Genomic DNA, 576,716 nt, shown 5'->3' on the forward strand with positions numbered 1-576,716 from the left:
CAGGTAACCTCAGTGATACACTGCAGGAGCCATTGTCTCCTGTCAGTGTGTCACTGAGGGTCCTATAGAGCAGTGACATCACCCGATGTCACTGTTCTATAGGGGAGATCGTCATGGTACACTCGTTATTAATTGGACTACGGTGGACAGGTAGTATATGGTTTATTATTTTATGCTTTCTGCAGGCGCTGAAGTATGGTAAGTATAGTTAAAAGAAGAATATTAAAATACTTTTTTCCTAATGTGTGTGTGTTTTATTAACCCTTTATTACTATTGGATTAATAACGGATAGGCGTCTTATTGACGCCTCTCCGTTATTAACCTAGCTTAATGTCACCTTACAATAGCAAGGTGACATTAACCCCTTATTACCCCATATCCCACCGCTACATGGGAGTGGGAAGAGAGGGGCTAAGTGCCGGAATTCGCGCATCTTACAGATGTGCCATTTCCGGGGCGGCTGTGGACTGGTATTTGTAGCTGGGGGGCCAATATCCATGGCCCCTCTCTAGGCTATGCATATTAGCCCGCAGCTGTCTGTGTAGCCTTTCTGGCTATAAAATATAGGGGGACCCCACTTCATTTTTTTTTGGGGTCCCCCTACTTTAATAGCCAGTAAAGGCTACGCAGACAGCTGCGGGCTGATATTCATAGCAGGCTACAAATATTGGCCCCCGGCCGTCAGCTTTCCCCCTCTGGCACAGAAAATTGTGCGGGAGCCCAAGCCGGTTTTTTTTTCGTCTTTTTTTCCGTTTAAAAAAAAAAATTAAACGCTCATTAAGGCCTCTTTCACCCTTGTGTCAGTACGGGTCCGTTGCTATGCGTCGGGCCGACGTACCGACGCACGTTGTGAAATTTGTGCCCGTCGTCGATGCGTTGAAACACTGCAACCGCTGCCCATTCTGTTCTGAAGTCCGGGGAGGATGGGGCAGAGTTTCGGCCGCGCATGCACGGTAGAAAATGGCAGACGCGATGGACAAAAAAACGTTCACTTGAAAGTTTTTCCGTGCCAACGGTCCGACAAAACACGACGGATGCAACGTGTGGCCATCCGTCGCGATCCGTCGCTAATACAAGTCTATGGGTAAAAAACGCATCCTGCGAGCACATTTGCAGGATCCATATTTTCCGCCGGATCCTTTTTTTACTGCCAGATCTGTTTTTTTTCCGCCAGATCTGTTTTTTTACCGCCGGATCCGTTTTTTCTTGTTGAATTAGTGCCGATTGTGCCTGATGGCCACACGTTTCAGTTTTTGCAGGATCCGTCAAAAAAGCTGTTTCTGCCTGACGGATAACACATACAGAGGAACGTATTTTCTGTCCGGCGAAAACACGCACAGCGACGGATCCGGTATCCGGCGACGGATGGTGCTGTTTTTGATGCAGTTTTTGTTGCAGGTTTTTGACGCGTTTTTTGATGCTGTTTATGATGCTGTTTTTGATGCTGTTTTTGATGCTGTTTTTGATGCAGTTTTTGGTGCGGTTTTTGATGCTGTTTTTGATGCAGTTATTGGTGCTTTTTTGATGCAGGTTTTTGGTGCGGTTTTTGATGCGGTTTTTGGTACCGTTTTGATGCAGTTTTTGAAGCAGGTTTTGATGCGGTTTTTGGAAATAAATAAATAAATAAATGGAAAATGTGCATGATTTGAATGGAAACATGCATGAAAAAATGGATGCGGAGGCCGGATTCATCATGTCACATCTCAGTTTCATGTCTTTTTTGCCGGATCCGTCACTGTGCGTTATTTCGTCGGACAGAAAAAAACGTTCCTCTGTATGTGTTTTCCGTCCGGCAGAAACAGCTTTTTTGACAGATCCGGCAAAAAACGGATGAAATGTGTGGCCATCAGGTGCAATCCGGCGCTAATACAACTCTATGAGAAAAAACGGATCTGGTGGAAAAAAATGGATTCGGCGGAAAAAAACGGATCCAGCGGAAAAAAACGGATATGGCGGAATAAAAAAAGGGTCCAGCAAAAAAAAACGGATCCGGCGGAAAAAAATGGATCTTGCAAATGTGCTCGCAGGATGCGTTTTTTAACCATAGACTTGTATTGGAGACGGATCGCAATGGATGGCCACACGTCGCGTCCGTCGTGCAACAGATCCGTCATGTATTGTCAGACCGTCGGCACGGAAAAACGTTCAAGTGAACTTTTTTTGTCCATCACGTCTGCCATTTTCTACCACGCATGCGCGGCCGAAACTCTGCCCCATCCTCCCCGGACTTCAGAATGGGCAGCGGATGCATTGAAACACTGCATCCGCTGCCCACGACGTGCAAATTTCACAACGTGCGTCGGTACGTTGGCCTGACGCATAGCGATGGACCTGTACCGACACAAGGGTGAAAAAGGCCTTAATGAGCATTTAATTTTAAAAAAAAACTAAAAAAAAACGGCGTGGGCTCCCGCGCAATTTTCTGTGCCAGAGGGGGAAAGCTGATGGCCGGGGGCCAATATTTGTAGCCTGCTATGAATATCACTCCGCAGCTGTCTGCGTAGCCTTTACTGCCTATTAAATAGGGGGGCCCCCCAAAAAAATGATGTGGGGTCCCCCTATATTTTACAGCCAGAAAGGCTACACAGACAGCTGCGGGCTGATATTCATAGCCTAGAGAGAGGCCATGGATATTGGCCCCCCCGGCTACAAATACCAGTCTGCAGCTGCTCCGGAAATGGCGCATCTGGAAGATGCGCCTATTCTGGCACTTGGCCACTCTCTTCCCACTCCCTGTAGCGGTGGGATAGGGGGTAATAAGGGGTTAATGTCACCTTGCTATTGTAAGGTGACATTAAGCCGGTTTAATAACAGAGTGGCGTCAATAAGACGCCTATCCATTATTAATCCAATAGTAATAAAGGGTTAATAAAACCCACACACATTAGGAAAAAACAATTTAAATATTCTTCATTTAACCATACTTACCATACTTCAGCGCCTGCAAAAAACGTAAAATAATAAACCGTATACTACCTGTCTGCCGTAGTCCAATTAATAATGAGTGTCCCACGATGATTTCCCCTGTAGAACAGTGACATCGGGTGATGTCACTGCTCTATAGGACCCTCAGTGACACACTGACAGGAGACAATGGCTCCTTCAGTGTATCACTGAGGTTACCTGAGTTCAAAGTCCTACTTTATGGCAATTGCTGCGTGGGAAAATTTCTCACACAGCAATGGCATAAAGTGAGACTAGGGACTTTTTTTTACAGCGGCTGAGGAATACAGTGCTGAAGGATACCTTCCTCCCATCATTGTGTTCCTGGAGCCCCTGGAGAGCAGTCGCACCAGCTGATGCTGCCGTTCTCCACGAGAGATCATCGTGGGACACTAGTGGAGTTCTGCGGACAGGGAGTATATTGGTTGTTTGTTATTTTAATCTTTTTTACAGATGACACTGGCTTCAGGGAACAAAGTGACAAGTAATGGTGAGTATGTAATCTATGTTTAATGTACTGTATGTCTATATGTATGTATTGTATGTAATGTATGAATGTATTGCATATAGTATGTATGTAGTATGTATGTATGTAATGTATGTAGTATGTATGTAACATGCATTTAGTTTGTAGTATGTATGTAGTATGTATGTTGTATGTAGTATGTATGTATGTAATGTATGTAGTATGTATGTAGCATGTATGTAGCATGTATGTAGTATGTATGTAGTATGTATGTAGCATGTATGTAGCATGTAGTATGTATGTAGTATGTATGTAGTATATATATAGCATGTAGTATGTATGTAGCATACATGTAGTATGTATGTAGCATGTATGTAGCATATAGTATGTATGTAGTATGTATGTAGCATGTATGTAGCATGCATGTAGCATGAATGTAGCATGTAGTATGTATGTAGCATGCATGTAGTTTGTATGTAGTATGTTGTATGTAGCATGTATGTAGCATGTTTGTAGCATGTATGTAGTATGTTGTATGTAGCATGTATGTAGCATGTATGTAGCATGTATGTAGTTGGTTTTTTTTACATTCAACACATTAGCCAGATGATGGGACTACTACTGTCCCATCATTGGCTAATGTGTCAATCACTGTCACTGTAGCAGGCATCGTCCAATGGGACTTGTAGTCCCATCGGACGATGCCTGCACACTGCACAGAGCCCCGGCAGCCCATACAGAGCCCCAGGAGGCCCGCACAGACCACTGACAGCTCATACAGAGCCCCGGGAGGCCCGCACAGACCACCGGCAGCCCATACAGAGCCCCGGGAGGCCCGCACAGACCACCAGCAGCACATACAGAGCCCCGGGAGGCCCGCACAGACCACTGGCAGCCCATACAGAGCCCCGGGAGGCCCGCACAGACTTGCGGGCCTCCCGGGGCTCTGTATGGGCTGCCGGTGGTCTGTGCGGGCCTCCCAGGGCTCTGTATGTGCTGCTGGTGGTCTGTGGTCGGTGGTCTGGCAGCCCATACAGAGCCCTGGGAGGCCCACACAGACCACCGGCAGCACATACAGAGCCCCTGGAGGCCAGCACAGACCACCGGCAGCACATACCGAGCCCCGGGAGGCCCGCACAGACTACCGGCAGCACATACAGAGCCCGGGAGGCCCGCACAGACCCTGCCCGCACACTCAGACACGCACAGTGACTGCCCACGCACTGCCAACACTCTTCCCCCCTCCGGAACAGGATGTAGAAGCACAGAAAGGGCTTATTTACATTCCGATATTTGTGTCCCATTGACTTGCAGTGGTATTGGGTATCGGTATCGGCGATATCCGATATTTTTTTGGATATCGGCCGATCCAATCCGATACCGATATTTTTGGATATCGGAAGGTATTGCTCAACACTAGTCTTAAGGCAGTGTCAGTGACACCAGCGCTGATTGGACACAGGGCTCACGTGTCATAGCAACTGCATGTGAGCCCCGAGAATGCGACAGCCAGCAAAGCTAAAACGGCCACCTACACAGGAGGTTAGTATAGGCATTTTTATTTTATCAGGGCCAAACATGGAGAGTGAGAAGGGGTTGTCCTAGTACTAGTAGTGGACAACCACTTCAATACACTGACACTACATTACATGCATGTACAAACATTTAATATTAAAAAAATAGATGGGAGTGCTTCTTTAACCCCTTTACTCCCAAGGGTGGTTTGCACGTTAATGACCGGGCCAATTTTTACAATTCTGACCACTGTCCCTTTATGAGGTTATAACTCTGGAATGCTTCAACGGATCCTGGTGATTCTGACAGTTTTCTCGTGACATATTGGGCTTCATGATAGTGGTAAAATTTCTTTGATATTACCTGCATTTATTTGTGAAACAAATGGAAATTTGGCAAAAGTTTTGAAAATTTCACAATTAATTTTTATGCTCTTAAATCACAGAGATATGTCACACAAAATACTTAATAATTAACATTTCCCACATGTCTACTTCACATCAGTACAATTTTGGAACCAAATTTTTTTGTTAGGGAGTTAAAAGGGTTAAAAGTTGACCAGCAATTTCTCATTTTTACAACACCATTTTTTTTTAGGGACCACATCACATTTGAAGTCATTTTGAGGGGTCTATATGATAAAAAATAAACAAGTGTGACACCATTCTAAAAACTGAACCCCTCAAGGTGCTCAAAATCACATTCAAGAAATTTAATAACCGTTCAGGTGTTTCACAGCAATTTTTGGAATTTATTGAAAAAATTAACATTTAACTTTTTTTCACAAAAAATGTATTTCAGCTCCAATTTGTTTTATTTTACCAAGGGTAACAGGAGAAAATGGACCCTAAAAGTTGTTGTACAATTTGTCCTGAGTATGCTGATACCCTATATGTGGGGATAAACCACTGTTTGGGCGCATGACAGAGCTCGAAAGGAAAGGAGCGCCATTTGACTTTTCAATGCAAAATTGACTGGAATTGAGATGGGACACCATGTTGCGTTTGGAGAGCCACTGATGTGCCTAAACATTGAAACCCCCCACAAGTGACACCATTTTGGAAAGTAGACCCCCTAAGGAACGTATCTAGATGTGTGGTGAGCACTTTGACCAACCAAGTGCTTCACAGAAGTTTATAATGCAGAGCCGTAAAAATAAAAAATCCTTTTTTTTTCACAAAAATGATCATTTTGCCCCCAATTTTTTATTTTCCAAAGGGTAAGAGAAGAAATTGGACCTCAAATGTTGTTGTACAATTTATCCTGAGTACGCTGATACCCCATATGAGGGGGTAAACCACTGTTTGGGTGCAAGGGAGAGCTCGGAAGTGAATGAGCGCCGTTTGACTTTTCAATGCAAAATTGGCAGGAATTGAGATGGGACGCCATGTAGCATTTGGAGAGCCACTGATGTGCCTAAACATTGAAACCCCCCACAAGTGACACCATTTTGGGAAGTAGACCCCCTAAGGAACTTATCTAGATGTGTGGTGAGCACTTTGACCCATTAAGTGATTCACAGAAGTTTATAGTGCAGAGCCGTAAAAATAAAAAATCATATTTTTTCAGAAAAATGATCTTTTCGCCTCCAATTTTTTATTTTCCTAAGGGTAAGAGAAAAAATTGGACCCCAAAAGTTGTACAATTTGGCCTGAGTACGCTGATACCCCATATGTGGGGGGAACCACTGTTTGGGTGCATGGGAGAGCTTGGAAGGGAAGGAGCGCCATTTGGAATGCAGACTTAGATGGAATGGTCTGCAGGCATCACATTGCGTTTGCATAGCCCCTAATGTACCTAAACAGTAGAAACCCCCCACAAGTGACCTCATATTGGAAACTAGACCCCAGAAGGAACTTATCTAGATGTGTTGTGAGAACTCTGAACCCCCAAGTGTTTCACTACAGTTTATAACGCATAGCCGTGAAAATAAAAAAAAAATTTTTTCCACAAAAATTATTTTTTAGCCCCCAATTTTGTATTTTTCCAAGGGTAACAGTTGAAATTGAACCCCAAAAGTTGTTACACAATTTGTCCTGAGTACGCTGATACCCATAATGTGGCGGGAAACCACCGTTTGGGCGCCTGGCAGAGCTCGGAAGGGAAGGAGCGCCATTTGGAATGCAGACTTAGATGGATTGGTCTGCAGGCGTCACATTGCATTTGCAGAGCCCCTGATGTAACTAAACAGTAGAAACCCCCCACAAGTGACCCCATATTGGAAACTAGACCCCCCAAGGAACTTATCTAGATGTGTTGTGAGAACTTTGAACCCCCAAGAGTTTCACTACAGTTTATAACGCAGAGCCGTGAAAATAAAGAATCTTTTTTTTCCACAAAAATTATTTTCTATCCCCCAGTTTTGTATTTTTCCAAGCGTAACAGTTGAAATTGAACCCCAAAAGTTGTTGTCCAATTTGTCCTGAGTACGCTGATACCCAATATGTGGGGGGGCCACTGTTTTGGCGCATGGCAGAGCTCGGAAGGGAAGGAGCGCCACTTGGAATGCAGACTTAGATGGATTGGTCTGCAGGCGTCACGTTGCATTTGCAGATCCCCTGATGTAAATAAACAGTAGAAACCCCCCACAAGTGACCCCATATTGGAAACTAGACCCCCCAAGGAAATTATCTAGATGTGTTGTGAGAATTTTGAACCCCCAGATGTTTCACTACAGTTTATAACGCAGAGCCGTGAAAATAAAAAAAAAACATTTTTCCACAAAAATTATATTTTAGCCCCAAGTTTTGTATTTTCCCAAGGGTAACAGAAGAAATTGGACCCCAAAAGTTGTTGTCCAATGTGTTCTGAGTACGCTGATACCCCATATGTTGGGGAAAACCCCTGTTTGGGCACACGGAAGAGCTCGGAAGGGAAGGAGCACTGTTTTACTTTTTCAACGCAGAATTGGCTGGAATTGAGATCGGACGCCATGTCGCGTTTGAAGAGCCCCTGATGTGCCTAAACAATGGAAACCCCCCAATTATAACTGAAACCCTAATCCAAACACACCCCTAACCCTAATCTCAATGGTAACCCTAACCACACCCCTAACCCTGACACACACCTAACCCTAATCCCAACCCTATTCCCAACCGTAAATGTAATCCAAACCCTAACCCTAACTTTAGCCCCAACCCTAACTTTAGCCCAACCCTAACTTTAGCCCCAACCCTAACCCTAACCCCAACCCTAACCCTAACCCTAGCCCTAAAACTAACCCTAGCCCTAACCCTAACCCTAGCCCTAACCCTAATAAGAAAATGGAAATAAATACTTTTTTTAATGTTTTAATTTTTCCCTAACTAAGGGGGTGATGAAGGGGGGTTTGATTTACTTTTATAGCAGGTTTTTTAGTGGATTTTTATGATTGGCCGCCGTCACACACTAAAAGACGCTTTTTTTTGCAAAAAATATTTTTTGCATTACCAAATTTTAAGAGCTATAATTTTTCCATATTTTGGTTTACAGAGTCATGTAAGGTCTTGTTTTCTGCGGGACGAGTTGTCGTTTTTATTGGCAACATTTTCAGGCATGTAACTTTTTTGATCGCTTTTTATTCCGTTTTTTGTGAGGCAGAATGACCAAAAACCAGCTATTTTTGAATTTCTTTGGGGTGGGGGGGCGATTATACAGTTCCGCGTTTGGTAAAATGGATATAGCAGTTTTATTCTTTGGGTCAGTACGATTACAGCGATACCTCGTTTATATTATTTTTTTATGTTTTGGCGCTTTTATACGATAAAAACTATTTTATAGAAAAAATAATTATTTTTGCATCGCTTTATTCTGAGGGCTATAACGTTTTTATTTTTTTGCTGATGATGCTGTATGGCAGCTCGTTTTTGTGGGACAAGATGATGTTTTCAGCGTTACCATGGTTATTTATATCCGTCTTTTTGATCGCGTGTTATTCCACTTTTTGTTTGGCAGTATGATAATAAAGCGTTGTTTTTTGCCTTGGTTTTTTTTTTTACGGTGTTCACTGAAGGGGTTAACTAGTGGGACAGTTTTATAAGTCGAGTCGTTACGGACGCGGCGATACTAAATATGTGGACGTTTATTGGTTTTTTTTATTATTTAGATAAAGGAATGTATTTATTGGAACAATAGTTTTTTTTTATTATTTATTTAGGAATTTATTTTTATTTTTTTCACACATGTAATTTTTTTTTTTTTTTACTTTTTTACTTTGCCCCAGGACTTTACACTTTGCTGTGCACTGTGTCAGATCAGCGATCTGACATGCACAGCAGGGAGGCTTCCCGGCACCTGCTCTGAGCAGGCGCTGTGAAGCCACCTCCCTGCAGGACCCGGATGCAGCCCCGCGGCCATTTTGGATCCGGAGCCTGCAGGGAGGAGACGCTCGGTACAAGGTGAGCACATCGCCTTGTACCGATCGTCTGAGGGAAGCACGCAGGGAGACCCCTCCCTGCTCGATGCTTCCCTATACTGCCGGAACACTGCGATCATGTTTGATCGCAGTGTGCCGGGGGTTAATGTGCCGGGGGCGGTCCGTGACCACTCCTGGCACATAGTGCCGGATGTCAGCTGTGATAGTCAGCTGACACCCGGCCGCGATCGGCCGCGCTCCCCCTGTGAACGCGGTCGATCGCTCTGGACGTACTATTCCGTCCTTGGGAAGTAAGGCCCACCCCACATGGATGGAATAGTACGTCCAATGGCAGAAAGGGGTTAATAATGAACCCCATGTTGTGCAACCTTTTAGTAATGACCTCCCAATGTGCCCCATTTTAGTCATCACTCTCTTTGTGTCTCCTATTAATAATTAGAGATGAGGGAACGTGTTCGGAAAACATTTGCCAATCTCAAATTTGGCACAAGCGTAGCACATTCGGATTCATGTTCGGTATCTCAGGCATTTTTACTCAAAGTCGGTAAAATTCGGTCACAGTTTGGTAAATCATCGCGTTTCCACTAATGCTTTTGTTATTACTTTTGCTAGGATAGTGGTGCTATATGATGAGCAGGGGGATATGTTTGATGAGGGGAGGGGATAGGAGCAGCAGGCTCTTTTTTTCTCCCCTTAAGTTTATGTGTATTGATTCCAATAGTCAATCAGGCTGCAGAAACCATTCACATCATCATGACACAAGGTCTTCTGTGATTGGCTGATGATATCACATGTCCCTGGCCATATAAAAAGCTGACATCTTGTTTTGCTGGCACCATTTTCTCAGTGTCACAGTGCAGAGTAGCGCTCCTGATAGTCCTCCAAGTGAACTTGTCAATTAGCTTGATAGGATCCTGTCCTGTGTGAAATCGATCTTCCAGTATTGAACTAAATTGTAAAAACTGTGTGACAGCTTCCAGAGGTCCCATTTGTTACTCCAAATCGTTTGTGATAAAACTGTGTTTTGGTGACAAATCAGAAGGCCAGATTTCCACTTAAAAATCGTTAGGCCTAATATTGGGGTGTAGCGAGGAGGCCCAGTTACGCAAATCCAAATTGTTTCTGATAAAGCTATGTTTCAGAGACAAATCAGAAGGCCAGATTTCCAGTTAAAAATTGTTAGGTCTAATATTGGGGTGCAGTGAGGTGGCCCGAATAGCTACCGTATATACTCGAGTATAAGCCGAGATTTTCAGCCCAAATTTTTGGGGTGAAAGTGCCCCCTCGGCTTATACTCGAGTCACGGTCGGTGGTGGGGTCGGCGGGTGAGGGGGAGAGGGCTCCGAGGCATACTTACCTAGTCCCGGCGATCCTGACGCTCCTCCTGCACGTCCCACGGTCTCCGGGTGCAGCAGCCTCTTCCCCTGTTCAGCGGTCACGTGGGACCGCTCATTAGAGAAATGAATAGGCTGCTCCACCCCCCATAGGGGCGGAGCCGCATAATTCATTTCTCTAATCAGCGGTGCCGGTGACTGCTGATAGAGGAAGAGGCTGCGGCACCCGGAGACCAGCTGTCCGGGGGAAGGAGCGGGACGCCGGGAGCAGGTAAGTATCGCATATTCACCTGTCCTCGTTCCACACGCCGGGCGCTGTCTCCATCTTCCCGGCGTCTCTCTCTCTCCACACTGACTGTTCAGGTCAGAGGGCGCGATGATGCATATAGCGTGCGCGGCGCCCTCTGCCTGATCAGTCAGTGCAGGGAGACGCCGGGAAGATGGCGCCGAGGAGCTGCAAGAGAGGTGAGTATGTGTTTTATTATTTTTATTGCAGCAGCAGCAGCACAGCTATGGGGCAATAATGGTGCAGAGCACTGTATGGCACAGCTATGGGGCAATAATGGTGCAGAGCACTGTATGGCACAGCTATGGGGCAATAATGGACGGTGCAGAGCACTATATGGCACAGCTATGGGGCAATAATGGTGCAGAGCACTATATGGCACAGCTATGGGGCAATAATGGTGCAGAGCACTATATGGCACAGCTATGGGGCAATAATGGACAGTGCAGAGCACTATATGGCACAGCTATGGGGCAATAATGGACGGTGCAGAGCACTATATGGCACAGCTATGGGGCAATAATGGACGGTGCAGAGCACTGTATGGCACAGCTATGGGGCAATAATGATGCAGAGCACTATATGGCACAGCTATGGGGCAATAATGGTGCAGAGCACTGTATGGCACAGCTATGGGGCAATAATGGTGCAGAGCACTGTATGGCACAGCTATGGGGCAATAATGGTGCAGAGCACTGTATGGCACAGCTATGGGGCAATAATGGTGCAGAGAACTATATGGCACAGCTATGGGGCAATAATGGTGCAGAGCACTATATGGCACAGCTATGGGGCAATAATGGTGCAGAGCACTATATGGCACAGCTATGGGGCAATAATGGTGCAGAGCACTGTATGGCACAGCTATGGGGCAATAATGGACAGTGCAGAGCACTATATGGCACAGCTATGGGGCAATAATGGTGCAGAGCACTATATGGCACAGCTATGGGGCAATAATGGTGCAGAGCACTGTATGGCACAGCTATGGGGCAATAATGGACAGTGCAGAGCACTATATGGCACAGCTATGGGGCAATAATGGTGCAGAGCACTGTATGGCACAGCTATGGGGCAATAATGGTGCAGAGCACTATATGGCACAGCTATGGGGCAATTATGAATGGTGCAGAGCACTATATGGCACAGCTATGGGGCAATAATGGTGCAGAGCACTATATGGCACAGCTATGGGACAATAATGGTGCAGAGCACTATATGGCACAGCTATGGGGCAATTATGAATGGTGCAGAGCACTATATGGCACAGCTATGGGGCAATAATGGTGCAGAGCACTATATGGCACAGCTATGGGGCAATAATGGACAGTGCAGAGCACTATATGGCACAGCTATGGGGCAATAATGGACGGTGCAGAGCACTATATGGCACAGCTATGGGGCAATAATGGACGGTGCAGAGCACTGTATGGCACAGCTATGGGGCAATAATGATGCAGAGCACTATATGGCACAGCTATGGGGCAATAATGGTGCAGAGCACTGTATGGCACAGCTATGGGGCAATAATGGTGCAGAGCACTGTATGGCACAGCTATGGGGCAATAATGGTGCAGAGCACTGTATGGCACAGCTATGGGGCAATAATGGTGCAGAGAACTATATGGCACAGCTATGGGGCAATAATGGTGCAGAGCACTATATGGCACAGCTATGGGGCAATAATGGTGCAGAGCACTATATGGCACAGCTATGGGGCAATAATGGTGCAGAGCACTGTATGGCACAGCTATGGGGCAATAATGGACAGTGCAGAGCACTATATGGCACAGCTATGGGGCAATAATGGTGCAGAGCACTATATGGCACAGCTATGGGGCAATAATGGTGCAGAGCACTGTATGGCACAGCTATGGGGCAATAATGGACAGTGCAGAGCACTATATGGCACAGCTATGGGGCAATAATGGTGCAGAGCACTGTATGGCACAGCTATGGGGCAATAATGGTGCAGAGCACTATATGGCACAGCTATGGGGCAATTATGAATGGTGCAGAGCACTATATGGCACAGCTATGGGGCAATAATGGTGCAGAGCACTATATGGCACAGCTATGGGACAATAATGGTGCAGAGCACTATATGGCACAGCTATGGGGCAATTATGAATGGTGCAGAGCACTATATGGCACAGCTATGGGACAATAATGGTGCAGAGCACTATATGGCACAGCTATGGGGCAATTATGAACGGTGCAGAGCACTATATGGCACAGCTATGGGGCCATAATGAACGGTATGGAGCATCTATTTTTATTTTTGAAATTCACCGGTAGCTGCTGCATTTTCCACCCTAGGCTTATACTCGAGTCAATAAGTTTTCCCAGTTTTTTGTGGCAAAATTAGGGGGGTCGGCTTATACTCGGGTCGGCTTATACTCGAGTATATACAGTAATCCAAATCATTTGTGATGAAACTGTGTTTCACAGACAAATCAGAAGGCCAGATTTCCAGTTAAAAATCATAAGGCCTAATTGGGGTGCAGCGATGAGGCCCAATTAGTTAATTCAAATCGTTTGTGATAAAACTGTGTTTCAGTAAGCAATCGAATCAGAAGGCCAGATTTCCACTTAAAAATCGTTAGGTAAAATAGTGTTGTTCAGGCACACGGTCTAAGAAAATAAATAGTGATTGTTCATTTATGGTCAGGTGAATGACAGCTGTGGGCCTACAGTTGTGAAACAACAGTTTACAAAAGGGGGAGGCTACATATAACATGAGTGGGAAAAAGAGAAGGTATGGTGGAAGGGTGAATAGGCTTGGTGTTTGACGTGTACTTGGGTTAGGTAATAATGTTAATGAAGGCTCAACTGAACAAACACCATTTTGTCCTATCCAAAGATCACTCACAACATTTGTTACTGGACGGGCTACCCCACTCCCTTTCTTTGGCAGCCACACAGTTGTGCATCTTGTAGATATGGGTCAGAAAGAGCATGTGCTCCAGTGAATGACAAGAGCTACATCAAGTGTCCTTTCTTCCTTTTCCTCATCCTTTTTTTTCATAACTGTAATTTTTATTACATTTTATAAAATTGTACAATCAGAAATAAGACAAAACAATCACAATTTGGCTTATAAATTAGAGGATCAGAAAGGAGTACAATTAGAATGAATTTTTGGAAGAAGTTTCCCCCTAGTGGCATCAAATCATATTGTGCAATAGAACAGAAAAAGACAGAAAGTCCAACAGTAGTCCTAAATGATGCCAAGTTACAATGACCCCGTCCCCATACTCATATTACAATTCTTATAAAACCACAATAATAAATAAGATGAGACATACACATAGGGAAGGGAAGGGAAGAAGAAATCTGTTGAAAAACCAACATGTTCCTAACTGTTGTTTTGGGCCCTAAAATAGTCCCAGGGTGCCCAAACGGTCTCAAATCTGTCCAAACTAGCGTTCAATAAGGCTGTCATGTGCTCCATCAAGCGGATATCAGCTATTCTATCGAAAACCTTCTGATAAAAGGGGGGAGTAATCTGTCTTCATTGAAGGGTATTCAAACATCAAGCTGCCGTCAACAAATGTAACAGCAGTTTGGCTGAAATCCTCCCCATCCCTCTAGGGGAAACATTTGGAGGGTAGATAGCATGGTCCAGCTCAACCTTCACATATAGAACCTTTTGTATTAAGGTTTTCACCTTTTTGCAAAATCGAGCCAGCTCTGGGCAAGACCAGAAAATGTGGAACTGAGAACTCGGTGCTGAGCAACAATGTCAGCAAATATTTGGGAGCTGGTGGATCAGTCATGAAGGAACTCCAAAGTGTGATACCAAAACATCAAAATGTTATATTGGTTTTCCTTACAAATGGTGCAGATAGAGGATCTTTTCCCATATATTCTGCCAGCATTGGGGAGACAGCGTCCTTCCCAGGAGAGTCTCCCATCTAACCATATATGGATGTTTCAGGGGGGGTCAGTCAGAGGAGAATCTAAGATCCTGTAAATATCTGATATTAACCCTTTAGTTAACGTGCCTTTCTTACAAAGCCTCTCAAATTTCGTTGGTTGAGAAACCTTCAATGAGTCATATAGTGAAGTGTTATGATCCGGTGACCTTGGAGCCGCATAAGAGACTTTCTCAGAAGTAGGTGGTACCTGTACTGACCGCAAACCCTAAACTAACACAGCAACTAGAAGTAGCCGTGGTATGTACCTAACACGTCCTAGACACCTCGACACAGCCGGAGGACTAAATACCCCTATAGATGGAAATGGGAATTCTATCTTGCCTCAGAGCAGAACCCCAAAGGATAGGCAGCCCCCCACAAATATTGACTGTGAGTATAAGAGGAAAAACACACGCAGGCAGAAAAACAGGATTTAGCAAAAGAGGCACTTCTAGCTAAACAGAAAAGGATAGGACAGAATTCTAAGCGGTCAGTATTAAAATCCTAAAAATATCCACAGCAGATAATACAAATATACTACATCTAACTAAAGACATAGAAAGTATATCTACATCTCCTGAGAATCCAGCATGACTGAAAAATCCAAACAAAGTCTAAGCTGGACAAAATCACAATGAATAGCACTGAATTGCAAAGCACACTGCATGTGTGCACAGAGACAAAAAAACAGACACTTATCTTAGTTGAATTGGCAGCAGGGCATGAGGAGCCAGAGAGAGATGCAATCCCTCCAAGTACAATGGACAACTGGTATTGACTCATGGATCCTGCACACCTAAATACCTAATAGAGCTGCAATCAGCAGAAACACCTGCCCTGGATTACAACCCCAAGACAACTGCACTACCATCAACAACCACCGGAGGGAGCCCAAGAGCAGAATTCACAACAGTGAAGACTAGTGATGAGGGAATTTATTCAGAAAATGATTGCCAAACATAAATTCGGCACAAATAAGGCACATTCAGATTTGTGATCGGAAACACGAGCAAAATTTTATACAATCTGAAAAAATTGGTAACATTTGTTAAAAAGTGCAGGAAAATATTTGCGTTACCACAAATGTATTTTCAGCACTTTGGCAACGATAATGGTAATGTATCATGAGCGTTTGGCACGTGTTTGATGAGGGGAGGGGGTTTGCAGACCTCCTAGGTGCTGCGTTCTTGTAAGCAGTAATTTTTTTCCCTAACTTTATGTGTGCACATTGCAGCTAGCCAATCAGGGCAAGAAAACACCAACAATGTCCTGACACAATGGCTTTTGTCACTGGCTGCTAAAATCCCATGTCCATCTGCATATAAATAGCGGACATCTTGTTTTAGCATAATTTTGACACTGTAACAATGCAGAGAGGCTGCTCCGGACACTGGCACTGTTAGCAGCAAGATTATAGCCAGTTAGCTAGGCGGTTGTATATCAGTCAGATAGTGTAGCTAGCAAGTGTCCAGTGTTGCTGTTAAATTTACCTTCCAGCATTTTTTGTTCATTACTGAGGTCCACAGACAAAGCCAGCAGGGCACATGTCCTACAAGTGTGTTGTGCAATGCTTCGATTGTGCTCCTTGCACGAGTATAGCATTCTAAATCTTATTTTTTTACTAGCTAAATGTGAAACAGCCTGCTGTATCCCATCTCATCATTTAGTGCTGTGGTGATATGAAACTGTCTGCAGACCTAAGGCACATTAAAAAAAATTATAATTTTTTCTGTTGCTGAATATGATACAGCCCGCCGTATCACATGTTGTCATTTTGTGGCAGTGATATGAACCTGTCTGCACACCTAACATGCATTCAAAAAATATGATTTTTTTTTCTGTTGCTAAATGTGAAACAGCCTGCTGTATCCCATGTTGTCATTATGTGGCGGTGATATGAATCTGTCTGCAGACCAAATGCGAATTTTAAAAAAATTATAATTTTTTTCTGTTGCTGAATGTGATACAGCCCGCCATATCCCACGTTGTAATTTTGTGACAGTGATATGAACCTGTCTGCAGACCTAATGTACATTAAAAAAAAATTATAATTTTTTCTGTTGCTGAATGTGATATAGCCCACCGTATCACACATTGTAATTTTATGGTGGTGATATGAAGTTTTCTGCAGACCTCAAGCACATTAAAATATTTATTTTTTTCTGTTGATAAATGTGGTACAGCCCGCTATATCCAACCTTTTCATTTAGTGGCGTTTAAATTGTTCTGTGTGCAGAGCTGTGCCACATTAAAATTAAATTATTTTTTTTACAAATGTGATACAGCAGCCGAGATCTGAGTTTGAAATTGTTTTGAGCCTATCTTCTAGATTATGTGCATCTTTGGCTTCCAATTTCTCATGGACATCTTTTACGCCTAGCTTGAGACGTGCATCTGTTACACCTATCTGCTGACAAGCATCAAACGCTCTCTGGTAATTGGTGTTGGGCAAATCAGTAATTGTTGTAGACTGGATTCTGGATCTCGTACCTCCCATAGCCACCCTGTAATTGATCCTATTATCCGATCCCATTCCCGCCATTGTCATGGCCCTATTGCCTGATCAATACATGTAGCAAAACGACGGCCATATTTCTGCGGCAAACCTGCACCTTACCAGCAGCAAATGTAGGAAAGAGGGTGTTCTAATGCCCCGGACAATCTTCTAGATTATACAGGTGTCATCCACACTAAAAATATATTTTTTATGTTAATAACATGATACAGAAGGGGAGATCTCAGTTTGAAATTGTTTTGAGCCCATCTTCTAGATTATGTGCATCTTTGGAATCCAATTTCTGACGGCCACCTTTTATGCCTAACTTGAGACACGTAGGAAAGAGGGCGTTCCAATGCCACAGACAATCTTCTAGAATATACAGGTTTCATCCACACTAAATATATATTTTTTTACATTACTAAAGTGATTCAGTAGGGGACATCTCACTTTGAAATTTTTTGGAGCAGATACAGGCCTCATTCACACTGAAACAATTATTTCTTTTGTGAGTAACGTGATTCATCATGCCATGTTTCACCTTCTAATTTTGAATTGAAGAAGGGACATAAAATAACTTTTTGATTATATTCTAATTTTGTGAGATGCACATGTATGCATCAAAGAATGAAATCCAATGAAGGAATGAAATTTTGGAGCTCAATGTTAAAGATTCCGAATATAATACTCTTCCTAGATGATTAATAGTCTGTTATATGAAGAGCTTCTGTGAAATCTGTCAAAGCAAATCTATCTCCAATGCTTACAGATAAAAAGAGTTTATTACACGATGAGGGAATGATATAATAATTGTAATAATGTATATCGCAAACATATCGGAACTCGGTATCAGAATTCCGATACCAGATTCAGAAGATCGCCGACCTCATGGCCGACCCCACACAGGGGTCGGGTTTCATGAAACCCGACTTTGCCAAAAGTCGGCGACTTCTGAAAATGGCCGACCCGTTTCGCTCAACCCTAATAATGACAACCCAAAACATCCAAATGACCCTGATCAAAAGTTCACATACCCTATTTGTTAATACCATGTATTGCCCCCTCTAACATCAATGACAGCATTAAGTCTTTTGTGGTAGTTGTGGATGAGATTCTTTATTTTCTCAAATGGTAAACCTGCCTACTCTTCTTGGCAAAAAGCTTGCAGTTCCTGTAAATTCCTGGTCTGTCTACCATGAACTGCGCTCTTAAGATCTCACCAGAGTGGCTAAATGATATTGAGGTCATAAGACTGAGATGGCCACTCCAGAACCTTTACTTTGTTTTGCTGTAGCCAATGACAGGTCAACTTGGCCTTATGTTTTGGATCATTATCATGTTGGAATGTCCAAGTACATCCAAGTACATCCCATGCGCAGCTTCTGGGCTGAAGATTTGCCTCCAGCATTTGCTGATAAAGTGCTGCATTCATCTTTCCTTCAACTTCGTCCAAGTTTCCTGTGCCTTTGTAGCTCACACATCCCCAAAACATCAGCAACCCAACTCCATGCTTTACAGTAGGAATGGTGTTAGGGCTAGCGGAACGCACTAAATAATATAGAGGAAGATATAAGGTGCGTTCGCAGCCCGGGGTCCACCGTGCAGAGATATTACCTGCTGCTCAGTAATGGCGGACTGTATATGGTGGTATAATAGAAACACACGCGAGCAGGGCCAGCATTATGGGCATGCAGACCATGCAGCTGCCTGGGGCCCCCAGGCACAGAAGGGGCCCCCTGCTGGTTCCACAATTGAGCGCACAAATAGCACAAGGCAGTGATTCCCTTTGCTGAAGAGACATATGTAAGTGCATCTTATCCTGCAATGCGAGCCTTTCCCCGGCGCTGCACTGCCTTGTGCTATTTATGGTAATGTCTTCGGTGATCCAGAGTCAGAAGCAGTCAGGCGTGTTATACTGACCTGACATCTGCATTTTATCCTGTTCTTCTGCTATGGCCATCCATCCTCACTCCTACAGCCAGCTTCTGTATTATCATTTATACTGTGTCCTGGGCTGGCAGCTGCTGTTCAGCAGCAGGACCTTCCTATTTGACACCTGACCGCGGACGTTGTCCTCACGTTGCACAAGATCTGTTGAAGCGTTCCAGAGTTATTACCTCATAAATGGACAGTGGTCAGAATTGTAAAAATGTGCCCATCATTAACGTGCAAACCACCCTCGGGGGTAAAGGGGTTAATATTCCCTGCATGCCTTCTGTCTCTTTTAACTATGACCTTTGGAATTCTCGCTCAGTGTTTAATAAACTCTCCTTCATCCATGACTTCCTTCCTTTCTGATTCTCTTAATCTTCTGGCTCATACTGAAACCTGGATTCAACAGTCAGACATGACCGCTGCTGATGCTCTCTCATATGGTGGCCTACATTTCTCTCATACCTCAAGATTGGACAACAGATCAGGAGGAGGCATTGGTCTGCTCCTATCACCCAAATGTACTTTTCAGGTTATCCCCCAAGTACCCTCACTTATCTTCCCTTCTTTTGAGGTACACGCTGTCAGACTCCACATCTCCATGCGAGTGGCAGTTGTGTATTGTTCTCTGGGTCCCTGCCGCCTTTTCCTGGATCACTTTGGAAACTGGCTTCCATATTTTCTCTCCTCTGACATCCCCACCCTCATCATGGGAGACTTAAACATCTCCAATGGTTTTCCCCTCTCCCCATCTGCCACTAACCTTTTATCTCTGCCCTCCTCCTTCGGCCTTTCACAGCTTACTAACTCTCCTACGCATGAAGGCGGAAATTCCATGCACCTGGTCTTCTCCCAGCTTTGCTCAGTGTATATTTTTACCAACTCCTCTCTCCCGCTCCCTTCTTTCATTTTCTGTCAAGAACTGCCATCCCGCTCAGGACACCCCCACTTTCCACACTTATAGAAATATATGTGCCATTAACAACCAGAAACGTACAGTATGAAGAATTTGCAGTCATCATTGGCCCCCGATCTACTCTGTTAGGGCTGACGTAACGCACCAAGTATATTTAGATATTACTATTGGTGCGTTCGCAGTCCGGGGTCCACCGTGCAGGAGACCAACCTGTTGCTAGCAAATGGTGGCACAATATGGCGGTGGAAGCGAACTCTGTAACTTCACAGAGTCGAACAGAAGGAAAAACGCTATGCCCTGTTGGCATCACAGGGGAACACAGCTGCCTAACAGAGCAAAAGCAACCAGTGGTCAGGGAGTAGCAAGCACACAAACACCTCCTCTCCGGTGGAGCTGGAATTCTAATGACTTTACGCCAGCCCTAAATTCACCATACAAACTCCTCACCAGAGGTGCCTGCATTCTAGTGGCTTATTTCAGCCGGACCCTGACCACAAGCAGACAAGACCACTGAGTAGCTAAAGCTCATAACATAAGCTGATACTAGCGCATGGCCGTGCGGCCATGCAAACCTTTTATAGCTGCAGCAACTTCAGGATCTTCCTAGAGGACCAATGGGAGCTGCTACAGTACCTGAGCATGTGACCCCCGACCTCCAATGAGAGGTCTTACCCCCGGGCATGCTCAGAAGGGGAAAAGCAGGACTTAGTCCTAGAGACGTCTGCTCGCCGCTGACCAGTACTGGCTACAATGGCTGAGCTTGGAAAGGCAGCAGTAACCATCCGCACAGTTTCAGGCTGAGCCAGACGCTGGGACCGACATCTCCGCTGAGCAGGCTCCACTGCGGCTGGAGAAGAATGGGAGACCGCAGCAGAGATGGTTCAAGATTCCCCCTGTGCAGAGGCAGGAACTCGACCCCTAACATCCTCCTCCCTCTTATGTACTGACTCTGCACTGAAACATTATAATCAAACACTATAAAGTGCCCGGATGAAACTGCACCTCCTATACATAGAACAACTCGGCAAAGATGGCAACAACCATGGCACATGCTGCAAACACGTTTCCTACAGCAGTGATCCAGGTGTGCTGAACTTCTGTGGAGAAAATCCAATCTGCCCAAAGATTTCATCCATTACAAATTTATGCTTAAAACATACAACTCTGCCCTTCACCTCTCCAAACAAAAGTATTCCAACACCCTCATCACCTCACTATCCAATAATCATAAACATTTCTCACCAATCATTACACCAATGCCTCTACCTTGTGTAATCATTGCACTGGTTACCACCTCCACTCCAGAGTTCAATATAAACTTATCACTCTCACCCACAAAGCACTCCATGGTTCACCACCACCCTACATCTCCTCCCTCATCTCAGTCTACCTCCCTACCCATGTCCTCCATTCTGCTAATAACCTAAGGTTAACATCCTCAATAATCAAAGCCTCCCACGCCCGTCTCCAAGACTTCTCGCTGCACCAATTCTTTGAAATGCACTACCCAGGACAATTCGATTAATTCTCAATATCCACAGTTTTAAACGTGCTCTAAAAATGCATTTCTTCAGACTGGTCTACTGCCTCAACACATTTACCTAACTATCCCTGTGTTTCCCATTCAATATTTCTTCAGAACCAGGATGCTCTTATCATGTTCTCACACATATCTAATAGCCCTCTGTGTCTGTAATTTTACACATTCTGGTTGTTAACCAGTTCATGCAGCATTACATGAACACCTGATTTATTACATTATTTCTAGTGTGAGGCAGTGACCCCTGTTACAGCTAGGGGGTGCTGTTTGTTCTCCCCAGGATGCACACAGAGGCGTAGTGAGGCCATGAGGGGGTGTTGTAGTCGCAGGTGTAGCTGTGATTACAATTGTTAAAAGCCCGGTAGTATAGAGTTGAGTCTGAGGAGTCTCAGGTGTGTCAGGGCCAGAGTGAGGCCTGGCAACCCACAACATACACAGTGGTGCTGCTATCCACGATGACTGGTCATGGATGTGGACGGGTCTTGTGCTCAGAGGTGAACTGGATGTAGACTGTCCTGTGCCCGAAAGAAGGACCAACGTGTGCCACAGCAGCAGACAGGAGGATGTCAAGGACTGTGTACAGATGTGAGCAGAGACTGTGATACAGCGGTGCAGGACACCCACGAAACTAGTCAGAGGAGGACTAGCATGTGTAGGGACTGCAATCTAAAGGATGCTGTTATGAACTGGTGTGAATTGGCCACTGAAGTTATATGCATTCGTGTGGATTGGAACCTTTTCTGTGTGAAGATAACACATTAAAAATACTTTTATGTTTGAACTTTGTGGGTCACTGCCTCATCACTGGCTACCGGTGCACTAAACTAGTCACACCACTGATTGTCAGCTTTCAGTGTATTCTGTGCATAGGCACAAAGATGCCAATCAGTGGTGTGGACAAGCTTATATGAGCTTATAGATATGTAGGACTACATGGCAGCAGGTTTACTAGTGATAATTCCTGCTGATAAAACAATTATTTTATCAAAACTACAGCAAGCAACCAAGAAAGTGACACATCACTGGAATCAGGGTCTTTGTCTCTACATCATGCTAATCTCAGATTAAGTGGCAAAACTTGGTGCCTGATTTTTTTTAGAATGCATGTAGCTTTAAAATATGAATTCAGCTTTCCAAGTGTGTGTTTTTTTACTACAACTCATGCACAACATACAAATTTACTGTAATCTATAGGTAATGAGAAGTTTAGAACTTGATAAGTATTGCCTTAAAAGTTATCAATATTTATGGGAATTTCTAACAGTTTTTACATTTAATTAATACTTCTGTTGCTATTTAACCATTGCTATTTATTCAACTAATGATAATGAGAAAACGTTTTTCAGCAGAATGTTTTTTTACCTAACTAATTCACATTGAGTCTGGAGACAATCTAAAAATGCATAATGACTAGCAAATGAAAGCAAAAATTGCAGTCATGTTGGCTTAACAATGAAAGCAGGATATGCTTCCAATATGGAGACGAAAGAGCTAGAAAGTGAAGAAAAAAAAATATCACACATTTACGTAACATTATTCTCCAACAGAACATTACTTGGTCCTTAAGCTTCTGGTTTCAACAAAAACCAACTCATTTACTTACAATTTGTTTACCGGCATAGTGCTAGTGAACCATGCCTGACTTCTCTCACAGTGACACACCTGCCATTTACATTGTGTGAGCATCCATTTCCATTTCCTTACTCTACTAAAACGTGTATTCTGCTATTTATCCTAACATGCTCAATAGCTCCAAAGGGCTTTACTGATGTCAATTACTTTACTAAATTTAGCAATGTTAGCTTTGAGGGACAACACTTAACCCCTTTCTGACATTAGACGTACTATCCCGTCGAGGTAGGGTGAGCCCGTATGCCCACCGACGGGATAGTATGTCATAGCGTTCAGCCGCACTCACAGGGGCAGCGCGGCCGATCGTGGCCGGTTGTCAGCTGACAATCGCAGCTGACATCCGGCACTATGTGCCAGGAGCGGTCACGGACCGCCCCCGGCACTTTAACCCCCGGCACACTGCGATCATGATCGCAGTGTTCCGGTGGTGTAGGGAAGTATCGCGCAGGGAGGGGGCTCCCTGCGTGCTTCCCTGAGACCCTTGGAGCAACGAGATGTGATCGTGTTGCTCCAAGGGTCTCCTACCTCCTCCTTCCTGCAGGCCCCAGATCCAAAATGGCCGCGGGGCTGCATCCAGGTCCTGCAGGGAGGTGGCTTACCAGCCCCTGCTCAGAGCAAGCGCTGATAAGCCTGTAGGTGTGCACGTTAGATCGCCGATCTGACACAGTGCACAGCAAAGTGTCAGATCAGCGATCTTACACTACAACATGATGCCCCCCCCCCCCCCCCCGGGGCAATGTTATAGTGTAAAAAAAAAATATTCACATGTGTAAAAAAAAATGTAAAAAAATTCCTAAACATATATATATATAAATATAAATATATATATATATATATATAGTTCCCATAAATACATTTCTTTATCTAAAAAAAAAAAACAATAAAAGTACACATATTTAGTATCGCCGCGTCCGTAACGACCCAACCTAAAAAACTGTCCCACTAGTTAACCCCTTCAGTGAACAACGTAAAAAAAAAAACGAGGCAAAAAACAACGCTTTATTATCATACCGCCAAACAAAAAGTGGAATAACACGCGATCAAAAAGACGGATATAAATAACCATGGTACCGCTGAAAACATCATCTTGTCCCGCAAAAAACGAGCCACGATACAGCATCATCAGCAAAAAAATAAAAAAAAGTTACAGTCCTCAGAATAAAGCGATGCAAAAATAATTACTTTTTCTATAAAATAGTTTTTATCGTACAAAAGCTCCAAAACATAAAAAAATGATATAAATAAGGTATCGCTGTAATCGTACTGACCCGAAGAATAAAACTGCTTTATCCATACGCGGAATGGTATAAATGCCCCCCCAAAAAAGAGATTCATGAATAGCTGGTTTTTGGTAATTCTGCCTCACAAAAATCGGAATAAAAAGCGATCAAAAAATGTCACATGCCCGAAAATTTTACCAATAAAAACGTCAACTCGTCCCACAAAAAAACAAGACCTCACATGACTCTGTGGACGAAAATATGGAAAAATTATAGCTCTCAAAATGTGGTAACGCAAAAAATATTTTTTGCAATAAAAAGCGTCTTTTAGTGTGCGACCGCTGCCAATCATAAAAATCCACTAAAAAACCCTCTATAAAAGTAAATCAAACCCCCCTTCATCACCCTTAGTTAGGGAAAAATTTAAAAATTAAAAAATGTACTCATTTCCATTTTCCCATTAGGGCTAGGGTTAGGGTTAGGGCTAGGGTTAGGGCTAGGGTTAGGGCTAAGGTTAGGGTTAGGGCTAGGGTTAGGGCTAGGGTTAGTGTTAGGGTTAGGGCAAGGGTTAGGACTAGGGTTAAGGCTACAGTTAGGGTTGGGGCCAAAGTTAGGGTTAGGGTTGGGGCTAAAGTTAGGTTTAGGGTTTGGATTACATTTACGGTTGGGAAAAGGGTTGGGATTAGCGTTAGGGGTGTGTCAGGGTTAGGGGTGTAGTTAGGGTTACCGTTGGGATTAGGGCTAGGGGTGTGTTTGGATTAGGGTTTCAGTTATAATTTGGGGGTTTCCACTGTTTAGGCACATCTGGGGCTCTCCAAATGCGACATGGCGTCCGATCTCAATTACAGCCAATTCTGCGCTGAAAAAGTAAAACAGTGCTCCTTCCCTTCCGAGCTCGCCTGTGCGCCAAAACAAGGGTTTACCCCAACATATGGGGTATCAGCGTATTCAGGACACATTGGACAACAACTTTTGGGGTTCAATTTCTCCTGTTACCCTTGGGAAAATACAAAACTGAGGGCTAAAAAATAATTTTTGTAAAAAAAAAAAGGATTTTTTTATTTTTATGGCTCTGCGTGATAAACTGTAGTGAAACACTTGGTGGTTCAAAGTTCTCATAACACATCTAGATAAGTTTCTTGGGGGGTCTAGTTTCCAATATGGGGTGACTTATGGGGGGTTTCAATGTTTAGGCACATCAGTGGCTCTCTAAACGCAACATGGCGTCCCATCTCAATTCCTGTCAATTTTGCATTGAAAAGTCAAACGGCGCTCCTTCGCTTCCGAGCTCTGCCATGCACCCAAACAGTCATTTACCCCCACATATGGGGTATCAGCATACTCAGGACAAATTGTACAATAACATTTGGCGTCCATTTTCTCCTGTTACCCTTGGTAAAATAAAACAAATTGGAGCTGAAATAAATGTTTTGTGAAAAAAAGTTAAATGTTCATTTTTATTTAAACATTCCAAAAATGCCTGTGAAACACCTGAAGGGTTAATAAACTTCTTAAATGTGGTTTTGAGCACCTTGAGGGGTGGAGTTTTTAGAATGGTGTCACATTTGGGTATTTTCTATCATATAGACCCCTCAAAATGACTTCAAATGAGATGTGGCCCCTAATAAAAAAATGGTGTTGTAAAAATGAGAAATTGCTGGTCAACTTTTAGCCCTTATAACTCCCTAACAAAAAAAATTTTGGTTCCAAAATTGTGCTGATGTAAAGTAGACATGTGGGAAATGCTACTTATTAAGTATTTTGTGTGACATATCTCTGTGATTTAAGGGCATAAAAATTTAAAGATGGAAAATTGCAAAATTTTCAAAATTTTTGCCAAATTTCCATTTTTTCCACAAATAAATGCAGGCAATATCAAAGAAGTTTTACCACTATCATGAAGTACAATATGTCTCGAGAAAATACTGTCAGAATCACCTGGATCCATTGAAGCGTTCCAGAGTTATAACCTTATAAAGGGACAGTGGTCAGAATTGTAAAAATTGGCCTGGTCATTAAAGGCAACATTGCCTTGCGCTGGCGTGTACTCCGGAGGACAGAGAAAGAACTTCAATCTAATATTGCGGCCAGCATGCAGTCAGCGGGTAAGGAAAGGGTGAATCAAACACCCGAAAACCCCGCCCATATGACCCAAAACTGGTCCCCCCAAATTCAGGTGACGGGTTCCCTTTAACGTGCAAACAACCCTTGGGGGTAAGGGGTTAAATAAGATAGATAGACAGATAGATAGATAGATAGATAGATAGATAGATAGATAGATAGATAGATAGACAGATAGGTAGGAGATACAGCTCTGGCAAAAATTAAGAGACCACTGCAGAATGTTCAGTTGTCTGATTTTTCTCTTTATGGGTATATTTTTGAGTAAAATGTAAATTGTTCTTTTATTCTATAAACTTCTGACAACATGTCTCCAAATTTCCAAGCAATATATTTTGAATTTTTTTCTCACAAAGAAAAATGATCAAAATAAAAAAAACCCCAGTGCTTTCAGACCTCAAATAATGCAAAGAAAACAAGTTCATAATCATTTAGAAACAACAATACTAATGTTTTAACTCAGGAAGAGATCAGAAATCAATATTTTGTGGAATAACCATGATTTTTAATCACAGCTTTCATGCATCTTGACATGCTTTCCACCAGTCTTTCACACTGCTTTTGGTACATTTTTTCAGCCAATGAAGGAGTGTGGGCAGAGTGATGACATAGGGGTTAGGGGCGTGCACGGCTATCATCATTTTATCGCTTGTGCGCAGTTGGGATTTGCAATGTGTAACACGAGATTTTCTGTGCTGGGACGGAGGGGAATATGGGACGGAGGGGAGAGAGAGAGAGAGAGAGAGATAAAAAAAAAAATAAAATCCCCATTGACGTGCATAGGGTTTCGTGTTCCGGCCGATCCTCGACTTTTTGCAGTAATCGGCCGATTTCGCCCGACTCGACTTTTCAAAAAGTCGGGTTTCGCAAAACATGACTCGACCCTAAAAAGGTCAAAGTCGCTCAACCCTACTTGTGACTATCCATCTTGATTACATTCCAGAGGTTTTCAATGGGGTCCAGGTCTGAAGATTGGTCTGCCTATGACAGGGTGTTGATGTGGTAGTCTCTTAATTTTTGCCAGAGCTGTATATAGATAGATAGGAGATAGATAAATAGATATGAGATAGATAGATGATTGATAGATAGATAGATAGATAGATAGATGGATAGATATGAGATAGATGAATAGATAGATAGATAGATAGATAGATAGATAGATAGATCAAGCAATGGCTTGAGAAAAGGCTGTTCACAGCCGAAACGCCACACAAGAAGGGCTAATGTCCCTTTTTCTCACTTTTTTTAAGTGTTGCCTGCTTTTCTTACATGATATTTATATGACAACGGGATAGTTGCCTGGGAGGCCTTGCACCCACCTCTGGCTTACTTGATGCTGTTCCGGTATTTTTCATTTTAGATAGATAGATAAATTAAAAAAATTGGGGAGAGCACTCCAAAGATGGTTTGAAAACAAATTTTATTATTGACGTGCTGATTAAAAGCCCTTTTCCACCATCTGACTTAGGAATACTGTTCCCATTTTTGGGGTTTTTATGCATAAAGTTTTCAGAATAATTGAGGGGACGAATTTTAGACCCATCTTTGCATGAAAAGTGCTGCTTTTTTATAGACAGATAGGAGATAGATAGATAGACATCAGCAAAATAGAGCAGCACTATCCAGAGCTGATGTATACCGACCAAGTATCCTCCATATACATACAGCAAAAAATGGCAGTACTCTAGATGTGAGGTAGTGAAAAATCTGCGGTCATTATTCACCCATGAATACGCAACTTTTCAGCTCTTGAGAAAGACTTGCAGTTTGAAGAGTCGAAACGTTGCACATTCATGGGTGAATAAATCCCACAGTTTTTGTCACTACTTCATGACAAACAGACTACCTGGGTTCAGTGAGAGAACATTTTCTATGTCTATCCACTATAATGTGTGATCACTACTCATTTGAAATGTCAGAACAAAATAATTATTATAATTATATGAAAGGTAGAGGCATCTATGTACATCAACATGTAGGCTGTGAAAATCTTTAAAAAATAAGTTTTCCAAGAGCAAAACATTTTTAGAGCTTTATTTATAGAACGGAATGCAAAAATTTACTTTGGAAATAATTTAAATGATTCGTATTTTGATGAGATCATTTTATAGTATTGAAATTCATTTTCACTTGATGATATATGCATAATAGCATACTAAGGGTAAACTCCAAGCCAAGCAAAGTGAATCTGAATAAAACATTACCCACAAGAGCTTCCTATTTTCCTGTCTTTATGCATGTGTGTCAGTAATGGAGCTAGAAGGATGGTTCTGTGTCCTGCTCCTACTAGATCAGGCTTCATTTATCTATTAGAAATGATTTGTCTTTCTTTGACAAAGTTGCTGCCCAACTTACAGAAACGAGAACCCAAACAAACAATCGGCGATGATCCAGTTTGTAACAAATCCCATTGACACATAATAGGTCCATCAATTGTCTATGTTCTATAATGAGAACAGTCCATTATTTTGACCGTCAAAGAACCATAGAATTTCAGGGGAAAAAAAGGTGTGAGCAGAATCTAAAGTAACAAGAAGTTTCCTGGCTGAAAATAGCTGCTGTAGTTGCTGGCAAGACTTTTTTGAAAAGTGGTGAAGATTTTATTAAATGCAGTAGTTTATACATAACATGCCCAATAGAGCATATTAAGGAACTTGGATTGCCCCACATCCCTCTGTAATGTAATGACAGATTTTACAAGATGATGCAAACATGATAATTTCTCTGGGAAGATTCATACTCTGACAGGCTAAATATTGGGACAAATAAACTGAGATAATGGTAGAGCACCTAGTTATTGAGGTTACGGTTGGCACACCATATTGTTTAACCGTTCACCGCATGGATATTATAGAGTGATTAACTATTTTTCTCCAAAAATCTTTATATATATTCAGTTGTAATTTTGAATATAAATGTTGCAATAAGTAAAGGCTACTAGGAAGTTTTCTATTTATGTGCAGAATGTTTCTTATTCCCACCACGAGCATTTTAAACTTTCTCCAGAAAAGCAGACTGAATTTGACAACTGTCATGTTCTTTTGGCCAAGTAGTAAATCACCCTGAGTCAAGAAATTTTCACTATGCCACAGATAAAAATATATGCAAGCACTAGCAAAAATTATGGAATCACCGGCCTTGGAGGATGTTCATTTAGTTGTTTAATTTTGTGGAAAAAAAGAAGATCACAGACATGGCACAAAACTAAAGTCATTTCGAGTGGCAACTTTCTGACTTTAAGAAACACTAAAAGAAATCAAGAACAAAAAATGTGGTAGTCAATAATGGTTACTTTTTTTAACCAAGCATAGGGGAAAAATTATGGAATCACTCAATTCTGAGGAAAAACTTATGGAATCCCCCTGTAAATTTTCATAACCAAAACTAACACCTGCATCAAATTAGATCTACTCGTTAGTCTGCATCTAAAAAGGAGTGATCACACCTTGGAGAGCTGTTGCACCAAGTGGACTGACATGAATCATGGCTCCAACTCGAGAGATGTCAATTGAAACAAAGGAGTGGATTATCAAACTCTTAAAAGACGGTAAATCATCAAGCAATGTTGCAAAAGATGTTGGTTGTTCACAGTCAGCGGTGTCTAAAATCTGGAACAAATACAAACAACATGGGAAGGTTGTTAAAGGCAAACATACTGGTAGACCAAGGAAGACGTCAAAGCGTCAAGACCGGAAACTTAAAGCAATATGTCTCCAAAGCACAGCAAAACAAATGAGGAATGAATGCATGGAAACTGGAGTCAACGTCTGTAACCAAACTGTAAGAAACCGCCTAAAGGAAATGGGATCTACATACAGAAAAGCTAAACGAAAGTCATCATTAACACCTGAACAGAAAAAAAACAAGGTAACAATGGGCTAAAGAAAAGCAATTGTGGACTGTGGATGACTGGATGAAAGTCATATTCAGTGATGAATCACTAATCTGCATTCGGCAAGGTGATGATGCTGGAACTTTTGTTTGGTGCCATTCCAATGAGATTTATAAAGATGACTGCATGCAAATTTCCACAGTCATTGATGATATGGGGCTGCATGTCATGTGAAGGCACTGGGGAGATGGCTGTCATTACATCTTCAATAAATGCACAAGTTTATGTTGATATTTTGGACACTTTTCTTATCCCATCAATTGAAAGGATGTTTGGGGATGATGAAATCATTTTTCAAGATGATAATGCATCCTGCCATAGAGCAAAAACTATGAAAACATTCCTTGAAAAAGATACATAAGATCTATGTCATGGCCTGCAAATAGTCTGGATCTCAATCCAATTGAAAGTCTTTGGTGGAAGTTGAAGAAAATGGTCCATGACAAGGCAATTAGAGAAAGTTGGAACCAGATTGATGAAGAGTACTGTTTGGCACTCATTACGTCCATGCCTCAGAGACTGCAAGTTGTTATAAAAGCCAGTGGTGGTGCAACAAAATACTAGTGATGTTTTGGAGTGTTTTTTTTTTGGTTTATTTATTTTTCATGATTTCATATTTTTGCCAGGTGTTCTATATATAAATATATATATACAGTACAGACTAAAAGTTTGGACACACCTTCTCATTTAAAGATTTTTCATGACTATGAAAATTGTATATTCACACTGAAGGCATCAAAACTATGAATTAACACATGTGGAATTATATACTTAACAAAAAAGTGGGAAACAACTGAAATTATGTCTAATATTCTAGGTTATTCAAAGTAGCCACCTTTTGCTTTGATGACTGCTTTGCACACTCTTGGCATTCTCTTGATGAGCTTCAAGAGGTAGTCACCGGGAATGGTCTTCCAACAATCTTGAAGGAGTTCTCAGAGATGCTTAGCACTTGTTGGCCCTTTAGCCTTCACTCTGTGGTCCAGCTCACCCCAAACCATCTCGATTGGGTTCAGGTCTGGTGACTGTGGAGGCCAGGTCATTTGCCGTAGCACCCCATCACTCTCCTTCTTGCTCAAATAGCCCTTACACAGCCTGGAGGTGTTTTTGGGGTAATTGTCCTGTTGAAACATAAATGATGGTCCAACTAAACGCAAACCGGATGGAATAGCATGCCACTGCAAGATGCTGTGGTAGCCATGCTGGTTCAATATGCCTTCAATTTTGAATAAATCCCCAACAGTGTCACCAGCAAAGCACCCCCACACCATCACACCTCCTCCTCCATGCTTCACGGTGGGGACCAGGCATGTAGAGTCCATCCGTTCACCTTTTCTGCATCGCACAAAGACACGGTGGTTGGAACTAAAGATCTCAAATTTGGACTCATCAAACCAAAGAACAGATTCCCACTGGTCTAATGTCCATTCCTTGTGTTCTTTAGCCCAAACAAGTCTCTTCTGCTTGTTGCCTGTCCTTAGCAGTGGTTTCCTAACAGCTATTTTACCATGAAGGCCTGCTGTACAAAGTCTCCTCTTAACAGTTGTTGTAGAGATGTGTCTGCTGCTAGAACTCTGTGTGGCATTGACCTGGTCTCTAATCTGAGCTGCTGTTAACCTGTGATTTTTGAGGCTGGTGACTCGGATAAACTTATCCTCAGAAGCAGAGGTGACTCTTGGTCTTCCTTTCCTGGGGCAGTCCTCATGTGAGCCAGTTTCTTTGTAGCGCTTGATGGTTTTTCCACTGCACTTGGAAACACTTTCCAAGTTTGTCCAATTTTTCGGACTGACTGACCTTCATTTCTTAAAGTAATGATGGCCACTCGTTTTTCTTTACTTAGCTGCTTTTTTCTTGCCATAATACAAATTCTAGCAGTCTATTCAGTAGGACTATAGCTGTGAATCCACAAGACTTCTGCACAACACAACTGATGGTCCCAACACCATTTATAAGGCAAGAAATCCCACTTAGTAAACCTGACAGGGCACACCTGTGAAGTGAAAACCATTGCCTGTGACTACCTCTTGAAGCTCATCAAGAGAATGCCAAGAGTGTGCAAAGCAGTTATCAAAGCAAAAGGTGGCTACTTTGAAGAGCCTAGAATATAAGACATAATTTCAGTGTTGAGAACACTAAAACCTAAAAATGATCAAAGTAAAACACAACTAATATCCCACGGAGGTCTGGATTTGGAATGATGCTCAAAATCACAGTGGAAAATAAAGTTACAGGCTGATCCAACTTCAGTGGAAATGCCTCAAGACAAGGAAATGATGCTCAGTAGTGTGTGGCCTCCACGTGTCTGTATGATCTCCCTACAATGCCTGGGCATGCTCCTGATGAGGCAGCGGATGGTTTCCTGAGGGATATCATCCCATACCTGGACTAAAGCATCCACCAACTCCTGGACAGTCTGTGGTGCAGAGACATGATGTGGTTGGTGCGAGACATGATGTCCCAGATGTGTTCAATTGGATTCAGATCTGAGGAACAAGCAGGCCAGTCCATAGCTTCAATGCCTTCATCTTGCAGAAACTGCTGACATACTCCAGCCACATGAGGTCTGGCATTGTCCTGCATTAGGAGGAACGTAGGGCCAACCGCACCAGCATGTGGTCTCATAAGGGGTCTGAGGTTCTCATCTTGGTACCTATTGGCAGTCAGGCTACTACTGGTGAGCACATGGAGGGCTATGTGGCCCTCCAAAGAAATGCCACCCACACACTGCCAAACTGGTCATGCTGAAGGATGTTGCAGGCAGCAGATTGCTCTCCACAGCATCTCCAGACTCTGTCACGTCTGTCACATGTGCTCAGTGTGAATCTGCTTTCATCTGTGAAGAGCACAGGGCACCAGTGGTGAATTTGCCAATCCTGGCGTTCTGTGGCAAATGCCAAGCATCCTGCACGGTATTGGGCTGTGAGCATAACCCCCATCTGTCCATCTGTGGATGTCGGGCACTCAGACCATCCTAATGGAGTCGGTTTCTAACCATTTGTGCAGACACATGCACATTTGTGGCCTGCTGGAGGTTATTTTGCAGGGCTCTGGCAGTGCTCCTCCTGTTCCTCCTTGCACAAAGGTTGAGGAATCGGTTCTGCTGCTGGGTTGTTGCCATCCTACGGCCCCCTCCACATCTCCTGATGTACTGGCCTGTCTCCTGGTAGTGCCTCCAGCCTCTGGACACTACGCTGACAGACACAGCAAACTTTCTTGCCACAGCTCGCATTGATGTGCCATCCTGGATGAGCTGCACTACCTGAGCCACTTGTGTGGGTTGTAGAGTCCGACTCATGCTACCGGGAGTGCTAAAGTACACCCAACATTCAAAAAGTGACCAAAACATCAGCCAGAAAGCATTGGTACTGAGATTGGGTCTGTGGTCCCCACCTGCAGAACCAATCCTTTATTGAGTGTGTCTTGATAATTGCCAATAATTTCCACCTGTTGTCTATTCCATTTGCACAACAGCATGTGAAATTGATTGTCAAACAGTGTTGCTTCCTAAGTGGACATTTTGATTTCACAGGAGTTTGATTTACTTTGGAGTTATATTCTGTTGGTTAAAGGGAACCTGTCACCCCCCCCAGGCATATGAAACTAAAAGAGCCACCTTGTGCAGCAGTAATGCTGCATTCTGACAAGGTGGCTCTTTTAGTTCTGGGTGCTGTAACTGTTGTGAATTCTGCTCTTGGGTTCCCTCCGGTGGTTGTTGGTAGTAATGCAGTTGTCCCTGGGTTGCAATCATGGGCAGGTGTCCCTGCTGATTGCAGCTCTGACTGGGATATTTAGGTGTGCAGGATTCATTAGCCCTTGCCAGTTGTCCATTGTTCTTGGAGGTTTTGCATCTCTGTCTGGTTCCTCCTGCCCTGCTGCCAAATCAGCAAAGATAAGTGTCTTGTTTTGTTTCTACAGCACACACGCTGTGTGCTTTACAATTCAGTACTATTCTATGTTTTTTCTTGTCCAGCTTAGACTGTGTTTGGATATTTCAGTCAAGTTGGATTCTCAGGAGATGCAGATATACATTCCATGTCTTTAGTTAGATGGTGGAATTTTTGTATTATCTGCTGTGGATATTTTTAGGGTTTTAATACTGACCGCTTAGTATTCTGTCCTATCCTTTCCTATTTAGCTACGTGGCCTCTTTTGCTAAATCCTGATTTCTGCCTGCGTGTGTCTTTCCTCTAATACTCACAGTCAATATTTGTGGGGGGCTGCCTATCCTTTGGGGTTCTGCTCTGAGGCAAGATTGAATTCCCATTTCCATCTATAGGGGTATTTAGTCCTCCAGCTGTGTCGAGGTGTCTAGGATGTGTTAGGTACACCCCACGGCTACTTCAAGTTGTGGTGACAGTTTAGGGTTTGCGGTCAGTACAGGTTCCACCTACTCCTGAGAAAGTCTCATGCGGCTCCAAGGTCACCGGATCATAACAGTACAACTGGCCAACAATGAGTTAAATGCATCTCAGAAGAAGGGAAGAAATAACCATTTTTTTTTCTGTAGCCTGCTTTGTCTTTTCTTCCCTCTTTTTCTCTGGGTGGCTGAGGAGTCTTGTGCTAGCATGGATGTTCAGGGATTAGTTTCTCGTGTAGACCAGCTTGCTGCTAGGGTACAGGGTATTTCTGATTATATTGTTCAGACTCCAGTTTTAGAGCCTAAGATTCCTACTCCTGATTTGTTTTTTGGGGACAGGTCCAAATTTTTGAGTTTTAAAAACAACTGTAAACTGTTTTTTGCTCTGAGACCTCGATCCTCTGGTGATTCCATTCAGCAGGTTAAAATTGTCATCTCCCTGCTGCGTGGTGATCCTCAGGATTGGGCATTTTCCCTGGAATCTGGGAATCCGGCCTTCCTTAATGTAGACGCCTTTTTCAGGCTTTAGGATTATTATATGATGAACCAAATTCTATGGATCAAGCGGAGAAGACCTTGTTAGTCCTGTCTCAGGGTCAAGAAGCGGCAGAATTGTATTGCCAGAAATTTAGAAAATGGTCTGTGTTGACTAAATGGAATAATGATGCTTTGGCGGCAATTTTCAGAAAGGGTCTTTCTGAATCCGTTAAAGATGTTATGGTGGGGTTTCCCACGCCTTTCGGTCTGAGTGATTCTATGTCTCTGGCCATTCAGATTGATCGGCGTTTGTGGGAGCGCAGAACTGTGCGCGCTGTGGCGTTGTCCTCAGAGCAGATGCCTGAGTCAATGCAGTGTGATAGGATTCCGTCTAGAAAGGAACAACAGGGATTCAGATGTCAGAATAGGTTGTGTTTTTATTGTGGTGATGCTTTTCATGCCATTTCAGTCTGCCCTAGGCGTACAAAGAGGATCGCTAGTAAATTTACCATCAGTACTGTACAACCTAAATTTTTATTATCTGTGTCCTTGATCTGCTCATTATCATCATTTTCTGTCATGGCGTTTGTGGATTCAGGTGCCGCCTTTAACTTAATGGACTTTGAGTTTGCCAGGCGTTGTGGTTTTCCCTTGCAGTCTTTGCAGAACCCTATTCCTTTAAGGGGCATTGATGCTACACCTTTGGCTAAAAATAAGCCCCAGTTCTGGACACAGGTGACCATGTGCATGGTGCCAGCCCATCAGGAAGATTGTCGATTTCTGGTATTGCATAATTTACATGATGCTATCATGCTGGGTTTTCCGTGGTTGCAGGCACATAATCCTGTGTTGGATTGGAAGTCTATGTCTGTGACTAGTTGGGGATGTCAGGGGGTTCATAATGATGTTCCTTTGATGTCAATCTCCTCTTCTTCCACTTCTGAAATTCCAGAGTTTTTGTCTGATTTTCAGGATGTATTCGATGAGCCCAAGTCCAGTTCCCTTCCACCGCATAGGGATTGCGATTGCGCGATTGATTTGATTCCAGGCTGTAAGTTTCCTAAGGGCCGACTTTTTAACCTATCTGTGCCTGAACATACCGCCATGCGGAGTTATGTTAAGGAGTCTTTGGAGAAACGACATATTCGGCCATCTTCTTCACCGTTGGGAGCAGGATTTTTTTTTGTTGCTAAGAAGGATGGCTCCTTGAGACCCTGTATTGATTATCGCCTCTTGAATAAGATCACGGTCAAGTTTCAATACCCTTTACCTCTGCTTTCCGATTTGTTTGCCAGGATTAAGGGGGCTAGTTGGTTTACTAAGATTGACCTTCGGGGGGCATATAATCTTGTTCGTATTAAGCAGGGTGATGTTTGGAAAACTGCATTTAATACGCCCGAAGGCCATTTTGAATACCTTGTGATGCCATTCGGGCTATCTCTTGCGCCATCTGTTTTTCAGTCCTTCATGCACGATATCTTCCGGACTTATCTTGATAAATTCATGATTGTAGTTTTGGATGACATTTTAATTTTTTCCGATGATTGGGAGTCTCATGTGAAACAGGTCAGGATGGTATTTCAGATCCTTCGTGATAATGCTTTGTTTGTGAAGGGGTCTAAGTGTCTCTTTGGAGTGCAGAAGGTTTCTTTCTTGGGCTTTATTTTTTCTCCCTCATCTATAGAGATGGATCCGGTTAAGGTTCAGGCCATTCATGATTGGATTCAACCCACATCTGTGAAGAGCCTTCAGAAATTTTTGGGCTTTGCTAATTTTTATTGCCGTTTCATTGCTAACTTCTCCAGTGTTGTTAAACCCTTGACCGATTTGACGAAGAAAGGCGCTGATGTGACGAATTGGTCCTCTGCGGCTGTCTCTGCCTTTCAGGAGCTTAAACGCCGATTTACTTCTGCCCCGGTGTTGCGTCAACCAGATGTTTCTCTTCCGTTTCAGGTTGAGGTTGACGCTTCTGAGATTGGGGCAGGGGCCGTTTTGTCTCAGAGGGATCCTGTTGGTTCCTTGATGAAACCGTGTGCCTTCTTTTCCCATAAGTTTTCACCCGCTGAACGTAATTATGATGTCGGCAATCGGGAGTTGTTGGCTATGAAGTGGGCGTTTGAGGAGTGGCAACATTGGCTCGAGGGAGCTAAGCACCGTATTGTGGTCTTGACCGATCATAAAAATCTGATTTACCTCGAGTCTGCCAGGCGGATGAATCCTAGACAGGCTCGATGGTCCTTGTTTTTTTCCCGTTTTGATTTCGTGGTCTCGTATCTTCCGGGTTCTAAGAATATTAAGGCTGATGCCCTCTCTAGGAGTTTTTTGCCTGATTCTCCTGGGGTCCTTTAACCGGTCGGCATTCTGAAGGAAGGGGTGGTCCTTTCTGCCATTTCCCCTGATTTACGACGGGTTCTTCAGGAATTTCAGGCTGACAGACCTGACCGCTGTCCAGTGGGGAAACAGTTTGTTCCTGATAGATGGACTAGTAGAGTGATTTCTGAGGTTCATTGTTCTGTGTTGCCTGGCCATCCTGGTATTTTTGGTACCAGAGATTTGGTTGGTAGGTCCTTTTGGTGGCCTTCTATGTCACGTGATGTCCGTTCTTTTGTGCAGTCCTGTGGGACTTGTGTGCGGGCCAAGCCTTGTTGTTCCCGTGCTAGTGGGTTGCTTTTGCCTTTGCCGGTCCCTGAGAGGCCCTGGACGCATATTTCTATGGATTTTATTTCTGATCTTCCGGTTTCCCAGAAGATGTCTGTCATCTGGGTTGTTTGTGACCGGTTCTCTAAGATGGTCCATTTGGTGCCTTTGCCTAAATTGCCTTCCTCTTCTGATTTGGTTCCATTGTTTTTTCAGCATGTGGTTCATTTGCATGGTATTCCGGAGAATATTGTGTCCGACAGAGGGTCCCAGTTTGTTTCTCGGTTTTGGCGGGCCTTTTGTGCTAAGCTGGGCATTGATTTGTCTTTTTCTTCCGCATTTCATCCTCAGACAAATGGCCAGACCGAGCGAACTAATCAGACTTCAGAAACTTATCTGAGATGCTTTGTGTCTGCTGATCAGGATGATTGGGTGGCTTTCTTGCCATTGGCCGAGTTTGCCCTTAATAATCGGGCTAGTTCGGCTACCTTGGTTTCGCCCTTCTTTTGTAATTTTGGTTTTCATCCTCATTTTTCTTCGGGGCAGGTTGAGCCTCCTGACTGTCCTGGTGTGGATTCTGTGGTTGACAGGTTGCAGCAGATTTGGGCTCATGTGGTGGACAATTTGGTATTGTCTCAGGAGGAGGATCAACATTTTGCTAACCGTCGTCGGTGTGTTGGTTCCCGGCTTCGGGTTGGGGATCTGGTCTGGTTGTCTTCCCGTCATGTTCCTATGAAGGTTTCTTCCCCTAAGTTTAAGCCTCGCTTTATTGGTCCTTATAGGATTTCTGAGATTATTAATCTGGTGTCTTTTCGATTGGCCCTTCCGGCTTCTTTTGCTATCCATAATGTCTTCCATAGATCTTTATTGCGGAAATATGTGGTGCCCGTTGTTCCCTCTGTTGATCCTCCGGCCCCTGTGTTGGTTGATGGGGAGTTGGAGTATGTGGTTGAGAAGATTTTGGATTCTTGCTTTTCGAGGCGGAGGCTTCAGTACCTTGTTAAATGGAAGGGTTATGGCCAGGAGGATAATTCTTGGGTTTTTGCCTCTGATGTCCATGCTGCTGATTTGGTCCGTGCCTTTCATCTGGCTCGTTTTGATCGGCCTGGGGGCTCTGGTGAGGGTTTGGTGACCCCTCTTCAAGGGGGGGTACTGTTGTGAATTCTGCTCTTGGGTTCCCTCCGGTGGTTGTTGGTAGTAATGCAGTTGTCCCTGGGTTGCAATCCTGGGCAGGTGTCCCTGCTGATTGCAGCTCTGACTGGGATATTTAGGTGTGCAGGATTCATTAGCCCTTGCCAGTTGTCCATTGTTCTTGGAGGTTTTGCATCTCTGTCTGGTTCCTCCTGCCCTGCTGCCAAATCAGCAAAGATAAGTGTCTGGTTTTGTTTCTACAGCACACACGCTGTGTGCTTTACAATTCAGTACTATTCTATGTTTTTTCTTGTCCAGCTTAGACTGTGTTTGGATATTTCAGTCAAGTTGGATTCTCAGGAGATGCAGATATACATTCCATGTCTTTAGTTAGATGGTGGAATTTTTGTATTATCTGCTGTGGATATTTTTAGGGTTTTAATACTGACCGCTTAGTATTCTGTCCTATCCTTTCCTATTTAGCTAGCGTGGCCTCTTTTGCTAAATCCTGATTTCTGCCTGCGTGTGTCTTTCCTCTAATACTCACAGTCAATATTTGTGGGGGGCTGCCTATCCTTTGGGGTTCTGCTCTGAGGCAAGATAGAATTCCCATTTCCATCTATAGGGGTATAAAAGGTACTTTCACATTAAGCGACGCTGCAGCGATAGCGACAACGATGCTGATCGCTGCAGCGTCGCTGTTTGATCGCTGGAGAGCTGTCATACAGACCGCTCTCCAGCGACCAACGATGCCGAGGTCCCCGGGTAACCAGGGTAAACATCGGGTTACTAAGAGCAGGGCCGCGCTTAGTAACCCGATGTTTACCCTGGTTACCAGCGTAAAATGTAAAAAAGCAAACAGTACATACTTACATTGGCGTCCCCCGGCGTCCGCTTCCTGCACTGACTGAGCTTGGCCCTAACAGCAGAGCGGAGACGTCACCGCTGTGCTGTACTTTCACTTTCACTTTACGGCGCTCAGTCAGTGTGGGAAGCGGACGCCGGGGGACGCAAAGGTGAGTATGTACTGTTTTTTTTTTTTACATTTTACGCTGGTAACCAGGGTAAACATCGGGTTACTAAGCACGGCCCTGCGCTTAGTAACCCGATGTTTACCCTGGTTACCAGTGTAAAACATCGCTGGTATCGTTGCTTTTGGTGTCAAACACGATGATACACGCCGGTCTGACGACCAAATAAAGTTCTGAACTTTGTTCAACGACCAGCGATATCACAGCAGGATCCTGATCGCTGCTGCGTGTCAAACTAAATGATATCGCTATCCACGACGCTGCAACGTCACGGATCGCTAGCGATATCGTTTAGTGTGAAGGTACCTTTAGTCCTCCGGCTGTGTCGAGGTGTCTAGGATGTATTAGGTACACCCCACGGCTACTTCTAGTTGCGGTGACAGTTTAGGGTTTGCGGTCAGTACAGGTTCCGCCTACTCCTGAGAAAGTCTCATGCGGCTCCAAGGTCACCGGATCATAACATGTAACTAGAGAAATAATCAGCTTTAGAATTTGTCTGAAATACCTGGTCTTCAGACAAGTAGGCAGGCCTTTCCCCCTGCTTCAGACAGCACACAGCTGTCACTCACATCTTCATGGCGCCGGGCACCGCCTCCTCCTCACCGCTGTTTTCAAAATAGCCGGCGCCTGCGCTCTTTTCCCCTGTCTGGTGCAGGCGCAGTGAGCGCTGGCCGTCTGTCCTCATATGCAGCCAGCTGACTGCGCCTGCTCGGCCGCCCTGCCTGTGAATCCCAGCCCCGCAATGTGAATAAATCATAAGTCACTGCAGGGCTGGGATTCACAAGCAGGGCGGCCACGCAGGCGCAATCAGCTGGACTGCATATAAGGACAGACGGCCAGTGCTCACTGCGCCTGCACCAGGCAGCGGAAAAGAGCGCAGGCACCGGCTATTTTGAAAACAGCGTGTAGGAGGAGGCAGCGCCCGGCGCCAAGAAGATGTGAGTGACGGCTGTGTGGCGTGAAACCAGGGGTGAAAAGACTGCCTCCAGGTCTGAAGACAAGGTATTTTGGACAAATTATAAAACTATTTATTTCTGCAGTTTCAGCACCCAGAACTAAAAGAGCCACCTTGTCAGAATGCAGCATTACTGCTGCACAAGGTGGCTCTTTTAGTTTCATACGCCTGGGGGGGTGACAGGTTCCCTTTTAGTGTTACCTTTATTTTTTGGGAAGTGTTTATATATATTAACATTTTTTACTAGCATTTGAAGCACAAAACTGTATACTTTAGTTAGATAGACAAGATAAAAATTGGAAAAAAAAATATTTTTTTTTTTGTTTGTAGTTTTTATTGCAATTTGTTTTTTTAAATTAAAGCTGTGAATCATTATGAAAAGAGAAAACCCAACACTAACAGTTGTATTTTTGCAGAAATGTTATTCACCTTTGTATTTTGGAGAGTCAGTGGATATATTAAAAATACAGCATGCTTTGGGTGTAGCACTTTTTTGCATTGTTATACTGTACAATTTTATATGGGAATAAGGATATGCATCTTTTACAGGCAGATGCTGCATGGAATGTGCTTGAAAAAGTGCTGCAAAAACGTCCCATAAAATGAACATAATGCAATGCCAAAATGACATGTTCCATCTCATGTGACGTTGGGAGAAGTAACATATCAAAAAGCTGATTTGTGCTCACCATGTAATATGATAAATGGCAGGGTTGCTGTTTTATCACACTACCTGGTGAGCGCCAATCTACTTTGTGGACTCTCCGATATTTTGCACCATATGTGTGAATACCTTCGCTTACCCAATGTGTTTATCCTCTGTCTTTGGAAGTTATGCCAACCTTATTTTCTACTCTATGGGTTAAAAGCACAAACCTTTCCCTAAGTGGTCACTTTTTCTCTATACTTGAAATTACTGAACAAAAGACACCAGCAGTGCCGCCATCCCAAAACACGCAGAAATGAAGTCGCTGACGCCACTTCAGGATAATGACCACCAGCGTTTCCAGAAACAGCTTTGCCTTACAAAAAAATAGCAGGTGCTTCGGCTTGTAAAACACGACATTTTCACATATCCTTAAAAGGATTCTCTAGGCTAGACCAATTTTCGGCAAGCAATGTCACATCCCGAATGCCAACAGTGTGAAATATATGCTGTTAGGATAATTGCAGATTCTGCAAGTATGTGGTTTGCGAAAGCATTCTGACTAACTTCTATTCTTTTTTTTCCCAACGTAAATGACTCCAAGTCTGTAAATCGCATATAAGCGGTTGCGGTGACATGATGACCACTTGATCCAGAAAGCAAAAGAGAATACTAACAGTACATATTACACACTGTTAACTGGGAAAAAACTTAAAAAACAATAATAAATGCTCAAGAACACACATTTGTAGTGTGTGTTTCATATTCCTGCTGGGATTAAGCAAACATTTGGTGAAAGGAATTTTTTTTTTTTTTTTTAAAAAAGGAAAAAGCTGTGTTTTTCCTAAAAAAAAATGGTATGAACAAAACTATCATAAGCAACCATTTATATGACGGTAAATACTGTACAATACTAATAATTTGAATAATAATAGTTTTTATTTCTATAGCGCCAACATATTCCACAGTACTTTACAAATCAGAGGAGACATGTCCAAACAAGATAAGACATTACAGAGTAAGGCTAGTTTCACATTTGCGGGTGAGTCCGCAGTGTTTCGTCCGCAACCGCATGCAAAAATGCATGCTAACGCAACGTATTTTAGCCGCATCCGCTTACGCATGAAGAGAAAAAAACGCTGCGCTTGAATGCATTTGCAAGCGTTTTTGCATGCTTTTGCTGTTTTTATGGGCATGCGTTTGATAGGAAAAAGATTTTCCAGGAGAATTTCCTTGAAACAAGACATGCCAAATGGGTGAGTTTCATGGGATTTCTATATAAAGACCCTTGTACTGATGAAATCCTTAGATTTTGCTCCTGTATCCAGTGTCAAGATGGATCTTTTCATGGAGAGTTTCTATCGGAATCTGGATTTGGATGTCAACTTGTTTATTTCCTTTGCATCTGCTTGTGAGCAAGAACAAAACAGAGAAAGACAAAGAAGACGGCGTCAGAGATTTTGGCAACATCTCATTGTAGAACTCCTACAGAGCCGTGGAGCCTACCAGTCCTTATTCACTGAGCTCCGTGAAAACCCGAAGAAATATTTTGAGTACACGAGGATGTCTCAAAAGAGCTTCAGGGATTTGCTGCTTCGTGTACAAGGAGCCATCAGCAGGCAGGACACTCTGCTCCGTAGAGTGATTCCTGCTGAGGAACATCAGCTGGTGACACTAAGGTACATAATATTTAAGGATAAATGCCTGTCATAATTATTAGTGTTCTGCAATGTACTTATTTTTTTTCCTTTTTCTACTTTGCAAAACAGCTGTCCCAAATATTATTGTTCTAAAAGCCATTTCTGGGATTGTCACAGACACCTGCTGGGCTTTGTGGGATGTTCTCCGTGAGGAATTTATTCCCCTACCCACCACATAAATCTGGCAGGAAACTGCAGATAAATTCTTGGAAGTTTGTAATTTCCCCAACTGTTTGGGAGCAGTGGATGGAAAACATATTAGAATTACCAACCGGCTGGAACTGGATCCGAGTACTTTAATTATAAAAAATATTTTTCCATAGTGCTCAAGACAATTGCAGCTGTGGACTGTAGCTTTGTCGCCGTGGTCATTGGATCTTTTGGCCGTGGTAATGACTCCTAGACATTTAAAAACTCGGACATGGGCCAACAGTTGTATGGCAATCATTTCACTTTCCCCCTGTCACGACCTCTTCCCAACACTCAAGGCCCACCAATGCCATTTGTTGTGGTTGGGGATGAGGCCTTTCAGATGTGTGGAAACCTCCTTAAACTATACTCCAGTCGGGACTTGATACACACAAAAAGGATTTTTAATTACCGACTGACCAAGGCACGAAGAACTGTAGAGTGTGCCTTTGGTATACTTGTCTCGAAATGGCACATTTTAGGGACAGCCATTAATCTCAAAATCGAGACGGTCGATGAGGTGGCCAAGGCGTGTGTGGTTCTGCACGACTACATAATGGTTAAAGAACGACCCAACGTTGAACTTGATGAATCTGTTTGTAATCCATTGCCAGATTACCATATTCACCCTCTCAGGACTACAGTTGAAGTTGCCCAAATGAGGGATACATTTGCATCCTACTTTGTTTCTGAGAGTGGACGTGTGTCCTAGCAAGATGAAATGGTTTAGTAAAATGTTCTTGTAATGTTATTTAATGTTCTATACCTGGAATTATTAAAATGTACCTTTAATGTTTGCTGACAATAAAACACCTCTAGTGAAACACCTGTTCCAAGTGCCCTCTATATTGCAATATATTTTTTTTTAAGTTTGATATGGTTCACAACTACAGTCTTTATAAAATCCACTCCCTATCTCATGCAGATTGCATGAGACAGGGATTGAATTATAACCAAATTGGGTTTTGTCACCCATGCTTTACACTACTCTCTCTGAGGTCAGTGCTATGGTAGGTGGCATTGGATTAGCTCCATCTTCTCTTCAGTCTGCATTTCTATAGTCCAATAGATTAATGCAGACAGAAGAGATGATGGAGCTCATACACCTCATATCTTTACTCACCTGCCCATGTGTCAGAACTAGTGCACTCAGGATTTCAAAAAACCCAGCATCCTGAGTGCACTAGTGCTAACACCTGGGCAGGTGAGCATTACTGACCCCTGACCATTTGTGCTGTATTAATATATATTTTTGGAGGATTTTCCGTCCTCTTTGTGTTTTTGCCACCTCATAGCTCCATGACAGACACAAGAAGCAAAGCTGCAGTGTAAAGCAAGTAAAGACGGGGGGCAGCAGATTGTGTTGAAGTGTTCTGTAAAAGAAAATACATGATTTTGCCACATGTGTAAATAGTGACAGTGAATACTTACCAATCACTACTAAATTTACTCACTTCAGTCTCCCGTCCGGTATGTTTGCTGTGCTCTGGACTTGAGGCCATGGTGATATAGTGAGTAGTGTTGAGCGATACCGTCCGATACTTGAAAGTATCGGTATCGGAAAGTATCGGCCGATACCGGCAAAGTATCGGATCCAATCCGATACCGATACCCGATACCAATACAAGTCAATGGGACTCAAGTATCGGACGGTATCCCTGATGGTTCCCAGGGTCTGGAGGAGAGGAAACTCTCCTTCAGGCCCTGGGAACCATATTAATGTGTAAAATAAAGAATTAAAATAAAAAATATTGCTATACTCACCTCTCCGACGCAGCCTGGACCTCACCGAGGGAACCGGCAGCATTGTTTGCTTAAAATGCGCGCTTTTCCTTCCTTCCATGATGTCACGGCTTCTGATTGGTCGCGTGCCGCCCATGTGGCCGCGACGCAACCAATCACAGCAAGCCGTGACGTAATTTTCAGGTCCTTCTAGGCATTCAGTATTTTAAAATTATGTTCCGGCTTTGTGAAAAAAGCCGGAACATAATTTTAAAATACTGAATGCCTAGAAGGACCTGAAAATTACGTCACGGCTTGCTGTGATTGGTCGCGTCGCGGCCACATGGGCGGCACGTGACCAATCAGAAGCCGTGACGTCACGGAAGGAAGGAAAAGCGCGCATTTTAAGCAAACAACGCTGCCGGTTCCCTCGGTGAGGTCCAGGCTGCGTCGGAGAGGTGAGTATAGCAATATTTTTTATTTTAATTCTTTATTTTACACATTAATGTTGTTTCGATACCGATACCCGATACCACAAAAGTATCGGATCTCGGTATCGGAATTCCGATACAGCAAATATCGGCCGATACCCAATACTTGCGGTATCGGAATGCTCAACACTAATAGTGAGGAATGCTGCAAGAAAGAGACAGAAATGAGTACAGACTGCATGGAGAAACAAAAAAAGACAGACATTAGCTTGTATACTTACATTGTGTAAGAATAGCAGAGTCTTCCCTCAGAATCAGCTTGCTTCCATTTGCAGAAAGTCTGGAGAGCACGCTCTTTTAAAAGCTTTGTTTGGGGGGTGGCTTAAAACCAGTTCCTGGATATGTTTCCTCATAAAAACGCATGGGTACGCAAATGTAGTCGTATGCATGTCCTTACGTACAACGCAGGCGAACGCATGCAAACGCTTTTACCTGCGTCCACAATGTAAAAGATATGAAATCAAGATGCATGCAGATGTATGCGTCAGAAATGCTGCGGACACAACTGCAAATGTGAAACCGGCCTAACATGTAGTTCAACACCTACCAAGAGGATTGAGGACCCTGCTTGCAAGCTTACAATCTATGAGGAAATAAGTTGTAGATAACAGGTAAAAATAAAGTGCTTATCGTGTACGGTCCAGCCTCAATATAATTAATGGCGGCATTCTGATAACCCTGCATGAACCAGTCACCAGCCAGTATCTCCACAAGTACAAAAACAAAGTGCTATTGAGTGGGAGGTGATAGGCCAGTCTAAATAAATGTGCTTTTAGGGCATGCTTGAAATTTTGGATACTGGAAATTAATTAAATTGTCTGGGCTTGTGCATTCTAGAAATCTGGCGCGGCATGATAAAAGTCCTGGAGGCGGAAGTGGGAAGTTTGGATTATAGAAGATGTTAGTCTTAGGTCACTAGCGAAACAGAGGGAACAGATAAACTGGTAGACAGAGATGAGAGAGGAGATGTAGGGAGGTGCAGAACTGTGGAGAGCTTTGTGGGTGAGAGTGATAAGTTTATACTGGACTCTGTAGCAGATGGGCAACCAATGCACAGACTGAAGCAGTCTCACGGTTGAACAGAAATTTGATCCTGGCTGCTGCATTCAGAATGAATTGGAGATGGGAGAGTTTAGCAAGAGGGAGACTGATTAGCAAAGAGTTGCAATAGACCAGCTGAGAATAAATCAGAGCAACAGTAAGAGGTTTTGAGGAGACAAAGGTAAAGAAAGGTCGAATTCTCAAGACATTTTTGAAATGCAGTTGACATGAGTGAATAAGTGACTAGAAAGTATGTTGCTCTCGCAGCATGGTAGAAACACACACATAAATGGCAATGATAAGTTTTGGTACTTTAGTAGTGTTAGCAGTGCGGTTCTAGTTGAAGGGTTTATGATGGTGTGTTCGAAGAAGAAGGAAAAGAAACCAAAAGAAAGAGAGAGGTTTAATATTTTGTCTAAAAATGAACCATACGGCGCTGCTTAGTTGCTCCAGGTGAATAAGCAGCAAATATATGGACGAAATCACTCCCAATCGTCCCAGAAGTAGTTAATCAAAGAAAACTATATGTGATATTTGCGCTAAATGCACCTATATGAAGCCATAAATAGTTAAAATACTGGGGAATGTCATAAACTAGGTTCCTCATACAGGACCAGGATTAACAAGATGTATTTACCTTAATATCAAAGAGAAGGAGATGTGTCCAGTGCTGGCATGCGGAAAGGTCCTTCACTCATGTGCTGAAAGGTTGGTGTCTGAAGCCTTCTCTGAATCTCTGTTCCAAAAATATCCAATGTGTTGCAGAGCAAATAGTAGTATAGGAGACGCTGTCCCGGCCGGTGACTAGCGTACTCCCCCAGAGCTTGGTAACTGCCGTGCACAGGCAGTGGCGGCCGCGTATATAGAGCTGAAGCCGACAAGGTGCAGGACCTTGTGTGACGTCACAGTCACGTGATGTGTACACGTGACCAGCTACAAAGCTGCGGAGCTACGGAGCTACAAATAGCACACAGGACCAACTAATCCTACGCGTTTCAGAGTCGCTGACTCCTTCATCAGGGATGAAGGAGTCAGCGACTCTGAAACGCGTAGGATTAGTTGCCTCCAGAGAAAAGACCCCAAAAGTTGGATACAAGTCCCCAACAAATAATAACGGTGAGGTAAGAGGAAAAGACAAACGTAAGGATGAGCTAGGTATTTAGCAAACAGAGGCCGACTAGCTAATAGCAGAATATAGTAAGATAACTTATATGGTCAGCAAAAACCCTATCAAAAACATCCACGCTGGATATTCAAGAACCCCCGAACCGTCTAACGGCCCGGGGGGAGAACACCAGCCCCCTAGAGCTTCCAGCAAGGTCAGGAACCACATTTAGTACAAGCTGGACAAAAATGAGAGCAAGCAAATAACCCAAAAAACAAAGAAGCAGGACTTAGCTTAATTTTGCACGAACCAGGACCAGCAGATAGGAGCAAACAAAAAGGATCTGATTACAACGATGCCAGGCACTGGACTAATGATCCAGGAGGTTTATATAGCAACACCCCTGGACTAACGACCCAGGTGGGTGCAAACTGAGGAAAGAAAATCCCAGAGTCATATCACTAATAACCACCAGAGGGAGCCAAGAAGTCTAATTCACAACATTACCCCCCCCCTTAAGGAGGGGTCACCGAACCCTCACCAAGACCACCAGGGCGATCAGGATGAGCAGCGTGAAAGGCACGAACTAAATCGGCCGCATGCACATCAGAGGCAACCACCCAGGAATTATCCTCCTGACCATAGCCCTTCCACTTGACCAGATACTGAAGCCTCCGTCTGGAGAGACGAGAATCCAAGATCTTCTCCACCACGTACTCCAACTCGCCCCCAACCAACACCGGAGCAGGAGGCTCAACAGAAGGAACCACAGGTACAACGTACCGCCGCAACAAGGACCTATGGAACACGTTGTGAATGGCAAACGACACCGGAAGATCCAAGTGAAAGGACACAGGATTAAGGATTTCCAATATCTTGTAAGGACCGATGAAGCGAGGCTTAAATTTAGGAGAGGAGACCTTCATAGGAACAAATCGAGAAGACAACCACACCAAATCCCCAACACGAAGTCGGGGACCCACACCGCGGCGGCGGTTGGCAAAACGCTGAGCCTTCTCCTGTGACAACTTTAAGTTGTTCACCACATGATTCCAGATCTGCTGCAACCTATCCACCACAGAATCTACCCCAGGACAGTCAGAAGGCTCCACATGTCCCGAGGAAAAACGAGGATGGAAACCAGAGTTGCAGAAAAATGGCGAAACCAAAGTAGCGGAACTAGCCCGGTTATTAAGGGCAAACTCAGCCAACGGCAAGAAGGTCACCCAATCATCCTGATCTGCCGAAACAAAACACCTCAAATAAGCCTCCAGAGTCTGATTAGTTCGCTCCATTTGTCCATTAGTCTGAGGATGAAAGGCAGACGAAAACGACAACTCAATGCCCATCCTAGCACAAAAGGATCGCCAGAACCTGGAAACAAACTGGGATCCTCTGTCAGACACAATATTCTCAGGAATGCCGTATAAGCGAACCACATTCTGAAAGAACACAGGAACCAGATCGGAAGAGGAGGGCAGCTTAGGCAAAGGCACCAAATGGACCATTTTGGAAAAGCGATCACATACCACCCAGATGACAGACATGCCCTGAGACACCGGGAGATCAGAAATGAAATTCATGGAAATGTGTGTCCAAGGCCTCTTCGGGACAGGCAAGGGCAAGAGCAACCCGCTGGCACGAGAACAGCAAGGCTTAGCTCGAGCACAAGTCCCACAGGACTGCACAAATGACCGCACATCCCGTGACAAGGAAGGCCACCAAAAGGACCTAGCCACCAGATCTCTGGTGCCAAAAATTCCCGGATGACCTGCCAACACCGAGGAATGAACCTCGGAAATGACTCTGCTGGTCCACCTATCAGGAACAAACAGTCTGTCAGGTGGACAAGAGTCAGGTCTACCAGCCTGAAATCTCTGCAACACGTGTCTCAAATCAGGAGAAATGGCTGACAAGATAACTCCCTCTTTAAGAATACCAACTGGTTCTGCGACTCCAGGAGAGTCAGGCACAAAGCTCCTTGAAAGAGCATCAGCCTTCACATTCTTTGAACCTGGTAAATACGAGACCACAAAGTCAAAACGGGAGAAAAACAATGACCAGCGGGCCTGTCTAGGATTCAGGCGTTTAGCAGACTCGAGATACATCAGATTTTTGTGATCAGTCAAGACCACCACACGATGCTTAGCACCCTCGAGCCAATGATGCCACTCCTCAAATGCCCACTTCATGGCCAGCAACTCCCGATTGCCGACATCATAATTCCGCTCAGCAGGCGAAAACTTCCTGGAGAAGAAAGCACATGGTCTCATTACCGAGCAACCAGGGCCTCTCTGTGACAAAACGGCCCCTGCCCCAATCTCAGAAGCATCCACTTCGACCTGAAAGGGAAGTGAGACATCAGGCTGGCACAAAACAGGCGCCGAAGTAAACCGGCGCTTCAACTCTTGGAACGCCTCCACGGCTGCAGGAGCCCAGTTAGCAACATCAGAACCTTTCTTGGTCATATCCGTCAAAGGTTTAACAACGCTAGAAAAATTAGCGATAAAACGACGGTAGAAGTTAGCAAAACCCAAGAACTTCTGAAGACTCTTAACTGACGTGGGTTGAGTCCAATCATGAATAGCTCGGACCTTGACTGGGTCCATCTCCACAGCAGAAGGGGAAAAAATAAACCCCAAAAAGGGAACCTTCTGTACTCCAAAGAGACACTTTGAGCCCTTAACAAACAAAGCATTCTCACGCAAAACCTGAAACACCATCCTGACCTGCTCCACATGTGAGTCCCAATCTTCAGAGAAAACCAGAATATCATCCAGATAAACAATCATAAACTTATCCAGATACTTCCGGAAAATATCATGCATAAAGGACTGAAACACTGAGGGCGCATTAGAGAGCCCAAAAGGCATCACCAAGTACTCAAAATGACCTTCGGGCGTATTAAATGCAGTCTTCCATTCATCTCCTTGCTTAATGCGCACAAGGTTGTACGCACCACGAAGATCTATCTTGGTGAACCACTTGGCACCTTTAATCCGGGCAAACAAGTCCGACAACAGAGGCAAAGGATACTGAAATTTAACAGTGATTTTATTCAGAAGCCGATAGTCAATACAAGGTCTCAAAGATCCGTCCTTCTTGGCCACAAAAAAGAATCCCGCACCAAGAGGGGAAGAGGATGGACGGATATGCCCCTTCTCCAGAGACTCCTTGATTGTTATGACCCCAATGGCGAGGGTCTCAGAGGAACGTGGAAGTCTGCAGAATACAAAAATCCAGCTCATAGGGCAGTGGTAACTGGGTTGACCATATATCTACTCCTAACGCCAACACTAGAAGTAGCCGGGGATCATTCCTACGTTGATTCTAGATGACACGCGCCAGCCGGAGAATCTAGCTACCCCTAGTAGAGGAAAACAAAGACCTTTCTTGCCTCCAGAGAAGGGGACCCCAAAGCTGGATAGAAGCCCCCCACAAATAATGACGGTGAGGTAAGAGGAAATGACAAACACAGAAATGAACCAGGTTTAGCACAGAGAGGCCCGCTTACTGATAGCAGAATAAAGAAAGGTAACTTATATGGTCAACAAAAACCCTATCAAAATCCACACTGGAAATTCAAGAACCCCCAAACCGTCTAACGGTCCGGGGGGAGAACACCAGCCCCCCTAGAGCTTCCAGCAAGGGTAAGGATATAGAATTGGAACAAGCTGGACAAAAATACAAAACCAAAACAAATAGCAAAAAGCAAAAGGCAGACTTAGCTGATATAACTGGAACCAGGATCAGTAGACAAGAGCACAGAAGACTAGCTCTGATAACTACGTTGCCAGGCATTGAACTGAAGGTCCAGGGAGCTTATATAGCAACACCCCTAACTAACGACCCAGGTGCGGATAAAAGGAATGACAGAAAAACCAGAGTCAAAAAACTAGTAACCACTAGAGGGAGCAAAAAGCAAATTCACAACAGTACCCCCCCCTTAGTGAGGGGTCACCGAACCCTCACCACGACCACCAGGGCGATCAGGATGAGCGGCATGAAAGGCACGAACTAAATCGGCCGCAAGAACATCAGAGGCGACCACCCAGGAATTATCCTCCTGACCATAGCCCTTCCACTTGACCAGGTACTGAAGCCTCCGCCTGGAGAGGCGAGAATCCAAGATCTTCTCCACCACGTACTCCAACTCACCCTCAACCAACACCGGAGCAGGAGGCTCAGCAGAAGGAACCACAGGCACAACGTACCGCCGCAACAAGGACCTATGAAATACATTGTGAATAGCAAACGACACAGGAAGATCCAGACGAAAAGATACAGGATTAAGGATTTCCAATATCTTGTAAGGCCCAATAAAACGAGGTTTAAATTTGGGAGAGGAGACCTTCATAGGAACAAAGCGGGAAGAAAGCCATACCAAATCCCCAACGTGTAGTCGGGGACCCACACCGCGACGGCGGTTGGCAAAGCGCTGAGCCTTCTCCTGTGACAATTTCAAGTTGTCCACCACATGATTCCAGATCTGCTGCAACCTATCCACCACAGAATCCACCCCAGGACAGTCAGAAGGCTCCACATGACCTGAAGAAAAGCGAGGATGGAAACCAGAGTTGCAGAAAAAAGGCGAAACCAAGGTGGCGGAACTAGCCCGATTATTAAGGGCAAACTCAGCCAACGGCAAGAATGTAACCCAATCGTCCTGATCAGCAGAGACAAAACACCTCAAATAAGCCTCCAAAGTCTGATTGGTTCGCTCCGTCTGTCCATTAGTCTGAGGATGGAAAGCAGACGAAAACGACAAATCAATGCCCATCCTACTACAAAAGGATCGCCAGAACCTGGAAACGAACTGGGATCCTCTGTCTGACACAATATTCTCAGGGATGCCGTGCAAACGAACCACGTTCTGGAAAAACACAGGAACCAGATCGGAAGAGGAAGGCAGCTTAGGCAAAGGAACCAAATGGACCATCTTGGAGAAGCGATCACATATCACCCAGATAACGGACATGCCCTGAGATAGCGGAAGATCAGAAATGAAATCCATGGAGATATGTGTCCAAGGTCTCTTCGGGACAGGCAAGGGCAAGAGCAAACCGCTGGCACGGGAACAGCAAGGCTTAGCTCGAGCACAAGTCCCACAGGACTGCACAAATGACCGCACATCCCTTGACAAGGAAGGCCACCAAAAGGACCTGGCCACCAGATCTCTGGTGCCAAAAATTCCCGGGTGACCTGCCAACACCGAGGAATGAACCTCGGAAATGACTCTGCTGGTCCACTTATCCGGGACAAACAGTCTGTCAGGTGGACAAGACTCAGGCCTATCAGCCTGAAATCTCTGCAACACACGTCGCAGATCCGGAGAAATAGCTGACAAGATAACTCCATCTTTAAGAATACCAACAGGATCAGTGACTCCAGGAGCATCAGGCACAAAGCTCCTAGAAAGAGCATCGGCCTTCACATTCTTTGAACCTGGTAAATACGAGACAACAAAATCAAAGCGGGAGAAAAACAATGACCAGCGGGCCTGTCTCGGATTAAGGCGTTTAGCAGACTCGAGATACATCAGATTTTTGTGATCAGTCAAGACCACCACACGATGCTTAGCACCCTCGAGCCAATGACGCCACTCCTCAAATGCCCATTTCATGGCCAACAACTCCCGATTGCCCACATCATAATTTCGCTCGGCAGGCGAAAACTTCCTAGAGAAAAAGGCACAAGGTTTCATAACAGAGCAACCAGGGCCTCTCTGCGACAAAACGGCCCCTGCCCCAATCTCCGAAGCATCCACCTCAACCTGAAAGGGAAGTGAGACGTCAGGCTGGCACAAAACAGGCGCCGAAGTAAACCGGCGTTTCAACTCCTGGAAAGCCTCCACGGCAGCAGGAGCCCAGTTAGCTACATCGGAGCCCTTCTTGGTCATATCCGTCAAAGGTTTCACAATGCTAGAAAAATTAGCGATAAAACGACGGTAGAAGTTAGCGAAGCCCAAGAACTTCTGAAGACTCTTAACTGACGAGGGCTGAGTCCAATCAAGAATAGCTCGGACCTTGACTGGGTCCATCTCCACAGCAGAAGGGGAAAAAATGAACCCCAAAAAGGGAACCTTCTGTACACCAAAGAGACACTTTGAGCCCTTGACAAACAAAGAATTTTCACGCAAAATTTTAAAGACCAACCTGACCTGCTCCACATGCGAATCCCAATTATCAGAAAAAAACAAAATATCATCCAGATAAACAATCAAAAATTTATCCAGATACTTCCGGAAAATATCATGCATAAAGGACTGAAAAACTGAAGGCGCATTGGAGAGCCCAAAAGGCATCACTAAGTACTCAAAATGACCTTCGGGCGTATTGAATGCGGTTTTCCATTCATCACCTTGCTTAATGCGCACAAGGTTGTACGCACCACGAAGGTCTATCTTGGTGAACCACTTGGCACCCTTAATCCGGGCAAACAAGTCAGACAACAGCGGTAAAGGATACTGAAATTTGACAGTGATCTTATTCAAAAGCCGATAATCAATACAAGGTCTCAAAGATCCGTCCTTTTTTGCCACAAAAAAGAATCCCGCACCAAGAGGGGAAGAAGACGGACGAATATGTCCTTTCTCCAGAGACTCCTTGATATATGAACGCATAGCGGTATGTTCAGGTACCGACAGATTAAACAGTCTTCCCTTAGGAAATTTACTGCCCGGGATCAAATCTATAGCACAGTCACAGTCCCTATGAGGAGGCAGTGCACTGGACTCAGACTCACTGAAGACATCCTGATAATCAGACAAATACTCCGGAACTTCCGAAGGCGTAGAAGAAGCAATAGACACAGGCAGGGAATCCTCATGAATACCACGACAGCCCCAACTTGAGACTGACATAGCCTTCCAGTCCAGGACTGGATTATGGGTCTGTAACCATGGCAGCCCTAAAACAACCAAATCATGCATTTTATGTAAAACCAGGAAACGTATCACCTCGCGGTGTTCAGGAGTCATGCACATGGTAACCTGTGTCCAATACTGCGGTTTATTTGCTGCCAATGGTGTAGCATCAATACCCCTAAGAGGAATAGGATTTTCTAATGGTTCAAGAGTAAAACCACAGCGCTTAGCAAATGAGAGATCCATGAGACTCAGGGCAGCACCTGAATCTACAAACGCCATGACAGGATAAGATGACAGTGAGCAAATCAAAGTTACAGACAGAATAAATTTAGGTTGCAAATTACCAACGGTGACAGGACTAACAACCTTAGCTATACGTTTAGAGCATGCTGAGATAACATGTGTAGAATCACCACAGTAGTAGCACAAGCCATTCTGGCGTCTATGAATTTTCCGCTCATTTCTAGTCAGGATTCTATCACATTGCATTAAATCAGGTGTCTGTTCAGACAACACCATGAGGGAATTTGCGGTTTTGCGCTCCCGCAACCGCCGGTCAATTTGAATAGCCAGTGCCATAGTATCATTCAGACCTGTGGGAATGGGAAAACCCACCATAACATTCTTAATGGCTTCAGAAAGGCCATTTCTAAAATTAGCGGCCAGTGCACACTCGTTCCAATGTGTCAGCACGGACCATTTCCGAAATTTTTGGCAATACACTTCAGCCTCGTCCTGCCCCTGAGACATAGCCAGCAAGGCCTTTTCTGCCTGAATCTCAAGATTGGGTTCCTCATAAAGTAAACCGAGCGCCAGAAAAAACGCATCAAGATCAGCCAATGCCGGATCTCCTGGCGCCAGCGAAAAAGCCCAATCCTGAGGGTCGCCCCGTAAGAACGAAATAACAATTTTTACTTGCTGAGCAGAATCTCCAGATGAACAGGGTCTCAGGGACAAAAACAATTTACAATTATTCACGAAATTCCTAAACTTAAACCTGTCTCCGGAAAACAGTTCAGGAATCGGTATTTTAGGTTCTGACCTAGGATTTCTGATAACATAGTCTTGTATGCCCTGCACACGAGTAGCCAGCTGGTCCACACTTGTAATCAAGGTCTGGACATTCATGTCTGCAGCAAGCATAGCCACTCTGAGGTAAAGGGGAAAAAGAAAAAAAAAAAAAAAAACTCAGAATCTTCTTTCTTATAATCCCTCTTCTGCAATGCATTAAACATTTAATACTGGCCTGGCAAACTGTTATGACCCCAATGGCGAGGGTCTCAGAGGAACGTGGAAGTCTGCAGAATACAAAAATCCAGCTCATAGGGCAGTGGTAACTGGGTTGACCATATATCTACTCCTAACGCCAACACTAGAAGTAGCCGGGGATCATTCCTACGTTGATTCTAGATGACACGCGCCAGCCGGAGAATCTAGCTACCCCTAGTAGAGGAAAACAAAGACCTTTCTTGCCTCCAGAGAAGGGGACCCCAAAGCTGGATAGAAGCCCCCCACAAATAATGACGGTGAGGTAAGAGGAAATGACAAACACAGAAATGAACCAGGTTTAGCACAGAGAGGCCCGCTTACTGATAGCAGAATAAAGAAAGGTAACTTATATGGTCAACAAAAACCCTATCAAAATCCACACTGGAAATTCAAGAACCCCCGAACCGTCTAACGGTCCGGGGGGAGAACACCAGCCCCCCTAGAGCTTCCAGCAAGGGTAAGGATATAGAATTGGAACAAGCTGGACAAAAATACAAAACCAAAACAAATAGCAAAAAGCAAAAGGCAGACTTAGCTGATATAACTGGAACCAGGATCAGTAGACAAGAGCACAGAAGACTAGCTCTGATAACTACGTTGCCAGGCATTGAACTGAAGGTCCAGGGAGCTTATATAGCAACACCCCTAACTAACGACCCAGGTGCGGATAAAAGGAATGACAGAAAAACCAGAGTCAAAAAACTAGTAACCACTAGAGGGAGCAAAAAGCAAATTCACAACATTGATATACGAACGCATTGCGGCATGCTCAGGTACAGACAGATTAAATAATCTTCCCTTAGGAAATTTACTACCTGGAATCAAATCTATGGCGCAGTCACAGTCCCTATGAGGAGGCAGAGCACTGGATCTGGACTCGCTGAATACATCCTGATAATCAGACAAATACTCAGGAACTTCCGAAGGAGTAGAGGAAGCAATAGACACCGGCGGGGAATCAGCATGAATTCCCTGACAGCCCCAACTTGACACAGACATTGCCTTCCAATCCAAGACTGGATTGTGGGTCTGTAACCATGGCAGACCCAAAACGACCAAATCATGCATTTTATGCAGAACAAGAAAACGAATCACCTCCCGATGTTCAGGAGTCATGCACATGGTTACCTGCGTCCAAAACTGCGGTTTATTTTCCGCCAAAGGCGTAGCATCAATACCTCTAAGAGGAATAGGATTTACCAACGGTTCAAGAACAAAACCACAGCGCTTGGCAAATGACAGATCCATAAGACTCAGGGCAGCACCTGAATCCACAAACGCCATAACAGGGTAAGAAGACAATGAGCAAATTAAAGTCACAGACAAAATAAATTTAGGTTGCAAATTACCAATGGCGACAGGACTGACAACCCTTGTTAGGCATTTAGAGCATGCTGATATAACATGTGTAGAATCACCACAGTAAAAACATAACCCATTCTGACGTCTATGATTTTTCCGCTCATTTCTAGTCTGAATTCTATCACATTGCATTAAATCAGATGTTTGTTCAGACAACACCACCAGAGGATTAGCGGTTTTGCGCTCTCGCAAACGCCGGTCAATTTGAATAGCCAGCGCCATAGAATCATTCAGACTTGTAGGAATGGGGAAACCCACCATCACATTCTTAATGGCTTCAGAAAGGCCATTTCTGAAATTTGCGGCCAGAGCACACTCATTCCACTGAGTAAGCACGGACCATTTCCGAAATTTTTGGCAATACACTTCAGCTTCATCCTGGCCCTGAGAAATAGCCAGCAAGGCTTTTTCTGCCTGAACTTCAAGATTGGGTTCCTCGTAAAGCAATCCGAGCGCCAGAAAAAACGCATCAATATTTGCCAATGCCGGATCTCCTGGCGCTAGCGAAAAAGCCCAATCCTGAGGGTCGCCCCGTAAAAAAGAGATAACAATTTACACTTGCTGAGCTGGATCTCAAGATGAACGGGGTCTCAGAGAAAGAAACAATTTACAATTGTTCCTGAAATTCCTAAACCTAAATCGGTCTCCAGAAAACAGTTCAGGAATAGGTATTTTAGGTTCAGACATTGGACTACTGGTAACAAAATCTTGTATGCCCTGCACACGAGCAGCAAGCTGGTCTACACTTGTAATCAAGGTCTGGACATTCATGTCTGTAGCAAGCACAAGCCACTCAAAGGTAAAGGGGAGGAAGAGAGGAAAAAAAAACAAAAAAAAAACTCAGAATTTCCTTTCTTATTATCCCACTTCTGCAATGCAATAAACATTCAATGTTGGCCTGGCATACTGTTATGACCCCAATGGCAGAGGGTCTCAGAAATAGTTTCTAAGTCTGCAAACACAAAAACCAGCTCATAGGGCAGTGGTAACTGATCTGACCATATATCTAATCCTAGCACCACAAATAACAGCAGCCGGGGAACGTGCCTTCGTTGATTCTAGACGTCTCGCGCCAGCCGGAGAACTAACTAACCCTAGAAGGGAAAAGAAAGACCTTTCTTGCCTCCAGAGAAAAGACCCCAAAAGTTGGATACAAGCCCCCAACAAATAATAACGGTGAGGTAAGAGGAAAAGACAAACGTAAGGATGAGCTAGGTATTTAGCAAAGAGAGGCCCACTAGCTAATAGCAGAATATAGTAAGATAACTTATATGGTCAGCAAAAACCCTATGAAAAATATCCACGCTGGATATTCAAGAACCCCCGAACCGTCTAACGGCCCGGGGGGAGAACACCAGCCCCCTAGAGCTTCCAGCAAGGTCAGGAATCACATTTAGTACAAGCTGGACAAAAATGAGAGCAAGCAAATAACCCAAAAAACAAAGAAGCAGGACTTAGCTTAATTTTGCACGAACCAGGACCAGCAGATAGAAGCAAACAAAAAGGATCTGATTACAACGATGCCAGGCACTGGACTAAGGATCCAGGAGGTTTATATAGCAACACCCCTGGACTAACGACCCAGGTGGGTGCAAACTGAGGAAAGAAAATCCCAGAGTCACATAGTAACATAGTAACATAGTTAGTAAGGCCGAAAAAAGACATTTGTCCATCCAGTTCAGCCTATATTCCTATATTCCATCATAATAAATCCCCAGATCTACATCCTTCTACAGAACCTAATAATTGTATGATACAATATTGTTCTGCTCCAGGAAGACATCCAGGCCTCTCTTGAACCCCTCGACTGAGTTCGCCATCACCACCTCCTCAGGCAAGCAATTCCAGATTCTCACTGCCCTAACAGTAAAGAATCCTCTTCTATGTTGGTGGAAAAACCTTCTCTCCTCCAGACGCAAAGAATGCCCCCTTGTGCCCGTCACCTTCCTTGGTATAAACAGATCCTCAGCGAGATATTTGTATTGTCCCCTTATATACTTATACATGGTTATTAGATCGCCCCTCAGTCGTCTTTTTTCTAGACTAAATAATCCTAATTTCGCTAATCTATCTGGGTATTGTAGTTCTCCCATCCCCTTTATTAACTTTGTTGCCCTCCTTTGTACTCTCTCTAGTTCTCTCTAGTTCTAGAGTCATATCACTAATAACCACCAGAGGGAGCCAAGAAGTCTAATTCACAACAGTAAAGTGCCTATGTGCTAGAATAGGGGGACAAAAAGTCCTGCCACCCTCTATGCTATCTTGCAGAGAGGGGTGGAGGCATAGGGCCTGTCTTAAATACAAAGTGGTGTGCTGAAAAGAGCAGCCACTTGTTGTGGGGCAATTAGCATGAATGTGTGGCAGCTGTGAGTCAAAGAAAAAACATACACGGTGTTCAATAGAAGATGGAACGCCCACTGTCAGTTGTCGGCACTCTGCATAAACAATAGTGTAAAGAATATACGGCGTTAGAAGCACGCTACAACACAGACAGCGGGTAAAAGACTCACGGTTTGGGTGATGTCACACGCCGAAGATGAGATGCGGTACTTGTGCATGAATGGGAGAAGCAGGCACTTCCCGTCATGCGCAGTGTACCGGAAGTTGTCGCAGCTAGGCAATGGAAACGCTCAGCTATACGCCGATAGTGCTGTATAATCTCAAAGGAGCGGCGTACTTCCGGTACACTGCGCATGACGGGAAGTGCCTGCTTCTCCCATTCATGCAAGAGTACCGTTTTATATTTCCACTTGCACTGTGATATATATATATATCCAGACAGAAAGAATAACAAATCTACAGCATATTATCTTTATTGATCAAGAAAAATCCTAACAAACCAATACTATAAAAAAGTGACATATGACAGTGACAGCATTGACGATGATGGGACAGTAGTCCCATCAGACGATGCATGTGTTCAATAGTAAAAAAACAAACATACAACATACAGTACATACTCATCAAACACCTAGTCCCCGACGCCCTCCTTCTCCTGTAAGAAAAATCAAAATAATAAACCAACAGTATACTCCCTGTTCTGTCATAATCCATTTAATAATGAGTGTCCCACGACGATCTCCCGTGTAGAACAGTGACATCGGGAGGCACTTAGTGGAGGTAATCCTCCACAGTATATCCCTCCGCCACCGGGAGAGAGGTCACTTAAGTTCATGCTGTCACCAGCAACACTGGCGTGAGAAAATTCTCATGCCGCGCTGCCGTAAAGTGAGAGCCTGAACTCCAGTAACCTCTTCAGTGATGCACTGCAGGAGCATTACCTCCTGTCAGTGCATCATGGGAGGCCTATAGAGCAGTCAGTTACATCTCCTGATGTGACAGCTCTATAGAGGAGATCGTCGTGGGACACTCGTTATTAAATGAACTACATCAGAACAGGGAGTATTTGTGTTGTTTTTTTTTTCTTTTTGCAGGAGATTGAGGGCGTCGCATGTATTAGCAGTACAATAAATATGGGAAAAATGTGTGGTGTTTTATTTCAATAAAATACTTTATTCTGGCTGTGTCTTTATTTAACCCTTTAACAACTATAGGATTAGTAATGGATAGGTGTCTTATTGATGCCTCCCCATTACTAAGCCGGCTTGATGTCACCTTACAATACAAAGGTGACATCAACCCCACAAATATTACCCCATATGCCACCACTACAGGGCAGTGGGAAGAGAGAGGCTAAGTGCCGGAATTGGTGCATTTTAGAGATGCGCCATTTCTGGGGTGGATGTGTGCTGGTGTTTGTAGCTGGGGGGACCAATAACTATGGTCACTTCCTAGGCTATGAATATCAGACCGCAGCTGTTTGCATAGCTTTTTCTGGCTATTAATTATAGGGGTACCCCAAGTCTTTTTTGTGGGGGTCCCCCTATTTTGATAGCCAGTAAAGTCTAAATATACAGCTGCGGACTGATATTCATAACCTGGGAAGATCCATAGGTATGAATCCCTTCCTAGGCTATAAACATCTGCCCCGAGTCGCTGGCTTTCCCTCTCTGGCGCAGAAAATTACACTGGAGCCCACACCATTTTTTTTTTCAATTTTTTAAAAAAAATTATTTAAACAGATATTGCGCTTAAGGCTGGGGTCACACTTGCGAGAAACTCGCACGAGTCTCGCACCTCAATACCCGGCACTGATGCCGGCACTCGGGACTGGAGTGTGCAGCTGCATGTATTTCTATGTATTGCATGTATTTCTAGCCAGGTACTGAAGTGCATGACTCGTGCGAATTTCTCGCAAGTGTGACCCCGGCCTAACGCAGATTTTGTGTGTGTGTCTTTATTTAACTCTTTATGTACTATTTTATTATATTTATCACTAAATATAGGAATTGGTATTATCTATTCATCTATCTATAGATATATCTATCTATCTATAGATCTTTCTATAGATATATCTATCTATAGCTCTATCTGTCTATCTTTCTATAGAACTATATACAGTATCTATCCATCTATAGATCTATCTATCTATAGATCTACAGCATCTATCTATCTGTGTGTGTAAACATTATTATTCAATGGAGTATGTAAAAGAAGACGTTGGACAAGGAAATTACATCACAATTCTTTTTTTTTTGTTAAATAATATATCTTTATTTAGCTGACAAAAGTGCAGACAAATCCGCATGAAAACAAATGCATGAAAACCCGCATAAAAAACGTGCAGATTTTTAACTGCGTTTTGTGCCAAAAGATGCAGAATCTGTGCAGAAAATTCCACAGGCAAATCTGCAACGTGGGCACATACCCTTAGTGTCCTCCCATGTAGTCCTCCTGCTCCTTGTAACCCCACCCCCACCACTGGTTAGCAGATTTCTGCCAATATACAGGGTATACAGAGAGCTGCCAATCAGTGGTGTCGGTGGGATTATGTACAGCTCAACATTACACGAACTGCTACCTCTAACACAGATCAACGAGCCCAGTAAGAGACATCAGGTTATCTACCCCTACATAATGCTGCTCTCAGATTACATAGCAAACACCTTGTGACTTTTGTATCAGTATTTATAAGGCAAAACTATCATTGGAACATAGACAGAGAATAATATTATGGGAAAAATGTGTACTTTCTCCACGCTGTGGACCCTGTTGTGAATTCTGCTCTTGGGCTCCCTCCTGTGGTTGTTGGTGGTAGTGCAGTTGTCTTGGGGTTGTAATCCAGGGCAGGTGTTTCTGCTGATTGCAGCTCTATTAGGTATTTAGGTGTGCAGGATCCATGAGTCCGTGCCAGTTGTCCATTGTACTTGGAGGGATTGCATCTCTCTCTGGTTCCTCATGCCCTGCTGCCAAATTCAGCTAAGATAAGTGTCTGTTTTTTGTCTCTGGGCACACATGCAGTGCGCTTTGCAATTCAGTGCAATTCATTGTGTTTTTGTCCAGCTTAGACTTTGTTTGGATTTTCAGTCATGCTGGATTCTCAGGAGATGCAGATATACTTTCTATGTCTTTAGTTAGATGTAGAATATTTGTATTATCTGCTGTGGATATTTTTAGGATTTTTATACTGACCGCTTAGAATTCTGTCCTATCCTTTTCTATTTAGCTAGAAGTGCCTATTTTGCTAAATCCTGTTTTTCTGCCTGTGTGTGTCTTTCCTCTTATACTCACAGTCAATATTTGTGGGGGGCTGCCTATCCTTTGGGGTTCTGCTCTGAGGCAAGATAGAATTCCCATTTCCATCTATAGGGGTATTTAGTCCTCTGGCTGTGTCGAGGTGTCTAGGACGTGTTAGGTACATCCCACGGCTACTTCTAGTTGCGGTGTTAGTTTAGGGTTTGCGGTCAGTACAGGTACCACCTACTCCTGAGAAAGTCTCTCATGCGGCTCCAAGGTCACCGGATCATAACAGGACCCACACAAATGCCGATGCAAAATATTGTCAAAATTACTTACAGGGGAAAGAGTCCTTTAACTAATATGGGGCTGCAGCCTCGTGTATCCATTGTTTTTTAAATTGACCTAAAATGTATAACAGAATATAAACATTTCTACATTTACAGCTAGAAATTTATTTAAGATTAGCACTTCATACGCCAGTCTAAAAATGTTTGTTAAAGTACCGTATATACTCGAGTATAAGCCGACCCGAGTATAAGCCGACCCTCCTAATTTTGCCACAAAAAACTGGGAAAACTTATTGACTCGAGTATAAGCCTAGGGTGGGAAATGCAGCAGCTACCGGTTAATCTCAAAAATAAAAACAGATACCAATAAAAGTAAAATTAATTGAGACATCAGTAGGTTAAGTGTTTTTGAATATCCATATTGAATCAAGAGCCCCATATAATGCTCCATACAGTTCATGATGGGCCCCATAAGATGCTCCATATTAAAATATACCCCATATAATGCTGCACAAAGGATAATAATGGCCCCATAAGATGCTCCATAGAAACATTTGCCCCATGCAATGCTGCATAAAGGTTGATGGCCCCATAAGATGCTCCACACATTATGGCCCCATAAAATGCTCCACATTATGGCCCCATGAGATGCTCCATACATTATGGCCCCATACGATGCTCCATACATTGTGGCCCCATACGATGCTCCATACATTGTGGCCCCATGAGATGCTCCACACATTAGGGGCCCCATGAGATGCTCCACACATTATGCCCCATAAGATGCTCCTCATATATGCCCCATAAGATGCTCCATAAATTTGCCCCATTTGCTGTTGCTGCGATTAAAATAAAAAAAATCACATACTCAGCTCTCTTCGCTCAGGCCCCCTGCACTTGCGATAGTCACCTTCCACGGTCCATCGCTGTGCGCTGCTCTGTCTTCCATCCTCTGCACTGACTGTTCAGGCAGAGGGCGGCGCGCACAGTAATCGCGTGAACAGTCAAACCTGAACAGTCACAGCCAGAGGACAGAAGACAGAGCAGCGCGCAGCGATGGAACGAGGAAGGTGACTATGGCGCAATACACACCTCCCCCGATATACTCACCTGCTCCCGGTGCAGTCCCTGGCAGCGTCTCACTGTCAGATGGTCTCCGGGAGCCGGCGACATCTTCCTGTGTTCAGAGGTCACGTACCGCTCATTACAGTAATGAATATGCGTGCATATTCATTACTGTAATGAGCGGTACCACGTGACCGCTGAACACAGGAAGAGCTGCTTGGAGACCATCGGACATGCAGGGACCGCGCCAGGAACAGGTGAGTATATCACAGCCACCGCTCCCTCTCACCCGTCGACCCCACACCGACACTGACTCGAGTATAAGCCGAGAGGGTCACTTTCAGCCCAAAAAAGTGGGCTGAAAATCTCGGCTTATACCCGAGTATATACGGTAAGTTGTGGTAAAAATGATAAAAGATTCATGCCACTTAATTAATATGGTGCATTTTGTTTTGTTCTGTATCTAGACCAGTCATCAGAAAGTCTAGGTTTGTGCCAAAATGTGTGCTATTTTCTGTTTTTAGACTCAATATACAATAGATATAAAAAGTTTACACTCCCCTGTTGAAATTCCAGATGTTTGTCATGTAAAAAAAATAATCATACCAAGAAGAATCATTTCAGAACTTTTTCCACTGTTTATGTTGCCCATAATCTGTACAAATTCATGGAGAAACAAATTGAAATAATTTTGAGTGAGAAAATAAAATTAACACAGCTAAAAGTAGTATGGTTACATAAGTGTGAAGACCCTCTTACAATTGGAGAAGTGGTTTTATTTAGAATTAGCCAATCACACGTAAACTCAGTAGTAGTAGTCAGTATTCCCACATTTTTAACTTCTGCTTATTGGGTTACAACTTGCAACTTTTTGTGCTTATCGAGAATTTTTGGGGCTCAATTTACAAAAAAAAAAAGTGATTAATAAATGTGGATTACAGCGTCTTATGGAGATTTTGTAGGTTTTGGAAGTCAGTGGAGTTTTTATAAAAAAAAAACAGCATGTTCTAGGTATGATGTTTTTCATGACAGTTTCTTTCACTTCCTCATTCCGATGAGGCCTCGTTTAGCACATTGACAGGTAGTGCATTAGTGATGGGGATCATCTATATTTAAGTTAACCTTGATGTGGTTGCAGGGATTTTGTAATTTTTGATCAAAAAATGCTAATTAACTTATATTTTTCACATTTACAGCAATATTGGAGTTCATGTATTCATTAGTCACAAGGTGCTCACACATCGTGTATGTATATGTTTGTATATTGGCTACCTGTGCATTCATTTAATATTAAAGAGTAGGCCTTATTTTCTTAGAGTATACATTGAGGAATGTGGCCCCCAACAGGACTCAGCACCCTTATCTACACATCCTTCCAAGAAACATTTTTAATTGCGAGCTGCGTGCCTGGTTTTCTTTTACGTTCCCAATCAGATGAGGCCTGGTTTGGCACATGGAGAGTTTGGACATTAGCAACAGGGATCATCCATTTTTTTGGTTCACTACATTTTTAACGCTAACAGCAATAACATAGTTCATGTATTCATTAACTGCAGTGTGCTGGTGCATCATCTACTATATAATTGTCTAAGGGTCACTTCTGTCTGTCCTTCTGTCTTTCTGTCTGTCACGGATATTCATTGGTCGCGGCCTCTGTCTGTCATGGAAATCCAAGTCGCTGATTGGTCTCGCCAGCTGCCTGTCATGGCTGCCGTGACCAATCAGCGACGGCCACAGTCCAATTAGTCCCTCCCTACTCCCCTGCAGTCAGTGTCCGGCGCCCGCTCCATACTCCTCGCAGTCAGTGCCCGCTCCATACTCCCCTCCAGTCACCACTCACACAGGGTTAATGCCAGCGGTAACGGACCATGTTATGCCGCGGGTAACTCACTCCGTTACAGCCACTATTAACCCTGTGTGACCAAGTTTTTACTATTGATGCTGCCTATGCAGCATCAATAGTAAAAAGATCTAATGTTAAAAATAATAAAAAAACAAAAAACCTGCTATTCTCACCATCCATAGTCCGACGATGTGCTCGCGCCTGCCGCCAGCTTCCATTTCCAGAGATGCATTGTGAAATTACCCATAAGACATAGCAGACCGCTAAGTTATCTGGGTAATTTCGCAATGCATCCTGGGAGCGAAAGATGGCGGCAGCCGCGCGCATCGCCAGAGGTTCGCCGGATCTAAGCTGGATTCCGGCGGGTGAGTATTAACTATTTTATTTTTTTAACAGGGATATGGTGCCCACACTGCTAAATACTACGTGGGCTGTGTTAGATACCGCGTGGCTGCTATATACTACCTGGCCAGTGTTAGATACTATGTGGGCTGTGTTCTATACTGCGTGGGCTGCGTTATATACTACATGGCTGCTATATACTACGTGGGCAGTGTTATATACTATGTGGCTGTGTTCTATACTGCGTGTTATATACTATGTGACCACTGTTAGATACTATATGGGCTGTGCTATATATTACGTGGGCTGTGTTACATACTACGTGGGCTGTGTTATATACTGCGTGGCTGCTATATACTGTGTGGGCTGTGTTATTTACTGCATGGCCTATATTAACGCATCGGGTATTCTACAATATGTATGTATATAGCAGCCACATGGTATATACCACAGGCCACTTAGTACTCCTATATACTACGTGGCCTGTGCTATATACTATGTGGCTGCTATATACATACATATTCTAGAATACCCGATGCGTAAGAATCGGGCCACCATCTAGTATATGTATACAATACATTTGTAATGTCTGAATGAGGCCATCAGCTTTAAAAGGCTACCTCCTGGCTCTAGCCACTCCATGTAGCAGAACCCAGGGCAACCCCTGTAGCAGTCAGAGGGGGGGGGGGGGGGGCACCATTGGGCCGTCTGAAGTGTCTTCATACATTTTTTAAAAGAACAATGCCAAAAGAGACGGTTTTGTTCATTCCCCCTCAAAAAAAATCTAAATAAAAGGTGATTAAAATCTTTTTTATGCATTCAAAAATGATACCAATAAATACTAAAGCTTCTTATGAAAAAGACAATCCCTTTTACAGATCTGTAAATGAAAAAATAGAACAATTATGGCTCTCAGGATATGAAGCAAACACAAAAAACACAAAAATATATATTTTCTTTAAAAGGTGATTTTCTTGTGCAAAAGTAGAAAAATATAGAAAAGTTCAAAAGTGCCGAGAATAATCTCCAGATATTAGCATTGGTCCTGGGTCCACATTCGGTTTGTTCTCACCACAGGAGAGCGTTTCCTGTCTCAGCATGTCATCAGCTTGGCGTGTGAAGACCGATGGCTGTGTGGATAATTTTAGTAGCTGAGCTTGAATCCTTCTCTGTGTATACATGAAAGAGGACTGACTTAGCTAGTTAAAGGGAATCTGTCAGCAGGATTTTGTTATTTAATCTGAGAACATAATGCAGGGGCAGAGAGCCTGATTCCAGGGATGTGTCACGTGCTCAGCAGCTTGGTGCAGTTTCAATACAATCAGTGTTTTATCAGCAAGAGATTTTCATTAGAGGAGTAAATGTCACATACTAGACAATCCAGCTACTCTTTGTAACCCCAAACATACCACTGATTGGCAGCTTGCCGACAATGTACAGTGGACCCAGGAAGCGGCTAGTCAAGGATATGGGTGGAGTTATACACAGAACAGCATTCTGAGCACTGCTACTTTTTACAGCAGAGAAAAGAGGGATTCTATCAAGCAGTCCTGTAAGTGATACATTGCCAGAATCAAAGTCTCTGCCCCTGCATTGTGCTGCTCTCAGACTGCGTATCAAAGACCTGCTGACAGATTGCATTTGAGCTGCCGGGACTTGAGACAGCATTGATAACTGAAGATCATGACACCTTTGGACATAATGAAATTATTATGAAAAAATGTGTTAGTACGTTCTATATAGTTATATGACAAAACACATTTATAAATGCTCCTCTGTGACTCTCCACTACCTCCAACAGATTCCTCACCATGGGTGAGTTCTGATGACCCCAATTCTGAAGACTTAAGTGGATTCCTGTAGGGGGTAGACATTTGTGGCACACATTGTATATATTTAATAAATGTGTACTGCAGGAATACCTTTCTAATGGTCCCGCAATCATGCGCCAAGGTAAACAAGCCTTACATAAGGAAATTGCAAAAAAAATGTAAGTTATATGGAAGATTAAAAAAAACCAAACATTTGGTGCATATGTGTATATTATTTTCTGCTTAACACATGAAAAGTTCAATATTGGTCAATACGTTTCGGTCGACATGAGTTCACTGACATGTTTAGTTATTATGCAATGTATTCCCTCTGTCATAAAGGAGTATACAGAGAATGTAAAAGGAAGTAATGTGGCAAACAGCCGTTAAGGAAGTCGGTGCAAACACAACAAGATGAGAAAATGAGGAAGCAGCCACACAGTTCCAGTTGATAGATTTTTACTGTAAGGCTTCATAATTACGCCTTCTCGCTCAGTATCCTGAACACCCAGCTACATCACAAGGATCTTTTTATATTGATTTTTCTTTAATTAGACTAAAACTAGCGTTCTGGAGAGAGATGGATATCCCTGAACTTCTAACTCAAAAGTTGTCTTAGTCAGGAGACCATTCCTCAGGACGAAAAAAGAACTACTCGATATCAGCTGATTCAGGCAACAGGTAAGAGCTCATGTACTGACGTTATATAGACATGGAGGGGTGGATATCCTGGTGGTGAAAGGTCCGGTAACACTTATCAAATTGTCCCTGATCATTAACTCTTTGTCTGCGTAGAGCTGAAGATCAAAGATGGTGCTACTCCTTATAAGACTTCCACTAAGAGTCTTAATGGGCACGGCATTACTTTGTCTTGTGTTTCCATGTAATAGAATTGCCATGTAAATTACCAATTTACTAGCACAGGGTCTATGGATTATGTTAGTTATTAAAGACATATTGTTTTATAGAAATGATCCATTTTAAGTTATTTTTAGTTATTTTAGGTTAAGTTGTTTAATTCTTTAGTGCTATTTAGTAGCTATAAATTAATTGCATGAATAAGCTTAAACGTTCACAGCAACTACATATATGTTGTTATACTACATGACTGCCAATGTAAAGACTTATTATAGGGCTTTTTATCCAGTTTTCCTACAGACCTGAAAAGTAAATGTGCCAAATTAGGCAGTGTCACATTCCCTGCTCTTCTAAGACTTTTAATTTATCTCAACTACCATCTCTCCAAAGGATAGCACCATCTATGGGCAATAATGAAAATAAATATCATGGTAAAGATCAGTGGCAGAATAAGACATCATATTCAAGTGATCTTAAAGGGAATGTCCAGGCAAAGGGGGACATATTATTGATGCTACCAGGGGCCCAAGAAGAAAGTGGGTCCACTTCCACCTGCAAAGCAGCACATAAAGGGGTTTATTATGAGCAACTATTGGAATCCAAATTGTTCCATACTGTTCTTGCATAGTAGCCCTCTTCTGTTTTTTTGTGTCCAGTACTTTATAAAACACCCAATCACTGGAAAATTGATATAATAAAAAAATAATAATAATAGTAATCTTCTGTTGAATTCCCGGCATTTTGAGAACCAAAGGCGCAGTGATCCCCAATGGTCATTGTTTGCTTCCATGTTATAATGGTCTCTTACCATCATATAAATCTATATGACTGCTGCAGCCAGTCCCTGACCTCAGCAGTCTTGTTCCATACATGAATATAACCACCACATGATTGCCTACAGTGGTCACGTGCATATACAAGAACATTTTCACAGTAAATACAAACCATTGAGGACATTTAGAGCATCAGATTACTTTTTATTCTATTACATTTCCCGTATTTACTTTAAAAAAAAGTTAAATTGTTTAAGTCTCAAACTAATTCTTTAACCCCATCCTGACATGGCCAGTTTTCTTTTTTGGGTTTTCATTTTACCTTCCCCTTCTTCCAAAAGCCATAACATTTTTATTTTTCCATTCACATAGCCATAGGAGGACTTGATTTTAGTGGAACTAGTTGTATTTTTAAATTCATTTTAATACCCAATGTACTGAAAAACGGGGAAAAAAATCCATGTGTGGTAAAATTGCCAAAAAAACCCTTTTCCAGCATTGTTTTTTTGGGTTTTGTTTAAATATGGTGAAGTCGAAAGGTAACGTTCGGAGTCCTATTTTTGATAACCAGACAAGCTAAAGCAGACAGATGAGGGACTGGTATTCTCAGACTGGGGAGGAGATATTGGCCCTCCCCAGCCTAAAAATAGCAGCTTGCAGCCACCAATTAGTGAAAACTAATAAAGACACACACAGAAAAAGTCCTTAAATTGAAATAAACAAATAATGTAAATAATGTAAAAGTAAAAAAAAATAAAAAAAATCAAAGTTATACAGTCACCTGTATGCCGATAAGCCATAATGCTGATGTGCCACAATGATCCCCAACTCTGCTATATCTGGTTGCATTGCAGAGTGGTGACATCATTAATGTGACCGCTCAGGCCTGCAACCAGATGACACTGAGCTGAGTGAGAACGTGGCTGTGTGTGACCGGCGGTAACTTTAATGACATCGCCACTGGTCGTACGCAGGAGGGTTCTCACATTCCGGACTGACGGGTAACATTTCACACTACTCAGCAATGGAACTAGAAGTAGCAGAGTTGGTAAACATCGTGGGGCAGCAGCATTATGGATTATTAGCGGATAGGTGAGTATAAATTAGATATTTTATTTTTACATTAATAAATGGGAAAAAGAGGGTTGGGGAGTGTTCTCCAGGTTAGTACATTTACAACAATACCAAACATGTCCATTGTTTTTATTGTTCGTGGTGAAAAAAAACGTGAAAGCTTGTACAAAAAAAAAATTTATTGTCTTGACAATTTCTGATACCCGTAACGTTTTCATTTTTTGGTCGATTGAGATGTATGAGGGGTTTTTATTTGCAGGGGAAGTAGATATTTTTTATTGATACCACTTTGGGATAAATATGACATTCTGATCACTTCTTATTTCATATATTAATTTGCCCTGAAGTGACCAAATAAGCAATTTTGTCCTTTGAAATTTTTTTCTATTCACAATGTTTACCGATCGGATTAATACATTTTATAATTTGATAGATCAGACTTTTATGGATGCAGTGATATCAAATATATATATTTTTTATTTTTTTTAAATACGGGAACAGAGGAGTAGGAAGTGTGGTCGACAAATCATCTTTATTGAGCAATATTTCTGTATATAATAAAAATCAGTTTCCTTTAAAGCTCAGCAACAAGCTGTGTTTCAACAGAGAGACATGATGGTAGACACGGATGGTCTGTTAATGTCGCTGCCACAGACTGATGGCAGCATTTAACAAGTTAATAGCCGTGGACTACACTTGACTCCAGCCTTGTCTTTTAGAGGCTGATCCTGGGTATAGGGAGGGCTTAGCCTCAGTGTATGAAGCGTTTGTGCCACACACCCACTTCCATCTTGTGCGTTACATGTACGACAGAAGTTGGGAAGGGGTTAGTATGCCACGTCACCTTTTTGTAAGTTATCTCCAAACAGGAATTAAAACTACATGTAGAAATAGATGATATAATCTGTTGCCATATAAGCATGTACTGTCACGAACAAACTATTTTAGTTGCCAGTCCAGGAAATATTTTTCACCACGGAGCCATAGCTTGAGGCTCCGTGGTTCAGACAAGCGTATGAAATATAATCCCATTTCCATCCTTATTTTCATCAATATTTCATCAATGTGTCATCTGAGTGCCATTCATGTGTCCTTTTTTTACATCCATGTGACATCCGCATAAGATCCGTGTGGCATCTTTATGAATGCATCAACAGTTTAAAATGTACATGCTAAAATACAGTTTCCTACAATAATAATGGTAATCTGTCCAAAAAAATCGGATGTTTTATGGACGATCAGTATGGGATCTGATTTTTTTTGAGTGCCCATAAATTTGACAAGGCAAATTTCATCCTGAAACATGGAGTAGAGTAGACTAGTGCTCTTATATTTTTCAGACTGACATTAGGGCCATGTGAAAAGTCTGTCATCTCAATAGCTCAATTAAATAACATTGACAAGTGTGCTGTAAGTGTGCTACTCGATTTTCACATGTCTATGTAGTATCTTGCCTGAACACGTCCTTAAGTGTTGATATCTTTCTTTTTTATGAACGTGATAATCCATTTCCATACAGCTTTTTGTTAGGATATATAGATATCGCAGAGGAAAGTACCTTATCCAAGAAATTCCTTTGTTCGTCATGAGTTGCTAAGAAAGAGTGGCTCCCACTCTGATAGACTTGGCCAGGTCCTCATTAAATGGCCACTTATACAGGTATGGTTAGTAACTTACCATGACAATATCAACTGATGGCTGTAGGATTTTATTCAACAATCTAATCAATTGGGCACCTTACATTTAGATTTACTGGTTACAGGTTACTGCTTATTTTGTTTATTTAGCATTAAAACTATGTTTTCAAAGTTTTTAACAACCAAATAATGCGGATAAGCAAATCTTTTGAAATTTAAAATCATCAGCTATTCCACCTTTTTCCCCAAAATTCCATATATGATGAATTGATTTTCAGTGAATTAATAGAACTCCAAAGCCTACTCTAGGGTTTAACACTAAGTCATCCTCAATAATGTCAAAGTCACCTCAGCATCTATGACAAAGGGCAAAAAGCTAACCTATAACAACCAACAGCTTATTCCTCACACACTAATCTTCTTCACTGTTACTCACTATTTGTACAGTTTCGTCAGAGTTTTATGGCTTTCTCTCCCTATCTCTGTTGTTAAGCTGTGAGATGTGACATCCTTTCACTATCCAGATTCACCACAAAATGACTGCTACATTCCATGCCTCTGCTTTTATACAGGCTATTATAGTCCCTTCTGTTTAGCTGTTAGCATGTGTTGAGGTAGCTGCATCATAGGGAAGCCTAAACAGCTGCACAAAAGGTTGTGTGATCCTTCTCTGGCTGCAGTAATTTTCTGCAATAATTAAAATGGCAGAAGTCATTTTATTCGATTCATGCCAACTGAATGTAAAATTGTCCAAATTTGTCAGAATCATAGAAATCATAACAATTTGAAACAAATTCGATTGACAGATTTTATTCGCCCATCTCCATTAATGACTAATAGAAGCGGTTTGTTTCATAATGTGGCATGTTGCATTTACTTAAAGAATTATCTTATTAATATTCCATACTTTTACTACTGATAATAGGGTAACACCTTGTATTTGCTAGTTTCCTCTAGAAATTCATAAAACAAAATGGATCTTTGCCCCTTTAATGGAATGCATGAGATAACATTATTTTTCCGCTGGTAATCTGAAAAGCAAATACTGGACACACCAATGATTTACTAGGCTTAGTAGTTGAGAGACGCAAGTTTCATTCATTGCACTCATGATCATGGTTTAATTTTGTAATATTTAATGCTAATATGCTGCCTGAAAAAATTAGCTTTTTCGTTCTGTAGTGCAAGTGTTATTTCTTGCAAATATGGTCAAGGAAGCAAAAAAGCTTTTATCTATGCAAAAGCTTATCTGCAGCTACATCCACATTCAGCTTCCTTCGTCTCCTTACATTTCATGTCTCTTCATCCACCCTAGTTTTTTCTGCGTATTGCCTATATTTTTGAATTAATGTGTCCTATAACTACTTTGTACACATTCCTGTAGAGCTTAAAGAGGATCTGTCACCAGGTTAAAAGTAACCAGTTTTTGCTCTTGTTCTCTTATTTTATTTATACTGCCCCCTTTAGTGTTAATTCATTTTTTTAAGAGGACATTTCACCAGTTTTAGCATGTTAAACTGTCCACATCATGCAATAGTGGCTGCAGAGCTGAATAAAATGAGCATATAAAATGAGCACGCCCCCAGAAGAAGAATCATCGAAACGCGCGTTGGGGTGGGGACACAGCAGGCTTGACTCACAACCCAGCTACAGTATATATTTATACAATATGCACTTTATCCACATGGTTTGAGCTGTTCGTTCAGAACTGACTATTATTTCAGGTGATTATTGGTTATGTTTACATCACTGCATTTTCTGCACAACAAGGGTCAAGTTATCCCTAAGGTTTTTTACAATTGTATTTACGGTATATGCACTGAGGTATTTTATAACCATCTGCATTGTTTCTACCTATACAAAGGTAAAACAGTCATATATTCATTTTTGCATAAGCTGTAGTCTTCTTAATTTAATATTTTACAATCATTTGCATTTGTTAAATTTTGAGAAAGGCACTTTGGCCTTCACAAATAATTTTGGTGCTGTTCTAGTTGTGAGATATACTGTTGTGTATATGCATTCAGCTTCCATCCCTGCACATTTGTTCAGCCTTGATGCAGATGACTAATGCAAACACTGAGTCTAATACTACTTCATGTTAAATCTAGAAAAGGTTGTCAGTCTGTTGCTGTGTTTTTTAGTCCGACAAGAGGCATCCATTTTCATTCTTTAAATAATTTATGTTTGAATATATTGATACAATTTTGCTATTATTATTAGTTAAAACAAACACATGAGCCGTGCACACGGTGAACAAGCCTGTAAGGACACCGTTCACACCACCAAGAAACTGAAACACAAAAAAGGCACAGTAAAACCAAAAAATACTCTGTTGCAGAAAATATCAGTAAGTGCTGTTAAAAACATGGAAAAACACAGGGTATTTGGTTAATTCGTTTTTTTGCAAAAAAATTATATTAAGCCGTGGACACGTAGCATAGAACACCTTTTATGTGCACGGCTCACAAGGAAGGGTGGAAACCTCCCTAGTCTATGCTACGTGTCCACATTGGACATTTCCTTTCTGAATCCTGCTCATACAGGTACTATACATATGACCAGGTTTTTAAATACATCAGATAGGGATTACATACATTAGTTAGGATTGCTCTAATACAGGTATACCTTGACGTTTGGTAGAGCGGCTTAATATACATTTTTTGCAAAAAACGTATTAACCAAATACCCTGTGTTTTTCCATCTTTTTACTAGCACTTGCTGTTTACTGATATTTTCTGCAACAGAGTATTTTTGGGTCTTACTGTGTTTCAGTTATTATTATTATTATTATTATTATTATGCTCGCTACACTTTGTCTACTCATTTTCTTTCCACCATCAAAAATAAAATAAAAAATACTGACATTTCTGGCCGCCCTGCTGCTCGTTACTCTTTGCCTACTCATTTTCTTTCCACGATCATGCACCGTATCGCTGGTCTCTTTATTATAGGCCAGGTCATGTCTTTGCAATATGCAGTGACTTTCAAGTCTGGACATGATTGGAAGTCCTGGCTAATACTGAAGAGGCTGGAGATTCGGCATTCTACAGTGGAAAAATTAGGACCAGTAAGCAGGCAACAAGTAGTGAGGCGGCCAAAGAGATGTGCGATGATGTATTATTTTTTTTTGCTGACATTGTTCCAACTTGCATACAAACTCAAGTTACGAACAAATGTGCAAGACCTATTTATTAGGTAACCTGGGGACTGCCTGTATAAGTAAAACATATAAAAAAGTAAAACTGATTATTTAATATAGAATTTTATAACCCATATACACTTCTACACAGGGCCACGTCTGTCATGAGCAATATGAACATATTGTCTTGGGCGGCAGTCTGAGTTGTCTCTCAGAGACTAGCAAAATGCCTAAAAATTCATGCTTGTCAACACCACAAAGCAGGGGTCACATGGACGTTAACCATTTAGATGTTGCTGTCAACTTCTGAAGGCAGCATTAAAATGGAAAAGTTAGCATAGCCCGATTGCAATCCAGGGGTTCTGATGGGCTGATATAGCAGCCAGAAGCCTACTGAAAGCTACTTTTGCCATTTTGACTCTCCTCATGAAGTTGTGGTAATGTAATATAAAATAATAATGATAATTTTATTTCTATAGCGCCAACATGTTTAGCAGCACTTTACATTTTTAGAGGGAACTTGTACAGACAATAAAATACATTACAGCATAAGAATAATCACATAAATCAATAGATACCAAGAGGAATGAAAGCCCTGCTCACAAGCTTACAATCTATGAGGAAATCGGGGAGACATAAAAGATGGATGGTAACAATTGCTTTCATTGTTCTGACGAGCAATAATGTAATAAATCAGGTGTTCATGTAATGTAGCGTGAACCGGTTGTCAGCCAAAATGTGTACAAGTACAGACACAGAGGGCTATTAGATGCATAAAATGTGTGAGACCATAAGAGAGTCCTGGTTATGAAGAAAATTTTGGATGAGACACACAGGGATAGTTAAATGTTTTGAGGTGGTAGGCCACTGAAGAAATGCGTTTTTAGGGCACATTTAAAACTGTGGGTATTGCTGATTAGTTGAATAATCATGGGTAGTGCATTCCAAAGAACTGGAGTAGCACACAAGAAGTTTTGGAGAAGGAAGTGGGAGGTTCAATTGTTAACCTTAGTTCATTAGCAGAATGGAGGGCACGGGTATGATGTTAGACTGAGACGAGGGAGGAGATGTAGTGTGGTTCTGAACCATGGAGCTTTTTGTGGGTGAGAGTGATAAGTTTATTTATTTAATTCTGTAGTGGATGGGTGACCAGTGCAATGACTGGCACAAGGTAGAGGCATTGGTGTAACGGTTGGTGAGGAATATGATCCTGGCTGCAGTATTCCAGACAGTTTGGAGAGGGGAGAGTTTGGTAAGAGGGAGACCAATTAGTAGAGAGTTGCAAGAGTCAAGATGAAAATGAATCAGAGCTACTGTAAGAGTTTTTGCAGTGGAAAGTAAGAAAAGGTTAAATTCCAGAGATGTTTTTGAGGTGCAGATAACAAGAGCGAGCCAGTGATCGGATGTGGGGGGGTGAATTAAAGCTCTGAATCAAGTATGACTAGTGTTGAGCGATACCGTCCGATACTTGAAAGTATCGGTATCGGAAAGTATCGGCCGATACCGGCAAAGTATCGGATCTAATCCGATACCGATACCCGATACCAATACAAGTCAATGGGACTCATGTATCGGACGGTATTCCTGATGGTTCCCAGGGTCTGAAGGAGAGGAAACTCTCCTTCAGGCCCTGGGAACCATATTAATGTGTAAAATAAAGAATTAAAATAAAAAATATTGCTATACTCACCTCTCCGACGCAGCCTGGACTTCAGCAAGGGAACCGGCAGCGTTGTTTGCTTAAAATTCGCGCTTTAACTTCCTTACGTGAAGTCCCGGCTTGTGATTGGTCGCGCGCCGCCCATGTGGCCGCGACGCGACCAATCACAGCAAGCCGTGTTGTAATTTCAGGTCCTTCAGGATTTTAAAATTACGTTCCGGCGTTGTGATTGGTCGCGTCGCGGTCACATGGGCGACGCGACCAATCACAAGCCGTGACGTCACGGGAGGCAGGAGACGCGCGCATTTTAAAATGCGTGCGTGTCCAGCCTCCCGTGACGTCACGGCTTGTGATTGGTCGCGTCGCCCATGTGGCCGCGACGCAACCAATCACAGCAAGCCGTGACGTAATTTCAGGTCCTTCAGGATTTTAAAATTACGTTCCGGCGTTGTGATTGGTCGCGTCGCGGTCACATGGGCGACGCGACCAATCACAAGCCGTGACGTCACGGGAGGCTGGACACGCGCGCATTTTAAAATGCGCGCGTCTCCTGCCTCCCGTGACGTCACGGCTTGTGATTGGTCGCGTCGCCCATGTGACCGCGACGCGACCAATCACAACGCCGGAACGTAATTTTAAAATACTGAATGCCTAGAAGGACCTGAAAATTACGTCACGGCTTGCTGTGATTGGTCGCGTCGCGGCCACATGGGCGGCGCGCGACCAATCAGAAGCCGTGACGTCACGGAAGGAAGGAAAAGCGCGCATTTTAAGAAAAGAACGCTGCCGGTTCCCTCGGTGAGGTCCAGGCTGCGTCAGAGAGGTGAGTATAGCAATATTTTTTATTTTAATTCTTTCTTTTACACATTAATGTTGCTTCGATACCGATACCCAATACCACAAAAGTATCGGATCTCGGTATCGGAATTCCGATACCCGCAAGTATCGGCCGATACCCGATACTTGCGGTATCGGAATGCTCAACACTAAGTATGACCCCAAGACAGTGGGCATGTTGCTGGGGAGTAATGGTTCCACCACATATGGAAATGGCAATGTTGGGCATAGGTAGGTTAGTACAGGGAGGAAACACAAGGAGTTCAGTTTTTGACAGGTTCAGTTTGAGATAGAGGGAGGACATGTTGGATGTTGGAGACAGCAGTAAGACAATCACTGGTGTTTTGTAGTAATGCAGGCATGATATCAAGCTTAGAGGTATATAATTGTGTGTCATCAGCATAGAGATGGTACTGGAAACCAAATCTACTGTATATATTTGTCTAATAGGGCAGTATACAAGGAGAAGAGCAGGGGACCTAGGACTGATCAGAGAGGTAGGAGGAGAACCAGGAGAGAATGGTGTCCTTGAGGCCGATGGAGCAGAGCATTGTGAGGAGGAGCTGATGATCCACAGTGTCGAATGCCGCAGAGAGATTCAGGAGAATTAGCATGGAGTTGTGACCATTAGAGTTAGCTGTTAGTAGATCATTAGAGATTTTAGTGAGGGCATTTTCACTAGAGTGTAAAGAGTGGAAACCGGATAGAAGAGGGTCAAAAAGAGAGTGATCTGAGAGATAGTGGATTAGACAAGAGTGTACCAAGTGTTCCAGGAGTTTCGAGGTGATAGGAAGATTAGAGATGGGTCTATAGTTAGCAGCACAGTTTTGGTAGAGAATTGTTTTTTTAAGTAATGTATATATGATGGCATGTTTAAATGAGGAGGGAAAGATATCAGAAGAGAGAGAGAGAAATTGAATATTTTTGTTAGGCGAGTGGTGACAGCAGGGGAAAGGGACAGGAGGAGATGTGACAGAAAAGGGTCACTGGTGCAAGTAGTAGGGTGAGAGGAATCAAGTATCCTGATCACTTCTTCTGAGACTGGTTCAAAGTCAGAGAATGAGCTAGATGCAGTGGGAGAGGGAGGACAGTGCATGGTATGAGGGGATTGGGAGAAAAATTCCAGGTGGATATGGTAAATTTTTTCCTTGAAAAAATTGCCCCGATCATCAGCGCAAAGATCTGTGGTTAGGGCCTGCACTCTTGGGTTGAGTAGGAAATGAAAAGTGTCGAAGAGACGTTTAGGATTATTAGATAGTGAAGTGATGAGGGTGTTGAAATAGATTTGTTTGGAGAGGTGAAGGGAAGAGTTGTATGTTTTAAGCATAAACTTATAATGGATGAAATCCTTTAGCACCGCTGTAGAAGATGTGTTTGCAGCATGTGCCAGGGTTGTCACCATTTGTGCTGAGTTGTTCTATGTATAGAAGGTGTAGCTTCATCCAGGGCACTCTGCAGTGTTTCATAGTAATGTTTCAGTGCAGAGTCAGGACTTGAGAAGGAGGAGATTGGGGCCAATGATGATTGCAAATTCTTCACAAGTTTCTGGGTGTTAATGCCACCTATCTATATATATAATTGTCTAAGGGGTACTTCCGTCTTTCTGTCGGCAACTTCCATCATGGAAATCCCGCGTCGCTGATTGGTCTCGCCAGCTGCCTGTCATGGCTGCCGCGACCAATCAATGACGGGCACAGTCAGATTAGTCCCTCCCTATTCCCCTGCAGTCAGTGCCTGGCGCCCGCTCCATACTCCCCTCCAGTCACCGCTCACACAGGGTTAATGCCAGCGGTAACGGACCACATTATGCCGCGGGTAACGCACTCCGTTACCGCTGCTATTAACCCTGTGTGTCCCCAACTTTTTACTATTGATGCTGCCTATGCAGCATTAATAGTAAAAAGATCTAATGTTAAAAATAATAAAAAAAGCAAAAAACCTGCTATTCTCACCTTCCGTCGTCCGACGATGCGCTCGCGCCTGCCGCCATCTTCCGTTCCCAGAGATGCAATGCGAAATTACCCAGATGACTTAACGGCCGGAAGATGGCGGCAGCCGCGTGTGCATCGCCAGAGCTTCACTGGATCCTGGCCGGTGAGTATATAACTATTTTTTATTTTAATTATTTTTTTTAACAGGGATATGGTGCCCACACTGCTGAATACTAAGTGGGCTGTATTATATACTGCGTGGCTGCTATATACTATATGGGCAGTGTTATATACTGCCTGGGCTGTGCTATATACTATGTGCCCTGTGTTATATACTGCGTGGCCTGTGCTATATACTATGTCGCCTGTGTGCCTGTGTTATATACTGCGTGGCTGCTATATACTGCGTAGGCTGTGTTATATAGTACGTGGGCTGTGTTATATACTGTTTGGGCTGTGTTATATACTGCGTGGCCACTGTTATATACTGCGTGGCCTGTATTAACGCATCGGCTATTCTACAATATGTATGTATATAGCAGCCCCATAGTATATAGCACAGGCCACGTAGTATTTGTCTGCTATATACTACATGGCTCCTATATACTACGTTGCCTGTGCTATATACTATGTGGCTGCTATATACATACATACATATTCTAGAATACCCGATGCGTTAGAATCGGGCCACCATCTAGTATTTCTATAAATGTGGAAAGTGGGGGTGACCTGAGCGGGATGACAGTTCTTGACAGAGAATAAAAGAAGGTTGTGGTCAGAGAGTGGGAGAGAGGAATTGGTTAAATCATACACTGAGCAAAGCCGGAAGAAGACCAGGTCGAGGGAGTTTCTGTCTTCATGAGTAGGAGAGTTAATAAGCTGCGAAAGGCTGAGGTTAGAGATAAAAGTTGATAAAGGCTGCGAAAGGCTGAGGTTAGAGATAAAAGGTGAGTGGCAGATGGGGAGAGGGGAAAAGCAATGGGGATGTTAACATCTCCCATGATGAGGGTGGGGGATGTCACAGGAGAGAAAATGTGGAAGCCAGGTGGAAAAGTTATCCAGGAAGTGATTGGTTAGGCCCGGAGGATAATAAACAACCGCCACTCGCATGGAGAAGTGGATGTAGAGTATGACAGCATAGATCTCAAAAGATGGGAAGAGGGTACTTGAGGAATGACCTGAAAGGTGCATTTGGGTGACAGGAGCAGACCAACACCTCCACCTGCTCTGTTGTCTGATCTTAGGGTATGAGAGAAGTGTAGTCCACCATGTGAAAGACCAGCAGCAAGAACGGTGGTGTCTGACTGCTGGATCCAGGTATCGGTAAGAGCCAGAAGGTTAAGAGAATCAGAAAGGATGAAGTCATAGATGAAGGAGAGTTTATTACACACTGAGTGAGAATTCCAAAGGGCATACTTAAAAGAGACAGAAGGCACGCAGGGAATATTAATGAGATTTGAGGGGTTTCTGAATGTAGTAGGTGAAGGGTTCGACTTACTATAACATGAGTGACCATGGTTGGGAGAGATATCTCCTGCGACTAGGAGGAGGATAGAAAGAGTGATCAGATGGTTAAGTGATTTGTGAGAGCGTCTTTTGTGTTTGATGATGGGACTAAATGGATCTGTGCAGTTTAGCATTGTGAAAAGAGCAGGACTGCTGTACATAGGAGAGGAAAGGACAGAGGAGCTGATAACGATAGAGTGTAAAGAGTTAGTGCAAGGACCGTGGATGTGAGTGAATGCAGCAGCCAGGATATACTGTATATTATGCAAATACATATGGTGAATATTTGCTGTAATCCAAATGTATAATATACAATATAAAGTAATATATAATGTAAGACATCAGATGATTGCAGGTTCAAGTCCCTTAAGGGAATAAAAAAGATAAAGTAAAAAAAAGTATTAAAAAATATGTAAAAAAATGTTGTAATCGTCCCCATTCTCCATTGTTGAAAGTAAAAAGAAAGCATACTTGGTATCACTGCATCCATAAAAGTCTGATCTATAAAAATGATAAAAAAATAAAATTAGTCAGATCGGTAAACAGAAAATAAAATCTAAATTACCAGAGTTGTATTTTTTTCGTCACAGCACCTCACTAAAATATACAATAAAAAGAGGTCAAAACATTGTATGTGCCCAAAATGTGTATAAAAATATCAGCTCGCCATGCAAAAGAAACAAGCCGTCACACAGTTCCATATATATATAAAAAAAGTTATGAATCTTTGAAAATGGAATCTCCACAAAAACATTTTTTGCAAACCTCTAAAAAAAAATGTCATCACTAATCTACAAAAAATCAAGGCAAATTTGGGAATGTTGAAATCACACCTGACCTGAAGAATTATGTTAATAGGTAATAATTTTACCATGGAACTAATAACCTAAAAGCAAAATCCCAAAAGCAATGGCAGATTTGTATTTATTCACTGTGGATATATATTGCAGGCAGCAGGAAAGCTATAATTGACTTTGTTTCTAAATGTTCCACTTCTTTATTTGTAGATCCATTGGTGTCTCAGCAACTGCAAACTTATTGCTTCTATTTGTCTTGTAAATATACTGTATCATAAAGTTAGTTACTGAAATAAACACTTTCTGAAATATTTTGCTTCTTGATTACTTATTGCTTTTATATGTGAGCAATTTAGGTATTGTGAGAGTACTGAATTTAGATATTGCTTGTGAAAATCTATAAGCACTCGCTTATATGATATACACCATTATGTTGTAGAGAATTGGGCAGAGTTCAGGATGTGGTCAGTTAGACCACAAATAATATTTTCTTTTTTACTGTGGACTAGCAAATAGGTCATTTTGTAACTGCACATTTTTGCCTTTGGTTTCACACAAACTAAAATGTCATCATAAAACAGACCTGCATAGCATACGGCCTTTTGAGCTGCCCGGAATGTGCTCGTGTCTTGAGTGCGTCATGTCATACTGGGAAATCTGGGATTAGAAAATCCCTATGTATTGTGAATTGTAGATTTTCCTTTTAGATCGGGGTCACACTACTGTTGAATATGGGCGAGTGCTATGCGAGAAAACATCGCATAGCACTCGGACCTGTGTTAATCTATGGGGCAGCTCACGTCACCGTATTTTTTCTCAGGTGTATTCAACGTGCCTGTAACATCTCAGCATGCTGCGATTGTACGTTTATATTGTCCAAGACTCGCCAATGCAAGCCTATGGGTGCGAGAAAAGCTTGGACACCACACGGACCATTCATCTAGCTTGTGGCAAATACTCACACATTTTCCTCATTTCAGCCCACTGAACAATTTAATTCAATGGTGAAAATCAGTGAGAAATGTAAAGCCATATGCATGTCATACGCATGTTATACAGATGTCATATGGATACATAGGTGCGAGAAAATCGCATCATCACATTGCAAACGCATTACTCACAGATGCCCATACGGCGAACACTTGAGCAACTCTCGGCAGGGAGGCTCGGACCAATTTTTCATACATTAAGTGTGACCCCAGCCTTAGCCAGAGTGTTTGTGCTTCATAATAAATGGACTTTGTTTCATTTGGTGTGAAGAGGTTAACGACCTTTTCTATGCTGATTAGAAACTTACGTACTGTCACAGCGTGACATTTTCACTGGCCCCACATTTTTGGATCTTGACATGGATCCAATTGCTAATCTGGCAAAACAGCTTCGGGGTCTGTCTTTTGAGCTGTCTGACGTACAGTCTACTGCCTCACAACTGACATTTTAACAGGAACGTAAAGTGGCATTCCTGGCTAGGTTTTCTGGGGTCGGGATAAATTTGTTGCATTCCAAGAAGCCTATAAGCTCTATTTCAGGCTTTGTCCGTGGTCATCTGTGAGTGAGGTACAGAGGGTGGGGATTCTTGTCTCCCTCCTTCAAAGACATCCTCAATCCTGGGCTTTCCCATTCCCATCCTACTCATTGTCACTCCAATCGGTGGATTGATTTTTTGCTGCTCTTGGCCTCGTTTATGAAGAACCTGTGGATCACCCCCAGACGAAGGGCAATGGGGTACTCGGCACCGGGTCCCTCGGTCTCTGTTCTGGGGATGTCACAGTGGCCCGACCCAGTCCGTGGCCCTTCTAAGGGGCACCCAATTAAAGGTGTAGTGGTTTGTACTGTGTTCGTGACGCCACCTGTGGCATTCGTTCAGGGTGACCGACGCTGCTAGCGGTCCGCTGGGGTGATGGAATGGCAGCTAGATGGTGTACCTTCCCACAGGTGAAGTATATCCCCAAGGCTTCCCAGATGTGTAGGTGGTGATGGTGGACGTCGTAAGGCGCAATGAATAACGAGGACACAAAGGTTGCAGTCTCTTTACCTTTTACTGAAGACTTCAGCGTCCACAGTCCAGAGTACCGTTCACAGGGCTGGCTGAATCCGGCCGGTTCGAAGGCACATCCAGAGTTCCCTTTGCAGGTGGAAATCAGTAGCCTTCCTACTAGCGCCTGTGTGTTGTAGTACCTCCCTGCTAAGCACCACGGGATAGTCCTCACAACTTTCATGGATGTTTCTGATGCTCTCTCTCTCTCTGTCCCCCAGATGATATGGATAGGACAACCCGTATGACGGGGTAGGCCTGGAGCTATTTCATAGGGACCCTAGAGACGCCCCTCTCCCACAATTTGCCTCCATTGTCTTCATAGGTATTAAGGTCGGGTAGCCAACTATGAATTAACTGTCCTGCCGGTCTCTGAAGTAATGCGTAGAGCCTATTACTCCCTCGGTGTTCCGGCCACCGGCTACACGCCTCGGAAGGATGTTGCCGGTCTTAAGGCAGGACTCCTCCCGGTGTTATCTCCTTGTGCTGTGATCTCGTTTCTCACTCTCCACAATATATTTCGCTTCATGTCCTTTCTTAGGATGCTGCTGCAATGAAGTGCAGGTGCAGCTCCGTAATGTTCTATCTCGTGCTTGGCCTCTGTCAGGATCCCACCCCTGACAGAGACCCTCTGTCTGCAGCTCAGATGTTCCTCCTTCTCCCCCTGTCTGCCTGACAGGTCTTCTCTGGGTCAAACCCAGGTAGCTTTCTGTCTCACTTCCTATCCAACCCACCAGTTTTACCCATCTGTGAGGAGTGGCCTAGTACATAGAACCTTTGCTCCCCCTAGTGGACTAGAGTGTGAAGTGTAGTGTGTGACTGTGATACCTGGTCAGGTGAACTCCTTTAGTACAATCAGATGTAACATCACTCCCCCTGGTGGAAGAGCGACATTACTGCAACGACCAGGACTCTGGGGCGCTGCACCTGCGCAGCTAGGGGGAGCTTCCCCCTATTATGGGTCTCTTGCGCTTCTCTGCAAAACAGAGGTGTTCTTTTACTGTGGCAAAAAGGGTCATTTAATTGCAATTTGTCCGTCTATACCTAAACACCAGAAACCGTCTGAAAACTTCTGACCCCAGGTTGTGTGGAGGATTACAACTTGGGGGTATAAATCTAATTTGCAGGTGTGTCTGTTTATCCTACTTGCAGAATTGGTTGTAAGAACAGAAACTGAGACAATATTTGTCCTACTGGATAGTGGGGCAGGAGTCAATATGATGGAAGCTTGGTGGATGCTCGGTTCGCTCAGACCCATGGTCTCTCCTGTAGTAAGCTGGAGAAGTCCATTTCTATATTTGTGATAGATTCTGCACCTCTTGGTCGGGGAAGCTTTACACAAATAGTGCATGAGGTGAACCTTCGTGTAGGGGCTCTTTACAGTGAGCTCCTCTTTTGTTACCTTCTTGAAGGCCTATTGTGTTGGGTCTTCCCTGGTTGACTAAGCATAATCCAGTCATAAACTGGCAGGTCAGAGAGATAATTAAGTAAAGTGATTTTTGTAAGAATAATTGCTAATTGCCTAGCTACTATTATCTCTAATATCTCCACTAAAAACATTCCACCTTTTCTGTCCGATTTTGAGGGGGTGTTCTCTGAGAAAGGGTGTCAAGAACTGCTTCCCCATCGACTGTATGATTGTCCTGTCAACTTGGTTCCAGGTGCAAAGTTGTCTAAAACCAGATTATACAATCTGTCAGGTCCTGAGAGACAGGCCATGAAAGACGATTTGCCTGAGAGTCTTGCCAAGGGACATATTAGACCCTCATCTTCGGTCGGGTTCTTTTTTGTTAAAAAGAAAGATGGGGGCCTGCATCACTGTTTCGACTTTCTTGAATTAAATAGGATTATCATCCAGGACCCATATCCCCTCTAACTCAGTGCTGAATTTTTCAATCATATTATTAGAGCAAAATGGTTCTCTGAGTTGGATCTCAGGGGAGCCTATAATTTGTTTAGGATTAAGGAGGTGGATGAGTGAAAGATGGCTTTTAACACCCCAGTAGGGCAGTATGAAAATCTTGTTGTGCGTTTTGGTTTGACTAATTCTCCCGCCGTGTTCCAAAATTTCATTATTGGTATCTTCTGTCACCTTAGTGGGTAGATTTGTATAGTGTATCTTGATATTTTGATCTACTGGCCAATCTCAAGTCTCATCAGGTACATGTCAGGTAGGTGTTACAGGTTCTACAAGATAATAAACTGTATGCCAAGTTGGAGAAGTGTGTATTTGCTGTACAAGAGGTTCAGTTCTTAAGTTTCCTAGTGTCAGCTGCAGGTTTCCGCATGGATCCTGATAAGGTCCAAGCGGTTCTGGAATGGGACCTCCCAGAAAATCTAAAAGCATTGCAACGCTTTTTGGAGTTCGCAAACTATTATCAGTAATTTATTCGAAACTTCTCATCTATTGTGAAACCCCTCACTGACATCACTAGGAAAGATACGGACTTCTCGAGGTGGTCTGACTGTGCTCGGCAGGCATTTTCTTCTTTGAAGAGGTGTTTTTTCCGCTGCGCTGGTACTCATTCAACCCGATGCTTCTCAACCATTTATGGTCAAATGTTTTGAGTCAGATAACTTGGAGGATTGGTCTTATTTTTCATCACTGGCTGAGTTTGCTAAGTAAGTCACCGTTTTTTGGCGCATATGGCTCGCTCCCATCCATAATTCTATGCCTTCAGTAAAGATGAGTCTTCGGGGGATCCTGGGGAGGAACAATTTTCTTCTTCTCAATCATTTTTGTGGGAAGGGGTTCAGAATAATTTAAAGATCATGGGGGGCAAATACAAATGTATGGCTGATAAGAAACAATTGTTAGGTCTGGACATGGGAGTGAATGATTTAGTATGGCTTTGTACTTATAAAGTAGTCCCCACAATCAACCCTTTATCTTTTCGTCTCAAGCTTCCTCCAACTTTCAAGATCCATATTGTTCTCCCCAAGTCTTTGCTCAAAAAAATTTGTTGTGCCTCTGGAACCCTCACCTTTAACACTGCTATCGGATATTATTGATGGTAATTTAGAATATCAGGTAGCAAAAATCATTGATTCCCATATGGTTTGCCACTATTTACCGTTCCCAGATACATTGGAAGGGGTATGGCCCTCCGGAGAAGATGTGGGTGCCGGCAACTGAGGTTAATGCCAGGAGGTTGATACAGTCCATTCATTTGACCCATCCAGATAAACCCAGCCCCAAGGTTCTTTCATGAGTGGGTCACGTCCTCCTGGGAGATCTGGGGCTACTACATATTATGAATCTCACATCTTTCACTTAGCCTGGGTGTATGTGTTTCATATTAAATGGATTTTTATTCCTTTGGTGCTGAAGAGGTTGACAAACTGTTCTATGCTGGTTAGAAACCGGCACCTGCTTTTTCTAACCCAATAATTTCATTTTCCTGTAAAATCTGGCCTGACCTTCTCTCTGCTGTGCTGAGCTGGAAATCGTTGCTGCTGGAGATTGTTGTATACTGTTTTTGGGTGTATGCCTTCCTCATTGTCCTATTCCAATTTAATTTGTACATTCCTACCCCTCACTATATACCTCTCTACCTTTGGTGAGTGTTTTGTATGTTAGTTGCTTTTTGTTATCACTATTTGTATTACTTGTTTATAGACTAGCATTTCTGTTTCAGGCCTCCTGGTGAGAAGGAGGTGACAGCTTAGAGTATAACAGGAGAACAGTAAAGCTGGTGGCCCAAACCTCCTCATCTTTAGATGTATCCTTGGGATAGTTAGCATCCCAACTCTAGGGACATTGTAGGGCCCCTTTCCCTATTTACTTTCAGTCACAGCGTGCATCAGCCACAAAGTGCAGCAGAGTGATGAGCTCAGAACCTTGCTGATGTCATCACACTGCTGCCGGCGCCACAAAAAGAGAGGAGATGTTGGGCACTGGTAAGTGCTCCATAAAGGAGATGAAGATTAATTGTCATGTTATTTTAGATGAGGGGACAAGGGGGGGGGGATGTGTTACTACAAGGGCACATAATGTGGCAATTTGGGACATTATGGGGGACATTGAGAGGGACATTATGAGGCCATTATTGGGGATTGCGAAAGGGGGCATAGTATAGCTAAAGGCATTGAGGTGGAGAGAACTTGGAAAGCGGCAGTATGTTGGGGAAATTATGGAGAAGGGTTGTGTGGAGGACATAATGTGGGGAGATATTATATAGAGGAGCAGTGTGGGGGGATATTTTGGAGAGGGGCAGTGTGGGGGATATTATACAAAGGGACGATGTGAGGGTATATTTTGAAGAGGGGCAGTGTGTGTGGGGGATTTTATAGAGGGGAAGTATAGGGGAGTATTTTGGAGTGGTGCAGTGTGTCTGGGGATTATTATAGAGAGGAGCAGTGTGGGTGGAATATTTTGGAAAGGGGCAGCGTGGGGGAGATATTTCAGAGAAGGGAAGTGTGTATGGGGGTATTTTCTGCAGGAAGCATAGTGAAGGGTAATTATTTATTTAGGGGCAGAACATGACAGATATTTTTATTTCTAGATCAGTATGATGCTTTTATTTTTAAGGGCACTGTGTCAGAATGGGCTGCTAAAGATAGAGAAGAGGCAAGTCTGGAGAGATGAGCTCTGGGCATGAAATCTTATCATAGCATCTGTGCTACATGGAGACAAAAGGAATGGGAATGACTCCAATCAGATAAGATGTCATTTATAAGGTACCTGCATGTAAATGTTTTTTGTGATATTAACTAGTTATCATCAGTGTTGTAGTTCATGTATGGCCCGAAATCTGATGATGGCTGGCAGTGGTAACAACAACTTCCAGCATTTCCTTACATTGTTAAATCACATACTGGGTATTGTAGGTTCTTGCAATACAAATGTATATGGGGATCACCTGACCCTACAATTGATCACTGTACTAAGCTTGGTGCTGCATTCATGTATTGATGAAGTTCTTGCACTGCATTCATGTACGGACAGAATTTCTGGTGCTGCATTCATGTACTGATGGTGATGCTGATGCAATAATCATGTACTGACAGTGGTTCTGGCAATCTATTTGTGTACTCATAGTACTTCTGGTGCTGCATTCATGTAACGATGGTGGTTCTGATGCTGTATTCATCTGCTGACAGTGGTTTTGATCTTGGACACATGTAACAATCTATAATGTGTTTCATGGCTATGTTAAAACTTTAAAATTGTCATAACTTAGACATTTGAGATTATGAGGAGGATTTGGTGAGTTTCTGATCCAAAAAAACTCATTTTAAGTTACCATGTGTTCACACTGATTTGTTTGGAGCAGAAACCGTGAAGAAACACTCCAAATCCTTCTCAAATACTGAAAATTTGGTTCTGTATTTTGGTGATGTATCAATGCACTGATAGTGGTTCTGGTGATGTAATCATTGAGCTAAACCTTGACTGTAAAAAAATGGCGGCCCTTAAGATTAGTTCAGCATGGTAATGTGGACCTTGGACCAAAAAATGTTGTGCACCCATGTCATAAAAGCTATATTGAAACTAAATGATTCAAATAGAGGATATATACCCTAAAATCATCTTAGTCAAGTGAGGGCTACAGATAATACATCTTTTATTAAATTCAGAGGTAGAAAAAGGTCTTAAAGGGGAAGCTAAAATTTAAAAAGTTAGGAAAATATGAATATAATACTCACAGTAAATACATTTAAATATGTTAAAATATAAAATTATACTCACGTGACACAAAGCTCATGTAAATGCATTGATGCTGGTTCTGGTGATGTACCGTATATACTTGAGTATAAGCCGAGATTTTCAGCCCAAATTTTTGGGCTGAAAGTGCCCCTCTCGGCTTATACTCGAGTCACGGTCGGCGGTGGGGTCGGCGGGTGAGGGGGAGAGGGCGCTGAGGCATACTCACCTAGTCCCGGCGATCCTGACGCTCCCCCTGCCTGTCACACTGTCTTCGGGTGCCGCAGCTCTTCCCCTGTTCAGCGGTCACGTGGGACCGCTCATTAGAGAAATGAATATGGACTCCACTCCCATAGGGGTGGAGCCGCAAATTCATTTCTCTAATCAGCGGTGCCAGTGACCGCTGACAGAGGAAGAGCTGCGGCACCCGAAGACAGTGTGACAGGCAGGGGGAGCGCCGGGACTAGGTGAGTATTTTATATTCACCTGTCCACGTTCCACCCGCCGGGCGCCGCTCAGTCTTCCCGTCCCCTGACTCTGACTGTTCAGGTCAGAGGGCGCGATGACGCATATAGTGTGCGCGCCGCCCTCTGCCTGATCAGTCAGTGCAGAGAGACGCCGGGACGGGACGCTGAGGAGCTGCAAGCAAGAGAGGTGAGTATGTGTTTTTTTTTTTTTATTGCAGCAGCAGCGTTATATATGGCACAGATTTATGTGGAGTATCTATGGGGCAACAGTGCAGAGCACTATATATGGCACAGATTTATATGGCACATCTATGGGGCAACGGTGCAGAGCATTATATATGGCACAGATTTATATGGCACATCTATGGGGCAACAATGAACAGTGCAGAGCATATATGGCACAGCTTAATAAGGAGCATCTATGGGGCCATAATGAACGGTGCAGAGCATATATGGCACAGCTTTATAAGGAGCATCTATGGGGCAATAATGAACAGTGCAGAGCATATAAGGCACAGCTTAATAAGGAGCATCTATGGGGCAATAATAAACAGTGCAGAGCATATATGGCACTGCTTTATATGGAGCATCTATGGGGCCATAATGAACGGTGCAGAGCATTGTATATGGGGCATCTATGGGGCCATAATGAATGGTGCAGAGCATTATATATGGCACAGCTTTATAAGGAGCATCTATGGGGCCATAATGAACGGTGCAGAGCATTCTATATGGCACAGCTATATATGGAGCATCTATGGGGCAATAATCAACGGTATGGAGCATTATATATGGCACAGCTTTATATGGAAACTCCTTTGGGGCAATAATGAACGGTATGGAGCATCTATTTTTATTTTTGAAATTCACCGGTAGCTGCTGTATTTTCCACCCTAGGCTTATACTCGAGTCAATAAGTTTTCCCAGTTTTTTGTGGCAAAATTAGGGGGGTCGGCTTATACTCGGGTCGGCTTATACTCAAGTATATACGGTATTCATGTAACTAAACCTTTACAAACAAAAAAAAACTGTGGCACTTAGAATTGGTTCAGTATGGTAATGTGAACCTTGAAACAAAAAATGCTGTGCACCCCAGTCATGAAAGTTATGTTGAAACTAAATTATTCAAATAGTGGATACCCTAAAATACCATAAAACCATCTTAGTTAAGTGAGGTTATAATGTGGGTAAAATGACTCACATAATACATCCCAGAATGCAGATTATAAACTAAAGAAAAAGTGTTAAGACATCTCACATTTTGCTAAATTGCAATTAGATGTAAACATAGGTCTTACCCATATTGTGCAAAGAAGGAGTGTATCATATGACCACCTCTACCCAATGGCGTAACTTGAAGTTCATGGACCCCAATGCAAAACTTCCACAGGGACCCGCTATTATTGTAAGTCTTTAATAATACTGGTCTTTTCATATAGGACAAAGGAAAAATTGGGCCCCTTTGGCTTCAAGACCCGGGTGTGATTGCAACCCCTGCACCTATTATAGTTACACCCCTGCCTCTACCCCAATACACGTGTTGCATGCTGGCTTTCTCAAGGAGTTTGAATTCAGAGTATGTATGAACACATAATTCTAGGCAGAATCCTTAACACTGCATATTAAATAAAATAGATTCAACTTGGAAAAAATATGTCAGAAGGTATACAATATATAACATTACAGTGCTTGAGCAATTATGTGAAATAAGTCAATAAAGTCTACAAACACAAAACAGATCTCAAAAAGGAGGAAAGATGGAGTTTTTTAAAAAAAGTATGTACAAAAATCTTTATTGACACAATAATGAACATACAAAAAGACAGATAAAACCATGTGCTATAAAGGACACCACAAAAGTGGTGGCGTTTAGTACAAAGTATAGCTCAATTTACATTAACAAACTTAGTAATGGTAAGTTGAGGACTTGCTGGTTGAGCTCAGAGAGTCACATTACAATGCCCCCTGCTGTAAGCAAAAAGTGCCATCAGTCGGAGTTTGGGTGCTGGCGTTTTATACCGGGTAAGATGATTTTCTGACTGCATCATGCCAATGAATTTGGGAAACCTTTGATGATTGTAATGTCAGATTGGTTTTGGACCTTGGGCTCTTGACCACAAACCATGCAACCCTGGGCATTAGTATAGACATAGGAATAGTATACTGACTGATGGCACTTTTTGCTTACAGCAGGGGGCATTGTAATGTGACTCTCTGAGCTCAACCAGTAAGTCCTCATCTTACCATTACTAAGTTTGGTACTGTGAATTGAGCTATACTTTGTACTAAATGCCACCACTTTTTGTGGTGTCCTTTATAGCACATGGTTTTATCTGTCTTTGTATGTTCAATATTGTGTCAATAAAGATTTTTGTACATATTTTTTTTTTTTAAACTCCATCTATCCTCCCTTTTGAGATATGATGTTTTTGGTGTAATAAGTAATCAATTGCGTCACATCTAAATACGAGTCTTAGTTTTGTTGTATTAAACACAAAACAGAAATGTACACATGGAAGAAAGAACATTTTTTGTGACGTTAGTAGATAAATGCCTACAAAAGCATTAAAAGAAGCGGTAATGACAACAAAAAAGGAAGAAAAACAATTATGAACAAATAAATGAACATGCAATGTGCTACAGGCATTTGATCACATTTTATGTCATTATTTTTAGTGCATATGAGTACAATTGCATTCTCACGATGAATGCAGTGCCAAGCCAATGCTCACAGTGCCCAGGTAATGCCTTATATTGCCAGATAAAGAATACATACAGTTCCCAGTTAGTTTTGAATTTGTACATTTCCCGGATAACAATAAATACAGTCCTCATGAGACAGCAAGGCCCAGTGATTCAAACGCTACTTTTCAATACTCCTGGAAGTCTCTCCAGGCACTAGAGTATGAAGAAAGAGGATAAAAAAGGGAATAAGGCAAAAATATGATTACTGTTGTCAGAAACAGAGCATAAGAGGTTATGACATGAGAGGCCAAGATAATGTTTAGGAGATATTGTAGGATAAGATAAGAAAGTTTGAGAGAGGAAGTTTTGGAGAGGAACTTGGAGGCCAATTATTAGAAAGTGTCATCAGTGCGGATGCTGAAATCATTCAGTTTTTCAATCATGTTGAAAATGGTTGACAAATTGGTTATTTGTAACATGAGGACAATAAATAACTATAACATATACAAATAAGCAAGCAGGAATTTTATCTAAAGTTGATAAAAAGTTACGCTAGCATAGAAAGGTTTAGGAAAAGATGTGTACATACAAAGTTGAACTAGTTCTCTAGAATAACCTGGTCAGCCCAGATCCTCACACAATAATCAAAGTCAAGGATATAGCAAAAGACAACCTCATTTGAAGCTGTCATTTCACTTGCTACTTTGGTCAAGTTTCAATAAGTTGATAACAAATAATAAACAATTAATCTCATAGATGATGGTCTGATCATCATGCACAAGTTAAAAATATATGGAGGGTGGACTCTTATTTTCTCTTTTGACCCAAAGGAACCTCAGAATGACTCTTGAGACCTCAAGTGAAGTTCTAAGAAACAGAGTTAAAGCATATGATTGGGTCTATATTGAACAGATAATAGTATATATCCATTTAATCAGTCTCCCCTCTGTACCAGTCTGTCATTGTAAAATTGTTTACTGTAAGCAATATCTGTAACTCTGTATGTAACCCCTTTCTCATGTACAGCACCATGGAATTAATGGTGCTATATAAATAAATAATAAGAAAATAATAATATTTACAGCAAATTGACGGACTTGGTGGCTGTAGAAGCATTTTGTTTTATAGAAATTATTAAAATGATTCACTGATTTGTTAACAGTGAGGAAGTTGGATTTTGACAGTCCACAATTGGAATTTACTGAGTACAAGGTAGAAAGTCTGTGTGTCAGTGTGTCCTGTGGCAGCACGTTAAGGGTATGTGCACACGTTCAGGAATTTTCGCGTTTTTTTTCACGTTTTTCGCTATAAAAACACTATAAAAATGCATAAAAATGCATACATATGCATCCTATCATTTAGAATGCATTCCGCAATATTTGTGCACGTGATGCATTTTTTCCCACGAAAAAAACGCAACGCGGTAAAAAAATGAACATGCTCATAAATTTTGCGGATTTTTCGTGTTTTTCCTGCTATTCTATGCAATGGGAAAAAACGAAAAGAAAACGCACAAAAAACGCGCAAAAAATGCATAAAAATGCGGAAAAAAACGCAAAAAAAACCACATGCGGATTTCTGGCAGAAATGTCCAGTTTTTGTCAGAAAATTTCTGCAAGAAATCCTGACGTGCGCACATACCCTAAGTTCTCTTTCGGCTATTTCTGGACCATTTTTTGGTGTTACAGTTCTTCAATCTGAAATATTCCCTGAATAAATTAGACACTAAACAGGATAACTCTTAATCTAACAAAAGAATCGAGTTTTTTTTAGCAGAAAATGTAAAAAAAATTAAATGAGTTGCAGATAGGTTATGGCAGCTTTGAGAGCTGGCATAAATGTGAATAATAATTGGGTTTAAAATTAAACTAACATCAGTAATAATCTGATCTACATTTTGAAATGATCATAATGTATTTATTTCAAGATTTACTGTATGGCTGCAGTTTGTGATATCGGTATGAATTAATTTACTTTCTTGTAGATACTTATTTCATATGTGAATAAGGTTATTATATTTTCTCAACATTGCTAAGTGAATTTATGAAGTCTAATTTGCAAGTGAACTTTGATAAATTCTCTATATCTGGAGGATTTTTTTTTTAATGAAATTATTCCACCGGTGGGAACTACTAGATTTTCTGTTTGGAATGAAAAATAGACAACTTAAAAGGTCTTAAATGGAACTTATTTAAATCCTGTCTGATTTTAGAAGTTAAGCAAATTGATATACAGTTTTCTGTAAGAAATATTCTGAAGGTCTTTTAAAAAATTCTCATATGCATTACCACAAACAATGACAAACACAGTATATTGCCTATTGTGCACATAGACAGCACACTGACAGAAATTGCATTCATCTGAATGTAACCTAACTTGTAAATTATTTTGCTTTTATCTTGCTTCATAACTGGGATGCAAATGTTGAATGTCCTTATTTTGTATTTTATATTGGCATCACATTCAAAAAAGATAATATAAGGGGCATTATTACATTAGTACATCCTGTAACTTCAATCTCCATAGAATACCTCATAAATACCACTATATGCGTGTGCTGCAGCTAACCGTATGTAACGCACAGAGGACAAGAGGCAAGAACAGTCAGTAAACAGTGTAATTTTACTCAAACACAGCAGTCATTTACAGTAGTTATGACAATCGGGGCTATTAAACAATGCAAATCAAGAATGAACCATACAACGATACAACTGTAATAACAATAATTGTTCTTCAGTATGTAATGCTTATGTTCTCTCTCGAAAGATGGTACGCCCATTCACGAGAGTTACCACATAGGTACTTTTTGCAAATCTTGTCCTAGCTGCGATCATCGGGCCTTCCCGCTAGGCTGCAAGTCTTTCTGACAAAGTTTATTTAAGCGCGTTGAGCCTCACACAAATCAATCAGCCCCCTCCCCATCTGTCATCCTAACCGAGGCCATCCCCAGCACCGCATGTTATAGCTGGATGTGACGAGCATGCTCACTCACGCTTTCCCTCCTTTACCACAGAGATGCTCCTCTGATCGTCATCTCCACGTGGATCTTCAATGCTTGACCATTGGTGAATGTCTCCTGGGCCTGAGGGGAAAGGACTGGGTCCCGACTCTTGACGTGTGTCGTCTGGCCTCCAGGACTTGATGGGCATAGGGCGCAAATTCTGGTCTTGACCGGCGTAGTCTGAACTTGACTGGCATAGTTCACGATGCCGAGTCTTGACCAGTGTAGTCGGGTCTCCAGTTCTCACCTTGCATTGTCCAGAAATTGCTGGGCGATAACTGGCACCCTGGTGATGTACACTTCTACTGCTGCCTGTCATGCTGGCCTCAGCGCCACATCGGATCTGCATCTGCCTCCTCTCTTCCTTGGAGCCAAATCCTCCTGTGGTTTGGCATACAGGGCTTTTATATCCAGGAACTCTGCCATGCGAGTCTCCTGACCAGGTCCCGTAAAAGTACAATTCTTCTATTACCTACTGTTTCCACCTGACTTCGCCTAGCGGGCAGATGGAAGTCTTTTCTTACTAATAACACATCACTCAGAGGCTCTTTAAAAGGTATCATAGCTTCCTCTTACACGTGCAACACTCTTTTTTTCTAGTGAATTGAATGCCTTATAGACAATTTTACTATGCAAAAAGATGACTGATATGAAGGTGAAGGAAAGGAGGAGAAATTGGATAAATGACCAGTAAGGATGAGCGAACACTAAAATGCTCGGTTGCTCGTTACTCAAACCTAGCAATTCCAAATGCTTGGATGCTTGTTTCAGGAGTCAATGGGAAATCCAAGCGTTTTTCTTATAGACCCCACACGGAGGTCTGAGGACAGTGAAAATGTTGAAATTGATGGAAAAAGTGCTAAATGGAAGGAGAACAGTATGGGGAAGACAACAGGAAGCATTTCTGACTCTTAGATTGCTGTTGAGAACAATTGTGTCACACTTTTAGAAAACTTTAAGGATTGACAATTAGAGATGGGCAAACCCCAGGATTTCGGGTCTGATGGGTTTGCAGAACAGTTAAAAAACGTTTTGGCTCGGGTACTAAAACAGTACCCGTACCCCATTTACTTGAATGAGGGTCCCAAACATCCAGTGTTTGCCACGCTGTCATATGCAACCCTCACCTGTCCAACATTCTCTCCCATGCTATAATCCACTTCTGGGGATAAATAGTTTTCAACGTGGACTGTGCCTACATGCGACTTTCCAGGCTGAGAACCACTGATGAATAATCAGCATCAATGACTAGCGGTGACGTCGTTGAGGTTACCGCCAGTCACTGAGGTTGTGTTCCCAGCCGGGCCACTGAACTGCAGTCACCACCGCTCGCACAGTGAGAAAAAAACTCAAGGTGCAGCCGTGAGCTCACAGGGAGAAATTTCTCACAGTGAACTACTGTGAACTCCAAGCGCAGCAATGCACCGTGAGACTTTCTCACTGTGCTAGCGGGGATTGCACAGATGTCACTGTAGTTCAGGGGCCTGGGTGGGGTCACAGCCCAAACTTTAAGTTCAAAGGCTGCCTAAAATTACAAGCAGGGTCATACATACATCTTTGAAAGCACCAACTGTTGTATTTTGTTCAAATATTGTGAACAAAGTAAAGTTGTGGTACTCCTACACTTATGTGTAAAAGTTCTGCCAAAAAATACAAGCTGGGTCATACATACATGCTTGAAAGCACCAACTGTAGTACTGCATTCAAATACTGTAAGCAAATTGTAGTTGTGGTACTCCCATACTCAAAAAGCTTTGCAAAACCTGCCAAAATTTACAAGCAGGGTCATCCATACACCCTTGAAGGCAACAAATAAAGTGCTTTATTCAAATATCAAGAAAGTTAATTGTGATACTCCTACACTAAAAGTGCAAAGCCAGGAAAAAAATATAAGGAGGTTAATACAGTCATCCAAAGATCCTTGAAGGAAACAACTTGAGGGTCTCAAAGATTAAAAACACTTTATGTGCTGCTCTCATCTGGTGGTTTAGAAAAATCGGGGCTCCTCCAGGCTTTGTTCAGTTTTATCAGAATGAGCCTGTCAGCATTTTTTGTTGACAGCCAAAAGTGCCTGTCTGTTATGACCCCCCGACGGCACTAAAAACATGCTCAGACAAGACGCTAGTGGCAGGGCAGCACAACACCACCTTCAAGGCATAGAGGGGAAGCTCTTGGAAGGTGTCCAGCTTTGAGGCCCAATAGTTGAAGGTTGCAGAGGAATTAGGGAGGATGCTGGTTTTGTCGGCCAGGCATTGCTTCACCATCTTTAAAAACTTTTCCCCCATAGTCAAAAATACCCAGTCATCAGGGCATGGACGCTGAGAGGGTGTCATGAAATTGGCCCAGACCTTTCACATTGTACCCCTGCCTCTCCTGTGCCTGGTGTGTGTCTCCTTCACCTATCTTCCTTGGTTGGGCTGTGTCTAGAGTTGTCTGATGGGAATTTTTTCAACATATTTTCCACTATGGCCTTCTGGTACAGCACCATTGTAATTAGATCTCTCCATCTCAGGAAGAAAGAGATGCAAGGATCTTCTCTTAGTATCGGCGTAGCAGAGGGAACAACCAGCGCTCTTTTTTTACAAAGATTAATGTAACACGAGGGTCACGGGAAAGGCACTGGTACATAATTTCGGCCATAAGTGTCAAGCGCCCTACAGCCAACACTTCCCTGTCTCCACCATGATGAATACTTTCCATCTCCTCCTCCATCTTTTCCTCCTCATTCCCCTCCTAAGCCTAGTCTCTATTGTGCTATCAACCAGCTTCTCTTCTTCCTTCTCAGACACCTTATTATTGTTATCCAATCTACCCTAAGCAGATAAGATGAGGCTGGGCTGGGTAGTATCTCCATGTCAGTTCTCCTTGTAGCATGGGTCTAGCAGAGTGAACAACCAGTAGTCTTTTTTTGGCCAAGATGAATGTGATGCGAGGGTCACCTGAAAGTCTGCCCTATGTGCCAAGGTCCCTACAGCCAACACTTCTCTGCCTCCATCATGATGACTACTCTCCATCTCCTCCTACTCCATCTCTTTCTCCTCATTCCCCTCCTCAGCCCATCCACATAGGAGATCAGCCAGCTCTTGTTCCTCCTCCTCCTCTGCCTCCACCTCCTCATTGTTACCAAATATGAGCTGAACAGATGAGATGAGACTGAGCTGGGTAGTAACTCCCAGTTTCATGTCTTCCTCCATCTCTATTTGGTCCACTTGCACAGCTTCAGCTTTAATTGTGAGCAGTAACTGTTTAAGTAGGCACAAAAGTGGGATAGGAAATAAATGGAGTAGTCAGCCTACCGGTATGCATGTGATTTCTCCCCTATGCTGACCAACGTTATGCACAGATCAAGGTGAGCAGCTTCAAAATTCAGAGGAGGAAGGGAAGATCCAGCAATAACAGACACATCTATTCGGGCACTGGCACCAAGTTAGGAAAGATCTATGAGTTTCGAAATAAGTGTCAGTCATGATCAGAAACATGTATATCTTTTCTAACTGAGTTCCAGTGCCTGACAATATGTGTCTGTTATTTATTTTTATAAATTAAAAGTTAATTTTTAGCTACCTCTGCCCATTGCTGTATCTTCCCTTCCACCTCTTTCACCAAATGTGGGATAGTTACACTCAAAGTCTTGGAAATCCACACAAATGTCAGAAATCCATGTCCACTCTTCAGTTGTTATGTGCTGAAGCTGACCAGAATAGCTGGTCTGATATTCAACAACTGACCTGTGCTACTCACAAAGCCTTGTGCAGAATAGAGTTCCAGAGCATGGTGATGTCGCACACCAGTCGGTAAGATGGCACTTGCATGCGCTGCTGCCACACTGCCAGAGCGGTGGCAGCTGTAGCCAAGTTTCATAAATGGATTCTGATGCAGCATACCTTTACCAGAAGTTCTGGCTAATCTGGGTAGGTTTTCAGAAACCGCTGAACACCGCCACCAGGTTATGGCCATTATCACACAAAACTATACCTGGCTGAAGGTTCAGCAGCAAGAGCCACAGATCTGACTTGTCTGTTATTCCTTTCAATAACTCTGGCATGATGTGCTGTTTATCTCCTAGACAAATTAGGTCCAACAGAGCCTGTTGCCGCTTTGCTGAGGCAGTGCTGCAGAGCTTCTAGGTTACGGCTGATGTGGATAACGTGCTCTGAGATACAAAATCGGAGATGGAGGATGAGAAGGAGCAGGAAGGTGTGCAGAAACTGGTGTAGGAGGTGGAGGAAACTCTGAAGGACGTAGGGCCTGCAATTCTCAGTGTTGGTAGCATATGTGCCATGCCAGGGTGGGACTCGGCCCCAGCCTCCACAATGTTCTCCCAGTGTGCTGTCATTGAAATGTAGCATCACTGGCCACAAGCGTGTGTCCATCTGTTGGTTGTTAAATGTTCAATCCTCGTAACTACGTTGGTAAGGGCACAGTTAATGTTCCTGGACACATGCTGGTGCAAGGTAGGGATGCCACACCTGGAGAAATAGTGGGGCAGGGGACCAAGTACCGAGGGATAGCTGCCGACATAAGTCTGCGGACATTCTCTGTGTCTACAAGCCTAAATGGTAACATTTCCACGGCAAGCAGCCTGAAATTGTGCCCATTTAGCATTTGGGCCAGTGGGTTTGTGGCTGGGAACTTTCTTTTTTGTTCTCAAGGCCTTGAGTAGGGACAGCTGAATGCTGTGGTGGGACAGGTTTTTGAAAGTGCCTGAGGATGGCTCCTCAGAAAGATGGGGGCAGGAGTAGGGCGCAGCTGAACGGAGGCCCCCCATGACTGCGTTGAGCCGGTCGGTTTTTAAATAATGCCTGCTTTGGGATAGGAGGATAACATGGGGGGGGAGGAGCTATAGGGGGAGGTGGTTGGAAAAGTGCGGGAAATCCGCGATTCCATACCTTGATCCAGGCTGAAGAAGACGTACCCGATGGAGTCTGCGGAGGCAATGATGTCCCGGCTTCAGGAGATTGCCCGGTCCAGGAGGGGAGGCTGGCTTGAAGACCAGCTGTCATCTATCCTGGGAGCGGCAGCGGGATCCGGTGTGAGCGCAAGGGGCAGGAGGACCAGGCCCCCAGAGAGACTTTCGCCCGAAGTGGCCGCACGTGGCAGGCGCAGGCTCCGGAGCCCCTTCAGGGACCCTGCGGGCGGTGAGTCCAGCAGCGCTACCCCCACTCAGCGCTCCCGCTCTGGCAGGAATCCACCCACCCGGCCTGCAGGCACCCGGAGTCAGGACCAGGTTATCGATGCTGCTGCTGCTGGGAGCGCCGGACCGGAAGTGCGGCCTGCGCGATCCAGACAGCGTGCAGCCGCCGCTCCCCCTGTGTCCAGCAGGCCCCCGGCGCCCAGGCGTTTAACAGCAGTGGGAAGACGAGGCGCACAGCGAGGACGGTCCGCAGCGGCGACGAGGAATGCGGCCCCTTCACTTGCGGCAGGCACCCCCAGCGCAGCTCCCTCTGGGGTGCCTGCTGGGATCGGTTCCAGAAGAGCACAAGTTACAAGCAGGCAGCAGCAGGGAGCCCCTCAGCTGCCTGTAACAAGGGCACGGCGCAGTGAAGATGGAGGAGCAGGCAGCAATGTCGAGCTGCCTGCACGAGAGTTAAGAAGCTTGTACGGCCGGGCTGGCTCGCCCGGGCTTGCGGAACAGGATCGGTCGCGGTCACCTAGGAGGTCTCCTGAAGACAGAACAACGCGTACCCGGAACCCGTCCAGCAGCGGGGCAGCCGGGGATACTGGCCGCGGACAGAGGAGCGGGTCGGCCCAGCAGCTTCATCACGCTCGGGTCCCCCCTGGTGACGAGGAGGCCAGGGGCGCGGGCCTGGGGCAGAGAGTCCTGGCGGAGCAGCGATCCCAGCACGCTCGGGTCCCCCCTGGTGACGAGGAGGCCAGGGGCGCGGGCCTGGGGCAGAGAGTCCTAGCGGAGCAGCGATTCCAACACGCTCGGGTCCCCCCTGGTGACGAGGAGGCCAGGGGCGCGGGCCTGGGGCAGCGACGCAGAGAGGAGGAGTCGGCGAGCGGCAGCGATCGTCACGGAGGGACGGAGCGACAGGGATCCGGAGGTACGGCTGGCGGGGACACAGCACCCGCGCAGCGGTGTGAGTATGATTCTATGTCTGGTTTGTCGCCCACAGGGGCTGGGTTGCAGGAGGATAGGGGGGGCCGGGTGGCGGAGGTGCCAGGCCTGCGAGATTTGTTGCAAGGTGTGTCGCAAATTTTGCGTAGACTGGATGTGGGGGCTGCGACTGGGGTTGCTACATCACCGGTTGAGGCGTGGATATCCGGGCGAGGGGCGGAACTCCCGTCGGGGAGTGGATTGTTAAGCCCTGGTCGGGTGTTGGAGGTAGCATCATCGGGTGTATCGGTTTCGGTTCAGACGGAAAAGGAAAAAGGCGATACGGTTAAATTAGACGATAGAGCGAAAGGGGAAGTTTATGTGTGTTTCGAGGGACCGCTGGGAGCGCATTTGAAGAAGGAGGTAAAAGAGAAGATTTGGCGGGATGAGTATGTGGAAATTTTTTCCCTGCTCCCTCTGGAGAAGTTTAACTTAGATAAAGGAAAAAAAGACGATAGCAAGAAGGAGGAGGAGGAAAAACGGAGGTGGCGGTTAATTCCGCAGACATTTTTGAATTGGTTGCAGGCATTTGCAATATTGGCGAGCGTGGTGGGGGAGAAGGAGCCCGAGAACTGCTCGGGATTGTTTTGCTACTTAGATTCGATTGGGGAGGCTCATCGTACATATGGCGGTCAGACGTGGCTGCGGTATGATGAGCAGTTTAGGCAGAGAAAGGCGGTGAGGCCGGAGATTAGGTGGGACCAGAAGGATATAGGCCTTTGGCTGAAGGTTATGGCTCCAGCTAGACACGGGCAGTCCTTTCACGGGGCTGGAGGTAGTGGCAACCAGCAGGCGGGACACGGAAGCGGTAGTCAGGGTACTCAGGGAACAAAGGAGAAGTCCGGAACCTGCTGGCAGTTTAATGACGGCCAGTGTATATACGGGAATACCTGTAAGTTTAAGCATGTGTGTTCCCACTGTAACGGAAGCTCCCATGGGGCTTCAAAATGTTTCAAGAAAGGGAAAGGAAAGCCAGCTTTGGGTGCCGGTCAAGGGGGTGAGCCCGGTGAGGCTTCACGAGATGGCCCCCTTTCTAAATAGGTACCCCGATCAGGTGAAGGCGGGAATTATTTTTAATGGTTTTGCGGATGGTTTTAGGATTCCTACCCCGAGTCACGAGGTTCCTTTTTCGATTAAGAATTTGCGGTCGGCAATGTTGCATGCCGAGGTTGTTGATGTTAAACTCAAGAAAGAAGTGGAGTTAGGTAGGATGTCGGGGCCATTTGCGCACCCGCCGATGGAAGGGATGGTTGTTTCCCCTTTGGGGGTAGTGCCCAAGAAAGAGCCGAATAAATTTCGGTTGATTCAGCACTTATCGTATCCGAAAGGCCGGTCAGTAAATGATGGCATCGCCCAAGAGTTGTGCTCTGTTGAATATACATCATTTGATGCAGCGGTGCAGTGGGTGAGGAGGCATGGTCCTGGGGCCTTGTTGGCCAAGACGGACATTGAATCGGCCTTCCGTTTGCTTCCGGTGCACCCGGACAGCGTTCCGTTGTTAGGTTGTTTTTGGAATGGTGGTTACTATTTGGATAGAGGTTTACCAATGGGCTGCGCCATTTCTTGTTCTTTGTTCGAAACATTCAGTTCTTTTTTGGAGTGGGCGGTTAGGGAGGTGGCGGGAGTTCAGTCAGTCATCCATTATTTGGATGATTTTTTGTTTATTGGTCCGCCTGATTCTACGGTATGCCGTAATGCGTTAACGGCTATGTTTTGGGTTGCAGAGCATTTTGGGGTTCCGTTGGCGGCGGACAAGACGGAAGGTCCCCGTACTGTTTTGAGTTTTTTGGGCATTTTAATTGACTCCGAGAGAATGGAGTGTCGGTTGCCGGAGGACAAGCTTGCCCTCCTGCAGCAAGAGGTGGATAGAGCTAGGAGGATGCGGAAGCTGACCTTGAGGGAGTTGCAGTCTCTTTTGGGTAGATTGAATTTTGCGTGCAGGATCATACCCATGGGGAGGATTTTTTGTCGCAGGTTGTCTGTTGCGACGGCGGGGGTGAAGGAGCCACACCATTTTATTCGTTTGAATAAGGAACACAAGGACGACTTGCTAGTGTGGCAACGGTTTTTGAGCAATTACAATGGGCGGTCATTGATTCAACAGGAGGTCTTAACCAATTTTGATTGTGAGATATACACAGATGCAGCTGGTTCGGCCGGTTATGGGGCCTATTGCAGAGGTCGGTGGTGTGCGGGACGTTGGCCGGTCCATTGGAAGGAGTTGGGCCTTACAAAAAACTTGGTTTTGTTAGAATTGTTCCCTATCGTCGTGGCGGTTTTCATTTGGGGGGAATGTTCGCGAACAGAAGGGTCCGTTTTCATTGCGACAATATGAGTGTTGTGGCGGTGATTAACAGTCTATCGGCCTCGTCCCCCCCCGTAATTAAGTTGGTGAGGGAGTTGGTTTTCAGGTGCTTGGAATTGAACACGTGTATTTCGGCGGTGCATGTACCGGGTGTGCAGAACTCAATAGCGGATGCATTGTCTCGTTTCCAGTGGGAGCGTTTTCGGGAATTGGCGCCGGACGCAGAGATCTCAGGAGAGGAATGCCCTTCGCATCTTTGGAGCGTGATTTTGGACGAGCGGGCCGATTGATTCAAGAGTCCGTTACGAGTCAAACCTGGTCATCATATGAAGCTTCGTGGCGGGTATGGCAAAGTTGGGTATCTGTTTGGGGCCAGTTGGCATCCGAGGCAGATAGCATGTTGGCAGTTTTATTTTTAATCGGCAAGGTGGCCGAGGTAGGTTGGTCGATTTCTAAAGTAAATAAATTCGTCACTGGATTGGCATTTGCTTTTAAGTTGCAAGGGTTGGTGGATGTCACGAAACATTTTTTGGTTAGATAGGCGCTTAGGGGTTTTAGGAGAGGTAATCAGATGATTGATCGGCGCCGCCCCATTTCGTTTAGCCTTTTGGAACGGTTGGGCGGCGTATTGGAGTTTATTTGTGGTTCTAATTTTGAGTTGGCGTTGTTTCGACTTGCTTTTTTGTTAGCATTTTTTGGGGCAATGCGGGTTGGGGAGCTGGTGTCAAGCTCCAGGGTCAGGGCTGGGGGTTTGTTGGCAGAGGATGTGGAAGTTTGGACGGGGGGTATCGTTTTTTGGATTCGGTGTTCGAAGACTGACCAGTTGGGGAGAGGACAACGTGTGGTATTGGGGACGGTTAACGGGTCTTTGATGTGCCCTAGGGGATGTTTGGAGGCATACTGGCGATTGTGGTCAGGCAGAGCAGGCCCCTTGTTGTGTCATGCAGAGGGGTCATTTCTATCACGCTTTCAGTTTATTGCGGTGTTAAAACGTAGTTTGCGGGAGTTGGGCCTTTCTCCAGATTTGTTCGGGTCGCATTCATTTCGTATTGGGGCGGCTTCGGAAGCTGATAGTTTGGGTTTGGGCGCGGAGGACATACGGCGAATTGGCAGGTGGACTTCGGATCGTTACTTAAGTTACGTTCGTCATTAATTTCAGGTGGTGTTTTTTTTTCTTACGATTTTGTATTTGATTCCAGTGTTTTTTTCTTCGTGTATCTTGTTGCAGGTGGTTCCCCCTATTTAGCCTGGATCTTCGGACATTCGTTCGTTCACTGGGGGGCTCAGCGGGCCGAGGTCAGGCCGGACGGTAGGCAGTTGGGTTTTAGTAGGAGTCAAGTGGTCATTCGGTGGTTGGGATACAGGGGGATGGTTTGGAGCAGGGCCCTTGCTGAATTTTCCAAGGCTGTTCGTTTAGATAGACAGCCTGACATTTTGATTGTGCATTTGGGGGGGAACGATTTGGGAGTACGGCCTGTCAGAGAGTTGATCAGGGACATACGGTTTGATTTTTTGCGGTTGCAAGTATCATTTCCTGGTGTGTTGATCGTGTGGTCCGATATTGTGCCTAGGAAGCGGTGGAGAGTGGCGAGATCTTTGAAGGGTATTAACAGAGCTAGGGTAAAGTTGAATAGGGCAGTTTCGGGTTTCGTTTCCAGAAATGGGGGTATTAGCGTCAGGCATTTTGATTTGGAGTCGGGGGTGGGTAACTACTGGTTGGAGGATGGAGTTCATTTAAATGCAATTGGAATTGATTTGTGGACTTTGGCATTACAAGAAGGGGTTGAAAGGGCGTTGGTGGCGTTGGGGCACTCACGAGCCTGAGGTGGTCAGGGCTGTTCGTGTGTGGTGGGGGGGTGGGGGTTCTTGGAGTTGACGCTGATTGGTTGGGGGAAGGAATTGGAACATAATTACAGGCAATTTAAAATGTTGTGGGGTTTGATCTGGCTTTTTGGTATGGGCTCTGGACGGGGTTTTACCCTGGGAGCTGTTGGTGGTTTTTTCTCTTCCCGGAACGGGATGTACGGTGCCCTCGAGCTGGTTTTCACGGCTGAGGGTAATATGGTGGTCGTTCTTCTTTTGTGGGGTTTTGCCAGATCTTTTAGCCCCAAGAACCCTCCCCTCGAATTTATATATATTGTTGTATTAATGTTTATGTTATTTTTTGTTAATAAAAGTTGGCCGCTGTGGCCAAAATATCCAAAGGAATATAATTAGTTATGTTTTTATTTAAGGTGGGGTTTGGGACGGTGGGGCAGGTTTTTTGGTTTAGGTTATACATGAAGAAAAGGACTGTACTCGGCATACGCGGTCAAGATGGGGGCAGGAGTAGGGCGCAGCTGGACGGAGGCCCCCCATGACTGCGTTGAGCCGGTCGGTTTTTAAATAATGCCTGCTTTGGGATAGGAGGATAACATGGGGGGGGGAGGAGCTATAGGGGGAGGTGGTTGGAAAAGTGCGGGAAATCCGCCATTCCATACCTTGATCCAGGCTGAAGAAGACCCACCCACCCTCCCTTTTATTTTGCTCTTGGTTAACGGGGTTTGTTATGGGCGGGGGGGGGGAAATAGTCATGTGGGTTTTTTCGTATATCAATATGTTTATGTAAGTTATACATAAAAAAAAAAAAAAAAAAATTAGGGAGGTTTTGGACGTACACTTTCTATGCGTTTGAGGAGGAGTTTCGGGTATTTCTCTGTATATTTGATTTGTTTATTGTCACAGTGGCTGTGTGGTGGGGGGGTGGGGGTACTTGGAGTTGACGCTGATTGGTTGGGGGAAGGAATTGGAACATAATTACAGGCAATTTAAAATGTTGTGGGGTTTGATCTGGCTTTTTGGTATGGGCTCTGGACGGGGTTTTACCCTGGGAGCTGTTGGTGGTTTTTTCTCTTCCCGGAACGGGATGTACGGTGCCCTCGAGCTGGTTTTCACGGCTGAGGGTAATATGGTGGTCGTTCTTCTTTTGTGGGGTTTTGCCAGATCTTTTAGCTCCAAGAACCCTCCCCTCGAATTTATATATATTGTTGTATTAATGTTTATGTTATTTTTTGTTAATAAAAGTTGGCCGCTGTGGCCAAAATATCCAATGGAATATAATTAGTTATGTTTTTATTTAAGGTGGGGTTTGGGACGGTGGGGCAGGTTTTTTGGTTTAGGTTATACATGAAGAAAAAGACCGTACTCGGCATACGCGGTCATGTGCAAGGACAGGTGCAGGATGGGATGCATCTGCGCCAGTATCATGGACAGGGGTATGGGAAGCATCTAGCACTGGGGAAGAGTGAGTGGTGTCACCCGCTGGAACCAATCATGGTCCCAGGCATTTGGCCCACAGAGTCGGCTTCTAGGCTCATAGTGGTCAGGCCCCTGCTGATCTTGGCATGGCACAGGTTGCAAATGACTATTTTTTTGTCTCAGATCACTGCAAAAAAATCCCAGACTGGGCAACACTTTGACAGAGAAATTTACAAGTGTCTTTGCTCTGTGAAACAGTTGCTCATAATCTACTTCTGGTCACCCCACTCTTCCTGCCTATTTCCGTACTGTCGATCTCTCCCTCTCAGCGCAGCTGGCCTTGCTCTGCAAGCCAGCTTACCAGGTTGGGTCGGTGACTTCGTAATCCACCACCTTGTATTCCAATGCTGCACGCTGGCCCTCCTGACTTTGTGACATAACAACGGCATGACTTATTTTGCAACTGTGTCTCATCATCATCTATCTCGTTAGACAAAATTTGCAGTTCCCCATTGTCATCTTCTTGTGACCGTGGCTGCTCAAAGTTTTGTGAATCCCTAAGCAGCATCTCCTCCTCTCCCTCTTTGATGATGCAGAGTGAGAGGCTACAATAAAGAAATTATGTTGTAAAGAGCTCATCGGAGTGTACTAGTATGGGATCACTGGTCTCCTGGGACACAACATGGTGGGAGGATCAGGGTGAGGTTTAAGTAATCCAGCCTGTTGGATGGTGTGACTGGACTGTGTGGAAGACTGGATGGTGTTGGCAAGCATGCTGGATGCATATATGCTATCCAATCGACCATCTGTTCACACTGGTGTGGTTACAGAAGTGGTGTCCCGCACCTCCTGCAAAGTGGGACAGGAAGTTATGTGATGTGGATGGGCATGTTTCTTGTGCTCCAACAATAGGTGTAGTCACATGTGGCCCATGTACTCAGCGTCTGCGTGCACCATCATCAGCACTTCCACTTCCCCGTCCCTTACCACACTCCTTACACATTTTCTAATTGCTAGGTCTCTGGAAATCAAGTTTCCTTTATTAATTGAACCTAAATTTCTTTAATGAACCAAAAAATTTGGTCAACTGTAGCATACCAAGCAGTTTTTAAAGATTTTAAACCACCGTAATTTTACACATAGAACGTTGAACTATATGGATGACTAATTGAATCCGGAAAAAAAATGTTAACGTTTTTGTGTAGTTTTATATACCACTGTAATATAACACTAACCACATTAAACTCTTTGGATGACTAATTGAATGCACAAAAAAATGTTGAACATTTTTGTTGTTTTATATACTACGTTAATATATCACTAAGCACATTAAGCTCTATGGATAACTAACTGAATACAGAAATTTCTTTTACATTTTTTTTTTAGGTTTATAACCATAATGTTACACTAACCACGTTCAAGGGCCACTGTCACCCCCTCCAGCTGTTATAAACTAAAAGAGCCACCTTGTGCAGCAGTAATGCTGCATTCTAACAAGGTGGCTCTTTTAGTTTTTGATTCAGTTAATCCCTCAATAAAGCGTTTTAAAGTTTGCCACAAATACCTGACTTTGTACCTGGAGGCGGTCCGAAGCCTCCTCTATGAATCTCCCAACTGCCGTCACTCTTCTCTTCAGGGGCGATGGTCGCCGCCCCCTTCGCGCTGTTTCTTCTTAAATCCGGCGCCTGCGCTGTGCGTGCCTGCTTGGGGCTGGCGCAGTCTTCATTGTCAGTCACAGCTCAGATGCAGGGTGCCTGACTGCGCCTGTGCGGGCAGTGCGGCCACCCTGTTGCTGAATCCGCACTGTGTTATTCATTATGCACAGTGCGGGGCTGGCATTCCTGGGCATGCGCACTGCGCTGTTCAGGCGCTCCCCCATCTCGGACGCTCCCCCTGCTCCCCCGCCTTCCAGCATTGTTATTTGCGGCTGCCTCATTACAAACGCTGGTGAGGAGTAGTGTATATTGCGGCAACCTGCATCTGAGCTGTGACTGACAATGAAGACTGCGCCTGCCCCAGGCAGGCACGCACAGCACAGGCGCCGGATTTAAGAAGAAACAGCTTGAAGGGGGCGGCGACCACATCCCCAGAAGAGAAGAGTGACGGCCGTTGGGAGATTCACAGAGGAGGCTTCGGACCGCCTCCAGGTACAAAGTCAGGTATTTGTGGCAAACTTTAAAACGCTTTATTGAGGGATTATCTGAATCAAAAACTAAAAGAGCCACCTTGTTAGAATGCAGCATTACTGTTGCACAAGGTGGCTCTTTTAGTTTATAACGGCTGGAGGGGGTGACAGTGGCCCTTTAAACTGTATGGATGACATTAAAGTCAGCTTTTTCATCCCCAAAAAAGAATCTGGTCACGTGTAGCGGCAATATATTTAGCAACGGACTGTAAAGCCCTAAGCCCTGCCTAGAGGCTGTATTCTTCTACTCTCCCTTCTCCTGCAACTGTCCCTAGGCTAAATGCAGAATGTATCTGAAACAAACAGTAAAGCACAGGATAGCCCATAGAAGGAATGTTGGTATGATGATTCACCATCAGCACCAGTAGCACCTCTAGAGGATTCTGATTAGTTAAATTGTGCACACACAGGTTTGGATAACTGCTCTTTCCATCCAATCACAACTTTCCCTGAGCTGTGCAATAGTGTCAGTGAGCCGAGTGTGGCGACGCCAGTTCTTTTATAGCCACTGAAAAGGCAATGCAGCCAGCCAATCACAGTAGTGCCACTACTAAGATGGCTATGGCATTATAGTGGCTGACAGGCAATCTCTGCATGCTTCTTGGCTGTGTAAAAGGCGCTAAACATGCGGGGCAGGATTCGAGCTTCAAAACCGAGCACCAGCCAATGCTCGTCGGATGATGTGCATATCAGAGCACCCAAACAAGTGCGTGATATCCGAGCATTAGGGTTGAGCGAAACGGGTCGGCCATTTTCAGAAGTCGCCGACTTTTGGCAAAGTCGGGTTTCATGAAACCCGACCCGACCCCTGTGTGGGGTCGGCCATGAGGTCGGCGATCTTCTGAATCTGGTATCGGAATTCCGATACCGAGTTCCGATATGTTTGCGATATCGGAAATCGGTATCGGAATCCACATTTAAGTGTAAAATAAAGAATTAAAATAAAAAATATTGATATACTCACCTCTCCGGAGGCCCCTGGACATCGCCGCTGGTAACCGGCAGCCTTCTTTGCTTTGCTTCTTTTTTTATAGGATCGGCCGATTTCACTCGACCCAACTTTTGAGAAAGTCGGGTTTCGTGAAACCCGACCCGATCCTATAAAAATAAAAGTCGCTCAACCCTACCGAGCATCACCGAGCACGTTCACTCATCCCTATTGACTAACTGTCTGACAGACTACAGTTTGTACATATGGGATCAGTTGTGTCTGGCTGACTATTGAGCAGCATAGGTGCCCCTCAAGGAACGGTGCTTTTGACTTTTACTACTCACGATGTATACACCAGATTTTCAGTGTAAATATGATTTTTGCCACTTCAAAAATGATTGGATGAATCCGTGGTAGTCAGATGTATTATGGGGGAATCGGGGTGATGAGGAACATATAAGAATATATAAGAGTGGTGTTGGATTTTGTGAATTGGTGCCTTGCTAACTATTTACAACTAAACATAAAGAAAACTAAAGAGTTGGTGGTGAATTATAGCAGGAAAAATATGGAATTTATCTGTCACTTTTGCTCGTCAGGAAGTGGAGCAGGTTGAGAGTTACAAATATTTGGGGGTCCACTTGGACAGTAAACTTGATTGGAGGTGCCATACAGAGTGGATTTACATGAAGGGGATGAGCAAACTGTACTTCTTATGGAAATTAAAGTTGCTTAATGTGTGCAGCAAAATGTCAGAAATGTTCTTTCAGTCTATAATGGCAAGTGCCATCTTTTTTGCAATCATATGCTAGGGATGTAGTGTACAGGTGTCTGTTGCTAATAAGCTAAATAAGAAAATTATGAAGGCAATCTCAGCTGTTGGCCTTCATCTTTGCACTTTTGAGGAGGTAGTGAAGAAAAGAATTTTTAAGAAATGTTTGGTAATAATGAACAATAACGCACACCCTTTATGTGAGTTGCTCATGAGGCAGAAAAGCACCTTCAGTAACGGTCTAATCCTACTAAGGTATAAGAACGAAAGATACCGAAAATAATTTCAATTTCTATGGGAATGTATAATAATTACCAAAGTGTAAAATACAAGAAGTGAATTGTTGGTTTTTTGGGGGTACCAAGTATGTATAATCTGTGGATAATTGTGTTATGACCTGTGTTTAACTTGTGAGGAGTAATAGTAATGTTTAACATTCTTCTGTCTATTTCTACTGTTTAGTTTTTTTAATTACCGTATATACTCAAGTATAATCCGAGATTTTCAGCCCATTTTTTTTAGGAAGAAAATGCCCCTCTCTGCTTATACACGAGCCGTCCCATGGGTTCGACAGGGGAGGGGGAGCGGCAGGAGCCGGCGGCTGTCAACCCATACTCACCCACTCCTCATGCGATCGCTGCAAGTCCTCCCTGCATCACTCTGTTGTCCTGGCACAGCAGCTCTTCCTGTGTTCAGCGGTCACGTGGTACCACTCATTTAAGTAATGAATATGGACGTGCCTCCATTCCCATAGGGGTGGAGCACATATTCATTACTTTAATGAGCGGTACCATGTGACCAAAATAAGCAGAAAAAATGTGGCAGCACTCACCAGTCCTTGAGTGGTATAAATCCTTTATTCAAGCATGCAAAACATCATCATCATGGCTCGGGGGGGTGTAGGTAGAACAAGGGTGTGCAGGGATCGACGACGGCCGTTTCGCGCCAACAGTAGAAGCGCTACTGTTGGCGCGAAACGGCCATCGTCGATCCCTGCACACCCTTGTTCTACCTACACCCCCCGAGCCATGAAGATGATGCTTTGTACGCTTGAATAAAGGATTTATACCACTCAAGGACTGGTGAGTGCTACCGCATTTTTTCTGCTTATTTTGGTCAAGTACTTTTTTCCATGTGAGCACCCCGTTCCGCTGTCAGGCTCTCCGTTGCACCGTATAGAGACTACGGTCGGTCCTGTGTCCTGCAGCTGTGCTGCTCAACATTTTTTCTTTGGTTGGTACCATGTGACCGTTCAGCACTGGAAGGAGCTGCCGGCCCGGGACGATGGAGAAGTAGGGACGTGCCAGGAGGGGGTGAGTATGACGGGGGTGGGTGAGCCATGCGATATTCACCTGTCCACATTCCACCACCGGGCTCCATATTCTGCATCCTCTGGCTGTGACGTTCAGGTCAGAGGGTGCGATGATGTGTTTAGTGCGCGCCCTCTGCCTGAACAGTCACTGCAGAGTCCCAGAAAACAGAGCTGCGCATGGTGGTGGAACAGGGACAGGTGAATATTGCAAGTGCCGGGGGCCTGAGCCAGTAGTGACACCCACACCTGGCCCCCATAGCATGCCGGTATCCCCGCCTGCTTAGGACCCTGGCACCTAGGCCCCAGCGACAAGAGGTGAGTATGTCATTTTTTTAAATCACAGCATTTTACTAGTTAACAGCCATGGGTGGATCACAATTCCACCCGTGGCTGTTAGAGGCACATGTCAGCTGTTCAAAACAGCTGACATGTGCCAGAAAAGTTGGGGGTTCAACCCACATCAAAGGGAGGGAGTCAGACATCCGCATACTATTACACTCGATGATGGAAAGGGGTTAAAAAATTATCCAAAAATGATCACTCTTAGGCTAGGTTCACATTAGCATTTGACTGGTCTGCGTATGGCTGCGTACTTCTTCCCTTAAGCTTTGCCTACTTCCGCATGCGTCCTGCATCATCCTGCATACCTATCTTTAACATTGGGTACGCAGGGACATGCATTGTTTGCAGATGCGTCCGCATGCGTCGTTTTGACGTGCCCGCCGACCGCACGGGAATGCAACATGTCCCTGTGTACCCAATGTTTAAGATAGGTACGCAGGATGTATGCGCATCTATGTGGATCTGAAGGAAAGAAGCCCTACACAGAGCACCCAAATGCAAGTGTGAACTTAGCCCTAGTCATTTATCATCAGTCACACAATTCTGAGCACATCACTGACTGAAATGTATTGTGTGGATGTCACATGTAGCTTCATCCTCCCCACTCTGCGTGAAACAAATGAGACCATTTGTGACCTTCAGTTGGTACTACTAATACCCGTATGGCTGGTGCCAGTGATAGTGCTGCTGCTGCTCCTATTGGCTCCCACATCACAGCCGCATTTTTTTTTCTTTTTTTTTTTACATACTTCATCCATTTCCATTGTTACTTTTTTATTTACCACACAGTTTGTTCAACAATATAATTCATTTTTTTTTATAATATTTTCAACCCTAATTGTTCAACTATTGCCAAAAAGATGTAATAAGAAATACTAGGTAGGTAGATACATGTACATGTCGCATGTATAGTTGTCAAATTGGACTAGCAAAATAGATGTGCAAAAACAGAGTTGCATAGTTAAATGTCTAAATTTGTTATTCTATTTTATTACCAAACTTCAACTCCTTTCTAAAAATATCATAATAAGAAATGCCAAATAGGTACAAGCTCAAAAAAGACAACAACTGCAGTAGGAAGCTTTATTGGAGTTGTGTGTACAGATGTAAAAAAAAATTTGACTCACATTGTGAGGTAGACATTGGCAAGTTAAGTATCTGGAAATTAGAGAGTTTTCTCTTGTAGTTTTAAAAAACAATAATTCCACCTTCAAAAAATGCAAAAACTCAGCACAGTAAGCAAGCACACCATCTCTGACTAATTGCTAATTTCTGTTTTTTTTTCTGTAAAAACTATTGTGCTGCCTTGCTTCAGCATTCTAGTACATTTAGAACAAATACAAAAATATGTAATTGAAATTTCAATGCATCAGGACAAATGCCCACTACACCATATCACTGATCAATCACACTGGCACTGTTGCGAGCATCTCAGTTATCTTCATCCATTTATCATATTCACTCCTTCAGTTATGGAACACATTACTGTTTGTATTATATAACCAATGTTTTAAGTCTTTCTCTTCCTATCTCTATTGCTGAGCCGGATCAACTTCTCATTATCTGAAATCACCCTAAAATGGCTGCTGCATTCCCTGCCTAGGTTTTTATATAGGCTATGATAGTCCCTCCTGATTGGCTTTGCTATACCATTTGATGTAATATCTGCAATACATTATAGGGAATCCCATGACATTGTGCCTGAGGGCATGACAGCCTTCTGTGACTAATCTTATGCAATGTGTAAAAAGGTGGGGGCATATTTTAGCCATACACGAAAATCAAAACATATATTATTCAAATCCACCAGGACTTGCAAATTTCATAATATTTGACTCAAAGTTATTTCATAGGTGATCAATTCGATCATCTCTAGGATCACGTATTGTGGCTGTGATCATTGACCTGTCATTTAATTTCCCTTTCCCTACTTAGCTTTCGCCTCTTCACTGAAAAGTTGATAATATTTCATCTGAGTATCTCCTAAGCCTTCAGTATTATTTTTTTTTCTGTATTGGAGGGTAGAAGAGCTTGCATGGAAACTTTGCACTGGAGCTCATTGTAGCTGCTGTTACACTGTACATAATAGAGTTTAACATCTTGACCTTTCACGAAAAACAGAGATGAGCATCATCATACTTCACAAATGTGGAGTAAATATGCTGTATTAACTGTAGAGATATTGTCACATTCTGGAAACGGGAAGCGGAAATACAAAAAAGTTTTATTCTGAATAAAACCACAATATCACATAGTATGTTCCTTTTTGACTGTACAAACTGTGTACAGAGCTGTATATATCAAACTAATTACTATATGAGACAATAAACATGTATCTTAGACTTTCAGTTAGAAAGAATCAACAAAGATTTTGGGTAATATTGACAAGCAATAACTCAGAAAACATAACTTTTCATCACAAAAAGCTTAGAATACTAACCTCTAGTGTTGAGCGACTTTCATTTTTTTAAGATCGAGTCGGGTTTTGTGAAACCCGACTTTGTCCAGAGTCGAGTCGAGTGCAGTCGGCCGATTATCGCTGAAAGTCGGGGATCGACCGAAACACGAAACCCAATGCAAGTCAATGGGGAAGCATAGTCGGCAGTGAGTGGAGGCCAGGAAAACACCTACAGTGCCCATTTTAATGCCAAAAACATCCATTCTTGTTTCTGAAGCTTGTCAATCTTAATTAACTTTATAATAATAGTTGGGCATTGGAAATTGGGGGTCATTTGGCAAAAGTTGTGGGGGGAGTAGGGCTGGCTCAAGTTTTTCGTGGGCCCAGGAAACGCGGACTACGTCACGGCGGTGGAGCAGGGAGAGGTAAGTATTTCAACATTGCAAGTGCTGTGATCCTGAGCAAGCAGGGGGGGCCCACTCGTTCGCATTGGCACTGGCACAGGGCCCCTCAAAGTACGGCGGTGTGTTTGCATGGTGGGGGCGCCTCCCACCAGCAGCGACACTTTTGCGTACTCTGAGGGGCCCTGTGCCAGTGACGTCGCCAACGAGTATGCCCCCCCACCTGATGAAGGAACCTGCACTTTCATCTGCACCTTCCTCTTTGTCCCTGTGTAAGGTGGTATAACATGCGGGAAGGGGAACCTTACTTTCAGCAGGGTCAGATTCTGGCTGTGTAGAGTGCAAGGGGAATGTAGTGGTCTAGGTCAATGTACCAGCAGACTCATCTAGCAGTGGCTGGGCAATGGGCAGGATGAAGAGGAAACAGATATAGGGCCAAAGAATAAAGTAGGCTAAATGCAGTTCAAAATTGGTAACAGGGCTAAACAGGCGGCATTGCTTTGTTCAGTGGAGTAGCAAACCTAAGAGCAGCAGACACTGTTTCAAGGGCCCAACCACACTAGTAGGCCAAATGCAGTTTAATATCTGATAGTATAGGCCGAAAGCCAGAAGGTAGAAGCTCAGCTTTACTCAGTTGAGGACAACACCAGGCAGGGGCAGACACCGTTAGTAGGCCGGAACCACCAATTTTTAAAAAAACAGCAGTTAATCAGAGCCAGAAGGTAGAAGCTCAGCTTTATTCAGTTGAGGACAACACCAGGCAGGGGCAGACACCGTTAGTAGGCCGGAACCACCAATTTTTAAAAAAACAGCAGTTAATCAGAGCCAGAAGGTAGAAGCTCAGCTTTATTCAGTTGAGGGCAACACCAGGGAGGGGCAGACACCGTTAGTAGGCCGGAACCACCAATTTTTAAAAAAACAGCAGTTAATCAGAGCCAGAAGGTAGAAGCTCAGCTTTATTCAGTTGAGGACAAACACCAGGGAGCAGCAAACAGAGGTATTAGGCCCCATCCAGCAATTAAAAAAAAAAAAAAAACTTCATCAGAGCCAGAAGGTAGAAGCTCAGCTTTATTCAGTTGAGGACAACACCAGGCAGGGGCAGACACCGTTAGTAGGCCGGAACCACCAATTTTTTAAAAAACAGCAGTTAATCAGAGCCAGAAGGTAGAAGCTCAGCTTTATTCAGTTGAGGACAACACCAGGCAGGGTCAGACACCGTTAGTAGGCCGGAACCACCAATTTTTAAAAAAACAGCAGTTAATCAGAGCCAGAAGGTAGCTCAGCTTTATTCAGTTGAGGGCAACACCAGGGAGGGGCAGACACCGTTAGTAGGCCGGAACCACCAATTTTTAAAAAAACAGCAGTTAATCAGAGCCAGAAAGTAGAAGCTCAGCTGTATTCAGTTGAGGACAACTTGAATTAGGGACTGCAGACAGACTTAGCAGGCTGTCCCCTGTGTGGACCATGCATCCAATACATTAACCCATTGCGCCACAAAGGACACGTAACCTTCCGTGGCCATGCCTACAGGTCCATGTGTCTGTTGTCAGGTGTACCTTTGGACTCACGGATTGACAGAATGCAAGGACAATGCGGTCTTTAACATGCTGGTGGATGGGTGGGATGGCTTTTCTCGCAAAAGAATTGTCAACTGGGTAGCTCATAGCGTGGTACAGCGTAGTCCATCATGGCTTTATTAATATTAAAAAAAATAAAAGAATAGGCTCTATGCACTGTAAATTAGGTTCCAGGGGTACACGGGCAGCAGTGGTCTGGTCAGTGGAGGCCTAGTGGAAGGAGGGACCGCAGACAGGCTTCGAAGGCCTAACATGATAAAATGGGCTGGCTGTAGGCACTGTAAAATAGGTTCCAAGGGTACACGGGCAGCAGTGGTCTGGTCAGTGGAGGCCTAGTGGAAGGAGGGACCGCAGACAGGCTTCGAAGGCCTAACACAATAAAATGGGCTGGCTGTAGGCACTTTATAATTGTTTCCAGGGGTACACGGGCAGCAGTGGTCTGATCAGTGGAGGCCTAGTGGAAGGAGGGACCGCAGACAGGCTTCGAAGGCCTAACACAATAAAATGGGCTGGCTGTAGGCACTTTATAATGGTTTCCAGGGGTACACGGGCAGCAGTGGTCTGGTCAACGGAGGCCGATTGTCAAACAACAATTAAATGTGAATGTCTCGCATTAAAACAAAACAAAAACACTAAAGGGTGCAATCATTAGGTTCAGGGGTGGGATCCTCTGCGTTGTTTCAGACCTACTAATTTAGCGCAAAGTATTTACTGTGGTAAATAGAGGACACTGCCCCTGACTATGTTAAGTACCATCATACATGTCAACACAATGGTATTGTCAGTGGCAGGTGTGGAAGGATGTCAGCGCATAGACTAAACATTGGTGGAAGTGTGAGAGATAACTGTGGAAGTGGTAGAGCAATGTTTGACCTGGGGGTGGGTGAACTCTCTTGTGGCCGGCGGTACAGGCCCAGGGCCCCTCATGTTACAACAGTGTGTCTGACGTTGGGTGCGCACCACCACCGCCAGAGACACTTTATTGTACTATGAGGGACCCAGTAGCAATGCCGTCGACCAAAAGCAAGCACACCCACCTCTTCAGACAAACAGCAGTCTCACGGGTGCTTGCGCCAAGTCGCGATACCACAGCCCCGTGTGGGGAGTTTGGCCATTTAGGGAGGTGTAAACATGTCGTATGCTGGACAATCAGCTGCACAAAATTAGACATTAGAAAAGTAATTCACAGTAGTCCACAGGCAAGAGCTTTTCATAGGAAAGCTAGGTGTCGGCCGGGCAAGGTGGGGCAAAAGATTTTGAAATCCAGTTGTGGTTCATTTTAATGAATGTTAGATCGTCAACATTTTGGGTAGCCAGACGAGTCCTTTTTTCGGTTAATATTGAAAATGCAGCACTGAATACTCTTTCTGATAGGACACTTGCTGCCGGGCAAGCAAGCTCCTGCAATGCATATTCTGCCAATTCTGGCCAGGTGTCTAATTTTGATGCCCAGTAATCAAATGGGAATGACGGTTGAGGGATAACATCGATAAGGGATGAAAAATAGTTAGTAACCATACTGGACAAATGTTGTCGCCTGTCACTTTCAATTGATGCAGCAGTACCTGTCCTGTCTGCGGTCATAGCAAAATCACTCCACAACCTGGTCAGAAAACCCCTCTGTCCAACGCCACTTCTGATGTGTGCACCCCTAACACTCCTAGTCTGCTGCCCCCTGGAGCTCGTGTGAGAACGATCACGTGCGCTGTGTGCTGGGAATGCCTGAAGCAAACGGTCAACAAGAGTTGAATGTTTGGTTGCTAATATTAGTTCCAAGTTCTCATGTGGCATAATATTTTGCAATTTGCCTTTATAGCGTGGATCGAGGAGGCAGGCCAACCAGTAATCGTCATCGTTCATCATTTTCGTAATGCGTGTGTCCCTTTTTAGGATACGTAAGGCATAATCCGCCATGTGGGCCAAAGTTCCAGTTGTCAAATCTCCGGTTGTGTTTGGTTGAGGGGCAGTTTCAGGCAAATCTACGTCACTTGTGTCCCGCAAAAAAACCAGAACCCGGCCTTGCCACGCAACCAATTTCCAGTGCCCCCGGGAAAGCTTCCACATTAAAAATATACTCATCCCCATCATCCTCCTCGTCCTCCACCTCCTCTTCGCCCGCTACCTCGTCCTGTACACTGCCCTGACCAGACAATGGCTGACTGTCATCAAGGCTTTCCTCTTCCTCTGGTGCAGATGCCTGATCCTTTATGTGCGTCAAACTTTGCATCAGCAGACGCATTAGGGGGATGCTCATGCTTATTATGGCGTTGTCTGCACTAACCAGCCGTGTGCATTCCTCAAAACACTGAAGGACTTGACACATGTCTTGTATCTTCGACCACTGCACACCTGACAACTCCATGTCTGCCATCCTACTGCCTGCCCGTGTGTATCCTCCCACAAAAACATAACAGCCCGCCTCTGTTGGCACAGTCTCTGAAGCATGTGCAGTGTTGAGTTCCACCTTGTTGCAACGTCTATGATTAGGCGATGCTGGGGAAGGTTCAAAGACCGCTGATAAATCTGCATACGGCTGGAGTGTACAAGCGAACGTCGGATATGTGAGCAAAGTCCACGCACTTTGAGGAGCAGGTCGGAGAACCCAGGATAAGTTTTCAATAAGCACTGCACCACCAGGTTTAAGGTGTGAGCCAGGCAAGGAATGTGTTTCAGTTGGGAAAGGGAGATGGCAGCCATGAAATTCCTTCCGTTATCACTCACTACCTTGCCTGCCTCAAGATCTACTGTGCCCAGCCACGACTGCGTTTCTTGTTGCAAGAACTCGGACAGAACTTCCGCGGTGTGTCTGTTGTCGCCCAAACACTTCATAGCCAATACAGCCTGCTGACGCTTGCCAGTAGCTGGCCCATAATGGGACCACTGGTGTGCAACAGTGTCATCTGCCGATGGAGTGGTTGGCCGACTGCGGTCTGTGGAAAAGCTGTAGCTTCTGCAGGAGGACGAGGAGGAGGGGGTGCGAACGCCTACAGCCAACTGTTTCCTAGACCGTGGGCTAGGCACAACTGTCCCGAAATTGATGTCCCCTGTGGACCCTGCATCCACCACATTCACCCAGTGTGCCGTGATGGACACATAACGTCCCTGGCCATGCCTACTGGTCCATGCATCTGTAGTCAGGTGCACCTTTGTATTCACAGATTGCCTGAGTGCATGGACGATGCGCTGTTTAACATGCTGGTGCAGGGCTGGGATGGCTTTTCTGGAAAAAAAGTGTCGACTGGGTAGCTCGTATGGTGGTTCAGCGTACTCCATCAGGGCTTTGAAAGCTTTGCTTTCAACTAACCGGTAGGGCATCATCTCTAACGAGATTAGTCTAGCTATGTGGGCGTTAAAACCCTGTGTACGCGGATGCGAGGATAAGTACTTCCTTTTTCTAACCAGAGTCTCATGTAGTGTGAGCTGGACTGGAGAGCTGGAGATCGTGGAACTTTCGGGTGTGCCGGTGGACATGGCAGACTGAGAGACGGTTGGAGACGGTATTGTTTCCACCGGTGCCCTAGATGCAATATTTCCTCCTACAAAACTGGTGGTTCCCTGACCCTGACTGCTTTTGGCTGGCAAAGAAACCTGCACAGATACTGCCGGTGGTGCGGAAAATGGTGGCCTTACAGTGACGGAAGGGATGTTGCGTTGCTGACTAGCTTCATTGGCCGAGGGTGCTACAACCTTAAGGGACATTTGGTAGTTAGTCCAGGCTTGAAAATGCATGGTGGTTAAGTGTCTATGCATGCAACTAGTATTGAGACTTTTCAGATTCTGACCTCTGCTTAAGCTAGTTGAACATTTTTGACAGATGACTTTGCGCTGATCAATTGGATGTTGTTTAAAAAAATGCCAGACTGCACTCTTCCTAGCATCGGATCCCTTTTCAGGGATTGCAGACTGAGCTTTAACCGGATGGCCACGCTGTCCTCCAACAGGTTTTGGCTTTGACACGCGTTTTGGGCCAGATACGGGACCGGCAGATGGAACCTTTTGCGATGTTGATGCCTGCTGCGGCCCCTCCTCCACCTCCGCTTCTGAACTACTGCTGCCTGCACCCTGTTCCCCCAATGGCTGCCAATCGGGGTCAACAACTGGGTCATCTATTACCTCCTCTTCGAGCTCGTGTGCAACTTCGTCTGTGTCACTGTGTCGGTCGGTGGTATAGCGTTCGTGGCGGGGCAACATAGTCTCATCAGGGTCTGATTGTGGATCAGTACCCTGAGAGGGCAATGTGGTGGTCTGAGTCAAAGGAGCAGCATAGTACTCTGGCTGTGGCTGTGCATCAGTGCACTCTTTGTCAGAATCTACTTGTAATGGGCATGGCCTGTTAAGTGTTTCACTTTCTAAGCCAGGGACGGTATGTGTAAAGAGCTCCATGGAGTAACCCGTTGTGTCGCCTGCTGCATCCTTCTCTCTTGTTGTAGTTTTTGCTGAAGAGGACAAGGAAGCGACTTGTCCCTGACCGTGAACATCCACAAGCGACGCGCTGCTTTTACATTTACCAGTTTCAGAAGAGGAGGCAAAAGAGCTAAAGGCTGAGTCTGCAATGTAAGCCAAAACTTGCTGTTGCTGCTCCGCCTTTAAAAGCGGTTTTCGTACTCCCAGAAAAGAGAGCGTTCGAGGCCTTGTGTAGCCAGACGACGAAACTGGCTCCACAGCTCCAGACTTAGGTGGAATATTTTTATCCCCACGACCACCTGATGCTCCACTACCACTACCATCATTACCAGCTGACAATGAACGCCCACGGCCACGACGACCTCTTGCACCAGACTTCCTCATTGTTTTAAAAACTTAACCAAAGTAACTTTATTTGTTGCTGTCAAACAACTTACACGGTGAGCTATAACTTCAGTATGATTTCAATATCCCTTAACAGGTTGGTGAGACCACAAGGAAAATCAGGCACAATGTTACACACTCTGTTTTCTGTGGCACCAAATCACAGAGATGCCACACACGCAAAACTGTCACTCACGCACAAATGTCAATATTAATCTCCCACTGTTTTCTTTTTTTTTTCTTTTTCAGGGAGACTTTAGAAACCAAATAATAAAAAATAAATAGGCTTTCTATGGCCCACTGAGTGAGAGATGGCACACACAGGAGTCAGGAGTGGCACACAAGCAGAAAGGGCAATGTTAATCTCCCACTGTTTTCTTTTTTTTTTCTTTTTCAGGGAGACTTTAGAAACCAAATATTAAAAAATAAATAGGCTTTCTATGGCCCACTGAGTGAGAGATGGCACACACAGGAGTCAGGAGTGGCACACAAGCCCTGACTGAGGCCAATATTTTTCTCCCACTGATTGATGTAGTGATTTTTTTTCAGGTAGATTTTAGAACCCAAATCAAGCAAAAAAATTTATAGGCTTTCTATGGCCCACTGAGTGAGAGATGGCACACACAGGAGTCAGGAGTGGCACACAAGCAGAAAGGGCAATATTAATCTCCCACTGTTTTATCTTTTTTTTCTTTTTCAGGGAGACTTTAGAAACAAAATAATAAAAAATAAATAGGCTTTCTATGGCCCACTGAGTGAGAGATGGCACACACAGGAGTCAGGAGTGGCACACAAGCCCTGACTGAGGCCAATATATTTCTCCCACTGATTGATGTAGTGATTTTTTTTCAGGTAGATTTTAGAACCCAAATCAAGCAAAAAAATTAATTGGCTTTCTATGGCCCACTGAGTGAGAGATGGCACACACAGGAGTCAGGAGTGGCACACAAGCAGAAAGGGCAATGTTAATCTCCCACTGTTTTATTATTTTTTTTCTTTTTCAGGGAGACTTTAGAAACAAAATAATAAAAAATAAATAGGCTTTATATGGCCCACTGAGTGAGAGATGGCACACACAGGAGTCAGGAGTGGCACACAAGCCCTGACTGAGGCCAATATTTTTCTCCCACTGATTGATGTAGTGATTTTTTTCAGGTAGATTTTAGAACCCAAATCAAGCAAAAAAATTAATAGGCTTTCTATGGCCCACTGAGTGAGAGATGGCACACACAGGAGTCAGGAGTGGCACACAAGCAGAAAGGGCAATATTAATCTCCCACTGTTTTATTTTTTTTTTCTTTTTCAGGGAGACTTTAGAAACCAAATAATAAAAGATAAATAGGCTTTCTATGGCCCACTGAGTGAGAGATGGCACACACAGGAGTCAGGAGTGGCACACAAGGAGAATGGGCAATATTAATCTCCCACTGTTTTCTTTTTTTTTTATTTTTCAGGGAGACTTTAGAAACCAAATAATAAAAATTAAATAGGCTTTCTATGGCCCACTGAGTGAGAGATGGCACACACAGGAGTCAGGAGTGGCACACAAACCCTGACTGAGGCCAATATTTTTCTCCCACTGATTGATGTACTGTTTTTTTTTTCAGGTAGATTTTAGAACCCAAATCAAGCAAAAAAATTAATAGGCTTTCTATGGCCCACTGAGTGAGAGATGGCACACACAGGAGTCAGGAGTGGCACACAAGCCCTGACTGAGGCCAATATTTTTCTCCCACTGATTGATGTAGTGTTTTTTTTTTCAGGTAGATTTTAGAACCCAAATCAAGCAAAAAAATTAATAGGCTTTCTATGGCCCACTGAGTGAGAGATGGCACACACAGGAGTCAGGAGTGGTACACAAGCCCTGACTGAGGCCAATATTTTTCTCCCACTGATTGATGTAGTGGTTTTTTTTCAGGTACATTTTAGAACCCAAATCAAGCAATAAAATTAATAGGCTTTCTATGGCCCACTGAGTGAGAGATGGCACACACAGGAGTCAGGAGTGGCACACAAGCCCTGACTGAGGCCAATATTTTTCTCCCACTGATTGATGTAGTGTTTTTTTTTCAGGTAGATTTTAGAACCCAAATCAAGCAAAAAAATTAATAGGCTTTCTATGGCCCACTGAGTGAGAGATGGCACACACAGGAGTCAGGAGTGGCACACAAGCCCTGACTGAGGCCAATATTTTTCTCCCACTGATTGATGTAGTGATTTTTTTTCAGGTAGATTTTAGAACCCAAATCAATCAAAAAATTAATAGGCTTTCTATGGCCCACTGAGTGAGAGATGGCACACACAGGAGTCAGGAGTGGCACACAAGCAGAAAGGGCAATATTAATCTCCCACTGTTTTCTTTTTTTTTTCTTTTTCAGGGAGACTTTAGAAACCAAATAATAAAAAATAAATAGGCTTTCTATGGCCCACTGAGTGAGAGATGGCACACACAGGAGTCAGGAGTGGCACACAAGCCCTGACTGAGGCCAATATTTTTCTCCCACTGATTGATGTAGTGTTTTTTTTTCAGGTAGATTTTAGAACCCAAATCAAGCAAAAAAATTAATAGGCTTTCTATGGCCCACTGAGTAAGAGATGGCACACACAGGAGTCAGGAGTGGCACACAAGCCCTGACTGAGGCCAATATTTTTCTCCCACTGATTGATGTACTGTTTTTTTTTCAGGTAGATTTTAGAACCCAAATCAAGCAAAAAAATTAATAGGCTTTCTATGGCCCACTGAGTGAGAGATGGCACACACAGGAGTCAGGAGTGGCACACAAGCCCTGACTGAGGCCAACATTTTTCTCCCACTGATTGATGTAGCGATTTTTTTTTCAGGTAGATTTTAGAACCCAAATCAAGCAAAAAAATTAATAGGCTTTCTATTGCCCACTGAGTGAGAGATGGCACACACAGGAGTCAGGAGTGGCACACAAGCAGAAAGGGCAATATTAATCTCCCACTGTTTTCTTTTTTTTTTCTTTTTCAGGGAGACTTTAGAAACAAAATAATAAAAAATAAATAGGCTTTCTATGGCCCACTGAGTGAGAGATGGCACACACAGGAGTCAGGAGTGGCACACAAGCCCTGACTGAGGCCAATATTTTTCTCCCACTGATTGGTGTAGTGTTTTTTTTTCAGGTAGATTTTAGAACCCAAATCAAGCAAAAAAATTAATAGGCTTTCTATGGCCCACTGAGTGAGAGATGGCACACACAGGAGTCAGGAGTGGCACACAAGCCCTGACTGAGGCCAATATTTTTCTCCCACTGATTGATGTAGTGTTTTTTTTTTCAGGTAGATTTTAGAACCCAAATCAAGCAATAAAATTAATAGGCTTTCTATGGCCCACTGAGTGAGAGATGGCACACACAGGAGTCAGGAGTGGCACACAAGCCCTGACTGAGGCCAATATTTTTCTCCCACTGATTGATGTAGTGTTTTTTTTTCAGGTAGATTTTAGAACCCAAATCAAGCAAAAAAATTAATAGGCTTTCTATGGCCCACTGAGTGAGAGATGGCACACACAGGAGTCAGGAGTGGCACACAAGCCCTGACTGAGGCCAATATTTTTCTCCCACTGATTGATGTAGTGATTTTGTTTCAGGTAGATTTTAGAACCCAAATCAAGCAAAAAATTAATAGGCTTTCTATGGCCCACTGAGTGAGAGATGGCACACACAGGAGTCAGGAGTGGCACACAAGCAGAAAGGGCAATATTAATCTCCCACTGTTTTATTTTTTTTTTCTTTTTCAGGGAGACTTTAGAAACCAAATAATAAAAAATAAATAGGCTTTCTATGGCCCACTGAGTGAGAGATGGCACACACAGGAGTCAGGAGTGGCACACAAGCCCTGACTGAGGCCAATATTTTTCTCCCACTGATTGATGTAGTGTTTTTTTTTCAGGTAGATTTTAGAACCCAAATCAAGCAAAAAAATTAATAGGCTTTCTATGGCCCACTGAGTGAGAGATGGCACACACAGGAGTCAGGAGTGGCACACAAGCCCTGACTGAGGCCAATATTTTTCTCCCACTGATTGATGTAGTGTTTTTTTTTCAGGTAGATTTTAGAACCCAAATCAAGCAAAAAAATTAATAGGCTTTCTATGGCCCACTGAGTGAGAGATGGCACACACAGGAGTCAGGAGTGGCACACAAGCCCTGACTGAGGCCAATATTTTTCTCCCACTGATTGATGTAGTGTTTTTTTTTCAGGTAGATTTTAGAACCCAAATCAAGCAAAAAAATTAATAGGCTTTCTATGGCCCACTGAGTGAGAGATGGCACACACAGGAGTCAGGAGTGGTACACAAGCCCTGACTGAGGCCAATATTTTTCTCCCACTGATTGATGTAGTGGTTTTTTTTCAGGTACATTTTAGAACCCAAATCAAGCAATAAAATTAACAGGCTTTCTATGGCCCACTGAGTGAGAGATGGCACACACAGGAGTCAGGAGTGGCACACAAGCCCTGACTGAGGCCAATATTTTTCTCCCACTGATTGATGTAGTGTTTTTTTTTCAGGTAGATTTTAGAACCCAAATCAAGCAAAAAAATTAATAGGCTTTCTATGGCCCACTGAGTGAGAGATGGCACACACAGGAGTCAGGAGTGGCACACAAGCCCTGACTGAGGCCAATATTTTTCTCCCACTGATTGATGTAGTGATTTTCTTTCAGGTAGATTTTAGAACCCAAATCAAGCAAAAAATTAATAGGCTTTCTATGGCCCACTGAGTGAGAGATGGCACACACAGGAGTCAGGAGTGGCACACAAGCAGAAAGGGCAATATTAATCTCCCACTGTTTTATTTTTTTTTCTTTTTCAGGGAGACTTTAGAAACCAAATAATAAAAAATAAATAAGCTTTCTATGGCCCACTGAGTGAGAGATGGCACACACAGGAGTCAGGAGTGGCACACAAGCAGAAAGGGCAATATTACTCTCCCACTGTTTTCTTTTTTTTTTCTTTTTCAGGGAGACTTTAGAAACCAAATAATAAAAAATAAATAGGCTTTCTATGGCCCACTGAGTGAGAGATGGCACACACAGGAGTCAGGAGTGGCACACAAGCCCTGACTGAGGCCAATATTTTTCTCCCACTGATTGATGTAGTGTTTTTTTTCAGGTAGATTTTAGAACCCAAATCAAGCAAAAAAAATAATTGGCTTTCTATGGCCCACTGAGTGAGAGATGGCACACACAGGAGTCAGGAGTGGCACACAAGCCCTCACTGAGGCCAATATTTTTCTCCCACTGATTGATGTAGTGTTTTTTTTTCAGGTAGATTTTAGAACCCAAATCAAGCAAAAAAATTAATAGGCTTTCTATGGCCCACTGAGTGAGAGATGGCACACACAGGAGTCAGGAGTGGCACACAAGCCCTGACTGAGGCCAACATTTTTCTCCCACTGATTGATGTAGTGATTTTTTTTTCAGGTAGATTTTAGAACCCAAATCAAGCAAAAAAATTAATAGGCTTTCTATGGCCCACTGAGTGAGAGATGGCACACACAGGAGTCAGGAGTGGCACACAAGCAGAAAGGGCAATATTAATCTCCCACTGTTTTATTTTTTTTTTCTTTTTCAGGGAGACTTTAGAAACAAAATAATAAAAAATAAATAGGCTTTCTATGGCCCACTGAGTGAGAGATGGCACACACAGGAGTCAGGAGTGGCACACAAGCAGAAAGGGCAATATTAATCTCCCACTGTTTTATTTTTTTTTTCTTTTTCAGGGAGACTTTAGAAACCAAATAATAAAAAATAAATAGGCTTTCTATGGCCCACTGAGTGAGAGATGGCACACACAGGAGTCAGGAGTGGCACACAAGCCCTGACTGAGGCCAATATTTTTCTCCCACTGATTGATGTAGTGTTTTTTTTCAGGTAGATTTTAGAACCCAAATCAAGCAAAAAAATTAATTGGCTTTCTATGGCCCACTGAGTGAGAGATGGCACACACAGGAGTCAGGAGTGGCACACAAGCCCTGACTGAGGCCAATATTTTTCTCCCACTGATTGATGTAGTGTTTTTTTTTCAGGTAGATTTTAGAACCCAAATCAAGCAAAAAAATTAATAGGCTTTCTATGGCCCACTGAGTGAGAGATGGCACACACAGGAGTCAGGAGTGGCACACAAGCCCTGACTGAGGCCAATATTTTTCTCCCACTGATTGATGTAGTGATTTTTTTTTCAGGTAGATTTTAGAACCCAAATCAAGCAAAAAAATTAATAGGCTTTCTATGGCCCACTGAGTGAGAGATGGCACACACAGGAGTCAGGAGTGGTACACAAGCCCTGACTGAGGCCAATATTTTTCTCCCACTGATTGATGTAGTGGTTTTTTTTCAGGTACATTTTAGAACCCAAATCAAGCAATAAAATTAATAGGCTTTCTATGGCCCACTGAGTGAGAGATGGCACACACAGGAGTCAGGAGTGGCACACAAGCCCTGACTGAGGCCAATATTTTTCTCCCACTGATTGATGTAGTGTTTTTTTTTCAGGTAGATTTTAGAACCCAAATCAAGCAAAAAAATTAATAGGCTTTCTATGGCCCACTGAGTGAGAGATGGCACACACAGGAGTCAGGAGTGGCACACAAGCCCTGACTGAGGCCAATATTTTTCTCCCACTGATTGATGTAGTGATTTTTTTTCAGGTAGATTTTAGAACCCAAATCAATCAAAAAATTAATAGGCTTTCTATGGCCCACTGAGTGAGAGATGGCACACACAGGAGTCAGGAGTGGCACACAAGCAGAAAGGGCAATATTAATCTCCCACTGTTTTCTTTTTTTTTTCTTTTTCAGGGAGACTTTAGAAACCAAATAATAAAAAATAAATAGGCTTTCTATGGCCCACTGAGTGAGAGATGGCACACACAGGAGTCAGGAGTGGCACACAAGCCCTGACTGAGGCCAATATTTTTCTCCCACTGATTGATGTAGTGTTTTTTTTTCAGGTAGATTTTAGAACCCAAATCAAGCAAAAAAATTAATAGGCTTTCTATGGCCCACTGAGTAAGAGATGGCACACACAGGAGTCAGGAGTGGCACACAAGCCCTGACTGAGGCCAATATTTTTCTCCCACTGATTGATGTACTGTTTTTTTTTCAGGTAGATTTTAGAACCCAAATCAAGCAAAAAAATTAATAGGCTTTCTATGGCCCACTGAGTGAGAGATGGCACACACAGGAGTCAGGAGTGGCACACAAGCCCTGACTGAGGCCAACATTTTTCTCCCACTGATTGATGTAGCGATTTTTTTTTCAGGTAGATTTTAGAACCCAAATCAAGCAAAAAAATTAATAGGCTTTCTATTGCCCACTGAGTGAGAGATGGCACACACAGGAGTCAGGAGTGGCACACAAGCAGAAAGGGCAATATTAATCTCCCACTGTTTTCTTTTTTTTTTCTTTTTCAGGGAGACTTTAGAAACAAAATAATAAAAAATAAATAGGCTTTCTATGGCCCACTGAGTGAGAGATGGCACACACAGGAGTCAGGAGTGGCACACAAGCAGAAAGGGCAATATTAATCTCCCACTGTTTTCTTTTTTTTTTCTTTTTCAGGGAGACTTTAGAAACCAAATAATAAAAAATAAATAGGCTTTCTATGGCCCACTGAGTGAGAGATGGCACACACAGGAGTCAGGAGTGGCACACAAGCCCTGACTGAGGCCAATATTTTTCTCCCACTGATTGGTGTAGTGTTTTTTTTTCAGGTAGATTTTAGAACCCAAATCAAGCAAAAAAATTAATAGGCTTTCTATGGCCCACTGAGTGAGAGATGGCACACACAGGAGTCAGGAGTGGCACACAAGCCCTGACTGAGGCCAATATTTTTCTCCCACTGATTGATGTAGTGTTTTTTTTTTCAGGTAGATTTTAGAACCCAAATCAAGCAATAAAATTAATAGGCTTTCTATGGCCCACTGAGTGAGAGATGGCACACACAGGAGTCAGGAGTGGCACACAAGCCCTGACTGAGGCCAATATTTTTCTCCCACTGATTGATGTAGTGTTTTTTTTTCAGGTAGATTTTAGAACCCAAATCAAGCAAAAAAATTAATAGGCTTTCTATGGCCCACTGAGTGAGAGATGGCACACACAGGAGTCAGGAGTGGCACACAAGCCCTGACTGAGGCCAATATTTTTCTCCCACTGATTGATGTAGTGATTTTGTTTCAGGTAGATTTTAGAACCCAAATCAAGCAAAAAATTAATAGGCTTTCTATGGCCCACTGAGTGAGAGATGGCACACACAGGAGTCAGGAGTGGCACACAAGCAGAAAGGGCAATATTAATCTCCCACTGTTTTCTTTTTTTTTTCTTTTTCAGGGAGACTTTAGAAACCAAATAATAAAAAATAAATAGGCTTTCTATGGCCCACTGAGTGAGAGATGGCACACACAGGAGTCAGGAGTGGCACACAAGCCCTGACTGAGGCCAATATTTTTCTCCCACTGATTGATGTAGTGTTTTTTTTTCAGGTAGATTTTAGAACCCAAATCAAGCAAAAAAATTAATAGGCTTTCTATGGCCCACTGAGTGAGAGATGGCACACACAGGAGTCAGGAGTGGCACACAAGCCCTGACTGAGGCCAATATTTTTCTCCCACTGATTGATGTAGTGTTTTTTTTTCAGGTAGATTTTAGAACCCAAATCAAGCAAAAAAATTAATAGGCTTTCTATGGCCCACTGAGTGAGAGATGGCACACACAGGAGTCAGGAGTGGCACACAAGCCCTGACTGAGGCCAATATTTTTCTCCCACTGATTGATGTAGTGTTTTTTTTTCAGGTAGATTTTAGAACCCAAATCAAGCAAAAAAATTAATAGGCTTTCTATGGCCCACTGAGTGAGAGATGGCACACACAGGAGTCAGGAGTGGTACACAAGCCCTGACTGAGGCCAATATTTTTCTCCCACTGATTGATGTAGTGGTTTTTTTTCAGGTACATTTTAGAACCCAAATCAAGCAATAAAATTAACAGGCTTTCTATGGCCCACTGAGTGAGAGATGGCACACACAGGAGTCAGGAGTGGCACACAAGCCCTGACTGAGGCCAATATTTTTCTCCCACTGATTGATGTAGTGTTTTTTTTTCAGGTAGATTTTAGAACCCAAATCAAGCAAAAAAATTAATAGGCTTTCTATGGCCCACTGAGTGAGAGATGGCACACACAGGAGTCAGGAGTGGCACACAAGCCCTGACTGAGGCCAATATTTTTCTCCCACTGATTGATGTAGTGATTTTCTTTCAGGTAGATTTTAGAACCCAAATCAAGCAAAAAATTAATAGGCTTTCTATGGCCCACTGAGTGAGAGATGGCACACACAGGAGTCAGGAGTGGCACACAAGCAGAAAGGGCAATATTAATCTCCCACTGTTTTATTTTTTTTTCTTTTTCAGGGAGACTTTAGAAACCAAATAATAAAAAATAAATAAGCTTTCTATGGCCCACTGAGTGAGAGATGGCACACACAGGAGTCAGGAGTGGCACACAAGCAGAAAGGGCAATATTACTCTCCCACTGTTTTCTTTTTTTTTTCTTTTTCAGGGAGACTTTAGAAACCAAATAATAAAAAATAAATAGGCTTTCTATGGCCCACTGAGTGAGAGATGGCACACACAGGAGTCAGGAGTGGCACACAAGCCCTGACTGAGGCCAATATTTTTCTCCCACTGATTGATGTAGTGTTTTTTTTCAGGTAGATTTTAGAACCCAAATCAAGCAAAAAAAATAATTGGCTTTCTATGGCCCACTGAGTGAGAGATGGCACACACAGGAGTCAGGAGTGGCACACAAGCCCTCACTGAGGCCAATATTTTTCTCCCACTGATTGATGTAGTGTTTTTTTTTCAGGTAGATTTTAGAACCCAAATCAAGCAAAAAAATTAATAGGCTTTCTATGGCCCACTGAGTGAGAGATGGCACACACAGGAGTCAGGAGTGGCACACAAGCCCTGACTGAGGCCAACATTTTTCTCCCACTGATTGATGTAGTGATTTTTTTTTCAGGTAGATTTTAGAACCCAAATCAAGCAAAAAAATTAATAGGCTTTCTATGGCCCACTGAGTGAGAGATGGCACACACAGGAGTCAGGAGTGGCACACAAGCAGAAAGGGCAATATTAATCTCCCACTGTTTTATTTTTTTTTTCTTTTTCAGGGAGACTTTAGAAACAAAATAATAAAAAATAAATAGGCTTTCTATGGCCCACTGAGTGAGAGATGGCACACACAGGAGTCAGGAGTGGCACACAAGCAGAAAGGGCAATATTAATCTCCCACTGTTTTATTTTTTTTTCTTTTTCAGGGAGACTTTAGAAACCAAATAATAAAAAATAAATAGGCTTTCTATGGCCCACTGAGTGAGAGATGGCACACACAGGAGTCAGGAGTGGCACACAAGCCCTGACTGAGGCCAATATTTTTCTCCCACTGATTGATGTAGTGTTTTTTTTCAGGTAGATTTTAGAACCCAAATCAAGCAAAAAAATTAATTGGCTTTCTATGGCCCACTGAGTGAGAGATGGCACACACAGGAGTCAGGAGTGGCACACAAGCCCTGACTGAGGCCAATATTTTTCTCCCACTGATTGATGTAGTGATTTTTTTTTCAGGTAGATTTTAGAACCCAAAAAAGCAAAAAAATTAATAGGCTTTCTATGGCCCACTGAGTGAGAGATGGCACACACAGGAGTCAGGAGTGGCACACAAGCCCTGACTGAGGCCAATATTTTTCTCCCACTGATTGATGTAGTGATTTTTTTTTCAGGTAGATTTTAGAACCCAAATCAAGCAAAAAAATTAATAGGCTTTCTATGGCCCACTGAGTGAGAGATGGCACACACAGGAGTCAGGAGTGGCACACAAGCAGAAAGGGCAATATTAATCTCCCACTGTTTTATTTTTTTTTTTCTTTTTCAGGGAGACTTTAGAAACAAAATAATAAAAAATAAATAGGCTTTCTATGGCCCACTGAGTGAGAGATGGCACACACAGGAGTCAGGAGTGGCACACAAGCAGAAAGGGCAATATTAATCTCCCACTGTTTTATTTTTTTTTCTTTTTCAGGGAGACTTTAGAAACAAAATAATAAAAAATAAATAGGCTTTCTATGGCCCACTGAGTGAGAGATGGCACACACAGGAGTCAGGAGTGGCACACAAGCAGAAAGGGCAATAATAATCTCCCACTGATTGATGTAGTGATTTTTTTTCAGGTAGATTTTAGAACCCAAATCAAGCAAAAAAATTAATAGGCTTTCTATGGCCCACTGAGTGAGAGATGGCACACACAGGGATGGCACTCTGGCAGAAATGCCAATCTTAATCTCCCACAAAAAAAAAAAAAAAAAAAAAAAAGAAACTGTCCTACAATTACTATCTCCCTGCAGTAATCTCAGCCAGGTATGGCAGGCAGCAATAAGGAGTGGACTGATGCACAAATTAAATAAAAAGTGTGGACAAACAAAAAAGATAGCTGTGCAGAAAGGAAGGAACAAGAGGATATGTGCTTTGAAAAAAGCAGTTGGTTTGCACAGTGGCGTACACACAGCAATACAGCTATCAGGGAGCCTTCTAGGGCAGCCCAATGAGCTACAGCGCTGAGAGAAAAAAAAAATGTAGCTTCCACTGTCCCTGCACACCGAAGGTGGTGTTGGACAGTGGAAATCGCTACAGCACAAGCGGTTTGGTGGTTAATGGACCCTGCCTAACGCTCTCCCTGCTTCTAATGAAGCGGCAGCAACCTCTCCCTAAGCTCAGAGCAGCAGCAGTGAGATGGCGGTCGGCGGGAACGCCCCTTTATAGCCCCTGTGACGCCGCAGACAGCAAGCCAATCACTGCAATGCCCTTCTCTAAGATGGTGGGGACCAGGACCTATGTCATCACGCTGCCCACACTCTGCGTTCACCTTCATTGGCTGAGAAATGGCGCTTTTCGCGTCATTGAAACGCGACTTTGGCGCGAAAGTCGCGTACCGCATGGCCGATGCAACGCTGGGATCGGCTCGGTTTCATGAGACGCCGACTTTGCCAAAAGTCGGCGACTTTTGAAAATGAATGACCCGTTTCGCTCAACCCTACTAACCTTAAAGTAGTTGAGTCAAGTACTGTCAAAACCATATGATTTATCCATAGTATAAAATATATACCCAAATATATATCCAAAAAGTTGATTTTGATGCGGTATTAAACTTTCCCTAATAACCACCCTGCTATATATATATAAGTGAATTAGGAGCAGGGAACCTTCTGTATGTAGTAGCTCAAATGCAGACAACAGCAACCAACTTATACAGACATTATGCCTTAACTCTAAAGTCATGTTTATGTTAGCCACCACCAAAAAAAATAAATGAAGAATTATGCAGATATTCACCTATGTGTGTGTCTATAGATAGATAGATAGATAGATAGATAGATAGATAGATAGATAGATAGTATATATCTTATACAGTGGGTACGAAAAGTATTGAGACCCCTTTAAATTTTTCACTCTTTGTTTCATTGCAGCCATTTGGTAAATTCAAGAGAGTTCATTTTTTCACATTAATGTACACTCTGCACCCCAACGTGACTGAAAAAAAAACATTAAAGTAGAAATTTTTGCAAATTTAACAAAAAAGAAAAACTGAAATATCACATGGTCATAAGTATTCAGACCCTTTGCTCAGACACTCATATTTAAGTCACATGCTGTCCATTTCCTTGTGATCCTCATTGAGATGGATCTACTCCTTCATTGGAGTCCAGCTGTGTTTAATTAAATTGATAGGACTTGATTTGGAAAGGCACACACCTGTCTATATAAGACCCCCAGCTCACTGTACATGTCAGACCAAATGAGAATCATGAGGTCAAAGGAGCTGGCCAAGGAGCTCAGAGACAGAATTGAGGCAAGGCACAGATCTGGCCAAGGTTACAACAGAATTTCTGCAGTGCTCAAGGTTCCTAAGACCACAGTGGCCTCCATAATCCTTAAATGGAATACGTTTGGGACCACCAGAAGATTTCCTAGATCTGTCCAGCCAAACTAAGCAATCGTGGGAGAAGATCCTTTGTGAGAGAGGTAAAAAAAGAACCCTAAGATCACTGTTCCTGAACTCCAGAGATGCAGTAGGGAGATGGGTAAAAGTTCCACAAAGTCAACTATCACTGCAGCCCTCCAACAGTCCGGCCTTTATGGCAGAGTTGCCCGATGGAAGCCTCTCCTCAGTGCAAGACATATGAAAGCCCACATAAAGTTTGCTAAAAAAACACATGAAGGACTCCCAGACTATGAGAAATAAGATTCTCTGGTCTGATGAGATGAAGATAGACCTTTTTGGTGATAATTCTAAACGGTATGTGTGGAGAAAACCAGGCACTGCCCATCATCTGCCCAATACAATCCCAACATTGAAACATGGTGTCATGATCCATGCTTGGATATGGGACAGATCTGGCCTCTCAGATTAAAACTTTTCTCATTTCAGGCTATCAGGGGTTAATGCAGTTTTTCCTCCCCCGGTGGCCACTGGTGTAATTACATTGCTGCCTAGCCTGCTTATGGAGGTGGTGACCACTTCCACCTTACTTTAAAAGGTCACCTGATGCATCAGCTGACTGTTGGTTATACAGGTCCTTCTGGAGACCAACCTAGCTGGAGAAGGAGCTTGCTGAGTGATGTGGTTCTTCAGCTGAATACTTATTTCTGGTGCAAAACTCTACTGTGCGTTGCTTTGCAGCAGAGAAATCTAAGTGTGGTGTTTATTGTTTCTTTGTCCCTTTGTTGTCTATAACTTTCCCCTGTGTTTTATTAGTGCAGCAGTGGGACCAGTGCTCTCACCTGCCAGCTCCCTACCTAGGGATAGGAGCAGGGCAAGTGAGTGATTAAGTATCCTGCTTGGCAATGGGGTGAAAGAACCCGTATAGGGACAATAGTAAGAGCAGGGCATATCTTCAGGAGAGTGCAGGAGGTGTCCAATTCCCTATTCCCTACCAACAGGGCCCACCATTGTTAAAGTGTCCCCGGTGTACCCTTGTGTGTTTTGCCGTTTGATGACCGTCCACTCATCAGGTTGTGTCACGCTAGGACAGTCACTGCATGACATTATAACAAACCCACCCATTTTTTTCTGGTGAGCCATGGCTCAAATGCAGGCCTTTGCCCACCTGATTCAGACCCTCACCGAGGAGTTTAAGGTGCTGCATGGTAAGGTGGTGCAGCAGCTGCAGCAGTTGGTGGGGTTTTGGGCTTCGTCCCAGGTGCAGATTCACCCAGAACCCAAGATATCTCTTCCTGACAGGTTCTCTGGAGAGGTACATTTTTGGCTTTTCAGGAGGTCTGTAAATTGTGCTTCAGGCTCCGCCCTCGTTCATCAGGGAGTGAGGAACAGCATGTGGGGATTATTATCTCCCTTCTTAAGAGTGATCCCCAATCCTGGGCTTTCTCCCTACCGGTTCTCCATCTTTACGGTCGGTGGACGAGTTTTTTGCGGCATTGGTGCTTGTCTATGGGGATCCTCATGGAGTCTCCCTGGTGAAATCTTGACTGCGTAAAATCAAACAGGGGGGTCGGCTGGCAGAGGAGTACTGTTCGGAGTTCAGGAGGCGGGCCACTGACACACAGTGGAATAACCCTGCATTTAGGAGCCATTTTAGGCAGAGTCTGTCTCCAAGGTTGCAGGATACTCTTGTCCAGTACGCCGCCCCCAGGCCATTGGAGGCCGACATGTCCCATGCCATCTGGGTAGATAGACGCTTGAGGGAGAGACATACACCAAATGTGCCCCCCGGTAGTCCTTACTAGGGAGAGGGACACACCTGAGCTGGTGGACGAACCCATGCAGGTGGGAGGAGTTGGTTCCCAAATGGGGTTGCCTGCGGTTTGCCATGGTGTCAGGGCATGTTTTTACTGTGGGCAGACTGGTCATTTCATCGGTGTCTGCCCAGCTCACGCCAAAATATCTGTACCACCTGAAAAGCCGTGTCCCCCTAGTCGTATGGAGGGAGGCGACCAGGGAGTGTATATTTCCTTCATTTATTCTCTTCAGTGTACCTTGTCAGCTGAAATGGTGGTTGGTGGGGTAACTGAGTGTATACCAGTGCTTGTCGACAGTGGAGCAGGTGTCAATCTGGTGGATGCTCATTTTGTCCAGACCCATGGCCTGAGGAGGACACTAACTAAACCCCTAAGCGTTCAGGCCATTGACTCCATACCACTCAGCCAGGGGTGGGTGACCCAAGTTGTGGATGATATACACCTGCATATAGGGACTCATCATTAGGAGTCTCTGTCATGCTACGTCTTGGGGAATGCCAACACCCATCAGTTTAGGACTCCCTTGGTTGAAAAAACACAACCCGGTCATAGATTGGCGGTCAAGGTAAGTGGTCAGCTGGGATCAGTCGTGTGAGGGCTGCTGCCCGGGGCTACTGTCTCTGCCGTCCTTCTACAACCTACCCCTTCTCCAGTGGGGGCAGCAGAGTTGCTGCCAGGGAGTAGGGGCAGGACTCAACTCTCTCCACAAGTGAACCCTGAGTGTCAGAGTCCCCTAAGGAGGAGGGGTCAAGGGAGGGTGGTGGTTCCCTCTGAGCATTGTGGGGGTGTGAGTGTGGTGACAAAGGGGGATGCCTCTGTTGTCAACTCCTCAAAGAATTCACCATCCTGTGGCAGATGTGTGCATGGAAATAAACGTTCAGGTCCGGACCTGTGTGTGAATGAGTAGGTATTGGTGTCCACCAAAAACATCAGTTGGAAGTGTGCAACTGGGACCTTGAGTTCCAGGGTGATTGGGCCATACCAAGTGTTGGCCATTCTCAGTCCGGGGACTTTTCAGTTGGAGTTACCCCAGTTATGTATGTACACAACTCATTCCCCAGGTTGGCACTCTGGAGATTTGTGGCGCCTCTGGAGCCCACGTTGTTGGCATTCCCATCACGCCGTTTTTGCCATAAACCTGAGGGTCAGGTGACTGCTGAGGTGAACTCTAGTGGATTGAGGCATCCTTTGTATATATTGTAAGAACACAGCTCTCTGGTAGACATTTGTGCACACTCAAGGATCCGTATTGTTGGTTCAAAGTAAACATGCAGCTAATTAAATGTCGACAAACCATCCAACTTAACAAAACAGAACAGCCTCTTCTGGGTACAAAAAGTATAATACAATCAAAAATAGAAAATAAACAGTCCATATATAGCATGGGCTCATCTGCTTAAATGTCAGTTCTTCATTCTCCCCACCATCCCAGAGACAAGCTGATGTGGAAGTATAGCCCTTACCAGGGTCACCAAACTCCTGGAGTCAAAAATTCCAGTCACTTGTTTCTCATATACAGTCACCTGGCATGCTTGAGGCCCTCGTCAGTGCAAAGTATGAGATCTGAAGAGGCAATTCGCATATAAAATTTCCCAGAGGAGCACTGCACGGCGAATAAGCCTCCTTACCTTGACAAGCCACAGCTGGTATGTCACTCTCCACAAGGAGAAACTTTACCCGTTAGACCCCAGTCCAGAGCCTCTCACCTAGCCAAATCAGATTTCATACTTTGCCCTGACGAGGGCTTCTAGTCCGAAACACCATGTCTGCAAATTGAGATTCTGATTTGGCTTTTATCCTAAGTCATAGTGAACGACAAATTAAAGGGTTGATTGTGACTTGTAGGATCGCTGCTTCCAACAGGTGGGTCTATAGAGTTCAAGTCCTCTTCCTCTCTGAAGAGGCAATTTGCATATAACATTTCTCAGAGGAGCATTGCACGGCGAATAAGCCTCCTTACCTTGACAAGCGAGAGCTGGTATGTCACTCACCACAAGGATCTGCTTTTTTTTAAACTTATTTAAAAACTTTTTTTCTTTTCCTTTTACCTTTTTTGTTAAATTCCTTAGTGGACTCAAACCGGCAATCACTTCTACTATATACAGCAATACCACCACATTGCTATGCACAGTAAATATCACTGTCTTCTATGATGCCCGGCCATGGACTGGACATCACAGTGGAGATCACCCCTCAGCTGTCATAGCAACCTATCGGTTCCCTGCTATCGCTTTGCAGGGAACACATTGGCTTCCAGAACTGACTTCTGGGCCGGAGTGACCATTGACAATGGCATTTAAGAGGTTAACAGCAACTGCCATTAGAGGCACATGTCAGCTATACAACATAGATGACAGCTGCTGACTGCGCAGAAGGTCTGCTTTTGAGCCCTCTCCAAAGTTCCTATCACGCTCCATGATGGATATATCCTTCATGGGGCATTAATGGGATAAACCTCTCCCATAGCTAACCATTTACAAACTCCAGTAGGTCTGCTGAATAATTACTATGGAGAGTAAAACAAATGTAAATATTTGTTGTACCTATGTGCTATTATTAATTGACAACCAGAAACAGCGGTTGGTATGAACAATGTTGGCACTAGTGACTTATATTCACTGTGCAGACTGCGGCAAACACTGACGACTATTAAAGTGAAATAAATATTCACCCCTCTCCACACCCATGAGGGCATGAGGAAGAGTTTTAGCCACAGCAGCTGGTTTCTGCTTCCTGTCACCCACTGCTGCTCCACTGGCATCGGGGGTCCCAAATAGCAGCTGCCCACTGGCTGGGGGCCCCTGGAGCAGTGGGGCCCTAGCAGTTGCTGGCCAGTATGCCAGCAGGTGTCAGTGCCTTGGCCCCCCGGAGAATGAGCAGGTTGGGGTAAACTCGCTTGGCAGCAAAAGTCAACTATACAGGAGCAGATTCTTCCTTTAAACAAGTCCAACTCAGATTTTTTACAGAATTATAAACCACTCCATAACCAGCTGTAGGGCATGTGAACAATACAGAACACACAAACAGTCCATTCCAGTCCAGTTCCGTTTGCACAGATCAAATTCCTGACATCTATCAAGACACAATTCCCCAGGCTCGGGGTTACCTGGTTAGCAGCACCTCAGGTTTTCCCCAGCCTGTCTACATCTGGCTCCTGTTAGTAGTCCAGATCCTTGGTGCTTTCTGGACCTTCATGGGCTCCAGCCAGCTCCCATCTCACACATTGGGCTCTTTCCATGTGTTGCACACAGGAAATATGTAGGACATTCCTGTGTTCACAGGAGCACACCCCCTGGGAGGGGTATGTGGTTAACCAGTCCCACACATTACTATCTGGTTAACCCTTGAATCCAGCCCTTTACTAAAAAAAATTCAGGTTTGTGGGACTACAAGACCCAGCGATCTGTCCTAGATTCAGATCACAGCAGATCTCTGTCTGTGCGATACATACATGTCTCTCCATAAACCATTAGTTGGTACATCACAGTAAGCAGAGGACCACATAAAGACACCCCCCACAGGCCACCATGGAGCATAACTATCTCATTAACTGAAAACTACCAATACAGATTTAACAACAACCACAAGACAGATTTAATCACCCAAGGTATCATTTCAATCAGTATATCAGTGCCAACCTGACAGTTTCTATAGATTCCTTTCTCTGCTGTTAGCATGTGTCATAAAGGCGATATAAAAAAATTGTAATTTTCTATTGGTTAAATAAATAAAGTATATTTATCTAGCATTGTGTGACTGGCGCAAAGCCAGCAGAGATGTGCAAATGTCACAATTTACCAGTGAATAAAATAAAAGCGATATAAAAAAAACAATTTTCTATTAGTTTAATAAATAGCTTCATTCATTCTTCTCTCCTCTGATATGATCTAGCACACCAGAAGAGAGAGAAGTGGGGTCCCCCAAGTTCCCCTGGTACTTCCACCATCCCTGGACCCTCGTGCTCTGTCCCCCGGTCCTCAGCATCATCTTCCTGGAAGGAAATGGCAAGCACATGGGCAGTACACCCACCGAGATCTGCCGGCCGATACCCGGCAACAAAAGGAAATTTTTCTATTGGTTCATTTTGATCACTGTGAAAGACCACCACATCAAAACCCTGTCATGTGCAGCCCAATCTCCAGACCTGAACCCCATTGAAAACCTCTGGAATGTAATCAATATGATAATGGATTGTCACAAGCCATCAAACAAAGAAGAACTGCTTAAATTTTTGCGCCAGAAGCAGTGTGAAAGACTGGTGGAAAGCATGCCAAGACGCATGAAAGCTGTGATTAAAAATCATGGTTATTCCACAAAATATTGATTTCTTCCTGAGTTAAAACATTAGTATTGTTGTTTCTAAATGATTATGAACTTGTTTATTTTCTTTGCATTATTTGAGGTCTGAAGGCACTGTTTTTTTTTTATTTTTACCATTTTTCTTTGTCAGAAAAAAACCCCAAAATTTATTGCTTGGAAATTTTGAGACATGTTGTCAGAAGTTTATAGAATAAAAGAACAATTTCCATTTTACTCAAAAATATACCTATAAAGAGAAAAATCACACAAACTGAACATTTTGCAGTGGTCTCTTAATTTTTTCCAGAGTTGTATACTCCACAGACCTCGACACTCTGGGCATATTTGAAATGGTATTGTATTGGGATCGGGAATATGTATTCCACTATCTTGCTAACTATTTGGATTGAGGGAGGGACCTCACAAATGTAGGAGTGAGAGTTCTCCCAAATATATGACACAGAGCCACCTGAAGACCCTTACTAAACTCAGGTTTCAGAGCACCTGCTGGCCCTCAGAAAATGGGAAGTGAGGGCCGTATAATGATATGGTGGTGGACATGGTGGTGGGCAAAGCTCAAAATTCAAATGGGCATGTTTGAGATGGCACTATAAAGGTATGGGGAATATGTATTCCACTATCTTGCTAACTATTTGGAATAAGAGAGGGACCTCACAAATGTAGGAGTGAGAGTTCTCCCAAATGTATGATACAGGTACACCAGAGTGCCATTATCAAACTCAGATTTCACAGCACTTGCTGACCCTCTGTGAATTGGAAGAGAAGGCCGCATAATGAGATGGTGGTGGACATGGTGGTGCTGGTGGACAAAGCCCAAAATTCAAATGGGCATGTTAGAAATGGCATTGTAAAGGGATGGGAAATATGTATTCCACTATCTTGCTAACTATTTGGCATGAGGGAGGAACCTACCGAGTAGGAGTGAGAGCTCTCCCACATGTATGATACAGGGTTAACTGAAGGCCCTTACCAAACCCAGGTTTCACTGCACCTGCTGGCACTCTGCAAATTGTAAGTGGGGGCTGCATAATGACATGTCGGTGGAAATGGTGGTGGTTGTGTTCAAAGCCCAAAATTCAAATGGGCATGTTTGAAATGGCATTGTAAAGGGATGGGGAATATGTATTTCACTATCTTGCTATTTGGCATGAGGGAGGGTCTTCCCAAATGTAGGAGTGAGAGCCCTCACAAATGTCAAAGGAAAAACGAAAGCCAAAACGCTCCGTGTGAACAAATGCTAAAGGTGAGGTATAATATTTTTTTTATTTTGCATTATATACATGTAATTATGATGGAAAAAAAATGTTTCTTAGTATTTTTCTCTTTAAAAAAAAATGGTTTGGTTTAGTAGGTCTTTTAAAAAATCCGTAAAACTGATGCAATAGTCTGACAAAATTATTTCCAGATACCATATGTGAGTCAGAAAAGCATGCAGTCATCTTCTTCATGCTGTTCCCATTTAGTTTTAGCTCTTTCCCATCCATTTCAGCTTTTTTCTCAGGCCCCCAGACCTGCTTGTGTGGTCCAACACAAAAATATATGGCTTTCCCATTGAATTGCCTTCGGTTAGTTTTTCGGTTCGAATGCACGGATATTAGAAATTATTCGGGCCGATTTTCCTGAATCCGAGTATATTACTATTCAATCATCACTAGTAGTCATCACCTTCCAACTCTTACACAAACATTTAAATTCCCCCCGTTCCAACATTCAAAAGGGCTTTTTGAAATGTGGTTCCCCCAGAGGTCCAAAACCGGATTGAACAATTAAACCAAAAAGACATTTTATGGATCTATAAACTCAACACCCTAAGGGTACCGTCACATTAAGCGACGCTGCAGCGATATAGACAACGATGCCGATCACTGCAGCGTCGCTGTTTCATCGTTGTGTGGTCGCTGGAGAGCTGTCACACAGACAGCTCTCCAGCGACCAATGATGCCGAAGTCCCCGGGTAACCAGGGTAAACATCGGGTTACAAAGCGCAGGGCCGCGCTTAGTAACCCGATGTTTACCATGGTTACCAGTGTAAATGTAAAAAAAACAAACACTACATACTTACATTCCGGTGTCTGTCGTGTCCCCCGGCGTCCGCTTCCCTGCACTGTGTAAGCGCCAGCCCTAAAGCAGAGCGGTGACATCACCGCTGTACTCTGCTTTACGGCCGGCCGGCGCTGACACAGTGCAGGGAAGCGGACGCCGGGGGATGCGACAGACACCGGAATGTAAATATGTAGTGTTTGGTTTTTTTTACATTTACACTGGTAACCAGGGTAAACATCGGGTTACTAAGCGCGGCCCTGCACTTAGTAACCCGATGTTTACCCTGGTTACCCGGGGACGTCACACACGCCGATTCAGCGATGTCAGCCGGGTGATCCAGCGACGAAATAAGGTGCTGGCCTTCTAGCTCCGACCAACGATGTCACAGCAGGATCCTGATCGCTGCTGCGTGTCAAACACAACGATATCGCTATCCAGGGCGCTGCAACGTCACGGATCGCTATCGTTATCGTTGTTAAGTTGTTCAGTGTGAAGGTACCCTTACTCCAAATGGTCTCAATGAAATAACCACTTTTTTTATGACCATTTATATCTGCTGATTTTAATTTCATTTTTTTTTATTAAATATGATGGATTATTTATTCAGTTTTTCTAATCGTTTTCAGTTATCACCAAAATGTCTGCTCCATCACATATTATTGTTATCACCAACTCCTATATCACCTCTAGATTTTTCTTCAAGGATCACCCAATACTCTAACACCTATTTTTTTCCACATTAATCCCTTTAAAAAAAAACACTATGTGTGAAAAAATATAGGGTACAGTACTCACTACACTACTAATGGTAAGGGAACTTGATTCCACAAACTCTGTTCCTTCTCGCAGATCTGGTTTTTCAGATGCCTTATGTACGGAGTCAGTAGGCAACCCAATGTTCTTAACCATGAATCCTCACTGTTTTGCTCCCATGCTGAACTATTTTCCAAACTTGTTTCACCTATACAGAGTCATGTTCTCTACTGTTCATATTGGTCCACTGCCAATGAATCTAGCAGCCCTCCGCTGTCTTACATCACAGCTAGGTTAGTTCCCCACATCTAACATTTTTCAGCAAGATTAAATACTGTATTTACTCTAAATAATGAATTTGCATTTTTATTTCTCGACCTTTATTCCATACTTTAATAAATTAATAAACTACCCATTGACTATTTATTGCAGTTTCATTCCATTTCATATGATGTTTTTTACATTCCCCCATCACGATTATAATTTTTTTCCCTGCTTTGCAATTCCTAAAAAAAAAGTTTATTCACCGGCATTTTGATTTAATTCTATACATTTTTGTAACACACATGGGGCTTTGTTCTGGGAGTTGCCCATTCCTTTATTAGTCATCCTTAACCAGCACCAGTCTGTCTTCTAAGGTTATCCAGGTGTAAAATATGTTCCCAGTGACTTGATGCAGTTTACACATTCTTACCATTGATTAAAACATAAACGACTTGAGTGGCTCGCTGCCTTAATTACACAGGCTTGGTAATTCCAGGTCATTTTAACATGAGTTTGTATCTCAGATGGGATATTTCTCAAAGACAAATACTCATGCCTAGATAAAGCAGTTTTTTATTCAACAGTCATTTTTATACTTTTTCATACAGTGGGGAAAAAAGTATTTAGTCAGCCACCAATTGTGAAATTTCTCAAACTTAAAAAGATGAGAGAGGCCTGTAATTAACATCATAGTTAGACCACAACTATGAGAGTCAAAATGAGAAAACAAATCCAGAAAATAACCTTGTCTGATTTGGCAAGATTTATGTTGCAAATTATGGTGGAAAATAAGTATTTGGTCATCTAAACACATACAAGCTTTCTGGCTCTTACAGACCTGTAACTTCTTCTTTAAGAGGTTCCTTTGTCCTCCACTCTTTATCTGTAGTAATGGCACCTGTTTGAACTTATTAGCATAAAAGACCACAACCACAAACAGTCACTTTCCAAATGGTGAAGACCAAAGAGCTGTCGAAGGACATCAAAAACAAAGTTGTAGCCTTGCACCAGGCTGGGAAGACTGAGTCTGCAATAGGCAAACAGCTTGGTGTGATGAAATCAACTGTGGGAGCAATAATAAGAAAATTGAAGACATACAAGACCACTGATAATCTTCCTCGATCTGGGGCTCCACGCAAGATCTCACCCCGTGGGGTCAAAATGATCACAAGAACAGTGAGCAAAAATCCCAGAACCAAATGGGGGACCTAGCGAATGACCTGCATAGAGCTGGGATCACAGTAACAAAGGCTACCATCAGTAACACACTACACTGCCAGGGACTCAGTTCCTGCAGGGCCAGACATGTCCCCCTCCTTAAGCCAGTACATGTCTGGAACCATCTGAAGTTTGCTAGAGAGCATTTGGATTATCCAGAAGAGTATTGGGAGAATGTCAAATGGTCTGATTAAACCAAAGTAGAACTGTTTGGTAGAAACAAAACTCATCGTGTTTGGAGTTGACAGAATGCTGACTTGTGTCCAAAGATCACCATACCTACTGTGAAGCATGGGGGTGGCAACATCATGCTTTGCGCTGTTTCCTTGCAGAGGGACCAGGACAACTGATCCGTTTACATGAAAGAATGAATGGGGCCATGTATCGTGATATTTTGAGTGCAAACCTCCTTCCATCAGCAAGGGCATTAAAGACAGAAATGTGGATGAGTCTTTCAGCATGATAATGATCCCAAGCTCACCGCCAGGGCAACAAAGGAGTGGCTTCATGAGAAGTATATGAAGGTCCTGGAGTGGCCTAGCCAGTCTCCAGATCTCAAGCCCATAGAAAACCTTTGGAAGGAGTTGAAAGCCTGTGTTGCCCAGCGACAGGCCCAAAACATCACTGCCCTAGAGGAGATCTGCATGGAGGAATGATCCAACATACCACCAACAGTGTGTCCCAACCGTGTGAAAACTTACAGAAAACGTTTGACCTCTGTCATTGCCAAAAAAAAGATATATAACAAAAAATTGAGATGAACTTTTCTTAATAACTAGTGATGACTGATGAGCTATCACTAAAATGCTCAGGTGTTCGTTGCTCGGGTCGAGCAAATTGGAATACTCGGGTACTCGACCTGGGCAACGAGCCCAATGTAAGTCTATGGGAAACCCGAGTATTTTTACTGCGATCCCTCCCATGGGTCCTTTTAAGGTCTAAAAAGTAAGAAAATTATGGAAACACTGTTCAAATAACACAGGAACATCATGGGGATCACCCTTGGAAGCATTTCTGACTCCTAGATCATAGCTGTAAGCAATGTTGCTAAAGCTTCACGCCATTTTTACAGATGCACCAAAAAACATACAAAAACGAAACCAAAATGGATTTTGCTGGGATATATGTTAAGATACATCCCTTCCAGGGTAATGACTTGTATATAAGGCAAAATAATTAACTCCAGACCGAAATGTTCCTCCGCCACTTTGGCTATGTTCACACACAGCGTTTTTGATGCGTTTTTCAACTTTAACATTGCTTTTAACCAATACAAATGCATTCAATGGGAAATATCATTGTAACATTTAACAACCCTAGCTGGCCATGTGATGTGTGACACATAAGGAGACACATCTTGTTTCATTTCTGAAGGAGGGACTCTTAATAAGGAGACACATCTTGTTTCATTTCTGAAGGAGGGACTCTTAAAGTCACAATACCTATTTTTAGAGAGGCATCAGGCAGCATTAATATTCTTAAAGGGCCATTATTAAACAGTGGGTCTCCTATGCTGTTATTACCTATGCAGTAAGTAGCTAGGCTGCCAAAAATTACAACGCACCCCGATACCCCTTTCACAAGAGGTACAGGAGGGCCTCCTGAAAAAAGTTGCATTGAATGCAAGGCCTGCCCTGCTATCAAGTCATATGCACCCCAATAAGACTTTGAACCCAGATACTGGATGGCCACAGGAAAACCCACTGAATGCAAGGGCCTTGTCCCAAATTTGCATGCACCCTAATCCCCCTTGGAAGAAACATGGAGGAGGGCCTCTTAAAAAAAACTGTCCCATTACAAAGGTGCGGGTCTCCTAGACTTGTAATGCCCATACACGAAGTGTATTGGCTGACAAACATTTCCCCAAGGGGGTTACATTTTTTAAACAATTTTTTATGGGGATCATAGACACCCTTGCCAAAAAATTGACTGGCTATAGCAGCACGGAACACGTTAACCCTGATGATCTAGTAGCAGTGGATGATGAGACGTGGAGGAAGGCCTCATTAAAAACTAGGCCCAATTTAAAAGAGCAGGTCTCCTAGACTTGAAATGCCAATACACAAAGTATATGGGCTGACAAACATTTCCCCATGGGGGGTAAAAAATGTTTAAAAAAATTCAGCACAAAATAGTGTTTACTGTTTAGAGCTAGGGTAACACACAGCAAAAAAAGGTGAATGGAAGCCTGAAAAGTACACTTTGTAGACCAAAGATACATGAGGCGTGTCACGGAGATACCACACTGTAAAATATGTGTTTTTATTTTGGCCCCAAAAATAATGAACAGAAATCAGGTCAAAGACAGCAAATACAGTGGAATGTAGCCCTGAATTACCACAATTTGTAGGCCACAGATACATCTGGCATTTGACTGAGATACCAGACTCTTCAATATGTGGCCTGTATATTTATTTTTTTACTGTTAAATAGTGTTTAGAGCTAGGGTAACACACCGCAAAAAAAGGAAAATGGAAGCCTCAAAAGCACACTTTGTAGCCCACAAATAGATGAGGCGTGTCACGGAACTACCACACTGTAATATATGGGTTTTGGTTTTTTTTTTTTTTTACCAAGGTAGTGTATAGACCTAGGGTATTAGACAGACCAAAAATTGGAATGAATGCATGAAAAACAACTATAAACTAACTAAAACTATAAATATTAGATTGTACCAAAAAAAAAAAGGACAGATTTTTTTGCGCACTCATATCTGATGCCTGGGACAAATTTTTTTTTTAATTTCTTAGATTTGCACGCTCTTGTATTGCAATGACCTGGCTTCAATCTGCAGCGTGACCAAGCACATAAATGTAGAAAAAAGGGGGCTGTGGATTGCTATATAATAAAATGAGCAGGTATAAGCTGAAAAAAAATTGCCATGGATAACTGCAGCTAGGTATATAGAAAATAAGCAGCAGCAGACAGTAATGGAGCTTTTATATGTATGCAGTGAGATCTATGTACTCACATACAGTGCCTGCAGGCCTTGCACTGATGTGGAAATGTGCACATAGACTCCCCTGCCTACCTGGCACTGCAATCTCTGTACCCCAGAATTAGCCCTAAAAAGGACTGTTGGTTTATCAGGATTTGTGGATTGAACACTAGTAGACCCACACTAACTATTAAAATAACGATTCTGACCCTATCTCAGCGGTAGCTCTCCCTACACTAGCTGAGTCCGGAGTAGAATGCACCAAGCAGTGCGGCCAGCCAATCACTGTAATACCACAACAAAGATGGCTGCGGTATTACAGTGCAAGGCAGTGCATGCTGACTGGCGCTCTAAAAAGCACCCAAACTAAAAGGAGAAGACCCGAGCTCCTGCCAAATAATCCCGGAAATACTCGGTGCTCGCCGAGTACACCGAGCATAGTGATACTCGGGTGAGTATCGAGTAGTGGTGAGCACGTTCACTTATAACTAGTGTTGAGCATTCCGATACTGCAAATATCGGGCATCGGCCGATATTCGCTGTATCGGAATTCCGATACCGAGTTCCGATATTTTTGTGATATCGAAAATCGGAATCGGAAGTTCCCAGTGTATGGTTCCCAGGGTCTGGAGGAGAGGAGACTCTCCTTCAGGCCCTGGGATCCATATTCATGTAAATAATAAAGAATAAAAATAAAAAAATATGGATATACTCACCCCTCCGGCGGACCCTGGACCTTAGCGGTGTAACCGGCAGCCTCCGTTCCTAAGAACGCAGTGAGTGTACAGCACCTGCGATGACGTCGCGGCTTGTGATTGGTCGCGTGAGCGGTCACATGAGTGGTCACGCGACCAATCACAAGCCGCGACGTCATCGAAGGTCCTTCACTCTGCATTCTTAGGAACGGAGGCTGCCGCTTACACCGCTAAAGTCCAGGCTCTGCCGGAGGGGTGAGTATATCCATATTTTTTTTTTTATTCTTTATTATTAACATGAATATGGATCCCAGGGCCTGAAGGAGAGTTTCCTCTCCTTCAGACCCTGGGAACCATCCAGGATACCTTCCGATATTTGTGTCCCATTGACTTGTATTGGTATCGGGTATCGGCGATATCCGATATTTTTTGGATATCGGCCGATCCAATCCGATACCGATACTTTCAAATATCGGACGGTATCGCTCAACACTACTCATAACTACTAATGACAAAATACTTATTTTCCACCATAATTTGAAAAATAAATCTTGCCGAATCAGACAAGGTGATTTTCTGGACTTGTTTTCTCATTTTGACTCTCATAGTTGTGGTCTACCTATGATGTCAATTACAGGCCTCTCTCATTTTTTAAGTGGGAGAACTTGCACAATTGGTGGCTGACTAAATACGTTTTTCCCCCACTATAAATATCTGGTTCTACCTTTTTATTTTTCTGGATGGTTCTTTTTATTGTAGATTCATAGATTCGTTTCACCATTATCCTCGGTCTTTGGACCCGTGTCCTGCAGCAACTGATCCATGCTTTTTACATGTTGCTTAGTTGCAACTAAACAAGGTGAGCGTACCTCTCCCCTGTGCACCCCATGTTTTTAACCAGCTAAGACCCTATTTGTGCTTTTTTGCTCTCCAGATTTTTTACTTTTATGGCTGTTATTGAAAGAAAGAGTGGCTATACTAGTCACTGATATATATATATTTTTTTTTTATGTCATAAATGTATGATATGCATTTCTATTTTTTTGGTTACTACTCTCACTTTAGCAGATGAAAATAAACAATTGAGATAGCAAAATGTACATTTTTTCATTTACTTTCATAATAATTCTGTACACTAATAATTACCCAATAAATATGTACACATGCATGTTCTCCTAAGGAAGACGAAAGCTAACTTTTACATTCCTAAATTTTCAGGCTTATTAACCTAACGATAGCACTGTAGTAGGGTTGAGCGACTTTCATTTTTTTAAGATCGAGTCGGGTTTTGTGAAACCCGACTTAGTCCAGAGTCGAGTCGAGTGAAGTCGGCCGATTATCGCTAAAAGTCGGGGATCGACCGAAACACGAAACCCAATGCAAGTCAATGGGGAAGCATAGCCGGCAGTGAGTGCAGGCCAGGAAAACACCTACAGTGCCCATTTTAATGCCAAAAACATCCATTCTTGTTTTCTGAAGCTTGTCAATCTAAATTAACTTTATAATAATAGTTGGGCACTGGAAATTGGGGGTGATTTGGCAAAAGTTGTGGGGGGTAGGGCTGGTTCAAGGTTTTAGTGGGCACAGGAAACATGGACTACATCACGGCGGTGGAGCAGTGAGAGGTAAGTATGTCAAGTTTGCAAGTGCTGTGATCCTAAGCAAGCAGGGGGGCCCACTCGTTGGCATTGGCACTGGCACAGGGCCCCTCAAAGTACAGCGGTGTGTTTGCACGGCGGGGGCGCCTCCCACCAGCAGCGACACTTTTGCGTACTCTGAGGGGCCATGTGCCAGTGACGTCGCCAACGAGTATGCCCCCCCACCTGATGAAGGAACCTGCACTTTCATCTGCACCTTCCTCTTTGTCCCTGTGTAAGGTGGTATAACATGCGGGAAGGGGAACCTGACTTTCAGCAGGGTCAGATTCTGGCTGTGTAGAGTGCAAGGGGAATGTAGTGGTCTAGGTCAATGTACCAGCAGACTCATGTAGCAGTGGCTGGGCAGTGGGCAGGATGAGGAGGAAACAGATATAGGGCCAAAGAATAAAGTAGGCTAAATGCAGTTCAAAATTGGTAACAGGACTAAACAGGCGGCATTGCTTTGTTGAGTGGAGTAGCAAACCCAGGAGCAGCAGACACTGTTTTAAGGGCCCAAACACACTAATAGGCCAAATGCAGTTTAATATCTGATACTATAGGCCGAAAGCCATAAGGTTGAAGCTCAGCTTTTTTTAGTTGAGGACAAACACCAGGGAGGAGCAAACAGAGCTATTAGGCCCCATCCAGCAATTTAAAAAAAAAAAAAAAGAGCCAGAAGGTGGAAACTCAGCTTTGTTCAGTGGAGGACAACACCAGGCAGGGGCAGACACCGTTAGTAGGCCCTAACCACCAATTTTTAAAAACACAGCACTTAATGAGAGCCAGAAGGTTGAAGCTCAGCTTTATTCAGTTGAGGGCAAGACCAGGGAGGGGCAGACACCGTTAGTAGGCCCTAACCACCATTTTGTTTTTTAAAAAACACTTAATGAGAGCCAGAAGGTTGAAGCTCAGCTTTATTCAGTTGAGCGCAACACCAGGGAGGGGCAGACACCGTTAGTAGGCCCTAACCACCATTTTGTTTTTTAAAAAACACTTAATGAGAGCCAGAAGGTTGAAGCTCAGCTGTATTCAGTTGAGGGCAACACCAGGGAGGGGCAGACACCGTTAGTAGGCCGTAACCAAAGTTGAAGGCCAAATGCAGTTTAATATCTGATACTATAGGCCGAAAGCCACAAGGTTGAAGCACAGCTTTATTCAGTTGAGGGCAACACCAGGGAGGGGCAAACACCGTTAGTAGGCTCTAACCACCAATTTTTAAAAACACAGCACTTAATGAGAGCCAGAAGGTTGAAGCTCAGCTTTATTCAGTTGAGGACAACACCAGGGAGGGGCAGACACCGTTAGTAGGCCGTAACCAAAGTTGAAGGCCAAATGCAGTTTAATATCTGATACTATAGGCCGAAAGCCAGAAGGTTGAAGCACAGCTTTATTCAGTTGCAGCTTCTTTGCAATAATATAAAGAAGACGCGACAGGACAACACTCGGTGGATGCCATATCTGTGTTTTCAATGGAAAAAAACCTTTCAGTTAACTACTTGCAGGAGAAAGTTTTTGTAGCTGGTGGCCAATTTTGGTACTGTACCAGTTTTTGGTTGTATGTGTTTTTGTTTTTAATGTTAAAATGTATGCATTTGATATCTCTCCAGTATTTTCTTTATTATAAGCAAAATACTTATTTTTATATTTTCTGATGTTTATACCGGAGTGTTCCTCGGGACACGCTTATAAACTTGATAATTGGTTCCAGGGGTACACGGGCAGCAGTGGTCTGGTCAGTGGAGGCCTAGTGGAAGGAGGGACCGCAGACAGGCTTCGAAGGCCTAACATGATAAAATGGGCTGGCTGTAGGCACTTTATAATTGGTTCCAGGGGTACACGGGCAGCAGTGGTCTGGTCAGTGGAGGCCTAGTGGAAGGAGGGACCGCAGACAGGCTTCGAAGGCCTAACATAATAAAATGGGCTGGCTGTAGGCACTGTAAAATAGGTTCCAGGGGTACACGGGCAGCAGTGGTCTGGTCAGTGGAGGCCTAGTGGAAGGAAGGACCGCAGACAGGCTTCGAAGGCCTAACATGATAAAATGGGCTGGCTGTAGGCACTTTATAATTGGTTCCAGGGGTACACGGGCAGCAGTGGTCTGGTCAGTGGAGGCCTAGTGGAAGGAGGGACCGCAGACAGGCTTCGAAGGCCTAACATAATAAAATGGGCTGGCTGTAGGCACTGTAAAATAGGTTCCAGGGGTACACGGGCAGCAGTGGTCTGGTCAGTGGAGGCCTAGTGGAAGGAAAGACCGCAGACAGGCTTCGAAGGCCTAACATAATAAAATGGGCTGGCTGTAGGCACTTTATAATTGGTTCCAGGGGTACACGGGCAGCAGTGGTCTGGTCAGTGGAGGCCTAGTGGAAGGAGGGACCGCAGACAGGCTTCGAAGGCCTAACATAATAAAATGGGCTGGCTGTAGGCACTGTAAAATAGGTTCCAGGGGTACACGGGCAGCAGTGGTCTGGTCAGTGGAGGCCTAGTGGAAGGAGGGACCGCAGACAGGCTTCGAAGGCCTAACATAATAAAATGGGCTGGCGGCACTGTAAAATAGGTTCCAGGGGTACACGGGCAGCAGTGGTCTGGTCAGTGGAGGCCTAGTGGAAGGAGGGACCGCAGACAGGCTTCGAAGGCCTAACATAATAAAATGGGCTGGCTGTAGGCACTGTAAAATAGGTTCCAGGGGTACACGGGCAGCAGTGGTCTGGTCAGTGGAGGCCTAGTGGAAGGAGGGACCGCAGACAGGCTTCGAAGGCCTAACATAATAAAATGGGCTGGCTGTAGGCACTGTAAAATAGGTTCCAGGGGTACACGGGCAGCAGTGGTCTGGTCAGTGGAGGCCTAGTGGAAGGAGGGACCGCAGACAGGCTTCGAAGGCCTAACATAATAAAATGGGCTGGCTGTAGGCACTGTAAAATAGGTTCCAGGGGTACACGGGCAGCAGTGGTCTGGTCAGTGGAGGCCTAGTGGAAGGAAGGACCGCAGACAGGCTTCGAAGGCCTAACATAATAAAATGGGCTGGCTGTAGGCACTGTAAAATAGGTTCCAGGGGTACACGGGCAGCAGTGGTGTGGTCAACGGAGGCCGATTGTAATGAGTGTCTGCCAGTTAGTAGTCAAAAAACAACAAATAAATGTGAATGTCTCGCATTAAAACAAAGACACTAAAGGGTGCAATCATTAGGTTCAGGGGTGGGATCCTCTGCGTTGTTTCAGACCTACTAATTTAGTGCAAAGTATTTACTGTGGTAAATAGAGGACACTGCCCCTGACTATGTTATGTACCATCATACATGTCAACACAATGGTATTGTCAGTGGCAGGTATGGAAGGATGTCAGAGCATAGACTAAACATTGGTGGAAGTGTGAGAGATAACTGTGGAAGTGGTAGAGCAATGTTTGACCTGGGGGTGGGTGAACTCTCTTGTGGCCGGCGGTACAGGCCCAGGGCCCCTCATGTTACAACAGTGTGTCTGACGTTGGGTGCGCACCACCACCGCCAGAGACACTTTATTGTACTATGAGGGACCCAGTACCAATGCCGTCGACCAAAAGCGAGCACACCCACCTCTTCAGGCAAACAGCTGTCTCACGGGTGCTTGCGCCAAGTCGCGATACCACGGCCCCGTGTGGTGAGTTTGGCCATTTAGGGAGGTGTAAACATGTCATATGCCGGACAATCAGCTGCAGAAAATTAGACATTAGAAAAGTAATTCACAGTAGTCCACAGGCAAGAGCTTTTCATAGGAAAGCTAGGTGTCGGCCGGGCAAGGTGGGGCAAAAGATTTTGAAATCCAGTTGTGGTTCATTTTAATGAATGTTAGATCGTCAACATTTTGGGTAGCCAGACGAGTCCTTTTTTCGGTTAATATTGAACCTGCAGCACTGAATACTCTTTCTGATAGGACACTTGCTGCCGGGCAAGCAAGCTCCTGCAATGCATATTCTGCCAATTCTGGCCAGGTGTCTAATTTTGAGGCCCAGTAATCAAATGGGAATGACGGTTGAGGGAGAACATCGATAAGGGATGAAAAATAGTTAGTAACCATACTGGACAAATGTTGTCTCCTGTCACTTTCAATTGATGCAGCAGTACCTGTCCTGTCTGCGGTCATAGCAAAATCACTCCACAACCTGGTCAGAAAACCCCTTTGTCCAACGCCACTTCTGATGTGTGCACCCCTAACACTACTAATCTGCTGCCCCCTGGAGCTCGTGTGATAATGATCACGTGCGCTGTGTGCTGGGAATGCCTGAAGCAAACGGTCAACAAGAGTTGATTGTTTGGTTGCTAATATTAGTTCCAAGTTCTCATGTGGCACAATATTTTGCAATTTGCCTTTATAGCGTGGATCAAGGAGGCAGGCCAACCAGTAATCGTCATCGTTCATCATTTTCGTTATGCGTGTGTCCCTTTTTAGGATACGTAAGGCATAATCCGCCATGTGGGCCAAAGTTCCAGTTGTCAAATCTCCGGTTGTGATTGGTTGAGGGGCAGTTTCAGGCAAATCTACGTCACTTGTGTCCCTCAAAAAACCAGAACCCGGCCTTGCCACGCAACCAATTTCCAGTGCCCCCGGGAAAGCTTCCGCATTAAAAATATACTCATCCCCATCATCCTCCTCGTCCTCCACCTCCTCTTCGCCCGCTACCTCGTCCTGTACACTGCCCTGACCAGACAATGGCTGACTGTCATCAAGGCTTTCCTCTTCCTCTGGTGCAGACGCCTGCTCCTTTATGTGCGTCAAACTTTGCATCAGCAGACGCATTAGGGGGATGCTCATGCTTATTACTGCATTGTCTGCACTAACCAGCCGTGTGCATTCCTCAAAACACTGAAGGACTTGACACATGTCTTGTATCTTGGACCACTGCACACCAGACAACTCCATGTCTGCCATCCTACTGCCTGCCCGTGTATGTGTATCCTCCCACAATAACAGCCCGCCTCTGTTGGCACAGTCTCTGAAGCATGTGCAGTGTTGAGTTCCACCTTGTTGCAACGTCTATGATTAGGCGATGCTGGGGAAGGTTCAAAGACCGCTGATAGGTCTGCATACGGCTGGAGTGTACAGGCGAACGTCGGATATGTGAGCAAAGTCCACGCACTTTGAGGAGCAGGTCAGAGAACCCATGATAAGTTTTCAATAAGCACTGCACCACCAGGTTTAAGGTGTGAGCCAGGCAAGGAATGTGTTTCAGTTGGGAAAGGGAGATGGCAGCCATGAAATTCCTTCCGTTATCACTCACTACCTTGCCTGCCTCAAGATCTACTGTGCCCAGCCACGACTGCGTTTCTTGTTGCAAGAACTCGGACAGAACTTCCGCGGTGTGTCTGTTGTCGCCCAAATACTTCATAGCCAATACAGCCTGCTGACGCTTGGCAGTAGCTGGCCCATAATGGGACAACTGGTGTGCAACAGTGTCATCTGCCGATGGAGTGGTTGGCCGACTGTGGTCTGTGGAAGAGCTGTAGCTTCTGCAGGAGGATGAGGAGGAGGAGGAGGAGGTGGTGCGAACGCCGACAGCCAACTGTTTCCTAGACCGTGGGCTAGGCACAACTGTCCCGAAATTGATGTCCCCTGAGGACCCTGCATCCACCACATTCACCCAGTGTGCCGTGATGGACACATAACGTCCCTGGCCATGCCTACTGGTCCATGCATCTGTAGTCAGGTGCACCTTTGTACTCATAGATTGCCTGAGTGCATGGACGATGCGCTGTTTAACATGCTGGTGCAGGGCCGGGATGGCTTTTCTGGAAAAAAAGTGTCGACTGGGTAGCTCGTATCGTGGTTCAGCGTACTCCATCAGGGCTTTGAAAGCTTCGCTTTCAACTAACCGGTAGGGCATCATCTCTAACGATATTAGTCTAGCTATGTGGGCATTAAAACCCTGTGTACGCGGATGCGAGGATAAGTACTTCCTTTTTCTAACCAGAGTCTCATGTAGTGTGAGCTGAACTGGAGAGATGGAGATCGTGGAACTTGCGGGTGTGCCGGTGGACATGGCAGACTGCGAGACGGTTGGAGATGGTATTGTTTCCGCCGGTGACCTAGATGCAATATTTCCTCCTACAAAACTGGTGATTCCCTGACCCTGAGTGCTTTTGGCTGGCAAAGAAATCTGCACAGATACTGCCGGTGGTGCGGAAAATGGTGGCCTTACAGTGATGGAAGGGATGTTGCGTTGCTGACTAGCTTCATTGGCCGAGGGTGCTACAACCTTAAGGGACGTTTGGTAGTTAGTCCAGGCTTGAAAATACATGGTGGTTAAGTGTCTATGCATGCAACTAGTATTGAGACATTTCAGATTCTGACCTCTGCTTAAGCTAGTTGAACATTTTTGACAGATGACTTTGCGCTGATCAATTGGATGTTGTTTAAAAAAATGCCAGACTGCACTCTTCCTAGCATCGGATCCCTTTTCAGAGATTGCAGACTGAGCTTTAACCGGATGGCCATGCTGTCCTCCAACAGGTTTTGGCTTTGACACGCGTTTTGGGCCAGATACGGGCCCGGCAGATGGAACCTGTTGCGATGTTGATGCCTGCTGTGGCCCCTCCTCCACCTCCGCTTCTGAACTACTGCCGCCTGCACCCTGTTCCCCCAATGGCTGCCAATCGGGGTCAATAACTGGGTCATCTATTAACTCCTCTTCGAGCTCGTGTGCAACTTCGTCTGTGTCACTGTGTCGGTCGGTGGTATAGCGTTCGTGGCGGGGCAACATAGTCTCATCAGGGTCTGATTGTGGATCAGTACCCTGAGAGGGCAATGTGGTGGTCTGAGTCAAAGGAGCAGCATAGTACTCTGGCTGTGGCTGTGCATCAGTGCACTCCATGTCAGAATCAACTTGTAATGGGCATGGCCTGTTAAGTGTTTCACTTTGTAAGCCAGGGATGGTATGTGTAAAGAGCTCCATGGAGTAACCCGTTGTGTCGCCTGCTGCATCCTTCTCTCTTGTTGTAGTTTTTGCTGAAGAGGACAAGGAAGCGACTTGTCCCTGACCGTGAACATCCACAAGCGACGCGCTGCCTTTACATTTACCAGTTTCAGAAGAGGAGGCAAAAGAGCTAGAGGCTGAGTCTGCAATGTAAGCCAAAACTTGCTGTTGCTGCTCCGCCTTTAAAAGCAGTTTTCCTACTCCCAGAAAAGAGAGCGTTCGAGACCTTGTGTAGCCAGACGACGAAACTGGCTCCACAGCTCCAGACTTACGTGGAATATTTTTATCCCCACGACCACCTGATGCTCCACTACCACTACCATCATTACCAGCTGACAATGAACGCCCACGGCCACGACCTCTTGCACCAGACTTCCTCATTGTTTTAAAAACTTAACCAAAGTAACTTTATTTGTTGCTGTCAAACAACTTACACGGTAAGCTATAACTTCAGTATGATTTCAATATCCCTTAACAGGTTGGTGAGACCACAAGGAAAATCAGGCACAATGTTACACACTCTGTTTTCTGTGGCACAAAATCACAGAGATGCCACACACGCAGGACTGTCACTCAAGCACAAATGTCAATATTAATCTCCCACCTTTTTTTTTTTTTTTTTCCTCAGGGAGACTTTAGAAACCAAATAAGATAAATTGTTTTTTTCAGGGACAATTTAGAAACCAAATAATAATAAAAAAAAAAAAAAGCTTTCTATGGCCCAGTGCCCACTGAGTGAGAGATGGCACACACAGGAGTCAGGATAAGGAGTGGCACACAAGCCCTGAGGACAGTATTAATCTCCCACTGATGGATGTAGTGTTTTTTTTTTTTCAGGTAGATTTTAGAACCCAAATCAAGCAAAAAAATAAATAGGTTTTCTATGGCCCACTGAGTGAGAGATGGCGCTCACAGGAGTCAGGATCAGGAGTGGCACACAAGCCCTGAGGACAGCATTAATCTCCCACTGATGGATGTAGTGTTTTTTTTTTCAGGTAGATTTTAGAACCCAAATCAAGCAAAAAAATAAATAGGCTTTCTATGGCCCACTGAGTGAGAGATGGCGCGCACAGGAGTCAGGATCAGGAGTGGCACACAAGCCCTGAGGACAGCATTAATCTCCCACTGATGGATGTAGTGTTTTTTTTTTCAGGTAGATTTTAGAACCCAAATCAAGCAAAAAAATAAATAGGCTTTCTATGGCCCACTGAGTGAGAGATGGCGCGCACAGGAGTCAGGATCAGGAGTGGCACACAAGCCCTGAGGACAGTATTAATCTCCCACTGATGGATGTAGTGATTTTTTTTTCAGGTAGATTTTAGAACCCAAATCAAGCAAAAAAATAAATAGGCTTTCTATGGCCCACTGAGTGAGAGATGGCGCTCACAGGAGTCAGGATCAGGAGTGGCACACAAGCCCTGAGGACAATATTAATCTCCCACTGATGGATGTAGTGTTTTTTTTTCAGGTAGATTTTAGAACCCAAATCAAGCAAAAAAATAAATAGGCTTTCTATGGCCCACTGAGTGAGAGATGGCGCGCACAGGAGTCAGGATCAGGAGTGGCACACAAGCCCTGAGGACAGCATTAATCTCCCACTGATGGATGTAGTGTTTTTTTTTTCAGGTAGATTTTAGAACCCAAATCAAGCAAAAAAATAAATAGGCTTTCTATGGCCCACTGAGTGAGAGATGGCGCTCACAGGAGTCAGGATCAGGAGTGGCACACAAGCCCTGAGGACAATATTAATCTCCCACTGATGGATGTAGTGTTTTTTTTTTCAGGTAGATTTTAGAACCCAAATCAAGCAAAAAAATAAATAGGCTTTCTATGGCCCACTGAGTGAGAGATGGCGCGCACAGGAGTCAGGATCAGGAGTGGCACACAAGCCCTGAGGACAGCATTAATCTCCCACTGATGGATGTAGTGTTTTTTTTTTCAGGTAGATTTTAGAACCCAAATCAAGCAAAAAAATAAATAGGCTTTCTATGGCCCACTGAGTGAGAGATGGCGCGCACAGGAGTCAGGATCAGGAGTGGCACACAAGCCCTGAGGACAGTATTAATCTCCCACTGATGGATGTAGTGATTTTTTTTTCAGGTAGATTTTAGAACCCAAATCAAGCAAAAAAATAAATAGGCTTTCTATGGCCCACTGAGTGAGAGATGGCGCTCACAGGAGTCAGGATCAGGAGTGGCACACAAGCCCTGAGGACAATATTAATCTCCCACTGATGGATGTAGTGTTTTTTTTTCAGGTAGATTTTAGAACCCAAATCAAGCAAAAAAATAAATAGGCTTTCTATGGCCCACTGAGTGAGAGATGGCGCGCACAGGAGTCAGGATCAGGAGTGGCACACAAGCCCTGAGGACAGCATTAATCTCCCACTGATGGATGTAGTGTTTTTTTTTTCAGGTAGATTTTAGAACCCAAATCAAGCAAAAAAATAAATAGGCTTTCTATGGCCCACTGAGTGAGAGATGGCGCTCACAGGAGTCAGGATCAGGAGTGGCACACAAGCCCTGAGGACAATATTAATCTCCCACTGATGGATGTAGTGTTTTTTTTTCAGGTAGATTTTAGAACCCAAATCAAGCAAAAAAATAAATAGGCTTTCTATGGCCCACTGAGTGAGAGATGGCGCGCACAGGAGTCAGGATCAGGAGTGGCACACAAGCCCTGAGGACAGCATTAATCTCCCACTGATGGATGTAGTGTTTTTTTTTTCAGGTAGATTTTAGAACCCAAATCAAGCAAAAAAATAAATAGGCTTTCTATGGCCCACTGAGTGAGAGATGGCGCTCACAGGAGTCAGGATCAGGAGTGGCACACAAGCCCTGAGGACAATATTAATCTCCCACTGATGGATGTAGTGGTTTTTTTTCAGGTAGATTTTAGAACCCAAATCAAGCAAAAAAATAAATAGGCTTTCTATGGCCCACTGAGTGAGAGATGGCGCGCACAGGAGTCAGGATCAGGAGTGGCACACAAGCCCTGAGGACAGCATTAATCTCCCACTGATGGATGTAGTGTTTTTTTTTTTCAGGTAGATTTTAGAACCCAAATCAAGCAAAAAAATAAATAGGCTTTCTATGGCCCACTGAGTGAGAGATGGCGCTCACAGGAGTCAGGATCAGGAGTGGCACACAAGCCCTGAGGACAATATTAATCTCCCACTGATGGATGTGGAGTTTTTTTTTTTCAGGTAGATTTTAGAACCCAAATCAAGCAAAAAAATAAATAGGCTTTCTATGGCCCACTGAGTGAGAGATGGCGCTCACAGGAGTCAGGATCAGGAGTGGCACACAAGCCCTGAGGACAATATTAATCTCCCACTGATTGATGTAGTGTTTTTTTTTCAGGTAGATTTTAGAACCCAAATCAAGCAAAAAAATAAATAGGCTTTCTATGGCCCACTGAGTGAGAGATGGCGCGCACAGGAGTCAGGATCAGGAGTGGCACACAAGCCCTGAGGACAGTATTAATATCCCACTGATGGATGTAGTGATTTTTTTTTCAGGTAGATTTTAGAACCCAAATCAAGCAAAAAAATAAATAGGCTTTCTATGGCCCACTGAGTGAGAGATGGCGCTCACAGGAGTCAGGATCAGGAGTGGCACACAAGCCCTGAGGACAATATTAATCTCCCACTGATGGATGTAGTGTTTTTTTTCAGGTAGATTTTAGAACCCAAATCAAGCAAAAAAATAAATAGGCTTTCTATGGCCCACTGAGTCAGAGATGGCGCACACAGGGATGGCACACACACGGATGGCACTGTAGCAGAAATGCAAATCTTAATCTCCCACAAAAAAAAAAAAAAACAGGGACTGTCCTACAATTACTATCTCCCTGCAGTAATCTCAGCCAGGTATGGCAGGCAGCAATAGGAGTGGACTGATGCACAAATTAAATAAAAAGTGTGGACAAACAAAAAAGATAGCTGTGCAGAAAGGAAGGAACAAGAGGATATGTGCTTTGAAAAAAGCAGTTGGTTTGCACAGTGGCGTACACACAGCAATACAGCTATCACGGAGCCTTCTAGGGCAGCCCAATGAGCTACAGCGCTGAGAGAAAAAAAAAAAATGTAGCTTCCACTGTCCCTGCACACCGAAGGTGGTGTTGGACAGTGGAAATCGCTACAGCACAAGCGGTTTGGTGGTTAGTGGACCCTGCCTAACGCTCTCCCTGCTTCTGACGAAGCGGCAGCAACCTCTCCCTAAGCTCAGATCAGCAGCAGTGAGATGGCGGTCGGCGGGAACGCCCCTTTATAGCCCCTGTGACAGACAGCAAGCCAATCACTGCAATGCCCTTCTCTAAGATGGTGGGGACCAGGACCTATGTCATCACGCTGCCCACACTCTGCGTTCACCTTCATTGGCTGAGAAATGGCGCTTTTAGCGTCATTGAAACGCGACTTTGGCGCGAAAGTCGCGTACCGCATGGCCGACAAGCACAGGGGTCGGATCGGGTTTCATGAGACGCCGACTTAGCCAAAAGTCGGCGACTTTTGAAAATGAACGACCCGTTTCGCTCAACCCTACACTGTAGCTCTTCATGAAAAATTCAAATTGCCTAATAATGGTGCAACCTCAAGGTCAGACACTAATGTTAGTTGAGATGATCTGGTGCATAAATTATATTTCACCTGAGTCCAAAGGCGGCTGATGTGGTAAAAGTCAGAGTGCAGACTACTCAAATACCCCACACCAAACTTGTCAAATTATTTCTTTATGAGCTCACTTTGAGCAAAGGGTAGAGTTAAGTTGAAACAAAATAGAGCCTTTACCAAACTCGCCAGAATAGGAAGTGTCAGAATATTATGAGGCTCAGTGCACAGAGTGAAAAGACCAATATTGCAGAATTTTCAATAAAAGGAAAATGAAAAATAAAATCACAAAAATGTATCATAAAAACTTATTTAAAACAATATCTAATTTGCCTTTAAACTATTTAAGAGAAAGTTCATTTTGGGCAAAACCTTATATTTCAGCTTTATGTTTATATACACACATATATATATATATATATATATATATATATATATATATATATATATATATATATAGTGCATGCAAAAAATATCAAAGTGTTCTCTTTTGTTTGGTAATCTTAAAGGAGTTGTTTGACCTGAGTGTACAAGTCCGCAGTCACTCTATGTGTGCATTCTCTTTTGTCGGCTCCGGGTGACAGACCGCAAGTATTCAATTTGCATACATGTGGTCATGTGCCAACTGGACATGTGTGGATGCATTTGCGGACACCAGATACGTCTAGTCTTAATGCGGCCATAAGTATGAAAATTGCATACTTTCTCTCAGTACCAACTCCGGTGAATCCTCACAACATGCATTTTGCGCATAGAGTACTCATATTGGCATAGCTGGCTAAGACTGACATTTAAACTCGTAATATTTTTGCACGACTTTCGAGTTGCACAAGAATGTTGAGACTTAAGGCTGTGTTAAGCCAGAATTGTGACTTCTATTAGAAATTTTCCCTCAAATATCAATTTTCCTTTTTAATCATATGTATCTTGCCAACTTAGTAGCCATTAGACCGTAAATTGATACTTATCTAAGCACAAAGCTCTTTATCAAACATTTTTGTAGTCTGGTACGATATAAACCTATTCTTAATGTGTGTTAAATATTTAATGCAGGATTGCATCTGGGGAGATGCTTTATCTTTCTTTCTCCAAAAAAGTCTGAGTCAGCATTAAAATGTTTTAACAGTACATGAAGTCATAGTGGTTTCAGTGGTTGGAATTAGCTAAGGCTTCATAATGCTAAATAGACTAATTGGATAAAAAATAAGTTCTGTTTTCATCGATTGCTGCAGTAAGAATCATTGTTGATAACTGTCTGTAATTTATTTTTTATTATTATTTTCTTATTTATCTGTGAAACATTCTGAAAAAAAAGGAAATCCAAGGGGTAATGTTTCGCCTTGCGGAGAGTGACATGTTAAGCATGCCGAGACGAAGAGACTTAAAGGGAACCTGTCACCCCCAAAATCGAAGATGAGCTAAGCCCATCGGCATCAGGGGCTTATCTATAGCATTCGTAATGCTGTAGATAAGCCCCCGATGTAACCTGAAAGATGAGAAAAAGAGGTTAGATTATACTCACCAAGGGGGCGGTCCGATCCGATGGGCGTCGCGGTCCAATCCGGGGCCTCCCATCTTCATAGGATGATGTCCTCTTCTTGTCTTCACGCTGCGGCTCTGGCACTGGTGTACTTTGTCTACCCTGTTGAGGGCAGTGCAAAATACTGCAGTGTGCAGGCGCCGGCCTCTCTGACCTTTCCCAGTGCCTGCGCACTGCAGTACTTGTAAGTATTTGTATATTTGTAAGCCAAAACTAGGAGTTGGTCAAAAATGCAAAAGTGCTACACGTGTTTCTATTACACTTTTTCTCTGATTGTTATTCACCTGGTATTCACTTACAAATTTCAACAAATTAAGGGAAGAGCTTAATCAAGTAGACTGAGACCATGTCATGGTAGCTGGAGACAGCGAACATAAATGGGCATATTTAAGGAAATACTACTAGAATCCTGTAGAAAACTTATACCCTTTGGTAATAAAATTATGGATAAATAAGACACTACAAAGTTTAATAAGACAAAAACAAAGGCATTCAGAATCCTGAAGGCTGAGAATACAGAAATAGTATTTCAGGAGTATAAAAATCTAAATAAGAAATGTAAAAAAGAAATCAAGCTACCAAAGTTATCTACAGAGAAACAAATCGCCAGTGACATTAAAATAAAGCCCAAACATTTTTATAAATACATCAATAGCAAAAAAAGATGGTTTCGGCCCCTTAAAAGATGATAATACCACGATAATTATAGAGAACAAAGGTTTAGATATTTAAAAGGCACTTTTCATCCATATTCACCAATGATCTATCTGTTCCAGTGATCTTTCATCAAGGTAAAATTTGAAAATCACCACCTGATATAACTAGTTTAACCCCTTCACCCTGAAGCCTGTTTTCAACTTCCCGACAAGCCCATTATTTTCAATTCTGACCACTGTCACTTTATGAGGTCATAACTCTGAAACGCTTCAACGGATCCTAGTGATTCTGATATTGTTTTCTCGACACATATTGTACTTTATGATAGTGGTAAAATGTATTCGATATGACTTATGGTTATTTGTGAAAAAAATGGAAATTTGGCGAAAATTTGGAAAATTTATTTTCACAAGTGTAAAAGTAGAAAACTGTCCACTAAAATTGTTGCGCAATTTCTCCTGAATACACCGATACCCCATATGTGGGGGAAAACCACTGTTTGGGCGCACAGCAGGGCTCGGAAAGGAAGGAGCACCTTTTGACTTTTTGAACGCAAAATTGGCTGGAATTGAGAGTGGATGCCATGTTGCCCCTGATGTGCCTAAACATTGGAAAACCCCCACAAGTGACCCCATTTTGGAAACTAGACCCTTTAATGAACATATGTAGCTGTGTAGTGAGCACTTTGAACAGCCAGGTGCTTCACAGAAGTTTATAATGTAGAGCCGTGAAGAAAAAATCACATGTTTTCCACAAAAATGATCTTTTAGCCTCAATTTTTTTATTTTCACAAAGGTAATGGGAGAAAATAAACCACTAAGTTTGTTGCACATTTTCTCCTGAGTACGCCGATACCCCATATGTGGGGGAAAACCACTGTATGTGTGCACGGCAGGGCTCAGAATGGAAGGAGTGCCGTTTTGGATTGCAGACTTTGATGGAATGGTCTGCGGACATCATGTTGCGATTGCAGAGCCCCTGATGTGCCCTAACAGTGAAAATCCTCCACAATTGACCCAATTTTGGAAACTACACCTCTGAAGGAATTTATCTACAGGCATAGTTTTATAGTAATAACTATAATGCTTTTGGTTTTAGTGTATGAATTTATAATGTGGCGGTATGTGTAAGATGTGCTTGGTGCATCAGATTATAGATGTGTTGTGTCAAAAGGGTATAAACTAATTTTATTAATTTGTAGACGTGTGGTATGCTTTGAAACAATCCTTAATGCAAAGGCCAGGTTTCTCAGGGCAAGTTTCACAATGGTAAGTTGTGTCCTTTCGGATTCCCCTCTTGGAGCATACTCTGCACCGTTTTTGTGATCGGCCTGTCCTCGCTGCTTGGGGAACCTGTCCTGGGAAATGTTGACCTGGGACAATACGGGCACTATCAGATTCAGAAGTACTGGGGCCCTCACCTCCCCGAGTGCCAAGCATTAGGGCCTTGATGACTTCCTCCTGAAACTGAAGGAAGGTCCCCGTATTGCCTACAGATTGGGACAGCACAAAAGCATTGTACAGTGCCATCTGTACAATGTGTACGGCCAATTTTTTGTACCATACTTTGGCATTTCGCATGGCACTGTATGGTTGGAGGACCTGATCTGAAAGATCCACACCCCCGATGTACCGATTGTAACCCAAGATACAATCTGGCTTTTGGACTTGTGTTGTGGTCCCACGAACAGTGACAAGGGAGCTGTTGTCACGCTGTATGGTGGTCAGGATAAGGACATCCCTTTTGTCCTTATACTTGGCAACCAGCATGTTGTTGCTGCATTGGGCTCTGCTTTCCCCTTTTCTCAGCATTTGCCCAATTAGCGGCTTAGGGAGGCATCGCTGAACTTTTCGCACGGTGCCACATGCAGCTGTACCTCTGGCAGAGAGGGCCTTGAAGAGTGGGATGCTGGTGTAAAAGTTATCAGTGTAGAGGTGATAACCATTATCCAGCAGTGGGTGCAGCAATTCCCACACAATTTTCCCACTCACCCCCAGGATAGGGGGACATTCAGGGGGTTAATTTCGGTGTCCTTCCCCTTGTAGACCCTAAATCTGTGGGTGTACCCTGAGGTACTCTCACACAGTTTGTACAGCTTTATTCCATACCTGGACCTCTTACTGGGCAGGTATTATCGGAATTTTAGCCTCCCTTTGAAGTGAATTAGAGATTCATCAATAGCGATGTCCCTCTGGGGTATGTACGCCTCATCAAATTTTCTGCTGAAGTGTTGAACCACTGACTGCATTTTATATAGCCGATCAAAGTTAGGATCGTCTCGGGGAGGACACTGCGCAATATCACTATAATGCAAAAATCTTTGGATCCCTTCAAATCGTGTCCTTTTCATGGCCATGCGAAATACTGGTGTACTGTAGAAAATATCAGTACTCCAGTACAGATGAATCTCTGGTTTTTTTATTATGCCCATATGCAGCACAATTCCCCAAAATGTCATAATCTCTGCTGCATTTACAGGGGTCCATCTGGCGTATGATGATGTGGGATTTTGGGTGAAAAATTGCTGGGCATACAGATTCGTCTGGGCCACCATAAGATTTATTATTTCCTCACTGAAAAGAATTTGAAGAAGTCAGTTTCAGTGAGGCCAGTGGTGTCAAACTGGATTCCTGAGCTGCTGCTGAAATCCGGAATGACGTGCTGAAAATTTTTTGGGGGGTGCAATCCATACGGGATCGATTGCTGCAGGAGTTGCCTGGGTCCTAGGGCGCCTTGTTGGGGGTCCTTCCTCACCAGATGAGGAGGAGGAGGAATAGAGGAATGTGGGATCTTCCTCACTGGCTGAATCCGTGTCGGACGCAAGGATGGCGTAAGCCTCCTCTGGTGAATAGCGCCTTGTAGACGAATGGGCCATTTTTATTTTTTTTCCCAAACCCCTCGGATATGTATGTAAGTGGTGCTTTTACGTGTGTAATGTGTGGGGCTTGTGTATAGGGTACTCTTTATTATAACAAAACAGAGAAAAAAGAAAGAAAAGAAGTAGAGAGGTAAAATGTAGAAGAAAAAATGTAAAGAAAAATCAGATTAAAAAAAAAAGTTTATATGAAAAAAAACAGATGTTCACTACACTAATGCCCTCCCTATAAATTTATCTGATGCAAATTCTTTTTTTACAAAAGAAAAACATACGTCACCAACAATGTGATGTACGCTCCCCTAATGCACTCGCTAAAAAGTTAAACGCAACTAATTCTTTTTTTTTTTACAAAAGAAAAACGGACGTCACCAACAATGTGGCATACGCTCCCCTAATGCACTTTTTATGCAAGAAAAAAAAAAAGCTACCTCCCTACCTATAAAACCACTCTGTACTTTTTTTTTTCTAAAAAAAGATCGGTCGTCACTAATGCTGTGACGCCGGCTGTACTAACACGCTACCACTAAAACTACGCTGTACAATTTTTTTTTCTCTAAAAGAAGATCGGTCATCACTAACGATGTGACGCTACCTTGCTATGTCTAAAACTACACTATACTAACTACGATTATTATTTTTTTCTAAAAAAACTCGGACGTCACTTAGTCTGCGAAGTCCGCTACACTAACTAGCTAAAAAAGAAAAATTCCGGTGGCGCAGTCTCTGGTCAGCAGCGATACTGATCAAAGCGCTGCCGACACAGGCAGAGCATGAATGCTCTGCGCGGGACGCCACGCGCACACGCACAGGAAAAAAGCGCAAAAGAGTGCGCAAAAAAATCAATTGGAGGGAGGAGAAGAAGGGGGAGGGGGTACTGGAACAAGGAGGGGGATGGGAAAGGGGATGTCAAACACTGACGCTGGCTACGGTACTTTGCTGAGCCTGAAACTACACTGTACAAACTACGATTATTATTTTTTCTAAAAAAAAATCGGACTTCGCTTAGACTGTGAAGTCCGCTACACTAACTAGCTAAAAAAATAAAAAGTCCTGTGGCCCAGTCTCTGATCAGCAGTGATACTGATCAAAGCGCTGCGGACACAGGAAGAGCACGAATACTCTACGCGGGACGTCGCGAACAGGAAAAAAAAAAGCGCAAAAAAGTGCGCAAAAAAATCAATTGGAGGGAGGGGGGTACTGGAACAGGGATGGGGGATGGGAAAGGGGTGGGGGAGGTGCTGCTGCTGCTGTGATCACAGGAGTCACACAGCAGGCAGATCACAGCACACAGCACAGCACAGAGCAGGAAGCTGGATCAGGACGCTGAAGCAGGAGGCAGGAGATCGCCGGGTTGATCACACTAGCCACCAATGTATTCTTTATCTCAAGGTACACAGAGGGGCTTAGACCACCGCTCTGCACGCCAAATCTGAGGTAAAGATGGCGTGCAGGGCGGTGATCGCTATTTTACATTAACCCCTTTGGCGTTGATTGGCTAGAAGCTATTGTTCAGCCAATCAGCGCCATAGGGGTTAATCAGGTGAGGCGACGTGCTGATCACCCCACCTACTGTGACAGCTGTGATTGGTGCTACGTCACACAGCACCAATTACAGCCTGTCACATGCTTTTTTTTTTCTACAACTTTATTGTCAGCTTTGCTGTGATTGGCTGGTGAGAGTTCACCAGCCAATAACAGCGATCGCCGACGCGGGGGGGGGGATCAGCCCCTCGTGGTGACGTGCCAGGATGGTCTGCTGTTAGAAACAGCAGCCATCCTCACCCGGTCACCGCGCTATGCAGCGCGGTGACCAGAAATAGCAGCGCCGTACTAGTACGGCGCGTCAGGAAGGGGTTAATACAAAAAGAAATAAGCCTGGGTCTGAGCAAATTAAACATTGACAAATCCCCCGGCCCAGATGGCATTCATCCACGGTTTGAGCTCAGTAATTGTCAGACCGCTGAATCTCATAGTTTTAGACTCTCTTGTAATAGGGGTGGTGCCACTGAATTGGAGGATGGCTGATGTGGTACTGATATTTAAGAAAGGTAAGAAAGTGGCAACTACTGTTTGGTAAGATTGACAATGACAGTGTGCAAAGTTTTTAAGGGCATCATAAGGGATGACCTGCAGAGATATATTGCAGACAATAATACAATAAATGACAACCAGTACAGATACAAGAAAGATATACAGTATATCTTTGTACCGTGCTAGCCAGTAGATAGAAAAATATTTAGAATTGAGAGTCTTCAGTGGGTGATACCTTTTAATTGGTAACTGGCTAAAGTTTAACCTCTGTTCACTTGCATCAGCTCATGGGACCATCAGCCGACGCCAGTGACCAGAGGTACATTTTATATCTCTGATCACAGCTGCAGTCTCATGCTCTCATTTGGCAGCATGAGAACTGTGGCTGTCTGACCGGCAGTAATGATTTTACCGCCGATCAGAAGCAGTGTTTGCCACAAACACCAGGCCGAACCCAAACAGTAACTAACACGGACTTCCTTATAAGTGCGTGTTCGGTGTCCAAGCCTGAACAGTACGTGTTCGGTACGGATGCCGAAGGTTACTATTCAGGCTCCCCATCTCTAGTCATAAATGGTACATTCTCTAAATGGTATATAGTCATCAGTTGAGTACTGCATCTATCTATGCTAGGACCAATTCTTTTTATCCTCTTTATCAGTGGATGGGATTGAGAGTAAAGTGTCAGTCTTTGCCAGAGAAATCCAAAGAAAAAAAAGTCTGACGCACTATCAGCACCGACCCACCTGTGCTTCACTTGCAAATAACCAGGCGTTATTGCTGCCACAACAGAATCGGGTGCTCGTGAAAACGGGTCCGTAGAAGCTCAGAGGAGCGAAACGATCGTCGTCAATAGGAACCACAGTTCTCCCTGTTGTATCCTGCTTTTTTAACATGAAGCCTTAATAAAGGAAGACTGTCTTTGCACAGATGGTGAGTGCTCGTTTTCTTGCTATTTTCGTTAAAGTGTCAGTCTTTGCTGACGACACCAAACTATGTTGGATACTGAAATATGACAATGACTTTACAATATTGCAAAACAATCTGGATATGATGATTGAATGGGCAAACACTTGACAATTGTGGTTTAATGTAGATAAATGTAGAGTAATCGTAATGGTGCATATACATTAAATGGGAGTATACTCGGGACAACAGAAGAGGAGAAGAACTTGGGAATTCTGGTTACAGTAAAAGCAAATGATACAGGGGCCCATACAAATATTTTGGTCCCCAAAAACTCACATATTTATACACATGGTATAGCAAAGTGAAAAAAATAAAACATAACTTTTACTTCACATATGTAAAAACTACTATAGTAGTATGAAAATGAGAACACGTACATCTCTCATGAATATAGATTTAAATGAATATACCGCCACAGTGGTGGACAGTGTATCTGTAAACACAATACAGACCTGCAAGAATTTTTTTTATACATATGAATAAAAAAATGACAGTGGTCACATATAATGCATATAAGATAATTAGGAAAAATGTCAAACCGTTTGCTACTGAGGAAGTAAAATTGGAAATCTCTCTCCTAAAGTTCAGATCCACAGGGTAAACAGGAAATTCCTCCTCATACCAAACAAACGCCAGACATGATCTTCCTCAAGTCAAAAGGGAGTAGAGCTGGGATTGATTAACCCTATTAGGCCCTGAGGATAGATATCATAACCCTGTATGTCCCAAACTCCTACCCTTACAAGGGCAGTCCACAGCTATCCCCCAGCTGAACTAATTCTATAACAGGCCCATGTGCCGCCCGGTACGTTTCTCCTCATAGGTCATCAGGGAAAGACATGTGGACGCTTTATAAAAAGTTAAAGGCTGAATATTCACTGCCCACTCTGCTATTTATCAGAATAGTGTGTCCGAACACTATTTGCCACAATTTTATTGGTTCCAATTTTATTTCCTACGAAGAAAACAGTTTCACATTTTCCTAATTATCTTATATGTATTATATGACCACTGTCATTTTTTAGACATACTGTATGTATCAAAAACATTTTCTTGGAGGTCTATACTGTGTTTACAGATACACTGTCTACCTCTGTAGCGATATATTCATGTAAATCTATTGAGAGACGCGGTGTTCTCATTTTTATACTACTATAGTAGTTTTTATATAAGTGAAGTAAAGGTTATGTTTTATTTTTCTCACTTTGCTATTCCATATTTTGGTTACACGTATGCTGAGCAGCAGTACTTAATGTCAAGCAGCAGCCGAAAAAGTAAGCAAGATTTTAGCATGTATAAAAGAGAGGTAAAATCCCATTATCCCAACGTATTGCTACCCCTTCATAAATCACTAGGGAGGCCACATCTAGAATATGGGATCCAGTTTTGGGCTCCATTTTAAAAAGGATATTCAGAAGTTGGAGTCGGTTCAAAGGTAGGCAACCTGATTATTACAAGGAATGGAAGGCCTCTCATATGATGAGAGGTTGGAAAAGTTGGGCTTGTTTAGTTTAGAAAAAAGATGCCTCAGAGGAGATCTCATTTGCATGTATAAATATAAGTATGGTCAGTACAAAAGACTGGCACATTACTTATTCCTTCCAAAGACCGTACTATGGACTAGGGGACACTCATTACAGGTGGAAGAAAGGTGATTCCGGCAGCTAAATGGGAAAGGGTTATTTACAGTTAGTACAGTCAGAATGTGGAATGCCCTACTGTAAGAGGTAGTAATGGCAGACTATGACAACTTTTAAAAAAAGCAGTACACTATAGGAAGTGTGGATTAAATCCGCGCTGCTGCAATAATGATGAGGTTCCTGTTGATAGTAGAATTAAAACAGTGGTTTATTCAACGTGTTTTCAGGGCTCTTATGGCCCCTTCTTCAGGAATTACCACATACAACATACAGGACAGTGTGCTTACAATGTTTAAGAGCCCTGAAACGCGTTGAATAAACCACTGTTTTAATTCTACTATCAACTGGAACCTCACCATTATTGCGGCAGCGGGGATTTAATCCACACTTCCTATAGTGTACTGCTTCATATGGTCGGTGACCGGCTTGTGGATCTGCGACAGCCGAAATCTTCACATGCCTGCTTTCAGCTTCACCAGGTGAGCGATTTTCTTGGTGATCCTTCCATTTTTTTGTGAGATTAGACCCTATTTGCGCTTTGTGTCTCCCTTTTCCCTTCAAATATTAGCTTTTAAAAAAGGGCTGGATAATTAGTTACATTAATGACAAAATGTGCAATTTGTGGAGAGAGGTTGAACTTGATGGACCTAGGTCTTTTTTCAACCTATGTTGCTATGTAACTAAATACTGAATACTGAAAGAAAATACTGACCAAGTGCTGATAGTCTGACCGTAGCCTTAGATGAATCATACTCCCACAAGCCCATTCATTAAGACTAATGCCTATCATTATAGAGTTCTAAGTAGTATTTTTGTGTCTTAGATATTTAAAGGTTGTAAAGTACAGTATGTGTTTAGATTTCGTTTTTTTATGATAGCTATCTTTTGTGGGGGAAAAAATTGATATACTTTTGCCTGAAGTTAGCAATATAAAAGTTTATTGCTTTAATTTCTTTATTAAGTTTTTTAAATGAATTACTGAAGTACAACACGTTAATGCAAATATGTGTAATCTAGTGTTAGCAATGGTAATACTCTATCACTTCCATTACATTTAACAAAAAAAAACAAAAAATGGGAATGGCACTAGGCAGGTTGAGAAAACAACTGATTCAGTGGTAGATGTCGGATCCTAATTAAGACACGTATGGCACATGTGTAACCGTAATTCATGAGTGGTGCTCAACATGAGATATTTGTACAAATCCAGGAATAGAGAAAAGAAGTGGCACTCACCCCGATGTTGCTGTGAATAAAAGTCCTTTATTCATATTACGAAGGAACAAACATAATATGGAGAGGCGGCTGGTAAGAGTAACGGTGCAGAAAGGAGGAGGAAAGGACGACGACCGTTTCGCGCTTGTGCGCTTCCACGGGTCCAGGTGCATGAATTAAAAATGTCATATCCTATATAGGGAACTAGACAACTTAATGTGAACAGATGAGTGATTTAAAAACAAGTTTGATTACAAATATCAAAAAACGTTGACAAGCACATTAAACATATTAAATTAGACATCATATATTTCAAGCACAATTTTCATAGAAAAATAGTCATGTCCAATTTGTCATTTAGTCCGATAGGTCCCTGTGCGTTAGTCTCCATGATCCACCTGGCCTCACATTGTAGTAATAATTTCTTGCGATCGCCCCCATTAAGCGGATTTTTTACTGTTTCCAAACCAGCGAAACGTAAGACATTCGGGTTCGCATTATGTATATCCCACATATGTTTAATAAATCGGGGGCATCCTTTACCAGATGAAACTGAATTATAGTGTTCTCTAAATCTATGAACCATCGGACGTATGGTTTTGCCGATGTAGAAAAAATGGCAGGGACAGATGATCAGGTAGACCAAGTACTGGGTATTACATGTGACTAATTGACGGAATTGACTGAATGACAAACGGAACCAATGCGGATGGGATTGTCTAGGAGTTTGAGGTGACAAAAACTACAGTTCCCGCATTTGTGATTACCACTGAACAAAAGAACGTGTTATCATTAGGTTTGAATTTCTGTATTCCGGAAGAATTTAACCTCACGGAGTTCAAAATCGACTTGTTTAAAGCTACAAGAAAGCTACATTTAAAATTTTTTTTCTCTAATTGCAGCGCCCCAGAGTCTTGGTCGTTGCAGTACTGATGCTCCGCCGCCAAGGGGGGCTATGGTACGTCTGATGGCACTGAAGGAGTTCACCTGACCAGGTATCACAGACACCAATACACTTCACAGTCTGGCCTCCAGGGGGAGCTAAGGGTGCTATGTATTAGGCCACTCCTCACAATCTGGTAAAACTGGGGGTTAGGCAGGAAGTTAGACAGAAGCTGACTGGGAATAGAACAGGCAACATCCTGTGGCAGAGGGTGTTGCGGGGAGAGACTCAGGGGGGTCCCTGTCAGGGGTGGGATCCTGACAGAGGCCTAGCGAACTGAGAGAACGTTACGGGACCGCGCCTGCACCTGATCGTGGCGGTACCCTAAGAAAGGACAAGAAGCGAGGTTTATTGTGCTGAGTGAGAAACGAGATCAACGCAACAAGGAGAAACACCAGTAGGAGTCGTGCTGTAAGACGAGGCAACATCCTACTGAGGCGCGTGGCCGGAACGCCGAGGAAGTATAGAGCTCCAGGCCTAACTTCAAACCTACGGCAGGACAGTCAGCTATAGGCGGGCTGTCTCACACAAATCACCTATGAAGACACAGGGGGCAACAACAGGAGAAGGGCGACACTAGGGTCCAGGAAGAGCTCCGAGCCTACCCGTCATACGGGTGCGTCCTAGCCATATCATCTGGGGGACGAAGAAGAACATCAGAATCGAGTTGTGAGGGAACTTCAGAAACAGACACAACAGTTGTGGGGACTATCCCGTAAGCACAGCAGGGGAGGACCACAACACACAAGCGCTAGAAGGTAGGCACAGATTTCCACCTGCAAAGGGAACTCTGGAGGTGCCATCGGACCGGCCGGACTTGCGCAGCCTGGTTAACCGTATTCCGGACTGAGGATCCTGAAGCCTTCAGTAAAGAGGTAAAGAGACTGCAACCTGGTGTCCTCGTTATTTACTGCGACCTGCACTGCACCATAACATCACCCCCCACCAACACCTTCATTGTACGCCCCTCAGCAGGGTCACGGACCGGGTCTAGCCACCGTGACAATCCCAGAGCAGAGACTCAGAGGCCCGGTACCGGGTACCCCTCGGCCCTGCGGCAGTGGGGGCGCTACATAATGCTAAAAATAATTAAAAAAATTTGCCAAATATTTCTACAGAAAGTCCTGCTTCCATTGGAAATTTGGGTTTTATGGCTTTTCCTCCGGCAGACCCAAAAGATATTGAGGATGTGTGGCTTCTAGCTAATTTGGATGAATCCACCTCTGCCGTACAAAATTTGAATATAGATATAGATACTGGTGTCAATATCAAACCATTTAAAGGTGGTACGCAATCAACTTTTATGCCTCCTATCTCCCCAGGGAATGCTATTGATTTATTCCAGGACTTAGTGGTAAAAGATGTGGAAGCTATTTTGTATCGCCGTCCTCAAAGAAATTTAACATGTCACGAGGAAAAAGCAATACGTGAAATGCAGCAGTGGGATGACGTAATCATAAGGAAAGCGGACAAGGGGGGCAATATAGTTATCCTTGATAAAGAATATTATGTTGAGGAAGCAATGTCCCAATTAAATGATAAAATTACCTATGTCTCTTTAGACCACAATCCCACCATAAAATTTAAGGAAAAACTAAGAACATTGCTCAATAAATATGTAACAAAAAGCGTATTATTAAAAAATAAAGCAGAAAAACTTTTACCAGAACACCCCATTATTCCAAATTGGTACAGTCTACCTAAGATTCACAAAAACGCCACCAAACCTCCCGGACGTCCTATAATATCCGGTATTGGATCTTTAACAGAACACTTGTCTAAATTCCTCGATTGGTTACTCAAACCACTGCTGCAAAAAATCCCGTCTTTTGTAAAAGACTCGGGCAATTTTTTATTAGCTCTACGAACTTTAGATTGGCAACCCACTTTTTCACTGGTCTCAATAGACATTGTGAACTTATACACAAGAATTCCCCAAAATAAGGGTATTGAGGCCATCCGTACAATTTTGCTAAATACTAACAAAGATCAGGACTTCATCGAATTCATCACTGAGAGCCTGGAGTTTATCTTGTCACACAACGCATTTAAATTCATTGACAAATGGTTCCTACAATGCACAGGAACTGCGATGGGTACGCCCGTCGCATGTGTATTTGCCAACTTGTTCCTAGCGGTTTTGGAGGAAAAATATATAACATCTATTTCCAATCTGTTTTTGTAATATTTACGTACGTATCATAGATTTGCTGACGACATTTTCATCGTGTGGGACGGTACGAGTAATGAGTTTGACAATTTCGTTACCTATCTCAATAACGTTAATGATGACAACATGCAATTTACAGCTTGTTTTGGGGGTAATTCGCTTGAATTTCTGGACGTGAAAATAGAGATAGTGGAGGGCAAAATTAACACGCGTGTACATAAAAAATCTACCGCAACAAATAACTTACTGCATTTTAATAGTGCTCATCCTTATCACACGAAGAACAGCATACCCTACAGCCAGATGGTTCGGTACAGAAAAATTAATAACAATGAAATAACATTTAATGAGCAAATAACAGAACTTAAAACTAATTTCTTAAATAGGAATTATCCTTCCAAAATTCTGTTAGCGGCCGAAGATAGAGTAAAAAAACTTGCGCAATTAGATCTATTAAGAAACCGCAAGAAATCTAAACATTCCCTTAGAGAAAAAACGGATAATAAGAATAAAAAATTTGTATTCACTTTCACACATAGCCCAATGGATAAAGAAATTTATGCGGCTATAAATAAAAACTGGCATGTGCTACAGAATGATAGGGAATTATCACCCCTGATAGTGAATCATCCTACTTTCGCTTATAAACGCACGAAGAATTTAGGTGACCTTCTTGTTAAAAACTGTCTTGTACCTGCAGATAACACCAATTGGCTGAAAAAACTTCAGCCTACAGGCAATCACAAATGCGGGAACTGTAGTTTTTGTCACCTCAAACTCCTAGACAATCCCATCCGCATTGGTTCCGTTTGTCATTCAGTCCGTCAATTAGTCACATGTAAAACCCAGTACGTGGTCTACCTGATCATCTGTCCCTGCCATTTTTTCTACATCGGCAAAACCATACGTCCAATGGTTCATAGATTTAGAGAACACTATAATTCAGTTTCATCTGGTAAAGGATGCCCCCGATTTATTAAACATATGCGGGATATACATAATGCAAACCCGAATGTCTTACGTTTCGCTGGTTTGGAAACAGTAAAAAATCCGCTTAATGGGGGCGATCGCAAGAAATTATTACTACAATGTGAGGCCTGGTGGATCATGGAGACTAATGCACAGGGACCTATCGGACTAAATGACAAATTGGACATGACTATTTTTCTATGAAAATTGTGCTTGAAATATATGATGTCTAATTTAACCCCTTCATGACCTTGGGATTTTTCGTTTTTCCGTTTTCGTTTTTCACTCCCCTCCTTCACAGAGCCATAACTTTTTTATTTTTCCGTCAATTTGGCCATGTGAGGGCTTATTTTTTGCGGGACGAGTTGTACTTTTGAACGACATCATTGGTTTTACCATGTGGTGTACTAGAAAACGGGAAAAAAATTCCAAGTGCAGTGAAATTGCAAAAAAAGTGCAATCCCACATTTGTTTTTTGCTTGCCTATTTTGCTAGGTTCACTAAATGCTAAAACTGACCTGCCATTATGATTCTCCAGGTCAGTACGAGTTCATAGACACCTTACATGTCTAGGTTATGTTTTACCTAAGTGGTGAAAAAAAATTCCAAACTTTGCAAAAAAAAATAAAAATTGCGCCATTTTCCGATACTCGTAGGGTCTCCATTTTTCGTTATCTGGGGTCAGGTGAGGGCTTATTTTTTGTGTGCCGAGCTGGTGTTTTTAATTATAGCATTTTGGTGCAGATACGTTCTTTTGATCGCCCGTTATTGCATTTTAATGCAATGTCGCGGCGACCAAAAAAACGTATTTCTGGCGTTTCGATTTTTTTTCTCATTACGCCATTTAGCGATCAGGTTAATGCTTTTTTTTTATTGATAGATCGGGCGATTCTGAACGCGGCGATACCAAATATGTGTAGGTTTGATTTTTTTTTTATTGATTTATTTTGATTGGGGCGAAAGGGGGGTGATTTAAACTTTTATGTTTTTTTTATTTTTTTCACATTTTTAAAAACTTTTTTTTTTCACTTTTGCCATGCTTCAATAGCCTCCATGGGAGGCTAGAAGCAGGCACAGCCCGAACGGCTCTGCTACATAACAGCGATCATCAGATCGCTGTTATGTAGGAGAATTGCAGGTGTGCTGTGAGCGCCGACCACATGGTGGCGCTCACAGCCACCGGCGATCAGTAACCATAGAGGTCTCAAGGACCTCTATGGTTACCATTCAGAAGCATCGCCGACCCCCGATCATGTGACGGGGGTCGGCGATGACGTCATATCCGGCCACCCGGCCGGATGCGGTAGTTAGATGCCGCTGTCTGCGATTGACAGCGGCATTTAACTAGTTAATAGGCGCGGGCAGATCGCGATTCTGCCCGCGCCTATTGCGGGCACATGTCAGCTGTTCAAAACAGCTGACATGTCCCGGCTTTGATGCGGGCTCACCGCGGAGCCCTGCATCAAAGCAGGGGAGCTGACCTCAGACGGTATAGTACGTCCGAGGTCAGTAAGGGGTTAATATGTTTAATGTGCTTGTCAACGTTTTTTGGTGTTTGTAATCAAACTTGTTTTTAAATATCACTCATCTGTTCACATTAAGTTGTCTAGTTCCCTATATAGGATATGACGTTTTTAATTCATGCACCTGGACCCGTGGAAGCGCACAAGCGCGAAATGGCCGTCGTCCTTTCCTCCTCCTTTCTGCACCGTTACTCTTACCAGCCGCCTCTCCATATTATGTTTGTTCCTTCGTAATATGAATAAAGGACTTTGATTCACAGCAACATCGGGGTGAGTGCCACTTCTTTTCTCTATTCCTGGACTTCCATTACATTGATATGGCCACATCATAGTGACCCTGGTAGAAGAAGTAATCTCCACATCCTAAATTTGAGTATAAAGAAATATAAAAATGCCCCCAGCATCAGAAAATCATCGGGGTCTCAGCTACAAGAATATTCAAAGCTGGAAAATTGCTAAATTTTTGCCAAATTTTCATTTTCTTCACAAATAAACACAAGAAATTTTACCACTATCATAAAGTACAATAGGTGTGAGTAAACAATCTCAGAATCATCAGGATCCATTGAAGTGTTTCAGAGTTATAACCTCATAAAAGGACAGTGGTCAGAATTGTAAAAATTGGCCCGTCATTAACGGGCAAACCACCCTCGGGGGTAAAAGGGTTACAAAAAAATTGCCAAAAAATGAAGCCACAATGAAAAGATAAGTTGCATGAACAATTTGGGAAGCAATTATCTAAGGCTACATCCATAAGACATCATTGTAAGGGCTTATGCACATGGCCATATTGTGATTATGTTTTCTCCAAAGATGTAAATGGGCTCTCATAAAGGCGCAAGAGCCCTCTGATGTACCTTTGCGTGCTATTCTAAGATATCCAGAAGTTTATTTTGGTTATATTCTGTCAAAATTCAGCTACCCTACCATGGTACCCATAGGACCTATATGTAGATATCACAGGATCCACCATTCACAATCAGTGAGGTCACCTTATTCCCTCCTTTTATAATGAGCTCTGCATTGTTCACAGATCAGGCCTATAAACTCTCCTACGACCCTATAGAGGTCAATAAGTCACATTAAGACACCTGTATACTTGTGGCAGCAGGGTGGCTCAGTGGCTAGCACTGTTGCTTTGCAGTCCTGGGTTCAAATCCACCCAAGGACAACATCTGCAAGGAGTATTTATGCTTTCCCCGTGTTTGCGTGGGTTTCCTCCAGGTTCTTTGGTTCCCTCCCACATTCTAAAGACAATCTGATTGTGAGCCCCAATGGAGACAGTGATGATAATGTCTGTAAAACGCTGTGGAATATACACTCACCGGCCACTTTATTAGGTACACCATGCTAGTAACGGGTTGGACCCCTTTTGCCTTCAGAACTGCCTCAATTCTTCGTGGCATAGATTCAACAAGGTGCTGGAAGCATTCCTCAGAGATTTTGGTCCATATTGACATGATGGCATCACTGTTGTGAATTTGGATTCTGGGCTCCCCCGGTGGCTACTGGTGGAATTGAACTGGTGTCTTCATCTTCTCTGTTCACCTGTTCCCATCAAGATGTGGGAGTCGCTATATAACCTTGCTGCTCTGTTAGTTGCTTGCCGGTCAACAATGTTATCAGAAGCCTCTCTGTGCTTGTTCCTGCTCCTAGACAACTACTAGATAAGTTGGACTTTTGTCCATGTTTGTTTTTGCATTTTGTTCCAGTTCACAGCTGTAGTTTCGTTACTGTGTCTGGAAAGCTCTTGTGAACGGGAATTGCCACTCTGGTGTTATGAGTTAATGCCAGAGTTTTAAAGTAATTTCTGGATGGTGTTTTTGATAGGGTTTTCAGCTGACCATGAAAGTGTCCTTTCTGTCTTCTGCTATGTAGTAAGTGGACCTCAAATTTGCTAAACCTATTTTCATACTACGTTTGTTATTTCATCTCAACTCACCGCCAATACATGTGGGGGGCCTCTGTCTCCTTTCGGGGTATTTCTCTAGAGGTGAGCTAGGACTAATATTTTCCTCTGCTAGCTTTATTTAGTCCTCCGGCTGGGCTGGGCATCTAGAATCAACGTAGGCATGCTACCCGGCCACTGCTAGTTGTGCGTTAGGTTTAGTTCATGGTCAGCTCAGTTCCCATCTTCCAAGAGCTAGTTCCTATATATGCTTATGCTATGTTCTCTTGCCATTGAGATCATGACAGTTTGACCGGCCCGCAAAGTGTTAATTGTTTGGGCTGAAGCAGGAGAAAAAGAAGTGTTGAAGGGAAATTTTTTTTTTTTTCCCCTCAGAGTTTTGCTGCCTAGCCCTTAATTGCTGTCTAGCTGCTTCTTACCTCCTCTTAACCCTTGAATGGCTCTGTGTCCACCTGTTTGTAATGGATCTTCAGAGTGTAACTGCAGGTTTGAATAATCTCGCCACGAAGGTACAAAATTTGCAAGATTTTGTTTGTCATGCACCTGTATCTGAGCCGAGAATTCCTTTGCCGGAATTTTTCTCGGGGAATAGATCCGGGTTTCAGAATTTTCGAAATAATTGCAAATTATTTTTGTCTCTGAAATCTCGCTCTGCCGGAGACCCTGCACAGCAGGTCAGGATTGTGATTTCCTTGCTCCGGGGCGACCCTCAAGACTGGGCCTTTTCATTGACACCAGGGGATCCTGCGTTGCTCAATGTGGATGCGTTTTTTCTGGCCTTGGGGTTGCTTTATGACGAACCTCATTTGGAGCTTCAGGCAGAAAAAACTTTGATGTCCCTATCTCAGGGGCAAGATGAAGCGGAAATTTACTGCCAAAGATTCCGTAAATGGTCTGTGCTTACTCAGTGGAATGAGTGCGCCCTGGCGGCGACTTTCAGAGAGGGTCTCTCTGATGCCATTAAGGATGTTATGGTGGGGTTCCCTGTGCCTGCGGGTCTGAATGAGTCCATGACAATGGCTATTCAGATCGATAGGCGTTTGCGGGAGCGCAAACCAGTGCACCATCTGGCGGTGTCCACTGAGAAGTCGCCAGAGAGTATGCAGTGTGATAGAATTCTGTCCCGAAGCGAGCGGCAGAATTTTAGACGGAAAAATGGGTTGTGTTTCTATTGTGGTGATTCTACTCATGTTATATCAGCATGCTCTAAGCGCACTAAAAAGCTTGGTAAATCTGTTTCCATTTGCACCTTACCGTCTAAATTTATTCTATCTGTGACCCTGATTTGCTCTTTGTCATCTATTACCACGGACGCCTATGTCGACTCTGGCGCCGCTTTGAGTCTTATGGATTGGTCCTTTGCCAAACGCTGTGGGTATGATTTAGAGCCTTTGGAGACTCCTATTCCTCTGAAGGGGATTGACTCCACCCCATTGGCTAATAATAAACCACAATACTGGACACAAGTAACTATGCGTATTAATCCGGATCACCAGGAGATTATTCGCTTTCTGGTGCTGTATAATCTACATGATGATTTGGTGCTAGGATTGCCTTGGCTGCAATCTCACAACCCAGTCCTCGACTGGAGAGCTATGTCTGTGTTGAGCTGGGGATGTAAGGGGGCTCATGGGGATGTACCTGTGGTTTCCATTTCATCATCCATTCCCTCTGAAATTCCTGAGTTCCTGTCTGACTATCGTGACGTCTTTGAAGAATCCAAGCTTGGTTCGTTACCTCCGCACCGAGAGTGCGATTGTGCCATAGATTTAATCCCGGGTAGTAAATACCCAAAGGGTCGTTTATTTAATCTGTCTGTGCCTGAACATGCTGCTATGCGAGAATATATAAAGGAGTCCTTGGAAAAGGGACATATTCGTCCATCGTCATCTCCCTTAGGAGCCGGTTTTTTCTTTGTGTCAAAAAAAGACGGCTCTTTGAGACCATGTATTGATTATCGGCTTTTGAATAAAATCACTGTTAAATATCAATACCCATTGCCGTTGCTGACTGATTTGTTTGCTCGCATAAAGGGGGCCAAGTGGTTCTCTAAGATTGACCTTCGTGGGGCATATAATTTGGTGCGAATCAGGCAGGGGGATGAGTGGAAAACCGCATTTAATACGCCCGAGGGCCACTTTGAGTATTTAGTGATGCCTTTTGGTCTTTCTAATGCTCCGTCAGTTTTCCAGTCCTTTATGCATGATATTTTTCGCGATTATTTGGATAAATTTATGATTGTGTATCTGGATGATATTCTGATTTTTTCGGATGACTGGGACTCTCATGTCCAGCAAGTCAGGAGGGTTTTTCAGGTTTTGCGGTCTAATTCTTTGTGTGTGAAGGGTTCTAAGTGTGTTTTTGGGGTACAGAGGATTTCCTTTTTGGGATATATTTTTTCCCCCTCTTCCATTGAAATGGATCCTGTCAAGGTTCAAGCTATTTGTGATTGGACGCAGCCCTCTTCTCTTAAGAGTCTTCAGAAATTTTTGGGCTTTGCTAACTTTTATCGTCGATTTATTGCTGGTTTTTCGGATATTGCTAAGCCATTGACCGATTTGACTAAGAAGGGTGCTGATGTTGCTGATTGGTCCCCTGATGCTGTGGAGGCCTTTCGGGAGCTTAAGCGCCGTTTTTCCTCTGCCCCTGTGTTGCGTCAGCCTGATGTTGCTCTACCTTTTCAGGTTGAGGTCGACGCTTCTGAGATCGGAGCTGGGGCAGTGTTGTCGCAGAAAAGTTCTGACTGCTCCGTGATGAGGCCTTGTGCCTTCTTTTCCCGTAAATTTTCGCCCGCTGAGCGGAATTATGATGTTGGGAATCGGGAGCTTTTGGCCATGAAGTGGGCTTTTGAGGAGTGGCGCCATTGGCTTGAGGGGGCCAGACATCAGGTGGTGGTATTGACTGACCACAAAAATTTGATTTATCTTGAGACCGCCAGGCGCCTGAATCCTAGACAGGCGCGCTGGTCATTATTTTTCTCTCGGTTTAATTTTGTGGTGTCATACCTACCGGGTTCTAAGAATGTTAAGGCGGATGCCCTTTCTAGGAGTTTTGAGCCTGACTCGCCTGGTAACTCTGAGCCCACAGGTATCCTTAAGGATGGAGTGGTATTGTCAGCCGTTTCTCCAGACCTGCGGCGGGCCTTGCAGGAGTTTCAGGCGGAGAGACCTGATCGTTGCCCACCTGATAAACTGTTTGTTCCTGATGATTGGACCAGTAGAGTCATCTCTGAGGTTCATTCTTCTGCGTTGGCAGGTCATCCTGGCATTTTTGGTACCAGGGATTTGGTGGCAAGGTCCTTCTGGTGGCCTTCCCTGTCACGAGATGTGCGAGGCTTTGTGCAGTCTTGTGACGTTTGTGCTCGGGCCAAGCCTTGTTGTTCTCGGGCTAGTGGATTATTGTTGCCCTTGCCTATTCCTAAGAGGCCTTGGACGCACATCTCGATGGATTTTATTTCAGATCTGCCTGTTTCTCAGAAGATGTCTGTCATCTGGGTGGTGTGTGACCGTTTTTCTAAGATGGTCCATTTGGTTCCTCTGCCCAAGTTACCTTCTTCTTCCGAGTTGGTTCCTCTGTTTTTTCAAAATGTTGTTCGTTTGCATGGTATTCCTGAGAATATCGTTTCTGACAGAGGGACCCAATTCGTGTCTAGATTTTGGCGGGCATTCTGTGCTAGGATGGGCATAGATTTATCTTTTTCGTCCGCTTTCCATCCTCAGACGAATGGCCAGACCGAGCGGATTAATCAGACCCTGGAGACATATCTGAGGTGTTTTGTGTCTGCTGACCAGGATGATTGGGTTGCTTTTTTGCCATTGGCGGAGTTCGCTCTCAATAATCGGGCCAGCTCTGCCACTTTGGTGTCCCCGTTTTTCTGTAATTCGGGGTTTCATCCTCGATTTTCCTCTGGTCAGGTGGAATCTTCGGATTGTCCTGGAGTGGATGCTGTGGTGGAGAGATTGCATCAGATCTGGGGGCAGGTGGTGGACAATTTGAGGTTGTCCCAGGAGAAGACTCAGCTTTTTGCCAACCGCCACCGTCGTGTTGGTCCTCGGCTTTCTGTTGGGGATTTGGTGTGGTTGTCTTCTCGTTTTGTCCCTATGAGGGTCTCTTCTCCTAAGTTTAAGCCTCGGTTTATCGGCCCGTATAAGATATTGGAGATTCTTAACCCTGTTTCCTTCCGTTTGGACCTCCCTGCATCCTTTTCTATTCATAACGTTTTTCATCGGTCATTATTGCGCAGGTATGAGGTACCGGTTGTGCCTTCCGTTGAGCCTCCTGCTCCGGTGTTGGTTGAGGGTGAGTTGGAGTACGTTGTGGAGAAAATCTTGGACTCTCGTGTTTCCAGACGGAGACTCCAGTATCTGGTCAAGTGGAAGGGATACGGCCAGGAGGATAATTCTTGGGTGAATGCATCTGATGTTCATGCCTCCGATCTGGTTCGTGCCTTTCATAGGGCCCATCCTGATCGCCCTGGTGGTTCTGGTGAGGGTTCGGTGCCCCCTCCTTGAGGGGGGGGTACTGTTGTGAATTTGGATTCTGGGCTCCCCCGGTGGCTACTGGTGGAATTGAACTGGTGTCTTCATCTTCTCTGTTCACCTGTTCCCATCAAGATGTGGGAGTCACTATATAACCTTGCTGCTCTGTTAGTTGCTTGCCGGTCAACAATGTTATCAGAAGCCTCTCTGTGCTTGTTCCTGCTCCTAGACAACTACTAGATAAGTTGGACTTTTGTCCATGTTTGTTTTTGCATTTTGTTCCAGTTCACAGCTGTAGTTTTGTTACTGTGTCTGGAAAGCTCTTGTGAACGGGAATTGCCACTCTGGTGTTATGAGTTAATGCCAGAGTTTTAAAGTAATTTCTGGATGGTGTTTTTGATAGGGTTTTCAGCTGACCATGAAAGTGTCCTTTCTGTCTTCTGCTATGTAGTAAGTGGACCTCAAATTTGCTAAACCTATTTTCATACTACGTTTGTTATTTCATCTCAACTCACCGCCAATACATGTGGGGGGCCTCTGTCTCCTTTCGGGGTATTTCTCTAGAGGTGAGCTAGGACTAATATTTTCCTCTGCTAGCTTTATTTAGTCCTCCGGCTGGGCTGGGCATCTAGAATCAACGTAGGCATGCTACCCGGCCACTGCTAGTTGTGCGTTAGGTTTAGTTCATGGTCAGCTCAGTTCCCATCTTCCAAGAGCTAGTTCCTATATATGCTTATGCTATGTTCTCTTGCCATTGAGATCATGACACATCACACAGTTGCCGCAGATTTGTCGGCTGCACATCCCAAAGATGCTCCATACAAGGCAGGATGGATCCATGCTTTCATGTTGTTTACGCCAAATTCTGACCCTACCATCCGAATGTCGCAGCAGAAATCGAGACTCATCAGACCAAGCAACGTTTTTCCAATCTTCTACTGTCCAATTTCGATGAGCTTGTACAAATTGTAGCCTCAGTTTCCTGTTCTTAGCTGAAAGGAGTGGTACCCGGTGTGGTCTTCTGCTGCTGTAGCCCATCTGCCTCAAAGTTCGACGCACTGTGCGTTCAGAGATGCTCTTAGGCCTACCTTGGTTGTAACGGGTGGCAATTTGAGTCACTGTTGCCTTTCTATCAGCTCGAACCAGTCTGCCCATTCTCCTCTGACCTCTGGCATCAACAAGGCATTTCCGCCCACAGAACTGCCGCTCACTGGATTTTTTTTCTTTTTCGGACCATTCTCTGTAAACCCTAGAGATGGTTGTGCGTGAAAATCCCAGTAGATCAGCAGTTTCTGAAATACTCAGACCAGCCCTTCTGGCACCAACAACCATGCCACGTTCAAAGGCACTCAAATCACCTTTCTTCCCCATACTGATGCTCGGTTTGAACTGCAGGAGATTGTCTTGACCATGTCTACATGCGTAAATGCACTGAGTTGTCGCCATGTGATTGGCTGATTAGAAATTAAGTGTTAACAAGAAGTTGGACAGGTGTACCTAATAAAGTGGCCAGTGAGTGTATAATGGCAAAGCATAATAAATTTGAGACTGTTATAAAGCAAAATAGTTAAGCACCACTAAAGAATTTATTTTATTGCAGCACTGGAGTGGGGCTGCTTATATAAGGCCCCTGCACGTAGTCTTATACTTACCATCCTCTGTCTTCTGCAGTCATCAGCGCTGGTCCAGTTTATTTTCCAGCAGTTTATAACCTGCTGGATTGTTCCAGTGTTTGCTGGCTCGATCTGGAAGTCACAACTTAATGTAAGTCTAAGAAAGCCTCTTTCTGGCTCTCATAGACTTGTATTGAAAGCGTGTGATTGTTACCTCTGACTTCCGATCAGTCAGAAGTTGCGGTCACTAGATCGCGGCAGCATCGCGAACAGCTCATGGCAGCGGGTGGTGAGTATAATACTAGAGGCCGGGACCTTATATTAGCAGCCCCGCTCCAGAGCTGTAATTAAAAAAGAAATGCTCGAGTAGTGCTTTAACAGCAGCTCAGGCAAGATGGCAGACTACATAACAATATGCAGAAAATAAAATAACAGATTTTTGATTTTTTTTTTATTAGTACACTAGAAGTGAAAATCTTCCTCATTTACTTGTTGATTAATTGGGAATTGTTGGCCTAATATGACTATTGTATGTCTCTTCCCCAATTTACTATTTGAAATTCTCTAATATCATGTCGGATTAAGTGCCTGATATTAAAATAATATTAGTTAATGATTGTATTAAACCATATGAATGCTAGTAACGTTATATGACTAAAATGTCTACCTTTGATTTTATAGGTCCCAGGCTACAACTTCTATTGTGGATATCAAATCTTAAGGAAATGGCAGAAGGCACAAACCAGTTACCCTATTTTTTTGGGAACATAACGCGTGAAGAAGCTGAGAACTATCTTAAACAAGGAGGATTCAGTGATGGCCTATATTTGTTGCGACAGAGCAGTAGTTACCTTGGTGGCTATGCCCTATCTGTATCTCATGGCCGAAAATATTACCACTATACTATTGAAAGAGAGTTGAGTGGAACATATGCTATAGCGGGAGGAATATCTCATAGCTCCCCGGCTGAACTCTGTAATTGTCATATTCATGAAAGCAATGGACTTGTCTGTTTGTTGAAAAAGCCTTGCACTCGTCCTTCTGGTGTTCAACCTAAAATTGGACCCTTTGAAGACCTCAAGGAAAATCTTATCAGAGAGTACGTGCAGCAAACATGGAACTTACAGGTAAGTCTTCTTTCATAGTACCCAAGCATATGTGTTATTTGACATATTATGAATGTCTGGGAGCATATGTGTCACTAAAGAAGGAGATGGCATCAAGTTTTATTATGGGAGTGTGATGATATGGGCAATGTTCTGCTAAAAATCATGGGATTCATTGCATTTACATAGATGAAATATACCTTCTACCTAAATAAGTATTCACCTTCATGGCAATAGTATTCCTAAAGGGCAGTGACTTCTTCAGTTAGGATAATATGCCCTACCATACTGCAAAACATATTTAGGAATGGTTAAAATAAAATAGCGTTTGAGGTGTCATCATCTGTGGGATGTGCTGGAAAAACATGCCAGATCCATGGAGGCGCCACCACACAATTTACAGGACTTCAAGGATCTCCTGCTAATATCTTGGTGTCAGTTATCTTAGTGGTTTTGTGGGATGAATGTATGAACATTAGAGATGAATTGATCGATTAGCAGGACTCCAGTCCAGCATCTAGGTCAGTGGCACCTTGTAGAAAACAAAAGGCCCGCAAATCTCTTATGTCACATCAGCCTTGGCTAATAAAAAATCTTGCTGAGGATGCCGGAAGATGAGAGATTTGTGGACCTCTTGACTAGCTGCCAAGTGCTACTGATTTGGGCATTAGACTAAAGTCCCATGTATCCATCCACTTATCCCTATTCAATATGTTAGAGGTGTTTTGGTGGCATGATGAGCCTACACAATATTAGACAATGCTAGGTTTTAATGTTATGGCTGATTGGGCTATCAACAGTTGGGTATTTTATTCTTTCTGTTTTCAAGCCACATAGTAATAAATACATAGTAGTACATACATAATATGTTTCCATCAGCTGAAATTAAAGGGAACCATGTACAATAACTTGAATCTTTAATCTTTCCACATAGAGAAAGCCTAGCGAAACGGAGAAAAATAGAGTCAAAATGCCAATAATTGCAAAATTAGTAGAAACTTTATTACATAGTAAATACACACATAAAATCAATATTGTGCACACAGTGTGCACATAGCCGTGAGCAATACAATTCTAGTATGGCATCTATGAAGTGATAAAAGACAAAAACTCCAAGGCTAAGAGAGCAAACGGTGCACCTAGTCCATACATATGGGGGTCCTGTTGTACATATGGCTACTGCATGTGGTTAATATATCCAAACTAGGGCACACGTATAGGGTAGGGCGCTATATAGGATTGGTAAGTGGTAAGTATAAGGCAGGCTACAATAGGGACCAATGAACTGATTAATCACATAAAATAGTAACCAACACCTGCTGCTACCAGCCAAATGGAAACACTGGCCGAAACCTACAACCAATACAAGTACTAGCCAATAAGTAGTAACCTAAGTGCCAAAGTAAAGCAAATAGTACAGATATTTACCCATATGTCCTGGACCGGTGCGACCGCGCTCTTGGGGTGAGAGCGCGGTCGCACCGGTCCAGGACATATGGGTAAATATCTGTACTATTTGCTTTACTTTGGCACTTAGGTTACTACTTATTGGCTAGTACTTGTATTGGTTGTAGGTTTCGGCCAGTGTTTCCATTTGGCTGGTAGCAGCAGGTGTTGGTTACTATTTTATGTGATTAATCAGTTCATTGGTCCCTATTGTAGCCTGCCTTATACTTACCACTTACCAATCCTATATAGCGCCCTACCCTATACGTGTGCCCTAGTTTGGATATATTAACCACATGCAGTAGCCATATGTACAACAGGACCCCCATATGTATGGACTAGGTGCACCGTTTGCTCTCTTAGCCTTGGAGTTTTTGTCTTTTATCACTTCATAGATGCCATACTAGAATTGTATTGCTCACGGCTATGTGCACACTGTGTGCACAATATTGATTTTATGTGTGTATTTACTATGTAATAAAGTTTCTACTAATTTTGCAATTATTGGCATTTTGACTCTATTTTTCTCCGTTTCGCTAATTATCCTCTGAGTCGTTTTTTGCCTTATATCTCAGGATGCAATTTAGCATCTATATACAATTATTTGTATACTAATTATTGTATTATAAATATGTTTTGGGGACTATTTGTACAATAGAGAAAGCCTAGTTGTACTTCTGATGGTCCTGTTGACATAATTTTAAAAAAATGCTATGCTTTAACAATGTTAAAATAATTCACTAGTAAGTCATAGTTTTGACTTTGCACTTGTAAAGCTATAAAAACTGTGCCTAAACGTGGAAGATACTAATGTTATTTAAAGGGAACTTGTCACCCCAAAATCAAAGGTGAGCTAAGCCCACCGGCATCAGGGGCTTATCTACAGCATTCTGGAATGCTGTAGGTAAGCCCCCGATGTAACCTGAAAGATGAGAAAAAGAGGTTAGATTATACTCACCTGGGCGGGCGGTCTGATTGGGCGTTGCGGTCTGGTCTGGGACCTCCCATCTTCTTACAATGATGTCCTCTTCTTGTCTTCATGCTGCGGCTTCGTGCGCAGGCGTAATTTGTCTGCCCTGTTGATGGCAGAGCAAAGTACTGCAGAGTGCAGGCGCCGGGCCTCTCTGACCTTTCCCGGCACCTGCGGACTGCAGTACTTTGCTCTGCCCTCAACAGGGCAGACAAAGTACGCCTGCGCCAAAGCAGCAATGTGAAGACAAGAAGAGGATGTCATTGTAAGAAGATGGGAGGCGCTGGATCGGACCGCGACACCCATTGGACTGGACCGCAACAGGAACGCCCCTGGGTGAGTATAATCTAACCATTTGATCTAACGTTTGTATAATCTAACCTTTTTTCTCATCTTTCAGGATTCCAGAATGCTGTAGATAAGCCACTGATGCCGGTGGGCTTAGCTCACCTTTGATTTTGGGGGTGACAGGTTCCCTTTAATTAACATTAGTATCTTCCACGTTTGGGCACAGTTTTTATAGCTTCACAAGTGCAAAGTCAAAACTATGACTTACTAGTGAATTATTTTCGCATTGTTAAAGCATAGCATTTTTTTAAATTATGTCAACAGGACCATCAGAAGTACAACTAGGCTTTCTCTATGTGGAAAGATTAAAGATTCAAGTTATTGTACATGACTTACATCTAAATACCCTGGCAAAGATACAGTGGCTTTTTGGCTCCATTTGTCACCAAGTATTTCAGCCCATGTGCAAAAATAAGGAGACCAAAAGTGGAAAATTGCACAAAGATGAATAAAAAACTTACTTTATTGGTTCTTCAATTAAAATGCAAAAAAAAAATGATCAGATGAATGCAGCCTCAAGTCCCCTAAGAGGATTATTAAATCCAGTAAAAAGTGAAAAAAAAAAAAATTAAAATATGAAAAAAAACCCTAAAAACCCACAAAATTTAAAATTGCCCTTTTGCCCCATTAAAGATAAAATAATAAAACAATTCAAAATGCACATATTTGCTTTTGTTGCATTAGTAAAAATCAGATCTATCAAAATATCAAATAAAAGTTATCTGAATGGTAAACAGCATAACGAAAAAAAATTTAAACGCCATAATTAATATTTTTGACCATTGCAACAATAACATAAAATGCAGTGAGTGGCGATCGAAACATCATATCTAATCCCAAATGATATCAGTAAAAACATCTGCTCACGGTGCAAAAAATAAGCTCTGAATCAGCTCTATATCCCAAAAAATGAAAATGTTGTGAGTCTCGGAAAATGGCCACAAAAGAAAAAAAAAATTCCTTATAAAATTCAAAATTTTTTCCCCAACACAAATGAAAACAAAACTATACATGTTTGGTATCTACGCACTCATATTGACCTGGAGAATCATATTGCCAAGTCAGTTTTACCTTATAGTGAACATGGTAAATGAAAAATCCAAATAACAATTGTGAAATTGCACTTTTTGCACTTTAAAAAACACATTTTCCAGCACACTATATGGTAGAATGAATGGCGTCCTTCAAAAGTACAACTCGGCTTCCAAAAAAAAAGCTATACAGCTATATTACTAGAAAAATAAAAAAAAGTTATGGCTCTTGAACAAAAGGAGATGAAAAAATGGAAAAAAAAATACGGCCATGGCATGGAGGGGTTAAAAGATAAATCTTGCAAAAAATCCAGAATATCGAAAAAATAGACAGCTTTAAAAATGAATTCCACTCCAAATTTCCATATAGCTGGTAAAAATAAATATTAGTATAACAATATAGGCAATAACTTCCCTTTAACTTAGGTTGAACACCAGCCAGTTTACATGTAGGAAGGCTACTTTCACACTTCCGTTGTTTAGTATCCGTCACAATGTGTCGTTTTGGGCAAAAAACGCATTCTGCAAATGTGCCCACAGGATGCGTTTTTTCCCCATAGACTTGTATTGCTGACGGATCGCGACGTATGGCCACACGTCACGTCCGTCGTGCACTGGTTGTGTCGGGTTTTGGCGGCCCGTCGTCTGGGAAAAACGTTGAAGGGAACGTTTTTCTGTACGTTGCATCCAGTTTTTAATACTGCGCATGCGCAGCAGGAAATATCGCTCTCACTCTCTTCCTCACCCAGAATTCTGACGGAAATGTGAAAGGACACACTTCCGTCGGTACGTCGTGCCAACGCTTTGTGACAGGCGACTACCGAAGGAAGTCTGAAAGTAGCCTAAGTTGTGAAAGATGTTTTTCAGTGCACGTGCTGCTATATAGAGTTGAACAGCAGGTTACAAAGTGTCCAGCTATCCATTATTAATATTATTTTTTTTATTATTTTGTAATTTACAGGGGGAAGCTCTGGAACAAGCAATTATCAGCCAAAAGCCTCAGTTAGAAAAGTTGATTGCAACCACTGCTCATGAACGAATGCCTTGGTTCCATGGCAGTATTTCAAGAGAGGAATCTGAACAACTATTACTGAGTGGCATAAAGGCTAATGGAACTTTTCTGTAAGTAAACTCTACATAGAATAATCTGGTAATCTTGCACACTGCAATTAATTCATATTAAAAAGCAATCACATGGCTTTACATGTGACATTAACATGGGCAATATTAAAGTTAAAATATTTATTTAACATGCACAATGTTACAATTATTTGTCTTTTTTAATTTTCTTTAGCCCTAAGAGTTAAAAAAAGGAACAATCCTTTCAATAAACTTTTCAGAATAAGTTGTGTATGTACATGAGGAATAATGCTACCTCTGGCCATTATATGCCTTATGTCCTGCATTTTCTATCAATTTTCCCCTCTTCATGCTGTATATCCTAATTTGCACTTGACACAGATGTGTTCCTGCTCTTCATTTATTAGTTAGCGTATAGACAGAAGCAGCAGGAACATAGAGGAAATTTGTCCAGGAGAACTGAGCAGTGTAGATGTGAATCCGGCTTTGGGGAGCTAAAGTAATGTAAAACAGTTGTAGAGAAAGCTCAGCACAGTCTGCCTGTGTCTGCCTCTGCCTATTTTCTATCTCTGCTCCTCACTTCTCCTCCCCTCCTCTAGCCATAGGATATGATAGGAGGTATAATGTGAAATCTCAATGTGCTATTTTGTTTTGAGCTGTTTTTTCACAGTTAAGTTAAGGAGGAAGAGAAGAGGATCTAAAATGGAGAAAAATGCAGAATTATCTGATGAGATATATTACAAAGTTTATTGTATGATTTGTTTGTACTATTGATTTCTGCTTGTTTGTTGCCTGTTTGTTGAAATTATAGTTCGAATTTAAGGATCAGCTTAGTTTGGGCATTGCAAGTAATGTGTGATCAGCTCAGTGTTTTTATGTTAAACACATTTTTAAATTATTGTTGATTTTTTCTTTTACTTTTGAATATCACTAACTATAATGTAAAAAAATACTTACATTTTGCAGATTTCACAATGAAGGCTGATAAGTTCTGTTTTGGAGAAATCAGTTTTTAGTAGTTATCTTGTTATCATCACAGACAGGATTATAATGAAAGCTAACACCTCTACATAGATAACAAAGGGTCCACCATTCACAACAGGTGATGTTCACTACTCACCTTCCTCAGGGCCTGTACAATATCCCCAGCACAGGATACAGGACATACCATGAAAACTCTCCCATAGTAGTCAGTGAGTCATCTAAGGACTACCGATTTCCGTGGATCATGTTCTGCTACTACTTTTTTTCTTTTTCTGTATATGTTGCCATATGAGAGATTTGTTTTCTGAGGAATTAGTTGTGTTTTTCAATGGCCTTTTTGGTACATATCATTTATGGACTGTTAATTATTTTTTGTGGACAGCAACTTCACCATTGTTCATATTCCACAGCACTTTACAATTCAGGGAGTACATGTACAAACAATATAATAAATTACTGATAAAATCCACCTGAAAAAAAATGTAATGTGCATATAGCCTTAAAACTGTGCATACTGGGAATTAACTAGTTTGTCTGAGGTGGTACATTACATAGAACTGGTCTGGCCCGATAAAAGTCTTGTAGATGGTAGTGGAAAATTCAGATTATGGAGGACAGTTAATTACAAGAATAACTAAGTCAATAAGGCTAGACCAATTAAGTATATATTTTGTACTTTTTAGCATTTTTACACAATAGAAAGATGCATTTGAAAAAAAAAAGACATTTGTGTGTCGCAGCTTTCTTTCTACCAAGCTTAAAAGCGTCCTCACCTTGGCATGTCAGGCTTGGCATGTCACTCTCCACAAGGAGAAACGTTACCCCTTGGATCCCAGATTAGAAATACGCTTTCTCATTCATGCCACTAAGAAAACACTATGGAATGGTTACACACCTGTACTGTACACCTCACCCATCTAGCACTACATATTTCTGTATATCTAAATAAATAGAATATACTACGTATGTGTTTGAATATATATAATTATATGCATATATATTTAGATATATATGTATATTTATGAATATATGTATGTATCTATATTTAGATATATAGAAATATATAATGCTAGATGGGTGAGGTTTATTGGTGTGTAACCATTCTTCCCTGTAGGGTTTTGCCAGTGGCATGAATAGGAAAGTGAAGTCTATCTACTCATCTATCTAGAGTACTGTATAAAAGTTTTAGACACGTGTGCCAAAATGCTGAAACGTAGAAATGCTAAGTTTAAATAATTCAAGTGTTTGTTTTTATCAATTAACAAAATGGAAAATGAATGAACAAAAAAGAGAAATCTAAACCATATTGATTTTTTGGTGTGACAACCCCAAACAGTATCAAAGCATCAATTCTTTGAAGTACAGGTGCAACATGCTTTGATGTTGTTTTGAAGACAAAAGGTGGAAGCACTAAATATTGATTTGATCTTTATTTCTCTTTTGTTCATTCACTTTGCATTTTGTTAATAATAATAAACAATTATCGCTTACATTTATTAAAGCATTCTTTCTTTGCAGCATTTTTTCCACACTTTTCGAAAACTTGCATTTTGGTTATTTGCAAAATGCAGGTTTTTCAGGCTGATGACATTTAGGTATATTTAATGAGCGTTACTTTTACTTCAGGTTGGCAATACGGAACAGTGAGCAGTCCATTTATTTATACAAATGCTGAGTTAGATGTGTAAATAATATATTGCGCAGTCTTCAACAACACTGCCAGGATACCTTTTAATCGTTTTGAAAATTTTACTTGGCCTTTATGTATTTACAGTACTGAATAGCATCCTCATGACACAAATAGATTTGTTACACAAGCAAACAAAACACTTGCAAATAAAATACACAGCAATGTATAAGGCTGGGTTCACATTACATGCTAGCAGTCTGTTAAATCCGCCATTAAGCCCTATTTCGGGCGCATCGCTAGCGCACACCCAAAATGGGCGTGCACTAGCGATGTGCCGTCATTGAGTGATGGACCTTGGGACGCGGGCTGCAGCGTTTCTGGGTCCGTTACTGCTAGCGCAGATAGAGCATCTGCTAGCTCTATCTGTGCTAGCGCAATGGCATGTCGGCTCTTGCATTAACGCAGCCCATTTAATGCATGTATTGATCAGGCTGCTTTAACGCAATGTGAACCTGGCCTTTTTTTTAATAAGCTGGCATATGTATACATGATAGGTTTGATCAGTTTTGAGAGTGAATTTTCAGGGAAGTGCAGGAAACAGGAGGAGGAAGATAAATAAAAATGCAGTTTATTCCAATTTAAAATGACATTTGATGTCTGATCTCTAATACAGACAGTCAGAAACAGTGATTATTGTGGCTTATAAATAATTTAACCATTTTAATATTTGTTAATTTGTTTAAAAGAGAATCCCACTGTTACTTCAGAGCACAAAGCAGCAAAAAAGATTAACCCCTGCTCTGACTGACTCAGTGTAACCATTTATTAGAATGTGGCCCTTTAACATGCTTGATATGGACAATCATGGTGCAATGTACAGGTGAAATCTATAGCAAAAAGTTCTAGTGGAGTAAGATGGTCAAAAAGGTGTTATGAGGGAAGATGATGTATCTGGATAGCACAGGTGATAAGTTGCTGATCACTGAGGGTCTCACAAAAGGAGATCCCAGTGATGGCAAGACTCAGGCCATGTGCACACGTTCAGTATTTTTCGCGTTTTTTTCGCGTTTTTTCGCTATAAAAACGTGATAAAAACGCGAAAAAAACGCTAACATATGCCTCCCATTATTTTCAGTGTATTCCGCATTTTTTGTGCAAATGTAGCCTTTTTTTCCGCGAAAAAATCACATCGCGGAAAAAAAAGCAACATGTTCATTAAAATGCGGAATTGCAGGGATTCCGCACACCTAGGAGTGCACTGATCTGCTTACTTCCCGCACGGGGCTGTGCACACCATGCGGGAAGTAAGCAGATTATGTGCGGTTGGTACCCAGGGTGGAAGAGAGGAGACTCTCCTCCACGGACTGGGCACCATATAAGTGGTCAAAAAATAAGAATTAAAATAAAAAATAGTCCTATACTCACCTTCGATGTCTTCCCGCCTCTCCGCTACATGCTGCCGCTTCGGTTCCTGTAGCTGGTGTGCGGTGAAGGACCTGTGATGACGTCACTGTTTTGTGATTGGTCGTGAGCGGTCATGTGACCGCTCACGTGACCGCGACGTCATGGAAGGTCCTGCGCGCACACACACCATCTATACGGAACGGACGCCGGTGAGGAGATCAGCTGTCTGCGGGTGAGTATAAGCATTTTTTTTATTTTTTTTATTATTTTTAAACATTCTATCTTTTACTATAGATGCTGCATAAGCTGCATCTATAGTAAAAAGTTGGTCACACTTGTCAAACAGTATGTTTGACAAGTGTGACCAACCTGTCAGTCAGTTTTCCAAGCGATGCTACAGATCGCTTGGAAAACTTTAGCATTCTGCAAGCTAATTACGCTTGCAGAATGCTAAAAAAACGCGAAAAAAACGGAAAAAAAACGCAAAAAAAAATGCGGATTTCTTGCAGAAAATTTCCGGTTTTCTTCAGGAAATTTCTGCAAGAAATCCAGACGTGTGCACATACCCTCAGGGTATGTGTCCACGTTCAGGATTGCTTCAGGATTTGGTCAGAATTTTATGCAGGTAAAATCCTGACCAAATCTGCACCTGAGGTCACTGGCAGGTCACCTGCGGTGTCCTTGCGTTTTTTCTGCAATGTAAGGACATGCTGCGTTCTTAAAAGACGCGCCGCATGTGTGTTTTCACGGGTCTGCCGCATGCATCTTTTACTGCATAGTGGAGACGGGATTTCATTAAATCCCCTCCACTATGCTGTAACATCTGGACGCTGCGTTTTTTATGCATGCTGCTCAACGCTGCTTCAAAAACACAGCGTTTCCTGAACATGGAAACATACACTAAGGGTATGTGTCCACGTTCAGGTTTGCTTCAGGCTTTGGTCAGGATTTTATGCAGGTAAAATCCTGACCAAAAATGCACCTGAGGTCACTGGCAGGTCACCTGCGGTGTTCCTGCGAATTTTGCTCATTGTAGCAACATGCCTCGTTCTGAAAAAATGCAACGCATGTGCGTTTTTGTGGGAAAAACGCATGCGTTTTTTAATGCACAGTGGAGACGGGATTTCATTAAATCCCCTCCACTATGCTGTAACATCTGGACACTGCGTTTTTGACTCTGCGGCTCAACACTGCGTCAAAAACGCAGCATTTCCTGAACGTGGACACATACCCTAAGAGTCTCATGTACCCCATTTATTGGATTATTACTATGTTTATAAAATGGTATAGGCAGGTGAGGGTATGTAGTGTGAAAATTAAGCAAGTACACAATTTACTGGCTTTTTCAATCTGCCTCTGTTCTACTACAAAATATTCTTTGGATTTTAATGATAACTTCAAGCAGTGGATAAACATGCACAGTTTTACACTGAGGCTGATCTGGATTTGTAGCATGGTAGCTCCTGATTCTGGCCATCTCTCATTAGCGACATTTATTTCTAGAAAACAGCTCCTGTTCACACAGAATTAATGACCTGAAGTGACAATTAGAAAAAGGACCAGGCCCTATCAATTAAGAATTTGGGAGGCCCAGGAGTGGAGCACTCCTCAACAGAGATGTTGCGAACAACTCTATAAAAGGAGTGCTGGTTGAGCTTGTGCACTGTTTCCCCATTGACAGTCTTTAACACTAACAGAGAAAGCCAGGTAGTGGGCTCAGCTAACTCCTTCAGTCTCAAAGGCTTTAAATAGACAGCAGTGCAAATCTTGACAACTGTATAATTTTAAAGGACTCAGTCAGGACCAGAGATGAGTGAACTTGTTTGGAAAACGTTTGCCAATCTCTGCACAACTCTGCACAAATGTAGAACATGCAGAATAGTTTTCTTTTTCACAAGCATTTTTACTCAAAGTCAGCATAATTCAGTCACAGTTCAGTAAACCAACATGCTTCCACTAAAGCTTTTGTTATGACTTTGGCTAGAATAGCGGTGCTGTATGATTAGCAGGGGACAGGGAAATGAGTTGATGAAGGCAGGGAGTGTGTCTACATCAGAGGAGCTGCGGAGAGTATTTTTTCCCATTTTTTTAAAATTGAAGAGGTGTGTTAGGCTTGGGATGAAGACTGTGGTAAAGTTTGGAATGAGGTGGGACTTATTGTGTCAAGTTCAGAGGTGGTGAAGCAAAGTATTCAGCTGAGATGAGAGAAGAGGGAGGGGGAACTGGTGAACGCAGGAAACAATTGAAAGTACTGAATAGCTGTTTAGGGTTGTGAGACAGGTATGATATGAGGGATGAGAAGTTGGTTTGTTTTGCTGCAGTCAGAATTTGTGCAGCATTTTTACATCTTCTGTTACTGGACAGGCAGCACCACTCCCTTTCTTTGGCAGCCGTACAACGGTACGCTTTGTGGATGAGGGCCACAAAGAACATATGCTCCAGTAGATGGCAAGATCTGCATCAAGTGGCCTCTGCTCCTCTTCCTCCATCTTAACACCACACAAAGTACAGTCCTCAGTGTTGGCACCCCAATTGCTCTTTTTTCCCCCACATCACAACTCTCTAAGCTCCCAACTGACTGTTGGGAAATACAGATGGCTGAGTCTGCAGATCACTTCACAAATTGTATGCCATTGGCATAGGAAGTGTACTCTAAAGATTCACAGAGTCAAGAGGAGGAAATCATCTGCACCCATGGCCGAATTTTTAATCTCACTTTGATCCATGGCCCGACTAAATTCTGTCTGAGCATAAACCAAACCCTCTTCACTTCAACAGACTTTAACCCAGTTGGGTGAAGGTGATCTATTTCTGATGAAACTAGGTGTATTTGAGTTGCCTGCAGACTGTACTTTGCTGTCAAGGCAGGAAGAGGAGGAGGGTGACTGAGGGTGAGAAGTGTGAGAACAGAAAGGATGATGATGAGGTACAGATCACACTTGTAAAGCCAGAGGCATGCAGCTGAGTAGCTCAGCAGAGGAAGAGGAGGAGGAAGGCAAGGAGGTTACATAGACACTGAGTAATGCAATAAGATGATTTTCTGGATTTGATTTCTCATTTTGACTCTCATAGTTGTGGTCTACCTATGATGTCAATTACAGCCCTCTCTCATCTTTTTAAGTGGGAGAACTTGCACAGTTGGTCACTGACTAAATACATTTTTCCCCACTGTAGGTGTAACAGATGCCAAAGATGCACATAATCTAGAAGATAGGCTAAAATCAATTTTAAACTCAGATCTCAGCTGCTGCATCACATTTGTAAAAAAAAAAAAATTACTGTGCAACACCTCTGCACACAGAACAATTTCAATGCAGCTAAATGAAAAGAATGGATATTGCAGGCTGCATCACGTTTATCAACAGAATAAGTGTTTTAATGTACTTGATGTCTGCAGATAGCTTCATATCGCCACCACAAAATAACAACGTGTGATACGGCACGCTGTATCACATTCAGCAACAGAAAAAATTATAATTTTTTTAATGCACATTAGGTCTGCAGACAGGTTCATGTCACCGCCACAAAATGACAACATGGGATATGGCGGGCTGTATCACATTCTGCAACAGAAAAAATATTTTTTTTAATGAGAGGTAGGTCTGCAGACAGGTACATGTCACCACCACAAAATGACAATGTGGGATACGGCGGGCTGTATAATATTCAGGAACAGGAAAAATTATAATTTTTTCAATGCGTGTGAGGTCTGCAGACAGTTTCATATCACTGCCACAAAATTACAACTTGGGATATGGTGGCTGTATCACAGTCAGCAAAAGAAAAAAATACCTTATATACTCGAGTATAAGCCGACCCGAGTCTAAGCTGACCCCCCTAATTTTGCAACAAAAAACTGGGAAAACTTATTGACTCGAGTATAAGCCTAGGGTGGGAAATGCAGCACCTACTGGTAAATGACAAAAATAAAAATAGATACCAATAAGAGTAAAATTAATTGAGACATCAGTAGGTTAAGTGTTTTTGAATATCCATATTGAATCAGGAGCCCCATATAATGCTCCATACAGTTCATTATGGCCCCATAAGATGCTCCATATACAAATATGCCCCATATAATGCTCCATGCACTTCTTTATGGCCCCATAGATGCTCCATATAATGCTCCATGTAGTTCATTATGGCCCCATAGATGCTCCATATAATGCTTCATGCAGTTATGGCCCCATAGATGCCCCATATAATGCTCCATGCAGTTATGACCCCATAGATGCCCCATATAATGCTCCATGCAGTTATGGCCCCATAGATGCCCCATATAATGCTCCATGCAGTTATGGCCCCATAGATGCCCCATATAATGCTCCTTGCAGTTATGGCACCATAGATGCAACATATATAATACACCATATAATGCTCCATGCAGTTGTGGCCCCATGGATGCTCCATATAATGCTCCAAGCAGTTCTTTATGGCCCCATAGATGCTCCATATAACATTGTGCCACATTATGCTGCTGCTGCACTAAAAAAAAAAATTTACATGCTCACCTCTCGTCGCTGCCCGCTGCTCCTCAGCGTCACGTCTCTCCGCACTAACTGTTCAGGCAGAGGGCGGCGCGCACACTAATATGTCATCGCACCCTCTGACCTGAACAGTCACAGCAAGAGGACGGGAAGACGGAGCATCGGTGGAACGAGGGAAGGTAAATATGACATGCTCACCTGCTCCGGCACTACTGACGTGGTCCCTGCGTGTCCCACGATGTTCGGCGCGTCAGCTTCTTCCTGTAGTGAGCGGTCACATGGTACCGCTCATTACAGTAATGAATATGCGGCTCCACCCCTGTGGGAGTGGAGTCCATATTCATAACTTTAATGAGCGGTACCACGTGACCGCTGAAGAGGGGAAGAAGTTGCCGCACCAAACACCGTGGGACATGCGGGCACCGCATCAGGAGCGCTGGAGCAGGTGAGTGTTTGACAGGCGTCGCTCCCCCTCACCCGCCGATCCCCCCGCCTTCCATGACTCGAGTATAAGCCGAGAGGTGCACTTTCAGCCCATTTTTTTGGGCTGAAAATCTAGGCTTATACTCGAGTATATACGGTATTTTTTTTTAATGCGTGTTAGGTCTGCAGACAGTTTCATATTACCACAGCACTAAATGACAAGATGGGATACAGCAGGCTGTTTCTTATTTAGCTAGTGAAAAAAATAAGATTTAGAATGCTATTCTCATACATGGAGCACAATAGAAGCAGTGCACTACACATTTGTAGGACATGGGCCCTGCTGGCTTTGTCTATGGACCTCAGTAATGACAAAAACAAAAAAAATGCTGGAAGGTAAGTTTAACAGCCACACTGGATACTAGCTAGTTACACAATTTGACTGCTATACAACTGCCTAGCTAACTAACTAAAATATTGCTGCTAACAGTGCCAGAGTCAGGAGCAGCCTCTCGGCACTGTTACAGTGTCAAAATGGCGCTAAAAGAACATGTCTGCTCTTTATATGGAGAGGGTCATGTGATGTCAGCAGCCAATGACACAACCCATTGTGTCAGGACATTGTGTGTGTTTCCTGCTCCCTGATTGGCTAGCTGCAATGTGCACACATAAAGTTAGGGAAAGAATTACTGTATACAAGAATGCCACGCCTCTGAGCTCTGCAAACACCCTCTCAAACACATGCCAAACACTTATGATACACCACCACTATCATTGCTAAAGTGCTGAAAATACTTATTTGGCAACACAAATATTTTCCAGCAATTTTACCGAATGTCATCAATTTTTTCAGATTTTATAAAATTTTGCTCATGTTTTCGATCATGAATCTGAATGTGCTATATTAGTGCCGAATTTATGTTTGGCAAACGTTTTCCTAACTAATTTGCTCATCACTACTCATGATGGTTATTTACTGCAGATTCAGCTAGAGGTAAGACCCCAATCTTTGGGGCCTATGGGTTTCATCCTCAGTTCAGCTCTTTTTATAAGAATCGTTCTCACTACTTAGCTCTCAGAACCAGATGATTGTGGATGGATTACAGGTGACAGCTTTCTTCAAAAGAAAAAAAAATTCCTATGGTCATCTGAAAATTTGTCAGGTAGGTTAACCTTGGTTTCAGAAAAAGCAAAGGAGGATGGTACAGGGGCTCAAATTGAATGGTTTCATAATGCTGAAACAATCCTGCGAGACCTTAGAATAAATTTACCAGGTTTTGCTTATGATCCTTAGGGGAGAAGACCGGGCTGAGGGTTCTGACAGGGCACTGGGTCCAGAACTGCTGAGGCCGAACCTACTGTTGCAGGGGGAAAGAGATTGGGGACGGAGCAAACATAGAACGCGGCCAGTCTTGCCCCCAAACTTCAAGATTTGCCGCATGCCACTCCCAGGGAAGTAAATGCTGAAGTACCAATATTTGAAGCCATGGGAGCGATGGACCCATCGGATCAGAGTAGCTTCCCAACCCCCATCAGTCAGCTCGGATTACGCTGATCACAGCGGACGATGATGGCTGGAGTGCCTCCCACTTGTTATGAGCAAGATCAATTCATCAGGAAGTGAAAGAACGTGAATGTTTGGTGAAGGAGCTCTCACCCATGGAATGGCAAGATAAAGGAGAATGGGGGTATAGGGAAAAAGACTGGACTGTGGGTACTGACAGAGCACCAGGTCCGGAACTGCTGTGGCCAAACCTTGTGTTGCATGGGGAAAGAGATTTGTTCATTTCCTGTTGCTTCATGTAAGGAGGTTAACCCTGTATTGATAAAATATGTAATTGTTAACCCCTGCTCTATGCTTCTGTATCACTGCATCCGAATACCAGGGTTACACCACCACAGTTTGGAAGGGATCTATATTTTGCGGGCCAGTCAATCTATCAAGTCTGTCAGAAACCACAGGTTCAAAAAAACTACTTGGGCAGACCTGGCACAAGCCACTCCGTCTGGCAGATACAAGGGAAACCTGAACATTCGCCTTTCAACACCAGTACAGGGATCTGGTCTTTCAATGAGGTCCAGTGGAATGCTTCCAGAGAATTGCTGCTGGCCTGAAGAACTAACCAAAGTCAAGAAGGGTAGTCACGTGTGGTCAGTGCCAAGAGGTTTCATCAGAGACAAGATCTGAAAAGAAACCGATAGAAAAAAATTCAAACCAAAGTGAGAAAAAGGGAGAATTCAGGAAGACAACACAAGAGCAAGGACAATAGCTACTAACCAGGAAAGCGGAACTTAAAAAACATTAACTGGCAGTGAATTTCAGAGACTCAGCGGGTTATATAAAAGGCAGGCATGCCAATAGCTCTTATAAAGGAGTAGTCAAAAAAACAACCCCATAGCTTTCTGGTCTAGCAGCACCAAAAGTTACATGTATAACAGCACTGATACTGTCACACATCACCTGCAACAAAAGCGCTATGCCGCCTAGCGGCTTAAGCCGATGGGACAGAGGTTGGCACAGATGTTAGATTTAGATAGCCATCTGGTCAGGAGATCAAGACCCCCTAGGATTTAAGCTACAATTTAAGGTTAACTTTGAGTTGCATGAACTCACTGGGAGTGTGACTCCATCTGAGTGCACACATTTCTTCTTTTACGTTTTTATAAGTACTCAACCGTATTCTAGGCCTTTTATGTTCCCACCTTTTCAGTCTATAGGGGAGTGTGTGGCCTACATGTTCAACTCACTCCTACAAACCTCAGGCTCTTCTCCTTTGTGAGGAAATCTCATCTAAACTGAGCTAAACTGATCTAAACTGAGTTCCTTGTTCTATTGGAGTGTCAGCTCAAATGTATGCTGGGAGCACGACCAGCTCACCCTAAGCTTTGGTGAGGGTAAGCCACTGATGACTGATCCCTGCCCTTTACTGTGGCCTTCTAGTCTGGAGGGATGGGAAAGGCTTATTTGGGGCTTTTCTACTTTGTCAGTGAGCTGTGATAGACTGCTTCTAAGTGCATATTTTTTTGTGGCACTGTCTCATTTTTATGCACCTGGGAGGGAAAGCAATGTCTTGGGCTCTCAACTGAAATAAATATCGAGGTCTAACATGTTTTTTACCTATATGTTGATTTTCTGAAATAGATTTATGATATTAGATGGTATCTGTGCTATGTATTAGCATGTCTGCACAAAATTGATATGCATGGCCGTCTGCTAATTGGTTTAGGGAAGGAATCTGATGGTTACCCTGTGACCCATGGATCGGCAGCAGCTGAACAATACAGCTTAAAATACATACTACTAATGGACCAGATTAGCACAATCTGATACCTATACCTATGATGTTTTTTGGATGAAACCCTATTTTTACTCAAACTAGATGTAACATTTATACAGACTAGCTAGAGATGAAGCTTTTGGATATACTGTAAAGGAGCAGCAGACCCACCTCAATCCCAATATATGAGGGGGTCTAAAGACCCCTCTACCATATAGAATATACAGGTCCTTCTCAAAAAATTAGCATATAGTGTTAAATTTCATTATTTACCATAATGTAATGATTACTATTAAACTTTCATATATTATAGATTCATTATCCACCAACTGAAATTTGTCAGGTCTTTTATTGTTTTAATACTGATGATTTTGGCATACAACTCCTGAAAACCCCAAAAACCTGTCTCAATAAATTAGCATATTTCACCCGTCCAATCAAATAAAAGTGTTTTTTAATAACAAACAAAAAAACCATCAAATAATAATGTTCAGTTATGCACTCAATACTTGGTCGGGAATCCTTTGGCAGAAATGACTGCTTCAATGCGGTGTGGCATGGAGGCAATCAGCCTGTGACACTGCTGAGATGTTATGGAGGCCCAGGATGCTTCAATAGCGGCCTTAAGCTCATCCAGAGTGTTGGGTCTTGCGTCTCTAAACTTTCTCTTCACAATATCCCACAGATTCTCTATGGGTTTCAGGTCAGGAGAGTTGGCAGGCCAATTGAGCACAGTAATACCATGGTCAGTAAACCATTTACCAGTGGTTTTGGCACGGTGAGCAGGTGCCAGGTCGTGCTGAAAAATGAAATCTTCATCTCCATAAAGCATTTCAGCCGATGGAAGCATGAAGTGCTCCAAAATCTCCTGATAGCTAGCTGCATTGACCCTGCCCTTGATGAAACACAGTGGACCAACACCAGCAGCTGACATGGCACCCCACACCATCACTGACTGTGGGTACTTGACACTGGACTTCAGGCATTTTGGCATTTCCTTCTCCCCAGTCTTCCTCCAGACTCTGGCACCTTGATTTCCGAATGACATGCAAAATTTGCTTTCATCAGAAAAAAGTACTTGGGACCACTTAGCAACAGTCCAGTGCTGCTTCTCTGTAGCCCAGGTCAGGCGCTTCTGCCGCTGTTTATGGTTCAAAAGTGGCTTTACCTGGGGAATGCGGCACCTGCAGCCCATTTCCTGCACACGCCTGTGCACGGTGGCTCTGGATGTTTCCACACCAGACTCAGTCCACTGCTTCCTCAGGGTCCGGTCACCTCTTCTCGTTGTACAGCGTTTTCTGCCACATTGTTTCCTTCCAACAGACTTACCATTGAGGTGCCTTGATACAGCACTCTGGGAACAGCCTATTTGTTGAGAAATTTCTTTCTGGGTCTTACCCTCTTGCTTGAGGGTGTCAATGATGGCCTTCTTGACATCTGTCAGGTCGCTAGTCTTACCCATGATGGGGGTTTTGAGTAATGAACCAGGCAGGGAGTTTTTAAAAGCCTCAGGTATCTTTTGCATGTGTTTAGAGTTAATTAGTTGATTCAGAAGATTAGGGTAATAGGTCGTTTAGAGAACCTTTTCTTGATATGCTAATTTATTGAGACAGGTTTTTTGGGTTATCAGGAGTTGTATGCCAAAATCATCAGTATTAAAACAATAAAAGACCTGACAAATTTCAGTTGGTGGATAATGAATCTATAATATATGAAAGTTTAATTGTAATCATTACATTATGGTAAATAATGAAATTTAACACTATATGCTAATTTTTTGAGAAGGACCTGTAGTAGGATCTGCCTCTGAGTCTGGCTGACAGTATAATAACTGCATATATACAACGAACATGTCTGTAAAGCGCTGTGGAATTAATGGCGCTATACAAGTGAGTAAAATAAATAAATATACACTATAAAAGCAATTATTGTATACATATACTGTATGTATGTCTACTGAGGGCACTTATTATGGCCAGAGTAGCAGAGTTTGCATGATCTGCATATACTCTGAGTTTGTCATTTCTGTTGTGAGCTGGCAGGAAGTTCCCTTGTCACATAATGTACTGACCAGTGGTTAGTAAGAAGCAGATTGTCTAAGAGTGAAACTGGCTTGTTTCTTAAAAATAAGAAATTAGCAAATGTGTACAATAGCAACACAAGCAAATCTAATCTAATCTAGTCACGGAGCAAACGCTAAAATTATATATATATATATATATATATATATATATATATGTATATATATACCGTATTTTCTGGTGTATAAGACGACTGGGCGTATAAGACGACCCCCAACTTTTCCATATAAAATATGGAATTTGGGATATGCCCGCTGTATAAGACGGGGGTCATCTTATACGCCCAGTCATCTTATACGGCGTGTGGTTCCCAGGGTCTGAAGGAGAGGAGACTCTCCTTCAGGCGCTGGGATCCATATTCATGTTAAAAATAAAGAATAAAAATAAAAAATATGGATATACTCACCCCTCCGAGAAGCCTGGCTGTCACTGCTGCAAGCGTCTGCCTCCGTTCCTAAGAATTGCAGAGCATGAAGGACCCTCGATGACGTCGCAGTCCTGTTATTGGTCCGTGACCGCTCATGTGACCGGTCACCTGACCGTGATGTCATCGAAGGTCCTTCACGCTCTGCAATTCTTAGGAACGGAGGCAGACGCTTGCAGCGGTGACAGCCAGGCTTCTCGGAGGGGTGAGTATATACATATTTTTTATTTTTATTCTTTATTTTTTACATGAATATGGATCCCAGGGCCTGAAGGAGAGTTTCCTCTCCTTCAGACCCTGGGAACATCCAGGATCGCTCCCTGCACATGCCGTACCTGGCGTATAAGACGACCCCCGAGATTTGGGATAATTTTTAGGGGTTAAAAAGTCGTCTTATACGCCGGAAAATACGGTATATATATATATATATATATATATATATATATATATATATACAGTACAGACCAAAAGTTTGGACACACCTTCTCATTTAAAGATTTTTCTGTATTTTCATGACTATGAAAATTGTACATACACACTACACACTGAAGGCATCAAATCTATGAATTAACACGTGGAATTATATACTTAAAAAAGTGTGAAACAACTGAAATTATGTCTTATATTCTAGGTTCTTCAAAGTAGCCACCTTTTGCTTTGATGACTGCTTTGCACACTCTTGGCATTATCTCGATGAGCTTCAAGAGGTAGTCACAGGGAATGGTCTTCCAACAATCTTGAAGGAGTTCCCAGAGATGCTTAGCACTTGTTGGCCCTTTTGCTTTCACTCTGCGGTCCAGCTCACCCCAAACCATCTCGATTGGGTTCAGGTCTGGTGACTGTGGAGGCCTGGTCATCTGGCGTAGCACCCTATCACTCTCCTTCTTGGTAAAATAGCCCTTACACAGCCTGGAGGTGTGTTTGGGGTCAGTGTCCTGTTAAAAAATAAATGATGGTCCCACTAAACGCAAACCGGATGGAATAGCATGCCGCTGCAAGATGCTGTGGTAGCCATGCTGGTTCAGTATGCCTTCAATTTTGAATAAATCCCCAACAGTGTCACCAGCAAAGCACCCCCACACCATCACACCTCCTCCTCCATGCTTCACGGTGGGAACAAGGTATGTAGCGTGCATCCGTTCTCCTTTTCTGCGTCGCACAAAGACATGGTGGTTGGAACCAAAGATCTCAAATTTGGACTCATCAGACCAAAGCACAGATTTCCACTGGTCTAATGTCCATTCCTTGTGTTATTTAGCCCAAACAAGTCTCTTCTGCTTGTTGCCTGTCCTTAGCAGTGGTTTCCTTGCAGCTATTTTAACATGAAGGCCTGCTGCACAAAGTCTCCTCTTAACAGTTGTTGTAGAGATGTCTGCTGCTAGAACACTGTGTGGCATTGACCTGGTCTCTAATCTGAGCTGCGGTTAACCTGTGATTTCTGAGGCTGGTGACTCGGATAAACTTATCCTCAGAAGCAGAGGTGACTCTTGGTCTTCCTTTCCTGGGGCGGTCCTCATGTGAGCTAGTTTCTTTGTAGCGCTTGATGGTTTTTGCCACTGCACTTTGGGACACTTTCAAAGTTTTCCCAAGTTTTCAGACTGACTGACCCTAATTTCTTAAAGTAATGATGGCCACTCGTTTTTCTTTACTTGGCTGCTTTTTTCTTGCCATAATACAAATTCTAACAGTCTATTCAGTAGGACTATCAGCCGTGTATCCATCAGACTTCTGCACATCACAACTGATGGTCCCAACCTCATTTATAAGGCAAGAAATCACACTTATTAAACCTGACAGGGCACACCTGTGAAGTGAAAACCATTCCCGGTGACTACCTCTTGAAGCTCATCAAGAGAATGCCAAGAGTGTGCAAAGCAGTCATCAAAGCAAAAGGTGGCTACTTTGAAGAACCTAGAATGTAAGACATAATTTCAGTTGTTTCACACTTTTTTGTTAAGTATATAATTCCACATGTGGTAATTCATAGTTTTGATGCCTTCAGTGTGAATGTACAATTTTCATAGTCATGAAAAAACAAAAAAATCTTTAAATGAGAAGGTGTGTCCAAACTTTTGGTCTGTACTCTATATATACAATAGGTCTACAATTCTACAATTTTTATCGCTGGTACACTTCAACTGTGAGAGACAGAAACTAAAAATAAAATCCAGAAAATCACATTGTATGATTTTTATAATTAATTTGCATTTTATTGCATGAAAAAAGTATTTAATACAATAGAAAAACAGAACTTAATATTTTGTTACAGAAACCTTTGTTTGCAGTAACCGAGGTCAGATGTTTCTTGTAGTTCTTGACTAAATTTGCACCCACTGCAGCATGGATTTTGTCCGAATCCTTCACACAGATCTTCTCCAGATCTTTCAGGTTTTGGGGCTGTCCCTGGGCAACATAGTATTTCAGCTCTCTCCAAAGATTTTCTATTGAGTTTAAGTCTGGAGAGTGGTTAGGAAATGCCAGGACTAGTGTTGAGCGATACCGTCCGATACTTGAAAGTATCGGTATCGGAAAGTATCGGCCGATACCGTCACAGTATCGGAATCCAATCCGATACCGATACCCGATACCAATACAAGTCAATGGGACTCATGTATCGGACGGTATTCCTGATGGTTCCCAGGGTCTGAAGGAGAGGAAACTCTCCTTCAGGCCCTGGGAACCATATTAATGTGTAAAATAAAGAATTAAAATAAAAAATATCGCTATACTCACCTGTCCGACGCAGCCGGGACTTCAGCGAGGGAACCGGCAGCGTTGTTTGTTTAAAAATCGCGCTATTACTTGGTTACGTGAATTCCCGGCTTGTGATTGGTCAGGTCGGCCATGTTGCCGGGACGCGGACCAATCACAGCAAGCCGTGACGAAATTACGTCACGGCTTGCTGTGATTGGTCCGCGTCCCGGCAATATGGCCGCCCTGACCAATCACAATCATTTTAAAATGGGCGCGTGTCCAGCCTCCCGTGACGTCACGGCTTGTGATTGGTTGCGCCGCGATCAACCAATCACAAGCCGGGAGGCTGGACGCGCTCATTTTGAAATGGGCGCGTGTCCAGCCTCCCGTGACGTCACGGCTTGTGATTGGTTGCGCCGCGATCAACCAATCACAAGCCGGGAGGCTGGACGCGCTCATTTTGAAATGGGCGCGTGTCCAGCCTCCCGGCTTGTGATTGGTTGACCGCGACGCAACCAATCACAAGCCGTGACGTCACGGGAGGCTGGACACGCGCCCTTTTTAAAATGAGCGCGTTTCCAGCCTCCCGTGACGTCACGGCTTGTGATTGGTTAATGGCGGCCATGTTGCCGGGACGCGGACCAATCACAGCAAGCCGTGACGTAATTTCGTCACGGCTTGCTGTGATTGGTCCGCGGCCCGGCAACATGGCCGCCCTGACCAATCAAAAGCCGGGACTTCGCGTAACCATGTAAAAGCGGGAATTTTAAACAAACAACGCTGCCGGTTCCTGCGCTGAGGTCCCGGCTGCGTCGGACAGGTGAGTATAGCGATATTTTTTATTTTAATTCTCTATTTTACACATTTTAACATTAATGTTGTTCCGATACCCGATACCCGATACCACAAGAGTATCGGAATCCCGGTATCGGAATTCCGATACAGCAAGTATCGGCCGATACCCGATACTTGCAGCATCGGAATGCTCAACACTAGCCAGGACCTTGAAAGGGTTGTTATGGAGCCTGTACTTAGTTGCTCTGGCTGTGTATTTCAGATCATTGTAATGCTGGAAGACCCAGCCATGAACCATCTTTAATGCTCTTAGAAGGAGGTTATTGTTGGCCAAAATCTCATGACCATTGACCCTATCCATACTCCTTAAAATATAGTGCAGTCGTCCTGTACCATTTGCAGAAAAGCACTCCCAAAGTATGATGTTTCTCTCAACATGCTTCATGGTTGGGACGGTGTTCTTGGGATTGTACTCATCCTTCTTCCTCCAAAGAAGGTGAGTGGAGTTGATGCCAAGAAGCTTTAGTTTGGTCTCATCTGACCACATGATTTTCTCCCATGCCTCTGCTGGATCATCCAGATGGTCACTGGTGAACTTCAAAGGGGCCTGGACATGTGCTGTCATGAGCAAGGGGACATTGCATGCCCTGTAGAATTTTAATTCATGACGGCGTAGTGTGTTAATAATGGTAATGTTTGAGACTGTAGTCCCAGATCTCTTTAGGTCATTGACCAGGTCCTCCTGTGAAGTTCTGGGCTGGGCTTTATCAAAATCATCCTTATCCCACAAGTAAAGATCCTGCATGGAGCCCCAGACCGAGGAAGATTTACAGTCATCTTCTGTTTCTTCCATTGTAATAATTGTGCCAACAGTTGTTTCCTTCTCACCAAGCTGCTTGCCTAGTGTTCTGTATCCCATCCCAGAATTGTGCAGGTCTACAATTTTGTACCTGGTGACGTTAGACAGCTCTTTGGTCTTGGCCATGGTGAATAAACTTGACTGTGATTGATTGGGTGTGTGGGCAGATGTCTTTTATACAGGTAACGAGTTAAAACAGGTGCAGTTAAGATTAGTGATGAGCGAGTGTACTCGTTGCTCAGGTTTTCCCGAGCACGCTCAGGTGACATCCAAGTATTTGTTAGTGTTCGGAGATTTAGTTTTCATCACCTCAGCTGAATGATTTACAGCTACTACCAAGCCTGCGTACATGTGGGGGTTGCCTGGTTGCTAGGGAATTCCCACATGTAATCAAACTGTCTAAGAGTTGCAAATTATCCAGCTGCAGCTAGGAAAACTAAATCTCTGAACAGTCATAAATACTCGGAGACCACCCGAGCGTGCTCTGGAAAACCCGAGCAATGAGTACACTCGCTCATCACTAGTTAAGATCTGTGGGAGCCAGAATTCTTGCTGGTTGGTGATTAAATACATATTTCTTGCAATAAAATTCAATTTAATTATTTAAAAATCATACAATGTGATAGTCTGTTTTTTATTTTAGATTCTCTCTCTCACAGTTGAAGTTTACCTACGATAAAAATTATAGATCTCTCCATACTTTGTAGGTGGGAAAACTTGCAAAATCGGCAGTGCACCAAATACTTATTTTCCCGCTGTATGCTCCCTCTTATGCAAATCTGTTCCAGGGGCTGTGGGAGAGGGATCTGTTCTCGTCGGATCCGGTTGTGTCGATGGAGCTGGCAGTGTTTTGGACCCGCTACATCGATGACATTTTCCTTATCTGGCGGGGCACTTCTACTGAACTTGATTTATTTTTCCAGGACCTTAACAAGAATGATCTGAATATACATTTATCTCCTTTCCCCCTGTATGTAGTCATACTCTTTCTTAGACTAAAAGAGGAACATGCTGTATAGCTATCTTTCAATGGGGTAAAAATTCTCTGTATGGATGCAAGCTGACATATTGAGACTTATTGGCCAGTCAGTTCTCCCTAGGAAAACTGAATGTAAATTACCCCTATTCCAAAAAGAAGAAGGTTGCTTCTCTAAAGTCAACTTTTGCAGGTAATAAGTCAATGTCCACCCTTTAACAAGTAATTGCTTTATGACTTCGGATAGTCAACAAAAATATAATTAACTTCAGGCACTAAGGTTCTGTCGTACATTATAAAAGATCTACACTCAGGCGGGCTGTAGTGGTCCTCAGTTAAAGGTACACAATATACAGTGTTCCATAGGTGTCAGGGCTAGCGGAATGCACCGAGTAAATATAGATGTTTTTATTGATATTGGTGCGTTCGCAGCCCAGGGTCCACCGTGCAGGAGTACCTGCTGCTAGCAAACGGCAGCACTATATGGCGGTATGGACTAACTCAGTTTATTCACTGAGTAGCCGTGAAAGCAAAGCACTGTGCCCTGTTAGACTTCACAGAGGCACAGGCTAACTGCCCAAACAGAGAGGAGTCAGTGGTCATGCATGCACACAAAACTACTCGCCGGAGGTGCCAGAATTCTAGGGGCTTATTTCAGCCAGGTTCCTGAACACATACAAACACAAACTCCTCGCCGGAGGTGCCAGCATTCTAGGGGCTTATTTCAGCCAGGTCCCTGAACACACTCTCACGTGACCACACTGGCGCAAAGCACATAACAAAAAACAATACTAGTGCATGGCCGTGCGGCCATGCGAACCTTAAATAGTTGCGTTGCAGCATGTACAGGACCTTCCTAAAAGGACCAATGAGAGGCTGCCACAGAGCGTGAGCACCTACAGGACCTTCCTGAAGGACCAATGGCCTTAGCTGCAGTATTTGATCATGTGACCCTCGATCTCCACTGAGAGATCTTACTCTGGGCATGCTCAGAACGAGAAAAGCAGGACTTAGTCCCAGAAGCGTCTGCTCGCCGCTGCCCAGCACTGACTTCAATGGCAGAAGCAGGAAAGGCAGCAGTAACTCTTTGTACAGAGTCAGACTGAGCAAGATGCTGGGACCGATGTCTCCGCTGAGCAGGCTCCACTGCGGCAGGAGAAGAATGGGAGACCGCAGCAGAGATGGCCCGAGATTCCCCCTGTGCAGGGGTGGGAACTCGACCCCTAACATGGGCCCCCCTCCTTGGGCCTCGCTACGTTCGAAGGCAGCAATGAGCTGCGGAGCCCGAATGTGCTCAGCAGGCTCTCAGGACCGTAACCCTTCCAGTCCACCAAATAAATTTTTTTGCCACGAACCACCTTGCACCCCAAAATAGCATTCACCTTGTAATCGTCCGTAGAGGAAACTGATGTCCCGGCAGATGACTCAGAAAACCGGGACATGTATACGGGCTTAAGGAGGGACAATGAAAGGTGTCGGTGATACCTAGGCGTGGAGGAAGGGCTAGACGGTAGACCACAGGATTAAACTGTTCGAGGACCTTGAAGGGACCCAAGTAGCGAGGAGCTAACTTAGTGGACTCAACACGCAGCCTGATGTTATGAGCGGAGAGCCACACTAAGTTACCAGGAGCAAAGGTCGGGGCAGGGCGCCGATGTGCATCGGCGGAGGACCTCATTCTCTCCTTGGAGGCCCGGATGGCATCCTGAGTGCAGTCCCTAATGTCTCGTGCCTCCACTGCCCAGTCTGTCACCCTGGAGTCAGCAGAGGACACGGGCATAGGCACAGGAACCCACGGATGTTGGCTGTAATTAAGGAGGAAAGGTGTCTGACCGGTGGAGTCGGCTACAGCGTTGTTAAGGGCAAACTCTGCCCACGCTAACAAGGATGCCCAGTCATCCTGCCTGGCAGAAACAAAATGTCGTAAATAAGTGACCAGAGTCTGATTGGCTCTCTCAACCAACCCATTCGTCTCGGGATGATAAGCCGAGGAGAGATTTAACTCAATACTGAGTAGACGACAAAGCTCCCTCCAGAATCGAGACGCAAAATGGGGACCAGGGTCACTGACAATCTTGTCTGGCATACCGTGTAAGCAAAAGATATGCTTGATGAACAAGGCTGCCAGATCCTGTAAAGAAGGTAGCCGTGGAAGAGGCATCAAATGATCCGTTTTGGAAAAATGGTCGGTGGTCACCCAGATAATGGTGCAACTACGAGACTTGGGTAAGCCCACCACAAAGTCCATCCTGACCATCTCCCAGGGCCTGTCCGCCACCAGCAGAGGGTAAAGCAACCCAGCTGGCCGTTGCCGAGGGGACTTGTTCTTGGCGCAAGAGACACACGCCCGAACATAGTCTGTGACATCACGAGCCATATGCGACCACCAGTATATCCTCGCCAGTAACTCAGATGTCCTTTTGGAACCAAAATGTCCACCCACCCTGGATGAGTGTGCCCAAGAGAGAACCTCCGGTCGCAAACTGGATGGTACAAAAGTCTTGCCCAGAGGCACAGACTCTAGCGAAACCGGGGCCACAGTTCTCAGGCCCTCGGTGGGGACAATAAGCCAAGGCTCCTCTTCCTCCTCCACAGATGACACAACGGAGCGAGAGAGAGCATCGGCACGAATGTTCTTCTCTCCAGAAAGAAAATGGAGGGTGAAATGAAACTGGGAGAAGAACAGGGACCATCTGGCCTGGTGAGAATTTAACCGCTGTGAAGACTTGGAAGGGAAAACGAGTTCCTTCCAAGAGATGTCTCCACTCCGAGAACGCCAACTTCATGGCTAGCAACTCCCTGTCCCCGATGGAATAATTCCTCTCTGCTGGTGAGAAGGTCTTAGAAAAGAAGAAGCAAGGATGCTTCTGACCTTGAGCATCCTTTTGGAAGAGGACTGCTCCAGCACCAACAGATGAGGCATCCACCTCCATGATAAATGGCTTATCTACATCAGGGCGATGTAGGATGGGAGCGCTAGCGAAGTGTGACTTAATGAAGTTAAAGGCCTTGGAGACCTCCTCAGACCACAATTTGGGATTTGCCCCCTTCTTGGTGAGGGCAATCAAGGGAGCTACCAAAGTTGAGAAGTGCGAAATGAACTGGCGATAATAATTAACCCCTTCACCCCCAAGGGTGGTTTGCACGTTAATGACCGGGCCAATTTTTACAATTCTGACCACTGTCCCTTTATGAGGCTATAACTCTGGAACGCTTTGACGGATCTTGGCGATTCTGACATTGTTTTCTCGTGACATATTGTACTTCATGTTAGTGGTAAAATTTATTCGATATAACTTGCGTTTATTTGTGAAAAAAATGGAAATTTGGCGAAAATTTTGAAAATTTTGCAATTTTCCAACTTTGAATTTTTATGCCCTTAAATCACAGACATATGTCACGCAAAATACTTAATAAGTAACATTTCCCACATGTCTACTTTACATCAGTACAATTTTGGAACCAAATTTTTTTTTTGTGACGGAGTTATAAGGGTTAAAAGTTGACCAGCAATTTCTCATTTTTACAACACCATTTTTTTTTAGGGACCACATCTCATTTGAAGTCATTTTGAGGGGTCTATATGATAGAAAATACTCAAGTGTGACACCATTCTAAAAACTGCACCCCTCAAGGTGCTCAAAACCACATTCAAGAAGTTTATTAACCCTTCAGGTGTTTCACAGGAATTTTTGGAATGTTTAAATAAAAATGAACATTTAACTTTTTTTCACACAAAATTTATTTCAGCTCCAATTTGTTTTATTTTACCAAGGGTAACAGGAGAAAATGGACCCCCACAGTTGTTGTACAATTTGTCCTGAGTACGCTGATACCCCATATGTGGGGGTAAACCACTGTTTGGGCGTATGGCAGAGCTCGGAAGGAAAGGAGCGCCATTTGACTTTTCAATGCAAAATTGACTGGAATTGAGATGGGACGCCATGTTGCGTTTGGAGAGCCCCTGATGTGCCTAAACACTGAAACCCCCTACAAGTGACACCATTTTGGAAAGTAGACCCCCTAAGGAACTTATCTTGATGTGTGGTGAGCACTTTGACCCACCAAGTGCTTCACAGAAGTTTATAATGCAGAGCCGTAAAAATAAAAAATCATATTTTTTCACAAAAATGATCTTTTCGCCCCCAATTTTTTATTTTCCCAAGGGTAAGAGAAGAAATTGGACCCCAAAAAATGTTGTGCAATTTGTCCTGAGTACGATGATACCCCATATGTGGGTGTAAACCATTGTTTGGGCGCATGGCAGAGCTTGGAAGGGAAGGAGCGCCATTTGACTTTTCAATGCAAAATTGACTGGAATTGAGATGGGACGCCATGTTGCGTTTGGAGAGCCCCTGATGTGCCTAAACACTGAAACCCCCTACAAGTGACACCATTTTGGAAAGTAGACCCCCTAAGGAACTTATCTTGATGTGTGGTGAGCACTTTGACCCACCAAGTGCTTCACAGAAGTTTATAATGCAGAGCCGTAAAAATAAAAAATCATATTTTTTCACAAAAATGATCTTTTCGCCCCCAATTTTTTATTTTCCCAAGGGTAAGAGAAGAAATTGGACCCCAAAAAATGTTGTGCAATTTGTCCTGAGTACGATGATACCCCATATGTGGGTGTAAACCATTGTTTGGGCGCATGGCAGAGCTTGGAAGGGAAGGAGCGCCATTTGACTTTTCAATGCAAAATTGACTGGAATTGAGATGGGACGCCATGTTGCGTTTGGAGAGCCCCTGATGTGCCTAAACATTGAAACTCCCTACAAGTGACACAATTTTGGAAAGTAGACCCCCTAAGGAACTTATCTAGATGTGTGGTGAGCACTTTGACCCACCAAGTGCTTCACAGAAGTTTATAATGCAGAGCCGTAAAAATAAAAAATCATATTTTTTCACAAAAATGATCTTTTCGCCCCCAATTTTTTATTTTCCCAAGGGTAAGAGAAGAAATTGGACCCCAAAAAATGTTGTGCAATTTGTCCTGAGTACGATGATACCCCATATGTGGGTGTAAACCATTGTTTGGGCGCATGGCAGAGCTTGGAAGGGAAGGAGCGCCATTTGACTTTTCAATGCAAAATTGACTGGAATTGAGATGGGACGCCATGTTGCGTTTGGAGAGCCCCTGATGTGCCTAAACATTGAAACTCCCTACAAGTGACACCATTTTGGAAAGTAGACCCCCTAAGGAACTTATCTAGATGTGTGGTGAGCACTTTGACCCACCAAGTGCTTCACAGAAGTTTATAATGCAGAGCCGTAAAAATAAAAAATCATATTTTTTCACAAAAATGATCTTTTCGCCCCCAATTTTTTATTTTCCCAAGGGTAAGAGAAGAAATTGGACCCCAAAAAATGTTGGCCAATTTGTCCTGAGTACGATGATACCCCATATGTGGGTGTAAACCATTGTTTGGGCGCATGGCAGAGCTTGGAAGGGAAGGAGCGCCATTTGACTTTTCAATGCAAAATTGACTGGAATTGAGATGGGACGCCATGTTGCGTTTGGAGAGCCCCTGATGTGCCTAAACATTGAAACTCCCTACAAGTGACACCATTTTGGAAAGTAGACCCCCTAAGGAACTTATCTAGATGTGTGGTGAGCACTTTGACCCACCAAGTGCTTCACAGAAGTTTATAATGCAGAGCCGTAAAAATAAAAAATCATATTTTTTCACAAAAATGATCTTTTTGCCCCCAATTTTTTATTTTCCCAAGGGTAAGAGAAGAAATTGGACCCCAAAAAATGTTGGCCAATTTGTCCTGAGTACGCTGATACCCCATATGTGGGTGTAAACCATTGTTTGGGCGCATGGCAGAGCTTGGAAGGGAAGGAGCGCCATTTGACTTTTCAATGCAAAATTGACTGGAATTGAGATGGGACGCCATGTTGCGTTTGGAGAGCCCCTGATGTGCCTAAACATTGAAACTCCCTACAAGTGACACCATTTTGGAAAGTAGACCCCCTAAGGATCTTATCTAGATGTGTTTTGAGAGCTTTGAACCCCCAAGTGTTTCACTACAGATTATAACGCAGAGCCGTGAAAATAATTTTTATTTTTTTTCTCAAAAATGATTTTTTAGCACCCAGCTTTGTATTTTTACAAGGGTAACAGAATAAATTGGACCCCAAAATTTGTTTTCCAATTTGTCCTGAGTACGCTGATACCCCATATGTGGGGGGGAACCACTGTTTGGGCGCATGACAGAGCTCGGAAGGGAAGGAGCGCCATTTGGAATGCAGACTTAAATGGATTGGTCAGCAGCCGTCACGTTGCATTTGCAGAGCCCCTGATGTACCCAAACAGTACAAACCCCCCACAAGTGACCCCATATTGGAAACTAGACCTCCCAAGGAACTTATCTAGATGTGTTGTGAGAACTTTGAACCCCCAAGTGTTTCACTACAGTTTATAACGCAGAGCCGTGAAAATAAAACATCTTTTTTTTTCCCACAAAAATGATTTTTAGCCCCCCAAATTTTTATTTTCCTAAGGATAACAAGAGAACTTGGACCCCAGAAGTTGTTGTTCAATTTGTCCCGAGTACGCTGATAATACATATGTTGGGGTAAACCCCTTTTTGGGCGCACGGGAGAGCTCGGAAGGGAAGGAGCACTGTTTTACTTTTTCAACGCAGAATTGGCTGGAATTGAGATTGGACGCCATGTCGCGCTTGGAGAGCCCCTGATGTGCCTGGACAGTGGAAACTCCCCAATTCTACCTGAAACCCTAACCCAAACACACCCCTAACCCTAATCCCAACGGTAACCCTAACCACACCCCTAGCCCTGACACACCCATAATTCTAATCCCAACCCTAATCCAAACGTAAATGTAATCCAAACCCTAACCCTAACTTTACCTCCAACCCTAGCCCTAACCCTAACCCTACCCCTAACCCTAACCCTAAACGTGACTGAAATACGTGGCACTGAAATACGTGGCACTGAAATACGTGGCACTGAAATACGTGGCACTGAAATACGTGGCACTGAAATACGTGGCACTGAAATACGTGGCACTGAAATACGTGATACGTGGCACTTAAATACGTGGCACTGAAACACGTGGCACTGAAATATGTGATACGTGGCACTGAAATATGTGGCACTGAAATACGTGGCACTGAAATACGTGATACGTGGCACTTAAATACGTGGCACTGAAACACGTGGCACTGAAATACGTGATACGTGGCACTGAAATACGTGGCACTGAAATACGTGGCACTGAAATACGTGGCACTGAAATACGTGGCACTGAAATACGTGGCACTGAAATATGTGGCACTGAAATATGTGATACGTGGCACTGAAATACGTGGCACTGAAATACGTGGCACTGAAATACGTGGCACTGAAATATGTGATACGTGGCACTTAAATACGTGGCACTGAAATACGTGGCACTGAAATACGTGGCACTGAAATACGTGGCACTGAAATACGTGGCACTTAAATACGTGGCACTGAAATACGTGGTACTAAAATATGTGGCACTGAAATACGTGATACGTGGCACTGAAATATGTGGCACTGAAACACGTGGCACTGAAATACGTGATACGTGGCACTGAAATACGTGGCACTGAAATACGTGGCACTGAAATACGTGGCACTGAAATACGTGGCACTATGACTGTCAGAAAATATTCATTAAACGGTTAGGGGTGAGGTTAGGGGTAGAGTTAGGGTTAGGGTTTGGATCCCTTTATCACCTTGATGGTGGTGGGTGGCTTTTCAGTGTGTTTTCTGTTTTTTTTCGATAAAAATGCATGCGTTTTTAACGCAAACAAACGCATGTGCTTAAAAACGCAAGAAAATACTGCAGGTTGTATTTCTGAAAATGAACGCATGCAGAAAAAAACCGCATGCGTTTGAAAACGCGACCAAACGCGTACAAAAAAAACGCATGCGTTTTTAATGTTAAATATAGGGACAAAACGCATGCGTTTTTTTGTGCAAAAAACGCTGCAGACAAAAACGCAAGTGTGAAACCAGCGACGCTTTTTATAGCAAAAAAGTTTTTGCGTCTCCACATTTTGAGACCTATAATTTTTCCACATTTTGCTCCACAGAGTCATGTGAGGTCTTGTTTTTTGCGGGACGAGTTGACGTTTTTATTGGTAACATTTTCGGACACGTGACCGTTTTTGATCGCTTTTTATTCCGATTTTTGTGAGGCAGAATGACCAAAAACCTGCTATTCATGAATTTCTTTTGGGAGAGGCGTTTATACCGTTCCGCGTTTGGTAAAATTGATAAAGCAGTTTTATTCGTCGGGTCAGTACGATTACAGCGATATCTCATTTATATCATTTTTTTATGTTTTGGCGCTTTTATACGATAAAAACTAAAATATAGAAAAAATAATTATTTTGGTATCGCTTTATTCTCAGGACTATAACTTTTTTATTTTTTTGCTGATGATGCTGTATGGCGGCTTGTTTTTTGCGGGACAAGATGACGTTTTCAGCGGTACCATGGATATTTATATCAGTCTTTTTGATCGTGTGTTATTCCACTTTTTGTTCGGCGGTATGGTAATAAAGCGTTGTTTTTTGCCTCGTTTTTTTTTTTTTTTTCTTACGGTGTTTACTGAAGGGGTTAACTAGTGGGGCAGTTTTATAGGTTGGGTCGTTACGGACGCGGCGATACTAAATATGTGTACTTTTATTGTTTTGTTTTTTTTATTTAGATAAAGAAATGTATTTATGGGAATAATATATATTTTTTTATTATTATTTATTTAGGAATTTTTTTTATTTTTTTTTTACACATGTGGAAAAATTTTTTTTTTACTTTTTTACTTTGTCCCAGGGGGGGACATCACAGATCATTGATCTGGCAGTGTGCACAGCACTCTGCCAGATCGACGATCTGCTGTGCAGGGCTGCAGGCTTACCAAGCGTCTGCCCTGAGCAGACACTCGGTAAGCCACCTCCCTCCCTGCAGGACCCGGATGCCGCGGCCATCTTGGATCCGGGACCTGCGGCGAGGAGGGAGGTAGGAGACCCTCAGAGCAACGCGATCACATCGCGTTGCTCCGGGGGTCTCAGGGAAGCCCGCAGGGAGCCCCCTCCCTGCGCGATGCTTCCCTATACCGCCGGTACACTGCGATCATGTTTGATCGCGGTGTGCCGGGGGTTAATGTGCCGGGGGCGGTCCGTGACCGCTCCTGGCACATAGTGCCGGATGTCAGCTGCGATATGCAGCTGACACCCGGCCGCGATCGGCCGCGCTCCCCCCGCTGATCGGTGATGACGTACTATCCCGTCGGCGGTCATACGGGCCCACCCCACCTCGACGGGATAGTACGTCAGATGTCAGAAAGGGGTTAATGAACCCCATAAAATGCTGCACCGCTTTAAGAGAATGGGGTTCCTGCCAGTCCATCACAGCCTGTAGTTTGGCAGGATCCATAGCCAATCCCTGGGCGGAGAATATATAGCCTAGGAAAGGTAAGGACTTCTGCTCGAACATACACTTCTCCAACTTGGCATAGAGGGAGTTTGCCCGTAGGGGGTCGAAGACTTTGCAAACATCTCTCCGGTGGGAGTCAATATCTGGAGAGTAGATGAGAATATCATCCAGATAGACTACGACCGAGGTGGTGAGCATATCCCAGAAGATGTCGTTCACAAAGTCTTGGAAAATGGCTAGGGCATTACAGAGCCCAAAGGGCATCACCAGATATTCATAGTGCCCATCCCTGGTGTTAAAAGCCATCTTCCATTCGTCCCCCTCACGGATGCGAATCAGGTTTTAAGCACCCCGCAGATCTAGTTTAGTAAATACCCTTGCTCCCCGAAGCCTATAGAAGAGCTCATATATCAAGGGCAAAGGATACTTATTCTTAATGGTGATGGCGTTAAGACCCCTGTAGTCTATACATGGATGCAGTTCCCCATTCTTCTTCTGCACAAAGAAGAACCCAGCCCCAGCAGGTGACACTGACTTCCTGACGAACCCTCTTGCCAGATTCTCTTGAATGTACTGAGACATTGCCTCCGTCTCTGGGTGAGATAATGGATAAACTCGACCCCGGGGAGGCTCAGCACCAGGCAAGAGATCAATAGGACAGTCATAGGGGCGATGGGGCGGAAGGGTCTCCGCCGCCTTTTTGGAGAACACATCTGCATAAGACCAATATTGCTTGGGGAGAGAGGATAGATCTGCGGGTACCTCTGTAGTCGCAACCTGAACGTACTCCCTCTGACACCTACCCCCACAAGATTCACCCCATCCCAGAATTCGGCCTGAGGACCACTCGATATGAGGAGAGTGGTACCGTAGCCAAGGTATCCCCAACAGGACCTCATCAATTCCCTCAAGAATGACGAGCAGAGATATAATCCCCTGATGGGATGGCGACATGGACAGAGTAAGAGGGATGGTCTGGTGTGTTATCTGTGAGGGCAGTGTCGACCCATTCACCACTCGTACCGTTACTGGTTGAGCTAGCATAACCAGGGGAATTGCGTGACGTTGGGCGAAGGCAGAAGACATAAAATTGCCCTCCACCCCAGAATCCACGCAGAGCTCTACCGAGTGGGGGAATGAGCCTATAATAATTGTCCCCTTAAAGGACAATTTGGAGGCAAACGTCGCCGTGTCTAGTGTACCTCCACCTACTACCACTGGACGCTGACGTTTCCTCGACCACTGGGGACATCTGGTGGCAAGATGTAATAACTGCTGGCAAACATGACAGACCTTGAGTGCACAAGCGGTCTGGGACTTAGATCCCGCTCGTGACACTTCCATGGCCTCATGTGACTCAGGAACCAGGACCGGAGATTCCAGAGGTTTGGCGAAGGTGGGAGCCAACCGAAACCTCTGCCTACACTGGGCTTGCTCTAACCTCCGCTCGTTAAAACGGAGGTCAATTCGAGTAGAGACAGTTATTAACTCCTCCAGTGTGGCAGGAATCTCCCTATTGGCCAGAGCGCCTTAACGTGATCAGCCAGTCCCCTCCAAAATATGGGGATAAGGGCTTTATCCGACCACTCCAGCTCAGAAGCTAAAGTACGAAAGCGGACGGCAAAATGGCTGACCAAGGACTCACCCTGAGTTAATGCCAGCAGTTGGAGCGCCATGTCATGGGTGACTTGAGGTCCTAAAAAGACCTGTTTCAGAGTGCTTAGGAACAGCGGAGCACTCTGCACCACATGATTGCCACGCTCCCACAACGGCGTAACCCATTCCAACGCCCTGTCCGACAAGAGAGACAGAATAAATCCCACCTTAGACCGCTCTGTGGGAAAACGTGCAGCCAGGAGCTCGAGGTGAACAGAGCACTGACTCACGACACCCCTACAAGATTTGCTATCTCCAGAAAATTTTTCTGGCAGCGGAAGGCAAGATAATGTCGGAACAGGGGTGGCAGTGGACAAGGTTGCTGCAGCCACGCAAGCAGCCTGTACAGCAACTGCGGTAACATCCACAGCTGACGTTGAGCTCTCGAGAGCCGCCAACCTACCCTCCAGCTGCTGGATATACCGCAAGGATTGCTGAATGTCCGCTATTTACTAGCCAGAACACATGAGCTGCGCGCACAGTGAACAAGCCAGTAAAGACATGTTCACACCACCAAGAGACTTGAAAACACAAAAAAGCACAGTAAAACCAAAACCACTCTGTTGCAAAAAAAATCACAGTGGACAGCAAGTGCTAGTAAAAAGATGGAAAAAACAGGGTATTTGGTTGATACGTTTTTTGCAAAAAATGTATATTAAGCCGCTGTACCAATCGCCAAGGTATACCCATATCACAGCAGTCCTAACTAATGAATGTAATCCCTATCTGATGTATTTAAAACCTGGTCATATGTACAATACCTATATGAGCAGGATTCAGAAAAGGAATGTCCATGTGGACACGTTGGACAGAACGGCTCCTGTGTGCACAGCTCAAAAAAAGAGGGGTGGAGGCCTCCCCAGTCTTGTAGAAACAAGAAAACAATTATGTAGAACCAGAACACATGAGCTGCGCGCACAGTGAACAAGCCAGTAAAGACATGTTCACACCACCAAGAGACTTGAAAACACAAAAAAGCACAGTAAAACCAAAACCACTCTGTTGCAAAAAAAATCACAGTGGACAGCAAGTGCTAGTAAAAAGATGGAAAAAACAGGGTATTTGGTTGATACGTTTTTTGCAAAAAATGTATATTAAGCCGCTGTACCAATCGCCAAGGTATACCCATATCACAGCAGTCCTAACTAATGAATGTAATCCCTATCTGATGTATTTAAAACCTGGTCATATGTACAATACCTATATGAGCAGGATTCAGAAAAGGAATGTCCATGTGGACACGTTGGACAGAACGGCTCCTGTGCGCACAGCTCAAAAAAAGAGGGGTGGAGGCCTCCCCAGTCTTGTAGAAACAAGAAAACAATTATGTAGAACCAGAACACATGAGCTGCGCGCACAGTGAACAAGACCCTGACGCTAGTATTCTGTTAGGGCTAGCGGAATGCACCAAGTAAATAGAGATGTTTTTATTGATATTGGTGCGTTCGCAGCCCGGGGTCCACCGTGCAGGAGTACCTGCTGCTAGCAAACGGCGGCACTATATGGCGGTATGGACTAACTCAGTTAGGCTAGTTTCACACTAGCGTTTACCTGATCTGCGGCAGGCTGCGGACTTCTTCCATGAAGCCCCGCCCTCGGCTGCACCTCCGCCGCTAGCTCCGCCTACTTCTGCATGCGGCCCGCATGCGACCTGCGTACCTATCTTTAACATTAGGTATGCAGGTCGTGCGGCTGTCCTGTTACACTTCACAGAGGCACAAGCTAACTGCCCAAACAGAGAGAAGTCAGTGGTCACGCATGCACACAGAACTCCTCACCGGAGGTGCCAGCATTCTAGGGGCTTATTTCAGCCAGGTCCCTGAATACATACAAACCCAAACTCCTTGCTGGAGGTGCCAGCATTCTAGTGGCTTATTTCAGCCGGGTCCCTGAACACACTCTCACGTGACCACACTGGCGTAAAGCACATAACAAAAAACAATACTAGCGCATGGCCGTGCGGCCATGCGAACCTTAAATAGTTGCAGCACCTACAGGACCTTCCTGAAGGACCAATGGCCTTAGCTGCAGTATCTGATCATGTGACCCTCGATCTCCACTGAGAGATCTTACTCTGGGCATGCTCAGAACGAGAAAAGCAGGACTTAGTCCCAGAAGCGTCTGCTCGCCGCTGCCCAGCACTGACTTCAATGGCAGAAGCAGGAAAGGCAGCAGTAACTCTTTGTACAGAGTCAGGCTGAGCGAGATGCTGGGACTGACATCTCCACTGAGCAGGCTCCACTGCGGCAGGAGAAGAATGGGAGACCACAGCGGAGATGGTCTGAGATTCCCCCTGTGCAGAGGCGGGAATTCGACGCCTAACAATAGGAATATGAAAATAGAAATTGTGTCACACATCAAACTTTTTACCTTGAAGGGGTTATCCAGAACTATTTTTGCCATGACTCTGTTGTCAGGTGTCCCGGGACCAGGGGCTCCTTCCCTGTCCCTAATGCTAGAGTGCATCCTAGCTTGCCCTGCTCCCTGGATTACTTCTGATGGTATCTTGCCTTAGCTCCTGTAGTAGTAGTAAACCATATTACACTAAACCAGACTAACAAGGTAATATGAACAGGGCTAAATGAAAATACCAATCATACAAATATACACACATATACAGTAACAAATGAATGCACCAGGGGGTGGAGGATGGGGTTATACCAAAGTAGGAGAAGAAAGGGAATCATCACATATATGAAACCTAGCAACAGTCACAGATAAATCCACCATAAAAAAACAGAACCCACCTATGATGCAACAGAATGAAGAGAAATTAGCTAAATGCTCATACGGGTGCTACACCTTGTATGGAAAGTAATTGTATACCAATGGAAGAGGAAAAGACCAATACAAAAAATTGGCGAGCACACCTATAAATAATCAAAAATACAAAGCTTTATTCATAAACATGGGCATACCAAACCTATTAAAAACATTTAAAAGCATATAAACCAAACACAGCAATCGCCCAACACCCCTGGTACCCTGTTAAATGCCTAAGCTGCCGTATATGCTGAAAGGAGCCATAGAAATTGTATTTGAGACCCTGGACAGGTTCATACATAAAGCATCACCCATATGAAAAAGTAATGAGCGTTAAGCATGGTATAGAGGCCATGTGCAAACAAGATATGCATATTATGAAGGTGGGGGGGGGGAAAGACGGAATCACTGCACAAGAGGCTAGGCAAAATGAGCAGAGCCAAGGAGAGATACTGCTGCAAATGCAAAGCATTCAAATGGAAAGGGGATTCCCTGTGATAGATACTACCTCCTATGCTCCAAGAACATAAACGATCATATCAAACTGTCATGATAAGCAGAGAGCATGAAGACCAGGGGTATGGGGAGAAACAGCCCATGCATATCGCTGTTTTGCAACAGCTTCATCAGGAGTAAGTCTCTTACCATGAGTCAGACTCTTACTTGCAGTAGTCAAGGTGGGAGATGATTAGAGATGAGCAAATATTTCAATATTCGATTCGGATTACGTTCTCTGAATTTGCAATGTTCGCCTATTAATTCATCGAATATTTGCTGAACATAGCTGAACGCCATTCAAGTCAATGGAAGGCAAAAAGAAACGCATGCACACCTCAGAACGGCCCCAAATGCTGCCAAAACACATCAAATGAGGGACAGACATCAGGAAAGGGGCCTCAATTAACCCACAGTCCAAATTGAATAAGGTATTGGGGTCTGGGACAGTATTTAAAGCTTTCCAATGAATGTCACAGTAAAACGAGGTGGGTGAGGAATCGGTCTAGGGTCCTTTTCCTGGGAGCCCTGACACCACATGCAACACCTCTACCTGCTTTCATGCTGAGCCAAACTCAGGTGGCACAAATATCAGTTTTCTAGACTACCATTGTCAGAAAAATGTAAGGATCGTAAATTCGTAACACGAGTAGTTCAGTAGAAGGAAGTGGAGGCCTGACGGTCTCAGAGGCCTACTGCTACAAACAACACGCATGAAGGAGACCTAACCAGGAGTGTTCACATTTCCTAAACTTATTGGCAGGGCCTTACACCACAGAAGTGGCATCAATTTCACCACAGTAGAAATAGTAGAATAGGGACTGACAGGTATTTCACTACACTCAATACAACAGATGGACACCCTACAAGAAGTGTTCACGTTACCAAAAATTATTGGCAGACACCACCAAAGTGGCATCAATTTCACCACAGTAGAAATAGTCTAATAGGGACCAACAGGTCTTTTTCTACACCCAATATGGTAGATGGACATCCTACAAGGAATGTTCACGTTTCCAAAAATTATTGACAGACACCACAGAAGTGGCATCAATTTCACTACAGTAGAAATAGTCTAATAGGGACCAACAGGTCTTTCTCTATACCCAATACAGCAGATGGACACCCAACCAGGAGTGTTTCCATTTTAAAAAATGAGGGCCTGACACCACCAAAGTGGAATAACTTTCACGAGAATAGAAAAAGTGTAATTTGGACCAACACATCTTCCACATCTTCCACTACAGCAAACACAGCAGATGTAGACCAACCATGACTGTTCACATTTCCACAAATTTGTGTTAGCATCAGCAGCAGTAGCGGCAGCAGCCACAGAAATGACACAAAAGATATCACAGCGTGCAGTTACGTGACATTAATGCATCACACTAAAAATGCAATATCACCTAGTCTGTGCAGTTTGCGATTGGGGGGCTTACTTCCCAACCTGAGGCCAGGGTTATGGCCACCGCAAAAGGCTCCTGATGTCCTTCCTCCTTGATGAAGGAGATGTAATCTCTCTCTCGGAGGGGACCACGAAACATGAGGGAGCTAGCGTTAATATAGAGCTTGGCTCCGGTCTCTAACTCCTGTACAAAGCCATAACCTTGTTTCCTGTTCAAATACCGGACGAGGCCGCAGGTCATCCAGCCTGCTGCGGTCCATCCATCAGGGTGCTGTGGTTCCCGGACGATCTGATGCTCCCGCCACCCGGATGACTTTCTGGATCCACGGGTCCTCTGCAGTTGCAGGTGCACGAGGCCTCTCCACTTCTCTACCATGGGAGGCAGCCAGAATGGGGGGCAGCTCAAGGAAGTGCAGGTGCCATCACTGCTGCAGGCAACGGCGGAGTCTGTGGTAGGGGTGCCTCCGATGACAGTGAAGGGGCAGATGACGGGACATCTCTGGAGACAACGGCGGAGCCACAGGAGGTAAGACAGCCATGGGCAGGGCAGAGGGATGGCGGGGCAGGGATTTCTCACTCACCACCACAGCTGTCAGTAGTCCTCTGGTGCGGCTGCCCACATTGCTGATTGCGGCCAACATTATGTCCTGCAGATCCACTTCCATCACCTTCTGGACTCCCGCAGGCTCCTGTCAAGGCATCACCAGGCCCTCATACTCCTCATCGTCCTCCACAGGTGGCTGCTGCGGCCGCTGGAACGGGGACCGGTCCTCCCATTCTTCAGACCTCCAGGCCTCAAACCGTAGGCCTGCCTCCATGCGGGTCTTGGAGTGTCTCCAATCCTGGCAGCCAATGCCACCACGGTAAGACATGTTGCTTCTTTCCATGTCATCCGGCAATGGCAGCTCATCCTTTGGTAGACAGCCCATCTCTTTCAGGTTCCACCCATTCATGGGTGGGGTCACTTCCCGCGGCTCCACCCGTTTCTCTAAGTTCAGCTGCGGGGGTGGGAGCTCTATCTTCACTCACACCCATTTAGAGCAGGCATCCATCACAATGGGATGCGGGCTATTTTCTCCTGGCGGCAAATTCCCTGCATGGCGCCCACAAAAGGCAGCAATCCCTTCAGTTTTCGTGCCAACGGTCGCCATCTTTCCAGCGGTCAGTGCCATCTTTAAGTCCATAATATCCACTATCTTTTCCTTGAACACGGTGGGCAGCTGTCATGTCGGACGCTGTTCACACTAGGGCGTCCGACAGACAGCGGTAATTCCACATACGTCCACTACACACTCAGTGGCGTCGGCTAGACTTTATCCAGCTTGCTCAGGGTTAATCTAGCTGGTAATTTGGTTGGAGGCTGGGTCACGCCCACAGCCTTTAAATAGTCGTGCTGGACTTTGGGCGTCGCCGATTATAGCTTTTGCTTTGTGCCTAGCGATTCCGGTCTGGAGTGGTGGTCTTGTTGTAGGAATATTGTATCTGGTGGTGTATTATCCTTTGTCATATTCCTCCTTCCTATATTTGTATTTGTTTTGCCCTGTGCACATTATAGTGTATTCCTGTGTGTCTGCGGCGTGGTGCGTTTTTCAGTTTTCCCTGTCTGTGCTTTCTGTGGGGATTGGTGTGTGGTCTCTTCACTGGGTGGCGGGTGGTGGTTTCAGCTTAGGGCTGAAACAGGAGACAGGGTCAGGCCTGGCGGCCCAGACATGCACACCTTTAGTGTAACTTCTGGGAAAGGGTCAGACAGGGTTTCCCTAGCCTGAGGGATATCGCAGGGGCCCAGGTAACCAGCTTTAGTCTACCCAGTACTCCCGTGACATTATAATCAGCCCAAAAAGAAAAAAAAAAGGAAAGTTTTTTTATGTCATGGATCCCATGACTTCCATAACCCTCCAGTTGGAGGCGCTGTCCTTACAGGTCACTGAATTGAAGGGGGCGGTTCAGCAACAGGATCTAGTAGTATCTAATGTGCAAGTGGAAACTTCAGGTAGAGTTGCAGAGCCAAAAATCCCTTTACCTGAGAGGTTTGCTGGGGAACGCAGTAAATTTGTTGTTTTCCGTGAAGCTTGCAAATTATATTTTCGCATGCACCCACTTTCTTCAGGTAATGAGGCTCAGCGTGTGGGCTTGGTTTTGTCATTACTGAACGGAGATCCCCAAGCATGGGCGTTTTCATTACCTTCTGATTCAGCTGCATTTAACTCAGTGGAGAGTTTTTTTTCTGCTCTTGGACTCATATATGATGATCCTGACAGATTGGCTCTAGCAGAATGTAAAATACGCGCTCTCCGCCAGGGGGAGCGAATGGCAGAGGATTACTGTTCTGAATTTCGCTGCTGGGCGGTGGACACACAATGGAATGACCCGGCGCTGCAGAGTCAGTTTGTATATGGGGTTTCGAGAAGGGTTAAACAAGCCCTCCTGATGTATGAGACTCCTGCTTCTCAGAAGTCTGCCATGAGTCTTGTTGTCTGCATTGATCGCCGTTTGCGTCAGGGGGCGCTAGAGACGCCGCCTATGGGGGAGGTCGTAGGTGCACGTGAGGTTGCTGCCGATGAGCCCACGGAGCCTATGCAAATCGCAGGGGTGTCACGTCAGCAAGCCCCCTCACTCAGGAAGCAAGGAGCCTGTTTTTGCTGTGGTAAAAAGGGGCATTATGTAAATGCTTGTCTTCTGTTTTCTAAGAAAAGCGCAACGGCAGAAAACTTCTAAGCTCAGAGGGTGTGGAGGAGGCCAATCTGAGCTTATGCATATCCTCCATGGTGGTCTCTCAATGTATGCTCCCTGCCATAGTTATGGTCGCTGGCAGAGAGCAGCCAATCACTGTTTTTGTGGATAGTGGTTTGGCTACTAATCTCATTGATGAGGAGTTTGCGCGCACGGCCGGGTTCACGGTTGAAAAATTGCCTCATCCTATCCGGGTGGTCACCATCAATGCTACCCCTCTCCCACAGGGGGAGATTACTGAGTTTGTGGCTGAGGTGAAACTCCACATTGGGGTCCTACATTCTGAGCAGGTTACATGTAGGGTGCTCAGTAATCTTCCTGCACAAATGGTTCTGGGTTTTCCATGGTTATCTATGCACAACCCAGTTATTGACTGGAAAACTCAGGACATAATTCAGTGGAGCGGATTTTGCCAGGAGAATAGCCTGGCCACATGTGTGTCCGCTGTGACTCCAAACATTCCTGAGTCAATGCTTGATTTTGCGGATGTGTTCTCAGAGAAGGGTTGCTCAGAATTGCCACCACATCGCCCCTATGACTGTACTATTAGGTTTAAACCAGGGGCCAAATTGCCGAAAGCTAGGATGTTTAACATCTCTGGTCCTGAGAGGCAAGCATTAAAAGACTACATTGCTGAGAGTCTGAGCAAAGGGCACATCAGGCCTTCGTCCTCGCCGGTGGCAGCGGAGTTCTTCACTAAAAAGAAAGATGACGGACTACGCCGTGTCTGGATTTCAGGGCGTTAAACCAGATTACGGTTCATGATCCATACCCTATGCCACTGATACCTGATTTGTTCAACCAGGTGGCTGGTGCTAAGTGGTTTTCCAAGCTTGACCTCAGGGGGGCGTACAACCTCATAAGAGTCCGTCAAGGTGATGAGTGGAAGATGGCTTTTAATACTCCTGAGGGTCATTTTGAAAATTTGGTGATGCCATTTGGGTTGACAAACGCGCCTGCAGTTTTTCAACATTTCATAAATGATGTATTCTCACATGTTCTGGGGAAATTCGTTATTGTGTATCTAGATGACATTCTCATTTATTCATGCGACCGTGATACTCATTTAGAGCATGTGAGGCAGGTGTTACAGCTACTCAGGGAAAATAAGCTCTATGCTAAACTTGAGAAATGTGTATTTTCGGTTCAGGAGTTGCCTTTCTTGGGTTATATTTAGTGTTGAGCGATACCTTCCAATATTTGAAAGTATCGGTATCAGATTGGATCGGCTGATATCCAAAAAACATCGGATATCGCCGATACCGATACCCGATACCAATACAAGTCAATGGGACACAAATATCGGAAGTGATCCTGGATGGTTCCCAGGGTCTGAATGAGAGAAACTCTCCGTCAGGCCCTGGGATCCATATTCATGTAAAAAAAAAGAATAAAAATAAAACATATGGACAAGCCGGGTCCTATAAGTCGTGAGGGCCCTGGGGTCCCTCGTAGAAGGCGGGGTACTGTCATGTCGGACGCTGTTCACACTAGGGCGTCCGACAGACAGCGGTAATTCCACATACGTCCACTACACACTCAGTGGCGTCGGCTAGACTTTATCCAGCTTGCTCGGGGTTAATCTAGCTGGTAATTTGGTTGGAGGCTGGGTCACGCCCACAGCCTTTAAATAGTCGTGCTGGACTTTGGGCGTCGCCGATTATAGCTTTTGCTTTGTGCCTAGCGATTCCGGTCTGGAGTGGTGGTCTTGTTGTAGGAATATCATATCTGGTGGTGTATTATCCTTTGTCATATTCCTCCTTCCTATATTTGTATTTGTTTTGCCCTGTGCACATTATAGTGTATTCCTGTGTGTCTGCGGCGTGGTGCGTTTTTCAGTTTTCCCTGTCTGTGCTTTCTGTGGGGATTGGTGTGTGGTCTCTTCACTGGGTGGCGGGTGGTGGTTTCAGCTTAGGGCTGAAACAGGAGACAGGGTCAGGCCTGGCGGCCCAGACATGCACACCTTTAGTGTAACTTCTGGGAAAGGGTCAGACAGGGTTTCCCTAGCCTGAGGGATATCGCAGGGGCCCAGGTAACCAGCTTTAGTCTACCCAGTACTCCCGTGACATTATAATCAGCCCAAAAAGAAAAAAAAAAGGAAAGTTTTTTTATGTCATGGATCCCATGACTTCCATAACCCGCCAGTTGGAGGCGCTGTCCTTACAGGTCACTGAATTGAAGGGGGCGGTTCAGCAACAGGATCTAGTAGTATCTAATGTGCAAGTGGAAACTGCAGGTAGAGTTGCAGAGCCAAAAATCCCTTTACCTGAGAGGTTTGCTGGGGAACGCAGTAAATTTGTTGTTTTCCGTGAAGCTTGCAAATTATATTTTCGCATGCACCCACTTTCTTCAGGTAATGAGGCTCAGCGTGTGGGCTTGGTTTTGTCATTACTGAACGGAGATCCCCAAGCATGGGCGTTTTCATTACCTTCTGATTCAGCTGCATTTAACTCAGTGGAGAGTTTTTTTTCTGCTCTTGGACTCATATATGATGATCCTGACAGATTGGCTCTAGCAGAATGTAAAATACGCGCTCTCCGCCAGGGGGAGCGAATGGCAGAGGATTACTGTTCTGAATTTCGCTGCTGGGCGGTGGACACACAATGGAATGACCCGGCGCTGCAGAGTCAGTTTGTATATGGGGTTTCGAGAAGGGTTAAACAAGCCCTCCTGATGTATGAGACTCCTGCTTCTCAGAAGTCTGCCATGAGTCTTGTTGTCTGCATTGATCGCCGTTTGCGTCAGGGGGCGCTAGAGACGCCGCCTATGGGGGAGGTCGTAGGTGCACGTGAGGTTGCTGCCGATGAGCCCACGGAGCCTATGCAAATCGCAGGGGTGTCACGTCAGCAAGCACCTAGACATGCACACCTTTAGTGTAACTTCTGGGAAAGGGTCAGACAGGGTTTCCCTAGCCTGAGGGATATCGCAGGGGCCCGGGTAACCAGCCTTAGTCTACCCAGTACTCCCGTGACAGCAGCACAAAAAAAGTCCCGATCTCAAAGTCACAAATTTCAGAGTCGCTGTCAGTCAACAGCTCCATGTCTTCCAGTTCGGACAGCACATCACATAGTCCAGATTCACAGTCACAGTCAGCTGCCACCTTTACTTCTTCTATGGCAGACAACAATCCACAATCACAAGTTTGATATATTCCATCCATTAGTCCCAGGGTTGTAAGGCTGCGGGGGGTCCATCCTGCTGTCTACGCTAAGTGTAACAAGGGCACCTGGGGGGTAGTTGTGGCTAAGTTATTTAAAGGCACAGTTAGGGCCGGTTTTAGACAAATTGGGGCCCTAGGCAAAATTTAAAGTGGGGCCCCCATGTCGATATAAAACACGTACATGTTACACAGATATCGGTGTCACCAGTGTTTTCAATAAGTGTGCCATCCATGTTTTTCCGGTATGGATAATGGAAATGAAATTACAAAGCTTCTCATATTCTTTCCATGTTAAATACGGACGGCAAATGTACAGCACACGTACAGCACACGGACGGCATGTTTACATCGACTCATAGACTTGTATTGGCCCTTGTCATCTGTGCTGCTGGGAAAACATGGACATGAGTGCAGCACCATAGGTCAAATAGGGAACAAGTGGCATCTGTGAAAAACATGATAGGTCGCGTGAAGTGGGCCGTACAGTCACATAATAGAAAACAGTAGAATTGCCATCTTTTTCTACATCCTACCTCACAAACAGCAGAATAAAAAGCCATTTAAAAAAAAGTTCTACAGTACAGACCAAAAGTTTGGACACACCTTCTCATTTAAAGCAATTTGGTTTTGAATTGTTCTTGGATGGTAGCCCTGATTCACAAAGGTCTTTCTGAGGGGACCAAGGTGTTCATCCCTATCCATGGGGTTGGAACATACTGTATATTATTATATCTGATGGCTTGGCTGTGGACAATAGAGTTTGTATGTATTTTGGATGGAAACTGTTCCATTTAAGGCATGTTGGGCGGTCGATTGGCTTATGATACAGGGATGTTTCTATTTCATTGTTCTGCAGCTTAATGATGGTGTCCAAAAAGTTAATTTCAGTGCAGGAGTAGTTTAGTGTTAAGTTGATGGTGGGATGAAATTGATAAACTTGTACCTTTATAATTACTTTGGACTTGTTCTCCACATTCTTTCTTTCTTTGTTACCACTAAACTTTACCAGCATGCACAAGACACAAACCTAGCATGCCGAACATGCAAAAAAAATAAAAACGCACAAAAAACCAAGAAAAACTTGCCTCTTTTTCTGCAGCTTCTTTCCAGCCAAGAGATCAGGTTTCGCTGAAAAAAAAAACGCTGAAAAACTGCCTAGTGTGAACTTACCCTACAAAGAGATAAATAAAAATAAGAGACTGTCCCTCATTCATCAATTTATTACAAAGCAAAGTTCAGATGCAGTTCCGATTAGTGTTGAGCGATACCTTCCGATATGCAAAGGTATTGGTATCGGATTGGATCGGCCGATACCCAAAAAGTATCGGATATCGCCGATACCGATACCCAATACCAATGCATATCAATGGGACACAAAATATCGGAATGGTTCCCAGGGTCTGAAGGAGAGGAAACTCTCCTTCAGGCCCTGGGATCCATATTCATGTATAAAATAAAGAATAAAAATAAAAAATATTGATATACTTACCCCTCTGACGGCCCCGGCTCTCACCGGTCCAAGCGTCTGCCTCCGTTCCCTAAGAATGCAGAGTGAAGGACCTTCGATGACGTCGCGGCTTGTGATTGGTCGCGTGACCGCTCATGTGACCGCTCACGCTACCATTCAAAAGCCGCGACGTCATCCCAGGCCCTACACTCACTCATTCTTAGGAACGGAGGCTGCCGGTTACATCGCTAAGGTCCAGGGTCCGCCGGAGGGGTGAGTATATCAATATTTTTTATTTTTATTATTTATTTTTTACATGAATATGGATCCCAGGGCCTGAAGGAGAGTCTCCTCTCCTCCGATATCGGAACTCGGTATCGGAATTCCGATACAGCAAATATCGGCCGATACCCGATACTTGCAGTATCAGAATGCTCAACACTAGTTCCGATGTAATCCAGCACTTCCCACGACATTCTGTCGATAAAAGCCTATGGAGATTTGTTCTGAGTCTCCATAGGATTTTGGCAGCAGCCACTCTTGGCTCACAGTCTGGTGATGTCAGTAACTATACCACTCATCAGAGTCGCTGAGTCCCTCTGTGAGATGTGGCGATTCTGATGAGCAGTATAGTTACTGACATCACCGATGTTCAGAGCCACTGGGTCTTGTGGAGCTCAGCATGAATCCGCAACTCTGAAGACCAGTGTCGTCAGCACCCGGTGACTGTGAATAGAAGAAACGTTACTGCTATTCACAGTCATCGGGCCCAAATTCGGGGAATTCTGGTCTATGTCAGATCGTGTGTGAACGAGAGACAGTGTCTTGCTTTTTTCTCTCTTTTTATTTTTTTCATGTTTTGATTTGTGGACTTCCAGGATAATGTCAGCTCAGCATGGGTTTTTTTTCTACAAATTGGTGAACCAGGAAAAGTGTCGGGGATGTTTTATTCAAATACAACAACCCCAAGCCTCATTACCTCGATGGCCTTGGTGCGGTGTCAATCAGGAAAGGCTAAGACAAAGTGCCAGAATTGATGCACCTCATATGATGTATCGATTCTGGGGTGCCTGAGGGCTGGTAGTTTCAGGCTGGAATGGACCAATAACCAGGGGCCTTCCCAGCCTGATAATGTCAGCCTGCAGCTGTAAGCTTTACTTTGCTGGTTATCATAAATAGGGGGACCCCACATGGTTTTTGTAAACTATTTATTAGGTTACACCAGGCTAAACACAATTTGGTGCCACATGAAAGTCAGTTAACTGTGTAAGTTTATTATTAGTGATGAGCGAATATACTCGTTAGTCGAGAATTCTCGAGCATGCTCGGGGGTCCTCTGAGTATTTTTTAGTGCTCGGAGATTTAGTTTTTCTTGCCACAGCTGAATGATTTACATCTGTTAGCCAGCATAAGTACATGTGGGGGTTGTCTGGTTGCTAGGGAATCCCCACATGTAATCAAGCTGGCTAACAGATGTAAATCATTCAGCTGAGGTGAGGAAAACTAAATCTCCGAGCACTAAAAAATACTCAGAGGACCCCCGAGCATGCTCGAGAAATCTCAAGTAAACAGTATATTCGATCATCGCTATTTATTATATGTAAAGGGCTTGTGAAATTATACATTTCAATTCTATCTATCTATCTATCTATCTATCTATCTATAATCAAAAAAAGATTCTACGTATGTAGAAGAGAGTAGGGAAATTGGCAATATCATAAAAAAGCACTGGGGGATGTTAACAAAATGCCTCCCAGGCATAAAAGAATTTAAAAGACCACCTCTATTCTCATATAGGAAAAATAAAAATATCAAAGATTACCTAGTCAAATCAGACATAGGATCATTTAAAAAAAGTACCCAAGTAACCCTGACAGGTAAAAATAGAGAAGGATGCTTCCCTTGTTTAGGATGTGTGAATTGCGTACATATGGTAAAAGGGTCCACATTTCAACATCCTGAAACAAAAAAAGTATATCGGATCAAGCAGTTCTTGACATGCAATATGGATCATGTCATCTACTTATTAATGTGCCCTTGTAATCTGTGGTATATAGGAGAGACAACATGTGAGTTCAAGGTCAGGATAACCCAGCACAGATATACAATTAGGAAAAAAAGAACAGACCTCCCGGTTCCCAAGCACTTCACAGAATATAATCACTCCGAAAGAGATCTTAAATGTAAAATCATAGATGCAGTACCTATCCAAAGGAGAGGGGGGGATAGGGAGCGAATTTTAAAGAAAAAAGAACTCATGTGGATCTACGAGTTGAACACCCTAAAACCAAGGGGGTTGAATGTGGATTTTAATATAAATGTTATTACCTAGGATAAATATGTGTTCCTTATTTGATCAGTTAGTAGTGGAGATTCATTGGTATTGTATTAGAGATATTACCTGTTGTAGAGTATATCTTTAATTATTTGTATGTTTTATTCTTATTTTTTTAGATGTATCAACATTTGAAAATTTGTACCATGTGGAGCATATCGGTGTGGAGGATGAATATAATATAGATTAAATTTAAAAGAAATCAAAAATATTTTTCCTTCCTTTAATAAAATTATGTATGGTAGAAAGAAATTTATGAGTTTGTCATTCATTAATTACTATTTAATATACCGCATGTGAGTTGATAGCGACATGATCGGATATGATATATTGAAGTAAAATATAACCAGGACTAGGGTGTTACTACCTTGTGTAGTGTTGCTGCGGTATATGGACCTGAAGAGGTTAATTGCCGTATGCAAATCACTACATGGCCCCCGGAGACAGCCTGAGTAAGGTGCCGTCCGGAGTGTCAGGGTGGGAAATTACACCTAAAACGGGTCCATATGGTGTTGCAGGAAATATATGTGAAATGACTAACATGTCTGCTAATAACGATGGATTGCCACAACAAATATGGCGCTTTGGATATGACGCGCGCATGCGCAGTCAGTAGGAGCCACACAATACGGCTGATTGGCCGGCTGGTCAGCTCACAGCGGTGACGCATCTGACATGCGCACTAGGTCCAGTTGGACGCTGAGTAAACAGAATGGCGTCCTCCATACCGAACATGCTTCCACAAAGGTAAAGTAGAAACGCTATACCTAATGAGAATTGTATAAACTTAAAAGGGTGATAGCAATATGTTTTTAATTAGCACTTCATGAAAGTAACATATGCACAATAGCACCTTAATTTACAATGAATAGCACCTTATAGCAATTAAGGATGGTTAGGATATGTATAAAGATGGAGCACATGGACATATTCACTGCTTGAGAAAAGCTCATTGCGAGCTGAAACGTCGCCTTGAGATGTGATTAAATCCTGCACATTTTTTCACTTTGGAATATGGAGTGCTGCCTCTTTTTTTGATTATATTTGAACTTGGATGATCGGTGGACTGGTTATCTGGGGGCCTTGCACCCAAAGATAAGTATACCTGTGCTGTTCCCCTTTTTTTACTATATCTATCTATCTATCTATCTATCTATCATGAGGGTTCTGGCTGTAAATATACTGTACCTGGCTGATTAAATTTTGTTCTTCCTTTGAGATGTGTGCGTAAAATCTGACAACATATGCATGGTCTGTGTGTTGTCCGTTTTTATTCTCTGATCCATTGATTTGCATTGGCGAGTCTCTTCCGATATATGCTTCAATTCGCAACAGGCTGTGATTTTTTTTTTAAATTGCACTCATCCAAATTATACGCTAATGTGAATGAACTCCAAATGTTATTATTTTTCTTGGGGCAAACATAGAGATTCAGAAGTGGTTGTCAAAGTAGTGGACAATCACTTAAATGTAAATGGATTTTTAAAATAATGTAGTATTTAATAGCAATTTACTGTTCATACAGTATACTTTCAATAACATTTTACTTTCTCTTTTAGAATAAGAGAACGTGACAACAATGGATCGTATGCTTTGTGTTTGATTCATGATCGAAAGGTTTCACATTATCGCATCGATCGGGATAAGACTGGAAAACTGTCAATACCAGACGGAAAGAAATTTGACACTTTGTGGCAGGTATTTCTGAACTTTTAAGCATTACCTAAGCTTAAAGCAATAAATTGTTCTTACCCTAAATTATTCAGCGGCACTGGTATGGTTTTGAAGATAAAGGGGTTGTCCTACGAACTAAGTTCCCTTTTTCTTTATAGATCCTAGAATAAAAATGAGTTCCACAATGTGTTACGAAAATGTCTCTGTCCCAAGATTCTCTTATAAATGTGTCCCTGCTGTGTACTGTGTAATGGCCGTGTAGGAACATAGTCTGATCATAACACAGCTACTAGGCAGGAGAGGAAGCAAAATAGTAGACAGACATTACAGCACGAGATCATAGGAGCAGCTTTCTGTGAGGTAAATCATTTTTAAAAACAGGCAGGGTAGTGTTTTACTTCACAGAAATAATCAGCTGCGATCCCATGCTGTCCCATCTGTATACTCTCTTTTGCATTTTCTCCTGGCCAGGAGTTGTGGTATGTTCAGACACAGCCATTACACAGTACATACAGGGGTGAATTTCTGAGATTATTTCAGCACAGGAACATTTTTAACACATCCAATTGTGAAACATATTTTTATTCCAAGGTCTATTGATCTGTCCAAACAGGCTGCCAGTCACTCGATGCACAAACTAAACATTAATTTATTGGGTGAAATGATTTTTAAACTTACATACAGGGAATCTATTACCCATGCCAATTAAAATGCCAATTAAACAGCATAAACATTTATGGCATCATAGTTAAGAAATGTATATAAAGTTTATTTAATAATTAAATCAATACAAAATATCCACACCATAAATAGGTGCTATATGCATGGTGCACAACAAGGAGGGCAATAAAGAGAGGACATGACAGTAACCAGGTTAACAGCAGGGAAACACAGAGTAAATCACATCAATTACATAGATTTGTAAGCAGATGATCACTATATAACATGGTCCAACCGGTATCCAAGCGTTAATTAGCATCAGCAGCATACACCACATATGCCATAACATAGGTCACGCTTACCCATTACTGTGTGTTCGAAAAGAGTGTCCCCGGCTGGCCTGGTGCCCCTGGACGCGCGTTTCGCGTGATCGCTTCCTCAACAGGGTTAATCATTGGTCAGTCTCATGCCATTTTATATACTTTAAAAAGCAGAAGTGGTGCCGAGACCGCGGCGCATGCGCAGTGGCGCCCGGGGCGCGTCACCACTACAGCCATCATAGCAGGGCAAAAGTGGGGCGGAAGTCCGCCAGAAGACGTCATGTGACGCGTGCCCTGCTATTGAAGACGGCCGCAGTAGGGGACGAGCGTTCCGGGCGGCAGTGGGCATGCGCACACCTCGGCCACCATTTTTAAGAAGACCATGGCTGTGGCCATTTTGATAAAGATCAAATTCAGGTTCCAGTCCTGCATGACCCATAAGTGTCATTATAAAACAAGAAAAAGGTAAAGAGGAGCAATGCGGTACATATAGTGCCATATACAGAGAGGGGGTGACACACTTCGCCCGCAGTGTTGATTAATAATTTCATTACAAATATCACAATGCTTAATACAACGATAAAAAGAAGTTTATAAAAATTGCATAGAAATTGAGACATAATAGTACCAAGTATAGGGAAAGTGACAATGAACTATGGATAAATAGACATAAAAATAAACACAAACACATGTGGGAACTTCATTCTTCTTTATATCTTTTATCATTTTGGAGTGTCCTTAATTCAGTGTGAAGTGCGTGTGTGCAAAAAGCGGATGTAATGCAGGCTAGACGCCATCCAAGCCAATGGTCATAGGTAAGAAAAAGCTACAATAAAAGCAAACACAAGACAAATTAGTACAAACATTATAAAAAGGTAATGGTGATGACAATGGGGAGAGAAGAAAGTGGACAAATATGTCCGGTATCATATATTTCCAAAACCGCACAGGCACACAGGTGCGCCAAATCAAAGAATCAAAAAATCCACAACATTAGAATAATTAAAGGAAGGGAGTGAAACTCAGTTTCTCATTCAGCCCCCTTGGGGCTAAGGTGTCAAGGGTGACAATCCACTTACACTCACATTGTGCAAGCATTTTTACCAGATTGCCACCCCTGACACCCCCATGTATTCTCTCGATACCTCTCACTTTTAGGCCTCTGGGGTCAGATCCATGACAAGCCCGAAAATGTCTTGGCAGAGTCTTTAAGCCCGACACATCTGTCACCTCTTTCGCGGCTATTATGTCACGAACGTGCTCGCGTGTCCGAATCTTCAACTCCCTAGATGTGAGGCCAACATAGATCAGGGAGCAGGGACAGGTGGCATAATATACGACAAAAGTCGTATTACATGAAATATAGTCCCGTATTTTAAATTCCCTGCTCCCATCTGAGGTTTTAAAGGACCCACATCTAAGGATATTCGGACACGCAACGCACGAGCCGCATGGATAACACCCCTGTCTCGGGCTACCCGCATCCAGAAAATTTCTGCTCTTATTTTTGGCTATATAATGACTCCTCACTAGAGCATCTTTCAAATTTTACTCCTGCGCTGAGTCATCAGGGGAGCTTTCGTCAGATGTGAGGCCAGTATAGTGTCAGTCTGTAATATTGGCCAATGTCTATTAAATATTTCTCGGATGCGGTTCCATTGACAGTTTGAAGTTGAAATGAATCTGACCCCAGATCCATCCTCTGCTTTGGATCTCTGAGCCTGTAAGAGTAAATCCTCCCTTCTTGTGGATTTTGCCCTTCCATACCCTGCCCTGATGCACCGGCGGCTGTATCCCCGCGCCCGGAATCGATCCGATAGGATGGCGGACTGCCTCTCAAAGCGGGTCTCCGTGGAGCATACCCGTCTGTTCCTCAAAAATTGCCCAACTGGGATGGCTTTGATAACAGAATAGTTGTGTGCCGAGGATGCATGGAGTAAAGAGTTCACAGATGTTTCTTTGCGATAAAGGTCAGTCTCAATCGAACCATCCTCGGCAACACACAAAGTAATATCCAAAAAATTAATTGTAGTTTTATGACAGGAATAGGTGAATTTTAAATTAATACTGTTGTGATTTAATTCCTGCATAAATTTGGATAGTCTGGCCTCGCCACCGTTCCAGATCATCAGAACATCATCGATGTAGCGAAACCAGCCTACCACAGGGTCCGCGGCGTGTGCCCCGTCTCCCTGGAAGATAGGTCTCTCCCAGAAACCCAGAAAAAGGTTTGCATAAGAAGGGGCACACGCCGCGCCCATCGCTGTACCTTGTAACTGTAAATAAAACCTATCTTTGAAAACAAAATAATTGTGAGTTAAAATAAACTCAAGTAACTCTAAAATAAATTCAGATAAGTGGCCATCCCAGTTGGTATTTTCGAGGAAGAAACGGGCAGCCCTCAATCCATCCTCGTGCCTAATTGATGTATATAAAGACTCGATATCGATGGTGACAAGGATCATACCCGCTTCAAGAGTCAGCCCATCAACCCTCCTCAGCACATCCGTGGTGTCTCTGACATAGGAGGGGAGAGTCTCCACCAAGGGCTTCAGATAAAAATCTATCAATTTAGAGACATTGTCACACAGCCCCCCTATGCCAGAGACAATTGGTCGCCCGGGCGGGTTCACAGCGTCCTCCCCACATTCCCTCCCTTGTCTCTATGTCCTGTTGTGATTTTGCTTTTTGCTCCCTCTAGTGGTCATTAGTGATTTGACTCTGGAGCTTCTGTCTTTTCCTATATCCTCACCTGGGCCGTTAGTTCAGGGGCGTTGCTATATAAGCTCCCTGGACCTTCAGTTCTATGCCTGGCATCGTTGAAATCAGAGCTAATCTGTTGTGCTCTTGTCCTATGATCCTGGTTCCTGTATTTCAAGCTAAGTCTGCTTCCTTGCTTTTTGCTTTTGTTTTGTTTGGTATTTTTGTCCAGCTTGTTCCAATCTGTATCCTGACCTTTGCTGGAAGCTCTAGGGGGCTGGTGTTCTCCCCCCGGACCGTTAGACGGTTCGGGGGTTCTTGAATCTCCAGCGTGGATTTTTATAGGGTTTTTGTTGACCAGATAAGTTATCTTGCTATATTCTGCTATTAGTAAGCTGGCCTCTCTTTGCTGAACCTGGTTCATTTCTGTGTTTGTCATTTCCTCTTACCTCACCGTTATTATTTGTGGGGGGCTTGTATCTTGCTTTGGGGTCCCTTTCTCTGGAGGCAAGAGAGGTCTTTGTTTTCTTCTCCTAGGGGTAGTTAGATTCTCCGGCTGGCGCGAGTCATCTAGCGATCACCGTAGGCATGATCCCCGGCTACTTCTAGTGTTGGCGTTAGGAGTAGCTATTTGGTCAACCCAGTTACCACAGCCCTATGAGCTGGATTTTTGAATCTCGCAGACTTACACGTTCCTCTGAGACCCTGTCCACTGGGGTCATAACAATGTCCGCAGGTTGACATCTTTTGTAGATTAGTAACGGAGGATCTAACTAAATTATCAAGAGGGATGTATAATGACAACCTGACAGTTAGTCAGAGGAAAGCGATAAGAGAGTTGCAGGAGTTGGACTCCTTGGTGATTAAACCTGCTGATAAGGGAGGGAATGTGGTGGTCTGGCCGACAGATAAATATGAACGGGAAGTGTTACGCCAATTGAGGAACAGGGATACATATCGCCTGTTGCCCCAAGATGTTGATATACATCAATTAGGCATGAGGATGGATTGAGGGCTGCCCATTTCTTCCTCGAAAATACCAACTGGGATGGCCACTTATCTGAATTTATTTTAGAGTTACTTGAGTTTATTTTAACTCACAATTATTTTGTTTTCAAAGAAAGGTTTTATTTACAGTTACAAGGTACAGCGATGGGCGCGGCGTGTGCCCCTTCTTATGCAAACCTTTTTCTGGGTTTCTGGGAGAGACCTATCTTCCAGGGAGACGGGGCACACGCCGCGGACCCTGTGGTAGGCTGGTTTCGCTACATCGATGATGTTCTGATGATCTGGAACGGTGGCGAGGCCAGCCTATCCAAATTTATGCAGGAATTAAATCACAACAGTATTAATTTAAAATTCACCTATTCCTGTCATAAAACTACAATTAATTTTTTGGATATTACTTTGTGTGTTGCCGAGGATGGTTCGATTGAGACTGACCTTTATCGCAAAGAAACATCTGTGAACTCTTTACTCCATGCATCCTCGGCACACAACTATTCTGTTATCAAAGCCATCCCAGTTGGGCAATTTTTGAGGAACAGACGGGTATGCTCCACGGAGACCCGCTTTGAGAGGCAGTCCGCCATCCTATCGGATCGATTCCGGGCGCGGGGATACAGCCGCCGGTGCATCAGGGCAGGGTATGGAAGGGCAAAATCCACAAGAAGGGAGGATTTACTCTTACAGGCTCAGAGATCCAAAGCAGAGGATGGATCTGGGGTCAGATTCATTTCAACTTCGAACTGTCAATGGAACCGCATCCGAGAAATATTTAATAGACATTGGCCAATATTACAGACTGACACTATACTGGCCTCACATCTGACGAAAGCTCCCCTGATGACTCAGCGCAGGAGTAAAAATTTGAAAGATGCTCTAGTGAGGAGTCATTATATAGCCAAAAATAAGAGCAGAAATTTTCTGGATGCGGGTAGCCCGAGACAGGGGTGTTATCCATGCGGCTCGTGCGTTGCGTGTCCGAATATCCTTAGATGTGGGTCCTTTAAAACCTCAGATGGGAGCAGGGAATTTAAAATACGGGACTATATTTCATGTAATACGACTTTTGTCGTATATTATGCCACCTGTCCCTGCTCCCTGATCTATGTTGGCCTCACATCTAGGGAGTTGAAGATTCGGACACGCGAGCACGTTCGTGACATAATAGCCGCGAAAGAGGTGACAGATGTGTCGGGCTTAAAGACTCTGCCAAGACATTTTCGGGCTTGTCATGGATCTGACCCCAGAGGCCTAAAAGTGAGAGGTATCGAGAGAATACATGGGGGTGTCAGGGGTGGCAATCTGGTAAAAATGCTTGCACAATGTGAGTGTAAGTGGATTGTCACCCTTGACACCTTAGCCCCAAGGGGGCTGAATGAGAAACTGAGTTTCACTCCCTTCCTTTAATTATTCTAATGTTGTGGATTTTTTGATTCTTTGATTTGGCGCACCTGTGTGCCTGTGCGGTTTTGGAAATATATGATACCGGACATATTTGTCCACTTTCTTCTCTCCCCATTGTCATCACCATTACCTTTTTATAATGTTTGTACTAATTTGCTTTTTGCACGCACGCACTTCACACTGAATTAAGGACACTCCAAAATGATAAAAGATATAAAGAAGAATGAAGTTCCCACATGTGTTTGTGTTTATTTTTATGTCTATTTATCCATAGTTCATTGTCACTTTCACTATACTTGGTACTATTATGTCTCAATTTCTATGCAATTTTTATAAACTTCTTTTTATCGTTGCATTAAGCATTGTGATATTTGTAATGAAATTATTAATCAACACTGCGGGCGAAGTGTGTCACCCCCTCTCTGTATATGGCACTATATGTACCGCATTGCACCTCTTTACCTTTTTCTTGTTTTATAATGACACTTATGGGTCATGCAGGACTGGAACCTGAATTTGATCTTTATCAAAATGGCCACAGCCATGGTCTTCTTAAAAATGGTGGCCGAGGTGTGCGCATGCCCACTGCCGCCCGGAACGCTCGTCCCCTACTGCGGCCGTCTTCAATAGCAGGGCACGCGTCACATGACGTCTTCTGGTGGACTTCCGCCCCACGTTTGCCCTGCTATGACGGCTGTAGTGGTGACGCGCCCCGGGCGCCACTGCGCATGCGCCGCGGTCTCGGCACCACTTCCGCTTTTTAAAGTATATAAAATGGCATGAGACTGACCAGTGATTAACCCTGTTGAGGAAGCGATCACGCGAAACGCGTGTCCAGGGGCACCAGGCCAGCCGGGGACACTCTTTTCGAACTCACAGTAATGGGTAAGCGTGACCTATGTTATGGCATATGTGGTGTATGCTGCTGATGCTAATTAACGCTTGGATACCGGTTGGACCATGTTATATAGTGATCATCTGCTTACAAATCTATGTAATTGATGTGATTTACTCTGTGTTTCCCTGCTGTTAACCTGGTTACTGTCATGTCCTCTCTTTATTGCCCTCCTTGTTGTGCACCATGCATATAGCACCTATTTATGGTGTGGATACTTTGTATTGATTTAATTATTAAATAAACTTTATATACATTTCTTAACTATGATGTTATGGATGTTTTTGCTCCACTCTTTTGTGTTGTTCCATTTTCGGAGCTGTCCTGTTGTGTTGGCACCTGTTGAGTGCCTGGGGAGAGCTAGCTTAGTCTGCTCTCTTTTATCTTCTACTTTAGTGCTTCATGATCTTGTTAATAAGCATAAACATTTATGTACGGTGAATACTCCCATCATCATACACCTGCTCTCGCTGTTATAAGTGAGACCAGGTGCAGGATGATGAGAGTAGTACTGTCATCAGCCAACATCTGTGACCAGCGGTTACCTTTTTACTGCCAGTCACAGCTGCTGGCTCACAAACTATCATCTATTTGACAGCATGGAAACTGCAGCACTCTGACGCGAGGTAACAAGGTTACCACCTATCAGAGCCGGTGTTTCTCGTGCTGTTACACAGATGACAGTGTGGGAAACACCCGATGTCCGGGCCACTCATTGATTTAAATGGGGTCAAAGTCCAGATACTGTTCTGGTGCCCAAATCGAACATTTTTACAATGTTCGAGTGAAACTGCCAGAACCAAACATTCACGGGTTAGCCCATCTCTAGTAAAAATCATTCAATGTGATTTTCTGGATTTTTTTTTATACTGTCTCACAGTTGAAATGTACCTAGCGTAAAAATTAATTACCCGTATAGAGAAAGGATTGCACATAAAGAAACAAGTATCATAAAATAATTTTTATAAAATTTTATATAATTTTTATTAAGCAACTTATTATTAAAAAGTTATATCTATTACAGTATTTTGGGATGATAAGACAATGAAAACTACCAATAGTGGAACCACAGGTCAAAGGTAAAGAAATACTGTATATGATAGATCCAGTTAACCACACCAAACAGCAATCATATGCATATATCATATTATGCCATTGTGGAATTAAGTAGAACCACTGGTGAGTGTCACCAAAAGAAAGTGGAGGCTGGAGGGGTAAATAAAAGATAATAGTAGACCATAATCACCTCAGACCTGCAAAGCCACAAACCTAGGGTCAAAATTACAGACCTCTTCATTATTTGTAGGTGGGAAAACTTGCAAAATCGGCAGTGTATAAAATACTTGTTTTCCCCACTGTATATGCCTAGACAGTTCCATTAATGAAAGGGATTGACCACTACTAGGACAGTCCTCTCTTCAAAATGTTAGGCCCCCATAAAATAATAAAGATTATACTCACCTTCCGTGCCAGCACCGCTCCTGCGGTGATGGTACTCGTTCTCCCCGAGGCTCTAGTGCGGTGTTGTGACATGTGGCGCTGGCGCTCAATCAGCACTGGCATCACTCTACCCACCTTCAGACAAATCGTACATGAAGGGAAAGTTCAGGCTGCAGCTGATCCCTGACTTCCTCTTCATACTCGATTTGTTTGAAGGCAGGGACAGTGATGCCAGCGCTGATTGGGCGTCGGTATCACGTGTCACAACAACACCACGGGAGTCCGGGGAAAATGAGTGCCAACTGCACAGGAATGGCACTAGCACAAGAGGTGAGTATAGGCTTTATTATTTTATTGAGGCCAAGCGAGGGGTATGACAAGAAGTTGTCCAAGTAGTGGACTACTTCTTTCACTTCTTTCAAGAAAAATACCACAAATATACAGCCTTATGTAAGTAAAATATTGGATGTAAAATTTGTATTCATTGTCTAATTTTTCATATTTCTACATTTTAGGTAATGTACTTATTTTAATTATTTGTAATTTTCTTTTTTATTTTCCATTACATTTTTTTAGTTAGTCGAACATTATTCCTACAAACCTGATGGACTTTTGAGGGTCCTGACAAACCCATGTCCACGATCAACTGCTAACAGCAATTCTGTAGGTAAGTAATTCAATACAGCAAATATATTTAGGTTTCTTAATGGTGTTTTCTTTGATCTCAATATTGACCCCTAGGGTGGGTTATTAATATCAGATCAAAAGAGGATAGAATGTAATTTGAATCAGAGTAACACAACCTCGCCCAGCCACTAGTATGTGTACAATGGAGTAATGTAAACCATGAAGAGGACGCCGTCTTTCGTAGTGTGCCATGGCCATTTTAAATAATTCTGAGAGTCTGATCTAGTATTGATCCCCTATTCTAAGGATATTGTAATCATGGAATGTCCCTTTAATTATAACCTCTCTTCACTAGTATAATAACGTTGTAAGAATATTTAGTAGCAAAACAAAATGGGTTGAAGGGCTCATGTCAAAATAAAGTGTTAGGACACAGATTAGTCATGTTCAATGGCAATCAGTCACACTAACTATAATATAAACAATATTCTGTCATGGACAGCCCCACTTCAGTTCTACTGTGTAATGTAATGGAAAACTTGAAGTACTGTAGAATGTCTATCAACTGTGTAAAAGCTTTTAACCCCTTTACATCCGAAGGTGGTTTGCATGTTAACGACCAGGCTCATTTTTACAATTCTGACCACTATCACTTTATGTGGTAATAACTCTGGAACGTTTTAATTGATCCTGCTGATTCTTAGACTGTTTTTTCGTCATGCATTGTACGTCATGATAGTAGTAAGATTTATTTGATATGATTTGCATTAATTTGTGTAAACAAGGGAAATTTGGTGAAAATTTTGCAATTTTCAAACTTTTAATTTTCATGCCCTTAAATCAGATAGATGTCACCCAAAATAGTTAATTAATATCATATCCCACATGTCTATTTTACATCAGCACAATTTTTGAAACAATTTTTTTTGTTAGGAAGTTATAAGGGATACAAGTTGACCAGCGATTTCTCATTTTTACAGCAACATTTACAAAACAATTTGTTTAGGGATCACCTCACATTTGAAGTCACTTTGAGGGGTCGATACGATAGAAGATACACCATTCTGAAAACTGCACCCCTCACGATGCTCAAAACTACATTCAAGAAGATTATTAACCCTTCTGGTGTTCCACAGCAATTAATGGAATGTGAAAGGAAAAAAAATAACATTTAACTTTTTTTCACTAAAATTTTAATTTAGTCTACTTTTTTTTATATTCACAAGTGTAACAGGAAAAAATGAACCCCAAAATTTGTAATGCAATTTCTTCTAAACATGGTGATAGCCCATACATAGAGAAAAATTACTGTTTAGGCGCCAATCAGGGCATGGAAGGGAAGGAGCGCCATTTGACTTTTCAACACAAAATTAGCTGGAATTCAGAGCAGACGCCATGTTGCATTTGGAGAGCCCCAGATGTGCCTAAACAGTGGAACCCCTCATAGATGACTCCATTTTGGAAACTATGCCCCCCAAGGAACATATCTAGATATTTGGTGAGCACTTTGAACCCCCAAGTGCTTCACAGAAGTTTATAATGTAGAACTGTGAAAATAAAAACTTTAATTTTTTCCACAAAAAATATCTTTTTGCCCCCAATTCTTTATTTTCCCAAGGACAACAGAAGAAATTGGACCCCAAAAGTTGTTGCGTAATTTGTTCTGAGAATGCTGATACACCATATGTGGGGGTAAACCATTGTTTGGGCACATGGCAGAGCTCGGGAAGGGAAGGAGCATTGACTTTTTCAATGCAGAATTGGCTGAAATTGAGATCAGACATCATGTCGTGTTTGGAGAGCCCCTGATGTGCCTAAACAGTGGAAATCCCCACGAGCGACCCCATTTTGGAAAGTAGACCCCCAAGGAACTTGTCAAGATGTGTGGTGAGCACTTTGAACTCGTAAGTGTTTCACAAAAGTTTATAATGTAATGCCGTGAAAATAGCACCCATTTTTTTTCCAAGGGTAAAAGGAAAAATGGGACCCCAGAATTTGTTGTTCTCCTGAGTGCGCTGATGCTCCATATGTTTGAGAAAAACTACTGTTTGGGTGCACGTTGAGGCTCGGAAGGGAAGAAATGAAGTTTTGGAACACAGACTTTGATGGAATGGTCTGCGGGCATCATGTCATATTTGCAGAGCCCCTGATGTACCTAAACAATAAGCTCCCCCAAAAGTCACCCCATTTTGGAATCTTGACCCCTTAATAAACTTTTCTACGTGTGTGGTGAGCACTTTGAACCCCTAAGTGTTTCACAAAAGTTTATAACGTAGAGCCGTAGAAATAGAAATTGATCTTTTAGCCCCCTTTTTTTAGTATTCTCAAGGGTAACCAGGGAAATTGGACCTAAAAAGTTGTTGTGCAATTTCTCCTGAGTATGCTGATATCCCATATGTGGGAGAAAACTACTGTTTGGGTGCACACCGGGGCTCGGAAGGGAAGGAGTAATGTTTTGGAATGTAGACTTTGATGGAATGGTCTGCAGGCGTCATGTCACATTTGGAGAGCCCCTGATGTGCCTAAACAGTGGAAATGCCCAACAAGTGCCCCATTTTTGGAACTTACAGTTGTGCTCAAAAGTTTACATACCCTGGCAGAATTTTTGCTGTCTTGGCCTTTTTTCAGAGAATATGAATGAAAACACCAAAACTTTTTCTCCACTCATGGATAGTGGTTGAGTGAAACCATTTATTGTCAAACTACTGTGTTTTCTCTTTTTAAATCATAATGACAGCCCAAAATATCCAAATTACCCTGATCAAAAGTTCATGTACCCCATGTTAGGGCTAGCGGAAAGCACTGAATGAATATAGAAATTTTATTATAATAGATGCGTTGGCAGCCCGGGGTCTACCGTGCAGGTGAACCTGCTGCTAGCAAATGGCGGAACTATATGGCGGTATGAGCTAACTCTGTTACTTCACAGAATAGCCGTGAACTCAAAGCACTGCGCCCTGTTAGACTCCACAGAGGCACAGGCTAACTACCCAAAGAGAGCAGTCAGTGGTCATGCACGCACACAAAACTCCTAGCCGGAGGTGCCAGCGTTCTAGGGGCTTATTTCAGCCAGGTCCCTGAATACACAAACACACAAACTCCTCGCCGGAGGTGCCAGCATTCTAGGGGCTTATTTCAGCCGGGTCCCTGAACACAATCATACATGACCACACTGGCGCAAAGTACATAACTTAGAACAATACTAGCGCATGGCCGTGCGGCCATGCGAGCCTTAAATAGTTGCAGCACGTACAGGACCTTCCTAGAAGGACCAATGAGAGGCTGCCACAGAGCGTGAGCACCTACAGGACCTTCCTGAAGGACCAATGGCCTAAGCTGCAGTATCTGATCATGTGACCCTCGATCTCAGAGCAGAGGTGGGAACTCGACCCCTAACACCCCATTTCTTAATACTGTGTATTGCCGCCTCTAACATCAATGACAGCTTGACGTCTTTTGTGGTAGTTGTGGATGAAGTTCTTTATTTTCTCAGATGATAAAGCTGCCCACTCTTCTTGGCAAAAAGCTTTCAGTTCCTGTAAATTCCTGGGCTGTCTAGCATTAACTGCGCACTTGAGATCTCCCCAGAGTGGCTCAATGATATTGAGATCAGGAGACTGAGATGGCCACTCCAGAACCTTCACTTTGTTCTGCTATAGCCAATGACAAGTTGACTTGGCCTTGTGTTTTGCATTGTTGTCATGTTGGAACGTTCAAGTATGTCCCATGCGCAGCTTCCAGGCTGATGATTGCAAATTTGCCTCCAGTATTTTCTGATAATGTGCTGCATTCATTTTTCCTTCAACTTTGACCAAGTTTCCTGTGCCTTAGTAGCTCCACACATCCCCAAAACATCAGCGATCCACCTCTGTGCTGTACAGTAGGAATGATGTTCCTTTAATCATAGGCATTGTTGATCTCTCTCCAAATGTAGTGTTTATGGTTGTGGCCAAAAAGTTCAATTTTGGTCTCATAACTCCTAATTACCTTGTTCCAGAAGTTTTGAGGCTTGTCTCTGTGCTATTTTATGCATTGTAAGCTAGATACTTTGTAGCATTTACGCAGTAATGGCTTTGTTCTGGCGACTCGACCATTCAGCCCATTTTTCTTCAGGTGCCTCCTTATTGTGCATCTTGAAACAGCCATATGGCTAGTTTTCAGAGAGTCCTGTATTTCAACTGATGTTATTTGTGGGTTTTTCTTTGCATCCTGAACATTTTTCCTGGCAGTTGTGGGCGACATTTTTGTTGGTCTACCTGACCGTGGTTTTTAGGGTTCGTATTGGTGCATAACTGACTTCTGCTTTATCTCTGCACAGTAGGTGTAAGAGTTCATTGAATAAAGAAGGACGTGCTCTATTCTCCTCTTCATGACACTGCCTGGTTATGATTGGTCAACCTCATGCAGGTGAAGAAGTAAATATTCTCAGAGACAAATCTCTGGTCACATCCAGTTGAATTAAATGGAATGTGTGACCATGTTTTGCTATGTAATCTAAGAGCAAGGAGCAGCTTGAGGTGGGGGCTGAGACCCTAATTCCAGTTATGTATCACTTGCTAGTCTTCATGCTGTCATTTTGATACAAAATGCTGAGCCCTGTATAACCCTGGCCACACTACTGATTGACAGCTTTCTGTGTACACTGTACATTTACTGAAAGTTGCTTGTCACTGGTGCGGTCGGGGTTACACACAGCAGTGGACTAGGATGCAAGAAATCTCCTGCTGATAAAACACTGATTTCATTGAAACAGTGAAACTAAACCTAATAAGTAACACATCACTGGAATCTAACTTCCATCCCCTAAATCATGCAGCTTTCAGATTACATAGCAAAAAACGGCTGCGACAGGCTTTTTAACATAAATTATAACCAAAACTTTACAAGCTAATATCTTCATAATTGAAAGGAGAAATTAAAACTCAATTTTACTCAGCTCAGCTCTACAACCACAATTCCATATTCTCCAGACTGGTGTCCATAGATTGGGAACCGGTCATTTTGTCTGCCCTTGCGACCTGGCGAAGGTCTTCTTTAACCTTTTTTTATTCTTTTGATATATTTTTTTATTTTAGCAATCACCCCTTCAACAAAATTGCATTGGAATTTACATTACCCTAAAATGCAATGTTACAAAGTAGCTACATGTAGGTTCATGACCAAAAAAAGTAAGGTTCATAAATTGGAATGAGTTGTTTGTTCTGATCTACTGTCCCTACTCTATACAAGCATGAAATGGTGCTCCTTGACCAGCCCCATCTTTTATACTGGACGTGACCCACTGATTTGCTGTGCTAGTCCATGTGATGCAGGGATTTATGGGGAAGTCACTACTTTGTAACATTAGTCCACTTTATAAGTCTTCAGCAATGTGTGAAGTGACGCTGTGAATTTTACTTTGTCTGATCTTCATGATTCGAACTGCAATGTTGAAATTTAGGGGGAACTGCGAATTTCAGGAATTTTGGCTTTAAGTTGATCCTCTGCTGATTGATCTGCTCATCCCTACATAGTAAGGTAGTAAAGGGAATAAAGTATTTACATTGTTTTTTTTTATTTGTTTTTAAGGGCCCGTTAGTTTCCGTGCACATCATGGGCTTCCTATGCCACCTACAAGGGTAAGCTGCAAAAAAGATTTAATACATTCAATAAGGTTCATGGCAACTGAATACATACCATAACATGATTACAGTATATTAATCTGCAACACAACTCTCTTCTGGTCTTATCAGTAAAGCATTCACTCTGCATCCTTCAACTTTACCCTATAAGCGATCGGAATAAGTGAGTCACAATCTAAGTCTATATGCAAAATACATTTGTTGAAAAAGAAATGCTAAAGTAGACATAAGTGCAAAAATATAATTTAGCAAATTTAATGAACAACATTTGAAAAGTTTAATAAATACTTATTTGTAAGTAACGTCCTTATATATGAACACAATAATATAATTTATGCATTTATCAATTGCTATATTACTGGATTATAAAAATCATGGAGATCTCTTCTTCCGACGCTACAATACAGCTTTAATCACTCAGCTCTAAATCTGAGCTGTGCTTATGCTAGACACAAAGATAAAAGTATAAAACTGAAGATGTATATGTCACAATGCAATTAATTATCACAATACATAATTAATACAGCTCCAAATTTAACCCTGCTACATCATGTGCAATATCTATTTCTAGACAATTTTTTTTACCAATTTGGACAATTATGATGGTAATAGCTATTTGACATCAGTCCGTGCTCATCGTTTTCACTGATTGGATTCAAATGGACATCCTAATGCTTGTAAGAGAAGATGAGCAGTCTGGCTTTTGTTAGTTTAATAACTTGAGTACCTGAATCATCTGGTGGGTTTGCGGTTAAGCAAAGGTCAAACCGCCACTGTATCAGCAATAGAAATAATAACGCATGTGGTTTTGATCTAGAGGAGACACATTATCAGTGGTTCCCTCAGTTAGGATATGCCACAGAACTTATGAGAAATCTTTATCCATGGAGGTTAAGGTAGTTTAAATGGTTCCACGCAAAGTAATCCGAGATGGTCGCCATCACCTATTTCTGGCTGAAACCTGTTCTGGATGCGTTGCAGTCAGAAATAACGCTGATCCAAACATGAATCTCATCTGCAAGCTGAGAAGCAGCATGTGAATAAAAATCATTTATCTCCTCAACTTGACATGTTTACTATAGGACATGGACCAGGAGAAGAAAAGCTGTTCTGCTCAGCTTACAGCAGAGCATTGAGTCTTCTTCCTGAAGACTATCTCCTGGACCCTGTTCCATTGTACAGCTAAAAGGTTGGGTTAGGCTACGTTCACATTAGCGTTAAGCTAATGTGCGTCGGGTTTGCGTCGGCGACGCAGCGGCGACGCATGCGTCATGCGCCCCCTATACTTAACATGGGGGACGCATGCGTTTTTTTTGTTGCGTTGTGCCACACATGCGTCTTTTTTGCCGCAAGCGTCGGACCAAGAAAACGCAACAAGTTGCATTTTTCTTGCGTCCGATTTTCGGCAAAAAACGACGCATGCGTCGCAAAACGCAGTGTTTTTGCGTGCGTTTTGCCGCGTTTTTGCGTGCGTTGTGCGTTGCGTCGCCGACGCAGCGGCGCACAACGCTAGTGTGAACGTAGCCTAAGGAAGTAAGCTATGCTGATTCACAATGTTACTTCTCAGCCTGACAGTTGAGAAACATGTCTGGAGCAGTATTTCTTCAGGCTGATACCTTTCGAAGGGCAAGCATAGGATGAGTTGCAGCCTGAAATAGGTTACAGTGGCTATCTTGCATAACTTCTTGGAGACAACCTTCAAGTAGCATCTGGGGATCTTGAACTCATACGCAATGCATATAGCTTTAGGGTGTACTGATGTAACTATCACACCCAAGCCCTGATGCCGGAAGGAGCCTCAATGCCCCTACGCCACACAGAATTTACCAGTATATGAAATGATAGTAAGGTCCTTGTAACAGATTTTACATAATTGGGGGCCTAGGAGCCTAACAAACACAAAAGTATCATCAAGGATTACAACTTTTACAACTTTAATTATTTGGTTTAAATAGCTCTAACATATAGTTCTTGTCTATATGTTAGACGCTCATCCTTAAGAGTAACAACTTTTTGTCTTTGTCAGTAATGACTAATCTATAAATGTCTAGATTCCACGGGCTTCATGTGTTGCATTTGTCCACCATTACCATTTCTCTCATGCAAAAGCTCTGAGGAGTCTTGTGGAACACTGAAGTTCTTTAGAAAACAATTTCAAAAATTCCCTTCCATGCCAATGCAATAGAAATATAGTACATCAGTCAATACTGAATACACAGCTTATTACAATTATAATGACATTGCATTATGTAAAAGGGTTTTTCTAGCACATTTACTTTTCCTCTCTGGCATTATGGTTTCTAGAATTGGTCAGCAGGTGGAATAATTTCAAGATTCAAATCCTACTCCTTTCCCAAGGCTGGCAGCAAAAAGGTGCAGAGTTCTTGCTCTTTCAAAGCTTTTATAAATTGCTAGCAGGTTTGGCTGCTTTGCTTTTACAGCTTGGATTAAAGCAGCATTGTAGGATTCATGCACATGTATTTGAAATTAAATTACATATGGAGTTCAATATGTTGCAAAATGTGAAATGATGCATTTTTTAACAAAAGATATTATATAAATATATCTGATTGGGTTTTATTACAAACAGATTCCTTTGTGGAAGTGAAATTTCATGTGATTATCCATGCAACAAAAAATGCATCCCCACGGTCACTCCCTGGTATGTGGGGAAAGGATTGTACGCCATCACTTCTTCCAGACGATAATAGTCTACAGATACTTATCCGTCCATCAAAGGACCACTGTAAAGTTTTATTTTTTCTTATCCCATTTGTTATCAATAAGTAATATGTGTGTAAAGAGTATATTAAACTACTTACTGGTCGCTGTCGTCTACCGTTTCCAGCGGTGCTCCAGTCATCTCCTACATAATGTAGCCATAGTTCTATCATGCCTTCCTCACATGTGTGCCTTTCTTATTGTAAGTCTATAAGAGCCTTATAGATTTACTTTGAGAAAGTGACCTCTGGTTCGCACAGACGACGCTGTGTGAGCTGGCAAGTCACAGCTGCAGACAGATGCAGGAGAAAACAGGAGCAGCGCTGGAAATGGTGTTTAATACAGTAAGTATTTTAATGCACTCATTACACATATTACTGATTAGCACATAGGATGCAATAAAAAAAACGCCAGAGTGCTCTTTAAATTTCCAACTATTGAATCTGCCAATAAAATGCAGACTGATGTACTGTCCAGGAAGGCTGTATTTACAGTATGACTACCCTTAAGAAAGGTGAAAAAAAAGCATACCTATAACATGCAAAACTATTGTAAATACATATTCTTTTCATTTACATACTTTTATTTAATTAATGAAACTAAAATTATACATAAAATATTCCTTTTAACGATATTGATTTGAAAAGCCTGTTAACTTTTGGCAAAGTCCACTTTCTCGACATGACCCAAAGCCTCTTTGGAAAATATTCAGTATACAGCCTTCCTCTATCTAGCACCAGTTTAATGCAACTACTAAAACAGAGTAGTAGCAGCTGCCAATGAAAGTGATAAGAGACTTAAGCATCTGCATTACAAAGCTGTGTGTATATGTGGCTCCTCTGCGAATATAGAATGTAGATAATTGAATCAGCCCTCATCATTGAGGCTCTTCTACTGACCATAAACACTAGGAACATTCATTTAGACCTTAGCACTCTTCATTATTAATATTTTGAACTTTTCAAGCAACACTAATCATATGGAGAAACCGGCATTGCTGCTTTAATCCTACTAACCGTGTGGTTAACTACTAAATCCTCATCCTAACAACTTGCTTGGAAATCCTTATGGCCACCTTTACATGTTGTAGATCTGCTGTCGAAAGAATCCTCAGTAAGTATATTTTCATAGGTGGCACATCTGTTGCAGAAATGTGAGTGACTGTTCCTTTCATCTAAATGGGGTTTGAGAAATTCACATGTACATGCTGCGGAATACAACCTCAATCAGAAGTAGTGATGAATTTTCAGTCAAATCTGCAAACGTATCTACCTACCATAAATGATGCTCAAAATCTGCATAAAAATCTGTAATTTGACATTATTTATATTGATGCATACTACAATTAATGAATTCCAGTGCATTTCCACTGCAAGAGGTTCGTACTCGCTGTAGTTTTGAAAACCCATAATATGCTCTGAAATCCAAGCAGATTATTTTTTGCAACATGTGAATGGCGTTACACTGGCCACACTGATTCGTCCTATGTAAACGTGAGAGAACAGTGTATAGGTATATGCTGTGTAGCTACAGTGTTTATAAAAAGTATTTACCAGCTTTGCCTTTTCCCTGTTTTATTAAGTTAGTACATTGATTCACATAGCATGTTCTAGACCTTTCAATAGGATGATCACAAGTAGAAAAGACTCTTTAAAATTAATATTAAAAATGTATTAAAAAGGCAAAATCATTGAATGCAGAACTATGCCCCCTTGTAACCCATCATGTCTTATAGCAGTGTTGTCAGCATTTACAGTTCTAATTTTCTATGGACAGGTCTTAATTCTTAAGTACTGTACTGTACATGATTAATTTCTTAGAGGACCAGTCACCTCTCCTCATTTGATTCATCATTAGATACAGGAAAGATATATATATATATATATATATATATATATATATATATATATATATATATATATATATATCTTTTTTACCATGTTAGCCAGTAGATAGAAAAATATTTAGAATTGAGAGTCCTCAGTGGTTGATACCTTTTAATGGCTAACTGAAAAGATGGTAACAAATTGCAAGCTTTCGAGACTACTCAGGTCTCTGCCTGATGAAGAGACTTGAGTGGTCTCGAAAGCTTGCAATTTGTTACCATCTTTTCAGTTCATCATTAGATAGACATTCTAGAAATAGGTACAATTATACCACAATCATTGGAAGTATAAATGCATCATTACTAGTAATTTTCTTTTATCTTTAAAAACAATCGCTCCCATTCCTGTCCCCTGAATTTGTCTCCAGATTTTGGGGCTTGGGACCAAGGCAAAGAAAGCATTAGAGGAACACTACATTCCAGGGTGAACTTGTCTCTCATTTCTGTGACAGAGGGGTACAGGAGATTTCCTAATTTTTTAGGTAGTCCAGGAGGTCAACCCTCTTTTCAGGAGCCTTCTAGCTATATTACATGATTTGGTAAATATGTATTGTAATAGTATGACTAGTTATGCATTCAAATATCATGTGTGTGTTAAAGGATATTTCGGGACTTCTTTGTCATCAAAATAACTGTAGTATGTACATTGTGAGGACCATTGGACTATGCACTCATTTGAACTCTCACCATAGGGTCAAAGTAGACGTATTACAGGTAGCTACAGTGCCTTGCGAAAGTATTCGGCTCCCTGGAACTTTTCAACCTTTTCCCACATATTATGCTTCAAACATAAAGATACCAAATGTAAATTTTTGGTGAAGAATCAACAACAAGTGAAACACAATTGTGAAGTTGAACAAACTGTATTGGTTATTTTAAATTTCTGTGGAAATTCAAAAACTGAAAAGTGGGGTGTGCAATATTATTCGGCCCCTTTAACTTAATACTTTGTTGCGCCACCTTTTGCTGGGATTACAGCTGCAAGTTGCTTGGGGTATGTCTCGATCAGTTTTGTACATCGAGAGACTGAAATTCTTGCCCATTCTTCCTTAGCAAACAGCTTGAACTCAGTGAGGTTTGATGGAGATCGTTTGTGAACAGCAGTTTTCAGCTCTTTCCACAGGTTCTCGATTGGATTGAGGTCTGGACTTTGACTTGGCCATTCTATTTATTATTATTATTCTAATTATGCTTGGGATAATTGTCTTGTTGGAAGACAAATCTCCGTCCCAGTGTCTTACCAGGCTGACTACGAGGGTACCTCAATACAGCTGTCGCATGTCCTCCTCGGCTATCACTGATCTGGTCATCGCTGCCCGATGATATCTGGCTTTCTTCCTCCGATGCAGACTCAGACTTGGGAATATCGCCTAGAAGGTCTGGTGTTTTCAACCCATGGCTTGATCTGGAGTTCATGCTGGAAAACACTCGCTATCTAGGTTAAGAAGCAAAGAAGCAGGGACTTAAGCTGCATGTCTGCAGCTAGCACTCCTGGAATTAGCTTGTTCACTCACGAACTCGAAACGCAATTCCTCAGTTCCAACAGTTCCATCGGCTCACTGCCTTCTGGCCCCTTTAACAGGCTGACCAGAACTGTGTCGCTGCGATCATGCCAAAGATGGGGTCGGCATTAGTGATGAGAGAGTATACTTGTTGCTCGGGTTTTCCCAAGCATGCTCAGGTGGTCTCCAAGTATTTGTGAGTGCTCGGAGATTTAGTTTTTGTTGACATAGCTGCATGATTTGCAGCTGCTAGACAGGCAGAATACATGTGGGGATTCCGTAGCGACCAGGCAACCCCCACATGTACTCAGGCTGGAAAACCTGAGCAACGAGTATACTCGCTCATCACTAGTCGGCATCACTCCATCATGAGTCTCCTCCAGATGGGCCCTGTATGACTACACACTCCGCACTTCCGGATTTGCAGCAAGGTCACATGACACAGCCGCATGTGTCATCCAGCTGACCTCACGTTGTGACGCAGTTGAGGAGGAGGGGCCAGTGTAATCACTGACCTTATCCCTGCGACCAGGCCCGAGCTAGGATTTCTCCCAAAGCAACGCACTTCCAGTGCAGGCAGAGCACTGACAGCCCTGAAGGGTCCCTGCTGGGGATTTCATGGCCTTTACAAAGATAGAACAGACTACTGAAAGCTTGTCAGTACTTCCATATAATTTGCATCAACTACTGTATAATCCAGCAGAACAATTTAATACATCATGGAATTCACTGTAGCTGTTTACACTATAGGACATCCAGCGTGCAACCAGATTAGTGTTTCTACTATACTAGCCATCTCACTTAGTGCTTCATGAAGGATAGACACATCATGCTGATCGCATGGTATAGCTTCTGTACTGGTGCAATCGTTAATGAGCCTGGGCATACACAGGTAACCTTCTTCTTAAACTGCTAGAACTGGCATTCTAGCTGATCCTAACAGATCAACCCTTCTTATGCCATTGTCAGTAGTGACAGTGGCACTGGCGAATGAGGAGCTTCACAGAAGGAAAACGCTCTCTGTCAGCACATCGACAGCTGGGCAGAGACATCGCAGAGTGCTGAGGGGTTTCTATAGCCTGACAAATTCCTCTAGGTCTGCTGTACATGACAACTTATCAGATCCCAGTGAAAGCATGCCTCATAGGTTACCTTTCGGTCAAGCACTGACAGGATATTATAAACTGAACTACTGAATTAGTACTGTCTATTACTATTGTGATCATAAGATGGCATGTTCAAGTCCAAGATAGTGACGAAAGAATATTGTAAATGTAATTTAAAAAAATGTTTTTTAAGTGTTTTTTTATTTAATAAAAACACCCTCACCAAAGTGTAAATTTTTCCAATAAAACTGGTGTAAGCTAGAAAAGAAATATGCATAGTTTAAAAATATAACATATTTGGTGTCTCTGCATCCATAATAACATGTATTATAACAGGATATCATTACATATCCCACACTGAAAATGCTGCAAACAAAATTAGACAAAGTTATCAAAAAGTTGTACCTTTCTCACAATGGTACCAATAAATACTACAGATTGCTACTGAAAAAAATAAGCCTTCATACAGATCTATAAATGACAAAAAGGAAAGAAAAAAATATGGCTCTTAGAACATGATACAAAAAAAATATACATGTTTCTTGTTAAAACAATATTTTTTTGCACAAAAATAGTTAAATATTTAAAAAAAAATGTAAGTTGGATATTACTGTTATTGTATTAATACATACTATAAAAATGTACCATTTTTATTGGGAAGATATGCCCTATCCCATGGATAAGGAATATCCTCCAAGCTTGGGAATACTCTTAACACATGAAAAAACAACCACAGAACTGCTGTTTTCTTCTGTTTCTCCACATAAAAAGTTAATGAAAGTTAGGTAGTAAGTTATATGTACTCCAAAATGTTACCACTGACAAATACAACTTTCCTTGAAAAAAAAGCCCACATACTATTTTTAATAAGACAAAGCAAACAAATGGCCTGTATGGTTATCATAGCAAGATCATTTCTAGCCATATCAGAACGCCACTAACCAACAATTGATCTCCACACCGGCAGAACAGGAATATCCATGTTTTTTCATAGATGACCATTTGTTTGACTAGTCAATATGTATTATTACCACCATCCTGCAACAGCCAATAAAGTGAAAATGTAAGATTATTTTCTCTCGATTATTTGAGTTTCAGGAATGGGGTGGATCTGTGGGTCTTAGTGACTTAATGAGAAAAGGGCCTTTAAAGTTACAAACATTTAAATATTTGGTGAAAAATGTTAAATTCAGATGTTTTAAGCTTATAGAATACTGTATAATCATAAAGTTATGTAATTTTTTTAATACATTAGAATTGATTATGATTTTGTATCGTAAGTTATTCTTACCAGTATTCTGTAATCACTAATTATACTTATTCTACTAGACAACTAATGTTACAAGAGCTGGAAGTGTTTCGTCATCAAATCCATATGTGTCCAGAATGAGGCCAAGTGAAAGAGGTAGGTTACAATCTCTATATACTGGCGCTGTGGTGTCTGAGGGATCCTATCGGTGTGTTTTCCTCTTAAGAGCATATTAGTTTGAGAATTGGAACATGATAGATGTGGGGGGCTGTTACAGATTTATAATAAGGCCCAAAAGGTTCATGTTACCCTCTTAATGCTGTCAGTGGCAAGCCAGGTCATCCCCATAGGACTTGTAAATTGGGCTCCTCTTTTGATCACAATCGCAATAAGGTGCAGGTCACTTAGGAAATTGCTGCACACCTGTGCAGACCTTGTTTCCACTATGCTACTGCAAAATTTACAAATTGGTCAACATATTGCCCTATGTAGTATGTACCAAGCATACACTGACTCACCAACAAGAATCAAAATATTAGGAAGAGACAATTCTAAGGCTGGGTTCACATTGCGTTCAGTGACTCCGTTAAACGGACTACGTTACACAGCGGCATAACGTGGTGTAACGTAGTCCGTTAACGCCGCCATTGAATGCAATGTCCAACGCATCGCTAGCGCACGCCCACAATGGGCATGCGCTAGCCATGTGCCGTCATTGAGTGACGGACCCGAGATGCGGGCTGCAGCGTTTCCGGGTCCGTCACTGCTAGCGCAATGGAACGTCGGCACTTACGTTAACAGCAGCCCGTTAGCGTATGTGCTGAATGGGCTGCTATTAACGCAATGTAAACCCAGCCTAAGGCTCACACTCCTAAATGGTATTTATGTCTGCTGTTTGCATCAGCTGCACTATGACTTCAGGCTTTCACACTCACAGTGCCCATTTGCACAGTCAGACTTTTCCCTCCTGAAATGTACACTCCAATCCCTCATTCTCAGAGAGCTACTTACACAACCAGATGGTACCCTCCTTGACCACTACTCACTTCTACCTGTCTTTACCCCACTATTTCGGATGCCTTCTATATACTCTGCATTTTAATAAAGCATGTGTTTGCACTCTCTCAGCTCTGCTCATCCAGACTTTGGCTGCTTTTGGCTACTTGAGGCAGCATGCATTCGCCCTCTTTCCCCAGCTCTTATCTCTATCAGGGAGACACTATGGGTAGATCTCTTCCTCCTCTCCTCTACAACCATCTGGTCTTTTATGCCCTGCTTGTCATAAAGGCAATTTCCTATCTGAAACCTGGTGCAGCACATGTTTCAGAATGCTTACATCTGCTACTACTCAATACCATGGCTATTGCTCTCTGCACAAGCTATATGCAACTGACAAAGAGCGAGAAAAAAACATCCACTAACTATCCTCAGTTTGACACTAACACATAGTTTACCCAGCTTTCCTCGGTCTCTTGGGCAGCAAACAAACATTAACCGGTTTGTCCAGATTTGTCCCAAAAGTCTGCAGACACTATGTGACTTCAGATTTGTGAATCCTCACATCGCACACCAATTCACCTAAGTCAGCGGAGAGACTGGGTGCTCATGTGACCGCAAGTATGCAATATGCATACTGCTAGCCACATCCCGACTACATATGCGTGGCCTTGCTCAGCTCACTAACAATGAGTGAAGCCACACACATCAATTCAGAATGTGGCTGTAAGTATGCATATCGAATATATTTCCGGTCACATGACTGCCTTTTCTCTCTGCCAGAAGCAACAAATCACTCAGAAGTATGTGACGGAAGCTGACCTGTTGATTTAGAATCATCCAGCAACTATAAGGATTAAAATCGTTAGAGCAGACAGTGAGTGTGTGATGCCTAGGAGAGGCGAGCTTCCAGGAGTGGACCCTCTGGGTCACGGCACAGAACCTCCCCTGGGTGAGCGAACCTGGTGGACCCGAACCCTATACAGGGATCGTTAGGGGCAGACCCGAGGGAGTCAGATACTGAGACAGCTGGTACCAAGAGGGACGGCTCATAGGGAAGCAGTGGGCCAACACGGATAGGGCTGACGGGACAGCCGTAGGCAGGGTAGCAGGGAGACAGGAACCTAGGAAGGCTGAGCAGGTTCAGAGAATACAGGAAGGGAGAACAGAGAACAGGACGATTGCAGAGAACACTGGAAGGAGAACCCCTAAGACACCAGGGAATGGGACCAGGAGGGAGATAGGGACCACAGAGCAAAATCCAGGAGCTGAGGAACCCCTGGGGCAGAGCAGGAGCAGGAAACCCAGAGGCAGGAAAACCAGGGACTGCGGGTGACAGCAGCAGGGACAGGTTTAACAAATAATAGCGGGCAGGTACATGCAGGGATGGCCTAAGCATGAGTACGCAAGGCAGTTACACACACAATAATCAGGTGCCTCCACTAAGGGAGGGCGGCCTGATATACCCAATGAAGGAGTCTGATTGGAGCAGGAGGACTTCCGGGTCAGGCGACACACAGCTAAAAAGCTGGCAGAGAGCGCGGCCGCAGCCTAAGCCGCCTTCGCAGAACTGCCGCCGGCTGTGGGACCAACAGCACGGGAGTGACACGCCCCCCCGACCAGCAGGGGGTGCCAGAGTGGAGGGGTAAGTATTGGGGAATGGGGAGGCCATGGCTGTGGGGGCCACGGCTGTGGCGGCCGCGGACATGGCAGAGTGGTTAGCTCAGACCCAAGGAATACTGGGAAAGTTGTTATTGAGTCCCAGACATCCAAGAGTATGAGGTGTATTAGAGAGTCTACTGTCAGACTGAAGTCAGACAAGCTGTATAGACCAGTTCTTCCTGAGAAATGATTCCTGTTATCATATAAGCATTCGGGACACCCAAGAGCAAGATACTTGCATATACAGTTGAAACTAGAAGTTTGCATACAGTATGTAAAAAGACACATATTGCAGATTTTCTCAATATCTGACATGAATTCAGAATAAACCTTTCACGTTTTAGGTCAATTAGGATTACCATAATTATTAATATTTTCCACATGCCAGAATAATGAGAGATAGAATGTTTTAAGGCATTTTTATTACTTACTGCAAAGTCAGAAGTTTACATACATTTCATTAGTATCATTGCCCTTAAACTGAATGACTTGGGTGAAATGTTTGGGATATTCTTCCACAAGCTTCTCACAATAGTTAATCGAATTTGGGCCCATTCCTCCTGATCCTGACAATACTGATGTAAATGATCCAGGTTTGTAGGTCTCCTTGCTCGCACTTGCCTTTTCAGCTTAGCCCACAAATTTTAAATAGGACTTAGATCAAGGTTTTGTGATGGCCACTCCAAAACATTGACATTGTTATCCTTAAGCCGCTTTTTACCAGTAGTATGCTTCAGGTCATTGTCCATTTGGAAAACCCATTTCTGCCCAAGCTTTAACTTACTGACTGATGTCTTGAGATGTTGCTTCAGTATTGCCACATAATCTCCAAGCGTAATGATGGTCATTATTCCCAAAAAGTTCAATTTAAGTTTCATCAGGCCACAGGACATGTCTATATAATTAAGATCTTTGTTCCTGTGTGCATTTGCAAACATTATTCTGGCTTTTTTATGTTTCTTTTGAAGTAATGGCTTCTTCCTGGCAGAGTGACCTTTCAGCCCATGTTGATACAGTACTTGTTTCACTGTAGATATTGACACAACCTTACCAGCTTCCGCCATCATCTACACGAGACATTGTTCTTTTGTCCTTGGGCTGATATGCACATGTCGGACCTAAGCATGTTCGCCTCTGTGACACAGGACTCATCTCTTTCCTGAGCGGTATGATGGCTGGACATTCTCATATTGTTTGTACTTGCATATAATTTTTTATGCAGATGAACAAGACACCTTCAGTAGAGTTGAGCGATACCGTCCGATACTTGAAAGTATCGGTATCGGAAAGTATCGGCCGATACCGGCAAAGTATCGGATCCAATCCGATACCGATACCCGATACCAATACAAGTCAATGGGACTCAGGTATCGGACGGTATTCCTGATGGTTCCCAGGGTCTGAAGGAGAGGAAACTCTCCTTCAGGCCCTGGGAACCATATAAATGTGTAAAAGAAAGAATTAAAATAAAAAATATCGCTATACTCACCTCTCCGACGCAGCCGGGACTTCAGCGAGGGAACCGGCAGCGTTGTTTGTTTAAAATTCGCGCTATTACTTGGTTACGTGAATTCCCGGCTTGTGATTGGTCAGGTCGGCCATGTTGCCGGGACGCGGACCAATCACAGCAAGCCGTGACGAAATTACGTCACGGCTTGCTGTGATTGGTCCGCGTCCCGGCAATATGGCCGCCCTGACCAATCACAAGCCGTGACGTCACGGGAGGCTGGACACGCGCTCATTTTAAAATGGGCGCGTGTCCAGCCTCCCGTGACGTCACGGCTTGTGATTGGTTGCGCCGCGGTCAACCAATCACAAGCCGGGAGGCTGGACGCGCTCATTTTAAAATGGGCGCGTGTCCAGCCTCCCGTGACGTCACGGCTTGTGATTGGTTGCGCCGCGGTCAACCAATCACAAGCCGGGAGGCTGGACGCGCTCATTTTAAAATGGGCGCGTGTCCAGCCTCCCGTGACGTCACAGCTTGTGATTGGTTGCGCCGCGGTCAACCAATCACAAGCCGGGAGGCTGGACGCGCTCATTTTAAAATGGGCGCGTGTCCAGCCTCCCGTGACGTCACGGCTTGTGATTGGTTGCGCCTCGGTCAACCAATCACAAGCCGGGAGGCTGGACGCGCTCATTTTAAAATGGGCGCGTGTCCAGCCTCCCGTGACGTCACGGCTTGTGATTGGTCAGGGCGGCCATATTGCCGGGACGCGGACCAATCACAGCAAGCCGTGACGTAATTTCGTCACGGCTTGCTGTGATTGGTCCGCGTCCCGGCAACGTGGCCGACCTGACCAATCACAAGCCGGGAATTCACGTAACCAAGTAATAGCGCGAATTTTAAACAAACAACGCTGCCGGTTCCCTCGCTGAAGTCCCGGCTGCGTCGGACAGGTGAGTATAGCGATATTTTTTATTTTAATTCTCTCTTTTACACATTTTAACATTAATGTTGTTGCGATACCCGATACCCGATACCACAAGAGTATCGGAATCCCGGTATCGGAATTCCGATACAGCAAGTATCGGCCGATACCCGATACTTGCAGCATCGGAATGCTCAACACTAACCTTCAGGTATCCTGAAATTGTACCCAAAGATGAGCCAAACTTGTGCAAGTTCACAATTCTCTTCCTGATATCTTGGCTGATTTCTTTACTTTCCCATGAAGCTACTTAAAGAATTAGTGTGTTTCAGGTGTGCATTATAATATATCCACAGGTGTGTCTCTAATTAACTCAGATGTTGACAAAAAAGCTATCAGAAGCTCCCAAACACAGGACAGAATCATAAAGGCATGTAGAAAAGACACCATCACGTGTTTCTCAACGCAAGCAATGAATAGCCAGGCCTTTCACCGGGAAGGAACAAACACAGGAAGGGCAGCATCCAATAAAGGAAAACCACCTATGCCAAAACATGGTATCCATCCACAGACAGCTGTTTCGGGGTATTTTCCCCTCATCAGTGTGGAGTAGGAAACTGGCTACTAGGAGCAGTGCCTAGTGAAAGGACTATAAACATAAGGATGAATGACCTCGGGGAGATCAAAACATACAACACCGCGGAGACACCATCATGTGTTTCTCAACGCAGTGACAGCTGCGGCAGCAGGTTCTGAAGACAGCTCTCATCATACTCCCCTGCTCTGCCGGCGATCTCCACGAGCAAAGGAGAATGATGAGAATTATATTAAAGTCCGAATGATGACACAGTTGGGGGCTTTTGGGACTCTTACTCCCATCATCCGACACCAGCTGCCGCTAATAACAGTGAAAGCAGGAGCAGATGATCGGGGTATTGCTCAGCTGCCACCTGCGATATAACAAAATAAATTAATTAAAAATCCGTTGTGGGTTCCCTTCTATTTTCTTGAATCAACCAGGCAAAACTCACAGCTGGGGCTGCAGCCCTCAGCTGTCAGCTTCAGCAAGGTTTGTTATTAAGAATATAGGGGTCCCCATGCTGTTTTTTTAATTATTTAAAGAAATAATTTTAAAAAATGGCATGGGGTTCCCCTCATTTTTTACAACCAGCCTTGCTGAAGCTCACAGCTGGGGGCTGGTTTTCTCAGGTTGCTAAGGGGCCATTGATATAGTCATCTCCAGCCTAAAAACAGCAGCCCGCAGCTGCCCAGAAAAGGCGCATCTATTAAATGTGCCTTTTCTGGTGCTTTGCCCGACTCTTCCCACTTGCCCTGTAATGGTGGCAAGTGGGGTTAATATTTGTGGGGCTGATGTCACCTTTGTATTGTCAGGTGACATCAAGCCCATGGCTTAGTAATGGAGAGGTGTTTAAAAGACACCTCTCCATTACCAATCCCATAGTTATGTATTAAATAAAGACACAGCCTGAATAAAATCCTTTAATTGAAAAAAATGACACAGACACCTTTAATATTCACATTTAAACTATACTTACAACCTCACCTAATTCCACCGAAGCCCTCGATCTCATGTAATAAAAATAAAATAAAAAAAAACAGTATACCATACCTGTCCGTCGTTCTGTCCCAAGCCGTAATCCATGTCTGGGGGATAATTAGTTTTCAACTTGGACAGTGCCAAGATGCGACCATCCAGGCTGAGAACCACTGGGGAATGAGATGCTGCGAGTGCAGCCTCAGTGATGTCACTGAGGCTACGTTCCCAGCCGGCCTGACTTGCGGTGACCTCAGGACCGTGGGAAAAGGTCAGTGATGAGGTGGCCGCAATTCAAGCTCAGTGTCTTCACAGCAGATCACCGAAAAAAATTGTCACGTTGATCTGCTGTGAAGACACTGAGCTTGCTCTGCTGAAATCTCATCTCCTGAGATCTTGGTGTAGAGATCTCCAATTGCGCATGCGCTGCCCCTGGCAGTTATTTTCCCAGAGTCCACTGCATAGTAAACCATGTAAGAGCGGGGGTTCTGGGCTTGCACAAAATGTCAGCAGAGCCCTCGCGCTACAGAACACTCGCAGCTGCACACATCTGAACACCCCCTCATCCCAGCCTGTTACCTGCAGAAAGGCTCCACTCTCGCCTCCTCCAGCAGCGACCCTGCGACCCTCCTCCACTGTGGCCAGTAAGGTATATCCATATTATAAGATGCACCCCCATTTTCCCCCAAAATTTGGGGCGGGAAAGTGCGTCTTATAATCCGAAAAATACAGTAGATATGATCCAAAATGTTATGTAAAGTGTTTATAGAAAAAGCTTCAAATTAATCCATAAAAAAAGCCCCACTCAGTTCCATCATCTGCCAATGGAAATATAGGGGGCTTCCACGTCACTGGTTGTATAAAGGCACTAGAAAAGCAAAAAAAAAAATTTGCCCAGAAGGAAAACCAGTGAATTTTGCACTCCCAAATTGAAACGTTCCTTCCTTGCTGAGCCACACTGTGCCTATACAACATGTTTGGCATTTCTGCAGCAATAAGAGGTCGCCTTATTTATGGGTGTCTCCAGAAGCGTGAGCCAGGCACTACAATGTACTGATCACTACAACCTACTGTTAACTATAATGTACTTGTCACTACAACTCACCGGTCACTACAATGGCAGTTTGCAATTTTCACTCAGCAACATCCACTGCTGCTTATTTCTGGAAGACACACATGGAGTCAAAATCGTTATTATACCAGTGTATAAATTCCCAAAGGTGTATAATTTAAAAAATGAGGTGACTTTAGGGGGGATTCTGCTCTTCTAGCATTTGTGGAGTCCACAAACAATTGCAGGAAAATCTGCGCTCCAGGAGGCAAATAGCGCTCCATCCCTCTTGAGTCTCGCCATATGGCTAATTAGTACTTTACAGCCACATATGGGGTATTTCTGCATTCAGCAAAAATTTTGGTGACATTTTTACCAGTGTGAAAATGTAAAATTTGGGACAAACAATATTTTGGTGGTAAAAATGTAATTATTTTCTTCTTCACTGCCCAATGGTATAAAATTATTTGACCCACCTGTGATGTCAATATGATCGCTGCACCCCTAGATGAATTAATTGAAAAGTTGTTGTTTGTAAAATGGGGTCACGTATGGTGGGTTCTGATGTTCTGGCACCTCTGCCAATGTGACATGGCACCCTCAAACGATTCCAGGAAAATCTGAACTTCAATATGGTGCTTGTTTTCTTCTGAGCTTTGCACTGTGCCTCCAAAGTAGTTTTCAACCACATATGGGGTATGGGCTTACTCACAGCAAATTTTGGGGTCCAATTCTCTTGCTATCTTTGTGAAAATGAAAAAACTTCGGGCTAAAACAACATCTTTGAGGGAAAAATATTTTTGCTTAATTTTCACAGATCAATGTTGTAAAATTCTGTGAAACACCGGTAGGTCCAAGGTGCTCACCACACATCTAGATAAATTGCTTGAGGGGTCTAGTTTCCAAAATGGGGTCATTTGTGGGGGGTTTCCATTGTTTAGGTACATCAGGGGCCCTCCCAACACAACATGACACCATTCTATCAATGTCTGCATTCTAAAGTATCACTCTATCTTTTCTGAGCCCTGCCATGTGACCAAACAGTAGTTTACACTTACATATGGAAAATCTTTGTACTCAGGAGAAATAGCACAACAAATTTTGGGTTTCATTTTCTCCTGTTACCCTTTTGAAAATGCAAAATTTGGGGCTAAAAGAACATTTTTGTGGGGAAAATTAGATTTTTTTTTTATTGTACCGACTCTACATTATAAAATTCTGTGAAGCACCTGGGGGTTGAAGGTGCAATTTTAGCCAAATTTCCATTTTTCACAAATGAACTCAAGTCATATCAAATAAATTTTACCACTATCATGACGTACAGTATGTCATACAAAACAATCTCAAAATCAGTGGGATCCGTTGAAGCGTTCCAGAGTTATTACCTCATAAAGTTACAACTGTTCAAAATTGTAATATTTGGATTGGTCGTGAAGGTGAAAACCGGCTTGGGTGGTAGAGGGGTTAAATGATTGGCCCCGCAGTGAAGCACCTGGCACCTGTATTTGATTTGTACTGTCATTCTATACTGATAGAGTCACTTGAAAAAAAATATTTTATTATAACCTTCTATAATAGGTGCAGGACCATCACAGTATTCATTGCCAATGGATACTGAAGTATATCGTGGAATATATGAAGATCCCGATGAACTAAGGGCTCAAACCGTCAAAATAAAAAGAGAACAACTTTCTCTGGATGAAGGTGAACTTGGTTCTGGAAACTTTGGAACTGTGAAAAAAGGGAATCTAAAAATGACAAAGTAGGTATCAAACACATAGTATACCCATCTGTAACCTTTGCATTTATACTTTACAGCACCATCTAGTGTGCTAACATTATTTTAGTTCAATGCTTTTACACGTCAGAAACCTGAAATGATTAACTCTTTGAAATATTACAGAAAGAAAATGAAATGCAGGAAAACAAACATGCCATTAAATACCCTGATATTAAGATGATATGAACAAGTTTATGATGTTTTATAGTACACATGTATGTAAATGTGGAATGCTGTGTCCTCCCAGCATTGCTCTTTATACATATAATTGAGAATAGTCATGAAAAAGGCAGCAGAGGAATGGTTGTAAAAATGAAACAGGTAAATATATACTGTACATACTAAATATTACATTTTGGTTTATTAAACTCTATCCCCATATACCTTGTTTTACATTTAATCTTGGGGTACACAGGGGCTTTTGTGCCAGTGTACCGATTTCATGTATGGAAGTCTTTGGTTAACTTAAGACCAGGCCATTTTCCCAAAATTCACGATCAAGCACATTTTTTTCCTTCATGCGGTTTTAGGAGTTCTAAAGTTTTTTCCTTGTTGGTTATTCAAATAATTTTGGACTTTTTGTTATACATAGTGTTAGGGGTCGAGTTCCCGCCTCTGCACAGGGGGAATCTCGGGCCATCTCCACTGCGGTCTCCCATTCTTCTCTTGCTGCAGTGGAGCCTGCTCAGCGGAGACGTCGGTCCCAGTGTCTCGCTCAGTCTGACTCTGTGCAAAGGGTTACTGCTGCTTTTCCAGCTTCTGCCATTGAAGCCAGTGCTGGGCAGCGACGAGCAGACGCTTTTGGGACTAAGTCCTGCTTTTCTCCTGAGCATGCACAGGGTAAGATCTCTCATTGGAGATTGAGGGTCACATGCTTGGATACTGCAGCAAAGCCCATTGGTTCTCCAGGAAGGTCCTGAAGGTGCTCAGGCTCTGTGGCAGCCTCTCATTGGTCCTTCTAGGAAGGTCTTGTACTTGCTGCAGCTATATAAGGTTGCGACCATGCGCTAGTATCAATGCATGTTATGAGTTTTGCGCCAATGTGGTCACGCTTGTGTGGATTCAGGGACCCGGCTGAAATAAGCCACTTAGAATACTGGCACCTCCGGTGAGGAGATTATGTGTATGGTTTCAGGGCCCCAGCTGAAATAAGCCACCTAGAATACCGGCTCCTCCGGTGAGGAGATTGTATATTTACCTCCTTGACTGCGTGACCACAAGCTGCTATCTGCTCAGCAGTTACTGTGTATTCCTGTGGAGTTTAACAGGACACAGTCCTTTCTTTATAGCGACTCTGTGAAGCAACAGAGATCGCTTCTACCACCATATAGTGCCGCCGTTTGCCAGCAGGTAATTTTCCTGCACGGTGGACCCCGGGCTGCGAACGCACCAAATAACATCTCTATATTTACTTGGTGCGTTCCGCCAGCCCTAACAGTATACTAGCGCCAGGGTCTGGCTGGTAAATGGCGGACGATCAGCGTCTACAGCGGTACATCCAGCAGCTGGAGGGTAGGTTGGCGGCTCTTGAGCGCACAACCTCAGCTGTGGATGTTACCGCAGTCGCTGCTCAGGCTGCCAGTGTAGCTGCAGCCAGTTTGTCCTCTGCCACCCCTGCTCCGACTTTATCCCGTCTCCCGCTTCCAGACAAGTTTGCTGGTTAAAGTAAGCTATGTCGGGGATTCGTGAGTCAGTGCTCCATACATCTTGAGCTCCTGGCTGCACGTTTTCCTACGGAACGGGTGAAAGGGGATTTATTTTATCCCTTTTGTCGGGCAGGGTGTTGGAGTGGGCAACACCGCTATGGGGGCGTAATGATCGTGTGGTGCAGAGTGCTCCTCTCTTCCTGGACGCTCTGAAGCAGGTCTTTTTGGGACCTCGTGTCACCCACGATACCGCGCTCCAATTGTTGGCAATAGCACAGGGTTCGTCCATGGTCAGCCAGTTTGCCATCCAATTCCGGACTCTGGTCTCTGAGCTGGAGTGGCCGGATAAAGTCCTTATTCCGCTGTTCTGGAAAGGACTGGCAGACCATGTGAAGGACGCCTTGGCCACCAGGGAGATTCCCGCCACACTGGAGGAGCTCATTACTATATATACCTGCATCGACCTCCATTTTAACGAGCAGAGGTTAGAGCGGACCCAGTGTAGGCAGAGGTTTCGGCTGGATCCCACCTTCGCCAGACCTCTAGAATCTTCCGTTCAGGCGTTCGACTCCAATGAGGCCATAGAGGTTTCTAGAGCGGGACCTAAGTCTCGGACCGCTAGAGTACCCATGGTTTGTAGAAATTGCCAACACACAAGGACATTATGCAAATAAATGTCCATGGCGGTCGGGTAAACGATCGCGTCTAGTAACCATTGGAGCAGGTTCACTAGACACAGCGGCGTTTTCCTCCAAGCTATCCTTCAAAGGGACAATCATGTTAGGCTCATCCTCTCTAACAGTCGAGCTTTGTGTGGACTCTGGAGCAGAGGGGAATTTCATGTCCTCTGCTTTTGCTCTGCGCCATGCAATACCTCTGGTGATGCTCGCCAAACCGGTGACTGTTAGAGTAGTGAATGGGTCGACACTTCCCCCACAAATCACACACCAAACTGTCCCTTTCACATTATCTATGTCCCCTTCCCACCAGGAGATTATTTTCCTTCTTGTTCTTCCCGAGGGAATGGACAAGATTCTGCTGGGAATACCCTGGCTCCGTTTCCACTCCCCACATATTGAGTGGACCTCTGGGAGGATATTGGGTTGGAGTGATTCATGTAAGGGAAGATGTGTGAGGGAGTGCGTTCAGGTTTCCTCTACTGAGATACCCGCAGGTCTCTCTTCCCTTCCCAGGTGCTATTGGTCCTATGCAGACGTCTTCTCCAAAAAGGCTGCAGAGACCCTTCTGCCTCACCGTCCCTATGACTGTCCTATTGATCTCTTGCCTGGAGCAGAACCTCCTCTTTGATGGGTCTATCCCCTCTCTCTCCCGGAAATGGAGGCTATGTCCCAATACATCCAGGAGAATTTGGCAAGAGGATTCATTAGGAAATCAGTGTCACCTGCAGGGGCGGGGTTCTTCTTCGTGCAGAAGAAGAACGGAATTACGTCCTTGCATGGATTACAGGGGTCTTAACGCCATCACCGTTAAGAATAAATACCCATTGACCCTGATTTCTGAGCTCTTTGATAGGCTACGGGGAGCAAGGGTATTTACCAAATTAGATCTGCGGGGTGCTTATAACCTGATTCGCATCCGTGAGGGGGACGAATGGAAGACGGCACTTAATACCAGGGATGGGCACTATGAGTATCTGGTGATGCCCTTCGGGCTCTGTAATGCCCCAGCCATTTTCCAAGACTTTGTCAACAATATCTTCCGGGATATGCTCTCCACCTCGGTCGTAGTCTATCTGGATGATATTCTCATCTTCTCTCCAGATATTGACTCCCACCGGAGAGATGTTGGCAGAGTCTTTGACCTCTTACGGGCAAAGTCCCTCTATGCAAAGTTGGAGAAGTGTATGTTTGAGCAGGAGTCTTTACCTTTCCTGGGCTATATCATCTCCGCCCAGGGATTGGCTATGGATCCTGCCAAATTACAGGCTGTGATGGACTGGCAAGAACCCCATTCTCTTAAAGCGGTGCAGTGCTTTATGGGGTTCATAAATTACTATCGTCAGTTCATTCCCCACTTCTCAACTTTGGTAGCTCCCTTGGTAGCCCTCACGAAGAAGGGAGCAAATCCCAAATTGTGGTCTGAAGAGGTCTCCAAGGCTTTTTCTTCTATTAAGTCTCATTTTGCTAGCACTCACATCCTACATCGTCCCGATGTTGATAAGCAGTTTATAATGGAGGTGGATGCCTCATCTGTTGGTGCAGGAGCAGTCCTCTTCCAAAAGGATGCTCAAGGTTGGAAGCATCCTTGCTTCTTCTTCTCCAAGACCTTCACACCAGTGGAGAGGAATTATTCCATCGGGGACAGGGAGTTGCTAGCAATGAAGTTAGCCTTCTCGGAGTGGAGACATCTTTTGGAGGGGGCTCGCTTTCCCTTCCAGGTCTTCACGGACCACAAAAATTTGATTTATTTACAAACAGCCCAGCGGCTAAATTCTCATCAGGCCAGATGGTCCTTGTTCTTCTCCCGGTTCCACTTCACCCTCCATTATCTCGCTGGGGAGAAGAACATTCATGCTGACACCCTCTCTCGCTCCATTGTGTCATCTGAGGAGGAGGAAGGGGAGCCTCGGCTTATTGTCCCTTCTGAGAGCTTGAGAACCGTAGCTCCGGTTTCACTATAGTCTGTGCCTCCGGGCAAGACTTTTGTACCCATTAGTTTGCGACCGGAGGTTCTCTCTTGGGCTCATTCATCCAGGGTGGGTGGACACTTTGGGACAGAGGACATCTGAGCTGCTGGTGAGGACGTACTGGTGGCCACATATGGTCCGTGATGTCAGAGATTATATTCGAGCGTGTGTCTCCTGCGCCAAAAATAAGTCTCCTCGACAACGGCCTGCTGGGTTACTCTATCCCTTGCCAGTGGCAGACAGGCCCTGGGAGATGGTCGGGATGGACTTTGTGGTGGGTTTGCCCAAGTCTCGTGGCTAGTGTTGAGCGATACCGTCCGATACTTGAAAGTATCGGTATCGGAAAGTATCGGCCGATACCGGCAAAGTATCGGATCCAATCCGATACCGATACCCGATACCAATACAAGTCAATGGGACTCAGGTATCGGACGGTATTCCTGATGGTTCCCAGGGTCTGAAGGAGAGGAAACTCTCCTTCAGGCCCTGGGAACCATATTAATGTGTAAAAGAAAGAATTAAAATAAAAAATATCGCTATACTCACCCTCCGACGCAGCCGGGACCTCAGCGAGGGAACCGGCAGCGTTGTTTGTTTAAAATTCGCGCTTTTACTTGGTTACGTGAGGTCCCGGCTTGTGATTGGTCAGGGCGGCCATGTTGCCGGGACGCGGACCAATCACAGCAAGCCGTGACGAAATTACGTCACGGCTTGCTGTGATTGGTCCGCGTCCCGGCAACATGGCCGCCCTGACCAATCACAAGCCGTGACGTCACGGGAGGCTGGACACGCGCGCTTTTCAAAATACGCGCATGTCCAGCCTCCCGTGACGTCACGGCTTGTGATTGGTTAATGGCGGCCATGTTGCCGGGACGTCACTGGAGGCTGGACACGCGCGCTTTTCAAAATACGCGCATGTCCAGCCTCCCGTGATGTCACGGCTTGTGATTGGTTAATGGCGGCCATGTTGCCGAAACGCGGACCAATCACAGCAAGCCGTGACGTTATTTCGTCACGGCTTGCTGTGATTGGTCCGCGTCCCGGCAACATGGCCGCCCTGACCAATCACAAACCGTGACGTCACGGGAGGCTGGACACGCGCGCTTTTCAAAATACGCGCATGTCCAGCCTCCCGTGACGTCACGGCTTGTGATTGGTTAATGGCGGCCATGTTGCCGGGACGCGGACCAATCACAGCAAGCCGTGACGTAATTTCGTCACGGCTTGCTGTGATTGGTCCGCGTCCCGGCAACATGGCCGCCCTGACCAATCACAAGCCGGGACTTCACGTAACCAAGTAAAAGCGCGAAATTTAAACAAACAACGCTGCCGGTTCCCTCGCTGAGGTCCCGGCTGCGTCGGACAGGTGAGTATAGCGATATTTTTTATTTTAATTCTCTTTTTTACACATTATTACATTAATGTTGTTGCGATACCCGATACCCGATACCACAAAAGTATCGGATCTCGGTATCGGAAATTCCGATACAGCAAGTATCGGCCGATACCCGATACTTGCAGTATCGGAATGCTCAACACTACTCGTGGCTGTACCATCATTTGGGTTATCACCGATCATTTTTCTAAAATAGTGCATTTGGTGCCACTTCCACGGCTACCTTCTGCACGGGCCTTGGCAGCGTTGTTCATAAAACACATCTTCCGCCTACACGGTATGCCGGACAAAATTGTCAGTGACCGGGGTCCCCACTTTGTGTCTCGGTTCTGGAGAGAGCTTTGTCGTCTTCTCAGCATTGAGTTGAATCTCTCTTCTGCATATCATCCCGAGACGAATGGGTTGGTAGAGAGGGCCAACCAGACCTTGGTCACATATCTGCGACATTTTGTCTCAGCCAGGCAGGATGACTGGGCTTCCCTGCTACCGTGGGCGGAGTTTGCGCTGAACAACGCCGTAGCTGACTCCACTGTTGTGAATTCCGTTCTCGAACTCCCTCCTGTGGTCATGAATGGTACTTCGGTGAGTTCTGTCCGTGGACTCCCTCTGGTGGCTGTGAGTGGAGCTGCTGGTTCTGAGATTCCTTTTCCAGCTGCCCTCGTTTGGGGCTAGGCTGATTCTCTATTTAACTCCACTCAGATCGTTACTCCATGCCAGCTGTCAATGTTCTAGTACTGGTTCAGATCTCTCCTGGATCTTTCTGAGGACCTGTCTACTCCAGCACAAGCTAAGTTCCTGCTTGTTCATTTGTTACATATGGTTTTTCTTGCTAAGTTCTAGTCCAGCTTGCTATCATGAAACTACCTGGCTAGCTGGAAGCTCTGGGGGTGCAGAGTGGCACCACCGCATCATGAGTCAGTGCGGGGGTATTTTTTGCACACTCTGCGTGGTTTTTGTAGCTTTTTGTGTTGACCGCAAAGATCCCTTTTCTATCCTCAATCTGTTTAGTTAGACTGGCCTCTCTTTGCTAAAACCTATTTCATCCTGTGTTTGTGATTTCCTCTTATCTCACAGTCAATACTTGTGGGGGGGCTGCTTTTACCTTTGGAGAAATTTCTCTGAGGCAAGTAAGGCTTTGTTTCCTTTCTTTAGGGGTAGTTAGCTCTTAGGCTGTGAAGAGGCGTCTAGGCAGAGTCAGGCACGCTCCACGGCTGTTTCCAGTTGTGTTGATAGGAGTAGGGTTTGCGGTCAGCAGAGTTCCCATTTCCCCAGAGCTCGTCCTGATTCCGTGTTAAACTATCAGGTCATTCCTGGTGCACCTAACCACCAGGTCCATAACACTCCACTGGACAAACCCCAATCCTCCTTAACTATGGTCAGCATCCGCGGGTACCTGTGCCTATGCCCGTGTCTTCCGCTGACTCCAGGGTGGCAGACTGGGCTGTGGAGGCATGGGATATTTTGGGACCGCACTTAGGATGCCATTCGGGCCTCCAAGGACAGAATGAGGTCCTCCGCCGATGCACATCGGCGCCCCGCTCCGACCTTTGCTCCTGGTGACTTGTGTGGCTCTCCGCCCGTAACCTCAGGCTGCGAGTTGAGTCCACTAAGTTTGCACCTCGCTACTTGGGCCCTTTCAAGGTCCTCAAACAGGTTAACCCTGTGGTCTACCGTTTAGCCCTTCCACCACGCCTGGGTATCACGACACCTTTCATGTGTCCCTCTTGAAACCCGTATACATGTCTTGGTTTTCCGAGTCATCTGCCGGGACTTCAGGTTCGTCTACGGAGGATTACGAGGTGAACGCTATTTTGGGGTGCAAGGTGGTACGTGGCAAAAAATTTTATTTGGTGGACTGGAAGGGTTATGGTCCTGAGGACAGGTCCTGGGAGCCTGCTGAGCACATTCAGGCTCCGCAGCTCATTGCTGCCTTCGAGCGTAGCGAGGTCCAAGGAGGGGGCCCTAGGAGGGGGGGTAATGTTAGGGGTCGAGTTCCCGCCTCTGCACAGGGGGAATCTCGGGCCATCTCCACTGCGGTCTCCCATTCTTCTCCTGCCGCAGTGGAGCCTGCTCACCGGAGACGTCGGTCCCAGTGTCTCGCTCAGTCTGACTCTGTGCAAAGGGTTACTGCTGCTTTTCCAGCTTCTGCCATTGAAGCCAGTGCTGAGCAGCGGCGAGCAGACACTTTTGGGACTAAGTCCTGCTTTTCTCCTTCTGAGCATGCCCAGGGTAAGATCTCTCATTGGAGATCGAGGGTCACATGCTTGGATACTGCAGCAAAGTCCATTGGTTCTCCAGGAAGGTCCTGAAGGTGCTCAGGCTTTGTGGCAGCCTCATTGGTCCTTCTAGGAAGGTCTTGTACTTGCTGCAGCTATATATGGTTCGCATGGCCGCATGGCCATGCGCTAGTATCAATGCATGTTATGAGTTTTGCGCCAATGTGGTCACGCTTGTGTGGATTCAGGGACCCGGCTGAAATAAGCCACTTAGAATACCGGCACCTCCGGTGAGGAGATTGTGTGTATGGTTTCAGGGCCCCGGCTGAAATAAGCCACCTAGAATACCGGCTCCTCCGGTGAGGAGATTGTATGTTTGCCTCCTTGACTGCATGACCACAAGCTGCTATCTGCTCAGCAGTTACTGTGTATTCCTGTGGAGTTTAACAGGACACAGCCCTTTCTTTATAGCGACTCTGTGAAGCAACAGAGATCGCTTCTACTGCCATATAGTGCCGCCATTTGCCAGCAGCAGGTTATTTTCCTGCACGGTGGACCCCGGGCTGCGAACTCACCAAATAACATCTCTATATTTACTCGGTGCGTTCCGCCAGCCCTAACACATAGGGCCTAAATTCTACATTACATCTAAGTTTGTATTTAAGTAAGAAATAAAATGAAATATGTGCCGATATTTTTCCATTTGATCAAAAGCCAATAAGATTTTACTGACCACCAATACGTCTTTTTACTGACTTCACATATAGCATCACCTGACTGGTGAAAATGCAGTAGCTGTCAACTGTACACTATAGGTGACACCTTGCTGTATCAGCCTTGATTTGGTGTTGGCGCAAACCATGTCTTTTTAAACCCTTAGATGCTGCTGTCAAAGGTGACTATGGCATCTAAATGATTAACAGAGTGTGGGAGCTCCCTCTTTAACCCCGTTGGCACCCTGAGATCATGATTGTGTGGTCCTGATGTTTGCCACAGCAATTTATGGCCAAATAAGGGCCTTAGAGTCTTCTGGCTATAGTAGTCTGTCTGTGACACAGAATCCGTCTCCTTCCTTAGCGGTATGATGGCTGGACATTCCCATCTTGTTTGTACTTGCATATAATTGTTTGTAGAGATGAACAAAGCACCTTCAGGTGTTAGGCCGGGGACACACTTAACGTATAATAAAACGGTCCATTTTTCACGGCCGTAATACGTAGAAAAGTCCCCAAAATAGTGATCCGTATGTCATCCGTAGGCAGGGTGTGTCAGCGTATTTTGCGCATGGCATCCTCCGTATGTAATCCGTATGGCATCCGTACTGCGAGATTTTCTCGCAGGCTTGCAAAACTGACATCTAATGGATTTATGGGCTCAAATTTTCGGGAAAACATATATGCAGTATATATATATATGTCATTGAGACACATATATATATATTCTGTATTTATATTTCATTCAGCGCGATATCTGTGAAAAGCCGGTAATTCAATTGCCGGCTTCACATTTCTCCTGCCTAAACCCGACAGGATATGAGACATGGTTTACATACAGTAAACCATCTCATATCCCCCTTTTTTTGCATATTCCACACTACTAATGTTAGTAGTGTGTATGTGCAAAATTTGGCCGCTGTAGCTGCTCAAATAAAGGGTTAAATGGCGGAAAAAATTGGCGTGGGCTCCCGCGCAATTTTCTCCGCCAGAGTGGTAAAGCCAGTGACTGAGGGCAGATATTACTAGCCAGGAGAGGGTCCATGGTTATTGGCCCCCCTGGCTACAAACATCTGCCCCCAGCCACCCCAGAATAGGCACATCTGGAAGATGCGCCTATTCTGGCACTTGGCCACTCTCTTCCCACTCCCTGTAGCGGTGGGATATGGGGTAATGAAGGGTTAATGCCACCTTGCTATTGTAAGGTGACATTAAGCCAGATTAATAATGGAGAGGCGTCAATTATGACACCTATCCATTATTAATCCAATTGTCTGAAAGGGTTAAAAAAGACACACACACATTATTAAAAATGATTTTAATGAAATAAACACACACGTTGTTTTAGTATTTTATTGTTCTCTCAATCCATCAGAACATCCTCGCTTGGCAAAATAATTAACCCACAAGATACATACCTTCCGATGATCTTTCACGTCCAACGAGGTAATCCATCTGAAGGGGTTAATTATTTTACAGCCATGAGCTGCGCTAAAGCACTCGCTCGTGGTTCTAATCCCCGGGTAATGAAACGAAATCTGAGTGATCTGTACTTACATTGAGTTGCGGTGAGGCGCCCTCTGGTGGATGAACTCATATGAACTCGAGCGTGGGAACTTTTCCAAGGCTCCAGTTCATGAGAACATCCACCAGAGGGCGCCTCACCGCAACTCAATGTAAGTACAGATCACTCAGATTTCCTTTCATTACCCGGGGATTACAACCATGAGCGAGTGCTTTAGCGCAGCTCATGGCTGTAAAATAATTAACCCCTTCAGATGGATTACCTCGTTGGACGTGAAAGATCATCGGAAGGTATGTATCTTGTGGGTTAATTATTTTGCCAAGCGAGGGTGTTCTGATGGATTGAGAGAACAATAAAATACTAAAACAACCTGTGTGTTTATTTCATTAAAATCATTTTTAATAATGTGTGTGTGTCTTTTTTAACCCTTTCAGACAATTGGATTAATAATGGATAGGTGTCAGAATTGACGCCTCTCCATTATTAATCTGGCTTAATGTCACCTTACAATAGCAAGGTGGCATTAACCCTTCATTACCCCATATCCCACCGCTACAGGGAGTGGGAAGAGAGTGGCCAAGTGCCAGAATAGGCGCATCTTCCAGATGTGCCTTTTCTGGGATGGCTGGGGGCAGATGTTTGTAGCCACGGGGGGGCCAATAACCATGGACCCTCTCCTGACTAGTAATATCTGCCCTCAGTCACTGGCTTTACCACTCTGGCGGAGAAAACTGCGCGGGAGCCCACGCCAATTTTTTCCGCCATTTAACCCTTTATTTGAGCAGCTACAGCGGCCAAATTTTGCACATACACACTACTAACATTAGTAGTGCGGAATATGCAAAAAAAAGGGGGATATGAGATGGTTTACTGTATGTAAACCATGTCTCATATCCTGTCGGGTTTGTGAAGGAGAAATGAGAAGCCGGCAATTGAATTACCGGCTTTTCTATAGAACACCGTTGCGTATTTCTCGCAATGCACACGCATGCTCCGTGTGTAATCCGATTTTTTCGCGCACCCATAGACTTGCATTGGCGAGTCTCGGCCGAGATACGCTGACAATCGCAGCCTGCTGCGAGTTCCCTCGGATCCGAAATACGGTGGAGAAAATATCGGATGATGGGAGCTGGACCATAGATTAACATTGGGCCGAGTGCTATGCGATTTTTTATCGCATAGCACTCGTCCGTATTACGGTCTAGTGTGACCCCAGCCTTAGGCGTCTGGATTCTCCCGCTGTGCGGGATAGATCACAAGCATTATCTGCTTTTGCGGTCTCCCATTCAGGTCCAGCCTCTGCAATTGCTGCTCAGCACAGATTTTGGTCCCAGCATCTTGCTCAGGCTCGTGGTATACATTTGGTTACTGCTGGCTCTCCAGTCAAGTCTATGGAAACCAATGATATGCGGGTTGAGCCTTGCGCTCTGGAGTCTAAGTCCAGAGATCACCTAACTGAGCATGTCCCTGATGTGGCGGCTTCTCGTTGGTGGTAGAACGTTAGCTGCTCTGATGATGCGGCAGCCCCGGATTGGCCCATGAGTGATGTCTCGGCCGACTGGGCATGAGTGTTTGGGGTGGAGCTTAGCATTTAAAAGGCTCTCGGTGGTGCACATAGGCGCACTAGTGTCATTTATGTTTGGTACATGTGGGTTGCTACTCTACCACTCTGTCTGCACATTTGTGTGTGTCTTTGCACAGAGACTGTACACATTGGCAGGCAGGTTGCATTCTTATGCAGTTTTGTACCGTTGGCTTTACGCCTGAGTCTCTAGTCTGCTACATGCTTAGGGTGCTGGTCAGGCACAGGTTCAGTAGTGTCAGGACTGGGGTAACTAGCTGCTTGGCTTAGCATCTGTTTCGTACATGTGAGCGATTGGCACAGTTCAGGTACAGAGCAAGCTCACCCCTTATGCTATACTTCTCGGTGAAAGCGACAGGGTACTGTATCTAGCATCAGAGAGCTCTCTCTCTCTTGGTTCAGCATCTGCTTCATTCATGTATGCGGTTAGCACTGTTTAATTGCAGAGCTAGTCCAATCTACGTGCTATTATCCCTGTGATGTTAACAGAGTATAGCACTTTGCATACTCATGCCGTACCTCTCTGTGAAGTAACTGAGCTTGGTACTCAGGGTTCCGTTCACACTGAATGGCGTCAACTCAGTGTGTTCAAGGTAGCGCTTGCTGTTTTGTTCCGTCATTATTCACACTAGCAGCAGGTTTCTTCTCTGCACAGTGGACCCCGGGTTGCGATTGCACTTTATTGTTATATTTTATTTAGTGCAATGTGCCAACCGTAACATCAGGTATGTTGAAATTGTACGGAAGGATGAGCCAGACTTGTGCAAGTCCACAATTAACTTCCTGATATCTTGGCTGATTTCTTAGAGAGTTTCCCATGATGCTACATAAATAAACAGTGTGTTTCAGGTGTGCATAAAAATACATCCACAGGTGTGTCTCTAGTTAAATCAGATGTTGCCAAAAAACAGAAACTTCCAAACACATGACATCATCATATGGGCAGTCCAGAATTGTTTAACCCCTTAGTGACCGAGCCAATTTTTACAATTCTGACCAGTGTCACTTTAAGAGGTTATAACTCTGGAACGCTTTATCGGATCCCGCTGATTCTGAGACTGTTTTTTTCGTGACATATTGTACTTCAAGATAGTGGTAACATTTCTTCGATATTACTTGCGATTATTTATGAAAAAAATGGAAATATGGCAAAAAAAATTAAAATTTTGCAATTTTCAAACTTTGTATTTTTATGCCCTTAAATCAGAGAGATATGTCACAAAAAATAGTTCATAAATAACATTTCCCACATGTCTACTTTACATCAGCACAATTTTGGAACCATTTTTTTTTTGTTAGGGAGTTATAAGGGTTAAAAGTTGACCAGCAATTTCTCATTTTTACAACACCATGTTTTTTTTAGGGACCACATCACCTTTGAAGTCATTTTGAGGGGTCTATATGATAGAAAATAACCAAGTGTGACACCATTCTAAAAACTGCTCCCCTCAAGCTGCTCAAAACCACATTCAAGAAGTTTATTAACCCTTTACGTACTTCACAGGAGCTGAAACAATGTGGAAGAAAAACATGAACATTTAACTTTTTTTGCAAACATTTTACTTCAGAACCATTTTTTTTAATTTTCACAAGTGTAAAAACAGAAATATAACCACAAATTTTGTTGTGCAATTTTTCCTGAGTACGCCGATACCCCATATGTGGAGGTAAACCACTGTTTGGGCGCACCGCAGAGCTTGGAAGTGAAGGAGCACCGTTTGACTGTTTCAATGCAGAATTGGCTGGAATTGAGATCGGACGCCATGTCGCGTTTGGAGAGCCCCTAATGTGCCTAAACAGTGGAAACCCCCCACAAGTGACACCATTTTGGAAACTAGACCCCTTAAGGAACTTATCTAGATGTGTGGTGAGCACTTTGAACCCCCAAGTGCTTCACAGAAGTTTATAACGTAGAGCCGTGAAAATAAAAAATCGCATTTGTTTTCACAAAAATGATTTTTTCGCCCACAAATTCTTATTTTCACAAGGGTAACAGGAGAAATTAGACCACAAAAGTTGTTGTGCAATTTCTCCTGAGTACGTCGATACCCCATATGTGGAGGTAAACCACTGTTTGGGCGCACCGCAGAGCTTGGAAATGAAGGAGCACCGTTTGACTTTTTCAATGCAGAATTGGCTGGAATTGAGATCGGATGCCATGTTGCGTTTGGAGAGCCCCTGATGTGCCTAAACAGTGGAAACCCCCCACAAGTGACACCATTTTGGAAACTAGACCCCTTAAGGAACTTATCTAGATGTGTGGTGAGCACTTTGAACCCCCAAGTGCTTCACAGAAGTTTATAACGTAGAGCCGTGAAAATAAAAAATCGCATTTGTTTTCACAAAAATGATTTTTTCGCCCACAAATTCTTATTTTCACAAGGGTAACAGGAGAAATTAGACCACAAAAGTTGTTGTTCAATTTCTCCTGAGTATGTCGATACCCCATATGTGGGGTTAAACCACTGTTTGGGCGCACCGCAGAGCTTAGAAGAGAAGGAGTGTCGTTTTACTTTTTCAATGTAGAATTGGCTGGAATTGAGATCGGACGCCATGTCACGTTTGGAGAGCCGCTGATGTGCCTAAACAGTGGAGACCCCCCACAAATGACACCATTTTGGAAACTAGACCCCTTAAGGAACTTATCTAGATGTGTGGTGAGCACTTTAAACCCCCAGGTGCTTCACAGAAGTTTATAACGTAGAGCCGTGAAAATAAAAAAATCGCATTTTTTCTACAAAAATGATTTTTTGCCTCCAAATTTTTATTTTACCAAGGGTAACAGGAGAAAATGGACCCCAGAAGTTGTTGTACAATTTGTCTTGAGTACGCCGACACCCCATATGTGGGGGTAAACCACTGTTTGGGTGCATGGCTGAGCTCGGAAGCAAAGGAGCGCCATTTGACTTTTCAATGCAAAATTGACTGGAATTGAGATCGGACTCCATGTCGCGTTTGGAGAGCCCCTGATGTGCCTAAACAGTAGAAACCCCCCACAAGTGACCCCATTTTGGAAACTAGACCCCCCATGGAATTTATCTAGATGTGTAGTGAGAACTTTGAATGCCAAAGTGCATCACAGAAGTTTATAATGCAGAGTCGTGAAAATAAAAAATATTTTATTTTTAACAATAAAGATTTTTTAGCCCCCAAGTTTTTATTTTCACAAGGGTAACAAGAGAAATTGGACCCCAATAGTTGTTCTCCAATTTGTTCTGAGTATGCTGGTACCCCATATGTGGGGGTAAACCACTGATTGGGCGCACGGCAGAGCTCGGAAGGGAAGGAGCGCCATTTTGGAATGCAGACTTTGATAGAATTGTCTGCGGGCGTTATGTTGCGTTTGCAGACCCCTAATGTACCTAAACAGTAGAAACCCCCAACAAGTGACTCCATTTTGGAAAATAGACCCCCCAAGGAACTTATCTAGATATGTGGTGAGAACTTTGAATGCCCAAGTGCTTCACAGAAGTTTATAATGCAGAGTCGTGAAAATAAAAAATATTTTTTTTCCCACAAAAAAGATTTTTTTAGCCCCCAAATTTTTATTTTCACAAGGGTAACAAGAGAAATTGGACCCCAAACGTTGTTGTCCAATTTGTCCTGAGTATTCTGGTACCCAATATGTGGGGGTAAACCACTGTTTGGGCGCACGGCAGAGCTCGGAATGGAAGGAGCGCCATTTTGAAATGCAGGCTTTGATAGAATGGTCTGCGGGCGTTATGTTGCGTTTGCAGAGCCACTGATGTACCTAAACAGTAGAAACCTCCCACAAGTGACCCCATTTTCAAAACTAGACCCCCCAAGGAACTTATCTAGATATGTGGTGAGAACTTTGAATGCCCAAGTGCTTCACAGAAGTTTATAATGCAGAGTAGTGAAAATAGAAAATATTTTTTTTTCCACAAAAAAGATTTTTTAGCCCCCAAGTTTTTATTTTCACAAGGGTAACAAGAGAAATTGGATGCCAATATTTGTTCTACAATTTGTCCTGAGTATGCTGGTACCCCATATGTGGGGGTAAACCACTGTTTTGGCACACGGCAGAGCTCGGAAGAGAAGGAGCGCCATTTTGGAATTCAGACTTTGATAGAATTGTCTGTGGGTGTTATGTTGTGTTTGCAGAGCCCCTGATGTACCTAAACAGTAGAAACCCCCCAAAAGTGACCAAATTTTGGAAACTAGACCCCCTAAGGAACTTATCTAGATATGTGGTGAGAACTTTGAATGCTCAAGTGCTTCACAGAAGTTTATAATGCAGAGTAGCGAAAATAAAAAATTATTTTTTTTTCCCCACAAAAAAGATTTTTAGCCCCCAAGTTTTAATTTTCACAAGGGTAACAGGAGAAATTGGACCCCAAAAGTTGTTGTCCAATTTATCCCGAGTACGCTGATGCCCCATATGTGGGGGTAAACTACTGTTTGGGCGCACGGCAGAGCTCAGAAGGGAGGGAGCACCATTTGACTTTTTTAGCGCAAAATTGGCTGTCGTGTTTGGAGACCCCCTGATGTACCTAAACAGTGGAAACCCCCAAATTATAACTCCAACCCTAACTCCAACACACCCCTAACCCTAATCTCAACCCGATCCATAATCCTAATCACAACCCTAACGATAATCACAACCCTAACCCCAAAACCGGCCTAATCTCAACCCTAACCATAACCCTAATCAAAACCCTAAATCCAACACACCCCTAACCCTAATCCCAACCCTAATCCCAACCCTAACCCTAATCCCAACCCTAATCCCAAACGTAACCCTAATCCCAACCCTAATCCCAAACGTAACCTAATCCCAACCCTGATCCAAACCCTAACCCCAATCCCAACTCTAACCCTAACTTTAGCCCCAACCCTAACCCTAACTTTAGCCCCAACCCTAACCATAACTTTAGCCCCGTCGTCACAAAAAAAGTTCAATGTAACCTTTTTTTTGTACGTCGCGTCCGCCATTTCCGCGCATGCGTGGCCGTAACTCTGCCCCCTCCTCCCCAGGACATAGACTGGGAAGCGGATGCGTTGAAAAACTGCATCCGCTGCCCACGTTGTGCGCAATTTTCACAACGTGCGTCGGTACGTCGGGCCGACGCATTGCAACCGCCCCGTACCGACGCAAGTGTGAAAGAAGCCTAAGGCTACTTTCACACTAGCGTCGTACTCGGCCCATCGCAGTGTGTCGGGCCGACGTACCGACGCTAGCGTTGTAAGCGCCGCACAACGGGTGCAGCGGATGCTGTTTTTTCAACGCATCCGCTGCCACATTGTGAGGTGCGGGGAGGCGAGGACGGAGTTCCGGCTGCGCATGCGCGGTCGGAAATGGTGGACACATCGCACAAAAAAGTTACATGTAGCTTTTTTGTGCCGACGGTCCGCCAAAGCACGACGCATCCGTCGCACAACGGATGTGACGTGTGGCAATCCGTCGCAATGCGTCGCTAATGCAAGCCAATGGAGAAAAAATGCATCCTGCAAGCACTTTTGCAGGATGCGTTTTTTCTCCAACGACGCACTGCGACGGAAGCCAAAAAACGCTAGTGTGAAAGTTGCCTAACCCTAACCCTAGCCCTAACCCTAAATTTAGCCCCAACCCTAACCCTAACCCTAACCCTAGCCCTAACCCTAACCCTAACCCTAACCCTAGCCCTAACCCTAACCCTAGCCCTAACCCTAACCCTAAATTTAGCCCCAACTCGTCTCTCCTGCCGGCCGGCAGATGGCAGCAGATGGTGGGCGCACTGCGCATGCGCCCGCCATGAGGAAAAAGCCGGCCGGCAGGAGGAGACAGAAGAGGACCCAGGGACACCGGGTGAGTATGATAGGGTCCCCGAATCCCCCTATTTCTCTGTCCTCTGATGTGCGATCACATCAGAGGACAGAGAATTACAGATCGCTTTTTTTTTTTTTTTGCGGTCGCCGGTAAACTGTTAATTACCGGCGATCGCAAAACAGGGGTCGGTGCAAACCGACCCCGATCATGTTCTTTGGCAGCCGAGACCCCAAAGATCTTCCGGGTGCCGGGCGGCGGGCGCACTGCGCGTGCGCCCGCCATTTTTTCCCCGGAAAAAAGATGGCGGCGCCCATCGGGAGCCACGAGGAGCACCGGGGGAGATAGGTGAGTATTGGGGGGCTATCGGGGGCCATCGGGGACCCTATTTCTCTGTCCTCCGATGTGCGATCACATCGGAGGACAGAGAAATTAAATGGCAAATCGCGGTTTGTTTTTTTTTGTTGCGACCGCCGGTAAACGGTTAATTACCGGCGATCGCAACTCGGGGGTCGGTAAAAACCCCCCGAATCATGTTCTCTGGGGTCTCGGCTACCCTCGGCAACCGAGACCCCAGAGAAAATCCGACTCTGGGGGGCGCTATTCACTTTTTCCACAGCGCCGTTAATTAACGGCGCTGTGGTTTAAGTACCCTTAGCGGTCGCCGTTAAAAGGCGTATCGGCGGTCGTTAAGGGGTTAAAGACATAGTGTATGTAATCTTTTGACTTTTCAGAAAGTAATAAAAATGGCTTAAAACATTCTATCTCTCATTATTCTGGCATTTGGCAAATATTAATAAATATAGCAATCCTAATTGACTGAAAACAGGAAAGGTTTATTCTGATGTCATGTCAGATATTGAGAACAACATGCATATGTATTTTTTTACATACTGTAGGTAAACTTCTAGTTTGAACTGTATATAAAGTTAAGCTAATGGTGGAATATATATAATGCTAAAACAAGGTATTTTTCTAGCCTCTGCAGCTAAACTGTACATTCCACAATCTACACATATTTTCATCACTTTAGCAGGACTAAAAGATTAATTTTTGGGGTGAATGTAATAAAATTGAAGAAGCTCCCTTAAATCATAACAAGAAAACATGGAGAAATGTTTTTTCTGCTTCTAGTCATTGTTCCCTAAATTGGATGTGCAAAATTACTTGTTATCAGCTCCATTTAAGAAAGCCCTATATGTCCTGCAAAAAATGCCTTTAGATAGCAACATTCCAGAAAATAACATTTTGTGCACAAAGAACTAAGAGACATCAGGTCATAAAAGGTTTAGAGTAAAAATATTAAATTAAAAAAGGTACATTTGAAGACTTTGGTCATGAAAGAAATTTTCAGTTGTGAGCTGCATGTTCACTTCTTATATACAAAAGCCTGAACCTTGATTTACCAAAATTCTGTTAATATTTACAGATCTGAAAGAAAAGTCGCAGTTAAAATTCTTAAAAACGAGGGCAATGACCCATCCATTCAACAAGAACTTCTCGAAGAGGCTAAAGTGATGCAGCAACTGGATAACCCATACATTGTCAGAATGATTGGCATTTGTGAAGCTGAATTTTGGATGTTGGTTATGGAGTTGGCAGAGCTTGGACCCCTGAATAAATTTTTGACTAAAAACAGGTATTACAAGAAAACAGTGATATTATTATAAACATTTTCATTCACACATTGATACAAGGCGCTAATGTGGCCTTTTATACTCATATTAGACTCGGAGCACATATCTTCCTCAAAGAGTTTTGCAAAGGTGTCTCTGTTTAGATGCATCAATTATATGGCAGCATTTAAAACTGATGGGACGGATTCATTTTTTCGACGGATCCGACTAGCAGATCAGGCTAAATAAAATGCTGCATGCTCAGTTAAAAAAAAGGAATCCGTCGCTGGATTCCATCATTTGACGGATCCGGCGCCCATAGGCTTCCATTCGAGAAAACAACGGACGGCGACGGTCGCTGTCCATTCTTTCGACGTACACAAAAAACGTTACTTTGTCAGTTGTCTCTGGCCACCGGACAAACAATTTTTGACGGATCCGGCGAACAGAGGATGAAACGAGAGGTCATCAGTCGCAATCCAGCTCTAAAACAAGTCTATGAGAAAAAAAAGGATCCAGGGTCATCAGTCGCCGGATTTGTTTTTTTCAAAATTCAACGGATTGCGACTGATAGCAAAAAACTGATGTGTGAAAGGGGCCTTACAATTCACCTCACTGTGTCAGCAGAAAAAGATTTTATCTACCATTTAAAGGTAGATAAAATCTATTGATTACTATTAGCAATTTTATCACTTATCATTATCACTTCTGTTAGAACATGCACCATGTGCTATAAATAACATTATAACTTTATTCTATAAGTCAGTACTATACGGAGTCATGAAAACCACACAAAAATAATAAAATATAAATACTTTATTTGCTTACATTAAAAGAGTAATATAGAAATAAGGTCCAAGGTGAAGACAACAAGGGGAAGAACAGATAAATGTATGCTTGATTACAAATCTCCATTTAAACATGTGAAATGCTAAATACTATGACTTCAATATCTGCAATCAAGCATTACAATTCTAAATAACATCCAAGCCAACATTAGTTGGAATACTGGATACTCATAAAAGCTTTATTGATCTAATTTCTTTCTAAATTAAAAGATTAAGGTTTTCTAAAAATGTGTGTAATAGTAACGTGCTCATTCATAAGTGGTACGTTACTTTGCAGTCCTCTCAACACCAATGCGGGGTTTCCCATCCCAACTTGCTAAGGGGGTTGCAGGGTAGCGAGTGTTGTCCCTTTATATACTATATACCAGGTGATGTAATGAGTCTGAGATAAGGCACATAAGCAGTGACATCCACTCCATAAAAATAATGTGCCTTGCCTTCAGCAATCTCAGTGGTTAGCGTGTGTCAAAGGAACACTCCTCTGACATCATTGATTTGTGCCCACCCCATAAGGATGCACATGGGGTTGGGCCCAACATAGTGTACAGACATAAAAATGATACATAATGACATCATAACATAAGTGTCACAACTCTCCGTCCCTGTCCCTAGCGCTATGGGGAGCCGTATCTATCCCTGCTCCCTGGAATACTTCTAATAGTGAAGACACCGGGACCACATACCTTTCTGAGCTCTTGAATCTGCCTTTAGTCTGTTCCCTTTCTCCAGCCAGGGAAGCTGGTAGTAGTGTATGGAAAATCATCAAACAGACAAACAAGAGAATACGTACAGGGATAAAGGAAAATTCCAATCATACAAAATTCACACCCCAATAACACAGGGGAGCAGAAACAAAACCAAGCAACAGTCTCTATATAAATCCACAAACAACAAAACTCATCTAACTCATGAACCATGCAGCATGAAGCTAACTCTGGCAATCCCTGCCTGCCAGAGGCCAGTATAAATAAGAGAGGGGAGTGGCAAACTCTGAACAGCTGAGAACATCAAGCAGATAAGCTTGCTTTCAGGACCTCTCAACCGAAACAGATTAACCCCTGCACAGCTAGAAGAAATCTGCACTGTTTAATATGAAGGTGAAGTGCTTCTAATAAGTGCATGAGTAGGAGAAATCAGACAGTGTGGTCTTCTTGCTCCTCTCTGTAGCAATAAACCCATAGCAATAAGTGAAAGGAACATGATTGGCATAACACCATAAAAATAATAACACATGATTAAATATGAAAAAAATGAGTGATCAAGTACAGAAATAAGTCACTTAATTAAAGTGCATGCTAAATAATAAGAATAACAATATCAATTAAGAGATTTTTAACCATTCATTCATAATTCACCACATAGACTAGAAAAGTAGAGGAACATTTTTTATGCTTTAAATAGAAGGAAATAAAACTTTAAGACGATGCTTAGGGTCTCACCATTCATTGTCATGCAAGTCTTGTCAACTAATCTTAGACCTTCGGGAGGCAGCATTTTCAAGACCATAGAAATATAAATAATATATATACAGTATATATAATATACTGTATATATATATTTATATATATATATTTCTTACTTATGGTTTTGTAGCCCATTCCAGCTTTGTGCAGGTCTATGATCTTGTCCCTGACATCCTTATAAAGCTCTTTGGTCTTGCCCAAGCTGTAGAGGTTACAGTATGTCTGATTAAATGAGTCTGTGGACAGGAGTCTTTTTATAAAGGTGACTATGTAAGACAGCTGTCTTTAATGCAGATAACGAGTTGATTAGGAGCGTCTAACTGGTCTGTAGTAGCCAGAACTCTTAATGGTTGGTGAGGGATCAAATACTTATTTCTCACTGCAAAAATCCAAATAAATGTTTAGAATTTATACAATGTGATTTTCTGAATTTTATTTTTGATATTCTATCTTTCAATGTTAAAATTAACCAACCCTTAAAATTATAGACTGTTCATGTCTTTGTCAGTGGGCACTCAACTTTTTGAAGTTTGTCAGTGGGCAAACTTACAAAATCAGCAACGGATTAAATACATATTTCCCCCACTGTAGTATAATGCAATTGTAATATGATGTCAATCACAGGTCTCTCTTATCTTTTTAAGTGGGAGAACTTGCACAATTGGTGGCTGACTAAACACTTATTTTCCCCACTGTACCTAAACAGTGGAAACCCCCAATTCTAACTTCAACCCTAACCCCAACACAACCCTAACCATAGTCCCAACCCAAACCATAACCCTAACCACAAAACTAACCCCAACACACCCCTAACCCTAATCCCAACCCTTACCATAACTCTTACCACAAATCTAGCCCTAACACAGCCTTATTCGTCATCCCAATCCTAACCATAATCCAAACCATAACCACAACCCTAACCATAAACCTAACCCTAACCCTAGTCCTAACCCTAACTTTAGCCCACCTCACTTTAGCTCAACCATAACCCTAACTTTAGCCCAACTCACTTTAGCCCAACCCTAACCCTAACATTACCCCAGCTCACCCTAGCCCAACCCTAACTTTAGCCCAACTCCAACGAAAAATGGAAATAAATACATTTTTTATTTGATTATTTGTACTTAACTAAGGGGGTGATAAAGGGGGTGTGATTTACTATTTTTTTTTATTTTGATCACTGTGATAGGGTCTATCACAGTGATTAAAATGAACAAATAGGAAACATTTCCTATTGTTGCTGAGTGCCAGCCGGCAGATCTCGGCGGACGCACTACACATGCACCCTCCATTTTCTCCCGGAAGAATATGCCGTCGGCCCAGGGGACTACTGTATATACAGGCACATACACATATATACAGGCTCATAAACACACTATATGAATGCACATAAACACAATGCATATAGAGTCACACATAGAGAATATACAGGCACACGTACTATATTCTATACAGTCACATACAGTATATGCAGGCACTTGTGGAAGTGGTATTGTAGTGTTCCCTTTATTTTTTTGAGCAGTGTATATTGTAGAGATTCACTTTCTCTGGAAGGCATTAGGCCTTAGGTAGAGGTCACACAGGCAGTTCAGCTTTGGTCCAAACAAGTGCAGTTTTAGTTGCTTTCCACAGGTTTCCCAGCACTGAAACAAACTCATAAACATAAGTGTTCAACTCTGTCACAGTTCACACTGAACATTCCCTAATAGCTCAGTACAGTAGGTTATTAGGTTTTTTCCCAAGTGATTTGTCACTGGTTTGAAATGAGAAGCAGCCATGAAGAATTCCCAAGAAAATAGCAATATCATCATCCAGCTCATTGATAGCGGTCTCTCCACCAAGAAAATTGCCAAACTGCATCATGTGTGTGCCATGACAGCTGGAAGAATACCAAATGAAGTCCATTCATCAATTCAAAAGTCAAGTGGTGGACGTTCAAAACAGTGTTACTCTTTTTCTCGTCAGTGTAGATAGATATATACAGTAGATATATATACAGTTGAAACTAGAAGTTTACATACACTATATAAAAAGACACATATGCACATTTTTCTCAATATCTGACATGAAATCAGAATAAACCTTTCCCGTTTTAGGTCAATGAGGATTACCATAATTATTAATATTTGCCAAATGCCAGAATAATGAGAGATAGAATGTTTTAAGGCATTTTCATTACTACTGCAAAGTCAAAAGTTTACATACACTAAGAAACAATTTTGGACTGCCCATATGATGATGTCATGTGTTTGGAATCTTCTGATTTTTTGGCAACTTTTGAGTTATTTAGAGACACACCTCCAAAGGTCATTGCTCTCTGCTGGCTGATTCTCCTGGATCTCTCTGCCGCATTTGACACTGTGGATCACCAGCTCCTTCTCACTATGCTCCGCTCCATAGGCCTCAAGGACACAGCCCTCTCTTGGTTCTCCTCCTACCTCTCTGACCGCTCCTTCACTGTATCTTTTGCTGGCTCCTCTTCCTCTCCTCGTCCCCTTACTATCGGGGTTCCGCAGGGCTCAGTCCTAGGCCCCCTCCTCTTCTCTCTATACACGGCCTGCGGAATATGTTGACGCTATAAAAAATAAAAAATTATTATTATTATTATGTATTTAATGCACACCTAAAACACACTGCTGCATTATGTAGCTTCATGGCAAAGTCTAAAGAAGTCAGCCAAGATATCAGGAAGAGAATTGTGGACATGCACAAGTGTGGCTCATCCTTGGGTACAATTTCAAGATACCTGAAGGCGTTTCATTCATCTGTACAAACAATTATATGCAAGTAAAAACAAGATTGGAATGTCCAGCCATCATACCACTCAGGAAGGAGACGGGTACTGTGTCCCAGAGATGATCGTGCTTTGGTCTGACATGTGCATATCAACCCAAGGACAAAAGCAAAAGACCTTGTGAAGATGATGGTGGAAGCTGGTAAGATTGTGTCAATATCCACAGTTAAACAAGTATTGTATCAACATGGGCTGAAAGGCCACTCTGCCAGGAAGAAGCCATTGCTCCAAAAGAAACATAAGAAAGCCAAACTAATGCACACAGCATCAAAGACCTTAATTTTTGGAGACATGTCCTGTGTAGAGATGAGCCACCTCCCTAGTGTTCGGGTTCGGTTCAGTTCGACAAACTGTTCGTCGAACTGTTCGTCGAACACCGTCAAACCCCATTGAAACCAATGGCAGGCAAACACAAATACATACACACACATGGAAAACAAATAGAAAACACCTTAAAAGGTGTCCAGAAGCTGACAAACTGCTCAGAAGACACAATAAACACATGGAAAAGTCACAACTACATATAGTCATGCGAAAAGAAAAGAGGTGGAGGAGTAAAAGGAGGAGGAGACACAGATATAGGCATGTCATACCCTTTTAAAATCAAGAAAGGCTGGAGTAAAAATCTAAACTCACTCTACCAACACCCAGACATCTTGATTAAAAAAATTTAAAAAAAGAAATATCTTTAGGTAGAATGGCAGCGGGTCCATTCAGAACACTTTCCTTAGAAGACGTAGTGGTACCCTTGTTGGGAGTTGTGCCAAAAAATGAACCCAATACATTCAGACTAATCAACCATTTGTCATATCCAAGGGGCAGATCAGTAAATGACAACATTGATGCGGAACCAAGTACAGTACTATGTACAGTACCTCCTTTGATGAGGCAATCAGGCGGGTCAAGAAATTGGTAAGGGGCACCCTAATGGCCAAAACAGACATTGAGGGGGCGTTCCGGTTACTACCTGTGCCTCCGAACAATGTCCTCCCATTGGACTGCTTCTGTAAAGGAGCATACTACATAGATCGCTGTTTGCCCATGGGGTGCTCCATATCCTGCTCACTATTTGAGGCGTTTATTTGCTTCCTCGAATGTGTCGTCATGGACGTTTGTAAGGCGGCACATATTATCCATTACCTCGACGACTTCTTATGCCTGGGCCCAAAAGATTCGCCACAGTGTGAAAACACGCGGTAGTCCACCTGTGAGAAGGAGAGAGCTGGAGGGAGAGTGGACACCCCAGAGCCGAGAGGTTAGATTGAGAAAGAAAGAAGGCGGTGTAGCTTGCTTCATGGGTGGGGTACTCTGCTGAGTAGCAGAAATTGCTACTAGGCCCAAAAGGATTTCCTGGGCCAGATGCCGTTACAAAATAATAGTTAGGTAAACAGGCGGTGTAGCTTGCTTCATGGGTGGGGTACGCTGCTGAGTAGCACTAAATTCTACTAGGCCCAAAAGGATTTCCGCTCCTTCACTGTATCTTTTGCTGGCACCTCTTCCTCTCCTCGTCCCCTTACTATCGGGGATCCGCAGGGCTCAGTCCTAGGCCCCCTCCTCTTCTCTCTATACACGGCCCCCATTGAACAAACAATCAGCAGATTTGGGTTCCAATATCATCTCTATGCTGATGACACCCAATTATACACTTTCTCCCCTGACATTACCCCTACCCTAATTCAAAATACCAAGGATTGTCTGTCTGCTGTCTCTAACATCATGTCCTCCCTCTATCTGAAACTAAATCTCTCCAAAACGGAACTTCTTGTGTTTCTCCCTTCTACTAACCTCACTCTACCCAACATCGAAATTACCCTGGAGGGTTCAACCATAACTCCCAAGCAGCATGCCCCGTCTAGGGGTCATATTCGACACCAAACTTTCCTTTACTCCCTATATCCGATCACTCACTCGCTCTTGTCACCTGCATCTTAAAAACATCTCCAGAATCCGACCTTTTATCACCTTTGAAACTGCTAAGACTCTTACTGTTGCTCTTATTCATTCTCGTCTGGACTACTGCAACTCTCTTCTGATCGGTCTCCCTCTTACCAAACTTTCTCCTCTCCAATCCATCTTGAATGCGGCAGCCAGGGTCATATTTCTGTCCAGCCGCTTCACCGATGCCTCCATCTTGTGCCAGTCATTACACTGGCTACCCATTCGCTACAGGGTCCAGTATAAACTCATCTCTCTCACCCACAAAACTCTCCACAGTTCTGCACCACCTTATATGTCCTCTCTCATCTCTGTCTATCGCCCTACACGTGCCCTCCGTTCTACAAATGACCTAAGACTAATATCCCCCGTAATCCGAACCTCGCACCTCCATCTCAAAGACTTCTCTCGTGCTGCGCCAGCTCTCTGGAATGCACTTTCCCAGATGATCAGACTGAAACCTAGCCCCGACCTATTCAAGCGCGCTTTAAAAACCCATCTCTTCAAACAAGCCTACCACATCAACTACTCAGTAAACTAACTTTGCCCTGTTCCCTCCTTCCAAATATTATTCTGAATCTGCACCCTACTATTCATTTGTCTCCACACCCTCCATGCACATGATAACTGCACTTGATACTTGACTATTGCACTTAAACACGCGGGCTGATGACCGGATCATGCAGGTTTATATGAAAATCCCTATTTATTTTAATTGCCAGACCTGAAATAACAAGCACTTTTCACCTATTGTGTCCCTCCCATTTCCTTGTAGATTGTAAGCTTGCAAGCAGGGACCTCACCCCTAATGTCACTGTTTAAATTGTCTTAAGTTGTACTGAATTTATTGTCCGTACATGTCCCCGCTTAATTGTACAGTGCTGCGGAATATGTTGACGCTATATAAATAAAAAATTATTATTATTATGTATTTAATAAACACCTAAAACACACTGCTGCTTTATGTAGCTTCATGGCAAAGTCTAAAGAAGTCAGCCAAGATATCAGGAAGAGAATTGTGGACATGCACAAGTGTGGCTCATCCTTGGGTACAATTTCAAGATACCTGAAGGCGTTCCATTCATCTGTACAAACAATTATATGCAAGTACAAACAAGATTGGAATGTCCAGCTATCATACCACTCAGGAAGGAGATGGGTACTGTGTCCCAGAGATGATCGTGCTTTGGTCCGACATGTGCATATCAACCCAAGGACAAAAGCAAAAGACCTTGTGAAGATGATGGTGGAAGCTGGTAAGATTGTGTCAATATCCACAGTTAAACAAGTACTGTATCAACATGGGCTGAAAGGCCACTCTGCCAGGAAGAAGCCATTACTCCAAAAGAAACATAAGAAAGCCAAACTAATGCACACAGCATCAAAGACCTTAATTTTTGGAGACATGTCCTGTGTAGAGATGAGCCACCTCTCTAGTGTTCGGGTTCGGTTCAGTTCGACGAACTGTTCGTCGAACACCGCCGAACCCCATTGAAACCAATGGCAGGCAAACACAAACACATACAAACACATGGAAAACACATAGAAAACACCTTAAAAGGTGTCCAAAAGCTGACAAACTGCTCAGAAGACACAACAAACACATGGAAAAGTCACAACTACATATAGTCATGCGAAAAGAAAAGAAGTGGAGGAGTAAAAGGAGGAGGAGACACAGATATAGGCATGTCATACCCTTCTAAAATCAAGAAAGGCTGGAGTAAAAATCTAAACTCACTCTACCAACACCCAGACGTCTTGATAAAAAAAATAAAATAAGAAATATCTTTAGGTAGAATGGCAGCGGGTCCATTCAGAACACTTTCCTTAGAAGACGTAGTGGTAACCCCGTTGGTAGTTGTGCCAAAAAATGAACCCAGTACATTCAGACTAATCAACCATTTGTCATATCCAAGGGGCAGGTCAGTAAACGACAACATCGATGCGGAACCAAGTACAGTACTATGTACAGTACCTCCTTTGGTGAGGCAATCAGGCGGGTCAAGAAATTGGTAAGGGGCACCCTAATGGCCAAAACAGACATTGAGGGGGTGTTCCGGTTACTACCTGTGCCTCCGAACAATGTCCTCCCATTGGGCTGCTTCTGTGAAGGAGCATACTACATAGATCGCTGTTTGCCCATGGGGTGCTCCATATCCTGCTCACTATTTGAGGCGTTTAGTTGCTTCCTCGAATGTGTCGTCATGGACGTTTGTAAGGCGGCACACATTATCCATTACCTCGACGACTTCTTATGCCTGGGCCCAAAAGATTCACCACAGTGTGAAAACACGAGGTAGTCCACCTGTGAGAAGGAGAGAGCTAGAGGGAGAGTGGACACCCCAGAGCCGAGGGGTTAGATTGAGAAAGAAAGAAGGCGGTGTAGCTTGCTTCATGGGTGGGGTACTCTGCTGAGTAGCAGAAATTGTTACTAGGCCCAAACGGATTTCCTGGGCCAGATGCCGTTACAAAATAGTAGTTAGGTAAACAGGCGGTGTAGCTTGCTTCATGGGTGGGGTACGCTGCTGAGTATCTCTAAATTCTACTAGGCCCAAAAGGATTTCCCAGGCTATATTCCATTACAAAATAGTAGTTAGGTAAACAGGCGGTGTAGCTTGCTTTATGGGTGGGGTACGCTGCTGAGTAGCACTAAATTCTACTAGGCCCGAAGGGATTTCCTGGGCTAGATGCCATTACAAAATAGTAGTTAGGTAAACAGGCGGTGTAGCTTGCTTCATGGGTGAAGTACACTGCTGAGTAGCACCAAATTCTACTAGGCCCAAAAGGATTTCCCGGGCTAGATGCCGTTACAAAATAGTAGTTAGGTAACCAGGTGGTGTAGCTTGCTTCATGGGTGGGGTACGCTGCTGAGTAGCACTAAATTCTACTAGGCACAAAAGGATTTCCCGGGCTAGATGCTGTTACACAATAGTAGTTAGGTAAACAGGCAAGACCAAGGAGAAAAAGCATTACTGCAAAAAACTCGCACACCAATAATAGTACGCAATCATTTATAAAAATAACAAGCTGATTTTATTAGACAATTCAAAGACATCACAAAAAGTTAAAACATAATTAAAAAATACACACCATCCAAAATACACAGGTAATAGAGACAAAATTGTAATATAATATAATATAACCACCCAAAACCAACCCAAACTAATGGCTCATGGGGAAATGTGCAGAAATATATCCATATTAGGCAGATAGTATACACCTGATATACGCACACAAAACCGCCCCATGCAAAAACATGTATATCAAACAGCTGCCCTAAGGAATTCTATATACAAAAAGTAGCCAAAGAGGGGGGAGGGAAAGGGTTTTAAGAATCACCCATAAGTAGAGGTGCTGAACTGAATCTCATAGCTATATGTGGAGGAAACCCTCCATTAGAATACAACCTGGTATTTGGAGCGATGCCCATGCGTATCGCCTGACAAGCAGGCTTCGTCAGGGAAGATGCCAATAGAATGGCCTGACAGCTATAAATATTAAGAGCCTAATAGCTCATAAGAGACCGGTGTGTGGGCGCCCAGAGACGCCGGAAGTAGATGAAGCCGGACCACGCATGATCCAAAACATAGTACCTGATAGATACAGGGTTAAGGCAAGGCGCATGCGCAGAGAACGTGTATAGGAACAGCCGCACAAATCCAGATAGCGGCTGCGCCAGATGAGGCGCATAAATCCACGGCGCACACGCGCAAAGGACACAGGACATCACTCAGGTGTCCGCGCATGGGCAAAGATTCTGCCCATACCAAACTGAGCACCGAGATGCCAAGTGCACAAGCGCTGAAAAGAAGGCCGCAGTAAAGAAGCTCAGATGGAACAGCCACACATATCCAGACAGCGGCTGCGCCAAATGGAACGCATAAATCCTCGGCGCGCACGCGCAGAAAACCCAGGACATAGGTCAGGTGTCCTTAGTGGCAGTTACCCTTATTGTATATTTTGTCCGGTGTTGCCTGGGGTAACTTTTGATCTTCTGCAGCGCCCCAGAGTCCTGGTCGTTGCAGTACTGTGGCTCCGCTGCTAAGGGGAGCTATGGTACGTCTGATGGCACTGAAGGAGTTCATCTGACCAGGTATCACAGACACCAATACATTTCACAGCCGGGCCTCCAGGGGGAGCTAAGGGTTCTATTCATTAGGCCACTCCTCACATACTGGTAAAACTGGGGGTCAGGCAGGAAGTTAGTTAGAAAGCTGACTGGGTTGGAACCAGGCAACACCTTGTGGCAGAGGGTGTTGTGGGGGAAGATTCGGTAGGACCCCTGTCTGGGGTGGGATCCTGACAGAGGCCTGGCAATTGAAGAGAACGTAACGGGACCGTGCCTGCTCAGCATAGCGGCGGTGCCCAAGGAAGGATTAGAAGCGAGATAGATTGTGCTGAGTGAGAAACGAGATCAAAGCAACAAGGAGAATACCAGTAGAAGTCGTGCTGTGAGACCGAGGCAACATTCTACTGAGGCGCACAACCGGCGGCCGGAACGCCGAGGAAGTATTTATTAATCTAGCTTCAAGCGATACTTCAAACCAACGGCAGGACAGTCAGTCATAGGCGGGCTGTCTCACCTAAATCACCTACGAAGACATAGGGGGCAACTTGTGGAGAGGGGCGACTCTAGGGTCCCGGAAGAGCTCCGAGCCTACCCGTCATACGGGTGCCGTCCTAACCGTAACATCAGGGAGGGACGGAAGATTAGCAGAACATCATCTAATCGAGTTGTGAGGGAACTTAAGAAACAGACACAACAGTTGTGGGGACTTTCCGTAAGCACAGCAGGGAAGGACCACAACACATAGCGCTAGCAGGAAGGCACAGATTTCCACCTGCAAAGAGAACTCGGGAGCCATCGGCCATTGGACCGGCCGGACTTGCGCAGCCTGGTTAGCCGTATTCCGGATTGAGGACCCAGAGATCTTCAGTAAAGAGGTAAAGAGACTGCAACCTGGTGTCCTCGTTATTTTACCGCGGCACCACACCGCATCACCATCCTTATCTATCATTCACTGTACGTCGCCTCCCCACCAGCAGGGTCACGGACCGGGCCTAGCCACCGTGACAACCCCAGAGCAGAGACTCAGAGGCCCGGTACCGGGTACCCCTCGGCCCTGCGGCGGTGGGGGCGCTACAAATCTTGGCGTCACGAACAGGATCTACTTAAGCCTGAAAAATCAGGTCATGTGTGCCTTGGAACTGTGATTTACTGTGCTTGGACTGTACTTTATTGCAAAGACTGTGGATTGTCACTTGCCGCCAAAAGTTCGCGCCAAAACCGCCGCCATTACAGCGCTAAGGAGAGCGCAGGAGAAGAAGAAGGGCGTGGAAGTGGGCGTGAACAAGCTGAAGAGCGCGAAAGACAATGGCCGCCCAGTCTAAATATTTCGGCCCCTTGAGGACGTGTCCGTCAGCAGCCGAGATCCGCCTCCTGATCCTCAATGGTGGGCAGAGACAAAGAAAACGAAACCGCCCACGGAGGAGAGAGCGGGAAAAGGACCAGGAAGAAGAAGTCAGCGACATGGAGAACGCCATGGCGAGCCACCCGGAGCGGGAGCGTGGGGTCGGAGCCGAGGACTCCCCCAGCTACCCGGAGAGGCACCGCAGCCAGACCTCCGCAGCTGACGCTGACCTCCTGCAGATCGGAGCGGACGAGCTGACCCACCAACTCCTGCAGACGCAGCTGAGCACTGAGGCCGGGTGGAAGAAGACCATCATCGGGAGCCTCACCAGACGCCTGTCGGCAGCCTCGCTTGGTCCGAAGCTGGAAAGCAAGGCCCTGCCGGAAAGCGGTATGCTGCATGCAGAGATGACAACACCGCAGCACAAGGCCCCGCAACCAGCGTTCCAGACCCCAGCGGAGACGGAGCAGACCGGCATCGGAGGGACCGCATCTGAAGCAGATATGAAAGACGACCCTGCCCCGACGACCAACACCACTCCAGTGACTGCTAGTGCCACAGCTGCTGACTCCGTTCCGGTGACTGATCTTGCAGCAGCCGCTACCTCTGCTGCAGCAAATGCCCTACTCAAGCTGCGCAGACCTCCATCGCTGCGCCTGATTTAACCGTACATGCAAGACGGATTAACGGCGTTTGTCCAGCACTGGGTATAACCCTGGACCTCACTTTTCCCAGGCCAAGAAGGGTTAAGTGCCAGGTGCAGCCCTGGAAGCCGTCCAACTAAACCTCGGAGAACCGAAGATTGTAAATAGTTAACTGTTTGTTTTCTGCTGTTTTGCTGCTAAAACCCGTCTAGGGTTATTCTTAAAGGGATCCCTTCGTTGACCCGGGATCCCTATTGCTTTTTGGTTTGTTTTCTAATTTTTGCACAAGTTCCCAAAGACTGCTGGAATCATGAACAGTGCATGATACAAACTCCTTGTAAATAGTTTGCACCTTCTTAAAGGTGCTTCTTACTGGTTTCACATACAAGAAGGACTCTTTGCGAAGATACGGTTCTTGGAACCCGCACCGGAGTCCTTACGGTGTACGGACTGGTAGCTGAAGAAGCTGCGCTGCCTCATAAAGACTTGGTCCCCTCTCTTAAAGGGGATGTTCACCTGTTGCACTTAAAGAATGGTATTGCTTTGAGACAGATAGATAGCAATAATGTTTTGACAAAAAGAAAGTGATGATGATGCTTACGTGTAAAAGTTATATGTATCCAACTAGTTGATTGTAAGAAATGTTTGATGACGTTGAAAGAAAAATGAGGACAGAAAGTGAACCCGTACGGGGTTAGTCAGTGAGTCCTCTTAGGAGCCATGTAGGGATGGCTCAGTGATTTCAAACTGAAAGTAAATGTTATGTTCTATACTGTGTATAGTAGTTGAAAAGGCAGTAGGCCCGGGCTGAAAGGGGCGGTCCTGTAAAGAAAGGAGAGGCAGTAGGTCTGGAGCCGTTAGGACAGGCGGTCCTGCAGATTTAAAGAAGGAGAATGCAAAAAGTTAATTGACCTTATACTGTGTTATAAGAAGGTCTTTTGTGGAGGCAGAGTGTACGTCCTTAAAGACAATGTTAAATTATTGTTCAAAGAATTTCCACTGAGTAGAATACCCGGTTGGGTAACAGGAGTTGTTTATAGCCTGTAATTTATAATGGTTAACCAAGTTTGTAACGTTCAAGTGTCCTCACCTCCCATAAAGGGAAGCTCTGTTCAAGTATACTTATTGTTATTGCACTCAACAAAATTGTATGTCTTTTTGCTAACCTGTATTGTTGTTTTCTTCCCAGTCCAGGAGTACTGGATTTAACCGGGGGGGGAGTGCAGTGCCCCAGAGTCCTGGTCGTTGCAGTACTGTGGCTCCACCGCTAAGGGGAGCTATGGTACGTCTGATGGCACTGAAGGAGTCCATCTGACCAGGTATCACAGACACCAATACATTTCACAGCCGGGCCTCCAGGGGGAGCTAAGGGTTCTATTCATTAGGCCACTCCTCACATACTGGTAAAACTGGGGGTCAGGCAGGAAGTTAGTTAGAAAGCTGACTGGGTTGGAACCAGGCAACACCTTGTGGCAGAGGGTGTTGTGGGGGAAGATTCGGTAGGGCCCCTGTCGGGGGTGGGATCCTGACAGAGGCCTGGCAATTGAAGAGAACGTAACGGGACCGTGCCTGCTCAGCATAGCGGCGGTGCCCAAGGAAGGATTAGAAGCGAGATAGATTGTGCTGAGTGAGAAACGAGATCAAAGCAACAAGGAGAATACCAGTAGAAGTCGTGCTGTGAGACCGAGGCAACATTCTACTGAGGCGCACAACCGGCGGCCGGAACGCCGAGGAAGTATTTATTAATCTAGCTTCAAGCGATACTTCAAACCAACGGCAGGACAGTCAGTCATAAGCGGGCTGTCTCACCTAAATCACCTACGAAGACATAGGGGGCAACTTGTGGAGAGGGGCAACTCTAGGGTCCCGGAAGAGCTCCAAGCCTACCCGTCATACGGGTGCCGTCCTAACCGTAACATCAGGGAGGGACGGAAGATTAGCAGAACATCATCTAATCGAGTTGTGAGGGAACTTAAGAAACAGACACAACAGTTGTGGGGACTTTCCGTAAGCACAGCAGGGAAGGACCACAACACATAGCGCTAGCAGGAAGGCACAGATTTCCACCTGCAAAGAGAACTCTGGAGGTGCCATTGGACCGGCCGGACTTGCGCAGCCTGGTTAGCCGTATTCCGGATTGAGGACCCAGAGATCTTCAGTAAAGAGGTAAAGAGACTGCAACCTGGTGTCCTCGTTATTTTACCACGTCCGGCACTACACCGCATCACCATCCTTATCTATCATTCACTGTACGTCGCCTCCCCACCAGCAGGGTCACGGACCGGGCCTAGCCACCGTGACAACCCCAGAGCAGAGACTCAGAGGCCCGGTACCGGGTACCCCTCGGCCCTGCGGCGGTGGGGGCGCTACACTTCCATGTTGTTAACATCTACTAAATTTATGGTGGGCGTAGATTCCCATTTTGATGTGCCTTTCTTTTTGATATGTAGTCTGTGATAGTGCCCTTATTGGACATATTTTGGGCTCTTGTTATATTGTAATTTATTGGCTCAAGAGATGGTGTGTCTTCGCCTGGCTCATGGGGTGTGCTTTGTACTCTCTTAGCTTAGGGTAGTTTCTAGTATGTTGGCCTTAACTTCCCCCTTCCCGTCATCTTTTCTATGCCATTTTGCTGCTACTTTTTGGGTGTTTAGTCGCCCATTCTATTCGATCGTACTGTGACCTTAATATTTATTGTCTAGGGATATTTGTATAGTATATACTAGGATTGTTTGCATAATAAAATTGTGGCAATAATAATTATAATAATAACAATAATAATAAAGAAATCTTTTTGCAACAATTTGTATAAATGTTTATACTCTTTGCTAGTTCCTTGCTGGCCCCTTGTGTATATATTTGGTCTAATTGGCATGATTGTATGGGTGAGTGCCCCCGGGGGAATGTGGTGGATGATCTATGGGATATGTGTGTAAGGGGTGGTATACTTATACGTCCCTTGTCTGCTTCTATACCTATTTGGGCTCTTCATACAATAGCTTTGATTTGAAATAACATAATTTGCTAACTTATGGGTAGGCACTTTTCTTATGGCCCCTGTTCTATCTGAGCTTCTCTACTCCTCTACATCCTAGTGCTCCATTTGATATGGGCACGATCTTTTGCCCATACGCGGACACCTGACCTATGTCCTGGGTTTTCTGCGCGTGCGCGCCGAGGATTTATGCGTTCCATTTGGCGCAGCCGCTGTCTGGATATGTGTGGCTGTTCCGTCTGAGCTTCTTTACTGCGGCCTTCTTTTCAGCGCTTGTGCACTTGGCATCTCGGTGCTCAGTTTGGTATGGGCAGAATCTTTGCCCATGCGCGGACACCTGAGTGATGTCCTGTGTCCTTTGCGCGTGTGCGCCGTGGATTTATGCGCCTCATCTGGCGCAGCCGCTATCTGGATTTGTGCGGCTGTTCCTATACACGATCTCTGCGCACGCGCCTTGCCTTAACCCTGTATCTATCAGGTACTATGTTTTGGATCATGCGTGGTCCGGCTTCATCTACTTCCGGCGTCTCTGGGCGCCCACACACCGGTCTCTTATGAGCTATTAGGCTCTTAATATTTATGGCTGTCAGGCCATTCTATTGGCATCTTCCCTGACGAAGCCTGCTTGTCAGGCGATACGCGTGGGCATCGCTCCAAGTACCAGGTTGTATTCTAATGAAGGGTTTCCTCCACATATAGCTATGAGATTCAGTTCAGCACCTCTACTTATGGGTGATTCTTAAAACCCTTTCCCTCCCCCCTCTTTGGCTACTTTTTGTATATAGAATTCCTTAGGGCAGCTGTTTGATATACTTGTTTTTGCATGGGGCGGTTTTGTGTGCGTATATCAGGTGTATACTATCTGCCTAATATGGATATATTTCTGCACATTTCCCCATGAGCCATTAGTTTGGGTTGGTTTTGGGTGGTTATATCTAATATATAATTGCCTAGAATACTACTTCCTGCAATTTGTGCCAACTTCCGTGGCTATGTCCGGAGCTAATGTCCGGAGATAATGTCCGGAGCTATAGTCCGGAGCTAATGTCCGGAGCTAATGTCCGGAGATAAGTGACGTCACCAGTGTCCTACACCCAGGCAGAGCACAGGGGCCCCAGGCAGCATATGGGGCCCCAGGCAGAGCACAGTGGCCCCAGGCAGAGCACAGGGGCCCCAGGCAGCATATGGGGCCCCAGGCAGAGCACAGTGGTCCCAGGCAGAGCACAGGGGCCCCAGGCAGCTTATGGGGCCCCAGGCAGAGCACAGTGGCCCCAGGCAGAACATGGGGCCCCAGGCAGAGCACAGTGGCCCCAGGCAGAGCACAGGGGCCCCAGGCAGAACATGGGGCCCCAGGCAGAGCACAGGGGCCCCAGGCAGAGCACAGGGGCCCCAGGCAGCATATGGGGCCCCAGGCAGAGCACAGGGGCCCCAGGCAGCATATGGGGCCCCAGGCAGAGCACAGGGGCCCCAGGCAGCATATGGGGCCCCAGGCAGAGAACAGTGGCCCCAGGCAGAGCACACACCAAATCGGAGACCGAGGGGCCCCGCCAACCAAATCGGAGGCCGAGGGGCCCCGCCAACCAAATCGGAGGCCGAGGAGCCCCGCCCACCAAATCGAAGGCCGAGCGGCCCCGCCCACCAAAGCGGAGGCCGAGGGGCCCGGCCCCGCCCACCAAAGCGGAGGCCGAGGGGCCCCGACCACCACATCGGAGGCCGAGGGGCCCCGCCCACCAAATCGGAGGCCGAGGGGCCACGCCCACCAAATCGGAGGCCGAGGGTCCCCGCCCACCAAATCAGAGGCCGAGGGTCCCCGCCCACCAAATCGGAGGCCGAGGGTCCCCGCCCACCAAATCGGAGGCCGAGGGGCCCCGCCTACCAAATCGGAGGCCGAGGGTCCCCGCCCACCAAATCGGAGGCCGAGGGTCCCCGCCCACCAAATCGGAGGCCGAGGGGCCCCGCCCACCAAATCGGAGGCCGGGGGTCCCCGCCCTCCAAATCGGAGGCCGAGGGGCCCCGCCCACCAAATCGGAGGCCGAGGGGCCCCGCCCACCAAATCAGAGGCCGAGGGGCCCCGCCCACCAAATCGGAGGCCGAGGGTCCCCGCCCACCAAATCGGAGGCCGAGGGTCCCCGCCCACCAAATCGGAGGCCGAGGGGCCCCGCCCACCAAATCGGAGGACGGGGGTCCCCGCCCTCCAAATCGGAGGCCGAGGGGCCCCGCCCACCAAATCGGAGGCCGAGGGGCCCCGCCCACCAAATCGGAGGACGGGGGTCCCCGCCCTCCAAATCGGAGGCCGAGGGGCCCCGCCCACCACATCGGAGGCCGAGGGTCCCCGCCCACCAAATCGGAGGACGGGGGTCCCCGCCCTCCAAATCGGAGGCCGAGGGGCCCCGCCCACCACATCGGAGGCCGAGGGTCCCCGCCCACCAAATCGGAGGCCGAGGGTCCCCGCCCACCAAATCGGAGGCCGAGGGGCCCCACCCACCAAATCGGAGGCCGAGGGTCCCCGCCCACCAAATCGGAGGCCGAGGGGCCCCGCCCACCAAATCGGAGGCCGGGGGTCCCCACCCTCCAAATTGGAGGCCGAGGGGCCCCGCCCACCACATCGGAGGCCGAGGGGCCCCGCCCACCAAATCGGAGGCCAAGGGGCCCCGCCCACCAAATCGGAGGCCGAGGGTCCCCGCCCACCAAATCAGAGGCCGAGGGTCCCCGCCCACCAAATCGGAGGCCGAGGGTCCCCGCCCACCAAATCGGAGGCCGAGGGTCCCCGCCCACCAAATCGGAGGCCGAGGGTCCCCGCCCACCAAATCGGAGGCCTAGGGGCCCCGCCCACCAAATCGGAGGCCGAGGGTCCCCACACACCAAATCGGAGGCCGAGGGTCCCCGCCCACCAAATCGGAGGCCTAGGGGCCCCGCCCACCAAATCAGAGGCCGGGGGTCCCCGCCCTCCAAATCGGAGGCCGAGGGGCCCCGCCCACCACATCGGAGGCCGAGGGGCCCCGCCCACCAAATCGGAGGCCGAGGGTCCCCGCCCACGAAATCGGAGGTCGAGTGTCCCCACCCACCAAATCGGAGACCGAGGGTCCACACCATCCAAATCGGAGGCCGAGGGGCCCCGCCCACCAAATCGGAGGCCGACAGGCCCCCGCCCACCAAAGCGGAGGCCGAGGGTCCCCGCCCACCAAATCGGAGGCCGAGGGTCCCCGCCCACCAAATTGGAGGCCGAGGGGCCCCGCCAACCAAATCGGAGGCCGAGGGGCTTCGCCAACCAAATCGGGGGTCGAGGAGCCCCGCCCACCAAATCGAAGGCCGAGGAGCCCCGCCCACCAAATCGAAGGCCGAGCGGCCCCACCCACCAAAGCGGAGGCCGAGGGGCCTGGCCCCGCCCACCAAAGCAGAGGCCGAGGGGCCCCGCCCACCACATCTGAGGCCGAGGGTCCCCGCCCACCAAATCGGTGGCCAAGGGTCCCCGCCCACCAAATCGGAGGCCGAGGGTCCCCGCCCACCAAATCGGAGGCCGAGGGTCCCCGCCCACCAAATTGGAGGCCGAGGTTCCCCGCCCACCAAATCGGAGGCCGAGGGTCCCCGCCCACCAAATCGGAGGCCGAGGGGCCCCGCCAACCAAATCGGAGGCCGAGGGGCCCCGCCCACCAAATCGGAGGCCGAGGGTCCCCGCCCACCAAATCGGAGGCCGAGAGTCCCCGCCCACCAAATCGGAGGATAAGGGGCCCCGCCAACCAAATCGGAGGCCGAGGGGCCCCGCCAACCAAATCGGAGGCCGAGGAGCCCCGCCCAACAAATCGAAGGCCGAGCGGCCCCGCCCATTAAAGCGGAGGCCGAGGGGCCCGGCCCCGCCCACCAAAGCGGAGGCCGAGGGGCCCCGACCACCACATCGGAGGCCGAGGGGCCCCGCCCACCAAATCGGAGGCCGAGGGGCCCCGCCCACCAAATCGGAGGCCGAGGGGCCCCGCCCACCAAATCGGAGGCCGAGGGGCCCCGCCTACCAAATTGGAGGCCGAGGGTCCCCGCCCACCAAATCGGAGGCCGAGGGTCCCCGCCCACCAAATCGGAGGCCGAGGGGCCCCGCCCACCAAATCGGAGGCCGAGGGGCCCCGCCCACCAAATCGGAAGCCGGGGGTCCCCGCCCACCAAATCAGAGGCCGAGGGGCCCCGCCCACCACATCGGAGGCCGATGGGCCCCGCCCACCAAATCGGAGGCCGAGGGTCCCCGCCCACCAAATCGGAGGCCGAGGGTCCCCGCCCACCAAATCGGAGGCCGAGGGTCCCCGCCCACCAAATCGGAGGCCGAGGGTCCACACCAACCAAATCGGAGGCCGAGGGGCCCCGCCCACCAAATCGAAGGCCGAGGGGCCCCGCCCACCAAAGCGGAGGCCGAGGGGCCCCGCACACCAAATCGGAGGCCGAGGGACCCCGCCCACCAAATCGGAGGCCGAGGGGCCCCGCCCACCAAATCGGAGGCCGAGGGGCCCCACCAACCAAATCGGAGGCCGAGGGGCCCCGCCCACCAAATCGGAGGCCGAGGGTCCCCGCCCACCAAATCGGAGGCCGAGGGGCCCCACCAACCAAATCGGAGGCTGAGGGGCCCCGCCCACCAAATCGGAGGCCGAGGGGCCCCGCCCACCAAATCGGAGGCCGAGAGTCCCCGCCCACCAAATCGGAGGATAAGGGGCCCCGCCAACGAAATCGGAGGCCGAGGGGCCCCGCCAACCAAATCGGAGGCTGAGGAGCCCCGCCCAACAATTCGAAGGCCGAGCGGCCCCGCCCACCAAAGCGGAGGCCGAGGGGCCCGGCCCCGCCCACCAAAGCGGAGGCCGAGGGGCCCCGACCACCACATCGGAGGCTGAGGGGCCCCGCCCACCAAATCGGAGGCCGAGGGGCCCCACCCACCACATCGGAGGCCGATAGGCCCCGCCCACTAAATCGGAGGCCGAGGGTCCCCGCCCACCAAATCAGAGGCCGAGGGTCCCCGCCCACCAAATCGGAGGCCGAGGGTCCCCGCCCACCAAATCGGAGGCCGAGGGTCCACACCAACCAAATTGGAGGCCGAGCGGCCCCGCCCACCAAATTGAAGGCCGAGGGGCCCCGCCCACCAAAGCGGAGGCCGAGGGTGCCCGCACACCAAATCGGAGGCAGAGGGACCCCGCCCACCAAATCGGAGGCCGAGGGGCCCCGCCCACCAAAACGGAGGCCGAGGGTCCCCGACCACCAAATCGGAGGCCGAGGGTCCCTGCCCACCAAATCGGAGGCCGAGGGTCCCCGCCCACCAAATCGGAGGCCGAGGGTCCCCGCCCACCAAATCGGAGGCCAAGAGTCCCCGCCCACCAAATCGGAGGCCGAGGGGCCCCGCCAACCAAATCGGAGGCTGAGGGGCCCCGCCAACCAAATCGGAGGCCGAGGAGCCCCGCCCACCAAATCGAAGGCCGAGCGGCCCCGCCCACCAAAGCGGAGGCCGAGGGGCCCGGCCCCGCCCACCAAAGCGGAGGCCGAGGGGCCCCACCCACCACATCGGAGGCCGAGGGGCCCCGCCCACCAAATCGGAGGCCGAGGGTCCCCACCCACCAAATCGGAGGCCGAGGGTCCCCGCCCACCAAATCGGAGGCCGAGGGTCCCCGCCCACCAAATTGGAGGCCGAGGGTCCCCGCCCACCAAATCGGAGGCCGAGGGTTCCCGCCCACCAAATCGGAGGCCGAGGGGCCCCACCAACCAAATCGGAGTCCAAGGGGCCCCGCCCACCAAATCGGAGGCCGAGGGTTCCTGCCCACCAAATCGGAGGCCGAGGGGCCCCACCAACCAAATCGGAGGCCGAGGAGCCCCGCCCACCAAATCGAAGGCCGAGCGGCCCCGCCCACCAAAGCGGAGGCAGAGGGACTACGCCCACCAAATCAGAGGCCGTGGGGCCCCGCCAACCAAATCGGAGGCCGAGGGTCCCCGCCCACCAAATTATTCTTACATTTGAATAAATAAAGTATATATGGATTCTAGACTCCCGATTCTTTAGAATCGGGCTGCCATCTAGTTATATTATATTGCAATTTTGTCTCTATTACCTGTGTATTTTGGATGGTGTGTATTTTTTAATTATGTTTTAACTTTTTGTGATGTCTTTGAATTGTCTAATAAAATCAGCTTGTTATTTTTATAAATGATTGCGTACTAATATTGGTGTGCGAGTTTTTTGCAGTAATGCTTTTTCTCCTTGATCTTGCTATTTGGCTTATTACTGACTTTTCACCCATGATATGCTTTATCATTATATGGTAGTGCGCCCAATATTTTGATTACTCGTTAGGTAAACAAGCGGGTGTAGCTTGCTTCATGGGTGGGGTACGCTGCTGAGTAGCATTAAATTCTACTAGGCCCAAAAGGATTTCCTGGGCTAGATGCCGTTACAAAATAGTACTTAGGTAAACAGGCGGTGGGTGTCTGGGCTACTCTGCTGACTAGCAGACACTGAAGCTTTGGAGCAGACCTCTGAATCCCAGGCCATAATATGAGTAAACAACTCTGCAGACGACCCCACCCACCTGGAATTGACGATGGCAACATCATGTAAAACTCAGCAAGGGGACTAAATAAAAGAGTCTCCATTTTTTCAAAAAATTCGGCCACAGACACCACTTAAGTAGCATCAATTTCGCCAGAGTTTTTTAAAATGGATGGTGATGGTGAGGTGATTTTCAAAAATCATCAAGCTTTTAGTCTCCCCAAGATGACACAGGGCTAGAAAAGTCCTTGCGGATCCAGGATTTGTTCATCTTGATGAACATTAGTCTGTCTACATTGTCACTGGACAGCCGCGTGCGCTTATCTGTCAGCACACCACAAGCAGCGCTGAACACACGTTCAGAGAGAACGTTGGCTGCGGGGCACGACAAGATCTCCAAGGCATGAGTGGCGAGCTCAGGTCATTTTTCAAGATTGGAAGCCCAAAATGAGCAAAGATCCAGTTCCACAGTCATGGCATCGATGTTAACTTGGAGATACTCTTGTACCATCCTCTCTAGGCGTTGGCTGTGTGTCAGACTTCTTGTCTCCTGTGGCCTTGCAAAGGATGGTCTAAAAAAATCTTGAAACGATTGGAAAAAATTGCTGTTACCACCAGATACGATGTTACTGTTACGGTTAGAGTGATGACTCGATATTCCCACGGTTGGCAAGTTAGAACTCAGAGATTGACTACGTGCACCACTGGTGTTTTGTGGAAAAGCAGATGTTAGATTATGTAAGTCTCTGCTGATACTCCTGCATGCGTGAATCCCTTTCTATGGCAGGAATTATTTCACCAAATTTGCTTTTGTACCGGGGATCTCAGAGTGTGGCAACCCAGTAGTCGGCATTACTTCTGATTCTGACAATCCGAGGGTCATGTTGCAGGTAGTGCAGCAAGAAGGTACTCATGTGTCTTGCGCATCCAGGAGGACCAAGTCCTTGTTGTCTTGGTGGTGGCGAGGTGAGAATCAGGCTTTCATCATCTGCCCTCTCCCCCCAACCTCGCACAACAGAAATTTGATCAAGGTCTCCCTCATCTGATGAGTCTTCCATGCCCAGCGCCAGTTCGCCCTCCACTTCTTCCTCGCCTCCTGCACCTTCCTGAACAGTTTGGCTGCTACCATGCGCCCTCAGTAATCCCTCTCCCCAGCCTCCAATGCCAGCCGCCTTGGTGCTGCCAACCTTCTTGACCTTGGAGATATGATCCCTTCCGCATACGACTCCTCCTGTTCCTCCTCCTCCTCCTTCTCCTCTTGTTCCACCACCTGACTCTGGACACTGTGTAAGGTGTGCTCCAGCATGTAAATCACCGGAATGGTCATGCTGATAATGGCATTGTCAGCATTTAACATCTTCGTTGCTATTTCAAAACTGTGCAGAAGGGTGCATAGGTCCCTGATCTGAGACCACTCCTGCAGCGTGATTTGCCCCACCTCTTGATCTCGTTGGCCCAGGCTATACGTCATAACATATTGCACCAGGGCTCATCGGTGCTGCCACAGTCGCTGCAAGATGTGCAGAGTTGAATTCCACTGTGCGGGCACATCGCATTTCAGCTGGTGAACTGGCAGGCCCAACGACTTCTGTAGATATGCAAGTCGTCGAGCTGCAGGATGCGAACAGCGGAAGTGAGCACACAGCGACCATGCCCTTTGAAGAAGCCCATCTAGTCCGGGATATTGGGATAAAAATTGCTGGACAACCAGGTTCAAAATGTGAGCCATACAAGGCACGTGTGTGACATTGTCCCGGCGAAGGGCCGCACCCAGTTTTGCAGCATTGTCGCACACAGCCTTCCCTGGCTGCAGGTTGAGTGGAGACAACCATTGATGGAACTCGGTCTCCAAAGCTGACAACAACTCCTTAGCTGTGTGACTCACATTTCCCAGACATTTCAATGTAAACACTGCCTGATGCCGTTGAGCCCTGGTGACAGCATAGTGAGGAGGTGTGCAGGATTCCTTCTGCGCAGTTACAACACGGGTTTCATTACCAGACAGGCTTTGGGTGCAGATGGAGGACCGAGAGGAGGTTGAGGAGGCAGAAGCAGTGGAGGAACTTCTAGATACAGAGGATCAACGAGCAACTCGTGGGGACGGCAAGACTTGGACAGCAGCCCCTTCTCCTGATGTCACCGTAGTTACCCAGTGCCCAGTCACCGACATGTAACGCCCCTGTCCATGTCTACTCGTCCAAGTGTCTGTGGTGAAATGCACCCTGTCACACACAGAGTTTCTCAAGGAAGCGTGTCATGATTCTCAATGGCGAGAGAACATAGCCCAGCATATATAAGAACTAGCTCTTGGAAGATGGAATCTAAACTGACCATGAACTAAACCTGCCGCACAATTAACAGTGGCCGGGTAGCGTGCCTACGTTTTATCCCTAGACGCCCAGCGCCAGCCGGAGGACTAACTAATCCTAGCAGAGGAAAATACAGTCCTGGCTCACCTCTAGAGAAATTTCCCCAAAAGGCAGACAGAGGCCCCCACATATATTGGCGGTGATTTTAGATGAAATGACAAACGTAGTATGAAAATAGGTTTAGCAAAATCGAGGTCCGCTTACTAGATAGCAGGAAGACAGAAAGGGCACTTTCATGGTCAGCTGAAAACCCTATCAAAACACCATCCAGAAATTACTTTAAGACTCTAGTATTAACTCATAACACCAGAGTGGCAATTTCAGATCACAAGAGCTTTCCAGACACAGTAACGAAACAGCAGCTGTGAACTGGAACAAAATGCAAAAACAAACAAGGACGAAAGTCCAACTTAGCTGGGAGTTGTCTAGTAGCAGGAACATGCAAAGAAAGGCTTCTGATTACATTGTTGACCGGCATGAAACTGACAGAGGAGCAAGGTTATATAGAGACTCCCACATCCTGATGGGAACAGGTGAACAGAGAGGATGATGCACACAAGTTCAATTCCACCAGTGGCCACCGGGGGAGCCCAGAATCCAATTTCACAACAGTACCCCCCCCTCAAGGAGGGGGCACCGAACCCTCACCAGAACCACCAGGGCGATCAGGATGAGCCCTATGAAAGGCACGGACAAGATCGGAGGCATGAACATCAGAGGCAGTCACCCAAGAATTATCCTCCTGACCGTATCCCTTCCATTTGACCAGATACTGGAGTTTCCGTCTGGAAACATGGGAGTCTAAGATCTTTTCCACAACGTACTCCAACTCACCCTCAACCAACACCGGAGCAGGAGGCTCAACGGAAGGCACAACCGGTACCTCATACCTGCGCAATAATGACCGATGAAAAACATTATGAATAGAAAAAGATGCAGGGAGGTCCAAACGGAAGGACACAGGGTTAAGAATCTCCAATATCTTGTACGGGCCGATGAACCGAGGCTTAAACTTAGGAGAAGAAACCCTCATAGGGACAAAACGAGAAGACAACCACACCAAGTCCCCAACACAAAGCCGAGGACCAACACGACGACGGCGGTTGGCAAAAAGCTGAGTCTTCTCCTGGGACAACTTCAAATTGTCCACTACCTGCCCCCAAATCTGATGCAACCTCTCCACCACAGCATCCACTCCAGGACAATCCGAAGATTCCACCTGACCGGAGGAAAATCGAGGATGAAACCCCGAATTACAGAAAAACGGGGACACCAAGGTGGCAGAGCTGGCCCGATTATTGAGGGCGAACTCCGCCAATGGCAAAAAAGCAACCCAATCATCCTGATCCGCAGACACAAAACACCTCAAATATGTCTCCAAGGTCTGATTAGTCCGCTCGGTCTGGCCATTAGTCTGAGGATGGAAAGCAGACGAAAAAGACAAATCTATGCCCATCCTAGCACAGAATGCCCGCCAAAATCTAGACACGAATTGGGTCCCTCTGTCAGAAACGATATTCTCCGGAATACCATGCAAACGAACAACATTTTGAAAAAACAGAGGAACCAACTCGGAAGAAGAAGGCAACTTAGGCAAGGGAACCAAATGGACCATCTTAGAGAAACGGTCACACACCACCCAGATGACAGACATCTTCTGAGAAACAGGCAGATCCGAAATAAAATCCATCGAGATGTGCGTCCAAGGCCTCTTCGGAATAGGCAAGGGCAACAACAATCCACTAGCCCGAGAACAACAAGGCTTGGCCCGAGCACAAACGTCACAAGACTGCACAAAGCCTCGCACATCTCGTGACAGGGAAGGCCACCAGAAGGACCTTGCCACCAAATCCCTGGTACCAAAGATTCCAGGATGACCTGCCAACGCAGAAGAATGAACCTCAGAGATGACTCTACTGGTCCAATCATCAGGAACAAACAGTCTACCAGGTGGGCAACGATCCGGTCTATCCGCCTGAAACTCCTGCAAGGCCCGCCGCAGGTCTGGAGAAACGGCAGACAATATCACTCCATCCTTAAGGATACCTGTGGGCTCAGAATTACCAGGGGAGTCAGGCTCAAAACTCCTAGAAAGGGCATCCGCCTTAACATTCTTAGAACCCGGTAGGTATGACACCACAAAATTAAACCGAGAGAAAAACAACGACCAGCGCGCCTGTCTAGGATTCAGGCGCCTGGCAGACTCAAGGTAAATTAAATTTTTGTGGTCAGTCAATACCACCACCTGATGTCTGGCCCCCTCAAGCCAGTGACGCCACTCCTCAAAAGCCCACTTCATGGCCAAAAGCTCCCGATTCCCAATATCATAATTCCGCTCGGCGGGCGAAAATTTACGGGAAAAAAAAGCACAAGGTCTCATCACGGGGCAGTCGGAACTTCTCTGCGACAACACCGCCCCAGCTCCGATTTCAGAAGCGTCGACCTCAACCTGAAAAGGAAGAGCAACATCAGGCTGACGCAACACAGGGGCGGAAGAAAAGCGGCGCTTAAGCTCCCGAAAGGCCTCCACAGCAGCAGGGGACCAATCAGCAACATCAGCACCCTTCTTAGTCAAATCACTCAATGGTTTAACAACATCAGAAAAACCAGCAATAAATCGACGATAAAAGTTAGCAAAGCCCAAAAATTTCTGAAGACTCTTAAGAGAAGAGGGTTGCGTCCAATCACAAATAGCCTGAACCTTGACAGGATCCATCTCGATGGAAGAGGGGGAAAAAATGTATCCCAAGAAGGAAATCTTTTGAACCCCAAAAACGCACTTAGAACCCTTCACACACAAGGAATTAGACCGCAAAACCTGAAAAACCCTCCTGACCTGCTGGACATGAGAGTCCCAGTCATCCGAAAAAATCAGAATATCATCCAGATACACAATCATAAATTTATCCAAATAATCGCGGAAAATGTCATGCATAAAGGACTGGAAGACTGAAGGGGCATTTGAAAGACCAAAAGGCATCACCAAATACTCAAAGTGGCCCTCGGGCGTATTAAATGCGGTTTTCCACTCATCCCCCTGCTTGATTCGCACCAAATTATACGCCCCACGGAGATCAATCTTAGAGAACCACTTGGCCCCCTTTATACGAGCAAACAAATCAGTCAGCAGTGGTAACGGATATTGATATTTAACCGTGATTTTATTCAAAAGCCGATAATCAATACACGGCCTCAAAGAGCCATCTTTCTTAGACACAAAGAAAAAACCGGCTCCTAAGGGAGATGACGAAGGACGAATATGTCCCTTTTCCAAGGACTCCTTTATATATTCTCGCATAGCAGCGTGTTCAGGCACAGACAGATTAAATAAACGACCCTTAGGGTATTTACTACCCGGGATCAAATCTATGGCACAATCGCACTCCCGGTGCGGAGGTAGTGAACCAAGCTTGGGTTCTTCAAAAACGTCACGATAGTCAGACAAGAATTCAGGAATCTCAGAGGGAATAGATGATGAAATGGAAACCAAAGGTACGTCCCCATGAGTCCCTTTACATCCCCAGCTTAACACAGACATAGCTTTCCAGTCGAGGACTGGGTTATGAGATTGCAGCCATGGCAATCCTAGCACCAAAACATCATGTAGATTATACAGCACCAGAAAGCAAATAATCTCCTGGTGATCCGGATTAATACGCATAGTTACTTGTGTCCAGTATTGTGGTTTATTACTAGCCAATGGGGTGGAGTCAATCCCCTTCAGAGGCATAGGAGCTTCCAAAGGCTCCAAATCATACCCACAGCGTTTGGCAAAGGACCAATCCATAAGACTCAAAGCGGCGCCAGAGTCGACATAGGCGTCCGCGGTAATAGATGATAAAGAACAAATCAGGGTCACAGATAGAATAAACTTAGACTGTAAAGTGCTAATTGAAACAGATTTGTCAAGCTTCTTAGTACGCTTAGAGCATGCTGATATAACATCAGTTGAATCACCACAATAGAAGCACAACCCATTTTTTCGTCTAAAATTCTGCCGCTCGCTTCTGGACAGAATTCTATCACATTGCATATTTTCTGGCGTCTTCTCAGTAGACACCGCCAAATGGTGCACAGGTTTGCGCTCCCGCAGACGCCTATCGATCTGAATAGCCATTGTCATGGACTCATTCAGACCCGCAGGCACAGGGAACCCCACCATAACATCCTTAATGGCATCAGAGAGACCTTCTCTGAAAATCGCCGCCAGGGCGCACTCATTCCACTGAGTAAGCACAGACCATTTACGGAATTTTTGGCAGTATATTTCAGCTTCATCTTGCCCCTGAGATAGGGACATCAAAGCTTTTTCCGCCTGAAGCTCTAAATGAGGTTCCTCATAAAGCAACCCCAAGGCCAGAAAAAACGCATCCACATTGAGCAACGCAGGATCCCCTGGTGTCAATGCAAAAGCCCAATCTTGCGGGTCGCCCCGGAGCAAGGAAATTACAATCCTGACCTGCTGTGCAGGATCTCCGGCAGAGCGAGACTTCAGGGACAAAAACAATTTGCAATTATTTTTAAAATTTTGAAAGCAAGATCTATTCCCTGAAAAAAATTCAGGCAAAGGAATTCTAGGTTCAGACATAGGTGCATGAACAACAAAATCTTGCAAATTTTGTACCTTCGTGGCGAGATTATTCAAACCTGTAGCTACACTCTGAAGATCCATTTCAAACAGGTGAACACAGAGCCATTCAAGGATTAGAAGGAGAGAAAGAGAGGAAGGCTGCAGTATAGGCAGACTAGCAAGTGATTCAATTATGAGCACACTCAGAACTAGAGAAAAAAAAAAAAAAAATTTTCAGCAGACTTCTTTTTTCTCTCCTTTCTCAGCCAATAATTTAACCCTTTGGGTCCGGTCAAACTGTCATGATTCTCAATGGCGAGAGAACATAGCCCAGCATATATAAGAACTAGCTCTTGGAAGATGGAATCTAAACTGACCATGAACTAAACCTGCCGCACAATTAACAGTGGCCGGGTAGCGTGCCTACGTTTTATCCCTAGACGCCCAGCGCCAGCCGGAGGACTAACTAATCCTAGCAGAGGAAAATACAGTCCTGGCTCACCTCTAGAGAAATTTCCCCAAAAGGCAGACAGAGGCCCCCACATATATTGGCGGTGATTTTAGATGAAATGACAAACGTAGTATGAAAATAGGTTTAGCAAAATCGAGGTCCGCTTACTAGATAGCAGGAAGACAGAAAGGGCACTTTCATGGTCAGCTGAAAACCCTATCAAAACACCATCCAGAAATTACTTTAAGACTCTAGTATTAACTCATAACACCAGAGTGGCAATTTCAGATCACAAGAGCTTTCCAGACACAGTAACGAAACAGCAGCTGTGAACTGGAACAAAATGCAAAAACAAACAAGGACGAAAGTCCAACTTAGCTGGGAGTTGTCTAGTAGCAGGAACATGCAAAGAAAGGCTTCTGATTACATTGTTGACCGGCATGAAACTGACAGAGGAGCAAGGTTATATAGAGACTCCCACATCCTGATGGGAACAGGTGAACAGAGAGGATGATGCACACAAGTTCAATTCCACCAGTGGCCACCGGGGGAGCCCAGAATCCAATTTCACAACAGAAGCGGTGATGTTGTGTGCGACATGCTGGTGTAGCAAAGGCACAGCTTTCTTTGAGAAGTAGTGGCAACTGGGCATCTGGTACTGGGGCACTGCGACGGACATAAGGTCTCGAAAATCCTCTGTGTCCACCAGGCAGAAAGGCAGCATTTCTGTAGCCAACAGCTTGCAGATGGAGAAATTCAACCTCTTATCTTTGTCATGGCTAGGAGGAAATGGTCTTTTAGGCTACGTTCACATTTGCGTTGTGCGCCGCAGCGTCGGCGACGCAACGCACAACGCAAATGTGAACGCAAGCACAACGCAGCGTTTTTTGACACATGCGTCCACTTTTGCATGGTTTTGGGCACAGAAAAAACTGCAACTTGCTGCGTTCTCTGCGCCCTGACGCATGCACCACAGCGACGCATGCGTCACAAAACGCAAATGCAATGCATGTCCATGCACCCCCATGTTAAATATAGGGGTGCATGATGCATGCGGCTGCAGCGCCGAACGCAAATGTGAACGTAGCCTTACTTGTCCACATCTGAGGGACTGAGGGCTGGCGGCCGTGCTTAGACGGAGTTGAGTAGGGTGTCCCCGCCAAACTGCTGGTCTGTGAGGAAGGTGCAGGCGGAGATGTTATGTTGCCTTGATCAAAATGTGGTGTCGATGTCGGAGAGCGTCCATTTCCACTTGCAAATGTCCTGACGACCTGCCAATCACACTGGCTGTTGCGGGTAAAGAGGTGGAAGGTCTGCATCCAAAACCAAGTGTGACTGCTGTCCCCACAGTCACAGAGGACGAAGAGGACGTGGATGCACTTGATGGGGCAGACGGTGGTTGACCCGGCCCACTAGGATGCATTGTAGCACAGTGAGCTTCCCACTGCAACTTATGCCTCATGTCCATGTGACGGTTCATGCATGAAGTACTCAAGCTAGTGATTTTTTGGCCTCTACTGAGATTTTGTTGACAAATCTTACAGACAACATGAGTTGGGTCATCCTTTGCGATGTCAAAAAATGCCCAGGCTATGCAAGGCTTAGAGCCCATGCGACCTGAACAGCCACCATGACTTCTGGTCTGAGGCACAGTTGGGGTTGAGGATGCAGTTGTTGACGTGCTTCCAGTACTCCGTCTCTGTCCAGGAAGGCGCACCGTTACCTCGTCGTCAGACTCGTCACTAGCATCCTCCTCCACCTCCTCTGCTAACCTCATGGACTGGCGGACTGGGGGTTGACAGTAAGTGGGGTCTACAACCTCGTCATCATCATCCTGTGTGTTTTCACACCCGTCATCCTCAGAGCCAACCTCTTCCTGCCCTGACTGAAAAGTCAAGTTTTTGTTCTAATCAGGTATCTCAGTCTCATCATCATCTTCCTCATTGTCTCCACCAACAGGAGTTACAGTTTGGGAACGAGGGTCTACATTATGCTCAGAACCTTCTTCATCTGGGCCTGGATCCGACTCACAAAGATTCTGGGCTTCAGTGCAGATCATTTCCTCGTCTGGATTCACAGAAGCTCTGAAGCAGACCTCTGATTCCCAGGCTATAGTATGCGTAAACAGCTCTACAGACTCAACCATGTGTGTTACCCCATGCTCAGATGGGCAGCTGGAGACTTGGGAGCTGTGAGGAAGCAAGTGCGATTGGGGTGACAACTCTGAGGACTGGAGTAATTGTGATGTTGAAGTTGACATGGAGGAGAGCCCACTTGAATGAGCATTTGATATCCGTTCAAGCACCTGCTGTTTTTGTGCCTCATCTGGAATTTTTGGCGATGCTTGTAGCGATGGTCATAAGAAAGGGATCTTATCAGATTGTCCACAAAAAGAAGTAGACATCTTACTTTGGATGGAAGATGGTCTTTCTTCTGCAAATGTTACTGTTGCTTTACCACCGACCCCACGGAAACAACCTTTTTTTCCCTTTCCAACATGCCTATTCCCCTTTCCACCAGCAGCAGGCCTTTTGCCACTCATTTTAGTGCTTAACTGATTGGCAACTCTATATCTGTAGTTGTTGGCACAACAACCGATGGATGAAAACCGAGCAGAACTGAGTGGCCAAACTGTGGTACTAGGCCCAAAACTGTTAACTGGATTAGATGCAGTGAAAATAGAGATACACAGGCGGTGTAGTTAGTTTCACAGGCGGGCTACTGTTGTGAATTCTGTTGTGGGTTCTGCTCTTGGGCTCCCTCCGGTGGTTATAAGTGGTAGTGCTGCTGTTTGTCCTTCACAGCAGTCATCAGGTGCGTCCACTTCGGACGGGGCTATTTAGTCTGGCTTCACCCTTTAGTGAGTGCCAGTTGTTCATTGTTTCTGGAGGATTCACATCCCTTCCTGGTTGCTCCTGCTTGCAGTTCATTTCTACAAGATAAGTTCTGCTTGTTTTTCTGCCCACATTTTGTGGGCCTCATTGTTCAGTGCATTGCATGTTTTTTCTTGTCCAGCTTTATCTGTGTAAGGATTTATGCAGCCAAGCTGGAATCTCTGGAGAGGCAGATTTACCCTCCATGTCTTTAGTTAGATGTGGAGTTTTTGTATTATCTGTGGTGGACATTCCATAGTATTTTAATATTGACCGCATAGTTCTCTGTCCTATCTTTCCTATTTTAGCTAGATTGGCCTCCTTTGCTAAATTCTGTTTTCAGCCTGTGTATGTTTTTTCCTCTCCTCTCACAGTCAATATTTGTGGGGGGCTGCCTATCCTTTGGGAATTTTCTCTGAGGCAAGATAGTTTTCCCTTTTCTATCTATAGGGCTAATTAGTCCTCCGGCTGTGTCGAGGTGTCTAGGATTGGTAGATACATCCCACGGCTACTTCTAGTTGCGGTGTTAAGTCCAGGGTCTGCGGTCAGTACAGTTACCACATTCTCCAGAGTATGTCTCATGCCGCTCCTAGGCCACCAGATCATAACAGGCTACTCTGCTGACGTGCAGACACTGCTCCTAGGCTTAAAACTATTAACTGGATTAGATGCAGTGAAAATAGAGATACATAGGCGGTATACTTTGTTTTACAGGTGGGCTACTCTGCTGACGTGCAGACACTGCTACTAAGCCCAAAACCCAAAACGATTTACTGGGTTAGATGCAGTAAAAATTGAGATACACAGGCGGTGTAGCTAGCTTCACAGGCGGGCTACTCAGATGACTATCAGACAATGCTACTAGCCCAAAAGGATTGGCTGAGCTAGATTACACCAAATGCTGTGACAAACACTTGCACAGCACTGGCTCAGACCTGTCTGGCAAACAGTGCTATGAACTGCTGTAACCTACCCTGAAAAGGGCTCATATTACAACTAGTCCCGACTCCTCCCGACTCCCTAAACCTATCTCTCTGACAATTCGCTCCAAAAAAACACTCTTAGGCTGTATAGCGCCCACAGCAGCAGCGGTGCCGTCTAACACTAAGCTGCAGCAGTGAGGAAATGGTGGCGACGGGGCAAATGGCTGGTTCTTATAGGGCAAGGACATGTGACATACACAGCCAATGACACATGCCCTTGCTTGTGTGCATCACATGCACATTGCTGTGTGTGTGCGCACTGCTGATAGGCTGAGAGACTGCACCGCCCCTCTGTAAATGCAGGAAAGAAAAGAAAAATGGAGATCGGCGTTATTTCAGCACAGATCTATCCCCAGCCCACTATACACTGAAACAGTCTATTAACAATGATAAACAGTTTTAATGTGCAAATCAAGCTTTTGGGGAACGAACAGTTATCGAACAGAAACTCGAACAGCCGAATTTTAAGCAAATTGTTCGGGTTCGTCGAACGACTTGAACATCGCCCAAAACAGCTCAAATTTGAAATTGGCGAACAGTTCGACTCGAACACCGCTCATCTCTAGTCCTGTGGTCCGATAAAACTAAAATTGAACTTTTTGGGCATCATGACCATCGTTACATTTGGAAGGAAAAAGAAAGAAGCTTGGAAGCCTAAGAACACCATCTCAACTGTGAAACATGGGGATGGCAGCCTTATGTTGTGGGGATTTTTGGCTGCAGGAGAGACTAATGCACTTCACAAAATAGATAGCATCATTAGAAAATAAGTTTATGTGACAATTAGTGTTGAGCGATACCTTCCGATATTTGAAAGTATCGGTATCGGATTGAATCGGCCGATATCCGAAAAATATCGGATATCGCCGATACCGATACCCGATACCAATACAAGTCAATGGGACACAAATATCGGAAGTGATCCTGGATGGTTTCCAGGGTCTGAGGGAGAGGAAACTCTCCTTCAGGCCCTGGGATCCATATTCATGTGTAAAATAAAGAATAAAAATAAAAAATAGGGATATACTCACCCTCTGACGCGCCCTGGTAGTAACCGCTGCAACCGGCAGCCTCCGTTCCTAAGAATGAGCGAGTGAAGGACCTTCGATGACGTGGCGGCTTGTGATTGGTCGCGTGACCGCTCATGTGACCGCTCATGCGACCAATCACAAGAACGCGACGTTATCGCAGGTCCTTCACTCGCTCATTCTTAGGAACGGAGGCTGCCGGTTGCAGCGGTTACTACCAGGGCGCGTGTTTTTTTGGAGCGAATTGTCAGAGAGATAGGTTTAGGGAGTCGGGAGGAGTCAGGACTAGTTGTAATATGAGCCCTTTTCAGGGTAGGTTACAGCAGTTCATAGCACTATTTTTTATTTTTATTCTTTATTTTACACATGAATATGCATTCCGATCATGATTCCCGATATCGCAAAAATATCGGAACTCGGTATCGGAATTCCGATACCGCAAATATCGGCCGATACCCGATACTTGCGGTATCGGAATGCTCAACACTAGTGACAATACTGAAGCAACATCTCAAGAGTCATCAGTCAGGAAGTTAAAGCTTAGGTTTAAATGGGTCTTCCAATGGACAGTGACCCAAAGTATACTGCCAAAATGGTTACAAAGTGACTTAAGAATAACAAAGTCAGTGTTTAGGAGTGGCCATCACAAACCCTGATCTCAATCCTATTGAAAATTTAAGGGAAAAGGTAAAAAGGTGATCTACAAACCTGCATCAGTTACACCAGTTTTGTCAGGAGGAATGGGCCCAATTTCCGAACAACTATTGTGAGAAGCTTGTGGAAGGTTGTCCCAAATGTTTGACCCAAGTCATTCAGTTTAAGTGCAATGGTACCAAATACTAATGAAATGTATGTAAACTTTTGACTTTGAAGTAAGTAATAAAAATGCCTAAAAACATTCCCTCTCTCTCATTATTCTGACATTTGGCAAATATTAAAACTATGGTAATCCAAATGAACCTAAAACAGGAAAGGTTCATTCTGATTTCGTGTCAGATATTGAGAAAAACATGCATATGTGTCTTTTTATATAGTGTATGTAAACTTCCTGTTTCCACTGTATATATATATATATATATATATATATATATATATATATATATATATATATATATATATATATATATATATATATCGTGTCAGATTGCTGTATATAATACCCCGCTGGTGTTTTATGTGCACGGACTCCTGAGTCTACCCGAAGGCTTCTACCAAGCGCCTCTGAGTCAGGGAAGTTGATCTCCTCAGGTACAGTCTCGTTCTCCTCTCCAGCGAGGACAGAAAGGGTAAACTCCATCCTCTGCTCCTGATGGAGTTACCTTCAGAGAGGCCTGGCTTTGAACTGGGAAACTCGGTACAGCCCCCTTCTGCCACAAGTCCTAGAAAAGAGAAAAATCACGACCCAGAATGACGGGATGGATCAAGTCTCTCACTACCCCAGCCTCATGGGTCTTATCACTACAGTCTGTCCACATGGTTACTCTGGCAACAAGTAGTCCATGGCATCACCATGTATGCAACGGACCCCCACCAACTTATTGAGGACTAACTGGTGGGATAGGGCTGCTCTGATTAGTGTCACCAGACCAGACTTCCAGAGTCCAGCAGCCCGAGGACCCTCACTCCATTGATGGAGATAGCATGCGACTGGGGAGCATCGCTGGAATTTACAGTCCACACCGCAGACCGGGTAAGCATAGTATGAGCACTGTCTGCTGAGACTGCAGTCCATGGGTTCAGGGACCATATTACACTGGGTGGCTACGTGCCCAGGGTTTTAACACTGCCAACAGACCACATTTTTCACCCCAGTCTTAGAGGTCCCCTCAGCAGGATTGGGTCATCCCCTAGTTGTGGGCCTAGCCACCCTCTTTGGTGAGTACGCCCTCTTTTGGGTATCCCAGTACAGGGATGAAGTAGCATCCCCCAGGCGTGCCAGTATCTCAGTTTTTAACTTCCCATACTCCTTCACATCCTGGAGGGCTAAGTCATAATATGTATTCTGGGGCTTCCCCATCAGATATGGTACCAGAACCTCTGCCCACTGCCCCAGTGAAAGTCTCTCCCGTTCAGCTAACCACTTAAAAACTGTCAGTAAAGCTTCCACATCATCCCCCGTGGTCATTTTCTCCATAGCTCACCTTACTGTTTTCCGGGTGTACGCATCACCTTGCGGAGATGAGGAAGAGACCGCCAGCCTTACCCGAACCGCCTCTGCAAGGAGCTCCATTTGTTGCGTTAGCGCCTCCTGCTGCTGTCACTGCTGCTGCTGAGATTGCTGAAGCTGCTGTATCAACAGCTTATTCATTTCCTGTTGTGCTAGATGTGCCTGTAGACTAGCAAGTTGGTACGCCTGTACGAGGTGTTTCACCAGCTCCTTCATGTTACCTGACGTCTCGTGCTGGATGGCAGATTTGACCCAGGACATGTAATTGTCCGCAGCCTCTATCTGGGTTACTGGATCGCTACCCGCATTTTCCACTACATGTGAGGGGTTGACTCAGGAGTCCATGCAAATAAAACACAATGGGTTTATTATATGCAGCATAAGCCATGGTGTTGAAAACTGGGCACAACAGAAAAATAAAACAAAAATAATAGCATACAGTTCAGTCCTCCTTTGCTCGTGGTCCTCCTGCACACTGTTAGGGAAAACCACCCTCAGTCCTCAACTCCTGTGTAAAGTATAGCTTCTCCCCATAGCACCACACCCTGACTGAACCACAGGCCCAGGTATATCAACACATGTGTTAGTCATGTGATCCTGACATCACTGCAGGCTCTCAAACATCTGCAAGTCCTGCAGGGAAGAGGGTACGGTGAGCACTCTCCCTCCTGCACTGCAGATGCTCACATGAAACCGGCCCATTAAACTCTGTACATGGCCTCTCAGCACCTAGTGTGCTGGAAGCACAAAACACTCCGGTTTCACATCACTGACCACTGCATGTGCAGTGACACGTACCTCCCTTTCTCTACACAGCCAGTGACTGTCACATATTCCCCCCCTCTGCCCAAAGCCGGGGGACATCAGACACCAGACAGGAAATTCCAGAGAGAGCAACAATGTTGCCATTAGTGTTGAGCATTCCGATACCGCAAGTATCGGGTATCGGCCGATACTTGCGGTATCGGAATTCCGATACCGAGATCCGATACTTGTGTGGTATCGGGAATCGGAATCGGAAGTTCCCAGTGTATGGTTCCCAGGGTCTGAAGGAGAGGAAACTCTCCTTCAGGCCCTGGGATCGATATCCATGTAAAAAATAAAGAATTAAAATAAAAAATAGGGATATACTCACCCTCTGACGCGCCCTGGTAGTAACCGGCAGCCTGCTTTGCTTAAAATGAGCGCGTTCAGCACCTTCCATGATGTCACGGCTTTTGATTGGTCGCGTGCCGCTCATGTGACCGCCACGCCACCAATCACAAGCCGTGACGTCATCCCTCAGGTCCTAAATTCCCTTCTAGGAATTTAGGACCTGAGGGATGACGTTACGGCTTCTGATTGGTCGCGTGGCGGTCACATGAGTGGCACGCGACCAATCAGAAGCCGTGACGTCATGGAAGGTACTGAACGCGCTCATTTTAAGCAAAGAAGGCTGCCAGTTTACAGCGGTAAGGTCCAGGCTGCGTCGGAGAGGTGAGTATATCAATATTTTTTATTTTAATTCTTTATTTTACACATTCATATGGATCCCAGGGCCTGAAGGAGAGTTTCCTCTCCTTCAGACCCTGGGAACCATCAGGGATACCTTCCAATACTTGAGTCCCATTGACTTGTATTGGTATCGGGTATCGGTATCGGCGAGATCCGATACTTTGCCGGTATCGGCCGATACTTTCCGATACCGATACTTTCAAGTATCGGACGGTATCGCTCAACACTAGTTGCCATGCAACTACCCTGGCCTGTGCTCTACATGAAATGAGAAGTCCTGAAGAGCCAAGAACCACCTGGTCACTCTGGCATTCTTACCCTTTCTCTCACTCTACCATTTCAGCAGGGCATGGTCTGACACTAATTTGAATCTTTTGCCTCGAAGGTAATACTTTAGTGTATTTACGGTCCCCTTTATGGCCAAGCACTCCTTTTCTACAATTGCATAATTCTTTTCGAAAAAGGAGAGTTTTCGGCTCAGATACAGGATAGGATGCTGTTCTCCGCTGGTGCGACCAGAACCGGATGCCTACACAGAGCTTGTTTGAGTTCCTGAAATGCCCTCTCTTTGTCAGGAGTCCATTTTAACACAGTCGGTCTGGTGCCCCAGAGGAGGTCCATTAATGATGCGGCAATTGGGGTGAAGTTCAGGATAAACTGTCAGTAATACCCCACGATTAGTGATGAGCGAGTATACTCATTGCTCAGGTGGTCTCCGAGTATTTTGGTGTGCTCGGAGATTTAGTTTTCGTCACCTCAGCTGCATGCTTTGCGACTGCTAGGCAGACTGAATACATGTGGGAATTCCCTAACACACAGGCAACCCCCACATGTATGCAGACTGTCTAGCAGTCGCAAATCATGCAGCTGAGGCGAAAACTAAATCTCCGAGCATGCCAAAATACTTGGAGACCACCGGAGCATGCTCTGGATAACCCGAGTAACGAGAATACTCTCTCATCACTACCCAAGATCCCAAGAAACGCTCTCACTTGCTTCTTGGAAAAAATGAAAAGGACAGTGATTGCCTATCAAAAGGGTAAATAACAAAATAACATAAAGTATTTTGTTATTCATCCTTTTTCACACTGTTCTATGGTTGCCGCTAATCAATTAGTTATAGATAGGCAATCACTGTCCTTTTCATTTTTTCTTGTCATGTCAGAATGGTGGTTCAATTGCATCACGTTATCCATAGCTGATAGAAAGGAGATATAGGACAGCCGCCGTTGAGCGGGGGCGCCTATCTCGTATATAGTTCTAGGGTGCCAACCTCCGCTGCAAGGCAGGGAAAATTAGCATTAATAGTGTGAGGGGTAGCTCTAGTTTAGCACGGTTGTTTGCATGTTGATTGTCTGTTCAATGTTTTAAAGTGAACAATAAATATTAAGTTTTATCCATGATCTGTTAAGATACAAGGTTTTTTTTTTGGTTTTTGCTTGGTTTTTTGAACCTTGGTTGTATATTCTATTTAGTTTTTTTGGGAGCAGTAGTCCCATCAGCTGACACCAGTGACTTGAGGAAAACTTTATACCTCCGAGAGCGGCTGCACGTTTTTTTTTGCAAAAGTGGTAGGTTTCAGGTCCCAATGTGATGCCATTGACAGTTGTTGTGTTATGAAATAGGGATTTTCATATAGTGTGACAGCTCTTTATGTGTATTTATTGCCTTGATTTCTGGTCCATTCTTTTGTTTGCATACAGTATTAATTAAATGAACGATTATGATTTTTGCTATTAAAAAATTATATTTTGCAACTTTTCAATAAAATCTTTATTTCTTTTGTGATATTTAGGGATCTTTCTGAAAAAAATTTAACAGAACTCGTCCATCAAGTTTCCATGGGGATGAAGTACTTAGAAGAAAAAAATTTTGTCCACAGGGATTTAGCAGCAAGAAATGTGCTTTTGGTGACTCAACATTATGCCAAAATTAGTGATTTTGGGCTTTCTAAGGCAATTGGTTCTAATGAAAATTACTATAAAGTAAGTTTTAAATGTAAAGTAAATTTATCATGATAGAATTTATGATTATAACATCTTACATTAGTGTATAAATGTATATGTAGTGTAAATGCAGTAATATACTCATGGATCGCTGGCTTTGGTTGTCTTCTTCCTTACGTGACTGATATTCGGACTCACGTGATCACATTGGGGTTTATGTGAGAACCAAGAGTCGCTTGTAGGGCTCGCTCACACTAACATATAACCGAGCGCCATCCCATGTTTTATTAGACAGCACTCAGACCTATGTTATATTATGGGGCAGTGCAGATCTGCAAGTTTTTTTCTCATGTCCATTCAGCATGAGAAAACAATCGCAGCAGCAGTATCACGCACACCTATACAAGTCTATTGGTGTGTTTGAAACATAGGGCTGCACTCAGATGTTATGTACGCAGGGTCAGACTGGGGTGTCTGCGGTCCATAGGGGGAAAAGACCCTAGGGGCCCACCCTACAGCTATATGCAAATATCTGTAAGCTGTTATCCATCTACTGTGCGCCCCCATAACTGGGATGTACAACTACGGTAGTTTACATTAACCCCTTCATGACCTTGGGATTTTCCGTTTTTCCGTGTTCGTTTTTCACTCCCCTCCTTCCCAGAGCCATAACTTTTTTATTTTTCCATCAATTTGGCTATGTGAAGGCTTATTTTTTGCGGGACGAGCTGTACTTTTGAACAACATCATTGGTTTTACCATGGCTTGTACTACAAAACAGGAAAACAATTCCAAGTGCGGTGAAATTGCAAAAAAAGTGCCTTCCCACACTTGTTTTTTGTTCGGCTTTTTTGCTAGGTTCATTAAATGCTAAAACTGACCTGCCGTTATGATTCTCCAGGTCACTACGAGTTCACAGACACCTAACATGACTAGGTTATTTTTTATCTAAGTGGTGAAAAAAAAATCCAAACTTTGATTAAAAAAAAAAAAAACAATTGTGCCATTTTCCGATACTCGTAGCGTCTCCATTTTTCATGATCTGGGGTCAGGTGAGGGCTTATTTTTTGCGTGCCAAGCTGGCATTTTTAATGATACCATTTTGGTGCAGATACATTCTTTTGATCGCCCGTTATTGCATTTTTTTGCAATGTCGCAGCGACCAAAAAAACGTAATTCTGGCATTTCAAATTTTTTTCTCGCTACACTGTTTTGCGATCAGGTTAGTGCTTTTTTTATTTTGATAGATCGGGCGATTCTGAACGCGGCGATACCAAATATGTGTAGGTTTGATTTTTTTTTATTGATTTATTTTGATTGGGGTGAAAGGTGGGTGATTCAAACTTTTATATTTTCTTTATTTTTTTCACATTTTTTTTACTTTTTTTTTTACTTTTGCCATGTTTCAATAGCCTCCATGGGAGGCTAGAAGCTGGCACAACGCGATCGGCTCTGCTACATAGCAGCGATCTGATGTTCACTGCTATGTAGCAGAAATGCAGGTGTGCTGTGAGCGCCGACCACAGGGTGGCGCTTGCAGCTACTGTGGATCAGTAACCACTGAGGTCTCAAGGACCTCTATGGTTACAATGTAGAAGCATCGCCGACCTCCGATCATGAGAAGGGGGTCGGCTATGCGCTCATTTCCGGCCGGAAGCGCCGGTTAAATGCCGCTGTCTGCGTTTGACAGCGGCATTTAACTAGTTAATAGGCGCGGGCGGATCGCGATTCTGCCCGCGCCTATTACAGGCACATGTCAGCTGTTCAAACAGCTGACATGTCCTGGCTTTGATGCGGGCTCACCGCCGGAGCCCGCATCAAAGCGGGGCTTCTGACCTCGGACGTACTATCCCGTCCGAGGTCAGAAAGGGGTTAAAGGGGTTCTTTGGTTAAAAGAAGTTATCACGGATCCATGGGCTCTACAGGATACGTCATCGCTTAGCTCCAACCATTAGAAACTGCACCGATTGGAAGAATGAGGACTTTTTATCCCTGATAGGACACTTATCCCCATTTTAAAATGGAGCGACAGATAGGTAGGATGCCTGACCACAGCTCCATTCATTCTCTTTGGGGCTTCCAGAAAAACAAGTGCAGCCCCTGAGGGAATGAATGGATCAGTGGTCTAGTCGAACATGCCCCTCCAGTCTAATGGATATAAAAGAAAAGTTCCACATTCTGCAGATTGGGTTCCAGCAGTCAGACCCCCACCAATCAATACATGATAACGTATTCTGTGGAGAGGTGATTACTTTTTTCATAGAACACTTAAAAGTACATCTCTACCATTGTGTTCCAAGTACCTAATCTTTAATGGAAATAAAGTATCTTCTCCTAATTAATATCAGAGAGAATAAATGACCGCCATACACAACACAATCTACTATACCAATATTACCACATACAGGGAAGAAATACCACCACACCACTTCTCCCCATATATTTCCATCCTGGCTCAACTATAAATCTATCCTGACCCCCATATATCCATCCTGGCCCCCCATATATTCATCCTGGTCCCTTATATATCCATCCTGGCCCCCCATATTTCCATCCTGGTTTCCCAATATAGACATTTTGGCCCCCTATATATGCATCCTGGCCCCCCATATAGCCATCCTGGCCTCCCATATATCCTATCTGGTCCCTTGTCCCTCTACATATATTATGATTTTTTTTTCAATCGTCTTGCTGACACTCCAAATGTGGAGTAAAGAAGAATATTGCCCCTCTTAAATTGACACGTAAGATTATCTGTACCCAGATTGCGCCAGTCGCATAACTGCTAGATACAGAAACACAATTTTTTAAAACAACAGAAAATTATGATTTTTTTCAATGACCTTGCTGGCAAATGCAAAGTAATGAAGATTATTGCCCCTGCTAAATTGTCACGTACGATTATCTCTACCCAGATTGCACCAGTTGCACAAATGTACTTGCAATAATGAGAACACCCAGGTGACTGCCTTTCACCCAACCTCCTCTGTTATGACCCCAATGGCAGAGGGTCTCAGAAATAGTTTCTAAGTCTGCAAACACAAAAACCAGCTCATAGGGCAGTGGTAACTGATCTGACCATATATATCTAATCCTAGCACCACAAATAACAGCAGCCGGGGAACGTGCCTACGTTGATTCTAGACGTCTCGCGCCAGCCGGAGAACTAACTAACCCTAGAAGGGAAAAGAAAGACCTTTCTTGCCTCCAGAGAAAAGACCCCAAAAGTTGGATACAAGCCCCCAACAAATAATAACGGTGAGGTAAGAGGAAAAGACAAACGTAAGGATGAGCTAGGTATTTAGCAAAGAGAGGCCCACTAGCTAATAGCAGAATATAGTAAGATAACTTATATGGTCAGCAAAAACCCTATCAAAAATATCCACGCTGGATATTCAAGAACCCCCGAACCGTCTAACGGCCCGGGGGGAGAACACCAGCCCCCTAGAGCTTCCAGCAAGGTCAGGAATCACATTTAGTACAAGCTGGACAAAAATGAGAGCAAGCAAATAACCCAAAAAACAAAGAAGCAGGACTTAGCTTAATTTTGCACGAACCAGGACCAGCAGATAGGAGCAAACAAAAAGGATCTGATTACAGCGATGCCAGGCACTGGACTAAGGATCCAGGAGGTTTATATAGCAACACCCCTGGACTAACGACCCAGGTGGGTGCAAACTGAGGAAAGAAAATCCCAGAGTCATATCACTAATAACCAGCAGAGGGAGCCAAGAAGTCTAATTCACAACAGTACCCCCCCTTAAGGAGGGGTCACCGAACCCTCACCAAGACCACCAGGGCGATCAGGATGAGCAGCGTGAAAGGCACGAACTAAATCGGCCGCGTGCACATCAGAGGCAACCACCCAGGAATTATCCTCCTGACCATAGCCCTTCCACTTGACCAGATACTGAAGCCTCCGTCTGGAGAGACGAGAATCCAAGATCTTCTCCACCACGTACTCCAACTCGCCCCCAACCAACACCGGAGCAGGAGGCTCAACAGAAGGAACCACAGGTACAACGTACCGCCGCAACAAGGACCTATGGAACACGTTGTGAATGGCAAACGACACCGGAAGATCCAAGCGAAAGGACACAGGATTAAGGATTTCCAATATCTTGTAAGGACCGATGAAGCGAGGCTTAAATTTAGGAGAGGAGACCTTCATAGGAACAAATCGAGAAGACAGCCATACCAAATCCCCAACACGAAGTCGGGGACCCACACCGCGGCGGCGGTTGGCAAAACGCTGAGCCTTCTCCTGTGACAACTTTAAGTTGTCCACCACATGATTCCAGATCTGCTGCAACCTATCCACCACAGAATCTACCCCAGGACAGTCAGAAGGCTCCACATGTCCCGAGGAAAAACGAGGATGGAAACCAGAGTTGCAGAAAAATGGCGAAACCAAAGTAGCGGAACTAGCCCGGTTATTAAGGGCAAACTCAGCCAACGGCAAGAAGGTCACCCAATCATCCTGATCTGCCGAAACAAAACACCTCAAATAAGCCTCCAGAGTCTGATTAGTTCGCTCCGTTTGTCCATTAGTCTGAGGATGAAAGGCAGATGAAAACGACAACTCAATGCCCATCCTAGCACAAAAGGATCGCCAGAACCTGGAAACAAACTGGGATCCTCTGTCAGACACAATATTCTCAGGAATGCCGTGTAAACGAACCACATTCTGAAAGAACACAGGAACCAGATCGGAAGAGGAGGGCAGCTTAGGCAAAGGCACCAAATGGACCATTTTGGAAAAGCGATCACATAAACCAGATGACAGACATGCCCTGAGACACCAGGAGATCAGAAATGAAATCCATGGAAATGTGTGTCCAAGGCCTCTTCGGGACAGGCAAGGGCAAGAGCAACCCGCTGGCACGAGAACAGCAAGGCTTAGCTCGAGCACAAGTCCCACAGGACTGCACAAATGACCGCACATCCCGTGACAAGGAAGGCCACCAAAAGGACCTAGCCACCAAATCTCTGGTGCCAAAAATCCCCGGATGCCCTGCCAACACCGAGGAATGAACCTCGGAAATGACTCTGCTGGTCCATTTATCAGGAACAAACAGTCTGTCAGGTGGACAAGAGTCAGGTCTACCAGCCTGAAATCTCTGCAACACACGTCGCAAATCCGGAGAAATGGCTGACAAGATTACTCCCTCTTTAAGAATACCAGCTGGCTCTGAGACTCCAGGAGAGTCAGGCACAAAGCTCCTTGAAAGAGCATCATCCTTCACATTCTTTGAACCTGGTAAATACGAGACCACAAAGTCAAAACGGGAGAAAAACAATGACCAGCGGGCCTGTCTAGGATTCAGGCGTTTAGCAGACTCGAGATACATCAGATTTTTGTGATCAGTCAAGACCACCACACGATGCTTAGCACCCTCGAGCCAATGACGCCACTCCTCAAATGCCCACTTCATGGCCAGCAACTCCCGATTGCCGACATCATAATTCCGCTCAGCAGGCGAAAACTTCCTGGAGAAGAAAGCACATGGTCTCATTACCGAGCAACCAGGGCCTCTCTGTGACAAAACGGCCCCTGCCCCAATCTCAGAAGCATCCACTTCGACCTGAAAGGGAAGTGAGACATCAGGCTGGCACAAAACAGGCGCCGAAGTAAACCGGCGCTTCAACTCTTGGAACGCCTCCACGGCTGCAGGAGCCCAGTTAGCAACATCAGAACCTTTCTTGGTCATATCCGTCAAAGGTTTAACAACGCTAGAAAAATTAGCGATAAAACGACGGTAGAAGTTAGCAAAACCCAAGAACTTCTGAAGACTCTTAACTGACGTGGGTTGAGTCCAATCATGAATAGCTCGGACCTTGACTGGGTCCATCTCCACAGCAGAAGGGGAAAAAATAAACCCCAAAAAGGGAACCTTCTGTACTCCAAAGAGACACTTTGAGCCCTTAACAAACAAAGCATTCTCACGCAAAACCTGAAACACCATCCTGACCTGCTCCACATGTGAGTCCCAATCTTCAGAGAAAACCAGAATATCATCCAGATAAACAATCATAAATTTATCCAGATACTTCCGGAAAATATCATGCATAAAGGACTGAAACACTGAGGGCGCATTAGAGAGCCCAAAAGGCATCACCAAGTACTCAAAATGACCTTCGGGCGTATTAAATGCAGTCTTCCATTCATCTCCTTGCTTAATGCGCACAAGGTTGTACGCACCACGAAGATCTATCTTGGTGAACCACTTGGCACCTTTAATCCGGGCAAACAAGTCCGACAACAGAGGCAAAGGATACTGAAATTTAACAGTGATTTTATTCAGAAGCCGATAGTCAATACAAGGTTTCAAAGATCCGTCCTTCTTGGCCACAAAAAAGAATCCCGCACCAAGAGGGGAAGAGGATGGACGGATATGCCCCTTCTCCAGAGACTCCTTGATATACGAACGCATTGCGGCATGCTCAGGTACAGACAGATTAAATAATCTTCCCTTAGGAAATTTACTACCTGGAATCAAATCTATGGCGCAGTCACAGTCCCTATGAGGAGGCAGAGCACTGGATCTGGACTCGCTGAATACATCCTGATAATCAGACAAATACTCAGGAACTTCCGAAGGAGTAGAGGAAGCAATAGACACCGGCGGGGAATCAGCATGAATTCCCTGACAGCCCCAACTTGACACAGACATTGCCTTCCAATCCAAGACTGGATTGTGGGTCTGTAACCATGGCAGACCCAAAACGACCAAATCATGCATTTTATGCAGAACAAGAAAACGAATCACCTCCCGATGTTCAGGAGTCATGCACATGGTTACCTGCGTCCAAAACTGCGGTTTATTTTCCGCCAATGGCGTAGCATCAATACCTCTAAGAGGAATAGGATTTACCAACGGTTCAAGAACAAAACCACAGCGCTTGGCAAATGACAGATCCATAAGACTCAGGGCAGCACCTGAATCCACAAACGCCATAACAGGGTAAGAAGACAATGAGCAAATTAAAGTCACAGACAAAATAAATTTAGGTTGCAAATTACCAATGGCGACAGGACTGACAACCCTTGTTAGGCGTTTAGAGCATGCTGATATAACATGTGTAGAATCACCACAGTAAAAACACAACCCATTCTGACGTCTATGATTTTTCCGCTCATTTCTAGTCTGAATTATATCACATTGCATTAAATCAGATGTTTGTTCAGACAACACCACCAGAGGATTAGTGGTTTTGCGCTCCCGCAAACGCCGGTCAATTTGAATAGCCAGCGCCATAGAATCATTCAGACTTGTAGGAATGGGGAAACCCACCATCACATTCTTAATGGCTTCAGAAAGGCCATTTCTGAAATTTGCGGCCAGAGCACACTCATTCCACTGAGTAAGCACGGACCATTTCCGAAATTTTTGGCAATACACTTCAGCTTCATCCTGGCCCTGAGAAATAGCCAGCAAGGCTTTTTCTGCCTGAACTTCAAGATTGGGTTCCTCGTAAAGCAATCCGAGCGCTAGAAAAAACGCATCAATATTTGCCAATGCCGGATCTCCTGGCGCTAGCGAAAAAGCCCAATCCTGAGGGTCGCCCCGTAAAAAAGAGATAACAATTTTCACTTGCTGAGCTGGATCTCCAGATGAACGGGGTCTCAGAGAAAGAAACAATTTACAATTGTTCCTGAAATTCCTAAACCTAAATCGGTCTCCAGAAAACAGTTCAGGAATAGGTATTTTAGGTTCAGACATTGGACTACTGGTAACAAAATCTTGTATGCCCTGCACACGAGCAGCAAGCTGGTCTACACTTGTAATCAAGGTCTGGACATTCATGTCTGTAGCAAGCACAAGCCACTCAAAGGTAAAGGGGAGGAAGAGAGGAAAAAAAAAAAAACAACTCAGAATTTCCTTTCTTATTATCCCACTTCTGCAATGCAATAAACATTCAATGTTGTCCTGGCATACTGTTATGACCCCAATGGCAGAGGGTCTCAGAAATAGTTTCTAAGTCTGCAAACACAAAAACCAGCTCATAGGGCAGTGGTAACTGATCTGACCATATATCTAATCCTAGCACCACAAATAACAGCAGCCGGGGTACGTGCCTATGTTGATTCTAGACGTCTCGCGCCAGCCGGAGAACTAACTAACCCTAGAAGGGAAAAGAAAGACCTTTCTTGCCTCCAGAGAAAAGACCCCAAAAGTTGGATACAAGCCCCCAACAAATAATAACGGTGAGGTAAGAGGAAAAGACAAACGTAAGGATGAGCTAGGTATTTAGCAAAGAGAGGCCCACTAGCTAATAGCAGAATATAGTAAGATAACTTATATGGTCAGCAAAAACCCTATCAAAAATATCCACGCTGGATATTCAAGAACCCCCGAACCGTCTAACGGCCCGGGGGGAGAACACCAGCCCCCTAGAGCTTCCAGCAAGGTCAGGAATCACATTTAGTACAAGCTGGACAAAAATGAGAGCAAGCAAATAACCCAAAAAACAAAGAAGCAGGACTTAGCTTAATTTTGCACGAACCAGGACCAGCAGATAGGAGCAAACAAAAAGGATCTGATTACAACGATGCCAGGCACTGGACTAAGGATCCAGGAGGTTTATATAGCAACACCCCTGGACTAACGACCCAGGTGGGTGCAAACTGAGGAAAGAAAATCCCAGAGTCATATCACTAATAACCACCAGAGGGAGCCAAGAAGTCTAATTCACAACACTCCTCCCTCCAATTAAATCTCTCCCTACTAAATTCCCACCTAACAAATAATTAATCTTGACAATTTTCAGCTCTTAAAAGAGCTTTTTGGAATAAATAACGCTCACTGTACCCTCCTATCACTTTCCCTACACTCCTTTCACTGTCCCGACGCTGAAACTACACTCTCCCTACTGTGTTTCTAGCTGCAATGTGCACAAGATGGCGCCGGCAGCCTTTAAATAGTCTGTATGATGCTGGAAGGCCAGCCAATCACAGTAATGCCACACCAAAGATGTCGCCAGCATTACTGTGATTGGCAAGCCAGCCCAGCATGTTCATTGGTTACAAGCAAAGTGCAAAACATGCTGGGTCGATCACTCAAATATACCGAGACGAATACCTAATTACCCGCCGAGTCACAAGTAGCCCGAATACTGTACTATTCGTGTGAGTAACGAATAGCGCTGAATGTATTTGCTCATCACTAATTATTAATACCTCTGCTTCAGACTGGGCAGTAGACCTGTTACTCAGAATACTGATAGCTCAGCCTGCCCTTGATCCTATAGGATGGCAAAGCTGTCATTTACCCCATCCATAGGCTATAGTGAGTGATGGAATCTTGACAGAACCACCTCTATTATAGGGGGCCACTGGACCCCCATTCTTCCTAGGAAAACTGTAATGGAAGGCTCTGACCGCACCATCAACCTTCATGGCTCAAGCTGGTACCCAGGATTTCTCCTCTGGTCTGTATCCCTTCCAATGGATGAGATACTGGAGGGAAATACGGACTTTCTGAGAATCAACAATCTTTTGTATCTCGTATTTTAACCCCTTAATGACCGCCACTACGTCTTTTAACTGACCTGAGATATAATAGACTAGTATCCACCGACTGGTGACAATCCGGCAGCTGTCGGCTCTGCACTACAGCTGACAACTTGCTGCATCAGCCACGATCAGTGTTGGCACAGTCCATATCTGTTTAACCCCTTAGATGCTGCCGTCAACAGTGACCACATCATATAAATGGTTAACAGAGTGTGGGGGCTCCCTCAATATCCCCATTGGCACCTTGACATCATGATTGTGTGGTCCTGATGATAGCCATGGCAATTCACGACCAAATAACAGCCAGTCTGCCAGCTATAGTGGCCTGTTTAGAAGTCAGCGGCATTTAGGTGGTAAAAATCACCTGAAGGGTTAATAAACTATCTGACTGCAGTTTTCAATATGTCGAGGGGTGATGTTTATAAAATGGTATCACTTTTTGCGGCTTTCTGATATATAGGATCCCCACAGTCACTTCAAACTTGGATAGGTTGCTAAAAAAATGAATTGTGTAAATTTCCTTGGAAAAAGGAAAAAATGTTGCTACATTTTTAAATCTCCTAAAATGCTAACAAAATAAAATATCATTTTACAAATGGTGCCGATTTAAATCAGGCATGAGGGAAATGTTACATTATGTATTAATATTTTTCTATAGTGTGACTATCAGGATTAACCCCTTTCTACCTGTGGACGTACTATTCCGTCCCTGTGACCCGAGCCCTAATTCCCATGGACGGAATAGTACGTCATATGCGATCATGCGGGGGGAACGCGGCCGATCGCAGCTGGGTGTCAGCTGATTATCACAGCTGACATCCAGCACTATGTGCTAGGAGCGATAACGGACCGCTCACGGCACTTTAAACCCCAGAACACTGCGGTCAAACAATCGCAGCTGTCAAACAGCGGTGGCATAGGGAAGCATCATGCAGGGAGGGGGCTCCCTGCGTACTTCTCTGAGACCCTCAGAACAACGCGATATGATCATGTTGTTCCGAGGGCCTCCTCCCTGCAGGCCCACGGATCCAAGATGGCTGTGGGATCCTTCCGGGTCCTACAGGGACGTGGCTTGTCAGTGCCTGCTGAGAGCAGGCGCAAACAAGCCTTCTGCAAGTTTTCTGCACTGCCTGCCAGATCACTGGTTTGACACAGTGCAGTGCAAAGTGTCAGATCAGCGATCTGACACTATATATTGATGTCCCACCCTGGGACAAAGTAAGGCTACGCTCACATTTGCGTTGTGCGCCGCAGCGTCGGCGACGCAACTCACAACGCAAACTAAAACGCAGCAAAACGCATGCACAACGCTGCGTTTTGCGACGCATGCGTCCTTTTTTTGGTTGATTTTGGACGCAGCAAAAATGCAACTTGCTGCGTCCTCTGCGCCCGGACGTGTGCGCCGCAGTGACGCATGCGTCGCAAAACGCAAGTGCAACGCATGTCCATGCGCCCCCATGTTAAATATAGGGGCGCATGACGCATGCGGCGACGCTGCGGCACCCGACGCTGCGGCGCAGACCGCAAATGTGAATGTAGACTAAAAAAGTAGAAAAAAAAGTTATCATGTGTAAAAATATTTTTACAAAAATTCCTAAATAAAGAAAAAATAAATAAATAAATAAATAAATAAATATTGTTCCAATAAATAGATTTCTTTATATAAATAAAAAAATATAAAAGTACACATATTTAGTATCGCCTTGTCCGTAACGACCTGACCTACAAAACTGTCCCAGTGAACACCGTAAAAAATAAATAAAAAACCAGGCCAAAAACAATGCTTGATCATCATACCACCGAACAAAAAGTGGAATAACATGCGATCAAAAAGACAACTATAAATAAACATGGCACTGCTGAAAACGTCATTTTGCCACGCAAAAAATGAGCTGCAACACAATGTCATCAGCAAAGAAATAAAAAAGTTATAGCCCTCAGAATAAAGCGATGCAAAATAATTATTTTTTTATATAAAATAGTTTTTATTGTATAAAAGTGCCAAAACATAAAAAATGATATAAATAAGGTATCGCTGTAATCGTACTGACCCGAAGAATAAAACTGCTTTATGAATTTTACGAAATGCGGAGCGGTATAAACACCCCCTCCAAAAGAAATTCATGATTGCTGGTTTTTGTTCATTCTGCCTAACAAAAATTGGAATAAAAAACGATCAAAAAATGTCATGTGCCCCAAAAGCGTATCAATAAAAATGTCATCTTGTCCCGCAAAAAAACAATACATCACATGACTCTGTGGACCAAAATATGGAAAAATGATAGCTCTCAAAATGTAAAGAAGCAAAAACTATTTTTTGCAATAAAAAGCATCTTTTAGTCTGTGACAGCTGCCAAACATAAAAACACACTATAAATAGTAAATCAAACCCCCTGTATCACTGCTTTAGTTATGGAAAAATAATAAAATAAAAAACAGTATTTATTTCCATTTTCCCATTGGGGTTAGGGTTGGGGCTAAAGTGAGGGTTAGGGTTGAGGCTAAAGTTAGTGTTAGGGTTGGGGCTAGAGTTGGGGTTAGGGTTTGGATTACGTTTACGGTTGGGTTAGGGGTGTGTCAGGGTTAGCGGCATGGTTAAGGTTAGGGTTACGGTTGGGATTAGGGTTAGGGGTGTGTTGAGGTTGGGATTAGGGTTAGGGGTGTGTTCAGGTTAGGTGTGTGGTTAAGGTTATGGTTAGGGTTGAGATTAGGGTTAGGGGTGTGTTGGAGTTAAGGGTGTGTTGGGTTAGAGGTGTGGTTATGGTTTGGGTTGGGATTAGGGTTAGGGGTGTGTTGGGGTTAGGGTTGGAGTTAGAATTGGGGGTTTGCAATAAAATAAATTATACAGGTGAGCTTTAGGCAATTTTGCATTAGGGATAAGATTAATAGCATAATCACAAGGAAGATGGTGAGGTAATATCTATGCCTCTTTTTCTAAGAATATATCTCGGAAGTCTTTTAGGTACCCCGGAAGACCATCCAGACAAGCGAAGAAAATTTGTACAGAACTAAATTTTTTCTTATTACAGTCGGTACTCCACTTAACAATATCCTTCTGACACCAATCAATAACAGGATTGTGAATACAAAGCCATGGAAACCCCAATACCAACCAGCAGGTAAATTGTCCAAAACATAGCAGTAGATGGACTCAAAATGAAGTATTCCCACTCTAAGTGTGAATTCCACCATTACCAAGTGAACAAAGTTCTGGCGTAACGGTATCCTGTTAATGGCGACCATTTGAATGGGTCTCTCTAATCTAACTGTCCTTAAGCCTTATTTAAGAATCATAGATTCATAAAATGTTGAAAGGGACATCAAGGGTCATCGTGTCCAACCCCCTTCTCAATGTAGCGCAGGATTCACTAAACCATCTCAAACAGATGTTTTTCCAGCCTCTGTTTGAAGACTTCTATTGAAGGAGAACTCACCACTTTTCATGGCAGCCTGTTCTACTCATTGATCACCCTCACTATAAAAAAGATTTTTCTAACATGTAATCTGTATCTTCTCCCTTTCAGTTTCATTCCATTGCTTCTTGTGTTTCCATGTGCAAATGAGAATAAGAATGATCCTTCAACACTGTGACATCCCTTCAGATATTTGTAGACAGCTATTAAGTCTCTTCTTAACCTTCTTTTTTTCAAGCTAAACATTCCCGGATCCTGTAACCGCAGTCTGTTCACAATCCTGGCAGTTCCTCTCTGAACTTGCTCTAATTCTCCATTGTCTTTTTTAAAAATGTGGTGCAAAGAACTGGACACAGCATTCCAGGCCTAGGAGGAGTAGAGGGGGATAATTGCTTCACATCTTCTAGACTCTATGTATCTCTTAAAACATCCTAGAATGGTGTTTACCTTTTTTACTGCTGCATCACACTGTTGATTCATACGCAGTCTGTGATCTACTAGTATACCCGTCTTTTTCACACGTGCTGTTGCTTAGTTTTATTATCCCATTATGTAGATGTAATTTTAGTTTTTCTTGCCCAGATGTAGAATCTAGCATTTCTCCCTTAAATATCATTCTATTAGTTGCTGACCATTATTCAAGCTTATCTAGATGTTTCTGAATCCTTTCTCTGTCTTCTCTTGTAGTAACTATCCCGTCCCTTCTCTATCCCTATCCCTTAGTCTGCAAATATGATCAGTTTACCTTATGTTCTCTTATCTACATCTATTATAAAATTGTTGAACAACACTGGGACCAGGACAAAGCTTTGTGATACCTCACTATAAACACTCTTCCAATTGGATGTACAACCATTTATCACCACTCTTTGAGTATGATAACTGAACCAGTTATAAATCCACCTAACCATAGCCTTGTCAATCCCTTATTTGGCCATTTTTCAATAAGGATAGTATGAGATACTTTATCAAATGCTATATATCTACTGCATTTACCTCATCCACCCAGTCAATGATTCCATTATAGGAGGAACTTAGATTTGTATGGCATGACTTGTTTGCTGCAAACCAATGCTGGCTCTGGTTAATTACTGTATTTTTATCCCACTACTTACTTACATGCTGTTTAATCATTTGTTCAATTTTTTTTCTGGTATAGAAGTAAGGCTCATTGGCCTGTAAGTTCCTGGCTCCATCTTCATTCCTTTTATTTGAACATAGGGACAACATTTGCCTTTCTCCAATCTTCTGGGACTTGTCCTGTTTTTCAGGATTTTTCAAAGATTCTGGCTAGTGGTTCTGCAATTTCCTCTGCTAAATCTTTCAGTACCCTAGGATGTAATTCATCTGGGCCAAGAGATTTAAATTCATTTACATTAGATAAGTGTTTCCCTCACCATATCTCTGTTTATAGATAGTGTGGATTCTTTTATTCCTTCAATGGCACCGTGAAGATTAGTTGATGTTACAAATGTTTTCTTAGAGAACGCAGATTCAAAATAGGAATTTAAAAGCTCGACCTTCTCAACATCATTTTTGACCACTGCATTCTTTTCATCCTGTAAAAATCCTATAGGATCTTTGACTTTTCTTTTGCGTTTGACATAACTCCAAAGTCCTTTTTTACTGCTTTTCTCCCTTGCAAGCCTAACTTCAATACTTGCTTTAGCTCTTCTAATGCTTGCCCAGCATTCCCTGCAAACAGCATTATATTATTCTTTAGATATGCTCCCCTCTTTCCATTTGATATACATTTCTTTTTTCTTTTGTAACAAGTGATTAAGTTATGGGTTCATTTACCCTGAATTTCTTTACATGCTTCCAATTCTGCCTTCTTTTCAGGGATTGTTACTGATTGTGCAGTGAGAATTTTATTTAGCAAAATCTCGCATAATTCTTCAACATTTATGTCCTTAAGAACATCCAGCCATTGGAACTTTCCTAAGAATTAGGTCCAAGATTGCAGATCCTCTTGTTCTGTCTTCTACCTTTTGAAAGATAAAGTTGTCACAAAGAGAATATAAGAATTTTCTGGACTTATTGATTTTGCCTGAAAGAGATTCCCAACAAATATCTGGATAGTTAAAATCTCCCATTATCATTATGTCGTACTTTTTTGAGAACAAAGACATTTGATGTAAAAAGAGTTACATTCATACCGTCAGTCTGTCCTGCTGGCCTTTAGCAAACACCTCCAATAGTGCCTTTTCTGTTCTGCAAGCTTTGAATTCTTACCCAAACAGTTTCTACAGAGCTACCAATCTCTGAAACTTGGATCTCTGTAGAGATATATGTTTTCCTAACAGACAATGCATCACCTTCTCCCTTCTTGTTAATCCTGTTTCTAATAGGTTGTAGCCTTCAAGGTTGGCATTCCAATCATGTGTATCATCCCACCAAGTTTCAGTGATGCCTATGCCATCATATCTTTCTTCCTGTGCTAGCAGCTACAATTATCCTTGTTTGTTTCCCATGCTCTGTGCATTTGTATAGACACATTTTAGTTTGTAGTCGGTTTCTCTTGCTCCTCTATTTTCATTCAGAGTTTTTTGTTTTTGTTCTTTCTTTCCACTTCTTATAGAAATAGCAGGGTTCTCAAAATAATTTATTAGCTGCAAATTATTTCCTGGCCGTATATTTCCCATCATATATTGCTCTAGTTTAAAACTCTCTTGATGAGTGTAGCAAGGCATCTACCAAATATGTGTTTTCCTGTTTTCTTAAGATGCAACCCATCTTTAGCAATTAGTCCATCATACAGGTAATTCACTCCATTGTCAAGAAACCCAAAACATTGCTCACAGCACTATCGACTTAGTTAGTTGTTCACCAGTTGATACCCTATCAGACACATCTTTAATTTGGGCACCTGGAAGACAGCACATTTCTCATACTGTAATGTTCGGTCAGCAGATAGCGGCTTCTGTTCCTCTCAGTAGGGAATCCTCATGACCATCACTCTTCTTTTCTTCTTCACCACGGCATTTCTTTTTGTCCCTTCAAGGGGCTTCTGATTTTTTTACTGCCATGTTCTTTGTGGGCAAATCACTTTTTTGAAGCACATCTTCATATTTGTCCTGCGTGAGAGCCTGGTAGTGGTTCTTCAGTGGTATGGATGCTGTCAGTCATCATCATCCTGCTTCTTTGAGTCACATGCTTGCATTTCTCTTCTTCAGGTATAATGAAAGATGCTACTCTTCAAACATTCCGAACAGTTTTTTCTACTCTGTCATTAGCTTCTGCAGGAATCCTGAAAAGTTCTTCTCTTGCAACATTCTGAAAAGATTCTTCTGCTCTGTCAAGGAAATCCTCATCTTCTTTGTTGAGCTCCAGGTTACCTGTTCTTTCCTGAAGACTTTGGACCTTTTTCTCTAACAGAGTCACAAGCTTGCATTTCTGTCACGTAAAGTTTGTCTTCTCCTCTGGCAAGTCTATAAATATATAGCACACATTGCAGCACATCATATGGATAATCTCCTTCTCCATATTGAACAAACCAAATTTCTGTGGAATCAATGTAAAGATTGAAAACGCGCAGTTGAACGATTTCCTCCAAGCAGCTCGATACAGCTTCACCCAAAGATCCTCAGACTCGCGGCGACGCTATACTCTTCACGCGGGATTCTATATGGCAGACCAGTGCTCTTCTGTTGGTGTGTTTGTCCGCTGAGCCACAGCAGAGTCTGTTGCTGTCTGAATGCTGATTACCTATTGCCTTTCATACATTCCTTTGGTACATCAGGTGTTTCCATTTGTATATTCTAAGAGTCTATTGATGATTGGATCCAATCTGTGATACTCCAACTAAGGATTTTCGCTTTTCTGTTTCTTTGCTATACTTTGCATCTAACTTCTGTTTATCTTTAGGAAGTAGGCAATTAGTGACGAGTAGTGTTGAGCGATACCGTCCGATACTTGAAAGTATCGGTATCGGATAGTATCGGCCGATACCCGAAAAGTATCGGATATCGCCGATACCGATACCCGATACCAATACAAGTCAATGGGACACCAAGTATCGGAAGGTGTCCTGATGGTTCCCAGGGTCTGAAGGAGAGGAAACTCTCCTTCAGGCCCTGGGATCCATATTAATGTGTAAAATAAAGAATTAAAATAAAAAATATTGATATACTCACCCGTCCGGAGGCCCCTGCACCTTACCGCTGTTAACCGGCAGCCTGCTTTGCTTAAAATGAGCGCGTTCAGCACCTTCCATGACGTCACGGCTTCTGATTGGTCGCGTGCCGCTCATGTGACCGCCACGCGACCAATCACAAGCCGCAACGTCATTCTCAGGTCTGTTGTGAAATTGGATTCTGGGCTCCCCCGGTGGCCACTTGTGGAATTGTACTTGTGTGCATCATCCCCTCTGTTCACCTGCTCCTATCAGGATGTGGGAGTCGCTATATAACCTTGCTCCTCTGTCAGTTTCATGCCGGTCAACAATGTAATCAGAAGCCTTTCTGTGCATGTTCCTGCTACTAGACAACTCCCAGCTAAGTTGGACTTTTGTCCTTGTGTGTTTTTGCATTTTGTTCCTGTTCACAGCTGCTGTTTCGTTACTGTGTCTGGAAAGCTCTTGTGAGCGGAAATTGCCACTCTGGTGTTATGAGTTAATGCTAGAGTCTTAAAGTAATTTCTGGATGGTGTTTTGATAGGGTTTTCTGCTGACCATGAAAGTGCCCTTTCTGTCTTCTTGCTATCTAGTAAGCGGACCTCGATTTTTGCTAAACCTATTTTCATACTACGTTTGTCATTTCATCTAAAATCACCGCCAATATATGTGGGGGCCTCTGTCTGCCTTTTGGGAAAATTTCTCTAGAGGTGAGCCAGGACTGTCTTTTCCTCTGCTAGGATTAGGTAGTTCTCCGGCTGGCGCTGGGCATCTAGGGATAAAAAAACGTAGGCATGCTACCCGGCCACTTCTAGTTGTGCGGCAGGTTTAGTTCATGGTCAGTATAGTTTCCATCTTCCAAGAGCTAGTTCTCATATATGCTGGGCTATGTTCTCTCGCCATTGAGAATCATGACACAGGTCCTAATTTCCTAGAATGAGGAGTTTAGGGCCTAAGAATGACGTCGCGGCTTGTGAGCGGTCACATGAGTGGCACGCGACCAATCAGAAGCCGTGACGTCATGGAAGGTGCTGAACGCGCTCATTTTAAGCAAAGCAGGCTGCCGGTTACTACCAGGGCGCGTCAGAGGGTGAGTATATCCTATTTTTTATTTTAATTCTTTATTTTTTACATGGATATGGATCCCAGGGCCTGAAGGAGAGTTTCCTCTCCTTCAGACCCTGGGAACCATACACTGGGAACTTCCGATTCCGATTCCCGATACCACAAAAGTATCGGATCTCGATATCGGAATTCCGATACCGCAAGTATCGGCCGATACCCGATACTTGCGGTATCGGAATGCTCAACACTAGTGATGAGCAAGTATGCTCCTTACTCGAGATTTCTAAACATGCTCGGGAGTTCTCTGAGTATTTTGGGCGTGCTCGGAGATTTACTTTTGTGTCTCTGCAGCTGCATGATTTGCGAATGCTAGGCAGCCTCTCCAATGCCAGCTACTAGGCTCTCCGCTGCCAGCTACCGTATGTGCCAGCCACAAGGCTCTCGACTGCCAGCTACAAGGCTCTCCACTGCCAGCTACAAGGCTCTCCACTGCCAGCTATAAAGTGTGCCAACTACAAGGCTCTCGACTGCCAGCTACAGTATGTGCCAACTACAAGGCTCTCCAATGCCAGCTACAAGGCTCTCCACTGCCAGCCACAAGGCTCTCCACTGCCAGCTATAAAGTGTGCCAACTACAAGGCTCTCGACTGCCAGCTACAGTATGTGCCAACTACAAGGCTCTCCAATGCCAGCTACAAGGCTCTCCACTGCAAGCTACAGTATGTGCCAACTAAAGGCTCTCCACTGCCAGCTACTGTATGTGCCAACTAAAGGCTCTCCACTGCCAGCTACAGAATGTGCCAACTAAAGGCTCTCCACTGCCAGCTACAGAATGTGCCAACTAAAGGCTCTCCACTGCCAGCTACAGAATGTGCCAACTAAAGGCTCTCCACTGCCAGCTACAGTATGTGCCCGCTACAAGGCTCTCAACTGCCAGCTACATCAATCAATGCCTTTAGGCAACCAGGATGGAAAAAAGAGTGAAACCCCACAAAAAAGTACTTATGTCAAATTTCTCGCAGCTTCAGTATCCTAGTGTTAGAAATTATTTCTGCAAATTGCACATAACACAGCATACAGGTGAAGAGATTTTTTATTTAATTGCTAAATTTCTGTCTTAAAGGCAAAGAGTTGTGGAAAATGGCCAGTCAAGTGGTACGCACCAGAATGTATTAACTACTATAAATTTTCAAGTAAAAGTGATGTATGGAGTTTTGGTGTTCTTATGTGGGAAGCATATTCATTTGGACAGAAACCATATAAAGTAAGTTTACACATATTTCCAATGAACAATATATTTATTATGCAAACATTTACGTAGCTCATAAGTGATATAAGAAGTTTGTCACACAGAAGATCGAAAGGTTTGTGTGTGTTTTTAAAGCTAAGGCTACGGTTGCACTATCAATATTTGGTCAGTATTTTACCTCAGTATTTATAATCCAAAACCATGGGTGGAATAATCAGAGAAAAGGTATAATAGAAACACGTCACCACTTCTGTATTATCACCCACTCCTGGTTTTGGCTTACACATACTGAGGTAAAATACTGACCAGATACTGATAGTGTGAACGTGGCCTAAGCGTTATTCACTTACCGTAAGTGGTGATCCCACCTGTGAATTAGTGTGGCAATATGTCCAGATTGGAAAAACATGGTTGTTTTCAGCCAATTATTAAAAACAAACCTTCTTGTTTGCAGTGACTTAGAACATGATGGAATAGCTCTATCAGCTGTGATCTCATATATACCTGATACAGCTTTCCATGATGGATCAAAAAGGAGAAAGGAGAGAATGTCTGCAGAGGAAATGTCTGACCAGAGAAGTCTTCTGCGCAAAATCAGCTGTTTGCTATGAGTGCCAGGAGCCACATAAATCGTTATAGTATTCTTCCAATGAGACAGCCCTTTCTATTAATTTTGTGTTCATCATAGAAGGAATAGATGACTATAGAGTCTTTGGGCTCTTTCACACAACTGTATTTTTGGCCTGTGAAAAAAATTAACCGCCACTCGGACCAATGTTGTTCAATGAGACCGTGCAGACAAGTGATTTTTTTTTCCACTGACTAAATCTGCGTGTAAAAATACTGCAGCGTGCACTGGATTCTTCCTGAAATTGGATGAGACTCACCCATTCAAATGAATGGTTGTGAGGAGAAAAAAAAAATCGAAAACCATATGGAGCCACTGTATAGCATCTGATTTTTATGGATACATTGCAATCCAGTGACTAAATATTGTAAATTATAAATTACTGGTCCTGTAAAAATAATAAACTGCACATGGATCGCAAGTGAGAAAAAAAATCATCTTACTTTTCTGGATGAAACTCCATACAATTCTTTATATGGTTGTGTTATCCTACCCTTACTGAATACATTTTTTTGAATATTGCTGAATATTATTTATGTTACTTTTTCAATATATGTTATGTATTCTTTTTCCCTACGTACATTCTTTCCTTTTTTGAATAAACTTTCCAGAATGTCAGGTCAAATATACCCATTTTTTACAAACATGACATTCAGGATTGCACTGTCACAAACAGCATTCATTTCCTTTCAACCTGTCATTTTTCTGATGGCTGTTGACAACCCTGATAAAAAAGGTGCTGTGAGCATTTAGGTGACATGACAGGAGATGTGTGTCCAGGAATTGAAGATATCTATGGGGATCTGATTGTAATCAATTAGCAATGTGTTTCATCCATAAAGCTGTTTGTGTATATTCATTAATATATATCTATATATATTTGTATAGGGAATGAAAGGTGGAGAAGTATCCCAGATGATTGAAACTGGAAAACGCATGGAGAGCCCGCCTAGATGCCCACCAGAAATGTATGACCTAATGAAATTATGCTGGACTTACAAGTGAGTGTGCAATCAGCAGTGACATGCATTATTATAGGATATTCAAACCTTTCAAATATTAATATTCTATTATAGTGAAAAACAATAAAGGTTTGACTGTTACACCCATTGTACTATCTATGGTGTTAAAGGGACTCTGTCACCTGAATTTGGAGGGAACAATTTTCAGCCATAGGGGCGGGGTTTTCGGGTGTTTGATTCACCCTTTCCTTACCCGCTGGCTGCAATATTGGATTGAAGTTCATTCTCTGTCCTCCGTAGTACATGCCTGCACACGGCAATCTTGCCTTACGCAGGCATGTACTATGGAGGACAGAGAATGAACTTCAATCCAATATTGCAGCCAGCATGCAGCCAGCGGGTAAGGAAAGGGTGAATCAAACACCCGAAAACCCCGCCCCTATGGCTGAAAATTGTTCCCTCCAAATTCAGGTGACATAGTCCCTTTAAAGTGTTGGTGTTAAAAAGGTTGACCAGGCCTAGGGTTCAAATCTGCAATCACTCCATGTAACAGCAGACTTGTGAATCCTCACTGTGTGCATAGTCCATGCTGTCAGGATGCATCGGAGACTGCACCAAGAGCGGGCAGTCAACTGACCGCAGGTATGCGATTTGCCACATACCGACTAGACGTGTCCGGCCTCACTCACACAATTGCAGTGAGCGAGACCGCGCATGTCTAGTAAGCAAATGAGTACATGCATGCAAATTGCTGGTGTTGGCACCAAAGATTCCTCACAGTGAACACTATTTGTACTGTGAGGATTCACAAGTCTGCAGTTACATAGAGTGACTACAGACTTGAACCCCAAGCCTGAACAATCAATTTAATATGCTTACTGATAAGCCACATGCTCCCATTACCGGCACTCAACTGCAAGACAACTTCTTCTGTTCTTCTTAATGCACTGCTATGAGAACTTCTATGTAAAATATGGCATTAAACATCTGTAGCATGTTGAATAGCACAGCAATGGGCACTAAAATTAAAGGGAACCTGTCACCAGATTTTTGATATGTAAACTTACAGCAGCATGATGGAGGAGCAGAAACCCTGATTCCAGTGATGTATCACTTAGTTTACTGAGTGAATCAGTTGTGATAGAATCTCTGTTTTCTGTGCTGCAGATCTAGCAGAGCTCAGAATGCTGTGCTGTGTATAAACCCGCCCACACCACTGATTGGCTGCTTTATATGTGCATTGTATATTAACAAAAATCTGCTAATCAGTGGTGGGGGCATGGTTGAAGCAGGAGGCACGCAACACCTAGTCCTTTGTCCTTTAGTGATACTTTTCTGCAGGTAAAACACTGATTTTACTGAAATAACAAATCATAGCCTAGTAAGCAACACATCACTGTAATCAGTATATCTTACCCTGCGTTGTGCTGCTTTCAGATTATATTAAGCAAAAACCTGCTGACAGATTCCCTCGACATGAGTGATTACTAATTTGTAATGTCTCTATATTGTGTTTTACAGAGTTGAAGATCGTCCTACTTTTGTCAGTGTTGAGCTTAAACTCCGAAATTACTACTATGATATTTCTCAGTAAGCTCTTATAGTAATTTCACTTGCACAATTTCTGCCTTTTATTTGCTTCACTGGAACCAGGAAAAGTGTATACACTTAGACTTTTATTTACGGACATTGCTTTTTGTATAAACCTTACTGTTTTGAATAAAAAGTACGGTATATGATATTACTCAGCTGACATACACTAGATGCAAAGTTACTCTAGGAGAGTGAAAAAGCTATGAGGATTTCAATGTAATGGACTAAATCATTATGTTTTTAAATATTAAAGAGTATTTTCCTGCTGTTTCATTTTTTTTTCTAGTAAATGGCACAATAAAGTGATCCAAAACAACAATTTTTCTGGATAGAATAATTATTTACTGGATAAAACTGTAATATAGCGGAGTAGAATGAACATGGCGTCTTCTTAGCATCCGGCAGCATATACTTACCCTTTCTCTGCCTGCAGCTTCTCTTTAAGGGCACGTGCTCACAATGTCTTTTTGCAGTTTATCCCGCTCTGAAGACATTCAGTACCGTAAAATAAATGCCCTGGAACCTATTTGTGCATTTTTCCAGTGTTTTCGCTTCAGATACTGCTAGCAATTTCATTATCATTGAATGAAGAAAAAAATGAACGGAAAACATCAATACAAAAGACGACCCAAGAATGATGGAAAAACACTCAAAAAAAGCACCAGGGGTTAAAATGATGAATAAGCGCTTAGGTAACGACTGAAAATATGAAAAAGGCACTTCAGGTGCGTCCTGAAATGTCTTCCTCTTAGACAACTTGGCAGGTTCGCCTCTGTGTAAAAAACGTTGTGTGCTCATCCTAAGTGTTCTGAAACCTCCACAGACACAGTCTTGGTTTAAAAATAAACATTTCTTATGCTGCTCCCAGTGTCTGGGATTGACTGCAGTGCTGATGTCCGGTTGACAGTGCATACACTAGTCTATTATACATTTCAATTCTTAACATACGAACCTATTTTTAGTTTTGTACATTTTCTTAAAGGGAACCTGTCAGCAGGATTGTGCACAGTAACCTACAGACAGTGTCAGGTCGGTGCTGTTATACTGATTACAATGATTCTTTGGGTGTTTGGAGTAACAATGAGGTAATGGGGGATACTCCACTCACACTTTCCTGTGAGACGCCCCCTCTTCGTCATCGGGACTACTCCCCCCCACCCACCATATACACATTGGTGTCTGCACTCGGCGTACAAGACGACACCCAGCGTATAAGACGACCCCCGACTTTTAAGAAGATTTTCAGAGGTTAAAAAGTCGTCTTATACGCCGGAAAATACGGTAGTTTTGTTGTTAAAAAAAAAGTCTTAATCAAAATGGAGCCGGCGGCTGCGCCTGCGCCGATGCATCTATCGGAATGATGCTGCTGCGCAGGTGACGCCAGCGCCATTTTGACAGGGCCTAATTTATTTATTTTTCTAGAAAAATGGTGTCGGATGCTGTTGCGCAGGCTCGGCCACCATTACCATTTTGATTATTTCTAAATACACATGAAAACAGACATAATATCCACCTTATCATGCTACAGCGCAGGCGCCACCGCCTGGCTGATGAATGTGAAGGTTTTTTTTTTTTCAAAACATAAACCTTTGCAGTATGTAAACTAAGTGGCAGGTCACTGAGGGATCAGTGACCTATCATAAGCCCATAAGAATACATATGTAAGCATGCCCAAGAGCACGAGAATCTGATTAACTTAAAACTGCAAATAAAGATGAAACTACAACCACAAGATGGATTTCATCAACCAAGGTATCATTTTAGTTAATATAACAGCACCAAACTGACACAGTCTGTAGGTTACTCAGTAGAATACTGCTCACATGTTCACTTTAACTGCTAAATTATCAAAATAATATTTTTTTCCCTATGCTTGGTTAAAATAAGTAACCATTACTGACTACCACATTTATTTTTCTTGATTTCTTTTAGTGTTTCTTAAAGCCAGAAAGTTGCCATTTGAAATGACTTTAGTTTTGTGCCATGTCTGTGATCTGTCTTTTTTCTACAAAATTAAACAACTGAATGAACATCCTCCAAGGCCGGTGATTCCATAATTTTTGCCAGGGGTTGTAGTACCTGTAACAGAAACAATAGGTAAAGAAGACTATTCTGAATCTGAACCAAAGCTGAAAAACAAGTGGCTTCTTAAGATGGCTGCCATACTCACAATGAGGAAGAATAAGGAGAAGAAGAAGAAGGGAGAGGTTAGGGACATCAGATCTAGAGAGGGCAGACAAGGAGAAAGAGAGTACAAACTTCTAAAAGGCAAATGTTATGGCATAGCAACGCAACAGCAACAATGCAATACTGTATGATTCCTAAGTTGTGGGACATGACAAGCACAGCACGTCCTGAAACAAACCATGGCCAAATGCCAGTAAAGGATTGTGCTGATAATAATTTAGTCCATAACAGGCTTATGTGGCCCTCTTATAGGGTGCTCAAATAGGGTTCCACACCATATAGAAGAAGAAAAAAGAACTTGGCACTCCAAAATTCAAAGCTGAAAATAATATATTTATTGCACATAAAGAAAAAACAGGAGGGATCCACATAAAACAGTTTTATTGATGTTTCGGCCTAAATGGCCTTCCTCAGAACTTATGGTGGATCAAATGCAAAAAATAAATGCTGTAGAAATGGTGGAGCCTACAGTAGAAATAAGACAGAAAGCACTGCAGAAAAAAAGCACAACCATGCTGGCTGGGGAAGGTGCCAAAAACCGAAAACCTACATCTACAAAAATCATAAACTACAAACCTCATGTTCAGTTTTGTAAATGTTTGCTTAGAGGCATTAGATCATTGTATCATTTTTGAATGTGCATCCATGTTATCATCCAACACCCCTTAAAAGAGGTATACCCAGAGGGGGCACACAACATTTTCTGGCTAGGACCACATAGCCATACTGAACCAATAAAAAGGGCCGCAAATACATTTAAAGGGGTATTTACATGAATACAACAGCAGAACCAAGTTCTGAGTATTTGAGAAGAATTTGGATAGTTTCTGAGCCAAAAAATTTACGTGAGCACTCCCATACTTACACTGAGTTTTGGAGCAGAAACTCAACAAAATTCTCCTCATAATATCAAAACTAAGTTTTGAGGATTTTTCAGTTTTAACATGAATCATGTTATGGACTGCTACAAGATAAGAACCACTGTCAGTACATAAAAACCGCATCAGAACCACTGTCACTACTAGAGATGAGTGAATCTTTTAGACTTTTATCCAAACCCAATTAAACTTAATAGGACGCCAAACTAAATGAATACACAACACCTTAAGGGGTGACAAAAGCTTCCCAAACAGCTAACATCAGGAGCAGAGATCATGAAAAGTGGCATCAATTGACCCACAGTGAAACGTTTTATAATGGCACAGCAGCAGTCAGCAATAGGCCATGCATGTGGTATTAGGGTCTGGACCAGCATTTAGAGCTTTAAATTTAAGTTTAAATTAAGACAAGGTGGGTGAGAGACTAGGGTAGGCAAGCTGGGAGCCCTGATACCTCATGCAACAGCTCATACTTCTTATTTGCTCAGCCACACTCAGTTGGCACAAATATCAGCTTGGTAGACTACTATTGGTAGAAAAATTTAAGGATAGTAAGACAGGTAGTTGATTGAACAATTCACACACAGTAGAAATTTAGAATGGCACAGCAGCAGTCAGCAATAGGCCATGCATGTTGCATCAGGGTCTGGGCCAGCATTTAGAGTGAGGAATTGAAGTTTCAATTAAGATGTGTTTGCTGGGAGCACTGATATTTCATACAACAGCTGAATTTTTTTCCCAGCCAAACTCAGGTGGCACAAATATCAGCTTGGTAGAGTACTATTGTTAGAAAAATGTAGGGATAGTAACACTGGTAGTTGACTAAAAGTAAGTGCAGGCCTGCAGGTATGGGAGCCATACTGCAACAGGCACCACACATGAAGGAGACCTAACTTGGAGTAAAAATATTTTCCAAAATTATTGGCAGACAAAGGAACCATGACATCAATTTACCTACAGTAGAAATTTGATGATGGCGTAGCAGAAGCCAGACATGTGCCATGAATGAGATATCAGGGTCTGGGCCAGCATTTAGAGCTTTGAATTGAAGTTTCAATTAAGATGTGGTGGCTAAGGGAAACGGTGTAAGCCTTCTTATCTTGGAGCCCTGATACCTCAAGCAATAACTTTTTTTTCCAGCCACACTTATGGCAAAAACATCAGTTTCATACAGTACTATTGATAGAAAACTGTCAGGAAAGTAACGCAGGTAGTTGACTGAAAGTGAGTCCAGGCCTGCCTATATAGGAGCCCTACTTAGACAGGCAACCCACCAGATGGAGACCCAACTTGTAATCTCCACATTTCAAAAGATAATTGTTACACAGCATTAAAGTGGCATCAATTTCCACAGAGTAGAAACAGTATAATAGGCCTCTGACACACCTTCCACCACAGGCAACCCACCAGATGGAGACCCAACTTGAAGTCTCCATATTTCAAAAAACAATTCTCACACATCACTAAAGTGTCATCATTTTCCAAACAATAGATACTGTATAATAGGCCTCTGACACACTTCCACCATAAGCAACCCATCAGATGGAGACTTTGGGGCCAATTTTTTTTTATTTCCACAACGGTATCAGGAGAAAATGGACCACAATATTTGTTTTGCAATTTCTCCGGAGTACACCTATACCCTGTATGTGGGGGAAAGCCAATGTTTGGGTGCATGGCAGGGCTCAGAAGGGAGGGAGCACCGTTTGACTTTTTGAACGCAAAAAATTGGCTGGAATCAATGGTGGCGCCATGTCACGTTTGGAGATGCCCTGATGTACCTAAACAGTGGAACCCCCCAATTCTAACTCCAACCCTAACCCCAACACACCCCTAACCCTATTCCCAACCCTAACCACAACTCTAACCCCAACACACCCCTAACCCTAATCCCAACCCTAACCGTAATCCCAACCATAGCCACAACTCTAACCCTAGGCCAACCCTAACTGTAGCCCAACCTGAACTTTAAAAAAATTATAATAAACCCCATAAAAATACTAATTTATTCAATAAGTTAAAATACCACAAATTGCACTTTGCCTATAGGATGATTGCACTTAGCCCAACTGTATTTTTGCACCTTGCCCAGCTGTGAATGAAATATATGTATATATATATATATATATATATATATATATATATATATATATATATATATACAATTATACAGCCAGCAAAGGTTAATAGCCACCTGGAAATAATCCCTGATGAAGGAAAGCGTTCTTTCAGAAACGCGTAGGATAATCTTCGTCTTTCTTGCTATCTGTACTGTCGACATCCAGCGGACAGCCTATGGTCCCACGTGATCCTTTATGTCATGTCAGGTCCTGCTCCGACTACCGCTCACCGCGAGAAGGCAGTGACTACTGCCAGCGACCGGTATCCACCACACACCACCGGATTACTCCATCGCCTACACCACCAAGGAGGTAGTAGCGGCTTCATCATCACAGGAGCTCCAAGTATGGTAAAAGTGGCACACACGTAGCAGATTTCCATCCCAGATAATCTGTCTCAAGCGCATCACCTTCTCAACAGAAGCTCTGCCACCGGCCGGGGCAGCTTCTATTTGTTCTATTTGCATGTCTCTAAATGGACTACATAGGATTTTCATCTAGGACCTTGAGGGGCCCGCATTCATAAGGAGTGTGAACCTTCACACTAAGGCTCTTTTATTACAATGCTTAGGCTAGGTTCACATTGCATTAAAGCAGCCCGTTCAACACATGCGTTAAACGGGCTGCGTTAAAGCAAGTGCCGACATGCCATCACGCTAGCGCAGATAGAGCTAGCAGATGCTCTATCTGCGCTAGCGGTGACGGACCCGGAATTGCTGCAGCTCACATTCCAGGGTCCGTCACTCAATGACGTCACATCGCTAGCGCACACCCATTTTGGGTGTGCGCTAGCGATGCACCCGAAATAGGGCTTAACCCCTTTCTGACATTGGACGTACTATCCCGTTGAGGTGGGGTGGGCCCGTATGACCACCGACGGGATAGTACGTCCAGCGCGATCGGCCGCGCTCACGGGGGGAGCGCGGCCTATCGTAGCTGACATCCGGCACTATGTGCCAGGAGCGGTCACGGACCGCCCCCGGCACATTAACCCCCGGCACACCGCGATCAAACATGATCGCGGTGTGCCGGCGGTATAGGGAAGCATCGCGCAGGGAGGGGGCTCCCTGCGGGCTTCCCTGAGACCCCCGGAGCAACACGATGTGATCGTGTTGCTGCGAGGGTCTCTTACCTCCTCCTCCTCCTTGCAGGCCCGGATCCAAGATGGCCACGGCATCCGGGTCCTGCAGGGAGGTGGCTTCACTGCGCCTGCTCAGAGCAGGCGCCGGGAAGCATAGAAAAAGTGCACGTCAGATCGGTGATCTGACACCGTGCACAGCAAAGTGTCAGATCACCGATCTTACACTATAACATGATGCCCCCCCCCTGGGGAAATGTTATAGTGTAAAAAAAAAAATATTCCAATGTGTAAAAAAAATTTAAAAAAAATTCCCCCCCCAAAAAAAAAAAAAAATATATATTCATTGTTCCTATAAATACATTTCTTAATCTAAATAAAAAAAAACAAACAATAAAAGTACACATATTTAGTATCGCCGCGTCCATAACGACCCCACCTATAAAACTATATCCCTAGTTAACCCCTTCAGTGAACACCGTAAAAAAAAAAAAAAAAACGAGGCAAAAAACAATGCTTTATTCTCATACTGCCAAACAAAAAGTGGAATAACACGCGATCAAAAAGATGAATATAAATAACCATGGTACCGCTGAAAACGTCATCTTGTGCCGCAAAAAATGAGCTGCCATACAGCATCATCAGCAAAAAAATAAAAAAGTTATAGTCCTCAGAATAAAGCGATGCAAAAATAATTATTTTTTCTATAAAATAGTTTTTATCGTATAAAAGCGCCAAAACATAAAAAAATGATACATATGAGGTATCGCTGTAATCATACTGACCCAAAGAATAAAAGTGCTTTATCAATTTTACCAAATGCGGAATGGTATAAATGCCTCCCCCAAAAGAAATTCATGAATAGCTGGTTTTTGGTCATTCTGCCTCACAAAAATCGGAATAAAAAGCGATCAAAAAATGTCATGTGCCCGAAAATGTTACCAATAAAAACGTCAACTTGTCCCGCAAAAAACAAGACCTCACATGACTCTGTGGACTTAAATATGGAAAAATTATAGCTCTCAAAATATGGTAATGCAAAAAATATTTTTTGCAATAAAAAGCATCTTTCAGTGTGTGACGGCTGCCAATCATAAAAATCCGCTAAAAAAAAACCGCTATAAAAGTAAATCAAACCCCCCTTCATCACTACCTTAGTTAGGGAAAAATTAAAAAATTTAAAAAATGTATTTATTTCCATTTTCCCATTAGAGTTAGGGCTTGGGTTAGGGCTAGGGTTAGGGTTAGGGCTAGGGTTAGGGTTAGGGCTAGGGTTAGGGTTAGGGCTAGGGTTAGGGCTAGGGTTAGGGTTAGGGCTAGGGTTAGGGCTAGGGTTAGGGCTAGGGTTAGGGCTAGAGCTAGGGTTAGGGTTAGGGCTAGGGTTAAGGTTGGGGCTAGGGTTAAGGCTACAGTTAGGGTTGGGGCTAAAGCTAGGGTTAGGGTTTGGATTACATTTACGGTTGGGAATAGGGTTGGGATTAAGGTTAGGGGCGTGTCTGGGATAGAGGTGTGGTTAGGGTTACCGTTGGGATTAGGGTTAGGGATGTGTTTGGATTAGGGTTTCAGTTATAATTGGGGGGTTTCCACTGTTTAGGCACATCAGGGGCTCTCTAAACGCGACATGGCGTCCGATCTCAATTCCAGCCAATTCTGCGTTGAAAAAGTAAAACAGTGCTCCCTCCTTTCCGAGCTCTCTCGTGTGCCCAAACAGGGGTTTTCCCCAACATATGGGGTATTAGCGTACTCAGGATAAATTGGACAACAACTTTTGGGGTCCAATTTCTCCTGTTACCCTTGGGAAAATACAAAACTGGGGGCTAAAATATAATTTTTGTGGAAAAAAAAAGGATTTTTTATTTTCACGGCTCTGCGTTATAAACTGTAGTGAAACACTTGGGGGTTCAAAGTTCTCACAGCACATCTAGATAAGTTCCTTGGGGGGTCTAGTTTCCAATATGGGGTCACTTGTCAGGGGTTTCTACTGTTTAGGTACATTAGGGGCTCTGCAAACGCAATGTGATGCCTGCAGACCAATCCATCTAAGTCTGCATTCCAAATGATGCTCCTTCCCTTCTGAGCTCTGCCATGCGCTCAAATGGTGGTTCCCCCCACATATGGGGTACTTAGAACAAATTGGACAACAACATTTAGTGTCCAATTTCCCCTGTTACCCTTGGAAAAATACAAAACTGGGGGCTAAAAAATAATTTTTGTGGAAAAAAAAATATTTTTTTATTTGCACGGCTCTGCGTTATAACCTGTAGTGAAACACTTGGGGGTTCAAAGCTCTCACAGCACATCTAGATGAGTTCCTTAGGGAGTTTTCTTTCCAAAATGGTGTCACTTGTGGGGGGTTTCTACTGTTTAGGTACATTAGGGGCTCTGCAAACGCAGTGTGACTCCTGCAGACCATTCCATCTAAGTCTGCATTCCAAATATCGCTCCTTCCCTTCCGAGCCCTCCCATGCGCCCAAACGGTGGTTCCCCCCCACATATGGGGTATCAGCGTACTCAGGACAAATTGGACAACAGCTTTTGGGGTCCAATTTCTCCTGTTACCCTCGGGAAAATACAAAACTGGGGGCTAAAAATAAGTTTTGTGGGAAAAAAATTTTGCTTTATTTTTACGGCTCTGCATTATAAACTTCTGTGAAGTACTTGGTGGGTCAAAGTGCTCACCACACATCTAGATAAGTTCCTTAGGGGGTCTACTTTCCAAAATGGTGTCACTTGTGGGGGGTTTCTACTGTTTAGGTACATTAGGGGCTCTGCAAACGCAATGTGACTCCTGCAGACCATTCCATCTAAGTCTACATTCCAAATGGCGCTCCTTCCCTTCCGAGCCCTCCCATGTGCCCAAACGGTGGTTCCCCCCCACATATGGGGTATCAAAGTACTCAGGACAAATTGGACAACAACTTTTGGGGTCCAATTTTTCCTGTTACCCTCGGGAAAATACAAAACTGGGGGCTAAAATATAATTTTTGTGGGAAAAAATGTTTGTTTTATTTTTACTGCTGTGCATTATAAAGCCCTTGGTGGGTCAAAGTGCTCACCACACCTCTAGTTAAGTTTCTTAGGGGGTCTACTTTCCAAAATGGTGTCACTTGTGGGGGTTTCAATGTTTAGGCACACCAGTGGCTCTCCAAACGCAACATGGCGTCCCATCTCAATTCCTGTCAATTTTGCATTGAAAAGTCAAACGGCGCTCCTTCCTTTCCGAGCTCTCCCATGCGCCCAAACAGTGGTTTACCCCCACATATGGGGTATCAGCGTACTCAGGACAAATTGTACAACATCTTTTGGGGTCCAATTTATTCTCTTACCCTTGGGAAAATAAAAAATTGGGGGCGAAAAGATAATTTTTGTGAAAAAATATGATTTTTTATTTTTACGGTTCTGCATTATAAACTTCTGTGAAGCACTTGGTGGGTCAAAGTGCTCACCACACCTCTAGATATGTTCCTTAGGGGGTCTACTTTCCAAAATGGTGTCACTTGTGGGGGGTTTCAATGTTTAGGCACATCAGTGGCTCTCCAAACGCAACATGGCGTCCCATCTGAATTCCAGTCAATTTTGCATTGAAAAGTCAAATGGCGCTCCTTCGCTTCCGAGCTCTGTCATGGGCCCAAACAGTGGTTTACCCCCACATATGGGGTATCCGCGTACTCAGGACAAATTGAGAACAACTTTTGGTGTCAATTTTCTTCTGTTACCCTTGGTAAAATAAAACTAATTGGAGCTGAAGTAAATTTTTTGTGAAAAAAAGTTAAATGTTCATTTTTATTTAAACATTCCAAAAATTCCTGTGAAGCACCTGAAGGGTTAATAAACTTCTTAAATGTGGTTTTGAGCACCTTGAAGGGTGCAGTTTTTAGAATGGTGTCACACTTGGGTATATTCTATCATATAGACCCCTCAAAATGACTTCAAATGAGATGTGGTCCCTAAAAAAAATGGTGTTGTAAAAATGAGAAATTGCTGGTCAATATTTAACCCTTATAACTCCCTAAAAAAAAAAATGTTGGTTCCAAAATTGTGCTGATGTAAAGTAGACATGTGGGAAATGTTACTTATTAAGTATTTAGTGTGACATATCTCTGTGATTTAATTGCATAAAAATACAAAGTTGGAAAATTGCGAAATTTTCAAAATTTTCACCAAATTTCCATTTTTTTCACAAATAAACGCAGATAATATCAAAGAAATGTTACCACTATCATGAAGCACAATATGTCACGAGAAAACAATGTCAGAATCACTGGGATCCGTTGAAGCGTTCCAGAGTTATAACCTCATAAAGGGACAGTGGTCAGAATTGTAAAAATTGGCCCGGTCATTAACGTGCAAACCACCCTTGGGGGTGAAGGGGTTAATGGCAGCATTAACGGACTGCGTTATTGCCACGGTGTAACACAGTCCATCTAACGGACTGCTATAACGTAATGTGAACCCGCCTGTTCTATTGTTTTGGTATACACAAGTGTTCTTGTATTGCAGGACCTAATACCTCTTTCAAGGTGGCTATTAACCTTTGTTAATTGTATATATATATATATATATATATATATATATATATATATATATATATATAGACAAAAATTGGAACAGCATCCAAAAAAATACCTTAACGTAGTGGAAAGCTCTCCCAGCCAACAGTCCAATGGCCTCCATACAATTTGAGCAAAAAAAGAAAAGCAGCACAAAAAAAATAATAAAAAAGTGGACTTTATTGCCTGAATGGCATGGCAATGTTTCAGATATACAGTACAATCCTTTTTCTTGAAAAAGGATTGTATATCCGAAACTTTGCCACGCCGTTCAGGCAATAAAGTCCACTTTTTTATTATTTTTTTTGTGCTGCTTTTCTTTTTTTGCTTATATATATATATATATATATATATATATATATATATATATATATATATATATATATATATATATATACACTCACCGGCCACTTTATTAGGTACACCATGCTAGTAACGGGTTGGACCCCCTTTTGCCTTCAGAACTGCCTCAATTCTTCGTGGCATAGATTCAACAAGGTGCTGGAAGCATTCCTCAGAGATTTTGGTCCATATTGACATGATGGCATCACACAGTTGCCGCAGATTTGTCGGCTGCACATCCCAAAGATGCTCCATACAAGGCAGGATGGATCCATGCTTTCATGTTGTTTACGCCAAATTCTGACCCTACCATCCGAATGTCGCAGCAGAAATCGAGACTCATCAGACCAAGCAACGTTTTTCCAATCTCTTACTGTCCAATTTCGATGAGCTTGTACAAATTGTAGCCTCAGTTTCCTGTTCTTAGCTGAAAGGAGTGGTACCCGGTGTGGTCTTCTGCTGCTGTAGCCCATCTGCCTCAAAGTTCGACGCACTGTGCGTTCAGAGATGCTCTTAGGCCTACCTTGGTTGTAACGGGTGGCGATTTGAGTCACTGTTGCCTTTCTATCAGCTCGAACCAGTCTGCCCATTCTCCTCTGACCTCTGGCATCAACAAGGCATTTCCGCCCACAGAACTGCCGCTCACTGAATTTTTTTTCTTTTTCGGACCATTCTCTGTAAACCCTAGAGATGGTTGTGCGTGAAAATCCCAGTAGATCAGCAGTTTCTGAAATACTCAGACCAGCCCTTCTGGCACCAACAACCATGCCACGTTCAAAGGCACTCAAATCACCTTTCTTCCCCATACTGATGCTCGGTTTGAACTGCAGGAGATTGTCTTGACCATGTCTACATGCCTAAATGCACTGAGTTGCCGCCATGTGATTGGCTGATTAGAAATTAAGTGTTAACAAGAAGTTGGACAGGTGTACCTAATAAAGTGGCCAGTGAGTGTATATATAGTGCCTACAAGTAGTTTTCAACCCCCTGCAGATTTAGCAGGTTTACACATTTGGAATTAACTTGGCATTGTGACATTTGGACTGTAGATCAGCCTGGAAGTGTGAAGTGCACTGCAGCAAAAAAGAATGTTATTTCTTTGTTTATTTTTTTTTTTAAATTGGGAAAAGTTTTTTCAGAGGGTCATTTATTATTCAACCCCTCAACCCACCAGAATTCTGTTTGGTTCCCCTAAAGTATTAAGAAGTAGTTCAGGCACAAAGAACAATGAGTTTCACATGTTTGGATTAATTATCTCTTTTTCCAGCCTTTTCTGACTATTCAAGACCCTCCCCAAACTTGTGAACAGCACTCATACATGGTCAACATGGGAAAGACAAAGGAGCATTCCAAGGCCATCAGAGACAAGATCGTGGAGGGTCACAAGGCTGGCAAGGGGTACAAAACCCTTTCCAAGGAGTTGGGCCTACCTGTCTCCACTGTTGGGAGCATCATCCGGAAGTGGAAGGCTTATGGAACTACTGTTAGCCTTCCACGGCCTGGACAGCCTTTGAAAGTTTCCTCCCGTGCCGAGGCCAGGCTTGTCCGAAGAGTCAAGGCTAACCCAAGGACAACAAGGAAGGAGCTCCGGGAAGATCTCATGGCAGTGGGGACATTGGTTTCAGTCAATACCATAAGTAACGTACTCCACCGCAATGGTCTCCGTTCCAGACGAGCCCGTAAGGTACCTTTACTTTCAAAGCGTCATGTCAAGGCTCGTCTACAGTTTGCTCATGATCACTTGGAGGACTCTGAGACTGACTGGTTCAAGGTTCTCTGGTCTGATGAGACCAAGATCGAGATCTTTGGTGGCAACCACACACGTGACGTTTGGAGACTGGATGGCACTGCATACGACCCCAAGAATACCATCCCTACAGTCACGCATGGTGGTGGCAGCATCATGCTGTGGGGCTGTTTCTCAGCCAAGGGGCCTGGCCATCTGGTCCGCATCCATGGGAAGATGGATAGCATGGCCTACCTGGAGATTTTGGCCAAGAACCTCCGCTCCTCCATCAAGGATCTTAAGATGGGTCGTCATTTCATCTTCCAACAAGACAACGACCCAAAGCACACAGCCAAGAAAACCAAGGCCTGGTTCAAGAGGCAAAAAATCAAGGTGTTGCAGTGGCCTAGTCAGTCTCCTGACCTTAACCCAATTGACAACTTGTGGAAGGAGCTCAAGATTAAAGTCCACATGAGACACCCAAAGAACCTAGATAACTTGGAGAAGATCTGCATGGAGGAGTGGGCCAAGATAACTCCAGAGACCTGTGCCAGCCTGATCAGGTCTTATAAAAGATGATTATTAGCTGTAATTGCAAACAAAGGTTATTCCACAAAATATTAAACCTAGGGGTTGAATAATAATTGACCCACACTTTTATGTTTAAAATTTATAAAAATTTAACTGAGCAACAAAACTTTTTGGTTTGTAAGATTTATGCATCTGTTAATAAATCCTGCTCTTGTTTGAAGTTTGACGGCTCTAACTTATTTGCATCTTATTAAACCTGCTAAATCTGCAGGGGGTTGAATACTACTTGTAGGCACTGTATATATATATATATATATATATATATATATATATATATATATATATATATTTCATCCACAGCTGGGCAAGGTGCAACAATACAGTTAGGCTAAGAGCAATCATCCTATGGGCAAAGTGCAATTTGTGGTTTTTTCACTCTAACTGGTTGATGTTTTTACTCATTACCCTCAGTAAACGTATAACTTTCCTTTAGGTCTCCTTTTGCGCAAATTTATTTCCAGAATATTGCTTATTATACCGACAACACTGTGGTTATTGTCTAAATTTGCAGTACCAGGAGACCATTTGTACTAGCGCCGCTATAATATACACTCACCGGCCACTTTATTAGGTACACTGTTGTGAATTCTGTTTGTGGGCTCCCCCGGTGGTGCTTTATGGTAGTGCCACTTATTTGCCTTCTTCTATCCTTGATCACCTGTTGACACCCATTAGGGGAGTTTCCTATTTAAGGCTGCTTGGCTGCTGGTCTGATGCCGGCCAACAATGTATCAGTAGCATTCTGTTGCATTCTCCTGCCTCAAGATCCTGTTCAGCTAAGTTGAATTTTGTTTCTAGTTTATGCTATTTTTGTCCAGCTATTTGCAATGTGACTCTCTGTAGCTGGAAGCTCTCGTGGACTGGAATTGCCACTCCAGTGGCATGAGTTGTCACTGGAGTTTTAAAGTAATTTCAGGATGGTGTTTTTGAGTAGTGTTTTGAAGTTGACCGTGAAGTGACTCTTTCCTGTACTTCTGCTATCTAGTAAGCGGACCTCACTGTGCTAAATCTGCTGTTCATCCTACGTATGTCTTTTCCTCTTGACTCACCGTCAATATCTGTGGGGGGCTGCTATCTCCTTTTGGGGTTCATCTCTGGAGGTAAGGCAGGCCTGTATATTCCTCTGATAGGGGTAGTTAGATCTCCGGCTGGCGCGTGGTGTCTAGGGCATCGTAGGAAACACTCCCCGGCTACTTCCAGTGTCGTGTCAGGTTCAGGTCACGGTCACTTTAGTTCCCATCACCCGAGAGCTAGTCCGTTGTTATTTTGATTTCCCTGCCATTGGGAAAATCATAACAGTTTGGCCGGCCCGCATGTGTTAAAACTATGCACTAAAGCAGGAAAGGATATGAAAAGGTTTTTTTTTCCCTTCTGTGTTTGGAAAGTGCACCTTAGGGCTTATTTGTACTCCTTGCTTAAACTGCAGTCTTCAGCCTTTTTTTTTTTTTTTTTTTTTCCTCTCCTCTTAATCTCTGAATGGCTTTGGTTACACCTGTTTGAATCATGGATCCACAGAGTTTGGTTGCAGGTCTGAATAACCTGGCTACAAAGGTCCAGAACTTACAAGATTTTGTTATACGTGCTCCAATGTCTGAACCTAAGATCCCTATGCCTGAATTTTTTACCGGAGACAGATCCCGTTTTTTGAATTTCAGAGAGAATTGTAAATTGTTTTTGTCTCTGAAATCTCACTCTGCTGGTGATCCTGCGCAACAGGTTAAAATTGTTATTTCTCTATTGCGGGGTGACCCACAAAGTTGGGCATTTGCATTGTCGCCAGGGGATCCTGCGTTATTAAATGTAGATGCGTTTTTTCTGGCTTTGGGGTTGCTTTATGAAGAACCTAATTTAGAGATTTTGGCTGAGAAAGCCTTGATAGCTCTTTCCCAAGGGCAAGATGAAGCTGAGATATACTGCCAAAAATTTCGTAGATGGTCGGTGCTTACTAAATGGAATGAGTGCGCTCTAGCAGCTAATTTCAGAGAAGGTCTCTCTGATGCCGTGAAGGATGTCATGGTGGGGTTCCCTGTGCCTACAGGTCTGAATTATGCCATGAAATTGGCTATCCAGATTGATCGGCGTTTACGGGAGCGCAAATCTGTGCACCATATGGCGGTATCTTCTGAGCAAAAATCTGTGCACCATATGGCGGTATCTTTTGAGCAAAAACCTGTGCACCATATGGCGGTATCTTCTGAGCAAAAACCTGTGCACCATATGGTGGTATCTTCTGAGCAAAAACCTGTGCATCATTTGGCGGTGACCTCTGAAAAGGCACCAGAGCATATGCAATGCGATAGTGTATTGTCTAGAGGCGAACGACAGAATTACAGGCGCAAAAATGGGTTGTGCTTCTATTGTGGAGATCCAGCTCATGTTATATCAGCATGCTCTAAACGCATAAAGAAGGTTGATAAAAAGGTTGATAAATCTTTTTCTATGGGTACCTTGCAGTCTAAATTTCTTTTGTCCGTGACATTGATTTGTACTTTATCATCTGTTACTGTGGATGCTTATGTGGATTCTGGCGCCGCTCTGAGTCTCATGGATTGGTCCTTTGCCAAGCGTTGTGGGTTTGATTTAGAGCCTCTGGAGGTTTCTATTCCCTTAAAGGGTATTGATTCTACACCTTTGGCTAGCAATAAACCACAATATTGGACACAAGTGACTATGCATCTTTCCCCAGACCATCAGGAGATTATTCGTTTCCTTGTGTTATATAATCTACATGACGTATTAGTACTTGGATTACCATGGTTACAAATTCATAATCCAGTCTTGGACTGGAGATCAATGTCTGTGCTGAGCTGGGGATGTCAGGGGATTCATGGGGATGCACCTTTGGTTCCCATTTCTTCATCTACTCCCTCTGAGATCCCAGCATTTCTGTCAGATTTTTATGATGTCTTTCAGGAGCCTAAAACTGATTCTCTCCCCCCTCACAGAGAGTGTGACTGCGCTATTGAGTTGATTCCCGGTAGTAAATTTCCTAAGGGTCGCTTGTTTAATTTGTCTGTACCTGAACATACTGCTATGCGGGAGTATATCAGAGAATCTTTGGAAAAGGGTCATATTTGCCCCTCTTTGTCTCCACTGGGGGCAGGGTTTTTCTTTGTGGGTAAAAAGGATGGTTCATTGAGACCTTGTATCGACTATCGACTTCTGAATAAGATTACAGTTAAATACCAGTACCCGTTACCTTTACTGACTGATCTTTTTGCTCGCATAAAGGGGGCGAAGTGGTTCACTAAGATCGATCTACGTGGTGCGTATAATTTGGTGCGGATTAAGCAGGGGGATGAGTGGAAGACCGCATTTAATACGCCTGAAGGCCATTTTGAGTATTTGGTAATGCCTTTCGGTCTCGCGAATGCCCCTTCCGTTTTTCAGTCCTTTATGCACGATATTTTCCGTGAATATCTGGATAAATTTATGATTGTGTATTTGGATGATATTTTGATTTTTTCGGAGGACTGGGAATCTCATGTTCAACAGGTCAGGAGAGTTTTTCAGGTTTTACGAGCTAATTCTCTATTTGTGAAGGGCTCAAAGTGTATTTTTGGGGTTCAGAGAATTTCCTTTTTGGGATATATTTTTTCCCCTTCATCTATGGAGATGGACCCTGTTAAGGTTCAGGCTATTTGTGATTGGGTACAACCTACTTCTCTAAAGAGTCTTCAGAAATTCTTGGGATTTGCTAATTTCTATCGCCGATTCATAGCGGGTTTTTCTGCCATTGCTAAACCTTTGACTGATTTGACCAAGAAGGGTGCTGATGTTGCTAATTGGTCCTCTGCGGCTGTGGAGGCCTTTCGGGAGCTTAAGCGCCGCTTTTCTTCTGCTCCTGTGTTGCGCCAGACTGATGTTTCGCTCCCGTTCCAGGTTGAAGTAGATGCTTCCGAGATCGGAGCAGGTGCAGTTTTGTCGCAGAAAGGTCCTGACTGCTCAGTGATGAGACCATGTGCGTTTTTCTCTCGAAAGTTTTCGCCCGCTGAGCGAAATTATGATGTTGGAAATCGGGAGCTCTTGGCCATGAAGTGGGCATTTGAGGAGTGGCGTCATTGGCCTGAGGGTGCTAGACACCAGGTGGTGGTCTTGACTGACCACAAAAATCTAATTTATCTTGAGTCAGCCAGGCGTCTGAATCCTAGACAGGCGCGCTGGTCGTTGTTTTTCTCTCGATTTAACTTTGTGGTTTCATATCTGCCTGGGTCTAAGAATGTGAGGGCGGATGCCCTCTCTAGGAGTTTTGAGCCTGACTCGCCTGGTGATTCCGAACCTACTGGCATCCTGAAGGATGGGGTGATATTGTCAGCTGTCTCCCCAGACCTGCGGCGCTCTTTGCAGGAGTTTCAGGTGGATAGGCCTGATCGCTGTCCGCCTGGTAGACTGTTTGTCCCTGATGACTGGACCAGTAGAGTTATTTCGGAGGTTCACTCTTCTGCGTTGGCAGGTCATCCTGGAATTTTTGGCACCAGGGATCTGGTGTCTAGGTCCTTCTGGTGGCCTTCCTTGTCTCGAGATGTACGTATTTTTGTGCAGTCTTGTGATGTTTGTGCTCGGGCTAAGCCCTGCTGTTCCCGGGCCAGCGGGTTGTTGTTGCCCTTGCCTATTCCTAAGAGGCCTTGGACGCACATCTCTATGGACTTTATTTCTGACCTTCCTGTTTCTCGTAGGATGTCCGTCATCTGGGTGGTGTGTGACCGTTTTTCCAAGATGGTTCACTTGGTACCTTTGCCCAAATTGCCCTCCTCCTCTGAGCTGGTCCCTCTATTTTTTCAGAATGTTGTGCGTTTGCATGGTATTCCTGAGAATATAGTGTCTGACAGGGGTACTCAGTTTGTGTCTAGATTTTGGCGGGCGTTCTGTGCCAGGATGGGCATCGACTTGTCTTTTTTGGCTGCATTCCATCCTCAGACTAATGGCCAGACTGAGCGTACTAATCAGACCTTGGAGACTTACTTGAGGTGTTTTGTGTCCGCTGATTTGGACGATTGGCTTGATTTTTTGCCATTGGCAGAGTTTGCCCTTAACAATCGGGCCAGTTCTGCCACTTTGGTTTCTCCATTTTTTTGTAATTCAGGGTTTCACCCTCGCTTTTCGTCCGGTCAATTGGAGTCTTCGGATTGTCCTGGAGTAGATGCTGTGGTTGATAGAATGCATCAGATTTGGGGACAGGTTGTGGACAATCTGAAGTTGTCCCAGGAGAAGACTCAACAGTTCACTAATCGTCATCGGCGTGTCGGTCCTCGTCTTTGTGTTGGGGACCTGGTTTGGTTGTCTTCTCGATTTGTTCCTATGAAGGTCTCGTCTCCTAAGTTTAAGCCTCGGTTTATCGGCCCTTATAGGATTCTGGAGGTTCTCAATCCTGTGTCCTTTCGTTTGGACCTCCCAGCATCTTTTACTATTCATAATGTTTTTCATCGGTCATTGTTGCGGAGGTATGAGGTGCCGGTTGTTCCGTCTGCTGATCCTCCTGCTCCTGTGCTGGTTGAGGGTGAGTTGGAGTATGTGGTAGAAAAGATCTTGGACTCCCGTGTTTCCAGACGGAAACTTCAGTATCTGGTTAAGTGGAAGGGCTATGGTCAGGAGGATAATTCTTGGGTGACAGCATCTGATGTTCATGCTCCTGATTTGGTTCGTGCATTTCATACTGCTCATCCAGATCGCCCTGGTGGTTCTGGTGAGGGTTCGGTGCCCCCTCCTTAAGGGGGGGGTACTGTTGTGAATTCTGTTTGTGGGCTCCCCCGGTGGTGCTTTATGGTAGTGCCACTTATTTGCCTTCTTCTATCCTTGATCACCTGTTGACACCCATTAGGGGAGTTTCCTATTTAAGGCTGCTTGGCTGCTGGTCTGATGCCGGCCAACAATGTATCAGTAGCATTCTGTTGCATTCTCCTGCCTCAAGATCCTGTTCAGCTAAGTTGAATTTTGTTTCTAGTTTATGCTATTTTTGTCCAGCTATTTGCAATGTGACTCTCTGTAGCTGGAAGCTCTCGTGGACTGGAATTGCCACTCCAGTGGCATGAGTTGTCACTGGAGTTTTAAAGTAATTTCAGGATGGTGTTTTTGAGTAGTGTTTTGAAGTTGACCGTGAAGTGACTCTTTCCTGTACTTCTGCTATCTAGTAAGCGGACCTCACTGTGCTAAATCTGCTGTTCATCCTACGTATGTCTTTTCCTCTTGACTCACCGTCAATATCTGTGGGGGGCTGCTATCTCCTTTTGGGGTTCATCTCTGGAGGTAAGGCAGGCCTGTATATTCCTCTGATAGGGGTAGTTAGATCTCCGGCTGGCGCGTGGTGTCTAGGGCATCGTAGGAAACACTCCCCGGCTACTTCCAGTGTCGTGTCAGGTTCAGGTCACGGTCACTTTAGTTCCCATCACCCGAGAGCTAGTCCGTTGTTATTTTGATTTCCCTGCCATTGGGAAAATCATAACAGTTTGGCCGGCCCGCATGTGTTAAAACTATGCACTAAAGCAGGAAAGGATATGAAAAGGTTTTTTTTTCCCTTCTGTGTTTGGAAAGTGCACCTTAGGGCTTATTTGTACTCCTTGCTTAAACTGCAGTCTTCAGCCTTTTTTTTTTTTTTTTTTTTTCCTCTCCTCTTAATCTCTGAATGGCTTTGGTTACACCTGTTTGAATCATGGATCCACAGAGTTTGGTTGCAGGTCTGAATAACCTGGCTACAAAGGTCCAGAACTTACAAGATTTTGTTATACGTGCTCCAATGTCTGAACCTAAGATCCCTATGCCTGAATTTTTTACCGGAGACAGATCCCGTTTTTTGAATTTCAGAGAGAATTGTAAATTGTTTTTGTCTCTGAAATCTCACTCTGCTGGTGATCCTGCGCAACAGGTTAAAATTGTTATTTCTCTATTGCGGGGTGACCCACAAAGTTGGGCATTTGCATTGTCGCCAGGGGATCCTGCGTTATTAAATGTAGATGCGTTTTTTCTGGCTTTGGGGTTGCTTTATGAAGAACCTAATTTAGAGATTTTGGCTGAGAAAGCCTTGATAGCTCTTTCCCAAGGGCAAGATGAAGCTGAGATATACTGCCAAAAATTTCGTAGATGGTCGGTGCTTACTAAATGGAATGAGTGCGCTCTAGCAGCTAATTTCAGAGAAGGTCTCTCTGATGCCGTGAAGGATGTCATGGTGGGGTTCCCTGTGCCTACAGGTCTGAATTATGCCATGAAATTGGCTATCCAGATTGATCGGCGTTTACGGGAGCGCAAATCTGTGCACCATATGGCGGTATCTTCTGAGCAAAAATCTGTGCACCATATGGCGGTATCTTTTGAGCAAAAACCTGTGCACCATATGGCGGTATCTTCTGAGCAAAAACCTGTGCACCATATGGCGGTATCTTCTGAGCAAAAACCTGTGCATCATTTGGCGGTGACCTCTGAAAAGGCACCAGAGCATATGCAATGCGATAGTGTATTGTCTAGAGGCGAACGACAGAATTACAGGCGCAAAAATGGGTTGTGCTTCTATTGTGGAGATCCAGCTCATGTTATATCAGCATGCTCTAAACGCATAAAGAAGGTTGATAAAAAGGTTGATAAATCTTTTTCTATGGGTACCTTGCAGTCTAAATTTCTTTTGTCCGTGACATTGATTTGTACTTTATCATCTGTTACTGTGGATGCTTATGTGGATTCTGGCGCCGCTCTGAGTCTCATGGATTGGTCCTTTGCCAAGCGTTGTGGGTTTGATTTAGAGCCTCTGGAGGTTTCTATTCCCTTAAAGGGTATTGATTCTACACCTTTGGCTAGCAATAAACCACAATATTGGACACAAGTGACTATGCATCTTTCCCCAGACCATCAGGAGATTATTCGTTTCCTTGTGTTATATAATCTACATGACGTATTAGTACTTGGATTACCATGGTTACAAATTCATAATCCAGTCTTGGACTGGAGATCAATGTCTGTGCTGAGCTGGGGATGTCAGGGGATTCATGGGGATGCACCTTTGGTTCCCATTTCTTCATCTACTCCCTCTGAGATCCCAGCATTTCTGTCAGATTTTTATGATGTCTTTCAGGAGCCTAAAACTGATTCTCTCCCCCCTCACAGAGAGTGTGACTGCGCTATTGAGTTGATTCCCGGTAGTAAATTTCCTAAGGGTCGCTTGTTTAATTTGTCTGTACCTGAACATACTGCTATGCGGGAGTATATCAGAGAATCTTTGGAAAAGGGTCATATTTGCCCCTCTTTGTCTCCACTGGGGGCAGGGTTTTTCTTTGTGGGTAAAAAGGATGGTTCATTGAGACCTTGTATCGACTATCGACTTCTGAATAAGATTACAGTTAAATACCAGTACCCGTTACCTTTACTGACTGATCTTTTTGCTCGCATAAAGGGGGCGAAGTGGTTCACTAAGATCGATCTACGTGGTGCGTATAATTTGGTGCGGATTAAGCAGGGGGATGAGTGGAAGACCGCATTTAATACGCCTGAAGGCCATTTTGAGTATTTGGTAATGCCTTTCGGTCTCGCGAATGCCCCTTCCGTTTTTCAGTCCTTTATGCACGATATTTTCCGTGAATATCTGGATAAATTTATGATTGTGTATTTGGATGATATTTTGATTTTTTCGGAGGACTGGGAATCTCATGTTCAACAGGTCAGGAGAGTTTTTCAGGTTTTACGAGCTAATTCTCTATTTGTGAAGGGCTCAAAGTGTATTTTTGGGGTTCAGAGAATTTCCTTTTTGGGATATATTTTTTCCACTTCATCTATGGAGATGGACCCTGTTAAGGTTCAGGCTATTTGTGATTGGGTACAACCTACTTCTCTAAAGAGTCTTCAGAAATTCTTGGGATTTGCTAATTTCTATCGCCGATTCATAGCGGGTTTTTCTGCCATTGCTAAACCTTTGACTGATTTGACCAAGAAGGGTGCTGATGTTGCTAATTGGTCCTCTGCGGCTGTGGAGGCCTTTCGGGAGCTTAAGCGCCGCTTTTCTTCTGCTCCTGTGTTGCGCCAGACTGATGTTTCGCTCCCGTTCCAGGTTGAAGTAGATGCTTCCGAGATCGGAGCAGGTGCAGTTTTGTCGCAGAAAGGTCCTGACTGCTCAGTGATGAGACCATGTGCGTTTTTCTCTCGAAAGTTTTCGCCCGCTGAGCGAAATTATGATGTTGGAAATCGGGAGCTCTTGGCCATGAAGTGGGCATTTGAGGAGTGGCGTCATTGGCTTGAGGGTGCTAGACACCAGGTGGTGGTCTTGACTGACCACAAAAATCTAATTTATCTTGAGTCAGCCAGGCGTCTGAATCCTAGACAGGCGCGCTGGTCGTTGTTTTTCTCTCGATTTAACTTTGTGGTTTCATATCTGCCTGGGTCTAAGAATGTGAGGGCGGATGCCCTCTCTAGGAGTTTTGAGCCTGACTTGCCTGGTGATTCCGAACCTACTGGCATCCTGAAGGATGGGGTGATATTGTCAGCTGTCTCCCCAGACCTGCGGCGCTCTTTGCAGGAGTTTCAGGTGGATAGGCCTGATCGCTGTCCGCCTGGTAGACTGTTTGTCCCTGATGACTGGACCAGTAGAGTTATTTCGGAGGTTCACTCTTCTGCGTTGGCAGGTCATCCTGGAATTTTTGGCACCAGGGATCTGGTGTCTAGGTCCTTCTGGTGGCCTTCCTTGTCTCGAGATGTACGTATTTTTGTGCAGTCTTGTGATGTTTGTGCTCGGGCTAAGCCCTGCTGTTCCCGGGCCAGCGGGTTGTTGTTGCCCTTGCCTATTCCTAAGAGGCCTTGGACGCACATCTCTATGGACTTTATTTCTGACCTTCCTGTTTCTCGTAGGATGTCCGTCATCTGGGTGGTGTGTGACCGTTTTTCCAAGATGGTTCACTTGGTACCTTTGCCCAAATTGCCCTCCTCCTCTGAGCTGGTCCCTCTATTTTTTCAGAATGTTGTGCGTTTGCATGGTATTCCTGAGAATATAGTGTCTGACAGGGGTACTCAGTTTGTGTCTAGATTTTGGCGGGCGTTCTGTGCCAGGATGGGCATCGACTTGTCTTTTTCGTCTGCATTCCATCCTCAGACTAATGGCCAGACTGAGCGTACTAATCAGACCTTGGAGACTTACTTGAGGTGTTTTGTGTCCGCTGATCAGGACGATTGGCTTGATTTTTTGCCATTGGCAGAGTTTGCCCTTAACAATCGGGCCAGTTCTGCCACTTTGGTTTCTCCATTTTTTTGTAATTCAGGGTTTCACCCTCGCTTTTCGTCCGGTCAATTGGAGTCTTCGGATTGTCCTGGAGTAGATGCTGTGGTTGATAGAATGCATCAGATTTGGGGACAGGTTGTGGACAATCTGAAGTTGTCCCAGGAGAAGACTCAACAGTTCACTAATCGTCATCGGCGTGTCGGTCCTCGTCTTTGTGTTGGGGACCTGGTTTGGTTGTCTTCTCGATTTGTTCCTATGAAGGTCTCGTCTCCTAAGTTTAAGCCTCGGTTTATCGGCCCTTATAGGATTCTGGAGGTTCTCAATCCTGTGTCCTTTCGTTTGGACCTCCCAGCATCTTTTACTATTCATAATGTTTTTCATCGGTCATTGTTGCGGAGGTATGAGGTGCCGGTTGTTCCGTCTGCTGATCCTCCTGCTCCTGTGCTGGTTGAGGGTGAGTTGGAGTATGTGGTAGAAAAGATCTTGGACTCCCGTGTTTCCAGACGGAAACTTCAGTATCTGGTTAAGTGGAAGGGCTATGGTCAGGAGTAGGGTTGAGCGACTTTCATTTTTTTAAGATCGAGTAGGGTTTTGGGAAACCCGATTTTGTCCAGAGTCGAGTCGAGTGCAGTCGGCCGATTATCGCTAAAAGTCGGGGATCGACCGAAACACGAAACCCAATGCAAGTCAATGGGGAAGCATAGTCGGCAGTGAGTGGAGGCCAGGAAAACACCTACAGTGCCCATTTTAATGCCAAAAACATCCATTCTTGTTTCTGAAGCTTGCCAATCTTAATTAACTGTATAATAATAGTTGGGCATAGGGAATTGGGGGAAAGTTGTGGGGGGAGTAGGGCTGGCTCAAGTTTTTCGTGGGCCCAGGAAATGCGGACTACGTCACGGCGGTGTTGCAGGGAAAGGTAAGTATTTAAAAGTTGCAAGTGCTGTGATCCTGAGCAAGCAGGGGGGGGCCCACTCGTTCGCATTGCCACTGGCACAGGGCCCCTCAAAGTACGGCGGTGTGTTTGCATGGCGGGGGCGCCTCCCACCAGCAGCGACACTTTTGCGTACTCTGAGGGGCCCTGTGCCAGTGACGTCGCCAACGAGTATGCCCCCCCACCTGATGAAGGAACCTGCACTTTCATCTGCACCTTCCTCTTTGTCCCTGTGTAAGGTGGTATAACATGCGGGAAGGGGAACCTTACTTTCAGCAGGGTCAGATTCTGGCTGTGTAGAGTACAAGGGGAATGTAGTGGTCTAGGTCAATGTACCAGCAGACTCATTTAGCAGTGGCTGGGCAATGGGCAGGATGAGGAGGAAACAGATATAGGGCCAAAGAATAAAGTAGGCTACATGCAGTTCAAAATTGGTAACAGGACTAAACAGGCGGCATTGTTTTGTTCAGTGGAGTAGCAAACCCAAGAGCAGCAGACACTGTTTCAAGGGCCTAACCACACTAGTAGGCCAAATGCAGTTTAATATCTGATAGTATAGGGCGAAAGCCAGAATGTGGAAGCTCAGCTTTGTTCAGTTGAGGACAACACCAGGGAGGGGCAGACACCTTTAGTAGGCCGGAAAAGCCTATTGCATTTTTTAAAATGGTAATTTGGAGCAGAAGGTTGAAGCTCAGCTTTATTTAGTTGAGGGCAACACCAGGGAGGGGCAGAAGCCGTTAGTAGGCCCTAACCACCTTTTTTTTTTTTAAAATCCACTTAATGAGAGCCGGAAGGTTGAAGCTCAGCTTTATTTAGTTGAGGACAACACCAGGCAGGGGCACACAGACAGACACCTTTAGTAGGCCGGAAAAGCCTATTGCATTTTTTAAAATGGTAATTTGGAGCAGAAGGTTGAAGCTCAGCTTTATTTAGTTGAGGGCAACACCAGGGAGGGGCAGAAGCCGTTAGTAGGCCCTAACCACCATTTTTTTTTTTTAAAACCACTTAATGAGAGCCGGAAGGTTGAAGCTCAGCTTTATTTAGTTGAGGACAACACCAGGCAGGGGCACACAGACAGACACCTTTAGTAGGCCGGAAAAGCCTATTGCATTTTTTAAAATGGTAATTTGGAGCAGAAGGTTGAAGCTCAGCTTTATTTAGTTGAGGACAACACCAGGCAGGGGCACACAGACAGACACCTTTAGTAGGCCGGAAAAGCCTATTGCATTTTTTAAAATGGTAATTTGGAGCAGAAGGTTGAAGCTCAGCTTTATTTAGTTGAGGGCAACACCAGGGAGGGGCAGAAGCCGTTAGTAGGCCCTAACCACCATTTTTTTTTTTTAAAACCACTTAATGAGAGCCGGAAGGTTGAAGCTCAGCTTTATTTAGTTGAGGACAACACCAGGCAGGGGCACACAGACAGACACCTTTAGTAGGCCGGAAAAGCCTATTGCATTTTTTAAAATGGTAATTTGGAGCAGAAGGTTGAAGCTCAGCTTTATTTAGTTGAGGGCAACACCAGGGAGGGGCAGAAGCCGTTAGTAGGCCCTAACCACCATTTTTTTTTTTTAAAACCACTTAATGAGAGCCGGAAGGTTGAAGCTCAGCTTTATTTAGTTGAGGACAACACCAGGCAGGGGCACACAGACAGACACCTTTAGTAGGCCGGAAAAGCCTATTGCATTTTTTAAAATGGTAATTTGGAGCAGAAGGTTGAAGCTCAGCTTTATTTAGTTGAGGGCAACACCAGGGAGGGGCAGAAGCCGTTAGTAGGCCCTAACCACCATTTTTTTTTTTTAAAACCACTTAATGAGAGCCGGAAGGTTGAAGCTCAGCTTTATTTAGTTGAGGACAACACCAGGCAGGGGCACACAGACAGACACCTTTAGTAGGCCGGAAAAGCCTATTGCATTTTTTAAAATGGTAATTTGGAGCAGAAGGTTGAAGCTCAGCTTTATTTAGTTGAGGGCAACACCAGGCAGGGGCACACAGACAGACACCTTTAGTAGGCCGGAAAAGCCTATTGCATTTTTTAAAATGGTAATTTGGAGCAGAAGGTTGAAGCTCAGCTTTATTTAGTTGAGGGCAACACCAGGGAGGGGCAGAAGCCGTTAGTAGGCCCTAACCACCATTTTTTTTTTTTTTAAACCACTTAATGAGAGCCGGAAGGTTGAAGCTCAGCTTTATTTAGTTGAGAAAAACACCAGGCAGGGGCACACAGACAGACACCTTTAGTAGGCCGGAAAAGCCTATTGCATTTTTTAAAATGGTAATTTGGAGCAGAAGGTTGAAGCTCAGCTTTATTTAGTTGAGGGCAACACCAGGGAGGGGCAGAAGCCGTTAGTAGGCCCTAACCACCATTTTTTTTTTTTAAAACCACTTAATGAGAGCCGGAAGGTTGAAGCTCAGCTTTATTTAGTTGAGGGCAACACCAGGGAGGGGCAGAAGCCGTTAGTAGGCCCTAACCAAAGTTGAAGGCCAAATGCAGTTTAATTTCTGATACTATAGGCCGAAAGCCAGAAGGTGGAAGCTCCGATTTAGACAGTGGAGGACAATTTGAATTAGGGACTGCAGACAGACTTAGTAGGCTGTCCCCTGTGGACCATGCATCCACCACATTAACCCATTGCGCCGTAATGGACACGTAATCTTCCGTGGCCATGCCTACAGGTCCATGCGTCTGTTGTCAGGTGCACCTTTGTACTCACAGATTGCCAGAGTGCATGGACAATGCGGTCTTCTACATGCTGGTGGAGGGTTGGGATGGCTTTTCTCGCAAAAGAAGTGTCGACTGGTTAGCTTGTAGCGTGGTACAGCGTAGTCCATCATGGCCTTATTAATAGTAAATAAAATATATAACTAGGCTCTATGAACTTTTAAATAGGTTCCAGGGGTACACGGGCAGCATTGGTGTGGTCAGTGGAGGAGTATTGCAAGTAGGGGCTGCAGACAGGCTATCAAAGGCCTAAAATAACAAACAGTAGGCAGTCATGGCAGTTTTACATCGGTTACATGGATACACAGGCAGGCACTCCAGGCAGCATTGTGGTCAGTGGAGGAGTATTGCAAGTAGGGGCCGCAGACAGGCTATCAAAGGCCTAAAATAACAAACAATAGGCTCATTGCAGTTTTACAGCGGTTACATGGATAGACGGGCAGGCAGCTTGGTGGTGAGTGGAGGACTATTTAAAGTAGGGACCGCAGACAGGCTATCAAAGGCCTAACATAACAAACAATAGGCTCATGGCAGTTTTACAGCGGTTACATGGATACACGGGCAGGCAGCTTGGTGGTCAGTGGAGGAGTATTTAAAGTAGGGACCGCAGACAGGCTTCAAAGGCCTAACATAAGAAAATGGGCTGGCTGTAGGCACTTTATAATTGGTTCCAGGGGTACACGGGCAGCAGTGGTCTGGTCAGTGGAGGACTAGTGGAAGGAGGGACCGCAGACAGGCTTCAAAGGCCTAACATAAAAAAATGGGCTGGCTGTAGGCACTTTATAATTGGTTCCAAGGGTACACGGGCAGCAGTGGTCTGGTCAGTGGAGGACTAGTGGAAGGAGGGACCGCAGACAGGCTTCAAAGGCCTAAAATAACAAACAATAGGCTCATGGCAGTTTTACAGCGGTTACATGGATACACGGGCAGGCAGCTTGGTGGTCAGTGGAGGAGTATTTAAAGTAGGGACCGCAGACAGGCTTCAAAGGCCTAACATAAGAAAATGGGCTGGCTGTAGGCACTTTATAATTGGTTCCAGGGGTACACGGGCAGCAGTGGTCTGGCCAGTGGAGGACTAGTGGAAGGAGGGACCGCAGACAGGCTTCAAAGGCCTAACATAAAAAAATGGGCTGGCTGTAGGCACTTTATAATTGGTTCCAGGGGTACACGGGCAGCAGTGGTCTGGTCAGTGGAGGACTAGTGGAAGGAGGGACCGCAGACAGGCTTCAAAGGCCTAAAATAACAAACAATAGGCTCATGGCAGTTTTACAGCGGTTACATGGATACACGGGCAGGCAGCTTGGTGGTCAGTGGAGGAGTATTTAAAGTAGGGACCGCAGACAGGCTTCAAAGGCCTAACATAAGAAAATGGGCTGGCTGTAGGCACTTTATAATTGGTTCCAGGGGTACACGGGCAGCAGTGGTCTGGTCAGTGGAGGACTAGTGGAAGGAGGGACCGCAGACAGGCTTCAAAGGCCTAACATAAAAAAATGGGCTGGCTGTAGGCACTTTATAATTGGTTCCAGGGGTACACGGGCAGCAGTGGTCTGGTCAGTGGAGGACTAGTGGAAGGAGGGACCGCAGACAGGCTTCAAAGGCCTAAAATAACAAACAATAGGCTCATGGCAGTTTTACAGCGGTTACATGGATACACGGGCAGGCAGCTTGGTGGTCAGTGGAGGAGTATTTAAAGTAGGGACCGCAGACAGGCTTCAAAGGCCTAACATAAGAAAATGGGCTGGCTGTAGGCACTTTATAATTGGTTCCAGGGGTACACGGGCAGCAGTGGTCTGGCCAGTGGAGGACTAGTGGAAGGAGGGACCGCAGACAGGCTTCAAAGGCCTAACATAAAAAAATGGGCTGGCTGTAGGCACTTTATAATTGGTTCCAGGGGTACACGGGCAGCAGTGGTCTGGTCAGTGGAGGACTAGTGGAAGGAGGGACCGCAGACAGGCTTCAAAGGCCTAAAATAACAAACAATAGGCTCATGGCAGTTTTACAGCGGTTACATGGATACACGGGCAGGCAGCTTGGTGGTCAGTGGAGGAGTATTTAAAGTAGGGACCGCAGACAGGCTTCAAAGGCCTAACATAAGAAAATGGGCTGGCTGTAGGCACTTTATAATTGGTTCCAGGGGTACACGGGCAGCAGTGGTCTGGTCAGTGGAGGACTAGTGGAAGGAGGGACCGCAGACAGGCTTCAAAGGCCTAACATAAAAAAATGGGCTGGCTGTAGGCACTTTATAATTGGTTCCAGGGGTACACGGGCAGCAGTGGTCTGGTCAGTGGAGGACTAGTGGAAGGAGGGACCGCAGACAGGCTTCAAAGGCCTAACATAAAAAAAATGGGCTGGCTGTAGGCACTTTATAATTGGTTCCAGGGGTACACGGGCAGCAGTGGTCTGGTCAGTGGAGGACTAGTGGAAGGAGGGACCGCAGACAGGCTTCAAAGGCCTAAAATAACAAACAATAGGCTCATGGCAGTTTTACAGCGGTTACATGGATACACGGGCAGGCAGCTTGGTGGTCAGTGGAGGAGTATTTAAAGTAGGGACCGCAGACAGGCTTCAAAGGCCTAACATAAGAAAATGGGCTGGCTGTAGGCACTTTATAATTGGTTCCAGGGGTACACGGGCAGCAGTGGTCTGGTCAGTGGAGGACTAGTGGAAGGAGGGACCGCAGACAGGCTTCAAAGGCCTAACATAAAAAAATGGGCTGGCTGTAGGCACTTTATAATTGGTTCCAGGGGTACACGGGCAGCAGTGGTCTGGTCAGTGGAGGACTAGTGGAAGGAGGGACCGCAGACAGGCTTCAAAGGCCTAAAATAACAAACAATAGGCTCATGGCAGTTTTACAGCGGTTACATGGATACACGGGCAGGCAGCTTGGTGGTCAGTGGAGGAGTATTTAAAGTAGGGACCGCAGACAGGCTTCAAAGGCCTAACATAAGAAAATGGGCTGGCTGTAGGCACTTTATAATTGGTTCCAGGGGTACACGGGCAGCAGTGGTCTGGTCAGTGGAGGACTAGTGGAAGGAGGGACCGCAGACAGGCTTCAAAGGCCTAACATAAAAAAATGGGCTGGCTGTAGGCACTTTATAATTGGTTCCAGGGGTACACGGGCAGCAGTGGTCTGGCCAGTGGAGGACTAGTGGAAGGAGGGACCGCAGACAGGCTTCAAAGGCCTAACATAAAAAAATGGGCTGGCTGTAGGCACTTTATAATTGGTTCCAGGGGTACACGGGCAGCAGTGGTCTGGTCAGTGGAGGACTAGTGGAAGGAGGGACCGCAGACAGGCTTCAAAGGCCTAAAATAACAAACAATAGGCTCATGGCAGTTTTACAGCGGTTACATGGATACACGGGCAGGCAGCTTGGTGGTCAGTGGAGGAGTATTTAAAGTAGGGACCGCAGACAGGCTTCAAAGGCCTAACATAAGAAAATGGGCTGGCTGTAGGCACTTTATAATTGGTTCCAGGGGTACACGGGCAGCAGTGGTCTGGTCAGTGGAGGACTAGTGGAAGGAGGGACCGCAGACAGGCTTCAAAGGCCTAACATAAAAAAATGGGCTGGCTGTAGGCACTTTATAATTGGTTCCAGGGGTACACGGGCAGCAGTGGTCTGGTCAGTGGAGGACTAGTGGAAGGAGGGACCGCAGACAGGCTTCAAAGGCCTAAAATAACAAACAATAGGCTCATGGCAGTTTTACAGCGGTTACATGGATACACGGGCAGGCAGCTTGGTGGTCAGTGGAGGAGTATTTAAAGTAGGGACCGCAGACAGGCTTCAAAGGCCTAACATAAGAAAATGGGCTGGCTGTAGGCACTTTATAATTGGTTCCAGGGGTACACGGGCAGCAGTGGTCTGGTCAGTGGAGGACTAGTGGAAGGAGGGACCGCAGACAGGCTTCAAAGGCCTAACATAAAAAAATGGGCTGGCTGTAGGCACTTTATAATTGGTTCCAGGGGTACACGGGCAGCAGTGGTCTGGCCAGTGGAGGACTAGTGGAAGGAGGGACCGCAGACAGGCTTCAAAGGCCTAACATAAAAAAATGGGCTGGCTGTAGGCACTTTATAATTGGTTCCAGGGGTACACGGGCAGCAGTGGTCTGGTCAGTGGAGGACTAGTGGAAGGAGGGACCGCAGACAGGCTTCAAAGGCCTAAAATAACAAACAATAGGCTCATGGCAGTTTTACAGCGGTTACATGGATACACGGGCAGGCAGCTTGGTGGTCAGTGGAGGAGTATTTAAAGTAGGGACCGCAGACAGGCTTCAAAGGCCTAACATAAGAAAATGGGCTGGCTGTAGGCACTTTATAATTGGTTCCAGGGGTACACGGGCAGCAGTGGTCTGGTCAGTGGAGGACTAGTGGAAGGAGGGACCGCAGACAGGCTTCAAAGGCCTAACATAAAAAAAAGGGCTGGCTGTAGGCACTTTATAATTGGTTCCAGGGGTACACGGGCAGCAGTGGTCTGGTCAGTGGAGGACTAGTGGAAGGAGGGACCGCAGACAGGCTTCAAAGGCCTAAAATAACAAACAATAGGCTCATGGCAGTTTTACAGCGGTTATATGGATACACGGGCAGGCAGCTTGGTGGTCAGTGGAGGAGTATTTAAAGTAGGGACCGCAGACAGGCTTCAAAGGCCTAACATAAGAAAATGGGCTGGCTGTAGGCACTTTATAATTGGTTCCAGGGGTACACGGGCAGCAGTGGTCTGGCCAGTGGAGGACTAGTGGAAGGAGGGACCGCAGACAGGCTTCAAAGGCCTAACATAAAAAAATGGGCTGGCTGTAGGCACTTTATAATTGGTTCCAGGGGTACACGGGCAGCAGTGGTCTGGTCAGTGGAGGACTAGTGGAAGGAGGGACCGCAGACAGGCTTCAAAGGCCTAAAATAACAAACAATAGGCTCATGGCAGTTTTACAGCGGTTACATGGATACACGGGCAGCTTGGTGGTGAGTGGAGGAGTAGTGCAAGGAGTGTCTGTCCCAGTACTCCCAAAATATAAATAGATGTTAATGTCTCGCAAAACAACCAAAACAAAAAAAAAGGTGGCATACTTAGGTACAGGGGTGGGCTCATCTGCTGAGTTTCTGACATAGTAATTTGGCAGTAACTATTTAATGGTGCCAATGTAGGACACAGACACAGACTACTTTAAGTTGCATCGTAGATGTCTACAAATTTGTATTGTCAGTGCCAGACATTGAATGATGTCAGCGAATAGACTAAAGATTGGTGGAGCTGTGCGACATAATTTTGCATGTGGTAGAGCACATTTTGAGCTGGGGTAGGGGGGAACTCTCTAGAGGCCGGCGGGACCGCCCCAGGGCCCCTCATGTTACAACGGTGTGTCTGACGTTGGGTGTGCACCACCACCGCCAGAGACACTACATTGTACTATGAGGGACCCAGTAGCAATGCCGTCAACCAAAAGCGAGCACACCCACCTCTTCAGACAAACAGCAGTCTCACGGGTGCTTGCGCCAAGTCGCGATACCACGGCCCCGTGTGGGGAGTTTGGCCATTTAGGGAGGTGTAAACATGTCGTATGCTGTACAATCAGCTGCAGCAAATTAGACATTAGAAAAGTAATTCACAGGCAAGAGCCTTTCATAGGAAAGCTAGGTGTCGGCCGGGCAAGGTGGGGCAAAAGATTTCGAAATCCAGTTGTGGTTCATTTTAATGAATGTTAGATCGTCAACATTTTGGGTAGCCAGACGAGTCCTTTTTTCGGTTAATATTGAACCTGCAGCACTGAATACTCTTTCTGATAGGACACTTGCTGCCGGGCAAGCAAGCTCCTGCAATGCATATTCTGCCAATTCTGGCCAGGTGTCTAATTTGGAGGCCCAGTAATCAAATGGGAATGACGGTTGAGGGAGAACATCGATAAGGGATGAAAAATAGTTAGTAACCATACTGGACAAATGTTGTCTCCTGTCACTTTCAATTGATGCAGCAGTACCTGTCCTGTCTGCGGTCATAGCAAAATCACTCCACAACCTGGTCAGAAAACCCCTCTGTCCAACGCCACTTCTGATGTGTGCACCCCTAACACTCCTAGTCTGCTGCCCCCTGGAGCTCGTGTGAGAACGATCACGTGCGCTGTGTGCTGGGAATGCCTGAAGCAAACGGTCAACAAGAGTTGATTGTTTGGTTGCTAATATTAGTTCCAAGTTCTCATGTGGCATAATATTTTGCAATTTGCCTTTATAGCGTGGATCAAGGAGGCAGGCCAACCAGTAATCGTCATCGTTCATCATTTTCGTAATGCGTGTGTCCCTTTTTAGGATACGTAAGGCATAATCCGCCATGTGGGCCAAAGTTCCAGTTGTAAAATCTCCGGTTGTGATTGGTTGAGGGGCAGTTGCAGGCAAATCTATGTCACTTGTGTCCCTCAAAAAACCAGAACCCGGCCGTGACACGCAACCAATTTCCTGTGCCCCCGGGAAAGGTTCGGCATTAAAAATATACTCATCCCCATCATCCTCCTCGTCCTCCACCTCCTCTTCGCCCGCTACCTCGTCCTGTACACTGCCCTGACCAGACAATGGCTGACTGTCATCAAGGCTTTCCTCTTCCTCTGGTGCAGACGCCTGCTCCTTTATGTGCGTCAAACTTTGCATCAGCAGACGCATTAGGGGGATGCTCATGCTTATTACGGCGTTGTCTGCACTAACCAGCCGTGTGCATTCCTCAAAACACTGAAGGACTTGACACATGTCTTGTATCTTAGACCACTGCACACCTGACAACTCCATGTCTGCCATCCTACTGCCTGCCCGTGTATCCTCCCACAAATAAATAACAGCACGCCTCTGTTCGCACAGTCTCTGAAGCATGTGCAGTGTTGAGTTCCACCTTGTTGCAACGTCTATGATTAGGCGATGCTGGGGAAGGTTCAAAGACCGCTGATAGGTCTGCATACGGCTGGCGTGTACAGGCGAACGTCGGATATGTGAGCAAAGTGCACGCACTTTGAGGAGCAGGTCGGAGAACCCAGGATAAGTTTTCAATAAGCACTGCACCACCAGGTTTAAGGTGTGAGCCAGGCAAGGAATGTGTTTCAGTTGGGAAAGGGAGATGGCAGCCATGAAATTCCTTCCGTTATCACTCACTACCTTGCCTGCCTCAAGATCTACTGTGCCCAGCCACGACTGTGTTTCTTGTTGCAAGAACTCGGACAGAACTTCCGCGGTGTGTCTGTTGTCGCCCAAGCACTTCATAGCCAATACAGCCTGCTGACGCTTGGCAGTAGCTGGCCCATAATGGGACAACTGGTGTGCAACAGTGTCATCTGCCGATGGAGTGGTTGGCAGACTGCGTTCTGTGGAAGAGCTGTAGCTTCTGCAGGAGGACGAGGAGGAGGAGGAGGAGGGGGTGCGAACGCCTACAGCCAACTGTTTCCTAGACCGTGGGCTAGGCACAACTGTCCCTAAATTGATGTCGCCTGTGGACCCTGCATCCACCACATTCACCCAGTGTGCCGTGATGGACACATAACGTCCCTGGCCATGCCTACTGGTCCATGCATCTGTAGTCAGGTGCACCTTTGTACTCACAGATTGCCTGAGTGCATGGACGATGCGCTGTTTAACATGCTGGTGCAGGGCTGGGATGGCTTTTCTGGAAAAAAAGTGTCGACTGGGTAGCTCGTATCGTGGTTCAGCGTACTCCATCAGGGCTTTGAAAGCTTCGCTTTCAACTAACCGGTAGGGCATCATCTCTAACGAGATTAGTCTAGCTATGTGGGCGTTAAAACACTGTGTACGCGGATGCGAGGATAAGTACTTCCTTTTTCTAACCAGAGTCTCATGTAGGGTGAGCTGGACTGGAGAGCTGGAGATCGTGGAACTTTCGGGTGTGCCGGTGTACATGGCAGACTGAGAGACGGTTGGAGACGGTATTGTTTCCGCCGGTGCCCTAGATGCAATATTTCCTCCTACAAAACTGGTGATTCCCTGACCCTGACTGCTTTTGGCTGGCAAAGAAACCTGCACAGATACTGCCGGTGGTGCGGAAAATGGTGGCCTTACAGTGACGGAAGGGATGTTGCGTTGCTGACTAGCTTCATTGGCCGAGGGTGCTACAACCTTGAGGGACGTTTGGTAGTTAGTCCAGGCTTGAAAATGCATGGTGGTTAAGTGTCTATGCATGCAACTAGTATTTAGACTTTTCAGATTCTGACCTCTGCTTAAGCTAGTTGAACATTTTTGACAGATGACTTTGCGCTGATCAGTTGGATGTTGTTTAAAAAAATGCCAGACTGCACTCTTCCTAGACTCGGATCCCTTTTCAGGGATTGCAGACTGAGCTTTAACCGGATGGCAACGCTGTGCTCCAACAGGTTTTGGCTTTGACACGCGTTTTGGGCCAGATACGGGCCCGGCAGATGGAACCTGTTGCGATGTTGATGCCTGCTGCGGCCCCTCCTCCACCTCCGCTTCTGAACTACTGCCGCCTGCACCCTGTTCCCCCAATGGCTGCCAATCGGGGTCAATAACTGGGTCATCTATTACCTCCTCTTCGAGCTCGTGTGCAACTTCGTCTGTGTCACTGTGTCGGTCGGTGGTATAGCGTTCGTGGCGGGGCAACATAGTCTCATCAGGGTCTGATTGTGGATCTGTACCCTGAGAGGGCAATGTGGTGGTCTGAGTCAAAGGAGCAGCATAGTACTCTGGCTGTGGCTGTGCATCAGTGCACTCCATGTCAGAATATACTTGTAATGGGCATGGCCTGTTAAATGTTTCACTTTCTAAGCCAGGGACGGTATGTGTAAAGAGCTCCATGGAGTGACCCGTTGTGTCGCCTGCTGCATCCTTCTCTCTTGTTGTAGTTTTTGCTGAGGAGGACAAGGAAGCGACTTGTCCCTGACCGTGAACATCCACAAGCGACGCGCTGCTTTTACATTTACCAGTTTCGGAAGAGGAGGCAAAAGAGCTAGAGGCTGAGTCTGCAATGTAAGCCAAAACTTGCTGTTGCTGCTCCGCCTTTAAAAGCGGTTTTCCTACTCCCAGAAAAGAGAGCGTTCGAGGCCTTGTGTAGCCTGACGACGAAACTGGCTCCACAGCTCCAGACTTAGGTGGAATATTTTTATCCCCACGACCACCTGATGCTCCACTACCACTACCATCATTACCAGCTGACAATGAACGCCCACGACGACCTCTTGCACCAGACTTCCTCATTGTTTTAAAATCTTAACCAAAGTAACTTTATTTGTTGCTGTCAAACATCTTACACGGTGAGCTATAACTTCAGTATGATTTCAATATCCCTTAACAGGTTGGTGAGACCACAAGGAAAATCAGGCACAATGTTACACACTCTGTTTTCTGTGGCACAAAATCACAGAGATGACACACACGCAGGACTGTCACTCAAGCACTAATGTCAATATTAATCTCCCACCTAATTTATTTTTTTTTTTTTCTCAGGGAGACTTTAGAAACCAAATAATATAAAAAAAAAAAAAAAAAAAAGGCTTTCTATGGCCCACAATTAGAGAGAGAGAGGTGGCACACCCAGGAGTCAAGACTGGCGCACAAGCTGAAAGGGCAATATTACTCTCCCACTGTTTTTTTAAGTTTTTTTTTTATTTCAGGGAGACTTTAGAAACCAAATAATATAAAAAAAATAAAAAAAAAAATAAATAGTCTTTCTATAGCCCACTGAATGAGAGAGAGAGGTGGCACACCCAGGAGTCAAGACTGGCACACAAGCTGAAAGGGCAATATTACTCTCCCACTGTTTTTTTATGTTTTTTTTTTTTTTTTCAGGGAGACTTTAGAAACCAAATAATAAGAAAAAAAATAAATAAATAAATAGGCTTTCTATAGCCCACTGAATGAGAGATAGCACACACAGCAGTGGCACACAAGCCCTGACTGAGGCCAATATTTTTCTCCCACTGATTGATGTAGTGTTTTTGTGTTGAGGTAGATTTTAGAACACAAATCAAGGAAAAAAAAAAAAATGCTTTCTATGGCCCACTGAATGAGAGAGAGGTGGCACACCCAGGAGTCAAGACTGGCACACAAGCTGAAAGGGCAATATTACTCTCCCACTGTTTTTTTATGTTTTGTTTTTTTTTTTTAAGGGAGACTTTAGAAACCCAATAATATTTAAAAAAAAAAATAAATAGGCTTTCTATGGCCCACTGAATGAGAGGGAGAGAGGTGGCACACCCAGGAGTCAAGACTGGCACACAAGCTGAAAGGGCAATATTACTCTCCCACTGTTTTTTTATGTATTTTTTGTTTTTTAAGGGAGACTTTAGAAACCCAATAATATTTTAAAAAAAAAATAAATAGGCTTTCTATGGCCCACTGAATGAGAGGGAGAGAGGTGGCACACCCAGGAGTCAAGACTGGCACACAAGCTGAAAGGGCAATATTACTCTCCCACTGTTTTTTTATGTATTTTTTGTTTTTTAAGGGAGACTTTAGAAACCAAATAATATTAAAAAAAAAAAAAATAGGCTTTCTATAGCCCACTGAATGAGAGATAGCACACACAGCAGTGGCACACAAGCCCTGACTGAGGCCAATATTTTTCTCCCACTGATTGATGTAGTGTTTTTGTGTTGAGGTAGATTTTAGAACACAAATCAAGGAAAAAAAAAAAAAATGCTTTCTATGGCCCACTGAATGAGAGAGAGGTGGCACACCCAGGAGTCAAGACTGGCACACAGGCTGAAAGGGCAATATTACTCTCCCACTGTTTTTTTATGTTTTTTTTTTTTTTTTAAGGGAGACTTTAGAAACCCAATAATATTTAAAAAAAAAAAAAAATAGGCTTTCTATGGCCCACTGAATGAGAGGGAGAGAGGTGGCACACCCAGGAGTCAAGACTGGCACACAAGCTGAAAGGGCAATATTACTCTCCCACTGTTTTTTTATGTATTTTTTGTTTTTTAAGGGAGACTTTAGAAACCCAATAATATTTAAAAAAAAAATAAATAGGCTTTCTATGGCCCACTGAATGAGAGGGAGAGAGGTGGCACACCCAGGAGTCAAGACTGGCACACAAGCTGAAAGGGCAATATTACTCTCCCACTGTTTTTTTATGTATTTTTTGTTTTTTAAGGGAGACTTTAGAAACCCAATAATATTTAAAAAAAAAAATAAATAGGCTTTCTATGGCCCACTGAATGAGAGGGAGAGAGGTGGCACACCCAGGAGCCAAGACTGGCACACAAGCTGAAAGGGCAATATTACTCTCCCACTGTTTTTTTATGTATTTTTTGTTTTTTAAGGGAGACTTTAGAAACCCAATAATATTTTTTAAAAAAAATAAATAGGCTTTCTATGGCCCACTGAATGAGAGGGAGAGAGGTGGCACACCCAGGAGTCAAGACTGGCACACAAGCTGAAAGGGCAATATTACTCTCCCACTGTTTTTTTATGTATTTTTTGTTTTTTAAGGGAGACTTTAGAAACCCAATAATATTTAAAAAAAAAAAAAATAGGCTTTCTATGGCCCACTGAATGAGAGGGAGAGAGGTGGCACACCCAGGAGTCAAGCCTGGCACACAAGCTGAAAGGGCAATATTACTCTCCCACTGTTTTTTTATGTATTTTTTGTTTTTTAAGGGAGACTTTAGAAACCCAATAATATTTAAAAAAAAAAATAAATAGGCTTTCTATGGCCCACTGAATGAGAGGGAGAGAGGTGGCACACCCAGGAGTCAAGACTGGCACACAAGCTGAAAGGGCAATATTACTCTCCCACTGTTTTTTTAGGTATTTTTTTTTTTTCAGGGAGACTTTAGAAACCAAATAATATTAAAAAAAAAAAAATAGGCTTGCTATAGCCCACTGAATGAGAGATAGCACACACAGCAGTGGCACACAAGCCCTGACTGAGGCCAATATTTTTCTCCCACTGATTGATGTAGTGTTTTTGTGTTGAGGTAGAATTTAGAACACAAATCACGGAAAAAATAAATAGGCTTTCTATGGCCCACTCAGTGAGAGATGGCACACACAGGGATGGCACTGTAGCAGAAATGCCAATCTTAATCTCCCACAAAAAAAACAAAAAAAAAACAGGGACTGTCCTACAATTACTATCTCCCTGCAGTAATGTAAGCCAGGTATGGCAGGCAGCAATAGGAGTGGACTGATGCACAAATTAAATAAAAAGTGTGGACAAACAAAAAAGATAGCTGTGCAGAAAGGAAGGAACAAGAGGATATGTGCTTTGAAAAAAGCAGTTGGTTTCCACAGTGGCGTACACACAGCAATACAGCTATCACGGAGCCTTCTACCTTCTAGGGCAGCCCAATGAGCTACAGCGCTGAGGGGAAAAAAAAAAAAAAATAGCTTCCACAGTCCCTGCACACCGAAGGTGGTGTTGGACAGTGGAAATCGCTGCAGCACAAGCGGTTTGGTGGTTAGTGGACCCTGCCTAACGCTCTCCCTGCTTCTGACGAAGCGGCAGCAACCTGTCCCTAAGCTCAGATCAGCAGCAGTAAGATGGCGGTCGGCGGGAACGCCCCTTTATAGCCCCTGTGACGCCGCAGACAGCAAGCCAATCACTGCAATGCCCTTCTCTAAGATGGTGGGGACCAGGATCTATGTCATCACGCTGCCCACACTCTGCGTTCACCTTCATTGGCTGAGAAATGGCGCTTTTCGCGTCATTGAAACGCGACTTTGGCGCGAAAGTCGCGTACCGCATGGCCGACAAGCACAGGGGTCGGATCGGGTTTCATGAGACGCCGACTTAGCCAAAAGTCGGCGACTTTTGAAAATGATCGACCCGTTTCGCTCAACCCTAGTCAGGAGGATAATTCTTGGGTGACAGCATCTGATGTTCATGCTCCTGATTTGGTTCGTGCATTTCATACTGCTCATCCAGATCGCCCTGGTGGTTCTGGTGAGGGTTCGGTGCCCCCTCCTTAAGGGGGGGGTACTGTTGTGAATTCTGTTTGTGGGCTCCCCCGGTGGTGCTTTATGGTAGTGCCACTTATTTGCCTTCTTCTATCCTTGATCACCTGTTGACACCCATTAGGGGAGTTTCCTATTTAAGGCTGCTTGGCTGCTGGTCTGATGCCGGCCAACAATGTATCAGTAGCATTCTGTTGCATTCTCCTGCCTCAAGATCCTGTTCAGCTAAGTTGAATTTTGTTTCTAGTTTATGCTATTTTTGTCCAGCTATTTGCAATGTGACTCTCTGTAGCTGGAAGCTCTCGTGGACTGGAATTGCCACTCCAGTGGCATGAGTTGTCACTGGAGTTTTAAAGTAATTTCAGGATGGTGTTTTTGAGTAGTGTTTTGAAGTTGACCGTGAAGTGACTCTTTCCTGTACTTCTGCTATCTAGTAAGCGGACCTCACTGTGCTAAATCTGCTGTTCATCCTACGTATGTCTTTTCCTCTTGACTCACCGTCAATATCTGTGGGGGGCTGCTATCTCCTTTTGGGGTTCATCTCTGGAGGTAAGGCAGGCCTGTATATTCCTCTGATAGGGGTAGTTAGATCTCCGGCTGGCGCGTGGTGTCTAGGGCATCGTAGGAAACACTCCCCGGCTACTTCCAGTGTCGTGTCAGGTTCAGGTCACGGTCACTTTTGTTCCCATCACCCGAGAGCTAGTCCGTTGTTATTTTGATTTCCCTGCCATTGGGAAAATCATAACAGTTTGGCCGGCCCGCATGTGTTAAAACTATGCACTAAAGCAGGAAAGGATATGAAAAGGTTTTTTTTTCCCTTCTGTGTTTGGAAAGTGCACCTTAGGGCTTATTTGTACTCCTTGCTTAAACTGCAGTCTTCAGCCTTTTTTTTTTTTTTTCCTCTCCTCTTAATCTCTGAATGGCTTTGGTTACACCTGTTTGAATCATGGATCCACAGAGTTTGGTTGCAGGTCTGAATAACCTGGCTACAAAGGTCCAGAACTTACAAGATTTTGTTATACGTGCTCCAATGTCTGAACCTAAGATCCCTATGCCTGAATTTTTTACCGGAGACAGATCCCGTTTTTTGAATTTCAGAGAGAATTGTAAATTGTTTTTGTCTCTGAAATCTCACTCTGCTGGTGATCCTGCGCAACAGGTTAAAATTGTTATTTCTCTATTGCGGGGTGACCCACAAAGTTGGGCATTTGCATTGTCGCCAGGGGATCCTGCGTTATTAAATGTAGATGCGTTTTTTCTGGCTTTGGGGTTGCTTTATGAAGAACCTAATTTAGAGATTTTGGCTGAGAAAGCCTTGATAGCTCTTTCCCAAGGGCAAGATGAAGCTGAGATATACTGCCAAAAATTTCGTAGATGGTCGGTGCTTACTAAATGGAATGAGTGCGCTCTAGCAGCTAATTTCAGAGAAGGTCTCTCTGATGCCGTGAAGGATGTCATGGTGGGGTTCCCTGTGCCTACAGGTCTGAATTATGCCATGAAATTGGCTATCCAGATTGATCGGCGTTTACGGGAGCGCAAATCTGTGCACCATATGGCGGTATCTTCTGAGCAAAAATCTGTGCACCATATGGCGGTATCTTTTGAGCAAAAACCTGTGCACCATATGGCGGTATCTTCTGAGCAAAAACCTGTGCACCATATGGCGGTATCTTCTGAGCAAAAACCTGTGCATCATTTGGCGGTGACCTCTGAAAAGGCACCAGAGCATATGCAATGCGATAGTGTATTGTCTAGAGGCGAACGACAGAATTACAGGCGCAAAAATGGGTTGTGCTTCTATTGTGGAGATCCAGCTCATGTTATATCAGCATGCTCTAAACGCATAAAGAAGGTTGATAAAAAGGTTGATAAATCTTTTTCTATGGGTACCTTGCAGTCTAAATTTCTTTTGTCCGTGACATTGATTTGTACTTTATCATCTGTTACTGTGGATGCTTATGTGGATTCTGGCGCCGCTCTGAGTCTCATGGATTGGTCCTTTGCCAAGCGTTGTGGGTTTGATTTAGAGCCTCTGGAGGTTTCTATTCCCTTAAAGGGTATTGATTCTACACCTTTGGCTAGCAATAAACCACAATATTGGACACAAGTGACTATGCATCTTTCCCCAGACCATCAGGAGATTATTCGTTTCCTTGTGTTATATAATCTACATGACGTATTAGTACTTGGATTACCATGGTTACAAATTCATAATCCAGTCTTGGACTGGAGATCAATGTCTGTGCTGAGCTGGGGATGTCAGGGGATTCATGGGGATGCACCTTTGGTTCCCATTTCTTCATCTACTCCCTCTGAGATCCCAGCATTTCTGTCAGATTTTTATGATGTCTTTCAGGAGCCTAAAACTGATTCTCTCCCCCCTCACAGAGAGTGTGACTGCGCTATTGAGTTGATTCCCGGTAGTAAATTTCCTAAGGGTCGCTTGTTTAATTTGTCTGTACCTGAACATACTGCTATGCGGGAGTATATCAGAGAATCTTTGGAAAAGGGTCATATTTGCCCCTCTTTGTCTCCACTGGGGGCAGGGTTTTTCTTTGTGGGTAAAAAGGATGGTTCATTGAGACCTTGTATCGACTATCGACTTCTGAATAAGATTACAGTTAAATACCAGTACCCGTTACCTTTACTGACTGATCTTTTTGCTCGCATAAAGGGGGCGAAGTGGTTCACTAAGATCGATCTACGTGGTGCGTATAATTTGGTGCGGATTAAGCAGGGGGATGAGTGGAAGACCGCATTTAATACGCCTGAAGGCCATTTTGAGTATTTGGTAATGCCTTTCGGTCTCGCGAATGCCCCTTCCGTTTTTCAGTCCTTTATGCACGATATTTTCCGTGAATATCTGGATAAATTTATGATTGTGTATTTGGATGATATTTTGATTTTTTCGGAGGACTGGGAATCTCATGTTCAACAGGTCAGGAGAGTTTTTCAGGTTTTACGAGCTAATTCTCTATTTGTGAAGGGCTCAAAGTGTATTTTTGGGGTTCAGAGAATTTCCTTTTTGGGATATATTTTTTCCCCTTCATCTATGGAGATGGACCCTGTTAAGGTTCAGGCTATTTGTGATTGGGTACAACCTACTTCTCTAAAGAGTCTTCAGAAATTCTTGGGATTTGCTAATTTCTATCGCCGATTCATAGCGGGTTTTTCTGCCATTGCTAAACCTTTGACTGATTTGACCAAGAAGGGTGCTGATGTTGCTAATTGGTCCTCTGCGGCTGTGGAGGCCTTTCGGGAGCTTAAGCGCCGCTTTTCTTCTGCTCCTGTGTTGCGCCAGACTGATGTTTCGCTCCCGTTCCAGGTTGAAGTAGATGCTTCCGAGATCGGAGCAGGTGCAGTTTTGTCGCAGAAAGGTCCTGACTGCTCAGTGATGAGACCATGTGCGTTTTTCTCTCGAAAGTTTTCGCCCGCTGAGCGAAATTATGATGTTGGAAATCGGGAGCTCTTGGCCATGAAGTGGGCATTTGAGGAGTGGCGTCATTGGCTTGAGGGTGCTAGACACCAGGTGGTGGTCTTGACTGACCACAAAAATCTAATTTATCTTGAGTCAGCCAGGCGTCTGAATCCTAGACAGGCGCGCTGGTCGTTGTTTTTCTCTCGATTTAACTTTGTGGTTTCATATCTGCCTGGGTCTAAGAATGTGAGGGCGGATGCCCTCTCTAGGAGTTTTGAGCCTGACTCGCCTGGTGATTCCGAACCTACTGGCATCCTGAAGGATGGGGTGATATTGTCAGCTGTCTCCCCAGACCTGCGGCACTCTTTGCAGGAGTTTCAGGTGGATAGGCCTGATCGCTGTCCGCCTGGTAGACTGTTTGTCCCTGATGACTGGACCAGTAGAGTTATTTCGGAGGTTCACTCTTCTGCGTTGGCAGGTCATCCTGGAATTTTTGGCACCAGGGATCTGGTGTCTAGGTCCTTCTGGTGGCCTTCCTTGTCTCGAGATGTACGTATTTTTGTGCAGTCTTGTGATGTTTGTGCTCGGGCTAAGCCCTGCTGTTCCCGGGCCAGCGGGTTGTTGTTGCCCTTGCCTATTCCTAAGAGGCCTTGGACGCACATCTCTATGGACTTTATTTCTGACCTTCCTGTTTCTCGTAGGATGTCCGTCATCTGGGTGGTGTGTGACCGTTTTTCCAAGATGGTTCACTTGGTACCTTTGCCCAAATTGCCCTCCTCCTCTGAGCTGGTCCCTCTATTTTTTCAGAATGTTGTGCGTTTGCATGGTATTCCTGAGAATATAGTGTCTGACAGGGGTACTCAGTTTGTGTCTAGATTTTGGCGGGCGTTCTGTGCCAGGATGGGCATCGACTTGTCTTTTTCGTCTGCATTCCATCCTCAGACTAATGGCCAGACTGAGCGTACTAATCAGACCTTGGAGACTTACTTGAGGTGTTTTGTGTCCGCTGATCAGGACGATTGGCTTGATTTTTTGCCATTGGCAGAGTTTGCCCTTAACAATCGGGCCAGTTCTGCCACTTTGGTTTCTCCATTTTTTTGTAATTCAGGGTTTCACCCTCGCTTTTCGTCCGGTCAATTGGAGTCTTCGGATTGTCCTGGAGTAGATGCTGTGGTTGATAGAATGCATCAGATTTGGGGACAGGTTGTGGACAATCTGAAGTTGTCCCAGGAGAAGACTCAACAGTTCACTAATCGTCATCGGCGTGTCGGTCCTCGTCTTTGTGTTGGGGACCTGGTTTGGTTGTCTTCTCGATTTGTTCCTATGAAGGTCTCGTCTCCTAAGTTTAAGCCTCGGTTTATCGGCCCTTATAGGATTCTGGAGGTTCTCAATCCTGTGTCCTTTCGTTTGGACCTCCCAGCATCTTTTACTATTCATAATGTTTTTCATCGGTCATTGTTGCGGAGGTATGAGGTGCCGGTTGTTCCGTCTGCTGATCCTCCTGCTCCTGTGCTGGTTGAGGGTGAGTTGGAGTATGTGGTAGAAAAGATCTTGGACTCCCGTGTTTCCAGATGGAAACTTCAGTATCTGGTTAAGTGGAAGGGCTATGGTCAGGAGGATAATTCTTGGGTGACAGCATCTGATGTTCATGCTCCTGATTTGGTTCGTGCATTTCATACTGCTCATCCAGATCGCCCTGGTGGTTCTGGTGAGGGTTCGGTGCCCCCTCCTTAAGGGGGGGGTACTGTTGTGAATTCTGTTTGTGGGCTCCCCCGGTGGTGCTTTATGGTAGTGCCACTTATTTGCCTTCTTCTATCCTTGATCACCTGTTGACACCCATTAGGGGAGTTTCCTATTTAAGGCTGCTTGGCTGCTGGTCTGATGCCGGCCAACAATGTATCAGTAGCATTCTGTTGCATTCTCCTGCCTCAAGATCCTGTTCAGCTAAGTTGAATTTTGTTTCTAGTTTATGCTATTTTTGTCCAGCTATTTGCAATGTGACTCTCTGTAGCTGGAAGCTCTCGTGGACTGGAATTGCCACTCCAGTGGCATGAGTTGTCACTGGAGTTTTAAAGTAATTTCAGGATGGTGTTTTTGAGTAGTGTTTTGAAGTTGACCGTGAAGTGACTCTTTCCTGTACTTCTGCTATCTAGTAAGCGGACCTCACTGTGCTAAATCTGCTGTTCATCCTACGTATGTCTTTTCCTCTTGACTCACCGTCAATATCTGTGGGGGGCTGCTATCTCCTTTTGGGGTTCATCTCTGGAGGTAAGGCAGGCCTGTATATTCCTCTGATAGGGGTAGTTAGATCTCCGGCTGGCGCGTGGTGTCTAGGGCATCGTAGGAAACACTCCCCGGCTACTTCCAGTGTCGTGTCAGGTTCAGGTCACGGTCACTTTAGTTCCCATCACCCGAGAGCTAGTCCGTTGTTATTTTGATTTCCCTGCCATTGGGAAAATCATAACAGTACACCATGCTAGTAACGGGTTGGACCCCCTTTTGCCTTCAGAACTGCCTCAATTCTTCGTGGCATAGATTCAACAAGGTGCTGGAAGCATTCCTCAGAGATTTTGGTCCATATTGACATGATGGCATCACACAGTTGCCGCAGATTTGTCGGCTGCACATCCCAAAGATGCTCCATACAAGGCAGGATGGATCCATGCTTTCATGTTGTTTACGCCAAATTCTGACCCTACCATCCGAATGTCGCAGCAGAAATCGAGACTCATCAGACCAAGCAACGTTTTTCCAATCTTCTACTGTCCAATTTCGATGAGCTTGTACAAATTGTAGCCTCAGTTTCCTGTTCTTAGCTGAAAGGAGTGGTACCCGGTGTGGTCTTCTGCTGCTGTAGCCCATCTGTCTCAAAGTTCGACGCACTGTGCGTTCAGAGATGCTCTTAGGCCTACCTTGGTTGTAACGGGTGGCGATTTGAGTCACTGTTGCCTTTCTATCAGCTCGAACCAGTCTGCCCATTCTCCTCTGACCTCTGGCATCAAAAAGGCATTTCCGCCCACAGAACTGCCGCTCACTGGATTTTTTTTCTTTTTCGGACCATTCTCTGTAAACCCTAGAGATGGTTGTGCGTGAAAATCCCAGTAGATCAGCAGTTTCTGAAATACTCAGACCAGCCCTTCTGGCACCAACAACCATGCCACGTTCAAAGGCACTCAAATCACCTTTCTTCCCCATACTGATGCTCGGTTTGAACTGCAGGAGATTGTCTTGACCATGTCTACATGCCTAAATGCACTGAGTTGCCGCCATGTGATTGGCTGATTAGAAATTAAGTGTTAACAAGAAGTTGGACAGGTGTACCTAATAAAGTGGCCGGTGAGTGTATATCCTGAAGTTAAAATACCACCAAAACAGTGGCTCACACCACAAAAAACTAGCACACTGTGAAAAACACCCCAAAGAAGAAACAATTTGGAGGATACTACGTTTTCCTAGTACGGTGCCTATGCACACACTTTCCTGACTGCGAGGGTTGGCACCCTAGGGGGGAGCGTTGTGGTGCCACTGCTCCACGATGACTGACCCTGGGGTCCCTAGTTGCACCCTATAGATGACACGCGCCTTGGCAGGTTCTGTGGACACAACCACTCTTTGACAGGTCGTATCATATATTTTCAATCTGTGCAAGTGCGCAGGTCCTGCTGATGAAATGGTCGTTGCCAAATGTACAGTTATAGGTCATGTGACATTGCAGTTCCTGTAAGTACCAATGACCACCAATGATAACATTATATAGGTAAAATTACCCACATGGTTAACCAGGAAGGATCTTGTTATTGGTCCCTAATTTGGCGCAATGAATCCTAGCTAGCTGATAATCGCTACTCATTCAGATCAGGGAAGAAAATGATCTTATACAAACCACCTCTTATTGGATAGGTAAGTTCAAATATAAGAATTATAGGCACTAATCATAGATGTTGTTACTTCCTGCCCTATCAGTGACATCACAAACCTACTCTCTATAAGATCAAGGATTTTGCCCAGCGTCCATGATAGCCTCATTACCCCTGATGATGCCAGTAATGGTGAAACATGTTGCGGAGGCTGCTGGTTCTTTGTTTTACACAATCTGCAGCCGCATGGTGCAATTATAATTCATAATAATTATCACAATGACAAAGAGATTTAGGTGAATCCATTTATTGATCTCAAGTCAGTGAGGACAATTGCTATAGTTCATCTATTATATATATAAAGCCTATCACCTTATAAGTGACTCAATAGTCCGCTGTAATTGCAGATATTGCCTCTCTGACCATAATACAGGGGAATTCAATTTAGGCAATAGCTTAAAAGGTTTAGTTCCCTTATTTAGCCACATGTCACTTTCTTTTCAGTACGGGGGATTTTTCTCATACACTAAAGCTGACAATATAGCTTCACCCTGAAACAGTACTATTATCTATGAGATCTCGATAAGGATCATTGATTTCAAAATAGTGAATAGTGTAATGAAGATAAAACAGATAGCTCAAATACTTTATACTATATGTGGTTTTAATAGAGCACATAACTTGATATATTATAAGAATCAATAAAAGTTACATTTTATCCAAGGGATCTTTAGTTAGGAATAATTTGCCTTAGGCAATTTCTAAATAATAGTGTTGCTATCCTACGCTGATCCCATGAATGAAATTGTTGTTGTTATAAGACAAGATGCTGACACCGTGCCTCAGTATGCTTTACGTTTCCATATCCTGGCTACGCAGCTGGCTTGGAATGAGGAAGCCCTAGTGGAGACCTTCTGGCAGATATGTCAAGCCGTATCAAGGTTTAACTGGAAGGCAGAGATCTTCCCTTATACACAGGCTCAGAAACAAGCTAAAAAATCCTCTCGAGTCAGAAGATCACCCAGCCTAGCCCCAACTCTTCACTTCCTCCTTGTTGCCGCAAGCCACACCTCCTGCTATAGAGCCGATGCAGGTTAAGGTCTCCAAACATGTGCATATAGTGACGGGGAGAAGGACAGTATGTTCGTCGGTGCACAGAAAGGCCAGGAAACTCCAGCACCTAGGGTTGGCCAGAGAGACATCCCTAGGTGAGAAAAATTGCTCTCCAAAACTTGTGACAGAAGTCTCTCTCCACGGCAGCTCATTTGTTGTGAATTCTGCTCTTGGGCTCCCTCCGGTGGTTGTTGGTGATAGTGCAGTTGTCTTGGGGTTGTAATCCAGGGCAGGTGTTTCTGCTAATTGCAGCTCTACTAGGTATTTAGGTTTGCAGGATCCATGAGTCCTTGCCAGTTGTCCATTGTTATTGGAGGAATTGCATCTCTCTCTGGTTCCTCATGCCCTGCTGCCAATTCAGCTAAGATAAGTGTCTGGTTTTTTGTCTCTGTGCACACATGCAGTGTGCTTTGCAATTCAGTGCAATTCATTGTGTTTTGTCCAGCTTAGACTTTGTTTGGATTTTTCCGTCATGCTGGATTCTCAGGAGATGCAGATATACTTTCTATGTCTTTAGTTAGATGTAGAATATTTGTATTATCTGCTGTGGATATTTTTAGGATTTTAATACTGACCACTTAGAATTCTGTCCTATCCTTTTCTATTTAGCTAGAAGTGCCTCTTTTGCTAAATCCTGTTTTTCTGCCTGCGTGTGTCTTTCCTCTTATACTCACAGTCAATATTTGTGGGGGGCTGCCTATCCTTTGGGGTTCTGCTCTGAGGCAAGATAGAATTCCCATTTCCATCTATAGGGGTATTTAGTCCTCCGGCTGTGTCGAGGTGTCTAGGATGTGTTAGGTACATCCCACGGCTACTTCTAGTTGCGGTGTTAGTTTAGCGGTCAGTACAGGTACCACCTACTCCTGAGAAAGTCTCTTATGCGGCTCCAAGGTCACCGGATCATAACAGTACAACTGGCCAACAATGAGTTAAATGCATCTCAGAAGAAGGGAAGAAAGAGCCATTTTTTTTTCTGTAGCCTGTTTTGTCTTTTCTTCCCTCTTTTCCTCTGAGTGACTGAGGAGTCTTGTGCTAGCATGGATGTTCAGGGATTAGTTTCTCGTGTAGACCAGCTTGCTGCTAGGGTACAGGGTATTTCTGATTATATTGTTCAGACTCCACTTTTAGAGCCTAGGATTCCTACTCCTGATTTGTTTTTTGGGGACAGGTCCAAATTTTTGAGTTTTAAAAACAACTGTAAACTGTTTTTTGCTCTGAAGCCTCGTTCCTCTGGTGATCCCATTCAGCAGGTTAAAATTGTCATCTCCCTGCTGCGTGGCGACCCTCAGGATTGGGCATTTACCCTGGAATCTGGGAATCCGGCCTTGCTTAATGTAGATGCCTTTTTTCAGGCTCTAGGATTATTATATGATGAACCAAATTCTGTGGATCAAGCGGAGAAGACCTTGTTGGCCCTGTCTCAGGGTCAAGAAGCGGCAGAATTGTATTGTCAGAAATTTAGAAAATGGTCTGTGCTGACTAAATGGAATGAGGATGCTTTGGCGGCAATTTTCAGAAAGGGTCTTTCTGAATCTGTTAAAGATGTTATGGTGGGGTTTCCCACGCCTGTTGGTCTGAGTGATTCTATGTCTCTGGCCATTCAGATTGATCGGCGCTTGCGGGAGCGCAGAACTGTGCGCGCTGTGGCGTTGTCCTCAGAGCAGATGCCTGAGCCAATGCAGTGTGGTAGGATTCTGTCTAGAACGGAACAACAAGGATTCAGACGTCAGAATAGGTTGTGTTTTTATTGTGGCGATGCTTCTCATGTCATTTCAGTCTGCCCAAAGCGTACAAAGAGAATCGCTAGTTCAGTTACCATCGGAACTGTACAACCTAAATTTCTGTTATCTGTGACCTTGATCTGCTCATTGTCGTCATTTTCTGTCATGGCGTTTGTGGATTCAGGCGCCGCTTTGAACTTAATGGACTTTGAATTTGCCAGGCTTTGCGCTTTCCCCTTGCAGTCTTTGCAGAACCCTATTCCTTTAAGGAGCATTGATGCTACACCTTTGGCTAAAAATAAACCCCAGTTTTGGACACAGGTGACCATGTGCATGGCGCCAGCCCATCAGGAAGATTGTCGTTTTCTGGTGTTGCATAATTTGCATGATGCTATTGTGCTGGGTTTTCCATGGTTGCAGATACATAATCCTGTGTTGGATTGGAAGTCTATGTGTGACTAGTTGGGGTTGTCAGGGGGTTCATAATGATGTTCCTGTGATGTCAATCTCCTCTTCCTCCTCTTCTGAAGTTCCAGAGTTTTTGTCTGATTTTCAGGATGTATTCGATGAGCCCAAGTCCAGTTCCCTTCCACCGCATAGGGACTGTGATTGTGCTATTGACTTGATTCCAGGCTGTAAGTTTCCTAAGGGCCGACTTTTCAACCTGTCTGTGCCTGAACATACCGCCATGCAGAGTTATGTTAAGGAGTCTTTGGAGAAAGGGCATGTTCGGACATCTTCTTCACCATTGGGAGCGGGATTTTTTTTTGTTGCTAAGAAGGATGGCTCCTTGAGACCCTGTATTGATTATCGCCTCTTGAATAAGATCACGGTCAAGTTTCAATACCCTTTACCTTTGCTTTCCGATTTGTTTGCCAGGATTAAGGGGGCTAGTTGGTTTACTAAAATTGACCTTCGGGGGGCATATAATCTTGTTCGTATTAAGCAGGGTGACGAATGGAAAACTGCGTTTAATACGCCCGAAGGCCATTTTGAATACCTTGTGATGCCATTCGGGCTCTCTAATGCTCCATCTGTTTTTCAGTCCTTCATACATGATATCTTCCAGAATTATCTTGATAAATTCATGATTGTATATTTGGATGACATCTTAATTTTCTCCGATGATTGGGAGTCTCATGTGAAACAGGTCAGGATGGTATTTCAGATCCTTCGTGATAATGCTTTGTTTGTGAAGGGGTCTAAGTGTCTCTTTGGAGTGCAGAAGGTTTCTTTTTTGGGCTTCATTTTTTCTCCCTCATCTATAGAGATGGATTCGGTTAAGGTTCAGGCCATTCATGATTGGATTTAGCCCACATCCATGAAGAGCCTTCAGAAATTTTTGGGCTTTGCTAATTTTTATCGCCGTTTCATTGCTAACTTCTCCAGTGTGGTTAAACCCCTGACCGATTTGACGAAGAAAGGCGCTGATGTAACGAATTGGTCCTCTGTGGCTGTCTCTGCCTTTCAGGAGCTTAAACGCCGATTTACTTCTGCCCCGATGTTGCGTCAGCTAGATGTTTCTCTTCCGTTTCAGGTTGAGGTTGACGCTTCTGAGATTGGGGCAGGGGCCATTTTGGCTCAGAGGAATTCTGATGGTTCCTTGATGAAACCGTGTGCCTTCTTGTCCCGTAAGTTTTCGCCTGCTGAACGCAATTATGATGTCGGCAATCGGGAGTTGTTGGCTATGAAGTGGGCATTTGAGGAATGGCGACATTGGCTTGAGGGAGCCAGGCACCGTATTGTGGTCTTGACCGATCATAAGGATCTGATTTGCCTCGAGTCTGCCAAACGGCTGAATCCTAGACAGGCTCGATGGTCCCTGTTTTTCTCCCGTTTTGATTTCGTGGTCTCGTATCTTCTGGGTTCTAAGAATATTAAGGCTGATGCCCTCTCTAGGAGTTTTTTGCCTGATTCTCTTGAGGTACTTGAGCCGGTCGGCATTCTGAAGGAAGGGGTGGTCCTTTCTGCCATTTCCCCTGATTTGCAGCGGGTTCTGCAGGAATTTTAGGCTGACAAACCTGACCGCTGTCCAGTGGGGAAACTGTTTGTTCCTGATAGATGGACTAGTAGAGTGATTTCTGAGGTTCATTGTTCTGTGTTGGCTGGCCATCCTGGTATTTTTGGTACCAGAGATTTGGTTGGTAGGTCCTTTTGGTGGCCTTCTTTGTCACGTGATGTGCGTTATTTTGTGCAGTCCTGTGGGACTCGTGTGCGGGCCAAGCCTTGTTGTTCCCGTGCTAGTGGGTTGCTTTTGCCTTTGCCGGTCCCTCAGAGGCCCTGGACGCATATTTCTATGGATTTTATTTCAGATCTTCCGGTTTCCCAGAGGATGTCGGTTATCTGGGTGGTTTGTGACCGGTTTTCTAAGATGGTTCATTAGGTGCCTTTGCCTAAATTGCCTTCCTCTTCTGATTTGGTTCCGTTGTTTTTTCAGCATGTGGTTCGTTTGCATGGTATTCCGGAGAATATTGTGTCCGACAGAGGTTCCCAGTTTGTTTCTAGGTTTTGGCGGGCCTTTTGTGCTAGGCTGGGCATTGATTTGTCTTTTTCTTCCGCATTTCATCCTCAGACAAATGGCCAGACCAAGCGAACTAATCAGACTTTGGAAACTTATTTGAGATGCTTTGTGTCTGCTGATCAGGATGATTGGGTGGCTTTCTTGCCATTGGCCGAGTTTGCCCTTAATAATCGGGCTTGTTCGGCTACCTTGGTTTCGCCCTTCTTTTGTAATTTTGGTTTTCATCCTCATTTTTCTTCGGGGCAAGTTGAACCTTCTGATTGTCCTGGTGTGGATTCTGTGGTTGATAGGTTGCAGCAGATTTGGGCTCATGTGGTGGACAATTTGATGTTGTCTCAGGAGGAGGCTCAGCGTTTTGCTAACCGTCGTCGGTGTGTTGGTTCCCGGCTTCGGGTTGGGGATTTCGTCTGGTTGTCTTCCCGTTATGTTCCTATGAAGGTTTTGTCCCCTAAGTTTAAGCCTCGGTTTATTGGTCCTTATAGGACTTCTGAGATTATCAATCCGGTGTCTTTTCGTTTGGCCCTTCCGGCCCCTTTTGCCATCCATAATGTTTTCCATAGATCTTTATTGCGGAAATATGTGATGTCCGTTGTTCCCTCTGTTGATCCTCCTGCTCCTGTGTTGGTTGATGGAGAGTTGGAGTATGTGGTTGAGAAGATTTTGGATTCTCGCTTTTCGAGGCGGAGGCTTCAGTACCTTGTCAAATGGAAGGGTTATGGCCAGGAGGATAATTCTTCGGTTTTTGCCTCTGATGTCCATGCTGCTGATTTGGTCCGTGCCTTTCATCTGGCTCGTCCTGATCGGCCTGGGGGCTCTGGTGACGGTTCGGTGACCCCTCTTCAAGGGGGGGTACTGTTGTGAATTCTGCTCTTGGGCTCCCTCCAGTGGTTGTTGGTGATAGTGCAGTTTTCTTGGGGTTGTAATCCAGGGCAGGTGTTTCTGCTGATTGCAGTTCTACTAGGTATTTAGGTTTGCAGGATCCATGAGTCCTTGCCAGTTGTCCATTGTTATTGGAGGGATTGCATCTCTCTCTGGTTCCTCATGCCCTGCTGCCAATTCAGCTAAGATAAGTGTCTGGTTTTGTGTCTCTGTGCACACATGCAGCGTGCTTTGCAATTCAGTGCAATTCATTGTGTTTTGTCCAGCTTAGACTTTGTTTGGATTTTTCCGTCATGCTGGATTCTCAGGAGATGCAGATATACTTTCTATGTCTTTAGTTAGATGTAGAATATTTGTATTATCTGCTGTGGATATTTTTAGGATTTTAATACTGACCACTTAGAATTCTGTCCTATCCTTTTCTATTTAGCTAGAAGTGCCTCTTTTGCTAAATCCTGTTTTTCTGCCTGCGTGTGTCTTTCCTCTTATACTCACAGTCAATATTTGTGGGGGGCTGCCTATCCTTTGGGGTTCTGCTCTGAGGCAAGATAGAATTTCCATTTCCATCTATAGGGGTATTTAGTCCTCCGGCTGTGTCGAGGTGTCTAGGACGTGTTAGGTACATCCCACGGCTACTTCTAGTTGCGGTGTTAGTTTAGCGGTCAGTACAGGTACCACCTACTCCTGAGAAAGTCTCTTATGCGGCTCCAAGGTCACCAGATCATAACACTCATTTAGACGTCAGTTTTGCTGCCAACTTCATCCATCAGGATCTGGTTCTTCAACTTCAACTGCGTACACAACAGCTTGATAATCCCCTTCAGTTAATGGACAACTACATGCAGAACGTATCCAATGCATCACCCTCCCAATCATGTTGCAAATTGGAGTCCTGCATTTCGAAAAGGATTTCATTCTACGTGCTATGTAAATCCATGAACTCTGTTCTTCTGAGTCTTCTGTTCTTCTGAGTCTTCTACAGAGCCAGTTGCTTCAAAGGGTACTGAATGTTGCTAGCAAATGATTTTCTAAGGTCAAGCCCAAGTCTCTACCTTCTGTGCAAATCTTTCTTTTCTGCCCACCTATTATCACGACTTTGCAGACTCTTTTGTGAGAAAAAGGCAGAGGTATTGCCACCTCATAAACTCTATGACTGTCACATCAACCTTCAGTCTGGTACCTCCCCACCCCAAGTCGGGTGTATTCTCTATCTCTACTTGAGACTCGAGCCATGTCTGAGTACATCAAGGAGAACTTAGTCAAGGGATTCATCTGGAAGTCCTCTTCTACTGCTGGTGCTGGATTCTTTTTTGTGAATAAGAAGGATGGTTCCCCACGTCCCTCTATTGACGTTTTAACAAAATCAAATAAAAAAACAAGTATCCCCTGCCTTTGATTTCTTAACTATTTGATCTTCACCAAATTGGATCAGCGAGGGGCTTACAACATGATTCATATTGCAAAGGCAACAAATGGAAGACGGCCTTTAATACCTGTGAAAGTCATATGAGTATTTCATCAATCCCTTTGGCCTTTGCAACGCACCCGCCACGTTTTGGGAATTCGTAAATAACATCTTTTCGGATCTCATCTATGTTTGCATGGTCATGTATTTGGACAACATCTTGATTTTCTCTCCAGATCTACCCACCCATAGAGGACACATGCGTCAGCTTCTGTAGCACCTGCGGTAGAAAATTCTGTTTGCCAAGTTATCCAAATGTGATTTAAAAAAAATGTCCTTGCGTTTCCTCAGCAACATTACTTAAAGCCAAAGCCTCAAAATGGATCCGGAGATGGTCTCTGCAGTTCTCTCATGGCTTCATCCCCAAGGTTTGCGTGAGATCCAGCAAATCCTGGGTTTCACCAAGTTCTACAGACAATTTATCCCACACTTCTCATCCATCATGGCATCCACCTTCATCCTTCAAGAAGGGGGCAAATGTCAAAGTCTGGCCTGAGTTGGACGTGTTGGCCTTCCAGCATTTGAAAGAAGCCTTCGCAAGAGCTTCGGTGCTGCATCACCCCTATCCTAACAAACAGTTTGTCTTGGAAGTGAATGCCTCTTCTTTCAGTGCTTGGGCAGTTCTTTTGCAAAGGACTTTATCTGGGAAGTCTATCTCTTGTGGTTTCTTCTCTAAACAGTTTTCATCGGTTTATCGAAACATTACTATTGGGGATCGAGCTCTTCTGACCATTAAGATGGCCCTCGAGGAGTGATGACTGAAATGAAATGTGCAAGGACTAAAATGCTCGGATGCATCTCTGACTCTCAGATCACTACTGAGAACAATGATGTGACACTTTTACTCCACTTTAAGGAGTGACAATAAACATTTCAAATTGACGAGAAATTGCATTCTACAGAAAAAAAAGTTAAGAATCATTGTTTCTGTACAATGCATTGTATAAAAGCAAAATTTAAAAAGGATTATAAAAAATTATAATTTAAGTAAACCAAAAATTAAATTATTTATTATTTATTTATTAAATAAGGAAATGTCAGTGTAATTTATGAAGGAAGCAATGCCTAAGACATAAATGAGGGCCTCATACACATTCTGTTCAAATTGTCATGTATTGGTAACTCCTAGACTAATAAAGACTATGCACTAAATGCAAATCCTGCCAAAAATTACAAACAGGGTCATCCATACACCCTTGAAGGCACTAACTGTATTGTCTCATTAAATATTGTGAACAAAGTGTAGTTGTTGTCCTCCTACACTCATAAAGGCTTTACCGGAAAAAATTATAAATAGGGTCATCCATAGACCTTAGAATTCAACAATTGGCAGGCATCAATCAAATATAGAACTTTAAAAACACTTTATGTGCCGATATCATTTTGTGGTGTGAAAAAAGTTGGATCTAAGCCAGGATTTGTTCATTGTTTTCTGATTGAGCCTCTCAGAACTTTCTGTTGACAGGAGAAATTGCTTGAAAAAAAATGGCAAAAAAAATTGCTGATTTGGTCGACCAGGTATTGCTTGACCATCTTTTAAAACTTTTCCCTCCTTGTCAAAAATGCTCAGTCACGAGGGCATGTACGCTGGGAGGGCATCATGAAATTGACTCTGGCCTCTGACTGCTTACCTCTGCCTCTGCTGTACCTGGTGTTTGTCTCCCTCAGCTCTCCTTCTTGGTTGAGCAAGAAAGCTTGCCCCCTGCTGCTAGTGTTGTCTGATCAGAGTTTTTTCAACATATTTTCCACAATGGCCTTCTGGTATAGCACCATTTTAAAAAACTTTTCCACCTTAGGAAAAAAAGATGCAAAGTTCTCCTAGTAGTGTGGATCTAGCAGGGTGAACAACCAGTACTCTTTTTTGTCCAAGATGAATGTAATGCGAGGGTCATGGAAAGGGCAGCGGTACATAAAGTCAGTCATATTTGCCAAGCTCCGTACAGCCAACACTTTCCTGTCTCCTCCATGATGACAACTCTCCATCTGCTCCTACTCCCTCTTTTCCTACTCATTCCCCTCCTCACCCCATCCACATAGGAGAGATGGAATGAAAGTTGTGTGGGTACTTGCATCTGTTGTTATAGCCACCTGTTCCTCCTCCTCTTCCTCAGACTCCACCTCCTCATTGTTACCTAGTCTGCACTGAGCAGATGAGATGAGGCTCGGTAGTATCTCCCTGTCTCATGTCTACCTCCTTCTCCACCTGGTCTTCATGCAAAGTTTCATGTTTAATTGTCAGCAGAGGCTATTTAAGTAGGCACATAAGTGGGATTGTTGTGCTGATTATGGTGTCTTCGCTGCTCACCATCTTTGTGGAGTCCTCAAATCCTTGGAGAATCACACAAATGTGAGACATCCATGCCCACTCTTCAGCTGTTATGTGCAGAGGTTGACCAGAATACCGACGGGCATGTTGGAGCTGGTATCCCACAACTGTCCTCTGCTGCTCACAAAGCCTTGCCAATTTCTGCAGTGTTTAGTTCCAGCATGTGGGTGTAACAAGGTGGCACAGGGTGGTAGTCATAGCTGAGTCCACTAGGTCACTGTCAGTGAGCACCCCAGCCCCTTGCACATGAAAAAACAGTTCCAGTCCCAGCCCCAGGTCGCAGTGGGTTATCTCAGAATTACGGCTGTTCTCCATGTTGGAGCAGCATCCTCCGGAAGCACAACACGTCACACTCTTTAGGGCCCCACAGCGGCAACTTGTTTAATGCAGATAATGAATAGAACAAGGTAACAATTCCTAAACTGTCACTATTCAAAGATGCTGCTCCTTCAGCAGCAGCAGCACAGGCATCAGCTCCCACTGGCTCCTGGAAGCTCACAGTCACCTGAAGGGCACTATTATGGTTCCTGTGCCCTGATCCACTGCCTGCCAGTCCTTGGCAGCTTGACGTCCCCAGCTGGGGATTCCTTCTGTCCCAGACGGGGATCCACATATACCCCAAACAGTGGTCCTTACTAGTGTTGAGCATTCCGATACCGCAAGTATCGGGTATCGGCCGATACTTGCGGTATCGGAATTCCGATACCGGGATTCCGATACTTGCCGCGTATCGGATACCGGAATCGGAAGTTCCAAGATTCAAAATGCAGAAATTCAGCCAATGAGAATGATTCCAAGTGTGGGCACATCCTGTTTAGCATGGAGGGCATGAAACTACTGGCAAGGCTGTGATTGGCTGCTGAAATGATGTCATGATGCAGTTTAAAAGTCGCTGGCGCCATTTTGCGATCACTCTGCTGTGAATTCAGTTAGTGACAGGACGCTGTTTGCTGACTGAGGGACAGTTTAGAGATAGCGATTTGCTTCTTTGTGCTTTCCAAAGGCTAATTTAGCAACCGCTGTGTTCACCTACTATTCACCTTGCTTTTGCCTTGTAGCGCTGTTTTCACAGCGATCTGCAAGGTCTGTGTGTGTGTGTGTGTGAGTGGAGCCCACTCTCTAGTCTGAGTGCAGCCACATAGGCCATCCATAGCTGGTTGTATTCAGTTCAGGGAGGGTGGTTCATTGCCTCATACTGTTCTTTTTTTTTTTTTTTCAAGTAGTGTAGTTTGCTGCTAATTTATTCAAAAAAATCCTATTAGTGTCTTTCCACCCGTCTCCAGCTAATTTGTGGAAAAACACTACATAGGATAACGTAGAGGAGGGTTTTTGGGCCTTGCAGCGCCGTTTACGGCTGTCTGCACGGTCTCCGTGTGATTGCAGCTCGCCCTGTAGTCTGTGAGCAGCCATAGCCTGGTTGTCTCCAGCTCAGGGTTGTACACTGCGTCATACCGCCAAATCAATTTTCATTTTGCTTTAAGTAGTGCAGGCTGCTGCACATTTTTTCAAAAAATTCCTATTAGTGTCTTTCCACCCGTCTCCAGCTAATTTGTGGAAAAACACTACATAGGATAACGTAGAGGAGGGTTTTTGGGCCTTGCAGCGCCGTTTACGGCTGTCTGTACGGTCTCCGTGTGACTGCAGCTCGCCCTGTAGTCTGTGAGCAGCCATAGCCTGGTTGTCTCCAGCTCAGGGTTGTTCACTGCGTCATACCGCCAAATCAATTTTCATTTTGTTTTAAGTAGTGCAGGCTGCTGCACATTTTTCAAAAAATTCCTATTAGTGTCTTTCCACCCATCTCCAGCTAATTTGTGGAAAAACACTACATAGGATAACGTAGAGGAGGGTTTTTGGGCCTTGCAGCGCCGTTTACGGCTGTCTGCACGGTCTCCGTGTGATTGCAGCTCGCCCTGTAGTCTGTGAGCAGCCATAGCCTGGTTGTCTCCAGCTCAGGGTTGTTCACTGCGTCATACCGCCAAATCAATTTTCATTTTGTTTTAAGTAGTGCAGGCTGCTGCACATTTTTTCAAAAAATTCCTATTAGTGTCTTTCCACCCGTCTCCAGCTAATTTGTGGAAAAACACTACATAGGATAACGTAGAGGAGGGTTTTTGGGCCTTGCAGCGCCGTTTACGGCTGTCTGTACGGTCTCCGTGTGACTGCAGCTCGCCCTGTAGTCTGTGAGCAGCCATAGCCTGGTTGTCTCCAGCTCAGGGTTGTTCACTGCGTCATACCGCCAAATCAATTTTCATTTTGTTTTAAGTAGTGCAGGCTGCTGCACATTTTTCAAAAAATTCCTATTAGTGTCTTTCCACCCGTCTCCAGCTAATTTGTGGAAAAACACTACATAGGATAACGTAGAGGAGGGTTTTTGGGCCTTGCAGCGCCGTTTACGGCTGTCTGCACGGTCTCCGTGTGACTGCAGCTCGCCCTGTAGTCTGTGAGCAGCCATAGCCTGGTTGTCTCCAGCTCAGGGTTCTTCACTGCGTCATACCGCCAAATCAATTTTCATTTTGTTTTAAGTAGTGCAGGCTGCTGCACATTTTTTCCAAAAAATCCTATTAGTGTATTTCCACCCGTCTCCAGCTAACTTGTGGAAAAACACTACATAGGATAACATAGAGGAGGGTTTTTGGGCCTTGCAGCGCCGTTTACGTCTGTCTGCACGGTCTCCGTGTGACTGCAGCTCTATCCGTTGTCAGTTCAGCCCCCAAAAAATAAATAAATAATAAAGTACACCAAACACACCAGTTACACCACTTTACATTTGTGTAGGCCACATTAGCTCATATTAAAGTCTAGTCCACACTTTAGAAAATTAGTGTTTCTTATACCTGTTAGGAGGAGTTGCTCAGGAATAAGCACACAAAGCCGTTAGTACTTTTCTGCTTATCTTTATCAGTCAACCAAGATGAAGAAGGCAGTGAGTAAGGCACGTGGGCGTGGGCGCGGAGCAGGGAGGGGACTTGGGGATTCTGTGCCTGCTGCGGGCACCGGTGACTCATCAGCACCCACTTTCACCAGGCAACAGTCATTCATGCGCAGCTTTGTGTCAGAGCGCCGTACACCGCTGCTGTGTGAAGACCAAATTGAAGCCGTTGTCGGATGGATGGCAGCTAATGCATCAACTTCAATTAGTGCCACATCCTCTCAGACACAGAGCACTGGAGAGCAGCCATCTGTCTCTTCACCACCTGCCAAATTGCCCAGGCAGACAGAGAGCCCAGGACAGGAGCCGTCTCTACTTCTGTTCTCTGAATCTCTTGGCTTGGAAACAGGGGGCCAGCCAAGCAGCATTGGAGAAATGGAAGAAGAGGCAGGGTGCAGTGATGCCCAACAGCTTTTTCTCTCTTCCTCTGAAGAGGCGGGTGGGCCAGTGGCTCCGGTCACCACATCGCAGGCCGCATCAGCTGATGATGACACTCAGGTGCCACTTACTGGTGCGTGCTCTGCTGCTGAGACTACCCAGGAGGAGCAGTTGGGGGCAGAGGGTAGTGTAGATGATGAGGTCCTTGACCCATCTTGGCGTGAGGGACAGGAAGGTGGTGGGAGCAGCTCTGAGGAAGAGATTCCCCGTACGGCCCAAAGAGGGAGAGGGAGGGGGAAGACTGCGGATCCTGCAGCCTCCGCTTTGGCACCCGTTAGGAGCATGTCTCTTCCAAAAGCCAAAAAGGGCGCTCCCAAGACTTGCAGTGCCTGGTCCTTTTTTGACACAGTTGCAGATGACATTTGCTATGTCAGATGCAAGGTGTGTCATCAAAAAGTCAAAAGAGGGAAAAATGTCAGCAACCTCAATACCTCCAACATGTGGAAACATGTGCGCAACAGGCACCCGGCGGAGTTAGAAAAACACACTGAAGAGCTAGGCCAACCAACAGCGGCAGCTACCAACTCTTCAGCTCGTGTTGCCTCTTCCTCTAGCTCACACGCAGCTGGTTCGGCTTCCTCCCAGGATCGCCGTGGAAGAACCTCTGGCCCTGTTGTCCAGAGACCCGCTGTAATTCCACCCGCAGCACCACTTTCCCAGTCATCCACACACTCCCAGCCCAGTCTACAGCCATCGGTAGTACAGGCATGGGAGAAAAGGCGGCCTTTCTCGTCAAACCACCCACGAGCACAGGCTCTGACTGCAGGCATTGCCAAACTTCTGTCACTGGAAATGCTGTCATTCAGGCTGGTGGAGACTGACAGCTTCCGTGACTTGATGTCATTGGCAGTCCCACAGTACAATGTACCCAGCCGCTTTTACTTCAGCAGGCAAGCCGTCCCTGCCCTGCACAAGCATGTGGAGGGACACATAAAACACGCGCTACTGAACGCCGTCAGTAGCAAGGTCCACCTCACCACCGATGCGTGGACCAGTTAACATGGACAGGGGCGATACCTTTCCCTCACTGCCCATTGGGTTAATGTCGTTGAGCCGGGTACAGACCGTGCGAGTGGCGCAGGACGTGTCCTGCCCACTCCAAGGATTGCAGGAATCCATTCTGTACGCATTGACTCCTCCTCTTACACCAGTTCCTCAGAATCATCGCTGCAGGAGCCGTCACAGTCCACCTCCACATGGACCCGTGATGAACGTGTACCTGTTACGACCGACATGAGCACAGCCGTGGCCAAACGTCAACAGGCCGTCTTGAAATTAATTTTTTTGGGGAATCGTAGCCACACAGCGCAGGAGCTCTGGAATGCCATCAAGTAGGAGAGCGATGTGTGGTTTGTGCCAGCGAATCTCCAGCCAGGCATGGTAGTGTGTGATAATGGCCGAAATCTGGTGGCAGCTCTGGGCCTCGGCAACCTCACTCACATCCCATGTCTGGCACATGTGCTCAATTTGGTCGTGCAGAGCTTTTTGAGGGACTATCCGGATCTTGATGCACTGCTGCACAAGGTCCGCCTAGAGTGTGCTCACTTGCGGCGTTCCAGCACGGCAAAAGCGCGCATTGCGGCTCTGCAGCGCCGACACCGCCTGCCGGAACATCGCATCATATGTGACCTACCTACCAGGTGGAATTCCACGTTACATATGTTGGAGCGGTTGTGTGAGCAGCAGCAAGCTGTAATGGAGTACCAGCTGCTTCAGGCGCAAAGAAGTCGCACTCAGCGCCGTACAGACTTCACAACCACAGAGTGGGCCACTATGAATGACGTCTGCCAGGTTTTGCGTCCCTTTGATTATTCCACGCGGATGGCGAGTGCAGATGATGCACTAGTCAGCATGACTGTCCCCCTTATCTGCCTGCTTGAAAAATCACTGCAAGCGCTAAGGGATGATGTTGTGGAAGAGGTGGAGGATGAGGATTCAGCATTTCCATCATCTTCTGGACAGTCAGCGCCACGTGGTTCCTCACAAACGCGTAGGCAGGGGACAGTTTGTGAGGAGGATGAGGAGGAGTCAATGGAGGAGGAAGACATCCGTCCAGAGGAGGGAGTTACTGAATTGTCCAGTACTCAGTGTGTACAGCGAGGGTGGGGTGATGACGAGCGGGCAGATATCACGCCTCCAGCAGGGGACAGCGTTTCTTGGGCAGTTGGCAGTCTGCAGCACATGGTGGATTACATGCTGCAGTGCCTGAGAAACGACCGCCGCATCGCCCACATTCTCAACATGTCTGATTATTGGGTGTTCACCCTCCTCGATCCTCGCTACCGGGACAACGTAGAAAGCCTCATCACACCGTTGAACCGGGAGCGAAAAATGCGGGAGTACCAAGACACACTGGTCAATTCCATCATCTTCTCCATTCCAACTGAGAGAAGTGCTGCTAGTGCATTCCAAAGCAGCTCAGTGCGTCCAGGCAGTGGTGGAGGCTCTGCACAAAGAGGGAGCAGAAGCAGTGCCTCTGCCCAAGGCAAGACCAGTATGGCCCAACTGTGGCACAGTTTTCTGTGCCCCCCACAAAAGTCTACACCATCACAGATGGCTCCAGTCAGCAGGAGGCAACGGTTCCGTCAGATGGTGATAGACTACATGTCTTGCCCTCTTGCTGTACTCCCAGACGGCTCTTCCCCTTTCAAGTTTTGGGTCTCAAAGCTGGATACATGGCCAGAGCTAAGCCAGTATGCATTGGAGGTGCTGTCTTGCCCTGCGGCCAGTGTATTATCGGAACGTGTCTTTAGTGCTGCAGGTGGTGTACTAACTGACCGTCGCATGCGACTATCCTCCGATAACGTTGACCGGCTTACTTTCCTGAAAATGAACAAGGCCTGGATCTCGCAGGAATTTGCCACTCCTCCTCCTGATTAAATAATTAGGTCACTGTATACGTTATCCAGGTCTCCTGTTGTGTTCGTCTTTCTACCACCTGAACTTAAATTCCTGGGCTCCAACACCGCCAGTTGAGGCTCAGAAGTGCCGTCTGCACAGTCAAAACATACGACCCAGTGTTCTTGGGTTTCAGTAACGTCAGCTGATCCCCAGCTGTGTAGCTGGCAATGTGTCATGCGACCGCCACGCTGACACAACAACTGAAATGTAAGGGAATCTGTCCCCCCCCCCCAAGGCGTTTGTTACTGAAAGAGCCTCCTTGTGCAGCAGTAATGCTGCACAAGGAAAAGGTAGCTATTTTGGTTTAGCTCCTTGCACACGCAGAACTTAACACTTATAAAATGTGTCCACTGATACCGTAAAACCGTCCCGGAGGTGGGACTTTCCTTCGTAATATGACGCAGCACAGCCGTCATTCCTCCCCCCCCGGCGCCGCGCCCCGGCTCCTCAGCGTTGTTTGATTCCGTACCGGAGCCTGCGCTGTTATGTTATCCCGTGGCCAGGCACACTTAGCGCTGCCCGTCTTCTGGCATCATTTGGTGTCAGGATGGCTGCGCCTGTGCGGCCGCGCTGGCCGAGGGCCCGCCTCGCAGTGTCTTCTGATTTAATCCCACTGGGGGCCTGGGATCCATGGACATGCGCAATGCATATCTGAACCTCCACCTCTCACTCATCTCCCTACGGCTTCTTCAGACTGTTCGGTGTCAGCTGGTCCCTAATAGCATGCCACGGCCGTGACACCGCACAGTCTGAAGAAGCCGTAGGGAGGGGAGTGAGAGGCGAGGATATGCACTGCGCATGGCCATGGATCCCAGGCCCCCAGTGGGATAAAATCAGAAGACACTGCGAGGCGGGCTCTCGGCCAGCGCGGCCGCACAGGCGCAGCCAGCCTGACACCAAATGATGTCAGAAGATGGGCAGCGCTAAGTGTGCCTGGCCAAGGGATAACATAACAGCGCAGGCTCCGGGACGGAATCAAACTACGCTGAGGAGCTGGGGCGCGGCGCCCGGGGGGGAGGAATGACGGCTGTGCTGCGTCATATTACGAAGGAAAGTCCCACCTCCGGGACGGTTTCACGGTTTCAGGGGACACATTTTGTAAGTGTTTAGTTCTGTGTTTGCAAGGAGCATGATGAAAAGAGCCACCTTTTCCTTTTGCATCTTTTGTGCTGCACAAGCTGGCTCTTTCAGCTACAAACGCCTTGGGGGGGGGTTAAAGGTTCCCTTTCGACTTTCTCAGGCTTCGGCCTACAGTGTGTTCCTCTGCTTTTCCACCTGTCCCTGGGCTCCAACACCGCTAGTTGTTGCCTGGTAGTGCTGTACGCACAGTCAACAGTCCCTCCTCTGTTATTGGGGTTCAGTAACGTCAGCTGTTCCCCTGCTGTGTGTGTGGCAATCCCTCCTACCTCCTCCACCTCCTCCTCCACCTGTCCCTGGGCTCCAACACCGCTAGTTGTTGCCTGGTAGTGCTGTACGCACAGTCCCAACAGTCCCTCCTCTGTTATTGGGGTTCAGTAACGTCAGCTGTTCCCCTGCTGTGTGTGTGGCAATCCCTCCTATCTCCTCCACCTCCTCCTCCTCCACCTGTCCCTGGGCTCCAACACCGCTAGTTGTTGCCTGGTAGTGCTGTACGCACAGTCAACAGTCCCTCCTCTGTTATTGGGGTTCAGTAACGTCAGCTGTTCCCCTGCTGTGTGTGTGGCAATCCCTCCTACCTCCTCCACCTCCTCCTCCTCCACCTGTCCCTGGGCTCCCACACCGCTAGTTGTTGCCTGGTAGTGCTGTACGCACAGTCCCAACAGTCCCTCCTCTGTTATTGGGGTTCAGTAACGTCAGCTGTTCCCCTGCTGTGTGTGTGGCAATCCCTCCTATCTCCTCCACCTCCTCCTCCTCCACCTGTCCCTGGGCTCCAACACCGCTAGTTGTTGCCTGGTAGTGCTGTACGCACAGTCAACAGTCCCTCCTCTGTTATTGGGGTTCAGTAACGTCAGCTGTTCCCCTGCTGTGTGTGTGGCAATCCCTCCTATCTCCTCCACCTCCTCCTCCTCCACCTGTCCCTGGGCTCCAACACCGCTAGTTGTTGCCTGGTAGTGCTGTACGCACAGTCAACAGTCCCTCCTCTGTTATTGGGGTTCAGTAACGTCAGCTGTTCCCCTGCTGTGTGTGTGGCAATCCCTCCTACCTCCTCCACCTCCTCCTCCTCCACCTGTCCCTGGGCTCCAACACCGCTAGTTGTTGCCTGGTAGTGCTGTACGCACAGTCCCAACAGTCCCTCCTCTGTTATTGGGGTTCAGTAATGTCAGCTGTTCCCCTGCTGTGTGTGTGGCAATCCCTCCTATCTCCTCCACCTCCTCCTCCTCCACCTGTCCCTGGGCTCCAACACCGCTAGTTGTTGCCTGGTAGTGCTGTACGCACAGTCAACAGTCCCTCCTCTGTTATGGGGTTCAGTAACGTCAGCTGTTCCCCTGCTGTGTGTGTGGCAATCCCTCCTACCTCCTCCACCTCCTCCTCCTCCACCTGTCCCTGGGCTCCAACACCGCTAGTTGTTGCCTGGTAGTGCTGTACGCACAGTCCCAACAGTCCCTCCTCTGTTATTGGGGTTCAGTAACGTCAGCTGTTCCCCTGCTGTGTGTGTGGCAATCCCTCCTATCTCCTCCACCTCCTCCTCCTCCACCTGTCCCTGGGCTCCAACACCGCTAGTTGTTGCCTGGTAGTGCTGTACGCACAGTCAACAGTCCCTCCTCTGTTATTGGGGTTCAGTAACGTCAGCTGTTCCCCTGCTGTGTGTGTGGCAATCCCTCCTACCTCCTCCACCTCCTCCTCCTCCACCTGTCCCTGGGCTCCAACACCGCTAGTTGTTGCCTGGTAGTGCTGTACGCACAGTCCCAACAGTCCCTCCTCTGTTATTGGGGTTCAGTAACGTCAGCTGTTCCCCTGCTGTGTGTGTGGCAATCCCTCCTATCTCCTCCACCTGTCCCTGGGCTCCAACACCGCTAGTTGTTGCCTGGTAGTGCTGTACGCACAGTCCCAACAGTCCCTCCTCTGTTATTGGGGTTCAGTAACGTCAGCTGTTCCCCTGCTGTGTGTGTGGCAATCCCTCCTACCTCCTCCACCTCCTCCTCCTCCACCTGTCCCTGGGCTCCAACACCGCTAGTTGTTGCCTGGTAGTGCTGTACGCACAGTCCCAACAGTCCCTCCTCTGTTATTGGGGTTCAGTAACGTCAGCTGTTCCCCTGCTGTGTGTGTGGCAATCCCTCCTATCTCCTCCACCTCCTCCTCCTCCACCTGTCCCTGGGCTCCAACACCGCTAGTTGTTGCCTGGTAGTGCTGTACGCGCAGTCCCGACAGTCCCTCCTCTGTTATTGGGGTTCAGTAACGTCAGCTGCTCCCCTGCTGTGTGTGTGGCAATCCCTCCTATCTCCTCCTCCTCCACCTGTCCCTGGGCTCCAACACCGCTAGTTGTTGCCTGGTAGTGCTGTACGCGCAGTCCCGACAGTCCCTCCTCTGTTATTGGGGTTCAGTAACGTCAGCTGTTCCCCTGCTGTGTGTGTGGCAATCCCTCCTACCTCCTCCACCTCCTCCTCCTCCACCTGTCCCTGGGCTCCAACACCGCTAGTTGCCGTCCAGAAGTGCTGTCCGCACAGAGCCAAACACCTCGCCAATGTGTTAGTGGGGTTCAGTAACGTCAGCTGTTCCCCTGCTGTGTATACGGCAACGTGTACTGCGACCGCCACGCAGGCACAACAAGTTAAATTTAAGGGAACCTGTCCCCCCCCCCCAGGCGTTTGTTACTGAAGGAGCCACCTTGTGCAGCAGTAATGATGCAAAGGGAAAAAGTGCCTCTTTTCGTGGTGCTCCTTGCACATGCTGAACCTAACACTTATGAAAAGTGTCCCCTCCTACCGTGATACCGTCCGGTAGGTGGAACTTTCCTTTGTGATGTGACGCAGCACAGCCGTCATTCTTACCCCCTTGGCGCCGTGCGCCGCCTCCTCAGCGTTGTTTGAATCAGTCCCGGAGCCTGCGCTGTTAGGTTAGCCCTTGGCCATGCACACATTTTGCGCTGCCCGTCTTCTGACATCATTTGGTGTCAGGCTGGCTGCGCCTGTGCGGCCGCGCTGGCCGAGATCCCGCCTCGTACTGTCTTCTGATTTCATCCCACTGGGGGCCTGAGATCCATGGACATGCGCAGTGCATATCTGAACCTCCACCTCTCACTCATCTCCCTACGGGTTCTTCAAACTGTGCGGTGTCAGCTGGTCCCTAATAGCATGCCACGGCCGTGACACCGCACAGTCTGAAGAAGCCGTAGGGAGGGGAGTGAGAGGCGAGGATATGCACTGCGCATGGCCACGGATCTCAGGCCCCCAGTGGGATGAAATCAGAAGACAGTACGAGGCGGGATCTCGGCCAGCGCAGCCGCACAGGCGCAGCCAGCCTGACACCAAATGATGTCAGAAGACGGGCAGCGCAAAAATTGTGCATGGCCAAGGGCTAACCTAACAGCGCAGGCTCCGGGACTGATTCAAACAACGCTGAGGAGGCGGCGCACGGCGCCAAGGGGGTAAGAATGACGGCTGTGCTGCGTCACATCACAAAGGAAAGTTCCACCTACCGGACGGTATCGCGGTAGGAGGGGACACTTTTCATAAGTGTTAGGTTCAGCATGTGCAAGGACCATAATTAAAAGAGCTAAGTTTACCTTTTCCAGCATTAGTGCTGTACACGATGGCTCTTTCAGCTACAAACGCCTGGGGGGGGGGGGGTAAAGTTTCCCTTTCAACTTGCTCCAGTGCAGGCTTCGGCCTACACTCTGCTCCCTCTCCTCCTCCTGCTGACCCTGGGCTCCAACACCGCCAGTTAGGGCCCGGTACTGCTAGCTGCACAGAGAAAAACACCAGCCAATGTGTCAGTGGGGTTCAGCACCGCCAGCTGTTCCCCTGCTGTGTAGCCGGCATCGTGTCCTGCAAAAGCCACGCAGACACAAGAACTGAAATTGAAGGAAACCTGTCCCCCCTCCCCCAGGTGTTTCTACGTTTTACAGCCACCTTGTACGACAGTAATGCTGCATGTGTGCAAGGTGGCTCAGAAACTTAGTCTCCTTGCCCATGGGGAACTGAACACGTCTAAAATGAGTCCTCTGCGACCATTAAAACATCCCTCAGGTGTGATTTTCCTTTGTATTGACACGCAACAAGCTCCTTGGTAGCGCTGCCCGTCTTCTGGCATCATTGTTTGGCTGCCTGCGCCTCTGCGGCCGCCTTGCCCCACACAACGCCCCTCGGTGTCTTATTAATTTGGACTGCGAGGGTGTGATTGATGGGCATGAACGGTGCATTTCTTCGCCTGTCCCTCATCTCCTTCCGCCTTCTTCGGACTGTGCGGCTTCATGGCCGTGGCATGCGATAAGGGATCAGCTGACGCCGCATAGTCTGAAGCGGGTGTAAGAAACCAAGCGAGAGGCGAACATATGTACTGCACCAGGCCATGAATCCCAGCCCCGCAGTGTTTTAACAATGTTAAGACACTGCGGGGCTGGGATTCATGGTCATCGCAAACCGCACCGGCCGACATTACATGATGTCAGAGGATGGGCAGCGCTAACAGCGCAAGGCCAAGGGATAACACGACAGCGCAGACTCCTGTGCAACAAATAACGACGCTCAGGAGGCCGCGCCAAGCACCAAGGTGGCATTTTTGCCAGCTGTACTGCGTCTCTTTACGAAGGGAACTCGCGCCTCCAACACAGTTTGACTGTATAAAGGGCTAAATGTTATACGTGTTTCATTCGGCGTGTGCAAGGAGCAAAATTAAAAGAGCAACCTTTGACTTGTGCGGCACTACTGCTGCATAAGCTGTGGCTCTTCTAGTTTGTAACCCCTGAGGGGGGGTTAAAGGTTAACTTTGAAATCGGTTCAATTAGGCTTCGGCCTACACTCTGCTCCACCGGCAGAGCCCGGGCTCCAACAACGCTAGTTGCTGTCCGGAAGTGCTGGCTGCACAGAGCCAAACACCTCGCCAATGTGTCAGTGGGGTTCAGCACCGCCAGCTGTTCCCCTGCTGTGTAGCCGGCAACGTGTCCTGCAAAAGCCACGCAGGCACAACAGACCCAAAGCTGCCGCCAGTGCAGGCTTCGGCCTACACTCCCCTCCCCCTTGCTCCTCCTCCTGCTCCTCCTCCTGCTGACCCCGGGCTCTAACACCGCCAGTTGGGGCCCGGTACTGCTAGCTGCACAGAGAAAAACACCAGCCAATGTGTCAGTGGGGTCCAGCACCGCCAGCTGTTCCCCTGCTGTGTAGCCGGCAACGTGTCCTGCAAAAGCCACGCAGACACAAGAACTGAAATTGAAGGGAACCTGTCCCCCCTCCCCCAGGCGTTTGTACGTTTTACAGCCACCTCGTACAGCGGTAATGCTGCATGTGTGCAAGGTGGCTCATAAACGTTTTCTCCTCGCACATGTGGAACTGAAAACACGTCTAAAATGTGTCCTCTGTGTGACCATTTAACCGTCCCGGTGGTGTGACTTTCCTTTGTAATGACACGCTGCAACCCCCTTGGTAGCGCTGCCCGTCTTCTGGCATCATTCTTTGGCTGCCTGCGCCTCTGCGGCCGCCCTGACCCACACAACGCCCCTCGGTGTCTTATTTATTGGGACTGCGAGGGTGTGATTGATGGGCATGAGCAGTGCATATCTTCGCCTGTTGTCACTCATCTCCTTCCGCCTTCTTCAGACTGTGCGGCTTCATGGCCGTGGCATGCGATAAGGGATCAGCTGACGCCGCACAGTCTGAAGCGGGTGTAAGGACCCGAGTGCGAGAGGCGAACATATGTGCTGCGCCAGGCCATGAATCCCAGCCCCGCAGTGTTTTAACAATGTTAAGACACTGCGGGGCTGGGATTCATGGTCATCGCGAACCGCACCGGCCGACATTAAATGAGGTCAGAAGATGGGCAGCGCTAACAGCGCTAGGCCGGGGGATAACACGACAGCGCAGACTCCTGTACAGCAAATAACAACGCTCAGGAGGCTGCACCCAGCACCAAGGTGGGATTCTTGACATCTGTGCTGCGTCTCATTACGAAGGGAACTCGCGCCTCCAACACAGTTTGACTGTATAAAGGGCTAAATGTTATACGTGTTTCATTCGGCGTGTGCAAGGAGCAAAATTAAAAGAGCAACCTTTGACTTGTGCGGCACTACTGCTGCATAAGCTGTGGCTCTTCTAGTTTGTAACCCCTGAGGGGGGGTTAAAGGTTAACTTTGAAATCGGTTCAATTAGGCTTCGGCCTACACTCTGCTCCACCGGCAGAGCCCGGGCTCCAACAACGCTAGTTGCTGTCCGGAAGTGCTGGCTGCACAGAGCCAAACACCTCGCCAATGTGTCAGTGGGGTTCAGCACCGCCAGCTGTTCCCCTGCTGTGTAGCCGGCAACGTGTCCTGCGACCGCCACGCAGGCACAACAGACCCAAAGCTGCCGCCAGTGCAGGCTTCGGCCTACACTCCCCTCCCCCTTGCTCCTCCTCCTGCTCCTCCTCCTGCTGACCCCGGGCTCTAACACCGCCAGTTGGGGCCCGGTACTGCTAGCTGCACAGAGAAAAACACCAGCCAATGTGTCAGTGGGGTCCAGCACCGCCAGCTGTTCCCCTGCTGTGTAGCCGGCAACGTGTCCTGCAAAAGCCACGCAGGCACAACAGACCCAAAGCTGCCGCCAGTGCAGGCTTCGGCCTACACTCCCCTCCCCCTTGCTCCTCCTCCTGCTCCTCCTCCTGCTGACCCCGGGCTCTAACACCGCCAGTTGGGGCCCGGTACTGCTAGCTGCACAGAGAAAAACACCAGCCAATGTGTCAGTGCGGTCCAGCACCGCCAGCTGTTCCCCTGCTGTGTAGCCGGCAACGTGTCCTGCAAAAGCCACGCAGACACAAGAACTGAAATTGAAGGGAACCTGTCCCCCCTCCCCCAGGCGTTTGTACGTTTTACAGCCACCTCGTACAGCGGTAATGCTGCATGTGTGCAAGGTGGCTCATAAACGTATTCTCCTCGCACATGTGGAACTGAAAACACGTCTAAAATGTGTCCTCTGTGTGACCATTTAACCGTCCCGGTGGTGTGACTTTCCTTTGTAATGACACGCTGCAACCCCCTTGGTAGCGCTGCCCGTCTTCTGGCATCATTCTTTGGCTGCCTGCGCCTCTGCGGCCGCCCTGACCCACACAACGCCCCTCGGTGTCTTATTTATTGGGACTGCGAGGGTGTGATTGATGGGCATGAGCAGTGCATATCTTCGCCTGTTGTCACTCATCTCCTTCCGCCTTCTTCAGACTGTGCGGCTTCATGGCCGTGGCATGCGATAAGGGATCAGCTGACGCCGTACAGTCTGAAGCGGGTGTAAGGACCCGAGTGCGAGAGGCGAACATATGTGCTGCGCCAGGCCATGAATCCCAGCCCCGCAGTGTTTTAACAATGTTAAGACACTGCGGGGCTGGGATTCATGGTCATCGCGAACCGCACCGGCCGACATTAAATGAGGTCAGAAGATGGGCAGCGCTAACAGCGCTAGGCCGGGGGATAACACGACAGCGCAGACTCCTGTACAGCAAATAACAACGCTCAGGAGGCTGCACCCAGCACCAAGGTGGGATTCTTGACATCTGTGCTGCGTCTCATTACGAAGGGAACTCGCGCCTCCAACACAGTTTGACTGTATAAAGGGCTAAATGTTATACGTGTTTCATTCGGCGTGTGCAAGGAGCAAAATTAAAAGAGCAACCTTTGACTTGTGCGGCACTACTGCTGCATAAGCTGTGGCTCTTCTAGTTTGTAACCCCTGAGGGGGGGTTAAAGGTTAACTTTGAAATCGGTTCAATTAGGCTTCGGCCTACACTCTGCTCCACCGGCAGAGCCCGGGCTCCAACAACGCTAGTTGCTGTCCGGAAGTGCTGGCTGCACAGAGCCAAACACCTCGCCAATGTGTCAGTGGGGTTCAGCACCGCCAGCTGTTCCCCTGCTGTGTAGCCGGCAACGTGTCCTGCGACCGCCACGCAGGCACAACAGACCCAAAGCTGCCGCCAGTGCAGGCTTCGGCCTACACTCCCCTCCCCCTTGCTCCTCCTCCTGCTCCTCCTCCTGCTGACCCCGGGCTCTAACACCGCCAGTTGGGGCCCAGTACTGCTAGCTGCACAGAGAAAAACACCAGCCAATGTGTCAGTGGGGTTCAGCACCGCCAGCTGTTCCCCTGCTGTGCAGCCGGCATCGTGTCCTGCAAAAGCCACGCAGACACTTGCTCTTGTACCTTCTGCTCCCCATCCTGGTTCCAGTACCGTCAGCTGGTTCTGGGCAGAGCCTTTGGCTTAGGTGCCTCCCTCTGGGTATCCGAGTTCCACCAACGTCAGGTGGTCCTTGGTAGTGCTTTCAGGCACGGGTACCTCCTGCTTAGTAACCGGGTTCCAGTAACGTCAGCTGGTCCTCGGTAGTTCCATTGGCTCTTGGACCTTCGGCTACCCATCCGGGTTCCAGCACCGTCAGCTGGTTCTCGGCAGTGTCTTTTGCTCTTGTACCTTCTGCTCCCCATCCTGGTTCCAGTACCGTCAGCTGGTTCCGGGCAGAGCCTTTGGCTTAGGTGCCTCCCTCTGGGTATCCGAGTTCCACCAACGTCAGGTGGTCCTTGGTAGTGCTTTCAGGCACGGGTACCTCCTGCTTAGTAACCGGGTTCCAGTAACGTCAGCTGGTCCTCGGTAGTTCCATTGGCTCTTGGACCTTCGGGTAGCCATCCGAGTTCCAGTTCCATCAGCTGGTTCTCGGCATTTTCTCAGCCTTCTTGTACCTTCTGCTACATTTCCAAGTTCAAGAGACTAAACACGATGACCCGGAAGACCACCCCTAAGATGACGACGACACCAGAGACGACAACCACCGTGATGACGACGACCCTGGAGACGATGACCCTGAAGACCACCCCGATGACAACGACCCCGGAGACGACGACCCTGGAAACGACGACGACCTGGAAGACCGAGAAGCAGAAGAACAAGAGGCTGCAGAACAAAGAGCAGAAGAACATTAAGCATAACACTAAATATCAGAGCAAAAAATATTATCTAAATTATAAGCAGAAGAAGACTAAGCAGTGTATGGGGGTGAGTCCGTTCCTCCTCGTGGTGCCCCTGGATAAAGCCTGATGCTGCAGGCCAAACTGAACGCGGACAAATGTAACTGTTTTGTGACAGGCAGAACGGAAGGTGTAATCTTCAAACTTTTATAGATAACAACTACGGGAATGCCTGTCACAAATAAGAATATGATGAAGAAGTAGAATATGATGAAGATAATAGTAAAATAAAAAGAATATGAACAATGTAACCAAAAAAATAATAGGTAGAAGATGAAGAAGAAGATGAATAAGGTGAAGAAGTTGATGTCAAAGAAGCTGATGATGAGGATAATGAAGAAGAAAGTGTGGGAGAAGTAAAAAAGAAGGTGAAGGGCGTGGAAGTAGTGAAACATCAATATCTGACAAAATAAAAAAAAAATTAACATAGTCAAAATCTTTCTACCGCCGAACGTCATAAAAAAAACAAAATCCTGCTATTCTATTACATTGGGCTAAACCTCTGTGCCTTTAATGTCTCCGCCATGTCCCCCAATACATCCTACATTATTCTTAGTTGTTTTCCTTCATGTAGAATGAACCTACAAGTTTATAAAGGGTTTATTTTAATTCCGATATTTTCGTCCCATTGACTTGCATTGGGATCGGGTATCGGTATCGGATTAGATCCGATATTTTGACGGTATCGGCCGATACTTTCCGATACCGATACTTTCCGATATCGGAAAGTATCGCTCAACACTAGTCCTTACTATTCCAGATGGGAACACAATTATGCTCCAGATGGGGGTCTTTCCTGTCCCAGATGGGAATGCCCATATGCCCCTGACAGGGACTCCTTCTGTCCCAAGTGGGGACGCACCTATGCCCCAGACAGAGACACATACCCTGCCTCAGGATGTCCTGCCTGGGCTCTACTCCGGAAGCCGGAACTTCCTGCGTCTTTGAGGCTGCTAATCCAGCCCCATTCATTAACTCTCTCTATCCCTGCACTAATCATGTCTAATACAGTGCAATGACAATATACATTGACATGACAGATATAAAACATTTCACATTACACAGTGCATATGAGACATAGCACAGTAACACAATTCAACATAAGGGAACCATTCAGGTGCCGCATGGGCTACATGTGCCTGGTATGGGAAGGCACGTGAGGTTCCTTGCCTCCTTACACTCCTCCCTCCTTGAAATAAGGTCATCCCTGACCATCATGGCACCTGAAAACTCAAAACTGCATATAAAACATAAGTAAGGTCAATACAAACTCAATTTAACACTTCTGATGGGTGAACAGTGACCTCGGCTCTACTCGATTAGAGCTCTGGAACAATAGAGTTCAGTTCTTTCAATGTGGATCTGCTTGACCCCGGTTCCCTGGTTCTTGGGACCCAGACACATACAGTGTCAAACAACAACAGATCAGGCCTACAGGACAGTCCTTTCCTGCTCCGGGTAGCTAAACACAGGAAGTGACTTTAAACACATGGCCTGAGGACCAACTTAACAACAGTTCATTTAATTCATTCAGCAGTAGTCCATGTAGTCCTGACCTGGCTTGCTCCTAGGGTCCTCCTGCACAGGTTTCTCCCCCTCCCTCCTTTGAACCGACCACGGGCCCCTAAACACACATGGGCGGCTTTATCAAGGAACAGTTCAGGGTTGAGACAGATAAAATTCGGGGCAAAATGCAGGTAAGATGTAGGGTTAAAATAACACAGTCCTTAAAGCCATTGCACTCACATTCCATAGTGAGTAAGCATTTAAGGGTTTCAGTCCCGTAATCCAGCAGCGGATGCGCAAATGTGAGCAAAAAAACTTGGAGGAGGGGGAAAAAAACACAAGAACAAAGTATCAGTCCTGTAACTGTGACCATAGGGGACACCAATGACACTCAGTCCTGGTGTCATCCAGGGCCTCCAGCCCTCTCAGAGACACAGAACAGTCTCTTACATCCTGTCAGGTGCAACCGGCACAACTCTGTTAATCACATAACTCCACATATGGCTGCTGGTTATTATAGTGGACCGCATTCAGGCCCTGCACAACCACATAGATGCTGCCTGAAGATCCACTAGAGGTGGATCCTCCGCTATCTCTCCTGCTCCTCTTTTCCTCCAGCAGCAGGTGAAAAGCAAACGGAGCCCCCAAACCTGATGACTTACTCACAGGTTTAACATCCACTGTCCCCTGTCCGACTACAGGGGCTGCAACCTTTGTCACTGGTCGCACACAGAACTGCGCCTCCCGCACTTGCCTCTCCTCCAAATTGGAGACCATTTTCACGGCCACCGAATATGGCCCTTGTCCTCCTTACTCTTTAATGAAAGCAACATGGTCCCAATCCTGGATGGGACCTATACAATTGATGGACCTAGCATTAGCGTATATTTTCTCTTGGGTTCCGTCTTCCTGGATGAACCTGTATCCTTTTGTGGAATTGTAGTACTTGATGCGGCCGTGGGTCATGCGGCTGGACATAGCTCCCCCGCCAGGGCATTGCAACTCCTGCCAAATCTGACTTTCCTGCCGCATCTTTTCACCAATCACTCCTTTAATCCATCGGGCCTCCTCTGCGGTGGGCACCTCAGGTCCCTCCAGACACACGCCACTGGTGGCGGACCGGTCCGACGCAGGCTGCTGTGCTGCAGGAGGTGACCATACCGGAGACGACGAAGGAGTCGGGAGTCATGGCAGAGTCAGGGAGGGCGACGACATAGGAGCCAGCACATATATTCAAATAAGTGGTAGTTCAAAGCACCTCATGTAGACAATGGGTTAACTTTACCCATACTGAAAGCGCACATCATATCCAAAGAGTCCCTCTTGGCAAAAAGTCCAAACAATGTAAAAAAGTGAGGACAGCGCTTCCCAGGTTGGTGAAAATCAATCACTTTATTCTGCCATCTTTTGCGACGTTTCGATATATACAGATCTTTATCAAGCAGACGGGAACACACTGATCGGACTTTATTTCCTCTCAGTGCTGTCTTCTGGACATTTTTACCTATGTCCTTCATTTGATACCCATACGGATCTCATGTGTATCTATTTATACCCTTGGAAGTAGCAATCCTAACAGTCAATGTCGATCCTTTAACGAGCCTTGTCACATGACTTAGGATAATAGCCAAACCAGAATCTCAATTTGCAGACACTGTGTTTCGGGGTTCTGCCCCTCATCATTGCAAAGTGGAGATCTGGTTTGGCTGATTGAGAGGAATCTGACCGGGATCCAAGAAGTATCGTTTCTCCTTGCGGAGAGGGACATGATAAGCATGTCGAGGTAAGGAGGCTTAAATGCTCCTCTGGGAAATATGCAAATTGTCTCTTCAGAGAGGAAGAGGACTAGAACTCTAGTGCCACCTATTGGAAGTAGCAATCCTAACAGTCAGTGTTGACCCTTTAACGAGCCTTGTCACATGACTTAGGATAATAGCCAAACCAGAATCTCAATTTGCAGACAAATTGAAGAGTTGTAAAGAGTTCTAGTCCTCTTCCTCTATGAAGAGACAATTTGCATATTTCCCAGAGGAACATTGCGGCTTTAAGTCTCCTCACCTCGACATGCTTATCATGTCACTCTCCGCAAGGAGAAACGATACTTCTTGGATCCCTATTTATACCCTTGTATTTCAATATTGTTTTACTTGTTATTTATGTATTAATAAATGAGTCTCTTTATCTATTTGGAAGACAGTTCTTATGGCTCCAGTTTTTCGAATGTTATCAATTTCACCATAGTAGAAATGGCATAATAGGGACCTGCACATCTTCCACTACGGCCAACCCAGCAGATGGACACCCAACCAGAGGTCTTCAAATTTACAAAAATTAGTGGCAGGCACCACCAAAGTGGCATTAATTTCACCACAGTTTCTACTACAAACAACCCATCAGATGAACACCCAACCAGGAGTGTTCAGATTTCCAAAAAATTAGGGCCTGACACCAACGAAGTGTCATCAATTTCACCAGAGCAGAAATAGTATAATGGAGAATTATATTATTATTATTATACATTTTTATAGCGCCATTTATTCCATGGCTCTTTACATGTGAAAATGGGGCAAATATAGACAAATACATTAAACATGAGCAAATAAAAAGGCACTAACAGGTATAGAAGGAGCAGTGGTGTATCCAGGGGGGCAGCTGGGGCATGTGCCCCGGGTGCAGCCAACAGGGGGGCGCCAGCGGGCCGCCTGATGATGCGGCGATCCAAGGAGGCTCCTCGTCCTGTACTGAGCGGTCACATGGTACCACTCACCACAGCAATGAACATGCAGCTCCACCTCCCATAGGGGTGATATCTTTTTTAATGCAGCCAGCGCAGCAGATGGAGAGACCCAATCAGGACTCTCCACATTTCCAAAAATTACAGGCAGACACCACCAAAGTGGCATAAGTTTCACCATAGTAGAAATAGTATTATAGGGACCGACACATTTTCCACTACAGCCAGCCAAAAAGATGGACACTCAACCAGGAAGTTTCACATTTCATAAAAATTATTGGCAGACACCACCAAACTGGCATCAATTTCACCATCGTAGAAATAGTATCATAGGGAACGACACATTTTCCACTACAGTCAATCCAGCAGATGGACACCCAACCAGGAGTCTTCAAATGTCAAAAAGATAGTACCTGACACCACCAAAGTGGCATTAATTTCACCAGAGTGCAAATAGTATAATAGGGACCGACACGTCTTCCCCTACAGCAACCCAGAAGATGGAAACAATCAGGAGACTTCAAATTTAAAATAATTAGGGGCAGAACCTACCAAAGTGCCATTAATTTCACTACAGTAGAAATGGTATAATAGGGAGCGACATCGCTTCTACTACAACCAACCCATCACATGGACACCCAGCCAAGAGTGTTCACATTTCCAAAAATTATTGGCAGACACTACCAAAGTGGCATCAATTTCATCACAGTAGAAATAGTATTATAGGGACCGACACATCTTCCAGTACAGCCAACCCAGCAGATGGACACCCAACCAGGAGTGTTCCCATTTCCAAAAATTAAGGCCTGACAGCAACGAAGTGGCATCAATTTCACCAGAGTAGAAATAGTATAAAGGAGAATGACATCTCTTTTACTATAGCCAACCCAGCAGATGCAGAGAACCAATCAGGACTGACACCAGAAAAGTGGCATCAATTTCACAAGAGTAGAAATAGTACAATAGGTACCAACACATCTTCCACTACAGCCTATGCAGAGCGCCCCCACACCGCCGCAGGGCCGAGGGGTACCCGGAGCCGGGCCACTGGGTCTCAGTCCTGGGGTTGTCACGGTGGCTAGACCCGGTCCGTGGCCCTGTCTGTCAGTGGGGGACATCCGGTGCAATAAGTCGTGTTGTAACGGTGCCGTTGTGGGGTGCAGGTCGCGGTAAATAACGAGGACACCAGGTTGCAGTCTCTTTACCTCTTTACTGGAGATCTCTGAGTCCTCAGTCCAGAATACGGTTCACCAGGCTGCGCAAGTCCGGCCGGTCCAATGGCACTTCCAGAGTTCTCTTCACAGGTGGAAATCGGTGCCTTCCTTCTTAGCGCTATGTGTTGTAGTCCTCCCCTGCTGTGCTTACGGAAAGTACCCCACAACTGTTGTGTCTGTTTCTTAAGTTCCCTCACAACTCGATTAAATGATGTTCTTCTAATCGTCCGTCCCTCCCTGATGTTACGGTTAGAACGGCACCCGTTTGTCGGGTAGGCCTGGAGTTCTTCCGGGACCCTAGAGACGCCCCTCTCCCGCAATTGCCTCCCAAGACTTCATAGGTGATATGTGTTAGACAGCCCGCCTTAAACTGACTGTCCTGCCGCTGTTTAGAGTATTGCTTGAAGCTGAATGTTATAATACTCCCTCGGCGTTCCGGCCACCGGTAGTGCGCCTCAGTAGGGTGTTGCTTCGGTCTTACAGCACGACCCCTACTGGAATTCTCCTATTGCTTGATCTCGTTTCTCACTCAGCACAATCTATCTCGCTTCTAGTCCTTTCTTAGGGCACCGCCGCTATTCTGAGCAGGCACGGTCCCGTTACGTTCTTTCCAATGCCAAGCCTCTGCCAGGATCCCACCCCTGGCAGAGACCCTACTGTCTCTTCCTCCACAACACCCTCTGCCACAAGGTGTTGCTTCGTTCAATCCAGTCAGCTTTCTCATCTAACTTCCTGCCTGACCCCCGGTTTACCCACTATGGTGGGGAGTGGCCTAATGAATAGCACCCTTAGCTCCCCCCGGAGGCCCTGCTGTGAAATGTATTGGTGTCTGTGATACCTGATCAGATGAACTCCTTCAGTGCCATCGAACGCACCATGGCTCCCCATAGTGGCGGAGCCACAGTACTGCAACGACCAGGACTCTGGGGCGCTGCACTCCCCCCTGGTTAAACACAGTACTCCGGGACTGGGAAGAAAACAACAATACAAGTTAGCAAAAAGACATACAATTTTGTTGAGTGCAAAACAATAAGTATACTTGAACAGGCTTCCCTTTATGGGAGGTGAGGACACTTTAACGTTACAAACATAATTAAATATCATAGCAACATGCTATAATTAGCTTTTCTTACCCAACCGGGTATTCTACTAAGTGCAAACATTATTAACCAATAATTTAACTTTGCCTTTAAGGATATACACTCTTAATCCGCTAAAGACCTTCCTATAATCACATTATAAGGTATTTTAACTTTTCATTCTCCTACTTCGAACCTGCAGGACCGCCTGTCCCTATGGCACCAGACCTACTGCCTCTCCTTTCTTTTACAGGACCGCCCCGTTCAGCCAGGGCCTACTGCCTTTCTCTACTATACATGGTATAGACATAACATTCCTTTCAATTAGAGAACATGGAGCCGGCTCTACTTGGCTCCTATTAGGACTCACTCACTAACCCCTACGGGTCCACTTTCTGTCCTTAGTAACACATTTCTAACTTTCTATGGGGACTCAGGGTTTACCTTCTATCCTCACCTTCATTATTACTTTCTTACTTTCACTTAAGCAGAACTCTAAATCTACCCCTACGGGCTTTCTGCATCTTTCCTTTTAAAGAACATTATCTAGGTTTCACATCTTAAACAAATTGAACACACATAACTTTCCTATATGCAAAGCAGTTACATTTCTTCCAGAGCATCATCATCAGCATTTCTTCACATTTAACTAGTTAAAACACATACAACTTTTTTCATTCCAACATTACCATGGCATTACTGTTCTTAAAACAGTATCTCTCGTAAGTACGCTGTTGGACATCCCCTTTAAAAGAGGATCAAGTCTTTCTGAGGTAGCTCGTCTTCTCAGCCTACCAGTCTTTGTTCAGCAAAGGTTCCAGAACGGTATCTTCGCAAAGAGTCTTTAAATAAAACCAGTAGGAAGCGCCTTTAATAAGGTGCAAACTATTTACAAGCAGTTTGTATCATGCACTGTTCATGATTCAGCAGTTTTTATAACATTGTGGAACAAAAAAGCAAAAATGAAAATGAAAGCAAAAATAAAAAGCAATAGGGATCCCGGGTAAACAAAGGGATCCCTTTAAGAGTTAACCCAGGACGGGTTTTAGCAGCAAAACAGCAAGGAAATAAACAGTTAACTATTTACAGTTTCAGGTTTCCGAGGCTTAGTTGGACGGCTTCCAGGGCTGCACCTGGCACTTAACCCTTCTCGGCCTGGGAAAAGTGAGGTCCAGGGTTACACCCAGTGCTGGACAAACGCCGTTAATCCGTCTTTCATGTATGGTTAAATCATGCGCAGCGATGGAGATCTGCGCAGCTTGAGTAGGGGCATTTGTTGCAGCAGAGGTAGAGGCTGCTGCAAGATCAGTCACTGGAACGGGGTCAGCAGCTGTGGCACCAGCAGTCACGGGAGTGGTGTCAGTTGTCAGAGCAGGGTCGTCCTTCATACCTGCTTCAGATGCGGTCCCTCCGGTGCCGGTCTGCTCCGTCTCCACTGGGGTCTGGAACGCTGGTTGCGGGACCTTGTGCTGCGGCGTTGTCATCTCTGCTCGCAGCATACCCCTTCCCGGCAGCGCCTTGCTTTCCAGCTTCGGACCAGATGAGGCTGCCGACAGATGTCCGGTGAGGCTCCTGATGATGGCCTTCTTCCACCCGGCCTCGGTGCTCAGCTGCGTCCGCCGGGGTCGGTCGCCGAGCTCGTCCACTCCGGCCTGCAGGAATTCAGCGTCAGCGGTGGAGGCCTGGTTGCGGTGCCCCTCCGGGTAGCTGGGGGAGTCCTCGGCTCCGACCCCACGCTCCGGCTCCGGGTGGCTCGCCATGGCGTCCTCCATGTCTCTGACTTCTTCTTCCTGGTCCTTTTCCCGCTCTCTCCTTCGTGGGCGGTTTTGTTTTCTCTGTCTCTGCCCACCGTTGAGGATCAGGAGGCGGATCTCGGCTGCTGACGGACACGTCCTCAAGGGGCCGAGATATTTAGACTGGGCGGCCATTGTCTTTCGCGCTCTTCAGCTTGTTCACGCCCACTTCCACGCCCTTCTTCTTCTCCTGCGCTCTCCTTAGCGCTGTAATGGCGGCGGTTTTGGCGGGAACTCCTGGCGGCAAGTGGCAACACACAGTCCTTGTAATAAAGCACAGTCCAAGCACGATAAATCACAGTTCCAAGGCACACATGACCTGATTCTTCAGGCTTAAGTAGATCCTGTTCGTGACGCCAAGTTTGCAGAGCGCCCCCACACCGCCGCAGGGCCGAGGGATACCCGGAGCCGGGCCACTGGGTCTCAGTCCTGGGGTTGTCACGGTGGCTAGACCCGGTCCGTGGCCCTGTCTGTCAGTGGGGGACGTCCGGTGCAATAAGTCGTGTTGTAACGGTGCAGTTGTGGGGTGCAGGTCGCGGTAAATAACGAGGACACCAGGTTGCAGTCTCTTTACCTCTTTACTGGAGATCTCTGAGTCCTCAGTCCAGAATACGGTTCACCAGGCTGCGCAAGTCCGGCCGGTCCAATGGCACTTCCAGAGTTCTCTTCACAGGTGGAAATCGGTGCCTTCCTTCTTAGCGCTATGTGTTGTAGTCCTCCCCTGCTGTGCTTACGGAAAGTACCCCACAACTGTTGTGTCTGTTTCTTAAGTTCCCTCACAACTCGATTAAATGATGTTCTTCTAATCGTCCGTCCCTCCCTGATGTTACGGTTAGAACGGCACCCGTTTGTCGGGTAGGCCTGGAGTTCTTCCGGGACCCTAGAGACGCCCCTCTCCCGCAATTGCCTCCCAAGACTTCATAGGTGATATGTGTTAGACAGCCCGCCTTAAACTGACTGTCCTGCCGCTGTTTAGAGTATTGCTTGAAGCTGAATGTTATAATACTCCCTCGGCGTTCCGGCCACCGGTAGTGCGCCTCAGTAGGGTGTTGCTTCGGTCTTACAGCACGACCCCTACTGGAATTCTCCTATTGCTTGATCTCGTTTCTCACTCAGCACAATCTATCTCGCTTCTAGTCCTTTCTTAGGGCACCGCCGCTATTCTGAGCAGGCACGGTCCCGTTACGTTCTTTCCAATGCCAAGCCTCTGCCAGGATCCCACCCCTGGCAGAGACCCTACTGTCTCTTCCTCCACAACACCCTCTGCCACAAGGTGTTGCTTCGTTCAATCCAGTCAGCTTTCTCATCTAACTTCCTGCCTGACCCCCGGTTTACCCACTATGGTGGGGAGTGGCCTAATGAATAGCACCCTTAGCTCCCCCCGGAGGCCCTGCTGTGAAATGTATTGGTGTCTGTGATACCTGATCAGATGAACTCCTTCAGTGCCATCGAACGCACCATGGCTCCCCATAGTGGCGGAGCCACAGTACTGCAACGACCAGGACTCTGGGGCGCTGCACCTACCCAGCAGATGGAGACCCAATCTGCAGTGCTTAAATTTCAAAAAATTAGGTCCTGATACCAACGAAGTGGCATCAATTTCACAAAAGTATAAATAGTATAATAGAGACCGACACATCTTCCACTACAGCCAACCCGGCAGGGAGACCAAACATAACTGTTCACATTTCCACAAATTTGTGTTAACATCTGCAGCAGCAGCAACAGTAGGCACAGAAGCCACACTAAAGATATCACAGAGTGCAATTACGCTAGATCAATGCAGCAGACTTCAACATCGCCTAATCTGTACAGTATGTGATTGGGGTGCAAAAGCCCTTGGATAACCATGACTTGTTCATCTTGATGAAAGTTAGGCGGTCTACACTTTCAAGGGACAGCCGGCTGCACTTATCCGTCAGGACACTACCAGCAGATCTGAAGGCACATTCTGAGAGAACGCTGTTCGACGGGCATGATAAAACCTCCAAGGCTTGAGAGGCGAGCTCAGGCCACTCATCGATTTTTGAAGACCAAAATGTGAAAGGGTTCAAACCCTCCCTAATAGTATTGATATTCAGCTCTACATACTCCTGCACCATCCTCTCAATTCGTTCACCACATGTCAAACTTGGACTCTGTTGTGCTGGTGCATGAGCTGGTCGAAAAAAAAAGTGTCAAATGACTTACAGAAATTGTTTCTGCCATTTACACTACTGCTGCTGCTAATGTTTTGGCATTGACGAATAGACGTGCCAGAGGTTGGAAGTCTAGAGCTGCGATGCGAACTATGTGCGTCACTGCTGTCTTGAGGAAAACCTATCTTAAGGTTGTGTAAAAGTGTGATTCGATACTCCAGCATTTCACTTTCCAGTATGGGAAGTTTCTGGCAAAATTTGGTCTCATAACATGGATCTAACAGAGTGGCAACCCAGTAGTCAGCACTATTTTGAATCATAACTTTACGTGGATCATGTTGCAGATAGTGCAGCAAGAAGGTACTCAGGCTCTCCCATGAGGTCCAAGTCCATGCTGTGTTGATGGCTGGGTAACACTGATGCCTGTTTCCTCAATTCTCTCCCGCCAACCATGACAGTTGATCACCCATTATCTCTTCCTACTCCATTTGTTTCTAGGATCTCGCACCTTCACTAACAGTTTGTCTGTTATCACCAGCCCCCCTCGATTGAAGTAATCCACCCTCCCTTGGCACCCACCTGTGTGACAACAGTCTGGAACTTTGAGACAATGTTATCCCTTCCACATCCTCCTTTGGTTGATCTGCTTCCTCTGGGACCACCAACTCCTCCCGATGGCTATTCAAAGTCTAATCCAGCATATAGATGACCAGAATAGTGATGCTGATGACGGCATCGTCAGCGCTAACCATCTTTGTAACCATTTAGAAAATGAGCAGAAGTGTGCAGAGGTTGTTAATCTGTGCCCACTCCGTAATTGTGAGAGGCGACACGTCCATACTGTGTTGGCCCAGACTTTACGACATGACATACTGTGTCATGGCTTGTGCTGCTGCCACAGTCACTGCAACATGTGCAGAGTAGAATTCCACAGTGTTGTCACATCGCATATCAACCTGTTAACTGGCATGGACATAGACCTCTGTATCGATGCAAGTCAATAACCTGAAGGGTACGAACAGCAGAAGTGAGCACACAGCTTCTGTGCTTTCTGCAGCAGCTCACCCAGGCCAGCATATAGTGGGTACGGTAAGTATTCAGACCCCTTTAAATTTTTCACTCTTTGCTTCATTGCAGCCATTTGGTAAATTTAAAAAGTTCATTTTTTTCTCATTAATGTACACTCTACACCCCATCTTGCTTGAAAAAAAACCTAAAATGTAGTATTTTTTGCAAATTTATTTAAAAAGAAAAACTGAAATATCACATGGTCATAAGTATTCAGACCCTTTGCTCAGTATTGAGTAGAAGCACCCTTTTGAGCTAGTACAGCCTTGAGTCTTCTTGGGAATGATGCAATAAGTTTTTCACACCTGGATTTGGGGATCCTCTGCTATGCATCCTGGCAGATCCACTCCAGTTCCGTCAGGTTGGATGGTGAATGTTGGTGGACAGCCATTTTCAGGTCTCTCCAGAGATCCTCAATTGGCTATTGGTCAGGGCTATGGCTGGGCCAGTCAAGAATGGTTACAGAGTTGTTCTGAACCCACTCCTTTGTTATTTTAGCTGTGTGCTTAGGGTTGTTGGAAGCAGTGGCGTATCCGGGGGGGGCAGCCGGGGCATGTGCCCCAGGTGCAGCTGACAGGTGGGCGCCAGCGGGCCACCTGATGATGCGGCGGTCCACGGAGGCTCCTCGTTGGCGGCATCTGCCGCCCCCACAGTCTGAGATAATCCCGATCTCTGAGCCGGCTGTCAAATTGACTTCTGGCTCAGAGAAAGTGCTGCGCGTCCTCGTCGAATCCCTAGGTGTACAGCGGCGCCACTGTCGCTAGTAATACCCTTCAGCTTGCCGCTTGCCTGTCACTGTGAATCTGTGTGAGATGAGTCCCTTCTCAGTCAGTTTAAGCCCTGGCCCCTGACGACCGCTGAGAGGCGCTGACCGCCGCTGGCACTTCCGCATCAGGGAAGCGCCAGCAGTGGCTGACGTCACTGAGCGTGACTGTGACAGGCTGCTGCTGCGTCGTGCCGGTGTTCGGGTGTAGACAGAGTGCACTGTTGCACGGTGTCGTGCCGGTGGTAAGTGCTCCAGACTGTGGCCGCGAGGACCGGGTGGGTGGAGCTGAAGTCTGAAGACACCGACCGAACTGTCTTAGAAAATCAGTCAGAATGATAATGTTTGAAATTAAAGGGGGGTGGCTGGTGGGGGGTTGGCTATGGAGTCTGCAAGCATGATAGGGAGGGTCAGGAGCAGCGGCCAGGGGCAACGCAACAGTATGTGTCACATGTGACTGAGGACTGAAGCAAAGCCAGGGGAGCCTTGATGAAAGACTGAGGAACATATGATGTGGGGGGATGGGGGCATAAATCAGGACATTATATGGGGACACAAATCAGGACAGTATGGGCCTGGGGGCACAAATCTGGACATTATATGGGGGCACAAATCAGGACAGTATGGGCCTGGGGGCACAAATCTGGACATTATATGGGGGCACACATCAGGACAGTATGGGCCTGGGGGTACAAATCTGGACATTATATGGGGGCACAAATCAGGACAGTATGGGCCTGGGGGCACAAATCTGGACATTATATGGAGGCACAAATCAGGACAGTATGGGCCTGTGGGCACAAATCTGGACATTAAATGGGGGCACAAATCAGGACAGTATGGGCCTGGGGGTACAAATCTGGACATTATATGGGGGCACAAATCAGGACAGTATGGGCCTGGGGGCACAAATCTTGACATTATATGGGGGCACAAATCAGGACAGTATGGGCCTGGGGGCACAAATCTTGACATTATATGGGGGCACAAATCAGGACATTATGGGGGCACAAATCAGGACATTATGGGGGCACAAATCTGGACATCATGGGGGCACAAATCAGGGCATTATGTACCTTGGCTTGGTCATGCAGTTTCAACAGAGTTAACGTTCAAATGGGGGAGGTTTGGGGGGGCGCCAAACTGATCTTTTGCCCCAGGTGCAGGAAACGCTAGATACACCTCTGGTTGGAAGGTGAATCTTTGGCCAAGTCTGAGGTCCATAGCACTCTGGAAGAGGTTTTCATCCTGGATATCTCTGTACTTGGCCGCATTTATGTTTCCTTCATTGACAACCAGTCATCCTGTCCGTGCAGCTGAAAAACACCCCCATAGCATGATGCTGCCACCACCATGTTTTACTGTTGGGATTGTATTGGGCAGGTGATGACCAGTGCCAGGATTTCTCCACACATACCACTTAGAATTATCACAAAAAAGGTCTTCGTCTCATCAGACCAGAGAATCATATTTCTCATAGTCTGGGAGTCCTTCATGTGTTTTTAGCAAATTCTATGCAGGCTTTCATATGTCTGGCACTGAGGAGAGGCTTCCGTTGGGCCACTCTGCCATAAAGGCCCGACTGGTGGAGGGCTGCAGTGATAGTTGACTTTGTGGAACTTTCTCCCATCTCCCTACTGCATTTCTGGAGCTCAGCCACAGTGATCTTGGGGTTCTTCTTTACCTCTTTCACCAAGGCTCTTCTCCCACGATTGCTCAGTTTGGCTGGAAGGCCAGGTCTAGGAAGGCTTCTGGTGGTCCCAAACCTCTTCCATTTAAGGATTAAGGAGGCCACTGTGCTCTTAGGAACCTTGAGTACTGCAGAAATTATGTTGTAACCTTGGCCAGATCTTTGCATTGCCACAATTCTGTCTCTGAGCTCCTGGGCCTGTTCCTTTGACCTCATGATTCCCATTTGGTGTGACATGCATTGTGAGGTGTGAGGTCTTATATAGACAGGTGTGTGCCTTTCCAAATCAAGTCCTATCAATTTAATTAAACATAGCTGTACTCCAGTAAAGGAGTAGAACCATTGCAAGGAGGATCACAAGGAAATGGACAGCATTTGACTTAAATATGAGAGTATGAGCAAAGGGTCTGAATACTTATGACCATGTGATATTTTATTTTTTATTTTTTATTAAATTAGCAAACATTTCTACATTTCTGTTTTTTTCAGACAAAATGGGGTGCAGAGTGTACATTAATGAGAAAAAAAATAAACTTTTTTGAATTTACCAAATTGCTGCAATGAAACAAAGAGTTGAAAATTTCAAAGGGTCTGATTACTTTCCGCACCCACTGTAGTGGTAGAGAAAATGCAGTACCACAAGGTTGAGGACATGATCCATGCAAGGTACCTGTGTGTTCTTGCCTTGGCATAGGGCCACCACCCGAATCGCAGCATTATCGGACACAGCCTTCTGTGGATGCAAGTTCAGCAGAGATGGCCATTGCTCAAACTCGGCCTGGAGAACTGTCCACAACTCTTCAGCTATATGACTGCGCTCTCCAAAGCATATCAATTTTAACATTGCACAGTATGGAGGTGGTGGGGATTCGCTCTGCACTGTTGGAACATGTGTCTCATTAAAGCAGAGGTTGAGGGCGCAGGTGGAATTCCTAGAGGAGGTAGAGGAGTAGGCAGCCGCATTGGAGGAATTGTGAACTATCGAGGTTTGTCCTGCAAGCCTTGGGGATTCCAAGACTTGTGGAGCAGCACCTTCCCCGCCTACCCCCACAGCAACCAGAGTCACCCTGTGCCCAGTCAGCAAGATGTTATGCCCTTGGCCATGTTTACTCCTCCAAGTGTCTGTGGTGAAATGCACCATGGCAGACATAGACTTAGTCAAGGAATGGGTGATGTTGTCTGCGACATGCTGGTGTAGCGCAGGCACAGCTTTCTTAGAAAAGTAATGGCGACTGGGCAACAGGTGCTGGGGGGACTGCGATGGCTATCAGCTTTTGTAAACTGTCTATATATCTACTAGGCAGAAAGACAGCATTTATGTGGCCAACAGATTGGAGATGTTGAAGTTCAACCACTTAGCTTTGCCATGTGTAGGAGGAAACAATCCTTTATGTGACCACAACTGCGGTACTGTGGGCTGGCTGCAGTGCTGAGAGAGGGTGGTGAATCAGACAAACTGTTGGATCGTGAGAGAGGTGCAGGCGGAGATGTCACGGTGGATTGAAAAAGTTGTGGTGTGTTCGTTCTCTCAGATCGGTCAAAAACAGCATGCATGTCCACTTCCATTACAGCTGATAGGCTTTCACTCAGCCTGATTGGAGCTTTTAAAGAACCTAGGTTCTGCAGTCTGAGACCTGCATCACAATACTTGGCATGGTAACAGTGGAGGAGGAAGAAGCAGCAGATGTGATTGGTGGGGCAGCTGATGGTTGTTGAGGTCCACTGGTCCGCATTTTAGCGCAGTGGGATTCCCAGAGTAACGCATGCAGATTGCGCATGTGAAGGATAATACATGTAGGAGTCAAATTATTGCACTTTTTCCCCCTACTTAGTTCTTTTGCAAATTTGGCAGATTATGTGAATTGGCTCATCCCTCGCGGTATCAAAAAAGGCCCAGGTTAGGCGACCCTTGCGGCCTCTGTGAACTGCAGACCCGTGAACACTGCTGGCCACCACCACAGTTGTGGCTGAGGAAGCATTGCTTGTTGTTTGCTGTATCACTACGTGTCTGCACAACGTAAACTCCTCATCTTCCTCCTCCACATCCTTAGATGACCTACTCAGCTGTGTGCCTCTGTGTTCACGCCAACTGGGATCTGCCACCTCATTATCATACTCAGTGGTATCAAATTCCTTGCCCTTAGAGTCACCCTCCTCATCTTTCTGCCCTGACAGCACAGTACCGTCAGATATCTGAGTCTAATCAGGATCACCTCCCCACGGGGGATTAACGTCTGTTGACAAGGGTCAGGATACTGCTCGGACCATACTTCGTTCTGCCCCAGATCCAATCTAAAAAAATGTTGGACATCAATGCAGACAATTTCCTCCTGTTCACTCTGTGAAGCTTTTGAGTACACTTCTGATTCCAATGGCATAGAATGTGTAATGAGCTCTTCAGACTCACTTATCTGTGGTTCCCTACAGTCAGTTGGATGGTTGAAAAGTTGGGACGCAGGGGGAAGCAAGAGTAATTGGGGTGCCACCTCTGTGGACTGTCCTGGGTGTGATATTGAGGTGGAAGAAGAGGAAGAGAGGCCACTTGAAGCTGCACTTGCCATCCACTCAAGCACATGCTCTTTCTGGGGCTCATCAACAAGGCATACTGCTGTGCATCTGCCAAAGAAAGGTAAGGGAGTATCCTGTCTAGTAACAGAAGTTGTCAGTTGTCTTTGTATGGAACATGGCGTTGTTGGTTCACTAGTGATTTCACATGCATTACCACCTATCCCACATACACCTTGAACACCAAGCCTATTCCCCCTTTCCTCACAAGCTCGCTTTTTCCCAGTCATGTTGCTCAGACAGTGTGGTAGGAGCACAGTGTTAGAAACCAAATATTAGATTTTTTGCTCTGAACTAGCTCTGAAAACAGCTGAATTTCAGCGGCACTCGGTGACATGGTGAAATATTGCATGTTGAATCACGTTAGTCAGAGAACACAGAATTGTTTGGGTGTGAATGATGCCTGTATGACCAAAAATATGCTAAAAACAATTTCAAAATGAGATCTCCTCTACTGTATGACGTTAGTAACAGAATAATTTTTTGGGGGGTGGATGAGGACTGTATAAAATAGACTAGATGCTCCAAACAATTTCAAAGTGAGATCTACCCTACTGTATGACGTTAGTAACTGAAGACATTTTTTTGGTCCTGTGGATAAGGCCAATATAACAGATTATAGATTAGATGCTCCCAACAATTTCAAAGTGAAATCTCCCTACTGTATGACATTAGTAACAGAAGAAATATTTTTTGCCTGTGGATGCAGCCTGCATAACATAAACTAGATGCTAAAAACAATTACAAAGTGAGATCTCCCCTACTGTAGAATGTTAATAACTGAAGAATTTTTTGTTTGTGTGGATGAAACCTGTGTAAAATAGACAAGATGCTTCAAACAATTTTAAAGTAAGATTTACCCTACTGTAAGATGTTAGTAACAGAAGAAATATTTTTTGGGCCATGGATGAGGCTTATTTAACATAGATTAGATGCTCCAAACAATTTTAAAGTGAGATTTACCCTACTGTATGATTTTAGCAACAGAAGAATTTTCTTTGGCCCTGTGAATGAGGCCTGTATAACATAGACTAGATGCTCCAAGCAGTTTGAAAGTGAGATCTACCCTAATGTATGACATTAGTAAGAGAAGAAATATTTTTTGGCCTGTGGATGAAGCCTGTATAACATAGACTAGATGCTACAAACATTTCAAAGTGAGAGCTTCCCTACTGTAGAACATTAGCAACAGGAGATTTTTTTGTGTCTGCGGATGAAGTCTGTATAAAATAGACTAGATACTACAAACAATTTCAAAGTGAGATCTACCCTACTGTATGACGTTAGTAACAGAAGAAATATTTTTAGTTTTTTGGCCTGTGGATGAGGCCTGTATAATATAAACTAGATGCTGCAAACAGTTTCAAAGTGAGATCTCCCCTACTGTGTGACGTTAGTAATAGAAGAAATATTGTGGCCTGTGACTAAGTACCCAAACAAGACATTAGCGGTACAGCTCACATGACAGGTGATATCTACTAATTTTAGGTGATTAAGCACCCTTGTTCGAGAATTAGAACCTGAAACACGTAGATATCACTTGTCATGTGAGCTGTACCGCTGATGTCTTGTTTGTTCTTCCACTGAGCACTTTGTGAACAAAGCCATTTCACTGTACATTCAGCTGGAGCCACCTTGAAATGTATGATCTGCACTTTTCTTATGCTTCTGGTGCACACTACTTTTCTTCATTCAACTTTATTGACTTACGCACCTTGTGACATGTATGAACACGCTGGCTCCCAATATGCAGCCTCCCACAGCTGGGAACAATAGTTCAATTTTCATATGTTTATACAGTATATAAGATTACATGAGCCGTTTGCACTGTATCCTTGTCCCTGATGAAGCCACATTTCTAGTAGCAGTTTGCGTGGAGTATCGCTTTTCCTCTCCTATCGTTACATTTTTTACAATCCAGATTGTCTTAGCAGGTCTTGTTTCACACATGAACAGACTCATGCATTCCATTTAATTGGTTGTGCTGGCAGTATGTATATTTTTTATCCATAGTTTATATTTTTAGTTGTTTTCTCATATGCGCTATTAGGATATAATTGGTTTGGTTATTATGCCTATTGGAGATTTTTAATATATTTTCACCTCATGTGACATATCAATATACCTAATTTGGACGTGTCCGTGTGTCTGTGCACAATGAGTCATCCACAGCTGAACAGTAGCTTTGGTATCCATAGTTACTACCACTAGCAGCTAACTGCCTAGGCATAACCATGGATACCTAAGGAGAGGAGTTCTCCCTGGTGGCGAGTTGAGGCATAAGTCTTTTTTGCAACACTCAGGCAACAGTGTGAGGCAACATTGCAAAGATGGATCAAATTGAGCGTGCTGCTGCACGTAGAGAAGCGAATCGCATATGGATGCGTATTCCGCATCTTAATGCATCCTACCAATAGTGGAAGGTGGAAAAAGAGCCCAAATTGTACAGTCCACCATTAAATACTCAAAATCCTGGAATCAGTTTTCACGGTTCCAGTTACAACAGAATATGAGAATTGTTGTGAATTAGACTTTTTTGGCTCCCTCTTGTGGTTACTAGTGATATGACTCTGGGATTTCCTTCCCTCAGTTTGCACCCAGCTGGGTCGTTACTTCAGGGGTGTTGCTATATAAACCTCCTGGAACCTTAGTCCAGTGCCTGGCATCGGTGTTATCAGACACATTCTGTTTGCTCCTGTTTGCTGGTCCTGGTTCGTGCAAAATTAAGCTAAGTCTTGCTTCCTTGTTTTTTTGGGTTATTTGTTTGCTATCATTTTTGTCCAGCTTGTACTAAATGTGATTCCTGACCATGCTGGAAGCTCTAGGGGGCTGGTGTTCTCCCCCCGGGCCGTTAGACGGTTCGGGGGTTCTTGAATTTCCAGTGTGGATATTTTTGATAGGATTTTTTGCTGACCATATAAGTTATCTTTCTATATTCTACTATTAGCTAGTGGGCCTCTCTTTGCTAAATACCTAGCTCATTCTTATGTTTGTCTTTTCCTCTTACCTCACCGTTATTATTTGTGGGGGGCTTCTATCCAACTTTTGGGGTATTTCCTCTGGAGGCAAGAAAGGTCTTTCTTTTCCCTTCTAGGGGTAGTTAGCTCTCCGGCTGGCGCGAGACGTCTAGGATCAACGTAGGAACGTTCCCCGGCTGCTGGTATTTGTGGTGCTAGGATTAGTTATATGGTCAGCCCAGTTACCACTGCCCTATGAGCTGGTTTTCTGTATTTACAGACTTAGCATTATTCCTGAGACCCTCTGCCATTGGGGTCATAACAGAGAATGTCTCAGGACAAAGTTGAGTACAACTCATGGTTACTGAAACTTGGCAATGGAGAGTTGTCAAATATATATGGTCTACCAGAAGACACAATTGAAAACCCAAATTCCTATACTGAAGAGGGTGATTTAATTAGAGCTATTTTTGGCGATTCAATTGAGATTACCGATGCAACGGTAGAAGCAATTGCCAACAAAGCAATTCTTATGCCATTGAATGATAAGGTTCACACCTTGAACGACAAAATTCTTAGTCAAGTTCAAGGTGAACACTCAACATATCGCTCCGTCGACACAACTGCTGAAGAGGAGGGTGTGATTCTCATAGATTACCCCGTAGAGTTTCTTAACTCTTTAAATCCCACTGCGATGCCTCCTCATGAACTAAAGCTGAAACCAGGAGCCAGTAGCGTAGCTACTGGGGGGGCAGAGGGGGCCATCGCCCCGGGCCCTATCACATGAAGGGGCCCATTGGGAGCCAGGGACACTTCTGTGATGAGGCAGAACACTGCATAGGAGCAGAGCAGTATAATGTCTGCTCCCGTCTGACGGAGACTCTGCACGCTGCTAGCACAGTGGCTGGCTGCAGAGTCTCCTTTTGTGAGTTCTGCTCCTGGGCTCCCTCTGGTGGTTTTGAGTGGTATGGCTGCTTCTTGGATTTAGCATCAGCAGCTGCTTCCACTGATCGTCTTTCTGGCTCGGCTATTTTAGTCTGGCCTTTTCCCTCAATCAATGCCAGTTGTCAATTGTTCCTGCTTGGAGTCACGGCTCTTTTGGATTTCCCTGACACTCTGACCTGTTCAGCAAAGATAAGTCCTTGCTTGTCCTTTTGCAGTCCTCTTGTTGTGGACTTTATTGTTCAGCCCAGTCTATGTTTTGCTCATTTGTCCAGCTTATCAGTATGGATCTATTCAGCTAAGCTGGAAGCTCTGGGCAGCAGATTTTGCCCTCCACACCTTTAGTCAGGTGTAGAGATTTTTTGCATTTCTCTGCGGTGGACTTTTTCTAGTTTTTATTACTGACCGCACAGTGTTCTGTCCTGTACTGTCTATCTAGCTAGTAGTGGCCTCCTTTGCTAAATCTTGTTTCATTCTACGTGTGTCATTTCCTTCTCCACTCACAGTCATTATTTGTGGGGGGCTGTCTGTCCTTTGGGGATTTTCTCTGAGGCAAGATAGCTTTCCTGTTTCTACCTTTAGGGGTAGCTAGTTCTCCGGCTGTGACAAGGTGTCCAGGGAGTGTCAGGAACATCCCACGGCTACTGCTAGTGTTGTGTTAAGATCAGGAATTGCGGTCAGTATAGTTACCACCTGCTCAGAGCTAGTCGCATGTCGCTCCTAAATTACCAGTCCATAACAGTACAACTGGCCAAAAATGAGTTGAATGCATCTCAAAAGAAGGAAAAGAAAAAGAGTTCTGAGCCATTTTTTTTTTCTTTTTAGTCTGTTTTGTCTTTTTCCTTCCTCTTAATCTTTGGGTGGTTCAGGATTTGGGCGCGGGCATGGATATTCAGGGTTTGTTTTCTCGTGTGGATCAGCTTGCTGCAAGAGTACAGAGTATCCAAGATTATGTTGTTCAGACTCCGGCTTTAGAGCCTAGAATTCCTACTCCAGATTTGTTTTATGGGGATAGATCCAAGTTTTTGAACTTTAAAAATAACTGCAAATTGTTTTTTGCTCTGAAACCCCGTTCCTCTGGTGATCCCATTCAGCAAGTTAAAATAGTTATTTCCTTGCTGCGTGGTGACCCTCAGGGCTGGGCATTCTCCTTCGAGTCAGGGGATCCGGCATTGCTTAATGTAGATGCATTTTTTCAATCGCTCGGATTATTGTATGACGAACCTAACTCTGTGGATCATGCGGAAAAAACCTTGTTGGCCCTGTGTCAGGGTCAGGAAGCGGCAGAATTATACTGCCAGAAATTTAGAAAATGGTCTGTGCTCACTAAATGGAATGAGGACGCTCTGGCAGCAATTTTCAGAAAGGGTCTTTCAGAAGCCCTTAAAGATGTTATGGTGGGGTTCCCCACGCCTGTTGGTTTGAGCAAATCTATGTCTCTAGCCATTCAGATTGATTGGCGCCTGCGCGAGCGCCAAGTGGTGCACCATATGGCAGCGTCCTCTGAACAGAGTCCTGAGCCTATGCAATGTGATAGGATTTTGACTAGAGCAGAACAGAGGGGATACAGACGTCAGAATGGGCTGTGTTTTTACTGTGGTGATTCTGCTCATGCTATTTCTGATTGCCCTAAGTGTATTAAGAGGGTAGCTAGATCTGTTACCATCAGTACTGTACAGCCTAAATTTCTCCTGTCTGTGACCCTGATTTGCACATTGTCATCCTTTTCTGTCATGGCATTTGTGGATTCAGGCGCTGCCCTGAACTTAATGGACTTAGAATTCGCCAGGCGCTGTGGTTTTTCTTTGCAGCCTTTACAGAGCCATATTCCTTTGAGGGGTATTGATGCTACACCGTTGGCCAAGAATAAACCTCAGTATTGGACTCAGCTGACTATGTGCATGGTTCCAGCACATCAGGAAGATTGCCGTTTTCTGGTGTTGCATAATTTACATGATGTTGTTGTACTGGGTTTTCCATGGTTACAAGTACACAATCCAGTGCTGGATTAAAAATCTATGTCTGTGACTAGTTGGGGTTGTCAAGGGGTACATAGTGACGTTCCTTTGATGTCAATTTCCTCTTCCCCCTCTTCTGATGGTTCCTTGATGAAACCATGTGCCTTCTTTTCCCGAAAGTTTTGGCCTGCGGAACGCAATTATGATGTCGGCAATCGGGAGTTGTTGGCTATGAAGTGGGCATTTGAGGAGTGGTGACATTGGCCTGAGGGAGCCAGGCTGTTGTGAATTCTGTTTTTGGGCTCCCTCTGGTGGTTACTGGTGGTACTGGTTGACTGGTGTCTTGTTTTTTCCAGTGCACCTGTTTCCATTAGGAAATTGGGAGTCTCCTATTTAGTCTGGCTTCCCAGTCATTGCAGTGCCGGCAATCAATGTTATCAGAGCACCTTGTTGCTTGCTTCCTGCTCCAAGTCTGCAAGTCAGCTAAGTTGAATCTTTGGCTTTTGTGTTTGTTTTGTCCAGTATGCATTTTCATATCTCGTGCGGCTGGAAGCTCTAGTGATCTGGAATTGCTACTCCGGTGTCATGAGTTGACAACGGAGTTAAGGTAATTCCAGGATGGCTGTTCAGGGTTTTGAGGTGACCGCGAAGTCCTCTTTTGTATATTCCGCTATCTAGTCAGAGGGCCTCGCTTTGCTGAATCTATATTCATACTGCGTTTGTGTTTTCCTCTTACCTAACCGTTATTATATGTGGGGGGCTACTATAACCTTTGGGGTTTCCCTGGAGGCAAGTCAGGTCTGTGTATTCCTCTATTAGGGGTAGTTAGTTCTCCGGCTGGCGCGAGGTGTCTAGAGACAACGTAGGCACACCCCCTGGCTATTTTTAGTTGCGTGTTAGGTTCAGTATCGCGGTTACCTAAGATACCATCCTTCCTAGAGCTTGTCCGTTTTTGCCTAAGTCCCTGCCATTGGGAATCATGACACCAGGCACCGCGTTGTGGTCTTGACCGATCATAAGAATCTGATTTACCTCGAGTCGGCCAAGCGGCTGAACCCTAGACAGGCTCGATGGTCCCTGTTTTTCCCCCGTTTCAATTTTGTGGTCTCATATCTTCCGGGATCTAAGAATGTTAAAGCGGATGCCCTCTCTAGGAGTTTTTTGCCTGATTCTCCTGGAGTTCTTGAGCCAGTTGGCATTCTTAGGGAAGGGGTGGTTCTTTCTGCCATCTCCCCTGATTTACGGCGGGTGCTTCAGGAATTTCAGGCTGATAAACCTGACCGCTGTCCTATGGGAAAGCTGTTTGTTCCTGATAGATGGACAAGTAAGGTAATTTCTGAGGTCCATTGTTCGGTGTGTTGGTCCTCGGCTTCGGGTGGGGGATTTAGTCTGGTTATCTTCTCGTCATGTTCCTATGAAGGTTTCTTCCCCTAAGTTTAAGCCTCGGTTTATTGGTCCTTATAAGATTTCTGAGATTATCAATCCAGTGTCTTTTCGTTTGGCCCTTCCAGCCTCTTTTGCCATGCACAATGTTTTCCATAGATCTTTGTTGCGGAGACATGTGGTACCCGTTGTTCCTTCTGTTGATCCTCCTGCCCCGGTGTTGGTTGAGGGGGAGTTGGAATATGTGGTTGAGAAAATATTGGATTCTCGTTTTTCGAGGCGGAGGCTTCAGTATCTTGTCAAGTGGAAGGGTTATGGCCAGGAGGATAATTCTTGGGTGGTTGCCTCCGATGTTCATGCCGCCGATTTGGTTCGTGCTTTTCACTTGGCTCATCCTGATCGGCCTGGGGCTCTGGTGAGGGTTCGGTGACCCCTCCTCAAGGGGGGGGTACTGTTGTGAATTCCGCTCTTGGGCTCCCTCCGGTGGTTGTAAGTAGCACTTTTGTGAGTTCTGCTCTTGGGCTCCCTCTGGTGGTTTTGAGTGGTATGGCTGCTTCTTGGATTTAGCATCAGCAGCTGCTTCCACTGATCGTCTTTCTGGCTCGGCTATTTTAGTCTGGCCTTTTCCCTCAATCAATGCCAGTTGTCAACTGTTCCTGCTTGGAGTCATGGCTCTTTTGGATTTCCCTGACACTCTGACCTGTTCAGCAAAGATAAGTCCTTGCTTGTCCTTTTGCAGTCCTCTTGTTGTGGACTTTATTGTTCAGCACATTCTATGTTTTGCTCATTTGTCCAGCTTATCAGTATGGATCTATTCAGCTAAGCTGGAAGCTCTGGGCAGCAGATTTTGCCCTCCACACCTTTAGTCAGGTGTGGAGATTTTTTGCATTTCTCTGCGGTGGACTTTTTCTAGTTTTTATTACTGACCGCACAGTGTTCTATCCTGTACTGTCTATCTAGCTAGTAGTGGCCTCCTTTGCTAAATCTTGTTTCATTCTATGTGTGTCATTTCCGTCTCCACTCACAGTCATTATTTGTGGGGGGCTGTCTGTCCTTTGGGGATTTTCTCTGAGGCAAGATAGCTTTCCTGTTTCTACCTTTAGGGGTAGCTAGTTCTCCGGCTGTGACGAGGTGTCCAGGGAGTGACAGGAACATCCCACGGCTACTGCTAGTGTTGTGTTAAGATCAGGAATTGCGGTCAGTATAGTTACCACCTGCTCAGAGCTAGTCGCATGTCGCTCCTAAATTACCAGTCCATAACAGTCTCCCCCTGCAGTGAATGGTTTCGCCCGTCTGACCTGATCATGAAGCTTTTCCCTGGCTGCAGTCTTCTTCACTCTGTGTACGCTGGGATTGGCTCAGGCACGCTGGGTCCTAGTGCCCACACTGTGCATTTCACTTACACTTCCTGGTCCTGCCTGCAAACTTTATCAGTAAGTGGGGATGGAACTTATTAGGTAGGTTTATTAAATTCAGGTATGTCAGTGTTAGACCATTGGGGTATTGTGGGGGCTGAAAGTGAGTGAGGGGGGACGGGGTACTGGGGGGTGAATGTGAGTCCATGGGAGTATTGTGAGGGCAGAAGGTGGGTGAAGTGGGACAGGGCACTGAGGGGGTGGATGTGAGATGATGGGGGTATTGAGGCTGAAGTGGGGGAGGGGAGACAGGTCACTGGGGGCTGAATATTATAATGTTTTGTTATGATATTATATGTACGCCATCATGTAATATTTGTTGTCTGGGGAGGCTGGAGATGGGGTTAGGGGGCTTTTGATACGTACCACCTGGGTCTTTTATGAGTATTAGTATAAGGAGCCCGCACACAGTAACCAAGAGCTGCATCACATTTACAGCACCACTCCAGCATTATCTTTTATTTCACTGCTGGAGCGGTGCTGAAAATCCCCGTACCCTGCCCCCTGTCTGATACTCACCTTCTGGCGTCTTCACCTGTTTTAGCCTCCGCTTGGCTCCGTCTCCTGCAGTTTGTGGCCTGTCCAAGGCTCCAGTGTTTCATGGAGCAGCGCAGAGGTCACTAATCGATGTGAGTCTATGGGAGCCTCGTTCTGGCCTCTTTCTCACTCTCAGGCTATGTGCACACATTGTGGATTAGACGCTGCAGATTTGCAGCAGTTTTCCATCTGGTTTACAGTGCCATGTAAACCTATGGAAAACTAAATCCGCAGTGCCCATGGTGCGGAAAATACCGCACAGAAACGCTGCGTTGTATTTTCCGCAGCATGTCAATTCTTTTGCGGATTCCGCAGCATTTTACATCTGCTCCTGTATAGGAATCCGCAGGTGGTAAAACGCAGGTGAAATCTGCACAAAAAACACAGGAAATCTGCGGTAAATCTGCACACGAATCCACAACAAGTGCACATAGCCTCATAGTCTTACATTGAGCGCTTGTGACATGGCTTCTAACTTCTGGCCAGTCAGAAGCTACGCTCACAAGTTTGACCAGTGGGACTGCAGCAGTGCCACAAAATATAGTCCATGAGCCGGGCCAGATATCGGTACCACCCGGAGTGACTAATTTTCTTTGGTATTTTTAGGTAGATGCATGTCTGTAGTTTATTTTTTGATATGATAGCCCTTACATATACGTAGCTTATTAACCCCTTCAGCCCTAGGCCTATTTGTACCCAAGTGCCTAAGCCAATCTGACCTGTGCCACTTCATGGGCTAATAACTTTGGAACGCTTTCACCTATCCAAGCCATTCTGAGATTGTTTTCTCGTGACATATTGTACTTCACGTCAGTGCTAAATGGGAGTCAATATATTTTACCTTTCTATATAAAAAAATGCTAAATATTCGGAAATTTTGGAAAAATCGGCAATTTTTTAACTTTGAAATTCTCTGCTTTTTACAAAAATACTGATACCCCCCATAATAGTTATTAATTTACACTCCCCACATGTTTACTTCATATTGGCATCATTTTGAAAATGAAACCTTATTGTTTTACGACGTAATAGGGCTTATAGTTTTATGCGCAATTTTTCACATTTACAGCAAAACCCACTTTTCAAAGGACCAAGTCACTTCTGAAGTCACTTTAAGGGGCTTACATAACAGAAACCACCCATAAATTACCCCATTTTGCAAACTACACCCCTCAAGCTGTTCAAAACTCATTTTTAAAAACTGTTAACCCTTTAGGTGTTCCACAGGAATTTTAGCAGAATGAAGGCGAAATTTCAAAATTTCATTTTTTTTCCAGATATTACATTGTAATCCAATTTTACCTGCAACCTAGCAAGGGTTAACGGCAAACCCAAACTTGGTTACCCTAATTCTGCAGTTTATAGAAACACCCCACATGTACTCGTAAACTAAAGTATGGGCACACAGCACAGCTCAACACGGAAGGAGCGCTATGTGGTTTTTGGGTGGCGGATTCACTGGAAGAAATCTAGGGGGCCATGTCACATTTGAAGGCTGCCTGAGGTACCCCCACAGTGGAAACCCCAAAAAGTGACCCTATTTTGGAAACTACACCCCCAAGGAATCTTTTAGGGGGTATAGTGACCACTTTGACCCAACCAGTGTTTCACAGTAGTTGGAAACACTTGGTTGAGAAAATGGAAAAAGTGCATTTTTTACATGAAGGTGTCATTTTAGGCTCATTTTTTTATTTTTAAGAGGTGTACCAGCAAAAAATGCACCCCACTATTTGTTCACCAATCTCTCCCGAACACAACAACACCCGATATGTTGTCGTACACTGCAGTATTGGGGAACGGCAGGCCTCGGAAGGGAAGGAGCGCCAAATGACTTTTGGAGTGCAAATTTTACTGGAAGAAATCTAGGGGGCTATGTCACATTTGAAGACACCCTGAGGTGCCCCAACACACGCACACACACTGACACATACATCCTGGAAAACATTGCTTAGGGCTGCAGAGATCAGGCAGCATGAATCAGTCCTGGTAGCAGCTAAGGGCCTTGAAGAAGGAGAAATACCACACATACAATATCACCGTAAATGTCGTAGTATCTTTACAATGAAGAAGTCACTGGATTCTATCCTTGGCAAGGGTGTCAATGTCGAAACAGCAAGCAAAATCTCCATGAGGAAGCTACCGAGGGGTGCCCCCAGTGATAGCAGGGTGTATGCCAAAGTATGTATCTTCTGTGAGAAGTCAAGCAAGTACCTAAAAGGAAAACAAACAAGGGAGCCAATTGTCCAGTGTGTTGAGCTACGAGCAGATGAGACGATCCGCAGAGCAGCGATAAGGAAAGGCACACAGAGAATACTTGGTTTACTTAGCAGAGACCTTGTTGCTGCAGAGGGGCACTACCACAAGTCGTGCTACAAACTATTCACAAAAGATGATTCCCAAGTGGCCTGTAGGTCTAGTGCAGCTGAAAATCAGGTCGAAAGCGAGGAAGTACGCTACGAAGAGGCAGAGAAAGAGGCCCTTGAAGAACTCTTCTTGTATATAAGGACTAAATTGTTCCCAAACCCAGAAGTACTGCCTATGATAAACCTCACATCTAGGCTTGAGAGATTAATGATATCCCGTGGTATCATCCAACTGAAACCATCGACAAAGAAACATGTTCGACGAAAACTTGAAACAGAGATTGGGGAATCACTCCGCTTTCTCTCAGATGAGAAAGGTAAGCTTCTAGTCTATCCATGTAGCCTATCAATGGACGACCTTGTCCGGCAAGTACACAGCATGACAAAAGATCTGCAAGAAGCAAGAGCTGCTAACTCTGGAGATATCGTAACCAAAGCAGCAATGCAGCTAAGGAATGAGATCAAGAAGCAAGATGTGAGTCAGCCATGGCCTCCCAATACAGATCAGAATGTCGTTCCTGCATTAGTCACTCAATTCCTGCAAACCCTGCTTACAGGAGATTGTGAGTGCCAAACTACCTGTGAAAGAGCTCAACGTCTTGCCACATCCTTCGGCAGTGACTTGGTTTTTGCTGTTACCAATGGAAAGACAAAGCCACCAAAGCACGTACTGCTATCCTTTGCAGTTAAGTCTTTGACCGGCAATACAGAACTGATTCGAACTCTGAATCGTCTTGGCCACTGTGTGTCATATTCAATGGCTGAGGAGATCGATACAGCCCTTTGTATCCAGAAGTTGGAATGTTCAAAGGATGACATCCCAATGCCAGCAAGTATCTACCCAGGTGTGTTCACAACCCTGGCCTGGGATAACATTGACAGACTTGAGGAGACACTAAGTGGAGCAGGTACATCTCATAGAGTCAATGGCATTGCTGTTCAGTCCAATGTTGCATGCTCTGTGACAAAGAAAGTCCTGCCAGATGTAACCAAGTCGAAGAAAAGAAGCATAACTCTGACAGAATTAATGCTACCGATATACAATGTTGGGCAGCGGGGAGAGCCACCCAGGATTGAGACTTCGAATGTTAACACTACCAAGGAGGTCCAGGATTCAAAAACCAAAAACCATATCTGGCTTCTGGCTAGAATGTCAGACCATGAGGATCAGACCACCAGCAGTTGGACTGGGTTCAACATAAAAATCCGCAGCGACATTGTAGTGGCCCAGGACACTGTAAGCTACCTGCCCACTATCAATGCTCCTGCAACAGCCATGTCCACTGTGAATGAAGTCTTGGAGCAAACACATGCCATCATGCAGACCCTGAAGCTTAACAGAATTGTGTGTGTGTTTGATCAAGCACTCTATGCCAAAGCTGCCGAGGTTATCTGGAAACAGGAGAAGTTCAAGAACATTATAATTAGAATGGGTGTCTTCCACACAATCTGTAATCTCCTCTCTATCATAGGGAACAGATTTCAGGATGCAGGCCTTAGAGATCTGTGTGTTGAATCCGGTGTAATCGCTGAAGGATCAGTGTCTGGAGTGATGGACGGCCGGAGGTACAACAGAGCAGTGAGACTACACAAGCTGGTCTATGAAGCACTTATGAGGCTTGCATGGAAAAACTTCCTTCCATGGCTAGAAGAAAACCATGCAAGGGACCTTCACCATCTGGATGAAACACTGAAGAACATCACAAACTTTCGCATCAGTGTGTCGCAGGGATCCTTCGAAAAGCTCTTGGATAATGAATCTTGCACACTTACCCTGAAGCTCTTTCAAGTTTATCTTGAGACCCTCAGAAATGAACAACTCTCAGCATTCTGGATGTCATACTTGGACATGGTCGAGACCATGCTGGCCCTGGTTCGAGCTTCAAGAGAAGGCAACTGGATGCTTCACCTAGGAGCAATCCGACAGATGATACCATGGTGTTTTGCCTATGACAAGGTCAACTATGCCCGATACCTAACCTATTACTATGCCACAATGTCTCGGCTGCCCATAGAACACCCAGAGGTCCATGAATACTTCATGCAAGGTGGCTTTTCGGTCCAGATCGGTAGCAAGAATCCTTTTGGACGAATTCCTGTGGACCAGACCATTGAAGAGACAATCAACAAAGACACCCAGACACCAGGGGGCACAAAAGGCTTCAGCCTCAAAGTTGGAGCTGTTTCCAGGTTCTACCTGACATCAGAGTACCGCAGTATGTACTTGAGGCAGCTGAGGGCCCTGGTAGGCCAACAATATACTGACTTCAGCCATTCAGACCTACAGGTGTCTAGGATTAGAAGAGATGAAGCCGATGTCCAATCTTTCGTTCAACTGCTGGAGACAGGTTGGGTGAACCCCTTCAACAAAGAGCATAATGGTGAACTTATCAGTTTGTCAACAGCGACTGTAGCACCACCAGATGTAGCCAAAGACCTTCAAGGGGCATACAGTATAGGAGAGGATGCATATCAAACATTCAAGGATGAGCGTTTGGGTACCGATAAGCCAACTACATTGTTTCATGACAAGATGACGAAGAACAAACTTAAAACGTTCTCTAACATCCAAATGAAGACACGCAGACAAGGTCTTGGCAAGGAGGTAATTTTGAAGGCTGACAGAAACCTATTTGGCCAGATGATACTTGTAGCTGAGAACAGAAAGCTACAAATGAGTGATGTCTTGACTCATCCCCTGGGTCCATTGCCATGGGCACTTGCCAATGGTGATGGGTCTATCCGCAAGACCAACAAGGCTGCCCTCGCAAGGGAGTTGGAGAGGAATGCTCGTCCTGCAGAAGTGATCCCCGAGCCCTCTGCAACCATCATTGATGGGATGAGCCTGGTTCAGAAACTGAAGGGAAACAATGCAACATTTGGCCAGCTAGCAGGCACAGCAATGAGTCGCGCTATCCATGAGGGTGCTAAGAGCAAGCGCATTGATATTGTCTTTGACGTCTACAAGGAGACATCCATCAAAGATACAGAAAGAGTCAACAGATATGAAGGCACAGGGATCCATTTCAAGAACATTCAACATGGGCACAACATCCAGCAGTGGAAAAAGCTTCTAAGTAGTTCCTCCAACAAGGCAAGTCTCATAAAGTTTCTGGTAGAAGAATGGAAGGCGAAACACCACAGGGAGAAGCTTGAGGAGAAGGAGCTGTATGTCACATGTGAGCAGCTCTGCTTTAAGATCACCAAAGAACAGTGGGAAGAGGCTGCTGACCTTAAGTCAAATCAAGAAGAAGCAGACACACGCCTCCTTCTCCATGCTCTTCATGCAGCAGAATCTGGTTACAAGTCGGTCATCATCACTTCGGAGGATACTGATGTCATGGTCCTGTGTCTGGGCATGTGCCACAAAATCCCATCCCACCTGTTCCAGAAATGCGGTACACAGAACCGGACAAGATTCCTGGATATCACCACTCTGAGCCGAACATTGGGAGGCAGCGTATGTGATTCATTGATTGGTATGCATGCATTTACAGGCTGTGACACCGTCAGTGCATTCGCTGGCCGTGGGAAGATGACGACACTCAAGCAGTTGAAGATGAACAAGACATACCAGGATGCCTTTCAGGAAGTTGGTCGTTCATGGGAAGTGTCTACCGAACTTTTTGAGAAGTTACAGGAAATCACCTGCCACATGTACCTGCCAACTACCCAAACAACTGAGGTAAACAGGCTCCGTTATCAGCTGTTCTGTGCCAGACGTGGAGTGGTAGAGTCAAGTCAACTCCCTCCTTGCCAGGACTGCCTTTTCATGCATGCACTGCGTGCAAACTACCAGGCTGCGATCTGGAGGAGAAGTCTGCAGAGCCAGCCATGGGTTGCAAACCCAACAGACTGCGGTTGGATGATAGATAACGACGGAAAGCTTGTTGTCAAGTGGATGCAAGGGGCACCAGCACCAGAAGCTATTATACAGCTACTGTCCTGCAAGTGTGTGCGGTCATGTGAACTTCCTCAGTGTACTTGCCTCAGCAATGGCCTGAAGTGCACAGACATGTGCAGATTACAGACATGCCAGAACAAGGGTACTGAAGACGAGCCAGTAGAACAACAGTCAGATTCAGAGTCCGATGTTGAAGATATTATGGAGTAACATATATATATATATATATATATATATATATATATATATATATATATATGCACATGACATGTTCAGTGTGTATTTACATAACTTGGATTAAATTTTGTTACAAATACTACATCTAGTCACTCCGGGTGGTACCGATATCGTCATATTTGGTTCTTGGCTCATGCTAAAATTCCTGTGGAACACCTAAAGGGTTAACAGTTTTTAAAAATGAGTTTTGAACAGCTTGAGGGGTGTAGTTTGCAAAATGGGGTAATTTATGGGTGGTTTCTGTTATGTAAGCCCCTTAAAGTGACTTCAGAAGTGACTTGGTCCTTTGAAAAGTGGGTTTTGCTGTAAATGTGAAAAATTGCGCATAAAACTATAAGCCCTATTACGTCGTAAAACAATAAGGTTTCATTTTCAAAATGATGCCAATATGAAGTAAACATGTGGGGAGTGTAAATTAATAACTATTATGGGGGGTATCAGTATTTTTGTAAAAAGCAGAGAATTTCAAAGTTAAAAAATTGCCGATTTTTCCAAAATTTCCGAATATTTAGCATTTTTTTATATAGAAAGGTAAAATATATTGACTCCCATTTAGCACTGACGTGAAGTACAATATGTCACGAGAAAACAATCTCAGAATGGCTTGGATAGGTGAAAGCGTTCCAAAGTTATTAGCCCATGAAGTGGCACAGGTCAGATTGGCTTAGGCACTTGGGTACAAATAGGCCTAGGGCTGAAGGGGTTAATAAGCTACGTATATGTAAGGGCTATCATATCAAAAAATAAACTACAGACATGCATCTACCTAAAAATACCAAAGAGAATTAGTCACTCCGCTTGGTACCGATATCGTCAAATTTGGTTCTTGGCTCATGGACTAATAGTGAATGAATAAATGAATAGTGAATAGTGAATAGAGGATGAGTAAATGGCCAGGACATCCAAATCATGACATGGAGCTGTGAGTCCATCATATTGTGTATAAGGGAGCTGCGGGCCAATCATACTGTGTATAAGGGAGCTGCGGGCCCATCATACTGTGTATAAGGAAGCTGGGCACACATCATACTGTGTATAAGGGAGCTGCGGGCCCATCATACTGTGTATAAGGGAGCTGCTGGTCCATCATACTGTGTATAAGGGAGCTGTGGGCCAATCATACTGTGTATAAGGGAGCTGCAGGCCCATCATACTGTGTATACGGGAGCTGTGGGTCCATCATACTGTGTATAAGGGAGCTGCTGGTCAATCATACTGTGTATAAGGGAGCTGCGGGCCCATCATACTGTGTATACGGGAGCTGTGGGCCCATTATACTGTGTATAAGGGAGCTGTGGGCCCATCATACTGTGTATAAGGGAGCTGCAGGCCCATCATACTGTGTATAAGGGAGCTGCGGGCCCATCATACTGTGTATAAGGGAGCTGCGGGTCCATCATACTGTGCATAAGGGAGCTGCGGGTCCATCATACTGTGTATACGGGAGCTGCGGGTCCATCATGCTGTGTATAAGGGAGCTGTGGGCCAATCATACTGTGTATAAGGGAGCTGCGGGCCCATCATACTGTGTATACGGGAGCTGCGGGTCCATCATACTGTGTATAAGGGAGCTGCAGGCCAATCATACTGTGTATAAGAGAGCTGCAGGCCCATCATACTGTGTATAAGGGAGCTGCGGGCCAATCATACTGTGTATAAGGGAGCTGCGGGCCCATCATACTGTGTATATGGGAGCTGCTGGTCCATCATACCAGCTTTATGAAAATAAGCCAGACAAGACAAATCAAATTGTCCGATATATAACGCAATATCACGGACAAAGTGAGATGGTGAGGCTCCAACTTAACAAATTTTGGGGTATTTTAAAAACTGATCCTGTACTGTCCAAGTACATAGGTGAGAGGCCGAGTATAACCTACAGGAGGTCCAAAAACCTGAGGGATCACTTGGTAGAAAGTCATTATAAGTATAATTCGGTTCTTCCCTCCTTCTTGGATAGATGTAAACCCACCTTGGGTTGCCGTCCGTGTGGTAAATGTGTGGCATGCCCGAATATAATGAGGGGGTACAAATTTTGCACGTCAAATGGTACTAAGAGCTTTGAGATCAAGAGTAACATAACGTGCACAACAAAGGCAGTAGTATACTATGCCACATGCCCGTGTTCCCTCATATACGTTGGCATGACCACTAGGCAACTCAAGGTAAGGGTCAGGGAGCATGTACTTGGGATAGAAGCCGCAAAAGAAGAGCAGGACGTTTTATGCCTAAAAACAATCCCCAAGCATTTTAAACTTTTTCATAATAGTGATCCCACGGGATTCAAGGTAATTGGTATTGACACAGTTAAAATAGGTGAACGCGGTGGACCGGTTACCGTACCATTGGCCAAAATGGAAACAAAATGGATATGGGCTTTAGATACTGTCTCACCTAGGGGCTTAAATGAAAATATAAGCTTTGCCCCTTTTTTATAATGTCTTAAGTAGTATATATCCATGAATTTTTTATGGATATTTGTTTGGAACCTCTTTAATAACTCTTTTATGTTTATTTCTTAAATTAGATTTTAAGTTTTTATGTTGTGTATGTGGTCTGATTTTAACATTTTTAATAAATATATTTTTTAGTGTTCATACATACCTGTCTTCGGGGTGATGGGGATACTTGAAGGATGGATGCCTTCGGCGGCGATTTGGAAACTGAAAATTGAATAAAAGAACTGATGAATTATCCAGCTACCTACGCGTATATATAAATATATAGTGTTTTGATAAATTCTGTGTCTATTAACTTGGTACATATTTATATATATATATATATAGATTGATTAGCAGTCTGATTCATTTGTATTGATTAGCATTTTGATTCATTTGTGCTTATTAATTGGCGGGATAAATTATCTATAATACTGTATAAAAATACTAAATCTCTGCATCTCTGCGTTAGAGCGCCCCATAGTGGATAAATGATGGCCCCTCTATATTTTCATACATATATATATATATATATGTCTAGATTTATATAATTACTGGCTAAGTGGGGAGTCATATAATTCTAATCCATCAACCCTCTATCTGAGTGATAGTAATATTTTTTTAATATTCGGTATTACTGAATACTTCATTCATAAGGAAACCTCCTATGCCTCCTCCTGGTGGTGCGCATGCGTGGTCTGCGGCCCGGGGTGCGTGATTGGCGTCCCAGTGACCTTGGCAACGCCGGGACTTTGTCCTGTGCGTCCGGTCACGTGGGGTGTGATCGCGCACTTCCGGGTCCTCCTGACTGCGCATGCGCCGGCGTAGCCAGGAGTGAAGGCATGGGATGGGATAATATATATAAAGGGAACATCTCGGACCACCTATACAGGACCCCCTGACGAAGGAAAGAGTCCGAAACGTGCGTAGGGGTACGCATACACAGGACACAGCCACTCATAGGTAAATCCTCTGATAAATCCTCTCTCTATATAAAACTTGTTTGCACTGTATGTGATATTGAAATCGGCTATTGCTGTAGCACTTTGCACCTTTGTGGGTTATTTTGCACATAAATCCTATTGCACATTTGCACTTTGAGCGCTATATTGCTGAAATATTGGGGCATAAAATAGGGTCTCTTATCATCAATTTTTATTGTGTTTGCTGCTATTTCTATATTTTTTTATCACGTTTGCACTTTTAGTCATTGGAGTGTCTCATATATAAATCTTGAGGTCTAGGGTCCCTTATGTAATTGTGGCTGGCATACTACATGCGATATGTAATCATCTTCTTGTCCTGTGTTTTATATATACCGTATTTTCCGGCGTATAAGACGACTGGGCGTATAAGACGACCCCCCAACTTTACCAGTTAAAATATAAAATCTTCTTAAAAGTCGGGGGTCTTCTTATACACCCTATGTCGTCTTATAGGGCCGGTGAATATGTGCCTTTTGGGGGGGGGGGGAGTGATCCTGATGCCGAGGGGGCGTCTCACAGGAAAGTGAGTATCCCCCATTACCTTATCGTAGCGGTGCAGCGTGGGGGTCTCAGTGCTGGGAGTGGCGGCGGCGGCTGCTGTGCTCTGGTGCGGCGGCTGCTGTGCTCTGGTGCGGCGGCTGCTGTGCTCTGGTGCGGCGGCTGCTGTGCTCTGGTGCGGCGGCTCCTCTTCTGTGTGGGGCCTCTGTGCTGTGAGGTGGCGGTGGCGGCGGCATATCTTTATCCAGTTGGGGCTCCTCCGGCATCTCCTTAGGCTACGTTCACATTTGCGTTGTGCGCCGCAGCGTCGGCGCCGCAGCGCACAACGCAAACAAAAACGCGGCAAAACGCACGCTAAAACGCTGCGTTTTGCGCCGCATGCGTCGTTTTTGCCCGCAAGTTGGACGCAAAAAAAATGCAACTTGAAGCGTTTCTTGCGTCCAACGCTTGCGGCCATGCGGCGCAAAACGCAGCACAACGCATGTCCATGCGCCCCCATGTTAAATATAGGGGCGCATGACGCATGCGGCGCCGCTGCGGCGCCCGACGCTGCGGCGCTGACCGCAAATGTGAACGTAGCCTTAGCCCTGGAGGCCCCGCCGCAACTCCATCGGTGCAATGCAGCGGCCATTTTCCCGGAGGCAGCTCAATAGGTGCGATGCGGTGGCCTCCGGGAAAATGGCCGCTGCTCAGATTCAGATCTCGTCCCGAAATCTCGGGACACGAGATCTGAATCTGAGCAGCGGCCATTTTCCCGGAGGCCACCACATTGCACCGATGGAGTTGCGGCGGGGCCTCCAGGGCTAAGGAGATGCCGGAGGAGCCCCAACTGGATAAAGATACGCCGCTGCCGCCGCCACCTCACAGCACAGAGGCCCCACACAGAAGAGGAGCCGCCGCACCAGAACACAGCAGCCGCCGCCGCTCCCAGCACTGACACCCCCACGCTGCACCGCTAGGATAAGGTAATGGGGATTACTCACTTTCCTGTGAGACGCCCCCTCGGCATCAGGATCACTCCCCCTCCCCACCCACCATATACACCGGCGTACACGACGATTCCCGGCGTATAAGACGACCCCCGACTTTTAAGAAGATTTTCGGAGGTTAAAAAGTCGTCTTATACGCCGGAAAATACGGTATTTCTTTATATATATTTTCAAAAAATTTTTTTAATTGATTTTAATATGTACTGAGTTATTTTGATATAAACTAAATAAAGTATCAAACTTTTATACACTCTCCTGTCTTGGTGCTCTCTGGTGATCCATTTTAAGGTGTCTGGGTTGTTAGTCTTCACTAGGTGGCGGCAGTCACCCATTTACACAGTATACCAGGAATGGGTGGATTTTGAGTATTGGTGAGGATATATAATACATTCCCCATATTGGTGGTATAACTGTGTGTTTAATATTATATACATTACTGTGTTTTGCACAGGTCCTTTCTCCTTCATCATAAATATGGATTTCAAGACCAGGGAGCTTGCCTGGCAAGGACAGATAAATGAGGTTTTTTCAAACAATGATGTGGCAACTAAAATAATGGGAGGCCTACAATATGATGAGCTTTTCAAAAAAATTAAAAATCTAACATATAAGAGGACCCGGTCATGGTGGAACCGGGCATTCTTGGAAAATTATGTCCAGCACCATTTAATTCCGAGAGGTTTAAGAATACGTCTGACTCCCGCATTCCCTGTAAATGACGAGGCATTTATTAAGAATTGGGAGGGAACATGTAATCTGGCATCCAAACAACTGATGGAGTTATTAATTACACATCACTCAAAAAATCTATGTGAGGTGGATGAACTGCTTGATAAAATGTTCATTGAAGCCAAGTCATATTTACCTGAAGATCAATTTTCCTCCCTAAATGCTCAACTTGAAAAAGAAATGGATCAATGGATCAAAGAGATCCGGGTAAACCAAACTAACAAACTGGTAAGAGATCAGAAAGACTTCTCCCAGGGAAAAATTTATAGATGGCGGAAGGACAATGTGAATGGTGATGTTCGGAGCCGCAATGTGTCTGCCTCCTCCAATGTGGCTGTTGGGGACCTGTCTGGTGCCTCCTCTTCCACCTCTGGTTTGAAAAAAACTTGTTTGCACTGTATGTGATATTGAAATCGGCTATTGCCGTAGCACTTTGCACCTTTGTGGGTTATTTTGCACATAAATCCTATTGCACATTTGCACTTTGAGCGCTATATTGCTGAAATATTGGGGCATAAAATAGGGTCTCTTATCATCAATTTTTATTGTGTTTGCTGCTATTTCTATATTTTTTTATCACGTTTGCACTTTTAGTCATTGGAGTGTCTCATATATAAATCTTGAGGTCTAGGGTCCCTTATGTAATTGTGGTTGGCATACTTATATGCGATATGTAATCATCTTCTTGTCCTGTGTTTTATATATATTTCTTTATATATATTTTCAAAAAAAATGTTTAATTGATTTTAATATGTACTGAGTTATTTTGATATAAACTAAATAAAGTATCAAACTTTTATACACTCTCCTGTCTTGGTGCTCTCTGGTGATCCATTTTAAGGTGTCTGGGTTGTGTATACGGCAGCTGTGGGCCCATCAAACTGTGTATACGGGAGCTGCGGGTCCATCATACTGTGTTTAAGGAAGCTGTGGGCCAATCATACTGTGCATAAGGGAGCTGCAGGCCAATCACACTGTGTATACGGGAGCTGCGGGTCCATCATACTGTGTATAAGGGAGCTGCAGGCCAATCATACTATGTATAAGGGAGCTGCGGGCCCATCATACTGTGTATATGGGAGCTGCGGGCCCATCATACTGTGTATATGGGAGCTGCGGGCCCATCATACTGTGTATAAGGGAGCTGCAGGCCAATCATACTGTGTATAAGGGAGCTGCAGGCCAATTATACTGTGTATAAGGGAGCTGCGGGCCCATCATACTGTGTATACGGGAGCTGCGGGTCCATCATACTGTGTATAAGGGACCTGCGGGTCCATCATACTGTGTATAAGGAAGCTGCTGGTCCATCATACTGTGTATAAGGGAGCTGTGAGTCCATCATACTGTGTATAAGGGAGCTGTGAGTCCATCATACTGTGTATAAGGGAGCTGTGAGTCCATCATACTGTGTATACGGGAGCTGTGGGCCCATCAAACTGTGTATACGGGAGCTGTGGGCCCATCATACTGTGTATAAGGGAGCTGTGGGCCCATCAAACTGTGTATACGGGAGCTGTGGGTCAATCATACTGTGTTTGAGGAAGCTGTGGGCCAATCACACTGTGCATAAGGGAGCTGCGGGTCCATCATACTGTGTATAAGGGAGCTGCAGGCCAATCACACTGTGTATACGGGAGCTGCGGGTCCATCATACTGTGTATAAGGGAGCTGCGGGCCAATCATACTGTTTGACGGGAGCTGCTGGCCCATCATACTGTGTATAAGGGAGCTGTGGGCCAATCATTCTGTGTATAAGGGAGCTGCAGGCCAATCACACTGTGTATACGGGAGCTGCAGGCCCATCATACTGAGTACAAGGGGAACTGTGGGGGACATCATACTGTTTGACAGGAGCTGCAGGCCCATCATACTGTGTATAGGGAACTGTGAAAGCATATTGTGCATATGGGAGCTGATGACCCATTACACTGTATATAGGGGAGCTCTGGAGGGCATTATACTTTCTATAGTGGAGTTCTGTCAGCATTATACTGTGTATAGGGGAGCATTGGGCTCATACTATCTATAGGGGAGCAGTGGGATCATACTGTGTAGAGGGGAGCAGTGGGAACATCATACGGTGTATAGGGGAGTTATAGAATCACCATACTGTGTATAGGGGAGCTCTGGGGGGCATTATACTTTCTATAGTGAAGTTCTGTCAGCATTATACTGTGTATAGGGGAGCATTGGGCTCATACTATCTATAGGGGAGCAGTGGGATCATACTGTGTAGAGGGGAGCAGTGGGAACATCATACGGTGCACAGGGGAGTTATAGAACCATCATACTGTATAGGGGAGCTGTGGGAGCCTTAGACTGTGTATAGGGAAGCTTTAAGTTCACAATACTGTGTATAATGGAGCAGTACATGGGGGAACTTAGGGGACATTATTATTGTGCATATGGTCCAATATGGCGGTAAAGTCAATGTTCGTTTTTGTATATAGATTTATTTTCAATAACAGTAGGGTCACATTCTGAGGTTCCCCTATATTCACAATAAGTGCGCAACCGTAGCTGTAATTAGGGTTAGCTGGTTAGGGGCCCACTCAGATGTTTCGCCCCCTCTAAGCTGAAACCCTAGCTATGCCTCTGCCAGGAGCTGTAATTATGCTCCTGCGTAATGTTAACAGAAAGCGTGGCCTTTGTAATGGCACAAGGCTTTACGTGAAAAGCTTAAAAGCAAATGTTATTCGTGCCGATGCTTTAAATGGAAAAGCAAAGGGTCAGACAGTTCTTATTCCAAGAATTTAACTGGTTTCCAAAGATATAAACTTGCGAGTCCAGATGCAACGGAGTCAGTTTCCTGTCATGTCGGTTTTTGCAATGACCATCAATAAATCTCAGGGACAGTCCTTGGATATTGTAGGAATTTATTCACCTCTCCCCATGTTTTCACACGGGCAGTTATATGTGGCTTTCTCCAGGGGAAGGAAAAGCCAACAAATAAGAGTCAAAATATTTGAGACACAGAAGCAAGGTAAACTTATTCCAAACGTTGACCAATGGTTTACTGTCAACTGTGTGTACAAGGAAGTCTTTATTAAGCTTTTTAGCAATTGTAAAAGCCAAAAAAATGTTGTACACAAAAGTGAGACTAACTCCTAGCCGGCATGGGCAGGGCCTTGGGGGCAGATCCCAAGTGCTGAACCATGTGAAATAGCTTACGCTCAGGAACATTGAGGAGTAGCACTATGGGATAGCTCTACCTGTTCATTTCCTTTAGGAATAGCGTTATGGGATAGCTCTACCCGAACAGTATTAACTACAGAACTTTTTCATACACAGGGTAGAAGTGGAAGGAGAGGTACACCTGGTATTTATGTTTGCTATTAGTCTGCACATATGCCAGTCTGGTGTGTGGGTACACCATATTGCGAGGTCAGTCTGCTGCGTCGTTACACCCCATTGCGTGGTTCGTAATCACAGCGCGCACCCAAAGGGCGGGCAATCACTCGTATTTTTTATTTGCATACTGTACATTATGTTTATAAGAGTTACTTGATTTTTATACACAATAACTTTATGTGAGATATATTCTCAATCTACTCATTGTATTAATCTGCTGTATGTACTTGTTTTTTGAGTAATCTATGTTGTCAGTTCCATATTATAATTGAACACGGTTTGTTTTCATTGCTATTGTTTTGCATATCCAGCATTAAGCACTTTATTTAAGTGTTTTTATGAATTTTTACTAATGATTAGTCATGTGATAATTTGATAGGGCAGAATTAAAGGGGTTTTCCCAAGAACGTGTCACGGGTGTGTCAGAGGCTGCAGACAGTTGCACATCTGGCTGCAAAAGGTCTCTGCGGTTCGCTTTGTAGATGCCTTCTTAGTCCTTCTGACTCTTGGACCCAGTGGCTACCTCCCCCCAGCTCTAATTGACACACCTGGACCTGTATGTTCATAGACTTCCTGTCTGTTTCTGGGAATTGCCAGTGATTTTTCTATTTCCCCCTGTTGAGGCTTGGAGCTATAGCAGACAGCTATCTTCCTCTTGGGTGTTGTTGGAGGACATCTGTGTTTTCTCTCTGAGTCTACACAAGATAAGTGTTTCCCTCATTTGTCTATACCATCTGTCTTTAGTTGTAGTGGGGATTGACTAGTTCATACCCCGTCCTTCCCTAAGCGGGGCTTATTGCCAGGATTAGTTTCCTGCTTGGCAATAGGTGCAGAACATATATAGTGATGTTTATGGAGACAGGGTGACTTTAGATCTGCCTAAGGGTCCCCACTCCCCTAGTGTTTTGCTCCCTTCCCCTCATCCTGTCATTCTGCACTTAGTCTTTCTCACACTGTGTATGAGAGAACAAAGTTAATTTTAATCAACATTTTAATAAATAGATCTTTGACTTTGAATAATAATAAGTTCCCATGCTGAGATAACCTTATAATTGTGCCCTTACTATGTACTTTGTAATGGCTGTGTCTGACCATGCATGCAGAAACATGGTTTGATCATACCACAGCTACTGGGAAGGAGGGAAGGAAAAGAGAGTAGACAGACAGGACAGCAAGGGTTCACAGCTTATTCTTTCTTTGGAGTAAAACATTGATTAAAAACAGTCAGTGAAATGTTTTGCCTCACAAAAAGAATCAGCTGTGAGCCAGTTCTGTAATGTCTGCCTACTTTATTTTGCTTCCTCCCCTGTCCAAGTGATGTGGTATGATCTATCCATGTTGCTGTACGGTCAGACACAGCCATTACACAGTACATAGCAGGTGCACATTTATAACATAATTTCAGCACAGGAACATTTTTTTTAACACAACCAAATGTGGAAATTATTATTATTCTAAAATAGATTAATAAAAATGTATTTCGTTTGTGGGAAAACTTCTTTAAACTCTATTATGGGTTTATGTGATTAACAGCCATTTGGCTTTTTTAAGTGTTTTTTAATGTTGTCTTTGGTGTCATATACAATAAACATTTATTATGTTAGGTTATCCCTTTTTGCATACATCTTCTCTTCATTTTCATGTAGTTTCTATGGTTTGCTGGAGTCTGATCCCTTTGTATAGGGTTGTGCCCTCTATTATCCAGTTGTTTGCTCACTTTTTAGAATGGAGAGCATGAGTAGGGCTATAGAAAGAAATGAGGGAAGAAATACAGGGTGGTTCAGAACTGTGGAGACCTTTTGTGAGAGAAATTAGTTTGTATTGTATTTGGAGCGAATGGGCAACCAGTGTAATGATTGTCACAAGGTGGAGGCATCAGTGCAGCAGCAGGACAGAAATTCGACCCATGCTGCCTTATTTACGGTTGGAACTGCAATTATATTTTCTTTTGAAAAGGAGGATTATAATGTGAATGAAATATATGCGAGACAGGCATCAGTTTTGTGGTAGCAGGATTAATCATTGTATGATTATCAATCAGTCCTGTTAAAGCTGTTCACCCATGCCTCATCAAGGACTGGTGGGCTCCTTGCTAGTGACTTCATGCTGCATATTTTAATGATAAACATTCAAAAACATTCAAAAATTTAGATTTTCTGAATAATGTTTAAAAAACAACATTTTGAAAAGCAATATTGTTGGTGATTATGTAATGACAACAGACCCAGATTGCTAATCTGCCCAGCCGGGCAGATGCACGGTGGGCTGGCGTCTGAGTGGGCCACCACCACCGGCCCTTTAAGATGGGTGGGGAACCTGCTCCCCGCAGACAGGTCCTCGGAGTCCGCAATTCTCAGGCGGCAGCCGCATCTTGCCAGCCCTTTAACCCCCAAGTGCATGTAGCGTTCATCACAGAATGCTGCCTGCACATGAATACTGATGTCATCGGGGTGGGCGGGGTTAGCACCCAATGCTCTCCCTTTCTCCTGTAGTGCCCCAGAAGAGGAGCTGCTGCCAGCCAGATAGAGAGTCCAGAGCGATCTCTGTGCTCGCAGCTCAGTGCCTGTCTGCAGGTAATTTCTGTGCCTGGTGATCTGTGCCCCTCAGCTATGTAACCCAATATAATCTCTGTGCCCCCCAACTATATGCCCCCAGTGATCTGTGGCCCCCAACTATATTCCCCCTGTGATCTGTGGCCCCCAACTGTATGCCTGCTGTGATCTGTGCCCCCAGCGATCTGTTCCCTCAACTATATGCACCCTTGTGATCTGTGCCCCCCAGCTATATGCCCCCTGTGATCTGTGTCTCCAAGCTATATGCCTCCCTGTGATCTGTGCCCCCAACTATATGCCCCCTGTGATTTGTGCCCCCGAGCTATATGCCCCCTGTGATCTGTGCCCCCCCCAGTAATCTGTGCCCCCCAGCTATATGCACCCCTGTGATCTTTACCCCCCAGCTATATGCCCCCTGTGATCTGTGCCCCCCAACTATATGCCCCCTGTGATCTGTGCCCCCCAGCTATATGCCCCCTGTGATCTGTGCCCCCAACTATATGCCCCCTGTGATCTGTGCCCCCAACTATGTGGCCCCTGTTAACTGTGCCCCTCCAACTATATGCCCCCTGTGATCTGTGCCCCTCAGCTATATGCCCCCTGTGATCTGTGCCCCTCAGCTATATGAACCCCTGTGATCTGTGTGTAGCGCCCCCACTGCCGCAGGGCCGAGGGGTACCCGGTACCGGGCCTCTGATTCTCTGCTCTGGGGTTTGTCACGGTGGCTAGGCCCGGTCCGTGACCCTGCTGAGGGGCGTACAGTAAATGATATGATGGATGTGGATGGTGGTGGTGGTGCGGTGCAGTAAATAACGAGGACACCAGGTTGCAGTCTCTTTACCTCTTTACTGAAGGTCTCTGGGTCCTCAGTCCAGAATACGGTTCACCAGGCTACGCAAGTCCGGCCGGTCCGATGGCACCTCCAGAGTTCTCCTTGCAGGTGGAAATCTGTGCCTTCCTGCTAGCGCTATGTGTTGTGGTCCTCCCCTGCTGAGCTTACGGGATAGTCCCCACAACTGTTGTGTCTGTTTCTCGTGTTCCCTCACAACTCGATTAGATGATCTTCTGCTAATCTTCCGTCCCTCCCTGATGTTACGGTTAGGACGGCACCCGTATGACGGGTAGGCTCGGAGCTCTTCCGGGACCCTAGAGTCGCCCCTCTCCACAGATTGCCCCCTATGTCTTTGTAGGTGATTTAGGTGAGACAGCCCGCCTATAACTGACTGTCCTGCCGTTGGTTTGAAGTATTGCTTGAAGCTAGATTTATAAATACTTCCTCGGCGTTCCGGCCGCCGGTTGTGCGCCTCAGTAGAATGTTGCCTCGGTCTCACAGCACGACTCCTACTGGTATTCTCCTTGTCGCTTTGATCTCATTTCTCACTCAGCACAATCTATCTCGCTTCTAATCCTTCCTTGGGCACCGCCGCTATACTGAGCAGACACGGTCCCGTGACGTTCTCTCAAGTTGCCAGGCCTCTGTCAGGATCCCACCCCTGACAGGGACCCTACCGAATCTTCCCCCACAACACCCTCTGCCACAAGGTGTTGCCTGGTTCCAACCCAGTCAGCTTTCTCTCTAACTTCCTGCCTGACCCCCAGTTTTACCAGTATGTGAGGAGTGGCCTAATGAATAGAACCCTTAGCTCCACCTGGAGGCCCGGCTGTGAAATGTATTGGTGTCTGTGATACCTGGTCAGATGAACTCCTTCAGTGCCATCAGACGTACCATAGCTCCCCTTAGTGGCGGAGCCACAGTACTGCAACGACCAGGACTCTGGGGCGCTGCATGTGCCCCAAAGCTATATGCACTCGTGTGATCTGTGCTCCCCAGCTATATGCACCCCTGTGATCTGTGCCCCCAGCTATATGCCCACCTGTGATCTGTGCCCCCCAGCTATATGCACCCCTGTGATCTCTGTGGCTTCCAGCTTTCTGCCCCCTTATGATCTATGTGCCCCCTGTGATCCCTGTGCCCCCCTGCTATGTACCCCCTTGTGATACTGTGCTTCCATGTGATCTCTGTGCCCTCCAGCTGTGTGCCCTCCTGTGATCTTCATGCCACCCCCTGGTGATCTTTGTGCCCCCATCTATGTGCCCCCTGTGATCTTTGTGCCCCCCTATGATCTCTGTACCTCCACCTGTGATCCTCGTGCCACCCCATGTGATCTATGAGCCCCACCCCGTGATCTATGTGCCTCCCCAGCGATGCCTGCCCCCCCCCCCAGTGCTGTATATCCCCCTATTTTTGTTTCCTGCTCTACTCACTGTCCGAGCGAGGTACCCACTCCTCTGCACCCCCAACGATGGACAAATCTCAGCTGTTCATCCACCCTCATCTCCATGCCTGGGTGAGTCCCAATATGGAAACTTTGTGTGTGTACAGCACTTGCACTGTCACCTGTATACTGTATATAGACTGCTGTGTATACACTATATAGGTGATACTGGCTGCCAAGTCTGTGTATAATCACAGTATCACCTATATAATGTATATTCTGCAGTCTATATACATTACATGGGTGATATTGCGACTCTGCTGTATATACATTATATAGGTGATACTGGCTGCTAAATCTGTGTAATCACAGTATCACCTATTTAATGTTTACACAGCAGTCTATATACATTATATAGGGGATACTGTGACTTAGGCCGTGGTCACACTAGCCTGTGTGATGCGAGAAACTCACACAAGTCTCTTGCATCAACACCCGGCACTGCCGCTGGCACTTGGACCGGAGCATGAAGATGCATGTATTTCTATGCAGCCGCACACTCTGGTCCCGAGTGCCAGCGGCAGTGCCGGGAATTGAGGTGAGAGACTCGTGCGAGTTTCTCGCATCACACACGCTAGTGTGACCCCGGCCTTATAAATACAATATTTGGGTGATACTGCTGTACATACGTTACATAGGTGATACTGCGACTATACACCCGTCACAGTATCACCTATATAATGTACATACAGCAGTCACAGTATCACCTATATAATGTATATACAGCAGTCACCTACGGTATATGATGTGTGCAACATAATGTAGTATAATGCTGTCTTAATATAGTGTATAATGTAGAGTTGTATATATCTAATATATAATTGCCTAGAATACTACTTCCTGCAATTTGTGCCAACTTCCGTGGCTTTGTCCGGAGCTAATGTCCGGAGATAATGTCCGGAGCTAATGTCCGGAGCTAATGTCCGGAGCTAATGTCCGGAGCTAATGTCCGGAGATAAGTGACGTCACCAGTGTCCTACACCCAGGCAGAGCACAGGGGCCCCAGGCAGCATATGGGGCCCCAGGCAGAGCACAGTGGCCCCAGGCAGAGCACAGGGGCCCCAGGCAGCATATGGGGCCCCAGGCAGAGCACAGTGGTCCCATGCAGAGCACAGGGGCCCCAGGCAGCCTATGGGGCCCCAGGCAGAGCACAGTGGCCCCAGGCAGAGCACAGGGGCCCCAGGCAGCATATGGGGCCCCAGGCAGAGCACAGTGGCCCCAGGCAGAGCACAGGGGCCCCAGGCAGAGCACAGGGGCCCCAGGCAGAGCACAGGGGCCCCAGGCAGCATATGGGGCCCCAGGCAGAGCACAGGGGCCCCAGGCAGCATATGGGGCCCCAGGCAGAGCACAGTGGCCCCAGGCAGAGCACAGGGGCCCCAGGCAGAACATGGGGCCCCAGGCAGAGCACAGGGGCCCCAGGCAGAGCACAGGGGCCCCAGGCAGCATATGGGGCCCCAGGCAGAGCACAGGGGCCCCAGGCAGCATATGGGGCCCCAGGCAGAGCACAGTGGCCCCAGGCAGCATATGGGGCCCCAGGCAGAGCACAGTGGCCCCAGGCAGAGCACAGGGGCCCCAGGCAGCATATGGGGCCCCAGGCAGAGCACAGTGGCCCCAGGCAGAGCACAGGGGCCCCAGGCAGCATATGGGGCCCCAGGCAGAGCACAGGGGCCCAAGGCAGAGCACAGGGGCCCCAGGCAGCATATGGGGCCCCAGGCAGAGCACAGTGGCCCCAGGCAGAGCACAGGGGCCCCAGGCAGCATATGGGGCCCCAGGCAGAGCACAGTGGCCCCAGGCAGAGCACAGGGGCCCCAGGCAGAGCACAGGGGCCCCAGGCAGAGCACAGGGGCCCCAGGCAGCATATGGGGCCCCAGGCAGAGCACAGGGGCCCCAGGCAGCATATGGGGCCCCAGGCAGAGCACAGTGGCCCCACGCAGAGCACAGGGGCCCCAGGCAGAACATGGGGCCCCAGGCAGAGCACAGGGGCCCCAGGCAGCATATGGGGCCCCAGGCAGAGCACAGGGGCCCCAGGCAGCATATGGGGCCCCAGGCAGAGCACAGTGGCCCCAGGCAGAGCACAGGGGCCCCAGGCAGCATATGGGGCCCCAGGCAGAGCACAGTGGCCCCAGGCAGAGCACAGGGGCCCCAGGCAGCATATGGGGCCCCAGGCAGAGCACAGGGGCCCAAGGCAGAGCACAGGGGCCCCAGGCAGCATATGGGGCCCCAGGCAGAGCACAGTGGCCCCAGGCAGAGCACAGGGGCCCAGGCAGCATATGGGGCCCCAGGCAGAGCACAGTGGCCCCAGGCAGAGCACAGGGGCCCCAGGCAGAGCACAGGGGCCCCAGGCAGCATATGGGGCCCCAGGCAGAGCACAGGGGCCCCAGGCAGCATATGGGGCCCCAGGCAGAGCACAGTGGCCCCAGGCAGAGCACAGGGGCCCCAGGCAGAACATGGGGCCCCAGGCAGAGCACAGGGGCCCCAGGCAGAGCACAGGGGCCCCAGGCAGCATATGGGGCCCCAGGCAGAGCACAGGGGCCCCAGGCAGCATATGGGGCCCCAGGCAGAGCACAGTGGCCCCAGGCAGCATATGGGGCCCCAGGCAGAGCACAGTGGCCCCAGGCAGAGCACAGGGGCCCCAGGCAGCATATGGGGCCCCAGGCAGAGCACAGTGGCCCCAGGCAGAGCACAGGGGCCCCAGGCAGCATATGGGGCCCCAGGCAGAGCACAGTGGTCCCAGGCAGAGCACAGGGGCCCCAGGCAGCCTATGGGGCCCCAGGCAGAGCACAGTGGCCCCAGGCAGAACATGGGGCCCCAGGCAGAGCACAGGGGCCCCAGGCAGCATATGGGGCCCCATGCAGAGCACAGTGGTCCCAGGTAGAGCACAGGGGCCCCAGGCAGCCTATGGGGCCCCAGGCAGAGCACAGGGGCCCCAGGCAGCATATGGGGCCCCAGGCAGAGCACAGTGGCCCCAGGCAGAGCACAGGGGCCCCAGGCAGAACATGGGGCCCCAGGCAGAGCACAGGGGCCCCAGGCAGAGCACAGGGGCCCCAGGCAGCATATGGGGCCCCAGGCAGAGCACAGGGGCCCCAGGCAGAGCACAGCGATATTTTGGACCACTGTGCGGTGTTTCAGACCCCCTGTGTGATGCCTGGGGCCCTGTTCTTAAGTATATTAAAGATTAAAGTAACGTATATTAAAGTATATTATAGATCAAATTTGACACGTTTATGAGCACCATTGAGTGATATACTCAAGAATGACATAATTTTTCAACATTTTATGGTTTCAAACTGTAAACACTCAGAGTTTTTTTTACTTCAACCAGAAAATCTTAACGGTTCATAAAAAACTTGACTGTTCAGGATATGATAAAAGTCATAGTATTCTGAATCTTTAACTTATAAAGATACCTTTACATGGGATGATTATTGGTTCCAGAGAGGCTTTCGGCCGATAATCGTACACATGGCTGGTGACAGGACAATACAATATAAACGTTCAAAGGTAAACACTGATAACATTAAAATCTAATATATAATTGCCTAGAATACTACTTCCGGCAATTTGTGCCAACTTCCGTGGCTTTGTCCGGAGATAATGTCCGGAGATAAGTGACGTCACCAGCGTCCTACACCCGCTCAGGGTGGACAAAGATATATGCCTTCGTGGTGCGCGGCACTTTTCTGATTGGTTGCCGCCTGCCGCGAGCGACCAATCAGAAATGTGCCGTACTGTCAAGAATTGTCAAGAGCTGGTGAGTGCAGCCATTTTTTGTTCTTTCTTACTATTATTTATTAATTGTATTATTCTTACATTTGAATAAATAAAGTATATATGGATTCTAGACTCCCGATTCTTTAGAATCGGGCTGCCATCTAGTCTAATATATAATTGCCTAGAATACTACTTCCTGCAATTTGTGCCAACTTCCGTGGCTTTGTCCGGAGCTAATGTCCGGAGCTAATGTCCGGAGCTAATGTCCAGAGATAAGTGACGTCACCAGTGTCCTACACCCAGGCAGAGCACAGGGGCCCCAGGCAGCATATGGGGCCCCAGGCAGAGCACAGTGGCCCCAGGCAGAGCACAGGGGCCCCAGGCAGCATATGGGGCCCCAGGCAGAGCACAGTGGTCCCAGGCAGAGCACAGGGGCCCCAGGCAGCCTATGGGGCCCCAGGCAGAGCACAGGGGCCCAAGGCAGAGCACAGGGGCCCCAGGCAGCATATGGGGCCCCAGGCAGAGCACAGGGGCCCCAGGCAGCATATGGGGCCCCAGGCAGAGCACAGTGGCCCCAGGCAGAGCACAGTGGCCCCAGGCAGAGCACAGGGGCCCCAGGCAGAACATGGGGCCCCAGGCAGAGCACAGGGGCCCCAGGCAGCATATGGGGCCCCAGGCAGAGCACAGGGGCCCCAGGCAGAGCACATGGGCCCCAGGCAGCATATGGGGCCCCAGGCAGAACACAGGGGCCCCAGGCAGCATATGGGGCCCCAGGCAGAGCACAGTGGCCCCAGGCAGAGCACAGGGGCCCCAGGCAGCATATGGGGCCCCAGGCAGAGCACAGTGGCCCCAGGCAGAGCACAGGGGCCCCAGGCAGCATATGGGGCCCCAGGCAGAGCACAGTGGCCCCAGGCAGCATATAGGGCCCCAGGCAGAGCACAGTGGCCCCAGGCAGAGCACAGGGGCCCCAGGCAGCATATGGGGCCCCAGGCAGAGCACAGTGGTCCCAGGCAGAGCACAGGGGCCCCAGGCAGAACATGGGGCCCCAGGCAGAGCACAGGGGCCCCAGGCAGAGCACAGGGGCCCCAGGCAGCATATGGGGCCCCAGGCAGAGCACAGGGGCCCCAGGCAGCATATGGGGCCCCAGGCAGAGCACAGGGGCCCCAGGCAGCATATGGGGCCCCAGGCAGAGCACAGTGGCCCCAGGCAGAGCACACACCAAATCGGAGGCCGAGGGGCCCCGCCAACCAAATCGGAGGCCGAGGAGCCCTGCCCACCAAATCAAAGGCCGAGCGGCCCCGCCCACCAAAGCGGAGGCCGAGGGGCCCGGCCCCGCCCACCAAAGCGGAGGCCGAGGGGCCCCGTCCACCACGTCGGAGGCCGAGGGTCCCCACCCACAAAATCAGTGGCCGAGGGGCCCCACCAACCAAATCGGAGGCCGAGGGGCCCCACCAACCAAATCGGAGGCCGAGGGGCCCCACCAACCAAATTGGAGGCCGAAGGTCCCCGGCCACCAAATCGGAGGCCGAGGGTCCCCACCCACCAAATCGGAGGCCGAGGGGCCCCACCAACCAAATCGGAGGCCGAGGGGCCCCGCCAACCAAATCAGTGGCCGAGGAGCCCCGCCCAACAAATCGAAGGCCGAGCGGCCCCGCCCACCAAAGCGGAGGCCGAGGGGCCCGGCCCCGCCCACCAAAGCGGAGGCCGAGGGGCCCCGTCCACCACGTCGGAGGCCGAGGGGCCCCGCCCACCAAATCGGAGGCCGAGGGGCCCCGCCCACCAAATCGGAGGCCGAGGGTCCCCGCCCACCAAATCGGAGGCCGAGGGTCCCCGCCCACCAAATTGGAGGCCGAGGGTCCCCGCCCACCAAATCGGAGGCCGAGGGGCCCCGCCAACCAAATCGGAGGCTGAGGGTCCCCACCCACCAAATCGGAGGCCGAGGGGCCCCGCCAACCAAATCGGAGGCCGAGGAGCCCTGCCCACCAAATCGAAGGCCGAGCGGCCCCGCCCACCAAAGCGGAGGCCGAGGGGCCCGGCCCCGCCCACCAAAGCGGAGGCCGAGGGGCCCGGTCCCGCCCACCAAAGCGGAGGCCGAGGGGCCCCGTCCACCACATCGGAGGCCGAGGGGCCCCGCCCACCAAATCGGAGGCCGAGGGGCCCCGCCCACCAAATCGGAGGCCGAGGGTCCCCGCCCACCAAATCGGAGGCCGAGGGTCCCCACCCACCAAATCGGAGGCCGAGGGTCCCCGCCCACCATATTGGAGGCCGAGGGTCCCCGCCCACCAAATCGGAGGCCGAGGGGCCCCGCCTACCAAATCGGGGGCCGAGGGTCCCCGCCCACCAAATCGGAGGCCGAGGGGCCCCGCCCACCAAATCGGAGGCCGAGGGGCCCCGCCCACCAAATCGGAGGCCGGGGGTCCCCGCTCACCAAATCGGAGGCCGAGGGGCCCCGCCCACCACATCGGAGGCCGATGGGCCCCGCCCACCAAATTGGAGGCCGAGGGTCCCCGCCCACCAAATCGGAGGCCGAGGGTCCCCGCCCACAAAATCGGAGGCCGAGGGTCCCCGCCCACCAAATCGGAGGCCAAGGGTCCACACCAACCAAATCGGAGGCCGAGGGGCCCCGCCCACCAAATCGAAGGCCGAGGGGCCCCGCCCACCAAAGCGGAGGCCGAGGGTCCCCGCACACCAAATCAGAGGCAGAGGGACCCCGCCCACCAAATCGGAGGCCGAGGGTCCCCGCCCACCAAATCGGAGGCTGAGGGTCCCCGCCCACCAAATCAGAGGACGAGGGGCCCCACCTGTGAAAATTTTACTGTGAAAATACCTGATGGGCACACAAGTATGCGCCAGTATGGGTACTAAGAGCTTTTCCACATAATAATGAAATATTTTAAAATGTCATAGAACATACCAATATACATAGTTATTGATACATATTATTTATTATTTACATTATTGTTCTTAAGCAAAGAACCGTTGTTGTGGCATTTGCCACAACACGCAAAGTTGTTGTCTGATGTCTTTCATCACTCCCCTCATAAGCATGTTCATGGATCCTGTGTAACTGTACCTTAAATAACAAGAATTGCCAAAAGCTGGTGAGTGCAGCCATTTTTTGTTCTTTCTTACTATTATTTATTAATTGTATTATTCTTACATTTGAATAAATAAAGTATATATGGATTCTAGACTCCCGATTCTTTAGAATCGGGCTGCCATCTAGTCTAATATATAATTGCCTAGAATACTACTTCCTGCAATTTGTGCCAACTTCCGTGGCTTTGTCCGGAGCTAATGTCCGGAGCTAATGTCCGGAGCTAATGTCCAGAGATAAGTGACGTCACCAGTGTCCTACACCCAGGCAGAGCACAGGGGCCCCAGGCAGCATATGGGGCCCCAGGCAGAGCACAGTGGCCCCAGGCAGAGCACAGGGGCCCCAGGCAGCATATGGGGCCCCAGGCAGAGCACAGTGGCCCCAGGCAGAGCACAGGGGCCCCAGGCAGCATATGGGGCCCCAGGCAGAGCACAGGGGCCCAAGGCAGAGCACAGGGGCCCCAGGCAGCATATGGGGCCCCAGGCAGAGCACAGTGGCCCCAGGCAGAGCACAGGGGCCCCAGGCAGCATATGGGGCCCCAGGCAGAGCACAGTGGCCCCAGGCAGAGCACAGGGGCCCCAGGCAGAGCACAGGGGCCCCAGGCAGAGCACAGGGGCCCCAGGCAGCATATGGGGCCCCAGGCAGAGCACAGGGGCCCCAGGCAGCATATGGGGCCCCAGGCAGAGCACAGTGGCCCCAGGCAGAGCACAGGGGCCCCAGGCAGAACATGGGGCCCCAGGCAGAGCACAGGGGCCCCAGGCAGCATATGGGGCCCCAGGCAGAGCACAGGGGCCCCAGGCAGCATATGGGGCCCCAGGCAGAGCACAGTGGCCCCAGGCAGCATATGGGGCCCCAGGCAGAGCACAGTGGCCCCAGGCAGAGCACAGGGGCCCCAGGCAGCATATGGGGCCCCAGGCAGAGCACAGTGGCCCCAGGCAGAGCACAGGGGCCCCAGGCAGCATATGGGGCCCCAGGCAGAGCACAGTGGTCCCAGGCAGAGCACAGGGGCCCCAGGCAGCCTATGGGGCCCCAGGCAGAGCACTGTGGCCCCAGGCAGAACATGGGGCCCCAGGCAGAGCACAGGGGCCCCAGGCAGAGCACAGGGGCCCCAGGCAGCATATGGGGCCCCATGCAGAGCACAGTGGTCCCAGGTAGAGCACAGGGGCCCCAGGCAGCCTATGGGGCCCCAGGCAGAGCACAGGGGCCCCAGGCAGCATATGGGGCCCCAGGCAGAGCACAGTGGCCCCAGGCAGAGCACAGGGGCCCCAGGCAGAGCACAGGGGCCCCAGGCAGCATATGGGGCCCCAGGCAGAGCACAGGGGCCCCAGGCAGCATATGGGGCCCCAGGCAGAGCACAGTGGCCCCAGGCAGAGCACACACCAAATCGGAGGCCGAGGGGCCCCGCAAACTAAATCGGAGGCCGAGGGGCCCCGCCAACCAAATCGGAGGCCGAGGAGCCCTGCCCACCAAATCGAAGGCCGAGCGGCCCCGCCCTCCAAAGCGGAGGCCGAGGGGCCCGGCCCCGCCCACCAAAGCGGAGGCCGAGGGGCCCCGACCACCACATCAGAGGCCGAGGGGCCCCGCCCACCAAATCGGAGGCCGAGGGTCCCCGCCCACCAAATCGGAGGCCGAGGGTCCCCGCCCACCAAATTGGAGGCCGAGGGTCCCCGCCCACCAAATCGGAGGCCGAGGGGCCCCGCCTACCAAATCGGAGGCCGGGTGTCCCCGCCCTCCAAATCGGAGGCCGAGGGGCCCCGCCCACCACATCGGAGGCCGAGGGGCCCCACCCACCAAATCGGAGGCCGAGGGTCCCCGCCCACCAAATCGGAGGCCGAGGGTCCCCACCCACCAAATCGGAGGCCGAGGGTCCACACCATCCAAATCGGAGGCCGAGGGGCCCCGCCCACCAAATCGGAGGCCGACGGGCCCCACCCACCAAAGCGGAGGCCGAGGGTCCCCGCCCACCAAATCGGAGGCCGAGGGTCCCCGCCCACCAAATCGGAGGCCGATGGTCCCCGCCCACCAAATTGGAGGCCGAGGGGCCCCACCAACCAAATCGGAGGCCGAGGGGCTTCGCCAACCAAATCGGAGGCCGAGGAGCCCCGCCCACCAAATCGAAGGCCGAGCGGCCCCGCCCACCGAAGAGGAGGCCGAGGGGCCTGGCCCCGCCCACCAAAGCGGAGGCCGAGGGGCCCTGCCCACCACATCGGAGGCCGAGGGGCCCCGCCCACCAAATCGGAGGCCGAGGGTCCCCGCCCACCGAATCGGAGGCCGAGGGTCCCCGCCCACCAAATCGGAGGCCGAGGGTCCCCGCCCACCAAATCGGAGGCCGAGGGGCCCCGCCAACCAAATCGGAGGCCGAGGGGCCCCGCCCACCAAATCGGAGGCCGAGGGGCCCCGCCCACTAAATCGGAGGCCGAGAGTCCCTGCCCACCAAATCGGAGGATAAGGGGCCCGCCAACCAAATCGGAGGCCGAGGGGCCCCGCCAACCAAATTGGAGGCCGAGGAGCCCCGCCCAACAAATCGAAGGCCGAGCGGCCCCGCCCACCAAATCGGAGGCCGAGGGGCCCGGCCCCGCCCACCAAAGCGGAGGCCGAGGGGCCCCGACCACCAAATCGGAGGCCGAGGGTCCCTGCCCACCAAATCGGAGGCCGAGGGTCCCCGCCCACCAAATCGGAGGCCGAGGGTCCCCGCCCACCAAATCAGAGGCCGAGAGTCCCCGCCCACCAAATCGGAGGCCAAGGGGCCCCGCCAACCAAATCGGAGGCCGAGGGGCCCCGCCAACCAAATCGGAGGCCGAGGAGCCCCGCCCACCAAATCGAAGGCCAAGCGGCCCCGCCCACCAAAGCGGAGGCCGAGGGGCCCGGCCCCGCCCACCAAAGCGGAGGCCGAGGGGCCCCGCCCACCAAATTGGAGGCCGAGGGTCCGCACCCACCAAATCGGAGGTCGAGGGTCCCCGCCCACCAAATCGGAGGCCGAGGGTCCCCGCCCACCAAATCGGAGGCCGAGGGGCCCCGCCCACCAAATCGGAGGCCGAGGGGCCCCGCCCACCAAATCGGAGGATAAGGGGCCCCGCCTACCAAATCGGAGGCCGAGGGGCCCCACCAACCAAATCGGAGGCCGAGGAGCCCCGCCCACCAAATCGAAGGCCGAGCGGCCCCGCCCACCAAAGCGGAGGCAGAGGGACCCCGCCCACCAAATCGGAGGACGTGGGGCCCCGCCAACCAAATCGGAGTCCGAGGGTCCCCGCCCACCAAATTATTCTTACATTTGAATAAATAAAGTATATATGGATTCTAGACTCCCGATTCTTTAGAATCGGGCTGCCATCTAGTATATATATATACATATATATATATATATATATATCACTCCAATAAGTTGTGAAAAAAGTGACAGTCCACCCCTTCCTGCTGGCTCAGGACCCCCCTCACTTGTGATACTCACGTCTCCCCGTTTCACTGCTGCAACGTCTTCCGCGGCTTCTGACAGTGACGTCTCAGGTCAGATGGCGCTATGACATCACGTCTGTGCTCCCTCTGCCAGAACAGTCACAATGCAGAGAGCCGGACACCGACGCTGAGGAGTCCAGAGCAGAGTAGCGGCCAGCGAGGAGATGGGAGGTTTTTTGGGGTTTTTTTAAATGTCTTGAGCAATATATGGGGCCCATCATATACTGGAGCATCATATGGAGCATCATATGGGGCCTATTATACTGAAGCATAATATGGGGCCCATTATACAGTATACTGGAGCATCATATGGGGCCCATTATATATGGAGGATCATATGGGGCCCATTCTATGTGGAGCATCATATGGGGCCGATAATATATGGAACATTATATGGGGCCATAATATATGGAGCATCATATGGGGCTCATTATATTTGGAGCCTCATATGGGGCCCATTATATATGGAGCATTATACGGGGCCTATTCTGTTTGGAGTTTGGATCAATATATGGGGCCCATCATAATCTGTATGGAGCAAGGTATGGGGCTTATTACACCGTATGGAGTATTATATGGGGTGCATCATACTGTTTTGAGCATTATATGGGGCTCATTATACTGCATGGAGCAATATATGGGGATCATTATTCTGTATGGAGCATTATATGGGACTCAGTATTCTGTATGGTGCAATACATGGGGCTCATTATACTGTTTGGAGCATTATATGGGGCTCATTATACTGTATTGAGCAATACAGGGGGCTCATTATAATGTATGGAGCACTATGTGGTACCCATAATACTGTGTGGAGCATTATATGGGGCTTATTATTCTGTAAGGAGCAATATATGGGGCTCATTATACTGTATGGAACACTATGTGGTACCCATAATACTGTATAGAGCAATATATGGGGCTCATTTTTCTGTAAGAATCAATATATGGGGTTCTTTATACTGTATGGAGCACTATATGGTATCCAAAATGCTGTGTGGAGCAATATATGGGCCTCATTATACTGTATGGAGCAATATATGGGGCTCATTATACCTCATGGAGCAATATATGGGGCTCATTATACTGTATGGAACAATATATGGGGCTCATTATTCTGCATGGAGCAATATATGGGGCATGTTATTCTGTATAAAGCGCTATGTGGTGCCCATAATACTGTATGGAGGACTATACTGTCTGATTCATGACCTATTGTAGAATGTACAATAGATATCACTCATGTATAGTGTTGAGCGATACCGTCCGATACTTGAAAGTATCGGTATCGGAAAGTATCGGCCGATACCGGCAAAGTATCGGATCCAATCCGATACCGATACCCGATACCAATACAAGTCAATGGGACTCAAGTATCGGACGGTATTCCTGATGGTTCTCAGGGTCTGAAGGAGAGGAAACTCTCCTTCAGGCCCTGGGATCCATATTAATGTGTAAAAGAAAGAATTAAAATAAAAAATATTGCTATACTCACCTCTCCGACGCAGCCTGAACCTCAACGAGGGAACCGGCAGCGTTGTTTGCTTAAAATTCGCGCTTTTCTTTCCTTACGTGAAGTCCCGGCTTGTGATTGGTCGCGTGCCGCCCATGTGGCGGCGACGCAACCAATCACAGCAAGCCGTGACGTAATTTCAGGTCATTCAGTATTTTAAAATTACGCTACGGCTTTGTGATTGGTTGCGTCGCAGTCACATGGGCGACGCAACCAATCACAGCAAGCCGTGACGTAATTTCAGGTCCTTAAGGATTTTAAAATTACGTCCCGGCTTTGTGATTGGTTGCGTCGCAGTCACATGGGCGACGCAACCAATCACAAGCCGTGACGTCACGGGAGGCTGGACACGCGCGCATTTTAAAATGCGCGCGTGTCCAGCCTCCCGGCTTGTGATTGGTTGACCGCGACGCAACCAATCACAAGCCGGGACGTCACGGGAGGCTGGACACGCGCGCATTTTAAAATGCGCGCGTGTCCAGCCTCCCGTGACGTCACGGCTTGTGATTGGTTGCGTCGCCCATGTGACTGCGACGCAACCAATCACAAAGCCGGGACGTAATTTTAAAATCCTTAAGGACCTGAAATTACGTCACGGCTTGCTGTGATTGGTTGCGTCGCCCATGTGACGCGACGCAACCAATCACAAAGCCGGAGCGTAATTTTAAAATACTGAATGACCTGAAATTACGTCACGGCTTGCTGTGATTGGTTGCGTCGCCCATGTGACGCGACGCAACCAATCACAAAGCCGGAGCGTAATTTTAAAATACTGAATGACCTGAAATTACGTCACGGCTTGCTGTGATTGGTTGCGTCGCCGCCACATGGGCGGCACGCGACCAATCACAAGCCGGGACTTCACGTAAGGAAGTAAACGCGCAAATTTTAAACAAAAAACGCTGCCGCTTCCCTCGGTAAGGTCCAGGCTGCGTCGGAGAGGTGAGTATAGCAATATTTTTTATTTTAATTCTCTCTTTTACACATTTTTACATTAATGTTGTTTCGATACCGATACCCGATACCACAAAAGTATCGGATCTCGGTATCGGAATTCCGATACCCGCAAGTATCGGCCGATACCCGATACTTGCGGTATCGGAATGCTCAACACTACTCATGTAATGTAAGAAGTGAAATCTTTGGCATTGTACTATACTTATATTTCTCTGCTGTATCTATGCATTATGAATTGTGGTATGTGTTAAAGGGGCCACTGAGACTTTCACCCGGGGCCCACAAAAACCTGGAGCCGGCCATGAATGCACTGCACAGTACCACTTCTCCTGTCCTGTTGTCAAAGAGGCGACATTGGACTTTTGGAGGGGTCAATATTGTTTTAGTATTTTCAATATTACTATGGCCAAATTAAAATAAAATATTAGAAAAGCTGTTTAAATGGATTATCCAAAGTAATCCCCTCTCCTCTGGATAGGGGATAACATTCCAATTGCTGGAGATCTGGCTGCTGGGACTCAAATGATCCTGAATATCCTGAATATCGGAGCTCTGTAGAGCACCATGTAAATTCAGCTGTGGTCAATCATGCGCACTGTGGCGCTATTCTCATGTGACTCTTCAAATATCTCCTTTTAGGAGAGTGAGGGGCACGACAAAGTAAAGTAAAATTCACTGATCGGGGTGAGGAGTGTTATAGTATGTGGGCTGGTGTGGCAGGGCTGCTTTTTTGTCCCAGTGCGGCCCTGAACAACAATATATAATTATTTGATGGGCATTTGATCATTTTCTAAGTACAAAGTACACAGCTGTCTGCATATTTCATGACCATTGGATTGAGCTACAAATATATTTAGAATACATAAGCGCAGTTTCCAGTAATTTCTGTGTCTCTATTATTACAGCATTTGCTAGCAGATGTTGGAGCATTTACATATGAAGAGCCTCTTTATGTTTTATGCTGCTGCTGTATCTCAGTGATTATTCTGGAAAACATTTTAGTCAGGATTTTGACTTTAATAACTGTGGCAATTAACATTTATACAGAAACATTACAGGGCCTTCCACATTCATGCCGAGATTGTCTGATTGCAATTAAACATGTATCTCCTGCACTTTTTTTTTCAGAATTAACAACAATCTGTCAGAAGAGAATAAGAATACCAGCAACTACTTGTTTAGTAAAAAACACAATGAACTAGGTCACATTTATGCCCTCGCTTATATGGTCAATAAAACATCTGAATTTCACGTAGACTAAATGGCCTGGGAAGAGTATATGATTATATAACATACAATTAACCCTAAAAGGTCAAAATCCCACTAGATATGGATCCTTCTCTAGCAGGCCAGTAACATTTAGCCTTTAATCTATATAATTAAAAAGCATTATTTACACATATTCATTTTAATGGCATAATAGTGTGATGCCCCAGGGTCCTGGTCTTCACAGTGGCATTGCTTTCCTCACGGGGAGAGTGATGTCACGCTTGGAAGCAATGAAGGATATCTTTCACCAGGTAATCACATACACACAACATGTTCACACTCCAGGAATGAATAGCCCCAAAGTACACATGTGTCACGCACGCGCCCAGACTGGTTGGCGCAGGCGTGCGGGGGTGTGGCCCCACTGGACCACAGACCAAACTTCCCTGGAAGGGACGTAACTAAGTAGCTTCCTAGGTGTTCGCTGGAGCCTCTGATGGTGAGGTCAGACTTGTGCAATAGGAAGCTACCAGGTACCACTCCAGGGTGGTGTCTGGCTGTGGCTGCTGATCCCACCGGGGAACGGAACATAGACAGGCAAGCGGGCACGGCTGGCACTCAGGCAGACAGGCGGGCACGGCTGGGACACAGGCAGGCAGACAGGTACAACAGAGACACTGGCAGGCGGGCACGGCTTGCTCTCTGGTAGGCAGGCAGGTACGGCTGGCTCTCTGGCAGGACAGGCGGACAAGACTGGAACACTGGAAAAACCGGTAGGGACTGGTCTGCAGGCTGGCATGTAAAACAGGTAAGAACCTGTTAAAACAGGAGGACTTAAGGATAGGTAGAGAAAGACCACAAGAGCGAATGCAGAGCGAAAGCACAGGAGCTAGAGCCAAGAACAGAAACGCAGGAGGTGGAGCCAAGCACAGAAACGCAGGAGGCGGAGTCAAGAGCAGGAGAAGTAGAACCGCAAGGAGCGGAGCCAGGTAGAACCGCAAGGAGCGGAGCAGGGTAGAACCACAAGAAGCGGAGCCGCAGAGCAAGAGCTGAGCGGAGCCGCAGAGCAGGGCCACAGAGTGCAGAGCAAAGTCAGAGTACTGAGCAAAGTGCAGAGCAAAGCTACAGAGAGCAGAGCTGAGAGCAAAGCCACAGAGTGCGGAGCTGAGAGCAGAGCAAAGTCAGAATGCAGAGCAAGACTCAGAGTGCAGAGCCGAGAGCAAAACCACAGAGTGCAGAGCAAGGTCACAGAATGCAGAGCAAGGAGCAAAGCAAGGTTGCAGAGAGCGGAGCCGAAAGCAGAGTAAAGCAAGACACAGAGGGCAGAGCAGGGCAAAGCAAGACACAGAGTACGCACAGCAGGGAAAGGAAACCAAGGCAGGGATATAAACGGACATAGGAGCAAGACTAGGCTAAGACAAAGTCAGGAACCGGACAAGACACAAAGACATGGACACAAGCCAGGGTACGACGCCCCTCTGGGTGGCAGACATAGGCCAGGGTACAAAGCCCCGCTGGGTGGCTACACAAGGACATAGACCAGGGTACTAAGCCCCTCTGGGTGGCTACACAGGACTCAGAGTAAGCGAGACAGGGCCTGGCACCTCAGCAGCTAAGAACTAACTGAGGGAGTAAGTTGCACAGGCCCCCACCAATGGGTGGGGATGTCTTAAATACAGGAAGCCTCATGGCGATTGGCCAGGGACACCTTAGCAAGGTGCACACAGTCTCTATAAGAAACAGGAGTTGCCGGCGCCGCCCCCCTATGCACACAGACAGAGCATGCACAGAGCAAACAGCAGACATGAGGCACACAGCATGGAGCTGGCAGCAGAGAGAAGTCACAACAAGGCCCAGAGAAGTAAGTGAGTTTGAGTGTAATGCAGGTGGGGGATGGGAGGCCATGCAGTGATGCCAGCAGAGTTGTTACAACATGGAGGACAGCATGTGAATCAGCAAGACGTAAGAATCAACAAAGTCCTCCAACACCAATAATATAAAGTCATTTTCTTCATATACAAAACTTTAAGAACAATTAAAATTCAGGAGATGCAAGTAAACCATACAATGATGGCAAAAGAACGCAAAGGCTGGATAAGATATTAGCAGAAGTATGCCTTAAGTAGGGCAACATAGGGTATGCCACATCCTAAAATAATGGTACAACCAATCTAAGCAAGAATGTAAACAAAATCACATACAAAAAAATAAAGTGCATAGTGCAAGAAGCTATTTAGTTAATTGTGCAGCTATACGGCGTCTGAAAACATATGATAATGCACAGTGGCGAATCAATAAATCGTATTTTTACTAAAGGTAAAATGCATAATACAAAAAACGGTTTAGTTAATCGTACAGCTATAAGGTGTCTGAAAACATATGATAATGCACAGTAACAAGTAAGTGAATAGCATTATTAGTATAGTGCCAAACCGGGTTTGTAACTGAAGGCAAAAGATAGCAAAAACACATAGAGTAAGATCATTATAATGTACTAGATTGTGTCCCGATTCTAACGCATCGGGTATTCTAGAATATGCATGTCCCCGTAGTATATGGACAATGATGATTCCAGAATTCGTGGCAGACTGTGCCCGTCGCTGATTGGTCGAGGCAACCTTTATGACATCATCGTCGCCATGGCAACCATTATGTCATCTACGTCAATACTGTGCCCGTCGCTGATTGGTCGAGGCCCCGGCGGCCTCGACCAATCAGAGACGCGGGATTTCCAGGACAGACAGAAAAACCCTTAGACAATTATATATATAGATAACCTTCAGAGAAAGATAGAACCAATAATGATGTGCATACCAAAGCTCGGGTATCCAGGTATAAAGATGATAGTATCAGATCAAGAAAACCAGAGTTATTACAGTCACCTTAAATAAGTGCACGTCCAGCGTACCCCTTAACGCACGTTTCGATCTTATATATTCCTCAGAAGCGGTGCATGTTCACACTCCAGGCCAGAAGGGGGAGCTCTAAACTGGTTTAGGGTGAACTCCCCTATAAATACATTCTGGACTGGAGGAAAAGCAGACAGTTAGTGCCAGATGGCAGAAAAGAGCATTCTGTCAGAGGACAGAGACGAAGGCAGACGGACATAGAGTTTGCTACCTCCCTGGCTAGCGCACCTTCCGGTAGCCGGAAGACCGAGGCCGTGTCAGACTCTAAGAGACATAGCAGAAACCAGCAGGACAGCTGGATTATAAATCACCTGTCCGCCTTAATACCCAGGAGGCACAGTGACACATAGGGCCCGGGTCGTGATAGAGTCCCTATAAAAAGGCTTGAGTCACCTGTCATACAGGTTTGTGTCCTAACCTATATGGGGGACAGAGAGGAATTGTTAGGACCTTATCAGAAACCATAGGCAGTAAGAGACTACAACACCACAGCGCTTTGAAGAAGGCTTTCATCTCCACCTGGTAAAGGGGACTCTGGATTCGCTTCCAAGCCGGCCGGACCCTGCCTGTACCTGTGACCTGGTGCCCTGGACTGCGGCTGCCTGAAGCTACAGTAAACCAGGTAAAGAGACTGCAAACCTGTGTCCTCCGTTTCTTACCGCACCACTCACCATCTTCACCTATACACCGGGAGCCCTGGGGACCTACTTCACCTGTGGGAAGTTACACCATCTAGCTGCAATAACACCACCCCAGAGGACCCCTTTAAGCAGCGTCGGTCACCACTGACCGAATACCACTGGTGGTGTCACGAACATAAACTTTTATCAATATCCCTTTTACATGGGCGCCCAGGGCCACGGACCGGGTCGCCGCCATGACACATCCCCTTAAGTACCGGCCCGGTACCGAGTGCCCCACGGCCCTGGTGGGCCACTCATTTCTGGCATCACAAACAGGATGGACCGACCCATTGAAATGGGTCATGTGCGCCTAAGAGACTGTGTTGTGTTGAGAGACTGTTAATTGTGAATTGCTGCCAAAACCGCTGTCATTATAGGGCCACGAGGAGCGCTGGAGAAGAAGGGCTTGCCATTGTAGGCAGGTCAAGGAGAGCGGCGTGAATAACATCCCCCCCGCCAGCACTGTGATGTGAGGAAGGAGGAGGTGCCGGGGGGCAGCATGATGGAAGGAGGTGAGCGGACACCAGAGCGTGGGGTGGAGCAGGAGGACTCCCCCAGCCGGCACCTGCAAGAACCATCGATGCTGGATCCTGACCTGCAGAGAGAAGAGAAAGAACTCACCTGGCAGCTCATGCGCATGCAGCCGAAAGCTGTGGCCAGGTGGAAGAGGACCTTCATCGGGAGCTTGACCGGACGTCCATTGGCAGCCTCATCTGGTCTGGAGCAGGAAAGAAGCCCCGGTGCTGCAGAGCCAGAAGGTGAGATTTTGCTGAGGAAGATGACAACACCGCGGCCTGTCCAGTGACCAGCAGCTGCAGCTTCAGCAGCGCAGCAGACTGGCACAGGAGGGACCGCATCTGAAGCAGGTATGAAGAACAACCCTGCCCCGGTGACTGCTCCTGCACCAGCTACTGACCCCGCTCCAGTGACTGACCTAACCACGGCCACAGACTGTGCCATGCTGCAGACCAACGAGTCACTGGTAGGCCCACTCCCAGCACCATCAGCTCCCCAACCTGGTTGGGGCCATTACAACGTTCCCTGGGACCAGGAATCCAGGATAGAGGAGCATATGAGAGCACCGCTGACACCCATAGGTACATCACTAGAGGTGAGCGCAAAGGAGGACATGATCATGCTCCAAGGGGAAGCCCCCATGGTATCCTGGTGGGAGCACTGTAGATGTCGGGTGGAGTGGGGAAGGCAACTATCCCTGGCCAGGAAAGCATAAGAGAAAGTAAAGCGTTAACTAATTGCTAAATGTTCTAATGACTGCTGAACGTTCAAGTTGTTAACTGTTTAAAAGTTTCGTTTAACCTGGCAAATGTTTTTGCATAAAGGAGTTCATTTGTTTAAAAGGACATCAGAGTAATGCATAGTGAATTGCCCAAAAACTGTTATTGTAAATAGTTGGCACCCTCAAGGTGCCCCCCGGTTCTACACACATTGCCAGTGTGGGTAGGGCCTTGTTTGTTCACAGATCTGAAGAAAAACCAGTTTGGCGCGGCAAAACCTCGGGTCTGGATATGCCTTGTAAGCCCGTCCATACCTACGATGGGGGTTCATGACAGGTCCCTCCGGATCATTGCTGTTGCTGTCTAACTGATTGACTTGAATGATAAATTGCACAATTAAATGCACTACCTCTGTATGTAGAACGTTAAAATTGTTGCACTTAGTTTAATAAAGTGATAGTGTTTATTATAGTCAGAATAGATAGGAAAAGTATTAACCCCTTTACCCCCAAGGGTGGTTTGCACGTTAATGACCGGGCCAATTTTTACATTTCTGACCACTGTCTCTTTATGAGGTTATAACTCCGAAACGCTTCAACGGATCTTAGCGATTCTGAGACGGTTTTCTTGTAACATATTGTACTTCATGATAGTGGTAAAATTTCTTCGATATAACTTGCGTTTATTTGAGAAAAAAATGGAAATTTGGCGAAAATTTTGAAAATTTTGCAATTTTCCAAATTTGAATTTTTATTCTGTTAAACCAGAGAGTTATGTGACACAAAATAGTTAATAAATAACATTTCCCACATGTCTACTTTACATCAGCACAATTTTGGAAACAACATTTTTTTTTTCTAGGAAGTTATAAGGGTTACAATTTGACCAGCAATTTCTCATTTTTACAACAAAATTTACAAAACCATTTTTTTAGGGACCACCTCACATTTGAAGTCATTTTGAGGGGTCTATATGGCAGAAAATACCCAAAAGTGACATCATTCTGAAAACTGCACCCCTCAAGGTGCTCAAAACCACATTAAAGAAGTTTATTAACCCTTCAGGTGCTTCACAGCAGCAGAAGCAACATGGAAGGAAAAAATTAACATTTTACTTTTTAGTCACAAAAATGATATTTCAGCAATAATTTTTTTAATTTCCCAAGGGTAAAAAGAGAAAATGGACCTTAAAAGTTGTTGTCCAATTTATCCTGAGTACGCTGATACCCCACATGTGAGGGGGAACCACTTTTTGGGCGCACGGCAGGGCTCAGAAGGAAAGGAGTGTCGTTTGACATTTTCAAGCTAAAATTGGCTGGAATTGAGATCGGACACCATGTCGCGTTTGGAGAGCCCCTGATGTGCCTAAACAGTGGAAACCCCCCACAAGTGACCCCATTTTGGAAACTAGACCCCCCAAGGAACTTATCTAGATGTCTAGATGTGTGGTGAGAACTTTGAACCCTCCAGGTGCTTCACAGAAGTTTATAACACCCGGGTGTGAAAATAAAAAATCCTATTTTTTCCACAAACATGATAGTTTAGTCCCCAATTTTTTATTTTCTCAAGGGTAAAAGGAGAAATTGGACCACGAGAGTTGTTGTCCAATTTGTCCTGAGTACACTGATACCCAATATGTGGGAGGGAACCACTGTTTGGGCGCACGGCAGGGCTCAGAAGGAAAGGAGCGTTGTTTGACATTTTCAAGCTAAAATTGGCTGGAATTGAGATCGGACACCATGTCGCGTTTGGAGAGCCCCTGATGTGCCTAAACAGTGGAAACCCCCCACAAGTGTCCCCATTTTGGAAACTACACCCCCTAAGGAACTTATCTAGATGTGTTGTGAGCACTTTTATCCCCCAAGTGCTTCACGAAAGTTTATAACGCCCGGGCGTGAAAATAAAAAATCCTATTTTTTCCACAAACATGATTGTTTAGTCCCCAATTTTTTATTTTCTCAAGGGTAACAGGAGAAATTGGACCCCAAAAGTTGTTGTCCAATTTGTCCTGAGTATGCTGATACCCCAAATGTGGGGGGAACCACTGTTTGGGTGCATGGCAGGGCTCAGAAGGAATGGAGCGCCGTTTGACATTTTCAAGTTAAAATTGGCTGGAATTGAGATCGGATGTCATGTCGTGTTTGGAGAGCCCCTGATGTGCCTAAACAGTGGAAACCCCCCACAATTGTCCCCATTTTGGAAACTAGACCCCCTAAGGAACTTATCTAGATGTGTCGTGAGCATTTTTATCCCCCAAGTGCTTTACAAAAGTTTATAACGCCCGGGCGTGAAAATAAAAATTCCTATTTTTTCCACAAACATGATCGTTTAGTCCCCAATTTTTTATTTTCTCAAGGATAACAGGAGAAATTGGACCCCAAAAGTTGTTGCCCAATTTGTCCTGAGTACGCTGGTACCCCATATGTGGGAGAAAACTACTGTTTTGGCACACTTCGGGGCTCGGAAGGGAAGTAGTAACGTTTTGGAATGCAGACTTTGATGGAATTGTCTGCGGGCATCATGTTCCATTTGGTGAGCCCCTGATGTGCCTAAACAGTAGAAACTCCCCACAAGTGACCCCATTTTGGAAACTTGACCTCCTAAGGAACTTATCTAGGTGTGTGGTGAGAATTTTGAACCTCCAAGTGCTTCACTAAAGTTTATGACGCCCGGTGTGAAAATAAAAAATTCTATTTTTTCCCCAAAAAAATGATCTTTCAGTCCCCAATTTTTTATTTTCCCAAGGGTAACAAGAGAAATTGTACCCCAAAAGTTGCTGTCCAATTTGTTCTGAGTACACTGGTACCCCATATGTGGGAAAAAACTGTTTGGGCACTTCGGGACTCAGAAGGGAAGCAGTGACAATTTGGAATGCAGACTTTGATGGACTGGTTCTGAGGGCGTCATGTTCCATTTGCAGAGCCCCTGATGTGCCTAAACAGTAAAAAATAACCACAAGTGACATCATTTTGGAACCTAGACCCCCAAGGAACTTACTTAGATGTGCCCCCTCTTTGGAACTAATCTACTGGTTCCTGTGAAGTAAATTAGTAGTGCATGGAGGTGTGGTACAATTTGAAGCAGTCCTTCATACACAGGCCAGGTTTGTCGGGGCAGTTGTCGCATTGATAGATGGTGTCCTTGCGTACTCCTCGTTTGTAGCACACTCGGCATCTTTTTTGCGGCTTACCTTTTCTATCAGTTGGTGGGACCACCCCCGGAAAATGCTGACCTGGTACAATACGAGCACTCTCAGTTCCGGAAGTACTGGAGCCCGCTCCTTCCCTCGTGCCAAACATCAGGGCCTTAACCACTACCTCCTGGAACTGAAGGTATGACGTATCAGTGTGTCTTGCACATCGTGACAGCAGGAAAGCGTTGAGCATTGCTGTTATGACCTGGTGGTTAAGGAGCAACACTGATATGACCTGGTGGTTAAAGAGCAACATAGGACAAGCTCTGAGGAGGTGGTATCTTTACTGACTGCAGTTCCTAATCCTAACACCAACACTAGAAATAGCCGTGGAGTGTTCCTGTCTCTCCCTAGACACCTCGTCACAGCCTGAGAACTAACTAACCCTAAAGATGGAAACAGAAAGCTATCTTGCCTCAGAGAAATTCCCAAAAGGAAAGATAGCCCCCCACAAATATTGACTGTGAGTGGAGAGGGAAATAACATACCCAGAAATGAAAACAGATTTTAGCAAAGGAGGCCAATACTAATCTAAATAGACAGAATAGGAAAGGATACTGTGCGGTCAGTATTAAAAACTAAAAAGAGTTTACAAAAATGATCTCCACACCGACTCACGGTGTGGAGGGCAAATCTGCTTCCCCAGAGCTTCCAGCTAGCCTGAATATATCATAATGACAAGCTGGACAAAAGGAAACATAACATGAGCTGAGCAATAAAGTCCAAAGCAAATGGACAACAAAGAACTAGCAAAAACTTATCTTTTGCTGAAATGGACAGGCTATCAGAGAAATCCAAGGAGAGATCTGAATCCCAAACCAGAAACATTGACAGCTGGCATGAACTGAAGACCAGAGCCAGGTTAAATAGCAAAGCCAGAAGAGACGATCAGTGAAAACAGCTGCTACAACTAAACTCAAGGAGCAGCAGTTCCACTCGAAACCACCAGAGGGAGCCCAAGGGCAGAACTCACAAAAGTACCATTCACAACCACAGGAGGGAACCCAAGGACGGAATTCACAACACATTGCCATTTGTACTATGTACACCGACAGCTTTTTGTACCACACCTTGGCCTTCCTTAAGGCACTATACGGTTGGAGGAGTTGATCGGAGAGATCAACGCCCCCCATGTTTTTGTTGTACCCCAGTACACAGTCCGGTTTGCAGACCTGTGTAGAGGTACCCCGTACACTGCTGCGGGCACTGCCATCACCGTGTATTGTGGTCAAGAGAAGGACATCCCTCTTGTCCTTATACTTGACCACCAGCAGGTGGTCGCTACATTGGGCTTTGCTCTCACCTTTTCTGAGCATCTGCCCAAGTAGGCTGCGGTACGTCGCGCAGAGAGGGATTTGTAGAGTGGGATGCTGGATTAAAAGTTATCGGTGTAGAGGTGATAACCTTTATCCAGCAGTGGGTGCACCAAATCCAAACAATTTTCACACTCACTCCCAGGATAGAAGGACACTCAGGCGGTTCAATCCTGCTGTCCTTCCCTTCATACACTCTAAAGCTGTAGGTGTACCCTGAGGTACTCTCACACAGCTTGTAGAGTTTGATTCCGTACCTGGCCCTCTTGTTGGGCAGGTATTGACGGAATCTGAGCCGCCCCTTAAAATGAACCAAGGACTCATCCACGCAGATGACCCTTTTGGGCACGTACACTTCATCAAACTTTTTGCTGAAGTGTTCGATGACCGGCCGAACTTTGAACAGATGGTCAAAATTGGGGTCATCTCGTGCGGGACACCGTGCATTATCGTTGTAATGCAGGAACTTATGGATGGCCTCAAAATGCGTCCGAACCATGACCATTCGGAACACTGGAGTGTTATATAAAATATCTACACTCCAATATTGCCGAATTTCTGGCTTCTTCACAATCCCCATGTGGAGGACCAGGCCCCAAAACTGCATCATTTCAACTGCGTCTACAGGAGACCAATTAGAAAATGATGAACCGGGGTTTTGCTCCAAAAATTGCCGAGCATACAAATTAGTTTGCTCCACCATGAGGTTAATAAAATCCTCAGAGAAAAAGACTTTAAAAAAGTCTATTTCTGTGAGGCCGGTGGTGTCAAACTTGATTCCTGATTCTGCCACAAAATCAGGAATCAGTGGCTCGTAATTTTCGGGGGGCGAGGTCCATATAGGGTCCGAAGAGGGGCGCGCTGGTTCATCTTCAGGAGTGGGCGCTGCCTCATCTTCTCTCCTGGGGCGTCTGCGTGGCGGTTCCGCAGGACCCGAGGAGGAAGATGAGGAGGAGGAGGAGGAAGAGGATGAAGAATCTGAAGAGTAAAGGAATGTGGGATCCTCTCCCTCACTATCAGTGTCGGAGGCAAGGAAAGAATATGCCTCCTCCGCTGAATAGCGCTGCTGGGACGAACGGGATGAACGGGACATTTTTTTTGTGAGTATGGTGCTTGGGTGTAATTTATTGGTAACTATGTGGGGGGGGATAGTGTTTGGTGCAAACTATTCTGAAAAGAAAAAGCTAAAGGAAAAAAAGTAAATAGGGAAAAAAAAATACCTGTGAAAGGAAAAGTCTAAAAGAGTAGGCCCTAGCTCTGATTAGTGAACTGCGTCACTTATCAAAGTTCGGCGGCTGCTGGGTGTGTGAACGGGGATGTGAAAAAAAAACGGCAGGCACGAGAGCTCTGATAAGTGAACCGCGTCACTTATGAAAGTTCGGCGGCGGCGGCTAAGTGCGCGGACGGGGATGTGGAAAAAAAAAAGAAACGAAAGGCACGGGTTTAGACGCAGCGGCTGGGTGCGCGGACGGGGATGTGAAAAAAAAAAGAAACGAAAGGCACGTGTTTAGATGCAGCGGCTGGGTGCGCGGACGGGGATGTGGAAAAAAAGAAAAGAAAAGAAAGACACGGGTTTAGACGCGGCGGCTGGGTGCGCGGATGGGGATGTGTGTTGTGAATTGGAATTTTTGGCTCCCTCTTGTGGTCACTAGCAACATGACACTTTGAGCTTCTTTCTCTAGCTTGGTACCCACCTGGCTCGTTAGTCCAGGGGTGTTGCTATTTAAGCTTCCTGGATTTTCAGTCTGGTGCCTGGCATCGTTGTAATCAGTTCCTTTCTGTTTGCTCCTGTCTGCTGGTCCTGGTTCTTGCAAAATAAGCTAAGTCCTGCTTCCTTATTTTTTGGTTATTTGCATTTGCTCTTATTTCTGTCCAGCTTGTACCAAATGTGATTCCTGATATAGCTGGAAGCTCTAGGGGGCTGATATTCTCCCCCCGTGCCGTTAGACGGTTCGGGGGTTCTTGAATATCCAGCGTGGAAATTTTGATAGGGTTTTTGCTGACCGTATAAGTCATCTTCCTATATTCTGCTATTAGTCAGTGGGCCTCTCTTTGCTAAAAACCTAGTTCATCCTTACGTTTGTCTTTTTTTCTTACCTCACCGTTATTATTTGTTGGGGGCTTGTATCCAACTTTTGGGGTCTTTTCTCTGGAGGCAAGAAAGGTCTATCTTTTCCCTTCTAGGGTTAGTTAGTTCTCCGGCTGGCGCGAGACGTCTAGAACCAACGTAGGTACGTTCCCCAGCTGCTGCTATTTGTTGTGCTAGGTTCAGGTATACGGTCAGCCTAGTTACCACTGCCCTATGAGCTGGTTTTTTGTGTTTGCAGACTTGGTAATAAATTCTGAGACCCTCTGCCATTGGGGTCATAACAGTATGCCAGGCCACTGTTGTGAATTGGACTTTTTGGCTCCCTCTTGTGGTCACTAGCAACATGACACTTTGAGCTTCTTTCTCTAGCTTGGTACCCACCTGGCTCATTAGTCCAGGGGTGTTGCTATTTAAGCTTCCTGGATTTTCAGTCTGGTGCCTGGCATCGTTGTAATCAGTTCCTTTCTGTTTGCTCCTGTCTGCTGGTCCTGGTTCTTGCAAAATAAGCTAAGTCCTGCTTCCTTATTTTTTGGTTATTTGCATTTGCTCTTATTTCTGTCCAGCTTGTACCAAATGTGATTCCTGATATAGCTGGAAGCTCTAGGGGGCTGATATTCTCCCCCCGTGCCGTTAGACGGTTCGGGGGTTCTTGAATATCCAGCGTGGAAATTTTGATAGGGTTTTTGCTGACCGTATAAGTCATCTTCCTATATTCTGCTATTAGTCAGTGGGCCTCTCTTTGCTAAAAACCTAGTTCATCCTTACGTTTGTCTTTTCTTCTTACCTCACCGTTATTATTTGTTGGGGGCTTGTATCCAACTTTTGGGGTCTTTTCTCTGGAGGCAAGAAAGGTCTATCTTTTCCCTTCTAGGGTTAGTTAGTTCTCCGGCTGGCGCGAGACGTCTAGAACCAACGTAGGTACGTTCCCCGGCTGCTGCTATTTGTTGTGCTAGGTTCAGGTATACGGTCAGCCTAGTTACCACTGCCCTATGAGCTGGTTTTTTGTGTTTGCAGACTTGGTAATAAATTCTGAGACCCTCTGCCATTGGGGTCATAACAAGGAACAAGTCGTTTTGGGTGTGCCATGGTTACAGACCCATAATCCAGTTTTGGATTGGAAGGCAATGTCAGTGTCAAGTTGGGGCTGTCAGGGAATTCATGGTGATTCCCCGCCGGTGTCTATTGCTTTCTCTACTCCTTCGGAAGTTCCTGAGTATTTGTCTGATTATCAGGATGTTTTCAGCGAGTCCAGGTCCAGTGCTCTTCCTCCTCATAGGGATTGTGACTGCGCTATAGATTTGATTCCAGGTAGTAAATTTCCTAAGGGAAGATTATTTAATCTGTCTGTACCTGAGCATACCGCAATGCGTTCGTATATCAAGGAGTCTCTGGAGAAGGGGCATATCCGTCCATCCTCTTCCCCTCTTGGTGCGGGATTCTTTTTTGTGGCCAAGAAGGACGGATCTTTGAGACCTTGTATAGACTATCGGCTTCTGAATAAAATCACTGTTAAATTTCAGTATCCTTTGCCTCTGTTGTCAGACTTGTTTGCCCGGATTAGGGGTGCCAAGTGGTTCACCAAGATAGATCTTCGTGGTGCGTACAACCTTGTGCGCATTAAGCAAGGAGATGAATGGAAAACTGCATTTAATACGCCCGAAGGTCATTTTGAGTACTTGGTGATGCCTTTTGGGCTCTCTAATGCTCCTTCAGTTTTTCAGTCCTTTATGCATGATATCTTCCGGAAGTATCTGGATAAATTTATGATTGTTTATCTGGATGATATTCTGTTTTTTTTTAGGATGATTGGGTGACCTTCTTGCCATTGGCTGAATTTGCCCTTAATAATCGGGCTAGTTCCGCTACTTTGGTTTCGCCATTTTTCTGCAACTCTGGTTTTCATCCTCGTTTTTCCTCGGGACATGTTGAGCCCTCTGACTGTCCTGGGGTAGATTCTGTGGTGGATAGGTTGCAGCGGATCTGGAATCATGTGGTGGACAACCTAAAGTTGACACAGGAGAAGGCTCAGCGTTTTGCCAACCGCCGCCGCGATGTGGGTCCCCGACTTCGTGTTGGGGATTTGGTGTGGCTGTCTTCTCGGTTTGTTCCTATGAAGGTCTCCTCTCCTAAATTTAAGCCTCGCTTCATCGGTCCTTATAAGATTTTGGAAATCCTTAATCCAGTGTCCTTTTGCTTGGATCTTCCGGTGTCGTTTGCCAATCACAACGTGTTCCATAGGTCTTTGTTGCGGCGCTACGTTGTGCCTGTGGTTCCTTCTGTTGAGCCTCCTGCTCCGGTGTTGGTTGAGGGCGAGTTGGAGTACGTGGTGGAGAAGATCTTGGATTCTCGTCTCTCCAGATGGAGGCTTCAGTATCTGGTCAAGTGGAAGGGCTATGGTCAGGAGGATAATTCCTGGGTGGTCGCCTCTGATGTTCATGCGGCCGATTTAGTTCGTGCCTTTCACGCTGCTCATCCTGATCGTCCTGGTGGTCTTGGTGAGGGTTCGGTGACCCCTCCTTAAGGGGGGGGTACTGTTGTGAATTGGACTTTTTGGCTCCCTCTTGTGGTCACTAGCAACATGACACTTTGAGCTTCTTTCTCTAGCTTGGTACCCACCTGGCTCGTTAGTCCAGGGGTGTTGCTATTTAAGCTTCCTGGATTTTCAGTCTGGTGCCTGGCATCATTGTAATCAGTTCCTTTCTGTTTGCTCCTGTCTGCTGGTCCTGGTTCTTGCAAAATAAGCTAAGTCCTGCTTCCTTATTTTTTGGTTATTTGCATTTGCTCTTATTTCTGTCCAGCTTGTACCAAATGTGATTCCTGATATAGCTGGAAGCTCTAGGGGGCTGATATTCTCCCCCCGTGCCGTTAGATGGTTCGGGGGTTCTTGAATATCCAGCGTGGAAATTTTGATAGGGTTTTTGCTGACCGTATAAGTCATCTTCCTATATTCTGCTATTAGTCAGTGGGCCTCTCTTTGCTAAAAACCTAGTTCATCCTTACGTTTGTCTTTTCTTCCTACCTCACCGTTATTATTTGTTGGGGGCTTGTATCCAACTTTTGGGGTCTTTTCTCTGGAGGCAAGAAAGGTCTATCTTTTCCCTTCTAGGGTTAGTTAGTTCTCCGGCTGGCGCGAGACGTCTAGAACCAACGTAGGTACGTTCCCCGGCTGCTGCTATTTGTTGTGCTAGGTTCAGGTATACGGTCAGCCTAGTTACCACTGCCCTATGAGCTGGTTTTTTGTGTTTGCAGACTTGGTAATAAATTCTGAGACCCTCTGCCATTGGGGTCATAACAGTATGCCAGGCCACTGTTGTGAATTGGACTTTTTGGCTCCCTCTTGTGGTCACTAGCAACATGACACTTTGAGCTTCTTTCTCTAGCTTGGTACCCACCTGGCTCGTTAGTCCAGGGGTGTTGCTATTTAAGCTTCCTGGATTTTCAGTCTGGTGCCTGGCATCGTTGTAATCAGTTCCTTTCTGTTTGCTCCTGTCTGCTGGTCCTGGTTCTTGCAAAATAAGCTAAGTCCTGCTTCCTTATTTTTTGGTTATTTGCATTTGCTCTTATTTCTGTCCAGCTTGTACCAAATGTGATTCCTGATATAGCTGGAAGCTCTAGGGGGCTGATATTCTCCCCCAGTGCCGTTAGACAGTTCGGGGGTTCTTGAATATCCAGCGTTGAAATTTTGATAGGGTTTTTGCTGACCGTATAAGTCATCTTCCTATATTCTGCTATTAGTCAGTGGGCCTCTCTTTGCTAAAAACCTAGTTCATCCTTACGTTTGTCTTTTCTTCTTACCTCACCGTTATTATTTGTTGGGGGCTTGTATCCAACTTTTGGGGTCTTTTCTCTGGAGGCAAGAAAGGTCTATCTTTTCCCTTCTAGGGTTAGTTAGTTCTCCGGCTGGCGCGAGACGTCTAGAACCAACGTAGGTACGTTCCCCGGCTGCTGCTATTTGTTGTGCTAGGTTCAGGTATACGGTCAGCCTAGTTACCACTGCCCTATGAGCTGGTTTTTTGTGTTTGCAGACTTGGTAATAAATTCTGAGACCCTCTGCCATTGGGGTCATAACAGATGTGGGAAAGAAAAGTGAGCACGAGTGTTGATCGGTGAACTGCGTCACCAATCAACGCTCGACGGCGCTAAGGGGGGTGAAAAAGAAAAGCGAGCACGAGTATTGATCAGTGAACTGCGTCACCAATCAACGCTCGGTGGCTGCTAAATTTGGGCACGGACGGACGTGGTGCAAAGTAGGGGTGGAGGGGGAAGGGGGGATGGAGGGGGGGAGAAAGATCGGGCCGGGATCGGGGATGAATACTCACGTTTGTAGTCTCTCTTCTTTCTTCTGTCTTCTTTCTTCTGTCTTCTTTTTTTTTTTTTAGCAAGAATTATGATGTCACAGGCTACTGTGGCACCACAAGTCTCAGCACAGGAGGGGGATCTGTCAGCGTCACCACTCTGCAGGAACCCTCAACAAGTGTGAGGATTCCTGCAGAGCAGTCAGACAGGTCAGGGTCAGGTGAGACAGGTCACAGAGCGGTAACACCGCTGCTGTGACCTGTGATTGGTGGGATCAATGATCACATCGATCCCACCAATCAGGGGAGGCCCTGGTGATGCTGGTGTTGCTAGGCACCAGCCTATGATCGGAGCTCACAGCTACGATCATATGCTGGTCCTCGGCAGGTCACCAGCAAGTGACCGGCAGGTGACTGGCAGGTCACCATCAGGGCACAGCGCGGTCATACTGCTGCTGTGCCCTGTGATTGGCGCGACCGACGATCACATCGATCACGCCAATCAGAGCTGCAGATTCCAGAGCAGGGCACAGACGCAGGGCATGGGAGGCAGGCACCGGAGCAGGTAGTTACCAGCAGGGCACAGCGTGGTAACACCGCCGCTGTGCCCTGCGATTGGCGTGATCGATGTGATCGTCGATCGCGCCAATCCGGGGGTTTTTGGCCGGTGCCTGGCACCTGCGGCTGAATGAAAATTAATAGTGAAAAATATACAACCAGTGAAAAAATATTAAGACTAATGAGAAAAGACCAAAGAACCAGTGTAACATATGGGGACGAACACCAGAAAGAAAAGAGGGACAACAGTGCCCAAAAAGCAAAATAGGCCATAGGGAAGTGGATAGAAAATGGAAAGAAATCCAAACAGAAATCCCTTATAGAATATGCCAATGTATATATATATATATATCTCTTCACCCTAACGTGTACAAACCAGAAAGAAGGGAACGAAAAAATGAGTTGAAACCACTCGAGAAGAAAATATAATAAACACCAAGTACCTGTTTGAAATCGCAAATATATAAGGAACATGTATCAAATGCCTTCAGGCAAATAGGAAAAACCGCGCTAAAGCAAGAAAACAACAACCAAAAAATAAAACAAACAACCGTAAGTATATGCAATAAAAAAGCCTAAATAGACAAATCGCTGACAAAGGTAAGTAATCTACTACACCTGCAGCGATATGAAAGACCGGCGTGCATCCAGTGATCCCAGGAAGTAAAATGTACACTGTGGCTGTAAACCGAGATTAAATGCCGCAAAAAAGACGATGTCACTTCCGGTGCAGGGATCGTAAATAGTCCGCAGAAACCCGAGGTAAAACCGAAAGTGTGCGCATGCGCAGTGTATCGTTAAAGCGCCGAAATACAGAATATCAGGAATGATCGTATCTACATAGTAGCCGCTGTGGTAAGAAAAAGTAGGCGCATGCGCTGTGCCCATAACGAATGAACAAAAAAGGGGGGAAGAAAGGACTATTTAACACTTACATCTTAGACGCCACTGAAAAGAAAACAAGAGACAAAAACAAAACAAATACTATACGGAGGGCTTTGTGAAATATGAGAAAAAGAGAAAAGAACAAAAAAAGAACATCTTAAATAGAACTAAGAACAATGCAACAAATACATGGCAAATGACCAATAAAAGAAAAGTTAGTATATGTATAACAGTTGAAAATTTTTTAACTCCCCTGCTTGGACATATAACTTCTTTCATCAAGGATACTCCAGATTTTTTGGATGGGTTGAAGTCTATGGGTCCCCTGCCTAAGGGGTGTTTTCTGGTCACCATGGATGTGAACACCTTATATACCAGCATAGATCATCGTAGAGGCCTAGAGGCTGTTCGTTGGTTTCTGGATACATATACTAACTTTTCATCCATTCAGAAAGATTTTTGTCTGACATTACTACAACTTATTCTTACCAAGAATTTTTTTCTTTTTGCTGATCAATTTTTTATACAGAAGGTTGGGACCACTATGGGATCAAATGTAGCACCGCCATACGCTAATATTTTTATGGCTTTTTTTGAGGAAAAATTTGTTTATACCCATGACCTTTTTCTAAAGTATTCTTTATACTGGAAAAGATTTATTGATGATGTATTTCTGATATGGAGGGGGGATGAAGATTCTCTAATTCATTTTTTTCATGATATGAATGTTCAGGTACCCAACCTGACATTTACCATTTCCAAAAACCAGCATAGTGTGAATTTTTTGGACACACTAGTAACAATTAAAGAGGATGGCTCTCTCGAGATTGATTTATATACTAAGCCAACGGACAGGAATAATTTATTACTTTTCTCTAGTTGTCACCCCACCCACGTCAAACAATCATTACCCAAATCCTTACATTCAAAGCCCTGCCATGTGCCCATACAATAGTTTTTTACCTCATATGAGGTATCCCTCTACGCAGGAGAAATTGCACAAAAAATTTTGTGGTCCATTTTCTCTTGTTACCTTTGTAAAAATGAAAAATTTGGAGCTAAAACAACATTTTTTGGGAAAAAAAATTTAGATTTTTAATTTTCACAATCCTATGTTTAAAAATCCATGAAGCACCTGTTAGTTCAAGATGCTTACCACACCTCGAGTTACATTTCTTGAGGGGTGTAGTTTCCAAAATGCGGTCAGTTGTGGGGGGTTTCCACTGTTTAAGAACATCAGGGGCTCTGCAAATACAACATGGCGTCGGGTATCTATTCCAGACATTTTTACATTTAAACAGTTAAATGGTGCTTCTTCCCTTCCGAGCCTTGTTGTGCGCTCAAACAATAGTTTTCCACCACATATGGGGCAGCAGCATACTCAGGAAAAATTGTACAACAAACTCTTAGTCCATTTTGTCCTGTTATGTCTGTAAAAATAAGAAACAGGCTAAAGCAACATTTTTATAGGAAAAATTAATTTTTCCCTTTTATGGCTTAACATTATAAAATTCTATGAAGCAACTGTGGGTTCAATGCTCACCACTAGGGTTGAGCGAAACGGGTCGATCATTTTCAAAAGTCGCCGACTTTTGGCTAAGTCGGCGTCTCATGAAACCCGATCCGACCCCTGTGCTTGTCGGCCATGCGGTACGCGACTTTCGCGCCAAAGTCGCGTTTCAATGACGCGAAAAGCGCCATTTCTCAGCCAATGAAGGTGAACGCAGAGTGTGGGCAGCGTGATGACATAGATCCTGGTCCCCACCATCTTAGAGAAGGGCATTGCAGTGATTGGCTTGCTGTCTGCGGCGTCACAGGGGCTATAAAGGGGCGTTCCCGCCGACCGCCATCTTACTGCTGCTGATCTGAGCTTAGGGAGAGGTTGCTGCCGCTTCGTCAGAAGCAGGGAGAGCGTTAGGCAGGGTCCACTAACCACCAAACCGCTTGTGCTGTAGCGATTTCCACTGTCCAACACCACCTTCGGTGTGCAGGAACAGTGGAAGCTATTTTTTTTTTTTTTTTTCCTCAGCGTTGCAGCTCATTGGGCTGCCCTAGAAGGCTCCGTGATAGCTGTATTGCTGTGTGTACGCCACTGTGCAAACCAACTGCTTTTTTCAAAGCACATATCCTCTTGTTCCTTTCTGCACAGCTATCTTTTTTGTTTGTCCACACTTTTTATTTAATTTGTGCATCAGTCCACTCCTATTGCTGCCTGCCATACCTGGCTTAGATTACTGCAGGGAGATAGTAATTGTAGGACAGTCCCTGTTTTTTTTTTTTTTTGTGGGAGATTAAGATTGGCATTTCTGCTACAGTGCCATCCCTGTGTGTGCCATCTCTCACTGAGTGGGCCATAGAAAGCCTATTTATTTTTTCCGTGATTTGTGTTCTAAATTCTACCTCAACACAAAAACACTACATCAATCAGTGGTAGAAAAATATTGGCCTCAGTCAGGGCTTGTGTGCCACTGCTGTGTGTGCTATCTCTCATTCAGTGGGCTATAGAAAGCCTATTTATTTATTTATTTTTTTTCTTATTATTTGGTTTCTAAAGTCTCCCTGAAAAAAAAAAAAAAAAAAAAAAACAGTGGGAGAGTAATATTGCCCTTTCAGCTTGTGTGCCAGTCTTGACTCCTGGGTGTGCCACCTCTCTCTCATTCAGTGGGCCATAGAAAGCCTATTTATTTTTTTGTTTTTTTTAATATTATTTGGTTTCTAAAGTCTCCCTGAAAATAAAAAAAAAAAACTTAAAAAAACAGTGGGAGAGTAATATTGCCCTTTCAGCTTGTGTGCCAGTCTTGACTCCTGGGTGTGCCACCTCTCTCATTCAGTGGGCCATAGAAAGCCTATTTATTTTTTTTAAAAAATATTATTGGGTTTCTAAAGTCTCCCTTAAAAAACAAAAAATACATAAAAAAACAGTGGGAGAGTAATATTGCCCTTTCAGCTTGTGTGCCAGTCTTGACTCCTGGGTGTGCCACCTCTCTCATTCAGTGGGCCATAGAAAGCATTTTTTTTTTTTTCCTTGATTTGTGTTCTAAAATCTACCTCAACACAAAAACACTACATCAATCAGTGGTAGAAAAATATTGGCCTCAGTCAGGGCTTGTGTGCCACTGCTGTGTGTGCTATCTCTCATTCAGTGGGCTATAGAAAGCCTATTTATTTATTTATTTTTTTTCTTATTATTTGGTTTCTAAAGTCTCCCTGAAAAAAAAAAAAAAAAAAAAAAACAGTGGGAGAGTAATATTGCCCTTTCAGCTTGTGTGCCAGTCTTGACTCCTGGGTGTGCCACCTCTCTCTCATTCAGTGGGCCATAGAAAGCCTATTTATTTTTTTGGTTTTTTTAATATTATTTGGTTTCTAAAAAAAAATAAATAAATTAGGTGGGAGATTAATATTGACATTAGTGCTTGAGTGACAGTCCTGCGTGTGTGTCATCTCTGTGATTTTGTGCCACAGAAAACAGAGTGTGTAACATTGTGCCTGATTTTCCTTGTGGTCTCACCAACCTGTTAAGGGATATTGAAATCATACTGAAGTTATAGCTCACCGTGTAAGTTGTTTGACAGCAACAAATAAAGTTACTTTGGTTAAGATTTTAAAACAATGAGGAAGTCTGGTGCAAGAGGTCGTCGTGGGCGTTCATTGTCAGCTGGTAATGATGGTAGTGGTAGTGGAGCATCAGGTGGTCGTGGGGATAAAAATATTCCACCTAAGTCTGGAGCTGTGGAGCCAGTTTCGTCGTCAGGCTACACAAGGCCTCGAACGCTCTCTTTTCTGGGAGTAGGAAAACCGCTTTTAAAGGCGGAGCAGCAACAGCAAGTTTTGGCTTACATTGCAGACTCAGCCTCTAGCTCTTTTGCCTCCTCTTCCGAAACTGGTAAATGTAAAAGCAGCGCGTCGCTTGTGGATGTTCACGGTCAGGGACAAGTCGCTTCCTTGTCCTCCTCAGCAAAAACTACAACAAGAGAGAAGGATGCAGCAGGCGACACAACGGGTCACTCCATGGAGCTCTTTACACATACCGTCCCTGGCTTAGAAAGTGAAACATTTAACAGGCCATGCCCATTACAAGTATATTCTGACATGGAGTGCACTGATGCACAGCCACAGCCAGAGTACTATGCTGCTCCTTTGACTCAGACCACCACATTGCCCTCTCAGGGTACAGATCCACAATCAGACCCTGATGAGACTATGTTGCCCCGCCACGAACGCTATACCACCGACCGACACAGTGACACAGACGAAGTTGCACACGAGCTCGAAGAGGAGGTAATAGATGACCCAGTTATTGACCCCGATTGGCAGCCATTGGGGGAACAGGGTGCAGGCGGCAGTAGTTCAGAAGCGGAGGTGGAGGAGGGGCCGCAGCAGGCATCAACATCGCAACAGGTTCCATCTGCCGGGCCCGTATCTGGCCCAAAACGCGTGTCAAAGCCAAAACCTGTTGGAGGACAGCGTGGCCATCCGGTTAAAGCTCAGTCTGCAATCCCTGAAAAGGGATCCGAGTCTAGGAAGAGTGCAGTCTGGCATTTTTTTAAACAACATCCAACTGATCAGCGCAAAGTCATCTGTCAAAAATGTTCAACTAGCTTAAGCAGAGGTCAGAATCTGAAAAGTCTAAATACTAGTTGCATGCATAGACACTTAACCACCATGCATTTTCAAGCCTGGACTAACTACCAAACGTCCCTTAAGGTTGTAGCACCCTCGGCCAATGAAGCTAGTCAGCAACGCAACATCCCTTCCGTCACTGTAAGGCCACCATTTTCCGCACCACCGGCAGTATCTGTGCAGGTTTCTTTGCCAGCCAAAAGCAGTCAGGGTCAGGGAACCACCAGTTTTGTAGGAGGAAATATTGCATCTAGGGCACCGGCGGAAACAATACCGTCTCCAACCGTCTCTCAGTCTGCCATGTACACCGGCACACCCGAAAGTTCCACGATCTCCAGCTCTCCAGTCCAGCTCACCCTACATGAGACTCTGGTTAGAAAAAGGAAGTACTTATCCTCGCATCCGCGTACACAGGGTTTTAACGCCCACATAGCTAGACTAATCTCGTTAGAGATGATGCCCTACCGGTTAGTTGAAAGCGAAGCTTTCAAAGCCCTGATGGAGTACGCTGAACCACGATACGAGCTACCCAGTCGACACTTTTTTTCCAGAAAAGCCATCCCAGCCCTGCACCAGCATGTTAAACAGCGCATCGTCCATGCACTCAGGCAATCTGTGAGTACAAAGGTGCACCTGACTACAGATGCATGGACCAGTAGGCATGGCCAGGGACGTTATGTGTCCATCACGGCACACTGGGTGAATGTGGTGGATGCAGGGTCCACAGGCAACATCAATTTAGGGACAGTTGTGCCTACCCCACGGTCTAGGAAACAGTTGGCTGTAGGCGTTCGCACCCCCTCCTCCTCCTCCTCCTCGTCCTCCTGCAGAAGCTACAGCTCTTCCACAGAACGCAGTCTGCCAACCACTCCATCGGCAGATGACACTGTTGCACACCAGTTGTCCCATTATGGGCCAGCTACTGCCAAGCGTCAGCAGGCTGTATTGGCTATGAAGTGTTTGGGCGACAACAGACACACCGCGGAAGTTCTGTCCGAGTTCTTGCAACAAGAAACGCAGTCGTGGCTGGGCACAGTAGATCTTGAGGCAGGCAAGGTAGTGAGTGATAACGGAAGGAATTTCATGGCTGCCATCTCCCTTTCCCAACTGAAACACATTCCTTGCCTGGCTCACACCTTAAACCTGGTGGTGCAGTGCTTATTGAAAACTTATCATGGGTTCTCCGACCTGCTCCTCAAAGTGCGTGCACTTTGCTCACATATCCGACGTTCGCCTGTACACGCCAGCCGTATGCAGACCTATCAGCGGTCTTTGAACCTTCCCCAGCATCGCCTCATCATAGACGTTGCAACAAGGTGGAACTCAACACTGCACATGCTTCAGAGACTGTGCGAACAGAGGCGTGCTGTTATTTATTTGTGGGAGGATACACGGGCAGGCAGTAGGATGGCAGACATGGAGTTGTCAGGTGTGCAGTGGTCTAAGATACAAGACATGTGTCAAGTCCTTCAGTGTTTTGAGGAATGCACACGGCTGGTTAGTGCAGACAACGCCGTAATAAGCATGAGCATCCCCCTAATGCGTCTGCTGATGCAAAGTTTGACGCACATAAAGGAGCAGGCGTCTGCACCAGAGGAAGAGGAAAGCCTTGATGACAGTCAGCCATTGTCTGGTCAGGGCAGTGTACAGGACGAGGTAGCGGGCGAAGAGGAGGTGGAGGACGAGGAGGATGATGGGGATGAGTATATTTTTAATGCCGAACCTTTCCCGGGGGCACAGGAAATTGGTTGCATGTCACGGCCGGGTTCTGGTTTTTTGAGGGACACAAGTGACGTAGATTTGCCTGCAACTGCCCCTCAACCAATCACAACCGGAGATTTGACAACTGGAACTTTGGCCCACATGGCGGATTATGCCTTACGTATCCTAAAAAGGGACACACGCATTACGAAAATGATGAACGATGACGATTACTGGTTGGCCTGCCTCCTTGATCCACGCTATAAAGGCAAATTGCAAAATATTATGCCACATGAGAACTTGGAACTAATATTAGCAACCAAACAATCAACTCTTGTTGACCGTTTGCTTCAGGCATTCCCAGCACACAGCGCACGTGATCGTTCTCACACGAGCTCCAGGGGGCAGCAGACTAGGAGTGTTAGGGGTGCACACATCAGAAGTGGCGTTGGACAGAGGGGTTTTCTGACCAGGTTGTGGAGTGATTTTGCTATGACCGCAGACAGGACAGGTACTGCTGCATCAATTGAAAGTGACAGGAGACAACATTTGTCCAGTATGGTTACTAACTATTTTTCATCCCTTATCGATGTTCTCCCTCAACCGTCATTCCCATTTGATTACTGGGCCTCCAAATTAGACACCTGGCCAGAATTGGCAGCATATGCATTGCAGGAGCTTGCTTGCCCGGCAGCAAGTGTCCTATCAGAAAGAGTATTCAGTGCTGCAGGTTCAATATTAACCGAAAAAAGGACTCGTCTGGCTACCCAAAATGTTGACGATCTAACATTCATTAAAATGAACCACAACTGGATTTCGAAATCTTTTGCCCCACCTTGCCCGGCCGACACCTAGCTTTCCTATGAAAAGCTCTTGCCTGTGAATTACTTTTCTAATGTCTAATTTGCTGCAGCTGATTGTACAGCATACGACATGTTTACACCTCCCTAAATGGCAAAACTCCCCACACGGGGCCGTGGTATCGCGACTTGGCGCAAGCACCCGTGAGACTGCTGTTTGTCTGAAGAGGTGGGTGTGCTCGCTTTTGGTTGACGGCATTGCTACTGGGTCCCTCATAGTACAATGTAGTGTCTCTGGCGGTGGTGGTGCGCACCCAACGTCAGACACACCGTTGTAACATGAGGGGCCCTGGGGCGGTCCCGCCGGCCTCAAGAGAGTTCCCCCCTACCCCAGCTCAAAATGTGCTCTACCACGTGCAAAATTATGTCGCACAGCTCCACCAATCTTTAGTCTATTCGCTGACATCATTCAATGTCTGGCACTGACAATACAAATTTGTAGACATCTATGATGCAACTTAAAGTAGTCTGTGTCTGTGTCCTATATTGGCACCATTAAATAGTTACTGCCAAATTACTATGTCAGAAACTCAGTAGATGAGCCCACCCCTGTACCTAAGTATGCCACCTTTTTTTTTGTTTTGGTTGTTTTGCGAGACATTAACATCTATTTATATTTTGGGAGTACTGGGACAGACACTCCTTGCACTACTCCTCCACTCACCACCAAGCTGCCTGTGTATCCATGTAACCGCTGTAAAGCTGCCATGAGCCTATTGTTTGTTATTTTAGGCCTTTGATAGCCTGTCTGCGGTCCCTACTTTAAATACTCCTCCACTCACCACCAAGCTGCCTGTGTATCCATGTAACCGCTGTAAAGCTGCCATGAGCCTATTGTTTGTTATTTTAGGCCTTTGATAGCCTGTCTGCGGTCCCTACTTTAAATACTCCTCCACTCACCACCAAGCTGCCTGCCCGTGTATCCATGTAACCGCTGTAAAGCTGCCATGAGCCTATTGTTTGTTATTTTAGGCCTTTGATAGCCTGTCTGCGGTCCCTACTTTAAATACTCCTCCACTCACCACCAAGCTGCCTGCCCGTGTATCCATGTAACCGCTGTAAAGCTGCCATGAGCCTATTGTTTGTTATTTTAGGCCTTTGATAGCCTGTCTGCGGTCCCTACTTTAAATACTCCTCCACTCATCACCAAGCTGCCTGTGTATCCATGTAACCGCTGTAAAGCTGCCATGAGCCTATTGTTTGTTATTTTAGGCCTTTGATAGCCTGTCTGCGGTCCCTACTTTAAATACTCCTCCACTCACCACCAAGCTGCCTGTGTATCCATGTAACCGCTGTAAAGCTGCCATGAGCCTATTGTTTGTTATTTTAGGCCTTTGATAGCCTGTCTGCGGTCCCTACTTTAAATACTCCTCCACTCACCACCAAGCTGCCTGCCCGTGTATCCATGTAACCGCTGTAAAGCTGCCATGAGCCTATTGTTTGTTATTTTAGGCCTTTGATAGCCTGTCTGCGGTCCCTACTTTAAATACTCCTCCACTCACCACCAAGCTGCCTGTGTATCCATGTAACCGCTGTAAAGCTGCCATGAGCCTATTGTTTGTTATTTTAGGCCTTTGATAGCCTGTCTGCGGTCCCTACTTTAAATACTCCTCCACTCACCACCAAGCTGCCTGTGTATCCATGTAACCGCTGTAAAGCTGCCATGAGCCTATTGTTTGTTATTTTAGGCCTTTGATAGCCTGTCTGCGGTCCCTACTTTAAATACTCCTCCACTCACCACCAAGCTGCCTGCCCGTGTATCCATGTAACCGCTGTAAAACTGCCATAAGCCTATTGTTTGTTATTTTAGGCCTTTGATAGCCTGTCTGCGGTCCCTACTTTAAATACTCCTCCACTCACCACCAAGCTGCCTGCCCGTGTATCCATGTAACCGCTGTAAAACTGCCATGAGCCTATTGTTTGTTATTTTAGGCCTTTGATAGCCTGTCTGCGGTCCCTACTTTAAATACTCCTCCACTCATCACCAAGCTGCCTGTGTATCCATGTAACCGCTGTAAAGCTGCCATGAGCCTATTGTTTGTTATTTTAGGCCTTTGATAGCCTGTCTGCGGTCCCTACTTTAAATACTCCTCCACTCACCACCAAGCTGCCTGCCCGTGTATCCATGTAACCGCTGTAAAGCTGCCATGAGCCTATTGTTTGTTATTTTAGGCCTTTGATAGCCTGTCTGCGGTCCCTACTTTAAATACTCCTCCACTCACCACCAAGCTGCCTGTGTATCCATGTAACCGCTGTAAAGCTGCCATGAGCCTATTGTTTGTTATTTTAGGCCTTTGATAGCCTGTCTGCGGTCCCTACTTTAAATACTCCTCCACTCACCACCAAGCTGCCTGCCCGTGTATCCATGTAACCGCTGTAAAACTGCCATAAGCCTATTGTTTGTTATTTTAGGCCTTTGATAGCCTGTCTGCGGTCCCTACTTTAAATACTCCTCCACTCACCACCAAGCTGCCCGTGTATCCATGTAACCGCTGTAAAACTGCCATGAGCCTATTGTTTGTTATTTTAGGCCTTCGAAGCCTGTCTGCGGTCCCTCCTTCCACTAGGCCTCCACTGACCAGACCACTGCTGCCCGTGTACCCCTGGAACCAATTTTAAAGTGCCTACAGCCAGCCCATTTTATTGTGTTAGGCCTTCGAAGCCTGTCTGCGGTCCCTCCTTCCACTAGGCCTCCACTGACCAGACCACTGCTGCCCGTGTACCCCTGGAACCAATTTTAAAGTGCCTACAGCCAGCCCATTTTATTGTGTTAGGCCTTCGAAGCCTGTCTGCGGTCCCTCCTTCCACTAGGCCTCCACTCACCTGACCACTGCTGCCCGTGTACCCCTGGAACCAATAATAAAGTGCCTACAGCCAGCCCATTTTATTATGTTAGGCCTTTGAAGCCTGTCTGCGGTCCCTCCTTCCACTAGGCCTCCACTGACCAGACCACTGCTGCCCGTGTACCCCTGGAACCAATAATAAAGTGCCTACCGCCAGCCCATTTTATTATGTTAGGCCTTCGAAGCCTGTCTAAGGTCCCTCCTTCCACTAGGCCTCCACTCACCTGACCACTGCTGCCCGTGTACCCCTGGAACCAATAATAAAGTGCCTAGAGCCTATTTTTTTATTTAATTTAATATTAATAAAGCCAGGATGAACTACGATATACCACGCTATGAGCTACCCAGTTGACAATTCTTTTGCGAGAAAAGCCATCCCACCCCTCCACCTGCATGTTAAAGACCGCATTGTCCTTGCATTCTGTCAATTTGTCAGTCCAAAGGTATACCTGACAACAGACACATGGACCTGTAGGCCTGGCCACGGAAGGTTACGTGTCCTTTGTGGCTAAATGGGTTAATGTATTGGATGCATGGTCCACACAGGGGACAGCCTGCAAAGTCTGTCTGCAGTCCCTAGTTCAAGTTGTCCTCAACTGAATAAAGCTGAGCTTCTACCTTCTGGCTCTGATTAACTGCTGTTTTTAAAAAAATTGGCTGTTCCGTCCTTCTAAAGGTGTCTGCCCCTGCCTGGTGTTGTCCTCAACTGAATAAAGCTGAGCTTCAACCTTCTGTTCCAAATTACCATTTTTAAAAATGCAATTGGCTGTTCCGGCCTACTAAAGGTGTCTGTCTGCCCCTGCCTGGTGTTGTCCTCAACTGAATAAAGCTGAGCTTCAACCTTCTGTTCCAAATTACCATTTTTAAAAATGCAATTGGCTGTTCCGGCCTACTAAAGGTGTCTGTCTGCCCCTGCCTGGTGTTGTCCTCAACTGAATAAAGCTGAGCCTCAACCTTCTGTTCCAAATTACCATTTTTAAAAATGCAATTGGCTGTTCCGGCCTACTAAAGGTGAATGTCTGCCCCTGCCTGGTGTTGTCCTCAACTGAATAAAGCTGAGCTTCAACCTTCAGTTCCAAATTACCATTTTTAAAAATGCCATTGGCTGTTTCGGCCTACTAAAGGTGTCTGTCTGCCCCTGCCTGGTGTTGTCCTCAACTGAATAAAGCTGAGCTTCTACCTTCTGCCTCTTACTAACTGCTGTTTTTTTAAAAAATTGGCTGTTCCGGCCTACTAAAGGTGTCTGTCTGCCCCTGCCTGGTGTTGTCCTCAACTGAATAAAGCTGAGCTTCAACCTTCTGTTCCAAATTACCATTTTTAAAAATGCAATTGGCTGTTCCGGCCTACTAAAGGTGTCTGTCTGCCCCTGCCTGGTGTTGTCCTCAACTGAATAAAGCTGAGCCTCAACCTTCTGTTCCAAATTACCATTTTTAAAAATGCAATTGGCTGTTCCGGCCTACTAAAGGTGAATGTCTGCCCCTGCCTGGTGTTGTCCTCAACTGAATAAAGCTGAGCTTCAACCTTCAGTTCCAAATTACCATTTTTAAAAATGCCATTGGCTGTTCCGGCCTACTAAAGGTGTCTGTCTGCCCCTGCCTGGTGTTGTCCTCAACTGAATAAAGCTGAGCTTCAACCTTCTGTTCCAAATTACCATTTTTAAAAATGCAATTGGCTGTTCCGGCCTACTAAAGGTGTCTGTCTGCCCCTGCCTGGTGTTGTCCTCAACTGAATAAAGCTGAGCCTCAACCTTCTGTTCCAAATTACCATTTTTAAAAATGCAATTGGCTGTTCCGGCCTACTAAAGGTGAATGTCTGCCCCTGCCTGGTGTTGTCCTCAACTGAATAAAGCTGAGCTTCAACCTTCAGTTCCAAATTACCATTTTTAAAAATGCAATTGGCTGTTCCGGCCTACTAAAGGTGTCTGTCTGCCCCTGCCTGGTGTTGTCCTCAACTGAATAAAGCTGAGCCTCAACCTTCTGTTCCAAATTACCATTTTTAAAAATGCCATTGGCTGTTCCGGCCTACTAAAGGTGTCTGTCTGCCCCTGCCTGGTGTTGTCCTCAACTGAATAAAGCTGAGCTTCTACCTTCTGCCTCTTACTAACTGCTGTTTTTTTAAAAAATTGGCTGTTCCGGCCTACTAAAGGTGTCTGTTTGCCCCTGCCTGGTGTTGTCCTCAACTGAATAAAGCTGAGCTTCAACCTTCTGTTCCAAATTACCATTTTTAAAAATGCAATTGGCTGTTCCGGCCTACTAAAGGTGTCTGTCTGCCCCTGCCTGGTGTTGTCCTCAACTGAATAAAGCTGAGCTTCAACCTTCTGTTCCAAATTACCATTTTTAAAAATGCAATTGGCTGTTCCGGCCTACTAAAGGTGTCTGTCTGCCCCTGCCTGGTGTTGTCCTCAACTGAATAAAGCTGAGCCTCAACCTTCTGTTCCAAATTACCATTTTTAAAAATGCAATTGGCTGTTCCGGCCTACTAAAGGTGAATGTCTGCCCCTGCCTGGTGTTGTCCTCAACTGAATAAAGCTGAGCTTCAACCTTCAGTTCCAAATTACCATTTTTAAAAATGCCATTGGCTGTTCCGGCCTACTAAAGGTGTCTGTCTGCCCCTGCCTGGTGTTGTCCTCAACTGAATAAAGCTGAGCTTCTACCTTCTGCCTCTTACTAACTGCTGTTTTTTTAAAAAATTGGCTGTTCCGGCCTACTAAAGGTGTCTGTCTGCCCCTGCCTGGTGTTGTCCTCAACTGAATAAAGCTGAGCTTCAACCTTCTGTTCCAAATTACCATTTTTAAAAATGCAATTGGCTGTTCCGGCCTACTAAAGGTGTCTGTCTGCCCCTGCCTGGTGTTGTCCTCAACTGAATAAAGCTGAGCCTCAACCTTCTGTTCCAAATTACCATTTTTAAAAATGCAATTGGCTGTTCCGGCCTACTAAAGGTGAATGTCTGCCCCTGCCTGGTGTTGTCCTCAACTGAATAAAGCTGAGCTTCAACCTTCAGTTCCAAATTACCATTTTTAAAAATGCCATTGGCTGTTCCGGCCTACTAAAGGTGTCTGTCTGCCCCTGCCTGGTGTTGTCCTCAACTGAATAAAGCTGAGCTTCTACCTTCTGCCTCTTACTAACTGCTGTTTTTTTAAAAAATTGGCTGTTCCGGCCTACTAAAGGTGTCTGTCTGCCCCTGCCTGGTGTTGTCCTCAACTGAATAAAGCTGAGCCTCAACCTTCTGTTCCAAATTACCATTTTTAAAAATGCAATTGGCTGTTCCTGCCTACTAAAGGTGAATGTCTGCCCCTGCCTGGTGTTGTCCTCAACTGAATAAAGCTGAGCTTCTACCTTCAGTTCCAAATTACCATTTTTAAAAATGCAATTGGCTGCTCCGGCCTACTAAAGGTGTCTGTCTGCCCCTGCCTGGTGTTGTCCTCAACTGAACAAAGCTGAGCTTCCACATTCTGGCTTTCGCCCTATACTATCAGATATTAAACTGCATTTGGCCTACTAGTGTGGTTATGCCCTTGAAACAGTGTCTGCTGCTCTTGGGTTTGCTACTCCACTGAACAAAGCAATGCCGCCTGTTTAGTCCTGTTACCAATTTTGAACTGCATTTAGCCTACTTTATTCTTTGGCCCTATATCTGTTTCCTCCTCATCCTGCCCATTGCCCAGCCACTGCTAGATGAGTCTGCTGGTACATTGACCTAGACCACTACATTCCCCTTATACTCTACACAGCCAGAATCTGACCCTGCTGAAAGTAAGGTTCCCCTTCCCGCATGTTATACCACCTTACACAGGGACAGAGAGGAAGGTGCAGATGAAAGTGCAGGTTCCTTCATCAGGTGGGGGGGCATACTCGTTGGCGACGTCACTGGCACAGGGCCCCTCAGAGTACGCAAAAGTGTCGCTGCTGGTGGGAGGCGCCCCCGCCATGCAAACACACATCGCTGTACTTTGAGGGGCCCTGTGCCAGTGCCAATGCGAACGAGTGGGCCCCCCCTGCTTGCTCAGGATCACAGCACTTGCAACGTTGAAATACTTACCTTTCCCTGCAACACCGCCGTGACGTAGTCCGCATTTCCTGGGCCCACGAAAAACTTGAGCCGGCCCTACTCCCCCCACAACTTTTGCCAAATGACCCCCAATTCCCTATGCCCAACTATTATTATAAAGTTAATTAAGATTGACAAGCTTCAGAAACAAGAATGGATGTTTTTGGCATTAAAATGGGCACTGTAGGTGTTTTCCTGGCCTCCACTCACTGCCGACTATGCTTCCCCATTGACTTGCATTGGGTTTCGTGTTTCGGTCGATCCCCGACTTTTAGCGATAATCGGCCGACTGCACTCGACTCGACTCTGGACAAAATCGGGTTTCACAAAACCCGACTCGATCTTAAAAAAATGAAAGTCGCTCAACTCTACTCACCACACCTCTAGATAAATTCATTGGAGTGTAGTTTACAAAATTGAATAACTTGTTTGGGATTTTCACTGCTTAGAAATATCAGGGGCTCTGCAAACACGAAAAGGCATCCGTTATCTATTCCATTCAATTTTACACTCCAAAAGTCAAAGGTACTCCTTCCATTCTAAGCTCTGCACCCAAATAGTAGTTTTCCCCCACATATGGGGAATCGGTCTGCCCAGGAGAAATTGGACAACAAATTGGGTGGTCCATTTTCTCCTGTTACCCTTGTGAAACTGAAAAAATGTGGGGTTAGAAATATATTTTTGTGGGAAAAAGTTAAATTGTCATTATTTGCTTCCACGTTGCTTTAATTCCTGTGTGGTTTTTGAATGTGGTTTTGAGCACTTTGAGTGGTGCAGTTTTTAAAATGGTGTCACTTTTGGGTATTTTCAGTCATATACCTCATCAATGTCAGTCCAAATGTCATGTGGTTAGGTTTTGTAAATGTTGTTGCAGAATTGCTGATAAAGGTTTAACCCTTCTAACTTCCTATCAAGAAAAAATAATGTTTCAAAAATGATGCCGATGTAAGCTATCTAATGAAGAAAAAGTCAGAAATCCAAAATAAAATAAAAAATCTGTGGTTTATTGACACATAGTCATAATAGCGACATTCTGTTCCAAGTGTGGAACTTTCTCAAGCAGTGCAATGTTCATCAAGTGAATTATAAATAGGTGCATCAATTACAAATACAATAAACAGAAGTACAACAATTTCATATAAAAGTTCATATACTGTATATAATACAAAGTTCTCTAACATTTCATACATACATACATAGTGTCTCCTAATAGTTTGATAATAATGTGCAAAGTTGTGCAAATATTTTCATAAATATCTTAATTAGTAATTTATCCCACCTATGTATACATTTAGACATGATAATAACTCTCCCTGCTCTCTTATTCTCCTAGGTCTCAAGTACTGACTATAGGGTAGAGATGCCACCAATTGTCTTGAATGGTGGCTCTCATATTTTAAGGAGTTGTTTCTATCTGTTGGCTTGGTATACTGAGTAGTTGATAATTTATTATCCCTTTGTTGGACTAGAACGTCCTAGAAATGAATTTCAGAGAATCATTAGTGATGAATCTACAGTACAACTAGAATTTGATAAATTGACAGGTTTATATATGGAGAGAAATTACCCTAGGAATGTATTAAAAAGATGTAAGGATAGATCCAAGGGAATAGATGGGAAAATATTATTTGATAAGAGTAGTAACACTGTGAATGCCAGAAGAATTCCTATTGTTACAACATATAGTGAGGAGAGCAACGAGATCACCAAAATTGTAAAAAAATCTCTGGTAGGAAAATTTGCATACTGGAGATTGAGGAATTTTGCACTTTACCGTTATTTTACTATAGAAGAGCAAATAATTTGAAGGATAAATTGGTGCATTCATACACTGGATCGTTTAGATCCTCCACAGAGAACACTTTGACTGGACATAAATGGGTAGTTTTCCATGTTTGAAATGTGAATTTTTTGAACACCGTGTTTCTGAAAAGCATTATGATATCAAATTTTATATGACCTGTGATTGTATGTTATTTATATTTTACAATGCCCATCTAATTAATTAATGTGGGGGAAACCACTTGTGACATCAAAACAATAATTAATCATCATCATCAGTATAGAATCAGAAAAAGGAAATGGATTTGCCAGTCTTTTATGGAAATGGGGCTCAAGGAGAGAAATCTTGTTTTTTTGCATAATTGATCATGTGCCTATGCCTAGACAAGGAGGGCATACAGATAGAATTTTGAAAAGAAAGAACTAGAATGGATATAGCGGTAAAACTCCTTAAAACTAAATGGTCTTAATGTTGATTTCAAATTGCATAGAAAATCTAAATATAATCAACTGAGCTTCATCTGGATGTATCGTCTGTTAATCTGCTCATATAATATAAATCTTTTTTTTTCACTATTTCCACTGCATTATTTATATTTCTACTGACTAGTGTTGAATAATAGGATTCACCCACCTTTTCAAGTAGAATTATTAATGAATAATTAAAGTATTGTCATTATTGTGGCTTTATTTGAAATACATGATAGTAATTAAAATCCTTTTTTGTTATAATTTTGCTGGATTTAATTTACTATTAAATGTTCTGATGATATACAGTATAGATTAAATGTGTTCTGTTTCTTCAAATAATGAGCTGATCTGCTGGATGGAAAAAGTATTTTCTTATGATGTGTAAAGATAACTAATAGCTTAGCGACAATTTAGAATATGTAACCTTAGGAATTTGAGTGGGTAAAAAAACAATATTGATATTCAGGGACATTGTAATACACTTTAATAAAATAGAGGTAAACTGACTTCAATTGGGTGAAGTGCAGGCACCGACATGCGCATTAACTGAATTCACGGCAAATGGCAGGAGGGCTCCGATACATCCTAACGCATATGCAGTAGGCAGGAGAGTTAGTTTCTTGTTTTTCATTGATTGCAGACATGAGTAGTAATAATGCAAAGAGGGCGAACATGGCGCGGTTATAAAACTTAATGGAGTTGATAGCAGGGTGAGTTATGTTGAAACTAACTTATACACAGGTGGGATAAATGATCTATTAAGATATTTATGACAATATTAGAACTTTAGGCACAACTTTGCACATTATTATCAAACTATTAGGATACACTAAGTATGTATGTATGAAATTTTGGAGAACTATGTTTTACATGCAGATGAAACCAGAAGTTTACATACACTATATAAAAAGACACATGTGCATGTTTTTCTCAACATCTAACATGAAATCAGAATAAACCTTTCCCTTTTTAGGTCAATCAGGATTACCATAATTTTTAATATTTGCCAAATTCCAGAATAATGAGAGAAAGAGAGAGAAAATGTTTTAAGGCATTTTTATTACTTACTGCAAAGTCAGAAGTTTACATACATTTCATTAGTATTTTGGCACCATTGCCCTTAAACTGAATGACTTGGGTCAAACGTTTGGGATATCCTTCCACAAGCTTCTCACAAGAGTTGGTCAGAATTTGGATCCATACCCATACATAGTATATAGAGCTATCATATATGGGAGTATGGATAAAATAGCATAATTAGGTATAAGGGAGATCCCAAATATATTGTGCAAAAATCTAATAGACAAACATGCCTGAAAGTGCATATGTATGTACGTATGTTTGGAGTCATTGTCCTAGTGCAGAATAAATGTAAATTCCATCAGACCACACCTTTCTGATAGTATTGCTTGATGGACAAGTAACTGTCTATAATTCTCAGAATTGGGTCATCGTTGAGAACCATAGAAGAAGTAGAAACCTAGTGTAGAAGATGCTTTTGTCTATTCAAAGTTGGACGACGTTCAGCAGTGTCATCAGCCCACAACTGTCAGAAACCAATGGAACCCAGCTACACCTTTTTATTGTTAAAAATAAATTGACACTTCTATTTTTTTAAAACACGATTACTTTGCAGCATTTTCTCCCCTGGTGTAAAATTTTTGCACAGTACTCTATATATTATATATTTAACTCAAAAATCTGATTTACGCAATAGGTAATTTTCAGATGATGTCATTTCTTTAAGTAAATACATTTATGCGTATAGTTTATCTTTTCTGAAAGTTCATACATACTGTTCATTATAAATACAGCTAAAATCCTGCACAAGATTGTAGACCTCATGTTTCAAAAGGCAAGATTTAACAAATATGTGAACATTTTTTGGTGGAAATATCTATCTATTTATCACCTTGATTTTCCTTTCTATGACTAAAATATCCCTAAAGTTATATTAAATATTAAAAGATTGTTATAAACACTCTGAACACTAGATGGCAGAAAAGCTCTTTTGATTTTTCTTCTTTTTATTTAACTAACCATCCTTAGCAACCTGATAGAATTGTTTGTGAACTCACTTTTGCTACTTGAATGCTTATGATATAACTTTGAACATGCTGCATTATGCGCGTAATATTTGATTAATTTAGATGATGAAAGCCTTGTTCACACTCACTGCAAACTACAAAAACTGTTGATTTCTATTTTTACATTTGAAAAATTAGTAAAATCTATGTGAAACAATTTAGAAACTCTGCTATTACTTTCTTAAAAGGTGTTGTCTGTATGGTCTAATCTTTGTCATAAACTACACCATATTAGAAAACTTCCCAGAACCAAAAGAAGCCATTCGACATAATACAGGTCCTTCTCAAAAAATTAGCATATAGTGTTAAATTTCATTATTTACCATAATGTAATGATTACAATTAAGCTTTCATATATTATAGATTCATTATCCACCAACTGAAATTTGTCAGGTCTTTTATTGTTTTAATACTGATGATTTTGGCATACAACTCCTGATAACCCAAAAAACCTGTCTCAATAAATTAGCATATTTCACCCGTCCAATCAAATAAAAGTGTTTTTTAATAACAAACAAAAAAACCATCAAATAATAATGTTCAGTTATGCACTCAATACTTGTTCGGGAATCCTTTGGCAGAAATGACTGCTTCAATGCGGCGTGGCATGGAGGCAATCAGCCTGTGACACTGCTGAGATGTTATGGAGGCCCAGGATGCTTCAATAGCGGCCTTAAGCTCATCCAGAGTGTTGGGTCTTGCGTCTCTCAACTTTCTCTTCACAATATCCCACAGATTCTCTATGGGGTTCAGGTCAGGAGAGTTGGCTGGCCAATTGAGCACAGTAATACCATGGTCAGTAAACCATTTACCAGTGGTTTTGGCACTGTGAGCAGGTGCCAGGTCGTGCTGAAAAATGAAATCTTCATCTCCATAAAGCATTTCAGCCGATGGAAGCATGAAGTGCTCCAAAATCTCCTGATAGCTAGCTGCATTGACCCTGCCCTTGATGAAACACAGTGGACCAACACCAGCAGCTGACATGGCACCCCACACCATCACTGACTGTGGGTACTTGACACTGGACTTCAGGCATTTTGGCATTTCCTTCTCCCCAGTCTTCCTCCAGACTCTGGCACCTTGATTTCCGAATGACATGCAAAATTTGCTTTCATCAGAAAAAAGTACTTGGGACCACTTAGCAACAGTTCAGTGCTGCTTCTCTGTAGCCCAGGTCAGGCGCTTCTGCCGCTGTTTATGGTTCAAAAGTGGCTTTACCTGGGGAATGCGGCACCTGTAGCCCATTTCCTGCACACGCCTGTGCACGGTGGCTCTGGATGTTTCCACACCAGACTCAGTCCACAATCTTCCTCAGGGTCCGGTCACCTCTTCTCGTTGTACAGCGTTTTCTGCCACATTGTTTCCTTCCAACAGACTTACCATTGAGGTGCCTTGATACAGCACTCTGGGAACAGCCTATTTGTTGAGAAATTTCTTTCTGGGTCTTACCCTCTTGCTTGAGGGTGTCAATGATGGCCTTCTTGACATCTGTCAGGTCGCTAGTCTTACCCATGATGGGGGTTTTGAGTAATGAACCAGGCAGGGAGTTTTTAAAAGCCTCAGGTATCTTTTGCATGTGTTTAGAGTTAATTAGTTGATTCAGAAGATTAGGGTAATAGGTCGTTTAGAGAACCTTTTCTTGATATGCTAATTTATTGAGACAGGTTTTTTGGGTTTTCAGGAGTTGTATGCCAAAATCATCAGTATTAAAACAATAAAAGACCTGACAAATTTCAGTTGGTGGATAATGAATCTATAATATATGAAAGTTTAATTGTAATCATTACATTATGGTAAATAATGAAATTTAACACTATATGCTAATTTTTTGAGAAGGACCTGTATACTCTCAACTGGGAGATTTGTTCATAGGTATTAGAGATGAGAGGATCAATCCGCATGCTGAAATGTATGGTTCCAGGCAAATTTGCACACTTTGATATTTGATTCACAAATCGAAAAAAAATTAAAGTATTTCTGACATTGAAGAAGCATCAGAGAGTGGACAAAATCGGTTTGTGTAACAGCACAGGCTTCTCCATAATGCCCAGCAGCTATGACATCACATCCCAGCTTTCTGAGTGGATTTTCATACCTTGCAAAGATGTGATCAATATATCACCGATTTTGTAGATCAGTGGTTCTCAATCGGGCACAGATCTAGTAGTATGTACAACAAAGTTGGATTCCAACTCTGATTCACCCTATAAATGGCTTAGATCTGGTGGTCGCTCTCTCCCCCCTTTTCAGAACCAACTACAGGTAGTTAGGTATATATGGTGTTAGGGGTCGAGTTCCCGTCTCTGCACAGGGGGAATCTCGGGCCATCTCCGCTGCGGTCTCCCATCCTTCTCCAGCCGCAGTGGAGCCTGCTCAGCGGAGATGTCGGTCCCAGCGTCGTCTTGCTCAGTCTGACTCTGTCCAAAGAGTTACTGCTGCTTTTCCAGCTTCTGCCATTAAAGCCAGTACTGGGCAGTGGCGAGCAGACGCTTCTGGGACTAAGTCCTGCTTTTCTCGTTCTGAGCATGCCCAGGGTAAGATCTCTCAGTGGAGATCGAGGGTCACATGTTCAGATACTGCAGCTAAATCCATTGGTCCTCCAGGAAGGTCCTGAAGGTGCTCAGGCTCTGTAGCAGCCTCTCATTGGTCCTTCTAGGAAGGTCCTGTTCTTGCTGCAGCTATTTAAGGTTCTCATGACTGCATGGCCATGCGCTAGTATTGAATGAGTTTTGTGCATGCGCCAGTGTGGTCGCATTTATGTGTGCGCTCAGAGACTCGGCTGAAATAAGCCCCCAGAATGCCGGCACCTCCGGCGAGGAGATTGTGTGCGTGGATTTGGGGCCCCAGCTGAAATAAGCCCCTAGAATACCGGCTTCTCCGGTGAGGAGATTGTATGTGTGTGTGACCACAGACTGTCTTCAGCTCGGCAGTTAGCTGTGAACTCCTGTGGGGTTAACAGGGCACAGCGTCTTGTTTCCGTGCGACTCTGTGAAGTAACAGAGGTCGCTTAAACCGCCATATAGTGCCGTCATTTGCTAGCAGCAGGTTCCTCCTGCACGGTGGAACCCGGGCTGCGAACGCACCAATAATAACATCTATATTTACTCGGTGCGTTCCGCTAGCCTAAACATATGGTACCATAGATTTGTAATGAATTCCAAAAAAAATAGCACCCTTGAAATTATTCCACAAAATGTAGTATTTCTTATAGAAAATTATTGCAATTAAATTTTTTGTTATACACATGTTTATTTCCTTTGTGTGTATTGGAAAAACAAAAAAAAGAGAAAAACATTGAAATTGGACATAAATTCACACAAAACCCCCAAAATATCGGCCAAACAAAATTGTTGTCACCTTTCCAAAATTGTGGGTAAACAACTATGTTTCAAGCATGTGATGCTCATTCAAACTCACCTGTGGCAAGTAAAAGGTATGGGCAATATGAAAATCGCACCTGAAACCAGATAAAAAAGGAGAGAAGTTGACTCGATCTTTGTAATGTGTGTCTGTGTGTGCTACACTAAGCATGGAGAACAGAAAGAGAAGAGAACTGTTTGAGGTCGTGAGAACTAAAATTGTTGAAAAATATCAACAATCTCAATGCTACAAGTCCATCTCCAGAGATCTTGTAAATGGTAGTATTAGGTCACTAAGTGGTGGTAATATGTAGTCTGGTCATGGTGTGGTGGTATTTGTCCCTTGTAGGTGAAATTATTGGTCTTGTTACAGCAGATTATGTTGTGTATGGAGGTCACTTGTTCTCTTATACTGTATATCAATAAGGGGAAGATTCTTTCTTTCCAACAGAGGTTATATAATTGCACTTTTAACCCCTCCCGTCCTATGACTTTTGCACAGTAGCAAATATGCACTTACAGAGGGCCTCCAGTGAAAACAAGCAATCACCTATCCTAAGGCCATGTTCAGACGTTTATTATTTGGTCAGTATTTTGCATCAGTATCTGTAAGCCAAAACCAGGAGTGTGTGAAAAATACAGAAGTGGTGACGTGTTTCTATTATACTTTTCCTCTGATTGTCCCACTCCTGATTTTGGCTTACAGAAACTGATGTAAAATACTGACCAAATACTAAATGTGTAAAAATGGCCAAAGGCTAACTTACTGATTGGTGGGGTTCCAACTGCTAGGACCTGCACCAATCAGCAGAATATTCACCTTTTATCCCCATTAGTATGGAGCAGCATATACAACTCAACCACTGATCAATTCATCCCCTAAGTGGCTGCCCCAAAGACGATGAATGGTACTGTGGTCAGACATCTGACCTGCCATTCCTTTTAAAATGGCAATAAACCTGTAAGGGATAAAAGTTCCCCATTCTTCTAATCAGTGTGGCTTCCAATGATTGATAACTTATTGATCAGTGGAATCCATCTCCCTAACCTGTGGATCGGTGATAATTTGCTTTCATCAAAGAACCCCTTTATTTCAAACTACCGTAATTGTATATCCCAGTTATGGTGTATGCACAGTAGATTGCAGGAGGATTCTGTGTTCTACAATCAATGTTCCACCATAACAGGGATAATGAATAACAGATATTTGCATATAGCTGTAGGGTGCGGCCCTAGAGTCAATTCCCCCTGTGGATGCCAGACACCCCAGTCTGACCATGCTCTCACCCCACATAGGTCTTTGTAGACCATTCACCACCAAGCCCGATTTCACCTTCCTGACAAGGCCAAATTTTACAATTCTGACTAGTGTCACTTTATGAGGTAATGTGGTAAAGTTTGGTTGATATGATTTTTTTATGAAAATATCAAAAAATTTGAAAAATTTAGAAAATTTAGCAATTTTCAAACTTTGTATTTTTATGCCAATTCAGCAGGACCCTCTATAAGTGACCCATTTTACAAACTATACCCCCACCCCAATGAATGTATCTAGGGCTGCAGTAAGCCACATGTGCCTCATATAAATTTATACTATTGGGTGGTGAAGAATAGTTATATTTTTAAACATCTAAAATGTTATTTTATGCCCAAGTTTTTAGTTTAAGTTTTTATAATGGCTAATAGGAAAAAATGGACCTCACAATTTACTGTGCAATTTCTCAGGAGTGCATCAATTTCCTAGATGTAATCGGGAAATACTTTTAAGGTACAAAAGCTCATAAGAGTAGGAGCGCCATGTTGTAGTGCAAATTTTGTTGCTATGGTTTGCAGTTGCCATGACCCACTCGAGCCACTTAGGTGCCAGAACAGCAACCCTTCTAACCCCCAAATGTGACCCAATTTTGCAAACTACACATCTCAATAAATTCATCTAAGGGTGTAGTGGTCATATTTACTGTACACCCAGAGTGTGTCACAGAATGTTATACATTGGGGCAGTGAAAAAAAGTATTACATTTTTTACTACAAAAATGTTGTTTTAGCCCAAAATTTTACATTTTCACATGGGAAAATTGGCAAAAATTAAAGCAAAATTTGTCACACAATTTCTTCTGAAGGTGGCAATACACTATATGTGGCTGTACAGTACTGCTTAGCCACAAAGTGAGGCTTGGGAGGGAAGGAGCACTATTTTACTAATCAAGAACAAATTATCATATAATAGTTTGTGCTCTCCATATACAGAGCCCCTAAGTGTCAGAAGAGCAGAATTCCCTCTCAAGTTACCCTATTTTGGAACTTACACTCCTGTGGGAATTTATCTACTGGTGTAGTGACAATTTTGGGGGGTTTCCAGAAGCAAGCAGTAGTGCATGTTGCTGAGTAAAAACTGCAAATCTGTCATTGTGGTGCCCGTATGTTGTAGTAACCAGTACGTTGTAGTGCCCATACATTGTAGTGACCAGTATATTCTGCCCAGCTCGTACTTCTGGAGACACACACCTGTAAATTCAGCGGTGCTCTCATTGCTACAGAAATGGCAAATGTGGACATTGAATGTGGTTTAGGCACACTAAAACTCAGTGGTATCCTTCTTTTCAGAGGTGCACAAAACTGTTGCCGACTATGCATTTATGCATGCTCTAAAAAGACGGATGCCACCACATCACCAAATCTCCATCTGCCTCACTATAGGGAGTGTTCCGTTGGGGTTTTTGTCTGAATCAAATATTTCAGAAATGTTCACGTAAACCCAGGTGTAAATGCTCAGTGAAGAGCACAGGATAAATGTGAACAGCGAATTACTGTGATCTTTTTGAGGCAGAGTGAACAAATCAACAGCAAGTCCAAAATTAGTTCTATTATTTTTTTTACACCATTCCTCATGTGGTATAAGTGACCAGATGGCTATATTCTTCGGTTCAGTGTGATCACAGCAATACCAGATTTACATTGATGTTTATGCTTGCCTATTATCAAACACTAAAAATGTTAGTTTTTTTTCAAAAAAAGTTTTTGCATAGCCATATTTTGAGAACTATAATTTTTCTATATTTCTGCCAACAGAGTCATGTGAGGGCTTGTTTTTTGTGGGACAAGTTGACGTTTTTATTGCTACCTTTTTCAGGTGTATATCATTTTTTGCACATTTTCTATTCCTATTTTTGGGAGGCAGAATGAACAAAAACCAGCAATTCAGGAATTGTTTTTTTTTTTTTTAAAGCTGTTCACTATGTAGTAAAATTGATAACACGGGTCAGTGCAAATACAGCGAGATACCATATTTATACTTTTTTATGCTTTGCCTCTTTTACACAAGTAAAAATATTTTATAGAAAAAATAATTGTTGCATGACTGTATTCTGAGCTATAATTCTTTTATTTCTCTGCTCACATAGCTATATGGCAGTTTGCTTTTTGCGGGACAAGGTGACGTTTTCAGCTATATAATTTTTATTTCCATTTGATTTTTTTATCACTTTTTATTCGACTTTTTTTTTTGGTGATATGATGAAAAACCATAGTTTTTGCAACGTTTCATTTTTTTGGTGCTCACTGAAGGGGTGAAATAGTGTCACACTTTTGTAGATCGGTTGTTACAGATGTGGTGATACTAAATATGTGCACTCTTTGTTTATTAATTTTTTTACATAAATATACATATTTTTCAGGACTTTAACTTTTAATTGTCTGATAACTGCAATGCATTACATTTGTCAGTGTTATACTGCCTGACAGACCACCTTTGAGACTAGCATAATCTAGCAGGCCACAATAACTGGCAGACCCAGAGGCCATCATGTGACCTCTGCTTTCCATGACTACCATCGACCCCTGTGATTAAGTCACGTCAATGCCCATCGGGTAGGAGAGGGAGCACCCTTCTTGTCCTACCTTCTACATGCTGTGATGGCTATTGATTGCAGCATTTAGGGGATTAAACAGTGGGTTCAGTACACCTGGCTATGACAGCCGGAGCTCAGCTATCACTTAAGCCAAGCTGTCAATGTCCATTGTGTGGGCCCAGCTTTTGTGTTTGCATTATCGCCATGACTTAAGTTTATGGCAATTTGTGGAAACCCCCTTCCCGATCATGACATAAACTTACATTAAATGTCATGAAGGAGTTAAGAGGGGCACAATATGTAAAGTAAATAGAAAAAAAGCAAGAAGTAAAAACTACACTAATAAAAAAGATTCACTGCCAGTCTAAATCGCTGTTTAGTGCCCCTTCCCATCAAAAAATATGTCCAATATATAAAAATAATTTCTATATAGAGGGAAACATAATTTAACCCCTTCATGACCCCAGCTATTTTCAGTTTTGCGTTTTTGTTTTTCGCTCTCCTCGTACCCAAAGCCATAACTTTTTTATTTTTCCATCAATATGGCCATGTGAGGGCTTATTTTTTGCAAGACGAGTTGTACTTTTGAACAACATCATTGGTTTTAGCATGTCTTGTACTAGAAAACGGGAAAAAAATTCCAAGTGTGGTGAAATTGCAAAAAAGTGCAATCCCACAATTGTTCTTTGTTTGGCTTTTTTTGTTAGGTTTAATAAATGGTAAAACTGTCTTTCCGTTTTGATTCTCCAGGTCATTACGGGTTCATAAACACCAAACATGTCTAAGTTCTTTTTTATCTAAGTGGTAAAAAAAAATTTCAAACTTTGCTAAAAAAAAAATAAAAATTGCGCAATTTTCCGATACCCGTAGCGTCTCCATTTTTCGTGATCTGGGGACGGGTGAGGGCTTATGTTTTGTGTGCTGAGCTGTTGTTTTTAATGATACCATTTAGGTGCATATACATTCTTTTGATCGCCTGTTATTGCATTTTAATGCAATGTTACGGGGACCAAAAAAAGTAATGCTGGTGTTTCAATTGTTTTTCTCTTGTTACGCCATTTAGCGATCAGATTAATCCTTTTTTTTATTGATAGATCGGGCGATTCTGAACGCGATGAAACCAAATATGTGTATATTTGATTTTTCTATTTTATTTTGAATGGGGCAAAAGGGGGGTGATTTAAACTTTTATATTTTTTTATTTTTTTCATATTCTTTTAAAATATATTTTTTTACTTTTGCCATGCTTTAATAGCCTCCATGGGAGGAATGTGGAAAGAAAAAATTAACATTTAACTTTTTCACAAAAATTTTACTTTAGTCCCAAATCTTTTATTTTCACAAGCGTAGCAGGAGAAAAGGGACCCTAAAATTTATTGAGAAATTTCTCCTGAGTATGCTGATACCCCATATGTAGGGTAAATCCACTATTTGGGCACATGGCAGGTCTTAAAAGGAAAGAAGCATTGTTTTACTTTTTGAATGCAAAAATGAATCGAGAGCGGATGCCATGTCTGGTTTGGAGAGCCCCTGTTTTGCCTAAAAAGTTGAAACCCCCCATAAAGTGACACCATTTTGGAAACTAGACTCTTCAAGGAATGTATCTAAATGTGTGATGAGCACCTTGAACCCCCAGGTACTTTACAGAAGTTTATAACGTAGAGCCGTGAAAATAAGAAAAAATCAAATTTTTCCCACAAAAATGTACTTTTAGTCCCAAATTTTTTATTTTCATTAGGGTAACAGTAGATAATGGACCCCAAAATTTGTTGTGCAATTTGTCCTGAGTACAGAGATACCCCATATGTGGAGGAAAACTACTGTTTGGGTGCACGGTAGGGCTCGTAAATGAAGGAGTGACGTTTTGGAATGCAGACTTTGATGGAATGGTCTGCGGGTGTCATGTCGCATTTGGAGAGCCCCTGATGTGCCTAAACAGTGAAAACACACAAGTGACCCCATTTTTTAAACTATACCCCTCAAGGATTTTATCCAGGGGTATATTGAGCATTTTAAACTCACAGGTTCTACACAGAATTTGATAACATTAGGTCACCATATTGAAAATTTTCATTTTTTTTTCCAAAAAGTTGTTTTATCCCCAAATTTGGAATTTTCACTATGGATAATAGGAAAAAACAGACACCATAATTTGTTGCACAATTTTTCCCAAATGTGATGATACCCCATATGTTGTCAAAAACTTCTATTTGGGCACATGGCAGGGCTAGGAAAGGAATGATAGCTATTTGTCTGGGATGGATTGTGAATGCCATGTCGCATTTGGAGAGCTCCTGACATTTGAAAACAGCAAAAACCCCTCAACAAGTGACCTCAATTTGGAAACGAGACCCCTCAATGAATTCATCTAGGGGTGTAATGAGCATTTTTAACCTAGAGGTGATTCACAAAACTTTATAACATTTAGATGCGAGAACCAAAAAAATTTTTTTTCCACTAAAATACTGTTTTAGCACCAAATTTATAATTTATATAAGGGATAATGGGAGAAACTGAACCTCAAAATTTGTAATGCAACTTCTCTCAACTGTCACAGTACTCCATATGTGGTTTTACACTCCTGTGTGAGCATAAAGCAGGGATTGGATGTGAAGGAGCGCTACTTGGCTTTTAGAATGCAGATTTAGCTTGACTAGATTGTGAGCTCCATTAGCTGAGCCCCTGAGGTGCCAGAACGGAAAAACCTCCCCCAGGTCACCTCATATAGGAAATTTCACTGCCTAAGAAATTCATCTAGGGGTGCAGTGAGCATTTTGAACTCATAGGTGCCTCACAGAATTTTACAACATTGAGATGTGGAAATACGACATTTTAATGGTATAAATTTAATTTTTGCATTTGCTGCAAAATTTGTCAGGTACGCAAGGGTTAATAGGTGAAACTAAACCCCAAAATTTATTGCGCAATTCTCCCAAACGCGGTACTGCCCCATATGTTGTCAGAAATGACTGTTAGGCCACACATCAGTGCTGAGAAGCTATTTGGCCTTTGGAGCACAGATTTTGTTGGAATAGTTTGCAGGCGAAGGTGCCAGAACTGCAGAAAAAAAACAAGTGACTCCATTGTAGAAATTGCACCTCGCAATGAATTTATCAACTGCTGCAGTTACTATTTTGCAACATCTAAACCAGGCTTTTTTTTCTGGAGAATTGCAAATATGCCAATTTAGTGCCCATACATCTTTTGCTGCTGTATCCTGCTGCAAGATAGATCTTCGCATGGAGAGCATATATCATAATCTGTATTTGGATTTGAATTTGGCTTATGCCTTTGCTGTTGCTTGTTATGAAGAAAGAAAAAGAGAAAGACGGAGAAGACGTCATCGTCGCTACTGGCAACACCCCATCGTTGAAATCCGAGAGAGCTGTGGAGTCTATCACTCGTTGTACACCGAGCTGCATGCGAACCCTCAGAAGTTTTTCGACTACACCAGGATGATGGAACAGAGCCTCGATGACTTGCTGCAATGTGTGAGAGGATCCATCACCAGGCACGACACACAGCTACTTTTTCCACTTTTTTTAAAAGCTATGTATTGATTTTTATTCCATTTTTTTCTGTAATCTATGTACTGGTATTTTTCCATTTTTTTCTAAAAGCCATGTACTGATTTTTTTCCTTTTTTTCTAAAAGCCATGTACCGATTTTTTTTTCCATTTCCTGTTCCGCAGATTCCTGGCTACTGGAAAAACATTATCATCTCTTCATTTCCAATTCCGGATTGGAGTGTCCACCCTTTCTGGGATTGTTGCAGACACCTGCTGTACTTTATGTGACATTCTGCGTGCAGAATTCCTCCCCCAACCCACAACAGAACTGTGGCAGGAAAATGCTTCAAAATGTATGGAAATTTGTCATTTTCCTAACTGTTTGAGGACTGTGGATGGTAAACACATTTGCATTAGGAAACCAGTTGGAAGTGGATCCGAGTTTCTCAATTATAAAAAATGCTTTTCTATCGTTCTCATGGCGATTGCAGATGCTGACTGTAGATTTGTCGTCGTCGACGTTGGCTCTTTTGGATGAGGAAATGACTCACAGACTTTTAAAAACTCTGACATGGACCAACGATTGTATGGTAATGATTTTAATTTTCCACCTCCACAACCTCTTCCCAAAACTGAAGGACAGCCACTGCCGTTTGTTGTTATTGGGGATGAAGCGTTCCAAATGTGTGCCAACCTCCTAAAACCATACTCAAGTCGGGACTTAAATCGCATAAAAAAGATTTACAACTACCGACTGACAAGGCACGAAGAACGGTGGAGTGTGCCTTTGGATTGCTGGTCTCTAAATGGTGCATTTTGGGAACAGCCATTAATCTAAAAATGTATACTATTGATGAGGTTGTGAAAGTGTGTGTTGTTCTGCACAACTACATCCTGGCAAAAGAGCGACCAAACTTAGAACTAGATCAACCTGTTAATACCACATTGCGTGATTACCAAGATCACCCTCTGAGGACTTCAGTGGAAGTTTCCCAAATGAGGGATACATTTGCCTCCTACTTTGTTTCTGATAATGGATGTCTGGCATGGCAAGACGAAATGGTTTAAGCCACTAAAATGCACCTGTAATGTTAAAAATGTACCTGTAATGTTAATGTACCTATAATGTTATGTTTCAATTTACCTGTAATGTTAAATAGTTTCTGAAATGTTTGGTGACTGAACTAATAAAAAAGTTCCCTCAACAATACAATACACATAAGTGTGTGTTTGCGGCGACGGCGCATAAGTGTGTGCATGGTGGCGGAGGTAGACAGGCGTGCAGCAGGACTTGGCATGGTGGTGGCTTGAGGCAGGTGTGCAGCAGGACTCAGCATGGTGGTGAATAATAATAATAATCATTTTTATTTATATAGCGCCAACATATTCCGCAGCGCTTTACAAATTATAGAGGGGACTTGTACAGACAATAGACATTACAGCATAACAGAAATCACAGTTCAAAATAGATACCAGTAGGAATGAGGGCCCTGCTCGCAAGCTTACAAACTATGAGGAAAAGGGGAGACACGAGAGGTGGATGGTAACAATAGCTTTAGTTATTTGGACCAGCCATAGTGTAAGGCTCGGGTGTTCATGTAAAGCTGCATGAACCAGTTAACTGCCTAAGTATGTAGCAGTACAGACACAGACTGCTATTGACTGCATAAAGTGTATGAGAACATGATGTGAGGAACCTGATTATGGTTTGTTTTGTTTTTTTTAAATAGGCCACACAGGGATAGTTAGGTTAATGCGTTGAGGCGGTAGGCCAATCTGAACAAATGAGTTTTTAAGGCACGCTTAAAACTGTGGGGATTGGGGATTAATCGTATTAACCTAGGTAGTGCATTCCAAAGAATCGGCGCAGCACGTGTAAAGTCTTGGAGACGGGAGTGGGAGGTACTGATTATTGAGGATGCCAACCTGAGGTCATTTGCGGAGCAGAAGGCACGGGTAGGGTGGTAGACTGAGACCAGAGAGGAAATGTAGGGTGGTGCTGAGCCATGGAGTGCTTTGTGGATGAGGGTAAAAGTTTTGTACTGGATTCTGGAGTGGATGGGTAGCCAGTGTAATGACAGGGTAGAGGCATCGGTGTAACGGTTGGTGAGGAATATAATCCTGGCAGCAGCATTCAGGACAGATTGGAGGGGGGGAGAGTTTGGTAAGAGGGAGACCAATTAGTAGAGAGTTACAATAGTCCAGACGAGAATGAATAAGTGAAACAGTAAGAGCTTTTGCAGAGTCGAAAGTAAGAGAAGGGCAAATTCTAGAAATGTTTTTGAGATGTAGATAAGAAGAGCGAGCCAGTGATCGGATGTAAGGAGTGAATGAAAGCTCGGAGTCAAGTATGATCCCAAGGCAGCGGGCATGTTGCTTTGGAGTAATGGTGGAACCACACACGGAGATGGCAATGTCAGGCAAAGATAGGTTAGTAGAGGGAGAGAACACGAGGAGTTCAGTTTTTGACAGGTTCAGTTTCAGATAGAGGGAGGACATGATGTTAGAGACAGCGGTAAAACAATCACTGGTGTTTTCTAAAAAGGTTGGAATGATAACAGGAGAAGAAGTGTATAATTGGGTGTCGTCAGCATAGAGATGGTACTGGAAACCAAATCTACTGATTGTTTGTCCAATAGGGGCAGTATACAAGGAGAAGAGGAGGGGGCCTAGGACTGATCCTTGAGGAACCCCAACAGTAAGGGGAAGGTGAGAGGAGGAGGAACCAGCAAAACATACAGTGAAGGATCGATCAGAGAGATAGGAGGAGAACCAGGAGAGAACGGTGTCCTTGAGGCCGAGGGAGCGGAGCATAGTGAGGAGGAGCTGATGATCCACAGTATCAAATGCTGCGGAGAGATCCAAGAGAATTAGCATGGAGTAGTGACCATTAGATTTCGCTGTTAGTAGGTCATTAGAGACTTTAGTGAGGGCAGTTTCAGTAGAGTGTAAGGAGCGGAAGCCAGATTGAAGAGGGTCAAGAAGAGAGTTATCTGAGTGATAGCAGGTAAGACGGGAGTGGACCAGGCGTTCGAGGAGTTTAGAGATGAAGGGAAGATTAGAGACAGGTCTACAATTAGCGGCACAGTTTTGGTCGAGGGATGTTTTTTAAGTAATGGATGTATGATGGCATGCTTAAATGAGGAGGGAAAAATACCAGAAGTGAGAGAAAGGTTGAATATTTTTGTTAGGTGAGAGGTGACAGCCGGGGAAAGGGACTGGAGGAGATGTGATGGAATGGGGTGACTGGTGCAAGTGGTCGGGCGAGAAGATGCAAGGAGCCTGATTACTTCTTCTTCTGTAACTGGTTCAAAGTCAGAGAGTGAACTAGATGCAGTGGGGGAGGGAGGACAGTGCATGGTATGAAGAGATTGGGAGTTGATTTCCTGTCGAACGTGGTCAATTTTTTCTTTGAACCTGGTTAGTGGCGGAACAGCTTGAAATGCCATGTGTGGCTGCTGGAAGTACCGAGTCTGCTGCACAGCCTGGCTGTATGCATGGCAGGCCTGCATCACATTCAGCTGGAGATCAGGCATAAGGTTTTCCGACATGCCCCACTCTATAGCATTAAAAAAATATTGTGCCGGTCTCTGAAGGTCAGCTTCCAGGCGGTCAAGGCGTCGGATGACTTCCTGGAAAAGGTAGTTCACATGCACGAACCCACTTTCCATTCTGTCTCCAATGGCCTTTAGGCCATTCAGGAGGACTGATCCTGTGTGAGCAAACTGGGGCATGAGTGGCCTGTTCCAGGCCTTCTGCCGCTGGCAAGAAGGGCCAAAAAAATCAGTGGCAGAGGACTGGGACTGGGGAAAACCTGAAGGACAAGCTGCCTGTTCTCCAGCCTGTGAAGTGAAGCCTGCCCACTTGCTGCATTGCTAGTGGATGACTGGGACTGTTCGGTAGCTGTTCGATGAGGGGCTGCTCCAACAGAGGACAATCCAGGTTCAGCGGTGCTGCTCCAGGTTCTGTTTGAAAAAGAAATGAAAAACATTAGTACAAAAAAATAACAATTTTTAAAGCTCCAACATATCCTGTTGAAAAGAAAAATTCAGATGTTATACCATGGAATACAACACAAAAATACTGACGTTCGATGACGAACCGCAGGCCTCAGGAAAGAGAGACTATGATGGTACTTGCAGCGCCCCAGAGTCCTGGTCGTTGCAGTAATATTGTTCTTCCACCAGGGGGAGTGATATTACGTCTGGAGGTAATAAAGGAGATCTCCTATCCAGGTATCACAGCCACACAACACACTTCACACTCCAGGCCGCCAGGGGGAGCTAAGCTTCTATCTATTAGGGCACTCCTCACAGTTAGGTAAAACTGGTGGTTTGGTTAGGAAGTTAGACAGACAGAACCCGACCGAGCTTGGAGAAGCTGGCTGGAGTGGGTTCCAGTCAGCTCCAGACTGCGGTCTGCGGAGAATGAGGGTCCACGGAGCTGCACCTGCCCCACGTGCGGCAGCATCCTAAGAAAGAGACATTGAAGAGAAGCGTATTGTAGTGAGTGAGAAACGAAGTCATAGCAAAAGGAGAGAAAACCAGAAGGAGTCCTGTCCTGTGAGAGGCTGCCTCCTTTTCAAGCGCAGGAATACTGGTGGCCAGAATACTGAGGGAGTAAGGATCTCTATGCTTTACTTCAGAGACTGGCAGGATAGTTAATTCTACGTTGGCTGCCCGACCCTTACACAGGAGACACGGAGGCAACTTGTGGAGGCCGGGGCGCCTCTAGGGTCCCTACAAAAGGCCTCAGGCCACCAGTCATACGTGTTTTGTCCTATCCTATCCTATGTCCTATGGGACAGAGAGAAAGAGACTTAACATCTTCAATAGTTGCATGCGGACGATTACACAATATTTGATGCCACAAAAAATGCAACATGTTGCATTCGCCGGACTCCATCGCAGACAGTGAAACAATGCATGCATACGTAACCGTAAGCGAACACATGCAATCACATGTCCCTGCATACACCATGTTAAATATATGTACGCATGATGCATGTGGATCTATGCGGATCAAATGCTGCGCGCACAGACACAAATGTAAAACCAGCCTGACCTTTATTAAGTTAAAATAGTCCATATACAGCAAAAACCCAAAGTAAAGTGCGTGTGCTAAAAAACAACAAACAGAAATAAGTGGATGATTAATAGGGAACTAATGTGATCATTAGGCACCCTAATTTAACGTACGATAGTGGCGCCCCCTCTCATAAATTGTCTGTCCCTAAGATTCCCTGTCAGTCCGTGGAAAGACTAGAGGGCGGAGGAGGGATCACCCAGTATCAACAAATGAGAAAAGTCCTCAGAGCTAAATGTCTTCTAATGTCTCTCTTGCATATCCACAGATAACTGGTGGTTCACAGCCAATGTAAGATAATTTATTGACAGCCCCAAACACTTGTAAACCTTCCGATCCCTATATCTTCCTAAGATTAAAAATAAGCAATAAGTGGGTGTTAGTGGATAATACAACAGAAAATAATAAAATATCAAGACAAAATAGAGAACTGGAACTGACCTCCTCCTATTGTCCCCTAGTATAACCCTTCCAGCAGCAGAGGTTGGCACTCTAAATTATTACGACAAAGGCGTCCCCAATCACATCATCTAGCCCTAAAGGTCCCTACAAATCCCATCACAGCTACAAATATGGTGGGGTAACACAAAGTTAGTATATTAATACCAGGGTACAGGGACAATAAATTGTCCACCATATAAGAATAATAAAAGATTGTAATGCAGGGTATGCAAACAACATAAAGGGGTATAATAAAACTGCTAGAAAGCACAAGCAAAATGATGGATATCAAAGCACACTGATTTATGTTATACAACACAGAACTATCTTGTGAAAAAGGCTTGCCAATTTACACTTATAAAAAGATATGTCTTATATACAGGGCCGGCGTTAGTGGCAGGCAGACCAGGCAGCTGCCTAGGGCCCCCGCTCTCCTAGGAGCCTCCAGCCAGTCACCTGCCACCAGCGCCGACTCCCCCTCGCCAGCGCCGACTGCCCCCCCTGCCAGCACCGACTCATTCAACTATACCGGCGTCTAAGATGACGGTACAGTTCAATGCAATGATGGAGGAGAGAGCGTCAGCTGATGCTCCCTCTCCCATCATTCTCCTCTGCCTCTCTGACACTGTGGCTGCGCGATGATGTCACATCATCACGTACCTGCTGTGTGCTGCTGGGCAGACTGCAGCTGCTGAGACCGGAGCCGAGCCTGTAGCAACGAGAGCAGAGTGGGGCAAGATGAGAGGTGAAGGTTGCATTTTTTTAATATATGAATGAGTGAGGGGATGGGGGAGGGGGGTTGGCTACATTGTATTATATTGGGGGCTGTATTATATTCTATGGGGGGCTGTATTAGATTCTATGTTGGCTACATTATATTCTATGAGGGGGCTGTATTATATTCTATGGGGGGCTATATTATATTCTATGGGGAAGCTGTATTATATTCTATGGGAGAGGACTGTAATATATTCTATGGGGGAGGGCTGTAATATATTCTATGGGGGAGGGTGGTATTATATTCTATGGGGGGTTGTATTATATTCTATGGGGGAGCTGTAGTATATTCTATGGAGGAGGGCTATATTCTATTCTATGGGGGAGGGCTGTAATATATTCTATGGGGGAGGGCTATATTATATTCTATGGGGGGCTGTATTATATTCTATGGAGGAGGGCTGCATTATATTCTATGGGGGAGGGCTGTATTATATTCTAGGGGGAGGGCTGTATTATATTTTATGGGGGCCTACATTATATTCTATGGGGAGGTGGGCTGTATTACATTCTATGGGGGCCTACATTATATTCTATGGGGCTGTATTAGATTCTATGGGTCTTACATTATATTTTATGGGGGGCTGTATTATATTCTATGGGGGGCTGTATTATATTCTATGGGGGAGGATTGCATCAAACTCTTTGATGGGGCTACATTATATTCTATGGGGAGGTGGGCTGTATTATATTCTCCGAGGGGCTACATTATATTCTATGTATTAAATTTATTCTATGCATTAAATTTATTATATTCTATGAGGGGTGATTGCATCATACTCTATGAGGGGGCTACATTTTATTCTATGGGGGCTAGATTATATTGTATGGGGGCTTCATTATACTCTATGAGGTGGCTACATTATATTCTATGGGGGGCTGTTTTATATCATATGGGGGCTGCATTATACTCTGAGGGGGCTGCCATATATTCTGTGGAGGGGCTGCATTATATTGTATGAGGGGGCTGCATTATATTCCATGGGGGTTACATTATATTATGTGGGGTGGCAGCATTATACTCTGTGGGGTGGCAGCATTATACTATATGTGTGCTGCATTGTACTGTATCAAGGACTATGGGGAATACATTATACTATATGAAGAACTATGGGGTGCAATATACTATGGGAAGTGAATTGTACTACATGGATGACTATGGCGGTGTATTATACTATATGGAGGACTGAGTAGTGTATTATACTATATGGAGGACTGATTGTATTTTAATATATGTAGGACTATGAGGAGTGTATTATACTATATGGAGGACTATGAGGAGTGTATTATACTATATGGAGGACTGAGGAGTGTAATATACTATATGGAGGACTGAGGAGTGTATTATACTATATGGAGGACTGAGGAGTGTATTATACTATATGGGGGACTATGGGGAGTGTATAATACTATATGGAGCACTATGAGGAGAGTGTTATACTATATGGAGGACTGAGCAGTGTATTTTAATATATGGAGGAGTGTATTATACTGTATGGAGGACTATGGGTAGTGTATAATAATATATGGAGGACTGAGGAGTGTATTTTAATATATGGAGGACTATGAGGAGTGTATTATACTATATGGAGGACTATGGGTAGTATATAATACTATATGGAGGACTGAGGAGTGGATTTTAATATATGAGGACTATAGGGAGTGTATTATACTATATTGAGGACTATGGGGAGTGTATTATACTATATGGAGGACTAGGGGGAGTGTATTATACTATATGGAGGACTATGGGGCACATTATATCATATGGAGGACTATCGAGAGTGTATCATACTGTATGGAGGACTATGGGGAGTGTATAATACTATATGGAGCACTATGTTGTGAGTGTTATACTATATGGAGGACTGAGCAGTGTATTATAATATATGGAGGAGTGTATTATACTGTATGGAAAACTATGCGTAGTGTATAATAATATATGGAGGACTGAGGAGTGTATTTTAATATATGGAGAACTATGAGGAGTGTATTATACTATATGGAGGACTATGGGTAGTGTACAATACTATATGGAGGACTGAGGAGTGGATTTTAATGTATGGAGGACTATAGGAAGTGTATTATACTATATTGAGGACTATGGGGAGTGTATTAAACTATATGGAGGACTAGGGGAAGTGTATTATACTATATGGAGGACTATGGGGCACATTATATCATATGGAGGACTATGGGGAGTGTATTATACTATATAGAGGACTGTGGTGAACATTATAATATATAGAGGACTTTGGGGTGTATTATACTAAACAAGCAAAATACTGCATATTCATCGAGTGATTGTTTATGCGGGAAGAAAAATCATTGTTCTCAGCAGCACATCGCCGGTGTAAGCTGTAGATGTGCTGCTGATAACATGATACTGTATGGGGACAGATTGATCTAATAGTGATTGTTTTGTTTCCATCATTCTTTCTCAGTTGGTATAAAGCGAACGACTTCAATATTGTCGATCACACTCGTTTAGCGGCCTGAACTCATGTAAATACAACAGAAATGCTTTTGTGTGATGTGCAATATGTTAGCATTTGGGGCCCCATTTTACACTTTTGCCTAGGACCCCACTTTGCCTGAAACCAGCCCTGCTTATATAAATAGTGTTATGTGTCGAGTTCCTGCTTCTATAAAAGGCTTGCATGGCCGCTCGGCCATGTGCTAGTATAAATCTAAATCGTGTATATGAGGATGTGTGTATGTAAAAGCTAGTGAAATCTCCTTAATGACCCCCTTCCCTAGCGTTGTTGACTGTGTGTGGGTGATAGGAGCTAGATAGCACCAGATTGTGCCATCCAGCACAAGGCATGAAAATACAGCATCCATAGCATCGCCCGTCAGTGTGGCGCCGTGTGCAATAATTGCGCTTTCCTGGCCCAAGTTTAGGGTGGTTAGTGGCGTCCGCCAGAGCGGCACTGTACGCACCTAGTGCGGTAAATCATTTGTATAGTTTCTCCCTGGCACAGCAGTTGCGGTGCCGAACGCTATTGGGTCTAGAAAGACTCTAACCCTGTGTCCTTGGGGCAGGGTCTTGTGACTAAAACACTTGTGTTCACACTGCAGTATTGCGGCCATGTGACGCAACAGGGTTTGCCTCTGCACACACCGGATGACGTTAACCCGCATGTGTTCATCTATTATACTGCCATATAGCGTCCGTCATTAGTGGGCAGCAGGTAACACCACTGCACAGTGGACCCTGGGCTGTGAACGCACCTTATTTCTACTTTTCTATTATTTGGTACGTTCTGCCAGAACTAACCACTACTGAGTCAAATATTGTCCTCTACCCAGTGATAATTAGATCCACAAAACCAACAACTTAACCCCTTCATGACCTTGGGATTTTCCGTTTTTCCGTGTTCGTTTTTCACTCCCCTCCTTCCCAGAGCCATAACTTTTTTATTTTTCCGTAAATTTGGCCATGTGAGGGCTTATTTTTTGCGGGACAAGTTGTACTTTTGAACGACATTATTGGTTTTAGCATGTCGTGTACTAGAAAATGGGAAAAAAAATTCCAAGTGCGGTGAAATTGCAAAAAAAGTACAATCTCACACTTTGTTTTTTGTTTGGCTTTTTTGCTAGGTTCACTAAATGCCAAAACTGACCTGCCATTATGATTCTCCAGGTCAGTACCAGTTCATAGACACCTAACATGACTAGGTTCTTTTTTATCTAAGTGGTGAAAAAAAATTCCAAACTTTGCTAAAAAAAAAAAAAAAAAAAAAAAAATTTGCGCCATTTTCCGATATCCGTAGCGTTTCCATTTTTCATGATCTGGGGTCAGTTTAGGGCTTATTATTTGTGTGCCTAGCTGGTGTTTTTTATGATACCATTTCGGTGCAGATACGTTCTTTTGATCGCCTGTTATTGAATTTTAAAAACGTAATTCTGGAGTTTCAAATTTTTTTCTCTCTACGCCATTTAGCGATCAGGTTAATGCTTTTTTTTATTGATACATCGGGCGATTCTGAACGCGACGATACCAAATATGTGTAGATTTGATTTTTTTAATTGATTTATTTTGAATGGGTCGAAAGGGGGGTGATTTAAACTTTTATATATTTTTTTTTTTTCACATTTTTTTTTACTTTTTTTTTTACTTTTGCCATGCTTCAATAGCCTCCATGGGAGGCTAGAAGCAGGCACAACCCGATCGCCTATGCTACATAGCAGCGATCTGATGTTTGCTGCTATGCAGCAGAATTGCAGGTGTGCTGTGAGCGCCGACCACAGGGTGGCGCTCACAGCTACCAGGGATCAGTTACCATAGAGGTCTCAAGGACCTCTATCGTTACAATGGAGAAGCATCGCCGACCTCCGATCATGTGACGGGGGTCGGCGATGCGCTCATTTCCGTCCGCCCGGCCGGAAGCAGTAGTTAAATGCCTCTGTCTGAGTTTGACAGCGGCATTTAACTAGTTAATAGGCGCGGGCAGATCGCGATTCTACCCGCGTCTATTACGGGCACATGTCAGCTGTTCAAAACAGCTGACATGTCCCGGCTTTGATGCGGGCTCACCGCCGGAGCCCGCATCAAAGCGGGGCTTCTGACCTCAGACGTACTATCCCGTCCGAGGTCAGAAAGGGGTTAATGTTGTGATATTATATATGCATTACTATGCTATAATGACAAAACGTATACAGATTATTTTACTGTAATTATCATTATTTTAAAGTTTCAGAATTATGTAGACTGTAGACATGGATTACTTATAATAATGATTTATTAAAATTTTCCAATGTGGCCCTAAAATATATTGTCTGTCCATGATTTTTTGATAAGCTGTCCAGAATAGGGTTGAGCGAAACGGATCGTTCATTTTCATAAGTCGCCGACTTTTGGCAAAGTCGGCGTCTCATGAAACCGAGCCGATCCCTGTGTGGGGTCTGCGATGCGGTACGCGACTTTTGCGCCAAAGTCGCGTTTCAATTACGCTAAAAGCGCCATTTCTCAGCCAATGAAAGTGGACGCAGAGTGTGGGCAGCGTGATGACATAGTTCTCAGTCCCCACCATCTTAGAGAAGGGCATTGCAGTGATTGGCTTGCTTTCTGCGGCGTCACAGGGGCTATAAAGGGGCGTTCCCGCCGACCGCCATCTTACTGCTGCTGATCTGAGCATAGGGAGAGGTTGCTGCAGCTTCTTCGGAAGCAGGGATAGTGATAGGCAGGGTACATAAAGCTACAAACTGCTTGTGCTGTAGCGATTTCCACTGTCCAACACCACCTTTTGATTGCAGGGACAGTGGAAGCTACATTTTTTTTTCCTCAGTGCTGTAGCTCATTGGGCTGCACTAGAAGCCTCCCTGACCCTGATAGCTGCGTTGCTGTGCCTGTGTGTACGCCGCTGTGCAAACCAACTGCTTTTTTCAAAGCACAAATCCTGTTTTTCCTTCCTTTCTGCACAGCTATCTTGTGTGTTTGTCCACACTTTTGTGTGCAGCAGTCCTTGTTATAGCTGCCTGCCATACTTTTCTGAGATAACTGCAGGGAGATAAATATTGGCAAGTCTGCCTCCGTGCCATTGCTGTGGGTGGCATCTCACTCTCATTGTGTGCCACCGAAAACACTGTGTAATACTGGGCAATTTTTTTTTTTTTTCGGGGTACATTCTCCCTTTTCCAAAAAAAAAAATAGTGGGACATAAATATTGGCAAGTCTGCCTCCGTGCCATTGCTGTGTGTGGTATCTGTCTCTCATTGTGTGGCACCGAAAACACTGTGTAATACTGGGCAATTTTTTTTTTTTTTCGGGGTACATTCTCCCTTTTCCAAAAAAAAAAATAGTGGGACATAAATATTGGCAAGTCTGCCTCCGTGCCATTGCTGTGTGTGGTATCTGTCTCTCATTGTGTGGCACCGAAAACACTGTGTAATACTGGGCAATTTTTTTTTTTTTTCGGGGTACATTCTCCCTTTTCCAAAAAAAAAAATAGTGGGACATAAATATTGGCAAGTCTGCCTCCGTGCCATTGCTGTGTGTGGCATCTGTCTGTCATTGTGTGGCACCGAAAACACTGTGTAATACTTGGCCATTTTTTTTTTTTTTTGCTAAATTCTCCCTTTTCCCCAAAAAAAATTAGTGGGACATAAATATTGGCAAGTCTGCCTCTGTGCCATTGCTGTGTGTGGCATCTGTCTGTCATTGTGTGGCACCGAAAACACTGTGTAATACTTGGCCATTTTTTTTTTGGGGGGGGGGTACATTCTCCCTTTTCCAAAAAAAAAATTAGTGGGAGATAAATATTGGCAAGTCTGCCTCCGTGCCATTGCTGTGTGTGGCATCTGTCTGTCATTGTGTGCCACCGAAAACACTGTGTAATACTTGGCCATTTTTTTTTTTTTTCTAAATTCTTCCTTTTCCAAAAAAAAAATTAGTGGGAGATAAATATTGGCAAGTCTGCCTCCGTGCCATTGCTGTGTGTGGCATCTGTCTGTCATTGTGTGGCACCGAAAACACTGTGTAATACTTGGCCATTTTAATTTTTTTTTGCCAAATTCTCCCTTTTCCAAAAAAAAATTAGTGGGAGATAAATATTGGCAAGTCTGCCTCTGTGCCATTGCAGTGTGTGGCATCTGTCTGTCATTGTGTGGCACCGAAAACACTGTGTAATACTTGGCCATTTTTTTTTTTTTTGCTAAATTCTCCCTTTTCCAAAAAAAAAATTAGTGGGAGATAAATATTGGCAAGTCTGCCTCCGTGCCATTGCTGTGTGTGGCATCTGTCTGTCATTGTGTGGCACCGAAAACACTGTGTAATACTTGGCCATTTTTTTTTTTTTTTTGCTAAATTCTCCCTTTTCCAAAAAAAAAATTAGTGGGAGATAAATATTGGCAAGTCTGCCTCCGTGCCATTGCTGTGTGTGGCATCTGTCTGTAATTGTGTGGCACCGAAAACACTGTGTAATACTTGGCCATTTTTTTTTTTGGGGGGGGGTACATTCTCCCTTTTCCTAAAAAAAAAATAGTGGGAGATTAAGATTGGCATTTCTGCTTGAGTGCTGGTCCTGTGTGTGCCATCTGTCTCAAATTATTGGGGCACAGAAAACCTAGTGTGTAACATTGGGCCTGATTTTCCTTTCAGTGTCAGGCACCTATAAAGGTATATATAAATCCTACAGAAGTTTGAGTTCACCTGATAAGTTGTTTTACAGTAACAAATAACGTTACTTTGGTTACGTTTTGCAAACATTGAGGAAGTCTAGTGGAAGAGGTCGTGGCCGTGGGCGGTCATTGTCAGCTGGTAATGATGGTAGTGGTGGTGGAGCATCAGGTGGTCATGGTAAAAGCAGTACAGCACCTAAGTCTCGAGTTGTTGAGCCAGGTTCGTTGTCTGGCTACACAAGGCCTCGAACACTCTCTTTTCTGGGAGTAGGAAAACCACTTTTGAAGCCGGAGCAGGAGGAACAAGTATTGGCTTTCATTGCTGACTCTGCCTCTAGCTCTTTCGTCTCCTCCTCGGAAAGTGCCAAATGTCAGAGCAGTGCATCGTCAGTGGGTGCTCCCGGTCAGGAACAAGTCACTTCCTTGTGTCCTTCACTAAAAACAACAGTGAAGGATGCGTCAGTCGACACAACAGGTTACTCCATGGAGCTCTTTACACATACCGTTCCTGGGTTACACAGTGAAACAGTTAACAGGCTATGCCCATTAGAAGTTGAATCGGACATGGAGTGCACAGATGCACAGCCACAGCCAGATTACTATGCTGTTTCTTTGACTCAGACCAGAACATTGCCCTCGCAGTGTACTGAGGCAGAATCAAAACCAGCGGAGACTATGGTGCTCCGTCACGAACGCAATACCACCGGCTTACACGGTGACACAGACGAAGTTGCACACAACATAGAAGAGGAGATCATAGATGACCCAGTTGTGGACCCCGATTGGCAGCCATTGGGGGAACAGGGTGCAGGCGGCAGTAGTTCTGAAGCGGAGGAGGAGGAGCCGCAGCAGGCATAAACATCACAACAGGTTCCATCTACCGGGCCCGTATCTGGCCAAAAACGCGTGGCAAAACCTAAACCAGTTGGAGGACAGCGTGGCCATCCGGTTAAAGAAGCTCAGTCTGCAATGCCTGAAAAGGTATCCGATAGTAGAAAGAGTGCAGTCTGGCATTTTTTTAAACAACATCCATATGATCAGCGCAAAGTTATCTGTCAAAAATGTTCAACTACCTTAAGCAGAGGTCAGAATCTTAAAAGTCTAAATACAAGTTACATGCATAGACATTTATCCACCATGCATTTGCAAGCCTGGACTAACTACCAAATGTCCCTAAAGGTTGCAGCACCCTTGGCCAATGAAGCTAGTCAGCAACGCTACATCCCTTCCCTCCCTGTAAGCCGACCATTTCCCACACCACCTGCAGTATCTGTGCAGCTTTCGTCGCCAGGCCAAAGCAGTCAGGGAATCACCAGGTTAGTAGTAGGAAACACTGCATGTAGGGCACCGGCAAGAATACCATCTCCAACCCTCTCTCACTCACCCATGTCCACCGGCACCACCGCTAGTTCCACGATCTCCAGCTCTCCAGTCCAGCTCACCCTACATGAGACTCTTGTTAGGAAAAGGAAGTACTCATACTCGCATCCGCGTACACAGGGTTTGAACGCCCACATTGCTAGACTAATCTCATTAGAGATGATGCCCTACCGGTAAGTTGAAACCGAAGCTTTCAAAGCGCTGATGGACTACGCTGTACCACGCTACGAGCTACCCAGTCGGCACTTCATTTCTAGAAAAGCCATCCCAGCCCTCCAACAGCATGTTAAAGACCGCATCGTCCATGCACTCAGGCAGTCTGTGACTACAAAGGTGCACCTGACAACAGATGCATGGACCAGTAGGCATGACCAGGGACGCTACGTGTCCATCACGGCACACTGGGTGAATGTGGTGGATGCAGGCTCCACAGGGGACAGCAATATTGGGACAGTTCTGCCTAGCCCACGGTCAAGGAAAGAGTTGGCTGTAGGCGTTCGCCCCCCCTCCTCCTCTTCCTCCTCCTCCTGCAGAAGCGAGAGCTCGTCCACAGACCGCAGTCGCACATCCACTCCATCCGCAGCTGCCACTGTTGCACACCAGGTGTGCCATTATGGGACAGCTAGTGGCAAGCGTCAGCAGGCTGTATTGGCAATGAAGTGTTTGGGCGACAACAGACACACCGCGGAAGTTCTGTCCGAGTTCTTGCAGAAAGAAACTCAGTCATGGCTGGGCACTGTATATCTTGAGGCAGGCAAGGTAACGAGTGATAACGGAAGGAATTTCATGGCTGCCATAGCCCTTTCCCAACTGAAACACATTCCTTGCCTGGCTCACACCTTAAACCTGGTGGTGCAGTGCTTCCTGAAAAGTTATCCGGGGTTACCCGACCTGCTCCTCAAAGTGCGCAGACTTTGCTTGCATATCCGCCGTTCGCCTGTACACTCCAGCCGTATGCAGAACTATCAGCGTTCTTTGAACCTTCCTCAGCATCGCCTAATCATCGACGTTGCAACAAGGTGGAACTCCACACTGCACATGCTTCAGAGAGTGTGCGAACAGAGGCGTGCTGTTATGTATTTGTGGGAGGATACACGGGCAGGCAGTTGGATGGCAGACATGGAGTTGTCAGGTGTGCAGTGGTCGAAGCTACAAGACCTGTGTCAAGTCCTTCAGTGTTTTGAGGAATGCACACGGCTGGTTAGTGCAGACAACGCAATAATAAGCATGAGCATCCCCCTAATGCGTCTGCTGATGCAAAGTTTGACGCACATAAAGGAGCAGGCGTCTGCAGCCGAGGAAGAGGAAAGCCTTGATGACAGTCAGCCATTGTCTGGTCAGGGCCGTGTAGAGGACGCGGTAGAGGGCGAAGAGGAGGATGGGGATGAGTACTTTTTTACTGAGGAAGCTTCTCCTGGGCCAACAGAAATTAGTGGCGTTGCAAGGCCGGGTTCTGTTTTTGTAAGGGAGACAAGTGACGTAGATTTGCCTGTAACTGCCCCTCAAACCAGCACAACCGCAGATTTGCCAACTGGAACTTTGGCCCACATGGCGGATTATGCCTTACGTATCCTCAAAAAGGACCCACGCATTATTAAAATGATGAGCGATGACGATTACTGGTTGGCCTGCATCCTTGACCCTCGCTATAAAGGCAAATTGCAAAATATTATGCCACATGAGAACCTCGAACAAATATTAGCAACCAAACAAGCTACTCTTGTAGACCGTTTGATTCAGGCATTCCCAGCACACAGCGCCGGTGATGGTTCTCACACGAGCTGCAGGGGGCTACAGGGCAGAGGTGTTAGAGGTGAACAGATCAGAAGTGGCGTTGGACAGAGGGGTTTTCTGACCAGGTTGTGGAGTGATTTCGCAATGACCGCAGACAGGACAGGTACTGCAGCATCTATTCAAAGTGACAGGAGACAACATTTGTCCAGTATGGTTACTAACTATTTTTCAGCCCTTATTGATGTTCTCCCTCAACCGTCATTCCCATTTGATTACTGGGCATCCAAATTAGACACCTGGCCTGAATTGGCAGAATATGCGTTGCAGGAGCTTGCTTGCCCAGCAGCTAGTGTGCTATCAGAAAGAGTATTCAGTGCTGCTGGTTCAATATTAACCGAAAAAAGGACTCGTCTGGCTACCCAAAATGTGGATGATCTCACCTTCATTAAAATGAACCACTCCTGGATTTCAAATTATTTTGCCCCACCTTTCCCGGCTGACACCTAGCTTTCCTATAAAAAGGTTTTGCTTGTGGACTGGTCTTACTGAGTGTTAAAATCTCTTAATTTGCAGCAGCTGTTTGACCAGCATACGACATGTTTACACATCCCCCAATGGGAAAACTCCCCCCACGGGGCCGTTGTCTCACTCTCGACACTTGGCGCAAGCACCCGTTAGTTACAGTGCTGTTTGTCAGAAGAGGTGGGTGTGCTCGCTTTTGGTCGACGGCACTGCCACTGGGTCCCTCATAGTACAATGTAGTGTCTCTGGCGGTGGTGGTGCGCACCCAACGTCAGACACACCGTTGTAACATGAGGGGCCCTGGGGCGGTACCGCCGGCCACAAGAGAGTCCCCCCCCAGCTGAAACTGTGCTCTACCACGTGCCAAATTATCTCGCACAGCTCCACCAATGTTTAGCCTATGCGCTGACATCATTCAATGCCTGGCACTGACAATCAATACCAATTTGTTGACATCAATGATGATAGTTACAGTAGTCTGGGTCAGTGTCCTATATTGACACCAGTAAATACTAATTTACTGCCAAATTACTTTGTCATAAACTCTGCAGATGAGCCCACCCCTGTACCTAAGCATGCCACCCTTTTTTTTATTTATAGTTGTTTTGCGAGACATTAACATCTATTTATTTTTTGGGAGTACTAACTGTGTCAGACACTTCTTGCAATACTCCTCCACTGACCACAATGCTGCCTGCCTGTGTATCCATGTAACCGATTTTAAACTGCCATGCCTGCCTATTGTTTGTTATTTTAGGCCTTTGATAGCCTGTCTGCGGCCCCTACCTGCAATACTCCTCCACTGACCACAATGCTGCCTGGAGTGCCTGCCTGTGTATCCATGTAACCGATTTTAAACTGCCATGCCTGCCTATTGTTTGTTATTTTAGGCCTTTGATAGCCTGTCTGCGGCCCCTACCTGCAATACTCCTCCACTGACCACAATGCTGCCTGGAGTGCCTGCCTGTGTATCCATGTAACCGATTTAAAACTGCCATGCCTGCCTATTGTTTGTTATTTTAGGCCTTTGTTAGCCTGTCTGCGGCCCCTACTTGCAATACTCCTCCACTGACCACACCAATGCTGCCCGTGTACCCCTGGAACCTATTTAAAAGTTCATAGAGCCTAGTTATATATTTTATTTACTATTAATAAGGCCATGATGGACTACGCTGTACCACGCTACAAGCTAACCAGTCGACACTTCTTTTGCGAGAAAAGCCATCCCAACCCTCCACCAGCATGTAAAAGACCGCATTGTCCATGCACTCTGGCAATCTGTGAGTACAAAGGTGCACCTGACAACAGACGCATGGACCTGTAGGCATGGCCACGGAAGATTACGTGTCCATTAAGGCGCAATGGGTTAATGTGGTGGATGCATGGTCCACAGGGGACAGCCTACTAAGTCTGTCTGCAGTCCCTAATTCAAATTGTCCTCCACTGTCTAAATCGGAGCTTCCACCTTCTGGCTTTCGGCCTATAGTATCAGAAATTAAACTGCATTTGGCCTTCAACTTAGGTTACGGCCTACTAACGGTGTCTGCCCCTGCCTGGTGTTTGTCCTCAACTGAATAAAGCTGAGCTTCAACCTTCTGGCTCTCATTAAGTGCTGTGTTTTTAAAAATTGGTGGTTAGGGCCTACTAACGGTGTCTGCCCCTGCCTGGTGTTTGTCCTCAACTGAATAAAGCTGAGCTTCAACCTTCTGGCTCTCATTAAGTGCTGTGTTTTTAAAAATTGGTGGTTAAGGCCTACTAACGGTGTCTGCCCCTCCCTGGTGTTTGCCCTCAACTGAATAAAGCTGAGCTTCAGTCTTAGGCTTTTGGCCTAAAGTATCAGATATTAAACTGCATTTGGCCTATTAGTGTGTTTGGGCCCTTAAAACAGTGTCTGCTGCTCCTGGGTTTGCTACTCCACTGAACTAAGCAATGCCGCCTGTTTAGTCCTGTTACCAATTTTGAACTGCATGTAGCCTACTTTATTCTTTGGCCCTATATCTGTTTCCTCCTCATCCTGCCCATTGCCCAGCCACTGCTAGATGAGTCTGCTGGTACATTGACCTAGACCACTACATTCCCCTTGCACTCTACACAGCCAGAATCTGACCCTGCTGAAAGTAAGGTTCCCCTTCCCGCATGTTATACCACCTTACACAGGGACAAAGAGGAAGGTGCAGATGAAAGTGCAGGTTCCTTCATCAGGTGGGGGGGGCATACTCGTTGGCGACGTCACTGGCACAGGGCCCCTCAGAGTACGCAAAAGTGTCGCTGCTGGTGGGAGGCGCCCCCGCCGTGCAAACACACCGCTGTACTTTGAGGGGCCCTGTGCCAGTGCCAATGCGAACAAGTGTGCCCCCCTGCTTGCTCAGGATCACAGCACTTGCAACGTTGAAATACTTACCTCTCCCTGCTCCACCGCCGTGACGTAGTCCACGATTCCTGGGCCCACTAAAACCTTGAACCAGCCCCACCCCCCCCACATTTGCCAAATGACCCCCAAGTTCCATTGAACAACTATTATTATAAAGTTAATTAGGATTGACAAGCTTCAGAAACAAGAATGGATGTTTTTGGCATTAAAATGGGCACTGTAGGTGTTTTCCTGGCCTCCACTCACTGCCGACTATGCTTCCCCATTGACTTGCATTGGGTTTCGTGTTTCGGTCGATCCCCGACTTTTAGCGATAATCGGCCGACTGCACTCGACTCGACTCTGGACAAAGTCGGGTTTCACAAAACCCGACTCGATCTTAAAAAAATGAAAGTCGCTCAACCCTAGTCCAGAATAAAAAGCTCAACTTAGAAACCCTGAGAGCTGTGAAGAGGCGGTCGGGAGAAGTGCCAGACTAAAGTGGTTTCCAGCTATGTTCTCCGGACAGATCTCTAAGGGTATGTGTCCACGGTCAGTAAACGCTGCTTGTTTGACGCTGCGCAGAGCTGCAGCGTCAAACACGCAGTGTCCAGATGTTCCAGCATAGTGGAGGGGATTTTATGAAATCCCGTGTCCACTATGCGTGGAAACACGCATCCGACTTCCCTGCGACTCCGGACATGCTGCGCGTCTTTTCAGATCGCAGCATGTCCGTGCTACCTGCGGCGACGCTGCGTCGCCGCAAGTAATTTCACAGGGCGCTATGCGAGGGTGCGATGATCCCGGATGTGTACAGTTAACACATCCGGCATCATCGCGTCCCAGAAAGGGGGCGGGGCTTAGCGCCGAGCGGCTTCGCCGCTCCGGCGATCCCGCCGGCCATCCTGAACGTGGACACGTACCCTAAAGTGTATTTTCTCTGAAACATTGGAGCCAGGATCTGATTCATGCTGCCTGTGATTTCGACAGCATGAATCAGATGATAACTTCCCTTTAAGATCTCAGGACTCTAAAGGACAGTGAAGCTATTTTCCACCATTACACCATTCTCGGTATATTATTATTATTTATTATTATTATAAATTGTTATAGCGCCATTTATTCCATGGCGCTTTACATGTGAGGAGGGGTATACATAATAGAAACAAGTACAATAATCTTAAACAATACAAGTGATAACTGGTACAGGATGAGAGAGGACCCTGCCCGCGAAGGCTCACAATCTACAAGGGATGGGTGAGAATACAGTAGGCGAGGATAGAGCTGGTCATGCAGTGCTTTGGTCGATCGGTGGTTACTGCAGGTTGTAGGCTTGTCGGAAGAGGTGGGTCTTCAGGCTCTTTTTGAAGGTTTCGATGGTAGGCGAGAGTCTGATGTGTTGTGGTAGAGGGTTCCAGAGTAGGGGTGATACGCGAGAGAAATCTTGTATACGATTGTGGGAAGAGGAGATAAGAGGGGAGTAGAGAAGATCTTGTGAGGATCTGAGGTTGCGTGTAGGTAAGTACTGGGAGACGAGGTCACAGATGTATGGAGGAGACAGGTTGTGGATGGCTTTGTACGTCATGGTTAGGGTTTTGTAGTGGAGTCTCTGGGCAATGGGGAGCCAGTGAAGGGATTGACAGAGGGGAGAGGCCGGGGAATAGCGGGGGGACAGGTGGATTAGTCGGGCAGCAGAGTTTAGAATAGATTGGAGTGGTGCGAGAGTGTTACAGGGGAGGCCACAGAGCAGGAGGTTGCAGTAGTCAAGGCAAGAGATGATGAGGGCATGGACTAGGGTTTTTGCAGATTCTTGGTTGTGAAATATTTTTGAGTTGAAGTCGGCAGGAAGTGGAAAGGGCTTGGATATGTGGTTTGAAGGAGAGATCAGCATCAAGGATTACCCCGAGGCAGCGAGCTTGTGGGACTGGGGAGAGTGGGCAGCCATATACTGCAATGGATAGGTTCGTTGGGGGGGTCGCGTGAGATGGGGGAAAGATGATGAATTCTGTTTTGTCCATGTTAAGTTTCAGAAATCTAGCGGAGAAGAAGGATGAAACAGTGGACAGACATTGAGGGATTCTGGTTAGTAGGGAGGTGATATCTGGTCCAGAGATGTAGATCTGTGTGTCATCAGCATTGAGGTGATACTGAAAGCCATGGTATAGTCTAGATACTGTTACAACAAAAAACTTCACTGAACTGTTGGCAGATTTTGAACTATTGTTCCAGGCTTGTGTAACACAGATGGCAATTTTTCATTAGTTACAAGAGCCAGAACGCTTCATTTTCCCATTTTTAATATGGATTTACACTGAAACTGAACCACTGAAAACTTGCTCACTTGATTACATGCTGCCCTCCGGGGGTTGAGTGCTTAATTTTCATACAGAATAGTTCCAATTGTAAAGGGTCAGGTGTATCTAATAAAGTGAACATTTAGTGTATAGGATGCTTAAAGGTCTATCTTCCTACAAGTGTACTATACAGGCACTGTTTCCACATGCAGTTAGGAGAAGTTTTATTTATTTGCCATTACCTTTGTCTTTGAGAACATATTTTAAACATTCATTTTATTTGACCTTCAACAAGAAGAATTTGGTTACATGGTGCAGAAATTTATAGATTTAACATCTGCTTCAGAAAAAGTAATCTACATTCTATATGGCTCTTTGGGGATTTTTAAGCTTTAAAAAAAATAATGACAAGACATTGATGCAGCTGCTGATCATGTAATTGCCCTTTTCAGTGTTCTGATAAGACAAATTGTTGCAATTAATGCATATTACATAAAAACAAGCATTTGATTAAATATTGTAAACCAATCAGAATAAATAAGAATGAGCGGTTTTATTTCCATGTGCATCTTCATCTTGCTTCCCTAATGTCTGCATTAATGAAGAGAATTTCGCCTGAATCATTTTGAGAAGAAAACCTAATCAAGCACTATTAATAAACTCAACCAATTTGAAAGTCGATGACTTCATCCAATGAAAGAGAAAAATAGCATCTGTTCATCATTGAAGTTATCATGGAAAAAGACAAGAAATCATAGCATTAGGAAAAATATGATATACTGAAATGGGTTCAATTAATCAATCCATGCATTTTTTTGCAATCATTGTTTTCATTTATGGTCAGAGGCACAAGGTGACCATCAGATACTTTCCGAGGGCTTGTTTTTAGCTATACTAATGCTGCTTGGCTAAATTCCAGGATCTTTCATAGACCAACAAAAATTAGTAGTAACACAGGAACAATAAAGTAAGAAGAAAACAACTAACATTCAGCACATGACAGGTCAATCTATGAGGTTTTTTTTTGCAAACTTAGAGGATACAAGTCAAGATAATGGTGGGGAAGACCCTGGTTAACTTATCCATGGTTGCACAAGATCGATTTTCATGTAGATCTTTCATCCATCGAGTCGCCATGGCTCAAGACTGAGCTGAAGTCTGTAAAAAACAAACAGTGGATGGAAGAACACTACTAGCATGTGTTTATCCAGATTGTAATGGCCGCTTTAGCCTCTTGGTCCTTGGCATCCACTTTTAGGTGATTAATGTTGGCATCAGCTATGCACGTGATAACAATTGCTATGGTACTAAACCAATGCTTAATTATAGGATATAACATAGGAAAATACTTTTATACCCCAAAAGACAAAAGTATTCTAAAAGTGATACCTTTATTGCCCAACCATAAAAATGACATGTGCAAGCTTCCAATAGACAGAGGCTCCTTCCTTAGGCAGGTTTACAAAAATGTGCCTGATGAAGCAGCCACTGTGCTCTGACAGCTCTCAAATGCAATTTTATGGCTGGCCAATAAAGATAACACTCTTGAAAAACTTTTTTCTTTTTGGATATAAAAGTACTTACATATATTACATCCTATAATAAAGCAATAATTTTGTACTGCTATCAAAGTGCAGAAAAATCTAACTCACTATTGTACATCAGGATGTAATATAAAAGCAACTAAAACATGAACATTGTTTTCTGTGTTTTAGCATGTTATAAACTCGGCTATAAAAACAGACCTCAATGTGACTGCATTCATCTATATCTTTATATTCACAACCCCTCTGATAACTAAATGTATACATCCACGTATTTTATACTATCATATTAGCACAGCTTTTTCTACCCTGTAATAATAAACAAACTAAGTTGATTCTGAAAAAAACAGTCTGGAAAATTCTTCCAATATAGTGCCACAGTTTTTATCGTTTGTGCAATGTTAGTGATGATTTTGACTTTATTTTGTCATTAAATTATAAATCATCCTATGCTACTATATATTGTTTTAGACAAGCATCTTAATTTATTTGACATGCTTTGTGTATTCTAAGCATTCGGATTGTAGAATTAGAGAACTAGAAACTGGTACTAAATATGTCAGCCTTGTCATAAATGATCATAAAATACATTTGAAGAAGTCAACATAGTAATATAGGCTTTGTCAGAAAAAAAATACACATATATTTTACGCAACTTTTTTTTCTTTGTGGTAGGATCTCAAGGCCTGGTATCTGGGACATCTGCCGGAAACAGGTCCTTCTTTGTGGGAGTCAACTCTCATCTCAGCTGTCCGCACTCTACTGGTTATTGAAGCCACAACCAAGGATGGCTCTTCAGGTCTGGTTAAAAAAGCATTGCATGTTTGAGCTGATATCATCCTTATGTTTCCATATTAGGTGGATATTGTACAAATTAGAGAACCTGAGGCTAGACCTCCTATTTCTGTAAGAACACAGAAGTGGGGGCCAGTTAGCATTTCTTCTTGTGGTACGCAAGAGTTGGGACCTCAACACCTGTTACTCCTAAATATAGGATATTTGAAATTGTGGGACTTTAATATAAATGAAATATATGAAACGGCTCAACTGTCACTTGTCAACTCTTTTTCCGCACTCTGGGATAAAAATAAAGAAACACACAATGTGGCTGTTAGCTTCTTTTCATTTAATAAACGGAGTATAAAGTACAAAAGAATAAACTACGGTAACTCCTTATTCATAAAGCTATCTGTATCTATATTTTTTTTTCTGTAAATCATCTTTAACATAATTATAATCACATAACGCCAACATATTCTACAGTATTTTACAATACATGTTACATGGACAGACGGAATAAGAAATTACAATCTAACTCTTCAAATAAGATCTCACAAGAGCTTACATTCTACATTAAAACTTGCATTTCAAAGGTAATAGTGCTAGGTTTCTACAATGGTCCAGCCATTTTATTTCTTTTTTTAAAAAGGGAAGTATATATAAACTGCATAAACTAGTCAGTAGCCAGGATCTATGTATACCTAGGTACGAAGAGCATTTGGGTGCAAGGAGTTTGGGCACTATTGTTGCTCGAAGGGATCAGTTTCCAATGGCACTGAAAATGGTATAGGAGTATATATAATTTACTTATTTTTGCAGTATACCTGCCTGTGTGCAGCTTTTTAATTAACTCAGAAAAGCCTTTTTAATAACCGGAGAAATTTCAAGTGCGCTCGGTATTTCTCTAGGTGTTGACTGTTTTCAAAGATCTCTTAAATAGAGGCAGCAGAAATATTTTATTTTTATTCACCCTATATTCATTCCATATTCTCTTAATTATTCCAAGATACTGTGAACAGTATGAAAAGCTGTTATCGGGATCAAATAAGTTAAATGACAATATCTGAATGTTTACCAATGTTGTTTAAACAGAACGCTTGAACGTCAAACATAATGACTTATACTCATTTTTACTTTGTAGACAAGTATTGAAGTTAAAATAGAAATAAATGATCTCTCTTGTTATTTTTAGTAACAGAATAGAACAAATTACATGATGTTTTAATATACAAACTATCAATTATGAACATATCATCCTAGGGGACAGGTATTATTCAATAGTGTGTTCATATCCTCAGCAAGATAAAATTTGGTGAATTAAGTAAAGAAGTTTGAAGAAATTTGAAGACTTAGTATCCTATGGGCCCCTTCACTGAGTTCATTGATTGTGACAGGTAGTAACTCTCCAGCTGAAGGATCACATGAAGTGGCTAACACTTGGCTAAGGCGTAAGTGCTCCTGATGGTTACTGGCTGTTTGGTTTCTTTAGCTCCTTCACAATAAGCAAGAAATTTGCAATTCAATTATAATAATACAGCAATACAGCTGTGATGGTTTAGGATGCTGCCATGACAGAGCTACAACTTGGTTACATTCTGACTGCTCTGTGCGATTGTTGCCTTATAAAGGGTCTGACAAATTAATCTAGGACAGCTAAGTAGCGGCAAAGCTCATGACAAGGAATGAATTGATCACTCTACTGCTGCAGCAGAGTATGGAAAGCAAAAGGGCAGTGTAAATAGAACAAATGTACCAGTATCACACACAAACTAACTTGCGTTACTCTCCCTAAAATTATCTTGTGAGGCTTGAGGAGATGGAATTTCTTGGTGAGCAACAGGCAATGGAGCTTTAGCATCCTTATCCATTCTTTCCTACCATTCACACTCCTCAACATTGAAATTACAGTAATAAGAAAAAGTCATAGAATTATGGAAATCATAGTATTGATAGACATGTAATGAAATGCAAATGATGAAAAAATGGAAACAAAATGTTCTAAACATCTCAATTTATTCAATATAGACTATGGCCATCATTCGAAGAATATGTGCACTTTACATCTTAGGCTTCTTTCACACTTGCGTCGGTACGGGTCCATCGCTAAGCGTCGGCGCGACGTACCGACGCACATTGTGAAAATGTGGCACAACGTGGGCAGCGGATGCAGTTTTTCAACGCATCCGCTGCCCATTCTAAAGTCTGGGGAGGAGGGGGCGGTGTTCCAGCCGCGCATGTGCGGTAGGAAATGGCGGACGCAACGTACGAAAAAACGTTCCCTTGAACATTTTTTCGTGCCGACGGTCCGCCAAAACACGACGCATCCAGTGCACGACGGACGCAACGTATGGCCATACGTCGGCACATTTGCAGGATCCGTTTTTTTTCCCAAAATGATGGATTGCGACGGACGTCACACGATGCAAGTGTGAAAGAAGCCTTAGCATGCTATCAGTGAGGCTATTATTGGATGTCTAAGGAAAGTTTTGTCACACTTAGTCCCCAAGTAATCAAGATCTGCTGCCTGCAGTTTGCTTTGCAATTGCCAACCAATGACATCCCAGATGTGCTCAATGGAAGACAAGTCCAGAGATGCTGCTAGCCATGGTAGCATGTTTAGGACACACATGCTGCTTATAGTAGAACACGCAAAATGTGGCCTGGCATTGTGCTGAAAAATGGGTCCTGGGACACTTTCATGCTCTCTCATGAAAGCTGCTTCATGATGTTGCCAACCTACCTGCATTCCAGTATATGTTTAACCTTATCTTCAGAATCTGGATGTGTTTGGTCTTGAAAGGAAACCAAATAGAACACCAGAGACTGCAAAAGAGAGATATGTAAAAACTTGGAAATTCAATGAGAAATTGGTAGTCTAAGGCAAAAGCAAAATGTAGCCGGGTTGATTTACTTCAATACCCAGAATGGCCTTTTGAAATGAGTACTCTTGCAAAGAGGAACCAAAGCTTGCACCTTGACATTGATGCTTATCTGCATTTCTCTTAGCCTAAAGGCCCCGTCTCACATAGCGAGATCGCTAGCGAGATCGCTGCTGAGTCACTAGTTTTGTGACGCAACAGCGACCTCCATAGCGATTTCGCTATGTGTGACACGTACCAGCGATCAGGCCCCTGCTGTGAGATCGCTGGTCGTGTCGGAATGGCCTGGACCTTTTTTTGGTCGTTGAGGCCCCGCTGACATCGCTGAATCGGTGTGTGTGACACCGATCCAGCGATGTCTTCACTGGTAACCAGGGTAAACATCGGGTTACTAAGCGCAGGGCCGCGCTTAGTAACCCGATGTTTACCCTGGTTACCAGCGTAAATGTAAAAAAAAACAAACAATACATACTCGCCTTCTGATGTCCGTCAGGTCCCTCGCCGTCTGCTTCCTGCTCTCACTGACTGCCGGCCGTACAGTGAGAAGTGAGAGCACAGCAGTGACGTCACCGCTGCGCTCTGCTCTCACAGTACGGCCGGATCTCAGTCAGAGCAGGAAGCAGACGGCAAGGGACCTGGACACCGAAAGGCGAGTATGTACTGTTTGTTTTTTTTGGTAACCAGGGTAAACATCGGGTTACTAAGCGCGGCCCTGCACTTAGTAACCCGATGTTTACCCTGGTTACCCGGGTGCTGCAGGGGGACTTCGGCATCGTTGAAGACAGTTTCAACGATGCCGAAGTCGTTCCCCTGATCGTTGGTCGCTGGAGAGAGCTGTCTGTGTGACAGCTCCCCAGCGACCACACAGCGACTTACCAACGATCACGGCCAGGTCGTATCGCTGGTCGTGATCGTTGGTAAATCGCTTAGTGAGACGGGGCCTTAAGTCAGAAATCAGAGGTTCATGAAACACAACCTGTGTATGAACCATAATGCATGGACTGGCCATGGGTCTCCTGATTCAAACGTAACAGCCTCATATGTTCCACAGGCCAGTGTGTGTATAGTGATCCTTAAACTTACTGTGTTATGTGGACGTCTGGAAACATCCTTAGCAGCTGCAAATTTCAAAAACTTATGAACTTTTATCCAGATGACCTGAATATTTTGACAGACACTGTTAATAGCAGGCACTGGAGCTAGGTCAGGAATAGATAATGAAATATTTTGGTTTCATCCAAAGACAGAAAAATTAAATCATAGTTACTGTGGATAGATTCTGTCCACAGTAGCAATGGAATCCACTTAGGTAAGTCAGAGACATATCATCCTAGTGTCAAATTATGCAGCCACTACAGGATGCATGAGCTGGGGTGGCCTGGTGCCGAGTGTCACAATTTCATTGGTATCAGCATTCATGGGATGCAGGCACCATTGAATAGAATGGTAGCTGTTAGCTCCCTGCTGCACCACTCGGCCTATGTGTCTGAGAGTGACTCAGCAGGAGCAATTACCTTTGCGGTTGGTTGCAGTGCACTAACTAGAAAAAACATTAGGAGAATGGAAGAACGTGTGGTTTTTTATATTTTTATTGTGATTTCTTGTGGGGAACATGATGGCCTTGAGAGGGCATCATGATGAGTTCGTGTTGAGGCTGTAGGGGAAATTTATTGAGGCCCTCATACTCTGTGGGTGCCTTCATACTGCATGTTGGGGCTGTAGGGGACATTATATTGTGTGTAGGCGATCTCATAATATATGGAGTGCTATGGAGGCCCACATACAGCATGTGGAAGCTGTAGGAGATATCATATTGTATGTGGGGGCCTTCTTGCTGTGTGGAGGATGTGGAGGCCTTCTTATTTTGTTGGGGGGCTGTGGGAGAACTTATACTGTGTGTGGGAGGTGGGACTTCATACCACCTATGGGAACTATAATGGACATCATATTATGTGTGTGGCCCTCATTCTATTTGAAGGGCTATGGGGGCTCCCCTACTACATGTTGGGGCTGTGGGTGAGATTATACGGAATGTGTGTAATCTGAGAGGGACATCATATTGTGTGTGGTGACCCTCGTACAGCGTAAGGGAAATATAATACTGTTTGTGCTGCTGTAGGGCCCTCACACTGCCTATGGAGACCATCATACTGTGAATAGGAAGCTATGAGACCAACATGCTATATACAGCTCTGGCAAAAATTAAGAGACCACTGCAAAATGTTCAGTTTGTCTGATTTTTCTCTTTATAGGTATACTTTTGAGTAAAATGTAAATTGTTGTTTTATTCTATAAACTTCTGACAACATGTCTCTAAATTTCCAAAAAAACAGTGCTTTCAGACCTCATAAAATGCAAAGAAAACAAGTTCATAATAATTTAGAAACAACAATACTAATGTTTTAACTCGGGAAGAGTTCATAAATCAATATTTTGTGGAATAAACATGATTTTTAATCACAGCTTTCATGCGTCTTGGCATGCTTTCCACCAGTCTTTCACACTGCTCCTAGCGCAAAAATGTAAGCAGTTCTTCTTTGTTTGATGGCTTGTGGCTATCCATCATCCTCTTGATTACATTCCAGAGATTTTCAATAGGGTTCAGGTCTGGAGATTGGGCTGCCCATAACAGGGTTTTGATGTGGTTGTCTCTTAATTTTTGCCAGAGCCGTATATGGAAGCTTTGGAGCACTTCAGAGGCATCATGCTGTGGGAGTTATTATATTGTAGGAGCATCATAATTTGTGAATGGCACTGTGGAGGTATTATACTTTGAGACACTGTTGCGTAATCAAATTGAGCCTGTGGTGTGAAATTGTTAGGGGAATTCATTGTGAGTGTATTGCAGCGCCCCAGAGTCTGGTCGTTGCAGTAACGTCGCTACTCCATCAGGGGGAGTGATGGTACGTCTGATGGCACTAAAGGAGTTCACCTGACCAGGTATCACAGTCACACACTACACTTCACACTCCGGCCACCAGGGGGAGCAAAAGGTTCTATATATTAGGCCACTCCTCACACTCTGGTAAAACTGTGGGTTGGATAGGAAGTTAGTCAGAAAGCAGCCTGGGAGAGTTCCAGGGAGGACCTGTCAGGTGTAGGATCCTGACAGTGGCCTAGCACGAGACAGATCGTTATGGAGCTGCGCCTGCACTGCATAGCGGCAGTCTCCTAAGAAAGGACACGAAGCGAAGTATATTGTAGAGAAGTGAGAAAAGAGATCACAGCATAAAGGAGATAGAACCAGGAGGAGTCGTGCCCCAAGATCGGTAACATCCTTCTGAGGCGCGTAGCCAGTGGCCGGAACACCGAGGAAGTAATAGGCTCTACGCATTACTTTGAACTACGGCCGGGCAGTTAACTCTAGGTTGGCTGTCTCGCCTTTACACCTAATGAAGACAACGGAGGCGATTGTGGGAGAGGGGCGTCTCTAGGGTCCCTATAAAATAACTCCAGGCCTACCCCGTCATACGGGTGCATCCTATCCAAACCATCTGGGGGACGGAGAGAAAGAACAGAAACATACACGACAGTTGTGAGGACTATCCCGTGGTGCTCAGCAGGGAAGTACTACAACACACAGGCACTAGTAGGAAGGCTACTGATTTCCACCTGCAAAGGGAACTCTGGATGTGCCTTGGGACCGGCCGGTCTCAGCCAGCCCTGTTAGCAGTGCTCTGGATTGTGGATGCCGAAGCCTTCAGTAAGAAGGTAAAGAGACTGCAACCATGTGTCCTCGTCATTTACTGCGACCTACACCATTACCATCTACTCATCAAGGGAAGCCCTGGGGACATACTTGACCTGTGGGAAGTTACAACATCTAGCTGCCATTCCATCACCCCAGTGGACCCCTAGCAGCGTCAGTCACCCTGACCAAATACCACAGGTGGCGTCACGAACACTTGACAAACTCTCACCTACACCTTTATTTGGGCGCCCCTTAGCAGGGCCACGGACCGGGTCGGGCCACCGTGAACCCCTAGAACTGAGACCGAGGGACCCGGTACCGAGTACCCTGCTGCCCTGTGTTTGGGGGCCGCTCCAAACTTGGCGTCACGAACAGGATCTACTTAAGCCTGAGAATCAGGTCATGTGTGCCTTGGAACTGTGACTGAATTGTGCTTGAATCGTGATTTATTGCAAAGACTGTGTATTGCTATTTGCCGCCAAAATCCGCCATTGCCGCGCCGTGTGGAGCGTGAGGGGAGGAGCCGTAGCTTCGTGGGCGGAGCCAGCCGAAAGGAGCGCGAAGCAAGAGGGCGGGTGTCGATTACAGAAAGGAACCCCGACTTCCACCAGGTTAGCGGAGGGGGAGAGCGGCCATGTCCGATCCCGGAGGGGAGGTGGCGGTGGTCGCAGCCGCAGACTCAGAAGCGCCCCCAGGCCCCGCAATAGGCGCAGCCGCAGGCCTTGTACCGCCGCCGGGTCCCGCAGCGCTTGCCGGTCCCATCAGTCAGCCAGACACCACCGCGGCTACAGTGGCCATAATGCCCTTCTCCATGCCATACATACCTGGAGCAGCCTGACTCCCACGATACTCTGGAGAATCGCATACATTAACTGACTTTAAAGAAGGGATCTGCAGCCTGCTTGAGTTTTATCCCTTGACAGAGCCTCAGAAAGTTCACATGGTAACGGGCCAACTGTTTGGAGCGGCTCTGAGAGAAGTGAAGTCCTGGCCCGCTGCGGATAAGAGAACTGCGCAGCAGGTCTTTGCAAAGCTCAAAGCCACCTTTGACACCCGCACCGCCACAGAAATTAAATTGACGTTCTATGGGTACAAGCAGAGGCCACAGGATAGCTTACAGGACTATGCCCTTAATCTCCAGGAGGCACTGCGGGCCATCAAGCAGAATGATCCCAACAGTATGCAAGATGAGGATAAACTCTTCAAGGAGCAGTTCATTGAGGGGCTCCTGTGCAGTCACCAAAGGGCCCAACTGCACCTCCTGGCCATGCAGAACCCTGACCTGACCTTTGCGCAATTTAAGGACAAAGCCATCCAAGTGCTGCAGGAGTGACAGCTCGGCCGTGTAGTACTTCCCAGGCGGCAAGCTCTCACGTACCACCAGGAGGTGGCGCCGGATACTCCAGCTTCCGCCGAGGCCGATGCCCAGACCCTGGAAGACGATTCCCCTGCATGACTATGCCTCCAGATGCAAGAACTGACCAAGAGCGTTGCTGCCTTAGCCCGGACCATACAGTCTCTACAGGAGGCCCCCAAAGAAAAGATCAAGCTGGCTTCCAGACCGGAGGATGTCCCCTGGCGGAGACAGAGGAGGATTCCGCCGATCAGAGGCAGAGACGACGATCGCTTTCATCAGGACGGACGACCCATCTGCCGCCGCTGCCACCAGATGGGCCACCTTGCAAGGTACTGTCAGTTAAATGAGCAACCCCTGGGGCAGAGGGCCGACCCCCAGGAGTAGGACGACCCGGCCCGCAAAATTGGAGAGCCAAATATATTGGAGGGCGACCAGTTCTCCCCATCGTGATCGACGGTATCCCCATGAACGCTTTGCTGGACACCGGTTCTCAGGTGACAACTATGCCTTACATCCTTTACAAGCGTTATTGGGAGGACACCGACATTACTCGTGGCCCCGATGATGATTTCACTATAATAGCCAGTAATGGTCAGCCATTGCCACAAGTGGGGTACAAAGAGGTCACCATTAAAGTGGGGTGGGTAGAATTGGAGGCCCAAGGAATTGTAATTGTTGACATTTACCGACGTGAATGTAACCCCATGATGACCATTGGTACTAATGTCATAGAAAATTGTCTTGCAGAGGTTATTGTCTTGTTACAGCAGGTGGCAGAAACAGCTGGTTACAGTGAACAACGTGCCCTGCAGAAAGAAATCAGAGCTCTGATGCAGAGACAACAGGTAGAACTGATTGGTGGTGAAATTGGCCGTGTCACAGTGAGTGATTCAATCCCCATTGCAATACCCCCCAGGAGTGAAATGTTAATATGGTGTCGGGCAGCAACAGGCCTCAGAGGTAAAGATTACCAGGCCCTGGTAGAACCTGTATATTCAGATAGTAGGCCTACCCTCCTGACAGCCCGAGGAGTGGTTGAGGTCCGCAAGGGGAGGGTACCAGTACGCGACCTTAATTGTGGAGAGGAAGAGATCCACCTAACCAAATATGCCACACTTGCCAAACTATTTACTGTTGATAATAGTGTGATACAGGCACCTGAACCCTTGGTCCCGTCCAACCAGGCGGAGAACAGTGGCTCTGCAGGGCAAAGGAGAGATTGGTGTCAGGAATTACACGTGGGCACTGACTCTACCCCATCACACCAGAAACAGGGGGCCTACAGAGTGGTTCATGAGTATGAGCGGGTATTCAGCAAGCACCCCCTAGATTTTGGGCAGGTAAAAGGGATTCAACATCACATCCCCACAGGAGATTATCCGCCCATAAAAGAGAGATACCGTCCTGTACCCCCAGCTCATTATCAGTGTGCCAAAGACATGTTGCGAGAGATGAAGGAGGCTGGGGTAGTGAGAGACAGTTGTAGCCCCTAGGCAGCTCCATTAGTCCTCGTTAGGAAGAAAGATGGCACAATGAGGATGTGTGTTGATTATAGGCAGCTAAATCGCATTACACATAAGGATGCATACCCACTGCCCAGGATAGAGGAGTCTTTGGCTGCTTTAAAATCTGCTAACTACTTCTCCACCTTGGATCTCACCAGTGGGTACTGGCAGGTTCCCGTGGCAGAGGCGGACAAGGAAAAGACGGCCTTCACGACGCCGATGGGTCTCTGCGAGTTCAACTACATGCCCTTCGGACTGTGCAATGCCCCAGGAACGTTCCAGAGGATGATGGAGTGCTGTCTGTGACACAAGAACTTCCAAAATCGTGTTGCTATATTTGGATGATGTCATTGTCTTCTCCAAGACTTATGAGGACCATCTGAAGCACCTGGCCGAGGTGTTCGAAGCCCTGTCCAACTTTGGCTTAAAGGTAAAAACGTCCAAATGCCATCTGCTAAAACCCAAAGTGCAGTACCTGGGCCATGTAGTGAGTGCTGAAGGTGTGGCCCCAGACCCTGACAAGGTCACTGTGATCAAAGACTGGCCGAAGCCTGGCAACCTCCATGAAGTCCGGCAGTTCCTCGGGTTGGTAGGCTACTACAGGAGGTTTATCAAGGACTTCTCCAAGAAATCCGTGCCACTGCAAGACCTGTTGGTGGGCCAATCCAAGAAAACCAAGGGTAAGAATACCCCATTTGATTGGAACGACGGACTGGAGGGATCCTTCACTTGCTTAAAGTTGGCGCTGACGGGAGAAGAGGTACTGGCCTACCCTGAATATGACCAACCGTTTGTGCTGTATACGGATGCCAGCAACATGGGACTGGGAGCCGTGTTGTCCCAGGTCCAGAAAGGCAAGGAGAGGGTAATTGCTTACGCCAGCAGGAAACTTCGTCCCACTGAAAGGAACCCGGACAATTACAGTTCCTTTAAGCTGGAGTTCCTCGCCATTGTTTGGGCAGTGACGGAGAGGTTCAAGCACTACCTGGTCTCAGCAAAATTCACCGTCTTCACGGATAATAATCCACTAACACACTTGGACACAGCAAAACTTGGTGCCTTGGAACAGCGGTGGATGGCCCGGTTGTCCAACTATGACTTCACCATCAAGTACCGGGCAGGGCACAAGAATGCGAATGCCGATGCATTGTCCAGGATGCCCAACTTGCCAGAAATGGGAGAAGACCCGGAAGCACTTGAAGAGATAGAGTTGCCCGCTTTCCATCGCCCCAAGGCTACCCAGTGTTCCCATCGTGTGGAGAACAGGCGCAAGAGCAAGCAGGACGCCACGCCGAATCCCCTGCCCCACCATGGATGGGCAGAGACCCAGGATGGTCCATCGGATGAAAGAGCTCCTGACGCAGGCAGGTTCGCACCCCGATCCGGATGATCCACAAGAGACACAACAACTGTGGAAGGGGAGAGGCAAACTGTTTATCCACGATGGTAAGCTATGCCGAAGAAGCATAGACCCACGCACTCATGAGTTGGTATGGCAGATAGTAGTCCCAAGGCAAGATGCGCCAATGGTTCTGGGAGTGTACCACGATGGGGCAGGACACTTCGGATGGAGGAAGTTGGAGAGTCTACTCTGTGGGAGGTTCTACTGGGTTGGCATGAAGAAAGCCATCGAAAAGTGGTGTCGAGAGTGTGGCCCATGTAGCCTGCGCAGGAAGGACCGTGACAGCCAAAGGGCTCCCCTGCAGCCTATCATCACCAAACGGCCGCTTGAACTGTTCGCGCTAGATCATGTGAAGTTAACACCCAGCCGGTCAGGCTATGTCTACACGCTCACCATCGTGGACCACTACTCTAGATTTCTGGTAGTGGTGCCTGTCAAAGATCTGACAGCTAGGACGGCTGCCAAAAACTTCCAGGAGTACTTCTGTAGACCACATGGGTACCCGGAGAAGGTACTGACCGATCAAGGGCCAGCATTTGAAGCGGAGGTGTTCCAGGAATTCTGCAATTTATACGGGTGTAAGAAGATCAGAACAACACCGTATCACCCACAAACTAACGGGATGTGCGAGAAGATGAACCAAGTGGTAATACACTTACTGAAGACCTTGCCTGTGGAGGAACGGAACTTGTGGTCAACAAAGTTGCCTGACTTGGTAGACATGTACAACCACATCCCTGTGAATTCCACCAACTGCACTCCAGCATATCTGATGCGAGGGAGATCTAGTAAGTTGCCTCTTGATCTAGACATGGGGGTCCTAACACCCGAAGATACCTCGTCAGATGCAGATTGGGATACAGAAAGGCAGCAAAGGTACCGCAAAATGCAAGAATGCGTGGAAAGAGGTCTAGCCCAAGCCAGACAAAAACAAGAAAGGGACTACAACCAGCATGCTCCTGCAATTCCCTTGTCGCCAGGTGAACAAGTACTCAAACAGAAGAGGAGACTACACAAACTGGACGACCACTGGGAAGCGGAACCCTATACGATCCTGCCATCCGACTTCGACAATACGAAGGTCTGTCTCATCAGCAAAGATGGTGGAGAAACTTCGACAGCAATATCCAGAGACCACCTCAAAGTATGCCCTGATAAGTTGAAAGATAGGGAAACAGATCCGGAACATCTCCACCCGTAGAAGAGGAGAAGATGATACACACTGTTCTTGGCAATTTTCCCCAGTCTTGGACTCGAATAAATCAGGCCATCGTGGTACCTGTCTTAACATTTCGTCAGCCGAAGCCGCCGGAACCAAATGTGATGCCAGATCATTTGGAGCCAAAAGAGACTCTGCACCAACAGATTCCTATAGCCGACGCGATTTCGGCTGTAACTCAACCACAGCAGATTCTGACAGAAGATGCCGTACCAACAATTGAATCGGCAAGTCCTCCCTCTGCTATCGGTGAATCTGCCATGCCCACAATTAGTAGCAGTGGTCCTGAGAGCTCTAGCATACCAGTGCTACCCAGACTCACTAGAAGTGTAGCTAGAAGACAGTGCACTACACCAGCGATAGCAAGCACAGCGGGTCCTGTTAGGTCACTAGCATCCCTGGCACTGAGGAGGTCTATACGTAGCACCAAGAATCAAACCCCAATTTGCTTCAAAACTTGGAAGTATTAATGGGTGCTGCTGTTTGGTTAAAAATGTTTGTATATATATATCTTTGTTACAGGTTTAAAATGGACAATGGAGTAATGGACAGTGAATTGCTCCAAAACTTTCAAAAGGGATCCCTTTGTTTACCCGGGATCCCTGCTGTTTCAAGTTGCACTTACTGAACTGAGAGTCATAAACTGTGCATGACCAAGACTTTAGCAATGTTCAAGTGTTCTCACCTCCCATAAAGTGGAGCACTGTTATATGTTTAATTGTTTACAGCATTTCCAAAAATTTTGTATGTCTTTTGCTAACATGTATTGTTGTTCTTCTTTTTCCAGTCCGGGAGTACTGGATTTAACGGGGGGGAGTGCAGTGCCCCAGAGTCTGGTCGTTGCAGTAACGTCGCTCCTCCACCAGGGGAGTGATGGTACGTCTGATGGCACTAAAGGAGTTCACCTGACCAGGTATCACAGTCACACATTACACTTCACACTCCGGCCACCAGTGTGTTATGATCCTAGTGGCTGAGGATCACAAAACGGACTAGCTAAGTTTTTGAACATAGACACGAGCTCTAGGGAGGTGGTAACTGGACTGACCGCAAACCTGATCCTAACCAACACACTAAAGGAAGCCGGTGAACGTGCCTAAAATCCTGGACGTCTCGACGCAGCCTGAGAAACTATCTACTCCTGGAGGGAAAGTAAGACCTCACTTGCCTCAAGAGAAATCACCCCAAAGATATAGGAAGCCCCCAACAAATAATAACGGTGAGGTAAGGGGAAAACACAAACATAGAAATGAAAACAGATTAAGCAAATGAGGCCCGCTAATACTAGATAGCAGAAGACAGATAGGGAACTGTGCGGTCAGTAAAAAACCCTATGCAAAATATCCACGCTGAGAATACAAGAACCCCCACACCAACTAACGGTGTGAGGGGAGAAACTCAGCCCCCTAGAGCTACCAGCAAGCAAGGAAATCACATATTAGCAAGCTGGACAAAAATAAACCAAGAAACATGTGACCACTGATGGTCAAAAAATGAACCAAGCAAAACTTAGCTTCTCTTGAAGAGACTGATAACGAAGGACTGCAGGAGAGCTCCAAAATAGCACTGAAGACATTGACAGCAGGCAACAACTGAGAGTCCAGGTGAACTAAATAGGAAACCAGCTAAGAGATAACGAGACAGCTGATCCTGCCTCAGACCTGCAGAATGACACAAAGAACCACCAGAGGGAGCCCAAAGACAGCACTCACACAGTACCAGTTGTGACCACAAGAGGGAGCCCAAAAACAGAGTTCACAACAGTACCCCCCCTTGAGGAGGGGTCACCGAACCCTCATCAAAACCCCCAGGGCGATCAGGATGAGCCACATGGAAGGCATGAACCAAATCGGACGCATGAACATCAGAGGCGACAACCCAGGAATTATCCTCCTGACCATAGCCCTTCCACTTAACCAAATACTGAAGCCTCCGTCTAGAAATACGAGAATCCAAGATCTTCTCCACCACGTACTCCAATTTGCCCTCAACCAGCACCGGAGCAGGGGGTTCAACAGAAGGAACCACAGGCACCACATACCTCCGCAACAAAGACCTATGGAACACGTTATGAATGGCAAACGACGCTGGGAGGTCCAAACGAAATGACACCGAGTTAAGGATTTCCAAAATCTTATAAGGACCGATGAAGCGAGGCTTGAATTTAGGAGAGGAAACCTTCATAGGAACATACCGAGAAGACAGCCATACCAAATCCCCAACAAGAAGTCGGGGACCCACACCGCGACGGCGGTTGGCAAAGCGCTGAGCCTTCTCCTGTGACAACTTCAAATTGTCCACCACATGGTTCCAAATCTGCTGCAACCTATCCACCAGAGAATCCACCCCAGGACAGTCAGAAGGCTCAACCTGACCGGAGGAAAAACGAGGATGAAAACCAGAATTTCAGAAAAAGGGCGAAACCAAAGTAGCAGAACTAGCCCGATTATTAAGGGCAAACTCGGCCAATGGCAAAAAAGTCACCCAATCATCCTGATCAGCAGAAACAAAACATCTTAAATAAGTTTCCAAGGTCTGATTAGTTCGCTCGGTTTGACCATTCGTCTGAGGATGGAAGGCCGACGAAAAAGACAAATCAATGCCCATCTTAGCACAAAAGATCCGCCAAAATCTGGACACAAACTGGGATCCTCTGTCAGACACAATATTTTCAGGGATGCCGTGCAAGCGAACCACATTCTGAAAAAATAGAGGAACCAAATCGGAGGAGGAAGGCAACTTAGGCAAGGGCACCAAATGGACCATTTTGGAAAAACGATCACACACCACCCAGATGACAGACATTCTCTGAGAGACTGGAAGATCCGAAATAAAATCCATGGAAATGTGCGTCCAAGGCCTTTTCGGGACAGGCAAAGGCAAAAGCAAACCGCTGGCACGAGAACAGCAAGGCTTAGCCCGAGCACAAATCCCACAGGACTGCACAAAGGAACGCACATCCCGCGACAAGGAAGGCCACCAGAAGGACCTAGCCACCAAATCTCTGGAACCAAAAATCCCAGGATGTCCTGCCAACACCGAAGAATGAACCTCGGAAATAACTCTGCTGGTCCATCTATCTGGGACAAACAGTCTCTCTGGTGGGCAACGGTCCGGTCTATCCGCCTGAAATTTCTGCAGCACTCGTCGCAAATCTGGGGAAATGGCAGACAAAATCACTCCCTCTCTGAGGATACCAGCCGGCTCTGAAACTCCCGGAGAGTCAGGCACAAAACTCCTAGAAAGAGCATCAGCTTTCACGTTCTTCGAACCAGGCAGGTACGAGACCACGAAATCGAAACGGGAGAAAAACAACGACCAACGAGCCTGTCTAGGATTCAGCCGCTTGGCAGACTCGAGATAAATCAGATTTTTGTGATCAGTTAAGACCACTACACGATGCTTAGCTCCCTCAAGCCAATGTCGCCACTCCTCAAATGCCCACTTCATAGCCAACAACTCCCGATTACCAACATCATAATTTCGCTCGGCAGGCGAAAACTTTCTTGAAAAGAAAGCACAAGGCTTCATCACAGAGCAATCAGAGCTTCTCTGCGACAAAACAGCCCCTGCTCAAATCTCAGAAGCATCAACCTCGACCTGAAAAGGAAGAGAGACATCAGGCTGACACAAAACTGGAGCCGAAGAAAACCGGCGCTTCAGCTCCCAAAAGGCTTCCACGGCCGCAGGAGACCAATTAGTCACATCAGAACCCTTCTTGGTCAAATCCGTCAAGGGTTTAACCACGCCAGAAAAATTAGCAATGAAGCGACGGTAAAAATTAGCAAAACCCAAGAACTTCTGAAGACTCTTAACAGATGTAGGCTGAGTCCAGTCATGAATAGCCTGGACCTTGACTGGGTCCATCTCAATAGTAGAAGGAGAAAAAATAAAACCCAAAAAGGAAACCTTCTGTACTCCGAAGAGACATTTAGAGCCCTTCACAAATAAGGCATTAGCACGCAGGACCTGAAATACCATCCTGACCTGCTTCACATGGGACTCCCAGTCCTCAGAAAAGACCAAAATGTCATCCAGATACACAATCATAAATTTATCCAGATATTCTCGGAAGATGTCATGCATGAAGGACTGGAACACAGAAGGAGCATTAGAGAGTCCAAAAGGCATCACCAAGTACTCAAAATGGCCTTCGGGCGTATTAAATGCTGTTTTCCATTCATCCCCCTGCTTAATGCGCACAAGGTTATACACACCACGAAGATCTATCTTGGTGAACCAACTGGACCCCTTAATCCGAGCAAACAGATCAGACAACAATGGCAAAGGATACTGAAATTTGACCGTGATTTTATTTAGAAGACGATAATCTATACAAAGTCTCAGAGAACCATCCTTCTTGGCCACAAAAAAGAATCCTGCACCAAGAGGGGAGGAGGACGGGCGAATATGTCCCTTCTCTAAAGACTCCTTTATATAGCTCCGCATTGCGGCATGTTCTGGTACAGACAAATTAAAAAGTCGTCCCTTAGGGAACTTACTACCAGGAATCAAATTTATAGCACAATCACAATCCCTGTGAGGAGGTAGGGCACCGGATCTGGGCTCATCAAATACATCCTGGTAGTCCGACAAAAACTCAGGGACCTCAGAAGGAGTGGAAGAAGCAATTGACACCAAAGGAGCATCGCCATGAATCCCCTGGCAACCCCACCTTGACACAGACATAGCTTTCCAATCCAGAACTGGATTATGGGCCTGCAGCCATGGCAGACCCAACACGACAACATCATGCAAATTATGCAGCACAAGAAAGCGAATCACCTCCTGATGTACAGGAGTCATGCACATGGTCACCTGAGTCCAATATTGAGGCTTATTCTCAGCCAATGGTGTAGCATCAATTCCCCTCAGTGGAATAGGGAATTCCAAAGGCTCCAGGACAAAACCACAGCGCCTGGCAAACGACAAATCCATCAGATTCAGGGCAGCACCTGAATCCACAAAAGCCATAACCGAGTAGGATGACAAAGAACAAATTAAAGTAACAGACAAAA

The 576,716-nt window shown here is 45.1% G+C and overlaps 1 protein-coding gene across 5 annotated transcripts; it reads left to right on the forward strand.

Moving 5' to 3' along the window:
- Window positions 1-68,848: 68,848 nt before the first annotated feature.
- SYK (spleen associated tyrosine kinase) lies at window positions 68,849-355,754 on the forward strand. 5 transcript variants are annotated; one of them, XM_077299920.1, is made up of 14 exons: window positions 68,849-68,942; window positions 69,034-69,159; window positions 188,337-188,782; window positions 193,518-193,678; window positions 240,658-240,796; window positions 249,773-249,863; window positions 255,392-255,441; window positions 263,988-264,063; window positions 273,119-273,302; window positions 292,242-292,451; window positions 332,754-332,943; window positions 352,137-352,277; window positions 353,779-353,891; window positions 355,374-355,754. In XM_077299920.1, the coding sequence occupies exons 3-14, from the start codon at window positions 188,381-188,383 to the stop codon at window positions 355,444-355,446; spliced, it is 1,830 nt and encodes a 609-aa protein (XP_077156035.1). In that variant the 5' UTR covers window positions 68,849-68,942; window positions 69,034-69,159; window positions 188,337-188,380; the 3' UTR covers window positions 355,447-355,754. The 5 variants fall into 5 exon arrangements, with proteins under 5 accessions (XP_077156035.1, XP_077156032.1, XP_077156036.1 ...); XM_077299917.1 differs by lacking the exon at window positions 68,849-68,942 and adding an exon at window positions 257,749-257,817; XM_077299918.1 differs by lacking the exons at window positions 68,849-68,942; window positions 69,034-69,159 and adding exons at window positions 171,037-171,159; window positions 257,749-257,817.
- Window positions 355,755-576,716: the final 220,962 nt, after the last annotated feature.

This window comes from Ranitomeya variabilis, chromosome 1 (assembly GCF_051348905.1).
Source record: "Ranitomeya variabilis isolate aRanVar5 chromosome 1, aRanVar5.hap1, whole genome shotgun sequence".
In the NCBI taxonomy this organism is placed as follows: Eukaryota; Metazoa; Chordata; class Amphibia; order Anura; family Dendrobatidae; genus Ranitomeya; species Ranitomeya variabilis.

Bases quoted from the DNA above. Each gene is read 5' to 3' on its own strand.
- SYK (XM_077299917.1), top strand. From the start codon at position 188,381: ATGGCAGAAGGCACAAACCAGTTACCCTATTTTTTTGGGAACATAACG. The intron at 257,818-263,987 runs GTGCAGAGTTCT...TTATTCTACTAG, and splicing joins CCAAGGCTGGCAGCAAAAAG to ACAACTAATGTTACAAGAGC. The intron at 292,452-332,753 runs GTATTACAAGAA...TGTGATATTTAG, and splicing joins AAATTTTTGACTAAAAACAG to GGATCTTTCTGAAAAAAATT.